The sequence below is a fragment of the Dendrobates tinctorius genome, unplaced genomic scaffold (assembly GCF_039654945.1).
Source record: "Dendrobates tinctorius isolate UK_male_01 unplaced genomic scaffold, ASM3965494v1 ptg000064l, whole genome shotgun sequence".
NCBI lineage: Eukaryota > Metazoa > Chordata > Amphibia > Anura > Dendrobatidae > Dendrobates > Dendrobates tinctorius.
In genome coordinates this window covers 62,755,561-63,332,276 of record NW_027361732.1, presented here as the reverse complement: position 1 = coordinate 63,332,276, position 576,716 = coordinate 62,755,561, and positions in this window count along the sequence as shown.

Sequence of the window (576,716 nt, the reverse complement as noted above, 5' to 3'; positions counted from 1 at the left end):
GACGGGAACAGACAGGTAAGACCAGACAGGTAGAGGGTAGACAAGCAGACAGGCAGACCTGGGGAACTTGACAACTAGCAAGCATGCAAGGCAAAGTAACAACATAGCTCAGGCATCTCCATATTGGAGGAAAAGCCTTAAATAGATTGTGTTGTCCAGCTATAGGTTGGGAATACCTTAGGTTGATGCAGCTGGTCCCTTTAAGAGGGAGGGAGTGCACGTTTCCACCCTCTGAGCATAGTTCCTGGTTCTACAACTGAATCTTGGTGTACACTGACACATAGGGGATGAGACGAGGTGGTGGTGTGTGAGTGGGAGACACTGAATGTCTTGTCTGTTAAGTACGAGGAGATCCAACAAAGGGCCAAGTCTGTAATGTCAACAGATCAGAAAGTCTGTAGTAAGAGGGAATGGTCCACTGTGTCAAAGACAGATGCCAGGTCCAGGAGAAGGACAAACACACGTCACTTTTATTTGGCAGTTAGAAGATCATTGTTGACTATAGTCAGGGGAGTTTCACTGGAATGGTCCAGTGTGAAGTCATATTGTAAGAGGTCAAAGAGGGAGCAAGATAAGAGGTGGGAGGACAGTTCAAAATTAACGTGTTGTTCAAGTAGTTTGGAAGCATAGAGAAGAAATGATATGGGGCAATTGGTAGACACAGAGGATGTGTCAAGAGTGGGCTCTTTGAGGATGGGTGTGAGGAGGTATGTTTCAATCAGGATGGAAGACACCAGTTGGTAGTGACAGGTTGAAGAGGTGGGTTAGGCTTGTGATGAAGACTGTGGTAATGTGACGTGACTCACTATAATAAATATTAGTCCTAGAAGTGGAGAAAAGACTGCAATAACCGATAATAAAAATATATACTACTTACAGATTAAGTAAAGGGAGGTCAAATAATCCAAGATCAGGTACAGGAAATGGTGCAGTACAACAGGGGAGTCAGAGATGAAATCCAATTCATGAGCCTAGGTCAGGAAAGACAGAGAGACAAAAGACTTTACAGGGAGCAGGCACAAGAAAAGTCAGGTCACAAGAAGAGGGTCTGAGTCCAGGAAGAAAATCAAGCCAAGCTGGGCCAGGCACTGAGCACAGAGGGGTCAGTCTTAACACAGGCAACAGCAAGTGTACAATTGACACTGGGTGGAGGAGCTGGCCTGCTTAAGTAGCAGACTAATTAGGGAAAGTGAACACAGATGATTGCAGCACAGACCCAGCACAACCAATACACAAAGTAACAAATCAGACAGGAACAGAGTGGAGATCATGACAGTACCCCCTCTCCAAGGGGGGCCGCAGGGCCCCCAGGTTTTCCAGGAAACCTCCAATGAAAGGCCTTGACCAGCCGATCAGCCATTACAGAATGAGCTGGAACCCTGGATCATTCCTCAGGTCCATACCCCTTCCAATGTACCAGATATTGAAGGGAATTCCAGACTATTCAAGAATCAATGAACCTTTGTACCTCATATTCAAAGCTTCCGTCAATAGACACCGGAGGAGGTGGGGGAAAGGAAGACAGAACAGGGGGAATAAACTCCTTCAAAAACGACTTGTGGAACACATTAGGAATACGGAAAGACCGAGGGAGATTTATTCGGAAGGCAACTGGATTGACCACCGTCAGAATTTCATATGGACCAATGAATCTAGGACCCAACTTCATTAAGGGCATCTTCAATCTAATATTCTTAAAGGATAACCATACCTTATCTCCCACTTTGAAGGTGACCCTTGACGAGTGCCTTCTATCGTCCTTCCTCTTCTGCCAATGTTGAGCCACCCCAATGTTCTTTTTAACCTTCCTCCAGACATCCCCCAGCTCTTGAATGGTGGCATCCACCCCAGGACACCCAGAACTTATCCTGCAGTACTCACCAAAGTGATGGTGAAACTCGTAATTACAGAAAAATGGTGAGGACCCCGTGTACTGATTAACCCAACTGTTAAAGGCAAACTAAGCCAGAGGAAGAAATGATAACCAATTCTCCTGCTGATCGGCAACAAAGCATCTTAACATTTGCTCCAAAGATTGATTTGTCTGTTAGTGTCAGGGTGATAAGCAGATGTAAAGGACAAATCAATCCCCAATTTTCTGCAGAAAGCCCTCTAAAATCTAAAGACAAATTGTACACCCTAATCCAATATAATATTTATAGGAATCCCATGCAATCCTACCACATGAATAATAAATAGTTTGGAGCGGGTTTCAGTATTGGTTAACCCAGATAATGGGACAAAGTGAGCCTGTTTGCTGAAACGATCGACTTCCACTCAAATAGTAGTCATCCCCCCAGAAAGAGGTAAATCTGGTGTGAACTGGAAGCAAAACCAAAGACACTGCTATAACAGTGGATTAGCAATACTGAACATACTGAATTTTCAAAAACCCCAAACGATTCCGGCAACCAAACCTTCAGCTCCGCCCCTTTACGAGTGAGGGCCGTAGGAGGTTGACGATCTAAGAAAATCCTCTAATAAATTTTCTTAAGTAATTTATGAACCCTAAAAAGTGCTCCAGAGTCTTAAGGTTGCTGGGTTGAACCCATTCAATGATGACCTGAACTTTCCCAGGATCAATCTTAAACAAGAGGCTGACACAATGGAACCCGAGAATGATATTTGTTGAACAGACAAGGTACATTTTTCAATTTTAGCGAACAAACAATTATCCCTTAGTCTTTGCAAAACCAAGCGGACATGTTTATAAAGTGAATCCAGGTCAGGTGAGAAAATTAGAATATCTTTCAAATAGCCACAATAAATCTCTTAATATAATCAAAAAATTATCATTCATAAAATTTTGAAAAAACGCAAGTGCATTTGTTAGACCAAAAGGCATAAAGAGATTTTCAAAGAGACGTTCAGATGTTAAAAATGCTGTCTTCCACTCATCATCCTCACAAATCTGTATGCCCCTCTGATATCCAGTTTGGAAAACCGCTTGGCCCTGGAAAGCTGATTATATAGATCGGGGATAAGTGGAAGCGGATTTATTTTTAACTGTTATTTTGTTTAATTTTTGTCAGTGACAGAGACTTCCATCTTTCTTTTTAACAAAAAAGAATCTGGCAGCTACCTGCAATGAGAAAGGGCCAATATGACCTTTTTGTAAACTTTGGTTAATATAAACTTTCAGGGCTAGACAAGTTATACAAGCAAGCCTTAGGTAATATGGCATTAGGAATGAGATTAATAGTACAATCATAGGGGTAGTGAGGAGGTAACATCTCAGTCTCTTTTTCTGAAAAAACATCTCCAAAGTCTTTCAGGTATTCTGGAAGACCCTCCAGACTAACAGAACAATCTTGCACAGGTTTAAGACATTTATCAATACAATAAACACCCCATTTGACAATATCTTTCTGATTCCAGGCAATAATCGGATTATGCATACGCAACCACGGAATACCCAACACAATTCCAGCAGGTAAATTGTCCAAAACATAACAGGAGATTAATTCCATGAGACCCCAAATTGAGTGTGAACTCCACCGTAACTAACTGAACCAAATTTTTGAGCAACGGAGTTCTATCAATGGCCATGATTTGAATTGGGCTTTCTAGCTTAACTGTCCCTAATCGTAACTTCAGAACAAATCCCGCATCAAGGAAATTAGCAGCAGATCTGCAGTCAATAAAGGCAAATGTGGACAGACACTGATCTTGAAAAAGAAGTTCTGTATTCAACAACACTTTATCGGAGGAGTAAAAGGGTACCTGTAAGTCTGAGTGACCTCCTCGACAATCACCCAGACTTAAGTGTTTCCCAATGGCTTGTTTGCTGCAGGTCATGCCAAGCAATCCTTTAACCGCTTTCTGCCATCTGACAATACCATCCATGTGACGTGGCACAATTTGACCATGGACAGTATAGTACATCATAGTGATCGGCCGCGCACACGGGTGGTGTGCGGCCGATCCCGGACAGGTGTCAGCTGATTCTCACAGCTGATACCTGGCACCAAGTGCCAGGAGCGGTCACAGACTGCTCCTGGCATTTTAACCCCCAAATTGCTGCTATCAAACACGATCACAGAATTCTGGGAGCAGACAGAGGGCTGACAGCCCGTCTGCCTTTGCAACGGAGACCCTGGGGCATGACGCAGGGTCCCGATCAGTGCCATGCTGTTGCCTGTGTAAAATAAAAAAATTTGATCTGAAATAAAATTTTTTGTGAAAAAAAGTTAAATGTTCCTTTTTTCTTTAAACATTCCAAAAATTCCTGTGAAACACCTGAAGGTTTAGTAATCTTCTTGAATGTGGTTTTGAGGACCTTCAGGGGGTGCAGTTTTTAGTATGGTGTCACTTTTGGGTATTTTCTATCATATAGACCCCTCAGAGTGACTTCAAATGTGATGTGGTCCCTAAAAAATATGGTGCTGTAAAAATGAGAAATCACTCTTTAAATTTTAACCCTTAGAACTTCCTAAAAAAAAAAAATTTGCTTCCAAAATTGTGCTGATGTAAAGTAAACATGTGCGAAATGTTACTTACTGAGTATTTTATGTGACAGATCCCTTTGATTTAAGGGCATGAAAATTCAAAGTTGTAAAAATTTCAAAACTTTCACAATTTTCTCCAAATTCTCATTTTTTTTCACAAAAAAACTCAAGTAATATCAAAGAAATTTTTATCACTATCATGAAGTACAATATGTCATGAAAAAATAGTATCAGAATCACTGGAATGCATGGAGGCGTTCCAGAGTTATTACATTATAAAGAGACAGTGGTCAGAATTTTAAAAATTGGCCTGGTCATTAACATGCAAACCACCCTTGGGGTAAAGGGGTTAAGAAATGTTCAGCTTGGGCACAATAGAGGCAAAGTTCAAGTTCCCAACAGCGTCCCATCTCCTTAATCCTTGAGCTGGCAGCATCAACCACCATAGGTTCCACATCAGGCGCACGAAATGGGCCAGTTGGACAAAATGGAACCTCTTTTTGCACCTCAGCTCGTGTCTCTCCCACATCCTCCGATCCATGCAGATAGCCTGATTCATGGCCTCCCCCAAGCAGCCAGGTGGGGCATGTAGAGCCAATGCATCCTTTAGGGACTCCGAAAGACCCCTGAAGAATTGGCATGTGAGAGCTGCATCATTCCACAGGACCTCAGATGACCACTGAGGAAACTCAGTACAATAGTCTTCTGCTGTGCGGTTCATGATCCTTGTCTCTGCCACCTTGACTCTGTCAGGTTTATCATAGATCTGTCCTAAAGTGTCAAAAAAGGCATCCACCGAAAGACATTCAGGAGCAAGAAAGGGTAGGGAATATGCCCAGGTCTGAGGACCACCCCTCAAAAGTGATATTATAATACCCACCCACTGTGAATCCTTCACTGATGACCGGGGGCGCAAGGTAAACAATAATTTACAGCTCTCCTTAAAAGTTCTGAACAGATCTTTTTCTCCTGAAAATTTGTCAGGGAGTGCTATGACAGGTTCAGGGGGGCTCAAAGATAAGTCAGATGGTTCAGAAGTCATAATAGTGTTATGAGGAGAAAGATTCTGAGGGGCAGTAAGAATACCAGAAATCGAGCCCTGTAACTGAGTCTGTGAAGATGCCAGTTTGTGTTTTTCCAAGGTCAAATCTTGGACTAACTGAGTTAGATTCGCCACCTGATCACACAAAGTACGCAATGGATCCATAGGTGGGAAAATGAAAAAATTTAAGTCAATCGTAATGTGACGCGAGTCACTATAGTAAATATAATTCTCAAAAGTGAAGAAAAAGACTACAATAATAGATAAAAAATATACTACTTACAGAATAAGCAAAGGGAGGTCAAACAAACCGAGGTCAGATCCAGGAAATGGTGTATTACAACAAAGGGAAGTCAGAGACGAAATCCACTTCACAAGCCAAGGTCAGGAAAGACAGAGAGACAAAACAATTTACAGGGAGCAGGCACCAGAGAAGTCAGGTCACAAGCAAATAGTCTGAGTCCGGAAAGAGAATCAAGTCAAGCTGGGTCAGGCACAGAGCACAGAGGGATCAGTCTTAAGGTACCGTCACACTTAGCGATGCACCAGCGATCCCGACAACGATATGATGCGGTCAGGATCGCTGGTGCATCGCTAAGTGGTCGCTAGTGAGCTGCCAAACAGGCAGATCTCACCAGCGACATAGCAGCGGTCGGTGGTCGCTACTTACCTGTCAGATGAGGCAATGAAGACGTCCTCCCGCCCGCGTCCACGCATCGCTCGTCTCCACAGCAGGAAGCCAAGCAGGAAGCTGATGACGAGAAATGGCCCAGGCCGTTCTCGCGCGATCAGCGATAATCAGCGGGGGAGCCGGTCGGAGGTAAGTATCACACATAGTGATATCGCTAGCGATATCGCTGCTGCGTCACAAAACCAGTGACGTTATAGCGATATTGCTAGCGATATCGCTTAGTGTGACGGGGCCTTTACACAGGCAACAGCAAATGTACGATTGATACTGGGTGGAGGAGCTAGCCTGCTAACGTAGGAGACTAATCAAGGAAAGTGAACACAGATGATTTCAGCACAGACCCAGCACAACCAATACACAAAGTAACATATCAGAAAGGGACAGATTGGAAATTGTTACAGATAAAGTGTGGAATGAGGTGGGACTTTATTGTGTCAAGTTCACAGGTAGTGAGGCAAAGTATTCATCTGAGATGAGATGAGAGGAGAGGGAGGGGGAACTGGTGGACACAGGAAAGAATTGAAAGTTCTGAAAAGCTTTTTAGGGTTGTGAGATAGGTATGATATGAGGGATGAAATGTTGGTTTGTTTTGCTGCAGTCAGAATTTTTGCAGCATTTTTACAACTTCTGTTACTGAACAGGCAACTCCTTTCCCTTCCTTTGCAGCCGAACAATGGTACGCTTTGTAGATGAGGGACAGAAAGAACATGTGCTCCAGTAGATGGCAAGCGCTGCATCAAGTGGTCTCTGCTTCTCTTCCTCCATCTTAACATCACACACAGTACAGTCTTCAGTTGTGGCACCCCAATTACCCTTTTGTTCCCCCCACATTAACACTCTCCAAACGCCCAACTGACTGTTGGGAACCACAGATGGCTAAAGGTACTGTCACACTTAGCGATGTACCAGCAATCCCGACCAGCGATATGACGCGGTCAGGATCGCTGGTACATCGCTAAGTGGTCGCTAGTGAGCTGCCACACAGGCAGATCTCACTAGCGACATCGCTTGGGACGGGGGTCGCTACTTGCCTGTCACACCAGGCGATCCTGCGTCCTCCCGCCCGGCTCCTTGCGTCGCTCGTCGTCACAGCAGGAAGCGCCGCAGGAAGCTGACGACGACAAAAAGTTCAGCCTGTTCTCGCGCGATCAGCGATAAGCAGCGGGGGAGCGGGTCATAGGTAAGTATCAGACACAGCGATATCGCAAGCAATATCGCTATAACGTCACAAGTTATAGCGATATTGCTAGCGATATCACTTAGTGTGACAGGCCCTTAAGCCTGCAGATCTCTTCACAAATTGTATGCCATGGGCATAGGAAGTGTACTCTAAATATTCACAGAACTAAGATGAGGAAATCATCTGCACCGATGGCCAATTTTTTTCTCACTTTCATCCATGGTTGGGCGAAGTTTTGTTTGAGCATAAACCAAACCCTCGTCAACAGACGTTAACCCTGTTGGGTGAAAGTTATAAATTTGTTATGATTCTCAGATATTTGAGGCACCTGCAGTCTGTACTGTGCTGTCAAGGCAGGAAGAGGAGGTGGGTGACTCTCAGGGCGAGGAGTGGGAGAACAGAAAGGATGATGATGAGGTAGTAGATCACACTTGGTGTACACCTAGAGGCATGCAGCTCAGTAGCTCAGCAGAGGAGGCGGAAGATGAGGTGGCTATGTAGACACAGAGTTATGCAACCACAACAACCAAATCTAGCAGTGGACAGCAGCATTCACGGTTCTTCAGTTGGCTACCTAGGGTCTTTTTTCAGACCAGTAAAAATCTAAAAAATCATGTTATTTGTCAACTTTTTTAAAAACAACCTAGTAGAGTAAGAAAAAAATGAAATAATTTCAGTACTAAATGCATGACCTGGCACATGTGTTAATCTGGGAATGTCACTGTGCTAAAATGCAGACTAGCGGGTCTCGCCAACCACCGTTCATCCCATCAACCGCATCTTCTGATTCTTCCTCCTCCCTCACCATGGAAAATCTTTTCACACAGGTCTACCACCGAAGAACCTCCACTTTTTACCCCCTACAGTTGGGGTGACAGAGAGAAGTTCAGCTGATACGGAATTGGATATGCCTGCTGTTTTTGACTGATCTTACATACCAAGCATACCCTTTCTTTCACAATCCACTGTAAACATTTCCACCTGCACCTCTCTCACAGTCCAGTTGCTTGTCATGTTCACCCTACTCCACCCTGTGTCACCACAACAGCATACTCTCATTTGAGCAGTTCTGCGCCTGTAAAAGATTCTTTACTCCTACACATGGCATAGTTACCAGCTTGAATTTCACCATATTCAGTCTACTAATAATAATTATAGTCCATAAAATATCAATTGTTAATATATACAATATATGTATATATTTATTAACAGTTATACAATGGTGGTACAAATATCTTGAGAAAATGGGGGTAGATACAGGCAAGCCTTTTGGGTACAGGTTTGATGGCAAATTATGCTCAGAGAAGTAGAGAATAAGCTATTGTCACAGAGTTACTGGCAGAGTGGTAGAAGGGAGATATGTGTCACTGCGCTTAATGGCATCAGTGATATGAAACCAGAGCAGTTGTTCTCCAGCACACTACATGTTGAGATGTTTAAGTTGCATAAAAGAGCTGGTTTTATGTGAACCATCATAGAGCAGGTGGGAGAGGGTCCACTTTATCGCGCAGGCAGACCTGCCAGGACCTGCGTGAGATCATGATCATGTGATCAATCACATGATGGTAATCACAGGCTTAGCTTTAAATAAACTAGCTCTTCAGACAGTCTGGGTTCAGCTAGCCAGGATAGAGTAGTCCCTGGAGGCTTTGTGGCTTGTTGGGCACAGACTGAACCTGTACTGCTCCAGAGTGGGGTGCTGCCTGCAACATACAGACTGTGTTGCAGCATTGTTGTTTATTTCCCTTTTGCTTGCTTTGTTCATGTTTTAGCCAGAAAGGCTGAGTTTATGCTGCCTGATAATAAACCAACAAGGAAATAAAGAGACGGTGTGCCCATTTTTCCTACCTCTCTGTGCCTCCACGTGAGTGAGCGATCACAAGTGGTGCTTCAAATGTGGGCATCTTTCCAGGAGTGCCAGTAGCAGTCATGGTCAAAACCGAATGTCCTGGGAAAAGGAGGACACCAGCCAGCGGATGGCGCTAGGCAAAATGAAGGACATCCTCAAGCATCTGGTGAGCGCGCAGCAGCAACAACAGCTAACCCATCAGGAGACAAGTAACTTGTAAAGGGGCCTATACACATAGTGATATCGCTAGCGATATCGCTAAAGCATCACCGATTTTGTGATGCAGCAGCGATATCGCTAGCGATATCGCTTTGTGTGATACTTACCTCCAACCAACTCCCCCGCTGTCTGTTGCTGATCGCGCGAGATCGTGCAGCTCCATTTCTTGTCGGGCGCTTCCTACTGGGCTTCCTGCTGGCGCCGACGAGCGACGCGTGGACGCGGATGGGAGGACGTCAGGATCGCCTCATCTGAAAGGTAAGTAACGACCGATGTTGCGTCGCTACATCGCTGTGAGAGCTGCCTGTGTGGCAGCTCACTAGCGACCATTTAGCGAGGCACCAGCGATCCTGACCGGGTCATATCGTTGTCGGGATCGCTGGTGCATCACTAAATGTAAAGGGGCCTTAATTTGTTCATCCAGCAACTGCAGCAGCAGAAGCATGAGGACCAATTCAGACAGCAGCAGATCAAGTTGCTTGCCAAGGCTATTCGGGGAAGGCCGGAAACCCAGTCCCAAGGTCCAGGTGATGACACGCACATCCAGAAGGTGGTAAGACGAGCGATGCAGAAAATGACCCTGGGTGAGGATATGAAGGCATTTCTGACTGTTTTTGAGTGGGTGGCAGAGTGTCAGAGACTGCTGCCAGACCAGTGGGCGAATGTGCTGGCCCCTATCTAACTGGCGAGCCCCAGAAAGCTTATTATGACCTGGCCTTGCAAGATGCCCCGGAATATGAGAAACTAAAAACTGAGATACTCGCACACGCAGGAGTAGCGATGCCTGTCCGAGCCCAAAGGGTTCATCATTGGGCGTATTGTGGTGATAAGCCACCTTGCTCCTGGATGTTCAACTTACTTCACCTGGTGCAGAAATAGTTACAGCTGGAGTCCTCAACACCAGCTCTGATGGTGGAGCAGTTTTTAATGGACAGGTTTACTCATTCCCTTCTTAGGTCGGTACATACATGGTTGACCCATAAGGATCCTCGGAATGCGGATGACCTGGTCAGCTTAGTAGAAAGACACCAGGAGGTCGAGACGTCCCTGAAGGAGCCAGGGGATGGTGCATCTCCATACTGGGTGCAAGACAGCGCTTACTGCATGTGTTGGGAGACACTCGCTTGGCAACGGGATGAAGGCACACAGGCACTTTTTTCTCACAAAAGCAGTCTATTTGGTTAATTTAGACATCACAAACCACTTGAGGCCCTGTTATATATCACAGGCTTAACACATAGTCCATAATACTTCTTAGTACATGACTTTAATATGCAGTCTCTAAACGTGCCGGACCTCACTTCATCCAGTTATGGTGGGTGACCTGCACAGTTCATTATCACCCATGAAATATAAGCACCAACAGTGTGTTCCAATGGCTGTTACTTGTCTGCCCATAACCCCCTTTTCTGGACTTACCTTACAGGAGCTCCTGCTCCACATGCTGAATCCTTGTCAGTCCGCACTCCTGGGGAAGCTGCCTTAAGAGGATGACTGTCCTTGTGACCAGGGCACTCCTGACAGTCCAGACCCTCAGAAGGATGGTAACTCCCCTCACGCAGTGCTGTCACAGACTCTGCTCATGCGCCTCTCCATGTACTCTTCAGGAAGTCATCCACTCCTAGGACCTTCCAACACACAGGACTTCAGGTCCAAGGCCTCTCCATGTGCAATTCAGGAAGTTAGGACCTTACAACACACAGGCCTTCCAGGACCTTACATCACAGACCATTCAGGTCCATACACTCTGAGCATGTGACCCAAACCCTGGCCATATTATGTAGCTGTAACCATCCCCATAGGTGGGCAGTGTGTGTGGTTAGTCAGTCAAGCCCAGCTCTCCAACTAACCATGTAAGAGCACCCCCTAGCTGTAAGAGGGGTCATTGCCTCACATAGGGTACCCAGCAGGAGCCTGAGTTCCAGAAGAGGAGTAATAGAGTCACCATTGGGGAAGGTCCGAGGTCCCAAGGTATTGTGGAAGGGGTGCAAAAGACTGCTGATAAGGACTTGATCTGTTGGTGGTGTCACGGTCCTGGACACATTGCTGCCCATTGTCCTTTGATTTCCCAGAAGATGAACTGCAGTCTAGGCCGGCGCTGCTCATACTTCGCTTACCCTGCTTCCAGTGTGGACCAGCTCGGGGATGGGCCTCAGTCATGTTCTGTGACCATAAACGGGGCACTGGCATCAGGAGTATAAGACTCGGGGACTTTGGTGACCCTGATCAGGTCTACACTTCCTCACCAAGTGATTCCAGGGAAGCGCGTGGGCATTCACTGTATCCACGTCAATGCCAAGGACTACCCCGTTGCCAGTGTCTGTATAAAAACACACTGTGGCACTGAGTCCCATGAGGTTGGGGTTGTGAAAGACTTGCTACACACCATGATAATTGGCCAGGACTTCAGCCTGTTTTAGGACTTGTGGGAGAAGCCTATGATGGTGAATGTCTCAGACAGAGGCCGGCCCAAACCTGCTCAATCCCCGTCACAGCCCAAGGTGGACGAGTTAGCCTTATGTGTCATGGCGTGTGATGAGGATGAGGCAGAGTTCAGTGAGACTAAGGTTCCTGATCTGGAGGTGTTTGGGGAAAACTGGCTCTGCGCAGATGCGGGATGTTACCTTAAAGAATGCATTTGAAAATGTATCTGTAATTGATGGGGTTGCGCAAGAGCCAGGGGCTGACACCAGGTTCCCACATTTAGGCGTGAATGGTGAGCTACTATATCAGGTGAACACACTGAGGGGTGGGGAAATAGTGGTGAAGCTTTTGGTTCCAGGTCCCTATCAGAGGAGGGCGTTAGGCATGGCTCATTCACATATTTTTGAGGGGATATCTAGGTGGTGAAGAAAACACAAGTGTCATGATCCAGTGTTGGATCTGGCGGTATTAAATGCATTAAGTGAACTTTTTTTCCTTTGGTTCCAAAGTGTGTCGTGATTGCCCCCGGTGGCCATTAGAATCATCACGTGGTGTCGTTCATTCTAAGTTGCCCGGTGGTGGGGAATGGTATCACACCTTAGGTTTAGGTTAATGTTCACTTAATTATGGATCAGGTGTGTCACCCTATAAAGGTGTGCTCATATAAAGGTGTGCTCAGGGTGTTCACTCACTGCCTGTGATATTATGAGATTGCTTTCACTTTGAAGTGGAGAGCCTGGAGGAAGGATGGGGCTGGTGAGGAGTCCTGCGCAGCTTAGCCAGGGGGGACGTGTTGCAGCTATGGTGTCTGGACGAAGGGCTGGCATGGCGTGGTGGGGTCGCAGTGATGGAGTCAGCGGGAAGTGTCTGCATGGTCTGGTGGAGTGGCTACTATGGAGAGTGGCACTCACCATGTGGGACTTGGCCGCTGAGCTGGACTCAAGCATGCTTGACTTCGTGGCAGAAGCTGAACACTTCCTTGGGACTCTGGTACTAAGCAGCTGCAACTGGTGTTGGACTCTGCTCCAAGGCTGCACTAAGGTGAAGGATCCTGTTATGGTGATGGATCCAGGTGGAGGAGAAGATGCACTCAGGTGGAGGGCTCTGTTGCTAGGAGCGCACGCAACAGAGCAAAGCTAAGTGGTGTTTCCCCTGTATTGTCTCTTTCCTCATGTGTGTTATTAGTGCAGTGGTGGGATTAGTCTCCGCACCGACCCATTCCCTAGTGAGGGTTTAGGGTCAGGGTGAGCAAGGGCGTTAAGGTACGCGTGCGGCAACAGGTGCGGAGCCTGTTTAGGGAATGTAAGGAGTGCAGGGACACTGGCTCAGGGGAGCTTAGGAGGTCTCCATGTCCCCATTCCCTATCGCAGGGCCCACCATTGTTAAAGTTTCCCAGGTTCCCCCTTTATTATTTGGTTATTGTATGTATAACTTGTAATACCTAAATTCGCCAGGTGGAGGCGGCGTATCCACCTGCATGTTTTATTATTTAAATGCGCCCCACTGGAGGCGGTGTATCCAGTGTCACGTGTGTTATGGGTCCGCCTTGCGGAAACATCTGCGTCCTGACACACGTGATCATGACAACAAGAACGACTAATGCAGAGGTTTTAATGGCCAGGTTGTTACCAGAAGATCTTAAACTATTGCAGATCCTGCCCCACCTGCCTGATAACTGCTCCCTCTACTCATTTTTTAAGTCCACTAGTTCCATTACCGGTGATAGGGGAACCTTTGAGAGGACTGCCATGGATCTAGTGGGACCTCTAGTTAAATCTGCATTAGGGCACCAGTACATCTTAGTGGTCATGGACAATGCGATCCGGTGCCCGGAAGCCATGCTTCTCAAAAACACTTCTACCAAAAGTATAGCCAGGGAACTTGTTCACATTTTTCCACGTACAGGTCTACATAAGGAGATATTGACTGACCAAGGGACGCCGTTCATGAGCAAGGTGATGAGTAGAGTTGAGCGATACCAGCCGATACTTGAAAATATCGGATCGGAATGGATCGGCCGATCTTAAAAAAAAGTATCGGTATCGCCGATTCCGATACCGGGAACCAATGCAAGTCAATGGGGCCAAAATATCGGAATTAAAAAAAACCCTTTCTTTCCTTGTAGGTTAATTCTACATGAAGAAAAACAACTAAGAATAATGTAGAATGTATTGTGGGAGGTGGAGGAGACATTAAAGCCATAGATGTTTAGCCCAATCCAATGGAATAGCAGGAATTAACCTTTTTTTTTAAAGATGTTAGGAGTTACAAAGATATTGACTATGTTAGCCTCATTTATATTTTGCCAAACATGTATGTCTTCTTCTTCTTTCTTCTTTCTTCTTCTTTCTTATTCTTCTTCCTTTTTTTACCTTCTTCTTCTTATTCTTCTTCCTTTTTTTACATTCTTCTTCTTCTTCTTCCTTTTTTTACATTCTTCTACTTCCTTTTTTTACATTCTTCTTCTTCTTCCTTTTTTTACATTCTTCTTCTTATTCCTTTTTTTACATTCTTCTTCTTCTTCCTTTTTTAAATTCTTCCACTTCCTTTTTTTACATTCTTCTTCTTCTTCTTCCTTTTCTTACATTCTTCATATTCTTCTTATTCAACAATTATTATTCTACATATTCAACTTCTTCATCTTCTTCCTATTCTTCTTCATCATATTCTTGTTTGTGTCAGGCATTCCTGTAGTTGTTATCTAGAAAAGTTAGAAGTTTACACCTTCCGTTCTGCCTGTCACAAAAGATTTACAACAGGATTTGTCCACGTTCAGTTTGGCCTGGGGCACCACGAAGAGGAACGGACTCACCCCCATACACTGCTTAGTCTTCTTCTGCTTATAAATAAGATAATATCATTTGCTCAGAGTATTAGTCTTATGCTTAATGTTCTTCTGCTTTGTTTTTTTTATGCTTCTTTGTCTTCTCTCTCTTGTTGTTCTGCATCTTGGTGGTTGTCTTCCTGTTCTTTGTCCTCTTGAACCAGCTGACGGTACTGGCACCCGGAGGGGCAGCAGAAGGAACAAGAGCCAATGGCACTACCGAGGACCAGCTGACGGTGCTGGAACCCGATTACTAAGCAGGAGGTACCTGTGCTACAAAGCACTACCAAGGACCAGCAGACGTTGCCGGAACTCGGATACCGAGATGGAGGCACCTAGGCCAAAGGCTCTGACGAGAACCAGCTGACGGTGCTGGAACCCGGAGGGGTAGCATAAGCTGCAAGAGCAAATGGAAATAGCGAGGACCAGCTGACAGTGCTGGCACCCGGAGGGGCAGCAGAAGGAATAAGAGCCAATGGCACAACCGAGGACCAGCTGACGGTGCTGGAACCCGGTTACTAAGCAGGAGGTACCTGTGCTACAAAGCACTACCAAGGACCAGCAGACGTTGCCGGAACTTGGATACCGAGATGGAGGCACCTAGGCCAAAGGCTCTGACGAGAACCAGCTGACGGTGCTGGAACCCGGAGGGGTATCAGAAGTTACCCCTGAAAAGCAAAGTTGGCATGCCGCAAGCTGGCCGCAGATACCGAATCACACAGTCCTACAGGGGGTGCTTGTCCTACTGGCACTATGGAACAAGCCTTTCTTACCAGAACCCGCAGTCCACATAGGAAGCACCTAAACTGCTGGCACCCTAGCCTCGGCTAACCCAACCGCAACACGACATGGCAACTTGGGGTGGCAAACTGACATTGACACTTCCCGGAAACAGCAGGCAGGGCTGGAACCAAGCTGGGCAGGAGGGAGTACCCGTGCCAAAGTCAGTTATGAGCAGCAACTGGCGATGTTGGAGCCCAGGACAAGCACTTAGCAGGCTGAGGCCTGATGTGCTGTCAATTGGGAGGCAGCAGGACAGATTGCCATCAAAACAGCAGGGGAACAGCTGACATAATGGGAATGTGTACAGAGCAGGCGACATTGCCGGACACACATCAGGGGATTAACTGACCGGACTGAACACCTGTAACACAGGAACAAGTGTGGATTGTGCAGACGCCACTTCGGAGCTGTAACTGGCAGGGTTGGAGGACAGGGGAAATACGAGAGACAGTGGAGCCACAGGCCTAATTGGAGCACGGTTAAAAATCAGTAGTGGTACGACTGTGTAGGCAGCAGGAGACTTTGCCATCTACACAGCAGGGGATCAGCTGACGTTACTGAACCCCACTGAGACACGGGAGCAAGTGTCTCTTTCCGTGTGGACGGCACTTCCGAACTACAACTGGCTGTGTTGAAGCCCAGGAAATAGGAGGGTGTAGGCAGAGGCCTACTGTTTTTTGAATGAGGTGACAGCAGGAGAGACTGCCATCCACAAAGCAGGGGATCAGCTGACGTTACTGAACCCCACTGAGACACGGGAGCAAGTATCTCTTTCCGTGTGGACGGCACTTCCGAACTACAACTGGCTGTGTTGAAGCCCAGGAAATAGGAGGGTGTAGGCAGAGGCCTACTGTATTTTGAATGAGGTGACAGCAGGAGAGACTGCCATCCACACAGCAGGGGATCAGCTGACGTTACTGAACCCCACTGAGACACGGGAGCAAGTGTCTCTTTCCGTGTGGACGGCACTTCCGAACTACAACTGGCTGTGTTGAAGCCCAGGAAATAGGAGGGTGTAGGCAGAGGCCTACTGTATTTTGAATGAGGTGACAGCAGGAGAGACTGCCATCCACACAGCAGGGGATCAGCTGACGTTACTGAACCCCACTGAGACACGGGAGCAAGTATCTCTTTCCGTGTGGACGGCACTTCCGAACTACAACTGGCTGTGTTGAAGCCCAGGAAATAGGAGGGTGTAGGCAGAGGCCTACAGTATTTTGAATGAGGTGACAGCAGGAGAGACTGCCATCCATACAGCAGGGGATCAGCTGACGTTACTGAACCCCACTGAGACACGGGAGCAAGTGTCTCTGTCCATGTGGACGGCACTTCCGAACTACAACTGGCTGTGTTGAAGCCCAGGAAATAGGAGGGTGTAGGCAGAGGCCTACTGTATTTTGAATGAGGTGACAGCAGGAGAGACTGCCATCCACACAGCAGGGGATCAGCTGACGTTACTGAACCCCACTGAGACACGGGAGCAAGTGTCTCTTTCCGTGTGGACGGCACTTCTGAACTACAACTGGCTGTGTTGAAGCCCAGGAAATAGGAGGGTGTAGGCAGAGGCCTACTGTATTTTGAATGAGGTGACAGCAGGAGAGACTGCCATCCACACAGCAGGGGATCAGCTGACGTTACTGAACCCCACTGAGACACGGGAGCAAGTGTCTCTTTCCGTGTGGACGGCACTTCCGAACTACAACTGGCTGTGTTGAAGCCCAGGAAATAGGAGGGTATAGGCAGAGGCCTACTGTATTTTGAATGAGGTGACAGCAGGAGAGACTGCCATCCACACAGCAGGGGATCAGCTGACGTTACTGAACCCCACTGAGACACGGGAGCAAGTGTCTCTTTCCGTGTGGACGGCACTTCCGAACTACAACTGGCTGTGTTGAAGCCCAGGAAATAGGAGGGTGTAGGCAGAGGCCTACTGTATTTTGAATGAGGTGACAGCAGGAGAGACTGCCATCCACACAGCAGGGGATCAGCTGACGTTACTGAACCCCACTGAGACACGGGAGCAAGTGTCTCTTTCCGTGTGGACGGCACTTCCGAACTACAACTGGCTGTGTTGAAGCCCAGGAAATAGGAGGGTGTAGGCAGAGGCCTACTGTATTTTGAATGAGGTGACAGCAGGAGAGACTGCCATCCACACAGCAGGGGATCAGCTGACGTTACTGAACCCCACTGAGACACGGGAGCAAGTGTCTCTTTCCGTGTGGATGGCACTTCCGAACTACAACTGGCTGTGTTGAAGCCCAGGAAATAGGAGGGTGTAGGCAGAGGCCTACTGTATTTTGAATGAGGTGACAGCAGGAGAGACTGCCATCCACACAGCAGGGGATCAGCTGACGTTACTGAACCCCACTGAGACACGGGAGCAAGTGTCTCTTTCCATGTGGACGGCACTTCCGAACTACAACTGGCTGTGTTGAAGCCCAGGAAATAGGAGGGTGTAGGCAGAGGCCTACTGTATTTTGAATGAGGTGACAGCAGGAGAGACTGCCATCCACACAGCAGGGGATCAGTTGACGTTACTGAACCCCACTGAGACACGGGAGCAAGTGTCTCTTTCCGTGTGGACGGCACTTCCGAACTACAACTGGCTGTGTTGAAGCCCAGGAAATAGGAGGGTGTAGGCAGAGGCCTACTGTATTTTGAATGAGGTGACAGCAGGAGAGACTGCCATCCACACAGCAGGGGATCAGCTGACGTTACTGAACCCCACTGAGACACGGGAGCAAGTGTCTCTTTCCGTGTGGACGGCACTTCCGAACTACAACTGGCTGTGTTGAAGCCCAGGAAATAGGAGGGTGTAGGCAGAGGCCTACTGTATTTTGAATGAGGTGACAGCAGGAGAGACTGCCATCCACACAGCAGGGGATCAGCTGACGTTACTGAACCCCACTGAGACACGGGAGCAAGTGTCTCTTTCCGTGTGGACGGCACTTCCGAACTACAACTGGCTGTGTTGAAGCCCAGGAAATAGGAGGGTGTAGGCAGAGGCCTACTGTATTTTGAATGAGGTGACAGCAGGAGAGACTGCCATCCACACAGCAGGGGATCAGCTGACGTTACTGAGCCCCACTGAGACACGGGAGCAAGTATCTCTTTCCGTGTGGACGGCACTTCTGAACTACAACTGGCTGTGTTGAAGCCCAGGAAATAGGAGGGTGTAGGCAGAGGCCTACTGTATTTTGAATGAGGTGACAGCAGGAGAGACTGCCATCCACACAGCAGGGGATCAGCTGACATTACTGAACCCCACTGAGACACGGGAGCAAGTATCTCTTTCCGTGTGGACGGCACTTCCGAGCTACAATTGGCTGAGTTGAAGCACAGGAAATAGGAGGGTGTAGGCAGAGGCCTACTGTCTTTGGAATGCGGAGACAGCAGGAGAGACTGCCATCTCCACAGCAGGGGATCAGCTGGCAATGATGAACCCCACTAACACTTGAACGAATGTGTTTGGCTCTGTGGAGACGACACTTCTGAACACCAACTGACGCTGTTGGAGCCCAGGATTAGGCGAGGAGCAGGCTGGGGCCTACTGGATTTTGGCAGGTGAAGGCAGCAGGAGACTTGCCATCTCCACAGCAGGGGAACAGCTGGCAGTGCTGAACCCCACTAACACTCTAACGAATGTGTTTGGCTCTGTGTAGACGACACTTCTGAACACCAACTGACGCTGTTGGAGCCCAGGATTAGGCGAGGAGCAGGCTGGGGCCTACTGGATTTTGGCAGGTGAAGGCAGCAGGAGACTTGCCATCTCCACAGCAGGGGAACAGCTGGCAGTGCTGAACCCCACTAACACTCTAACGAATGTGTTTGGCTCTGTGGAGACGACACTTCTGAACACCAACTGACGCTGTTGGAGCCCAGGATTACGCATGCCGCATGCAGAGGCCAATGGGCAGCGGTTTTTATGGAGGTTGTGGACTACTACTGATTCTAACCATGCTCCACTTAGGCCTCTGGCTCCACTGTCTCTACTATTTACCCTGGCCTCCAACCCCGCCAGCTACATCTCTGAAGTGGCGTCAGCACAATCTACACTTGTTCCTGTGTTACTGGTGCTCAGTCCCGTCAGTTGATCCCCTGATGTTTGTCCGGCAAGTTCGCCAGCTCTGTCCTCATTCCCACTACTGGTTATGGGAATGTGGACAGAGCAGGAGACCTTGCCGGACACACATCAGGGGATAAACTGATGGGACTGAGCCACAGGAACACAGGAACAAGTGTAGATTGTGCTGACGCCACTTCAGAGATGTAGATGGCGGGGTTGGAGGTCAGGGGAAATAGTAGAGACAGTGGAGCCAGAGACCTAAGTTGGGCACGGTTAAAAATCAGTAGTGGTTTGAATGTTGATGGAGCTGGTGACTTTGCCGTCCACACAGCAGGGGATCAGCTGGCATTACTGAACCCCACTAACACAGGAGCTAGTGTGTTTCTCTGTGCAGACGACACATCTGAGCGACAACTGGCTGTGTTGAAGCAAAGGGATTATAGTTCAGGTGGTAGAAAAATGAACACACCAGCAGACCTGGATACAGTTGCCAACCACTAATTTAGTCTGTAAGAGGAATGGCAAAGTCTTTGGAGATCCAGGCCTTGTTCATTTTCAGAAAAGTCAGCCGGTCAACATTATCGGAAGATAGTCGCGTGCGACGGTCTGTTAGTACACCACCTGCGGCACTAAAGACACGTTCCGATAATACACTGGCAGCAGGGCAAGCCAGCACCTCCAATGCATACTGGCTAAGCTCTGGCCATGTATCCAGCTTAGAGACCCAAAACTTGAAGGGGGAAGAGCCATCTGGGAGTACAGCGACAGGGCAAGACATGTAGTCTGACACCATCTGACGGAAGCGTTGCCTCCTGCTGACTCAAGGCGTCGCTGATGGTGTAGACAATTGTGGTGGACACACAAAACTTTGCTACATTTGGGCCATAGTGGTCTTGCCTTGTGCTGCGGCGCTGCCTCTGCTCCCTCTTTGTGCAGAGTTTCCTCCACTGCCTCGACGCACAGAGCTGCTTTGTAAAGCACTAGCAACAATGCTGTCGGGTGGAATGGAAAACATTATGGACTGCACCAGTGACTCTTCGTACTCCCGCATTTTACGCTCCCGGTTCAACGTTGGTATGAGCCTTTGTACGCTGTCCCGGTAGCGAGGATCTAGGAGGGTGTACACCCAATAATCAGCCGAGACGAGAATGTGGGCGATGCGGCGGTCGTTTCTCAGGCACTGCAGCATGAAATCAACCATGTGCTGCAGACTCCCAACTGCCAAAGAACCGCTGTCCCCTGTTTGAGGCGTGACCTCGGCCTGCTCTGCATCACCCCACCCTCGCTGTACATACTGAGTAGAGGTTTGTGTACCTCCCTCCTCTGGAGAGATGTCTTCCTCCTCCATCGACTCCTCCTCATCCTCCTCACAAAGTGTCCCCTGCCTAGGCCTTTGTGAGGAAACACGTAGCGCAGACTGTCCAGAAGCAGATGGCATTTGGGACTCCTCATCATCCACCTCTTCTGAAACCTCATCCCTTAGTGATTGCAGTGTTTGTTGAAGCAGGCAGATAAGGGGGACAGTCATGCTGACTAGTGCATCATCTGCACTCGCCATCCGCGTGGATTCATCGAAGGCACGCAAAACGAGGCAGATGTCCTTCATAGAGGCCCACTCAATGGTGCTGAAGTGTGAACGGCGCACAGTGCAACTTGTTTGCGCCTGATGCAGCTGGTACTCCATGACTGCTGCCTGCTGCTCACACAACCGCTCCAACATATGTAACGTTGAATTCCACCGGGTGGGTAGGTCACATATGATGCGATGTTCCGGAAGGCCAAATCGTCGCTGCAGAGCAGCGAGGCGCGATCTTGCCGTGCTGGAACGTCGCAAGTGAGCGCACTCTATGCGGACCTTGTGCAACAGTGCAGCAAGATCCGGATAGTCCCTCAGAAAGCTCTGCACGACCAAGTTAAGAACATGTGCCAGACATGGGATGTGTGTGAGGTTGCCTAGGCCAAGAGCTGCCACCAGATTTCGGCCATTGTCACACACTACCAAGCCCGGCTGGAGATTCGCTGGCCCAAACCACACATTGCTCTCCAGCTTGATAGCATTCCAGAGCTCCTGCGCTGTGTGGCTTCGATTCCCCAAAGAAATTAATTTGAGTACAGCCTGTTGACGTTTGGCCACGGCTGTGCTCATATCGGTCGTAACAGGCTCCTGCTCTGCTGTTTCTGAGGAACTTGAGTAGGAGGAGGAGTCTATGTGTACAGACTGGAGTCCTGCAATCCGTGGCGTTGGAAGAACACGTACAGCGCCACTCTCCAGATCCGTACCCGGCTCCACAACATTGACCCAGTGGGCAGTGAGGGAAAGGTATCGTCCCTGTCCATGGTTACTGGTCCACGCATCGGTGGTCAGGTGGACCTTGCTACTAACGGCGTTTAGTAGCGCATGTTTTATTTTGCCCTCAACATGTTTCTGCAGGGCAGGGACGGCTCGCCTGCTGAAATAAAAGCGGCTGGGCACGTTGTATTGGGGGACTGCCAATGCCATTAAGTCCCGGAAGGTGTCAGTGTCCACCAGCCTGAATGACAGCATTTCAACTGCCAGAAGTTTGGCAATGCCAGCATTCAGAGACTGTGCTCGGGGATGGTTTGCCGAGTAAGGGCGCCTTTTATCCCATGCCTGTGCTACCGATGGCTGTGATGGATGGGAACGTGCTGCTATGGGTGTAATCTGACAGGGTCTCCGGACAACAGTGGCAGAGGTTCTTCCTTGGCGATCCTGTGAGGAAGCCGAACCAGCAGTGTGTGAGCTGGAGGAAGAGGGCCCAACACGAACTGAAGAGGTGGTAGGTGGTGCTGTACGTTGGCCTATGTCTTCAGGGTGTCTCTGCAACTCCAACTCGTGCTTGGTGCGCACATGTTTCCACATATTTGTGGTATTGAGGTTGCTGACATTTCTCCCTCTTTTGACTCTCTGATGACACAGCTTGCATTTGACAAAGCAAATGTCATCTGCAACTGTGTCAAAAAAGGACCACGCACTGCAACTCTTGTGAGCGCCCGGTTTGCCTTTGGAAGGAGGAATGCTCCTAACGGGTGCCGAAGTGGAGGGTACAGGCAACCAAGTCTTCCCCCTCCCTCTGCCTCCTGTTTTGGCCGGTAGGGGAATCTCTTCCTCCGAGCTGCTCCCACCACCTTCCTGTTGCTCACGCCATGATGGGTCAAGGACCTCATCATCTTCCCTCCCCTCTTCAAACAGCTGCTTCTCCGGGGTTGTCTCGCCAGCACCGTACGCACCAGAAAGTGGCAACTGAGTCTCGTCATCATCTGATGCGTACTAAGGTGTGCTGACCATAGGCACTGGCCCACTCGCCTCTTCAGATTCAGAGTGACAAAGAAGTTGCGCATCACTGCATACTCCCTCTTCTTCACATTCAGGAATGCTGCTTGGCTGGCCCCCTCTTTCCAAGCCAACAAATTCCGAGAACAGAAGTAGAGACTGTGATGGCTCCTGTCCATGTCTCTCTGACTGCCTGGGCACTTTGGCAGGTGGTGAAGAGACAGATGGTTGCTCTTCGGTGCTCTGACCCTGAGAGGATGCGGAAGTAATTGAAGTCGATGCGTTAGCTGCCATCCATCCGACAACGGCTTCAATTTGTTCCTCCCGCAGCAGTGGGGTACGTTGAGGTCCTACAAAGCTGCGCATAAAGGACTGTTGCCTGCTAAAACTGGGGGATGCTGATCCACTGGTGCCCGCAGCAGGCCCAGAATCCCCACGTCCTCTACCTGTAGAATCCCCACGTCCTCTCCCTGCAGAATCCCCACGTCCTCTCCCTGCTGAAACTCCACGCCCACGCCCACGCGCCTTACTCCCTGCCTTCTTCATCTTGCAAGACTGCTTAAGATAGGCAAAAAAGTACAAAGGGGGGCCTTAGTGTGCTTATTCCTGAACAGCTGGTTACAGGTACAAGAAACACTAATTTTATGAAGTGTGTGTGTGTGGACTAGACTTTAATAGGAGCTGATGTGGCCTACACAAGTTCCAAATGTAGTGTTTGGTGAACTTTTTTTGTGGTTTCTTTGTTGGAAACAAACTCAAAGTATGTGAACAAAGAATTGAAACTGATAGTATCACCAACTTTTTGGAGCTATTACAATGCAGGCAGGTAACCTACAATGCAAACGATGAGGCTCCAAAAAAATTGGGTAATACTAATCTGGCTGCGCCGGCAGGGCACAAGCCAGAAAAAAAGGCTCCTCTATCTACTCCTATATAGTGTTTGCAACCAACCAATGTTGATGGATACGGATGGATGCACACTAATAGGAGAAGAAAAAATGAGCTGCACTCAAAGACAAATATGTGTGAGGCAGTGACGCACGTTGAGCGTCCTACAACCAGACGTAGCTGCAGGACACTCTACTCAGCATGAGCTGCACTCACACACAGTCAGAGGCCTCTCAGACAGCCGTCAATAGTGCAGCTAAGTGGGCACTGGCACTGACAGGCTGCAGAAAGGCTCCGCTGTGTACTCCTATATAGTGTTTGCAACCACCGTAGATGGAGACGGATGGATGCACACTAATAGAAGAAAAAATGAGCTGCACTCAAATAAAAATATGTGTGAGGCACTGACGCACGCTGAGCGTCCTACAGCCAGACGTAGCTGCAGGACACACTACTCAGCGTGAGCTGCACTCACACACAGTCAGAGACCTCTCAGACAGCCGTGAACAGTGCAGCAAAGTGGACACTAGCACTGAAAGGCTGCTGAAAGGCTCCGCTGTCTACTACTAGTGTTTGCAACCAACGTATATGGATACGGATGGAAGCACACTAGATTGAAATTATGTAAAAAATGCAGCTCAAAAAATAAAAGATGTATGAGGCAGCAGTGATCACACTGGGTGGCCTACAGCCTGACGTGGCTGCAGGACCCACTCCACAGCGTGAGCTGCACTCACACAGCCCTTGCAGACAGCTGTGAACACTGCTGCTAGGGCAAAGAAGGCTACAGTGGTGGTTTATGTAGCCTGGGTAAAGCACTAGATGTTTGGTGGAATCGCTATTTCTAACTGTCCCTCACAGTCTTCTACAGCAGCCTGTCCCTAACTGAATTCACAGCAGAGTGACCAGAAATGGCGGCTGCGGTGGCTTTTATAGTGCATCATGACATCATTTCGGCAGCCAATCACAGCCATGCCAATAGTTAACATGCCTACATGCCTAACAGGATGCGCCCACACTTCGGAGGATTCCCATTGGCTTAATCAAAGCAAGCAGGCTCATAGCATGATGGGAACTTCCTATTCCGATTCCGATTCCGGAATCCGATATGAAAAAAGTATCGGAACTAAGTATCGGAATTCCGATACCGCTAATATCGGCCGATACCCGATACTTGCGGTATCGGAATGCTCAACACTAGTGATGAGGGAATTGTGTAAAGTCCTGCAGATTGCCCAGCTGCTAACCTTCGTATACCATCTGCAGACTAACAGCCTGGTACAGCTCTTCAATAAGACCTTGAAGGCAATGCTCAAGAATGCTGTGGAGAAGGATGGCTGAGATTGGGACTATTTACTACCATTCCTGCTATTCCCAAACAGAGACGTGTCACAAACCTCTACTAGCTTCTCACTGTTCGATCTCCAGTATGATCACCATCTGAGAGGGCTCCAGGACATTGCTAAGGAAACCTAGGAAGCTGAGGTCACACCAAACCGAAGCATCATCGAGCATGTATCCCAGTTGCTGGACAGGATGGCGAAGGTGATGCCAATCATGAAGGAGCATCTTCAGCAGGCACAAGAAGCCCAGGCAAGGGTGTACAACCGGTTATCAAGAATGAGGCAGTTCCAGCCCGGTGACCGCGTGCTAATGTTTATACCCACAATAGAGAGCGAGTTCCTATCCAAGTGGCAAGGCCCATACAAGGTTGTGAAGAAGCTGAGTGAAGTAAATTTTAAGGCACACCAGCCAGGCCGAAGGAAGATGCACCAAATATACCACATGAACTTGCTCAAGCCATGGTGAGAACGGGAATCAATGGAAACCCCTTGCCCCCTGTACCAGTCACCAAGCCACAGTGGACGACATCACGGTTGCGGAGACTCTCACACCAGCCCAGAGACAACAGTGTCGGAAACTTCTGCAGTAGAACTGTGACCTGCTCTCCAAGTTGTATGGGAGTAAGCAGGTGACAGAACATGATGTGTTGAGGGAACTTCATGTAAGGGTGTACCTCAGGACATATTCAATTCCCGAAGCATGTTGGGAGGTAATAGCCAATGAGGTGAAGAGAATGTTGGACCTTGGGGTGATCGAAGAGTCAAAAAAAATCTCTGATACCCCGTTTAGATGAACTCATTGAGAGACTGGGGACCATGAGATCTGATGAAGGGTTATTAGCAAATCCCCATAGCCCAGAGTGCTAAGTATAAGATGGCTTTCTCGATGCCTGATGGGTGTTTCCAATACACCAGGATGCCTTTTGGCCAACAAGGGGCCCCAGCAACCTTTCAGAGGGCTATGGATCGAGTGCTGGCTTCGCCTAAAAAGTATGCCACAGCTTACCTGGATGACATTGTGGTCTTCAGCTCGGACTGGGGTAGTCATCTGCCAAAAGTACAGGCTGTTCAGGATTCATTGAGGAATGTGGGGTTCACCATCAATCCAAAGAAATGTGCCATGGGAAAGGAAGAGGCCAAATGCCTAGGCTATGTCATCAGGGTGGGAGAGATAAAACCCCAGATAAACAAGATTGAGGCAATCCAGGATTGGCCACAACCACTATTTAAGAAGCAAGTGAGAATGTTTCTTGAAATTGTTGGTTACTACAGGAGGTTTATCTCAAGGTTCACCATGATTTCCATGCCATAGATGGACCTCCTTCAAGGCACAAGGTCATTAAGTGGTCTGAGGAGATGGAGATGGCGTTCCAGGAGCTAAAGAAGGCTCTGTGTAAGCATCCAGTTCTGGTCACACCAGACTTCATCAAAGAGTTTGTTTTCCAGACAGATACATCAGAAGTCGGCTTGGGAGCCGTGCTGTCTCAGGAGGTGAATGGGGAGGAGCATCCCATCATGTATTTGAGCAGGAAGCTCTCTTCATGTGAAAAAAAACTATGCCTTTGTCGAAAAGGAGTGCTTGGCAATAAAATGGACTATGGATACTCTGAGGTACTAACTGCTAGGTCGTAGGTTTAAGTTGGTGTCTGACCATGCCCCTCTGAGGTGGTTGAGGGAAAAGAAGGGTAAAAATGCTCGAGTGACTAGGTGGTTCTTGGGCCTCCAAGAGTTCACCTTTCATGTAGAACACGGGAGGTGAAAGTTCCACGTGAATGCATATGCCCTGTCCAGACTCCCCTGCCAAGTGAGTGAAGGTGCCATAACCCCTGGATTTAGGCAGAGGTGGGAATATGTGACAGAGTCACTGGCAGAGTGGTAGAAAGGAGATATGTGTCACTGCGCTTAACAACATCAGTGATGTGAAACCAGAGCAGTTTTCTCCAGTACACTACATGTTGAGAGGGTTAAGTTGAATATAAGGGCTAATTTTATGTAGACCCTCATAGAGCAGGTGGGATAGGGTTCACTTGATCTTCCGGGCAGACCTGCCAGGACCTGCATGAGTTCATGATCATGTGATCAATCACATGATGGGAATCACAGGCTTAGCTTTAAATAACCGAAATCTACTGGCAGTGTGGGTTCAGCTAACCAGGAGAGATGAGTCTCCAGAGGCTTTGTGGCTTGTTGGGCACAGACTGAACCTGTGCTGCTCTAGAGCGGGTGCTGCCCGCAACATACGGACTGTGTTGCAGCGTTGTTGTTTTCTATTCCCTTTTGCTTGTTTTGTTCATGTTTTAGCCAGAAATGCTGAGTTTTGTTCGCATGAGTTGGTTAATGCTGCCTGATAATAAACAAACAAGGACTTAAAGAGACAGTGTACCCATTTTTCCTACCTCTCTGCGCCGCCACATGAGTGAACTGCCACACTATATATTTAAAAAGGACTTTGATTAGGGAACGTGATGTGCCACCCAAAACAAATGTGTTTTTAAGGAGCACCTAAAAATGTCTAAGTTGACTAGATGCTCCAAATAATTTCAAATTGAGATGTCCACTACTGTATGACGTTAGTAACAAAATAATATTTTGGGCCTGTCGATGAGGCCTCTATAACATTGAAATTGTTTGGAGCATCTAATCAATGCTGTACAGGCCTCATCAACAGGCCCAAAAAAGTTCTTCTGTTACTAACTTATTACTGTAGGGGATATCTCACTTAGAAATTGTCTGTAGCAGCTAGTCAATGTTATGCAGGCCTCAATGACATTCCCAAAAAATGCTTCTGTTACTAGTGTCATACAGTAGGGACATTTCACTTTGAAATTGTTTGGCACATTTAATCAATGTTAAATAGGCCTAATAGACAGGCACAAAAAGTTCTTCTGTTACTAACAATTTTTTTCAGCCTGTCAATAAGGCCACTATATTGACTAGATCCTCCAACAAAGGCTCCTACTGTATGATGTTAGTAACAGAAGAATATTTTTTGGCCTGTAAAGACTAGATGCTCCAAACAATTTCAAAGTGAGATGTCCCCTACTGTATGATTTTTTTAGCCAGGTTACTCCTAGGCGTGGATGCATTCCTTGTGGCCACTGTGTGGCCTGTACTAATATTGAGCGTAGCAATTATTTCACTGATTCGTCTGCATCATGTTAATATAAAATACGCAAGTTCATTACTTGCACTACTAAAAACGTGATCTATTATGCCACCTGCCCATGCTCCCTGATATAAGTTGGTTTAACAACTAGACATCTTAAGGCTCATGTCAGGGAGCATGTGCTGGGCATACAGGCTGCCGCTGCTCACGATGAAGCATCCACGCTTATGACACTGCCATGCCATTTTAGACTACACCATCAATGTAATGCCAAGGGTTTAAGAGTCAGGGGTATTGACACATTGGAAGTGGATATTCGAGGAGGTAAGAATTCTCAACGTCATGCACAGCTGGAAACCCGGTGGATTTGGACGTTAAAAACTGTCCAACCACGTGGTCTCAACGAGAACCTAAGTTTTGTCCCTTTTCTGTAAACCCCTGATGCTGCCACATTGTGCTGTTATCAGCACGCCAAATGGTTATTTGAATTTAACTGGTTTTATCTTTTATTTTTATTTAGTTTCACTAGTGTTGAGCGATACCATCTGATATTCAGAAATATCGGATCGGATTGGATCGGCCCGAAGTATGTATGTATGTTGTATGAATGTAGTATATATGTAGCATGTATGTAGTATGTAGTATATATATATATATGTTGCATGAATGTAGTATATATGTAGCATGTATGTAGTATGTATGTATGCTATATGAATGTTATATGTAGCATGTATGTAGTATGTATGTATGTTGTATGAATGTAGTATGTATGAAGTATGTATGTATGTTTTGTTTTTTTACTTTCAACACATTAGCCGGATGATGGGACTGCTACTGTCCCATCATTGGCAAATGTGTCAATCACTGTCAGTGTAGCAGGCATCGTCCGATGGGACTTGTAGTCCCATCGGACGATGCCTGGACACATACAAGACCCCGTCAGGCCCGCGCAGACCACTGGCAGCCGGCACAGGCCCCCGGCAGCCGGCACAGACCACCGAGAGGCCCGTACAGACCACCGAGAGGCCCGTACAGACCACCGGCAGCCGGCACAGGCCCCCAACAGGCCTGTACAGACCCCCGAGAGGCGCGTACAGACCACCGGCAGCCGGCACAGGCCCCCGACAGGCCTGTACAGACCCCCAAGAGGCCCATACAGACCCCCGACAGTCGGCACAGAACCCCCGCAGTCGGCACAGACCCCCCCGCAGTCGGCACAGATCGCGCATCATGATGCGCACAGACCGCGCATCATGATGACATCATTTCAGCAGCCAATCACAGCCACAACAGTGGCTCATTGCATTATGGGGACTTCCGATTTCGGTATCCGATACAGCGAATATCGGCCGATACCCGATATTTGCAGTATCGGAATGCTCAACACTAAGTTTCACCTTATTCACGTTCCTTGTGCATAGTACCGTCAAGTTGGAGGATCTTTTGGGAAAGATTGCAGAGTCCTGCAGTTCTGGATATGCCTGCTGAATGCCTAAGATAAATTCATGTTTGCTAATAATATATGCATTTTTTGTTATATACATTTGCCTATTTTATATACATCTTGTAGTTTAGTATATTGTAATGCGTAACATCTCTTTTCTTGCCAACTTTATTGCAATAACTTTGATATGTATATGGTCTCTGCACATGCAGGTATGCGTGTATGTACTGTATATGTATACGTATATGTATATTTTGGTATGTGCCCATACACTTAATTATTACATTTTGCTATCTGACTTTTTCCTTTTTGTATTACAGACATCTCTTTCATTCACCAATGTGAGGAATATTCTCTAGATATATACCTATATGTGTTGGATATATTTCTTATTAATATTAATATTATGGTTATCTCTGTAAATATGAATATATTTTGGTATTTGTATCTATTGGTTCACTATTTGGTACTTATGGTATATGTCCTCGTGTTCTAGGCAGATGTTGCAAATGGCATAGTACAAGGATGTATGTATTATTATTTAAATATATATATATTTCTTTTGTGCCCATTATTGTCCACCATGAGGGACAATCAGAATGTGAGTTCTCTTTGGGATTAGTAAATGTCAGTTTTTATTTGTCCATTATTCTGTGTGTTTACACAGCTATTATAATATATATTGCTCCTGCGCATCTCTTCTGAGGTATATGGTACCTGATCGGCACCTCTGACATATTGTTGTGGCTGCCCCGTTGTCTTTGACGCATGCGTGCTCTGCATCCATGCTGCTGGGTGGCTCTCGGCATCAGTATGCTGGGGGGGTTGTCATGACATTGTCGGGCGGCTCCCTGCTACATGACACCGACGCCGTCTGTCGTCTTGGTTGTCATGGCTATGTATGTGTCATTTTCGGCCAACGGTACACTCACTTCAGGCTCTGCTGAGATTTATGCACAGCATTTCTCTTCACTTATCACACACCCTGATGAAGGAGTAACCCTCTGAAACGTGCATTGGGGTGGGTCGCTGGACTGCTGGAACCTGTGCCTTCCGCCTATTAGGTAAATACTTATGCTCCTCACTCACATCCGTGCTGCTGGGCGGCCCTTGGTAGACATATATGCTCCTTATTTTTTCATCAGTCTTTAGTTAGCCATTAGGATGGTTTGGTATTTTGACTACGTGTATTGCTGCTCCTTCTGGTACGGCTGCTCCTGCTAGTTTCTGACTCGGTTTGTCTGACTATTCTCTCTCGTTACCTGTGGCACCTGTGCTGTTGCTCAGGGTTGCTGCTCTTAGTGTATAACCTCTCTTCCCTCACCAGCTCCCCCTGGTGGAGGTTTCACTACAAATAGAGTATGATTGCTCTGATTGAGTTATAATATAATATAACATAATTGCTCTGGCGGCGCACTTGTTTTGATCATGCACATGTATGTACTATATGCACTTTGTGATAATTTATGCACTTTATTTATACATGTGTGATATATAGGTTCTGACTGTCCAGAAACCCCTTGTTTTACCCATGCAGTTTGCGGATTCCCGCACTCCATTGTCCACTCCCCCCCTTTTTGTATCTGGATTTGTCCTAATAAAAACCTTTGATTTTACCTTGGATTTTGTAGTCATCTCATTTGGAGCTATTGCTCAGTTTTCTCATGTATAGCATTGAGTAGATGCTACAAACAATTTCAAAGTGAGATGACTCCTACTGTATGACGTTAGTAACAGAAGAATTTTTTTGGCCTGTCCATAAGGCCTGTATAACATTGACTAGATGCTTCAAACAGTTTCAAAGTGAGATGCCCCTACTGTATGACGTTAATAACAGAAGAATTTTTTGGTTGTCTTTTGATTAGGCCTGTATAACATTGACTAGATGCTACAAACAATTTCTAAGTGAGATGTCTCCTGCTGTATGACGTTAATAACAGAAGAATTTTTTTGTGCCTGTCAATCAGGCCTGTATAGCATTGACTACATGCTCCAAACAAATTCAAAGTGAGATGTCCCCTACTTTATGACATTAGTAACAGAAGAATTTCTTTTGGACCTGTCGAAGAGGCCTGTGTTACATTGACTAAATGCTCCAAACAGTTTCAAAGTGAGATGACCACTACTATATGAAGTTAGTAACAGAAGAATTTTTTGAGGGCCTGTCGATGAGGCTTGTGTAACATTGACTAGATGCTACATACAATTTCTAAATAAGATGTCCCCTACCATATGACGTTAGTAACAGAAGCATTTTTGGGGGGTCTGTTCATGAGGCCTGTATAACATTTACTAGATGCACAAACAGTTTCTAAGGGAGATGTCCCCTACTGTATGATGTTAGTAACAGAGGCATTTTTTGAGCCTGTCTATGAGGCCTCTATAACAATGACTACATGCTCCAAACAATTTAAGATGTTCCCTACTGTATTAAGTTAGTGACATGAGATTTTTTGGGGACCTCTCGATGAGGCCTGTATACCATTGACTAGATGCTCCAAACTATTTCAAAGTGAGATGTCCCCTACTGCATGATGTTAGTAACAGAAGAATTTTTGGGGGCCTGTCGATGAGGCCTGTATAGCATTGACTAGATGCTCCAAACTATTTCAAAGCGACATGTGCCCTACTGTATCATGTTAGTAACAGAAGAATTTTTTTAGACCTGTCGATGAGGCCTATGTAACATTGACTAGATGCTCCAAACAATTTCTAAGTGAGATGTCCTCTACTGTATGATGTTAGTAGCAGAAGCATAATTTAGTGGTCTGTTCATAAGGTTTGTTTAACATTAACTAGATGCTAGAAACAATTTCTAAGTGAGATGTCCCTACTGTATGATGTTAGTAACAGGATCAATTTTTGGGGCCCGTCTATAAGGCCTGTATAACATTGACTACATGCTCCAAACAATCTCAAAAAGAGATGTCCCCTACTGTATTAAGTAAACAACATAAGAACTTTTTTGAGCCTGTTGATGAGGCCTGTATAACATTGACTGGATGCTACAAAAAATTTCTAAGTGAGATGTCCCCTACTGTATGATGTTAGTAACAAAACCTTTTTTGGGGGCTCTGTTCATGAGGCCTTTATAACATTGACTAGATGCACCAAACAATTTCAAAGTAACATGTCTCCTACTGTATGACGTTAGTAACAGAAGAATTTATGGGGGCCTGCCAATGAGGCCTGTATAATATTGACTAGGTTCTTAAATCAATTTCAAACTGAGATTTCAACTTCTGTATTCTATTAGCAACATAAAATATATTTTATTTAGTGTTGATGAGGCCTGTATAATCTAGAAGATTGTCTGTGTCATTGGAACGCCTTCTTTCCTACAGTTGCTGCTGGTAATGTGCTGGTTTGCAGGAGAAATTTTGCCGACATGTCATTACATGAACTGTTCAGGAAAAGGGGAAAAGGGCCATGATGACAGCGGGAATGGGAGCATACAACCAGATCAATAACAGGGCGGCTATGGGAAGTATGAGATCCAGGATAAAGCCTACAACGATTACTCATTTGCCCAAAACCAATTACCACAGAGCGTTTGATGCTCCCCAGAAGACAGGTGTAACATATGCATGTCTCAAGCTAGGTGTAAAAGATGCCCATGATAAATTTGATGTTAAAGATGCAAATAATCTAGAGGATAGTCTCAAAATAATTTAAAACTCAGATCTCGGCTGCTGTAGCACGTTTGCAAAAAAAAATAAAATTAATTAATTTTAATGTGCAGCAGCTCTGCACACAGAACAATTTCAACGCCACTAAATGAACAGGTTGGATATAGCTGGCTGTATCACGTTTATCAACAGAAATTTTTTTTTTTAATATGCTTGAGGTCTGCAGACAGCTTTATATCACCCCACAAAAAGACAACATGGGATATGGTGGGATGTATCACATTCAGCAACAGAAAATATTATAATTCTTTTTTAATGCGCTTTAGGTCTGCAGACAGGTTCATATCACTGCCGCAAAATGACAACGTGGGATACGGCAGGTTGTTTTACATTTAGCAAAAGAAAAAAATTATAATTTATTTATTTGCTTTAGGTCTGTAGACAGTTTCATATCACCAGAGCACTAAATGACAAGGAGGGATACAGCAGGTTGTTTCAAATTTAGCTAGTGAAAAAATATTAAGTGGAATGCTATACTCTTGCACAAAGCACAATAGAAGTAGTGCAAAACACACTTGTAGGATATGTTCCCTGCGAGCTTTGTCTGTGGACAACAAATAAACACATAAAGTTAGGAAAAAAAATGCCTGTTTGCAAGAACACCATGCCTCTGAGCTCTGCAAACCACCTCCCCTCATCAAACACGTGCCAAATGCTCATGATACACCACCATTATCTTTGCTAAAGTGCTGAAAATACTTTTGTGGCAACGTAAATATTTTCCTGCACTTTTAAAGAATTTTTTCGGATTTTATAAAAATTTGCTCGCTTTTCCACTCACGAATCCAAATGAGTCATATTCGTGCCGAATTTGCGTTTGGTGATCATTTTCTGAACAAATTTGCTTATTGCTATATTGTATAGGTAGATCACAGATCACTTTTTAGAGTCTTTTTAGGTCAACTAAGAAACAAAGAATTATGAGTTCTGCATGACTCTAACTTCCATTTATAGTATTGGAAGGATTATGACAGAATAATATACAGCAGAAAATTGGACATAAAAAGTCAATGAGGTAAGATGCATATTTTTTCAAAATAAACAGCATTTTTGCCACTATACATGTCAAAAGTCTCAAAAGATCATTTGTTTTGAAATCTTCTAGGTATAACACTGCACATTGAAAGGGCTCATTTCTAAGGCAAATGCTGAATATTAGTTTCAATCCTATATTGATGCATGGTTTTATAATGCATTTTTTCAATGCAATGTTTGAACGCACAAAATAAATGAGTCAATTGTGAGTCTTTCTTAAAACCCTTTTTCAAATGGTGGGCAGAAATATATATATACATACAGTACATATAACATATGTTACATAGCCTCTTTAAATGTGAACTGCTTTAGCAAGAATTGTCATTATTTATACCTTGGTCACAAAGTAAAAATGAAAGGAAAAAAATTCTGAGCAGGAAACAGAAGATGACATACATCTTCCCATAAGGGTGTGTGCACACGGTGCTGATTCTGCTGTGGATCTGCAGCAGTTTTGGCCCTGCAGATCCGCAGCAGTATTAGCTGCGTTGTACAGTACCATTTTATTCTATGGAAATCAAAAACGCTGTGCCCACGCTGCAGTTTTTTCCATGCGGATTTGCCGCGGATTACAATCCGCAGCATGTCAATTGTTTGTGCGGAATCCGCAGCGGTTTCACACCTTTAACATTGTTGAGGTGTGAAATGGCAGGCTAATCCGCAGATAAACCACAGGTCTTTTGACCTGCGGATTTACCTGCAGATTTTGCCAAATCAGCACAGAAAAATCCGCAGCCCAATCCGCAACATGTGCACACAGCCTGAAATGCAAATACATTTAGATGCTTTATTTAACTAACACTAATATACAGTATATATTAGCTATATTTGAAGAATGAGCTAAACCTAAATATATCTGTTTATTTTTAAAAAATGTTTATTTTATTTTTTCTGCCTTTTGGCCACATTTTTATTTTGTGTTCAATGTGTAAATAAAGAGACTGCTTGTTAAAATAGTTCATATTTAAAGATAATATGCAAAAAAGGGCTGTACTGAAAGAATATGTAAAATGGTTATACTGAATGTACATCAATATTTCACAGTCCACTTTGCTACTTTATTTCTTTCAAAGGATCATTCTCATCCACCACAGTGGATTCTTATGTTTATTAAATATAATAAAATCAACCATTCTTCAAATCAAAGCTATTGTAAAAATAAATTCATCATAGTTCATAAAGTTGCTGAAAACAAGCAATAATGTATACAAACAAATGGCATAAAGAAAGTATAAAAGAATACACATTACTTCTAGGTGAGTCACGACTGATTTTAAAATCAAAACTATTGTAAACACAAATTCATCATAGTGCATAAAGTTGCTGAAAAGAAACTATAATGTATAGAAACAAATGGCATAAGGAAAGTTTAAAAGGATACACATTACTTCTAGGTGAGTCAGGAATGATTTTATAATAATCACAAATCTTCAACTGCCCTACAATGCACTTATTCTTACTTCATACATATGTTTTAAAAAATCATTTTCTAGCTACAAAACAGAAGGGTTTCTAGTACACGTAATATATTTTAGCCAGATTCCATGGTAACATGCAATATTTACATAATTAATGATCTATAATTTTATCTTCTATCTATACTATTTATGTTTTATTTCCATTTTCAGTCAATGTTATAACTTCAATATGCCAGCATCAACTCCCTTATAATTAATATTCAAGTACTTTCCACTCAAAACATATTTTAACCCCTTAAAGACAGAGGAATTTCAGTTATTGCTTTTTCGTTTTTTGCTCCCCTTTTTCTCATAACTTTTTTATTTTTTGGGACAAATTGGCCATGTGAGGGATTGCTTTTGCAGAACAAGTTGTACTTTTGAACACTATTTGTTTTAACATACTATGTGCTGGAAAACAGGAAAAAAATTCCAAGTGCAGTGAAATTGCAAAAATAGTGCAATTACACAGTTATTATTTTAAATCAAGTTCACTAAATGCTAAAACTGATCGGCCACTATGATCGTCCAGGTCATTACAATTCATAGACAACAAACATGTTTAAGTTCTTTTTTATTTAAGTGGTGAGAAAAATGCAAAATTTGGTTTAAAAAAAGGCGCCATATTTCGATACTTGTAGCGTCTCCATTTTTCGTGATCTTGGACAGAATGAGGGTTTATTTTTTGAGATGACATTTTTATTGATATCATTTTGGTGTAGATTCAATTTTTTGATCACCCGTTATTGCATTTTATTGCAATGTATAGTTGACCAAAAAAAGTAAGTCTGATGCTTTGAATTTTTTTCTTGTTACGTCGTTTAATGATCAGGTTAATTATTTTTTTTATATTGATTGTTCGGGCGATTCTGAACATGGCGATACCAAATATGTGTATGCTTGATTTTTTACTGTTTTATTTTGAATGGAGTGAAAGAGGGATGATTTGACCTTTTATTTTTTTAATAACATTTTATTTTTACTTTTTGTATGCTTCAATAGTTTCCATAGGAGACTAGAAGCTGCAGTACTTTGATCGCTTATGCTACACACAGGCGATGATCAGATCGCCTCTATGTAGCAGAAATGCTCACTTGCTATGAGCGCCAACTACGAGGCGGTGCTCATAACAATCTTGCAATGATAACCATAAAGTCTGCTGCAGACCTCTGGTTTTCATACAGACCCATCGATGACCTTCGATGATTTGATGGAGTCACCTATGGGTGGAATTAGAAATCCACTTCAGGTAAGCGCAAGTGAAATGTCGCTGTCAGAGATTAACAGCGGTATTTAACTAGTTAACAGCAGCAAGTGGAACATGATTCCATTCTCGGCTGTTGAGGGCACATGTGTAATGTTTAGATCAGCTGTCATGTGCCTGGAAAGGTGCGGGCTCCGGCGCTAAGGGGGTCCAACATCAGCGTACTATTACATCCAATGTTGGAAAAGGGTTAAGCAATGTTTGACAAGAGCATTAAGAAAGGCTTGTTGAAACAATAAGTAGCAGTAATGTCTGGAATATAATTTGTTGTATCAATCAACAAACTTTTTTTCAAGTTCATCTGAAATGGGGCAAGAAAAGCAAGCACCATCTTTGAATTTTGAAAATTGTATTTATCCTACAAGGACACTGTATAAAACATAATTAGTAAAAGGACTTCAAAAATCTTTATTTAATCTGTCTTTTCTAGTGATGGGCAAACCCCAGGAGGGAAAATCATCATCTGCAGTCAGAAAGCTGCAGTTTTCACACCACTGTCAGATGACAGCATGAGCCAGCAGCTGTGACAGGCTGTAAAAAGTTTACCTCCTGTCAGAGAGGCATCAACTGAGAGAGTACTACTCACATCAGCTTACCCCTGCTGCCCGTAATAAGAGCGAGAGCAGGCACCACTTATCAGAGTATTTTCTCAGCTGACACCTGCACTATAAATAAATAATAATAAAAAATGGCATGCGTTCTGTTTTTTTTGCAAACCAGCATGGCAAAACTGACAGCTGTGGGCTGCAATCCTCAGATGTCAACTTTTTGTTATGGCTAATTAACAAGCATAGAGGGGTCCCCAAGCCATTTTTTTAAATTATTTAAATAAATAATTAAAAAAGGCAAGGGGTCCCCCCATTTTTGACAATCGGCCAAGCTAAATCAGACAGCTGTGAGAGAGTATCCTCAGGTTGGTAAGGGACCATGGATATTGCTCCCCAGCCTAAAAATAGCAGCCGCAGCTACCCTGAAAAAAAGCATCTATTAGATGCGCCATTTCTGGCTCTTTGCCCTGCACTTCTCACTTGCCCAGTGACAGTGGCACAAATGGGGTTAATATTTCTGGGGTTGTTGTCGCCTTTGCATTGTCAAGTGACATCAAGCCCAAAGGACAGTATTGGAGTCTGTAAGACAACTATCCTTTACTAACCCCATAATCATATTTTAACTAAAAAAACACAGGATAATATCCTTTATTTTAAAAAAAATCCACAAATTGTTTTCCAAACTTAATTATAAATAACAAACACAGTTATACTCATATTATGCCCATTCCACTGAAGGCCTTTTCACCTGTAAAAAAAACAAAAAATAGTAAACAACAAAAAATACTCATCTTACGCCTTAGCGAGCAATCACTGCATCAGATCAAAAAGAAGTAGTGTTTACAGGCCCCTTTCATTTGATAGTGTGGACGACTTTTAAGGCGGGTACAATTTGTACCTATGTACTCTAAACTTTGGCACCTTGGAGCAACTATCACTGTGAAGACCTCCCATTTTTTTTGGCTTTCAATTCATCTGATCCTTTTTACCTGACTCTATGTGAATGAAAAGTTGAAGAAATGTCTCTTTTCCTCAGTAAAGTTAGATTCAGGATATGGATAAAAAACATATTACAGGGACATCTGGTACAAAGTCAGAAGCATAGAGATTTAGATGGATGTGAAGTGCAGAACCACCAAAATCTTATTACAGAACAATACAAATCTCTCCCTTCTTGAGTCTCCATAGTAGGAAATCCTTGATTAAAAGAAAAGTGTGGTTTGTCTCTCAAATGTTCCATAAAATAATGCAAGTTTAATTTGAGTACATACTAGACAAGGTATTGAGGGAAATACATAGAAATTATATTAAAATTGTTAGTGCTGTCTGACCCATCTTGATGTAGGCTGATCTAAAGCAATATTATTTCTGGATGTTGGAGTACTGGTGCTCAAACTGTTAGGGTTGGCAGAATGAACCAAATAAAATATAATAATAAGGTATGTTCGCAACTCGGGGTCCACCGTGCAAAGATGGAACCTGCTGCTAAGCAGTGGAGGAACAAGATGACCGTTGAACATCGAAAACATGCAGGTTAAATGTCAGCCGGTGTGAACAGTGGCAAACTCTGTTGCTTCACAGAGCCGCAGCAACAACCTAATAGAATGCTGTTCCCTGTTAGATGTCCCAAGGCTCAGCTGATATGGTGCAAGTGAGGACTCTAGACTCAGCGGTAGCTCGAGTCTGACTGGACCTACAATGCGCATGGCGTCACACAAGCAATGCCACTACTTGGCGTGGAAACTAGGCAGTGACTCTGCCTCCTACCTGCACTAGGCACTAGCTGACAGGGCTGACAAACACGTGCATACCAAGGGTATGGGATCATAGGGAGTCAGTCACCAATCATACATGCATACAACACACACCACACGGTATATACTAGCGCATGGCCGTGCGGCTGTGAGATCCTTTTATAGATCCCAGTCTGTCAGGACCTTGCTAGTGGACCAATCCAGGCTCACTTGAGGACCTCAGCAGCTGACTGGCGACCACCAATGAGAGGTTGCCACCTCACGAGCATACTCAGTAGAGCGAAACCCGGACTTAGTCTCAGGAATGACTGCTTGCTGATGTTTGCTGTTGATTGCTATAACTGGACCCGGAGAGGCAGCAGCAATCAATCGCACAGCATGGGTCTGAGCAAGACGCTGAGACCGACTTCTCTGCTGAGAAAGATCCGCAGTGGCTGAGACTGAATGGGATACCACAGGAGAAGACATGGTTTGGGATTCCTCCTTTGCAGAGGGAGAATCCCGGCACCTAACATTACCCCCCTACTAGGGTCCCCCTTCTGGCGAGCCTCGTTATGCTTAAATGCCGCAATAAGCTTAGGCGCACAAATATGCTCAAGCAGCTTCCAGTTCCTATCTTCCTGACCATGACCCTTCCAGTCAACCAGATAAAAAGTTTTGCCGCATACCACCTTGGAACCAACTATCGCATTCATCTCAAAATCGTCAGAGGATGCACCTGACATCTCAGCAGATGACTCAGAAAACCGAGACTTATAAACGGGTTTCAGGAGGGAGACATGAAAGGTGTCCATGATGCCAAGGTGCAGTGGAAGAGACAGGCGATAGAACTCAGGATTGACCTGCTCAATGACCTTGAAAGGACCTAAGTAGCGAGGAGCGAACTTACAGGACTTAATACACAGCCTGATATTACAGGCTGAGAGCCACACTAAAGGAGTGAAGACAGGAGCAGGGCAACGATGTGCATCGGTGGAGACTCTCATTCTCTCCTTAGACACCTGAATAGCCTCCTGAGTGCGGTCCCATATGTCACGCACTTCCACAGCCCAGTCCACCACTCTGGAGTCGGTAGACAAAAAGGGCAAGGGCTCAGGAATGCACGGATGCTAACCATAATTAAGGAGAAAAGGTGCCTGCCAAGCAAAGTCAGCAATGGTATTATTAAGTGCAAACTCTGCTCAAGGTAATAAGTAGAGATGAGCGACTTTGCCTTTTTTTGGGTCGAGTCCGGTTTCATGAAACCCGACTTTCGCAAAAGTCGGGTCGAACAAAATTGGCCGACTATAGGGAAAAGTCGGAGGCCGACTGAAACACGAAACCCAATGCAAGTCAAAGGGGAAGCAAAGTCGGCAGGGAGTGGAAGACAGTAAACACACCTACAGTGCCCATTTCAATGCCAAAAACATCAATTCTTATAACTGAAGCTTGTCAACCTTAATTTACTTCCTAATAATAGTTACGCATTGAAAACTGGGGGTTATTGGGCTAAAGTTGTGAGGGGGTTGGGCTGGCTCCAGGTTTTCGTGTGACCTGGGCCAAAGAGTGTCAGTGCGCCCCTTTAACACATACCACAACTCATGATGCTCCGATATGCCACAGAAATATACAGTAGGTATAGCACAATGACACATACTTCACTGCTTACATGACATGACTGATCTATTTTAAATTGTGCAATAGCTCAAAAACAGGACAGTATATTACTCCACACAGTGTTATGGCCACCACATTTTGCGCCATACAGAATAATGAGCCCCATATATTTCTCCATACCAAATAATTAGTCACATATAATGTTCCATACAGTATCTGGTGAGCTCCACATAATGCTCCATATATAATGGGCCCCATTTGTAATGCTCCAGTGTTTAATGTGCCCCTTAGATGCTGCTCCAGTGCAGTGTCTGATCTGCCCCATTTACATTGCTCCAGTACATGATGGGCCTCATGGATTCATGGATGATGCTCCAGTGTATGATGGGCTCCTGTCATGTCAGACACTGTTCGCACCAGGGTGTCCAGCAGACAGCGGTAATACCCCATCTTACCACATGGTTCTCAGTGGCGCTGGTTGGTCTTCTGATCCTGCTTGGATTGGGTTAACCAGGTTGTCATTCTGGCTGAGGGCTTAGCCATGCCCTCTGTCTTTAAATTGCCCTGTGTGACTATGGGCGTCGCCGACTATAGCTCTTGCCTTGTGCTAAGCGATACTGGTCTGGAGTGGTGATCTAAGGAGCATACGGTTGGTGGTGTAGTATATTCCATTGTTGCCATTTTGCCTCCCTGTGTTGTATTATTTGGTTGCCCTTGCACATTACTGTATTCCCCTCTGTGTACGCGGTGTGGTGCATTTCCATTATCCCTGTCCATACTTATTTGTGGGGTCTGGTGTTTGGTCTCCTCACTGGGTGGAGGGTGGTGGGTTCAACTTAGGGCTGGACAGGAGACAAGGACAGGGTGGAGGCCCAGGCAGGCACACCTTCAGTGTAAACCCTGGGTTGAGGGACAGACAGGGTTTCCCCTAGTCTGAGGGACACCGCAGGGGCCCCGGGGTTTAAGCCTAAAGCTACCTAGGCTTCCCATGACATTATAGTCGGCCCAAAAAGAAAAAAAAATATATAGGAATTATTTACCATGGATCCTATAGTCTCCATAACCAAGCAGCTGGAGGCTCTGTCCATACAGGTCACTGAACTGAGGGGGGCGGTCCAGCAACAAGGCCTCTCAGTTCCTGCTGTGCAAACTGAGGCAGCAGTCAGGCAGCTGAACCTAAGTTACCTCTCCCTGAACGATTTTCTGGTGATCGCTGTAAGTTCGTTGTATTTCGTAAATCCTGCAAATTGTATTTTTGCATGCGTCCTCTCTCCTCAGGAAATGAGGCTCAGCGTGTGGGCTTGGTAATTTCCTTGCTGAGTGGTGACCCACAAGCATGGGCGTTTTCACTACCTTCTGATTCACCTGCATTTGGGTCCGTAGACTTTTTTTTTCTGCTCTGGGTTTAATCTATGAAGATCCTGACAGACTGGCGTTAGCAGAGTCTAAAATGCGCTCTCTACTCCAGGGTGAGCGACTGGCGGAGGATTATTGTACGGAATTTCGTCGCTGGGCTGTGGACATGCAATGGAATGACCCTGCACTAAGGAGTCAATTTTTGCATGGGGTTTCTGGAAGGGTTAAACAAGCTCTGCTAATGCATGCTATTTTAGAATTTTGGATAACTAGAGGCGGAAGACCTGTGAAGACTCAGACGTCAAGGTTAGATTTCAGAAAGGCAGATTTTAAGGGATTCAGAAAGAGAATTGGAGGGATCCATTGGCTGGATATCCTTAAAGACAAAAATGTCCAGGAAGGATGGGAAATCTTGAAAAATGAAATTCTCAAAGCACAGTTGTTAACAATTCCGAGAAGAGGGAAGAATAGGAAGCAGTTAAGGAAACCAGGATGGATGAACACAGAACTTAAGCACATGCTAAAAAGGAAGAAAAAAATGTTTATAAAATGGAAAGAGGGAGGCATATCTAAAGAAGAATATAATGCTGTCTGCAGAACCTGCAGGGCACAAATCAGATTATCTAAAGCTGAAAATGAATTGAGGCTTGCAAGAGATGTCAAAAGCAATAATAAAGGATTTTGGGGATATGTCAAAAGTAAAAGAAAAGTCAAAGATGCTATAGGATTTTTACAGGATGAAAATGATGAAATGGTAAGACAGGATGTTGAGAAGGCTGAACTTTTAAATTCCTATTTTGCATCTGTTTTCTCTCAGAAAGGAAATGTAACATCAACTGTTATTCACTGTCCTATTAAGGGAATAGAAGAATCCAGGATATCTATAAACAGAAAGATAGTGAGGAAACACTTAGCTAGCCTAAATGAATTCAAGTCTCCAGGTCCAGATGAATTACACCCCAGAGTACTGAAGGAGATAGCAGAAGAAATTTTTGAACCCCTCTCTATAATCTTTGAAAATTCTTGGAGAACAGGAGAAGTGCCAGAAGACTGGAGAAGAGCAAATGTTGTTCCTATCTTCAAAAAGGGGAAGAAGGTGGACCCAGGTAACTATAGGCTGGTGAGTCTGACTTCTATACCAGGAAAGATCTTTGAACAAATTATTAAACAACATGTATGTCAATACCTGGATAAGAATGAAGTGATTAAACAGAGTCAGCATGGGTTTGTAACTAATAAGTCATGTCAGACTAACTTAATTTCCTTCTATGACGGTATCACTGATTGGTTGGATCAAGGAAATGCTGTAGATATAGTATATCTTGACTTCAGCAAAGCATTTGACAAAGTCTCTCATACAATCCTTATTGAAAAAATGATTAAGTATGGAATGGACAAGGCAACTGTTAGGTGGATTCATAACTGGCTTAGTGATCGGACCCAAAGAGTGGTCGTAAATGGCTGCACATCCAGTTGGAAGAATGTCTCAAGTGGGGTACCACAGGGCTCTGTCCTGGGCCCTGTATTGTTCAACATCTTTATCAACGATTTAGATGAAGGAATTGAGGGTAAACTGATTAAATTTGCTGATGACACAAAGCTAGGAGGGATAGCTAATACTAGAGAAGAGAGAGAGAGGATTCAAAAAGATTTAAATAAACTGGAGAAGTGGGCAGCAACTAACAGAATGGTTTTTAACAGGGAGAAATGCAAAGTACTACATCTGGGCAATAAAAATGGAAAAAGCATATATAGAATGGGAGGAATAGGGCTAAGTGACAGCACATGTGAAAAAGACTTGGGTATACTAATAGATCACAGACTGAATATGAGTCAACAGTGTGATGCAGCAGCAAAAAAGGCAAATGCAATTCTAGGATGTATTAACAGAAGCATACAGTCTAGATCACGTGAAGTCATTATTTCCCTCTACTCCTCTTTGGTCAGACCTCATCTGGAATATTGTGTCCAGTTTTGGGCACCACATTTTAAAAAAGACATCAACAAACTGGAGCAAGTTCAGAAAAGAGCGACCAGAATGGTGACCGGTCTGCAAACCCTGTCTTATGAGGAAAGGTTGCAGGATTTGGGAATGTTTAGTTTGCAAAAGAGAAGACTGAGAGGAGACTTAATAGCTGTCTACAAATATCTAAAGGGCTGTCACATTGTAGAAGGATCAACTTTATTCTCATTTGCACAAGGAAAGACTAGAAGCAATGGGATGAAACTGAATGGGAGGAGACACAGATTAGATATTAGAAAAAACTTTTTGACAGTTAGAGTGATCAATGAGTGGAACAGGCTGCCACGAGAAGTGGTGAGTTCTCCTTCAATGGAAGTCTTCAAACAGAGGCTGGACAGACATCTGACTGGGATGATTTAGCGAATCCTGCTTTGAGCAGGGGGTTGGACCAGATGGCCCAGGAGGTCCCTTCCAACTCTACGATTCTATGATTCTATGATTCTATGAGACTCCCGCCTCTCTGGAGGCTGCTATGGTGCTTGTAGTACGCATTGATCGCCGTTTTTGTCAGAGGTCGCAGGAGACATTGCCTGTGGGGGGAGGGGCAGTCTCTGGTGAGGTCGCCTCAGGTGAATCTGTGGAACCTATGCAGATCGCTGGTATATCACATACACATAATAACAAGCATAAATGTCCCTTGCCCAGAAAGCAATGGGTCTGTTTTTTTTGTGGCAAAAAAGGACATTTTATTAATGCTTGCCCCCTGGTACCTAAGAAAGACATGCCGGCGGAAAACTGCTAGGCTCAGAGGGTTTGGAGGAGTCTAGTCTGAGCCTTTGTATATCCTCCGTGATGGTCTCAAGTGTATGCTCCCTACCAAGGTAGTTATCGGGGGCCAAGAGCTGTCGATTACTGTATTTGTAGATAGTGGTTCAGCCGCTAATCTCATTGATGAAAAGTTTGCGCGTACTGCGGGATTTAAGGTGGAGATGCTGTCTAATCCTATCCGGGTGGTTACCATCAATGCCTCCCCTCTCTCACAAGGGGAGATTAAAGAGTTTGTGGCTGATGTAAAACTCCACATTGGGGTCCTACACTCTCAGCGGGTAACATGTAAGGTGCTCAGTAATTTACCTGCTCAGATAGTTCTGGGGTTTCCATGGTTGTCTATGCACAATCCGGTGATTGATTGGAAATCCCAGGACATAATTCAGTGGAGCAGATACTGCCAGGAGAGTTGTCTGGCCACGTGTATCTCCGCTGTGACTCCCAGCATCCCGGAGCCACTGCTGGACTTTGCTGATGTATTTTCTGAAAGAGGTTGTTCAGAGCTGCCACCGCACCAACCCTATGACTGTGCTATTAGGTTAAAACCGGGGGCCAAGTTACCAAAAGCCAGGATGTTTAATATCTCAGGTCCTGAGAGGCAAGCTCTCAAAGAATACATTGCAGAAAGTCTAAGCAAAGGGCACATCAGGCCTTCATCATCTCCATTGGCGGCGGGGTTCTTCTTTGTCAAGAAGAAAGATGGCAGATTATGCCCGTGTCTGGATTTCAGGGAACTCAACCAGATTACGGTTAGTGACCCCTACCCGATGCCAGTGATACCAGGTGTCTGATGCCAAATGGTTTTCCAAGCTTGACCTCAGGGGGGCGTACAATCTCATATGAGTCCGTCAAGGGGATGAATGGAAGACGGCATTTAATACCCCTGACGGTCATTTTGAGAATTTGGTGATGCCATTTGGGTTGAGGAGCGCGCCAGCAGTATTTCAACATTTCATAAATGATGTCTTTTACCATCTCTTGGGGAAATTTGTTATTATATACCTTGATGACATTCTTATTTACTCACGCGACCGTGATGCACACATAGAGCATGTTAGGCAGGTGTTGCAGTTGCTCAGGGAAAACAAGCTCTATGCCAAGCTTGAGAAATGTGTATTGGTCGTCCAAGAATTACCTTTTTTGGGTTATGTAATTTCCGCCTCAGGGTTTAAAATGGACACCGCTAAGGTGCAAGCGGTGCTGCAGTGGGATCTGCCTGATAATCTCAAGGCGCTTCAGTGATTCCTGGGCTTTTCAAACTATTATAGGAAATGTATTAAGAATTTTTCTATGATTGCTAAGCCGCTCACCGACATGACTAAAAAACGTACCAATTTTTCTGACTGGTCTGAGGCTGCTGTGTGCGCGTTTGAATTCCTCAAAAACAGTTTTGCTTCAGCACCCATCCTGGTTCAGCCTGGTGTCTCCCTACCATTTACTGTGGAGGTGGATGCATCTGAGGTTGGAGTGGGGGCGGTACTGTCTCAGGGTCCATCCTTGGGCAAATTGCATCCGTGTGCCTACTTCTCCAAGAAACTGTCGCCGGCCGAGCGCAATTACAATATTGGTAACAGGGAATTGTTGGCCATCAAGTTGGCATTTGAGGAATGGAGACACTTCTTGGAGGGGGCTGTCCATCAGATTACTGTTATAACAGACCATAAGAATCTGCTTTATTTAGAGTCTGCTAAACGCCTGTCCCCCAGACAGGCTCGCTGGGCGTTATTCTTCACCCGGTTCAATTTTTTTTGTGACATACCGACCATGTTCTAAGAATACTAAGGCTGACGCCTTGTCCAGATGTTTTCTGGGTGGAGAGTCACGTGAGGATCCGGTGCCTATCCTCCAAAAGGGATTTGTGGTCTCGGCTCTCACGACAGAGGTTGAGGCAGAGATTGCTGATGCTCAGGAGGAGGTACCGCCGGATCTGCCTCCTAATAAATCGTTTGTGCCACTACACCTACGCTTAAAAGTGTTAGGGGAACATCACGATACTGTCCTGGTGGGTCACCCAGGAGTTAAGGGCACTCTGGAACTTGTATCACGTCGTTTTTGGTGGCCCAAAATCCGGCAGGACGTGGCCTCATATGTGTCAGCCTGTACCACGTGCGCACGGGCCAAGACACCACGCTCCCGTCCTGCTGGCACATTGCATCCTCTCTTTGTGCCCAGTAAGCCATGGACTGAGATTTCCATAGATTTCATTACGGATTTGCCCTCTTCGGCTGGGAACACGGTCATTCTGGTAATAGTTGATCGGTTCTCTAAAATGTCGCATTTCGTTGCTTTGCCATCTTTGCCCAATGCGAAGACCCTTGCTCAGGTATTTATTCGCGAGGTGGTCAGACTTCATGGTGTCCCGTCTGACATTGTATCTGATAGAGGTACACAATTTGTGGCAAAATTTTGGAGAGCTTTTTGTTCACGCCTAGGGATTAAATTGTCTCATTCATCGGCTTTCCATCATCAGTCGAATGGGCAGATTGAGCGTATCAACCAAAACCTGGAACAATACTTACGCTGTTTTGTGTCTGACAATCAGGAAGAGTGGTCGGCGTTTCTTCCGCTGGCTGAATTTGCGATAAACAATCATTATCAGGAATCGTCTGGGGAATCTCCTTTCTTTTGTGTTTATGGTCAACATCCCCAATTCTGTACCTTGCGCCAAGGGAGCTCTGCGGGCGTCCCTGAGGAGGACCAGTTGGGAGCACAATTGTCATCCGTTTGGAGGAGAGTAAAGCAGTGCTTGCTGAATGTAGGTTCTAGGTATAAACGTGTGGCTGACGGTAGACGTGTGCCTGGTCCGGACCTGTGTGTGGGTGATTGGGTGTGGTTGTCTACAAGGAACATCAAACTCAAAATACCATCGCTTAAGTTGGGGCCCAGGTTCATTGGTCCATTTAGGATCTCCGCAATTATCAACCCTGTGGCATTTCATTTAGAGTTACCTGCCGTATACAAGATATATAATGTGTTTCACAAGGCGTTACTTAAGAAAGTCGTGGGTGCTGTTGATGTTTCTCCCGTGCCACCACCTCCTGTCTTGGTGGATGGAACGTTGGAGTTGGAGGTGTCCAAGGTGGTTGACTCTCGGGTAGTGCGTCGCACTCTACAGTACCTGGTCCACTGGCGTGGCTATGGTCCTGAGGAGAGGACTTGGGTGCCGGCCTCGGACATACATGCGGACCGCCTGATTACAGTGTTTCATCGCCGCCATCCGGACAAGCCGGGTCCTCGACATTGTGAGGTTCCTGGGGTCCCTCGTAGAAGGCGGGGTACTGTCAAGTCGGACACTGTTCGCACCAGGGTGTCCGGCAGACAGCGGTAATACCCCATCTTACCACATGGTTCTCAGCGGCGCTGGTTGGTGTTCTGATCCGACTTGGATTGGGTTAACCAGGTTGTCATTCTGGCTGAGGGCTTAGCCACGCCCTCTGCCTTTAAATTGTCCTGTGTGACTATGGGCGTCGCCGACTATAGCTCTTGCCTTGTGCTAAGCGATACCGGTCTGGAGTGGTGGTCTAAGGAGCATACGGTTGGTGGTGTAGTATATTCCATTGTTGCCATTTTGCCTCCCTGTGTTGTATTATTTGGTTGCCCTTGCACATTACTGTATTCCCCTGTGTGTACGCGGTGTGGTGCATTTCCGTTATCCTTGTCCATACTTATTTGTGGGGTCTGGTGTTTGGTCTCCTCACTGGGTGGAGGGTGGTGGGTTCAGCTTAGGGCTGGACAGGAGACAAGGACAGGGTGGAGGCCCAGGCAGGCACACCTTCAGTGTAAACCCTGGGTTGAGGGACAGACAGGGTTTCCCCTAGTCTGAGGGACACTGCAGGGGCCCCGGGGTTTCAGCCTAAAGTTACCTAGGTTTCCCATGACAGCTCCATTAATGCTCCATATATAATGGGCCTCATTTGTAATGCACCAGTGTATAATGTGCCCCTTAGATGCTTCTCCAGTGTCTGATTGGCCCCATTTACAATGCTCCAGTACATGATGGGCCTCATGGATGATGCCTCAGTGTATCATGGGCAATAATAATGCTCCATTTATAATGGGCCCCATTTGTAATGCTCCAGTGTATAATGGGCCCCTTAGATGCTGCTCCAGTGTCTGATCTGCCCCATTTACATTGCTCCAGTGCATGATGGGCCTCATGGATGATGCTCCAGTGTCTGATGGGCTCCAATAATGCTCCATATATAATGGGCCCCATTTGTAATGCTCCAGTGTATAATGTGCCCCTTAGATGCTGCTCCAGTGTCTGATCTGCCCCATTTACATTGCTCCAGTACATGATGGGCCTCATGGATGATGCTCCAGTGTATGATGGGCTCCAATAAGGCTCTATATATATTGGGCCCCATTTGTAATGCTCCAGTGTATAATGTGCCCCTTAGATGCTGCTCCAGTGTCTGATCTGCCCCATTTACAATGCTCCAGTACATGATGGGCCTCATGGATAATGCTCCAGTTTATCATTGGCCCTAATAATGCTCCATATATAATGGGCCCCATTTGTAATGCTCCAGTGTATAATGGGCCCCTTAGATGCTGCTCCAGTGTCTGATCTGCCCCATTTACATTGCTCCAGTACATGATGGGCCCTATTTTTAATTAACCCAGGCATGGTATGTGAAAAGAGCTCCATGGAGCAATCTGTGGTGTGTACTTCCATTCACTTTTGATGTGGGTGAAGGACACAAGGAAAGGGATTGCTCCTGACCAGAAGCCTACAGTTACGACTCAGTGCTTGCATTTTTTACAGCTTCAGAAGAGGAGGCGATAGAGCTGGAGGGTGTTTCAGCAATGTAAGACACAAAGAGTTCCTGATATTCCAGCTTTAAAAGCAGTCTACCTACTCCCAGAAAAGGGAGCCTTACAGGCCTTCCAGAGCTACACCATGACTCTGGCTCAACACCTCCTGCCTTAGCTGCTATTGTGTTTTTGGCACTACCAGCAGATGCACCACCACCACCATCAGTACCAGGTGGCCCTCCACGCCCACATCCGCGTCCTCTTCCACCATACTTCCCTATGTTTTTGAAAATGGACCCAAAATACCAGCAGATACTGTATATGGTACTGTATCAGAAGCATATAGCTCTATACAGTCTATGGATAACAGTAAATCTCCGTATATATTTCATGACGCACACAGAGACACTCACAGTCTCAGTATGGATAACCCAATAAAATAACAAGTTGAAAAAGGGTACAGTATCACCAGATACAAGGTGTATATATAGCATAGTGTAAACATTCTGAATCTCCGTATACATTTCAGGAGGCAGACAGAAATGCTCTCAGGCCCAGTATGAATTACACAAGAATATGAAAAGCTGTAAATGTGTTATGTAACACAAGCGTACAGCTGTATACAGTGTTGGGGTAATCTTAAAGTTCCAAATATATTGCCAGAGTAACAGACAGACGTTTACAGGCTCATTATGGATTACACCAGAATCTAAATAGCTAAAAATGTTACTGTATCAGAAGCGTTCTGCTGTATACAGTGTTGGCCAAATTGAAAATATCGGTATATATTTCCCTAGTCACCCTCAGACGCTCACTCAGTTTGGTTTTGACCATAATAAAAAATGTTGTAAAAAAAAGTCCTGGATAACAAGATAGCAAGAATATATTTTTAGGGTACAATTGAAACCTATATATAAATAGTCCCGTAGTCACTCTCAGACGCTTACACAGTATGGATTTGACCGTAATGCTAAATGTCAAACAATGGTACTGTATAACAAGATAAGGCTGGTTTCACATTAGCGCTTTTTAAGCGCACGCACGGCCGGGGGTAGCTCCGCCCCAGAGCTGGCTCTCTGCCCGGCGTGCCCGCCCCTTGCTTGTAGCGCCGCCTCCTAGCGCACAGCGGCGCCTGCGATCAGCGCACCCTATCTTTAGCATAGGGTGCGCAGATCGTGCGCAGGCCGTGCGCTAGTTGCGCTTTGACCTGCGCTGCGCACTTTTGACGGTGCGCCGTGCGCGCCAAAATCTGAAAAGTTTGATTTTGGCGCGCACGGCGCACCATCAAAAGTGCGCAGCGCAGGTCAAAGCGCAACTAGCGCACGGCCTGCGCACGATCTGCGCACCCTATGCTAAAGATAGGGTGCGCCGATCGCAGGCGCCGCTGTGCGCTAGGAGGCGGCGCTACAAGCAAGGGGCGGGCACGCCGGGCAGAGAGCCGGCTCGGGGGCGGAGCTACCCCCGGCCGTGCGTGCGCTTAAAAAGCGCTAATGTGAAACCAGCCTTAAAGCTGTATCGAGTATAGTGTAAAAATTTGTTTCTCCGATTCACCATATATATAGAAGGCGTAACCCACACACGCTCACTCACTATGGATGATGTAGGGAAGGTGGACTGACAGACAAATCAGCCTGTACTGAGAAGCAGAGGTATAGCGCAGTGTAGGTATGAAACTGCTAAGATAAAGAGAAAGGGTGCAGTGTTTTAGCTTGCCCATTGGAGGGCAGTGGAGAGTGTAGGAGTGGGACTGAATAACTGCCATTGGTCAGAGAAACTGTTAGGTGATTGTGGGCGGAGTTACCAGAGCTGTAAGTATAAAAAGGCTGAGGGAAGGTTCTGGAAGAGTCAGTCAGCGAAGGGAGCACAGTAAAGAGGAAGTTCTGCTGAGGAAATAGAGACAGTGGAAAGGCTTCAGAGAAGACAGACAGTTGAGGTGGTCACGGGGGGGTGGCCCAGAGAACAGTAGCTGCAAACGAAGACGGCATGGGGCTATCATACGGACGGTGTGCTCAGACTGGTGCAGTGGTGTGGTGGTTGGGCCTAGGCCAGCCACAGTGGAAGAGCCACAGAGGATGCCACGATTATAGTTACAAAGGAAGTGAGGGTACCGGAGCCTGTGTATAGAGAAATGTGAAACGGCTGTGGTTTATTGCTGTTGTGGACAGAAGGATGGGCACTAAAAATGGACCTGTTCAATACAAACTCTGTCTCAGTCTCGTGTTTGTCTGCAGCATGAAGAGGGTCCCCCCCCACAGTTGGTTATCCTACAGATGATACTTTAATACAAATTTTTGAAACAAGGTACTGTATCAGCACATACCAGGTGTGTCCAGTCTAGGGTTAAATTTCCGTCTATACTTCCGGAGTCAGACACAGATACTCAAAGTCTCACTATGTATTACACCAGAATTAAAAAAGTAGAAAAAGGGAAAGGTATTCATAGCGTACACCAGAATATATTGTTGCGGTACATTTAAATCTTCATATATATTTCAATCTCAGTAAGCCAGTCAAGAATCTCCGCTACTGGAAACTACATGGATACAAGTACAGATGCAAAGTCGAGTGTTAGCAGAAATTTTGGATTTACTCATCGTGGGAAAACCTCCCGGTAGATGTTGCAGAGGCGATGCAGACCCTCAATTACTGTGTCTGTGGAGAAAGCGAAAAAGGTTCTTTGTGAAGAAAGGATTGCTTTATCACAGTAGCATGGATCACATCACCGTTACTCGTCTCCATCAAATTGTGATCACAGGGAGAGATGTACCCATGGTCCTCACTGCCTATAATGATGTGTCTGGTCATTTTGGAGTGCAAAAGACAGAAGCCACAGGCCGTAGGCGATTCTATTGGATTGTCATGAGAGGAGACATTGAAAAATGGTGGCAGGAATGTCACACGTCTGTGATTATCACATCTGTGAAAGGTGATCATAAACCACCTCTGCATCCGCTTGTAAGTTGATGTCTATTTCAAATAGTAGCCATTGATCATCTAAAGGTAGAGGCCAGCAGGACAGGCCATAGCTACATCTTAACCATCATTGATCAATACACCAAATTTCTAGTGGCCGTCCCAGTGAAGGATTTAACTGCCAAGACTACACAGCGGTGGAGCAGGGAGAGGTAAGTATTGCAACTTGCAAGTGCTGTGGCCATGACCAAGCAGGGGGGCACAATCGTGTTCGACAGTACTGGCACAGGGCCCCTCATAGTACGCTGGTGTGTCTGACGGCGAGTGGGCACTCACACCGTCTGAGACACTGTATTGTACTATGAGGGGCCCTGTGCCATTGCCGTCGGCCATCAGTGGGCCCATCCACCTATTCAGAGCAACGGCACTTGCCCGGGTGCACCAGGTCTTGACCCCAGCTGTTGGGGGAGGGGTGGGCAGCCCAGTTGGGAGGTTTAAAAATTGGCATATGTAGATGTGTTGGCTGGACATTCAGCTGCTGCAAAAGGCGTAATTGGGCAAGTCCGAGGAAGAGGAGGAAAAAACCGAGGCACTTTTCTGGTAACCTATGTGTCATCAGGGGAAGGTGGGACAAAATCCTCTGAAACCCATTCATGGTTCATTTTAATGAAGGTTAGATCATCAACATTTTGGGTCAACAGACGGGTCCTTTTTTCTGTCATGATTGATCCAGCAGCACTGAAGACTCTTTCAGATAACACACTAGCAGCAGGGCAAGCGAGCTCCTGTAAGGCATATTGTGCCAATTCAGGCCAGGTGTCCAGTTAAGAGGCCCAATAGTCAAAGGGGAATGACCTGTGAGGGAGAACATCGATATGGGAGGAAAAGTAGTTTGTCACCATAGTTGACAACTGCTGCCTCCTGTCACTTTTAATCGATGCAGTATTAGCAGTCATGTGAGCGGTACTTGAGAAATCATTCCACAACATGGTCATTAAACCCCTGTCTCCAACGCCACTTCTGCTGTGGGTATCACGAACACCTCTTCCATTTTGCCCACTACGGCTCATGGGAGAACCAGCACCGCTGCTGTGTGCTGGGAAAGCCTCAAACAAATGGTTTACCAGAGTTGATTGTTTGTTTGCCAATATTATCTCTAGGTTCTCCTGTGGCATGATGTTGTGTAATTTGCCTTTGTAGCGTGGATCGAGGATGCTGGCCAGCCAGTAGTTGTCATCCCTCATCATTTTGGCAATGTGGGGGTCCCTTTTTATGATCCACAAGGCATAATCGCACATGTGGGCCAATGTTCCAGGTGTCATTGATGCGCTTTCCGTGGTGGGTGGAGGAGCAGTTTCTGGCAAATCCACATCCCTACTGTCACTCAAAAACACTCTCCCTGACCTTGGAATGCCAAAAGTTTCTCTTGCCCCCTGAGAAACATCCTCCTGCCCAAAATAATCATCCCCCTCATCCTCATTCTCATCCTCCTCCTCATCCTCTTCTTCCTCCACCTCATCCAGGACAGTTCCCTGACCAGACAATAGCTTACTGTCATCAAGGCTTCCCTCCTCCTCCGCTGCAGACGCCTGATCCTTAATGTGCGTCAAACTTTGCATGAGCAGACGCATAAGTGGGATTCTCATGCTTATGATGGCGTCATCTGCACTTACCAGCCGTGTGCATTTCTCAAAACACTGAAGGACTTTACAGAGGTCTTTCAGCTTTGATCACTGCACACACGACAATTCCATGTCTTCCCTCAAACTGTCTGCCCGTGTATCCTCCCACAAATGCATTACAGCCTGCCTCTGTTCACACAGCCTCTCAACCATGTGCAGGGTGGAGTTCCACCTTGTTGCAACGTCTATGATTAGGCGGTGCTTGGGGAGGTGGAGCAATCGCTGCAGCTTCAGCACACGACTGGAGTGTACGGCTGAGCAACGGATGTGCGAGCACAGTCTTCGCACCTTATGGAGCAGGGATATTAACTCCGGATAATTATTAAGGAAGCACTGCACCACCAGATTCAAAGTGTGAGCCAGGCAAGGTATGTGTGTGAGCTTTGCACGGGCTATAGCTGCCACAAAATTACAACCGTTATCACTGACTACCTTGCCTGCCTCAAGATGTAGACTGCCCAGCCATGCCATGTTTGTCACTGCAAGTAGTCAGCCAGTACCTCCTCGGTGTGTCTGTTGTCACCAAAAGATATCATCTTTAATACAGCCTGCTGATGCTTACCACTAGCTGTTCAACAGTGGGACACCTCGTGTGCAACACTGCCAGCTGCGGATGTAGTGCTCGTGCGACTGCGCTCTGTGGACAAGGTTTCGATGATAGACGAGGAGGAGGAGGAGCGAAAGCCTACAGCCAACTGTTTCCTATACCGTGGGCTAGGCAGCACTGTTTCACCGCCGCTGTCCCCAGTGGAGCCTGCATCCATCACATTAACCCAGTGCACAGTGATGGACACGTAACGGCTCTGGCCATGCCTACTGGTCCATGCATCCATTGTGAGGTACACCTTTCCACTCACTGACTCTTTTAGTGCATGGACAATGCAGTCTTTCACATGCCAGTGGAGGGCTGGGATGGCTTTTCGAGAAAAGAAGTGCCGACTGGGTAGGTCATAGCGTGGGACAGCATAGGCCATGAGGTCATGGAAAGCTTCGCTTTCAACCAACCGGTAGGGCATCATCTCTAATGAGATTAGTTTGGCAATGTAGGTGCTCAAACACAGTGTACGCGGATGAGAGGATGAGTACTTTCTTGTCCTACTCAGAGTGTCTGGTAGGGTGAGCTGGACTGGAGAGCTGCATATGGGGGAAGTAGCGGTGGACCGGATGGAGTGAGAGGGGGTTGGTGATGGTATTGGTGGTGATGGCCTAGATTCAGTGTTGTGTTGCAAAACCATTGTGATTCCCTGAGTGCTTTGGCCTTGCGACGACAAATCCACATTTAGTGCTGGTGGTGTGCTTAATGGTGGCGGTGGTCTTAGAGTGGGGGTAGCGATGGAGCGTTGCTGGCTACCTTCAGTCGAAGCAGGTGCACATGTGCTACCTGAGGTTTTGTAGTCCACCAACGCTTGTAAGTGCATGTTGATTAAATGTCTAAGCATGCAACTGGTATTCAAATTTCTGAGTTGTTTACCTCGGTTAAAGGTTCTTCCGCACTTCTTACAGGTAACCTTTGCCTCATCAGTAGGATTTTGGACAAAGAAGTGCCACACTGCACTCTTCCTACTATGGTAAACATTTTCTGGCCTTGCACGCTGTGCTAAGTTGACCGTCTGGTCAAGCTGTCCTGCAACTCTTTTAGTTTTTGTTCCATGTTTTAGAATAGCTACGGGCCTGCTAGATAACCGCTGCTGCGATGTCAATGCCTGCTGTGGATCCTTCTCCTTATCTGAACTATTGCCAGCGCCACCCTCCTCCCACAATGGATGCCAATCCGGGCCCAGAAATGGGTCATCCCTCACCTCCTATTCAAAGTCATCTGCACCTTCCTCTTTACCTTCCTCTGTGTCACCGTGTAAGGTGGAATAGTATGCGGGAAGGGGCACCTGGGTTTCATCAGGGTCAGATTCTGGCTCAATAGACTGCGAGGGCAATGTAGTACTGTGGGTCAATGTACCAGCAGAATCATCTAGCAGTTGCTGTGCATCAGTGCCCTCCATGTAAGATTCATCTTGGACTGGGGAAATGAGGATTTGCCTGGATAACCCAGGCATGGTATGTGAAAAGAGCTCCATAGAGTAATCTGAAGTGTGGGCTGCCGCATCCTTAACTTTTGGTGGGGGTGAAGGACACAAAGAAAGGTTTTTTTTTACCAGAACCCTGCACTGATGACTCCGTGCTTGCAGGTTTCGACCGTTCAGAAGAGGAGGTAATAAAGCTGGTACGCCAAAACCTGTTCCTGATGCTCCGGCTTTAAAAACGGTTTTCCTACTCCAAGAAAAGGCAACCTTACAGGCCTTCTTGGGCCAGAGGATGATGCAGGCTCAGCACCTCCTGCCTTAGCTGCTATTGTGCTTTTGCCAGAATTAGCCGATGCACCACCTCCATCAGTACCAGCTGCGCCCCCCTGCCCACGTCCGCAGCCTCTTCCACCATACTTCCTCATGTTGGGGGAAATGTACCAAAAATACCAGCAGAGAGATTCTACTGGATGAGGAACATCCAGCTGTGTACGGTGTATTAAACAAATTAAATCAGCACATATATTATGTTAGTCACAGACGCTCTCACAGTATGTAGTGGACCGTAATCCAACAAGCAGATATACGGAACTGTATCAGAAGTGTACAGCTGTATACGATTTTTGTGCAACTAGCAATCTCAGTATATGTATTTCCGGAGTGTCACACACACACGCTGACTAGGTATAAAAGTGACTGTAATGCAAACGGCAGATATACCATACTGTTGGAGTGTCGGACAGCTCTATATGATGTTTGTAAGGATAATTGTCAAGTTCTGTGTATTTGTATACGGACTGACACACGCTGTCTCTGTCTAGTTTTGACAGTGATCAAACAGCAGATATACAAAACTGTTTGAAAAACGGACACGACTCTAAGGTGTAGGTCTGGAAAAACAGAAAAACTCCTCGGCTTTTTTTCCAGAGTCACACACAGGTAGCTTCTTTTTGTCTGTGCTAGAAGTTGGTACACAGTAGTGTGTGAGGAGCGTACACCGCTGCACGGTGTGTGTATGTAAAATTGTCAAGCTCCGTGTATTTGTATACGGACTGACATACGCTGTCTCTGTCTAGTTTTGACCGTGATCAAACAGCAGATATACGAAACTGTTTGAAAAACAGACACGACTCTAAGGTGTAGGTCTGGAAAAACGGAAAATCTCCTCATTTTTTTTTTCCAGAGTCACACACAGGTAGCTTCTATTTGTCCTTGCTAGAAGGTGGTACACGGTAGTGTGTGAGGAGCATACACCGCTGTACGGTGTGTGTATGTAAAACTGTCAAGCTCCGTGTATTTGTTTCCGGACTAATGACAGAAAAAACAGACGGCACATCCTAGTCTGAATAGGTGCATACCAAAAAACAGCTTACATATCAAAATAAGGAAATGGTTGCACTCAATTGCATTAAGGCATATCAAATATGAAATATATGAAATGTGAATAGCATAATGGCTTTTGGAATTTAGAAAAAACATATGAGATACTTAGCACAAAATTTGGCCAAAAGATGTGAGCCCATTCACCAACGTCAAGGTGATCTCATTGAATGGGTCCCTATTCTAAATGCCTCATGGGCTCACATCTTTTGGACAAATTTTGTGCTAAGTATCTCATACGTTTTTTCTAAATTCCAAAAGCCATTATGCTATTCACATTTCATATATTTCATATTTGATATGCCTTAATGCAACTTAGTGCAACCATTTCCTTATTTTGATATGTAAGCTGTTCTTTGGTATGCACCTATTCAGACTAGTTCTAGATGTGCCGTCAGTTTTTTCTGTCATTTGTATGTTAGCTTTCTGACCGAGCACTCCGCCCTTCATCAAGCTGTGATTTTAATTACATCCAATCACTTTTTGGTTCCAATCTTCCTATAAATATAGGCTTTATCTTGTTATCAGCCAGTAGTTCACATGAGGCAGTCAGAATAGGGACCCGTTCAATGAGATCACCTTGACGTTGGTGAATGGGCTCACATCTTTTGGCCAAATTTTGTGCTAAGTATCGCATATGTTTTTTCTAAATTCCAAAAGCCATTATGCTATTCACATTTCATATATTTCATATTTGATATTCCTTAATGCAATTGAGTGCAACCATTGCCTTATTTTGTATACGGACTGACACACGCTGTCTCTGTCTAGTTTTGACTGTAATCAAACAGCAGATATACGAAACTGTTTGAAAAACGGACACAACTCTAAGGTGTAGTTCTGGAAAAATGGACAAACTCCTCGGCTTTTTCTTCCAGAGTCACACCCAGATAGCTTCTATTTGTCCGTGATACCAGCCAGTACACGGTAGTGTGTGAGGAGCGTACACCGCTAGACGGTGTGTGAAATAAAGAACGCTCAGTAACTCACCAGGACAAAATAATAAAATATGAAGTGCTGTGAAAAAAGCAGTTTGAACAGCAGTGTGCACACAGCAATGCAGCTAGCAGGTAGCCTTAAAAGGCAGCCTAATCTTCACCAGCGCTGCTGCACACAACCAAAATCCTCCCCTTTCACTGCACACTAACTGTACAGTGAAAAGCGCTATCAGCAGAAGCAGTTTTTTTTTCTTCTTCCCTGCCTAATACTATCCCTGTTGAGAATCAGCAGCAGCACCTCTCCCTATTGTAAGATCGGCAGAAGAAAGATGGCGGTCGGCGTTCACAGCCTTTTATACCCGCTGTGATGCCACACAAAGCCAGCCTATCACTTCAATGCCCTTCTCTAAGATGATGCTGGCCGCTGCGCATGTCATCGCGTTGCCCACAGTGTGTGTCCTCCATCATTGGGTGAGAAAAGGTGCTGAAAGCATCATTTGAAACGCGACATTGACGCGCTGATCGGCGACCTCATGGCCGACCTTACGCTAGAGTTGGGTTTTGACAAGCGAAACCCGACTTTTGGAGAAAGTTGGCGATTTTTGAATCTGACCAACCTGTTTCTCTCAACTCTAGTAATAAGGATGCCCAGTCATCCTGCCTGGCCAAGACAAAATTCCATAAGTACGTGACCAGAGTCTAATTGGCCCTCTCCACCAATCCGTTCATCTCGAGATGGTATCCGTTTTGATATGTAAACCATAAATTAAAATTTGTCGGGTACCTAAATGGTAACAATTTTAATTTACGGTTTACATATCAAACGAATTTATCTATTATTTCTTTTTTGGACTTAAAATTGCAGGGTGTTGCAGGTAAATCAATTGTTACCTCCACTCATTGCAAACCACTAGCTGGCAATAATTGTTAGGCGTCGGGCTCCTGCGGCAGCTCAGCAGGAATCCAGAGCCTCACATTCTGCGGTCTCCCATTGTCTATCGACCACAGAGGAGTTTACTCAGCAGTCTCGACATCCCAGACGCTCTACCCAGACCTGCTCTGTGGGTCTAGCTGTTGCTGCCACCTTTGGGTCAGCACTAGCAATGCAGGCTGCTCAGCAGCAAATCGCTCCAGAGGCTAAGTCCTTCTGTCACTCCACTGAGCATGCTCATGAGACGATCTCTCATTGGAGATCAGGAGTCACATGTCCAGGTCCTTCTCCAGATCTGATTGGTCCATCTCAGGGATCTGGAAGCTTCTGGAAGGTCCTGGCTATAAAAGGTTCGCATGGCCGCTCAGCCATGTGCTAGTATAGACTCTACTTGCTACATGTGCGAATGATGACGGATGCATGAACCTGCGAATGACTGATTAAGACTCCCCTCCCTCTGATATTACGTGTGTGGATAGGGACTTTGTCATATAGCCAGTGCCAAGTCAGTGGCACGCTACAGGCCACACTGCATATCATCACCTAACTAGCGTCCGACGGTGCCCCCCTCCTGGGCACTGTCATATAGCGGCTGTGTCAGTCATCGCGCTGCAGTCTGCAGTACTTGTGGGCGTCCGTGGTTGCGACGCTGCATGCACGGTAGGTCTAGACGGACTTTGACCCTCTGCCTTGGGCCCAGCTCCTGTGACCATATACCGTGCGTGCATTTCTCTGAGACCTGTGAGTCCAACAGGCTCAGCACTTATGTTTATGTCTTATTCGACTCTGTGAAGCTAACAGAGTACGCCCTGTGCACACCGGGTGACGTTCAACCCGTGTGCGATATACCGCCATATTGTGTGTCTGCCATTATATAGCAGCAGTTTTACACCTCTGCATGGTGGACCCCGGGCGGCGAACGCACTTTCTATTATTTTATATTTAGTGCGTTCCGCCGTCCCTAACAATAATATATTGCACGCTACTAGTAGTCATCCGAGCCACACTATCAAAGCATTTCCAGTGGGTGAATTCACTCGAATTACTACAAATTGTAATGATGGTGAGACGTTAACACAGGAAATTAGTGCATGCTGTACGAGATTAATTAAAAGAGGGTATCCACAATGGTCACTAAAACGAGCAAAAGAAATTGTATATAAAAAAAGCGAGAAGATTTACTTGTAACAAAAACTTAATCTGTATCTGTGAATACCAATAAAAATAAAACACTGGTCTGTTCTGTCAATTATAGTCTTCAATTTGGTGCTATTAAACATCTAATTCGTAGAAATATGAGTATTCTTTATGAAGATGACATATTATCCAAAATTATCTCTGATGGTTGTCAAATTGTAGCAAAGAGGGCAATGACATTGGGGAACATTGTTTCTCCTAGTTTTTTGGTTCTAATAATGGAAAACCCACATATTTGCATCACCCCGGTTTTTACTGCTGTGGTGAAGCTAGGTGTAGAACCTATATGTATTCTGAAAAAATTCATATGTTCAAAGATAGTGAAAATGTGCAACAGTTTAAAATCATGAATTTCATCAATTGCATCACAAAAACTGTTGTTTATTTGATATCATGTACGAATGCGCATTAAGTAATGTATGATGCATTACACGCAAATTTAAAGTGAGATTCTCTGAACATTTGACTGATATTATTTCTATCAGCAGCTCAAATCGAACAGTTTCTTTTGCTTCCAGACATTTTATTTCCCAACACCAAAGGAATGCATCATCATTGCGAGTTATGGGAATTGAAAAGGTTATGATATCAGCAAGAGGGGATGATTTAAAAAGACGCCTGATGACCAGAGAGGCATGTTGGAAACATGTGTCCCTAATGGGCTTAATGCCCGCAACGAGATTATGTTCCAGTTTTAGTGTGCTGTTCACATTGGATGTGTCATATAGTAGTTTTTTGTATTTTTTATGCATGTTTTTAAATATTTGATTTTTTGTAACAATTCATTCATTGTATTTTTTCCTGTGCTTTTGTTTTTTTGTTTCTTGCTTTTTTCTTATTATTATGTCTTGCAAATAAATGTGCCTTAATTGTCATTATGCACCATATGTGTGTTGGCTTGCAATTAGGAGTTGGAGATATATAAGTGCATGATGCTCTCATTGCAAGCAGCTTTGAAAAAGAACAACTTCAGTTCGAAACGCGTTGCCTCAGTATTGGTGCGGCTTGTCCGTTACTTTCTGTTTATATATCCAATACATTTTTCTAAAATTTGGAAGCTGAATTGGAATTTTTTTGTTGAACTTTTGGATGTGAGACTACACGGAATTCGTGCTTCCATGCATCACTAAGCCAAGGCAGGTGAGCTGGTTTATTCATTTTATCTGAATAGATGAGGATATTGTCCAGATATACAACAACTGAGGTGGACAACATATCCCAAAAGATGTCATTAACAAAGTCTTGGAAGATGACAGGGGTGTTACAAAAGCCGAACGGCATCACCAGATATTCATAGTGACCACCCCTTTTATTAAACGTGGTGTTCCACTCATCCCCTTCGTGAATGCGTGTCAGATTATACGTGCCCCGCAGATCCAGCTTAGTAAATATCCTTTCTCCTCGAAGCCTATCGAAGAGCTCCGAGATGAGGGGTAGAGGATATTTATTTTTTACAGTAATGGCATTGAGACCCCGGTAGACCCTGGTAGTCTATACACGGACCTAACGCCCCACTCTTTTTCTGATTGAAGAAGAACCCAGCCCCTGCAGGAGACACTGACTTCCTAATAAACCCCCTCGCTAGATTCTCTTTGATATTCTGGGACATAGCCTCCATCTCCGGGAGTGAAAGGGGGTAGTCATGTCCCCGGGGAGGCTCTTTACCAGGCAAGATGTCTATAGGACTGTCATAGGGGCGATGAGGTGGTAGGGTCTCTGCTGCCTTCATGGAGAATACATCCGCGTATTACCAATACTGTTTGGGTAGCGAGACTAGATCTGCGGGTATTTCAGACGACCCAACCTGCACGTGGGTCTTGGGACACTATCCCTGGCATTCTCTACTCCACCCCAGTATTCTCAGTAGCCCAGTCAATGTGGGGTGAATGGTGACACAACCAGGGCATACCCAGCAGCACCTCATCAATACCCTTGATGATCACCAACAGAGGTATCAACTCCTGATGACTAGGAGGAAACTTGAGGGATAGGGTAATGGTCTGATGGGTGATATGATAGGGCAGCGCAGAGCCATTCACCACTCAAATGGTAACTGGTTTAGAGAGCATGACCAGAGGTATTGCAATCCATAGAGTGAAGGAGAGGAGGACACAAAATTACCTTCAGGCCTGGAATCCACGCAAGCCTCTGCGGCATGAGAGTTCGCCCCATGGGACAACGTTACCGTAAAAGTAATCTTGGGTAACATGACAGACAAATCTGGGATGCCCGCTCTAATTGCCACTAGAAATGGCCGCTACCTCTGATGCCTGACGCGCCAGTTGGCTACCGAGTCAGTCTGTCCATTGTCAGAGGGAGTTGCTACGGCATGGATGGAATGGACCTTAGTCTCCGTATTTCGATCCTCCTGAGATTTAGTCGGTTCTTTGGACCAACTAGGAGACCCCAAAGGATTGGCGAAACTGGTGCCAACCTAATCCTTTGCCTACACTGGGCTCGTTCCAACCTTTGTTCAGCAAACTGAAGGTCGATACGAGTGGATATGGTGATTAACTCCTCCAGTGTAGTGGGAATCTCCCTCGTGGCCAGCACATCCTTAACATGGTCAGCAAGTCCTCTCCAAAAAACGGAATCAGGACCTTGTCTGACCATTCCAGTTTGAAGGCTATGGTCCGAAACCTTATAGCAAACTGGCTGCTGGGTTAAGAGCCTTGCATAAGAGCCAGGAGTTGGAGCGCGGCATCATGGGTGACCTGTGATCCGAGAAAAACCTGTTTCAGAGCACACAAAAAGTGTGTGGTGCTCCAAACCACCAGGTCCTTACGTTCCCACAACGGTGTAGCCCACTGCAACGCCTTGTCCATTAAAAAAGATATCACAAATCTCACTTTGGCCAGCTCGGACAAGAAACTTGAACCCAGTAGCTCTAACTGAATTGAGCAATGGTTCACGAATCACTGGCAAGCCTTGAAAATCCCAAAAAACTTATCGGGGTGTGAGATGTGATAAAAGCGGAACAGGGGTCGCAGAAAGAGCCCTGGTAGTGGCTTCACTGGTCTCCTGTGTTACTACCGTGGATGAATCCACAGCTGAAGCTGCATGCTCTAAAGCGGACAACCTGCTCTCCAGCAGCAGAACACTCAGTGGAAGCTGTGGTTCGTCCACCATTGCTAGCCAGACCCTGGCACTAGTATAATATTAGGGTTGGCGGAACACACCAAATAAAATATAATAATAAGTTGCATTCTCAACCCAGGGTCCACCGTGCAGAGATAGAACCTGCTGCTAAGCAATGGTGGAAAAAGATGATTATTGAACACTGAAAACATGCAGATTAAATGCCACCCGGTGTGAACAGAGGCGACCTTTGTTGCTTCACAGAGCCTCAGCAACAACCTAATAGAACGCTGTTCCCTGTTAGACATCACGGGGCTCAGTTGATATGGCGAGAGTGAGGTCTCTAGAGTCAGCCCCGAGAACATGGGAGCTCAAGTCTGACTCGACCCACAATGTGCACGGCATCGCACAAAGCCATTACTTGGCGCTGAAGCTAGGCAGTGACTCTGCCGCCTACCTGCACTAGGCACTAGCTGGCAGGGCTGAGATACACATGTTTTGTGAGTTCATTTTCCCCTTCACTACTGAGGCCCGAGGAACTCCCTCTTCTGGTAAAGAAAGGTAGTGAGCCTGATTATCAAACACCTGAGTCTGATGATGATGACTGGCTGAGTGGAGTTACTGACTGGATATAAGGCTGCCAACGCCCTTCTGCCCTGCGGGTGATTTCTCTGTGGGATCCTTGGAGACCAGTCTGAATTCCTGCTCCTCTAAAGCTAAGTTTTCTGCTCGGCTTTTTGCATTTGTGCTTTGACTTTGTTTTGCTTTGTTTTTCAGGATTTCTGCCATTCCCTTCTGGGGTGTGCTGAATTCCTTTAGCTCTGTCTTCTGAAAATTCCTGAGTGCTGATTTAGTTTTTGAAGCCTAGCTGCTTCAGGGTCTTTTTCCATATCAGCTTGTTGGCTTATGTCTTTGATAGGGTTTTGGCAGATTGCAGACAGCAACCTTCCTTTCCTGTTCTGTTTAGTTAGCTTGGGCCCCATCGTTTGCTCAGCCTATCTTTCTATCTGTGTGAGTGTTTTTTCATCTTGCTTCACCGTCATTATATGTTGGGGGCTGCCTTTTACTTTGGGGTCTGCTCTGGGGCAGTTTAGATTTCCTTTTCTGTCTTTAGGCTATTTAGCTCTCCGGCTGTGATCGAGGGGTCTAGGGCATCGTAGGAACCCCCCACGGCTACTGCTAGTTGTGTTGATAGGTTCAGGGGTCTGCAATCTGATAGTTGCCAACTTCTCTGGTTTTCTGGACGTAGCTTCTATTTTTGTGTCTGCCTCCTACGGTGACTCAATCATAACACACATGCATACCAAGTGTAGGGGATCAAAGGGAGTCAGTCACCAGAGACAGATAATCATACATGCATGCAACACACACCACATGCTCTATAGTAGCGCATGGCTGTGTGGCTTTGATATCCTTTTATAGATCCCAGTCTGCCAGGACCTTGCTAGTGGACCAATCCGGGCTCATTTTAGGACCTGAGCAGCTGACCGGCGACCACCAATGAGAGGTTGCCACCTCACGAGCATGCTCAGTAGAGCGAAACCCAGACTTAATCTCAGGAATGACTGCTTGCTGCTGCTTGCTGCTGATTGCTATAGCTGAACCCAGAGAGGGAGCAGTAATTAATCGCACAGCATGGGTATGAGCAAGACGCTGAGACTGATGTCTCTACTAAGCAGGATCTGCAGCGGCCAAGACTGAATGAGAGACTGCAGATGAAGATGTGGCTTGGGATTCCTCAAGGAAGGAGAATCCAGGCGCCTAACACAAACTATATAATTATGTGTTGAGTAAGATATTTTTGCATTATGTTATATATTTTTGTACAAAACTACAATGTGTGGAAAACTAAAATAAGAATTTGTAATAAAAGAAGAGGGATATAGACTTCCTGCAATGTAGGCTAGAGAGATGTGATTGATTGTAATGACCATAGGAGAGCACTTACATTTTCCTGGTAATTAAGGTCCTCTCCTGCCATGCAGTCAGATAGGGAGCACAGCCATCAATTATATTTCCTAATCTAGGAACAGACTAAAGATGGTAGATAGGGATTTATTTTTACCAAGTGGCTCTGCAGCAACTAATGACAGTTACCGAGCAATCTTATTCAAGTGGAGTGATCTCTACCAGGAAAGTGCATATAAATCATAAGGCCCCATAGCAGAAATTTTAATTGGGCCCACGCCGCAAAAAAAAATATTTGACAAGGTAACAGAAAAGCATGTATTACAGTTTTGAAGCCCTTACAAAGCTATTTTCCTCCTACTGAAGCCCATAGATTGCGCTTTCTTTGTCCTCATAAAGTATGTTACCAATAATAGTGTCCCCTCCAAACACAGTGTAATACCCCCAGAGTTAATTTGTTTCCCTCTCCCCTGGCAAAGTATGATGCCAACACTGTGATCTCCAAACAGCCCCTCCATACAGTGCATAATGGCCCTCCATACAGTATAATAGCCCCCACAACCCTGAACTCAGTATGATGGCCCAAACATAACCATCAACACTGTATAGTGGCCCCCAATAGCCCTCCAAAAAGTATATGGGCCTCCACCCAGCCTTACAAACAGCATATTGGTCCATTGATAGAGGGATGTAGCTCTCTACACAGCATGATGCATCTCACAAAAAATTTCATAATGTACAATTGTTTGCATATGGTATAATGGCCCCCACACTGCCCTTCAAACAATATAATGGTCACGATATAGTCATACAAACAGTATAATGGCTCCCTACATAGCCCAGCAAACAGTATCATGCCCCCACATAGACCTGCCAACAATATAATTGCTCTTCCATGCAGTCTTGCAAAAAGTATAATGGCCCCCATGTAGACATGCAAACAGTATAATGGCCCCTTCACATAGACCTGCAAACAATTTAATGGACCCCATATAATGCTGAAAACTTTATAAAGGCCTCACATAGCCCTCCAAGCAGTGTAATGGTTCCCATATCTCCCTCCAAATAGTATATTAGCCCTACTTAGCCCTCCAAATGGTATAATGGGTCCCACATAGTCCCCCAAACAGTCCTACTTACAAGGTCACATAGAAACTCCAGTGTCAATGTGGATTTTAGAACTTTCAAGGGTTATGAGTAGTGATGATCGAATAGTGAAATATTCAGATTTGGGAAAAATCGGTCAGAATCATTTCTAATATTCGAGTATTTGTTTTGAATGAGTCCAAAGCAAGTCAATGAGAAAACTGAATAATTTTCTGCTGGACTCAACAACCATGCTCTGGGGCCTGAGAAAAAAGCTAAAATAGAGGGAAAAGTGTTAAATCTTTATGGGAACAGCATAAAGAAGATGCCTGCATGCCTTTCTGACTCACATATGGTATCAGGGAATAATGTTGTCAGACCATTGCGCCGGTGTTACGGATTTTTAAAAAGACATACCAAACCTAATTTTTTTTTAAAGGAAAAATGCTAAGAAACATTTTACTTTAATAAGTACTTGCATTTAATGCAAAATAAAAAGTAAAAAAATGATAAAAAAAAGTATACCTCCCCTTTAACATAAGTTCACGCATAGCGTTTTGGCTTTGGCTTTTCCTTTTTCATTTGGGAGGTCTCTCCTTCATTCAAAATTGTTAGCTGGATAGTGGAAAACATATTCCCCAGCACTTTAAAGTGCCATCTAAAAGATGCCTGCCTGCTGGAAAGTGATAGAAAGGAAATTACTGAAGCTGTTGTGTGTGAAGAATGCTGATGAAAAAAGTATGCCCACACAAAAACATGGCTGAAAGTTTTGGCATCCTTAAAATTGTTCCAGAAAATGAAGTCTTTCTCCCAGAAAATGATTGCAACTACACATGTTTTGCTATGCACATGTATATGCACATGTTTATTTCCTTTGTGTATATTGGAACAGCACACAAAACAGAAAAAAAGGCAAACCTTCAAAAATGGTCCAGACAAAATTGATTGCACCCTCAACTTAATATATGGTTGAAAACCCTTTGGAATAAATAACTGCAATGAATCGCTTCCTATAACCGTCAACAAGCTTCTTACACCTCTCAACTGTTATTTTGGACAACTATTTTTTTTGCAAATCACTTTAGGTCTCTGATATTTAAAGTGTTCCTTCTCCAAATAGCAATTTTTAGATCTCTTCACAGGTGTCCAATGGGATTTAGATTCAAACTCATTGATGGCCACTTCAGAACTCTCCAGCACTTTGCCTCCATTCATTTCTGGGTACTTCTTGAAGTAAGTTTGGGGTCACTATACTGGTGGAAAACCCGTCATCTAGGAAAGAAACCCATCTTTCTGACATTGGACACTAAGTTTCAACCCAAAATCCTTTGGTAATCTCCAGATTTCATGATGTTTTGCACACCATCAAGGTGCCCAGTTTAAGAGGCAGCAAAACAACCTCAAAAGATCTTTGAACCTCCACAATATTTTAATGTAAGTACTGTGTTTTTTCATTGTAGACCTTATTCCATTTTCAGTAAACAGTAGAATAATGTGCTTTACCAAAAAACTATATTTTGTTTCAACTGTCCATAAGATGCGTTCCCAGAAGGATTTTGGCTTACTCATGTGCATTTTGGCAAATTGCAGTCTAGCTTTTCATGTCTCCGTGAGCAGTGAGGTCTACCTGGATGTCCTGCCATATAGCTTCATTTAATTCAAATGTCGGCAGATAATTCCCGCTGACAATGGTGCACCCTGACCCTTCAGGACAGTCTGAATTTCTTTTGAACTTGATTGAGGCTGTTTATCCACCATCAGGACTTTTCTGTGTTGCAACTTTTATTAAATTTTTCTCTGCCATCCATTCCAGGGAGAACAGCTACAGTGCCATGGGTTTGAAACTCCTTGATTATGTTGCACACTGTGGAGAAAGGAGCATCAAGATCTCTGGAGATGGACTTATAACCTTGAAATTGTTGATACTTTTCAACAATTTTGTTTTTCAAAGGCCAAAATTTTGGAAAGGTGCTGCTGACAATTTTGTCCAGCCCAATTTTAGGGTTTTCAGTGAAATTATGTTCAATTTGCCTTTTTTCTCTTTTTTTGTGTTATTCCAATACACGCAAAGTAAATAAACATGTGCAATTGCAATAATTTTCTGGAATAATTTCATGGGTTCCAATACTTTCAGCCGTGACTGAATAAAATAAAAGTAAAAAATATGTTAAAGTACAAAATTGCACTGACAAATGAGAATATATCACACTGAACCTATCAGGGAAAGTAGGATATTGTGAACATTGAATGAAATGATGACAGTACTATAGTTTCTGTATATTAATATATTTTATTAGTGTATCACAGTTTTGTTCCAAAAATATATTTTATAAGACAATATTTTTCATAGAGAGTTCTAATAGAACTATTATAATTATGTGTAAGTTAACATAATTTTGAAACAGATTGTCTAGTCATATGGTCTCCAATTAAAATATATCAGCAGGTTTATATCTCAGTCATTGTTTTTCTTTACAGTCTTCTAATTCCCATAATGCTTATTTAAAATGATAAAGATATCTGAATGCTTTCATTCAGAAATTGATACTTGGAGAACATTCACAAATGATTCATTATAGAACATTTTGGTCAACTATCCTGTGAAAATCTATCTTCATGTAGAAAGGTAAAACTTGAGTTGATTAAATAATTTTACATTTGTACGGAAAAACACATTTTAAGAACTAAGGCTGCACTAAGGATTAACTATGCATCATTTTTATGTATGAATATTTATTAATTTAGCTTTTTTGTGCACATGCCGCTTAGCACTAAAAATCTAATCTTATTTTTATGCAAGCACAAGTAAAGTTGTTGTGGACCTCAGTTAGGTCATAACACATATATACTTTTTTTGAAGTCACCCTCTGTATCCTGGTCTTTATAAGTGAAAACAGGCCACAAAGCCAAATAGCGCTAATAGAGAAATCGTATATAAGCAAAAATAATAGTTTTTCCAGGCATAGACAAAGTTACAATTGGTAATTTTAGTAGATTATCATGTACATACTTACCAGGACCCCTATAATCCACAGAAGTTTTTCACAAATTTGCTGTGATCAGACAATCATAATCAAGTTAAAAGGGATGTCTTTGACTTAAAAAAAATGTGCCTAAGCACTAACACGCATGTAGTTGCTAAGAGAGGTAACTACTGATCTGTTGTTCCCAGCACTGGTCATTGACAGCTTCTGCTAGATATTCAGCTGCTCAATATCAACAGAGAAGCAGTTTTTCTTCCTGTTGATAGGGCATAACTACTGGCATCATGCTGATTGATAGCCGGCTTCTCCCAATTAGAGCTGGCTGTCAATCAGCATGACACCAGTAGACCCGCCCTGTCAACAGGAAAAGAAACTGCTGCTCTGCTGACATGATATTAGCGTAAAGGCCCTGTCACATATAATGATGTCACAGCAATCCCACCAACGATCCGACATGGATGGGTTCGCTGGGACATCATTAGGTTGATCGCTGGTGAGCTGTCACATAGACAGCCCCTCCAGTGATCAGGACCAGCGAGCAAGCTGGTTTCCAATGTAAACAGTGGGTATCTAAGAGCCGCGCAGGTCTTGGATACCCGCTGTTTATCCTAGATACCAGCATGCATGCTGTTATCCAACGTAAACATTGGGTAACTAAGAGCCACAAGGCTCTTGGATACCCGCTGTTTACCCTAGATACCAGCGCGCGCTGGTATCTAGGGTAAACAGTGGGTATCCAAGAGCCATGCGGCTCTTAGTTACCCAATGTTTACATTGGAAACCAGCGTCCAGCGTCGCTGATCGCTGGTCTCTCGCTGCCACATGCAGCAATGCGTGCTGGCCAGTGGGAGATCAATGATCAAAAAATGGCCCAGGACAATCGTGCACGATCAGCGATACCAGGCAGGGAGGGCAGTCGCTGATCCCCGTCACACACAGCGATATCGCTGGAGAGATCACTGATGCGTCACAAAATCAGCGATTTCGCTATTGATCTCGCTGTATGATGGGGCCCTAAGTCTTTGACCACTCTGTGTTGGTGGTGAATGGTGCCAGGCAAAACAGACTGACAGGTAGATAGCAACTACCTGTATGTTAGTGCTTATGCACTTTTTTTTTAAATTCCCAGATATCCATTTTAATTAAATTTGTTTTTCAAAAATATATCTCATTATGTTTTAGGGGTTATACTATTTTGCCCCCTCTTCAAAATAATTTCCTTTCTCCATTTTGTTTCTATATTCTGGTATGAGAAGTATTACCTAATGACAGTTGGAGTTCAAAAAGTTCTTTAGAACATGCAGCAGGATGTCTGTGTTGGTGTTTAGCTCCTCCTTCCATCCCTCTACATAACATTTTAGAAGCACCTACTGTTAGCTCTTATTTCAGTAATGGGAAAATCTGTCTTCGCTAAATACTGATTTTACATATTTTACTCATCAGAAAGATGCAGATGTTTCTTATAAGATATATCACAAAGTTGATTATTTTAATGTATACTACTGACTTATGAGACAACTTGCACATTAACATAAAAAAAGATTATAGGGGATAATAGAAGTTTGAAAAAATGAATTTTTTAACTTTTCCCCTAGGATGCACAAAACTAAGGTAACGAGTCATTTTTAGGGCAATGAAAGGGTTAGGGATAGGAAGAAAATAATTAAATTGAATGAATTGTGAAAAAAATGACATAATGAAAAACATTTTCATATAAAAAGATGTTTTAAAAGTAATTTTCTATCAAATGTCAACTCTATATCATGCAGACCCTACACTTTGCAAGAAATTGTATAACTATTTTTTATATTTAAAATTCATTTTCTAGTTACTCAAACAAAAAAGTGATGCTTTAACATTTAAAAAAAAAATACATTAATTTGGGATTTTTTAAAAGTCTTCTTTAAAAAGGTTTAATTAACAGTTATGCACTTTTTGTTTTAGGCTAGCCATTTTAGCAGACCTCTAAGTAGAAAAGGTGTATTATTCATTTCTAACTAATTGAAAGGTTAAACTTCTGCATTCATTTTGCATTTCACATTAGCTAAAGGCTTTGTACAGATACACTATTATATTATTTTGGCACCACATTAAATTGAAGGGGAAATGTCATCTTTTTCAATGAACAGAAAATTATTTCCTACCTGCAGCAATTAATGTCTTTGTTTTTGTTGTTTTGTAATATAATACAACATTCTTCAAAAGCCCAGATCCGGACTGGGACTAATATTAATTGCTTAGAAACCAAGTCATTCCACATTGTTTAGCTTATTGACACTATAGCAAAGCTATTACCATAGCAAAAAAACAGAAACAATATTAAATAGATGACCTAGACTATTTTTTAATAAGTCTGTGAGTTCAGACGCAAGCATTCTAAGGAATACTAGGCTATCATGCAAAAAGCATAAATTCAATTACCAGTCTGGGCCTGCCAATGCCAGGTTATATTACCTTCACTTATGAAGGAGTAATAAATTGAAAACTGGGTCATGATCTGATAAGTTTATTAGGCTAATAAAGTTGACACTTTGCACTTGCTAGAATATACTCAAGTGTCTATATAGCAAGATGATATCTACATGTTGAAAAACTCAGATTTTTGAGCATTTTGCAAATATATACAGCTTTGCCATCTACTTACAAAAGTCAAAAATTCTAACTACCGTATGATTTACATTCATAAATTGCAATAAAACCTCTTACATACAATGATCCTACATAGTGTGCTTCTTTTAATAATTTCTCATATTATCATCTGACATTTTACAAATAAGTTTTCAACTATAGCAATATTTTTATAAATACAATCAGTCTAATATAGAAAGATTGAACTTCATGTACATGTGTCTTTTTAACATATATATATTCACTTTTTATTTTTATGAAAACCAATCTTATTACTTACAATAGTTTGAAAATCATATTCAGTAGGTTTATAGACAATGAGTAAGGTGTAAAAAAAAAAAATCTGCACGTCTAAAATGACTGAAAATTTGATCAGATAAGTAGGAGATTAACAAGTAAATTTTTAATCACCATTATGGCCTCAAAATCATGAAAAAATAGAGTATACTTAGATAAAAATAATTAAACAGCAAAGGAAGCACATTCTATATAACCACCTAGATTGCAGAAGCACCTACACTCCTAGAAACCCATTGAGGACCCCATCTACAATTGTATGTCACATGTTATGCCTGCAGGTGGTGCACACAGTTCGTTGACACACTGTGCCACAAGGCCAGGCCTGCTTTGGAAGAGGTGTAGCTAAGTGGCTACCTGGTAGTGACTAGAGTTCCTGAAGGTGGAAACAGACTGGGCTGCAGGTAGCTGCCAGGTACCACTTCTAGGCAACACCCAGTACTGCAGCTGATGATCCTAGAGCTCAGGTTCGCTGACACTGATTAAAGGACTAGCACTCCATTTAGACTAGTAAGTCCTGGATCCTCTACAGAACGGTTTCTGATATGGATTTGGGATACATTCAGATTGTGCTGATTCTTAGATTAGTTTTAGCAGACCGGATAGAATTGGACAGGGTGATGAAATCTCAGGCACTGGCCGCACACGCATCAAGTGAGCAGGTTCAGACTGTGACTACACATGGATCAGGGAAGCAATTCTGACACTGGCCACACATGGACAAGGGGAGCAGGTTCAGGCAGTGTCTGCAGACAGATGAGGGGAGCAGGGTCAGGCTCTGGCTGCACACAGATCAGGGGTTCGGGTTCAGGACACTGGCCACCCATGGACCAGGGGTTTGGGTTCAGGACATTAGCCATACTGTGACCAAGGATTTGGGTTCAGTGCATTGGCCACACCAAGACCAGACTAATGAATATTGCAGCTTCAGCAACTCCCTAAGAGGGAGGGAGTCTTATGCACAGGATGACTCCCAGCAATTGACTGGGAGCCATCTTACAGGTGTACTAATCATTGTAAATGTCTTTGAGCTACAGACTGAGGAGATTTCACAATATGAGCGCACTGACCCTATAAGAGTAGTGGGATGCCACTGGAAACTGCAGTGCACACTACAGCAGAGGACTGCCATGCTGGCACCCATGAGAGGGTGGGTGGTGAGTATACCAGTGTACCAGCATGTTGGGGGAATTGTTGTCATGCGGGTACACTGGCAGCCGTCTTACATCACAGTCGTAATATTATTTAGTTCTCATCGATTATGTGAGCTCTTACACTGTACCTTATGGACCAAGAACAGGACTTTGGCAATAATTCCGTCCTGCTCTAAATGCAGACATCAGAGTAACCTCTCATGTTTATTGTTTCATTCATTTGTATGCTTTAATCTAAGCTTCAAAACTGGAAAAAAGCTAATTTTATCACATCACAGTGTTGTCCTCTGTCAAAATCTTAACCAATGCCTTAAACAGTGGGTACGGAAAGTTTTCAGACCCATTTAAACTTTTCACACTTTGTTTCATTGCAGCCATTGGGTAAATTTAAAAAAAGTTCATTTTTTTCTCATTAATATACACTCTGCACCCCATCTTGGCTGAAAAAAAAGAAATACAGAAATTTTTGCAAATTTATTTAAAAAACTGAAATATCACATGGTCATAAGTATTCAGACCCTTTGCTCATTATTGAGTAGAAGCACCCTTTTGAGCTAGTACAGCCATGAGTCTTCTTGGGAATGATGCAACAAGTTTTTCGCACCTGATTTTGGGGATCCTCTGCCATTCTTCCTTGCAGAACCTCTCCAGTTCTGTCAGGTTGAATGGTGGACATTGGTGGACAGCCAATTTCAGGTCTCTCCAGAGATACTCAATTGGGTTTTAGGTCAGGGCTCTGGCTGGGCCAGTCAAGAATGGTCACAGAATTGTTCTGAAGCCACTCCTTTGTTATTTTAGCTGTGTGCTTAGGGTCATTGTCTTATTGGAAGGTGAACCTTTGGCCAAGTCTGAGGTACAGAGCACTCTGGAAGAGTTTTTCATCCAGGATATTTCTGTACTTGGCCGCATTCATGTTTCCTTCAATTGCAATCAGTCGTCCTGTTCCTGCAGCAGAAAAACACCCTCATAGCATGATGCTGCCATCACTATGTTTCACTGTTGGGATTGTATTGGGCAGGTGATGAGCGGTGCCTGGTTTTCTCTACAAATCCTGCATAGAATTATCACCAAAAAGGCTGCAGTGATAGTTGACTTCGTAGAACGTTCTCCCATCTCCCTACTGCATCTGTGGAGCTCAGCCACAGTGATCTTGGGGTTCTTCTTTAAATCTCTCACCAAGGCTCTTCTCCCATGATTGCTCAGTTTGGCTGGACGGCCAGGTCTTGGAAGACTTCTGGTGGTCCCAAACTTCTTCCATTTAAGGATTATGGAGGCCATTGTGCTCTTTGGAACCTTGAGTATTGCAGAAATTCTTTTGCAACCTTGGCAAGATGTGTGTCTTGCCAAAATTATGTCTCTGAGCTCCTTGGCCAGTTCCTTTGATCTAATGATTCTCATTTGGTCTGACATGCACTGTGAGCTGTGAGGTTTTTTATAGACTAAGTCTAAATGGTCATTACTCCATGCTAATTCTCTTGGATCTCTCTGCAGCATTCGACACTGTGGATCACCAGTTCCTCCTCACTATCACTCCATCGGCATCAATGACACCTTTCTCTCCTGTTTTTTTTCCTTTCTCTCTGACTGCTCCTTTACTGTATCTTTTGCTGGCTCCTCCTCCCCAAATCTCCCTCTTACTGTTGGGGTTCCTCAAGGATCAGTTCTAGGCCCCCTCCTCTTCTCTTTGTACACTGCCCCTATTGGTCAAACAATCAGTAGATTTGATTTCCAGTACCATCTCTGTGCTGATGACACCCAATTATACACTTCTTCTCCTGACATCATGCCTACCTTTTCAGAAAACACCTGCGATTGTCTAAACGCTGTGTCTAACATCATGTCCTCACTATATCTGAAACTGAACCTGTCAAAGACTTAACTCTTTGTGTTTCCTCCCTCTACTAATGTACCTATGTCCAACATTGCCATTTCTGTGTGTGGTTCCATTATTACTCCCCAGCAACATGCCCGCTGTCTTGGGGTCATACTTGACTCTGATCTTTCATTCGCCCCCCACATCCGATCACTGGCTCGCTCTTGTTATCTACACCTCAAAAACATTTCTAAAATTTGACCTTTTCATACTTTTGTCTCCGCAAAAACTATTATTGTTTCTCTTATGCATTCTCGTCTGGACTATTGTAACTATCTTCTTATCGGTCTCCCTCTTACCAAACTCTACCCCCTCCAGTCTGCCTTGAATGCTGCAGCCAGGATCATATTCCTCGCCAATCGTTACAGCGATGCCTCCACCTTGTGCCAGTCATTACACTGGCTACCCATCTACTCCAGATTCCAGTTCAAACTTATTACCCTCATCCACAAAGCACTCCACGGCTCAGCACCACCCTACATCTCCTCCCCCATCTCAGTCTGCCTCCCAACCCATGCCCTTCATTCTGCTGATGACCTAAGGTTAGCATCCTCAATTATCAGAACCTCCCACTCCCGTCTCCAAGACTATGCAATTCTTTGGAATGCACTTCCCAGGTCAATACGATTAGTCCCCAACCCCTATAAGTTTAAGCATGCCCTAAAACGCATTTATTCAGACTGGCCTACTGCCTCAACTCATTAACCTAACTATCCCTGTGTGGCACAGTCAAAAGTTTTAATAACTAGGTTCCCTGCATCATGTTCCCACATGCTTTAGGCATCTATTAGCCCTCTATGTCTGTACTGTTACACACTTAACATTATGGCTGGTCCGAACAATGAAGGCAACTGTTACCACCTACCTTGCGTGTCTACTTTTTTTTCCTCATAGATTGTAAGCTTGCGAGCAAGGCCCTTATTCCTCTTGGTATCTATGATCTATGTGATTAGTGTTATGCTGTAATGTCTATCGTCTGTACAAGTTCCCTCAGAAATGTAAAGTGCTGCGGAATATGTCAGCGCTATAGAAATAAAATTATTATAATTATTATTATAGACAGGTGTGTGCCTTTACAAATCAAATCCTATCAGTTTAATTAAACGCAGCTGGACTCCAATGAAAGAGTAAAACTATCTCAAGAAGGATCACAAGGAAATGGACAGCATGTGACTTAAATATGTGTCTGAGCATAGGGTGTGAATACTTATGACCATGTGAAAAATATTCAGAATTGAGAGTCCTGAGTGGTTGATACCTTTTAATGGCTAACTGAAAAGATGGTAACACATTGAAAGCTTTCGACACTACTCAGGTCTCTTCATCAGGCATTGACTAATACAACATCTGAAGAATCACATATATATGCACAACACAGCACAGAAAAAATGCAATAGATAAGACAAGTGACGTGAAGCAGAATTATCATTATGGGATAGGAAGAAACATAAATATTGGACTAGTTCATAGATAAGGAGTTTGGATGTTTTATTGTCCTCTGATTGGGGTCTCCTAATGTGTTCTGATGCCCCCACAAGATCTTAGGAGCAAATTCCTTAATTGGTGTAAAAAGACATAAATCCATGCGACACATTCATTCCACCACTGAAAGTGTCAAAGGTCATCATAAATTTATACTCCTAAACCCTCCTGTCTCTCTGAGATGTGAAGTTACTTTTCAATACCAGTAATTTCATATCCATGGTGTTGTTGTGATCAGGCATACAAAAATGTTTTGCCACAGGTAGATCCATTCTTTTTTCTCTTATTGTGTGACGATGAGTATTCATCCTTGTTCTAAGCTTTTGCCCTGTCTCCCCCACATACAGACCCCCAGTTGGACATTTAGTACAAATAATCAAGTACACCACATTAGATGTGATGCAGCTGAAAGTATCTGGGATCTTGTAGTCCTGATGTGAGTTGGGGATCTTTATCTTGTCCGTGGTCATTATAAATGGACAGTTTTTACATTTTTTCTTGTTGCAAGGAAAGGTTCCTGCAGCTGTTGGAGAGGACAGGGAGCTTCTGACAATTATGCTTCTTAGATTTGGGGGCTGCCTAAAGCACAGTAGAGGGGGGTCTGGAAAAATGGATTGTAATCGGGCATCTTTTTGTAGTAAAGGTTGTAATGTTGTAATTTCCGTGCAGCTCCCCTTAGCACTTCCAGATTTGGGTTGTAGGTGACTACTAGAGGCACCCGGTTATTTTCTTCTTTAGCTTTGTAATGTAGCAGGTGATTCCTTGACATTCTGGTGGCTCTTGCAATTTGGTTTTCAATTGTTCTTGGATGGTAGCCCTGATTCAAAAAGGTCTTTTTGAGGACCATGTGATATTTCAGTTTTTCTTTTTTACTAAACTTGCAAAAATGTTTACATTTCTGTTTTTTTTCAGTCAAGATAGGGTGAATAGTGTACATTATTAATGAGAAAAAAATGGAATGACTTAGTTATGCTCTCTGAGATTAAAAGGTAAAAATAAAAATGAGAAACATGTTTAATTCATTTTATTATATAACAATTATGAAAAACACCCAACTTATCTAAAACACATTTGCTATCATGATATTGAAAAAAATAAATAAAAAAGTCTAACATTCATTAAATTATTTAAAGGGAACCTGACAGCTGATACACGCTGCCATAGGCAGCATTTATCAGACACTGGCTGCCCAGTGCCAACTAGAATGCATTAAGACCTTAATATCAACCAATACCTCACATATATTGTTATGTTTTTTGTGCACTTTTTATATTTCTTTCAGGGTGCAGTTGGGCCCAAATGGTTCTGCAAACTTGTGGCCTCTGTTCACACAGGATGCATTCTAGTTGGCACTGGGCAGCCCCCCTATATGGTGTTGCTAAGAGGTTGTGAACCAGGAGCCCTGCATTCCCTGTGTGAACACTGCCACATGCGGATTGTTTCTTCTGCACTGGTGTACCACACGGCCAATCCCTGATTGTAGGCTGGCTGTTACATTTGGTATTTATACCTGTGCAGCTGCCATTTTACTTGGGTCTGCTGCTCCCTGTATTAGAGCAGATGTATTTAGGCCTGTCTGGTTTGTATTCTTAATTAGTCAAATAAGCATGTTGAAGTGGACATTCTAGATTAAGTCCAGGCACTCTAACACATTTTTTCCTAACCTTCCATCTAATTATTAAACAGCTATTTACTAACTAGTCTTGATCTTACCATTATCCACCCTTTTCCATTTTACTAGACCCATCCAGAGCATGCTCAATGGGCTCTAAGCTCTTCTTCATATTTACAATGCTCCTGCGTGCTGCAATCTGCATATTTAAGTCCATGAGTGGGGTTTCCAAATATTCAATAAGCTGTAGTGCAGATATATTCACCTTCAAAAGACTGTTCATGGAATGCATATATCTTTTAAATTACACACTTTGTAGCCGAGTGCATGGAACATATATTTAACTGGGAATGAACAGCACAGAGAATATCTGAAAAAGAATGCACAAACAAATAGAGACAAGCACCTAACCTTTGTTTTCTATGTTTTTGTGTTAAACTATGATACTATGCTTAAAGCCGGTGTCACACTTGCGAGTGCAATGCTGGAAGCTTGCACGAGTCTCTCTTATCAATACTCGGCACTGCCACCGGTGGTTCGGACCGGAGCATTCAGCTGCATAGAAAGACATGCAGACTCACACTCCAGTCCGAGTGCCAGCGGCAGTGCCGAGTATTGATGCGAGAAACTCGTGCGAGTTTCTCGCATTGCACTCTGAAGTGTGACCCCTGCCTAAGTATGCACTTAAATGCAGTCCTCACTTCAATCAGACATGACTAGGCTTTCATGTCTGGAATGTTTTTATATTGCCAGACTTGCAGTTGGTCCTCAAAAGGATTGTTAAAGTCAACTAGAGTGTTGTGCACTTGAAAAAATTCTGGCATTTTATTTTCAATATGAGATATTCTCTCTTCAAGAGCCATAAATTATTTTTGCAGGATTGCAAACTAAATATGATGTATTGGGATGGTCTTAGTTCAAACATAGCTCTTAGGGAGATTTTTGTGACTGGATTATTAGCGCTAGAAATCAAGATAGAAGATGGAATAGATTGCTTCCAAGGGTGATATGTGGGAACAGCAGCAGACCAGCAGAAGAAATAGACACTTGCAGAAAAGCCAGGAGAGGAGTCTAGGTATTAGATATTAAGTGTGCTGGGTACTAGAGTAAAGTTACTGTTAGGTAATTTTGGTGCTTTTTGAGTGTTTTATAAGCACAATTGTGATAGCATGCAGTATGCAAAATTCAACCTAATAAGGGTTTTTTTTCTTTTTGATGTGTCTGTGCCAAGGACATAGATTTATTCTACAATTATAACTTTTTTCTTTATTTTATCTGGTGTGTGCAACTCAGCAGCCTAGAAGCAATGGAGCTTCACAGATTAGCATCCTACTCCATTTGTTTCTGGTCCTCCTAATGTGTAAATATTACTACAATAGACAAGGTCCAAACAGGTAGCTCCTAAAATTAAAAATGCTATAAGCATCAGAATGACAACAGGCAAATAAATATTTTGGTGCTGGCTTCATATTCAAGATAATAAGTAACTTCTAGAGATGATCTAATTAAACCTCTGGGAATTGACTTTGTTTTTTGATTTGTGCAGATCACTATAAAAAATACCTGGCGCTATTTCACGTATTGCTTAAGATAGCATCAGCCACTACATATACATATACTAGTAGAAAGTAGAGATGAGTCATTTGCTTGAAAATTAAATTTGACAGCTTTATGGAGCTTTAGCAAAAATTTGCTTTGTCACAAATAAATCTCAATATTGAAAAGCCACTAATTGGTCTTAAAATTTGTATATAACACTTGGAAGTCCCATAGGATTACTTTTAACACTGTTTGAACTCTGACATGCAAACACAGCCTTATGAATGTCTATATGACCTCAAAATATTTGCCTAGGAGTAACCAACCACCTATTTAAACTTTTAGGCTATGTAAAAATTGTCCATTAAATACCACTTTCTAGGGAATGATGCCTGCCTTACTGGTGTTTATACACAAGCAGTGCAAACTGTAGCAACTGTGATTTTTTTTCACATCAGGAAAACAATATTGTTTGGGGGAGTATCAAGAATTTTCCTCTTTCTAAACAGAGAAGAGATGTCACAATGCATTCAAAAATGATCCCATTGTTCATGGAGAAAATTAGATATACTGTTACATATGTAAAGAAGTAATGATATCGCAAGTAAAAATAAAAAAAAAATATTCTTTTAGGATCCTTAACCCCTTTCTGACCGCTGACGGGATAGTATGTCAGCGGTCAGACTCCCCTGCTTTAAGATGGGCTCTGAAAAATGAGGATGAATGAAATCATGGAGATCAACATTCAACACTGCGGAGACACCATCACATGTTTCTCAACGCAGTGATTCTAGAGCAATGCCCCCATCCCTTATGGGAAATATGTAAAAAGCACAAGCAAACATGCAAAACACAAGCCGCAAAGACACCATCACATGTTTCTCAACGCAAGCAAAGAATAGCCAGGTCTTTCCCCGGGAAGGAACAACCACGGAAAGGGAAGTCTCCAATGAAGGAAACCACCTATGCCAAAACATGGTATCCATCCACAGACAGCTGTTTTGGGGTATTGCCCCTCATCAGTGTGGAGTAGGAAACTGGCTATTAGGAGCAATGCCTAGCAGAAGACTGTGAAAAATGAGGATGAATGAACTCATGGAGATCAACATCCAACACTGCGGAGACACCATCACATGTTTCTCAACGCAGTGATTCTAGAGCAATGCCCCCATCCCTTATGGGAAATATCCACACTGATGAGGGGCAATACCCCGAAACAGCTGTCTGTGGATGGATACCATGTTTTGGCATAGGTTGTTTCCTTCATTGGAGACTGCCATTCCCGTGGTTGTTCCTTCCCGGGGAAAGACCTGGCTAGTCATTGCTTGCATTGAGAAACATGCGATGGTGTCTTCGCGGCTTGTGTTTTGCATGTTTTTACATACAGTGGGGCAAAAAAGTATTTAGTCAGTCAGCAATAGTGCAAGTTCCACCACTTAAAAAGATGAGAGGCGTCTGTAATTTACATCATAGGTAGACCTCAACTATGGGAGACAAACTGAGAAAAAAAAATCCAGAAAATCACATTGTCTGTTTTTTTTTCATTTTATTTGCATATTATGGAGGAAAATAAGTATTTGGTCAGAAACAAAATTCCATCTCAATACTTTGTGATATATCCTTTGTTGGCAATGACAGAGGTCAAACGTTTTCTGTAAGTCTTCACAAGGTTGCCACACACTGTTGTTGGTATGTTGGCCCATTCCTCCATGCAGATCTCCTCTAGAGCAGTGATGTTTTTGGCTTTTCGCTTGGCAACACGGACTTTCAACTCCCTCCAAAGGTTTTCTATAGGGTTGAGATCTGGAGACTGGCTAGGCCACTCCAGGACCTTGAAATGCTTCTTACGAAGCCACTCCTTCGTTGCCCTGGCGGTGTGCTTTGGATCATTGTCATGTTGAAAGACCCAGCCACGTTTCATCTTCAATGCCCTTGCTGATGGAAGGATGTTTGCACTCAAAATCTCACGATACATGGCCCCATTCATTCTTTCATGTACCCGGATCAGTCGTCCTGGCCCCTTTGCAGAGAAACAGCCCCAAAGCATGATGTTTCCACCACCATGCTTTACAGTAGGTATGGTGTTTGATGGATGCAACTCAGTATTCTTTTTCCTCCAAACACGACAAGTTGTGTTTCTACCAAACAGTTCCAGTTTGGTTTCATCAGACCATAGGACATTCTCCCAAAACTCCTCTGGATCATCCAAATGCTCTCTAGAAAACTTCAGACGGGCCCGGACATGTACAGGCTTAAGCAGTGGGACACGTCTGGCACTGCAGGATCTGAGTCCATGGTGGCGTAGTGTGTTACTTATGGTAGGCCTTGTTACATTGGTCCCAGCTCTCTGCAGTTCATTCACTAGGTCCCCCCGCGTGGTTCTGGGATTTTTGCTCACCATTCTTGTGATCATTCTTACCCCACGGGGTGGGATTTTGCGTGGAGCACCAGATCGAGGGAGATTATCAGTGGTCTTGTATGTCTTCCATTTTCTAATTATTGCTCCCACAGTTGATTTCTTCACTCCAAGCTGGTTGGCTATTGCAGATTCAGTCTTCCCAGCCTGGTGCAGGGCTACAATTTTGTTTCTGGTGTTCTTTGACAGCTCTTTGGTCTTCACCTTAGTGGAGTTTGGAGTCAGACTGTTTGAGGGTGTGCACAGGTGTCTTTTTATACTGATAACAAGTTTAAACAGGTGCCATTACTACAGGTAATGAGTGGAGGAAAGAGGAGACTCTTAAAGAAGAAGTTACAGGTCTGTGAGAGCCAGAAATCTTGATTGCTTGTTCCTGACCAAATACTTATTTTCCACCATAATATGCAAATAAAATGAAAAAAAAACAGACAATGTGATTTTCTGGATTTTTTTTTCTCAGTTTGTCTCCCATAGTTGAGGTCTACCTATGATGTAAATTACAGACGCCTCTCATCTTTTTAAGTGGTGGAACTTGCACTATTGCTGACTGACTAAATACTTTTTTTCCCCACTGTATTTCCCATAAGGGATGGGGGTATTGCTTTAGAATCACTGCGTTGAGAAACATGTGATGGTGTCTCCGCAGTGTTGGATGTTGATCTCCATGAGTTCATTCATCCTCATTTTTCACAGTCTTCTACTAGGCATTGCTCCTACTGGCCAGTTTCCTACTCCGCACTGATGAGGGGCAATAACCCAAAACAGCTGTCTGTGGATGGATACTGTGTTTTGGCATAGGAGGTTTTCTTCTTCTTCTTTTCAGACTGCCCTTCCCGTGGTTGTTCCTTCCCGGGGAAAGACCTGGCTAGTCATTGCTTGCGTTGAGTAACATGTGATGGTGTCTCCGTGGCTTGTGTTTTGCATGTTTTTAAGATGGGCTCTGGCGGTGAGCCCACCTCAAAGCTGTGACATGTCAACTGTTATAAACAGCTGACATGTGCCCGTAATAGGCCCAAGCAGAATCACTGTCCACCTGCGCCTATTAACTAGTTAAATTCTGCTGTCAAGCGCTGACAGCGGGCATTTAACTAGCGCTTCCGACCCTCGGACCGGAAGTAAGCTCATCGCCAACCCTCATCACGTGATCGGGGGTCGGCGACGCGTTGCCTGGATAACCAGAGGTCTCATAGAGACCTATGGTTTTTCCAGGCAGATCGCTTTGAGCGCTGCCCGGTGGCCGGCACTCAAAGCACAGCAGTAAATCTGCTACATAAGGGCGATCTGCTCATCACCCATTAAACAACATGTATGTCAATACCTGGATAAGAATGAAGTGATTAAACAGAGTCAGCATGGGTTTCTAACTAATAAGTCATGTCAGACTAACTTAATTTCCTTCTATGACGGTATCACTGATTGGGTGGATCAAGGAAATGCTGTAGATATAGTATATCTTGACTTCAGCAAAGCATTTGACAAAGTCTCTCATACAATCCTTATTGAAAAAATGACTAAGTATGGAATGGACAAGGCAACTGTTAGGTGGATTCATAACTGGCTTAGTGATCGGACCCAAAGAGTGGTCGTAAATGGCTGCACATCCAGTTGGAAGAATGTCTCAAGTGGGGTACCACAGGGCTCTGTCCTGGGCCCTGTATTGTTCAACATCTTTATCAACGATTTAGATGAAGGAATTGAGGGTAAACTGATTAAATTTGCTGATGACACAAAGCTAGGAGGGATAGCTAATACTAGAGAAGAGAGAGAGAGGATTCAAAAAGATTTAAATAAACTGGAGAAGTGGGCAGCAACTAACAGAATGGTTTTTAACAGGGAGAAATGCAAAGTACTACATCTGGGCAATAAAAATGAAAAAAGCATATATAGAATGGGAGGAATAGGGCTAAGTGACAGCACATGTGAAAAAGACTTGGGTATACTAATAGATCACAGACTGAATATGAGTCAACAGTGTGATGCAGCAGCAAAAAAGGCAAATGCAATTCTAGGATGTATTAACAGAAGCATACAGTCTAGATCACGTGAAGTCATTATTTCCCTCTACTCCTCTTTGGTCAGACCTCATCTGGAATATTGTGTCCAGTTTTGGGCACCACATTTTAAAAAAGACATCAACAAACTGGAGCAAGTTCAGAAAAGAGCGACCAGAATGGTGACCGGTCTGCAAACCCTGTCTTATGAGGAAAGGTTGCAGGATTTGGGAATGTTTAGTTTGCAAAAGAGAAGACTGAGAGGAGACTTAATAGCTGTCTACAAATATCTAAAGGGCTGTCACATTGTAGAAGGATCAACTTTATTCTCATTTGCACAAGGAAAGACTAGAAGCAATGGGATGAAACTGAATGGGAAGAGACACAGATTAGATATTAGAAAAAACTTTTTGACAGTTAGAGTGATCAATGAGTGGAACAGGCTGCCACGAGAAGTGGTGAGTTCTCCTTCAATGGAAGTCTTCAAACAGAGGCTGGACAGACATCTGACTGGGATGATTTAGCGAATCCTGCTTTGAGCAGGGGGTTGGACCAGATGGCCCAGGAGGTCCCTTCCAACTCTACGATTCTATGATTCTATGATAGCAGAGCTGATCAGGTTGTGCATGTTTCTAGCCTCCTATGGAGGCTATTGAAGCATGCCATAAGTAAAAAAAAAGTTTAAAAATAAAAAACTAAAAGTTCAAATCACGCCCCTTCGCCCCAATCAAAATAAAACAATAAAAAAACACACATACACATATTAGGTATCGCCACATTCAGAATCACCCAATCTATGAATAAAAAAAGCATTAACCTGATCGCTAAGGCCTCTTTCACACTTCAGTTTTTTGCCATCAGTCAAAATCCGCCAAAATTTGAAATTGGCGGATCCGCAAAAATGAAAACAAAACGGATGCAAACTGATGGAACGGATCCGTTTTGTTGAGGATCCGCCATACCGATTTTACGGCGGATCCTCAACAAAACGGATCCGTTCCATCAGTTTGCATCCGTTTTTGTCATCCGTTGGATCCGTTTTCTTGCGGATCCGTTTTTCCACACCTCCAAAATGGGATGCTCCCAAATATGATTGGCTCTTGGAAAATGCTCTCAAATGTGATTGGATGCTGGAAACTAGGGAGAAATATATCTAGGGTGTTGTGATACAATTTCTTTGAAAGGTTTTAGAGCTAGTGGCAGCGATGGAAGGAGTTAGTGCGAGTCTGGAAGGAGTTATTGCGAGTATTGACAGCTTCTGTGTGGAATTGGATCTTCACTTGAATCGGTTGGCAATTATTGCTATCGAGAGGGAGAAAAGAAGACTGCGAATCCTGCGTATGAGGAGACGGCGCCAGTGGATTCATCCCATTAATGCGCAGAGGTTCACCCGTGGCGTTTTTTCCACACTGTACCTGGAATTGAGGGAGAATCCGGACAAGTTCTTCAACTACGTGCGCATGCGGATGGAATTCTTTGAGATAGTGGTGGATCGTGTTGGAGAACAAATCCGGAGAAGGGACACACAAATGCGGTTTTCTATATCACCGGCGGAGCGTTTGATGGTGACCCTTCGGTAAGTTATCTACCTTTTAAAATGTTTCAGATTCTGCAGGCTTTTATTATGTTATGGCTTGTAGTTTGTATTAATTTTACTTTTTTTCCCTTTTTTTAAGATTCCTGGCAACTGGAGAATCCTTCACCTCCCTCCATTTCCAGTTCCGGATTGGGATTTCCACTATTGCTGGAATTGTACAACAGACCTGTCGGGCATTATGGGATTCTCTACAGGAGGAATACATCCCAGAGCCATCACAGGAGAGTTGGCTGGAGATTGCAGAGAAGTTTCAAGAAATCTGCCAGTTTCCAAACTGCATCGGTGCCGTGGATGGCAAGCATATCAGGATTGTGAAACCCATGGGATCTGGTTCACAGTTTTACAACTATAAAAAATACTTTTCTATTGTGCTTATGGCCATTTCGGATGCAAACTGCAAATTCATTGCCGTGGACATTGGTGCATACGGTCGTTCTAATGACTGTCAGGTGTTCAAGATTTCCACCATGGGCCGTCGCTTGTATGGAGACAATTTTAACTTCCCACCTCCAAGACCACTCCCTGGAACAACAGGCCCACCAATGCCTTTTGTGTGCGTTGGCGACGATGCTTTTCAACTTTCAAAACACCTACTGAAGCCATATGGTAGTCGTGGATTAACACACCAGAAAAGAATCTATAACTATCTGTTAACCAGAGCGCGCAGAGTGGTGGAGTGCGCGTTTGGAATTTTAACTGCCAAATGGAGAGTACTGTTAACGGCCATGAAAATGAAAACAGAGACTGTGGATGAGGTGGTAAAGGCCTGTGTAATCCTGCACAATTTTGTCCTTTCAAAGGAACCAGTTTCCATCGATGAAAATGTGTATGAAACCACCTTGTGGGATTATGAGCAGCAAACTTTTCGGAGTACTGGTTCAGTGGCAAGAATTAGGGATACCTTTGCAGATTATTTTGTTACACCAGAGGGACAAGTGGACTGGCAAGATGACATGATATAATTTTCTTCATACCAATTGTGAGTAATTTTTTTTTTTATCTGAAATTTTACCAAGTGTTTGCTTTGCACAAGCATTGTGTTTTACCATGTGATTTGGTTAGTTTTACACTTTGCAGTGTTACCAATTGTTGGGTACCAAGCGTAAAGTTACCAAGTGTTGTGTACCAAGCGTTTTACACTTTGAAATGTTCACAAGTGTTGGTTATCAAATGTTGTGCTACCAAGTGTTTTTTTGTACCTTGTACACCACCGGTGTACTGTGAAATATTACCCAGTGTTGTGTTAACAAGTGTTGTGTTACCAAGTGTTGTGTTTACCTTTTACACCACTGGTGTAATTTGAATAAAGAAGCAAAAAATAAACATCACAATAAAGTTTTTTTAAAAAAAACAGTTTATTTCTGACAATTTGTATTAACTGTATTTTTTTTTTTTATTAACTTTTTTGTAACTTTTTTTGGTATATTACCTTTTTGGTAACTTTTTTTTTGGTATATTACCTTTTTTTTAATTTTTTTGGTATATTACCTTTTTTTAATTTTTTTTTTGGTAAATTACAAACTATGATAATGTTGGGTGGAGATAGTATTGGAGGGGTTAACAGGGTTGACCACATCGAGGGGGGGGTAGGGGACTGGGGAGGGAGTTGGTGAGGACCAGAAGTGGAAGGGGGGTTTAACACATGTGGTTGGGACGGGAGTGGATGGACAGATGAAGTTTGTGGGTACATTGAAGGTGTATGTGGGGGTGGGTATGGCGAGGGCATTGGGGTATAATGCAATGGGGAAGGTAGGTACTGGGAAGAATGGAATGGGGAACTAGAGAAAGGAGAGGGAGTGGTAGGAGGAGGGACGGCTGTGTGATGGATGGTGGTGGAAGGATGGACGGGGGAAGGATGGACTGTGGAAGGATGGACTGTGGAAGGATAGACAGGGGGAGGATGGACAGGGGGAGGATGAGATGCTTCAGCAAGCACTTCCACTAGAGCATTCTGACAGGCTTGCATCACACGCATCTGCTGGTGAGTACTTAAACCTTCCATTTGCCGGACAACAGATTGAAAAAAGGTATGTCTCGGTGTCTGGTTTGATTCTAAACTCATCTGTTCCATGTATCTTCTGAGTTCCATGATACTTTGATTGATCATGGTCAACCCAGAAGATAACCGTTGTCCATAAGTGTGGAAACCGTGTTGAACAGTTGAGTTTAGACTCAAACAGTCAGACAAGGTCAGCCTTTCCTGACTCCTCAGACGCTGCCGGCCAGAACCAAAAGTTGGTCGAGATGTTGCGGCAGTGTCTGAGGGGTGGGGAACAGGGAACAAGTCGTCACCAGCAGCTTCATGTGATGAAGTCTGCCCTGCTGCTCCAGTGCTGGTGGAGGGGATAGAGGGATCAGACAAGAGGGTAGGTACAGAGGGGTCGGATACCTCGATGTGGTCACCGGGGGCGGTCTCACTAGGGATCACTCCAGAGGGACGCAACTCTGATGCAGACTCCCGAGTGCTGCAGATGGTGCTAAAAAAAAAAGAAAAAAAAATGTATATTAAAAATATTGATATTTAATTTAAGTCTGCTGAAAAAAAAATTGGTTAAACATTTCTACTACAGGAATTGTTTGGGGAATATTTACCTTCTGCACGCCATTGTAGATCGCAGGAACGCCAGGGCTTTGTAGTTTTTGTACTGGGGTCCCCGGCGTCCTCCCAACGACCCACTCGGGGTCTGAATCTCTTTGTTGTAGTCCCTCTTGAAGCGATCCCGGAGCGACCGCCACCGTGTGATAACCCTGTCACCTGTGAAGCAAAAAAAAAAAAAAAAATGGTTTAGTATTCAACACACTTCACATGCTGGAAATATAAGTTACTGAAGTTGTAATACTTACGCACAAAATCCCTGGCCCTCGCATTGAGTTCCTCCCAGTTGTCAATAACTGAAGAACAGACTTCATCCCAGAGCCGTCGGGTGGTTGGTTGGTCGGCATGAAGACGGTTTGCCATGTTCCACAGCGGCTCCCGGATTTCCACCTCATGGATGAGGTCATCACTATCAATAATGACACCCTCCTCCTGATGTCTGCGGGGAGCACGCTGTGAAACCTGTGAAGATAAAAAACAAAACAAAAAGCAAAAAATTACATTATATTCAAACACATGATGTTCATTTAAACAATTATCAAAATAGGGTTACTTACCGTTTGCCGACCACCAGAGGCATCACCTTGACGACCCTGGGATGTCCTGGGAGTCACTCTAGTGCGGGCACCGGATTCTGAAGACTGTGGGGAAAAAAAAAAATGTTTGGATGGATGCGTAGTTATGGTGTGTGCACTGTGATGAATGTTTGTGTTGGGTGTAGCATTATGTATCTGTGTATGTGCTAAACTTACAATCTGCGCACCCCCTCCGTGTGTCTCTCCACCCTGCACGTCTCCTCCTGGAAGCTCCTCTGAATCAGCTTCCTGTTAAAACATAATAGGATAGTGTTTTTAACCACAAAAAAATTATGTTAAATAAAAAAAAAAAAAAAAATTTCTTACCTCAGCTCGCTGATGATGTGAGGGGGAGCTTTCAGGAGAAGACATTACGGCTTGGGGCAGCTGCGTTGCTTCCTGAACTGATCTGCAAGTATAAACACACTTGTTAAACTACTATACAAAGTATCATAATAAGCTTTCAGGCTTTTATACTTACAGGGAAAACAGTGTTTGGCTGTCAGTCTCTGCTTCGGCCTGGCTGGCCCTCTCTGCTGCGGCCTGGCTGGCCCTCTCTGCTGCTGCTCTCTCTGCTGCGACCCTATCTGCTGCGGCATTGCTGGTAGTGCTTGAAGTGATCTGCAAGTATAAAGACACTTGTTAAGCTAGTATACAAAGGATCTCAATAAGCTTTCAGGTCTTTATACTTACAGGGAAACTAATGGTTGCCTGTACGCTGCGGTGTGGCTGTTCCTCTCTGCTGCGGTCAGGGTTGTTTCTGCTGCGGTCTGACCGGTCATGTCTGCTGCGTTGTTGATCCCTGCTGCGGTCTGAATCTCTGCTGCGGTTGGGCTGGCCGTGTCTACTTGTATGGTGGCGCTTCATTGTGTGAACTGAAAGAAAATGATATGAAAGTTTAAAAAAAAAAAAAAAAAAAAAAAAAATTTTGTATGTGTAATTCCCTGAAACTAATTGTACGCAATTTTAAGTGTTTGCATGTCTACAATCCCTTATCTCAGAGTGTAACCAGTGATTGAAGGTGTGTAATATTTTGTGTAAACCCACTTTCTTTGTGTTTTGTAACTGAGTGTAACCAGTAATTGAAGGTGTGTAATTGCTGTGTATACCAGTTTGCATTCCCTGAAACTCTCACCGAGAGTGTAACCAGTGATTAAAGGTCTCACCGAGTGTAACCAGTGATTGAAGGCGTGTAGTGTGTAATTGAGGTATATACCAGTGTTTGCATTCCCTGAAACTCTCAACAGAGGTGTTTAATTTCTGTGTATACCCACTGTGTTTGCATGGTTTTGAATTCCCTGAAACTCAGCTGTGTATACCCATTTTTTCATGGTGTGTTGCAATCTCACCTTTAACCACACTTGTATACCAAAAAATTTTAATTACCTTTATGGTAACTTAATTTTACCTTTTTTAAAATGATACAAAGGAGATTTTTTCAAAACAATTTATTTATTTTTTTTTTATTATTTTTTTTTCCAAAAAATAGGAGCTACTCTGCTCTTTATTTTAAATACCACAATACATGAAAAATAAAAAACGCAAATTTACAACAGATACATTACAAAATTAAAATATTTAAAAAAAAAACCACAAACACGCATAACACACAGCCAGGCTACACACTCCAGGTGTCTTGCAGGTGGAAGATTTGCAGCGGAGTTTGAAATTCTATCAGTCAGGCTGGTGTTTGATGTCTGGTTCGGTGTCTTCAGTGTGGCTGTTGCCAGATGTCTGGGCCCAAACCACATACAATACCATTTAGGCCGGTTTCACATTTGCACTTTATAGCGCAGCGATGGCCTGCACACATCCGCCACTAATCCCCGCCTACTACCGCACATGAACGCTTGCGATCTGCCCACCCTATCTTTATCATGGGGTGCGCAGATGGTGCGCTGGCAGGATTTTACAGTGTGCTGCGCACTTTTGAAGGTGTGCCGTGCGCGCCAAAATGCAACATGCTGCGTTTGGCGCACAAGGGCACACCTTCAAAAGTGCGCAGCACACGGTAAAATCCTGCCAGCGCACCATCTGCGCACCCTATGATAAAGATAGGGTGGGCAGATCGCAAGCCTTCATGTGCGGTAGTAGGCGGGGATTAGTGGCGGATGTGTGCAGGCCATCGCTGCGCTATAAAGTGCAAATGTGAAATCGGCCTAAATGGTATTGAATGTGGTGTTATTGGGCCCAGACATCTACATCAAACACCAGCCTGACTGATACAGTCAGGCTGGTGTTTGATGTAGATGTCTGGGCCCAATAACACCACATACAATACCATTTAGGCCGGTTTCACATTTGCACTTTATAGTGCAGCTATTTCCTGCACACGTCCGCCACTAATCCCCACCTACTAGCGCACATGAACGCTTGCAATCTGCGCACCCCATACTAAAGATAGGGTGTGCAGATCGCAAGCGTCCATGTGTGCTAGTAGGCGGTGATGACCAGATGGGACGGGGATTAGTGGCGGACGTGTGCAGGTTATCACTGCGCTTTAAAGTGCAAATATGAAACCGGCCTTACACCACACAATCACAGCAAGAAATACATTAAAGTTGTATGAAAATAACATGCAGTACACATGCAACAGAAAAAAAAAAAATAAAAATGCACACACAGGCCACACACATACACACACACGCTCCAGGGGTCTTGCAGGTGGTAGACTTGCAGCTGGGCAGACAGGTTTTATAGCTCTAGTTGAATCTTCTGTCAGGCAGGCTGGAGTCGGATATCTTGCTTGGAGTCTTCAGTGTTGCTGGTGCCGGATTGTCTGGGCCCAATTACACCACATACCATACACCACTCAATCGCAGCAATCACAGCATAAAAAATACAATATAATTACAGTTGTATGAAAATAAAAAGCAGTACACAAGCAACAGAAAAAAAAAAAATATAAAAAAAAACAGACATGCAACACTCGCAGACCACACACACACACACACGCTACACACTAGCAGGCCATACACAGAAATGTCATAGGTATACTCACACTTGGTAAAGCTGGTACTGGCAGGCCTCTTGATAGCTGTGTGGCTGCAGGCTTGGTGGGTGTCTGGCAGGCTGGGTGGTCTGGCAGGCTGGGTGGGTTGTCTGGCAGGCTGGATGGCTTGCTTGCTGTCTGGCTGCTACTGCATGTCTGGGCCCAATTAGCCCATCTTATATAGTTTTGGGACTGTCTGGAAAAGTATCTTTTTTTCTGGGCATGCGCAGTGCGATTTTGCGGATCCTGCCGGCGGATTCCGCAAAATCGCGGATCCCGGCGGATCCGCCATCCATAGGAGCCCATGCTACCGCATGGCGGATGACGGTGGATCCGCCGTCATCCGCCATTTTGACGGCGAAAAAAAACGTTACATGCTCCGTCCCCCTCAGACAGAATCCGCAAAGAATTTTGCGGATCCCCCGAATAGCGGACGCAACGGACGACCATCCGTCAAGATCCGCCACTAATGTATCCCAATGGGGAAAATGGCGGATCCGCAACAAGAAAAAGCGGATCCGCCAATTTCAAATTTTGGCGGATTTTGACTGATGGCAAAAAACTGAAGTGTGAAAGAGGCCTAAACGGTGTAGCGAGAAGAAAATTCAAAACGCCAGAAATACTTTTCTTGGTCACCGCGACATTGCAATAAAAGGCAATAACGTGAGTTCAAAAGAACGTATCTGCACAAAAGTGGTATGATTAAAAAGTCACCTCGGCCCGCAAAAAATAACCCCTCACCTGACCCCAGATCATGAAAAGTGTAGACGCTATGGGTCTCGGAAAATTGTGCATTTTTTTTTTTAAAGCACACTTTGGAATTTGTTTTCACCACTTAGATAAAAGAGAACAAACACATGTTTGGTGTCTATGAACTCGTAATTACCTGGAAAATTATAATGGCAGGTTAGTTTTTGTGTTTATTGAACCTAGCAGAAAAGCCATGCAAAAAACTAGTGTGGGATTGCACTTTTTTTGCAATTTCACTGCACTTGGAATTTTTTTCCTGTTTTCGAGTACACAACATGCCAAAACCAATTATGTCGCTCAAAAGTACAACTCGTCCCGCAAAAAAAAAAAGCCATACTATGGCCATATTGATGGAAATAAAAAAGTTATGGCTCTGGGAAGGAGGGGAGTAAAAAACGAAAATGAAAAATCGAAGAAAGCTCCGGTCATGAAGGGGTTAATAGTTCTGATATTCACAAAATGCATACATAGTGGCAAAGGCTTTTTTGTTAAGCTGTCCAAGATTACACCTATTTGCTATGCAAATGGAACATGTGTCTGTAAGGTGGTAGTGGCAACCCAGAATCTGCACGGTAGATAATTATGATGAACCAGACAATAAGATGTTTGGACACATAGGGCCAGCAACTCTAGCCATGACAGTAGCAGTAATAAAATATTTATGACATGATGGACAGTAAGTAGATAACCGACTGAGTGTGATCTTTCGGCATTGGACACAGACAATGGACAGGCAGGCAGATAAAAAGGCAGATTTAAATCATTGACATCAGCCATAGATTAATTAAAATTTGGCACTGATCCATGTCTGGCTTAATTTATCAAATGTAATGTTTTCCATGTTTGCAGTGGATAATCTGGTCTACTTGGGTGTGAGAAAGCCAAAGGCTGCAATAAATACCATCTCTAACATTACATTGATGGTTGGACATTACAGTCTGCTAATAATAAACTTATCCAGTCTCTGCCACTGGTTAAATCTGCTTAGTAGAAGTCAATGAGATTTGGGCTTAGGGTATTTGCCTGAGAAAAAACACAGTCTAGGTATACCTAAACCAAGCTCTTCAGCAACTGTGTCTCTTTTTGCTGAAATGCATAAGGTTACTGTAATGGTAGATAAAATATCCAGTCAAATATTAACTCAACATGACTTTCCTAGTTTATGTGTATTTTGGACAAGCGGCGTTAGATCAGCATATGATTTTTTTGGATGTCCAGTCCATGTCCTTTTTTCAGCATTATAGATGAGATAGCCAAGCTGATTGTCTTTAAATTGATGGTAGTCTCACATTTGAAGCAGTACTGAATGGTGAGATATGGTGCTTGAAAGTAAAAAGTTCAAAATAGTGTTGTATAATGTGGACCTTGAGTGTCCCAAACAGTGTTGGACTGGGGTGCCAAGGGCCCATCAGTAACATTGACTTTGGGGGGGCCCACTGTTCACCTGCATACAAATATACAAATATTAAGCTCCCGTCACACTCAGCGATGCTACAGCGATCCCGACAACAACATGACCTGGTAGGGATCATTGCTGCATTGCCATGTGTTCGCTGGTGAGATATGCCAAACAGTCAGATCTTCCCAAGGACGCAGCAATGATACGGCGACCCGTAGCGACCTTTGTAACGATGTCAGCGGTCATTGGGACCCTGTCACATAGCAGCTACTCTGACGATTCAGACCTCGATGAGGGATGTACTGTGTGACGCTGTAGTCACACAGGCGTGGATTTGCAGTTCCTTTTCCGCACCCCCTCAGCTCCTATTGGTGGTCGCTACTGCATCCTGATTGGTGGCCTTGCCTTAAAAGAAGGCAACATAGTAAAAATGGAAACGCATTTGAGACCCCAAATGATACCTACCGTGCACAGAGTATATGTGTCAGAAAAACCGTTGAAGAATAATTAAATCGATGTGGAGTCGCAGTCGGAGAATACTACTATGATCTGCAAACCAGAACGCAGTCAGGAACAAAAAATGGAAGCGCTACTATGTTTCCTTCTTTTAAGGCAAGGCCGCCAATCAGGATGCAGTAGCGACCACCAATCGGAGCTAAGGGGGTGCAGGAAAGGCAATGCAAATCCACACCTACGTGTCTCGCTTCTGAGTCGCTAATGAAGTCGTTGGTAAGGTGTCAAACATACTGAAGCATGCTACCCAGCGGGACCTCAACGATCAAAAAGCTGTCCCGGTCATTCTGACACGACCAGTGATCTCACAGCAGGGGCCTGGTCGCTGCTACCTGTCAAACATAGCGAGATCGCTGCTGAGGTTGCTGTTGCGTCACAAAACTTGTGACTTAGCAGCGATCTCCCTAGCGATCTCGCTTAGTGTGATGGGGGCTTTACACTCCCCTCATTCACAAATTTACCTATGCCTCGATATAATAATAAACTGGGTAGTTTGGTTAATGAATGATGAGATGCTGCTTTTTTCTGTATAGAGTAAAACATGTGAATTATGCCAAGTACTGCCATTACAGTGGGGTTGGGGGCCCATGTCTGCACATGGGTCCACTGGGGGATTACCCTGTTCTCCTATTAGCCAGTCCAAGCCTGGTCCCAACAGACAAGTGCAAGTTGCTATTTTACCTGCAACACTTTGCATTCTGATGCGTGTTTTGCCAGGAAAAATTTGAGGCAGGTGAACCTGATGACCATAAGCGCTTGCACTCTAGAGAAGAGAGAGAGGACAAGGACTCTGCTGACCATAAGAACTTCTGCTCTACATAACAAAGAGAATGACCTATTGTCTCTTGAGATGAAAAACTACTTCCCTGGGAACTGCTGAATTGTGATGACACAGGTACTCATCATTACTGTACAAGTTATGATAATCCATAACATGTCAGAGCTGCAGCACATTATGGTGATGTCCACGTGGAAAAATAAAATCACATTTGCTTACTCTCTGATGCATAAGCAAAGTAGGAAATGGTGCCGAGCAATTTTAAATTTTTTTCTTTGAACCGTGAATTGAATCTCAAAATGTTCAAATTCGTATGAAAGTGCGAATTTCAGGAAAATCAACTCACACTCAATCCTCCGAAAATCCACCAAACATCTCTAGTTTAAACATAAAGATTTCCATGAAAAACAACATGCAAACTTGACAGGACACAGAAACACAGTGTTGTTGTCACAAAAATAAATGACAGTCATCAAGTTCACAACCCTGCATGTATCATTTATAAAAAAAAAAGATCAATCATGTTTAGCATAGACTACAGGCTTAGCAATGTAAATGCTGAGGTGACCCTTGTGCAGGAAATTTCAGTCATTCTCGTGGGCTTACCAGCAATGACAGAACGGTATACCTACTGTAATCAAACAAGACTAAAAGGGACTTTTAAACTACATTTTCTCAATTTTAAAAAGCATGAAAAGTGTGTCTGTGTTAGTAAAGAAGACCTGTGACTTGCAGAAAAAATGAAGGTAAATACTATATAAAAAAATCCTTGCGCTTTACTGCTTCTGCATTTATTTTTCATTTTGTGCTGCTTAATTTGGCTTTCCTCTACTTGGACTACTCCTTCTAAATCCATGTGTTTGCACCTCAGTAAAACAACAACATACATGCCCCTGGTATCAATGCCATTCCAACTATGTCAGCACTATCCTCTCAGGGCTCGCGTAACATTGTTATGTCATGTGAGCGCTGCTGACAGTTCACTCTACTTGCTTTCAGACAAATCACATCAGGAGGCAGAGAGGGCTGGTTACCCAGAGAAATATATTGTATAGTCAGTTGGTCATCCTGGGTTTGCGTTAAGATGCTCAAAAAGGCTTATACACAGTTCTAGAAGACTTCATGGTGACAACTATGTCTTTTCCAGGCAATTTGATAATTGGAAAACTGTGATTCATGGCAAATAAATCTTCTGGTATTCACTTTTTAAAAAAAAAATATGATGAACCTGGCAAATCTAAATTTGAATTTAAAAAAAATTCCATCAACTCTTTTTAGTTATGCATGAAATGTAATGTGGCACATAAATATATGTGGCACAAATGGACATAGAGTAAAGAGACCTTGACCTATTGAGATACCACATTCCAGAAGTCAAGTTCCATCTATTATTGCTACATACTATTAATAGCTAATTTTAGCAATATTGATGTGGTTTGTGACTGTTTTCAGAGGGACAGCAGAAAGTGAAGACATTTGTTGTCTTAATTGAACAATTTGATTAGTTGTCACTTTTTCATTGTGCAAAGAGACAGGCAAGATACTGTCATTATTTTTAATAAGTTATTTCAATCAGCTTCTAAATCAATACTGTAGATACAGTGACACCTTAAAATCCCACAGTAATACACTGCTCCAAGAAATAATTAAAATAATATAACGTATATACTCAAGTATAAGCCGACTCGAGTATAATCATAGGCACCTAATTTTGCCACGGAAAACTGGGTAAGCGTATTGACTCGAGTATAAGCCGGGTATGCATTGTCCCCCCTTCCCTGTCCTGGTATGCATGGCTTCTCCATTCCTGTATGCATGGCTCCCCAGTCCCTGTACACATGTGTAGAAATCGCAGGAACGTGGGATGCAGTAACGAATCGTAGGCAGAGCAAGGGTTAGCAGGTGGATTAATTCTGCAATGGATACTCCACAAAGGGAGAAATCGAGAGGAAGTTTCCTTAGTATGACAAGTTGTGGATCTGAACACAGAAACAAAACTGGTGACTAAAACAATACCTTCAGGAGTAATAGACTTATCAATCTGGCAAAATCAGCAGTAAATCTCTTGGGGATAAATGGTGGCTCCAAGGCTGTGGCGTGAAGGGGATCTGACGTAGTCCTGGAGAAAATGGCATCCTGGGTCTGGGCTTTCGATCTGTTTCCTCATGGTCCAGAATCCCGTTGTGGGTCTGGAAGGCATAAAAGTGGAGAAGACATTATTTCTGTCCCATACAAGGGTTTTCTCTATGCAGCGGTTGTATTCAGACTGATCAGGGCAAAGTTCAAATTGAATGACCCACCTCTCCGGTTGGTTATTACGTCCTGTACACAGACCCTGTGGCGGTCAGCAGTGACAGCAGAGTCAGCGGTGTCGGCGGTGTCAGTAAAAGACTCTGACAACAGTCTCTGGCAATGGTACTATGGCCTTCAAGACTTGGGCCTGCTCTCTCACGATACCCCGCTGTGGGAGCGCTGACACAGAGCTTCAGCGTTCTGCACTTTCCCGCCAAAACTGATTTCCCACACGCTGCATCTTTTAAGCCTAGCCATGCCCCCCCTTTCCCAGAATGCAAGGAATTCTCCTGGGCCTTAAGCTTTCCCCCATGCAACAAAGGTGGCAGTCCAAACAGTTCTGGACCCACCACGGAGGAGGTAAGTCTAGATTGGACCTTCCCCTTACACATGACTCTTCTGTACCTGTATATATGGCTCTCCCCATCCTGTCCTGGTATGCATGGCTCCCCATCGCTGTACTGGTATGCATGACTCCCCCATCGCTGTCCTGGTATGCATGGCTCCCCCATCGCTATCCTGGTATGCATTGCTCCCCCATCACTGTCCTGGTATGTATGGCTTCCCCATCCCTGTCCTGGTATGCATGGCTCCCCATCGCTGTCCTGGTATGCATGGCTCCCCCATCACTATCCTGGTATGCATGGCTCCTTATCCCCTATCCTTGTATGAATGGTTCCTATTAAAAGAAATCCTCACCTTCCATGCACCCACGCAGCATCTTATTGGTCCCGGCACCCTTGTAGCATTTCATTGGTTCTGGCGCCGGCAGCTCTTCCTGTGCCAAGCAATCACATAGCCCCGCTCATTAATGTAAAGAATATTCCCTCCACCCCTATGGAAGTGGAGATGCATTCATATTCCTTACCTTAATGAGCAGGACCACGTGATCGATCGGCACAGGAAGAGCTGCCGGCACCCGGAACCAAAGTGATGCCGTGAGCAGTGCAAGCAAAGCGCACCAGGACCAACAAGATGCAGCAGGGCAAGCAGGAGGGTAAGTAGGATGTCTTATGGAAGCTGGTGGCTGCAGGTGTCACTGTGCGTGCTATAAGAGAAATGAATGTTAATTTTTCTTTAGCAGCAGCAAAGGCTTTAGCCACAGCCGCCGCCTCCTGCCTCTGTCACCCTTCGCTCCCTCTCCCCCAGCGGATTTCTGGGAAAATTGACTCATGTATAAACTGAGGGGGGCTTTTTGCAGCACAAAAAAGTGCTGAAAAACTCAGCTTATACTCGAGTACATGCAGTACATGTTCAAATCACATTTAGGAGGTCCAAAAATCTGGGTGATCAACTTGTAAAGAGTCACTATTCTAATGATCCTATATCTTTTTTAACTGTTTCCTGTTTTTTTTATCTGGTTCTATTTTGCTTTTATAATATATTATAATGGTCATACATTATGTTTTGCTTTTTGATTAAGTTTCATACTTATTCCACCACACATCCGGTTCTCCTTTATTCTCACTTGTATTATTACCACTTATGTGTTTTGATATTACCACCCCTTCACATTTACATACTTCCATAATCATCTTTTTGTAAGCGTATTTATTGCCCATACTGTGTGTCTTTTTCTTTGCATATGCGCCCCCTGTGTCCCATCTTCTTGGCATCGACAAGTCATGTCCTTGTCAATGCTTGGTACTCTGACTCCATGCGTCTGGTCATGTGGTGGTGGCTCTTTGAGTCTCGAATCCTCCTGGCGGCGCATGCGCCAGGCATAGCTCTGGACATCCGTATTGGTGTCACACATCCACCGCAAATATAAACCCCTTGATTTTGAAAAGACAACACCCCCTGATGAAGGAAGCAATATCAAAACACGCGTCAGGGTGTGCATAATCCTGGGACCCTGACGGACCGTAAAGGTAAATTCTCCTTGTATTGATACCATACTTTACATCACTGCACTTTTGCAATTTATGTAGCTCATTGCTCTTATTTATTCCTCTGCACTATGTCACTTTGAACTGTTTATTCATTGGTGAGGTTTTTCTGTTTTGTGCACTATTATGTATATTAATTATCTAATTTTTCGCTTTTCTATATGATGTATTGAATCAACAAATTCTTATCTTCTAGAGCTCCATACTTGGACTATATAGCATTGTTGTTTTTGTATTGCTGATTCAATTCTCCTTTTGGTCCCTCTATCTATAAGAGAATAATAAATTAATTCCATTAATTACTTTCTATTTAATCTGTTTATCCCAGCACGGGCACATGCTTTTAATGTTTAGTACTACTTATTTGCCATTTTTTAACAATAAAGGCATTTTTAATTGAGTAATTTTTGTCTTGTACTTTCTTCAGTCCGTTGTTTAGGGTTCTTCTTTCTGGGTACATATTTGAGTGGTTCCCACTTTTCTCTTTCAGTGCACCAAATCAATCAATATATTAGAACATTTACCGTATATACTCCTGTATAAGCCAAGTTTTTCAGCACTTTTTTTGTGCTAAAAACGCCCCCCTCGGTTTGTATATGAGTCAATTGTCCCAGAAAGCCGGCAAGGGGGGGGGGGACAGAGGCGGGAGCCTCTTCTCAATCAGCTTCTAAAAAAAAGTCTGCCACAAAATAATCAAAATATGGCAATATGCCTGAAAGTAATAGGAAGCGTAATTACTACATTTTGTGTCCGTATGACAATGGGATAGGGTATAACATTTCTGTATACCCAGGGAGTGTCTGACCCAATCCTGGGAAGCAAGAGAGAGAGTTCCGAGTTCCCTTAATAGTCTTTCTTGGCACATCAGTGCCCTGGTCACAGACTATGCAGACAACTGCAGTACAATCCCCCTCTCATGGGAAAAATTAGAAGCAATCGTAGCATAGTCTCTTCTGCATTCAATAGGTCAGACAACAAATAAGTATATTCCATTGCTTTATAGGATGGGAAAATCTTTGTTGTGAATGTTAAGTTTATTACCTTTTTTATGTATTAGTTGCAACACATTTTTTATGCAAAATGGAAATTATTAATGAATGTGATAAAAAAGTGTAAAGTGTAGAAAAATTATTGATGATGATAACTATCCATTATCATGAATCATTACCATTTTTGCAAACAGAAAATTGGTAATTGAGGTCAATAGCTATTCTATTCACATAGTTAGTCTTAATGCCAACATTGTTTTATGGTTTGCTAGCTTTTTATAGCCCTGTTATTGTTTTCTAAAGAGCCGCTGCACCTGTTCTGAATACTAAATTCTTGATTACCTGATGCAAATTCTGACAGCTGTAAAATCGAAACTTTTTTGCAGCTAAAGTGTATTGCATGACAATTCTTCTAGCCAAAAAGTAGTAATTTATTTCTGTATGTAATGGCTCTTAGGAATCTCTATTATTCAGGGAAACAAAAAAAGTATTATTTTTTTAACTTTTCTGATAGCTGTTTCAACCTCTGATGTGTTGAATTTGGATTTTAATGTAAAACAGGCTGCAAGTAGGTGGAAAAAGAAATAGGAGAAAAAGATCTAAAAGTCTGACGTGATTGCATTTTTTTTGCTAATAACCTTTGACTTTTGATGCTTGAGGCGAAAAAACTGAGCTTGAAACACTGATATACAGTATGTGAACACAGCCTTAAAAATTCTTATAATTGTACAAGAAAGCTTTTTATGTGCAGTAGATGTAGCACAAACTAGTTAGTGTGTTCAATTTTAACATTTTTAGTATTTTTCTCATGTTTTTTATAAATGTATAGCTCTTTATGCTTTCAAATTGCAAAGGTTTTTCTTGTGTGGCATCTACTTTGGTGTCATTTCTTTTTGCCTACATTTGCCTTATTATTGTGCCTGGCACTGTGAGCTAGCTCAGGTGTCTCCCTGATTCTGCTCTCCCTTTTTCTCTCACAGCATGCAATCTCACAGTAGAAAAAAGAAAGTGAAAGAGACAGGGAAGATGGAGCTGATAACTCCTACTTTCTTATTCTTCCCTAATATTTATTGTATAATAAAGATAGATTTTTTTGAAGCTTGGGTTGGTTTCATCACCTATTCTTGAATATTTTAAGAGAATACAATTCTAGCAAAGTTTTTACAAATAGAATAATAAATAAATGTAAAAAAAATGGTAATTGAGCAGTATTAGATCAATATTTCTCCTTTCTAGCCTCTACTGTTTTATTTGCCTGGACTAAAACTCTATCTGCAATATTTTTTCTGAGCTTTCAGTTTGGATTGATTACTTAGGCCGGGGTCACACTAACCGACGCAAATTACGGTCTGTAGTTTACATGCGTAATACGGATGAATGACCCCTAAATAGTGCTCCGTATGTCATCCGTAAGCAAGGTGTGGTCGCATATTTTGTGCATGTCAGCATCCGTATGTAATCCGTATGTAATCCATATGGAATCCGTATTGCGAGATTTTCTTGCAGGCTTGCAAAATGGACATTTAACGGTTTTGAGGCCTGCTAACTATTTAAATCATTAGCCTGCACCCTATTTATTGCCTCAGGAACAGGTGGCAGCCTCAATTCTGTCCATTTGTGACCTTGCCTTCACTAGGTGTGTTGGTGTTGTATGTGCAACATGGCAGACAGTCTGTCTGAGTTTCAACACAACTGAGCAGGTTCTCTTCAACTGGCTTTTGTCACGCCGTTTTGGTCAACCATACCCAGTGATAGTGGATCCGCGGAGGAGGAGACGCATGTGGGTACATCCACTTTTGAGGCAACGACTCACAAGAGGTCATTTTCACCGCCTCTATTCTTCTCTGCGGGAGCATCCTGCAAAATTCTACCAATACTGTCGCATGAGCCTTGCAACATTTGATCGACTCTTGGAGACAGTGTACCCTGGGATAACCTTTCAGGACACAGGGATGCGCAAAGCTATATCTGCAGAGGAGCGACTTCTACTCACAATACGGTATGTACTACACAACCACATTCTCTGTTCATGATGTGTTGCCCAAAGTATGTATTTATTGCTTCATGGACTAATTTTAATGCCCTCATCTTATTCCAGATATGTTGAAACTTACAGACCAGAATGTTATGTGTAATATGTACTGAATATCACTTAGTCATTGTGCGACCAAATATGTGTGTGTTAGTAGATCTGAAATCCTAACAAATTTGATATGTATGTTCCTGTTTTTGGGTTAATTTGTGCATTCTAAAATGTTCCTTTTCTGTTGTTCTTCAGCTTCCTGTCCACTGGCCTGTCTTATGCCGCCCTCCACCATGAGTTTCTGATTGGAAGATCTACCATTTCTGGCATAGTCAGGTCAACATGTAGTGAAATATGGACAAGACTACATCAACTCGTCATGCCCGAGCCCAGGATGGAAGATTGGTTGAGGATATCAAGGGACTTTGAGGAGGAATGCCAGTTTCCTAATTGTATTGGGGCCCTTGATGGCAAACATATCCGGGTGCGTATGTCGCCGAACTCTGGCTCCCAATTCTTCAATTATAAACAATACTTTTCTGTTGTATTGTTGTTTCTGGTCGACCCTCAATACAAGTTTATAATTGTTGACATTGGGGCCTATGGATGGACGGGAGACTCTTGAGTCTTCAATACTTCCATTATGGCTCGGCGGCTACGCACCAACCAGTTGGATCTACCACCACCACACCAGCTACCAGGCTCCACTCAAGAATCTGTCCCTTATGTCCTTGTGGCAGATGAGGCGTTTCAGTTAACGTGCAATGTCATGAGGCCATATCCCCGGCGCAACCTTGACCACCGGTGCAGAATTTTTAACTTGCGCCTATCACGTGCTCGGCGATTGGTGGAGTGATCCTTTGGCATTCTTTGTGCAAAATGGCGGGTACTCCAGTCTGCCATTCAGCTGAGTGAACAAAATGTTAATGAAGTAGTTAAAACCTGTGTGGTTCTTCATAACTTCACCTGGATACATGATTGTTCCTCCTCTGATGGTGTTGTGCGTGGGTTGGACAATGTGCGCAGGGTGAGACCACCTATCAACCCTCAACGTAGACTGCTCTCTGGCCTCAAAGTGCATGATATTTTCACAAATTACTTTATGTCACCTGAGGGGGAAACTTCTTGGCAAGAGCATGCTGTGTCTATATTATAATATTTTGGTTTCTGAGTGTCTAAATATATATATTTAAACCCCTTATGATTCTATGACTGTTGAATTGCATTGGTAAGCGTATGTTAGTATGCTGACACAGTTTTTTTGAATTGAGACAGAGACGTAAAATGTAGTAGACAAATGTTTACTTTTGCCTTTTTTTGTTTTTTTTTTAAAGCAAAACATATTCTTACCATATCAGAAATGTGGCAATGGGCCAAATTGGCCTTTCTGCAGATGTGAACATTGTGTGACAATAAAATTTTCATACATAGAAAACAACAAAAATAACATTAGGCAATAACAAAATGGAAATATTATAAATTTTGGTATGTTGGGGGAGGAGAAGGCGGAAAACCAGCCTGTGTTTGCTGCTGGCTACTTTGCCCAACTTGCCGATCGCCCTGTGTGGAGGCATACTGTTGCCCATGATGTGGGTAGTGTACTGCCTCCTGGGATTGGGCTTGGTACTGGCCAGAGTTATAATGACCAGGGGCATCTTGTTGGGTCGGGTAGGCCCGTGTCTCATTCCCACCAATACAGCCATGTCGTCCCCAACCAGGTTGGGACCAGCCTCTAACACTGGGTGGGAAAAAGTGGCCATATTGGTGAGGTTGGCTAGAGCCAGACATATGTGGCTGCTGTTGTAAAGGTTGGGTAGGGGGAGGAAGGGGGTGAGGTGTAGGCCCACGTATTTGAGGATCCTCAGAGCCTGCTTGAGCAAGCATGTGTGTGGGTGGTCTAAGGCGTATTAGATTTCTGGGTGAAAGCTGCTACCTGTCCAGAAATTCAAATAACTCATATGGGGTATTGGGGTGTGTGCTTGCATCAAGCAGGATCTGAAAACATCCTCGAATACGGAGCCTCACCTCACGGGAAAGGGCACGAAGATAAAGGGCCAGGCTGCGTGAGTATGCCTCCTCGCCATCATTATTATTGACTCTAGACAGATATTTGAGGACCCCTGTGTCCACATTGGTACGGGTATCTTGGGCAGGGATATGGCGCCTTCTTCTTCCTCGCCGGGATGGTCCAGCAGGCTGTGGGGAGCCCCGGATCTGGACAGTTGGGCTGCTGCTCATGTTGCCCTGCTCTTCCTGTATGGCTGATGGTGCAGCAGCAGACGGTCCTGGTTGTGGATGTGGTCCTGGTGGTGGGGTTTGAGGTGCAGGCACTGGGTTTTCCTGAGAGGATTCTTCACCCATGCTTCTTGTAGGGGGAGAAGATGGGCCAGCCACCTCATCCCCTACAGGATCAATGATGGGCTCTGTATCTGAGCCAATTCCTCTCTCTGTAAGGTTGGACTGAGTTCTGTTATGAAATAGAACAGAGCCAAAAATAAATCAATATTTTTGGCCCTGTAAAATATCTGTGTAATGTGGTGTGAGGTATGTACTTACGGTCTCAGATCCAGAATAGGGGCGAGGAAGGAGAAGCGGTCATACTAAATATATATTTTCTCTTTGTGTGGCCCGCATCACCACTCCTGGAACGCTGCTGACGTTCCCGCCTGTATTGGTCGCGGATGCTGTGCCAGCGTCTCATCACATCTTCCACTGCAATGTGACAGAAAATATTCTCAATTTCACATATTTCATAGGTCAAATTTGCTACCAGTAGCCTAGGCATGTGGCCTTCTGGGGTGTGCATTCTACCCAGGGAGGCATATCTAATTGGGCCATCCAGGCCAGATACACAGGGTGACAATAGTTCATGTATCAAGTAACTACACTTAATAACTTGGTTGGCTAGGAGGATGAGGAGCTTGTGGCCTGTGCCAAATGATGGCAGTGTAAAACCATGGGTCACATCAAAATCTACCCGCCTCATGAGGAAAAAAGTACAAGCACAGGAAGGGGGGGCTGATTCTATATGCATTTTTTGATGTGAGGTATTTTTAAACAGTTTTTGGGTTGTACTTACTCAGTTGCTGCTGCTTCTCACGTGGCAGATCACCAAAATCATGGAACATCTGGCGACATATGCGCCTCCATGATGCCTCCTTTCTTGCCTTTCTTGTTGGCATAATGGGCATCACGTTGGTCCCAGAGTTCTGGCGTCTCCTGCACTAACACAATCAACATCTCCACATTCAGAAAATATGGCGCCATGACGCTGATGTACTCCGTGGAGGCGTACTTCCTGGATTTCTGGAGCGCTTTTTGAGCTCATTTGCATGACTAAGTATCCTGATGATCGATTGGCCCATTTTCTGTCACCAGCCAAAAGACCTGCGTATTTCACGCAAGTCACACGTGTGGTCCTTGTGTAATCCATATTTTTTGCGCACCCATAGACTTGCATTGCGTACTACTGGTGTAGTACGCTGACAATCGCAGCATGCTGTGATTGGCACGGTCCGTAGATTACGGACGAGAATTATACGGCTGTTGGGAGCTGCCCCATAGAGAATCATTTGTCCGTGTGTAATGCGTGCTTTTAACGCCTCACACTCGTCCGTATTCCTCTCTAGTGTGACCCCTGCCTTAAAGGGGAATGTCATTAACTCAAAAGTGCTTGTTTTTTAGTTTCATAAAATTTGTACCTTTGTACTGTTCATTATGATTTTTTTTTATTTTTGAAATCCGACTTATGGCTGCTGAGATATTTGGCTTTTTATTTTGGTTGAATAAAATGCACTGCAAAAGAAATAAAAGGAAATTTAAAAATCCTATTGCAAGCTTCATCTATGTGCATTCTAATACACCCAATGGATTGGAAGGCTGAAAACGATTGTATCCCTTACATCCTTTAGTAAGGGGAAAAAAACAAAGGTATGAACTGGGATATAAATTGGTGTGCAAGCACACACATATTGGGACAGTCCTAACTCTAAGGGCCCGTCACACATAGCGATCTCGCTAGCAAGATCACTGCTGAGTCACAAGTTTTGTGACACAGCAGCGATCTCACCAGCGAGATCGCTGTGTGTGACAGCGATCAGCGACCGGCCCCCCTGTCGGTATCGCTGATCGCTGCAAGAAACCTCTGGACATTTTTTTCATCTCTGATCTCCCGCTGGCCAGCACACATCGCTGCGTGTGACAGGCGGGAGACCAGCGATCAGCTGGTAACTAACGTACACATCGGGTATCCAAGGGACACGCGTCCCTTGGATACCCGATGTGTACGTTAGTTACCAGCGAGTTACAGGTGCTGCCGCCGCCTCACGCTGGGGACCAGGAGCCCACGCAGTTTGTACCTGCCACTGCTGCCGCTGCACGCTGGGGACCAGGAGGCAGCAGGACGCCGCCAGGAGAGGCCGGGGATGCAGGTGCGCCCTCTGCTGGTGGAGGACTGGAACAGCAGGTACACTTATCCACTGCTCCCGGGCTCGCTCCTCACCTCGGCGTCCTGATCGCTGGTGAAGCTGTCTGTGTGACAGCTCACCAGCGATCACATAGCGACTTACCAGCGATCCTGACACGTTGATATTGTTGTCGGGATCGCTGGTAAGTCGCTATGTGTGACTCCAGCTTAAGGCTACGGCCACACTATCAGTATGTAGTCGGTATTTCACATCAGTATTTGTAAGCCAAAACTCGGAGTGGGTCAAATATGCAGAATTGGTGCACTTGTTTCTATTATACCTTGTCCTCTGATTGTTCCTCACCTGGTTTTTGCTTACAAAATGCTGAGAAAAAATAATGAACAATTAATGATAGTGTGGCCATAGCCTAATATTAAAAACCTTAACGTTTGACAGGTGACATGCATGTAGATAAGGGCTGAGAAAGGCTAAACCCAACTAGTGCACACACATCCGAGGGACACAACATCATTAATGCCCAGCTCAAAAGAAAGGAAAGTCACACCTTAAGGGCTCATACTCATATGCGAGAAACTCGAACGAGTCTCGCACGTCAATACCCGGCACTGCCACCAACACTCAGATAAGAGCATTCAGCTGCATGTATTTCTATGCATCTGAGCGCTCCGGTCCCGAGTGCCGGCTGCAGTGCAGGGTATTGACGTGTGAGACTCATCCAAGGTTCGATTTACTGAACATCCAAGCCAAATGTATACACAACACCTGAAGGGGTGACAAAAAGCTTTCCAAACAGCTAACACTAGAGGCAGACTCCATGAAAAATTGCATCAATTGACTCACAGTAGAAATTTGCTAATGGCACAGCAGCAGTCAGCCATGGGCCATGCATGAGGTAACAGCATCTGGGTCAGATTTACCGCATTGAACTGAACTTTCAATGAGGACCTGGTGGTTAAGGGAGCAGTGTAATCTTTTTCTGGCAACCCTGATATGCTTGTACAACACCTGCAATTTTTTTTTATTCCACCCACACTCAGATGGCAAAAACCTCAGTTTCATAGAGTACTGTTATGAATGAGTCACCGAGGAGGAAAAACAAAAACAAGCTAAGCCACAGAAAACCAAAGAAGTTGGTAACTAAGCGGATTGCAGACCCCTGATCCTATCCACACAACTAGCAGTAGCCTTGGGCGTACCTAAGATGATCCTAGATGCCTCGTCACAGACAGAGAACTAAATAAGCGTAATGCAAGAAAAGGGGAAATCTAAACTGCCCCAGAGCAGACCCCAAAGCAATAGACAGCCCCCAAACATGTATTGTCGGTGAGACAAGATGAAAACACAAACACAGATAGAAAAATAGGCTGAGCAAACGATGGGGCCCACACTAACTAGAAAGGACAGGAAAGGAAAGATGTTGTCTGCAATCACGCACAAAAGCCTGCCAAAAAATGTCCAACACTTTCTGATAACAAAAACCCTGAAGTTGCTAGACTTCAGTTCCCTATATCAGCACTTTGGTATATTCTGAAGACAGAGCAAAAAGAGACCAATCTGATCAGGGATAAAAAGCAAACTGGCATAAACAGAGACATAAGAATGGAAATTCAGCACATCCCCAGCAGGGGCTGGCTGACCACAAAAACTGAGTAAACCAGACTAAATCTCATGTGAAAAAATAGCAGAGCACACTTAGCTTGAGAAGGCAGGAACAGAGCTGGAAACCAGAACCTCAGGGCAGGAAAAAATCACCAGCACAAAATTAGGGAGTCGGCTGTCTTAAATCCAGTCAGAGACTCCTCATGTCCACTCACAGTCCTCCTCCTCAGGTGGCAGGTCTCTGCCATTTAGATCAGCCTCATTACCTACTGTCACCACTAGAGGGAGCCCAGATGGAGAACTCACGACTCCTCTGTCAACACAGCCAGCTCCACCACCCTCACCAGAGGCCAGAGGTAAACCAGAAAATGAGTTCACAACAGAGTACTATTGGTAGAAGAGTGTAAGGATCGTAACACAGGTAGATGAGTGAAAGAAAGTACAAATCTGCCTGTCTGGGAGCCCTACTTCTCCAGGCAATACACATGAATGAGACCCAAAGTGGAGACTCCAGATTTCAAAAAAATATTGTCAGACACCACTAAAGTGGCATCAATTTCCAGAGTAGAAATAGTATAACAGACCTCTCACACACCTTCTACTACAGGCAACCAACCAGATGGAGACCCAACTTTGTGTCTCCACATTTCAAAAAAATGTTTGTAACATCAGCTGCAGTAGCAACTGCAGGCACAGAATCCACGACAAAGTTGTCACAGACTGCAATGATGCGAGATCAATGTATGACACAAAAAGTACATCATCGCCTATTCTGTCCAGTCTGCTTCTGGGGTGCAAATGTCATTGGAGATCCATGACTTGTTTATATTGATGAAAGTTAGGCAGTCTACACTTTCAGGGGACAACCATATGCGCTTCTCTGTCAGGCTCCACCAACAGCGCTGAAAACAAGTTCTGAGAGAACGCTAGCCATAGAGCATGACAAAACATCCTAGGTGTGACAGATGAGCTCAGGTCACTCTTCCATTTTTGAAGACTAAAATGGTCCTAATTCCAACTGATGGCATTGATATTGAGCCTCAGATACTCCTGCACCATCCTCTCTATTCAATCACAACATGTCAGACTTGTACTCTGCCCTGCTGGTTAATGGGTTGGTCTAAAAATGTTTGAAATGACTTACAGAAATACAGAAATTACTTATGCCACTTACACAGCTGCTGCTTATGTTTATGCGATGATGGCTTGAAGTTTCCGGGGTTTGAAGTCTAGAACTGCAATGCACACTGTGTGTCTCACTGCTGTCTTGGTGAAAACAACTCTTAAGATTGTCTACAAGTGTTTCAATACTCCAGCATACTTGCATCCCTATCCAGGAGGAAGCATCTGGCAAAATTTACTCTTTTACCATAGATCTAACAGTGGCAACCCATGGAGGGCATTATGAGAGAGGACCTGCAGAAATATATTGTTGATAATATAATAACTGACAACCAGCATGGATTCATGAAGAATAAGTCATCTCTAACTAACATATTGGGTTTTTATGAGGAGGTGTGTGCAAATCTGGAAGTTGATAATGATAATAACATAACAGTCTTATACTGAAGCTACAGAAGCAAGGGGAAACTATATGCAGATGGGTAAGGAATTGGCTAAATGACAGTCATCATAAACTGTACATTTTCTAAATGGTATATAGTCAGCAGTGGGGTACCGCAGGGATCTGTGCTAGGACCGATTCTTTTTAACCTCTTTATTAATAACCTTGTGGATGGGGTTGAGAGTAAAGTGTCAGTCTTTGCTGACGACACCAAACAATGTAGGATATTAAAATCTGACGTTGACATTACAATATTGCAAAACGATCTGGATAAGATGACCGAATGGGCAAACACATGACAAATGAGATTTAATGTAGATAAATGTAGATTAATGCACCTAGGACTGAGTAATCCTATTTCTGCATATATATGAAACGGGAGTATACTCGGAACTACAGAACAGGAGAAGGACTTCAGTATTCTGATTACAAGTAAGCTGATCAGTAGTACTCAATGTCAAGCATCAGCAGCAGGAAAAGCAAATTAGTTTTTAGGATGTGCTATATAAAAACAGAGATAAAGTCCCGCTATCGCAGCATAGTATTACTCCTTTATAAATCTTTGGTGAGGCCACATCTAGAATATGGGATCAAGTTTTGGTGTCCAAATTTTAGCCCCTTAACGACCAGAGAGATTTTAATTTTTGCTTTTTGCTCCCCTTCTTTCCAGAGCCATAACTTTTTTTTTTACTTTTCCATCATTATGGCCATGCAAGGGTTTGCTTTTTTGTGGGACAAGTTGTACTTTTGAACGACTCCATTGGTTTTAACATATTGTGTGCTCGGAATTTCTTTCCTGTTTTGAAATGCAGTGAAATTTAAAAAAAGGGCAATTCCACAGTTGTTTTTTTATTACCATGCTTACTAAATGCTTAAACTGAACTCCACTTCTGATTCTGCAGAAGGTCATTATGAGTTCATAGTCACCAAACATGTCTAGGTTCTTTTTAAGTTATGTGGTGAAAATAAATCCAAAGTTTGGTTAAAACAAAAAGCGCCATTTTCCGAGACCTGTAGCGTCTCCATTTTTCATGATCTGGGGCTATGTGAGGGCTTATATTTTGTGTGTCAAGCTGCTGTTTTTATTAATACCATTTTGGTGTAGATACAGGTTCATCTCAGAAAATTAGAATGTCATCAAAAAGTTCATTTATTTCAGTTCTTCCATACAAAAAGTGAAACTTATATATTAGATAGAATCATTACAAGCTGCGTGATGTGCTTCAAGTGACTAGTTCTGTTAATGTTGGTGACTATGGCTTACAGCCAATGAAAACCCAAAATTCATTATCTCAGTAAATTAGAATACTTTATAACACCAGCTTGACAAATGAATTTAAAATCCGAAAAGTTGGCCTACTGAAATGTATGTTCAGTAAATGCTCCCAATACTTGGTCGGGGCTTTTTTTTGCATCAATTACTGCACAATGTGGCGTGGCATGGAGGCGATCAGTCTGTGGCACTGCTGAGGTGTTATGGAAGCCCAGGTTGCTTTGATAACAGCCTTCTGATAGTCTGTATTGTTGGGTCTGGTGTCTCTCATCTTCCTCTTGACAATACCCCATAGATTCTCTATGTGGTTAAGGTCAGGAGAGTTTGCTGGCCATTCAAGCACAGTGATACCGTTGTTTAAAACCAGGAATTGGTACTTTTGGCAGTGTGGACAGGTGCCAAGTCCTGCTGGAGAATTAAATTTCCATCTCCAAAAAGCTTGTCAGCAGAGGGAAGCATAAAGTGCTCTAAAATTTCCTAGTGGAAGACTGCGCTGACTTTGATCTTGATAAAACACAGTGGACGTACACCAGCAGATGACATGGCTTCCGAAACCATCATTGATTGTGGGTATTTCAATGACCCAGGTGCACATGTATATGTGCACAAGTCACCAGGAACTGCTTTATCTATCTGTAGATCAGTTGCAAACTCAGCTTCAACTATCACACATGAGTAATCAATCCAAATCTGCTACATCAGAATGTGCACTAATTAACAATGGAGTATTGCTACATACTGTATATGTGTAACAGTCACCAATCCAGCACTGCTTTAACTATTGTGGCTTGGTTATAAACTCTTCTTCAATTATCTGTGCATGTATAATAAACTCAAATGTGCTACAGCTGAATATACAATAATTAACAACCAACACTGCAACTTAAATATGTGCAAAGAAGGAAGGTTGTTTCAATCTCCATGTAAAACCACTGCATTCCTTTAAAAAAAAAATCTTGTTAAAAATTAACATCCATGACAGAAAACGGGTGAGGCAGTAGACAGGCAATGCAACACATTTCGAGCGCAACTCTGGCGTTCTTATCTACATGCATGGCACTTGACAAACGTTAAGATTTTTAATATTAGGGCAGAGACACACTGCCATATTTCTCGTGAGAGAATCGCATAGTAAACCTCGTCCTGGCAGTCGGCTCTCCTGACCTGAGCTTGACATCTGCATAGTAATCCATCACGCTGTCTTGCTCTGGTCAGGAGAGGTGCCGGACAGTCCATGCAGTGCGATGCGATTCTCATACGAGTTATACGGCCGTCTGACTCAGCCCTTAGCGTAAGGACTGTCCTAATTTTGATTGCTGTGACGAGGTGGGATGTCTTTCGCTTTTTTTTATCAAAAAACGTCTTATCTAATACCGTATATTATTTTCATGCACTATGCTATTTATTTACTGCAGAGAATTTAATCATTATGTTTCTGTCTCTTTTTTTCTGCTTAGTGGCTAGTGTGAATGTGTGCTTACATGCTGCATGCACACCAATTAATATCTCAGTTCATACATTTTGGGTTGTTTTCTGTCTGTTTAGGAAGGGGCTTGCTGAATCTTTGTGCTTTTTCCTTTGTGACCTTGGCTGGTAAATACTATTTCCTTTTCGCTATATTTATATTTTTATTTTGGTTGCGCCAAAAGCAAAGATTGCCGTCTCTACTAGCAAGCCAGATCCCACAACTTTCTTGCAAGGAGTGTCTTTAAAGTGCTGGAAACATTAAGGCTAAGTTCATAGTAGGCAGATTTGCTGCTTTTTTAATGCTAAATTTTAGCTGCTTTTTACAGTACCAGCAAAGCCTATGAGATTTTAAAAATCTATTGCGCACACTTTTTTTGTCATGAATATTTTGTTCTCTGAATGTTTTTTTTTGGACATAGAGTATGCCACTTCCTTCAATGTTTTTTTATTATTGATTTGAATGGGTGGTGAAAAAGTGCTCCAAAAACTCAGGTGTCATGCTTTGCTGTGCTTTTTATGACAACCTGATTCTATGGAATAGGACTTTATTTTTTCTTTTAACGCTAAACTTTATCAGCAAGCACAAGAGACAAAACTAGCAAGCCAAAAAATGCAAGAACAACCAAGGAAAACATTTCATTTTCTGCAGGTTCTTTCCTGCCATGAGATCAGGTTTTGCTGCAGAAAAAAATGTATATGTGCATCATCAAACAGGCCCAGTCTGTGGAGACCAAATAGAGAATAGACAGTTTATAACTGTAAGGCCGGGGTCACACTAACCGACGCAAAATACGGTCCGTAGTTTACTGGCGTAATACGGATGAATGACCCCTAAATAGTGCTCCGTATGTCATCCGTAAGCAAGGTGTGGTCGTGTATTTTGTGCATGTCAGCATCCGTATGTAATCTGTATGGCATCCGTATGGACTCCGTATGGCGAGATTTTCTCGCAGCCTTGCAAAATGGACATTTAACGGTTTTGAGGCCTGACAACTATTTAAATCATTAGCCTGCACCCTATTTATTGGCTCAGGAACAGGTGGCTGCCTCCATTCTGTCCATTTGTGACCTTGCCTTCACTAGGTGTGTTGGGGTTGTATGTGCAACATGGCAAACAGTCTGACTTTCAACACAACTGAGCAGGTTCTCTTCAACTGGCTTTTGTCACGCCGCTTTGGCCAACCATACCCAGTGATAGTGGATCCACGGAGGAGGAGACGCATGTGGGTACATCCACTTTTGAGGCAACGACTCACAAGAGGTCATTTTCACCGCCTCTATTCTTCTCTGGGGGAGCATCTGGCTAAATTCTACCAATACTGTCGCATGAGCCTTGCAACATTTGATAGACTCTTGGAGACAGTGCGCCCTGGGATAACCTTTCAGGACACAAGGATGCACAAAGCTATATCTGCAGGGGAGTGACTTCTACTCACAATACAGTATGTACTACACAACCAGATTCTCTATGTTCATGATGTGTTGGCCAAAGTATGTTTTTTTTGCTTCTTGGAGTAACTTTTATGCCCTCATCTTAGTCCACATATGTGTCAACTTACAGACCAGAATGTTATGTGTAATATGTACTGAATATCACTAACTCATTGTGCAAAGAAAGATGTGTGTGTTATTTGCTCTGAAATCCTGCCAAGTTTGTTATGTTTGGACCTGTATGCTTTGTAAATGTGTGCATTCTAAAATATTCCTTTTCTGTTGTTCTTCAGCTTCCTGGCCACTGGCCTGTCTTATGCTGCCCTACACCATGAGTTTCTGATTGGAAGATCTACCATTTCTGGCATAGTCAGGTCAAAATGTAGTGAAATCTGGACAAGACTACATCAAGTCGTCATGCCCGAGCCCAAGATAGAAGACTGGTTGAGGATATCAAGGGACTTTGAGGAGGAATGCCATTTTCCAAATTGTATTGGGGCCCTTGATGGCAAACATATCCGGGTGCGTAAGCCGCCAGAGTCTGGCTCCCAATTCTTCAATTATAAACAATACTTTTCTGTTGTATTGCTGGCTCTGGCCGACCCTCAATACAAGTTTATAATTGTTGACATTGGGGCCCAGTTGGATCTACCACCACCACGCCAGCTACCAGGCTCCACTCAAGAATCTGTCCCTTATGTCCTTGTGGCAGATGAGGCGTTTCAGTTAACACGCAATGTCATGAGGCCATATCCCCGGCGCAACCTTGACCACAGGCGCAGAATTTTTAACTTGTGCCTATCACGTGCTCAGCGACTGGTGGAGTGTTCCTTTGGCATTCTTTGTGCCAAATGGCATGTACTTCAGTCTGTCATTCAGCTGAGTGAACAAAATGTTAATGAAGTAGTGAAAGCCTGTGTGGTTCTTCATAACTTCACCAGGATACATGATTGTTCCTCCTCTGCTGGTGTTGTGCGTAGGCCGGACAATGTTCGTAGGGTGAGACCACCTATCAACCTTCAATGTAGACCGCTCTCTGGCCTCAAAGTGAGTGATATTTTCACTAATTACTTTCTAGCACCTGAGGGGGAAACTTCTTGGCAAGAGCATGCTGTCGCTATGTTGTAAATTTTTGTTTGGTGTGTGTCCAAAAATATATATTTCTACCCCTTCTGAATCTATTACTGTTTAATTGCTTTGGTAAGCGTATGTTGATACGGTTTTTGTGAATTGAGACAGAGACGTAAAGTGTAGTAGACAAATTTTTACTTTTGCCTTTTTTTTAGGGTTTTTTTTCTTAAAGGCAAATATATTCTCGCCCTATGTAAAACTTGGGCAATGGGACAAATTGGCCATTTTGCAGATTTGAACATTGTTGCAAAATAACCTTTAAAAACATATCCAACAAAAGATATAATGCAATAACAACATTGCAACATTAGACAATTGGATTTCAAAGTCAAAAAGAGGAGGTCTCCATTATCAAAATTATATAAAAATATAATACAAACATTTATTCTGAATGTTTTCAAATCATATTAAAAAGCCACCGTGACAGGCAAGGCTACCTTACGCGTTTCTGAGACATATTACATGTCTGCAAAAAAGACAATATTTTAGCACACTGTACAGGGAAACTCAAAGGATCACATTGCAATATCACTTGATAATACATAGAGAGAGCGTGATGTTCTTGAGGCTGTTTGCCTTGATTTTGAAAGAAAGTTAGCTGCCCATAAATTTACGAATTTTATATGGACAGCATGGCTTTTCTATGTATTATCAAGTGAGTAGTCTATTTTGATCCTTTGACTTTACCAGTATAGCGCGGTGAAATATTGTATTTCTTACAGACATGTAATATGTCTCAGAAACGCATAAGGTAGCCTTGCCTGTCATGGTGGTTTATTAATATGCTTTGAAAACCTACATAATAAATGTTTGTTTTATAGTTTTTACATCATTTTGATGATGTAGAGCACCTCTTTTTTACTTAGGATTGTGATTTTTAGCACCAGTTGTAACACACTGGACATCTCCTGCCATCAGTCCGCTTATGGACACTGATGTACAGTATGCATCAACAATTTGCATGTTTGTAGCCACTTATAAATTGTGGAATGTTGGGGAAGGAGAAGGCGGAAGAGCAGCCTGGGGTTGCTGCTGACTATTTTGAGCAACATTGCCCTGTGTGGGGGCATACTGTTGCCCATGATGTTGGTACTGACCTTCCTCCTGTGATTGTTGAGGGTAGTGGCCAGAGTAATACTGCTGAGGGGCTTCTTGTTGGGGTGGGTAGGCCCGTGTCTCATACCCACCAATATAGCCATGTCGTCCCCAGCCAGGTTGGGACCAGCCTCCAAAACTGGGTGGGAAAAAGTGGCCATAATGGTGGGGTTGGCTAGAGGCAGACATATGTTGCTGCTGTAGGGAGGGTTGGGTAGGGGGAGGAAGGGGCTGAGGTGTAGGGCCACGTATTTAAGGATGTTCAGACCCTGCTTGAGCAAGCATCTGTGTGGGTGGTCTCATGCACATAAGATTTCTGGGGGAAAGCTGCCACCTCTCCAGATATTCAAAAAGCTCATATGGGGTATTGGGGGGTGTGCTTGCATCAAGCAGGATCTGAAAACATCCTCGAATATGGAGCCTCACCTCACAGGAAAGAGCACGGAGATAAAGGGCAAGGCTACGTGAGTAGGCCTCCTCCCCATCATCTGCATTGACTCTAGATAGGTAATTTAGGACCCCAGTGTCCATATTGGTCCTGGTATCTGCCGCCTTCTTCGTCCTCGCCGGGATGTTACAGCAGCCTGTGGGGAGCCCCGGATCTGGGCAGTTGGGCTGCTGCTCATGTTGCCCTGCTCCTCCAGTATGGGTGATGGCCCAGCAGCAGACGGTCCTGGTGGTGGTGTTTGTTGGGCAGGCAATGGGTTCTCTTGTGATGACTCTTCACCCATGACTTCTTGTTAGGGGAGAAGATGGGCCAGCCACCTCATCCCCTACAGGATCAATTATGGCCTCTGTCTCTGAGCCCGTTCCTCGATCCGTAAGGTTGGACTGAGTTCTGTTATGAAATAGAACAGAGCCAAAAATACATCAATATTTTTGGCCCTGTAAAGTATGGGTGCAATGTGGTGTGAGGTATCTACTTACGGTCTCAGATCCCGAATTGGGGCGAGGAAGGAGAGGCGGTCATAATATACGTATTTTCTTTTTACGTAGCCTGCATCCCCACTCCTGGACCGCTGCTGACGTTCACGCCGGTACTGATCCCGGATGCTGCACCAGCGTTTCATAACATCTTCCACTGCAATGTGACAGGAAATATTATCAATTTCACATATTTGATCGGTCACATTTGCTACCAGTAGTCTAGGCATGTGGCCTTCTGGGGTGTGCTTTCTAGCCAGGGTGGCATATCTAATTGGCCCATCCAAGCCAGATACACAGGGTCTGAATAGTTCATGTATCAAGTAACTACACTTAAGAACTTGGTTGGCTAAGAGGATGAGGAGCTTGTGGCCTGGGCAAAATTATGGCAGTGTGAAACTATGTGTCACATCAAAATCTAACTGCCTCATGAGGAAAAAAGTAGAAGTACAGGAAGGGAAGGGGGCAGAATCTGTATGCATTTTTGGTTGTGAGGTAATTTTAATCATTTTTTGGCCTTGTACTTAGTTTCTGCTGCTCCTCACGTGGCCGATCACCAAAGTCATGGAACATCTGGCGACATATGCGCCTCCATGACGCCTCCTTTCTTGCCAGGTTTGCATAATTGGCATGCCGTTGGTCCCAGAGTTCTGTCCGCTCCTGTACCAGTACAATGAGCATCTCCACATTTAGGAAATATGGCGCCATGGCGCTGCTGTACGCCGTGGAGGCTGACTTCCTGGATGTCTGGAGTGCTATTTGTGGTGATTTGTATGTCTAGGCTTCCTGATGATGGATTGGGCCATTTCCTGTCACCAGCCAAAAGACCTGCGTATTTCTCGCAAGTCACACGTGTGGTCCGTGTGTAATCAGTATTTTTTGCGCACCCATAGACTTGCATTGGCGTATTACGGGTGTAGTACACTGACAATCGCAGCATGCTGCGATTGGCACGGACGGTAGAATGCGCCAGAGAAATATACGGCTGTTGGGAGCAAACCCATAGAGAATAATTTGTCCGTGTGTAATGCGTGCTTTTAAGGCCTCTCACTCGTCCGTATTCCTCGCCAGTGTGACCCCGGCCTTATAGATATCTGCAATTAAGTTTGAAACAACTTGTAAATCATACTGCATTTAATTTTTTGGTAATGTGTTTTACAATTAATTTTGTTGGCATTTTGTTATATTTGTAATGTATTTTTTCTTTTTATAGTAATTTGGAGATACTGATGGGGCAAAAAAAAACAAAAAAAGTCATACCCAAATCATCATGCCTTTAAAAAAATTGATAGAATTGTTTTTGGCTAAGAAAATGCCATGAAAAGATTAAAAAAAGTTGAGTTTTTACTTGACCATCTTTTGTGAATTCCGATTAGGAAAGAGTCAAACACCATATAATTCAGACGAGGATTACTACCCAATGCTCAAACTTGCTACCCGACTCTCATGATCCAATTGTGACAGCATGTATTTTTTTGAAGTTATAATGCTCAAATTGGGAGAGCCGACAGCCAGTCTGAGCATTGCGTTGTAATCTTAATAAAAGTTATACGACCATCTGGCTCTTCCACTAGGTCATCAATAAGATAGGTTTACAGCCCTTGTTAAGATAATAAGTCAGTTAACTTACCTAGAATGTAATAATTAAGCAATTTGAAATACAGAGGAAATGATCATATAAATACATTAATGATGGCAATAGCCAAAGATTTAGGCTAAAATTAATCATTTGCTTTTTTTAAGTACCGTATATACTCGAGTATAAGCTAACCAGAGTATAAGCCGAGACCCCTAATTTTGCAAGAAAAAACTGGGAAAACTTATTGACTCGAGTATAAGCCGAAGGTGGTGCTGCACAAGGGTTAATGGTGGTCCAAAAAGATGCTCAATAGATAAATACCCCCCATAAAATGCTGCACAAGGGTTTATGGTAGCCCAAGAAGGTGCTTCATAGATAAATACCCCCCATAAAATGCTGCACAAGGGTTAATGATTGCCCAAGAAGATGCTCCATAGATAAGTACTCCCCATATATTGCTGCTGCTGCTGCAATTAAAAAAAAAAGACATACTCACCTCTCTGTCACTGGGGGCCAGGTGCCGGTGTCCTGAGCAGGCAGGGACACCGGCGCGCTATGGGTGCCAGGTGCCGGTGTGGCCGCTGGCTCAGGCCCCAGCACTGGTGATATTTACCGGTCCCCATTCCATCGCCACGTGTCACTCTGTCTTCTTAGTCCTCTGCAGTGATGTTCAGCAGAGGGCGTGCACTGACTACGTCATCGCACCCTATGACCTGAACAACACAGTCAGAGGACACAGAGGACAGAGCGTCGCGCGGTGGTGGAATGTGTACAGGTGAATATTGTTCTGCTCCCTGTCCTCCCCGTCATACTCACCCCCTCCTGGCGCATGGTCTCTGCAGCCCCTGGTCCTTCCATTGTCTCGCCACCACAACAGGTCCAGGTTTCAGCGGTCACATGGTACCGCTCATTAAAGTCATGCATATGCGCATATTCATGACTTTAATGAGCGGTACTACGGGACCGCTGAATGCAGGAAGATCTGGAGCATCAAGACCATGGGAGAAGCAGGGGGGCTGCAGAAATGAGCAAGTAGGGGGTGAGTATGATCTCTGACACCCGTGCTCCCCCTCCCCCGCCAAACCCCATATATGACTCGAATATAAGCCGAGAGGGTTTCAGCCCAAAAAATGGGCTGAAAATCTCGGCTTATACTCTAGTATATATGGTACCTTTACTTTTTTGTCAAAACGGCACACATGATTCATGAATTTAGTGCAAAGAAAAATATGGGCATTCTTCCTGTCTTGAACTTGATGATGTTACCATAACAAGCAGAGCAAGAAACAAGGATGCAGAAAGGAATGGACAGATGTAGATGAGTAGCAGAGCTTCCACAGTGGTCAGCAGTGAGGCAAGTATAATTTTTTTTTACTTTATTTTCTTAACCAATGGCTGGATGACTATGGTTCCAAAAATTTTAACATTTTTTAGAATACAGTTTTGTAAAAAAAATAGCTGTCTGAATTTCCTGGCACCCAATGCCTCTTGCTTTCTCCCTGCAGCCAGTAATTCACTGTGTTCAGAGATGAAAGCAGGATCATTGCTTCTTAATCTGTATACACAACACCAGCTCAGCACTGTGTTTACAGAAATCAGGAGGGTAATCATGGTATTGAACTTCCTGGGACGTCTCCCTGAGTGTGACAGTAGCGTCCCTCCCAAGCAGTTTAACAATCTTGTGAAAGCTGATTAAACTACATTGATGTTTTAGAACGCCAGAGCAGGAATGAAAGCCCAGATGTTTAAAGTCCCCATTGTGGCTCTCTGCTCTAAACTCCCTATCAGCCTGCTTTGGAGTGTGGGAAGAAACCAGAGTACTTTTATAAAACTCACGGGGAGAACATACAAACTCCTTGCAGATGGAGTCTTGGTGTGATTTTATCCCTGAATCTCTGCACTATGAAGTAACTTTGCTAACCACTGAGCCACCCACTGCTGCCCTAGAGTATCACAAAAGCTTTATCTTCTAATACCCTATTAAAACAAGGAAGGGCTAAGAGAATATAAAACTGAATTATTTCTATTTTCTTATTCTGCATTGTGCGCTTGCAAAAAAAAGATTCTAACTTATCCATGGAACACACTTCACCTTTTCTTTTTTTCTTAAAGAGTAATCTCAAATCAAAAGAAAAATCTGATTACTGCATGGCATTCTTTCTATGGATTTCACTTGTAACAAGAATAAACAATTTTTGTGCAAAGTAGAAAGGCAGCACTAACCATTTCCTTTGTGGTTAAATAGTCCTTTACTTGAACTTGTATGGACATCCGATTGGACCCATAAAAGATCCAACTGAGTGCGAAATGGCCATCGTCCACCTGTCTCCCTTCATTTCTCCTCTTACACGCTGCTACACAGCTTTATTGATGTCCATATGAGTTGAAATAATGGACTTTTTAACCACAAAGGAAATGGTAAGTGCTGCCTTTCTATTTTTCATATGACTGTGGGATGCCCTCAAAATCAGGGCTGTGGGGTACTCGGTACCGGGCCCGATGGTCCTCAATGGGAGATGTCATGGTAGCTGGAACCCGGCCCGTGGCCCTGGGCACCCATTGTAAATGTTCAGTGTCAATGTGTAAGTTGTGACGCCACCTGTGGTGTTCGGCAAGGTAGATGTTAAGCCGACGCTGCAGACAGTTCCTCTGGGACAGATGGTGTGGTGCAGCAGTGATGGTATAGCTCTCCACAGTCAGGGTTGTAGTCCCAGGGCAGAGTGGATGTAGCGACACTTAGATGGTGTAGTGTCGGGCACAAGGGATGTAGCAGTGCTGGGCAGGTTGACGCAGGAATAAGTGGAGGACACCAGGGCATGTAGTTCCAAAGCTTTACTCACAGTCTGTGGTGGCTCAAGAGCCCGCATCGGTGTCGTGTCCTCCGGGTCAGGAGCTCAGTCAACCTCCAGGCAAGATGAAGTACTCCTTTCCAACACTCTTCCAACATATGTGCCTTTTCTGAACGTCTCCCTCTTAGCACCTTTAAGTGAAGTACTCCTAGTACTGAGTTACACTGGAGTTCCTCCTGTCCGATATTCCTATGAACTCTACTTGTACGGCAGACAGCTGTAGCCTGCTTCGGGGGCTCTCTGCTACCATGTCATGGCTCTCTATCTCGTTGCTGTTGTGCCCCCAAGTCTTGTGTGGGAATAAAGTGATGACAAACTTCTATTCCTCCGGTGTCTGTTGCGGGACCATAAGTATCCAAACAACCTCGGGGACCGGACCCCGGCCTTGCGCCTAGAACTTGGGAAGGGTTCTCCTCTAACCCTGCTCTCCTGGTTCTCTTCCTCTCCTCACGTTCCGTACTAATCCTTTCCTTCTTATGGAGAGTCAGGCTTTCTTTCAGTGTTCCTTTCCTGTGCCAGCAGACCCAGATCACTGAGGTCAGCTGCAGGACTTTCCCTCCTTCATCCCTCTCAGGGGATCTCCTTACACAGGTCCGACTTCGTCAGACTCCTGTGACTAACTCTCTATATCCTATCCTCTTCCCGCTCTTTAGTGCAGACTAAACTCCACCCGCCTCCCAGCACGCTTCGTGTTCCAAGCAGGGAGCCACCAAAGGGTGCTTTGCTACACTACTGTGTTGTGTGGGAAGCAGGTGTTGGAGCGTGGTCAGTGGTCTCCACCTTACCTGAAAGGTGGGGTACCACACCTCACGAGGAGGCGCAGTACCTCTGTGGCGACTGAACCCTCAGGGGTGCCACAACTGCACATTTATCATTGTTGTTATTGCACCACCAGCAGAAAAGTTTCCTTATCAGCTGTTTCTGGCAACCAATAGGAGTTACCACACTGGTGCCTACCTATTCTCTACTTTTATATTCATAAACAGTTCTTGATTAATTTCAAGTCACTGTTTATCCTTAGTTGTATGGGTTCCATAGACATGATATGTCTAATAAGTGCCCATTTAAACGGAATGATTACCGTAAGTGAGCATTCCAAATAACTCTCGTACTTGAGAATTATGTAAGCTGTCGATCACCTAAACAATAATTGAAGTGTTCATTTGTTGGCTAAAATTATCTTTTACTTTGCAGAGAGGATCATAGTCCTCAGGTGCTCATCATTAGAGATGAATGAACGTATTCCAAAAATGTTCGTCAATCTCAAAATTGGCACGAACGTAGCACATTCTAATTCGTGTTCACTTTCACAAGCATTTTTACTCAAAGTCGACATAAATTTGTCACAGTTTATTAATTCATTGCGTTTCCACTAATGCATTCATATGATTTTGGCTACTATAGAGATGCTGTACGATTGAGCAGGGGTAACCTGGGGACATGTTTGATGAGGGGAGGAGCTGTGGAGGGGTTAAAGGAGTGACAAAAGAGATAACACTAGTGGCACGCACTTTTTTTTCTCTTCACTTTGTGTGTTGATTCTGGCAACCAATCAAGGCGCAGTAGCCATCCACAACATCATGACACAAGGTCTTCTTGGATTGGAAGCTGAACTCACATGTCCTTGGCCATATAAACTGACATCTTGTTTGGCTGGTGCCATTTGCTCTGTGTCACAGTGCAGAGAGAGCTGCTACTGCTGAAAGTAAACTTGTCAGTGAAATAGATGGTATCCTGTCCTGTGTGAAATCGATCTTCCAGCACGAAAGTAGACTGTGCAAATAATGTGTAGCAGACTCCTGAAGCTCCATTTGCTACTTCAAATCATTTTTGCTAAAACTGTGTTTCATTGGCAAGTCAGAAGGCCAGATTTCCACGTAAAATCATTTGGCCTAATATAGTGTTGCAACAACGAGGCCTCATTAGCCACTTCAAATCGCTTCTGCTAAAATTGTTTCTGTGGCAAATCAGAAGGCTATCTTTCCACTTAAAAATTGTTAGGCACAGCAGTGTTGTTCAGACACAATATCTAAGAAAATAAATAGTGATTGTTCATTTAGTGACAGGTCACTGACAGCTGTAGACCTAATGTTGTGAAACAGCAGGGTATAAGATGGGAAGGCTATTACAACAATAGTGGGGGAAAAAACGAGGTTATGGTCAAAGGGGGAATAGAAGGACGTAGACCTAGGGATTTATTCTGAAAGAATTTTATAGGCTGAACTGGATGGACTAATGCTTTGTACTCAAGTGGATGGCAAGTGGCTTTTCCACCTCTTCCTCCACCTTAACATCACACACAATACAATCCTCAGAGGTGGCACTTTAATCACCTTTGTTTCCACTGTGTCAAAAATATCCAAACGCACAACTGACTCTGGGGAACCTCAGGTATGCCATTCTGAAGAGCTGTTCACACATTGTATTCCATGGGCATCAGATGTCTGCTCCAAAGAATCAAATAATCCAGAGGAGAAAATCATATACATCAATGTACCAAATTTTTTCTTGTTGGATCCGGGGCCGGACGAAGGAGGGTCCGAGCAGAATCCAGACCCTCTTCACCAGACATTATCCACCAAGAGTGAAGGTGATCCTGATGAGACTCAGATACCAGAGGTGAATGTGGACTGTACTGTAGTGTCAGGGCAGGAAGAGGAGTAGGGTGACTCTCAGAGTAAGGAGTGTGAGATCAGAGGATGACTATGAGGTTGTAGATCTCACTTGGTGTGAACCCAGAGGTACGTAGCTGAGTAGCTTAGCAGAATAGGTGGAGAAAGATGAAGAGGTTATGATGTGGTTTCCCACACAGACACAAAGGGACGCAGCCATGACAAGCACTGCATCCTCAGACCCAACTTTGGCTGTGACCAGCACCACTTGCAAGTGTGCAGTTCACAGGGTCAGCAAGGCCTAGCTTGGGTGTTTTTTGAGAACACAAAAGATAGCCCAACACATTATCTGTTAAATTCACAAAAAACTCAGTAGATGCAAAAATTGCCATAATTTGCCGATTACATACATGAACCAGTACAAATGTGATCAATATGCCTTAGTGTGGGAATCTCAATGTACTCAATGCACTCGCAAGCCACCAGTAAGTAGTCCCATCAACTCCATCTGCTGCTTCTTCTTCCATCACCATTCCAAGTGTTCACACACAGGTCTCCAACCTCAGAAACTACAATTGTTTACTTACTACAGTCGGGGTGAATAAGAATTGGTCAGCTGTTAAGGAAGAAGACATGACTGCTGTTTTTTGTCACCTAGCACAGCACATCTTTCTCAATGCACCATAACATCTCTACCTGCACCTCACTCACAGTCCAGCAGCTGTTCCTGTTCTCCGTACTTCACCCTCTCTTAGCACAGCAGCCAACTCTCGGTGCCGCAGTTGTGATCATGTAAAAGAATGTTTCCTCCTACACATGGCAAAGCTAAATGATTGAAATCTGCCATCTACAATCTGTTGGCCACAGAAATGCTGTCTTCTGCTTTTTGATGCAGACATTTCTAAAAGGTGATGGCCGTCACAGTCCCCCAATACCAGTTTCCCAGTCTCCATTACTTCTCAAAGAAAGCTATTCCTACACTTCACCAGCAAATCGACAACAGCACCCATTCCCACGAAAAATTTGTCTGACAGAGTGCATTTCACCACTGACACCAGGACGAGCAAACAAGGGTAGCTGCACTGGGTGACTCTGGTGGCTGTAGGTCAGGCAGTAATGGGGCTGAGTCTTTGATTACCCAAAGCTTGTGAGACAAACCTCTGTATCTAACAGTTCCTTCACTGCTTCTGCCTCCTCTAGGGCTTCCCTTCACCTGTGCCCTCAACCGCTCCCTTAAGCAGGCATGAGTTCCAAAAGTGAAGATAGAATCTCCCCCAACTCCGAACTATGCAGCAATGGCTTACTGCAATACGGAATAGTTTAAATTAATATGCCTTGGAGATCACAGTCACATAGCGCAAGAGTTATGGACAAGTATCCAGGCCGAGTTACAGCATAATCTGTCTCCACTAAATCTGGAGCCAGGGAAGGCCGTGCGCGTTAATGGTGTGAACCTACTGTAGTTTTAGCCCTACGCCGTTGCATCCTCACACACATGCCTTGCATAACTCATGACCTCAACCTGCTGGTACAGCAATTTCTCTGCCACTAATCTGGTCTAGATGTGTTGCTGCAGAAAGCACGGTCGCTGTGTGCTCACTTTTGACAATCACACCCCACAGGTTATCAACTTGCATCGCTAAAGAGGCCTTTCTGCTTACCTTTTAACCATTTGATTTGTGATGCTCCGATACTGTGAAATTCCACTCTGCACATGTTGCATTGGCTGTGGCAGCAGCGACGAGCCCTGGTGCAGGATGTCCTGATGATAGCCTGGGACAAGGCAGTCTGGATGTGGCTCAAATCACGCTTGCAGAGTGGGCACAGGTGAAAGACCTCTGCATCCTTCTGCAGAGTTTTGAAATCTCTACTAAGATGGTTAGTGCTGACAATGCTATCATCAGCATCACTATTTTGATCATCTACATGCTAGAGCATGCTTTGAATAGTCTATGTGAGTAGGAGATGAAAAGTTTGAATCAGAGGAGGATACGGAAGGGATAACAACATCTCAAATTCTCTGACTGTCATTGCACAGGCGGATGTCATGGGAGGGTGGCTTGCAGCGATCAAGGGGGTTCATGGTACCAAACAAACTGTTAATGATGATTCTGGAGCCATGGAGCAAATTGAGGAGGATGAGGTGATGGACGCTCAACAGTCAGGAAATGTAGAAGATAATGTTGCGGCTCTCTATTGTCTGTGGTTGGCAGAAGGGGACAGAGGAATCAACCTCAAGCCTTAACCCACCACCATCACAGCATGGACTTGGACCTCATGGAAGTATGCGAGACATGAGCACCTTCTTGCTGCACTATCTTCAACACAATGCCCAAATTCTTAGAGTTAGAAATACTGCTTACTGCTGGGTTGCCACTCTGTTAGATCAGCAGTACAAGAAAAAGAGTAAAATTAGCCAGATGCCCCCCCCCCGGAAAGAGATATGCACATGTTGGAGTATAAAAATTCACTTGTAGACAATTTTTAAGAGTAGTTTACACCAAGACAGCAGTGAGGCACACAGTGTGCATTCCAGATGCAGACGTCTAACCCAGGGAACGTCAAGGAATCACGGACAAAGCATGAGCAGGAGCAGAAGTGTAAGTGGCTTAAGCAATTTCTGTGACTCGTTTAGCACACCTTTAGACCAGCCCATGCACCATTACAACAGAGTACAAGTCTGTCATATTGTGAATTATTGGTGAGGATCGTGAATGAGTATCTGGAGCTTAATATCCATGTCATCGGAGGGCTTTGAACCCTTTTACATCTTGATTTTTAAAAATGAAAGAGTGGTCTGAGCTCGCCTGTCATGCTTTGGAGGGTTTGTGATACCCTGTAGCCAGTGTCCTCTCAAAATGTGTCTTCAGCTCTGCTGGTAGTGTCCTGATGGATAAGCGCATCCGGCTGTCCCCTCAAACTGTTGATAGCCTAACTTTTCATTAAAATGAATAAGTTATGAATCTCTGATTACTTTTGCTCCCCAGTCTACTCCCTTTTCTCTCTACGGACCTCGATGTCGTTAGCTGCTGCATGTCTGTGGTCAGACTGGGTGAGGTTCCTAGTCACGCCCCTCCAGGTCTTCTTTGGTCTTTGGCACAGTGGTTCCACCACCCAGCCTGTTACAAGGTGTTGTCTATGCATTTGGTTTTGCTTCTCATGGATTCTAATGGGGTTGGGATACGTTTGGCGAATGGAGGTCAGTTTGGTGAATCTGAACTGAACCTTGAAAGGTTTGCTCATCTCTACCCATCATACTATATAAAGATATATTGTGCTGCAGAAAACAATGATTGTGTATATGCACTCAGTGACCTATTACAGATAGTTTAGTGCTTATCTAAAGCAGTTCCATCTCTGTGAACCGGCTGTTTATTACTTGACTGCTGTGATAAAACACTCCGGGATCACCTTTGCTGGGGTCAAAGGTCACGTGCGTTCAGCATGAAACTCAGGCGCACAGCCGGGGTCCGGGTATAACTGACACTGGCGGGCTTCTCCCGTCCAGCCAAACCACAGTTGCAGTGGGCACTGCTTCCACTCACGTGTGTCTCTCACACAGACAGGCTCTCTGTGTTCCCAGGCTGAGACACTCACACAATGACCTGGCATCCTTTTATATCCACCTCCCATTATTCATTAGTAACCAGGTGATATACTGACCAGACTAGGCCACATAGGAAAGGTATCAGGGCGAGATATACCTGCCCTCATCCACTATTCCCACATGATTCTCACATATCCCCCCTCTGCTCATACCACTCCGGTCGAGCAATGACACCCGCCAAACAGTGCACTCGGGACAGGGCATCTGCATTCCCCATCTGTACCCCTGGGCGGTGCTCCACCGTAAAAGTGTAGGCCTGCAGGGCAAGGAACCACCGGGTCACCCGGCTATTCCGTTCCTTGTTCAAGTGCATCCACTTGAGAGGGGCATGGTCAGTGATCAGCCTGAACTTTCGGCCCACCAGGTAATATTTGAGGGTCTCTAGAGCCCACTTAATGGCTAGGCACTCTTTTTCTATGACTGCATACTTTTGCTCATGTATGTTCAGCTTCCTGCTGAGATAGAGGACTGGGTGTTCCACTCCGTCCCTCACTTGTGACAGTACGGCCCCGATACTGGTATCATAGGCATCCGTTTGTACCACAAACTCGCTGCAGAAGTCCGGAGTCACCAGTACTGGTTGAGAGCAAAGTGCCTGTTTTAGGCTATGGAAGGCTTCTTCAGCCGCTAAACTCCATTTAATCATGACGGAGTCTTTCCCTTTGTTAAGATCCGTCAGGGGGGTAGCAATTGCTGCAAAATTGTGTATGAACCAGGGATAATAGCCGGCGATCCCCAGAAAGGCTTGCACCTGCTTCTTGTTGACAGGTTGCGGCCAGTCCTGAACCGCCTAAATCTTATCGAGCTGGGGTTTAACAATACTCCTCCCAATTACATACCCCAAATACCAGGCTTCTTCTAGCCCGATGTGACATTTCTTGGGGTTCGCGGTTAGACCTGCCTCCCACAGGTCGTCAATCACAGCTTGTACTTTCTGGAGATGAGTCTCCCAGTCCAAACTGTAAATGACAATGTCATCCAAATAGGCCGAAGCGTACTGCCTATGTGGCCTCAGGACTCGATCCATCAGTCTCTGGAAGGTCGCTGGTGCCCCGTGCAGTCCAAACGGCATATACACATACTGAAATAAACCTTCCGGCGTAGCAAATGCCGTCTTTTCTCTGGCAGCCTCCGCCAGAGGGATCTGCCAATACCCCTTTGTTAGGTCTAGGGTCGTAATATACCGGGCTTTTCCTAACCGATCTATCAACTCGTCGACCCGGGGCATAGGGTAGGCATCAAATTTTGAGACTGCATTCAGTTTCCTGAAGTCATTGCAGAACCGGATGGTGCCGTGCGGTTTAGGAATTAGCACAATCGGGCTGGACCAAGCACTGTGCGATTCCTCAATGACTCCTAACTCTAACATAGCCTTCACTTCTCGGGAAACGGCTTCACGGCGCGCTTCCAGGATTCAGTAGGGTTTTCCATGAACTGTGACACCAGGTTCCGCTACGATGTCATGTTTCATTAGCGTAGTCTGCCTGGGTTTTTCTGAGAAAAACTTTTGGTTGTGAAGTAGAAACTGCCTGACCTCAGTCTTTTGCCGCTCCGAGAGAGTCTCTGCAACCCGTACCTCCGGTACGGTATGCGAGCAGACGGGACGGGCCAGCTCCGCTGACAAGGCAGACCGATCTTTCCAGGGTTTTATCAGATTTACATGATAAATCTGTTCAGGTTTCCGTTTACCTGCCTGGTATACTTTGTAGTTTACTTCACCAACTCTTTCCTTGATCTCAAAGGGGCCCTGCCACTTTGCCAGGAACTTACTGTCCACCGTGGGGACCAGGATCAACACCCTATCTCCGGGTGCAAACATACGGATCTTGGCGCCACTATCATAGATTCTTTTTTGGGCTCCTTGAGCCTGCATCATGTGTTCTTTGACGATAGGCATAACAGCCGCAATACGGTCCTGCATTTGTGTGACGTGATCTATCACCGTTTTAAACAGAGTGACCTGACCCTCCCAGGTTTCTTTTGCAACGTCTAACGGTCCACGAGGACGTCGGGTGTACAATAACTCGAAAGGCGAGAATCCCGTCGAAGACTGGGGAACTTCCCTGATGGCAAAAAGCAAATACGGAAGTAAATAGACCCAGTTCTTCCCATCCTTGTCTATCACCTTTCTCAGCATCTGCTTCAGAGTTTTATTGAACCGTTCGACCAACCCGTCTGTTTGAGGGTGATACACGGATGTGCGTAACGGTTCGATTTGTAACAATCGGCAGAGCTCCTTCATTACCCTGGACATAAAGGGGGTCCCCTGGTCGGTGAGTATCTGTTTTGGTATACCGACCCGACTAAACAGATGCACCAGTTCCTTGGCAATCGTCTTGGTGGCCGTGTTACGCAAAGGGATGGCCTCCCGGTAACTCGTGGCATAATCGAAGATGACCAGGATATGTTGGTGTCCACGTGCAGACCGTGGAAGGGGCCCAACTAAATCCATCCCAATCGTCTCAAACGGGACTTCAATAATAGGTAGGGGTGCCAAAGGGCTACAGAACCGGGGCTTAGGTGCAGAGGCTTGGCAGTCAGGACAAGACTCACAATATACACGAATATTGTGATGCATGCCTGGCCAAACAAAACAGTGTAATATCCTTTCGGGTGGTTTTCTGGACTCCCAGGTGACCTCCCATCACATGTCCATGGGCCAGGTCCAGCACCTGCCGCCGGTAGGGTTTTGGCACGACTAATAGTTGCACCATGTCTTCCCCCTTTTTCTCTATCTAATAGAGTAAATCATTCTCCAGAACCATGTAAGGATATGCCAGCCTAGAGCCAGGTTCTACGGGTACCCCATTTATCACTTTTACATTTGTCCTAGCCTGAGAAAGGGTAGGATTCTTTATTTGCTCTCTTTGGAAGTCATCTTTCTGAACTTCTAAATCCGGCAAACGGGGAGGTGGACGGCTGTCGGCCTCCTCCTCTTCCCCGGTCTCCTCCGTATCACCCGCCATGACTGAAAACGGGAACTGCAGGTCATTTCCATCAGACTCTTCCCCCGAGTCTTCCGGGGAGACCTCTTCCAGGGGTTCGGGACCCACACGCGTACGAGAAGAATCATGTACACTATTACCCTGGGGTATCAACTGATTCTCCCACAATTGCCAGAAGTGGGGAAAATCCCGGCCCAGGATAACATCATGCAATAACGCCCACTTTATGTTGCACAGACCCATAGTAAGTAGTAATGCATATGACCGTGGTGAGGTACGAACAGGTGTCTCCATGCACACACGTTGCAGAAAATTTGTCTGATGGTCTAGTCGGGGCTGACACCAGACTCGCCTTCACCAGAGTCACCACACTTCCCGAGTCTAACAATGCCACCACATTTTTTCCATCAACAGTTAAATCACACAAGTGTTTTTCCACCTCCTTTTGACCAGCATTCACACTCACTACCCGTGCAACCATAGACATGCGGTTTTTAGAGTCTGTGACGTCGCACTGCATGGGTTCAGTAGTGAGCGGACAGTTCGCAACAATGTGTCCCATCTCTTGGCAGCGGAAACACCTAACGGGCCCCTTGCTTAGACCATAGTTCCTTACTCTCGGCCTCGCAGTGCGGGCAGTCCCGTTTTCCTCCCCCACTGTCTTAGGGATTTTTCCTTCTCCCCTACTCCCTGGAACAGTCTTACCGGTTCCACGTGGAGATGATGAAGAACGAGGAGGGGTAGCGTCGTCTCGGAGTCCTTCCGCCACGGAGTAATGTTCAACCAGATCCACCAGTTGATCTGCCGTTGTAGGATTTCCATGGCTTACAAACTTCCTCAGGGCAGGCGGTAGAGCTCTCAGGTACTTGTCCATGACGACTCTCTGGATTATCTCTGGCGCTGTCAACACCTCGGGTTGTAGCCACTTCTTCGTCACGTGTATCAGGTCGAACATCTGTGACCGCGGTGGTTTATCCGGCTGATATGTCCATTGATGCACTCTCTGTGCACGGACAGCGGTCGTCACTCCCAGCCGGGCTAAGATCTCAGCTTTCAGTTTGTCAAAGTCCTGCGCAGCTTCAGGCTCTAAGTCATAATAAGCCTTTTGGACCTCACCGGAAAGAAACGGGGCAATCAGGCCGGCCCATCATGCCTTCGGCCATTTTTCTCGCACCGCCGTCCGTTCAAACCTGGTCAGGTAGGCCTCGACGTCATCTTCGGTCGTCATCTTCTGCCAGTACCGACTCACGTGAATCACTCTCGACTCGGCTTCCAGGTTAACCTCATGTAGGCTTGCCAAGCGCTGCGCCACCTGCTGGAGAAGTGAACGATCGGTAACTGTCATGTCTACCAACTCCTTCAGCTGGGCCATCATCACCCGATTAGCTTCTTGCTTGACGGCGGTGAACTGTACCAGCGCTTTCACCACGTCCTCCATGCTCATGCTTCCAACGTGATGCCCGCGTTCTCCACCACAATGTGATAAAACACTCCGGGATCGCCTTTGCTGGGGTCAAAGGTCATGTGCGTTCAGCATGAAACTCAGGCGCACAGCCGGGGTCCGGGTATAACTGACACTGGGTCAGGTTTATTAAAGGTGAAAGCAATGCATAAAGAAAAAAAACATAAAACAAATCCTTGCCTGTCCGGCACTAACTAAACAAGGCTTCTCCCGTCCAGCCAAACCACAGTTGCAGTGGGCACTGCTTCCACTCACTTGTGTCTCTCACACAGACAGGCTCTCTGTGTTCCCAGGCTGAGACACTCACACAACGACCTGGCATCCTTTTATATCCACCTCCCATTATTCATTAGTAACCAGGTGATATACTGACCAGACTAGGCCACATAGGAAAGGTATCTGGGCGAGATATACCTGCCCTCATCCACTATTCCCACATGATTCTCACACTGCCAAGTGGAAAGTATACTGCCTGGCAATTGTTTCACACTTCACATTGTGCATCATAAAGGAATCCTTTGTTGTACTGAAACATCAAATACTTTTGATGAAGAGCCAATGAGGTATTTGTAGCATTTCTTTTGTGTCATTTTTGGCCATATATGTTCATGGCTGAAATTGTTAACACCCTTGAAATTGTTCCAAAAAATTAAGTATTTCTCACAGAAAATTTTTGCAATTACACGTTTTCTTATACACATGTTTATTTCCTTGGTGTGAATTGAAACAAAACAAAAAAAACAGAGGAAAAAATGCAAATTGAGCATCATTTGAAACACAGCCCCAAAAGCGGTCCAAACAAAATTGTTGGCACCCTCTACTTTATATTTGGTTGTACACACTTTGGAATAAATAACTGCAATCAATCGCTTTCTATAGCCATCAACAAGCTTCTTACACCTCTCAACTGCAACTTTATAGCATAGTGCCTGCAGATTAAATTGCATTTTCATGGTGACAGGTTCCCTTTATTTTGATAATAGAGATAATCATTAGCATTGAGTTGGAAGCATGTTTTTTTCCTGCATACAAATAAGTATGCACTTTTTTAAGAATCAACATGGCAAAAATGTTTTACTCATACATAGAGTTGAGCGAAACAGGTCGGTCAATTTCAAAAATCGCCGACTTTCGCCAAAGTCGGGTTTCATGAAACGAAACCCGACCATAGCGTGAGGTCGGCCATGATGTCGGCCACCCGAGCACCAAAGTCGCATTTCAAATGATGCATCCAGCGCCTTTTTTCAGCCAATGATGGAGGATGCACACTGTGGGCAACGCGATGACATAGGCAACGGCCAGCACCATCTTAGAGATGGGCATTGAAGTGATTGGCTGGCTTTGTGTGGCGTCACAGGGGGTATAAAGGGCTGTGAACGCCGACCGCCATCTTACTTCTGCCGATCTTACAATAGGGAGAGGTGCTGCTGCTGATTCTGAACAGGGAGAGCGTTAGGCAGGGAAGAAGAAAAAAAAACTGCTTCTGCTGATAGCGCTTTTCACTGTACAGTTAGTGTGCAGTGAAAGGGGAGGACTTTTGTTGTGTGCAGCAGTGCTGGTGATGATTAGGCTGCCTTTTAAGACTACCTGCTAGCTGCATTGCTGTGTGCACACTGCTGTTCAAACTGCTCTTTTCAAAGCTCTCTAAATTTTATTTTGTCCTGGTGAGTTACTGAGCGTTCATTTTTTCACACATTGTCTAGCGGTGTACGCTCCTTCACACTACCGTGTATTCCGGCTGGTATCATGGACAATAGAAGCTATCTGGGTGTGACTCTGGAAGAAAAAGCCGAGGCATTTGTCCGTTTTTCCAGACCTACACCTTAGAGTTGTGTCCGTTTTTCAAACAGTTTCGCATATCTGCTGTTTGATTACAGTCAAAACTAGACAGAGAAAGCGTGTGTCTGTCCGTATACAAATACACAGAGCTTGACAATTTTCCATACAGAAACCGTCTAGGGTGTACGCTCCTCACACTACCATGTATTCCGCTGGTATCACGGACAAATAGAAGCTATCTGGGTGTGACTCTGGAAGAAAAAGCCGAGGAGTTTGTCCATTTTTCCAGACCTACACCTTAGAGTTGAGTCAGTTTTTCAAACAGTTTCGTATATCTGCTGTTTGATTACAGTCAAAACTAGACAGAGACAGCGTGTGTCAGTCCGTATACAAATACACAGAGCTTGACAATTTTCCATACAGACACCGTCTAGCGGTGTACGCTCCTCACACACTACCGTGTATTCCGGCTGGTAACATGGACAAATAGAAGCTATCTGGATGTGACTCTGGAAGAAAAAGCCGAGGAGTTTGTCCATTTTTCCAGACCTACACCTAAGAGTTGTGTCCATTTTTCAAACAGTTTCGTATATCTGCTGTTTGATTACGGTCAAAAATAGACAGAGACAGTGTGTGTCAGTCCATATACAAATACACAGAGCTCGACAATTTTACATACACACACCGTACAGCGGTGTACGCTCCTCACACACTACCATGTAACGCCTTCTAGCACGGACAAATAGAAGCTACCTGTGTGTGACTCTGTAAAAAAAAACGAGGAGTTTGTCCATTTTTCAACACCTACACCTTAGAGTCGTGTCTGTTTTTCAAACAGTTCCATATATCTGATGGTTGGAGTACGGTCCATTACATACTGTGAGAGCGTCTGTGACTAACATAATATATACGTTGATTTAATTTGTTTAATACACCTTACACAGCTGGATGCTCCTCATACAGTACCATCTCTCTGCTGGTATTTTGGTTACATTTTCCCAAACAATGAGGGAGTATGGTGGAACAGGCCACAGATGTGGGCAGGGGGGCGCAGCTGGTGCTGATGGTGGTGGTGCATTGGCAGGTTCTGGCAAAAGCACAATAGCAGCTAAGGCAGGAGGTGTTGAGCCTGCATCATCGTCTGGCCCAAGAAGGCCTGTAAGGTTGCCTTTTCTTGGAGTAGGAAAAACGCTTTTAAAGCCGGAGCATCAGGAACAGGTTTTGGCGTACATTGCCAAAACTGCCATCAGCTCTATTGCCTCCTCTTCTGAACGGTCGAAACCTGCAAGCACAGAATCATCAGTGCAGGGTTCTGGTAAAAAAAAAGCCCTTTCCTTGTGTCCTTCACTCTCACCAAAAGTTAAGGATGTGGCAGCCCACATTGCAGATTACTCTATGGAGCTCTTTTCACATACCATGCCTGGGTTATCCAGTCAAATCCTGAATTCCCCAGTCCAAGATGAAACTTACATGGACTGCACTGATGCACAGCCACTGCTAGATGATTCTGCTGGTACTTTGACCAACAGCACTACATTGCCCTCGCAGTCTATTGAGCCAGAATCTTACCCTGATGAAACCCAGGTGCCCCTTCCCGCATACCATACCACCTTACACGGTGACACAGAGGAAGGTAAAGAGGAAGGTGCAGATGACTTTGAAGAGTAAGTGATGGATGACCCATTTCTGGACCCGGATTGGCATCCATTGGTGGAGTAGGGTGGCACTGGCAATAGTTCAGATAAGGAGAAGGATCCACAGAAGGCATTGACATCGCAGCAGCGGTTATCTAGCAGGCCCATAGCTGTCCTAAAACGTGGAACAAAAACTAAAAGAGTTGCAGGACAGCTTTACCAGACGGTCAACTTAGCACAGCGTGCAAGGCCAGAAAATGTTTACCATAGTAGGAAGAGTGCAGTGTGGCACTTCTTTGTCCAAAATCCTACTGATGAGGCAAAGGTTACCTGTAAGAATTGCGGAATGACCTTTAGCCGAGGTAAACAACTGATAAATTTGAATACCAGTTGCATGCTTAGACATTTAATCAGCATGCACTTGCAAGCGTGGACAGACTACAAAACCTCAGGTAGCACATGTGCACCTGCTCCAACTGAAGGTAGCCAAGAACGCTCCATCGCTACCCCCACTGTAAGACCACCGCCACCATTAAGCACACCTCCTCTTCCTCTTCCTCCTCTTCCTCCTCTTCCTCATACTTGCCAAATTACGCCCTTTGCAGCAGCTGAATGTCCAGCCAACACATCTACATATGCCAATTTTTAAACCTCCCTAACTGGGCTGCCCATCCCTCCCCCAATGGCTGTGGTCAAGACCTGGCGCACCCCAGCAAGTGCCATTGCTCTGAACAGGTGGATGGGCCCACTGATGGCCGCCGGCAATGGCACAGGGCCCCTCATAGTACAATACAGTGTCTCAGACGTTGGGAGGGCCCATTCGCCGTCAGACACACCAGCGTACTATGAGGGGCCCTGTGCCAGTACCGTCGATCACGATTGTGCCCCCCTGCTTGGTCATGGCCACAGCACTTGCAAGTTGCAATACTTACCTCTCCCTGCTCCACCGCTGTGTAGTCTGGGCAGTTAAATCCTTCACAGGGAAATTTGGTGTATTGATCAATGATGGTTAAAATGTAGCTATGGCCTGTCCTGCTGGTCTCTACCATCAGATGATCAATGGCTTCCATTTGAAAAGGATGTCAACTTACAAGCGGATGCAGTTGTGGTTTATGATCACCTTTCACAGTTGTGATAGTCACAGACATGTGACATTCCTGCCACCATTTTTCAATGTCTCCTCTCATGCCAATCCAATAGAATCGCCTACGGCCTGTGGCTTCTGTCTTTTGCACTCCAAAATGACCAGACACATCATGATAGGCAGTGAGGACCATGGGTACATCTCTCCCTGTGATCACAATTTGATGGAGACGAGTAACGGTGATGTGATCCACGCTACTGCGATAAAGCAATCCTTTCTTCACAAAGAACCTTTTTCGCTTTTTCCACAGACACCGTAATTGAGGGTCTGCATCGCCTCTGCAACATATACCGGGAGGTTTCCCCGCAATGAGTAATTCCAAAATTTCTGCTAACACTCGACTGTTATGAATGGGTCACTGAGGAGAAAAAACAAAACAAGCTAAGCCACAGAAAACCAGAGAAGTTGGTAACTATGCAGATTGCAGATCCCTGATCTTACCACACAACTAGCAGTAGACGTGGAGCGTGCCTACGATGTTCCTAGACACCTCGTCACGGCCGGAGGACTACATAAGCCTAAAGCAAGAAAAGGGAAAACTAACTGCCCCAGAGCAGACCCCAAAGGAATAGATAGCCCCCACACATGTATTGACGGTGAAACAAGATGAAGGCACAAACACAGGCAGGAAAATAGGCTGAGCAAATGATGGGGCCCAAACTAACTAGACAGGAAAGGAAAGGCAAGTCACTGTCTGCAACCTGCAAAAAACCCTACAAAAATAATGTCCAACACTTCTGATAGTAAAATTAACCCTGAAGTCACTAGACCTCCCACTATATCAGCACTCTGGAATATTCTGAGACAGAGCAAAAAGAGACCGAACTAGTAAGGGACAAAAAGCCAATTGGCAAAATACTGATAAATAAGAGTGGAAATTCAGCTCAGCCCCCAGCCGGGGCTGACAGACCACACAAAAAACTGAATAGACCAACAAAATCAAGTGTGAACATTAGCAGAAAAACTTAGCTTTAGATGACTGGAACAGAGCTGAAAACCAAGAGCTGACAAGCCAGAAGGAATCACCAGCAACTGAATAGGGCGTCGGCTGCCTTAAATCCAATCTGAGAATCCTGAGATCCAATCATAATCCTCATTCTCAGGTGGCAGATCTCCACCGATCAAACCAGCCGCACCACCTCCCGTCACCTCCAGAGGGAGTCCAGAAGGGGACTCACAACTGGTGAGAATGAACTCACAACACTCGACTTTGCATCTATACTTGTATCCACATAGTTTCCAGTAGCGGAGATTCTTGACTGGCTTACTGAGATTGAATTTTATACGAAGATTTAAAAGTACCACAACACTGTATACTGATGTACGCTATGAATACCTTTCCACTTTTCTACTTTTTTAATTCTGGTGTAATACATAGTGAGCCTGTGAGTGTCTGTGTCTGACTCCAGAAGTATAGACGGAAATTTAACCCTAGACTGGACACACCTGGTATGTGCTGATACAGTACCTTGTTTCAAAAATTTGTCTGTAGGATAACCAACTGTGTCGGGGACCCTCTTCTTGCCGCAGACAAACATGAGACTGAGACAGAGTTTGTATTGTACAGGTCCATTTTAGTGCCCATCCTTCTGTCAACAACAGCAATTCACCACAGCCGTTTCACATTTCTCTGTACACAGGCTCCGGTACCTTCACTTCCTTTGTAACTATAATCGTGGCGTCCTCTGTGGCTCTTCCACTGTGGCTGGCCTAGGCCCAACCACCACAGTGCTGCACTAGTCTGAGCACACCGTCCGTATGATAGCCCCAGGCCTTCTTTGTCTGGGGCTACCGTCCTCTGGCCCACCCCCCCGTGACCACCTCAACTGTCAGTCCTCTCTGGAGCCTTTCCATTGTCTCTATTTCCTCAGCAGAACTTCCTCTTTACTCCCTTCGCTGACTGACTCTTCCAGAACCTTCCCTGAGCCTTTTATACTTCCAGTTCTGGTAACTCCACCCACCATCACCTAACAGTTTCACTTACCAATGGCAGTTATTCAGTCCCACTCCCACACTCTCCACTGCCCTCCAATGGGCAAGCTAAAACACCGCACCCTTTCTCTTTATCTTAGCGGTTTCACACCTACACTGCGCTGCACCTCTGCTTCTCACTACAGGCTGGTTTGTCTGTCAGTCCACCTTCCCTACATCATCCATAGGGAGTGAGCGTGTGTGGGTTACGCCTTCTATATATACGGTGAATCGGAGAAACAAATTTTTACACTATACTCGATACAGCTTGTATCTTGTTATACAGTATCTTTGTTCGACATTTAGCATTACGGTCCAATCCATTCTGTGCAAGCATCTGAGAGTGACTATGGGACTATTTATACAGAGATTTCGATTGTCCCCTAAAAAATATATACTTGCTATGTTGTTATCCAGGAACTTTTTTACAACATTTTTTATTATGGTCATAACCAAACTGAGTGAGCGTCGGAGGATGACTACGGAGATATATACCGATATTTTTAATTTGGCCAACACTATATACAGCAGAACACTTCTGATACAGTAACCTTTTTAACTATTTAGATTCTGGTGTAATCCATAATGAGCCTGTAAACATCTGTCTGTTACTCCGGCAATATATTTGGAACTTTAAGATTACCCCAACACTGTATACAGCTGTACGCTTGTGTTACATAACCCATTTACAGCTTTTCATATTCTTGTGTAATCCATACTGGGCCTGAGAGCGTTTGTGTCTGCCTCCTGAAATGTATACAAAGAATCAGAATGTTTACACTATACTATACATACCTTTTATCTGGTGATACTGTACCCTTCTTTGCTATTTTATTGGGCAATCCATACTGAGCCTGTGAGCGTCTGTGTATGTCTCATGAAATATATATGGAGATTTACTGTTATCCATAGACTCTATAGAGCTGTACGCTAATGATACAGCACCATATATCTGCTGGGATTTTGGGTCCATTTTCAAAAACATGAGGAAGTATGGTGGAAGAGGACGTGGATGTGGGCGTGGAGGGCCACCTGGTACTCATGGTGGTGGTGGTGCATCTGCTGGTAGTGCCAAAAACACAATAGCAGCTAAGGCAAGAGGTGTTGAGCCAGCGTCATGGTGTAGCTCTGGAAGGTCTGTAAGGCTCTCTTTTCTGGGAGTAGGTAGACTGCTTTTAAAGCCGGAGTATCAGGAACTGTTTGTGGCTTACATTGCTGAAACAGCCTCCAGCTCTATCGCATCCTATTCTGAAGTTGTAAAAAATGCAAGCACTGAGTCGTAACTGCAGGCTTCTGGTCAGGAGCAACCCCCTTCCTTGTGTCCTTCACCCACACCAAAAGTGAAGGATGTGGAAGCACACACCTCAGATTACTCCTTGGAGCTCTTTTCACATACCATGCCTGGGTTAATTAAAAATAGGGCCCATCATGTACTGACTGGAGCAATGTAAATGGGGCAGGTCACACACTGGAGCAGCATCTAAGGGGCACATTATACACTGGAGCATAACAAATGTGGCCCATTTTATATGGAGCATTATTAGAGCCCATCATACACTGGAGCATCATCCATGAGGCCCATCATGTACTGGAGCAATGTAAATGGGGCAGATCAGACACTGGAGCAGCATCCAAGGGGCACATTATACACTGGAGAATTAAAAATGGGGCCCATTATATATGGAGCATTATTGGAGCCCATCAGACACTGGAGCATCATCCATGAATCCATGAGGCCCATCATGTACTGGAGCAATGTAAATGGGGCAGATCAGACACTGGAGCAGCATCTAAGGGGCACATTATACACTGGAGCATTGCAAATGGGGCCCATTATATATGGAGCATTATTAGAGCCCATGATACACTGAAGCATGATCCATGAGGCCCATGATGTACTGGAGCAATGTAAATGGGGCAGATCAGACACTGGAGCAACATCTAAGGGGCACATTCTACACTGGAGCATTACAAATGGGGCCCATTATATATGGAGCATTATTAGGGCCCATGATACACGGGAGCATCATCCATGAGGCCCATGATGTACTGGAGCAATGTAAATGGGGCAGATCAGACACTGGAGCAGCATCTAAGGGGCACATTATACACTGGAGCATTACAAGTGGGGCCCATTATATATGGAGCATTATTAGGGCCCATGATACACTGGAGCATCATCCATGAGGCCCATCATACACTGGAGCATCATCCATGAGGCCCATGATGTACTGGAGCAATGTAAATGGGGCAGATCAGACACTGGAGCAGCATCCAAGGGGCACATTATACACTGGAGCATTACAAATGGGGACCATTATATATGGAGCATTATTGGAGCCCATCATACACTGGAGCATCATGCCTGAATCCATGAGGCCCATCATGTACTGGAGCAATGTAAATGGGGCAGATCCGACACTGGAGCAGCATCTAAGGGGCACATTATACACTGGAGCATTACAAATGGGGCCCATTATATATGGAGCATTATTAGGGCCCATGATACACGGAGCATCATCCGTGAGGCCCATCATGTACTGGAGCATTGTAAATGGGGCAGATCAGACACTGGAGCAGCATCTAAGGGGCACATTATACACTGGAACATTACAAATGGGACAAATGGGGCCTATTATATATGGAGCATTATTAGTGCCCATGATACACTGGAGCATCATCCACGAGGCCCATCATGTACTGAAGCATTGTAAATGGGGCAGATCAGACACTGGAGCAGCATCTAAGGGGCACAGTATTCGCTGGAGCATTACAAATGGGGCCCATTATATATAGAGCATTATGTGGAGCTCATCAGATACTGTATGGAGCATTATATGTGACTAATTATTTGGTATGGAGAAATATATGGGGCTCATTATTCTGTATGGCGCACGTGGAGGCCATAACACTGTATGGAGTAATATACTGTCCTGTTTTTGAGCTATTGCTCAATTTAAAATAGATCAGTCATGTCATGTAAGCAGTGAAGTATGTGTCATTGTACTATACCTATATTTCTGTGCCGTATTGGAGCATCAATCTTTATCAACGATTTAGATGAAGGAATTGAGGGTAAACTGATTAAATTTGCTGATGACACAAAGCTAGGAGGGATAGCTAATACTAGAGAAGAGACAGAGAGGATTCAAAAAGATTTAAATAAACTGGAGAAGTGGGCAGCAACTAACAGAATGGTTTTTAACAGGAAGAAATGCAAAGTACTACATCTGGGCAATAAAAATGGAAAAAGCATATATAGAATGGGAGGAATAGGGCTAAGTGACAGCACATGTGAAAAAGACTTGGGTATACTAATAGATCACAGACTGAATATGAGTCAACAGTGTGATGCAGCAGCAAAAAAGGCAAATGCAATTCTAGGATGTATTAACAGAAGCATACAGTCTAGATCACGTGAAGTCATTATTTCCCTCTACTCCTCTTTGGTCAGACCTCATCTGGAATATTGTGTCCAGTTTTGGGCACCACATTTTAAAAAAGACATCAACAAACTGGAGCAAGTTCAGAAAAGAGCGACCAGAATGGTGACCGGTCTGCAAACCCTGTCTTATGAGGAAAGGTTGCAGGATTTGGGAATGTTTAGTTTGCAAAAGAGAAGACTGAGAGGAGACTTAATAGCTGTCTACAAATATCTAAAGGGCTGTCACATTGTAGAAGGATCAACTTTATTCTCATTTGCACAAGGAAAGACTAGAAGCAATGGGATGAAACTGAATGGGAGGAGACACAGATTAGATATTAGAAAAAACTTTTTGACAGTTAGAGTGATCAATGAGTGGAACAGGCTGCCACGAGAAGTGGTGAGTTCTCCTTCAATGGAAGTCTTCAAACAGAGGCTGGACAGACATCTGACTGGGATGATTTAGCGAATCCTGCTTTGAGCAGGGGGTTGGACCAGATGGCCCAGGAGGTCCCTTCCAACTCTACGATTCTATGATTCTATGATTCTATGATCATGAGTTGTGGTATGTGTTAAAGGGGCGCACTGACACTCTTTGGCCCAGGGCACGCTAAAACCTGGAGCCAGCCCAACCCCCCCACAACTTTAGCCAAATAATCCCCAGTTTTCAATGCGTAACTATTATTATGAAGTAAATTAAGGTTGACAAGCTTCAGTTATAAGAATTGATGTTTTTGGCATTGAAATGGGCACTGTAGGTGTGTTTACTGTTCTCCACTCCCTGCCGACTTTGCTTCCCCATTGACTTGCATTGGGTTTCGTGTTTCAGTCGGCCTCCGACTTTTCCCTATCGTCGGCCGATTTCGTTCGACCCGACTTTTGCGAAAGTTGGGTTTCATGAAACCCGACTCGACCCGAAAAAAGGCAAAGTCGCTCATCTCTACTCATATAGATATGCCCTAGAAATTGTAAATGGAGCCTGAAGAGCCCTTTGTTTCTTAGTATATTATCTAGATGATAAAACACATCATTAATGCTAAGCCATTGAATGTTCCCTATTTTTTTCAATCATGATATACAAGCATGCCATACCCAATTGCTATGAATGGCCCCCTTTCTACAATCATCTTTTTACTATTCATTTTATACAAATGCTCTAATATTTCAAAGTAATTCCAAACAAAGAAGTTCCACAATCTGCCATTATTCTTTTATATTCTCTAATTCCATTACTGATATATACAGTATCTTGGATTTGTGCCTAATTACATCAACAGGGATTACTTTCACATTAACATGTTTTTGAAAATACTTTCTACATATCACTCAATTATTTGCATGCAATATCTTTTTGTCTATGATAACTTTTCATGTATTTTACCTTTGATGTAGGCAATGTAGCAATACAAATCCTTTCAAATTCCAAGGTTCTCCTCATCTTTATTTGTATAATAGAAGAGTTTGAACCATGAAAAAACATACATATTTAAATAAATGATCATATTTAGCAGTTAATTCAAGTATTTTCAATTTTTTTATTAAGTTTGTAATCTTTACTTTATCACTACCTATTTTCCTTTTTTGGTTTCTTTTTATAAATGTGATTACTTTTTTCCGTTTCAGTTAGCCCTTTCAGAATCATTAAAATTTGTGCACGTTCTAAGATGCATGTAGCTGTATGAAAACATCATTTTTAATTGGTTTATTGCTTTTGTTGCTATCACTTTAGGGTAAATTTAAATTTTTAATAAATTATTGGGAGGAATTGAATAAAAACAGCAATTCTGCCACTGTGTTTTTCACTGTTAAGTTGTACTTTGTCCACAAAGGTATAACATTATCTTTAATCTATGGGTGAGCACTAGAGATGAGCTAGCACTAATTACAATTCCTAATGCTCGAATGATCGTTTATAATAGGAGATAATTGGAAATCCAACCATTTTTTCTGGCAGACAAAGCAAAAAGATCAAGGGAAAAGTGGAAATGGATGGAAAAAGTTCTGAAACGAAGTAGAACAGGATGGGGTATCACTGCTGACAACAATGGTGTTACATTTTTACTCCACTTTAAAGACTTGCAAAAAAAAAAACATTCAAAATCGAAAAGAAATTGGAATTTACATGAAAAAAAGTGTTAAACGTTATTTCCTGCATAACGAATTCTATATAAGGCAAAATTTTAATCTATCTAAAAATAAATAAAAATTTAAGTATATCAAATTTGAAATTTCTAGTAAAAAATTGAAATGTGTGTGTAATTTATAATTGAAGCAAGAACTGCCAAAAATGCAAAAATGTGATGTAAGAGAGTTTAAGATACACCCTGTATTAGACATAAGGAAGGACCTCATACAAATTCTGTTTTAAATTGTCGTGTAGTGATACTACTAGACTCATAAAAGCTATGCAGGAATTGCATAGCCTTCCAAAAATTACAAGCACAGTGTTAGGGTTTGCAGACCGAACTAAATCTAAATTATGAGAAGGTGCGATCGTAACCCAGGGGGCCACCGTGCGGTGATGGAGGAACCATAGCTAGTAAATAATGGTGGTGCGATGCTGCGTGCAAGCACCATAAACACACAAAATTAAAGGTCACTCTGTGTGGAACGAGTGCAAAGTACCTGCTCAGTTGCTCCACAGAACGGTACAATAACAGAGCACTCGGAGCTATGCCCTGCTAGATGTCTAAGGGGTACAGCAAGTAATGATGCTAGTTGGGGCCCCTATAGCTACCCCCAGGGAAGTCTAGGCTGGTGGTTGTGCTCACTCTGACACTCAGTTGTGCTAATGGCACATGCGACTTAGGACACCCAGAGTCAGATGCTAAGACAAGCGTGAGTTCCCAACCTACACTGCCTGCTTAGACACACAATCGCCATGCTAGAAGCAGCACACATGCACACTGAGTGGCAACATATCCACTGACATGCATAAAGGATCTTAGGGTGCCAACATGCACCCCAAAGACACTTTTATGTGCTCCGCTTAAGTCCAGTCATACAGGACCTTGCTCGTGGACCAATCAAGAGTTGCCACATGACCTGAGCAGCTGATAACTGACCACCAATGAGAGGTCACCACCTCACGAGCATGCTTAGAAGAGTGATTTCTGGAGTTTGCCTCTGAAGCATCTGTTAGCCACTGCTTATTGCTGGTTGCCATATTTTTGGCTGGAAGGCCAGCAGTAACCAAGCAAACCACATAGGTCTGAGTAAGACACTAATACTTAACAGCCTCCACTGCGGCTGGAGCAGAATGGGAGACCACAGAGGCAGACAAGGCTTGTGATCTACCCTGTGCAGCGGGAGAATCCTGGGGCCTAACATACAGTCATTCATACACCCTTGAAGGCAACAACTCTTGTACCTCATTCAAATAGTGTGAGCAAAGTATAGTTGTGGTACTCCTACATTCATTACAGTTCTGCACATTACAAATCCTTCAAAAAATTGCAACTAGTGTCATCCATAAACCTTTGAAGGTAACAACTGGACGGCCTCATTAAAATATTAAGAAAGTGTACACCTGTAACAGGCCTTTTTTTATTTCAAACCATTAAAATTTCACACAAAACAGGTTCTACAGTATACAGTTGTTCTCAAAATTTTACATATCCTGGCAGCATGAAAGATGCAACAGTCTTTCTGGATCCCAGAAACTCACTCAGCTTTTATGCACACACACTGATTATAAGCAAACAGGTCACAGGTGAAGATGTTACCTTTAATAGCCATTCAAGCCCATTTGTGTCAACTTCTGTGCATGTTATCAGACCAAACTCACAAGGGTATGTAAACTATTGATCAGGGTCATTTGGGTGTTTTGGGTTGTCATTATGATATAAAAAGAGAAAACACAGCAGTTTGAGAATAAATGGCTTCACCCAACCACTAACCATAAGTGGATAACAACTTCTGGTGTTATCATTCATATTCTCTGAAAAAAAGGCCAAAAAGCAAAAATTCTGCCAGGGTATGTACATTTTTCAGCACAACTGTATATGAAAATATTTTGTGAACTATAGCAGGCCAAGTGTTTTTTAAACATTTTAAACCACTGTAGTTTTACAAAAAGCACTTCAAACTGTATGCATGAGTCATTGAATCCATTTAAATTTTTAGAAGCTTTTTTTGAAGTTTAACCCCTTTCTGACATTGGATGTAATTATCCGTCCATGTACCCTGGACCTATGTGACCATGGACGGATCATACGTCATCGCAATCACCGCCGGGTGTCAGCTCATTCTGAGCTCTGGAGGCAGAGCTTCACAGAGGAGGAGCGACAGGGGGCGGAGCTTCAAGGAGGAAGTCCACATCGCTCCACAGCCTTATAGATGTCAGGATAAAGTGATGCAGAAATAATTATTTTTTTTTATAAAACATTTATTTTATAAATGCTGTCACTGTTGTAAGCGGTAGCAGGAATAGGCTCATGGGAGTAATAGTCCCATAATCCACCGCCTGCTGTCTTTTATCACTTAAATGTAACTCATCATTATCCCCAGCAGAGCAGGGGATAATGATGAGAGCCGTGTTCAACACCTGACACCGGTTAACAGCGCTTACTGTAACGCTTATTCCATGGTACTGATGTGTGTCACACAGATGACATCCATGTGTGTTATGCATGTGCACATATGCGGGATGTTTTGCAGCCTGTGCTGACATTAAAAACGGACATAGTACATAGTATACACCACCCCTTCATTAGCAACCACCAATCCAAAACATACAAAACTACTTGTGTAAAAAAACAAATATCATATTTAAAAATACCCCATCTGGTTATGTGTCAAAAGAGTACCTTAAAGGGGTTGTCAGGGCTTTTCACAAAATCTCAGTGCATATCTGGGCTGCAGAATGATGACAATAAGTAATTTACCTTCTGTGGCCAATTTGCAGCGTTTGCTAGATATCAGCTCTTGCTTGTAATAAAAACATCCGGAGGGGGTGTTCTGGCATTGAAATGAGAACTGGTCGTTTCCTCCTGAATAGTTTAACTTTCCATAGATCACTTTTCAGCGTGTGTCTGGGGGAGGAGCAGCTGCTTTCTGCACTGAGGCTGCTAGAGGGGGAGGACTTGTTACTGTGTGAGGAGGGATAGGCTTGTTCATGTGGTCGGGGAGGGCCTGTTGCTATGGAGGGTGGGATTGTTGCTATAGAGGGCAAATTTTTAGTAGAGTAGGAGGAAATGACCAGTTCTCATTTAAATGCCAGAACACACCCCCCAGGACATTTTTATTACAAGCAAGAGCTGATATCTAGCAAACGCTGCAAACTGGCCACAGAAGGTAAATTTCTTTTTGCCAGCATTCTGCAGCCCAGATATGCACTGAGATTATGTGAAAAGCCCGGACAACCTCTTTAATGTCATCAAAACTGCTCCCTCTGATTGTTCTTTCACATATTGTACATGAACATTAACCCCTTAATGATCGGAGCTTTTTTCTGTTTTTGTTTTTCGCTCCCCTTCTTTCCAGAGCCATAACTTTTTAATTTTTCCATCAATATGGCCATATGAGTGCTTATTTTTTGTGGATGAGATGTACTTTTCAAAGATACCATTAGTTTTACCATGTCATGTAACACAAAGCAGGAATAAATTCCAAATGTGGTGAAATTGCAAAAAAAGGGCAATTCTACACTGTTTTTTTGTTTGGCTTTTTTGCTAGGTTCACTAAATTCTAAAACTGACCTGTCATTTTGATTTTCCAGGTCATTACAAGTTCATAGACACATGTCTAGGTTATTTTTTATCTAAGTGGTAAAAAAAAATTCCAAAGTTTGCTAAAAAAAAAATATGCCATTTTCCGATACCCGTAGTATCTCCATTTTTCGTGATCTCAGGTTGGGTGAGGGCTTATTATTTGCGCGCTGAGATGACGTCTTTAATGATACCACATTTGTGAAGATACGTTCTTTTGATCACCATTTATTGCATTTTAATGCAATGTTGCAGCAACCAAAAAACGTAATTCTGGCGTTTTGATTTATTTCTCGCTACGCCATTTAGCGATCAGGTTAATCCTTTTTTTATTGATCGGGCAATTCTGAATGCAGCGATACCAAATAAGTGTAGGTTTAATTTTTTTATTGTTCTATTTTGATTGGGGCGAAAGGTTGGTGCTTTGAACTTCCATTTTTTTATTTTTTTATTTTTAAAAACTTTTTTTTACTTTTGACATGCTTCAATAGCCTCCATGGGAGGCTAGAAGCATCCACTACTTTATCGGCTCTGCTACATAGAGAAGACCTCTGGTTGTGATGGCAACACATCGTTGACCCCCGATCACATGATGGGGGTCAGCGGTGTACATATATTAGGACCAGAGTCCGGAAGTGCCATTTAAATGCCACTTTCAGCATTTGACAGTGGCATTTAAATAGTTAATATGCACGGGCGGATCGCGCGCCTATTGCAGACACATGTCAGCTGTTGAAAACAGCTGACATGTCGTGGCTTTGAGACGGGCTCACCGCTGGAGCCCACCTCAAAGCGTGGGATACTGCTATCTGACGTACTATCCCGTCTGCTGGTAGAAAGGGGTTAGATTCCGAGAAATCCACAGTATGCTAGAATGGAAGCAAAGTTACTATAACAATGTGATTGCTTTATTGTGATTGGCCGGAACTTTGTTTTCCTACTAGCATACTGTGGACATCTCGGACCTTAATGTTCATGTACAATATGTGAATGAACAATCGGAGGGGCGTTTTTGATCACATTTAGGTACTCTTTTTACACATAAACAAATGGGGTGTTTTTAAATATGTTATTTGTGGTTTTATTACACAATTACTTTTGTATGTTTTGGATTGGTGGTTGCTAATGATGGGGTGGTGTATACAATATTTAATGGGAGTTACTGCAATATGTACTGTGCTTCATAAAGATCCTTGTGGATCAAAAAGTTGTACCAGAAGACAGAATAAATATGATGTAAATTCATCAACTTGTGAGGCACTGTCCTTATTCTTTATGTGGTGTTTGGATGTTTACCAAGAAGGACTCCTTGGACATGATGTGTGTTGCCACTGTGGGTAAAGTTAACCCTATATTTCATTGAGTTGCTGCGAATTACTAATTATTTGAGTAATTAAAAACGGACAAGTTAGCATGTTTTGTCCTCGGACACTTGGTCAGTGGAAACACACGGACATGTGCACAAAACCATTCACTTGAATAGGCAAATAGCGCTCCCTTCCCCCTCAGTCTCATTGTATGGCCAGGGTCAGACTAGCATGTGGCATCTGATGCGAGAGCATCATATGCGATATGCTAATGACCCTTGACTCCTGCTCTGCTGAGAGCAAGAACCGAGTGTCATTCGTCTGTGCTCCAAGCCTCTAGCACGGAGAGAATCAGAGCACAGCTGCAGAGGAGGCAAAGAAAAGAATTTCTACATCTCCTCCATTGTTGGAGTCAAGCGCATATCGCACATCTCTCAGATGATATACCAGTGATGGGCGTTGTCTCACTAGCACCCATAGGCTTATATGGGTGAGAGTGAATCGAGACTCGGCTGAGTGTCGGTGACAATCGCAACATGCTGCGATTTCACTTGCACGTTTAAAACGGCCGAGAAAAAAACACTGATCGGGCTGCCCCATAGATGAATACTGGTCCAAGTGCTATGCTATGTTTTATAGCTTAGCATTTGTCCATATTTATCGCTAGTGTGACCTCGGCCTATTGCTAAGTAGTACTGTACAGCCACATATGGGGTTTTGCTACGTTCAGTAGAAATTGTGGGACAAATTTTGTTGCCATTTTTACCCACTTCTTGTGAGAAAATGTAAAATCTTTGGCTAAAACTACATTTTTGTGGTAAAAATTTAGCTATTTTGTCTTCACTGCCCAGTGGTATAAAATTCTGTAACACACCCATGGTGTCAATATGATCACTGCACCCCTAGATGAATTCATTGAGAGGTGTAGTTCATAAAATGGGGTCCTTTATGGGAGTTTCTGCTGTTCTGGCACCTCATGGGCTCTCCCAGTGGGTTATGGCACCTGCAAACCATAACAGTAAAATCTGGTGGTACTCCTTGCCTTCTGAGTTTCGCACTGTGCATGAAAAATATTTCCCGATTACATGTAAGGTATTGGCGCACTCTTGAAAAAATCGACCTAAGTTTGTTGTTAAAAAAAATTCCTATTAGCCAGTAGAAAAATTAAAAACTTGGGGCTAAAACAACATTTTAGTAGTAAATTGGTAAAATGTAATATTTTTCTTTCTTCATTGCTCAGTGGTATAAAATTTTGTGAGGCACATGTAGTGTCAATACAATCACTGCACCCCTAGATGAATTCATTGGGGAGTGTAAATCATAAAATGAATTCACATGTAGGGGGTCTGTTGTTCTGGCACCTCAGGGACCTTGCCAATGTGACATGGCACCCTCAAACCATTTCAGCAAAATCTGAACTCCAATATGGCGCCTCTTCCCTTCTGAGCTTTGCACTGTGCCTCAATAGTAGTATTCTCCTACATATTGGGTATTGGTCCACTCAAGAGAAATTGCACAACAACTTTTGGGGTCCAATTTCTCCTGTTACCCTTGGGGAAAATAAAAAATGGGGACGAAAAGATAATTTTTGTGGAAAAATGATTTTTTTATTTTCATGGCTCTACGTCATAATCTTCTGTGAAGCACTTGGGGGTTAAAAGTGCTCACCCTACATCTAGAGAAGTTCCTTGGGAGATCTAGTTTCCAAAATGGTGTCACTTGTTGGGGGGTTTCCACATTTTAGGCACATCAGGAGCTCTCCAAATGTGACATGGTGTCTGATCTCAATTCCAGGCAATTTTATATTGAGAATGTCAAAAGGCGTTCCTTCCCTTCTGTGCTCTGCCATGCACCCAAACATTGGTTTGCCCCCACATATAGGGTATTAGCGTGCTCAAGACAAATTGCACAGCAACTTTTGGGGTCCAATTTCTCCTGTTACCCTTGGGAAATTAAAATCAAAATGGATTAATTTTTGTGAAAAAAAGTTAAATATTCATTATTTTGAACATTCCAAAAATTCCTGTGAAGCACCTTAAGGGTTAATAAACCTCTTGAATGTGGTGTGGTTTTGAGCACCTTGAGGGGTGCAGTGTTTAGAATGATGTCACTTTTGGGTATTTTCTATCATATAGAACCCTTAAAGTGACTTCAAATGTGATGCGGTCTCTTAAAAAAAATGGTGTAAAAATGAGAAATCGCTGTTCAAATTTTAATCCATATAACTTACTAAGAAAAAAAAAGTTTGCTTCCAAAATTGTGCTGATGTATAGTAGACATATGGGAAATGAAATGTTACTTATTAAGTATATTTTGTGACATAGCTCTGTGATTTAAGGGCATAAAAATTCAATGTTGGAAAATTTTCCTAATTTTTTCAAAAATTCTGTTTTTTTCACAAATAAAAGCAAGTCATATCAAATAAATTTTATCACTGTCATGAAGTACATTGTGTCATGAGAAAACAGTCTCAGAATCACTGAGATCCATTGAAGGGTTACAGAGTTATTACCTCATAAATGGACAGTGGTAAGAATTGTAAAAATTTGCCCAGTCAGTAACGTGCAAGCCACCCTTAAGGGTAAAGGGGTTAATATACCTGCTAAATGTAATAATAATTGCATTGATGAATCAATGAATCCCTAAAAAGTTTTGGAAGGGTTTTTATGTATTTAATATACCAGCGACATGTAACAATAGACAAGTTTTAGTGTATGGATGAATCATTGAATCCATAAACATTGTTTCAATTTTTTTTAATTATTTTTATATACCACTAAAATGTAACAGCACATAATACTGTATGGATCAGCGATTGAAACCAGACCAATTTCTCACTGCTTTTTTTGTAGTATTATATACCTATACCATCTAAATGTACCCAAACACATGTAATACTGTATAGATAAAAAATATAATACCAATACATTTTTAAACTTTTTGGGGGAAATTTGGATTCAAAATGTACCCAAGAAGATGTAATATTATATAGATGACCTATATAATACCAATAAATTTATGAACAATTTTTTGAGGGTTTTAAACCACCAAAATGTACCCAAGAAAATGTAAAACTATGGATGAGCAACATAATACCCATATATTTTTGGACTATTTTTAGAGGCTTATATACCACCGAAATGGACCCAAGAAGATGTAATACTCTATGGATGAGCAACATATTGACAATAATTTTAGTTGGGAGGGTTATATACCAGCAACATGTACCTCAGAACATTTTGTACTCTATGGATGAGTAATTAAATCCAGAACAATCTTTGAAAGTTTTTTTTGGGAGGGTTAGATATCACATAAATTAATCTAATACACCGCAATCAATTCTGATTTTTTTAAGCAATGTACACCATTTTGTGTAATTGACAGGTTGATTTTTTTATCTTGCCATTCACAGATGTGATGAAGGACAAAGTGAAGTTTTTAGTGATACTATTATAGTTTGCACAAAACTTTTTGAACCCTTCTTATTCCAAATTTACCTCTATATTTCCATATTACTGGTATTTTCATGGCAAAATATTAGACTTAAAGATATATCAAATTCATATATTTTGTTATGTTTTCCACCTATAAGAAAAAATCTTTAAAAACATTAATCTGTAAGCATTGCTTTGCTACATAATCTGATGGCAGTATGATATAAGGGCTGAAACACTGATTTCATTGATATTTCACTTATTGGGCTGTGTACTGCTCCTTCCATACAGTGAATGATTTATCACTAGAATATTGTCCTTCCCTAGACTAGCCCTTTTCAGCCAAGTTGCCCAACTCCCCCCTCCTCTGTTAAGCAGCTCACTGTCAATAGACAAAGTACACAGACAACTGTGCTATGGTGGCAGCTTTCTGAGCTCTTCTACATCCAAAACCTCTGTATCATAATGGTTGCACTCAGTAAGTGATACATCTTTGGAATTGGGGTTTCTTTTTCTATATTATGCTGCTTTAATATGAGGCAGCAAAAACATTATGACTAGTGTTGAGCATTCCGATACCGCAAGTATCGGGTATCGGCCGATACTTGCTGTATCGGAATTCCGATACCGACTTCCGATATTTTTTAATATCGGAAGTCGGCATCGGAATCGGAAGTTCAAAGTTGATTGACAGCCTGACGTCATCATGATGCGCGGTGTGTGCGCATCATGATGCGCCGTCATTTCGGGCCTTCCGGGGGTCTCTACCGGCCTGCCGGGGGGCTGTGTGGACTGCCCGGGGTCTGTACCGGCCTGCCGGGGGGCTGTGCCGGCCTGCTGGTGGTCTGTGCACCCTGTGGGGGTCTGTACCGGCCTGCCGGGGGGCTGTGCCGGCCTGCCGGTGGTCTGTGCACCCTGTGGGGGTCTGCACCGGCCTGCCGGGGGGCTGTGCTGATGTCCGGGGGTCTGTGCAAGCATCGTCCGATGGGACTACAAGTCCCATCTGGCGATGCCTGCTACCATGACAGTGATTGACACATTAGCCAATGATGGGACAGTAGTAGTCCCATCATCCGGCTAATGTGTTAAATGTTAAAAAAAAAATACTACATACATACTACATGCATGCTACATACATACTACATGCTACATACATACTACATACATACCACATACATACCACATACATACCACATACATACTACATACATAACACATATATACTACATGCATGCTACATACATACTACATGCTACATACATACTACATACATACCACATACATACCACATACATACCACATACATACTACATACATAACACATATATACTACATGCATGCTACATACATACTACATGCTACATATATACTACATACATACTACATACATACATACTACATATATACTACATGCATGCTACATACATACTACATGCTACATACATACTACATATATACTACATACATACTACATACATACTACATGCATGCTACATACATACTACATGCTACATACATACCACATACATACTACATACATACTACATACATACTACATGCATGCTACATACATACTACATGCTACATATATACTACATATATACTACATGCATGCTACATACATACTACATGCTACATACATACTACATATATACTACATGCATGCTACATACATACTACATGCTACATACATACTACATATATACTACATGCATGCTACATACATACTACATGCTACATACATACTACATATATACCACATACATACTACATACATACTACATGCTACATATATACTACATATATACTACATGCTACATACATACTACATATATGCTACATACATACTACATACATACTACATGCTACATACATACTACATATATACTACATACATACTACATACATACTACATGCATGCTACATACATACTACATGCTACATACATACCACATACATACTACATACATACTACATGCTACATATATACTACATATATACTACATGCATGCTACATACATACTGCATGCTACATGCATGCTACATACATACTACATACATACTACATGCTACATACATACCACATATATACTACATACATACTACATACAATACATTCATACAATACATACATAGACATACAGTACATATAACATAGAGTAACATACTTACCAATACTTGTCACATTGTTCCCCGAAGCCATTGTCTTTTACAGAATAAATATTAACATAACAAACCACAAAAATACTCACCCACGATCCGAAGCAGTCCACGAGTGTGTCCCACGACGATCTTGGGTAGGGAACTGCAGCATCAGCTGTTGCTGCCGTTCTCTACGGGCTGCAGGAATCCAATGACGGAAGGTAGGTATCCTTCCGCACTGTATTCCTCCGCCACTTAAAAAAAAAAAGTCCCTAGTCTCACTTTATGCCATTGCTGTGTGGGAAATTCCCACGCAGCAATGGCATAAAGTGAGACTAGGGACTTTTTTTTTTTTTTAAGTGGCGGAGGAATACAGTGCGGAAGGATACCTACCTTCCGTCATTGGATTCCTGCAGCCCGTAGAGAACGGCAGCAACAGCTGATGCTGCAGTTCTCTACCCAAGATCGTCGTGGGACACACTCGTGGACTGCTTCGGATCGTGGGTGAGTATTTTTGTGGTTTGTTATGTTAATATTTATTCCGTAAAAGACAATGGCTTCGGGGAACAATGTGACAAGTATTGGTAAGTATGTTACTCTATGTTATATGTACTGTATGTCTATGTATGTATTGTATGAATGTATTGTATGTAGTATGTATGTAGTATATATGTGGTATGTATGTAGCATGTAGTATGTATGTAGTATGTATGTAGCATGCATGTAGCATGCAGTATGTATGTAGCATGCATGTAGTATATATGTAGTATATATGTAGCATGTAGTATGTATGTAGTATGTATGTGGTATGTATGTAGCATGTAGTATGTATGTAGTATGTATGTAGCATGCATGTAGCATGCAGTATGTATGTAGCATGCATGTAGTATATATGTAGTATATATGTAGCATGTAGTATGTATGTAGTATGTATGTAGTATGTAGTATGTATGTAGCATGCATGTAGTATGTATGTAGTATGTATGTAGTATATATGTAGTATGTATGTAGCATGTAGTATGTATGTAGTATGTATGTAGCATATATGTAGTATGTATGTAGCATGTAGTATATATGTAGTATATACAGTCATGGCCAAAAGTATTGACACCCCTGCAATTCTGTCAGATAATATTCAGTTTCTTCCTGAAAATGATTGCAAACACAAATTCTTTGGTATTATTATCTTCATTTAATTTGTCTTAAATGAAAAAACACAAAAGAGAATGAAGCAAAAAGCAAAACATTGATCATTTTACACAAAACTCCAAAAATGGGCCGGAGAAAAGTATTGGCACCCTCAGCCTAATACTTGGTTGCACAACCTTTAGCCAAAATAACTGCGACCAACCGCTTCCGGTAACCATCAATGAGTTTCTTACAATGCTCTGCTGGAATTTTAGACCATTCTTCTTTGGCCAACTACTCCAGGTCCCTGATATTTGAAGGGTGCCTTCTCCAAACTGCCATTTTTAGATTTCTCCACAGGTGTTCTATGGGATTCAGGTCTGGACTCATTGCTGGCCACCTTAGAAGTCTCCAGTGCTTTCTCTCAAACCATTTTCTAGTGCTTTTTGAAGTGTGTTTTGGGTCATTGTCCTGCTGGAAGACCCATGACCTCTGAGGGAGACCCAGCTTTCTCACACTGGGCCCTAAATTATGCTGCAAAATTTGTTGGTAGTCTTCTGACTTCATAATGCCATGCACACGGTCAAGCAGTCCAGTGCCAGAGGCAGCAAAGCAACCCCAAAACATCAGGGAACCTCCGCCATGTTTGACTGTAGGGACCGTGTACTTTTCTTTGAATGCCTCTTTTTTCTCCTGTAAACTCTATGTTGATGCTTTTGCCCTAAAAGCTCTACTTTTGTCTCATCTGACCAGAGAACATTCTTCCAAAATGTTTTAGGCTTTTACAGGTAAGTTTTGGCAAACTCCAGCCTGGCTTTTTTATGTCTCGGGGTAAGAAGTGGAGTCTTCCTGGGTCTCCTACCATACAGTCCCTTTTCATTCAGATGCCGACGGATAGTACGGGTTGACACCGTTGTACCCTCGGACTGCAGGGCAGCTTGAACTTGTTTGGATGTTAGTGGAGGTTCTTTATCCAACATCCGCACAATCTTGCATTGAAATCTCTTGTCAATTTTTCTTTTCCGGCCACATCTAGGGAGGTTAGCCACAGTGCCATGGGCTTTAAACTTCTTGATGACACTGCACACGGTAGACACAGGAACATTCAGGTCTTTGGAGATGGACTTGTAGCCTTGAGATTGCTCATGCTTCCTCACAATTTGGTTTCTCAAGTCCTCAGACAGTTCTTTGCTCTTCTTTCTTTTCTCCATGCTCAATGTGGTACACACAAGGACACAGGACAGAGGTTGAGTCAACTTTAATCCATGTCAACTGGCTGCAAGTGTGATTTAGTTATTGCCAACACCTGTTAGGTGCCACAGATAAGTTATAGGTGCTGTTAATTACACAAATTAGAGAGGCATCACATGATTTTTCGAACAGTGCCAATACTTTTGTCCACCCTCTTTGTTATGTTTGGTGTGGAATTATATCCAATTTGGCTTTAGGACAATTCTTTTTGTGTTTTTTCATTTAAGACAAATTAATTGAAGATAATAATACCAAAGAATTTGTGTTTGCAATCATTTTCAGGAAGAAACTGAGTATTATCTGACAGAATTGCAGGGGTGTCAATACTTTTGGCCATGACTGTATGTAGCATGTAGTATGTATGTAGTATGTATGTGGTATGTATGTAGCATGTAGTATGTATGTAGCATGCAGTATGTATGTAGTATATATGTAGTATGTATGTAGCATGTAGTATATATGTAGTATGCATGTTGCATGCATGTAGTATATATGTAGTATGTATGTTGCATGTAGTATATATGTAGTATGCATGTTGCATGCATGTAGTATATATGTAGCATGCAGTATGTATGTAGTATATATGTAGTATGTATGTTGCATGTAGTATATATGTAGTATGCATGTTGCATGCATGTAGTATATATGTAGTATGTATGTTGCATGTAGTATATATGTAGTATGAATGTAGCATGTATGTAGTATGTAGTATGAATGTAGCATGTATGTAGTATGTAGTATGCATGTTGTATGTATGTAGCATGTAATTTTTTTTTTTTTTTTACATTCAACACATTAGCCGGATGATGGGACTACTACTGTCCCATCATTGGCTAATGTGTCAATCACTGTCATGGTAGCAGGCATCGCCCGATGGGACTTGTAGTCCCATCGAACGATGCCTGCACAGACCCCCGAAGTCTGCACAGCCCCCCGGCAGGCCGGCACAGCCCCCCGGCAGGCCGGCACAGCCCCCCGGAGCCTGCACAGCCCCCCGGCAGGCCGGCACAGCCCACCGGAGCCTGCACATCCCCCCGGCAGGCCGGCACAGACCACCGGAGCCTGCACAGACCCCCTGGCAGGCCGGCACAGCCCCCCGAAAGGCCCGTACAGACCCCAGAGAGGCTGTACAAGGGAAAAACAGGATTTTTCTTATTCCGATACCGGAAGTCCCATAGACTTGAATGGGACTTCCGGTATCGGAATCGGCAATACCGATACTTTTTTTTAAGATCGGCCGATCCATTCCGATCCGATACTTTGAAGTATCGGACGGTATCGCTCAACTCTAATTATGACAGATTCCATCTAATTTTTTCTTTTGCTTACCAATTCCTGCAAGCTTTAATAATAATATAATAATATAATAATAATAATACATTTTATGTTTATAGCGCCGACATATTCTGCAGCACTTTACATTTCGGAGGGGATTTGTACAGACAATAGACATTACAGCATAGCAATAATCACATAGATTATAACAAATACCAAGAGGAATGAGGGCCCTGCTCGCAAGCTTACAGTCTATGAGGAAAGAAGTAGACACGAAGGGCGGGTGGTAACAGTTGCCCTGATTGTATGGACCAACCATAATGTTAAGTATGTAACAGTACAGACACAAAGGGCTAATGGATGCATAAAGCATGTGGGAACATGATGCGGGGAACCTGGTTATGGTAAAACTTTTGGCTGTGCCACACAGGGATAGATTAGGTTAATGTGTTGAGGCGATAGGCCAGTCTGAATAAATGCGTTTTCAGGGCACGCTTAAAATTGTGGGGACTGGGGACTAATCGTATTTACCTGAGAAGTGCATTCCAAAGAATTGGTGCAGCACATGTAAAGTCTTGGAGACGGGAGTGGGAGGTTCTGATTATTGAGGATGCTAACCTCAGGTCATCAGCAGAATGGAGGGCGCAGGTAGGGTGGTATACTGAAACAAGGGAGGAGATGTAGGGTGGTGCTGAGCCATGGAGGGCTTTGTGGGTGAGGGTAATAAGTTTATACTAAATTCTGGAGTGGATGGGTAGCCAGTGTAATGACTGGCACAAGGTAGAGGCATCGATGTAACGATTGGAGAGGAATATAATCCTTCCTGCAGCATTCAATACAGAATGGATAGGGGAGAGTTTGGTAAGATGGAGACCGATTAGAAGAGAGTTACAATAGTCGAGACGAGAATGAATAAGAGAAACAGTAAGAGTTTTTGCAGACTCAAATGTAAGAAAAGATCGAATTCTAGAAATGTTTTTGAGGTGCAGATGACAAGAGCCATTGATCGAATGTGGGGGGCAAAGGAAAGCTCGGAATCAAGTATAACCCCAAGACAGCGGGCATGTGGCTGGGGAGTAATAGTGGAGCCACACACAGAAATGGCAATGTCGGGTATAGGTACATTAGTAGAGGGAGGAAACACATGGAGTTCAGTCTTTGACAGGTTCGGTTTCAGATATAGTGAGGATATGATGTTAGACACAGCGTTTAGACAATCGCCGGTGTTTTCTAGAAAGGCTGGTGTGATGTCAGGAGAAGAAGCGTATAATTGGGTGTCATCAGCATAGAGATGGTACTGGAAGCCAAATCTACTGATTGTTTGACCAATAGAGGCAGTGTACAAGGAGAAGAGGAGGGGGCCTAGAACCGATCCTTGAGGAACCCAAACAGTAAGGGGAAGGTGAGAGGAGGAGGAAGCGGCAAAAGATACAGTAAAGGAGAGGTCAGAGAGATAGGAGGAGAACCAGGAGAGAATGGTGTCCTTGAGGCCAATGGAATGGAGCATAGTGAGGACGAGCTGATGATCCACAGTGTCGAATGCTGCAGAGATCCAAGAGAATTAGCATGGAGTAATGACCATTTGATTTAGCTGTTAGTAGATCATTAGAGACTTTAGTGAGGACAGTTTCAGTAGAGTGTAAGGAGCGGAAACCGGATTGGAGAGGGTCGAGAAGAGAGTTATCAGAGAGTTAGCGGATAAGACGGGAGTGGACCAGGCGTTCCAGGAGTTTAGAGATGAAGGGAAGATTAGAGACAGGTCTATAGTTAGTGGCACAGTTTTGGTCGAGGGATGGTTTTTTAAGTAGTGGATGTATGATGGCATGCTTAAATGAGGAGGGAAAGATACCAGAAGAGAGAGAGGTTAAATATTTTAGTTAGGTGAGGGGTGACAGCAGGGGAAAGGGACTGGAGGAGATGTGACGGAAATGGGTCACTAATGCAAGTGGTTGGGCGAGAAGATGCAAGGAGCCTGCTTACTTCTTCTTCTGTGGCTTGTTCAAAATCAGAGAGTGAGCTAGATGCAGTGGGGGAGGGAGGACAGTGCATAGTATGAGGTGATTGGGAGATAATTTCCTGTCAGATCTGGTCAATATTTTCTTTGAAGTAATTGGCCAGATCGTCAGCTCGGAGCTCCGTGGTTGGGGCCTGTACTCTTGGGTTGAGTAGAGAATGAAAAGTGCCAAAGAGACGTTTCAGGTTATTGGACAGTGAGGTGATGAGGGTGTTGAAATAGGTTTGTTTGGAGAGGTGAAGGGCAGTGTTGTATGTTCTAAGCATAAACTTATAATCGATGAAATCTTCGTGTAGATTGGATTTTCTCCAGAGACGTTCGGCGCACCTGGAGCACCGCTGCAGGAAACGTGTTTGCAGCGTGTGCCAGGGTTGTTGCCATCTGTATTGTGGTGTTCTATTTATAGCGGGTGCAAATTCATCCAGGGCACTTTGAAGTGTTTCATTGTAATGATTCAGTGCAGAATCAGGACATGAGAGGGAGGAGATAGGGGCCAATGAAGACTGCAAACTCTTCATAAGTTTCTGGGTGTTAATGGCCTGTGTGTTTCTATAAGTATGGACAGAGGGGGTGACCTGAGCAGCCTGGCAGTTCTTGATAGAGAATGAAAGAAGATTGTGGTCAGAGAACGGGAGAGGGGAGTTTGCAAAATCATCCACTGCACAAAGCTGAGAGAAGACAAAGTCAAGGGAGTTTCCGTCTTCAAGTGTTGGAGAATTAATAAGCTGCAAAAGGCCAAACGAGGAGGTTAGAGATAAAAGGTGAGTAGCAGATGGGGAGAGGGGAAGAGCAATGGGAATATTGAAATCTCCTATGATGAGGGTAGGGATGTCACAGGAGAGAAAATGTGGAATGATCCAGGAACTGACGGGAGTGGCCGGGAGGATGATACACCACCGCCACTCGCATGGAGAAGGGGGTGTAGAGTCTGACGGCATGGACCTCAAAAGAAGGGCTATTTACATTTATGTTTATATGTTTACAAAGCTATGTGTAGCATTGTTTTTTGCTTGCATTATTTGTTGTTTTAAGTTAAAGCACTTGTGTTGTAAAGTTTTTTGTTTTATTCACCTACATTTTTTTAACCCTTTCCCGACCTGTGACACAGCGTATGCGTCATGAAAGTCGATGCCAATCCGACCCATGACGCATACCCTGTGTCATAACTTCAAAGCCCCCTTGCGGGTCGGGTGACCTGGGTCAATGAAAGGTCACCTGACCTGTAGATACATGGGGCTTTGTAATTCACCACAGGGGGTGTGTTTTCGCCCCACGTGGCTACAATCGCTCTGATTGGCTGTTAAAAGTGAAACAGCCAATCAGAGCGATAGTAATATTTCATCAATGAAAATTGATGAAATATTACAATCCAGCCATGGCCGATGCTGCAGTAGCATTGGACAAGGCTGGTGACACCGATCCGACCCCCCACTGGCGATCGCCCCCCGCCACTGAATGACAGCGACGATCAACCGCTACTGTCATCATCTGCCCCCCCTCCCCTTCCCTCTGCTCCCCGCCAGCTTCCGATCCCCCCCTCACCCCCCGGTACCTTCTGAGTCCCCCTGTCGCTCTCAGTGTCCCGCGGGTCCGGATCATGGGCACCGCCATCTTGGAAAATGGCGGGCACTTGCGCAGTGCGCCCGCCCGAATCTGCTGGCTTCAGATTCCATTCTTTCATTTTGATCACTCTCACAGTGATCAAAATGAAATGAAAAGTAAATAAACCCCCCGATTTTCACCCCCATAGGTAGGCACAACTGACAAAATAAAGAAAATATTTTATTTTTTTTTTCATTAGGGTTAGGGTTGAAATTAGGGTTAGGGTTAGGGTTGGAATTAGGGTTAGGGTTGCAATTAGGGTTAGGGTGGAATTAGGGTTAGGGTTGCAATTAGGGTTAGGGTGGAATTAGGTTTAGGGTTGCAATTAGTGTTAGGGTTAGAGTGGAATTATGGTTAGGGTTGTAATTAGGGTTAGGGTGGAATTAGGGTAAGGGTTGCAATTAGAGTTAGGGTGGAATTAGGGTTAGGGTTAGAATTAGGGTTAGGGTTGGAATTAGGGTTAAGATTAGGGTTAAGGGTGTGTTAGGGTTAGGGTTGGGATTAGGGTTAGGTTTGTGGTTAGGGTTGGAATTAGGGTTAGGGTGTGTTGGGGTTAGGGTTGGGATTAGGGTTAGAGATGTGTTGGGGTTAGGGTTGTGGTCAGGGGTGTGTTGGGGTTAGGTTTGGAGATAGAATTGTGGGGTGGGTTTCCACTGTTTAGGCACTTCAGGGGTTCTCCAAACGCGACATGGTGCCACCATTGATTCCAGCCAATTTTGCGTTCAAAAAGTCAAGTGGTGCTCCCTCCCTTCCAAGCCCTGACATGTGCCCAAACAGTGGTTTACCCCAACATATCAGCGTACTCAGAAAAAATTGCACAACAACTTTTGGGGACTAATTTCTCCTGTTACCTTTGGGAAAATAAAAAATTGGGGGCTAAAAAATTATTTTTGTGGAAAAAAAAGATTTTTTCATTTTCACGTCTCTGCATTATAAACTTCTGTGAAGCACTTGGGGGTTCAAAGTGCTCACAACACTTCTAGATAAGTTCCTTGGAAGGTCTAATTTCCAAAATGGGGTCACTTGTGGGGGGTTTCCACTGTTTAGGCACATCAGGGGCTCTGCAAACGCAACGACGACCGCAGACTATTCCATCAAAGTCTGCATTTCAAAATGTCACTACTTCCATTCTGAGCCCTGACGTGTGCCCAAACAATGGCTCCACCCTCATATGGGGTATCAGCGTACTCAGGACAAACTGGACAATAACTTTTGGGGTCCAATTTCTCCTGTTACCCTTGTGAAAATAAAAAATTGCGAGCTAAAAAATAATTTTTTGAGGAAAAAAATGATTTTTTTATTTTCAGGGTTCTGCATTATAATCTTCTGTGAAGCACTCGGGGGTTCAAGGTGCTCACCATACATCTAGGCAAGTTCCTTATGGGGTCTAGTTTCCAAAATGGGGTCACTCCTGTGGGGGTTTCCACAGTTTAGGTACATCAAGGGCTCTGCAAACGTAACATGATGCCCGCAGGCCATTCCATCAAAGTCAGCATTTCAAAATGTCACTACTTCCCTTCTGAGCCCTGACGTGTGCCCATACAGTGGTCATCCCCCACATATGGGGTATCAGCCTACTCAGAACAAACTGGACAACTTTTGGGGTCCAATTTATCCTGTTACCCTTGTGAAAAAAAAATTGCGGGCTAAAAATAATTTTTTTTGAGGAAAAAAAATGATTTTTTTATTTTCACGCCTCTGCATTATAAACTTTTGTGAAGCACTTGGGGGTTCAAGGTGCTCACCACACATCTAGATAAGTTCCTTGGGTGGTCTAGTTTCCAAAATGAGGTCACATGTGGGAGGTTTCTACTGTTTAGGCACACAGGGGCTCTGCAGATGTAACATGACGCCCGCAGACCATGCCATCAAAGTCAGCATTTCAAAATGTCACTACTTCCCTTCTTAGCCCCGACGTGTGCCCAAACAGTGGTTCCCCCCACATATGGGGTACCAGCGTACTGTGGACAAACTGTACACCAACTTTTGGGGTCCGATTTCTCCTGTTACCCTTGTGAAAATAAAAAATTGCTGACTAAAAAATATTTTTTATTTTCACGGCTCTGCGTTGTAAACTTCTGTGAAGCACCTGGGGGATCAAAGTGCTCGCTATGCATCTAGATAAGTTCCTTAGGGGGTATAGTTTCCAAAATGGGGTTATTTGTGGGGGAACTCCAAAGTTTAGGCACACAGGGGCTCTCCAAACACGACATGGTGTCCACTAACGATTGGAGCCAATTTTTATTTCAAAAAGTCAAATGGTGCTCCTTCCCTTCTGAGCCATGCTGTGTGCCCAAACAGTGGTTCCCCCCACATATGGGGTACCAGCATAATCAGGACAAACTGCACAACAACTTTTGTGGTCCAATTTCTCCTGTTAGCCATGTGAAAATGAAAAATAGCGTGCTAAAATATCATTTTTGAGGGAAAAAAATGATTTTTTATTTTCACTGCTCTACGTTATACCTTTTTGTGAAGCACTTGGGGGTTCAAAGTGCTCACTACACATCTAGATAAGTTCCTTAAGGGGTCTAGTTTCCAAAATGGTGTCACTTGTAGGGGTTTTTCACTGTTTAGGCACACAGGGGCTCTCCAAATGCGACATGGTGTCCGATAACGATTGGAGCTAATTTTTCATTCAAAAAGTTAAATGGTGCTCCTTCCCTTCCGTGCCATGCACCCAAACAGTGGTTTATGACCACATATGAGGTATCGGTGTACTCAGGAGAAATTGCCCAACAAATTTTAGGATCCATTTTATCCTGTTGCCCATGTGAAAATGAAAAATCTGAGGCTAAAAGATAATTTTTGTGAAAAAAAAGTCCTTTTATTACGGATCAATTTGTGAAGCATCTGGGGGTTCAAAGTGATCACTATGCATCTAGATAAGTTCCTTGAGGGGTCTAGTTTCCAAAATTGGGTCACTTGTGGGGAAGCTCCAGTGGTTAGGCACACAGCGACTCTCCAAATGCGACATGGCAAGCGCTAAATATTCAAGCATATTTTCCATTCAAAAAGTCAAATGGTGCTCCTTCCCTTCTGAGCCCTGCCGTGCGCCCAAACATTGGTTTATGACCACATATGAGGTATCAGTGTACTCAAGAGAAATTGCCCAACAAATTTTAGGATCCATTTTATCCTGTTGCCCATGTGAAAATGAAAAAAATGATGCTAAAAGAAAATTTGAGTTGGAAAAATTAAACTGTCCATTTTTTTCCTTCCACGTTGCTTTAGTTCTTGTGAAGCACCTGAAGGGTTAATAATCTTCTAGAATGTAGTTTTGAGTAGCTTGAGGGGTGCAGTTTTTAGAATGGTGTCACTTTTTGGTATTTTCTGCCATCTAGACCCCTCAAAGTGACTTCAAATGTGAGGTGGTCCCTAAAAAAAATGGTTTTGTAAATTTTGTTGTAAAAATGAGAAATCGCTGGTCAACTTTTATCCCTTATAACTTCCTAACAAAAAAATTGTTTCCAAAATTGTGCTGATGTAAAGTAGACATGTGGGAAATGTTATTTAGTAGCAACTTTGTGTCACATAACTCTCTGGTTTAACAGAATAAAAATTCAAAATTTGAAAATTGCAAAATTTTCAAAATTTTCGCCAAATTTCTGATTTTTTCACAAATAAACGCAAAAATTATCAACCTAAATTTACCACTACCATGAAGCCCAATATATCACGAAAAAACAATCTCAGAATCACTAGGATGCGTTGAAGCATTCCAGAGTTATTACCTCATAAAGGGACTCAAAAATGGCCAGGTCATTAAGGTGAAAATAGGCTGGGTCATGATTAAAATATACTTAAATATTTTATTCCCATTTGGTATTTTAATATGTAATCCTTTGAATGCTTAAATAATATATTACACTATTTATGTCATGCATTGTATACTTATCTGTGTTTATATTGACATGTAGCCAATTTGAGTCTACCTTTGAGTTTCAATTTATGGCAGATGTGAAGTTAAGGACTCGTTCAGATATCTTTGTTGCATACATGTGTTCTATCCATATTTTTTAATCATTAATGACTATGGGGCTATTTGCATGTCTGTGTTTTGTTCCCAGACCATGAGTCAGTACAAAACTAAAGGATGGAATCTCCAGCGCTGGACTTCAGTTAAAAATACATCATTTATTGTAAATTCTTAAAATCGAAGAGAAAAAAGTGTGGATAAGGACACTTTTTTCTGTTCGATTTTAAGAATTTACAATAAATGATGTATTTTTAACTGAAGTCCAGCGCTGGAGATTCCATCCTTTATTTTGCTTCAGTCAACACCCCTGATCAAGGTGACTCCGTGCGCAGGAGGATTATGGATCGCAACCGAGACTGGTGAGCTGACCTCCCTTCATTTTCCCTATCCTTCTATAATTATAGTACAAAACTAAAGGAGCCATGTTTTTTTTTCTAACAGCATGCATGAAATGTGCCAGTTAAAACCAGTGGGTTTTGGAAAAACACTTTCCACACATATATGGCATCTTTGTGCCATTTGGGTGCTGTCTATATTTTACATTGCAAATGATAGAAGAAGCTTTGTAATTTATTTATTTGTACATGAAAAATTCTAGCTAAACACTGATGTCGCATGGATCTAATGAGAGTGGTACGAGAGTGGTACGAATTTTGTGTACGTGAAAAATCTTGACGTCTGGTTGAGGTCTTATTGTTAGAACTTTGGATGCCACAGGAATTTGCAAGGGTGTGGTTTTAGAAAGTGAAAGATGGATCCCTCTTCAATTGTCAAACTCCCTACAAGCGATGGTCACTACTGATGTCAATAGGGTGTCACGTCCCCCTGGAAGACATGGAGTTAGACCATCACGTAGGGTAATGAATAGCAGGTTTTCTTTAGAGATGGTGTGATTTGTGTACCATATTAAATGGATTTAGTTTCTTCTGGTGCTAAAGAGGTTAATGACAGTTTCTATGCTGGTCAGAAACAAGCAGCTCCATTTCAGCTGCTTCTGATCTGGTCATTACCTCTTCCTATACAAACTGGTCAGATCTTCTTGTCCCTGCCCGTCAAAGACTAATCTCCCTGTGCTGGGTGCTAAAGCTACTGTATGTGGTTGAAATAGAGTCATTGTAGAGGTGTTCTGTGGTTTGCTGTATACGTGTGTGTTTCTCCTATTCCCAGTTCCCATTTAGTATATTCCTTCCTGTCCCTACCCTCCACCCTATTGTTGGTTAGTTCTTTAGTTCTCACTATACTAAACTGTTATTTACCAATTGTGCAGTAAGCAATATGAAATGAATAGGTAGGTCAATGAATGAGCTGTATATGAAAAATGTATTTAGGAACACAATATGACTTTAGGAACTAAAATTTCATTTAAAAAAGACATTATCCTGTCTATTTTCTTACAGTGGAATTGTATTATGTAACCAGAATCATTAAATTCACAGTAGTTCTACATCTAAAATATATTTTGGAAAGGATTACGGTAAGTGCACATTAATTAGAAAAACTATTATGCCCTAATTTATGAGTGAAGAGATTATTTAGGTCATTATAATGATTTTCCTCAATTAATTTTAGTAAAAATGTGCATAGTTCCTATTAAATCAAGTCAGTGAAACTTTTCACATTAATAAATGTGCCTTATGTTTTATGTATAGCCTGAATTACATAATTGATGCTTAGCTAAGGTTGAACTTGGGAGGTTACTTTTCAACCACACCTACGTGACTGCACTGTTTTATTAAAGTTAAAGTACAAGCATTGTCATAAAAATACTTGCCACCAACAGTATGCAAAAGTACAGACATCAAAAAATAACTTGGGGAACAATATATCCAGTTTTAAATATAGATGTAGTAAGAAAACAAATTCCTCCATGGCAGAAGAAAGTTGGCAGCATACAAATTATTATTCTCACTACTGAAAAAATGTATAACGTATTCTTTTTCTTTTTTTATTCATTGTTATCGTAAGTAAACTCTTACTTTTTATAATTAGTCTAACATATGGCAAAATGACTAATGCAAACAGATGTGGTGCATGACAAGCTAATACATCAAGCCAGCACAATTTAAAGAAGAAATAGATTTTGGCTGAACATCTGTAGTGTTTGGGCATATAACATCACATATTGTCTCTGCTATAACTTTTATTTTCTACATGAACTGAATTTTTGGTGTGATAATTGTTAGGGTTATGCAAAATTTAAATTTGAAAAAATAATTGTTCTGTGACAACAGCAATAATCGCTTAGTTATGTTTTTACGTCTATTTTTTTACTTGTAGGCTGAAGAACTATGACACATTACACATCCCAAAGACAGCTTGGTTCACACAATATAAAATGTGGTGCTTTTAAAATACAAGCAAGCATTGCAAACTTTTCAGTATGGATGTTGGTTCATATTGTTGCCATGCTCTTTTGTAGACTTATTTTTAGATTTGTTTGAAGTTTTGTTTGATTTCGACATTGACTTGTACTTGTCAGCCCTAAATAAGTTTTACCTCGGTGGAATCAAATGTAGAAGAACTTGTTTCCTTTTTAGAGTATTTCATATAAACATAACTCGCTTGTATTTAGTTTGTATGATTTACCATTTTTCCATATTTGGTTTCAGTTTCCTGAGGCAATTGTTAACATATTTCTTGAAATACTAAAATCTTTGATATGATGACATTTCATTTGTGGAAAGGGGTAAGCATATTTTTGCAAATTTGTAATGATGCTTCACTGAAAAAAAATTATTAAATGGTTTCCAAAAAAACAACTCATTACGTAATTCACTGATTCAAAATAAAGGGTCTATTAAAACATAACCTTTGCTGGGTATTCATGAAAAAATACCGAGCACAATAACAAACATTATGTAAATTAATTAGAATAATATAAATAGTAAGCAGTTTCCTCACTGAGCAGACCACCTAAATTGGTTAATGTATCAAACCCAAGAGAAATCATGAAGTATATGACTCTGTGAGTAAATTATGTTATTGCACACATCATTCCCTTATTTTTTGAGGATGAGATAAGGACACACACGCCATGATTTCTATTTCTATTCCAATATTCGGATCACGCACACCCATAAAAGTTTATTGTGTGAAACATCGGACGGCACTCCGATGTCCGCACATAGTCAATGGAAAATTAAGTTATCATGCTAGAGAATTGGATCACACTAAGGTGACACTTGGCTCAAACTTTGACAAAGTTTGATCAGAGTGACATTAGCATTATTGGCCTTATTTTCTCACATGAGAATCTACACCAGTGTGAGCATACTTTTAATTCAGCCTGAGCACAAGCAGCTTTCAGCACCCAGCATAAGCAACTCTGTGCACAGTTAACACAGAACAGACTGCAGCTTCAATATTATTCTATGCAGCTCCAACACATGGACTGCTCAGCTTTCAAAACCAACCCATACAGTCTCCATTTAGAGAGAGATCCTGGCATTTTTGTCACCCAGCTATAGTTCAAATTTTGGCAGGTTATTCACCAGCAGTACACTTGCCTTTGCTTCATCTAGCAGACTGACATACATAGCAAACGCAAGTCATGGTTCTTTGTCAAATCAAGTCATGTGCTTCTAATCAAGACCTGCAGTGCCAGCATTTAACCCTAGCCTACCTGGTTTGCTTTTTTTAATGTTTAAAGCACCACCCCAGCTTCGTGCTTGCCCCTATTCTTACTGTATACTCATTCTCCGGTGCCTTCAGCATTATTTTGCGCAGCTTCGGTCCCACCACAACATTTTCTGAATGCAACATCTGTGTAAACAAAAGTTAGAAGTTATGTCACAAGCTCTCAATTCAAATGTCAAAGCATAAATAAGGACAGTGCCTCACATTTATTCTGCCTCCAGTTGCAACTCAACAGTGCTTTTTAAAGATCTCTTTTGATCGAAACGTCGCAACTGGAGGCAGAATAAATGTGAAGCAAATTCACCATCCTGTGAGGTGCTGTCCTTATTTATGCTTTGGTTATTTGGACATGTTCCGAGTTGGACTCATTGGATATGATGTGTGCTTTACCTCTGTGTAATGTTGACCCTATTGCTCCATGAGGTGCTGTGAGTTGTATGATTAAGCTCTCAATGCAAGTCTATGAAGGCCAGAACGAGGCTTTCAAAGACTTGCATTGTCTGTTATCTAAGGCTGAGGCCTGGTGTATCTGTGGTGTAAAAATCTTTGCTTCGCAGGCATACGTTGCATAGTTCTATCTGCTAGCCTTGTTCTACTTATTATTTTGTGTTTTCAAAAAATAACACTAAAACAAAAAAAAAATAATGCAGTCTGTTATCTCAGGCTGAGGCCTTGTTTATCTGTGGTGGAAAAATCTTTGCTTTGCAGGCATACTTATCACATGTAAATTTTCTCTAAATAAATCCATTTGTATTGAGCTTTTAAAATATTTCAGTAGTCCATTTATAATGGTCAAGGCAAGGGACAGGGAAGTGGACGTGATGCTGATGGTGCACGCAGAGGAAGAGGCTGTAGCCAAGCTGAAAGTGGGCACCAGCAAAGACCCACATGCTCACGCTCGACTTTCCTGTCCCAGTTTCTAGGGGACCGCACCACACCACTATTGAAGCCAGAGAAGTGTGAAATGGTTGTTGGTTGGATAGCCGATAATGCTTCCAGTCACTTAACCACCACCACCACCACCATGTCTTCCACACGGTCAAGTCCATGTAGCTGTGAATCTATTTGTCACCCTGATTCTCCTTCCTCCCACCATGCCGAGTGCCCTGAGACAACTGATCCCACACTCTGACACTCTGAAGAGCTGTTCAGTTTTCCATTTGTAGATTCGTGCCTCTCGCCCGGTCCACTTGAAGCGGCGCAAGATGAGATTCCATGTAGCGATGCAAAAATATTTGAGCAACCACGGTCACAAGAGGTGGACGATGATGAGACACAATTGCCGGAAAGTTAGGAGGACTACAAGGGTGCGTAAGTGGAAGTTGAGGTGGTGGATGATATAGTAACTGACCCAACCTTGCAGGAAGACATGCAGAGTAAGGACAGCAGCACACAGGGGAGGGAGGTGTAGCACCTCTTCAGGCAGGAAGAAGTAGTCTGGTCACTGCAGACAGAAGGCGTGCAACCATTCCCCGTAACACCAGCCTGACAGAAGTTGCCAGTCCAACTGTTAGGTCTTCCCAAGTCTGGTTATTTTTTAAAGACTCTGCCAATAACCCCAAACAGGCCATTTGCAACACCTGTCATACCGGCATCAGCAGGGGTAACAAAACTACCAGCCTTACTACCACCAGCATGATCAGGCACATGGCACCAAAGCACCCGACTTTTTGGGCCCAACCCCAGGCTCCAGGAGCAGTGTCTATGGGTGACACCCCTGTCCATGGTGCATGCGAAGATGCCTCCTGCCCTGCACCTGCCATTCCATGTCCCAGCGCAGCCTTCATTTGTCCATACCCCAGTCATTTGGAACGTAAGCAGAAATACTCAGTCAATGCCCCACAGGCCACAGTGCTCGATTCTCACATTTCTCGCCTGCTTGCGCTCAAAATGTTGCATTTCAGGTTCGTGGATACGGAAGCTTTCTGCAACCTGATGGCGGTGGCCGTCCCAAGGTACTCGATCTCCAGCCACCACTATTTCTCCTGCTGTGCTGTCCCGGCATTACACAAGCACTTGTCCCACAACAATACCCGTGCCCTCAACAATGCAGTTACTGGGAAAGCACACCTAACCACGGACACGTGGACAAGTGCTTGTGGCCAGGGAAGATACATCTCGCTGATGGCACACTGGGTTAACATAGTGGAAGCCAGGACCCAGTCAGACTTGGGATGGAACACGTCCTCCCGACACCAAGGATTGCGGGCCCTACGTCAATCAGGGTTGCCCCCACTGTGTACAGCTACTGCACCTTATCCTCCTCTTCAGCCTCCATCTCCGAAATGAGCACATCAGTCACAAACTGGAAGCACTACAGCACTGCCAAAGCCAAGCGGCAACAGGCTGTGTTGAAGCTAATTTGCTTAGGTGACAAACTGCACAATGCTAAAGAGTTGTTGACAGCTCTGATAGAGCAGGCAGATGTGTGGCTGACACTGCTTAATCTCCAGCCAGGCATGGTTGTGTGTGACAATGGCAGGAACCTGGTGGTGGCTCTGAGGCAAGGCGTACTGACACATGTACCATGCCTGGCCCATGTGCTTAACCTCGTTGTTCAACGTTTTCTAAAAAGTTACCCAGAGCTGCCAGATCTGCTGGTGAAAGTACGCCGCCTGTGTGCATATTTTAGAAAGTCAGCTACAGCTTCAGCCGCCCTTGTCGTGCTTCAGCAGAGATTGCAGATTTCTGCTCACCGACTGGTGTATGATGTCCCCATGTGTTGGAACTCTACACTGCATATGTTTGAAACATATGTTTACAGTCCCGCACAGCCCAGCACAGTCCCCGCACAGTCCAGCACAGTCCCCGCACAGTCCCGCACAGCCCAGCACAGTCCCCACACAGTACCTGCACAGCCCGGCACAGTACCGCACTGCCCGGCACAGCCCAGCACAGTCCCACACAGCCCAGCACAGTCCCCGCACAGCCCAGCACAGTCCCCGCACAGTACTGGCACAGCCCGGCACAATCCCCGCACAGTTCCTGCACAGCCCAGCACAGTCCTGCACAGACCAGCACAGTCCCGCACAGACCAGCACAGTCCCTGCACAGCCCAGCACGGTCCCACACAGTCCCCGCACAGTACCTGCACAGCCCCGCACAGCCCAGAACAGTCACACACAGCCCATTACTCGCATTTCCCATAGACTTACATTGGACTCACTACTCGTTACGAGCTCCCAAGTATTAGGAGCTACTTGTTACGAGTACAGCGAGTCCGAGTATTTCACTACTTGCTCATCCCTATTTGGAAGGATTTGTGAGCAGAAGAGGGCAGTTGTTGAATACCAGCATCAACAAGGCCATCGTTATTCAGGCTTGACTCCACACATAAGACCTCAGGAGTGGACATGGATATCAGATATATGTTACATCCTCCAAAACTTTGAGGAGTCCTCTAAGATGGTGAGCAGCTATGACACCATAATTAACGTCACCATCCCGCTCATCTGCATTCTGAAAAGCTCTCTGCTCACAATGAAAGAGGATGCATTGCAGGCAGAGCATGAGGACATGGATCAAGGAACCTTACAGGGTGATTACACAAAGCCCAGCCTCATGTCATCCCAACGTGGATTGGTTGACAATGAGGAAGAGGAGGAGGAAGAACAGGAGCTACTTTCATGTGCTATAAGCAGTACTACAAGCACAACTGTCATATCATCTGTTCATCATGGATGGTCTGAGGACAGGGAGGAAGAAGAGGAGGAGAAGAAGGAAAACTTGGTCTGTCGTCCTGTTGGTGAGGACACAGAAGGCTTGCCTGTTACCAGTCTGACATGCATGGCTGACTTTATGTTGCACTGCCTTTCCCATGACCCTCATATTGTAAAAATATTGGGTAGCAGGCATTACTGGGTAGTGACACTTTTAGACCCACCCTACAAAGAGAACTTTCAATCTTTTGTTCCAGAGGCAGACAGGTGTACTAAAATGGTGCAGAGGGCCATTGTTTCAGAATTATTAAAAAAAATTCCCATCTCAAAATGCTGGCGGCAAACATAACAGTTCGTTGGACAACCATGGAGGACAGGCTAAAGAGACACAACTCCAATCCAGCAGAGGCAGGGGAACACTGGCAAAGTTCTGGGACAGATTTCTCAGACCCTCCCATTGCCCTGGCCCTGAGGCTTGGGTTCATGTCACAAGGAATGCCATGTTTTATAATATCCTGAAGGAGTACTTTGCTGACCATACCAACATCATCCGTGATTCCTCTGTGTCTTTTAATTATTGGGTATCCAAGCTGGACACATGGCAGAAACTGGCCTGCCCTGTCACTAGCGTTTTCTCAGAGCGGGTTTTAAGTGCCGCTGGTGAAATTATCATAGATAAGCGCACTCAGAAAATGCGGACAGGCTGACTCTTATAAAAATGAACAAGGAATGGATTGGGCCAAACTTCTCGACATCACTAAATGATGACAGCGAAAAATAACCTCCAATGTAGTGTCTTTTTGGGAGGTGTATTCCCATGCACCTCTTGACACTCACACATGGGTATACGCTTCCTGAGTTTGGCTATTTGGTGTCCTCCTCCTTCTCATCCTCACCATCCACCACCACTTGAACACCAGGGTGAACATATTCCGTCATGCTCCAACCACTCTATTTTTTGGCAAGGATATTATGATGCCCATCACCAAATTAAAAAAAATATGTGCCCCCAAGGGGAAATGTTTTTCAGCCCATACACTTAGTGTATGAGCATTACAAGTCAAGGAGACCCGCTCCTTTACATTGGGCCTATTTTTTAATGAAGCCTTGCTCCACGTGTCATCATCCACTGCCACTAGATCACCAGGGTTAACGTGTTCTGTGCTGCTCCAGCCAGTGTCGATTTCTTAACAAGGGTGGGTGGTTATGCTGGGCATAAAATACTTGTTCTGAAAAAGATTGATTTGTACGCCACAGGGAAAATGTTTGCCAGCCAATACACTTAGTGTATGGACATTACAAGTCTAGGAGACCCGCTCCTTTGTAAGGTGACATTTTTTTTTATGAGTCCCTCCTCCATGTTTCTTCCAATGGGGGGATTGGGGTTATTGGGATGCATATGACTTGGTAGCAGGGAGGGCCTTGCAGTCAATGCATAAGAAAACAGAATGGGAGTACAAAATGAATAATGTGAAGTGGATTTTCCTGTGCCCATCCAGTACCTGGGTTCAAAGGCTTATTAAGGTGCATATGACTATGCAGCAGGGCAGGCCTTTCTGTCAATGCATAAGAAAAGAGTATGGGAGTAAAAAATCAATATTGTGAAGTGGTTATTATCCCACTTGCCACCGCTACAGGGCAAGTGGGAAGAACCAAACAAAGCTCCAGAATAGGCACATCTAATAGATACGCCATTTCTGTGCAGCTGCGGGCTGCTGTTTCTAGGCTTGGGGGGCCAAGATCAATGGCCCTTCACCAGCCCCAGCTGTGTGTTTTGCCAGGTTGGTTCACAAACTGAGGGGGACCCCACATCAGGTTTTCATTCATTCTTTCTCTCCTGCTTGCTGTTGCCGGCAGAGCAAGAGAGAAGAATGACAGCCGTGTTCAGCACCAGACGCTGAGGAACAGCGCTTACTGTCACTCTTCTTCTCCGGCGGCCATCCGTGTGGTCCTGATGTGGTACATGTGTGGCACATGGTTGCCACACGTGTGCCACATGGATGTACTGTACCACACATCCACATGGATACACAAACACGGATAGCTCCGGTACCGTTTTTTCTAGTACCGGAATTAGCTGGACTTGTGACTGCCTCTCAAGCACATTGCGCCCGAACACGTAATAATAAACACTGAAATATCATCTGCCAGCCGTGCTTTTCACTCTGCCATGGTGTTTTTTGCTGAACTTTTAACATCTAAATTGGAGTGAATATGATTCTACAAGCATCTAAGTGCCTTGCAAATAAGATTTTTTCCCCTAATTTTAATGTTTAGTTATGTTAATGTTAATAGATATGTCCTGAAAACTGGAGGCTACTTGGCAGTAGTTGTGAAAATTGGTTACATTTTTATGGTTATTAAATGTCTTTTTTGCATCTGATTTTGTATATTCTCTTTTAGTACATCCCTATCAAGGTCACTGATTTTTAAATTTTTGGGCACTAAAAGTAATTAGATATTATAGTCGGTTTTCAAAACTGTGCCTGTCAGGCACAATGCGCCTGAACTCGGTAGTGCCAGTGATAAGCCTGACCTCAAGCTAAAGTCTATTCCGCGCTAAAATTATCAGATCATTCTGTAATTTGGGATGTTCAGGTTGCCTCTGTCCCAGTAGTGCAGCGCAGGGGCCCATCACCAATTTCTATGGTGCTGATTAAGGAGATGACAGGAGATTTAAGAAAACAGGGAGGACAAGTTGTCTCTTTCCCCATGCTTTAACCTATGAATGAGACAAGTTCCTTTTCTTGTATTTTCATACTTGGCCATCAGACTACATGCAAAGAAGAAGAAGATGCTACTTTGTGAAAGTGATTTAAACATAGATCTCTATGTCCACCCTTAACCTCTTAATGTCCAATGACGGACAAAGTCGGTCATTGGACATCTCTCCCGCCTTGATAAGGACTCCTACATTGAGCCCGCATCAAAGTCGGAACATGTCAGCTGTTTTGAAAAGTTGACATGTGCCCACAATAGGTGCAGGTGGAATCGCGATCCACCTGCACGTAGTAACTAGTTAAACGCCGCTGTCAAATTCTGACAGCAGCATTTAACCAGCGCTTCCAGCCACGTGGCTGGAAATGCGTGCATCAGTGACCCTGTTATGTGATCAGGGAGCAGCAATGTGTTGACATAACAAACAGATGTCTCCTGGAGACCTCTATGGTTGTTGATGTCTGATTGCTATGAGCATCACCCGGTGGTCGGCGCTCATAGCAATGCTGTATTTCTACTACATATAGGAGATCTGAGCACCGCCTATATGTAGCAGAGCCGATCAAGCTATGGCAGCTTCTAGCCTCCCATGGAGGCTATTGAAGCATGCCAAAAGTAAAAAAAAGTTTTAAAAATCTGAAAAAAATAAAAAAGATATAAAAGTTCAAATCACCCCCCCTTTCGCCCCATTCAAAATAAACAATAAAAAAATCAAACATACCCAAAATTGGTATCACCACATTTAGAATTGCCCGATCTAACAATAAAAAAAGGATTAACCCGATCGCTAAACAGCGTAGCGAGAAAAAATATCAAAACACCAGAATTACGTTTTTTTTGGTCGCTGTGACATTATATTAAAATGCAATAACAGGCGATCAAAAGAACACATCTGCACAAAGGTGGTATCATTAAAAATGACTGCTCGGTACGCAAAAAATAAGCCCTCACCCAACCTGAGATCATGAAAAATGGAGATGCTACGGGTCTCGGAAGATGGAGCAATTTTTTTTAGCAAACTTTGGAATTTTTTTCACCACTTAGATAAAAAAGAACCTAGACATGTTTAGTGTCTATGAACTTGTATTGACCAGGAGAATCATAATGGTAGGTCACTTTTAGCATTTTGTGAGCCTAGCAAAAAAGCCAAGCAAAAAACAAGTGTGGGATTGCACTTTTTTTTGCTTTTCACCCACTTGGAATTTTTTTCCCGTTTTGTAGCACACAACATGGTAAAACCGATGATGTCGTTCAAAAGTACAACTCGTTCCAAAAAAAACAAGCCCCCTCTTGGCCATATTGACAGAAAAATAAAAAAGTTATGGCTCTGGGAAGAAGGGGAGGGAAAAATGAAAATGCAAAACCAAAAATACCCCTGGTCGCTAAGGGGTTTCTTTTGTCTCTTACTTCTGTTTATGACCTACCATCCTGGCTTCTGACCTTGGACTCCTTGACCACTCTGACTCACAGATTGTCGTGAGAAGGGACTAGCATCCCAAGTAATGGCTATGAGTAGATATATCCTAAGGTCCATGTGATTTGACCTGCTGTTATCGTAGCCAGAGCATAACAAGGGAGATCAGGTGTTATAACAACATTCCAGAAGACTGAAAATGAGACACAAATATAAGTGTGTTAAAAAGTGAAAGAGAGGAATGGAGAGGGAATAATGGAAAAAAGTCATAGTCAAAAAAGGGTAACTTGACACTCAATGGTTAAATTAGCACTCTTCTATTTGAAATAACCTTTTCTGACAATTTATCAAGATGTTGTATTTGTCAAGTTAAACCTAGCTCCATTGGCATGTAAAAGCTTAAGCAACCCTGGTCAAAATAACTGTTATTGCCAATAGTTGAAGATGAAGATGAAATGATCTCTAAGATGAAATGACCTCTCCGAAGGTAGGCTATTGTGTATTTTAATATGTTTTAAGATCATTATCCATTTGTGGAGGCCATCCTCGTTTCAATTTCAGCTTTTTTTACAGATGGTGTTTTGTTTGCATTAAAAATTTGTTGACATTTCTTTAACTCCATTCTTCCCTCTACCCAGGAAATGTTTCCCATGCCACTGTCTGCAACACAACCTCAAAGTATGATTGATCCAGCTGCATGCTTATTGGTTGTCGAGATGTTGTTTTCCTTAAATTCTGTGCCTTTTTTCTCCACATATACAGTACCTTAAATCATTGTGGCCAAAGAGTTCTATTTTAACTAGTGATGATCAAAGAGTGAAATATTCAGATTCAGGAAAATCAGCATGAATAATTTCTAATATCCGTATATTTGTACCTAATAACTAGTGTTGAGCGATACCTTCCAATATCGTGAAATATCGGATTGGATTGGACAGATACCCAAAAAGTATCGGATATCGCCGATTCGGATACAGGAAACCAATGCAAGTCAATGGGACAGAAATATTGGAATTAAAATAAAACCTTTCTTTTCTTGTAGGTTAATTCTACATGAAGAAAAGCAACTAAGAATAATGTAGAATGCATTGGGGGAGGTGGAGGAGACATTAAAGGCATAAAGGTTTAGCCCAGTCAAATGGAATAGCAGGAATAATTTTTTTTTAAGACGTTCGGAGTTACAAAGATAATGACTATGTTAACCTATTTTATATTTTGTCAGATATGTATGTTTCACTACTTCCATGCTCTTCACCTTCTTTTTTACTTCTCATACACTTTCTCCTTCATGATCCTCAGCAGCAGCAGCAGCATCTTTTTCATCAACTTCTTCTTCACCTTATTTATCTTCTTCTTCTTCACCTTCTTCCTATTATTCTTTTTTTTTACATTCTTCATATTCTTCTTATTCAACTATTATTCTTCTTCATATTCTACTTCTTCATCTTCCTCCTACTCTTCTTGTCACGGTCAACGTGTGTCTGGATGCAGCGGTTACCGCAAGGCGGACCCATAACACACGTGACCCTGGATACAGCGCCTCCAGTGGCGAATTTAAATAATAAGGGGTACCTGGATAACATTAACAATGGTGGGCCCTGCGATAGGGAATGGGGACGTGGAGACCTCCTAAGCTCCCCTGAGCCAGTGTCCCTGCACTCCTTACGTTCCCTATACAGGCTCCGCACCTGTCGCCGCACGCGAACCTTAAACCCTTGCTCGCCCTGACCCTAAACCCTCACTAGGGAATTGGTCGGTGTGGAGACTAATCCCACCACTGCACTAACAACACACATGAGGAAAGAAGACAATACAGGGGAAACACCACTTAGCTTTAGGCTCTGTGCTTATGCTCCTGCATGCTTGAGTCCAGCTCTCGGCCACCAAGTCGAGCATGCCGAGTGCAACTCTCTCCATAGTCGCCACTCCACAAAGCCATGCACGCACTTCCCGCCGACACCATAAACTGCGACTCCTCCACGCCATGCCAGCAATTCCTGCAGACACCATTAGCTGCCACTCATCTCCTCTGGCTGACTGCGCAGGACTCCTCTTCAGCTCCATGTTCACCCAGGCTTCACAAACTCAGAATGAATCAATCAATCAGGGAATATCACCAGCAGTGATTGCACACCCTGAGACTCACTTATAGAGCCCTACACCTGATTCATAATTACGTGCACATTAAACCTAAAGTGCGATACCAACTAACCACCACCGGGGACAGTCAAGTCACTTGGCACTTGCCAAAGTAAAAAAAGTTCACCCTTTGCAATTTAAAACTGTAAGATCAAATTCAGATCATGACAGTACCCCCTCCTTAATGAGGGGCCTCTGGACCCTCAAGACCACCCCTAATTAGGGAAACACCTACAGCGGGGACGCCCAGATCCTGAGTTCACTCCACCACTACCTGAATTCAGGTTTATGACAAACACACCGCTGGTATTGGCAATAAAGTTCATTTTGGAGGCACCACTCATCTCCACAGCGCCGACCTGGGGAACGAGTTTATATATGTGTATGTTTGTTATGAGCTGATCAGGCTCCACAACACACTTCTACAAGATGTTTTTTGGTGGCACCCATACACGCTCGTTCACACACAGGTCCGGACCTGAACGTTCATTGCACACATTTGTTTGTCATAATTGGTGAACTCATTCTGAACTAGACAGCAGAGGCGTCCCCCTGTGTCACCACACTCACACCCCCGCTATTCACAACGGGACACCACCCTCCAACCCTCTTTACCATGAGGTCTACGCCTCCCAGGGTTGGTTAATGGCAAGGGTTGAGATTTGTCCCTACTCCCCCCCAGCACACCTGCTGCTCACACCAGGAGGAGAGGGGACCGGATATGGAGGAACATCAACTCGCTGGTCACCTCCACATGACCAGGAGGGGGCGGCATTAAAGATTTGGCATGAGCCCTGCGGACTCTACACCAGTCTGCTCATCACTGGAACATACCCCTTCACCTCGGGGAATACCAAGCAGCTCTGTGGGGCACCATTCCTCCCACCTGCCTGGGTACGCCCACGTGCATGAGCAAGTCCCACTGCCCAGCAGCGACTCTAGGGGCTTTTAGCCAGATCACAGCCGCCATTTTTTTTTTTTTCTCAGCAGAGGCCCCAGACCCAGGTAACTGCTGCTGCAGCGGCTTAAACACACCAGCGGCTTAAACTCTCTCCATAGTCGCCACTCCACAAAGCCATGCACGCACTTCCTGCCGACACCATAAACTGCGACTCCTCCACGCCATGCCAGCAATTCCTGCAGAAACCATTAGCTGCCACTCATCTCCTCTGGCTGACTGCGCAGGACTCCTCTTCAGCTCCATGTTCACCCAGGCTTCACAAACTCAGAATGAATCAATGTCACGTTTCCGCCAGACTTAGGGCCTGCTGTTCCGGTCGCGGCCACTAGGAGGCGCCGGACCGCCACTTTATCGTCAGACTCAGGGACGGCTGTTCCTGCCTCGGCCACTGGAAGGGGCCGTGGTTCTGTCACGTCAGGCTCAGAGCCTACTGTCCCGGCTTTAGCCTCTAGGAGGCGCCGGTCTGTCACGTCGCCGTTAAATTCTGGGTCTGCTGCTCCTGTCGCGGTCACTAGGAGGCGCCATGGCTTGCCCGGGAGTTATGGTGCTGACAGAGTAAGGGCACCTGCGCAGGCATCTGGTGGATGCAGGCTCCACCCCTCTGTCAGCTATCAAGAGGTTACTGCATCTCCATCTGGCCTGGTCCTGGGGGCGGTACTGATGACATCATCAGTCCAGGAACCTATGAGGGGTGACCTGATCCCTGAAATACCTTGGGACTGGTCTTGCAAGCCGCCGGATATATTCTTGGTTCCCCTGTGTGAATTACTTTCTGACTGACTGACTTTGGCCTGGACTTCTGACTCTGCTTCTGCCTAACGATTCTGTACCTCTGCTACTCTCCTGGTTTATGACTTTCGGCCTGAATCTGACTCTCCTTCTGCCTAACGATTCTGTACCTCTGCTACTCTCCTGGTTTATGACTTTTGGCCTGAATCTGACTCTGCTTCTGCCTAACGATTCTGTACCTCTGCTACTCTCCTGGTTTATGACTCTTGGCCTGAATCTGACTCTGCTTCTGTCTACCGTTTTTGTACCATTGCTGCCCGACTGGTTTAGACTCGCATATCTCCACGTTTGTGTCCCGTATTGGAACACCTTTCTGGCGACCATCCTGCTCTGGTCACTGCTCCTATTCAGACAACGCCTCCTGGGCTCTGCTATAAATCCAGATCCCTGTATAGGGGTAAAGGGTATCAGTGTTTCTTGGGGTGTTGTCTGGCTGCAGCCCAGACCCACAGGCGGACGTCACATTATATCTGGCCACATAAAAAAAAAACTGCTTCTTGTGTATATATCCAGCATATACAAAAGCAGTCTCCCTGAACTTTTTTTTTTCTCTCCCTTCTTCTGACTGAGCTGATTTCTGGCCTAAACACCTGGTTCAGTGCACAGCCTGAAGGAGCACTTTCATCTTCCTGCACCAATATGCTGCAGTCTGGAGCCTTCAGAGAGAGAGAGGAGCGTCAGAGATCCATACTACTGAGACATCGGCCTCTGGGCTATGGTTGCCCAGGGGCACAGGTATTGCCCGCAGATGCGGCTAAAGTTTTATTGCCTATTGCCCTTTCTTTTGGTCAGAAATCTCAGTGTGTGAACGCATATGTGGATTGTGATCTGAAGGGAATTTTATGGATTCTTTGGTTGCTAAAAGTCTCGGTGTACCCCTATTAAGACTTAATGCCCCTATAAAAACTACGGCTATTAATGGCACCTCTATTGTCCAGGAGGGGGTTAAATTTGTTACTGACAAAATCACTATGTCGGTGGGAGCATTGCATACCGAGGTTATGTCATTTTTTGTGATGGATAATTTGTCTGCTGCAGTCATTTTGGGAATGCCATGGCTACGCCAGCATAATCCAGTCATCGACTGGCACCTAGGCGATGTTATACGCTGGAGTTCACACTGTCAGGAAAACTGCATATCGCTAACAGTAAACCAAGTTAAAGTTAAACCCCTCCACATACCGTTTGCCTTCAGAGATTTTGAGGATGTCTTTTCTATTGCAAAATCTGAAAAGCTACCCCCTCACAGAAAGTATGATTGCCCTATAGATCTGATTCCAGATGCCCGTCTCCCAAAAGGGAGAATATTTAATCTCTCAGGTCCAGAGCGTCAGGCTATGAACGAGTACATAGCAGATAGCTTAAAAAAGGGGTTTATTAGACCGTCCATTTCACCAGTTGGAGCTGGCTTCTTCTTTGTAGAAAAGAAAGATGGTGGTCTCAGACCCTGCATTGATTACCGGGAATTGAATGCAATCACTATAAAGAACCAGTATCCGCTTCCACTCATCCCTGATCTTTTTAATCAGCTAATGGGAGCCCGTTGGTTTACTAAACTGGACCTCCGGGGGGCATACAATCTAGTCCGCATAAGAGACGGGGATGAGTGGAAAACAGCCTTTAATACCCCTCTTGGCCACTTTGAGTACCTGGTAATGCCCTTCGGACTCAGTAACGCACCTGCCGTGTTCCAGCACTTTGTAAATTACATTTTCAGGAACATTTGTGGGGTGTATGTCGTCGTGTATTTAGATGACATTTTGATTTACTCTGCTGACCCTGTGACACATGCTCAGCACGTTCGCTCTGTACTGCAGAGACTGCGAGAACACTCCCTGTTTGTTAAACTGGAGAAATGTGTTTTTTTGCAGAGGAGGTACAATTTTTAGGATATGTGGTTTCAAGCACAGGCTTCCGTATGGATCCTGCCAAGATCCAACCTATTAAAACTTGGGTGCAACCCAAGTCGCTAAAAGCGCTGCAGCGATTTTTAGGGTTTGAAAATTATTACCGAAAATTCATCAGGGGTTTCTCCGAAATTGCTAAACCACTCACGGATTTGACCCGAAAAGGGGCAGACGTGACCAATTGGAACCCTGAGGCAATTCAGGCTTTTGCTACATTAAAAGAGTGCTTTGTAGCCAACCCAGTTTTGGTTCAGCCTGATCTGGACCGCCCGTTTATTGTAGAGGTGGACGCCTCTGAGGTCGGAGTGGGAGCAGTGCTGTCGCAAGGCACTGCATCACTCACTCAGCTTCGCCCATGTGCCTTTTTCTCCCGCAAATTCTCTGCCACTGAGAAGAATTACGATATAGGTAATCGGGAGTTATTGGCGATCAAATGGGCCTTCGAGGAATGGCGCCACTTCCTCGAAGGCGACAAACATAAGATCACTGTGATTTCAGATCACAAGAATCTGACTTACCTGGAGTCAGCTAAAAGATTAAATCCTAGACAAGCGAGGTGGGCCTTGTTCTTCTCTAGGTTTGATTTCTTAATAACCTTTCGTCCTGGTACCAAAAATGTGAGGGCTGATGCTCTCTCACGAAGTTTCTGCCCCTCACAGGCTGAGGACTCGGAGCCAGTTCCAATACTGGCCAATGGTATTGTTGTGTCGGCTGTGTCTCTGGACCTCCTGGAGGAGATCCGTAGGTCCCCAGAACCAGCCCCTGACTCGACGCCCCCCCAGAAATTGTTTGTTCCAGCGCCATTTCGCCTACAAGTTCTGAAGGAGTCGCACGACTCCATCCTGGCAGGCCATCCTGGGGTCAATAATACCGCCAGATTTGTGACTAGGAGTTTTTGGTGGCCAACGGTAGTTAAGGACTGCAAGGATTATGTACTAGCTTGTGAAATCTGTGCTCGCGCCAAGTCCCCTCACAATCGGCCTGCCGGCTGGCTCCAGTCCTTGCCCGCTCCAGAGAGTCCATGGACCCACATCTCCATGGACTTCATTACTGACCTACCACCCTCAGAGGGGAAGACATGTATCTGGGTGGTGGTGGACAGGTTCAGTAAGCAATGTCATTTCGTTCCCCTCTCTGGATTACCTAATTCAGAAACTCTGAGTAAGTTGTTTATTGTTCATGTAATAAGGCTGCATGGCGCTCCAGAGAATATCGTGTCCGACCGAGGTACCCAGTTTGTTTCCAAATTCTGGAGAGCATTCTGCAAACGTATTGGTATTGAATTATCCTTCTCCTCCGCTTACCACCCTGACACCAATGGTCAAACGGAGCGTACCAACCAGGCTCTAGAGCAATATCTTCGCTGCTATGTCTCGGAACATCAGTCTGATTGGGCGGAACATCTCCCATTAGCTGAGTTCGCTCTAAATAACCAGTACCAGGAATCTATCAAAACCACCCCGTTCTTCTGCAATCATGGTTTGCACCCACGTTTTGGTTCATTTTCGGCCAAGATGTCGGAGCTTCCGGGAGTAGAGAATTCCATACGTCACTTAAGGACAATCTGGTCGGAGGTGAACACAAACTTGAAAGGGCCCCAGGTCAGGCAGGCTTTGGCCGCAAATAAACAGAGGTCCACGGGGCCGCACCTAGGAGTTGGGGACAAAGTTTGGCTGTCTACCAGAAACATTAAGCTTAAGGTGCCATCTGCCAAACTGGGGCCCAGGTTTATTGGTCCCTATGAGATATTAGAAGTAATTAACCCGGTAGCCTTTCGTTTAAGGCTCCCTCAGTCTTTTAAAATTCCTAATGTTTTCCACAAATCCCTTCTCAAGGTGTACCACTCCCCAATTCATCCCATCCAGTCCCCTCCTCCTCCAGTTTTGGTCAAGGGTGCCTTGGAGTACGAAGTCCAGGGCATCCTTGATTCCCGTTTAGTGAGAAAGTCTGTGCAATATTTAGTTCATTGGAAAGGCTATGGCCCAGAGGAGAGGTCCTGGGTCCCCGCTAGTGACATTCATGCCAAGGGGTTGATTAGAAGGTTTCACCTCCTTCACCCTGATAAACCGGGTTTTGAGGGTCCAGAGGCCCCTCTTGGAGGGGGGTACTGTCATGTTTCCGCCAGACTTAGGGCCTGCTGTTCCGGTCGTGGCCACTAGGAGGCGCCGGACCGCCACTTTATCGTCAGACTCAGGGACGGCTGTTCCTGCCTCGGCCACTGGAAGGGGCCGTGGTTCTGTCACGTCAGGCTCAGAGCCTACTGTCCCGGCTTTAGCCTCTAGGAGGCGCCGGTCTGTCACGTCGCCGTTAAATTCTGGGTCTGCTGCTCCTGTCGCGGTCACTCGGAGGTGCCATGGCTCACCCGGGAGTTATGGTGCTGACAGAGTAAGGGCACCTGCGCAGGCATCTGGTGGACGCAGGCTCCACCCCTCTGTCAGTCATCAAGAGGTTACTGCATCTCCATCTGGCCTGGTCCCGGGGGTGGTACTGATGACATCATCAGTCCAGGAACCTATGAGGGGTGACCTGATCCCTGAAATACCTTGGGACTGGTCTTGCAAGCCGCCGGATATATTCTTGGTTCCCCTGTGTGTTACTGTGTGAATTACTTTCTGACTGACTGACTTTGGCCTGGACTTCTGACTCTGCTTCTGCCTAACGATTCTGTACCTCTGCTACTCTCCTGGTTTATGACTTTTGGCCTGAATCTGACTCTGCTTCTGCCTAACGATTCTGTACCTCTGCTACTCTCCTGGTTTATGACTCTTGGCCTGAATCTGACTCTGCTTCTGTCTACCGTTTTTGTACCATTGCTGCCCGACTGGTTTAGACTCGCATATCTCCACGTTTGTGTCCCGTATTGGAACGCCTTTCTGGCGACCGTCCTGCTCTGGTCACTGCTCCTATTCAGACAACGCCTCCTGGGCTCTGCTATAAATCCAGATCCCTGTATAGGGGTAAAGGGTATCAGTGTTTCTCGGGGTGTTGTCTGGCTGCAGCCCAGACCCGCAGGCGGACGTCACAATCAATCAATCAGTGAATATCACCAGCAGTGATTGCACACCCTGAGACTCACTTATAGAGCCCTACACCTGATTCATAATTACGTGCACATTAAACCTAAAGTGCGATACCAACTAACCACCACCGGGGACAGTCAAGTCACTTGGCACTTGCCAAAGTAAAAAAAGTTCACCCTTTGCAATTTAAAACTGTCAGGTCAAATTCAGATCATGACACTTATTTGTGACAGGCATTCCTGTAGTTGTTATCTATAAAAGTTTGAAGATTACACCTTCCGTTCTGCCTGTCACAAAAGATTTATAACAGGATTTGCCCGCATTCAGTTTGGCCTGCAGTAGCAGGCATTTTCCAGGGGCACCACAAGGAGGAACGGACTCACCCCCATACACTGCTTAGTCTTCTTCTGCTTATAATTTAGATAAAATATTTTGCTCTGATTTTTAGTCTTATGCTTATTGTTCTTCTGCTTTTTGTTCTTCTGCTACTTGGTCTTCTGTCTCTTGTTGGTCTGCATCTTGGTGGTTGTCTTCATGTTCTTTGTCCTCTTGGTCATTTTCTTCAGGGTAATCTTTTTGGTCTTCTTTGGGGTGGTTTTCAGGGTCGTCGTCTTCAGGGTCATCTTTGGGGTCGTCGTCTTCTTCGGGGTGGTCTTCAGGGTCGTCGTCTTCAGGGTCGTCGTCAGGGAGATCCAGAGTGATTACCGAAAACCATTTCAAAAAGCTTGAACTTGGAAATGTAGCAGAAGGTACAAGAAGGCTGAGGAATTGCCGAGAACCAGCTTATGGTACTGGAACCCAGATGGGTAGCAGAAGGAACAAGAGCAAAAGGCACTACCGAGGACCAGCTGATGGTACTGGAACCCGGTTACTAAGCAGGAGGTACCTGTGCTAGAAAGCACTACCAAGGACCAGCAGACATTGCTGGAACTCGGATACCGAGATGGAGGCACCTAAGCAAAAGGCACTTCCGAGAACCAGCTGATGGTGCTGGAACCCGGAGGGGCAACAGAAGGAACAAGAGTCAATGGCACTACCGAGGACCAGCTGACCGTAATAGAACCCGGTTACTAAGCAGGAGGTACCTGTGCTGGAAAGCACTACCAAGGACCAGCAGACATTGCAGGAACTCGGATACTGAGATGGAGGCACCTAAGTCAAAGGCACTGCCGAGAACCAGCTGATTTTGCTGGAAACTGGAGGGGTAGAAGAAGCTACAAGAGCCAATGGCACTACCGAGGACCAGCTGATGGTACTGGAACACGGTTACTAAGCAGGAGGTACCTGTACCAAAAAGCACTACCAAGGACCAGCAGACATTGCTGGAACTCGGATACCGAGAAGGAGGCACCTAAGCCAAAGGCACTGCCGAGAGCCAGCTGACGGTACTGGAAACCGGATGGGTAGCAGAAGCTACAAGAGCTAATGGAACTACCAAGGACCAGCTGACGGTGCTGGAAACCGGAGGGGCAGCAGAAGGAACAAGAGCCAATGGCACTAACCGAGGACCAGCTGATGGTACTGGAACCTGGTTACTAAGCAGGAGGTACCAGTGCCAGAAAGCACTACCAAGGACCAGCAGACGTTGCTGGCACTCGGATACCGAGAAGGAGGCACCTAAGCCAAAGGCACTGCCGAGAACCAGCTGACGTTACTGGAACCAGGATGTGTAGCAGAAGGTACCCATGAAAAGCAAAGTTGCAAGGCCGCGAGCCGGCCGCAGTTACTGAAACCCACAGTCCTACAGGGGGTGCTTGTCCTATTGGCACTACGGAACCAGCCTTTATTACCAGATCCCGCAGCCCACATAGGAAGCACCTAAACTGCAGGCAACATAGAGTCGGCTAACCCGACCCCAACATGACAGGACAACGTATTGGTGGCAAAGTGACGTTGACACTACCCGGAAACAGCTGTCGTGCTGGAACCAGGCTGGCCAGGAGGGAGTACCCGTGCCAAAGACACTGATGAGAACCAGCTGATGGTGATGGAACCCGGATGGGCAGCAGAAGCTACAAGAGCCAATGGAACTACCGAGGACCAACTGACGGTGCTGGAACCCGGAGGGGAAGCAGAAGGAACAAGAGCCAATGGCACTACCGAGGACCAGCTGACGGTGCTGGAACACGGTTACTAAACAGGAGGTACCTGTGCCAGAAAGCACTACCAAGGACCAGCAGACGTTGCTGGAACTCGGATACCGAGAAGGAGGCACCTAAGCCAAAGGCACTGCCAAGAATCAGCTGATGGTGCTGGAACCCGGATGGGTAGCAGAAGCTGCAAGAGCTAATGGAGCTACCGAGGACCAGCTGACGATGCTGGAACCCGGAGGGGCAGCCGAAGGAACAAGAGCCAATGGCACTACCAAGGACCAGCTGATGGTACTGGAACCCGGTTACTAAGCAGGAGGTGCCTGTGCCAGAAAGCACTACCAAGGACCAGCAGACGTTGCTGGAACTCGGATACCGAGATGGAGGCACCTAAGCCAAAGGCACTGCCGAGAACCAGCTGATGGTACTGGAACCTGGAGGGGTAGCAGAAAGTACCCCTGAAAATCAACGTTGCAAGGCCGCGAGCCGGCCGCAGTTACCGAAACCCACAGTCCTACAGGTGGTGCTTGTCCTATTGGCACTACGGAACCAGCCTTTATTGCCAGATCCCGTAGCCCACATAGGAAACACCTAAACTGCAGGCATCATAGAGTCGGCTAACCGGACCGCAACACGACAGGACAATGTATTGGTGGCAAAGTGACGTTGACACTACCCGGAAACAGCTGGCGTGATGGAACCAGGCTGGGCAGGAGGGAGTACCTGTGCCAAAGACACTTCTGAGCAGAAACTGGCAGTGTTGGAGCCCAGGGTTTACAGTAGAAACAGAGTGTAGCCAGAGGCCTAATTGTAGCAAGTTTAAAATCTGGAGTAGTGTGAATGGACAGAGCAGGAGAAATTGCCGGACACACAGCATGGGATCAGCTGACGTTACTGAACCCCACTAACACTGGAGCATGTGTTGACTATGCAGACGGCACTTATGAGCAGCAACTGGGGGGGTTGGAGCCCAGGGTCATTCATGGAGTAGGCTAAGGCCTAATTGGAGCAAGTTTAATATCTGATGTTGGGATGAATTTGGAGGGAGGAGGAGATATTGCCAGACACACAGCAGGGGAGCAGCTGACGTTACTGAACCCTACTAACACAGGAGCTAGTGTTATCTCTGTGCAGATGGCACTTCTGAGCAACAACTGGCGGTGTTGGAGCCCAGGGTCAATCATGGAGTAGGCTGAGGCCTAATTGGAGCAAGTTTAATATCTGATCTTGGGATGAATGTGGTTGGAGCAGGAGATATTGCCGGACACACAGCAGGTGAGCAGGTGGCGCTACTGAAACCCACTAACACAGGAGCTAGGGTTTTTCTCTGTGCAGATGGCACTTCTGAGCAACAACTGGTGGTGTTGGAGCCCAGGGTCAATCATGGAGTAGGCTGAGGCCTAATTGGAGCAAGTTTAATATCTGATCTTGGGATGAATGTGGTTGGAGCAGGAGATATTGCCGGACACACAGCAGGTGAGCAGGTGGCGCTACTGAAACCCACTAACACAGGAGCTAGGGTTTTTCTCTGTGCAGATGGCACTTCTGAGCAACAACTGGTGGTGTTGGAGCCCAGGGTCAATCATGGAGTAGGCTGAGGCCTAATTGGAGCAAGTTTAATATCTGATGTTGGGATGAATGTGGAGGGAGCAGGAGATATTGCCTGACACACAGCAGGGGAGCAGCTGGCATTACTGAACCCCACTAACACAGGAGCTAGTGTTTTTCTCTGTGCAGACGGCACTTCTGAGCAACAACTAGTGGTGTTGGAGCCCAGGGTCAATCATGGAGTAGGCTGAGGCCTAATTGGGGCAAGTTTAAAATCAGTTGTAGTGTGAATGTGGAGGGAGCAGGAGATATTGCCGGAAACAGCAGGGGAGCAGCTGACATTGCTGAACCCCACTAATGCAGGAGCTAGTGTTTTTCTCTGTGCAGACGGCACTTCTGAGCAGCAACTGGCGGTGTTGGAGCCCAGGGTCATTCATGGAGTAGGCTAAGGCCTAATTGGAGCAAGTTTAATATCTGATGTTGGGATGAATTTGGAGGGAGCAGGAGATATTGCCGGACACACAGCAGGGGAGCAGCTGACGTTACCAAACCCCTCTAACACAGGAGCTAGTGTTTTTCTCTGTGCAGACGGTGCTTCTGAGCAGCAACTGGCGGTGTTGGAGCCCAGGGATTAAAGTTCAGGTTGTAGAAACATGAAGACAACAGGAGATCTGGATACTGTTGCCAACCAATTATTTATTCTGGAAGAGGACTGGCAAATTCCGGCGAGATCCAGGCCTTGTTCATTTTCAGAAAAGTAAGCCGGTCAACGTTATCGGAGGATAGTCGCGTGCGACGGTCTGTTAGTACACCACCTGCGGCACTAAAGATGCATTCCGATAATACACTAGCAGCAGTGCAAGCCAGCACCTCCAATGCATACTGGCTATGCTCTGGCCATGTATCAAGCTTAGAGACCCAAAACTTGAAGGGGGAAGAGCCGTCTGGGAGTACACTGAGAGGGCAAGACAATGTAGTCTGTCACCATCTGACGGAAACGTTGCCTCCTGCTGACTGGAGTCGTCTGTGATGGTGTAGACATTTGTAGCGGGCACACAAAACTTTGCCACATTTGGGCCATACTGGTCTTGCCTCTTTGTGCAGAGCTTTCTCCACTGCCTCGACGCACAGAGCTGCTTTGTAAAGCACTAGCAGCACTGCTCTCGGGTGGAATGGAGAACATGATGGAATGCACCAGTGTGTCTTGGTACTCCCGTATTTTACGCTTCCGGTTCAACGGTGTTATGAGGCTTTGTAAGTTGTCCCGGTAGCGAGGATCTAGGAGGGTGTACACCCAATAATCAGCCGTGTTGAGAATGTGGGCAATACGGCGGTCTTTTCTCAGGCACTGCATCATGAAATCAACCATGTGCTGCAGACTCCCAACTGGCCAAGAAATGCTGTCCCCTGCTTGAGGCGTCATCTCTGCCTGATCTGCATCACCCCACCCTCGCTGTACATACTGACTACTAGAGCATTGTGTACCTCCCTCCTCTGGAGAGATGTCTTCCTCCTCCATTGACTCCTCCTCATCCTCCTCACAAAGTGTCCCCTGCCTAGGCCTTTGTGAGGAACCACGTTGCACAGACTGTCCAGAAGCAGATGGCATTTGTGACTTCTCATCCTCCACCTCTTCCAAAACATCCTCCCTTAGTGCTTGCAGTGTTTTTTGAAGCAGGCAGATAAGGGGGACAGTCATGCTGACTAGTGCATCATCTGCACTTGCCATCCGCGTGGAATCATCGAAGGCACGCAAAACGTGGCAGATGTCCTTCATAGAGGCCCACTCAGTGGTGGTGAAGTGTGAACGGCGAGCAGTGCGACTTGTCTGCATCTGATGCAGCTGGTACTCCATTACTGCTGCCTGCTGCTCACACAACCGCTCCAACATATGTAATGTTGAATTCCACCTGGTGGGTAGGTCACATATGATGCGATGTTCCGGACGGCGGAATCGGCGCTGCAGAGCTGCAATGCGGTATCTTGCCGTGCTGGAACGCCGCAAGTGAGCTCACTCTATGCGGACCTTGTGCAGCAGTGCATCAAGATCTGGATAGTCCCTCAAAAAACTCTGCACGACCAAGTTGAGCAGCACATGTGCCAGACATGGGATGTGAGTGAGTTTGCCTAGGCCCAGAGCTGCCACCAGATTTCGGCCGTTGTCACACACTACCAAGCCTGGCTGGAGATTCGCTGGCACAAACCACACGTCGCTCTCCTGCTTGATGGCATTCCGGAGCTCCTGCGCTGTGTGGCTTCGATTCCCCAAAGAAATTAATTTCAGTACGGCCTGTTGACGTTTGGCCACGGCTGTGCTCATATCGGTCGTAACAGGTAAGCATTCACGGGTCCATGTGGAGGTAGACTGTGACAGCTCCTGCAGCGCTGATTCTGAGGAACTGGAGTATGAGGAGGAGTCAATGTGTACAGACTGGATTGCTGCAATCCTTGGAGTTGGCAGAACACATAAAACGCCACTCTCAAGATCTGTACCTGGCTCCACAACATTTACCCAATGGGCAGTGAGGGATAGGCATCGTCCCTGTCCATGGTTACTGGTCCATACATCGGTGGTCAGGTGGACCTTGCTACTGACGGTGTTTAGTAGCGCATGTTTACTTTTTCCCTCCACATGCTTTTGCAGGGCAGGCACGGCTTGCCTGCTGAAATAAAAGCGGCTGGGCACGTTGTATTGTGGGACTGCCAATGCTATGAAGTTACGGAAGGTGTCAGTCTCAACGAGCCTGAATGAGAGCATTTCAAGGGCCAATAGTTTTGCAATGCCAGCATTCCGAGCCTGTACTCAGGGATGGTTTGCCGAGTATGGCCGCCTTTTCTCCCATGCCTGTGCTACCGATGGCTGTAGAGTGGCCTGGGAGTGTGAGGATGACAGGGAACGTGGTGCTGTGGGTGTAATTACATAGGGTCTCTGTACAACAGTGCCAGAGGTTCTTACATGGTGATCCTGTGAGGAAGCCGAACCAGCTGTGTGTTAGCTGGAGGAAGAGGCTACAACACGAGCTGAAGAGGTGGTAGGTGGTGCTGTAGGTTGGCCTACGTCTTCATTGTGTCTTTGTAACTCCACCACGTGCTTGGTCCGCACATGTTTCCACATATTTGTGGTATTCAGGTTGCTGACACTTTTCCCTCTTTTGACTTTCTGATTACACAGCTTGCATTTGACAAAGCAAATGTCATCTGCAACTGTGTCAAAAAAGGACCACATGCTGCAAGTTCTGGGAGCGCCCGTTTTGGGTTTTGGAAGAGGAATGCTCCTAATGGGTGCCGAAGTGGAGGCAACAGGCAGCCAAGTCTACCCCCTCCCTCTTCCTCCTGTCTTGACCAATCGGGGAACCTCTTCCTCAGAGCTGCTTCCACCACCTTCCTGTTCCTCATGCCATGATGGGTCAAGGACCTCATCATCTACACTACCCTCTTCAAACACCTGCTTCTCCTGGGTAGTCTCGCCAGCACAGTGCACACCAGAAAGTGGCACCTGAGTCTCATCATCAGATGCATACTGAGGTGTGCTGACCATAGGCACTGGCCCACCCGCCTCTTCAGATTCAGAGAGACAAAGCTGTTGCGCATCACTGCATAATCTCTTTTCTTCACATTCTAGAATGCTGCTTGGCTGGCCCCCTCTTTCCAAGCCAAGAGATTCAGAGAACAGAAGTAGAGAATGAGATGGCTCTTGTCCAGGGCTCTCTGACTGCCTGGGCAATTTGGCAGGTGGTGATGAGACAGATGGTTGCTCTTCAGTGCTCTGGATCTGAGAGGATGTGGAAGTAATTGAAGTCGATGCATTAGCTGCCATCCATCCGACAACGGCTTCAATTTGTTCGTCCCGCAGCAGTGGGGTATGGCGAGGTCCTACAAAGCTGCGCATAAAGGACTGTTCCCTGTTAAAACTGGGAGATGCTGAGTCACTGGTGCCCGCAGCAGGCACAGAATCCCCACGTCCTCTCCCTGCTGAAACTCCACGACCACGTGCCTTACTCCCTGCCTTCTTCATCTTGGTAGACTGATAAAGATAGTACTTTTCTGCCTAAGAGCTTAGTGTGCTTATTCCTGAACAGCTGCTAACAGGTATAAGAAACACTAATTTTATAAAGTGTGTGGACTACACTTTAATATGAGCTAATGTGGCCTACACAACTGTAAAGTGGAGTGTTTGGTGAACTTTATTTACTTGTTTTTTTTCAAAAAAGCAAAAAAGATGTGACCAAAGATGTAAAAGCGATAATATCACAAACTTTTTGGAGCTAGTACAATGCAGGAAGGTAACCTACAATGCAATAGATGAGGCTCCAAAAAATAGACTAATACTAATCTGGCTGGGGCTGCAAGGCACAAGCCAGCAAAACGACTCTTCTATCTACTCCTATATAGTGTTTGCAACCAATCTAGCTGGATACGGATGGAAGCACACTAATAGGAGAAATTCAGGAGAAATATGCAGCACTACAGCCAAAAAGGACAATGTATGAGGCAGTGACGCACGCTGAGCGGACTGCAACCAGAGGTGGCTGCAGAACACACTACAGCGTGAGCTGCACTCACACACAGAGACCTCACAGACAGCCGTGAACAGTGCAGAGAACTGTGCACTAGCACTGAAAGGCTGCAGAAAGGCTCCACTATCTACTCCTATATAGTGTTTGCAACCAATGTAGATGGATACGGCTGGATGCACACTAATAGGAGAAATCAGTAAAAATGAGCAGCAATAAAAAAAAAAAATATGTATGAGGCAGTGACGCACGCTGAGCGGCCTACAGCCAAAGGTGGCTGCAGAACACACACACAGACCTTGCAGGCAGCTGTGAACAGCGCTGCAAGGCAAAAGAAAGCTTCACACATGGGTTGCTAAAGTAGCCTGGGTAAAGCACAATATAGCAAATCGCTATCTCAAACTGTCCCTCAGAGTCAGAAAAGCAGCGTCCTGTCCCTAACTGAATTCACAGCAGAGTGAACCCAAAATGGCGGCGGCGGCTTTTATAGTGCATCATGACATCATTTCAGCAGCCAATCAGAGCCATGCCATTAGTTAACATGCCTACATGCCTAACAGGATGTGCCCATACATCTTAGGATTCCTCATTGGCTGAATCAAATCAAACTGGCTCATAGCATTATAGGAACTTCCGTTTCCGGTATTCGATATGCTAAAAGTATCGGAACTCAGTATCGGAATTCCGATACCGCAAATAACGGCCGATACCCGATATTTGCAGTATCGGAATGCTCAACACTACTAATAACTAGTGTTGAGCATTCCGATACCGCAAGTATCGGGTATCGGCCGATACTTGCTGTATCGGAATTCCGATACCGACTTCCGATATTTTTTCAATATCGGAATTCGGCATCGGAATCGGAAGTTCAGTTGATTGACGGCCTGACGTCATCATGATGCGCGGTGTGTGCGCATCATGATGCGCCGTCATTTCGGGCCTTCCGGGGGTCTCTGCCGGCCTGCCGGGGGGCTGTGCCGGCCTGCCGGGGGGCTGTGTGGACTGCCCGGGGTCTGTACCGGCCTGCCGGGGGGCTGTGCCGGCCTGCCGGTGGTCTGTGCACCCTGTGGGGGTCTGTACCGGCCTGCCGGGGGGCTGTGCCGGCCTGCCGGGGGGCTGTGCTGATGTCCGGGGGTCTGTGCAAGCATCGTCCGATGGGACTACAAGTCCCATCGGGCGATGCCTGCTACCATGACAGTGATTGACACATTAGCCAATGATGGGACAGTAGTAGTCCCATCATCCGGCTAATGTGTTAAATGTTAAAAAAAAAAAAAAAAAAAAATACTACATACATACTACATGCATGCTACATACATACTACATGCTACATACATACTACATGCATGCTACATACATACTACATACTACATACATGCTACATGCATGCTACATACATACTACATGCTACATACATACTACATACATGCTACATACATACTGCATGCTACATACATACTACATACATACTACATACATACTACATACATACTACATGCATGCTACATACATACTACATATATACTACATGCATGCTACATACATACTACATGCTACATACATACTACATATATACTACATACATGCTACATACATACTACATACATACTACATACATACTACATGCATGCTACATACATACTACATGCATGCTACATACTACATGCATGCTACATACATACTACATGCTACATACATACCACATACATACTACATACATACTACATACTACATATATACTACATGCATGCTACATACATACTACATGCTACATACATACCACATACATACTACATACATACTACATGCTACATACATACTACATATATACTACATGCATGCTACATACATACTACATGCTACATACATACCACATACATACTACATACATACTACATACATACTACATGCTACATACATACTACATATATACTACATGCATGCTACATACATACTACATGCTACATACATACCACATACATACTACATACATACTACATGCTACATACATACTACATATATACTACATGCATGCTACATACATACTACATGCTACATGCATGCTACATACATACTACATACATACTACATGCTACATACATACCACATATATACTACATACATACAATACATTCATACAATACATACATAGACATACAGTACATATAACATAGAGTAACATACTTACCAATACTTGTCACATTGTTCCCCGAAGCCATTGTCTTTTCCGGGATAAATATTAACATAACAAACCACAAAAATACTCACCCACGATCCGAAGCAGTCCACGAGTGTGTCCCACGACGATCTTGGGTAGAGAACTGCAGCATCAGATGATGCTGCCGTTCTCTACGGGCTGCAGGAATCCAATGACGGAAGGTAGGTATCCTTCCGCACTGTATTCCTCCGCCACTTAAAAAAAAAAAGTCCCTAGTCTCACTTTATGCCATTGCTGCGTGGGAATTTCCCACACAGCAATGGCATAAAGTGAGACTAGGGACTTTTTTTTTTTTTAAGTGGCGGAGGAATACAGTGCGGAAGGATACCTACCTTCCGTCATTGGATTCCTGCAGCCCGTAGAGAACGGCAGCAACAGCTGATGCTGCAGTTCTCTACCCAAGATCGTCGTGGGACACACTCGTGGACTGCTTCGGATCGTGGGTGAGTATTTTTGTGGTTTGTTATGTTAATATTTATCCCGGAAAAGACAATGGCTTCGGGGAACAATGTGACAAGTATTGGTAAGTATGTTACTCTATGTTATATGTACTGTATGTCTATGTATGTATTGTATGAATGTATTGTATGTATGTAGTATATATGTGGTATGTATGTAGCATGTAGTATGTATGTAGTATGTATGTAGCATGCATGTAGCATGCAGTATGTATGTAGCATGCATGTAGTATATATGTAGTATGTATGTAGCATGTAGTATGTAGCATGCATGTAGTATATATGTAGTATGTAGCATGTAGTATGTATGTAGCATGCATGTAGTATATATGTGTTATGTATGTAGCATGTAGCATGCATGTAGCATGCATGTAGTATATATGTAGTATATATGTGGTATGTATGTAGCATGCAGTATGTATGTAGCATGCATGTAGTATATATGTAGTATGTATGTTGCATGTAGTATTTATGTAGTATGAATGTAGCATGTATGTAGTATGTAGTATGAATGTAGCATGTATGTAGTATGCATGTTGTATGTATGTAGCATGTAATTTTTTTTTTTTTTTTTTACATTTAACACATTAGCCGGATGATGGGACTACTACTGTCCCATCATTGGCTAATGTGTCAATCACTGTCATGGTAGCAGGCATCGCCCGATGGGACTTGTAGTCCCATCGGACGATGCCTGCACAGACCCCCGGAGCCTGCACAGACCACCGGCAGGCCGGCACAGCCCCCCGGCAGGCCGGCACAGCCCCCCGGAGCCTGCACAGACCACCGGCAGGCCGGCACAGACCACCGGAGCCTGCACAGACCCCCTGGCAGGCCGGCACAGCCCCCCGAAAGGCCCGTACAGACCCCAGAGAGGCTGTACAAGGGCAGGAAAGGGTTTTTCTTATTCCGATACCGGAAGTCCCATAGACTTGAATGGGACTTCCGGTATCGGAATCGGCGATACCGATACTTTTTTTAAAGATCGGCCGATACCATCCGATACGATACTTTGAAGTATCGGACGGTATCGCTCAACTCTACTAATAACTTATCCAATGCAAGTCAATGGGAAGGCCAAATATTTTTCTGCTGGACCCAACAAACAGGTCTGGGGACATGAGAAAAAAGCTGAAATGGATGGGAAAGAGCTAAAACTAAATGGGAACAGCATGGAGAAGATGCCTGCCAGTCTTTCTGACTCACATATGATATCTGAGAATAATGTTGTCAGACTATTGCGCCGGTTTAACAAATTTTTAAAAAGAACAACCAAACCAATTTTTTTTAAAGAGAAGAATGCTAAGAAACATTATTTCCTTCATAATTACATGTATATAATGCAAAAAAAATATTCCTCCCCTTTAGCATATGTTCACATGGAGCGTTTTGGCTTTATTTTTTACTTTAACATTTGTGAGGGCTCTCACTCCTACATTTGTAAGGATTCTCCCTCATGCCAAATAGTTAGCAAGATAGTGGAATACATTATAGTCATCCCTTTACAATGCCATTTCAACATGCCCATTTAAATTTTGGGCATCACCCACCACCACCACCATGTCATTATGTGGCCCTCGCTGAAAATTAGGACCAGAAGATGCCATGAAACCTGAGTTTGGTGTAGGCCCTCAGGTGGCCCTATATCATACATTTGGAAGAGCTCTCACTCCTACAGTAGGGACATCCCTCCCTCAGGCCAAATAGCCAGATGGTGGAATACATATTCCCCATCACTTTACAATGTCAGCTGAAACATGCCCATTTGAATTTTGGGCTTTGACCGCCAGTACCACCATATCATTATGCATCCTTTGCTGACAATTAACAGAGGGCCAGCAGGTGCTGTGAAACCTGCATTTTGTAAGCTCCACAGTTCATTTTTGTTACTGGATCCCAATGGAACATCTGTCATAGTGGGTGAAGCCACTGTAAGGTGAATGTAATACAGGAATTGGGTGTTAGGCGTCGGGTTCCTGCCTCTGCACAGGAGGAATCCCGACTATTGCCTTCTGTCATCTCCCATTCCTCTGCAGCCGCAGAGGTACCTGCTCAGCAAAGACATCATTCCCAATGTCTTGCTCAGTCTAGCACCGTAGGTTTGGTTGCTGCTGCCACCCCTGGTCCAGCTATAGCAACGTATGCTGGTCAGCAGCGAGCTACTCCAGGGACTAATTCCTCCTTTCAGTCAACTGAGCATGCCCGTTGGATGAACTCTCATTGGAGATCGGAGGTCACATGCTCAGGTCCTTCTCCAGCTCTGATTGGACCATCAGGAAGCCCCGGAAGGACGCTGCTATAAAAGGCTCGCATGGCCCCTCGGCCATGCACTAGTTTACACTTTATTTGGTAGAGAAGTCTGAGATGATGGATGCTTGTGAACCGCTGAATGACTCATTATGAAACCCCTTCCCTTTGATACACATGTTATTAGGGTTAGAGTTCAGAGTCAGCGCCGAGTTGTGTGGCACTGTCTAGCATCGCAGTGCTCCCACCTCCTCACACATGCTAGGGCCTGTATGTGCCAATCTACCTAAGACACCACTCTACCGCAGGTACTGCAGCATCTGTTAGTGCAGCGCCATGTGCGTCCTATGCACTTTCGAGGCCTGAGTTTGGGCTGGTTAGTGGCATCCACCAGAGCTGTGCTGGGCGGTAAGTAATGTTCAGCTGCACCCTGTGACTTCTAACAGGGCACAGCATCCTATAGGTGTCTGTTCAGGCATCGCGGTTGTGGTGTTGAGCACTAGTGTGACTAGAGGGACTCTAAACCAGTGTTTCAGGGGTATAGTTCTGTGTCTATACACCAGTGCTCACATTGCCGAGCTCTGTGAGCATAAACAGGCTGTGGCATTTGTGTTTGGTGGTCGGGCAGCTCTGTGAGGTAACAGAGCCCGCCTCTGTACACACTAGGTGGAGTTAACCCATGTGTTCCTCTATTGTACCGCCATATAACATCCACCATTACCAAGCATCAGTTAACATCTCTGCACGGTGGACACTGGGCTGCGAACACACCTTTTCCCTTCTTTATTATTTGGTTCATTCTGCCAGCCTGTAATATTGGGAGAGCTGTATGATCAATGTCACAGTGAATTAGATTCTACCAGACACCAAAAGTATTAGAATTAAATTCTGAATACAGTGTATGTAAGTCAGGGCCTGTATTGTGGTTAGTCTGTCAGGCCTGAAACTCATGTCAGGAACATGTTCAAGCCTCCTTTCACTTGGAAGCAGCATCCTCAAGGGAAAGAGACAGGAGTGCCATTGACCAATCTGTACAAGCCTAAGCATTTTCTATTGGTTTAATAAATAGCATATCTTTATCTAGCAGCTGTGCTACTGGCGCAAAGCCTGCAGATATACCAAAAGTGACAATCTCTAATTTTCATGAGTCTGCTGTTGCCGTGTGTAATAAAGCTGATATCTTAAAAAAATTGCTACACATTGCTTGGTATGTTGAACTTGTACATAATACCTGTCAGAGACACCGCACTACACTTTCTCATAGAGCCAGTGCGCGTGTCCTGAGTACAGAAGCAGTGCTAAACGATGTACAAGAGGATAAACAGACGGGAGGTCAGACAAAGCCAAAGGTCATACTCAGGATCACAGTACAGTACCAGGGAGGAGACAGAGCGGATAATCAGGGCCAAGCAGAGATAAAAACCAAACAGACATAGGAGGTACCAGGCAGAATCCAAAGCGATATCCAGGAAACAGACTGAGTCATACACAGAGAATCAAGTAACCAGAACACAGCACTAACACACTCAGGGGTCATCACACAATGCTAAGGGCGAAAGTATAACTGACAGGGATGGGAGCATCCTGAGGCTATAAGAAGCCTCCCCCAGAACCAGGGAGAGGCCACAATCATAGCCCCAGGTGTGCAGGTAAGCCTGCACCGGGATCACAACCTTTAACCCCAGAAATGCCAGTCATCAGTACTGGTTCCATACATTAACCCCACGTGTGCGAGTCAAACCCGCACTGAGATCATGACAACACCTATGTGAGGGTACATGTCAAAAATAAAGCCAGGATTATTTTTTCATAAGCATAAAGTATTCAGTATAAGAAAGAGGGGCATGGATGTGGTGGTGCCCGCCAAGGCCATGTTACAGATCAGGAGGTGACTGCATCTCGTTTTAACTTCCTGTCAAAATGTGGTCCTCGCGGTACACCACTGATGAACCCAGACAATTGCCAGGATGTTGTGGCTTGGAAGGCAGCACCATGAAGTCTTCAACATGGTCCAGTCTTAGTAGTTAAGAGGCTGGGCATCTGAATCCTCAAACTGGTCCTCTTTCCTCCCACCATCAAGAGTCCTAGGAGACATATGACCACAATGCTGGCCACTCTGAGGAATGGTTTGCATTCCCTTGTAATTTGTCAGGTCTCTCAACATGCACCATTTAAGAGGGTCATGAGGAGGTGGAGTGCAGTGATACCCAAACATTTGAGTACCCACAGCCAGGAGAAAGTCATGTTGGGGAAGGTCAATTCATGTCTGAAGAGGTGGAGGATAATCATGACGAACAGTTGCCATCAGGTCAGCCTAAAATCGCAACTCAGAAGGAGGATAGGATTGAGGAATTGGAAAATGACATGGTTAATGATAAGGCCACTAAACCAACCTGGCACGGTGGCACACCTGGCGAGCACATCATTGCAGACAGGGATTCGTCTGTAGCACAGAAACAAGCAAGAAGAGGTAGTGGATTAATGACAGGGAGAACTCGGTCAACTGTTCCACAGAGCCCCCCCCACTCGGCTAGATAACAGGCCAAGGGTGCATTGTTCCCCTGTATGGCAGTGTTTTTCAAAAATTCTTTCAGACAGAGCAACTGTAATTTGCATCATCTGTCAAACCAACCTAAGAAGAGGCAATAACACTGCCAACCTGAGCACCACCAGCATGCAAAAGCACATAGCAGCAAAGCACCCCAGTAGGTGGGTGGAATGCATGGGTGCAAAATCTTTGTCTAACGGTGAAACCACTGCCCTTTCCTCTGTGTTGCAGCCTTTCCAGTCTGCTGCCCATGAATTAGATGCTGATACCTCCTGCCCACAGTCTGCACTTGCAGAGACACAACAGACAGCAACCTTGTCCAGTTAGTTGTCCCTGCGCAGCATTCACTTGTCCCTACCTCAGACGTGTAAAAAAAGAAATATTGACCTACCCAGAAGCCAAAATGCTAAACACCTACATAGCCAGATTGGTAGCCCTGGAAATGTTGCCAATTCTATTTTTATGGGAACTGAGTCTTTACGCAACCTTTTGGCAGTGGCAGCCCCATGGTACTCGATTACAATCCAAAACATTTTTTCCTGGTCTGCCATCAGTGCGCTATATAAGCACATGTTACACAATATCAGCTGTGCTCTGGCCAAATCAGTCATAGGGAAGGTCTACTTTACCACAGACACGTGGGCAAGTTATTGTGGACAGGGACGCTCCATTTCCCTTATGGCACATTGACCGAACTTGGTAGAGTCTGGAACAGAATGAGAGGCTGGGACATCACTTCCACACCAAGAATAGCGGTCCTAACTTCCATCAGGGTTTCAGTCTCCTCCTATTACAATTCCTGTCTCTCCTCCTCCTCGTCGAAGGTAGCCTCCCCATTACTACACAGCTGGGAGGTCTGCAACACTGCCTTGGCAGCACGTTCTGCTGAAGCTCATCTGTTTTGGTGATAAAGCTCAAAATGCAGCTGAGCTGTTGAACGTGATATGAGAACAGACCAATCAGTGTCTCTCCCTGCTGAACCTCCAACCAGGTCTAGTTGTGTGCAATAATGAGTGTAACTTGGTGGCGGCTTTAAAAACTCGGTAAGCTGGTAAATGCAATCCATGCACAGCCCACATGCTGAACTTGGTTGTACAGTGTTTTTTAAAAACATACCCTGATTTGCCAGACCTACTTACCAAGGTACGCTGTGTCATAGCACATTTCTGAAAGTCTTCTCAGGCTTTCACCAGACTAGCTTTGCTGCAGCAGCGCTTTAATTTGCCTTGTCACTGAATGATTTGTGACCTGCTCATATGCTATAATTCCAACTTAATAATATTAATAATAAATAATAATTTTATTTCTATAGCACCAGCAAATTCTGAAGCACTTTACATTTTAGAGGGGACTGGTACAGACAATAAAGACATTACAGAATAACAATAATGACAATACCAACAGATACTAAGAGGAACGAATGCCCTGCTCCCAAGCTTACAATCTATGAGGAAATAGGGAAGACACGAAAGATGGATGGTAACCATGGCTTTCATTATTCTGTTCAGCCATAATGTAAGAAATTGGGTGTTCATGTAATGCTGCATGAACTAGTTGCCAACCCATATATGTAAAAAGTACAGACACAGAGAGCTTTTAAATGCTCAACACATGTGAGAACAAGGTGCACTACACATGCAGCTGCAGCGCCGGTCAGCAGTTCAGCCGCCACAATCCAGGAAGTCGGGTTCCCTCTCCAGCTTATTCCGCAAGCTCAATAGCTTGCCAAATAAGCGGGGAACCGAAGATATTCGTTCAACTAAATTTAAAATGTTTGCTGCAGAATCTCAAAGAGGAAGTTTGAATGCCAAGCAGGTGGCTATAGAGCAAGATTTTACAGTGGCTGATACCACACATCCCAGCCTCACACAATATTCTCAGGCCACATTGGGTGATGATGAGGGAAAGGAGAAGGACGAGGCAGAACATGAGTTTTTGGTCTGTGCTTCAAAGGGAACTCCCAATCCCATCATTATGCCTTTCCAGCATGGATGGCCTGATAAGGAGAAGGAGGAGGAGGCTATGGGCCATGAGGAGGATAGGATGGTTAGCGTTCTTCCTGGTGGGGACACTGAACATTTGACCCTTTGTAGTGTGCCACACATGGTAGAGTTCATGTCAAGACGCCTTTCCCAAGACTCTTGAGTGAAACACATTTTGTCCAACATGAAATACTGGCTGCGCACCTTTCTTGACCCACAATACAAGGAGAAATTTGCTTCTCTCACGGAGGAGGCAGGCGTGCCATTTTCAGTGCATATATGCCAGAGGGCTATTGTGGAAAATTCTTTGAAAAGATTACCCTCAGACAACACTGCTGGCAGAGGTACCAGCTTTTTTCACCTACAAAGATCACAGGGGAGGGCCACTTAACAATGTATGGACAAAGTGAAAAAAGTCTCACTGTGATTAACACTTAATCATTATTGCACCTTGACTTACATATTTTCTTTTGGATGCTTAGGCATTCTTTTGAGCCTTCTCTTATACTCAGCCCTTTTACCATTTGGGACTTGTATTAATTCTATTGTGCATGGGCTGTTTTTTTTCTGTTGTCCGGGATTTGATTGTTGCTAAATGTACATTTTTCACAGTGAGACTTTTTTCACTTTTTGTCCATACATTATTATGGGCTTTTCTTGATGGTTTTCCACTTACCTTAACGGTGTGGTTTTTTCCACATTCTTGTCCCTATTTCATACATGGTTTTTACTGTTATCATTTTAATATGTACTGTATCTCATTAAAATTCTGTAATCTTTACTATTCACCTCATAGCTTCTTTTGTTGTTTGAAATTGTGTTTGATTAATGAAGCTGCCTCTAGGCATTTATCTATTTGGGATTGCTTCTACAGCAAGTATCTAGTGGTCATGTATGTATAACCAACGCGGTTAATATTTTGTACTTTGTGAAAAATTGGTGCATTGTGCAATGGTGAAACTTGTACTCTCTATTGATTCCCTTGCTGATACACTCCAACAGCAGAGAAAAGAAGATTATTGCCCTGCTAAATTGTTACATAAGATTATCTGTACCAAGATTATGCCAGTCGTACAACTACTAGATAAAGATGCGCTATTTTTTCACCCCTTCATGATGGAGCTCTTTTTTGTTTTTGCATTTTCGTTTTTCACTTCTTCCCAGAGTCATAACTTTTTTATTTTTAAATCAATATGGCCATGTGAGTGCTTTTTTTTTGCAGGACGAGCTTTACTTTTGAACAACACCATGGGTTTTGCCATATTGTGTACTCCATAAATGGGAAAAAAGTTGCAAGTGAAATTTCAAAAAAGGTGCAATACCACAGTTGTTTTCTGTTTGGCTATTTTATTATGTTCACTAAATGCTAAAACTGACCTGCCATTATGATTTTCCAAGTCATTGCGAGTTCATAGGCACCAAACATATTTAGCTTTTTTTTATTTAGGTGGTGAAAATAATCCAAAGTTTGTTAAAAAAAATTGTGCAATTTTCCTATACCCACAGCGTCTCGCTTTTTCGTGATCTTGGGTTGGATGAGGGCTAGTGATGAACTAGTATACTCATTGCTCAGGTTTTCCCGAGCATGCTTGGGTGATCAACGAGTATTTTGTCGTGCTTGGAGATTTAGTGATTGTCAACACAGCTGCATGATTTGCGGCTCCTTGACAGGCTGAATACATGTGGGGATTGCCTGTTTGTTAGGAATTCCACACATGTATTCAGGCTGTCGATCAGGTGTAAATCATGCAGCTGTGTCAACAAACACTAAATCTCTGAGCCCACCAAAATACTCGGAGATCACTGTAGCATGCTAGGGAAATCCAGAGCAACGAGTATACTCGCTCATCACTAGTGAGTGATTATTTTTTGTGTGACGAGCTGACATTTTTAATGATATTTTGGTGCAGATACGATCTTTTGATCGCTCGTTATTGCATTTTAATTCAATGTCGCAGCGACCAAAAAAAGTAATTCTGGCATTTTGACTTTTCTCTCGCTGCGCCGTTTAGTGATCAGGTTAATCCTTTTTTTATTGATAGATCAGGAGATTCTGAATGCACTGATACCAAATATGTGTATGTTTGATTTTTTTATTTTATTTTGAATGAGGAAAAAGGTGGGTGATTTGAGCTTTTATATTTTTTATTCTTTTATTTTTTATAAAACTTTTTTTTTACTTTTGGCACTCCTCTATAGTCTCCATGGGAGACTAGAAGCTGCCATAACCTGATCGGCTCTGCTACATATAGGTGATGATCAGATCGCCTATATGTAGCTGAATTAATCACTTGCTATGAGTGCAGACCAATGGATGGTGCTCACAGCAAGCCGGCAGTGACAAACATAGAGGTCTCCAGGAGACATCTGGATGTCATGCCAACCCACCCGTGACCGCAATCATGTGACGGGGGTCACCAGTGGGCCGATTTCTGGCCCGATGGCCGGAAGCGCGCATTAAATGCTGCTGTCAGAGTTTGACAGTGGCATAGAACGGTTAATAGCTGTGAGTGGATCGTGAATCTACCTGCGGCTATTGCGGGCACATGTCAGCTGTTCAAAACAGCTGACATGTGCCGTGAAAGATGTGGGCTCACAGCCAGCGCTCACATCAAAGGTGGAGGCACAACATGCAGAGTACTAGGGAATAAACCAATAGAAAATTATGATTTTTGTTAATTGTCTTGCTAACACACTCCAAATGCGGAGTAATGAAGATTTTTTCCCATGCTAAATCATCACGTACGATTATCTCTACCCAGATTACATCAGTCGCACAACTGTTAGACAAATATTATATATTTTAAGTGGAAAATAGCAGAGAGCTGCAGCATGTACTTGCAATGATAACACCCAGGTGCTTGACTTTCACCCAGCCTTCCTCCCTCCCTCCTATTATATCTCTACCTTCTAATTCCCCACCTAACAAACCTAACAAATGTAATAAATATTGACTATCTTTCTATTCTCAAAAGAGCTTTTTGGAATAAATAACGCTCACTATAACCTTCTATCCCTACACTGTTTCCGGCTGCAATGTGTGCAAGATGGTGCCAGCAGGCTTTAAATAGTCCCTAGGATGCTGGCAGGCCAGCTAATCACAGTAATGCAACACCAAAGATGGCGCCGACATTACCTCGATTGTCAAGCCAGCCTTCATGTTCATTGGCTGCAAATAAAGCACCAAACATGCTGGACGGGTCACTCAAATTTAGTGAGGCGAAAAACTAGCTACTTGCCAACTATCGAATAGCCCGAAAACCATACTATTTGTGCAAGAAACGAATAGTGCCGAATATATTCGCTCATCATCACTAATTTTATCCTCATCGGTTCATAGTACTTGTTTCCAAAATCTATCTGGCTTGTTTACATTTGTTTTGCATTCATCTGATGATGAATTTTATGGTGTGTATGCCAGAGAGGTTATCTTCTGATGACTATTCCTTGAAGGCCATATTTGTGCAGTTGTCCTTGAAGAGTATAAAAAGGTATCACAACTCCAGAGTCTGCTAAATCTTTCTGAAGGTCTTTTTCAGTCAAGCAGTGGTACTGACTTGCTTCTCTAGAAATCCTGTGAGCAGCACTCACTGAAAGTTTGCTTGGTTTTCCAGGCCTTATCTTGACTTCCACTATTTCAGTTAACTGTCTTCTCTTAATTACATTTCGAACTGAGGAAAGGGAAACTTGAAAACCCTTCACCGGTTTTGTGAGTCTCCATAATTTTCATTTTCAAAATGTTAGGCAGCTGCTTAGAAGAAACCTAGGCTGTTGGTTTTTTTGGCACAAAGAGGCTGGATTTTTTAAAATTGGAGATTTGCATCACCTGGCCTATACTAATTTTATAATAATAGTGAATAAATCATAAACCTAACAGGATAATTACAGTAACTTTGATCAAGATGTTAGACCTTATCTGAGTTCACAAATCTCCAAAGGTGATCAAGCTGTTGCATCTTCCCATTTTCATTTTTGTAATTTTTGTACTGAATAAAATGACTATATATATAGTGGCACCCCTGAGGCTCAGTCGCCACAGAGGTACTGCACCTCCTCCTGAGGTGTGGTATCCCACCATCCAGGTAAGGTGGAGACTCCTGACCACACTCCAACACCTGCACCCCACACCACAAAGTAGTATAGCAAAGCACCTTCGGCGGCTCCCTGCTTGGAGTATAGCAAAGCACCCATTGGTGGCTCCCTGCTTGGAACACGAAACGTGATGTGAGGTGGGTGGAGTGAGATTACATTACAAGGAGCGGGAAGAGTTTAGGACAACAGTCAGTCAGTTGTTTGGAGAACTAGAGAGAAGAAAATCCCCGGAGAGAGGGATAGATGGATGGAAGTGCTGCAGCAGATCCCAGTGACCTGGGTCTGCTGGCACGGGAAAGAGAGAGAGAGAGCAACAAAGACTGAAAGCCTGATTCTCCATAGAAAGAAAGGATTAGTACAGAACGTGAGGAGTAAAAGAGAACAGAGAACGTGGGTTAGAAGAGGACCCTTCCTAGAAGTTCTAAGCGCAAGGCTGGGGCCCGGTCCCCGCGGTTGTACGGATACTAATAGTCCTGCAGCAGACACCAGAGGAATAGAAGTAGTGATCACTTTATTCCCACACAAGACTTGGGGGCACAACAGCAACTGGATAGTGAGCCGGGACTTAGTAGCAAGAGGTCCCTGAAGCAGGCTACAGCTGTCTGCCGTACAAGTAGGGTTCATAAGAACATCTGACAGGAGGAACTCCAGTGTAACTCAGTACTAGGAGTACATCACTCAAAGGCACTATAAGAGGAGACGCTCAGAAAGGCACATGTTGGCGGAGTGTTGTAAAGGAGTATTCCATCTGGCCTGGGGGTTGACTGAGTCTGTGTCCCGGAGGACACGGCACGGAGTCAGGCACCTGTTTGTACAACAGACTGTCAGTAAAGATTTGGAACTACATGCCCTAGTGTCCGCCACTTATTCCTGTGCCAACCTGCCCAGCACTGCTACATCGCTGCGCCTGACCCTACACCATCTACATGTCACCTCACCTACTCTGCCCTGGGACTACAGCCCTGCCTGTGGAGGGCTATAACATCATTGCTGCACCACACCATCAGTCCCAGAGGATCTGCATGCAGCATCGACTTAACACCTCCCTTGCCAAACACCACAGGTGGCGTCACAAACTATTAATTTCCACTACAAAACACGATTCAATCTCCCTTTTACTTGGGCGGCCAGGGCCACGGACCGGGTCACCGCTGCTGTGACAATCCCCTCTGAGAGACCGGCAGGGTACCGAGTACCCCACAGCCCTGGGAGGGCGACCCATATATATAATATTTAAAGCTCAATGTGGATGTGTGTGTGTATGTATGTATGTATGTATGTGTGTGTGTATGTCCGGGATTGGCATCCGCACCGTCGCAGCTACAGCCACAAAATTTGGCACAGTCACACGTCTGGATCCCGAGAGCGTCATAGGCTATGTTGTGAGGCAAAATTTTAACCTCGCGTGTTCCAATTCACCAAACAATTTTGCCCGTATCTACATAATGGGGGAAAAAGTGTATGTATTGGCATCTGCACCGTCGTAGCTACAGCCACAAAATTTTTCAAAGTCACACATCTGGACCCTGAGAGCATCATACACTATGTTGTGAGGCAAAATTTTAACCCCACGCGTTCCAATTCACCAAACAATTTTGCAACTATATACATAATGGTGAAAAAATGTATGTATGTATTGGCATCTGCACGGTCGTAGCTACAGCCACAAAATTTTGCAGAGTCACACATCTGGACCCCAAGAGCGTCATAAGCTATGTTGTGAGGTGACATTTTAACCCCGCTCATTCCAATTCACCAAACAATTTTGCCCCTATCTACATAATGGGGAAAAAGTGAAAGGAAAAGTGTTAGAGGCAAATTGACAGCTGCCAGATTTGAACAATGGGGACTTAAAGAATGAGAGCGATGGCACCAAACAGTATATACCATACAGTTGCTAAGGTGGGGCCCTGACATGGGATACTCACTACACACGGGATATGAACACACACACAAAATGCGCCACACACTACCACGTGCTTCAACACATATACCACCCTCAGCACACATTTCACCACACATACACCAACCTCGCCACATAAAAGTCAAAACACAAAAGTCGCCACTCAAAACTCGCCACGCTGTCCCAGAGCTGTTTAAAAGATGAAAAATGAGCTGTGATTGGTTGCTATCAGCAACAGATTTCTTTGTAGACAGTTGTAGTACCTGAGGCCTATTATTCTTATCATTTCTATGGTGTTATCGTCCTTTTGTAAAGCTGGAAATAGCACAATTTACTACTGTGCCAACACAGACCACCCTCTGACACAGACTGCAGGGGGAGCCCAGTATAACACAGGATAGGATTAGATACACGGCTCAACAGTCAGTATTACACAGTATAGGATTAGATACACAGCTCAACAGTCAGTATCACACAGGAGAGGATTAGACACATTGCTCAGCAGGCAGTATCACACAGGACAGGATTAGATAAACAGCTCAGCATTCAGTATCACACAGGATAGGATTAGATACGCAGCTCAGCACACAGTATCACACAGAATAGTATTAGATACACGGCTCAGCAGACAGTATCACACAGAATAGGATTAGATGCACAGTTTTTATGTGCAATATAATCATTATAATTTGTATTAACGAACCACTGTTGGTTACTATGCCCAGGCAACGCCAGGCTCTTCAGCTAATATATATATATATATATATATATATATATATATATAGAATTTTTGGAGGGCCTTTTAGAGGTCATTTCATCTTCAATTTGCTTAACTGTTCACAATTACAGTAATTTTGACCAAGGGTGCAAAAATATTTACATGCCACTGTACATTTAGATGGATAGATAAATATCTAATATAAGGGATGCAGGAGCACCCCTCAAAATAAGCAATGTCCAGACCTCAGATGCAAGACAAAAAAATCTTGCTTTTACTGGAGCAGTTGATGATGATGATGATGGTTCTTTACGATTATTCAGTAGTATCAGTACACTGAGCCAACAGCTCCTCATGGTGTGATGAACCCAGCTCTTTTCAGTCAATGTGTAGTAGCTCTCCTCATTCCTGCTGCATATAGCACAAATTGTGCTAACTGTTATGAATGAGTCACCGAGGAGGAAAAAACGAAAAGCAAGCTAAGCCCAGAAAGCCGGAGAGGTTGGTAACTAGCGGATTGCAGAGCCCTGATCCTATCCACACAACTAGCAGTAGCCGTGGAGCGCGCCTACGGTGGTCATAGACACCTCGTCACGGCCGGAGAACTAAATAAGCCTAAAGAAAGAAAGGGAAAATCTAAACTGCCCCAGAGCAGACCACAAAGCAATAGACAGCCCCCAACATGTATTGTCGGTGAAACAAGATGAAAAAAAAAAACACAGATAGAAAGATAGGCTGAGCAAACAATGGGGCCCTCACTAACTAGAAAGGACAGGAAAGAAAAGCTGCTGTCTGCAATCACGCAAAAAAAAACCCTGCCAAAAAATGTCCAACACGTCTGATAGAAAAAGGCCCTGAAGTCCCTAGACTTCAATTCCCTATATCAGCACTCAGGTATATTCAAAAGACAGAGCAAAAGAGATCAACTGATCAGAGACAAAATGGGGATTCAGCCCAGTCCCAGCCAGGGCTGGCTGAACACAAAAACTAAGTAAATCAGACAAAAACTCATATGAACAATAGCAGAGAAAACTTAGCTTTAAGAAGGCAGGAACCAAACTGGAAACCAGAAGCCACAGTCAGGAGAAATCACCAGCAAGAAACTAGGGAGTCGGCTGCCTTAAATCCAATCAGAAATTCCTGATGTCCAATCACAGTCCTCTTCCTCAGGTGGCCGGTCTATGCCATTTAGATCAGCTTCATTACCTCCCTTCACCAACAGAGGGAGTCCTTATAGAGAACTCACTACTCCTCTGTCAGAACAGCCAGCTCCATAACCCTCACAAGAAGCCAGAGGCAAACCCGAAAATGAGCTCACAACAGCTAACCCTTGATCTCCAACACCACTCAGTCCCAGGGGTGCAGGGTTTCTTCTCCTGGACTTGGTAGCTCTCCTATAGGGGCCTGCTACCCAGGGCCGGCTCCAGATTTTTGTGGGCCCCCGGTGAAAGACTCTCAGTGTGCCCCTTTAACATATACCACAATTTATGATGCACAGATGAGGCAGAGAAATATAGGTATAGTAAATACCAAAGATTCCACTTATTTCTTGCATTATGTGAGTGATATCTAGTGTAAATTCTACAATAGTTAAAAAATCGGACACTATAATCCTCCATTCAATATTATTGGCACCACATAGTCTTCCATGCAGTATTACTGGCACTACATAGTGCTCCATACAGTATTATTGGCACCACATGGCTGCTCTATATAGAATAATGAGCCCCATATATTGCTCCATACAGTATTATGGGCATCACATACAGAATAATGAATCCCATATAATGCTCCATATAGTATAATGAGCCACATACATTGTTCCATACAGTATAATGAAACCCATATATAGCTCCATACAGTATGAGCGCCATACATTCTTACATACAGTATAATGAGCACCATATATTTCTCCATAGAAAATGAGCCCCATATATTGCTCCATACAGTATTGTGGGCACTACGTATTGCTCCATACAGAATAATGAGCCCCATATTTCTCCAACCAGAATAATGAACCCATATAATGCTCCAAATGGTATAATCAGCCACATATATTGATCTATACAAAATATAAGCCACATATATTGTTCCATACAGTATATAATATGTCTCATGTATTGCTCCATACATAATGAGCCATATATAATGCTCCATACACAGAGCCATATATATTGCTCTATACAGTATAATTATCCCCATATATTGCTCCATAGATAATGAGCTCTATATATTGCTCCATACAGTATTATGGGCACCACATAGTGCTCCATGCAGAATAACAAGCCCATAATTTGCTCCATACAGAATAATGGACCCCATATACAGTATTGTTCCTTACAGAAATATGGACCCCATATATTGCTTCATTCAGTATAATGGAAACCATATAATGCTCCATACAGTATGAGCTATGTATATTGCTCTATACAGTATAAAGAGCCTCATAAAATACTTCATAAAGTTTATGATGGGCCCCATATATTGATCCTCACAGAATGGGCCTCATATAATTCTCCACACAAAATAGGCCCCCATACAGTATATGATGCGCCTCATATAAGTCTCCATACAAAATAAGCCCCCATATAATATTCCATACAGTATAAGATGGGCCCCTTATAATGTTCCATACAGTATATGATGGGCAGCATATAATGCTCCAGTATATGATGGGCCCTATATAATGCTCTAGTATAAGATGGGCCCCATTACATGCTCCATATATAATGGGTTTCATAATATGTTCCATGTATGATGGGCCCCATATGATGCTCCCCATATATTGCTGCAAACAAAAAAAAACTGCTCTGCTCCGTAATGGTCTGAATCGGCGTCTTCCAACTCTCTGCACTGTGACTGTTCAGGCAGGGGATGCACAAACCTGACATCATCGTGCCTTCTGACCTGAAACGTCACAGTCAGGAGAGGCGGAAGATGCCACAGCTCAGAAATGTGGAGAGGTAAGTATAGCAAGTACCAGGGCCCTGATCAAGCGGTGAGTGGGCCCACTCACGAGCGTCAACACTGGCACGGGCATCGGGCCACCATATTGCACCAGTGTTATGGACGTTGAGTGTGCTGTTCAGGGTCCCGCCACTTGGCCAGGTGCTCCATGTGCTGATGACTGCCCTGCTGCTACACGACAGACTTCATAACAGCCTTTATACAATGTGTGTGTAAAAATGACTGAAGTGCTGGCTTCTCACACCATCCGAGTTTAGATGTTTGTGGCGCCTGACTTTGCAAGGTGCCACAGAAAGACAGATTATGAGCATCATTGTCTAGTTTAAAAGCAAAACTGAATTTTTCAGAAACAGATGTAAATCAATTCAAACTTTGTCAGTGCTGAATTCGTCTTTCATTTAACTGATTCTAACAGAAAATAATGTATTAATGCAGTTTCAGTATCTAGAGCAGAAATCATTTAAGTTACAGTCAGCCACTTTTCTTTCAATTTTCTCTAAACTACTGAAAAATTGCAATTTCTATTGTTGTGAGGGTACTGCAAATGATATGATATTGCCTTAAACAGTCTTGGCTAGACTTTAGAAATCTCAGACCTCTATCTTTTTTATAGAATTAGCAAATATTTTACAATCATACACAATTTTATTGCAAAAACAGTTAGTTAGTTATGAAAATCTTCTGCACTTTTTCAATCATCTTTCTACGGTCTTTAAAAACATTTAATGCATCTCAGACTCATAAAGACTAGAGATGGGCGAACCAGAACAGTAAAGTTGCAAATACTTACTGTTTGGGCATGGACACCGAACATGGACTTCACCAGAAAGTCTGTGTTACTGTTTGGGTTCGGCCCCCTGAACACCGTATGCTTGTCATGCTGTCATATGCCTGACAACGCGGTAAACACTGCTTCTGATCGGTGGTAAAATCTCTAGTGTCAGTCAGACAGTCGTGGTTTCTATCCTGTCAAATGACAGCGTGAGCCCGCAGCTGTGATTGGAGGTATAAAGTTTATCTCTGGTCAGTGGCGTTGGCTGATGGGAGTACTACTACCATCAACCTATGCCTGCTAACAGTGAAAGCCAGGCTCTTAAACTGCGGAGACCTTCTTCCGGTGATCTCACCGCTAGCACAGTGAGAAAAAGTCTCACGTTGCAGAAGTGAGCTCACCAGGAGAATTTCACTGTGATGAAATTGAACTGCAGTGAACTCACCAGTGCACCGTGAGACTTTTGTCACTGATCGCATCAATGTCACCGCAGTTCATTGACCTGGCTGACAACGCAGCCTCAGTGACCCGCCGTAGCATCGAAGAGGTCACCTCTGCTCACTGATGCTACACTCACAGCAGCTCATTCACCAGTGGTTCTCAGCCTGGGCGGTTGCATCTTGGCACTATGAAGGTTGAAAATGATTTATCCCCAGACATGGATTACGGCATTTGACAGAACAATGAAAAGATGAGGGATATTGTTGTTTTTTACTTTTGTTTTATTACAGGAGATGAGAGATTCAATAGAATGGGTGCTAGGTGAGTATAACTGTGTTTGTTATTAAATGAAAAAAAGGAAAATTGTATTTAGTTTTATTTCTAATAAAGGACTTTATTCTTGCTGTGTCTTTAGTTACAATATTACTATAGGATTAGTAATGAATAGGAGTCTTATGAATGCCTCTCCATTACTAATCCATGGGCTTCCTATCACCTGACAATACAAAAGTGACATCAACCCCACAAATATGAACCCCACTTGCCACCGCTGCAGGGCAAGTGGGAAGAGCAGAGCAAAGCTCCAGAATTGCTGCATCTAATAGATATGGCTGTGTGCTGCTATTTTTAAGCTGAGGGGGGCAATATCCATGGGGTGGAAACTCTTCTATTCTTGATAACCAACCTTGCTTAAGCTGTCAACTGAGGGTTGAAGACCCCAGCTGTCAGTTTTGCCTGGCTGGCTATGAAAAACACAGGGGAACCCATGCTGTACAGCCTATGCCTGTGACCAGAGGTAAATTTTATATCTCCGATCACATCTGTGGACTCACACTGTCATTTGATAGCATGGTAAACACTGGATGTTCTGGCGCACCATTCAAGTGAATGGGGTTAGCTTTCAGGTCTGGGTACTGTTCTGGTAACCAAACCAAAACTTTTCTCTTAACTGTTTGACTGAACTCACTGGATCTGAACATCCAGGGGTCCGCCCATCTCTAATCAAGACAGTCCTTAATGACTCCACACAAAAATTTAAATTGGTTTTATCAAGCAGCAGATTATTCTAAAGCATGTCAAAATGTTTGTGAGCAGACAAAGTCTTTGGGCAAAACCATTTGTGACAAACTTGTTGCATAAATGTTTGCAATGAAAAATGGGGGAAAATGGGGGTGTATATTACAATGCAGGTATACCTTACTGGCCGTGGTGAACCAGGGCCCTGTGGTTGCTGCTGGAGGAGGCAAGAGTGGTGCATTGCTGCAGGCCACAGGCTGGGATGAGGGGGCGTTCCGATGTGCACTGCTGCGGGTGAAAATGGCTGCGGTGCTCTGTGGTGAAGGGGGGCTCAGCCAGCATTTTGTGAAAACCAACAGCCCCCCACATATTCATTGCTGTGATGCGGTGGTCTCCACGAAAATGGCCACTGGGGGCGGCGCATGCTCAGATTAAGGTCTCGGCAATGAGATCTTGTCAAGAGATCTCAGGAGATGAGATCTTGGCACTCGAGATCTCGTTGTCGAGATCTCAAACTGAGCATGCGCCACCCCTGATGGCCATTTTCTCTGAGGCCACTGCATCACAGTAATGGATATGCGAGGTGCTTCATGCTTTCACAAAATGCTGGCAGAGTCCCCTGCACCAGAGAGCACCGCAGCCATTTTCCCTCACAGCAGAACACCCCTCATCCCAGCCTGCGGCCTCCAGCAATGCGCCACTCTGTCCTTCTCCAGTAGTTAACTTGGGACCCCACTTTACCGCAGCAACCAACCCCGGTAAGCAATAAGATGCATGGATTATAAGAGGCACCACCATTTTCTTAAAAAAAAGTTTTTTTTCCTTTTTTTCTCCTCAAAACTTGGGGTGCGTCTTATAATCCAGTGTGTCTTATAATCCGCAAAATACAGTATTTTGTACATAAATGCAGAACATTGGCATCACTCATGTCGAGCTGCTGCACACCTGCAATACAGCAGTAACACATCAGCTTCTGAAATTCAAATTCAAACTAAAACTTTGCTTGGTTTCTGTAGTAAGATTTTTTTCATATCTTCAGTATGCAAATCCTGTACGGTATGGCACACTATACAAAAACAAGTCATGTAATACTAAAGTTCCATTACTTAAGACTTTTCTCTATGTTTACTTCTATTTCTACTTTTACTGCAATCTGTATCTGATGAAGTTCTGATTTTAAGACCACATTACCATATAATCTTTAATCCCTTTACCCCCAAGGGTGGTTTGCACATTAATGACCGGGCCAAATTTTACAGTTCTGACCACTGTCCTTCATGAGGTAATAACTCTGGAATGCTTCCATGGATCTCGGTGATTCTGACACTGTTTTTTCATGACATATTGTACTTCGTGTTAGTAGTAAAATTTCATTCAAATAACTTGCGTTTATTTGTGAAAAAATGGAAATTTGGCGAAAATGTTGAAAATTTCACAATTTTGCAACTTTGAATTTTTATGCCCTTAAATCACAGATATGCCACTCAAAAAAATTAATAAGTAACATTTCCCACATGTTTACTTTACATCAGCACAATTTTGGAACAAAAATTTTTTTTTAGGCAGTTATACGGGTTAAAAGTTGACCAGCGTTTTCTCATGTTTTCAACACCATTTTTTTTAGGGACCATATCACATTAAAAATCACTTTGAGGGGTCTATATGATAGAAAATACCCAAAAGTGACACCATTCTAAAAACTGCACCCCTCAAGGTGCTCGAAATCACATTCAAGAAGTTTATTAACCCTTCAGGTGCTTCACAGGAATTTTTTGAATGTTTTAAAAAATGAACATTTAACTTTTTTCACAAATAAATTACTTCAGGTCATTTTTTTTTATTTTACCAAGGGTAACAGGAGCAATTGGACTGCAAAAGGTATTGAGTAATTTGTCCTGAGTACGCTGATACCTGACATGTGGGGGACAACCACTGTTTCGGCGCAAGGTAGAGCTCAGAAGGGAAGGAGCGTTGTTTAACTTTTTCAATGCAAAATTGGCTGGAATTCAGATCGGACGCCATGTCACGTTTGGAGAGCACCTGATGTGCCTAAACAGTTGAAATCCCCCACAATTGACCCCATTTTGGAAACTAGACCCCCCAAGGAACTTATCTAGATATGTGGTGAGAATTTTGAACCCCCCCAATGGCTTCACAGAAGTTTATAATGTACAGCCGTACAATTAAAAAAATCATATCTTTTTCCATAAAAATGATCTTTTCACCCCCAATTTTTAATTTACTAAGGGTAACAGGACCCCAAAAGTTATTGTGCAATTTGTCCTGAGTACGCTGATACCCGATTTGTGAGGGTAAATGACTATTTAGACACATGGCAGAGCTCAGAAGGGAAGCAGCGCCATTTGACTTTTTTGTCTGGAATTGAGATCGGACGCCATGCCGCATTTGAAAAGCCCCTGATGTGCCTAAACAAAGGAAACCCCCCATAAATGACACCATTTTGGAAACTAGACCCCCAAGAAACTTATCTAGATGTGTGGTGAGAACTTTGAACCCCCCCAAGAGCTTCACCGAAGTTTATAATGTACAGTCATAAAATGAAAAAATCATATTTTTCCACAAACATGATCTTTTAGTCCCCAATTTTTTTATTTTCCCAAGACTAATAGGAGAAATTGGACCCCAAATGTTGTTGTCCAATTTGTCCTGAGTACGCTGATATCCCAAATGTGGGAGAAAACTACTGTATGGGCACACGTCGGGGCTCGGCAGGGAAGTAGTGACATTTTGGAATGCAGACTTTGATGGAATGATCTGCAGGTGTCATGTTGCCTTTGGAGAGCCCCTGATGTGCCTAAACTGTGGAAACCCCCCCACAAGTGACCCCATTTTGGAAACAAGACCCCCAAGGAACTTATCTACATGGGTGGTGAGCACTTTGAACCCCCAAGTGCTTCACAGAAGTTTATAACGCCTTGGTGTGAAAATAAAAAAATCATATTTTCTCCACAAACATGATCTTTTAGTCCCCTTTTTTATTTTCCCAAGGGTAACAGGAGAAATTGGACCCCAACAGTTGTTGTCCAATTTGTCTTGAGTATGCTGATATCCCATATGTGGTAGAAAACTACTGTATGGGCACACGTCGGGGCTCGGAAGGAAAGTAATGTCGTTTTGGAATGCAGACTTTGATGGAATGGTCTGCGGGTGTCATGTCGCGTTTGGTGAGCCCCTGATGTACCTAAACTGTTGAAACCCCACACAAGTGACCACATTTGGGAAAATAGACTCCCAAGGAACTTATCTAGATGTGTGGTGAGCACTTTGAACCGCCAAGTGCAATAAAAATAAAAAAATCATATTTTTTTTTCACAAAAATTATATTTTCCCAAGATTAACAGGAGAAATTGGACACCAAAAGTTGTTGTGCAATTTGTCCTGAGTAGGCTGATACCCCATATGTTGGGGTAAATGGCAGGGAAGGAGCACCGTTTGACTTTTTCAACACAGAATTGGCTGCAATTGAGATCAGACACCATGCTGCGCTTGGAAAGCCCCTGATATGCCTAAACAGTGGAAACCCCCCAATTCTAACTCCAACCCTAACCCCAACACACCCCTAACCCTAATCTCAGCCCTAACCCTAGCCTTAACCCTAGCCCTAACCCTAACACTAGCCCTAACCCTAGCCCTAACCATAACCCTAATGGGAAAAAGGAAATACATACATTTTTAATTTTATTATTTTTCCCTAACTAAAAAGGTGATAAAGGGGGGTTTGATTTACTATTTATGGCCGGTTTTTATGTTTGGCAGCTGTCACACGCTAAAAGACGCTTTTTTAAAAAAAAAAAATAAAAAAATCATTTTTTTCTACAAAAATGATATTTTTGCTCCCAATTTTTCAATTTCAGAAGGGTAACAGGAGAAATTGGACCCCAAAAGTTGTTTTGCAATTTGTCCTGAGTAGGCTGATACCCCATATGTGGGGATAAAGCACTGTTTGGGCGTATGGCAGAGCTTGGAAGGGAAGGAGCACCATTTGACCTTTTCAATGTAGAATGGGCTGGAATCGAGATCAGACGCCATGTTGCGTTTGGAGAGCACCTGATGTGTCCAAACAGTGGAAACCCCCCCAATTCTAACTCCAACCCTAACCCCAAAACACCCTAACCCTAATCTCAGCCCTAACCCTAGCCCTAATGGGAAAATGGAAATAAATAAAATTAAAAAAATGTATTATTTTTCCCTAACTAAGGGGGTGGTAAAGGGGGGGTTTGATTTACTATTTATGGCGGTTTTTATATTTGGCAGCTGTCACACGCTAAAAGACGCTTTTTATTGTAAAAATAGTTTTTGCATCACCACATTTTGAGAGCTACAATTTTTCCATATTTTGACCCACAGAGTCATGTGAGGTCTTATTTTTTGGGGGATGAGTTGACGTTTTTATTGGTATCATTTTCGGGCACGTGACTTTTTTGATCGCTTTTTATTCCGATTTTTGTGAAGCAGAATGTACAAAAACCAGCATTTCATGAATTTTTTTGGGGGTTGCATTTACACTGTTCTGCGTGTGGTAAAATTGATAAAGTGGTTTTATTCTTCGGGTCAGTATGATTACAGCGATACCTCATTTATATTTTTTTTAATGTTTTGGCACTTTTATACCATAAAACAATTTTATATAAAAAAATAATCATTTTTCCATGGCTTTATTCTGCGAGATATAACTTTTTTTTATTTTTTTGCTGATGATGTTGTATGGCAGCTTGTTTTTTGCAGGACAAGATAACGTTTACAGCGGCACCATGGTTATTTATATCTGTCTTTTTGATCGCACTATTTGTTCTGCAGTATGATGATAAAGCATTGTTTCTTGCTTTGTTTTTTATTTTTTAAGGGGTTTACTAAAGGGGTTAACTAGTTGGACAGTTTTATAGGGCTTGTCGTTACAGACGCACCGATACTAAATATGTGTACTTTTATTGTTTTTTTATTTACAAAAAAAAGTTTTTAGGGAATATATATTTTTTTTAATTTATTTGGGAATTTTTATAAATGTTTACACTTTTTTTACTTTATTTTATTGTCCCAGGGGGTGACATCACTCTCTAGTGTCAGATCGCTGATTTGACAGGCGCTGCAGAGGCTTTCTCAGTGCCTGCTCTCAGCAGGCACTGAGGAATCCGCCTCTCTGTAGGACCCCGAAGGCCCCCGTGGCCATCTTGGATCCGGGGGCCTGCAGGTAGGATACCCTCAGAGCAGCACCAGCACATCACACTGCTCCAAGGGTCTCAGGGAAGCACGCATGGAGCCCCCTCCCTGCACAATTCTTCCCTGTGCCCCCGGTACACTGCGATCATGACACATAGTGCCGGGTGTCAGCTGTGATAATCAGCTGACACCCGGCCGCGATCAGCGGTGCTCCTCCCGTGAGCCCTGCTGATCGCGCTGACGTACTATTCCGTCCCCGGTTATACATTTCCGGGTACCGTGGATGGGATAGTATGTTGGATGTCAGAAATGGATTAAAGTGAATATTTTTTTTCAAATAATCAAAAAAAGATGCATTTGCATCTTCCTTGGAGTGGCAAGCTACCGTACTTATACACACAAAATATTAAATTATTTAAGCTGATCATAGTAACATAGTTAGCAAGGCTGAAAAAAGTCATTTGTCCATTCAGCTCAGCCTATATTCCGTCAAAATAAATCCCCGGATCTATTTCATTCTAAAGAACCTAATAACTGATCAGTAAACATTGAAATGAGAAAAAAACTCAATTTTTTTATCACAATAATGGAAAAAATGCAATAAGATGCAATCACATTATAGTATGTATCACAAATTTGTATAAATAAAAATATCAACTATTCAAAAACAAGCCCATAAAGTTCTACCTTGAAGGTAGCATAAAAAAGATAGAGACATTTTTTTTTAAATGCTGAATTTTTTTAAACAATCAAAATGATAAAGCAAATATGCATTTTTGGTATCTACAGAATTGTACTGATATGAAGAATAATATTTCTAAATAATTTTTACTTTAGAATAAAAGCTGTAAAAATAAACGTTCACAAACCATGGCATAATTGAGGGATTTTTCATCATCTCTTCATACTTGAAATGTTGTTGCCATTTTTCCTCATGGGGTAAAATTACTGATCAAGTTTGACAAAGGCTCAAGGAGCCAAAATATTTCCACGATGCAAAAAGGCGAATAAATTGCTGTGTATTTATATTTAATCTAATTGAGTGCTGCCTAAGTTTCTTGATTTATCAGAGACAGAAATGTACTCAACATAAATGAACAAACCCAAAAGATGTGCCAGAAATCTTTGAGTTTCCTTTCAGAATCAACATTTGTTTTACTGGATACCATATTATCATGTTATAAAATACTCCCATTAATGTGGGCCATTGATTGTAAACAAGATGCGTTATGTTGCAAATTGAAAAAGAATAATTTTCCTAACAAACACATTAAAAATCATGTTGTAAAAATGAATATACCCAAATGAATGTCATAGTAACAAACCTAAAGATTAGACTGCAAAATTTCTAATTAAAATAACTATATACAGGTAAATATAATTATTATTTATACAGGTATCCAGCAGGCAGTTGGCTATAAAAAGATGTTACTTAGCAAAGAAAACCCCTTCATGCTCTCGGAAATGGTATCACATGGAAGAGAAATATCACAAGACTTGAGAAAAAAAATAACTTCCATACACAAGAAAGGTGAAGGCCACAAGAAAACCAGCAAAGCTGTATTAATCAGTTAGCATACTGTATCAAAAAATATAGAACTGCAATAAAGATAGAACTGCAACCATGTAAAAGAGACATCCGGGCCAACTCTGGAAGTTAACACCGAAACAAGAGCATCTTCTGATTACAAAAACTGAAGAAAATCAAGATACATGTTCACTGCAGTTAGCTAAATAAGTAAATGCCAAATTGGGATGAATGTTTCCTGTAAAACAATGCGGCTTACACTGCAGAAGGATAGCATGCACAAGTGTTGTCAATGAGAAAAGACACTCCTAAAGCTGTAAAAACCTGACTACATTTTGCCAGGACACATGCTGAAAAATGTAAAGACTACTGGGACTCTCTACTCGGGAGTGATGAAAGAAAGTTAAATGTTTCTGGAATGATGGTTTTTAAAACTGTATTGGGTCGCAAAGGTAAGGAGTTCAAATAAAATGCATGGTGCCAACAGGGAATAATGGTTGGGACAGCGTCCGTATGTAGAGCTGCATAAGTGCTACTGGTGTTGAGTTCTACATTACATTCAATGTGTCATGAATCATTTGTACCCTTGGTAGACGTGCGCTTTTCCAACATGTCAATGATCCAAAACACACATCTAAGGACACAGTTGAAATTCTATAGAAGAACAAGGTTAAAGTGATTCAGTGGTCAAGTATGTCTCCTGATCTGAACCCAATTGAATACCTATGCAGAAGTCTGAAGAGACAAGTTGAGTTTTAAGGTACTGTCACACTATGCGATATCGCTAGCAGTATCGCTATTACTTGTGACGTTATAGCGATATTGCTAGCGATATCGCTGTCTGATAATTACCTACGACCTGCTCCCCTGCTGGTTATCGCTGATCGCGCGAGAATGTCCTGGACCGTTTCTCGTCGGCGGCTTCCTGCGGCGCTTCCTGTGGAGAGACGAGCAACGCGTGTGGAGCCGGGCGGGAGGACGCAGGATCTCCTAGTGTGACAGGTAAGTAGCGACCCCCGTCCCCAGCGATATCGCTGGTGAGATCTGCCTGTGTGGCAGCTCACTAGCGACCACTTAGCGATGTACCAGCGATCCTGTCATATCGCTGATCGGGATCGCTGGTGCATCGCTAAGTGTGACAGTACCTTTACTCTCTATCCAAAATTCAGGCTCTATAAGAGGTCATTAATGAAGAATTGAAAAAAAGATAGATGTGCAGTATGTTGACAACTTGTTCACTGTGTCTAGAAGATTTGGCACTTAAAATCATGGATATTACGCAAAATGTTTGATCCAGGTGTTTTTGATATGAGTTTCTGAGAATGAGTGTAATATGGCAATCTGATATAGATCTGTGTAAGCCCTTCTAATTATTAATGCTATTATGAGTGCATTTGAGTATATATAGATAAGATATATTCACAGATCTGTGGTCAATTACCCAAGATGTTGGCAACAACATCTCTGTTTAGTTCTTTCAAATATGATATGTATTGGTACTTAGAAGAATTGATGCTGTTTTGAAAGGCAAAGGATTGTGATTTTACCCATACCAATTTGATTTAGATTTGTATAATAATTAAAATAAAGTATAAGCATTTTTTTAAATAATTTTTACTTTACAGCACTTTTTTCCATACCTGCCTTAAAACTTTTCCACAGTACTTGACTTGTTATTTACATCTACACCCTGACTTGGACTGAACCACAGGAAAACAGGAGAATCCTCTGGTAGGCCCCTGTGAAGAAGTGCTAATAAGTAGCGCTATCAAACTTGATTCACAATTTGCATAAAAAGGTGTAAACTATTAATTCTTTAATCGAGCTGGCCAAATAAATATTATATAGAAGCAAAAGTAAATTTGTCTAAGGTCAGGTTATTTTTGCATGTAGCTGAACCATGGTCCTCGAGAATCAACATTACTAGTGGGCCTTTGCCAACACAGTCCGAAACACTGTACACCTGTATATCTTTTCATTTATATATCTGTGTGTATATTTTACTTTTGTCTTGTCATATACATCTAGCATTGAAATTGAAATAGTGAGTAGCAAATCAGTATCATGTACGCATTCAGCAAGGCTGAACATTTTCTTTGACAACCATTAAAAAAACTCAAATATCGTGCTAAGCTGTATAATTGTGTGTATTTCTGCATGTGGTGTTCATGTTCAATACTTATAAATTGAGGCACCTTCTTGTATTGTATATACTTGAATAAAACACATTTCATCATGGTACAGTAATTGCAATACTAATTAACTGCTAATTAATTGCTGCTGCATCCCTTGCTATACAAGCGATTAGCCTGCAAAAAATGAAAGTCCCACAGTGGGACAAAGTAAAAAACTTAGAAGAAAGTTAGATAAAAGTGAAATGTAAAAATATTTTAAAAAATAAAAATATATAGTACTCATGAATGAATATTTTTTTATGAAAAAAAACAAAATAAATAAAAATACACATCATTGGTATCATCACATCCAGAACAACCCAACCTATGAAACTGTCCCATTTAGTGAACACCTTAAAAAAATAAAAACAAGGCAAAAAACAATGCTTTATCATCATACTGCCAAACAAAAGTTGAATAAAACGGGATCAAAAAGACAAATATAAATAAACATGGTACTGCTGAAGACATCATTTTGTCCCGCAAAAAGTTAGCCATCATAGAGCTCCATCAGTGGAAAAATAGTTATAGCTCTCAGAATAAAGCCATGCAAATATGATTATTTTTTCCACAAACTAGGTTTTATTGTGTAAAAGCAGCAAAACATAAAAAAACTGTGGAATTGCTGTAATCATATTGACCCAAAGAATAAAACTGCCTTATCAATTGTACCACAAGCAGAACGACATAAACCCCCCACCAAAAAATCATAAATTGTTGGTTGTTGTTAATCCTGCCTCCCAAAAATCAAAAGAGAAAGCGATTGAATAAAGTCATGTGTCTAAAAATGCTACCAATAAAAATGTCAACTTGTCCCACAAAAAACAAGCCCTCATAGGACTCTGTGGGCAGAAATATGGAAACATTATAGTTCTAAATATATGGGGATGCAAAAACTAGTTTTTTGCAATAAAAAGCATCCCTGTGTGTAACAGTAGCCAAGCATAAAATCCCAATATACAGTAAATCTGGTATGACTGTAATTACACCAACCCAGATAATAAAGTAATCTAATCAATTATACTACATGAGGAACAGTGTAAACAAATTAAAAAAATCCAATTCTTCACTTGTTTTATTTATTCGATTTCTCAAAGACCACAGTAAAGGCCCCTTTACATTTAGCGATGCAGCAGCGATCCCGACCACGATACGACCCGGTCAGGATTGCTGGTGCATCGCTAAATGGTCGCTAGTGAGCTGCCAAACAGGCAGATCTCACTAGCGATGTAGCGATGCAGCAGCGGTCGTTACTTACCTTTCAGATGCGGCTATGATGATGCTGTGTTTCTCTGTGACCGGCAGGCCATGTTTAGGTATATACCCCTCTCATTTTCCTCCTCTGTTAAATTGCTCCCTAATTTGTATGCACATTGGCACTTTTCATGGTTACACTATTGTTGTTTTTTTGCATATTGCACTTGTCACTTTTTTCTCTGTTAAAGAGTTATATATATTGCCATCACATTGATATATTATTGCAATATTGCACCTTGCACTTTATTCATTATTATTATTTTTGTTAAAATATGTATTATTCACATTGAATATTTTTGCACCTTGCACTTTTCTTTATTAAGGTCACATTTGATGATTTTATGATTATGCATACTTTGTGATTAGGTTATATTGTGCTTTTTTACAGTGTTATTATTAATTCAATCTTTTTTATTATCACTATTATTATTATTCATTAATTGTTCACACATTTTTTAAGAGAGGAGTTTTTATAGGTTATATACCTAATTTATTTACTTATATATATATATATGTGATTCAGACAGAACCCCCAGTGGAAGATTCCCTATAAAAAAGCAGATGGAGGCACTGTGGACTGTGATATGGCGGTATCAGTCTTCTTAGGATTGCACAAAAGTGCAGTCGGCCATAGTTTTGTGCACTTCTGAAAAGGAACAGAGGCCAGAGTCCAGAATAACTTTGCTGCCTCATTATAGTGAATGGATCCCTTGGGATTTCATCTGAATCACGTCTCATAGAGACTTAAGGTACTGTCACACTTAGCGATGTACCAGCGATCCCGACCAGCGATATGACGCAGTCAGGATCGCTGGTACATCGCTAAGTGGTCGCTAGTGAGCTGCCACTCAGACAGATCTCACTAGCGACATCGCTGGGGTCGGGGGTCGCTACTTACCTGTCACACCAGGCGATCTTGCGTCCTCCCGCCCGGCTCCACGTGTCGCTCGTCCTCACAGCAGGAAGCGCCGCAGGAAGCCGACGACGAGAAACAGTCCTGAACGTTCTCGCGCGATCAGCGATAACCAGCGGGGGAGCGGGTCGGAGGTAAGTATCAGACACAGAGATATCGCTAGCAATATCGCTATAACGTCACTAGTTATAGTGATATTGCTAGCGATATCTCTTAGTGTGACATGCCCTTTAGATGTAAACACCAAAATAAGTGCTCAGTGTCAAGTGTCAGATAAATGTGATCTCAAACATTATGTGAAACGTTCCCAATAAAAGATTCAAATCAATTCACAAAAAAAGAAGGCTCAACTCAGGTCTGTCATCTGTTATTGGAAATATAGGGGGCTTCCATGTTACTAGTAGTAACTTAAGCTAAATGGCTCCTCATCCCTCAAAAGAAATATGTGCTCCCATATCAAAATGCCCCCCCTTCTGAGCCCACAGTGTACCTAAAAGACATATAATATTCACATGTTTGGCATCTCTGAAGCAATAAGAGCATGCCTAACTTACAGGTGCATGTCTCCAAAAGCATGAGCTGGGCATAATGTACTGGTCTTTAGAACATACTGGTTACTACAATGTACTGGCCACTACAATGGTAGTTTGCAATATTCACTCAGCAACATTTAATGCTGCTTGTTTCTAGAAAACACTCATGGAGCAAAAATCATCACTACATCTGTAGATAAATTACAAAGGGGTATAATTTCCAAAATAGGGCCACTTGAGGGGGGATTCTGCTCTTCTAGCAATTAGGGGCTCTGTATATGAAGTCCACAAACTATTCTAGGAAAATCTGTGTTCCCTACCAAATCTCTCCATAAGGCTAAGGGGTACTGTACATCCAAATATGGGGAATTGCCATGTTTAATAGAAATTATGGTAAAAATTATGGTGCTTTTTTGCCCACTTCTTATGTGAAAATGTAAAATCTGGGGCTAAAGCTAAATTTTGGTGGTCAAAATTTAGTTATTTTTAATTCACTGTCTATTGGTTTAAAATTATATGACTCACTTGTGGTGTCAATATGATCAGTGCACCCCTAGATGAATTCGTTGAGAGGTGTAATTTGTAAAATTGGGTCGCTTATGGGGAGGTCTGCTGTTCTGGCATGTCCGGGGCTCTTCCAGTGGGTCATGGCACCAACAAACTATAACAGTAAAATTGGCACTTTAGTATGGCACTCCTTCCCTTCTGAGCTTTGCATTGTGCCTGAAAAATATTTCCCAATTAATTGTACAGGTGCTTCTCGCAAAATTAGAATATCATCAAAAAGTTAATTTATTTCAGTTCTTAAGTACAAATAGTGAAACTCAGATATAATATGAGTCATTACAAACAGAGTGATCTATTTCAAGTGTTTATTTCTGTTAAATTTGATGATTTTGGCTTACAGCCAAAGAAAACCCCAAAATAAGTTTCTCAGTAAATTAGAATACTTTATTATAACATCAGCTTGAAAAATGATTTTAAAATCCGAAATGTTGACCTACTTAATTGCATGTTCAGTAAATGCACTCAATACTTGGTCGTGGCTCCTTTTGCATCATTTACTGCATCAACATGCTGTGGCATGGAGGCGATCAGCCTGTGGCACTGCTGAGGTGTTATGGAAGCCCAGGTTGCTTTGATAGCATCCTTCAGCTCAGGACTTGGCACCTGTCCACACTGCCAAGAATATCAATACTTGGTTTAAAAACAACAGTATCACTGTGCTTGATTGGTCAGCAAACTCGCATGACCTTAACCCCATAGAGAATCTGTGGGGTATTTTTAAGAGGAAGATGAGAGACTCCAGACCAAACAATGCAAATGAGCTGAAGGTTGTTGAAAATAAAAACCCTTGTCAGGTTTTAAAAAATCTGACTTGGTCAAATAGGTTGACCATGTCCACACTCACTTTTATTTTGCATTTGCAACCACAGCTGTGGCTGCAATTACAATGTTCTACAGCAAGTTCAGTATGTATCTATGCACATTCTGAAGGACACATTATGACCCTTAAATTTGATTCCCCTCATTTCCTCACACAACACACTAACAGCTCAGAATGTCCATACACTAACTGGAAGACTGAGCTGTCAATCAACACGCTGGCATCACCACACCCAATTGGAAGACTGAGCTGTTGCTCACTACACCCATGAAACACTGAAAGGATGAATTGTGACAGACAGGTTTTTCTTCCAAAGAAGGTTTCCTCACAGACTGAAAAACTTGTCCATCTAGAATACGGCTGCTGTTGGAGGAGCATGTGATAAATAAACTCAATTAGAAAAGCAGCTTTCCCATGTGAGGTGTTTTTCAATTGAATGTGGCTGATGAACTTACCTGATCACAAGCTCCTCCACCAGCAGCCATTTTATGAACAGGAGAAGATCCTACAGTATATAATAGTAAATGTACACACAATCATGACTCCAATACAATTATGACAAAGACAAGGTGTTCAACCCCATTATGTTTGACTTTCTATATTTAAACTTAATTTATAGAAACCTAAATTTGATGGAAGACAAAGTTTCTAAAAATTAAGTCAGATATGAGATTTTAGCTTTACAGAGTTTTATTAGCTGTATTGTATAATTTTTGAAACCATATTTTTTCATTTGAACTTTAGAAATAAGTGCTGCTTGTGTAATTTGCTACTTACCTGCTGGCTTATTTCAACACTAGATATGAAATAACTGTAGTATTATATATTTCAGAATTCTTTCTTTTGATATGTTTTTGTACCATACTGCCAATACAGAAATTGTACATTGTACAAATGTTAAAACACCCTCAAAGTGGTGCTCTTTCAAATAATCTTTCTTAAGGGTATTTACCCTGGGGAATTTTGGAAACTTTCCCATTTACATATTTTGTAGGAATTGAATAGTCTTTAGAAAGGAAAATGAGAATGTCATTATTTTCCCTATTTTTTTTATTCAGACATCTATTTTTCCCACTCAGCCTGTGATATTAGAAAATGGACCACACATTCATATACTTCTGACTTGCAGAGATAATTTATATATGCTTTATACAGTATATTTTGCTTGTGCTTCTTGCAACACCTAGAAAGACTGGAGCATATTACAAATTTTACTTTTTGTGGTTTTCTGGTACTATGCTACCACAGATTATTGAGGCTGGTTTCACATTAGAGCTTTTTAAGCGCACACACGGTCGGGGGTAGCTCCGCCCCCGAGCCGGCTCTCTGCCCGGCGTGCCCGCCCCTTGCTTGTAGCGCTGCCTCCTAGCGCACAGCGGCGCCTGCGATCGGCGCACCCTATCTTTAGCATAGGGTGCGCAGATCGTGCGCAGGCCGTGCGCTAGTTGCGCTTTGACCTGCGCTGCGCACTTTTGACGGTGCGCCGTGCGCGCCAAAATCAAACTTTTCGGATTTTGGCGCGCACGGCGCACCGTCAAATGTGCGCAGGGCAGGTCAAAGCGCAACTAGCGCACGGCCTGCGCATGATCTGCGCACCCTATGCTAAAGATAGGGTGCGCCGATCGCAGGCGCCGCTGTGCGCTAGGAGGCGGCGCTACAAGCAAGGGGCGGGCACGCCGGGCAGAGAGCCGGCTCGGGGGGGAGCTACCCCCGGCCGTGCGTGCGCTTAAAAAGCGCTAATGTGAAACCAGCCTAACAGTGCTAAAATATTTAAAACTCCATAAAAGTAGTAGCATCATATGCAGGTCTGTCTCTATATTTGTATTTTTATTATGTTCTGTAGGGATTCATTCTTTCTCAGGTAGGCATTAATTAGGGTTCATAGAGGCAATGCAGTTTGGTCCAAACAAGTGCAGTTTTTTATTGGATTCATAAAACTCTCCAAGGGATTCAAAACAAAAGAACAGCCTTTTCAGTGCATAAAGGTATCACAGCAAGTAAACAGTTAATTTAACAGGTCGCATAAGTTAGGCCAGTTTCACACTTACATCTTTTTGCGCAGCATTTCGAGCGCACATAAAGCGCATTCAAAAAACGCTTACAAACGCTTGTGAGCGCAGCGTTTTTTTGTTGCATCATCGTGCACATTACGACAAAAAATGCTGCGTTTGTATGCATTTTTATGCGTTTGCATTTTTTATGCGCATGGTGTCACAATCACAGGAGGAAAATCCTTGAAAAATTCTTGCAACGGACTCCACCAATGGGACAGCAGTGGGCTTTTGTTATGGAAATTCTTTATATAGACCCAGCTTACAGCTGGATTCTTCACATTTGCTTGGATTTTCTGTTGACAACATGGATCTGCGCTGGAAGAGTTTTTACTTCAACTTGGATCTGGACATCAGAATGGCTCAGGCTTATGCAGTTGCTTGCCATCAATAAAGGGAGAGAGAGAGACAGTGAAGATGGCAGCATCGGCGTTTGTGGATACATCCGATTATTGAACTCCGGGAGAGCCGTGGAGTGTACCACACCCTCTACAGCAAGCTCCAGGCAAACCCGGAGAAATTTACTGATTACACACGGATGTCCCAACAAACCTTCAGGTATTTGCTTGGTCGTGTCCAAGATGCCATCTGGAGACAGGACACAGCTCTGTCATGCAATTCCTCCTGAGGAACGGCTCCTGGTCACATTGCAGTACGTAGTATTGCAAAAACAATGCCTGCATAATTTTCTTTGTTCTCACATGGACTATTCCAAAGCTGGCAGAATTATGGTTCTGCCATGTAGTTAACCAAAGGCTGCAGTATTTTTTTTATGCCATGTAGTGAAGAAAAGGCTGCATATATATTTGTATGCCTTTGTTTTTTTCTTGTGTTAAATTGTATTTTTTGTTGTTGTAACAATCCATATACTCAAGTATTAATTTTTGTTGTTTCTCGGTTTCACAGATTCCTGGCTACTGGCGAGAACCTCTCTTCACTGCACTTCCAGTACCGTATTGGAATATCAACCTTGTCTAGAATAGTTGCGGACACCTGCCGGGCTTTGTGGGACATTCTCTGTCCCGAATTTATGCCCCTGCCCACCGTGGAAAAGTGGTTTGAAATTGCTGAAAGATTCTGGACAGTCTGCAATTTCCCTAACTGTTTGAGTGACGTTGATGGGAAACACATCCGTATTATAAGACCAAAAAGAACAGGCTCTGAGTACTATAACTATAAAAAGTACTTTTCTACAGTACTCATAGCATTTCGGATGCAGACTGTATGTTTGTTGCAGTGGACTTTGGGGCATTTGGGCGTGGAAATGACTCCCAGGCTTTTAAGAACTCTGACATGGGCCGGAGGTTGTATGGCAACCAGGTCAATTTCCCCAGGCCACAGCCTCTTCCCAACATCGAAGGTCCGCCACAGCCATTTGTAATGGTTGGGGATGAGACATTCCAGATGTGCCAAAACTTGCTCAAGCCCTACTCCAGCCGGGACTTGGACCACACGTGGTAAGACAGGATGTTGAGAAGGCCAAACTTTTAAATTCCTATTTTGCATCTGTTTTCTCTCAGAAAGGAAATGTAACATCAACTGTTCTTCACTGTCCTATTAAGGGAATAGAAAAATCCAGGATATCTATAAACAGAAAGATAGTGAGGAAACACTTAGCTAATCTAAATGAATTCAAGTCTCCAGGTCCAGATGAATTACACCCCAGAGTACTGAAGGAGATAGCAGAAGAAATTTTTGAACCCCACTCCATAATCTTTGAAAATTCTTGGAGAACAGGAGAAGTCCCAGAAGACTGGAGAAGAGCAAATGTTGTTCCTATCTTCAAAAAGGGGAAGAAGGTGAACCCAGGCAACTATAGGCCGGTGAGTCTGACTTCTATACCAGGAAAGATCTTTGAACAAATTATTAAACAACATGTATGTCAGTACCTGAATAAGAATGAAGTGATTAAACAGACTCAGCATGGGTTTGTAACTAATAAGTTATGTCAGACTAACTTAATTTCCTTCTATGATGGAATCATGGATTGGGTGGATCAGGGAAATGCTGTAGATATAGTATACCTTGACTTCAGCAAAGCATTTGACAAAGTATCTCACACAATCCTTATTGAAAAAATGACTAGGTATGGAATGGATAAGGCAACTGTTAAGTGGATTCATAACTGGCTTAGTGATCGGACCCAAAGAGTGGTCGTAAATGGCTGCACATCCAGTTGGAAGAATGTCTCAAGTGGGGTACCACAGGGCTCTGTCCTGGGCCCTGTATTGTTCAACATCTTTATCAACAATTTAGATGAAGGAATTGAGGGTAAACTGATTAAATTTGCTGATGACACAAAGTTAGGAGGGATAGCTAATACTAGAAAAGAGAGAGATGATTCAAAAAGATATAAATAAACTGGAGCAGTGGGCAGCAACTAACAGAATGGTTTATAACAGAGAAAAATGCAAAGTACTACATCTGGGCAATAAAAATTAAAAAAGCATATACAGAATGGGAGGAATAGGGCTAAGCAACAGCACATGTGAAAAAGACTTGGGTATACTAATAGATCACAGACTGAATATGAGTCAACAGTGTGATGCAGCAGCAAAAAAGACAAATGCAATTCTAGGATGTATTAACAGAAGCATACAGTCTAGATCACGTGAAGTCATTATTGCCCTCTACTCCTCTTTGGTCAGACCTCATCTGGAATACTGTGTCCAGCTTTGGGCGCCACATTTTAAAAAAGAAATCAACAAACTGGAGCAAGTTCAAAATAGAGTGACCAGAATGGTGACCGGTCTGCAAACCCTGTCTTATGAGGAAAGGTTGCATGATTTGAGAATGTTTAGCTTGCAAAAGAGAAGACTGAGAGGAGACTTAATAGCTGTCTACAAATATCTCAAGGGCTGTCACATTGTAGAAGGATCATCTTTATTCTCATTTGCACAAGGAAAGACTAGAAGCAATGGGATGAAACTGAATGGGAGGAGACACAGATTAGATATTAGAAAAAACTTTTTGACAGTTAGAGTGATCAATGAGTGGAACAGGCTGCCATGAGAAGTGGTGAGTTCTCCTTCAATGGAAGTCTTCAAACAGAGGCAGGACAGACATCTGTCTGGGATGATTTAGCGAATCCTGCTTTGAGCAGGGGGTTGGACCAGATGGCCAAGGAGGTCCCTTCCAACTCTACAATTCTATGATTCTATGATTCACACAAAAATAATTTTTAATTACAGGCTGACCAGGGCCAGAAGAACTGTTGAGTGTGCCTTTGGTATACTTGTCTCCAGATGGCGCCTTCTCAGCACAGCCATTAATCTGAAACTAGAAGCAATGGATAAGGTGGTGAAGGCCTGTGTGGTTCTACATAATTTTGTCATGGTTATTGAGCACCCGAACATTGAACCCCATGATGCAGCTCCTAACTAGAGTTGAGCAAAACGGGTCAAAAAATTTCAAAAGTCGCCGACTTTTGGCAAAGTCGGGTTTCATGAAACGAAACCCGACCCTAGGATGAGGTCGGCCACGAGGTCGGCGACTTACGCGCCAAAGTCGCGTTTCAAAAGTTTGTTTTGCGCTCTTTTTCAGCCAATCAGGATCCACGGACACTGTGGGCAACGTGATGACATTGGCAGGGGTCACCACCATCTTTCAGAAGGGCATGCAGGTGATTGGCTTGCTTTGGTGGGCGTCACAGGGGGTATAAAAGGGCGTGCACGCCGACCGCCATCTTACTTCTGCCGATCTCAGTATAGGGAGAGGTTGCTGCTGATTCTGTAGGGAGAGCGTTAGGCAGGGAAGAAGACAAAACAACTGCTTCTGCTGCTAGCGATTTGGCCTGCACAACACACCAGTCACTGTGTGTGCAGTGCAAGGGGAGGCTATATAGTGGTGTATCAGTGGTGTTGGTTGTTGGGCTGCCTTCTAAGGCTTCCTGACATTCCTGCATTGCTGTTTACCCACTGCTCCGCAAACTGCTTTTTTAAAAGCAATCCCAATTTTTTTTTTTGTCCTGCTGAGAAGAAAAAAAAACTGCTTCTGCTGCTAGCAATTTGGCCTGCACAACACACCAGTCACTGTGTGTGCAGTGCAAGGGGAGGCTATATTGTGGTGTATCAGTGGTGTTGGTTGTTGGGCTGCCTTTTAAGGCTTCCTGACAGGCTGGCATTGCTGTTTACCCACTGCTCCGCAAACTGCTTTTTTAAAAGCAATCCAATCTCCCTTATCCTCTAGTCACTTTTGTCACAGCTGTGCCATCGAGCCTGTCACATAGCGCTCAGATATTCATTGGGCCTCACACAATCCAAAAGTGTCCAGTGTCCAAAAGTGAGTGCAGAGATTCAAAATCTCCCTTATCCTCTAGTCACTTTGGTCACAGCTGTGCCATCGAGCCTGTCACATAGCGCTCAGATATTCATTGGGCCTCACACAATCCAAAAGTGTCCAGTGTCTAAAAGTGTGTGCAGAGATTCAAAATCTCCCTTATCCTCTAGTCACTTTGGTCACAGCTATGCCATCGAGCCTGTCACATAGCGCTCAGATATCAGTGGGCCTCACACAATCCAAAAGTGTCCAGTGTCCAAAAGTGTGTGCAGAGATTCAAAATCTCCCTTATCCTCTAGTCACTTTGGTCACAGCTGTGCCATCGAGCCTGTCACATAGCGCTCAGATATTCATTGGGCCTCACACAATCCAAAAGTGTCCAGTGTCCAAAAGTGTGTGCAGAGATTCAAAATCTCCCTTATCCTCTAGTCACTTTGGTCACAGCTGTGCCATCGAGCCTGTCACATAGCGCTCAGATATTCATTGGACCTCACACAATCCAAAAGTGTCCAGTGTCTAAAAGTGTGTGCAGAGATTCAAAATCTCCCTTATCCTCTAGTCACTTTGGTCACAGCTGTGCCATCGAGCCTGTCACATAGCGCTCAGATATTCATTGGGCCTCACACAATCCAAAAGTGTCCAGTGTCTAAAAGTGTGTGCAGAGATTCAAAATCTCCCTTATCCTCTAGTCACTTTGGTCACAGCTGTGCCATCGAGCCTGTGACATAGCGCTCAGATATCAGTGGGCCTCACACAATCCAAAAGTGTCAAGTGTCCAAAAGTGTGTGCAGAGATTCAAAATCTCCCTTATCCTCTAGTCACTTAGGTCACAGCTGTGCCATCGAGCCTGTCACATAGTGCTCAGATATTCATTGGGCCTCACACAATCCAAAAGTGTCCAGTGTCTAAAAGTGTGTGCAGAGATTCAAAATCTCCCTTATCTTCTAGTCACTTTGGTCACAGCTGTGCCATCGAGCCTGTGACATAGCGCTCAGATATCAGTGGGCCTCACACAATCCAAAAGTGTCCAAAAGTATGTGCAGAGATTCAAAATCTCCCTTATCCTCTAGTCACTTTGGTCACAGCTGTGCCATCGAGCCTGTGACATAGCGCTCAGATATCAGTGGGCCTCACACAATCCAAAAGTGTCCAGTGTCCAAAAGTGTGTGCAGAGATTCAAAATCTCCCTTATCCTCTAGTCACTTTGGTCACAGCTGTGCCATCGAGCCTGTGACATAGCTCTCAGATATCAGTGGGCCTCACACAATCCAAAAGTGTCCAGTGTCCAAAAGTGTGTGCAGAGATTCAAAATCTCCCTTATCCTCTAGTCACTTTGGTCACAGCTGTGCCATCGAGCCTGTCACATAGCGCTCAGATATTCATGGGGCCTCACACAATCCAAAGGTGTCCAGTGTCCAAAAGTGTGTGCAGAGATTCAAAATCTCCCTTATTCTCTAGTCAGTTTGGTCACAGCAGCTGTGCCATCGAGCCTGTCACATAGCGCTCAGATATTCATTGGGCCTCACACAATCCAAAAGTGTCCAGTGTCCAAAAGTGTGTGCAGAGATTCAAAATCTCCCTTATCCTCTAGTCACTTTGGTCACAGCTGTGCCATCGAGCCTGTCACATAGCGCTCAGATATCAGTGGGCCTCACACAATCCAAAAGTGTCCAGTGTCCACAAGTGTCTGCAGAAATTCAAAATCTCCCCTGTCCTATAGACACCTTGTACCTTGTTTTACATTACTATATAGTTTGTTGGATTTTGTCTACATTTCTACCAAAAATGAGGAAGGCTGATGGAAGAGGCCGTGGAATTGGGCGGGGGTTGGCAGCTGGTAATGATGGTGTTGGTGGTGGATCTGATGGTAGTGGCAAGAGCAAAATAGGACCGAATGCAGGAGGTGTTGAGCCTGCGTCATCGTCTGGCTACATAAGGCCTCGAACGCTTAGTTTTCTAGGAGTTGGCAAACCGCTTTTAAAGCCAGAGCATCAGGAAAAAGTTTTGTCTTACATTGCTGACTCAGCCTCCAGCTCTATCGCCTCCTCTTCTTCAGTTGTAAAAAGTAAAAGCACTGAGTCGTCATTGGAGGCTCATGTTCATGAACCACACCTTTCCTTGTGTCCTTCACCCCAACCAAGATTGAAGGATGACGCAGGCCATACTACTGATTACTCCATGGAGCTGTTTTCACATACCATGCCTGGATTATCAAGTGAAATGGTGAATTACCCAGGCCAAGATGAATCTGACATGGAGTGCACTGATGCACAGCCACTGATGGATGATTCTGCTGGTACATTCACTCAGAGCACTACATTGTCCTCGCAGTGTACAGAGCCAGATTCTGACCCTGATGAGACTCAGGTGCCCCTTCCCGCAACAGTTGTTATCTGGCAGGCCCAGAGCACTCCAAAGACAGGTTCCAAACATCAAAAGAGTTGCTGGACAGCTTGTCCAGAGGGTCAAAAGATCACAGTGTGCTAGGCCGCAAAATGTCTGCCAAAGTAGGAAGAGTGCAGTGTGGCACTTTTTTGAACAAAATCCTCATGATCAGGCCAAGGTTATCTGTAAGAAGTGCGCAAAGACCTTTAGCCGAGGGAAAAATCTGAAAAATTTGAATACCAGTTGCATGCTTAGACATTTAACCAGCATGCACTTGCAAGCGTGGACACAACACCAAACCTCAAGTGCCACATGTGCAACTGATCACAACGAAGGTAGTCAGCAACGCTACATTGCTTCCCCCACTGTAAGCCCACCGGTTAGCACAGCAGCAAATGTTGAGGTGTCGTTGCAAGACCACAGCAGTCAGGGAATCCCACTGTTATATCAACGAAAGACTGATTCTAGGCCATCAGAAAGAACACCAACTCCATCACCATCATCAACCCTCTCTCAGTCCGCCCTGTCCACCGCTACTTCCACCATATGCAGCTCTCAAGTCCAGCTCACCCTCCCAGACACTATGAGTAGGTCAAGAAAGTACTCAGTCTCTCATCCGCGTACACTGGGTTTGAACGCCCACACTGCCAAACTAATCTCGTTTGAGATGATGCCCTTTCGGTTGGTGGAAAGCACAGCTTTCCGCGAACTCATGGCCTATGCAGTACCACGCTATGACCTACCCAGTCGCCACTTCTTCTCTCGCAAAGCCATCCCAGCCCTCCACCATCATGTGAAAGACCGCATTGTCCATGCACTCAAGCAGTCAGTGAGCGGAAAGGTGCACCTCACAACTGATGCATGGTCCAGTCGGCAGGGCCAGGGCCGTTACGTGTCCATCACTGCGCACTGGGTTAATGTGGTGGATGCAGGGTCCACAGGGGACAGCGGTGGTGGGACAGTGCTGCCTAGCCCACGGTATAGGAAACAGTTGGCTGTAGGCGTTCGACCCTCCTCCTCCTCCTCCAGAAGCGAAAGCTCGTCCACAGAGCGCAGTCGTACGAGCACTCCATCTGCAGCTGCCACTGTTGCACACGAGGTGTCCCCCTATCGAGCAGCTAGTGGAAAGCGTCAGCAGGCTGTGTTGCAGATGATGTGTTTGGGCGACAGACACACCGCCGAGGTGCTGGCCGAGTACTTGAAGCGACAAACTGAGTCATGGCTGGGCAGTGTACATCTTGAGGCAGGCAAGGTAGTTAGTGATAACGGCCGTAATTTTGTGGCAGCCATAGCCCTTTCAAAACTCAGCCACATACCTTGCTTGGCTCACACCTTGAACCTGGTGGTGCAGTGCTTCCTCAAAAATTATCCGGAGTTAACAGCCCTGCTCCAGAAGGTGCGAAGACTGTGCGCGCACATCCGCCGGTCGCCTGTACACTCCGTTCGTATGCAGAAGCTGCAGCGATTGCTCCACCTTCCCAACCACCGCCTCATTATCGACATTGCAACAAGGTGGAACTCCACCCTGCACATGGTGGAGCGGCTGTGCGAGCAGAGGCAGGCCATAATGCATTTGTGGGAGGATACACGGCCAGGCACTTTGAGAGCAGACATGGAGTTGACAGGTGTGCAGTGGTCGAAGCTGAAAGACCTCTGTAAAGTCCTTCAGTGTTTTGAGGAATGCACACGGCTGGTAAGCGCAGACGACGCCATCCTAAGCATGAGCATCCCACGTATGCGTCTGCTCATGCAAACTTTGACGCACCTTAAGGAGCAGGCGTCTGCAGCCAATGTTGATGAGGAGGAAGAGGAGGAGGGAATCCTTGATGACATTCAGCCATTGTCTGCTCAGGGACCTCTCCTGGACGAGGTGGAGGAAGAAGAGGAGGAGGAGGATGATGATGGGGATGATTACTTAGGGGAGGAGGATGCATCTCGTGGGGCAAGTGAAAATGTTGGCGTGGCAAGGTCTGGTACAGGGTTTGTGCGTGACTGGAGGGATGTGGATTTGCCAGAAAGTGCTCCTCCACCCAGCACTCGCAGTGCATCATTGATACCGGGAACATTGGCCCACATGTCAGATTATGCCTTGCAGATCCTAAAAAGGGACCCCCGCATTGCCAAAATGATGAACAATGACGACTACTGGTTGGCCAGCATCCTGGATCCACGCTATAAAGGCAAATTACAAAACATCATGCCACAGGAGAACCTTGACCTAATATTGGCTAATAAACAAGCAACTCTGGTAAATCGGTTGTTTGAGGCATTCCCAGCACACAGCAGCGGTGATGGTTCTCACACGAGCCGTACGGGCCGGGGGCAGCTTGGCAGAGGTGTTCGTGGTGCACACAGCAGAAGTGGCGTTGGAGACAGGGGTTTCATGACAATGTTGTGGACTGATTTTTCAAATACCGCTCACACAACTGGTAATACTGCATCGATGGAAAGTGACAGGAGACAGCAGTTGTCAACTATGGTTACAAACTACTTTTCCTCCCATATCGATGTTCTCCCACACAGGTCATTCCCCTTTGACTATTGGGCCGCTAAACTGGACACCTGGCCTGAATTGGCCCAATATGCCTTACAGGAGCTCGCTTGCCCAGCTGCAAGTGTGCTATCGGAAAGAGTCTTCAGTGCAGCTGGATCAATCCTGACAGAAAAAAGGACCCGTCTGTCAACCCAAAATGTGGATGATCTAACCTTCATTAAAATGAACCATGCATGGGTTTCCAAGGATTTTGTCCCACCTTCCCCTGATGACACATAGGGTGACAGAAAAATGGCTTGCTTTGGTCCACCTCTTCCTGGGACTTCACCTATTTCGCCTTTTGCATCAGCTGAATGTCCAACATCAACATATGCCACTTTCTAAAACTCCCTAACTGTGCTGCCTCCCCCCCCATGGCCGGGGTCACCACCTAGCGCACGACACCGTGCGAGTGCCGTTGCCCTGGACAGGTGGGTAGGCCAACTCTTGGGCGTGGGCACTGGCACAGGGTCCCTCATAGTGCAATCAAGTGTCTCTGATGGTGGTGGTGCACACCCGCCGTCAGACACACCGCTGTACTATGAGGGGCCCAGTGCCAGTACCGACGCCCACGAGTGGGCCCCCTTGCTTGGGCAGGGCCCCAGCATTTGCAATCTTTACCTCTCCCTGCTCCTCCGCTGTGTAATGTGGGCCGTCAAATCCATACTGTGCCTGACACCGTATGAGCCTGCCTCCTGATGTATAGACATATATTTTGAATGTGTACGCTATCCATACATGTTATCCGGGGAAACGGTACCCTTTCTAACCTTTGTGCAATCACGTGCAATCCATACTGGGCCTAACACCGTCTGAGCCTGCCTCCTGATGTATAGACATATATTTTGAATGCGTACGCTATCCATACATGTTATCCGGGGATACGGTACCCTTTCTAACCTTTGTGCAATCACGTGCAATCCATACTGGGCCTAACACCGTCTGAGCCTGCCTCCTGAGACATATATTTTGAATGTGTACGCTATCCATACATGTTATCCAGGGAAACGGTACCCTTTCTAACCTTTGTGCAATCACGTGCAATCCATACCGGGCCTAACACCATCTGAGCCTGCCTCCTGAGACATATATTTTGAATGTGTACACTATCCATACATGTTATCTGGGGATACGGTACCCTTTCTAACCTTTGTGCAATCACGTGCAATCCATACTGGGCCTAACACCGTCTGAGCCTGCCTCCTGAGACATTTATTTTGAATGTGTACGCTATCCATACATGTTATCCGGGGAAACGGTACCCTTTCTAACCTTTGTGCAATCATGTGCAATCCATACTGGGCCTAACACCATCTGAGCCTGCCTCCTGAGACATATATTTTGAATGTGTACGCTATCCATACATGTTATCCGGGGATACGGTACCCTTTCTAACCTTTGTGCAATCACGTGCAATCCATACTGGGCCTAACACCGTCTGAGCCTGCCTCCTGAGACATATATTTTGAATGTGTACGCTATCCATACATGTTATCTGGGGATACGGTACCCTTTCTAACCTTTGTGCAATCACGTGCAATCCATACTGGGCCTAACACCGTCTGAGCCTGCCTCCTGATGTATAGACATATATTTTGAATGTGTACGCTATCCATACATGTTATCCGGGGAAACGGTACCCTTTCTAACCTTTGTGCAATCACGTGCAATCCATACTGGGCCTAACACCATCTGAGCCTGCCTCCTGAGACATATATTTTGAATGTGTACGCTATCCATACATGTTATCCGGGGAAACGGTACCCTTTCTAACCTTTGTGCAATCACGTGCAATCCATACTGGGCCTAACACCGTCTGAGCCTGCCTCCTGATGTATAGACTTATATTTTGAATGTGTACGCTATCCATACATGTTATCTGGGGATACGGTACCCTTTCTCACCTTTGTGCAATCACGTTTAATCCATACTGGGCGTGAGAACGGCTGGCGAGCTGTTAAGCAAGCTACAGCACCTGTGGTTTGCACTCGTAAGTTTTTCATTTTTTCAGGAATGACGGTTAGGCCTAATTCCGGAACTGCGGATGACCTGCACTTACTGGGAAATCATTGTTCGCGGGTAATAATTGTAATCAGTGATCCCCATCACTAACGTTGTTCAGCGGGTTATCTGCACCTGTAAGCGACAAACGCTGGCCTTTTCAGTGTAGCGCACATGCAGCCACGGACATGTAAGGGCATGACACACCAGTTATTGGCCAATCTCATGTGCCAGAGCCTCACGTGTCCCTCTAGTAAGCCGGACTCGGACCGCGGGGCATGACGGATTCTCGTTCGTTAACGGAATTAAGCTTGCAATGTGTGCATCTGTTCTGTAGCTGGCATGGTTGAGGTTTCCCAGGTGGAGTCGAATTTAACCGTAGGCTCCACTCCTTTACCCAGAACCCTCTCAGGTCATCCGCTGAAGTTGGCCAAATGAGGGACCAATTTGCAGCCTTCTTCAACTCAGATGTGGGATGGGTGGAATGGCAAGATCAAATCGTGTAACAAAGTTTTCTTTTGTGTGTATGTTAATAAAAAACCTGTGTTGATACCTGTACCGACTGCACTCTGTCTTCTTACACTTCAATACAATAATCATCTGGCCAGGTGTACCAGTGAATTAATGATGCTGTATTTTGTGTATCATGAATTTACTAGTACTCCTGACCAGGTGACTATACATACACACAAGTTGTATGATCTTTATCATCTTTACACTTTGAGTTCAATTTGCTGCGACGGTGGAGATAATACAAATAATTTTTGTGTCACCTGGCATGATGTTAACAATAGTGATTTGGGACTGCAGTTGCATCCCTCACTATTTATGACACCTAACGCTGTGACTATAAAAATTATTTGCTGTATCATCACTGTGGCTTTAGTTTGAACGCAGACAGTAGACATAATAAAGTTTATACAACTAATACAATACCCAGGGCTGAAGTGAGGATGCTAAAAGTAACGCATCCAGACTTCAGAAGGTTATCATACATGGGCAGGGATAATACACATAAGAGTTGAACTGCAGCATCACTACAGTCTGATAGAAATATATGCAGACTGAAGAGACGCTGCAGGTTAAAACTCATGTGTATTCACCTGGCCAGGTGTGATAGTTATGATACAAGGGTAGGGTATTGTACATATGGTGTGTATTTTCCCCGTCATCTCCTCAGTTTATCAACACACACTGAGTAGAGGATGTGGTTAATTACAAGGTATATCTAGAATCACCTTGCCTTGTATCACAAAAAGTTAAATGATGATGGTAAAAACACACCATAATCAATTAACTTTTGATGATACATGGCAAGGCAACAATAGATACATCTTGCACTCAACAACATCCTCTATTCAGTATGTGTAATATTAGGTGACTCAAGAGACTGGTGGGGAAATACAAGTCATATAGATTTGTTTTTTCTACTACACATATCTCCAAGAATGACACAAGAAACATGTGGCAGTAATGGAGCTATGTGATGACAAAAACGCTAAGTGTTTGGCGCAGTGTGTGTATGGCGCAGTGTGTGTAGGCGGCGAAAGACACATTAATGAAACAGTATTTTTTGTAAGCAGAATTGCACATTTATTTTTTCCAAAAAAAAACAAACTTTATTTTGAAGGACGTTTGGGGGAAGAGTGGGATACTTTGGGGGTGTGGAGAGATGAGGAACGGCTGGAAGTTGAGGAAGGGGTTCTAGGTGAAGGGGCTACTAAAGTAGTGGGGGAAGGGAGATCAGGGATGGAAACGGAGGCAGGTTGAGAAACATTAGAAGGAGAGGGGGGACTGACAAACAAAGTCTTTTGTTTTTTGTTTTTCTTTGGGGCAGGAGTCACCTGCCTGGACCAACTACCACCGTGTGACCGCCTTACATTGCTTGCCTGTCTGGAGATGGTGGATCGTGTCTGTGATGAGAAAAAGAGGGAATGTAGGTCATCCCTCTGCTGCTCGGTGGTGGTGGTGGCGGTGCTCCATGAAGGAGAATATGTGGTGTCGGTGCTCCTAGAAGAAGTGTTCTCAGTGCTTCTTGTTGGAGAGGTGGTGGTGGTGCTCCTACGAGGAGAAGTGGTGGTGGTGCTCCTAGTAGGAGAAGTTGTGGCAGTGCTCCTAGTAGGCGAAATGGTGGCGGTGCTCCTATGATGAGGAGTGGTGGCGGTGCTTCTATGAGGTGAAGTGGTGGCGGTTCTCCGATGATGAGGAGTGGTGGCGGTGCTCCTAGAAGGCAAAGTGGTGGCGGTGCTCCGATGATGAGGAGTGGTAGAGGTGCTCCTATGAGGCGACGTGGTGTCGGTGCTCCTATGATGAGGAGTGGTGGCGGTGCTCCTGGAATGATGAGGAGTGGTGGCGGTGCTCCCATGCTGATGCTGAGTGGTGACTGTGCTCCTAGACAGAGATGTTGTGTCGGTGCTTCGACCTGGAGAATAGGTGGTGGTGGCCCAAGCTGGTTGTGCGGTTGCAGTGCGCCAAGATGGTGGAATGGTAGCGGTAGTGGTGCTCCAGACAGGAGCAGCACTTGCCATGCTGGTGGCGGGGGTGGAGTGTTCTGCAGCACTCGGTGTTGGTGTGGTGTATTGTTGTGTGGCTTGACTAGGAATGTAGGTGGCTATGCAGTGGTATGCAGCAGAAGTCGGTATTGTGGTGAAGCGAGTCAGTGGTGGCACAGGTGGGAATGACACCACTGAGTGCTGCACGTACTGATTCTGCTGCATAACCTGTAAGAAAGCAGTGTTGCAGGCCTGTAACACATTCAGCTGTTGCTCAGGACTAAGGTGTTCCACCATGCCCTGTTCAATATTACTAAATAAATGGTGCGCTGGTCTGTTGAGGTCGGCCTCCAGCCGGTCAAGGCGCTGGTCGACATAGTGGAAGCGGTGTTTCATGTGGGTAAAACCGCGTTCCAATATGTGAAAAACCACTTTTCACTCTGTCGGACAGCGACTTGAGGCTGGCATGAAAGGTCTCGCTCAAGTGCATGAACTCGGGCAAGACAGGTCTGTCCAAGGCCCTCTGCTGCTGGCGGAAAGTGCCCGCATAACCAGTGGCAGAGACCTGGGACAGGGGAACACCTGATGGACCAGCTCACCAGCTGTCCATGTTGCTGACCTGCAAGTTGCTTCCTGGCTGTCAGATGGCTGGGATGGGTCCGCGGTCAATCGATGAAGGATCGCTCCAGGGACAGGTTGCAGGGTGCTGCTCCAGGTGCTGTGGAAAGAAAAGCAAAACATTACTATAATGCATTTGCTAGAAGCATCAACTGTGGAACAGAAAAGCACAGGTTATAAAAAAAAATAAAAAAAATACTTTGTTCTTTGTTCTTTGTTCTGGTCCTTGCCACTGAACGACTGCGAACCTGTCCCTCAGCACGAACATCAGTGTTGAAGAGGTCCTTCATTGAGCGCCAACATGTGCGGACTTTGTTCACTGTAGAAAAAACAAAGAAAAAACGTTATACAATGCACTGATGGCAACATCTGTATCATCTCACACACCTGAGAGAACGTGGCAAACATTCCATGCGGCATCACAAAAGAATTCAATACACAATGCATTCACAGTTGATCCTGATGACACTGGTGTGTTTCTTGCAAGATCTATTCTTTCACTCACCAGCATCAAGAGTGAAAGCATGATCAATACAGCATTAAAATATACAATGCAGTCACTGATGTTCCTGAGGACACTGCTATGTTCCCTGATAGAATATATCAGGAAACACAACAGTATCCTCAGGAACAAGTCATTGCAGCATCAAACAGCAGGGAAATACTTACTAAAGGACTTTTTTGAAGCTGCAGAGGCGCTGTCCCAGCCCTCCATTAACGCTGCGGCCACCTCATTCCAGAGCTTCCAGGTCACCACAATGTCTTTGTACTGCTGGTCACGGTTGTCCCACAATGGGACACGTTCCTGGACAAGGCGTATCAGGTGCTCGTTGTCTAGATAGATGTCTTCATCCCGTTGTGAAACCAAGAAAAAAAATTATAATCTTGGAAATTGATGAGAATCACATTGAAAAAGGGAAACAGAAAAGAAGAAAGATATAGAAGATGAAAAACAGGTCAGAAAAAAAGGAATAGAAAAAAAATTTTGTAAAAAAAGGGACCTTAAAAGACTTTATAATCCCATTGCATGGGATGAAACTGAATGGGAGGAGACACAGATTAGACATTAGAAAAAACTTTTTAACAAAGTGATCAATGAGTGGAACAGGCTGCCATGAGAGGTGGTGAGTTCTCCTTCAATAGAAGTCTTCAGACAGAGGCTGGACAGACATCTGTCTGCCATGATTTAGGGAAACCTGCTTTGAGCAGGGGGTTAGATCAGATGGCCCAGGAGGTCCCTTCCAACTCTACGATTCAATGATTCTATGATTCCTCGCCGTGACTTGGCTAGACTGCTCCCGCTGTTTCGCCTCACTTGCCGGTTCCGATGCTGAGGTCTGTAAAAGAACACAAATTATTACCCATTTGTAGAGGCAGCTATACTTACACAAAAGCAGCAATATCCTCACCTCTCACTCTGCTTGGGCCAGTTCTTCTTGGGATGGCGAATATTCGGATCAATAAGACATGCTGGAATAAAAAAAAAACATTAGTACATAATATATTTTTAAGGACAGGCACACATATATAGATTTTATAATACTCACATTTTAGCTGCTGAAGCTGTAATCCAAACTTGAGTCTTGTCTCTTGCTGGGTGGGTGTATTGTCTCTTGCAGGGCTTCTTATCTCTTGCAGACTGTCTGTAGAGTGTGGTCTGGCACTACAGACTCCTTCTTTTATGTACACTCCTCCAAAACAATGTTGCTTGTTTAGGGGGTGGATTAAATAAGTGTCTAGACATTGCTTACTCTGAAATCGCACGCACTCACAAAGCGCTGACGTGCGCACTTCACAGCGCACGTCAGCGACCCAATAGACTTTAATGCTATGTTTTTGCGCATTGCGTGTGCACTCGCATGCATGCGTGCATGGTCGCACACCAGGAAAATGCGCAACGCACGAAAACGCTGAGGCACTCGTGCAATCGCTAAACACTGCACCCCCCATTTTAAAGAGAGGGGACAATTGCGCGTGCGACCAATAGCGCATGATGCGCTGTGTGATAAATAGCTACTGTGAAACCAGCCTTAGTGCATGCTCACCCGAACAGATGACAGTCCTGTCCACTGGAGCAAACTTAACACACAGAAGAGGAATGATCTCACCAATCGCATAGTTCACACTCAACAGGTTGCAGCATCTACACATTACTCTGCAGCTCCAACATACAGACTGCTCAGCTCTTCTAGCTGATCCATGCAGTCAACATTCAGAAAGAGATCCTGACGTGTCTCGCCCAGCTATAAGTCACATTTTAGCTGGTCACTCACCAGTAGCATGCTTGACTCTGCTCAACATCCAGCAGACTGACACACCTAATTAATAGAGATGGACAAACCCCCTGATGTTCAGGTCTGGCGGGTTCAGCCGAATAGTTAAAATAAAAGTTTGGTTCAGGTATCAGAAAGTACCCAATTCCAAACATGGACCTCAGTCACTTAATTGTGGGGCCTGAGCATGCACTTTTTGCCACACTGTCATATGTATGAAAGCATGGCAAACACTGCCTCTGATCAGCAGCAGAATCATTACCGTTGGTCAGACAGCCACAGTTCCCACACTGTTAAATGACAGTGAGCCCGCAACTGTGATCAGAGGTGTAAAGTTTACCACCGATTACTGGTGTAGGCTCATGGGATTATTACTCCCATCAGCCTACACCTGCTGCCACTAATAACTGCCAAAGAAGGCGAAGACTGAAGGGAGTATTCAACAGCCGGTGCCTGCGCTATAAATAAATAATTTTAAAAAATGCTTGCGTTCCCCTGTATTCTTGATAACCAGGCAGGCAAAACTGACAGCTGTTGGCTATAACATTCAGCTGTCATCATTAGCAAGGCTGATTAACAAGAACAGAGGGTTTCCCACACTGTTTTTTTAAATTATTGAAATAAATAATTTTAAAAAAATGGTGTGCGGTCCCCCCATAATTGAAAACCAGTCAAACTAAAACAGACAGCTGGGTGCTGAGATTTTTTCAGGTTGGTAAGAGGCCATGAATATTGGCCCCCCATCCTAAAATTAGCAGCCGCCCAAGAAAAGGCGCATCAATTCTAGTGCTTTGCTTGACTCTACTTACTTGTCCTGTGGCGGTGGCAAGTTGGTTTCATATTTGTGTCGTTAATGTCACCTTTGTATTTTCCAGTGACTTCAAGCCTGCGACTTAGGAATGCAATCGTCTATAAGACTCCTATCCAATTCTAATCTTATAGTTATATTACAAATAACACAGCCAGTATAAAGTTCTTTATTTGAAAAAAAACACACTTTTATTTTTTTATTTAAAAATTTCAAACACAGATATACTCACCTAACACCTAATTTCACTGAAGCCAAAGTCTCCTCTAAAAAAAAATATATCTCTTACCTGTCTATTGTTCTGTCTCATGCTGTAATCCATGTTTGGAGACAAACAGTTTTCCACCTGGATGGTGCTAAGATGCAACCATCAAGGCTGAGAAGCAATGGATAATGAGCTGCTGCAAGCTTAGCTTTCTTGACTAGTGGTGAAGTCATCGAGGTTACTGCAGGTCAATAAGGCTACATTCCCAGTCTAGCCCTATAAATACGGTGACCTCAGTGAGATTATCACTAGCACAGTGAGAAAAGGTCTAATGGTGCAGCGTTGAATTTATTGGGAGAATGTCATGATCCCGACTGGGTTTTGAGTGCTGTTTTACCTTTTTTCCCGGTCTGGTCATGTCAAGAGTTAACCTTTCTAAGCCTCTATCTGGGTTCAGGTTGGCTATTTATCGCTGCTGCTTCCTGCAGGTGATGTCAGTTATAGTTTTTGCCTAGTGCTACTGTAGCTGACTCTGATTGCTCTGATTGGTCCTGCTGTGTTTGCTGTCTGAACCTGTGTCGCTGTTTTCCCCTATTCCCATCTTGAGTCAGTGTTTCCCTTTAGTGTGCTGACTGTCTGGTTTTGACTTGGCTAGTATCCTGACCTGTCTCTGTCCTTTGTCTTTTGGCTTTTCCGCTCCTCACCTTTATTGACCCCCTGGCTTGTCTCTGACTGTGAGTTTGCTTATTCTTTTGGTATTATGCTACAGTATAGGATTTGACCCGACTTGTTTGACTATTCTGCTGCCACCTGTGGTAGCCTCAATGCTGCACTGCAGGCCAGCTTTGTTTAGGTGCTGACTTGTTTCCACTATACTGCCATCTAGTGAAGCCTGCACCTACCTGCATGGCAGTGGTGTGACAGAGAAATTTCTGATTTCTCCCAGTGAACTCTCTGAGCTCAGCACTGCATCATGGGATTTTTTCTTACTATGTCAGCAGTGATTTTGCCGAAGTCACCATTCTTCAGGAGCATGCCTGGGAATGCAGCCTCAGTGACTTGTGGTAGTCTTGATTATATCACCACTAGTCAGTGAGGGTGAGCTTGCAGCAGCTTATTCTCCCAGTGGTTCTCAGCCTGGATGGTCACATGAGCTCCACCCAGTGTTTGGGGGGGCCGAACTCTAACAGTAACGTGGATTTTCTAGTGGTCTGTATTCGGGGTCTGTGCCCGAACAATAGGTGTTCGATATGGACCCCGAACTTTACTGTTTGGGTTCGCCCATCTCTACTAGTGAACACAGACCCTGGTTCATAGTCAAAGCTAATCAGGTGCATTTAATCAAGTAGTGTAGTGCTAGAATTAAATTCAGTCCTATCTTGCTTTTCCTACAGTACATATCTGTGTGTGTGTGTTTGTGTATATATATTTCTATATATAAAAGTATATTTTCAGCAAATGAAAATAATTGAACGCTTCACCAATTTTCTAAGTAAATATATTTTGTTAAGGAGTCGTTGACATGAAATTCACACCAGATGTCAACAACAACTCATACAATCCATGCAGGCTAAGAAATCAAACCATAGATGTCCATAAATTAAGTTATGGGTAATAATGTAAAATTACACAGTGAAAAAGTATTGAACACACTTACTCAAATTTATATAATAGATTGCACAAAAACTTTGTTGGTAATGAAAGCTTGAAGAAGCCTCCTGTATGCAGAAACTAGTAGAATGCATTGTTCAGGTATGATTTGGGCTCAATCTTTCACACAAACACTCTTCAAATCCTGAAAGCTCAGTGGGCTTCTTCTATTAACTCTGAGCTATAGTTCTTTTCATAACTTTCCTTTCAGAGTTAGGTCAGGTGATTGGAGGGGCCATTCTACCAGCTTTATTTTCTTTTCTGAAACCAATTAGGAGTTTCCTTCCCTGGATATTTGGGATCATTGTCTTGCTGAAATGTCCACCCTCGTTTCATCTTCATCATCTTGGTAGATGACAGTAGATTTTTATCAAGACTGTCTCGGTAAATTTGTCCATTTGTCTTTCTTGGAATCCCACGAAGTTTGCCAGTGCTGTATGCTGAAAACCAGCCCACACCAGGATGTTCCCACCTCTAAGCCTCACTGTTGATATGGTGTTTTTGCGGTGATATGCAGTGCCTTTAGGCCTCCAGACATGGTGTATAATATGGCATCCAAAGAGTTAAATTTTGATATCATCTGATAAGACTATATTCTAACAGTATTTTTCATGCTCGTCTAAATGTTGTTGACCAAACTTTAAATGCATTTGAGCATGCTTTTTGTACAGAAAGGCACTTTTGCATGGTGAGGATGCCACGTAGGTTGAGTCCATTACAGTTGTACCTGATGATTCCAGGTCTTTTTGTTGCTCTTAACTAGTGTTGAGCGATACCTTCCGATATCGGGAAATATCGGATAATAATAATAATAATAAATTTTATTTTTATAGCGCTGACATATTCTGCAGCACTTTACATTTCAGAGGGGATTTGTACAGACAATAGACATTACAGCATAACAATAATCACATACAGTAGATTATAACAAATACCAAGAGGAAAGAGGGCCCTGCTCGCAAGCTTACAGTCTATGAGGAAAGAGGTAGACACGAAAGGTGGGTGGTAACAGTTGCCCTGATTGTATGGACCAGCCATAATGTTAAGTGTGTAACACTACAGACACAGAGGGCTAATGGATGCATAAAGCATGTGGGAACATGATGCGGGAAATCTGGCTATGGTAAAACTTTTGGTTGTGCCACACAGGGATAGATTAGGTTAATGTGTTGAGGCGATAGGCCAGTCTGAATAAATGCGTTTTCAGGGCACGCTTAAAATTTTGGGGATTGGGGACTAATCGTATTGACCTGGGAAGTACATTCCAAAGAATTGGCGAGGCATGTGTAAAGTCTTGGAGACGGGAGTGGGAGGTTCTGACAATTGAGGATGCTAACCTCAGGTCATCAGCAGAACGGAGGGCGCGGGTAGGGTGGTATACTGAAACAAGGGAGGAGATGTAGGGTGGTGCTGAGCCATGGAGGGCTTTGTGGGTGAGGCTTATAAGTTTATACTGAATTCTGGAGTGGATGGGTAGCCAGTGTAATGACTGGCACAATGTAGAGGCATCGGTGTAACGATTGGTGAGGAATATGATCCTGGCTGCAGCATTCAAGACAGATTGGAGAGGGGAGAGTTTGGTAAGAGGGAGACCGATTAGAAGAGAGTTACAATAGTCCAAACAAGAATGAATAAGAGAAACAGTAAGAGTTTTTGCAGAGTCAAAAGTAAGAAAAGGTCGAATTCTAGAAATGTTTTTGAGGTGCAGATGACAAGAGCGAGCCACTGATCGAATGTGGGGGGCAAAGGAAAGCTCTGAATCAAGTATGACCCCAAGACAGAGGGCCTGTTGCTGGGGAGTAATAGTGGAAACACACACAGAAATAGCAATGTCGGGTATAGGTACATTAGTAGAGGGAGGAAACACCAGGAGTTCAGTCTTTGACAGGTTCAATTTCAGATATAGTGAGGACATGATGTTAGACACAGCGTTTAGACAATCGTCGATGTTTTCTAGAAAGGCTGGCGTGATGTCAGGAGAAGAAGCGTATAATTGGGTGTCATCAGCATAGAGATGGTACTGGAAACCAAATCTACTGATTGCTTGACCAATAGGGGCAGTTTACAAGGAGAAGAGGAGGGGGCCTAGAAACGATCCTTGGGGGACCCCAACAGTAAGGGGAAGGTGAGAGGAGGAGGAACGGGCAAAGGATACAGTAAAGGAGCGGTCAGAGAGATAGGAGGAGAACCAGGAGAGAACGGTGTCCTTGAGGCCAATGGAACGGAGCATAGTGAGGAGGAGCTGATGATCCACAGTGTCGAATGCTGCAGAGAGATCCAAGAGAATTAGCATGGAGTAATGACCATTTGATTTAGCTGTTAGCAGATCATTAGAGACTTTAGCGAGGGCAGTTTCAGTGGAGTGTAAAGAGCGGTAACCGGATTGGAGAGGGCGAGAACAGAGTTTTCTGAGAGATAGCAGATAAGACGGGAGTGGACCAGACGTTCCAGGAGTTTAGAGATGAAGGGAAGATTAGAGACAGGTCTATAGTTAGTGGCACAGTTTTGGTCAAGGGATGGTTTTTTAAGTAGTGGATGTATGATGGCATGCTTAAATGAGGAGGGAAAAATACCAGAAGAGAGAGAGGTTAAATATTTTAGTTAGGTGAGGGGTGACAGCAGGGGACAGGGACTGGAGGAGATGTGACAGAAATGGGTCACTGGTGCAAGTAGTTGGGCGAGAAGATGCAAGGAGCCTGCTTACTTCTTCTTCTGTGACTGGTTCAAAATCAGAGAGTGAGCTAGATGCAGTGGGGGAGGGAGGACAGTGCATGGTATGAGGTGATTGGGAGATAATTTCCTGTTGAATCTGGTCAATTTTTTCTTTGAAGTAATTGGCCAGATCGTCAGCTCGGAGCTCCATGGTTGGGGCCTGTACTCTTGGATTGAGTAGAGAATGAAAAGTGTCAAAGAGACGTTTCGGGTTATTGGACAGTGAGGTGGTGAGGGTGTTGAAATAGTTTTGTTTGGAGAGGTGACGGGCAGTGTTGTATGTTCTAAGCATAAACTTAAAATGGATGAAATCTTCGTGTAGATTGGATTTTCTCCACAGACTTTCGGCGCACCTGGAGCACCGCTGCAGGAAACGTGTTTGCACCGTGTGCCAGGGCTGTCGCCGTCTGCGTTGTGGTGTTCTATTTATAGGGGGTGCATATTCATCCAGGGCACTTTGAAGTGTTTCATTGTAATGCTTCAATGCAGAATCAGGACATGAGAGGGAGGAGATAGGGGCCAATGAAGACTGCAAGTTCTTCATAAGTTTCTGGGTGTTAATGGCCTGTATGTTTCTATAAGTCTGGACAGTGGGGGTGACCTGAGCGGCCTGGCAGTTCTTGATAGAGAATGAAAGAAGATTGTGGTCAGAGAGCGGGAGAGGGGAGTTTGCAAAATCATCCACTGCACAAAGCCGAGAGATCAGATCGGATTGGATCGGACCAATACCCCAAAAATATCAGGTATCGCCGATTCCGATACCGGAAACCCATGCAAGTCAATGGGGCACAAATATCGGAATGAAAATAAACCTTTCTTTCCTTGCACATCCAGTTCGGGAGGGGGGAAGAGTGTGGGCGGTGCATGAGCAGAGACTGTGCATGTGTGTGTGTGCGGGCGGGGTCTGTACGGGCTTCTTGGAGGTCTGTGCGGGCCTGCAGGGGGTCTGTGCGGGCTGCCGGGGGTCTGTGAGGGCCTGCCGGGGGTCTGTGTGGGCTGCAGGGGTCTGTGCGGGCCTGCCGGGGGTCTGTGCGGGCTGCCAGGGGTCTGTGCGGGCCTGCCGGGGGTCTGTACGGGCCTGCTGGGGGTCTGTTGCGGGCTGCCGGGGGTCTGTGCGGGCCTGCCGGGGGTCTGTGCAGGCTGCCAAGGGTCTGGGCAGGCCTGCCGGGGGTCTGTGTGGGCTGCCGGGGGTCTGTGCGGGCCTGCCGGGGGTTGTGTGTGTGTGCAGGCATCGTCCAATGGGACTACAAGTCCCATCGTGCAATGCCTGCTACAATGACAGAGATTGACACATTAGCCAATGATGGAACAGTAGTAGTCCCATCATTCCGGCTAATGTGTTGAATGTAAAAAAAAAAAAACATACATACTACATACATACTTCATATATACTATATTCAGACAGCATACATACATACTACATACATACTACATATATACATTCATACAACATACATACATACTACATATATACTACATTCATACAACTTATATACATACTACATGCTACATACATACTTCATATATACTACATTCATACAACATACATACATACTACATATATACTACATTCATACAACATACATACATACTACATACATACTACTTATATACTACATTCATACAACATACATACATACATACTACATACATACTACATATATACTACATTCATACAGCATACATACATACTACATACATACTACATATATACTACATTCATACAACATACATACATACTACATAATACATACATACTACAGTACATATATACTACATTCATACAACATACATACATACATACTACATACTGCATACATACTACATTCATACAACATACATACATACTACATACATACTTCATATATACTACATTCATACAGCATACATACTACATAATACATACATACTACATATATACAACATACATACATACTACATATATACTACATTCATACAACATACATACTACATACATACTACATATACACTACATTCATACAACATACATACATACTACATACATACTACATTCATACAACATACATACATGCATACTACATACTACATACATAATACATACTACATACAGAAAACATGCTACAGACATACAACATACATACTACATACTACATACAATACATTCATACATTCATACAATACATACATATAGACATAGAGTACATACTCACCATCACTTGTCACTTTGATCCCCGAAGCCAGTGTCATCTGTAAAAAATATTAAAATAGCAAACAACCAATATACTCCCTGATCCGCAGAAATTCGCGAGTGTTCCACAATGATCTCCCGTGGAGGACAGCAGCATCAGCTGATGTGACTGGTCTCTAGGGGCTCTAGGAATACAATAACGGGAGGTAGGTATCCTTCCACACTGTATTCCTCCGCCACTGTAAAAAAATAGTCCCTAGTCTCACTTTTGGCATTGCTGTGTGAGAAAGTTCCCACGCAGCTTTTGCCATAAAGTGAGACCAGTGAACTATAGTAACCTCTCAGTGATGCACTGCAGGAGATCGTCGTGGGACACTCGTGGATTTCTGCGGATCAGGGGATATATTCGTTGTTTGTTATTTTAATATTTTTTACAGTGAGATGACACTGGCTTCGGGGGAACAAAGTGACAAGTGATGGTGAGTATGTACTCTATATGATATGTACTGTATGTCTATATGTGTGTATTGTATGAATGTATGAATGTATTGTATGTAGTATGTATGTTGTATGTATGTTGCATGTATGTAGCATGTTGTATGTATGTTGTATGTATGTAGTAAGTATGTAGTATGTATGTATGTTGTATGAATGTAGTATATATAGTATGTATGCAGTATGTAGTATGTATGTATGTTGTATGAATGTAGTATATATGTAGTATGTATTATGTAGTATGTATGTATGGTGTATGAATGTAGTATATATGTAGTATGTATGTAGTATGTATGTATGTATGTATTTATGTTGTATGAATGTAGTATATATGTAGTAATAGTATTTATTATGTGTGTTGTATGAATGTAGTATATATGTAGTATGTATTATGTAGTATGTATGGTGTATGAATGTAGTATATATGTAGTATGTATGTAGTATGTATGTATGTTGTATGAATGTAGTATATATGAAGTATGTATGTAGTATGTAGTATGTATGTATGTTGTATGAATGCTGTATATATGTAGCATGTATGTAGTATGTATGTTTTTTTTACATTCAACACATTAGCCGGATGATGGGACTACTACTGTCCCATCATTGGCTAATGTGTCAATCACTGTCATTGTAGCAGGCATAGCCCGATGGGACTTGTAGTCCCATCGGACGATGCCTGCACACACACACAACCCCCGGCAGGCCCGCATAGATCCCCGGCAGCCCGCACAGACCCCCGGCATTCCCGCACAGACCCCCGGCAGGCCCGCACAGACCTACAGCAGGCCCGCACAGACCCCCAGCAGGCCCGCACAGACCCCCGGCAGGCCTCTACAGACCCCCGGCAGGCCTGCACAGACCCCCGGCAGGCCCGCACAGACCCCCGGCAGGCCCGTACAGACCCCCGGCAGCACGCACCAACCCCTGGCAGCACACACAGACCCCCGGCAGGTCCACACAGACCCCCGGCAGCCCGCACAGACCCCCGGCAGGCCCGTACAGACCCCCGGCAGCCCGCACAGACCCCCGGCAGGCCCGCACAGACCCCGGCAGCCGGCACAGATCCCCGGCAGGCCTGTACAGGCCCCCGGCAGGTCCGCACAGACCCCTGGCAGGCCCGCACAGACCGCGCATCATGATGACATCATTTCAGCAGCCAATCACAGCCATGCCAAAGGTTAACATGGCTAATACAACTGGCTCATTGCATTATGGGAACTTCCGATTCCAGTATTCGATATTGTAAAAATATCGGAACTCGGTATCAGAACTCTGATACAGAGGATATCGGCCGATACCCGATATTTGCAGTATCGGAATGCTCAACACTACTCTTAACAGGTGGTCCTTGGCTTTTAGACAACTGAGTTGCTAAGGTTTTGAGACAGCTCATTTTTTTATCCAACATGAGATTTTTTTGTGTGGCACCTTGGTAATGAGACACATTTTGAACCAGCAGATATTAATTTTCACTAAGTGGCAAGCTTGCATTCTAATTACTGATAGACTTCAGCTGGTGTTATGCCTTTCCATGCCATTTAAACCTCTTTCTTCATGTGTTCAATAATTTTTCCCTTTGTCATTTCTCACTATTAATTGGAAACAAATATATATATGTGGTCAATTTAAGGAGCGCTATGACTATAGAGCACACTGCAATGGATTAGTGGTAAACAAACCTTTTATTAGACCCCTACGAATTTCAGCAGTGGACCGTTACCTTCCTCAGGTGGATTTCTCACTATTAGACGTAACTTTTTTACAACAATAGTTTTTTTTTTTTTGCCTGTGTGGATTGGATGGGTTGTTACTTACATCTGGGAAAAATTTCATGTCAATAGCACCTTCAGAAATATATTTACTTAGAAAATTGGTTGAGTACTTAGTGTACATGCTGTATAATATTTTTTTTTTAAATTTTTTATATATTAGATTTATTATGCTCTACGGTCCAGAGATGCTTCAGAGCATAGTAAATAGCATTACATTTACGAAGAATAATTTCTTTGTGATGAATTTTCTCCAGAAACGTGCAGGAAGTAAGTGAATTTAAATTTTATCTCATCCATCTCTATCTTTAACATATTAATCCTATATCCTGTAATTTTCATAATTCCATGATTTTTCTTCTTGGTGTTGCAGTTTTCATGTTGTACATATGAGATATTCCACAATGAATTATGATCCATTGTATGATTATAGATAACATTAATCATCACATTACTGAAGGTTGGACAGATTTTATTAAAAAATTCAATAAATTGCAAATTGGAAACATTGCTTCTTACATTGGTAACTCAAATTTAACAGATATCATGATATGTGTTATGTAGCTTTTCAACTAATTGACCTCTTCACTGCCTTTGATGTGGCCTTCGGCACTGATCCCATATCTTTATCCACACTTAATGGTTCATTGAATTAGATACCAAGTGGCTGTAACTTGTATCCACCTGTGGCTTTTAACCAGTTATATGCTGCTGTCAATCACTGATAGTGACATTTAACATGCCCCAGCCAGAAGCTTGCCACAAGTCATGCCAATCGGTGCCCCTATCACCTGATCGCAGTGCGCCCATAGGTTGACATGACAGCCAGGGATCTGCAGAAGACCAAAGTTCCTCGATGTCAACTCGATGCTCTTATGAATGTCAGGCAGTGGCTAGTGTTGATAGGACATAGTGATTATTGCTATACATAGCAGTGCTGAAGTGGAAGATCACAGTTTCAAGTCGTTTAAGGGGACTATTTAACACAATAAAAAGGACATGACAAGTTTTCAAAAATATTTAAAAAGAACAAAACACAGTTCAAATCACCCCTTTTGCCCTATTAATAATAAAACAATTAAAAAATTCACATATTTGGTGTTGCTGCTTTCAGAAATGTCCGATCTATCAAAATATAAAGTAAATTAATGTGATAGGTAAATCGCGTACTAAGAAAAAAAAGGAATTGCATTTTTTGGGGCTCCTCAATATTGCGATAAAATCAAAACATCAATGTCAATCAAAACATTGTATTTACCCCAAAATGGTATTAATAAAAGCTTCATAAAATAAGCCATCACCCAGCCCCAGATCACAAAAAATTGAATTGCTCTGGTTCTTGTAAAATGGCAACAAATGCAAAAACTTTTTTTCATACAAATTTCAGATTTTTTTCACCACTTAAATAAAAATTAACATCATGCATCTGTGTACTTGTGTGGACCTGGGAAATCAATGAAAATGGTTAGTAAAAAAAAGCCAAACAATTTTGGAATTGCAATTTTTTCATATTTTTAGTGCACTTGGAATTTTTTCCCATTTTCCAGTACACTATTTGTATGATCTATGGAGTCTTTTAGTAGTACAACTTGTCCTGTAAAAAACAAACTCTCATATGGCTATGTTGACAGAAAAATAAAACCTTTATGGTTCTTGGAAAAAGAGGAGGAAAAATTAAAACTTAGAATCACTTAGGAATGAAGGGGTTAAAGTGAAATGCTCTCTATAATTATAAAGTTAAAGCAGGAAAAGTTTATATGTATTAAGAACTCCCATATTTGTAGAGGAACCCTGTTCTTAATCTATTTTGCTATGAGCCTTAATATATGCCTAGTGGTCCCATTCAAGGCTCCTGTATCTGTTCATACAATGCACTGTTATTTCTTTTCTCAAATTTCCTATTATTTTACAGAACTTTCACCTGTTCTTTTTAGAGGATGAAGGCATAGCTTCTCATATTTTTGCATGTAATATTCTAGTTTGAAAAGATAAAATTATATTCAGCATTATTATATATATTTTGTTAATCTCTTAATAATATAAGATAACTACAGTACTTAAAGACATTTATTGTAAAGACGCAATCATTTTGTCCACCTCAAAAATCTTATGACTGTAGTATAGCTATTAAGATGCGTGACTTCCTAAGAAGAATGACATCAAGGATTATTAGCTTAGAAAATGCTGTTATCCATGTTTAAAATCAAAGATTATCTCATACACAAGTATAAGGAGATAACAGATCATATAATGCATAACTATTAGTCAACATTGTTTAATTGTACCTGCCAAAAAATGATTACTGAGTTAACTGATGCTGACATTACGGCAGGGGTCAATCCCAGATGGTCATTTGGTGCTTGAACAGGTTGACATTATTTTAATCCCTTTCCTACATTGGACGTAATATTCCATCCATGTGACCTGGGCCCTAAGTCCCATGGACGGAACATTACGTCATAGCAATCAGCGGCGCCCACGTGGTGAGCGCCACTGATCGCGGCCGGGTGTCAGCTGATTATCACAGCTGACACCCGGCACAATGTGTCAGGGGCGGTCATGGACCGCCCCCCGACACGTTAACCCCTTGCACACCACGATCAAACACGATCGCGGTGTACCGGGGGTTAAAGGGAAGCATCGGCAGGGAGGGGGCTCCCTCCGTGCTTCCCTGAGCTACCCACGGCAGCGCAATGTGCAGCGCTGCTGCGGGGGTCTCTTTCCCTACAGATCCCCAGATCCAAGATGGCAATGGGGACCTTCGGGGGCCTGCAGGGAGCTGACTTCCTCAGTGCCTGCAAAGCGCAGGCATGAGGAAGTCTGCGTCTATGCCAGTGACAGATTGCTGATCTGTCACAGTGATCTGTGATGTGACAGATCAGCGATCTGTCACAGGACAGTGATGTCCCCCCTGGGACAATCTAATAAAGTTAAAAAAGTGTAAAAATAATTTAAAAAAATCGCTAAATAAATTAGAAAAAAAAATATTCCCAAATAAATTCATTTTTTGGAAATAAAAGAAAAAAAAACAATAAAAGTACACATATTTGGTATCGCCGCGTCCGTAACGACCTGCCCTATAAAACTGTCCCATTAGTTAACCTCTTTAGCAAACGCCTTAAAAATTAAAAATAAAAAACGAAGCAAAAAATAATGATTTATTATCATACCGCCGAACAAAAAGTGCAATAACGCGTGATCAAAAAGACGCATATAAATATCCAAGGTACCACTGAAAACGACATCTTGTCCCGCAAAAAAAGAGCCGCCATACAGCATCATCAGCAAAAAAGTTATAGCTTGCAGAATAAAGCGATGCAAAAATAATTATTTTTTATATAAAATAGTTTTCATTGCATAAAACCGCCAAAACATAAATAAAGACCTAAATGAGGTATCGCTGTAATCGTACTGACCCGAATAATAAAGCCGTCTTATCAATTTCACTGCATGCGGAACGGTGTAAACGCACCCCCCAAAAGAAATTCATGAAACGCTGGTTTTTGTTCATTCTGCATCCCAAAAATCGGAATAAAAAGCGATCAAAAAATGTCACGTGCCCGAAAATGATACCAACAAAAACGTCAACTCGTCCCGCAAAAAATAAGACCTCACATGACTCAGTGGGTCAAAATACGGAAAAATTATAGCTCTCAATATGTGGTGATGCAAAAACTATTTTTACAATAAAAAACGTCTTTTAGCGTGTGACAGCTGCCAAACATAAAAACCAGCTATAAATAGTAAATCAAACCCCCCGTTATCACCCCCTTAGTTAGGGAAAAATAATAAAATTAAAAGAAAATGTATTTATTTCCATTTTCCCATTAGGGTTAGAGCTAAGACTAGGGTTAGGGCTAGGGTTAGGGCTGAGATTAGGGGTGTGTTGGGGTAAGGGATGGAGTTAGAATTGGGGGGGTTCCACTGTTTGGGCACATCAGGGGCTCTCCAAATGCAACATGGCGTCGGATCTCAATTCCGGCCAATTCTGCGTTGAAAAAGTCAAATCGTGCTCCTTCCCTTCCAAACTCTGCCATGCGCCCAAACAATGTTTTACCCCCACATATAGGGTATCAGCCTACTCAGGACAAATTGAAAAACAACTCTTGGGGTTCAATTTCTCCTGTTACCCTTAGGAAAATAAAAAATTGGGGCAAAAATATCATTTTTGTGGAAAAAAATGATTTTTTTATTTTCACGCCTGGGCGTTATAAACTTCTGTGAATCACTTGGGGGTTCAAAGTGCTCACCACACAGCTAGATAAGTTCCGTGGGGGGTCTAGTTTCCAAAATGGGGTCACTTGTGGGGAGTTTCAATAGTTTAGGTACATCAGGGGCTCTCCAAACGCACATGACACCCGCAGACCATTCCATCAAAGTCTGCATTCCAAAACGTCACTACTTCCATTCTGATCCCCGACGTGTGCCCATACAGTAGTTTTCTCCCACATTTGAGGTATCAGCGTACTCAGGACAAATAGGACAACAACTTTTGTGGTCCAATTTCTCCTGGTACCCTTGGGAAAATAAAAAAAATGGGGACTAATTGATCATGTTTGTGGAAAAAATATGATTTTTTTATTTTCATGCCCGGGTATTATAAACTTCTGTGAAGCCCTTGGGGGTTCAAAGTGCTCACCACACATCTAGATAAGTTCCTTAGGGGGTCTAGTTTCCAAAATGGGGTCATTTGTGGGGGGTTTCCACTGTTTATGTACATCAGGGGCTCTCCAAAAGCAACATGACACCCACAGACCATTCCATCAAAGTCTGCATTCCAAAACGTCACTATTTCCCTTCTGAGCCCCGACGTGTGTCCATACAGTAGTTTTCTCCCACATATGAGGTATCAGCCTACTCAGGACAATTTGGACAACAACCTTTGGGGTCCAATTTCTCCTGCTACCATTGGGAAAATAAAAAAATTAGTGACTGAAAGATAATTTTTGTGGAAAAAATACAATTTTTTTATTTTCATGCCCAGGCATTATAAACTTCTGTGAAGCACTGGGGGGTTCAAAGTTCTCACCACACATCCAGAAAAGTTCCTTGGGGTGTCTAGTTTCCAAAATGGTGTCATTTGTGGGGGGTTTCCACTGTTTTGGTACATCAGGGGCTTTCCAATCGCGACATGCCAATTCCAGCCAAAAACATCAAATGGCGCTGCTTCCCTTACGAGCTCTGCCATGCGCCCAAATAGTGGTTTACCCCCACATGTGGGGTATCAGCGTACTCAGGACAAATTGCACAATAACTTTTAGGGTCCTGTTACCCTTGGGAAAATAAAAATTGGGGGTGAAAAGATCATTTTTGTGGAAAAAATATGATTTTTTAATTGTACCGCTGTACGTTATAAACTTCTGTGAAACCCTTGTTGGTTCAAAGTTCTCACCACATATCTAGATAAGTTCCTTGGGGAGTCTAGTTTCCAAAGTGGGGTCACTTGTGGGGGGTTCCACTGTTTAGGTACATCAGGGGCTCTCCAAACGCGACATGGCGTCCGATCTGAATTCCAGCCAATTTTGCATTGAAAAAGTCAATCGGCGCTCCTTCCCTTCTGAGCTCTGCCATGCGCCGAAACAGTGGTCCCCCCCATATCAGGTATCAGCGTACTCAGCACAAATTTCACAATAACTTTTGCAGTCCAATTTCTCCTGTTACCCTTGGTAAAATAAAAAAAATTGAACCTGAATCATTTTTTTTGTGAAAAAAAGTTAAATGTTCATTTTTGTTAAATATTCAAAAAATTCATGTGACGTACCTAAAGGGTTAATAAACTTCTTGAATGTGGTTTTGAGCTCCTTAAGGGGTGCAGTTTTTAGAATGGTGTCACTTTTGGGTATTTTCTATCATATAGACCCCGCAAAGTGGCTTCAAATGTGATGTGGTCCGTAAAAATAAAATGGTGTTGCAAAAATGACAAATCGCTGGTCAATTTTTAACCCTTATAACTTCCTAACAAAAAAATTTTGGTTCCAAAAGTGTGCTGATGTAAAGTAAACATGTGGGAAATGTTACTTATCAAGTTTTTTGTGTGCCGTATCTCCGTGATTTAAGGGCATAAAAATTCAAAGTTGGAAAATTGCAAAATTTTAAAAATTTTCACTAAATTTCTATTTTTTTCACAAATAAAAGCAAGTTATTTGAATGAAATTTTACCACTAACATGAAGTACAATATGTCACGAGAAAACAATGTCAGAATCACCGATATCCATGGAAGTATTTTAGAGTTATTACCTCATAAAGGGACAGTGGTCAGAATTGCAAAAGTTGGCCCGGGAGTTAACGTGCAAACCACCCTTGGTAGTGAAGGGGTTAAAAAACATGAATTCTTCCTGTATTATGTAAATTATTTGCAATATATCACACATCAATGATCCATCATTGTTATCTTGTATTGTAGAAACTGCTTATAACAGGTACACACAATCACAATCAGGATCACAATGCAGTTTAGAAATGAATTTTGAGATTTTGTTATTATTGTTAGCAGTGCATTTTTTTTGTTATATACTTTGTTATAATCTTCAATAGGATAGGGATCGCTGGGGTATGACCACAAAAAACATCCACAATCCCCATATTGCTGCTTTGAAATACAGGCAGAAAATTTAAAATCATATAATACCATCAAGGAGGCATTGAATTGGCACTACATTTTAATCTACAGCTGGTCAATAACTCCAAATGTATAGCAAATAAATATCTCCACCATAACAAAGAACATGAAGCTTTGCCAATGATAACGCAGCCCCCACAAATCCCTGAGCTCAACATCACTGAGTCTGTCTGGGATAACATGAAGAGATAGAAAGTTTTATCCATGACTACATTCACAGGAGGTCCTATGGTTAGATCTCCAAGATGTTTGTAAAAACCTAACTGAAAAATTCCTTCAAGAACTGTGTACAAGTGTATTTAGAAGAATTGATGCTTTGATGTTCTTATGAAGGCAAAATGTTTTCACACCAAATTTTGAATTGATTTACATTTTCCTGTAATCATTCACTTTTGGTTAAAAGTGAATTCACCTTTGGCTAATTGATAAATAAACTGTGAAGACTTTTATTTTTTTAAAGCCTATTCATTTTTCTCCATTTTTTCATACCTGCCTAAAACCTTTGCACTTTACCGAATATCTCTAAAACATGTACTAGGTTTAATAACTTGAATGTTTAATATGAATGGTTACTTTGATATAATGTTTAGAAGAACACTGTTACTGTAATGAAATACATATGAAAGTTATGCGTGAGGACAGTAAAAGGTGAAGAGAAAAATAATTTGGGAAAAAGCTCTGAAGTGAAGCCATTAACTTTATTACGTTGTTGAGAGCTTAGTTTGAAGCTATTTGTATTTATAGCAGCTTTGGTCCTTTTATATGTTCCATGTATTGCGCAAAAATCTTTTTTTTTTGTCTACTGTTTTTATTATATCTCAAACTGAACTACAAAGCAATGACTCAAATACAGAGCCAAAGAGTTTCAACATAGTACAGTAAACTAGTGATCAAACATTGGCACCACACAGAGGACAAATAGCTGTCATACTGGAAAGGTGGGTAGCAGGGCAATAATATTGTGAAGTCTGGATAAAGCACTACAGTTTTGATCACAGTCATAGGCACAATAATCAGCTAAACCCAATGACTTACTGTTGACATCTTGTCAGATTGCAAGTGCTACCTTCTTATTCATGTTCATGCAGGTTTCAAACCGGAAAGTTTGTTTCATTAATATTGATTCCTGTCTACTGCCACAAAACCTCCCCTATCCAACCCACTCCACATACACTCAAGTAGGATATACCTATGATAGTTTTCATATACAGCAGCTAGTAAAATGATGACTGTAATTCTCCGCAGTAGTACACTTAAAATAATTGCATCCACTTTTACCTCATAACACCACATACTACATTTTTAGTATGTGTGCAAATTTTTGTTGATATTGTAATTGTTTTTCGCCAGTATTCAATATTATCCAAAGCAGAAAGGGAGAATAGTTCTAGCTTCATAAAATCTGCTTTATTTTAACATGGTAAAATTAATTAGGTAACAAAGTCACATCATGATCCATAAAGTAGCAAGCTTGATAAAGGATGCTTGCTGGCATTTGAAACTAACGCATTACTACTCTATGGATCGTGATTTGAGTTTGTAATCTGATTCATTTTACCATGTGTCATGGGGTTACCGCAAGACAAAAGAGCCAGAAGACAGCAACGTCTGATGGCTCTTACTCCTGCGCTGAAAATTATCACTTCAACTTCTTTGTAAACAGTATAATTTTTGGGGGGCAGTGCATGGGTTAATCGGCCATGTTGGGAGCTCTGAGAGTCTGGCTCTCCACTGAACACTGTTAGCCATTCCTATTCCCTATATAATCTGGGTCCTGAGAGACGCACATCGTCAGAGATGATTTTTACTGCATGACTGGGAGGATATGAGTTAGTTATTTATATGAGTAGGCACCTGGTGGGTTTATCTGTGACTGTTGCTTGGGTTAGTAAGTGTAATAATTCCCTTTACTTCTCTTACTTTGGTTTTTCCCCATCCCCCACTCCCCGATGCATTCCTCCTTTTATATATCAGTGAATATTTGTATGCCTGGTATTTTCAGTTGCCCCTGTTCATGTTGTCTTGCTCGTCTGGTTGGTGTGCTGTGGTGCATGACTTCCCTGGGTGAGGGAAGGACACAGACAGAGGGCAGATGCAAACAAGAGATAAGGCAAGGTACGTAGCCCCAGTATCTTCACTGTCAGAAGTAACCCGTGGAATAGAGCAAGCTAAGGCACCCCCTAGCGTTAGGAATAGGGAAGGAGCCTCTGGTCCTGGGTCACCTGACAACTGAGTTGTGACACCGTTAAAATTAAATGAATTTTATTCTCCCTTTCTGCTTTGGATTCCTCACACGTGTGGCCATATGAGTTCTGCACTTCAACACACTGAATGATGCTATAGGTGAGCTGGTTTTCCTCTACCTTATTCAATATTGTTATCATTGCATACAAATGTGATTGGGAAAGATCTTTGAATTAGATCATAAAAAACGGTATCAACTCATAATATGCTTCTTTTTAGACTTAGTAGTATCTTCATATATTTTTTATACATATAAGGCTGGTTTCACATTTGCGCTTTTGTGCGCAGCGCATCGTGCGCACCCGTGCGCATGCGCACTGCGCACCTATGTTTAACATGACGTGCGCATGTTTTTGCGCACACTTGCGTTTTCGTGCGCATGCGTTTTTTTGTCTTTTGCGCCAGGTGCGCCAGACGCAACATGTTGGATTTTTTGGTGCGCCCTGTCTCGGCAAAAAAACGCATGCGCACGCTTGCGCACGAAATGCGCAAAAACAACACATTGAAGTCTATGGTAACGCATGCGTGCGCATGGTCTTGCGCACGGTTGCGTTTTTTTACGCATGCGTTTTTGAGTGAAACAAGTCTAGAATGTTCTCTAGACAATGGAAAAAACGTCACACTTAAAAACGCATGCGCATAAAAAACGCCAACGCATGCAAAAAACGCATGTAAAACGCAAACAACGCTGCGTTTTTTTTACACATCAGCGTGCGCATGACGTTAAAAAAACGCGCGTTTGTTTTGCGTTTTTCTTTGCGTTTTTTATGCGCCCGATGCGCTGCGCAAAAAAACGCTAATGTGAAACTAGCCTAATATACATATTTGCCCTGCTCCAGTTAGTCTACTGCTGGTTGTGACCTGCTGAACTGTTCCAGTGTTTGCTAGGCGAGCTGGAACTGACAACTTAGTGTAATTTTACGAAAGCCAAAATGAGGATCTCATAGACTTGCACTGAGAGCTTGTGACCATTACCTCTGACTTCCTGTCAGTAATAAATTGCGGTCACAGGACTGAAGCTATGTTGGGAACAGCTGGAGATGACCAATGGTAAGTGTATTGCAAGTAGCAGCGAACTTACCCCTCCATTGCCAATTTTTTTTTTTAAATGTTATATTAGTGCTTTAAGAAATGCTTTATCTCAAATCTGACAACAAATATCTTAATCACAACTGATTTTTTTTTTTTATGCGTAATTATGTAATTACTAGATGGTGGCCCAATTCTATTGCATCGGGTATTCTAGAGTCTCTGTTAAAATAAAAAATAGTTATTTACTCACCTTCCGACGGCCCCCGGACTCTTTCTCTCCTCTCCACGCTCCCGGCATCTTCCGATTCCAGTAATGCTTTGCGTGAAACACCGCTTATGACATCGCGCTCTCGCAAGAGTGACGTCATCTTCAGCCCTTCTCGCTAAGCATTACTGGAACCGGAAGATGCCGGGCACGTGGTGAAAGGAGGGACAGAGTCTGGGGGCCGTCGGAAGGTGAGTATATAACTATTTTTTATTTTAACAGAGACTCTAAAATACCCGATGCGATAGAATTGGGCCACCATCTAGTGTATTATACTCCTGTTACACCCGGAGCTGCTGTCACTGTTCTGCTGTTACCTAATGTATTGTACTCCAGTTACAGTCAGAGCTGCAGTCACTGTTCTGCTGTTACTTAATGTATTGTACTCCAGTTACAGCCAGAGCTGCAGTCACTGTTCTGCTGTTACCTAATATATTGTACTCCAGTTACACCCAGATCTGCAGTCACCATTCTGCTCTTACCTAGTGTATTATACTCCTGTTACAGTCAGAGCTGCAATCACTGCTCAGATCTTACCAAATGTATTGTACTCAAGTTACACCCAGAGCTGCAGTCACTGTTCAGCTGTTACCTAATATATTGTACTCCAGTTACACCCAGATCTGCAGTCACTGCTCTCCTGTTACCTAATGTACTCCTGTTACACCCAGAGCTGCAGTCACTGTTCTGCTGTTACCTAATGTATTGTTCTCCAGTTATACCCAGATCTGCAGTCACTGTTCTGCTGTTACCTAATGTATTGTACTCCAGTTACTCCCAGAGCTGCAGTCACTGTTCTGCTTTTACCTAATGTACTGTAGTCCAGTTACACCCAGAGCTGCAGTCACTGTTCTGCTGTTACCTAATGTATTGTACTCCAGTTACTCCCAGAGCTGCAGTCACTGTTCTGCTTTTACCTAATGTACTGTAGTCAAGTTACACCCAGAGCTGCAGTCACTGTTCAGCTGTTACCTAATATATTGTACTCCAGTTACACCCAGATCTGCAGTCACTGCTCTCCTGTTACCTAATGTACTCCTGTTACACCCAGAGCTGCAGTCACTGTTCTGCTGTTACCTAATGTAGTGTACTCCAGTTACTCCCAGAGCTGCAGTCACTGTTCTGCTTTTACCTAATGTACTGTAGTCCAGTTACACCCAGAGCTGCAGTCACCACTCTGCTCTTACCTAATGTATTATACTCCTGTTACAGCCAGAGCTGCAGTCACTGTTCAGATCTTACCTAATGTATTGTATTCCAGTTACACCCAGAGCTGCAGTCACTTTTCTGCTCTTACCTAATGTATTGTACGCAAGTTACACCCAGAGCTGCAGTCACTGTTCTACTGTTACCTAATGTATTGTACTCCAGTTACACCCAGATCTGCAGTCACTGTTCTGCTGTTACCTAATTTACTCCTGTTACACTCAGAGCTGCAGTCACTGTTCTGCTCTTACCTAATGTATTGTATATGTACAGGACTGTGCCTGTGTAATGAGCAAGGCAGCAGTGATTCCTGTTGTGAGTTCATTTTTCCCTTCACCATTGAGGTCTGATGAACTCCCTCCTCTGGTGAAGGAAGGTAGTGAGGCTGATTATCAGACACCTGGGCAGCTAGATGATGACTGGGTGGCTGGAATTGAGGACTGGATATAAGGCTGCCGACGCCCTTCTTCCTGGCTGGTGATTTTCCTGCTGGATTCTTGGAGACCAGTCTGATTCCTGCATCTCAAAGCTAAGTTTTTCTGCTCTGCTTTGTACTCTTCAGTTTTGTTTTTGTTTTGCCTTGTTTTTTGGGAGTTCTGCCATCCCCGGCCGGGGGGTGAGCTGAATTCCATTTTTGTCTCTGATCTGTTGATCTTTTGCTCTGTCTTCAGAATATACCTGAGTGCTGATATAGTCTTTTGAAGCCTAGCGACTTCAGGGCCTGTTTTTCCTATCAGTCGGTTGGCTCATTTTGATAGGGTTTTTGCGGATGGCAGACAGCAGCTTTCCTATCCTGTCCTTTGTAGTTAGCTTGGGCCCCATCATTTGCTCAACCTATCTTTCTATCTGTGTCAGTGTTTTCATCTTGCTTCACCGTCATTATATGTTGGGGGCTGCCTATTGCTTTGGGGTCTGCTCTGGGGCAGTTTAGTTTTTCCCCTTTCTGTCTTTAGGCTATGTAGTTCTCCGGCTGTGATCGAGGGGTCTAGGGCACCGTAGGAACCCCCAACGGCTACTGCTAGTTGTTGTGGATAGGTCCAGGGGACTGCAATCCGATAGCTGCCAACCTCTCTGGTTTTTCTGGACTTAGCTGGTATTTTGTTTTTTCCTCCTTCGGTGACTCATCATAACAGATGCCTTTAACGGCTGTAATGTGCTTGTACAATAAGCGATGCGGCCGTGTGGCTGCGACCAATCAGCGATGCAGGATTTCGGTTACAGACAGACATGATAAGACAATTACATATATAGATTATTATAGGTCTCACATTTGACATGACCACATATGTAGACCCCTTTTAATTGTTCCCAATTTTTCTCATGCCATCAATTAGCCATGAATCGTAATTTTGCTTATCAAGGATCCGTAATGTCCTTCACAGTCCCCATCCTTTTATAGACCAATAACAATTCATCTGTAATAATAAGCATCCATGATCACAACACTTCTCTGCCTATCAGTTTTTTATTGCAATGCTCAAATTATTGCTCAGACCTTTTACATTCATATTTCACAGGTATTAAGATATTTCTACATTGTTTTTTTTTCCAGTAACTTTAAATCATGTAAAGCCTTGTAATAAAAAGCTGTGTCACAAGGTCTCTTACTTTCCACAATGAAAGAAAAACAGATTTCTTTTATTTAGAGTGCTGTGTATACTTCCATTAATTGTATATAGCAAATTGGCTTGGATATTTATTGCAGAGGATAATAAAACTTAACTTTTAATCACAAGTTTAAAACCTGTATAGTGAAAAATATGGTGCCATACATAAAATAATAGTGCCAGTGCAAAAGTGCCAATAAAAACAAGTTGTATGAGACGCCTTATTTTATCCAAATATAGAAGGAATATTTCTCTTTTTTTTGTGTCTATATGTGACCAGGTATTATTATTCCAGATGCATTAACCATATAACATCTCAACATATAAACCGACACTTTTTAGTTCTTACAGTATCCAATTTAGGAAACTATAACATTTCTTGTTTCCATTTCAAACCTTATAGAACAGTTATAGAGACAAGGCGAATCAATAAGGAGAAAATTAACTCTCCACCTCCAATATATCTATATTATAGCCGCATATTTTAGATCAAAATGAATCATAAAATACACTCATGGAGTACAGTATATTATATTGCCCTTTATTCCACAATATTACTACCTAATAAACCCTCTCATGGTGCAATATTATGACATTATACTCATCTCATGTGTATTAGTCCTATACACCGATGCCTGTATATGCGCTCTTGTATGGGAGGCCCCCACTCTTAGCATATCCTATTGTCTGCATTCATCTGGGTGGCCTTTTTCATACACCGTTCTCCCAATGCGTTTCATCTATTCAGGACTCATCAGGGGAGTTTATGGAGTTCAATCAGACACATAGCGCGCAGGTATCACCTCTCTTTACTTTATAATAACTGAGCACCACATGGTAACCTAACAGTTTCCGGACGCCGAGTACCGTACTTCCGGTCCCTCCATATGCAATGGGCCATCGCCGTCTGCATGCCCCACTTCCTGGGCTCGGCTTAGGGCCATACGCGTCACATCCGGTCTCGGAGATACAGCGTCATCCCAGCATCGCTCACATGACCCATAGTGTCCATGACAACCTGACGCTGCACCTCCTCACCCGGTCGCATTTCTGCCATATGTCTTACGTATAGTATTAGTGTAGCTTATCTCCACAATACTAAAAACGGCTGCATCCAGGTTTAAAACAATTTATCTTATTCAGACTTGTTTGTTGCTGAATACCCTAATAATGGACACATTGCTTGGATTCCATAACCAACTTTTTCGTTCAGATTTACAATAGGAAAAGGACAAAAGGAACGTGTCTACAGAAAAAACACCCAGAAAAAATATTATATGAGAATCCTACAGTTGGGGTCGTATAATCATCTGGTATGATGTACAGTATAGGTATTATAATCATCTAATATGTTGTTGCATGCTGATTAGGGACACCACGGATCTTCTTGCTTATGGAAAAATAGAAAAATAGAAAGGGTGCTCACTAGGTCTCTCCCTAATGATCCCTCACTAACTACTCCCTACCTCACGCGGAGGTTGGCACCCTAAAATCCTGTGCAAGTGGCGCCCCCACTCAACGGCGGCTCTCCCTATTAAAAAACACCCTGTTATTCCCTCCCTACAAGAAGGAAGAAAAGGAGAGTGTATCGTTTAGTCCATTAGGGTACACTGTTTGTAGGGTAAAAATCCAATATGTTTCTCTTTGGAGGATATATTTATCCCAATCACCTCCTCTCTGATTTCTGGATACCTTTTCGATACCTATAAAGCTGACCATCTTTAGATCTCCCTTATGACTTTGGTTAATATGATTAGCTACTGGAGTATCACGTTTATTGATGGTATCCCTATGATGCTCTCCTACCCTTACTCTGAGTTCTCTCTTTGTCTTGCCGACATATTCTAAACCGCAACTGCACGTCATCTTATAAATTACCCCTACAGATCTGCAGTTAATGAATTGCTGCAGAATATCTGTAGCAATATCACAAGAAAAATATACCCCATCCAGCAATTCATTAACTGCAGATCTGTAGGGGTAATTTATAAGATGACGTGCAGATGCGGTTTAGAATATGTCGGCAAGACAAAGAGAGAACTCAGAGTAAGGGTAGGAGAGCATCATAGGGATACCATCAATAAACGTGATACTCCAGTAGCCAATCATATTAACCAAAGTCATAAGGGAGATCTAAAGATGGTCAGCTTTATAGGTATCGAAAAGGTATCCAGAAATCAGAGAGGAGGTGATTGGGATAAATATATCCTCCAAAGAGAAACATATTGGATTTTTACCCTACAAACAGTGTAACCTAATGGACTAAACGATACACTCTCCTTTTCTTCCTTCTTGTAGGGAGGGAATAACAGGGTGTTTTTTAATAGGGAGAGCCGCCGTTGAGTGGGGGCGCCACTTGCGCAGGATTTTAGGGTGCCAACCTCCGCGTGAGGTAGGGAGTAGTTAGTGAGGGATCATTAGGGAGAGACCTAGTGAGCACCCTTTCTATTTTTCTATTTTTCCATAAGCAAGAAGATCCGTGGTGTCCCTAATCAGCATTCAACAACATATTAGATGATTATAATACCTATACTGTACATCATACCAGATGATTATACGACCCCAACTGTAGGATTCTCATATAATATTTTTTCTGGGTGTTTTTTCTGTAGACACGTTCCTTTTGTCCTTTTCCTATTGTAAATGTGAACGAAAAAGTTGGTTATGGAATCCAAGCAATGTGTCCATTATTAGGGTATTCAGCAACAAACAAGTCTGAATAAGATAAATTGTTTTAAACCTGGATGCAGCCGTTTTTAGTATTGTGGAGATAAGCTACACTAATACTATACGTAAGACATATGGCAGAAATGCGACCGGGTGAGGAGGTGCAGCGTCAGGTTGTCATGGACACTATGGGTCATGTGAGCGATGCTGGGATGACGCTGTATCTCCGAGACTGGATGTGACGCGTATGGCCCTAAGCCGAGCCCAGGAAGTGGGGCATGCAGACGGCGATGGCCCATTGCATATGGAGGGACCGGAAGTACGGTACTCGGCGTCCGGAAACTGTTAGGTTACCATGTGGTGCTCAGTTATTATAAAGTAAAGAGAGGTGATACCTGCGCGCTATGTGTCTGATTGAACTCCATAAACCCCCCTGATGAGTCCTGAATAGATGAAACGCGTTGGGAGAACGGTGTATGAAAAAGGCCGCTCAGATGAATGCAGACAATAGGATATGCTAAGAGTGGGGGCCTCCCATACAAGAGCGCATATACAGGCATCGGTGTATAGGACTAATACACATGAGATGAGTATAATGTCATAATATTGCACCATGAGAGGGTTTATTAGGTAGTAATATTGTGGAATAAAGGGCAATATAATATACTGTACTCCATGAGTGTATTTTATGATTCATTTTGATCTAAAATATGCGGCTATAATATAGATATATTGGAGGTGGAGAGTTAATTTTCTCCTTATTGATTCGCCTTGTCTCTATAACTGTTCTATAAGGTTTGAAATGGAAACAAGAAATGTTATAGTTTCTTAAATTGGATACTGTAAGAACTAAAAAGTGTCGGTTTATATGTTGAGATGTTATATGGTTAATGCATCTGGAATAATAATACCTGGTCACATATAGACACAAAAAAAAGAGAAATATTCCTTCTATATTTGGATAAAATAAGGCGTCTCATACAACTTGTTTTTATTGGCACTTTTGCACTGGCACTATTATTTTATGTATGGCACCATATTTTTCACTATACAGGTTTTAAACTTGTGATTAAAAGTTAAGTTTTATTATCTTCTGCAATAAATATCCAAGCCAATTTGCTATATACTTTTGACCGGTATTGGTAAAATAGACCCCCGCTATCAAAAAAAAAAAAAAAATTCCATTCATTGTAACATCTGCCAATTTATCAACCGCACACTGATCCCACATACTTTCTTTTACAATTTTCCTCAATTAAGCCCTTTCTTTTCTTTTTTCCAGTTATGTATTTTATAATTTGTTTTTATAACAAATTCATTTAAATCTAGAAATAGTTCAAATTGACTCATATCCGATGAAGGACAAAATATATCAGTTCCTCTAGGACACTTCTAGTATTTGGAACTAATAAAGACATCATCGTTCCTCAGGATGTTCACATCTGGAGCTCTAAACTACTAATCCTACATTTTTCTTTCTTTTATGTAGATGGCTTTCCTCTCCTTCAAGGTTTAATGTTTTCTCATACTGATCTTCATAAATTAGGTGTTAAAAATTCGTTAGGCTCATGTTGCCTTTTATAGTATGAGAGTTACCGTTTAATTTTTTAAAATGATACCCTTGAGCAATTCCCTTTCCAAACTTGTCACTTCCTTTGCTTTGAAAGGTAAGAGTTTTTGGGACTTTGTCAGCTTCTGGAGTCTTTGTTCAGAACAAGTGACAAAAAATACTGGTCTAAAAAAAGGACTCATTAATCACAAACTGAGCCCAGAGTGGATGTTTGCCTACAGCACAGATATTACCCTCTTCTATGTTAACTGGAGTTCCTCTCTGGGAAACATACCTCAGGTGACCCTTCATAACTTGGAGGTATAGATACTACTAGGTTAAAAACAGGTTATTCAGACCTGCATCATAAGCTTACTGAATTTGGTGGACAGTTTCCCCTCTATGATCAACTCCAATTAAAAAAATAGATATATAAGTGCAAGCAACTTTAGTGTAACTTTCTGATGAAGGTAGAGACCCAAAATACATAGAGTATTTTACGTTATTTTATGTGTTTGTCATATTGTGGTGCAAAATTTCAGAAAGTGATTAGTTTCATTACATCGGAGAAGATCAGTGGCCACATTATTTTAAAAGAGTAATTATTATTTTTAATTTCTTCATAAATCAATAGTTCATGTGAACATAGGAGTTTTCTAAAATATTTTGTCGCACAAATCTGATTTTTCTCTTCCAGAACTGATCATTCATTTTCAAAATTCTCTAAGCACTGGCAGATTTTTCCATTACTGAGACTGAAGAGACAGTTGGTGCAGAATATCTGTGACAGTGGAATATTTGAGTCTTTCTCTAGATCCTCACACCTCCCTCCTCCTTCTACATAGAAACTTGTAAGTACCGTTATCTCCTATCTCAGTTATGAGAAAAGCCATATTCACTTGAACACAAGTGATGAGCGAGCACTGAAATGCTTGGTTGCTCGTTGCTCGGGTTGAGCAAATTGGAATGCTCGGGTGTTCGACCCGAGCAATGAGCCCAATGTAAGTCTAAGGGAAAAACAAGCATTTTTGCCGCGACTCCCCCATGGTCCTTTTAGGGCCTAAAAACGTCTGAAATCGATGGGAACAGTACTGAAATTGCATGGCAATATCATGGGGAATACACCTGGGAGCACTTATGACTCCCAGATCAGAGCTGTGCATAATGTTGTCAGCGTCTTATGACACTTTAACAGGTCCAAACTAAAACATGCAAAAACAGCGAAACCAAAGTGGATTTTCCTGGGAAATATGTTAAGAAACATGATTTGTATGTAAGGCAAAATAAATAACCCAAAACCAAAATGTTCCTCCACCACTTGGGCTATGTTCACACGTAGCATTTTTGATGTGTTTTTCAACTTTAGCATTGCTTTCAACTAAGACAAATGCACTCGCTGGGAAATGCCATTTTAACATTTTACAACCTTATTTTTCCATGTAGTGTGTGACACATCATCAGACAAATCCTGTTTCACTTATGAAGGACGGACTCCGAAAGTCACAAAGTCTATTTTTGTGAGGCCCGCAGTTGAACCTCACTTTTCTTTTAGAGCCATCACTTTGTTGTTCCCCTTATTAAACAGTGAGTCCCTTATACTGTTATTGTGTATGCAGTGAGTGGCAGGGCTGAACAAAATTTTGATGCACCCCAACAACCTATTAAACAGAGATCATGGATGACCACATGCAACCAAAGTTCCCAGTATTCATTTGGTACTCCCATACTGTTTGCTTATGCATTGAATGCAAGGCCTGCCTGCACCAAAGCTACATGCACCCCAATAAGCCTTGGAATACACGTACTGGATGGCCACAGGAAAACCAAGTTCACATTATTCATTTGGTATTTCCATACTCTTTGCTTATGCAATGAATGCAAGGCCTGCCTTGCCTCAAAGTTGCATGCACCCCAATAAGCCACTGAACCCACGTAGTGGATGGCCACATGAAACCAAAGTTCCCATTATGATTTTTTTGTCACATAAAGATTGCCCATAAAGTGAATACAAGGCCTGCCCAAATTTGCATGCACTCCAATCTTCCAGGAAGGAAAAAATGTGGAGGATTGCCTTTGAAAAATGTTTTCCCAGTTTAAAGGAACGGGTATCCTATACTTGTAATACCCATATGTATGGGCTGACAAACATTTCCGCCTGGAGGGGTACATATCAACATACTGTGTTAAAAAAAGTTACGTGCATCGTAGACACCCTTTAAAAGAGTAACATGGTTTCCTACACAGTTGCTATTGGGAAGGTGAAAGTTTGTAGCAGAAATATGGCATATGTGTCGTTATATGAAGTGATCAGGAAAAGGGGCATGATGATGGAGGGAATGAGAACCTACAGGAATAATAACTGGGGGTCTATGGGAGGTATGAGATCCAGGATCCAGCCTACAATTATTCCTCGTTTACCCATCAACAATTACCAGAATGCGTTTGATGCCCATTAGAAAATAGCTGTAACAGATGCGCGTCTCAAGCTAGGCCTAAAAGATGCCTATGAAAAATTTGGTGCCAAAGGCACATGTTTCCGTATAAAGGGTAAAGGGCAAGATGCTCATGAGATGCTGAATTCTAGAAAGCAGCAGATCATTGCTGGAGGACAACCAATCAAACCGATGGATGCTCATGAAAAACTAAGTTTAAAGAGGAGTGCACCTGCCGTAACTATCAACTGTTTGCCTAAGCACTGAATGCAAGGTCTGCCCTGCACCAAAGTTACTCACACACTAATAAGCATTTGAACTGATGTACTGGATGGCCACATGAAAACAAATGTCCCATTATTAATTTTGGCATTCTCATACTGTTTGCCTATGCATTGAATGCAAGGCTCGACCTGCACCAATGTTATACTCACCCCAATAAGCATTTGAACCAGTGTCATGAATGGCCACATGAAAACAAAGTTCCCATTATTAGTCATTTGGTATGCCCATAAATTTGCCCATGAAGTGAATGCAAAGTCTGCCCCAAATTTGTACGCACCCCATTCCCCCTTGGAATATATGTGGACGATGGCCTATGAAAAATATTTTCCCAGTTTAAAGGAGCGGGTCTCTTATACTTGTAATGCCCATGCTGGAAGTGTATGGGCTGACGAAGATTTCCCCCAGGGGGGTACATGTCAACATACTGTGTAAACATTTTTTTACGGGCATCATAAATACCCTTGAAAACAATAGAGTGGTTTCCTACACAGTTGCTGCTGGGAAGGTGCAGTTTTGTAACAGAAATATGTTGGATGTGTTGTTTGATGAAGTGATCTGGAAAAGGGACATGGTGACTGCGGGAATGGGAATGTACAGGATTAATAACAGGGGGCTTTGGGAGGTCTGAGATTCATGATCCAGCCTACAATGATTAGTCATTTACCCACCACCAATTACCATAATGTGTTGGTTGCCCGTCAGAAGATAGATGTAACAGATGCACTTCTGAAGCTAGGCATAAAAGATGCCCATGAGAAATTATTTGCCAAAGATGCACGTTTCTGTATAAAGGGTAAAGTGCAAGATGCTAGTGAGATGTTGAATTCTAGAAAGCAACATATCAGTGGTGGAGGAAAACCAACGAAACTGATGGATGCTGATGAAAAACTAAGTTTAAAGAGGAGTGCACCTGCCGTAACCATCAACTCACTCATGGCACAAGGTTCTTCATCATCACCCATAAATATTACCAAGACTATCAAAATTTGACAGCCGAAAACTATTTCTTCAGGTGTAATAAACAATGTTAAAGGAATGCTAATGAATGTTAACAACATACCAGGGAAACCACAGATTTTCTTTTTACAAAATATGGGTGATGATGACATTGATAACGACTCAAAACTTTCCCTCATCCCCACCAAGAAGATGAAAATCACAGCTGCCAACACTGTGCAAAAAGGTCGGGAATGTCAGGAAATTCATTTTTTCTTGGGCAAACTTTACCTCTTACAAAAGTGCTACAGAATGATGCATACAGAGCTCCCATGCCTACTCTGCACAAGACTTTGCCACCTTTATTACACCCAAAGGCTCTAACCAACGTGTCATGGTCACAAATTAGGACAGTTCTTCAGTAGGGCTGACACTAAGGGGTTAAAGCAACAATTGCTCTTTAAGTTTATCACTATTAGATACTAGCTGAAGAGCCTGGCATTGCCCGGGCATAGTAACTAACTGTGGTTAGTTATAACAAATTGTAAGGATTATCTTCCATACCATAGTCCAGTGCCCATATACCCATAACACATATCCGCCATCCCATAGTCCAGTGCCCATAAACCCATCAAACATATCTTCCATCCCATAGCCAAGTGCTCATATAGCCATCACACATCCTCCATTCCATAGTCCTGTGCCCATATATGCATCACACATCATCCATCCCATATTTCCCTGCTCATATACCCATTATGACATCATCTCCGCCATGGCAACCATTCTAACATTATCATTACCACGGCAACCTATTATGACCTAATCATCACCATGGCAACCATTATGACATAACCGTCACCATTGCAACCTATTATGACATCATCGTTGCTATTGCAACCATTATGACATCGTCTTTGCCATGGCAACCTTTATGACGTCATCATCACCATGGTAACCATTATAACATCATCGATACACACATACAAACATACACACATACACTCTTTTTATATATATATACTAGCTGCCCGGGCATAGTAACTAACTATGGTTAGTTATAGCAAATTATAATTATCCTCCATCCCATAGTCCCGTGCCCATATACCCATCACACATATCCACGATCCCATAGGCCCGTGCCCATATACCCATCATACATATCCTCCATCCCATAGTCGAGTGCCCATATACCCATCACACATCCTCCATCCCATAGTCCCATGCCCATATACCCATCACACATCCTCCATCCCATAGTCCCATGCCCATATACCCATCATACATATTCGCCATCCCTTAGTCGAGTGCCCATATACCCATCATACATATCCTCTATTCCACAGTCTAGTGCCCATATACCCATCACACATCCTCCATGCCATAGTCAACCATTATGACATCATAATCAGTGGCGGGGCTTGATGATATCAGTGTCACCATGGCAACCATTGTGACATCATAATGAGGAGCGGGGCTTTATACGCACACACTGTTTCCCCATTATGCAGATAGGGGCATTATGACATCATGAGGGGCGGGGCTTGACGCACACACACTTTCTGCCCATTATGTAGACAGGGGCAAAATTGTTAGGTGAATTGGAACGTGCAGTGTTAAAATTTCGCCTCACAACATAGCTTAGGACGCTCTCGGGGTCCAGACGTGTGACTGTGCCAATTTTTTTTGGCTGTAGCTGCAACGGTGCGGATGCCTATCCCGGACATACACACACACAAACACACACACATATACATACATACATACATACATACACACTTTGAGCTTTATATATTAGATATATATATATATATATATATATATCCATCAAGGGATCTAGGAAAGCAGTTCAGGAGATAATGGTACAGTGGAATAGTTCCCTCCACAAGTCATGGTGGTGTGATTTGAGACAAGGTTACATACCACATTTTTTATTACAAATTAATTGTTTGTTTGTGTTTTTTTAGCAATGATTGGTACCCATGATGATATCACCGGGACACCGATCTGAAGGCAGAGGGTGCTCCCATCCCTCTACCTCCCTACTGAATGCTGCGATCATGCTCAATTACAGCAATTAGGGGGTTAACAGCCAGGGATGGCGTAGACATCTCTGCTCTCTGATAGTGCAGATGCTCAGCCACTGGCAGAGCTGAGCTGCTGCACTGATCGGGTAGGAAGTGCTGATATTTCAGCATCTCTTACGCAATTATGCTGTGATTGGTCAGTCAGATTTACTGACCGATCACATCGATCTGGGTTAGGGGATCGATGATATGGGTCATAGACAGCTTTCGGCACTGAACTGTCACTGTGGGTTTATACTCAGTGACAGTTTAAATGCATGATGAACACAGTCCATCCTGGTGCGGGAACTGACATCCTGCAATGATGGACCATGTCCACACTGGACGTTAAGGAGTTCATGTCCCCTTATGAGATCCAAAATGCCCATTTGACTGTCACAATTTCCTTTTGACTTCCACATAGCCTAATGGTATTCAAAATTCCCCTAGGACAGTCACAATGCCATTCATGGCATCTATTATGTCCTTCCCAAACAGAATTCTCCTTTCTCTTATCTGCGGTAGACTTGACTTCTTATAGACCAAACCCAAGATAAAAACTTAATAAGCAAATACTCTTCAATAAATAAATAGTAATAGTGCATGAAAATAAAATTTGGTTCTTAGGCTGGTTTCACATTTGCGTTTTTTTGCGCTGGAAAAAAACGCATACCTGCGCATGCGTTTTTTCCCCTATATTTAACATGGGTGCGCATACCTGCGCGCTGATAAGCGCACGTATGCGATTTTCATGCGCTGCGTTTTTTTGGGGTGTGCGTTTGTATTTTCCAGACGCAGCATGTTGCATTTTTTGGCCCTGCAAAAAAGCGCATGCGCACGTATGCGCACGTTTTGCGCTAAAATTGGCCATTATAGCCTATGGATGCGCATATGTGCGCACTGGCATGCTCATGTATGCGTTTTTTTGCACATGCGTTTTTTTTTTTACCATTAGTTTAGACAATGGAATTTAGGGGTTTGGGTAAAGTTAGGGTTAGTTAAGGGGGTTTAGGGTTAGGGTTAGGGTCAGGGTTAGGGTTAGGGTTAGGGTCAGGGTTAGGGTCAGGGTTAGGGTTAAGTATGGTTTGGTTAAGGGTTAGGGTCAGGGTTAGGGTCAGGGTTAAGTATGGTTTGGTTAAGGGTTAGGGTCAGGGTTAGGGTCAGGGTTAGGGTCAGGGTTAGGGTTAGGGTTAGGGTCAGGGTTAGGGTTAAGTATGGTTTGGTTAAGGGTTAGGGTTAGGGTCAGGGTTAGGGTTAGGGTTAGGGTTAGGGTCAGGGTTAGGGTCAGGGTTAGGGTTAAGTATGGTTTGGTTAAGGGTTAGGGTCAGGGTTAGGGTCAGGGTTAGGGTTAAGTATGGTTTGGTTAAGGGTTAGGGTCAGGGTTAGGGTTAGGGTTAGGGTCAGGGTTAGGGTTAGGGTTAGGGTCAGGGTTAAGGTCAGGGTTAGGGTTAGTTAGGGTTTAGGGTTTGGGTTAGGGTTAAGTATGGTTTGGTTAAGGGTTAGGGTCAGGGTTAGGGTTAGGGTTAGGGTCAGGGTTAGGGTCAGGGTTAGGGTTAAGTATGGTTTGGTTAAGGGTTAGGGTCAGGGTTAGGGTCAGGGTTAGGGTTAAGTATGGTTTGGTTAAGGGTTAGGGTTAGGGTTAGGGTCAGGGTTAGGGTTAGGGTTAGGGTCAGGGTTAGGGTCAGGGTTAGGGTCAGGGTTAAGTATGGTTTGGTTAAGGGTTAGGGTCAGGGTTAGGGTCAGGGTTAGGGTTAGGGTCAGGGTTAGGGTTAGGGTCAGGGTTAGGGTTAAGTATGGTTTGGTTAAGGGTTAGGGTTAGGGTTAGGGTCAGGGTTAGGGTTAAGGGTTAGGGTCAGGGTTAGTTAGTAAAGTCATGGTTTGGGTTAGTGTGAGGGGCCACCTAATGTTGGGAAAAAACGCAAACGCGGTAAAAACGCACTAAAAACGCATACAAACGCTTAAAAACGCTGCGTTTTTTTCATGCATGCTCATAAAAATGCTTGAAAAAAACGCAGCAGTTGTATGCTTTTGTATGCGTTTTTTCAATGCGTTTTTTTGCGGGAAAAACGCGCTGCAAAAAAAAGCAAGTGTGAAACTAGCCTTAGTTAATGAATTAACTGCAGGGTATTTGCTTATCATGTTTTTATCTTGGGTTTTGACAGTTTAGTGGCAAGTGTGAACATGCGCTTACATACTGCATGCACACCAACTTATGTTCCAGTTCGTCTTTGTAGGCTTTTTGCTTCAGTTCTTTTGTACTATGTGCAAAGAAAGGTGTGACCTCCTTTTTGTTTGCTTTCATGTAGTTCCCAATGCCTGGGTGTCCATAAGCTGAGTTTTAGTCCTTCTCTGCCCTCATCCACATGTACGTCACTTGACCTAGAGGTTACGACCTCCTCGAGTAGAGTCACCGTGACATGGTGGGATAGCTTATACATTTTTTGATCAAAATAATGTTCACTAAGCACCCTGTATTACTTTCATTCACTATTGCTGTTTATTTTTTAACTGCAGGGTATTTTCTTATGTTTCTATCTTGGGTTGCTGCATGCACACCAACTTATCCAGTTAATCTCTTTAGGTTTCTTGATATCTCTTCATGCTTAATTTGAAGCATTCACATTTCCACTTAAGAGAGTAACTGGAAATTAGCAAATCAATTTGATGCAAATTGAATTTTTTTGTTGAATATTTAGGACTTTACTGAACTCAGAAAGTTTGAACAATTTGAGATTTGCTTCATAAAAATTACCTAGAATTACAGTTGCTTTTTGCAATGCAGAAGTTATCATGAGCCATGAAAATATATCTTAACCACAGGCGAGCGTCCCCATTATGCCTTCCTCATGATGCCTGATGAAGCCATCATGTGTGGAATAACGCATGGTTCATAATACCTTCTCTTGCCTTTATTTTGTTTTTGTATCTTTGCTGAGCTATGTCCTGTGGTCATGTCAGTTTCTTGATCTAACTCATCTTTCATGTATATTCTTTTTTTTCCTTTGACCCCTTGTTCATGCTTCATATTTGTAGGACAGTTTTACCATTTGACATTAATGTTATATTTACTTACATGTTGTGATCGCTGGCAGAGATACATATATTTGTACATTTACCATCTATACTCGAATATAAGCCGACCCGAGTATAAGCTGAGGCCCCTAATTTTGCCACAAAAAACTGGGAAAACTTATTGACTCGAGTATGAACCTAGGGTGGGAAATGCAGCAGCTACTGGTAAATTTCAAAAATAAAATATATACCAATAAAAGTAAAATTAATTGAGACATCAGTAGGTTAAAAGCTTTTGAATATCCATATTGAATCAGGAGCCCCATAAAATGCTCCATAAAGTTCATGATGGGCCCATAAGATGCTCCATACAAAAATATGCCCCATATAATGCTACACAAAGGTTAATAATGGCCCCATAAGATGCTTTGTATTAGAATATGCCCCATATAATGCTGCATAGAAGGTTAATGATGGCCCCATAGGATTCTCCATAGAATAATATGCCCTATATAATGCTTCATAAAGGTTGATGGCCTCATAAGATGCTCTATAGAATAATATGCCCCATATAATGCTCCATAAAGGTTGATGGCCCCATAAGATGATCCTTAGAATAATATGCCCCTTATAATGCTCCATAAAAGTTGATGGCCCCATAAGATGCTGCATAGAAAAATATGCCCCAAGTAATGCTCCATAAAGGTTGATGGCCTCATAAGATGCTCCATATAATAATATGCCCCATATGCTGCTGCAATTAAAAAAAAATTACATACTTGCCAATCCTCGCTGGGGGCCAGGTGCTGGTGTCGCTGCTGTCTCAGGCCCCCGGCACTAACGATATTCACCTGTCCCTGTTGCACTGCTGCATGCCGCTGTGTCTTCCGGGTCCTCTGGCTGTGACTGTTGAGGCAGAGGGCGCACACTAAACACGTCATCACGCCCTCTGACCTTAACATCACAGCCAGAGGATACTGAAGACATAGCACGGTGGTGGAACGAGGACAGGTGAATATCACATGACTCACCCTCCCCCATAATATTCACCCTCCTGACACGGTCTCTGCACTTCCTTGCTTCTCTGTTGTAATAAATATGCACTCCATGCCTATGGGAGTGGAGTTACTTGCATATTCATTACTTTAATGAGCGGTACAACGTGACCGCTCAACACTGGAAGGAGCTGCAGGCCCCAGGACAGCGATACATGGATGGAGACCAGGAGGAGGGTGAGTCTGATGTCTTTGATGGCTGCAGCTGCTCCCCCTCTCCCCATCCCTTCCCCCACTGGCTTTCTGGCGTATGACTCATGTATAAGCCCAGGGGACATTTTCAGCACAAAAAAAGTGCTGAAAATCTCGGCTTATACACGAGTATATATGGTACTTTCTATTGTATATAGATATTTAGTAATTATAGTAAATTTAGTAATTTAGTATTCTTATAATTCTTATATGTGTTATATATTGCTGGATTATGCAGGAGATTGTTTTGTCCATTTTGTTATTTTGTCCAGTTTTTCCCCCACTTTTCCACGTTTTTTAGTTTTTATGCACTTTTTTGTAATAAAGAAAACGTTTCACACCATTTGCCTCTCATAAATGCCTTTATATGACAATTAGTACTCTTTTTGCGCTTATTGGTGCCAGGTTTAAGCTTTTTCTTGTTCTTATTTGCAGCTATCATACAACATTGTTTATCATAGCCAATTAATAGGGACTATCATACATGTATAAAAGCATAAGCAGGGACTACAGCAGCCATTTTATGATTCTGAATAGATAGCGGACATCACAGATTAAAGTTTAGTCAATTTTAGCAAAGGAGATAAAGAAATGAAGGCATAAAACACTTAAAGTTGTTTTCTAGTTATGGAAAATACCTGTACACTAGTTGCAGTTTGTTTAGTTTAAAAACAAAATAAAACTGCTTTTCTCACCCTCACCAAGTCCAGCAAAGTGTCTCTGCTGATGATTCTGGTCTCTGTTATTGCCTGCATATTGACATCACTTCCGCTAATAACTGAGTTAAGTGACTCTGTCCAAGTAGATGAGACAAGCCTATCCAAGCTGTTGAACTCATTAATTGACTGCAGTGCTGTTAATGTGATGTCCATAGTGCAGGCAATATCGGACAAGGGCATCAGCCACACATAGTAAGCATTGCTGTTTTTTTAAAAAAAAAAAAAAAACTAAGTTGTCGAACAGGGGCTTTACTAATCTGGAAAACACCTTTTAAGAAACCCACATTTTTCAAAATATTCCGGCACAGCTCAGTCTTCTGTTCTAATGCAATCGTAAATATCAAAACCGCTTCAACCAATATACCACAGAATGCTGCTGCTTCCTTTTTCTCTAGTTTCTTCCTTGGTCCTTCACTCGAAAACCTCTCCGTGATAACTCAAATGCGTGTTTTTTTCAGTCTATTTACTATATAGACATTTTCTGTCTGTGTACTACATTCACCCATTATAGCTAATGTGCCAGTGCTCATAGCCAATTTTTCACACGGACAAATCTTCAGTGTGGAAAAAAATTGATGCTTGCACTACTTTGGTCTGATTTATGGACTAAATTAGTGCATGTAAAGAGCAGGCAGCTCCTGTACAAAAGTACCTAATAAGCCTCGTCAATGGCCTCTTCTCTATCTAATCCATAATATTCAGAGTCACCATTGTCTGGCCTCCATTTTTTTTATGGAATCAGGACTTCGGATGCCAAGAAATTTGGATTCAGAAATATATTCTTTTCTTTCCTTTAATTTAAAAAATTGAATTTATGTGTTAAACCCTAATTTGTCATATCTTAATTTGTGCATTTGAAATACTTCTTCTATAGTTATCATATTCATTATTGTTAATTAGTGATGAGCGAGCATGCTTGCCACTACTAGGTACTTGCCCGAGCATCTCACTGCTTGAGATGCTCGGAGCTCACTGAGAATTTCTGGGGTTGCTCGGCGGTTGTGGCATTACAGTGATTGACTTGTTTGAACAACATCATTAGATCTATATCAGACCTGGTGCCGCCATGCTGGTCAAAGTCTACTGCGGAATCAGGCAGTGTAGAGAGCTCTGCTGCTGAGCTAGGGGGATTTGCTTGGTCTTTACTTAGTGTGGGTATACCATATAATATACACATATCCATCTCAACTAACAGTCCTTCTGAGGACTAATAAAGCTGCACAAATCTCATTCCTAGGAATGCAGGCAGACAATGTACTGTATGTGGCAAACTGCAGTGCATATAGCATTCCATTTCTGTCTGCTGCTGCTATTACAGATATTTGTAGATATAGCCCCAGGTATCAGGGGCCAGGAATATTTTTTTACAGGCCAGCTATTGAAAACTTTGGTTTGTCCATCACACAGGTCAGAGATAAAAAGTTTGCACAATATTCTGCCATTTCAACCCTCCCTCTAAATTTTATTGCAGTGTTAGTTAAGTTATTGACACCAGTTTGCTGGTAAAAATAGTTACCTACAGGTCAGCTATTGAAAATTGTGGTTTGTCAGTCACACATCACATATAAGTTTGCTTCAAATTCAGCCATTTGTAGTGGACGTGGAAAATATTGTCTTCCATTTAAAATGGGCAAGGCGCATGGATAGGGACAGGGAACTGGACGGGATAGTGATGGTGCATGTAGAGGCCGAGGTCAAAGCTATGGGCAAGCTGAAATTGTGCCACAACAAACACCCACATCTCCTCACCCAACCTTCCTGTCTGAATTACTAGGGTACCGCAGCACAACACTATTGAACCCAGGGCAGTGTCAAAAGGTTGTTGGTTGGATAGCGGATAATGCTTCCAGTCACTTTGCCACCTCCACCACCCTGTTTTTTACATGGTAAAGTCTCAGTAACCGTGACTCGGGACCGCATTTTTGTCACCCTGATCCGTTCACCATGCTGAGTGCTCGGAGACAACTGATCCCACACTTTGACAATCCGAAGAGCTGTTCACTTTTCCATTTATAGATTCAGGCCTCTCACCAGCGTTTCGACTGCACTAAGCAGTCTTACGTCAAAACGCATTGACTGGGTCATATCAACCATGTATATTTTTCTTGCACTATAGTTTCTACTGAAAAAGAAAATCCAGTCTAGTTGAGTTGGACTCCAATTTTTTCTATTATCCTTGTTGCCTTTTAGGCTCATGGAGACGGAAGCTTTCCGCCACCTGATGGTGTCAGCTGTCCCTCGGTCCCCAGCCACCACTATTTCTCCTGGTGTGCCTTCCCCGCATTACACAAGCACGTGACCCACAACATTAGCCGTGCCATCAACAATGCAGTTATGGGGAAAGTCCACCTAACTATGGACACGTGGACAAGTGCTTTTGGGCAGGGATGGTACATCTCGCTAACGGCATACTGGGTTAGCAGAGTGCAAGTCGGGACCCAGTCAGACCTTGGGATAGAACATGTCCTCCTGATGCCGAGGATTGCGGGCCCTTGGTGAATCAGGGTTGTCCCCACAGTCTACAGATCCTGCACCTCATCCTCCTCCTCCTCTTCAGCCTCCATCTCCGAAATGGGCACATTAGTCACAAGCTGGAAGCACTGCAGCACTGCCTCAGCCAAGCGGCAACAGGCTATGCTGAAGCTAATATGCTTAGGAGACAAATTGCACAATGCTTAAGAGTTGTGTACAGCTCTGAAAGAGCAGGCATATCTGTGGCTGACACAGCTGAACCTACAGACAGGCATGGTCATGTGTGACAATGTCCATAACCTGGTGGCGGCTCTGAGATGCCTGGCCAAAGTGCTTAACCTCGTAGTTCAGCAGTTCCACAAAACATACCCGGAGCTGCCGGATCTGTTTGTCAAAGTACGCCTTCTGTGCGCCCATTTTAGAAAGTCAGCTACAGCTTCCACTTCCTTTGCCGTGCTTCAGCAGTGTTTTCAGCTTCTGAATCACCGACATGTGTGTCATGTCCCCATGCATTGGAACTCTATACTGCATATGTTGGAAAGGACGAAGGCTGACGAAGGTAGTTGTTGACTACTAGCATCAACAAGGCCATCAGTTTTCAGCTCAGACTCCACACATAAGACCTCAGGAGTAGACGTGGTGTCAGGCATATGTACCATCTTCCAAAACTTTGAGGACTCCACCAAGATGGTGAGCGGCGATGACGCCATAATTAGAATCACCATCCCACTTCTCTGTGCTCTGAAACATTCTCTGCTCACAATCAAAGAGGATGCATTGCAGGCAGAGCACGATGAGATGGAGCTAGCAACCATACAGGGTGATTACACACAGCCCAGCCTCATCTCATCCCAAGATCGATTGGGTGACAATGAGGAAGAGGAGGAGTAAGAGGAGGAAGAAAAGGAGCTAGTTTCATGCGCTATAAATGGTACTACCTGCACAACTGTCATACTGTCTGTTCAGCATGGATGGCCTGAAGACAGGGAGGAGGAGGAGTAGAGCATGATCAGTCATGCTCTTGGTGAGGACAAAGAAGTCTTGCAGGTTAGGAATCTGGCACACATGGCTGAGTTTGTTACGCTGAATTTCCAGTGACCCACACTTTCTCAAAATTTTGGGTGACAGTCATTACTGGTTGACACTTCTAGACCCATGCTACAAGGAGAACTTTATATCTCTTATTCCTGACGTGGACAGGTCTACTAAAATGGGGCAGTACCAGAGGGTTGTGTTGTGAGTTCATTTTCCCCTTCACCATTGAGATCTGATGAACTCCCTCTTCTGGTGAAAGAAGGTAGTGAAGCTGATTACAAAGCACCTGAGCAGAATGATGAGGACTGGGTGACTGGTATTGCTGACTGGATATAAGGCAGCCGATGCCCTTCTGCCTTGCGGGTGATTTCTCTGAGGGATTCTTGGAGACCAGTCTGATTCCTGCTCCTCAAAAGTTAAGTTTTTCTGCTCTGCTTTTTGCATTTGTGTTTTGGTTTTGTTTTGCCTTGTTTTTCTGATTTCTGCCTTTCCCTGCTGGGGTGTGCTGAATTCCTTTTTGCTCTGTCTTCAGAAAATACCTGAGTACTGATAAAGTCTTTTTGAAGCCTAGCGTCTTCAGGGCTTTTTTCCCTATCAGTCTGTTGGCTCTTGTTTTTGAGAGGGTTTTGGCGGATTGCAGACAGCAGCTTTTCTATCCTGTCCTATATAGTTAGCTTGGGCTCCATCATTTGCTCAGCCTATCTTTCTATCTGTGTGAGTGTTTTTTCATCTTGCTTCACCATCATTATATGTTGGGGGCTGCCTATTGCTTTGGGGTCTGCTCTGGGGCAGTTTAGATTTCCCTTTCTGTCTTTAGGCTATGTAGTTCTCCGGCTGTGATCGAGGGGTCTAGGGCACCGTAGCAACCCCCCACGGGTACTGCTAGTTGTTGTTGTTAGGTTCAGGGGTCTGCAATCCGATAGCTGCCAATTTCTCTGGTTTTCTGGACTTAGCTAGTATTTCTGTTTTTGCCTCCTACGGTGACTCATTCATAACAGGGTTGTCCTGTTGTCCTTCTCCTTCACCTCACCCTCCACCATATCACCAGGATGACTGTGGTCCGTGATGCAACACCCTCATAATTTTTTAAAGGGTGTTATGGTGCCAGTAAAAACAATTTGTTAGACAGTGTGTTCATGCATACCCCCATGGGTAAATGTTTGTCAGCCCATACCCTTAATGCATCAGCATTATACATTTTTTCATGAGGCCCTCCTGTACATCTCATCAAAGCTGTATTGGGGTACATCCAAATTTTTGGCAGTGCTGCCACTCACTGCCTACGCAATAACAGTATAGGAGACCCATTGTTTAATAATGGGAACAATAAAACATAGCTAGCTGATGGCTTTCTATGAATAGTCAGGATCGACTGCTGGCCCTTTAAGAATAGTAAAGGTCACCTGATGGCCCTATAAAAATATGCTTTGTGACTTTCAGAGTGCCTCCTTCATTAATTTTGCAGTGAATGCATTTGTCTTGGCTCAAAGCAATGCCAAAGTTAAAAAATTAATCAAAAAGCTATGTGTGGACATAGTCCAAGGTGTGGAGGAGTATTTTTGTTTTTGGTTATTTATTTTGCCTTAAATTCAAGCCAATACCCTGGAAATGATGTTCCTTAGCATATTTCCCAGGAAAATTCATTTTGGTTGTGTTTTTGTATGTTTTATTGTGAGTCTGTAAAAGTGGCGTAAGACTCTGTCAATATTGTTCACAGCAGTGACCTGTGAGTTAGAAATGCTTACAAGGGTCTTCCCCATGCTGTTCCCATGTCATTTGAGCACTGTTCCCACTGATTTTGCCAATTTATAGTCCCTCTGCAGACCGCTAGGGGGGCCACAAGAAAAATGCTCGAGTTTCCCTTAGACTTACATTGGACTCGATGCTCGGGTCGAGCACCTGAGCATTCCAATTTGGTCGACCCAAGCAAAGAGCACCAGAGCATTTTAGTGCTCGCCCATCACTATAGTTAAAGGGAATCTGTCACCCTATTTTTCACCTATCAGCTGCCGGCACCAACATCAGGGCTTATCTACAGCATTCTGTAATGCTGTAGATAAGCCCCCAATGTAGCCTGAAATATAAGAAAAATGAGTAAGATTATACTCACCCAGAGTCCTTCCGGGTCCGGTCTTGGTCCGATGGGTGTCGCTGTCCAGTCTGGCTCCTGCCATCTTGTAGTGGTGGCGTCCTCTTCTTTCCTTCCCGCCATGGATCCTGCGCAGGCACACTGCTCTGCCCTGTTGAGGGCATAACAGAGTCCTGCAGTGCGCAGGCTCAAGGAGAGGTCCGGCGCCTGCGCACTGCAATGTTCTGCTCTGCCCTCAACAGGGCTGAGCAGTGCACCTGCGCAGGAGCCACGACAGGCAGCAAAGAAGAAGACGTTACCGTTAGAGGATGGGAGGCGCCAGACCGGACCGTGAATCCCTTTAACCACTTACCGAAGTTTGATGCCACGTAGCCATCATGAAAAGTCATGCCAATATGACCCATGATGCCTATATGGCGTCATGATTTGATTGGAGGATAAGTATGATGCGTATATTGGCACTGGACTATGAGATGAAGGAGGTGTGATGGGTATATGGTCACTCGACTATGGGATGGCAAATATGTATCATGGGTATATGGGCATGGGACTATGGGATGGAGAATATGTATGATGGGTATATGGGCATGGGACAATGGGATGGAGGATGTGTGATGGGTATATGGGCACTCGACTATGGGATGGAGGGTATGTATGATGGGGATATGGGCATGGGCCTATGGGATCTTGGATATGTATGATGGGTATATGGGCACGGGACTATTGGGATGGAGGATATGTATGATGGGTATATGGGCACTCGACTATGGGATGGAGGATATGTATGATGGGTATATGGGCACGGGACTATGGGATGGAGGATGTGTGATGGGTATATGGGCACTGGACTATGGGATGGAGGATATTTATGACGGGTATATGGGCACGGGACTATGGGATGGCGGATATGTATAATGGGTATATGGGCACGGGACTATGGGATGGACGATATGTATGATGGGTATATAGGCATGGGACTATGAGATGAAGGATGTGTGATGGGTATATGGGCACTCGACTATGGGATGGCGAATATGTATGATGGGTATATGGGCATGGGACTATGGGATGGAGAATATGTATGATGGGTATATGGGCATGGGACTATGGGATGGAGGATATGTATGATGGGTATATGGGCACGGGCCTATGGGATGGTGGATATGTATGATGGGTATATGGGGAAGGGACTATGGGATGGGGGATATGTATGATGGGTATATGGGCACGGGCCTATGGGATGGTGGATATGTATGATGGGTATATGGGCACGGGACTATGGGATGGAGGATAATTATAATTTGCTATAACTAACCACAGTTAGTTACTATGCCCGGGCAGCGCCAGGCTCTTCAGTTAGTATTCTCTAAATTTGTATGCTGGTAGCTTTTAACATATATTCTATTTTATTTCTCTTGCTTAAAAGGTTGTATTTTGGTCTTTCAAAATACTGAGTATCAAGAACCACAATAGAAACCAAATATTCGACTTACCAGGTTTAATTAAAATTCATATCTCTATGAGATGTTGGTTTATACATCAACACAGAGATTAAGGATCCCAAGAGCTTCTTGCAAACTCTGTTGTATTTCTATTATATTGCTTACACCCCTCAATCTATAAACACAACCTACAGCGGTCACAAAGACATATTGGACAGCTCTCCTGGTGAATTCTCTTTCACCTGTTGCTTACAATAAATTAATGAGTATTTTGAAAAATAAGAAAAACACGTTAGGTTATACTCAACGGGGGGCTGGTGCGGTGGGTGTCATGGTCTGGTCCTGAGCCTCACATCTTCATATGATGATGTCCTCCTCCTTGCTTCTCCCTCGGCTCTTGCACACGCATAGATTATCTGCCCTGTTGAGGGCAGAATAAAGTACTGCAGTGTGCAGGCGCCTGGAAAGGTCAGAGAGGTCCGGTGCCTGTGCACTGCAGTACTCTGCTCTTCCCTCAGTAGGGCTGATAAAGTACACGTGCGCAGGAGCCGAGGGAGAAGCAAGGAGGAGGATGTCATCGTATGGGGTGAGTATAATCTAACTCTTTTTTCTTATCTTTCAGGTTTCATCGGGGGGCTTATCTACAGCATTACAGAATGCTGTAGATAAGCCACTGATGGTGGTGGCTGCAGCTGATAGGCTAAAAATCGGGTGACAGATCCCCTTTAAATTCCGCACCAATATCGCTGATTCCGTGTGGCAGGAGATGACTCGCGGCAACCATCGAGAGATCAATGGCTAGCGCCACAGATCTCCCGATGGTAGCGGTGGTGTGCGTCGTTCGAATTCCCTGCCAATTCGCGGCCAGACTGCGCCTGGCGCTGATTGGTCGTGGCCGGGCGTGACCCATCAGCGACACGGGATTTCCATTACAAACTGACAGACAGACAGTTTTAGATGATTATATAGTAGATTATGTATTATAATTTCAAGAGGTAAATTATTATTAATATCTAATAGTATTAAAGTGTCAAAAAGCTCAAAATTCTTGAAAGTCAATAAAAATGACTTATATAGCTGCAAAATCAATAAATTTTCATCATATTAGATTCAGAGCTTTTTTTGCCTCCTATACATAAAATCCAATATTATGTTTTTGTTTTTCTACATAAGTTAATTTATTTCTGTGGGTTTTCTTCTACAGGATGGGCCATTTATAAAGATACACCTAAATAAAATGGGAATGGTTGGTGATATCAACTTTCTGTTTGGGGCACATTAGTATGTGGGAGGGGGGAAACTTTTCAAGATGGGTGGTGACCATGGTACCCATATTGAATTCGGCAATTTTGGATCCAACTTTATTTTTCCAATGGAAAGAAGGTCATGTGACACATCAAACTTATTGAGAATTTCACAAGAAAAACAATGGTATGCTTGGTTTTAACGCAACTTTACTATTTCATGAGTTATTTACAAGTTTATGACCACTTATAAAATGTGTTCAAAGTGCTGCCCATTGTGTTGGATTGTCAATGCAACCATCTTCTCTCACTCATGACACACTGATAGCAACACTGCAGAAGGAATGCTGGTCTAATGGGGTCAGATTCCTTGTAGGAATGCTCAGACCTGACACTCATAATGTGGTGGTGCACCATTTTGCTGGAAAAACTCAGGGAAAGTGCCATCTTCAGTGCGTAAAGAGGGCAACACATCATCATGTAGCAATTTCAGATATCCAGTGGCATTAAGGTTTCCATTGATGAAGAATGATCCAACTATCTTTGTACCCCATATACCACACCATACCATCAATTATAAGTGTCAGGTCCCAGCATTCCTACATGAAAAGTTTCCTGGAAAGTGGATTGATCGTCATGGGCCAGTTGAATGGCCACCAAGGTCTCCCGATCTGACCTCCTTAGACTTTTATCTTTGGAGTCATCTAAAGGCAATTGTCTATGCTGTGAAGATGCGAGATGTGCAGCATCTGAAACAATGGATACTGGCAGCCTGTGCTAGCATTTCTTCTGTAGTGTTGCTATCAGTGTGTCAAGAGGGGGAGAAGAGGGTTGTATTGACAATTCAACACAATGGACAGCACATTGAACATATTTCATAAGTGGTCATAAACTTGTAAATAACTCATGAAAGATTAAAGTTGTTAGGACTAGCAGAATGCACCAAATATTAATGGAAGAGGCTACTCGGCAAAATAATAGAGGAACACATGCCAGTTAGTGTCACCTGGTGAGTACAGGAGCCAGTTATGTTGCTTCACAGAACTGCCTTGCCGCTGAGTATAATTACCGAAGCCTGTTAACCTCACAGGACTTGGACAGATGAGTAAAGCAGTCACAGGATTCTGCCCCAGAGGCAAAGGGTTAGAGTCCCTCTAGATCTAGAACACTAGCGCTCGGCGCCGCAGCTGCGGTACCAGCAAGAAAGTAACAGTAATATAGAAGTGCACCAAGTGCGCACTGCGCCACTCTGGTGGATGCCACTAACCATCCAGACCGGGGGAGGAAAGCGCTTGACTTGCGCACGGCACCGCACTGATGGATGCAGTCACTTAATGCGGTAATGAGGTGCCTTGAACAGAACGGCACTGTATGGCACCAAGTGAGGTGCTGTGAACAGGTAGCTCAGAGGCGCAATACAATGCCACTTGTAAGGGCTGACTCTAAACACTACGAGTAAGCACAACCTGAGGGAGGGAGTCATGATGAGTCAGTCACCAGTCTCAAGCATCCATCATCACACACACACACGTAGCAAAAAGAATCTATACCAGCGCATGGCTGAGCGGTCTGCAAACCTTTTATAGCAGTGTCCTTCTGGGACCTTCCTCATGGACCAATCGGGGAAGCAATAGAAACTGAGCATGTGACCCCTGACCTCCAATGAGAGGTCCACCCATGGGCATGCTCAGTAGCCCGAAAGAAGGACTTAGTCCCAGGAGCTTCTCGCTGCGGGCTAGTGCAGGTTGCTATAGCTGACCCCGGGATGGCAGCAGCAACCAAACCGACAGCACTAGCTGGGCAAGACGCCAGGATCGACGTTTTTGCTGAGCAGCCTCCTCTGCGGTCAGGAGTGAATGGGAGACTGCAGAAGGTAAGGCTCGGGATACCTCCTGTGCAGAGACAGGAACCCGATGCCTAACAAAAGTCACGTTAAAACCAAGCACACCATTGTTCTTCTTGTGAAATTCTCAATAAGTTTGATGTGTCACATGATTCTCTTCCCATTGATAAAAATAAAGTTGGATCCAAAATGGCTGACTTCAAAATGGCCGCCATGGTCACTACCCATCTTTAAATGTTTCCCCCTCCCATATACTAATGTGCCACAAGCAGGAAGTTGATATCACCGACCATTCCCATTTTATTTAGGTGTATTCATATAAACGGCCGACCCTGTATAATAACCCATTCCCAGGATTTGCAGTTTATAAATTTCATGGTCGGGCAGTACTTCCCTACTGTTGCAGTATATATATATATATATATATATATACATGTCATGGTGATCTCCCATGTACAGGAGGCGGTGTTTGGGCAAACGTTGCAGAGTGTCTGCTGTTTAAGACCAAATAAATGCTGCAATATATTAATATCAACATGCATTTACTAGGCATGCAAAGGTAGCCTACTTTGCTCTCTTTTTGTAGCAAACATGATCATGGTGGCATGATCATTGCCATTGTGACCAGATGCAGTCATGATGACATTCGGATCATCAGAGCTTGTAATCTTGCTACACCATTCTCAGACCATGGTGTAGCAAGTTTGTATGTCAGTGCAGCACTGACAGTTTATAAAGCAGTGCAATGCTTCTGCATTGCTATGCTTTATAAGCGATCAGACTGCAAAGCGTAAAAGTCACATAGTGAGACAAAGTAAAAAGTGAAAACAATATAAAAAAATGTAAAGTAAATCACAAAATATTAATAAAAACAAAATTAGGTTGTAAATAAATATTTTTATGAAAAAAGCACATATTTGGTATCGCCGAGTCAGGAATGACCAGAACTTTAAAACTGTAGAAAAAATATGTAAATCCGTAAAAAAATTACTGGTGATTTGAACAAAAAGTGCAATAAAATGTGATCAGAAAAACAAACCTAAATAAATAGGATTAATTGCCACAATTAATATAGAGTAAAAATGTCAAACTCTGAATATAAATATGCACATCCTCAGATCATGACTGAGGAAAAAGACGATACATTGCAAAAAAAAATCTAAGAAACAATCTTTATTGTGAATATACAAAAATAAATTAAAATTAAAATTTCAAGCAATAGAACACAACAAGGAGCATACAAAAATCTGAGACAAAATTGTGCCAAAGATAATAATAAGAATATGCACACAAAGGATTTTTGACAACAGTTGTGTGCACATAAAAATATGTGAAAAAAACAACTATAATTATTCATGTGTTATATAATAGTTATGAAAAAAACACCAAAATATTTTTTGCAAAGTGCAATATACGGTGAATCATAACCTATCGTACCAAGAAAATGTTATATGGCCATCACTAAAAAAAGAACATATATGAAATGTCTAAATGTTGCATTGTTGCACCTTACTAAATAAGGCTAGTTTAACATTTGCGGACGGAGGATCTGCGGCCGTCTGCGGATTTCCTCCGTGAAGCTCCACCCATGGCCGCACCTCCTCCGGTCAGCTCCTCTTCCGTCGGCATGCGACTGCCTGCATCCTGCATGCTCTATCTTTAGCATTGGGTACGCAGGCCGTGCTGCTGTATGCTGTTGCCGCCACATGTGTCGTTTTGACGGTGCGGCTACCGCACCAAAATGAACGTCGCGTTCGGCGCATTTTTATTGCTGAAGATATCATCTTGTTCTGCGAAAAACAAGCTGCCATACAGGTCCATCACCACAAAAATAAAAAAAGTTATACTGTACCTCAGAATAAAGCGGTGCAAAAATATATATTTTTTCTATAAAATAGTTTTTACTGTGTAAAAGCACCAAAACATAAAAAACTGTATTATTGTGGTATTGCTGTAATTGTGCTGACCCAAAGGATAAATCTGCCTTATTAATTTTACCACATGCAGAACGACAAAAAAAGAAAAAAATTCTGAACTGCTGGTTTTTATTCATTCAACCTCTCAAAAATTGGAACAGAAAGCAATCAAAATATGTCATGTGGTGGAAAATGATACTAATGAAAATGTCAACTCTTCCTGCAAAAAACAAGCCCATATATGACACTGTTGGTCGGAATATGGAAAAATTAGAGCTCTCAAAATATGGCAATGCAAAAGCTAATTTTTGCAAAAAAAGTGCCTTTTATTGTGCGACATCAGTCAAAGATAAAAATCCAGACGAAGTTCAGAGTAAGGCTGGAGTCACACTAGAGAGAAATACGGACGAGTGAGCGGCGCAAAAACAACGCATTGCACTCGAACCAATGTTAATCTATGGGGCAGCTCCCATCAGCCGATTTTTTTCTCGGCCGTATCTTTTTTGTCAGCCATATTATACGTGCTAAGAATATTAGCATGCAGCAATTGTCAGCGTATTCCTCCAAAAATATGCCATATGCAAGTCTATGGGGGCGAGAAAAATACGGATTACACACGGACCAGACGTGTGACTTGCGAGAAATACGCACAGCTGTCCTTTAACAAAAGTCAGCAATTCATTTTGTGTTACAGTAAAATCACACTGACATGTTTAATAAAGAATAGAAAGAATATACACATAGAATAAATATTTATTTATATATATACCATTGAGACACACGTGTGTATATATATATATATATATATATATATTTCATAGAGTTCTACATAGCTGAATAGCTGCTAAATCAATTGCTGACTTCTTTAAAATCAATACAAAACCCGACATGAAATGCCACATGGTTTACATATAGTAAACCATTTCATTTCATTTAGTTTTATCTGTGTCTTTGACTAATAATTAGATTAGGGTATGTGTGTAAGATTTTGGACATGTAGGTGTTAATTTAAGGGGTTAATTCATTGAAAAAATTGCCTGGGCTCTCGCGGTAAGTTCTCCTCCAGAGAGGGAAAGCCAGTGAGTGAGGGCAGATATCAATAGCCTAGAGAGGGACCATTGTTTTTGGCCACTCCTGGCTGAAAAATCTGCACCCAGACACCCCAGAAAAGGTGCAGCTATAAGATGCGCCTTTTCTGGCACTTAGCCTCTCTATTCCCATTGCCTTTAGCGGTGGCTAATGGGTTACTAATATTGGGTTAATGGGGGCGTGGCCTGGGCTCTGAGCATGTAGGAGGCAAGAGCTCTAAGCTCCCACAGTCACACACTAAAGCAACAAAAAAGCGTGCAAAGGGTTAACAAAAACAACCCATACTGGACCCTATTCTATTCCTGAAACTCTGGTGCACATTCTGAGCCTAAAACTAGGACCCTGGTCCAAAGGAGACCGAAGATATGAACTTTTAAAAGCTTGGGACAGTAGTGGTGTAGGAGAAACAGAGGGACATCACCCTCCCACCATTTGCCTTCCTGGAAGTGACTGGAGTGCTACTGTGGGCTGTATATAAGCCAGGACTGATCTGGAGGCTCATCGCCAGTAATAAGGACAATAAGGACTTTATTTGGAATCCTCCTGGTAAGGCACAACTTGATGCTAACTGACTGCAATGTTTTTGCCTGTGGGGTGTAGAGGATAATGGCACTGCTGCGGTGGAGGGATATGGAACTATGTACAATCTCCCCTCTGGATTTCTGACTGAGTGCCGCCGAAATCAGGAAGTTTCACGGCCAGGGTGAGGAGAGTGGGGGCAGAGGAGCTGATCTGGACCCTTTCTGGACTGACACACTGAGGATATAAGCAGAGGACACCAGCGGGGATTACTTTCTTGTCACAGAGCAGAGAGGCGGAGGGATACCACTGGACCCATTGAACAGACATCAGAACGGCTAAGAACAGCGTTCCACAGCCACATTGAGGACCGGACAGGGGGCGACAAGCACAGGGGGAGCCTCTGAAGACAGCAGAGGTGAGGCACATCCGAGTTTGGGCCACTAGATTCGGCTGCTGATTAGTGTTCACAGCCACAATAGACTTCAATGGGAAGTAGATCCGACCGCTCCCAGCTTCCAGCCTGTCAGCACTGAGCAGACCTGATGTCACAGGCTCTGCAGCGTTCAGTCAGCGGTCTCCCCTGTGACAGGCACAGATACTCCCACGAACTGTACAACACAGCAGAGACTTAACCACAGGGGCACTGGGGAAAGGACACAGGCATCTGGGAGGCACTCTTTATCCCCATATAGCGTCGCTAGGGATTGTTCTCTGGCTGCTTTCAGCATATCAGCTTTGCAGGCATACAATATAACAGAGTCTGCAGTTCATGGCTGGTGGTCCCGGTGCCTGGTATCCATCTGACCAGTGAATTATAACAGAAGATTACCTTTATTTCAACAGAGGATCAGAGATACAGTGGGCTGCTGATATTGATACTGCAGAATTGTGTGACTTTACTCGCGCTCACTAATGGTCTCTCAGTTAACTCCTTTGGGAAACTTGCTTTTTGACCATTTTTCTTAACTTGCTTGATTTAATAATTTAAAGGGGTCATAGATCTGATGTCTGGGAAGGGTTTGTGGCAAACCAAGATGCAGTCAGGTAGGGGCAGAGCTTCCAATAGCCCACACAGGGTCACGAGGCACAATTTTGGGGCACACTCTAAATCATACAACGATATCTCTAATTTGATAAGCCCAATAAAATCTAGGTCACCCCTGAAAGGAGACGAGCCAAAAATGCCTTATCTAAAAAAATCTCAGAACCCTGCATCTGTCAAAGTTGCAAAAGGGGGATCAGGTACTAATAGTTCATTGACCAAAACCCTATCTAAAACACAACCTGAAACGCCTCAAAAAAATAAAAATTTAGGGGGCAACATTAAACCCCCCCCTCCAATTGAGACTCTTACGGAGGAAATGGACACTTCCAAATCAAACAAAGGAAGGGACCAAGCGATCAGGGAAAGACTGGGAGTCTCTCATCTGAGGACTCCGACAGTGTCTCAGCTGACTATACTCCAAACACAAGCCCTGAAAGGCAGAAGCCTAGGAGGGATAATGGAGGCCCATTCCCTTCGTTTGAGGTTCCTCCTCCATCCATTAACCTGGGGGAATACAAGGGGCCCAACAAACAAGCCACTGAAGGATTCATGGCGGATCTCTTCCAGTCCTTCAGTGATGCCCTAAAAATAGGGTTTGAGACTCAGGCCAAGGCCCTACAGGAAACTTGCAGAAATCTTAGCCAAAAGGTTGAGAAATATGAGGTAAAGATGGTGCAGGCGGAGAAGGACATAGTCTACCTCTCAAAGGAGAATTCACTCCTCAAAAAGGAGGTTATTTCCCTTAAAAACAAATTGATGGATCTGGAAGACCGAAGCAGGAGAAATAACTTAAAGATACGAGGTGTCCCTGAGTCGGTCTCCCAGGCAGATCTCTCTGATTACACCAAAAATCTGTTTAAAAAATTATCGCCAAAACTGACAGAATTAGAAGTCAATATCGATCGTATACACCGCCTCCCACGTCCCAAAGGGGTCCCACAGGAAAAGCCCAGGAACACTATCCTCAGGGTCCATTTCTTTGAAACCAAGGAGAAGGTTTTAAAATCCTTGCGAGAGAGAGGTTCTCCCCCTGAGCCTTATAAGGATCTTAAGATTTTCCAAGACTTTTCCAAAGAGACTATGGACGCAAGAAGCTCCTTCAGAGATCTGACCTCTAAACTTAGGGAACTTAGAGTGTCATATAGATGGGGTTTCCCTACCAAGCTTTTAGTCTGGTATAAAGATAAACACTACCCCATCTATACTCCTCACGAGGGTCAGAGGTTTCTTAAATTCCTGATGGATGAGCCATCCTTTAGAGATAGGGATTAGGATTGACCTTTGTCTTAGATTTGAATTTATTAGGGGGTCACTATTATTTCCTTTTCCTGAACATGAATATTAGTACCCGTAATTACAGTTTATCGCTGTCACTGTGGGAACTTGCCACTTAATTTTTTTCTCGTTTTTCCCCTGATCTAAGGTGAGACACCAACCAGTTTGGAGTCCTCCAGGAGAACTCTCAAGTTCTTAATTTTTTTTTTTCTCTGTATTTCATTGTTCTATTTGTTTCCCTTTCCTGTTTTGATATTGCATTCTAACGATGAAAATTTTATCGTACAATGTTAGGGGGCTCAACAGTCCGAATAAGAGGTATGCGGTATGGAAGGAGATCAACCAAACCTGGGCAGAATTGGTATGCCTTCAGGAGGTTAAACTGGCTTCCGATCGACACCCGGTCTTCCAGCACAAGAACTTCCCACACATGTACAAGTCACTTTCCACAAAGAAAAAGGCTGGGGTCATCACATTGGTAGGTGGCACCGTTCCTTTTCAGCTCATCAAAGAGATACCAGACTCCTTGGGCAGGTTTCATATACTCATATGTTTACTCCATGAAAGGCCATGCACAATAGTGAATGTATACGCACCCAACAAGGGACACATTCATTTCTTGAACAAGCTTATCAAAAAAATTGACAAAGTTAAAACAGGCGAACTCATCTTATTGGGCGACTTTAATATTGTCCCAGATAGCAGCATTGATTCATCCTCTTTAGTTCGCCACAAGGTCCCAGCTTTAAAAGACTGGTTAATTCAAAATGAGCTTTATGATGCTTTCCGCTGCTTGAATACATCGTCACGAGTACTCCCACTTTTCAGATGTACATAAGACAGCATCCAGGATAGATCTTCTACTTACTAACATATTCACTCTGTCCAAAATTAAGGACATTCGCTTCATGCAGAAGTCCATCTCGGATCATACCCCGGTTCTCATTGACTTCCTTGTGGGTCCTCCCCCTGACAAACCATTCCGCTGGAAGCTTAACTCAGCTTAGCTATATATACCAGAGTACAAACAAGAGATAGAAAATGCTCTCTTAAACTACTTCAAGGAAAACGTATCTGGTGAAGTAGATCAGTTCACGGTCTGGAACGCCCATAAAGCGGTCCTGAGGGGGTGTTTTATGCAAATTCTTTCTAAACATAAGAAGAGAAATAGGGAAAATATTTCAAACCTACAGGCCCAAATTAATGATCTAGAGAAAAAACAAACAAACTTAAAAGTTCCTTCCCAGACCATCCAGGCTGAGATTTTGAGACTTAGACAGAGTTTGAGATCTGAAATCTACCAGGAATATGATGCAGTCATCAAAGCATCTAGGTACAAATCATATGCGTCTCTTAACAAGCCTACCAGGTTTATGATGAGGAAATTAAAAAGAGAAAGAATTAAAAGGAGAATAAATAAGATAGTATCTCCCTCGGGTGACCCCAAAACTCACCCTAGGGACATTGTCAACTCGTTTGCAGAATTCTTTAAAAATTTCTATAACCTGAAAGATGACCCCCAAACACCGGTGGTTAACTCGAATTTTGTAGATTCTTTTCTAAGGAGTATTGATCTACCAAGAGTCGATGAGCTGGACTTGAGTTATGTCAATAGCCCCTTTACAGAGAGAGAAATTGATGACGTTATCAAGAAACTGCAGTCCCAAAAATCACCAGGGCAGGATGGCTTCTCTGGAGACTACTATAAATCCTTTTAAAAAATTCTGGCTCCACAGCTGGCTTCCGTCTTTGATCTGGCATCCTCTCGGGGTTCCTTCCCAAAGGAGATGTTAGAGGCAACAATTATCATGATTCCAAAGGAGGGGGAGACCCCGAGAGGATACAGAGCTATAGGCCAATATCGCTCATAAATAGCGATATTAAAATCTACTCAAAGATCATTGCAAACCGATTAAAAAACATCCTTCCACGTCTGTTGGTGGATGATCAAATAGGCTTTACAGAGGGCCGCCAGGCCTCAGACGGAACTAGAAGGGTGTTGAATCTGATAAATTTAGCGACCAACCTGGGAACCCAAACTGCTTTTCTGGCACTGGATGCCGAGAAGGCGTTTGATAGGCTAAACTGGCTTTACTTAAAAGCAACTCTCGCTAGATTTGGCTTTGATGAGAAGTTTCTATCAACAGTCTTCGCCTTGTACTCGGGTCCGAGTGCAAGGATTTATGCAAACAATTTCCTCTCCGACCCGTTCGACATTACCAATGGCACGAGACAGGGGTGCCCCCTGTCCCCCCTTCTATTTGTGCTTGCCATAGAGCCCCTAGCCGAAAAAATAAGAATAAACAATGATATTAAAGGCTTTGAACTGCCATCACGAAATTTTAAAATTGGATTATTCGCAGATGATCTATTCCTCACGCTACTGGATCCTGCAAACTCCATTAAAGCCCTTTCAGTTGAACTAGAAAAATTCTCTAGAGCATCTTATTTTAAGATAAACCCAAACAAATCAAAATTTATAACTCTAAACATGAAACAATATGAAATTAGCGAAATAAAGGCCCAAACCCAGTTCATTTGGGAGGAGAAAGAGATTGTCTATCTAGGGATTAGAATAGCAGGATCAATCCAAGCCACAGTTAGGGCCAATTTAGACAGCATTATAAAGACTATTACAGGCGATCTATCCTTTTTGGCTCAGCTAGAGACTTCCATCTTTGGGAAGATTCTGGCAGTCAAAACTTTTATCCTTCCCAAAATTTTATACATATTTAGGACTTTACCAGTTAGCTTTCCACGCCAAGCCTTTGATAAAGCTCAAGAGCTCATCCGACTATTTATTTGGAAAGGTAAAAAAGCAAGAATATCTGCAGACTTGATGTACAAAAATAAAAAACATGGGGGCGCAGGACTGCCCAACATATACGCTTATTATCAGGCCTCGCTCATCAAACAGAGCTGGCACTGGTTTACTGAAAACATGACACATCCAGCTTGGTATGGCTTGGAGAGAGATGCTAGTGATAGAGGTTCCATTCAAAAACTTTTCTTTCACTTCCTTCTGCAAAAGCCCAGTGCGAACTCATCTCATCCTATGTTCCGGCCGATAATCTCAGCCTGGAGGGATCTCATTAAGCCGACTAAAAATATCAAAAAAGCAGAGCAAATCTTAAAGTTGCCTCTATCTTCATTGGCACTGATGGATGATCTCCCGATACCGGAGGTTTGGGGGAAATCTGGAATTAAAAGGGTGGGGGATGTTTTTAGTGGAGTGGAGTTCCTGAAATTCAGTGAGATCAGGGTTAAATATAATTTACCGTCATCTGAACTAGTCTTTTACACCATGTTGAAAGACAGAATTTGGAAATTCATAAAAGGGAAGACTTTGAATTATGAAATGCTATCTTCACTACTATGCAACCTTAAAAATAAAAACCTCTGGAGTCTGCGTAATTTGTATAGATCTGTTGTCAAAGACCTAACAAGCCAAAAAGACATATACATGAAGAGATGGGAGTCCGATTTTGGTGCTGATATCCGTCTCGAGAACTGGAACAATGCCATCAAAAACACTTACAATTCCAACATATCAATGGGTCTTCATGAGAGTTATTTCAAATTGTTAAATAGATGGTACTATACCCCGACGAGGTTATCGCATTTTAACACAGAGCTATCTTCCTTGTGCTGGAGAGATTGTGGACACCAAGGGAACCTCTACCATATTTTCTGGGTTTGTTCAAAAATCAAAAACCTCTGGCTTCAAGTCACACAGCACATTAACCTCATTGCTAAGGACTTCATAATTACACCCGAAAGAGCACTTCTTTCTTTAGACATGGAACAATTTGATGATTCGGTAAGACACATTATCATACACATCCTCTTAGTGACCAAGACCATGTTAGCACAATGGTGGAAGAAAGCAGAGGTTCCCAAGTTTTCAGACATACTTGACAAGATAGGCCAACACAGCGATTTAGAACGCAGATTTGCGATTAACAATAATCACATTCACAAATACTCAAAAAAATGGAAGACCTGGAACAACAAATTTCATATCAACTAGACTTAACAAGAGGCACTATATTTTGAAGTTTAAACCTGGGCGCTTTAGTACTGGGATGCTGTATCTCCTTCCAAGAATGTTACCCCATAATAAGGATTGTCAATTTTTTTTTTTTTTCTTTTATGTTGTTATTTGATATATGTTATTCTATGCCTGTTTCTGGGTTCTCTAGTTTTTAAATTTTTTTCCATACCTGTACAAGGTTGTTTATTCCCCACTCCCTTCCTACCTTCCTTTCCCTACCCTGTTTATTTAAAAAAAACAATAAAATTATTTGAGAAATTAATATTGGGTTAATGTCACCTTGCTATTGAAAGGTGACATTAAGCCGAGTTAATAATGGAACACAAAAAATAAAAGAAATAAAAGAACACAGTAGTTACAGTCAAATATGGTAGAGTTTCAAAGATATGTTGAGGTTGTTTTGCTGCCTCTAGCACTGGGTGTCTTGACTATGTGGAAGGCACCATGAAATGTGAAGACTCCCAAATGATTTAGGGACACAATGTAGTGTCTAGTGTCAGAAAGCTGGGTTTGCATCTTAGGTCATGGTGTAGTGTCTAGTGTCAGAAATTTGGGTTTGCATCTTAGGTCATGGGTCTTCTAGCAGGACTATGAGCCTAAATAGATTTCAAGAGCACCCAGAAATGGATGAAAGCAAAGCACTGGAGAGATATGAATTGGTAATTCTAGCTCCAGTAGTGTAAAGTTTCTCAACACTACCTCTTACATGCAGCTACTACAATGAAACTGTGAAAAGACACATCAAGTCAGTTAATTTTGCCTAATTTGTTGACTTTCTGAATGCACATCACTGTAAAAAACACATCAGTCAAAGAGTGTATGGAAAAAAGCAATCAAGTTATGGATTGTGGAACAAATGTGTGTGATCAGGATGAACGCTTATTTCCAGCACATCATACATATTACTGTTTGAACATACAGCTGTTTTGAACAGTTGACATGTGCCTCTTACAGTTGTGGGTGGCATCGTGATCCACCCACTGCTGCTAATTAGTTAAATGCCGCTGTCAAACTCTGACAGAGGCATTTTACACATGCTTCCGGCATGCACAATGGAAATCCTACTCATCGGTGACCCCTGTCAAGTAATCACAGGTCACCAATAGGTTGGCATGACAACCAGGGGTCTCTAACAGACCTGTATGTTTGTCATAGCCAGATTGCTATGAGTGCCGCCTGGTGGATTGCGCTCATAGCAAGTCAGCAATTCTGCTACATATAGGAGATCTGATCATCGCCTGTATGCAGCAGAGGTGAACGGTTATGGCAGCTTATAGTCTCCCATGGAGACTATTGAAGCATGCCAAAAGTCTTGGCCATGGGAAGGAGAGATGGAAAAAAAATGGCAATATTTCCTGAACAGTTTGGAAATGTAGCCATTTAGAATTGTGGCCTGTTGGTGTGTGGCTGTGTATTTACACTTGCATACCAATGACTGGGGTAGGGACAACTGAATGCTGCGCTGGGACAAGGACGTGGTTGCAATTGTGAAAAGACAGGTGCAAGGAGGGAGGCATGTTTCCCTGCCCAATGGACAGGGGATTGGCATGCATGTAGAACAGGGAAAGAGGCAGTGGTGTCACCCACAGACATTGTTTCTAGACCCTGGCAACTAGTTGTTGGGGCTTTGCTGTCTTGTGCCTGTGCATGCTGGTGGTGGTCAGGCTGATAATTGAGTTGCCCCTCCTGATGCTTGCATGTCAGATGTTGCAAATGGCGTTTGTTGGGTTAATTGGACTGTCTATAAAAAAGCGTCAGGCTCAGGAACACCTCTCCCTTGGCCTAGCAATTTCACTTCTGTGAGTGCTCTGAAGAACAGTTGCCCGCCTTGTGTCTCTGGTGACCCCACTGCCTCTTCCTGTCTGCTGGAGTGAGGCAGATTCCTTCCCCTGTTCACTGCAATCCTCACTCTGCATGTTACTTTGCTAGGTTGAGTCAGTGACTTCATTGTCCACCATCTCTTCTTCCACTTCCGCACCCTGGTTCTCCTCCAGACTTGCTGACTTATCAACATCAGAAGTTGGCAACTATGTCTAATCATCATCCACCTCTTGCAACAGTCATTGCATTTTCCCACTGTCACCTATTTGTGTGCATAGCTGCTCAAATATTTGTGCATTGCTACATTGCTCCACATCACTGCCAATGATGCAGTGCATGGGACCAGAATCTATAAATGGAAATGTGAACAGCTCTTCAGAGTGTCCAAGTGTGGGATCACTTGTCTCTGGGCACTCAGCATGGTGGGAGGAAGGATGTTTAGGATGAGGATTATGTGGTCCAGAATCACTGCTGCTTAGACTGGGCAATATGGAAAACCGTTTGGTGCTGGCAAAGTGACTGCAATCATTATCTGCTATCCATCCATTAACCTTTGCACACTGGTCTGGATTCAAGAGTGGTTTTCCGGGCTCCCCTAAAAAGTAGGACAGGAAGCTGGGTCATCATGTTGTGTGTTTGTTGTGCTCCTGCAGCGAGCACAGTTTCACCTGGCCAGCGGCCTCGGCCTCTGAGATCACCATCAGCATCAGGTCCACTTCTCAGTCCCATGCCCATTTTAAAGTACATATGATATATCCCTGTTGAGAAAACTTTGCAAGATTAGTATTGTAGGAAAATTTGCCCACTTCAGATGGACTTGTTTTAGTGCAGAAGCAATATAGTGATATTATTACATGCAAACCAAGTCTGGCTGTATGTGTTTGATGCACACCTTGGGCACTGTTAATGGAGTATATTTCCTTGCGCAAAAATTTTTTTTGCAAGATTAGTATCACACGAAAATTTGTCCATGTCAAATGGACTTGTTACAGTGCAGGAACAATATAGCAATGCTTTTTCTAATGCACCAATTATGGCTGTATGTTTTTGACCACAAGTGGTGCAGTATAAATGGCATATATTATTTACTTGCTTAAAAAAATTGCAGGATTTCTATCGCAGGAATATTTTCCCACCTCAGTTGGACTTGTTACAAGGCAGGAGCATTACAGAGATACTATTGATAACCAACCAAGTCTGAGATTTAGCTTTTGACACAACTGGCGCAGTGTAAATGGCGTATAATATTTCCCTGCTCTGAACAATTTGCAAAATTAAGAGCAAAAATAATATTAGCCCTGAGAACTTGAAGGCTTTTGGTAAGAGGTGCAGCAGAAAGTGCTGCTAAAAGCAGTATGAATATTTATTATAATTAGCCATAATAAGGGCTGTTGCAGTTGAAAGAAATATTACAGGTGTATAATCCCTGCCTATACACATCTAAAACTTTGTCCCTAGCTCAGCAGCACAGCACCTCTCCCTGCTCTACCATCAGTTGGTACACTGTGCCGAACATGGCGTCACAGTCTTATATAGACCCAATGATGCAGTGCAACCAGCCAGTCACAGTAATGTCACAACCAATATGGCTATGGTCTTACGGTGACTGGAAGGCAAGTCCCACATGTTTATTGGCTGTCTAACTAATGCTAAACATGCAGGGCAGGGACTTGAGCTGTGTACACGCATTCAAAAATACTCAGTGAGTAGCTATCTTCTTGAGCACACTAATGCATAAGTGAGTAATGAGAAATCACTAGCATGCCCGCTCATCACTAATGGAAACTCCAATGTTGGTGCTCAGCATAGAGCGCAGGATAAATGTGATCTTATACATTATGTAAAATGTTCTCAATAAAAGCTTCAACTCAATCCACAAAAAAGCAGGTCCCCATTCAGGTCCGTCATCTGTTACTGGTAGTACAAAGGCTCTGAAAAAGCAAAATGGCTCCTTGGCCCCAAAACAAGTTCAGCAAATTCTGTGCTCTCAAATCCAAATGCACACCTCCCTTCTGAGCACCACATTGTGACTAAACCGCAGTTAGCATCCGCATATTTGTCCTTTCTGTAGCTATGACATCCAGCCTAATTTACAGATGCATGAGCTGTGCAAAATATAGAGGCTCTACAATGTACTGGTTGCTACAAAAGCAGTTTGCAATTTTTACTCAGCAACATTTATTACATTTATTTTACTCACTTATATAGCACCAATAATTCAACAGCGCTTTACATATATTATCAATATGCACCCCTTCTGTCACTAACAGCAGAAAAAGCAGATGCCGCTGATGGGAGAACTTATCAGCTGGCGGTAGATATACTGTATATATATAAATATATATACATATATATATATATTGACGTGAGGCCTGTTAAAATTTTTGATAACTAGCATGACAAAACTGACAGCTGTGGGCTGCAATCCTCAGCTGTCAGCTCTATCATGGCTGAATCTCCAGAATAAAGGGGTCACTACGCTGTGTTTTAAATTGTTTAAATATATGTTTTTAAAAAATGTTGTGGGGCTGCCTCAATTTTTAACAACCAGCCAAGCTAGCACAGACAAATTGGTATTGGTATTTTCAGGCTGGGAAGGGTCACTACGCTGTGTTTTAAATTGTTTAAATATATGTTTTTAACCCTCCGTCAGGCGCAATATAGATTCTCCTCAGTTCATGCGCAATGTGCCTGACAAGCACAGGTCAGAAAACCACCTATAGTAGCTACATATTTCAATTTCAGGACTATAGAAGTAGTCAGTGACCTTCATAGGAATGTATTAAAAGACATTACACCAAATCAGATGCAAAAAAAACATTTATTAACCATAAACTTATTAAAACTAAAAGTACCACTTTTCGGTAGTACCGCCAAATAGGCTCCAGTTATCTTTACTTAACTATTGCTTAAATATAAAATTATGGAAAAAAACTTAAAGGATATTGCACTTAGATGTTACTTAATTATTTTCTACTCATCTTCAGTGGTTTCAATTGCAGCAGAAGATCATCGAAACGGAGGTAACGGATCAGGACTTTGAATTGTTTCAGATTCATCACAAGGCTGAATTTTTCGATGCCATCACCGTCTGTCCCCCACAGCTCCTCCAAACTTTGCCTATTTGCTCTGAAAGCACCAGCTAGGTATAACAAGTCAATAAATGCCTTGAGTTCAATCACATCAGTGTTTTTGATGTCCCTCTCTCTGGAGAATTGCTCTTTGATTGTGTCAATATACTGGTTAGTGAACCGAACAATAGTTTCCAACATGCTATCTGTAATTAGATTACTCCAACATTCCACTGCAGTTTTAGCTTTTCTAGCACTTCCAATAACTCCAGGAAGGTGTGTAATAATATTGTGGGATTCTCTGCGCTGTTTGTTCTTGGGTGCCTTTTTGTTCCACTTTGTATTTTTATCTTTGCCCAAATAATAAGCTAGATCTGTGTCTGTTTCCTCTGTATCAGTGTCATCACCATCCTGCTCTGTTCCAGAATCAGTGTTACATTCTGCTACCTCATCTTCAGATGAAATGTCACTAGATTCCTCTAAATCCTCAGTTACTGCTGGTTCTTCCTCATCATCTTCTAACAAAAAAAATCTTCATTTCTTCTAAATGAAGGGGTTTAGATGAATCATACTGTTTTCTGGCCATTGCAGCAGAAAATCTGAAGCAAGAGAGAAAGAGTATGTGTTAGGGTGCAATGTGCCTTAGAAGCCACCCTCCTTTTGTCTAAGAAAACAGTACTTATGTACACTAACTTAGCATTAATCCTTCATAAAACAAGCTAAATACACAATCGTGATGAATAAAAAAAGAAAATACTAACCTTTCAATTTGTGTTGAAATCAGGCGCAATGTGCCTGAGAAGCCAAAGTGTTGATATCTGCTCACTAGAAGGTCTGCTGAGTCACTGTGATATCAGGTTTCACAGAGCCTGTAGAGTCAGGAGATAACTAGGAGGGGTGGGGTTTTCTAATAAGTGGGCAAGGAGAGAGAAGTGAAACTAATTACTGTGTGCCTGTCAGATCTATTGCGCCTGACGGAGGGGTGCGGCTGCCCCAATTTTTAACAACCAGCCAAGCTAACACAGACAAATTGGTATGGGTATTTTAAGGCAGGGAAGGGGCCATGAATATTGCCCCCATGAGCCTAAAAATAGCAGCCTGCAGCTGCCCCAGATAAGGCACCAATTGTGAATTGCACCACTTCTGGCACTTTTCCCAGCACTTCCCACTTTCATTGAGGCGGGGGGCAAGGAGGTTTAATATTGAATATGTGTGGGGTTGATGTCACCTTTGTATTGTCAGGTGACATCAAGCCCACAGGTTAATATTTTAGAAGCATCTATAAGATGAGTATCCATTACTAACCTCATAGTCATATTATGAATAAAAAACACCCAGAATAAAGTCCTTTAATTAAAACAAAAATCCACACTCTGCGTTATAAATTTATTGAAAAATAAACAAAGTTATATTAACTTTATGCCCATTCTATTAAAGTCCTTGTCCTCTGTAAAAAATACAGAAAATAATAAACAAAAATACTCACCTTAACCCTAATTCATCAATGCCCATGTGTACTGTAAAAAAGAATGGGCATAAGGTTAATATAACTTTGTTTATTTTTCAATAAATTTATAACACAGGGTGTGGATTTTTGCTTTAAATAAAGGACTTTATTCTGGGTGTTTTTAGTCATAATATGACTTTGAGGTTAGTAATGGATACTGATATTATAGATGCTTCTAAATTATTAACCTGTGGGCTTGATGTCACCTGACAATACAAAGGTGACATCAACCCCACACATATTAAATATTAAACCTCCTTGCCCCCCGCTACAATGAAAGTGGGAAGAGCTGGGAAAAGTGCCAGAATTGGTGCAATTCACAGATGTGCCTTATCTGGGGCAGCTGCGGGCTGCTATTTTTAGGCTGATGGGGCAATATCCATGGCCCCTTCCTGCCTTAAAATACCCATACCAATTTGTCTGTGTTAGCTTGGCTGGTTGTTAAAAATTGGGGCAGCCACACCACATTTTTTAAAAACATATACTTAAACAATTTAAAACACAGCGTAGTGACCCCTTTATTCTTGAGAGTCAGCCATGATAAAGCTGACAGCTGAGGATTGCAGCCCACAGCTGTCAGTTTTGTCATGCTAGTTATCAAAAATTTTAACAGGCTTCACGTCAATATATATACAGTATATATATATATATATATATATATAAATATATATATATATACAGTATATATATATATATATATATATACACTCACTGGCCACTTTATTAGGTACACCTGTCCAACTGTGTGTTAAGACTTAATTTCTAATCAGCCAATCACATGGCGGCAACTCAGTGCATTTAGGCATGTAGACATGGTCAAGACAATCTCCTGCAGTTCAAACCGAGCATCAGTATGGGGAAGAAAGGTGATTTGAGTGCCTTTGAACGTGGCATGATTGTTGGTGCCAGAAGGGCTGGTCTGAGAATTTCAGAAACTGCTGATCTACTGGGATTTTCACGCACAACCATCTCTAGGGTTTACAGAGAATGGTCCGAAAAAGAAAAAAAATCCAGTGAGCGGCAGTTCTGTGGCCGGAAATGCCATGTTGATGCCAGAGGTCAGAGGAGAATGGGCAGACTGGTTCGAGCTGATAGAAAGGCAACAGTGACTCAAATTGCCACCCGTTACAACCAAGGTAGGCAGAAGAGCATCTCTGAACGCACAGTGCGTCGAACTTTGAGGCAGATGGGCTACAGCAGCAGAAGACCACACTGGGTACCACTCCTCTCAGCTAAGAACAGGAAACTGAGGCTACAATTTGCACAAGCTCATCGAAATTGGACAGTAGAAGATTGGAAAAACGTTGCCTGGTCTGATGAGTCTCGATTTCTGCTGCGACATTCGGATGGTAGGGTCAGAATTTGGCGTAAACAACATGAAAGCATGGATCCATCCTGCCTTGTATCAACGGTTCAGGCTGGTGGTGGTGGTGTCATGGTGTGGGGAATTTTTTCTGGGCACTCTTTGGGCCCCTTGGTACCAATTGAGCATCGTTGCAACGCCACAGCCTACCTGAGTATTGTTGCTGACCATGTCCATCCCTTTATGACCACAATGTACCCAACATCTGATGGCTACTTTCAGCAGGATAATGCGCCATGTCATAAAGCTCGAATCATCTCAGATTGGTTTCTTGAACATGACAATGAGTTTACTGTACTCAAATGGCCTCCTCAGTCACCAGATCTCAATCCAATAGAGCATCTTTGGGATGTGGTGGAACGGGAGATTCGCATCAGGGATGTGCAGCCGACAAATCTGCGCCAACTGTGTGATGCCATCATGTCAATATGGTCCAAAATCTCTGAGGAATGCTTCCAGCACCTTGTTGAATCTCTGCCACGAAGAATTGAGGCAGTTCTGAAGGCAAAAGGGGGTCCAACCCCTTACTAGCATGGTGTACCTAATAAAGTGGCCAGTGAGTGTATATATATAGCTGGCTAATAAGTTCTCCCATCAGCGGCATCTGCTTTTTCTGCTGTTAGTGACAGTAGGAGTGAGCTGATGGGAGTATTACTCCCATTAGTCAAAGCCTCTGTGACTGGAAATAAACTTTTTAATGCCGGTCAAGGCTGTTGGCTCACACTGTCATCTGGCAAAGTGGTAACTGCAGTTGTCTGACCACCAGTGTTAATCTTACTGCTGATCAGAGACAGTGGTTGCTGCACTGTCATGCAGATGACAGTGTGAAACACCATGAATGTGTAAGTTCTTATGGTCAGCATTGTCCTCTCTCATAAACAGAACCTGTCCTCCCCATTAGTAGAGCATCATGAATGAGAAAATTGTCTTAATAATGTGATGTACTGCTGTATCTCACAGATCAGTCAATTCAAAGTCACCAAAATATTGCAGGTCCTGCACCCACATATCACTTGAATCTGTGACACGTCAACATCTAAGTTTATATGTATTGCATTATAAATAGTAGTTCACGTTTAATGCACACTCTTACTTAAACCTTTGTATCCATATATGTAATGCTGAGTTTTGTGCCCTGTACTCCTCTCCCTCAACTAATTGGCTGTGCTAGACCATGTGATGCGATAGCTGCTAACCATTATCTGGAAGTCCTTGATGTCTCACTTGACATCATGGAAACCCTGTCTCCGACTGATGCAATCTTGAGAAACATGTAAAATGGTCCAGGAAATTTTCATAACGTATCGTATGTTGTGATGCGCAAATAGTGAAATATTTGGATTCGGGAAAATCGGCTAGAATAATTCTTAATATCTGTGTATTCGTATCGAATAAAAAATCCAAAGAAAATCAATGGGAAAGCCGAATATTTTTCTGCTGGACTCAACAAACAATCTGGGGGCATGAGCTGAAATGGATGGGAAAGAGCTAAACCTAAATGGGAACAGCATGGAGAAGATGCCTGCATGCCTTTCTGACTCATATATGGTGTCTGATAATAATGTTGCCAGACAATTGTGCTGGCTTTTTGAATTTATAAGGAAATCTTCCAAATGAAACATAATTTTTTTAAAGGGAAAAGTGCTAAGAAATATGTATAAAATCAAAACTAAAAATGAAAAAAATAAGTAAAAAATGATATCTCTCCTTTAGCATATGTTCACACGAAGCATTTTGGCTTTAGTTTTTCCTTTAACATTTGTGAGGGCTCTCACTCCTACATTTGGGAGGTTCCTAACTCATTCAAAATTGTTAGCTAGATAGTGGAATACATATTCCCCATTACTTTAAAATTACAGCTAAAACATGACCATTTGAATTTTAGGCTTAACCTGCCACCACCACCATGTCCGCTGCCATGTCAATATGCGGCCCTTGATTGACATTTTCAGAGGGCCAGCAGGTGCAGTGAAACCTGAGTTTGGGAAGGGCCTTCAGGTGACACTGTGTCATACATTTGGGTGAGCTCTCACTCAAAGAAAAGATTCTTCTTTCTTTCTTTTCTTCACTGATTAATTTTTCTTTTCTTTATGATTATGCATATGTTCTGACACTGGGGTTGATTTATTTTTCAAGGGTATTTATTACAATCAACACAAAGAAACTTCCCTTTTGATTCTATGCGGTCCAGGAACGCTTATGCTGCAGTTTTTATGTGGACGCTTCTGTGAGTGATCCATTCGAATGCCTACGTATGCGCCTTCACCATAAGACGTGCCTGAGCTTGCATTCCACAGGACCATATGCGGAAACTGCCATGTTATACAAGTCAGACCTATGTAGCGCATGCGTCGTCTACTGGTTCCTTCTGGCTCTCCTGCTTTTCATTAGCTGTGCATTTGCAATTGCAATTGTTTACACGTGTGTTTTCACAATTTTATTGGTCACTTTGTATTAAAAAACACCTATCCCTCCTCCCCAACACGTGCCTCCTGAAGAATTGACTACCACGAAATGCACTTTGGGGCAGCGGGAGCACCTTCATTAGACGCAGCTCACATTTGTAAGTCTACTTTTCACCATTCATTGCTTGATATTTTTGTGACATAAACTATGAGCACTTTATGGTTGATACATCTCTAGATTATATACTGTTCATTTATAGCCTCTGAGTTAATCTACTTACATGCTGCTCAGCAGTAATCTTTGCACATTTGCACAGTAGAAGTGGGTTGCACTTTTATGCACTTTTGAGGCTATGGCCTAATAGAACACTCTATATTAGAAGATATATTTTATCTGTATGTGCGTTGGTAGTAGAAAACACAGATAATGCACTTTATAAGAGATAATCATGAATCGATATTTTATATACATATAAAGACATAGACTTTTATTTTTTGAACACTGTTTCATTGTATATTATTTATAATTAATTTGCACTTCTAGACTGCATAGCACTATACACTATTTTTTAAATGCTATTGTATGTATTTTATGTGAGCTAACGATGTACTAAGGTTTCTCAAGACTGTTATTATTTTGCAGCCTCTGATTTGGGTTAAGAGCATTCAATTTTTATATCATGTCTTTTAATGTCAATATGTTCAAATAAAGATTTATTTAGATTTTTATTAGGTATTTAAGCTCATTTTGTTCTTTGTAGTTTGTTGGTATTTTCAGAGCTAATTACCCTCACACTATTTGGATATTTGTATAATGGTAAATTGTGATGTTTGCGTATCTCTGCAAGATTTGCGTCAGTCACACAACTGCTTGATAAAAATACGCTATTTATTTAATCAATAGAATTTTTTAATGTTTTTAGATTGCCTTTATGAGACACACCAACAGCAGACTAATGGAAATTACTGGTAAATAGTGACGTTTCCATAGCTCAGCAGGTTTTGCACAAGTCGTACAACTGCTAAATATTAGGTATTTAAGCAATATGCAAGGAATATTATTTAGCAATTAGTTTTTAAAGAGGATGTTACTATATGCTGATACTGAGGAATATAAGGCTACGTGCGCATATTGCAGATTTGCTTTTGTAAAATTCTGTGTGGTTTCTGCCTCTCTTGGCAGAAAACACATTTGAAAATCCATGCGGTTTTTATGTGGATTTGATGCATTTTTGATGCGGATTTTCATGCGGATTTGCATACGTTTTTGTAAGCTGAAGAAAGATATATTATTAAAAAAAGATTATATTGAAGACCATGATATCATTGCATACCATGTTCAAATATAATGTTTACACACAAAGCAAATATAAGTGAATATATTATAATACCAAGCCCGAGGTTTAATGAACAGGTGTCAGCCAGGTCAGATACCCTCATTAATAAAAGGGTACATAAGGAGTTAAATAAAGACACACAAAATCTGAGTGAGATGCAATATATGTTTATTTTTCATAAAAATTTTAAAAAAAATTGTGTGGTCTCCTGCGTAATTTTCATAACCAACAGACAGAAAGCCGATGGCTGAGGGCTGAGGTTAATATTCTGGGAAGGAGCCAATAGCCATAAAGGTTCCTAGGCTATTTATATCAGCTCACAGCTGTTTGCTTAGCCTTTACTGGCTAGTTTACAGGAGAACCCCAGAAAAAAATTGACATGGGGTCCCCCTATAAAATCAATCCAGCAAAGGCTAGGCAGACAGCTGCGGGCTAATATTAATAGCCTAGGAAGGGGCATTAGCTCAATTCTGGCACTTATTATTGTTCTACCCACTTGCCCTGTGGCGGTGGCAAGTGAGTTTCATATTTGTGGGGTTGATGTCACCTTTGTATTGTACGGTGACATCAAAACCACGGCTTAGTAATGGAGAGGCATCAATAAGACTCCAATCCATTACTAATACTATAGTTGTATTGTAAATAAAGACACAGCCAGAATAACATCCTTTATTTGAAATAATCACAAAGACTCCTTTATTGAATCTTAATTTACCATACTTACTGAATGCCTAATCCCCGACTCCCTTGTCTCCTGCAACAAAAATAAAATAAAAAACAACATATAATTCACCCTGTCCAAAGTTTTCCATTTCCCAAGTGTTCCACGACGATTTCACGTGTAGAACAGTCACATCGGGAGATGTAACTGCTCTACCCAGCCTCAGATGATACACTGACAGGAGATAATCCCTCCCACAGTGTATCACTGCACTGCCATGAGCGTTCACTGGAGCTCACCAGCTCTGGTTCCCCTAACATATGGCACTACCGCTATGTGAGAACTTTCCCACGCAGCGATGCCACAAGTGATAGCACCGGAGCTGATCAGCTGATACACAGCAAGAGCGATTAGCTCCTGTAAGTGTTTTGCTGGTGGCCAGGTAGAGTGGTAACATCTCTCGAAGTGACTGTACTACACCTAAGATCATCATGGGACAATCTGGATTACCTGGACTACGGCGGACAGGAAGTATATATTGCTTTATTATTTTACATTATTTCTAGGAGACAAGGGCATCAGGGATTTGGTGTGAGGTGATTATAATGTTTTTTTATTTTTATATGAATATGTATGTAATTTTCCTTTTTTTTTTTACTGTGAGCACAGGTGCCCACAGATGATACTACTCCCCCATCAGCGGCACCTGCTGTCACTGTTATCAGTGACATCAGACAAAGCCCAATGTGAGCAGTAGTTTCATTGGCCCACACCTCCTTTTTTTAACCATAGGTCACCGCTGCAGGTCACAGTCAGCTGTGGGATCATGCTGACATCTGGCAGCATGATCCAGCTGCACTGTGACCAACCGTATCGGCAGTTGCATTACCGTAGACACACAGCCATACACACCCACACACAGCCGCACTCACCTGCACACATGCAGACACCCGCCCACAGCCACAGACAACTGCAAGCAGACACACACATAGTCTCCACCCACACACATTCTTCTCCCATGCACACATTATCTGCCTACACACTTCCTCCTTCTGACATCATTTCCTTTCTGCAACGTTTTTGGCATGCAACTCAGCAGCAAATATGCAAACCTTTTTACACCTGCGGTTGTGCTGAGGATTTGACTGACTCAATAGAAGTCAATGGGTGCAAAAATGCTGCAGATCTGAAAAAAAGAATTGACATGCTGCAGAAAATAAAACACTGCAAATAAGGATGGAAATTTCCACAACAATCCAGGAATTCCATTGGTTAACATTGCTTTAATAATAGATTGCGGATTTATAGCATTTCCACATGGAAAAAAATACTGCGGAAAAGCAACAAATCCACAAAGTGTGCACATATCATTATTTAGCTGTGAAAAAAAAAGGTTTTTTATATGCTGGTATGCAGGAATATTTTGTAGATCCCAAAAAAATGTTGTTACTAACTAATATTACTTGGCTCTAAAGAGAGTTACTTTGTATATTATGGTAGTGGATGAAACCCTGTCTATCTCTCCCTAATCCCACAGTCTGTTCCTACAGTCTGTTCCTAATCCTAAACTATTCAACACAATGCAAACTAGCAGAGATCTACAGCATGTACTTGCAATCAAGGTGTGGTAACACCCAGGTGCCTGCCTTTCACTCTCCCTCTTAACCATTAATGACCACGGATATGCCTTTTAGTGGCGGCAACTAAGGTACTTATGTCTCAGCGCCGCTGTTTAACGCTGCTGAGATAAAGGTATAACACCCCCATGGTTGGAATTTCTCCGGAATATCAGCAACCCCCCCGAGAACATGATTCTGGTTGGATTTTACGGACCCCAGTGTTTCGACCGCCCTTAACGGCGACCACAAAAAAGTCAGATTTCCCATTTAATTTCTCTCTCCTCATATGCTATTGCAAATCAGAGGAGAGAGAAATGGGGTCCCCTGATTCCCACCCCGATACCTCTGGTGTCCTTGTACCCTCCTGCATTACCCAATCCTGTCCCCAGGCGTCTTTTTCCAGGAAGAGATTGGCAGGCACATGTGCATTGCACCTGCCGTGATCTGCCAGCCGGCACCCAGCAACAATAGGAAATTTTTCCGATTAGTTCATTTTGATCACTGTGACAGACCCAAAATAAAAAAAAACAAACTTTCTTTATCACCCCATTAGTTGGGTAAAACTAGTAAATTTAAAAAAATGTATTTATTTCCATTTTTCCACTAGGGTTAGTGTTGGACTAAAGTTAGGGCTGGGCTAAAGTTAGATTTAGAGTTGGGCAAGGGTTAGGGTTGGGGCTAGGGTTAGAGTTGTGGTTATGGTTGGGATTATGGTTAGGGTTCGGATTAGGGTGAGAAATTTGTTAGGATTTGTGTGGGGTTTAGAATTGGGGGTTCCACTGTTTAGGTACATCAGGGCGTCCCCAATTGTGACATGGCACCACCATGATTCCAGCTAATTTTGCATTCAAAAAATCAAACGGTGCTCCCTCCATTCTGAGCCCTGCCATGTATCCAAACAGTGGATTTTCCCAACATAAGGCGTATTGGCATACTAAGGAGAAATTGCACAAATTCTGTGGTCCATTTTCTCCTGATACCCTAGTGAAAATAAAAAAAATTGATTCCAAAGTAAACTTTTTGTGAAAAAAGTAAAATATTCATTTTTTCCTTCCACATTGCTTTGGTTCTCGTGAAGCACCTGAAGAGTTAATAAACTTCTTGAATGTGGTTTTGCTCACCGTGAGGGGTACAGTTTTTAGAATGGTGTCACTTTTGAGCATGCTCTGTTATATCTATCCCCCAAACTCACTTTAAATGTGAGATGGTCCCTAAAAAATGGTTTTGTAAATTTTGTTGGAAAATGAGAAATTACTGGCCAACTTTTAACCCTGATAACGTCCTAAGGAAAAAATTATGCTTTCAGAATTGTGCTTACATGTGTTGACATGTGGGAAATGTTATTTAACTATTTTGTGTGACACCACTGTCTGATTTAAGGGTACAAATATTAAAAGTTTGAAAATTGCCAAATTTTGCCAAATTTTGCCAAATTTACATTTTTTGCTTAAATAAATGCAAGTTATATCGAATAAATGTTACCACTACAATTAAGTACAATATGTCACACAAAGCAATTTCAATATCAGTGGGATATGTTGAAGTGTACCAGAGCTATAACCTCATAAAGTGACAATGGTCAAAATTGTAAATTTTTTCCGTACCTGTACAAGGTTGTTTACTTCCCATTCCCTTTCCTCCCTTCCTACCTTCCTTTCCTTACCCTGCTTAATTACTGAAAACCAATAAAATTATTTGAAAAGAAAATTGTAAAAATTCGTTTGGTCATTAAGCATCAAATTGGCTCTGTCCATAAGGGGTTAAATCTCTCCCCACCTAACAAAGAACTAATCTTCTCCTTCCTGAGCTCTTAAAAGAGCTTTCTGTAATCACAAACTCTCCCTATACTCTCCTTTCACTGTCCCTATGCTCTCCCTACACTATTTCCGGCTGCAATGTGAGCAAGAGGGCAGATTAAATGTCCCCTATGACACTGTAAAGCCAGCCAATCACAGTAATGCCAGACCAAAGATGGCGCCGGCATTACTGTGATTGACAAGCAAGCCCAGCATGTTCATTGGCTGCAAATAAAGTGCCAAACAAGCTGGTCCGGTCACTGTAATACCGATGTGAATATCAAATTACTCGCCGAGTAACAAAAAGTCCGATTAGCGTACTCTTCGTGTGAGTAATGAATATTGCCATATGTATTCGCTCATCACTAATCATATGGCAAATGAAATTCAACTTCAAGTCGAATTGCAGCAGGGTGATTTGGTCATCTTTACTTGATACTTTTTATAGCTAAATGTTGCTTTAATCTAAATGTTACTTTATTCATATTAAATGAAGTACATCACCTTTTATAGGGAAAATATATAGTTGACAAGGGTTTTCCAGGGTTATATCATCACATTTTACCACTTATCTTTTTTTAATGTGATGTATAATATGTCTTTAAGGATAAGTAATGATTAACTTAAAATAAAAAGCATAATCCTGCAGCAAGTAATCTTTGTATTCACTTTTCTGGTAATTAGACTTGTAAGCTGATTACGAATGCATATTTTCATTTCAGCATATTTGCCACAAGGGACTTAGTTTTGTTAACTTCAAGGCAAACTAAACATATTGCAGTAGATCATTTAAGTAGCTGATCTACCCCTGTTCTGGGTGCATTGAATTAAATATGACATTTCCTTAAGAAAACTTTCTGTTAATCATAGTGATTACATTATCTGTAGAAATCTTATTATAATTCTGTGTAGTATTAAGCTATTAACTGGTTTTGAGAGAAGTGCTTTTTATTAAACAATTATTTTGATCCAAATAGGTGTTTGCTGACAACTTACAACTTATTTTATGCTCTGTTGTTCCTCCTGAGTGCACAAACAAGAAAGTTGTTGATTTGTAATAGAAGTACTACTTTTAAATCCACAATTATCAGTTTTCTATCCTGATTTTCACAATCACATTTTGTCTGAGGTTTTCATTGAAATTTTGCCTTAACATATTATTCTGTGTGATTGTTTCTTGATTTCAATCCCAGCATTATATTTTTACTCTCTTGATTTTCATTCAGTTTCTTGAACATTTTTTTCTTATTTCTGAATTTTCTTTTTTATTCTATTTTAAATCTTGGCTTAGTTTGACCTATGTTGACATTGGTAAAATTTCATCAAAGCCAATCTGACTTTATATTCGTTTGTTAACTTAACTTTTTTACTGCTCTTTCCAGCTTAATTTTCCCTACATTTCAGAATTGACTTGGCTGAAACCCTAAGAGTATGTGCACATGTTGTGGATTTGCCTGTGAAATTTTCTGTGCAGATTCTTCCTTCCTTGGAAGTTAAAAATCCATGCACTTTTTTATGCATTTTTTTAATGCGTTTTTGATGCAGATTTTCATGCATTTTTTTTCATGCAGCTTTGAATGCGTTTTTGCAAGCTAAATAAAGATATATTATTTAACAAAAAAAATTGTGATGTAATTTCCTTGTCCAACCTCTTCTTTAACATTTTCCATTTTGAAAAGAAGAGCACAGACATGAGCTCACAGCAGAGTGCACGGCAGAGCACACAACAGTTACGGCTCTGCAGGTCCTTTCGAAACATGATTTTGGGATTGTTACTACATATTCTGAATAGTCACAGAGAGCAGGTAAGGTAAAGTATATGTAAATAATATTTTACATATCTTTCTCTTTTCACTGTGTTGTTGTGCAGTAACCAATTGTTTTATCTTAATATGAGCAGTCCAGAAGGAGAGGCAGAAAGCTTTCGGTGTACCCTATAGTTGCGGAGCGAAGTGAGAATGGGCACTTTAATGTGTTATACCGTGATTTAATGAGGTAAGTTAACCGTACGTAAAGATAGTTTCCTATGTAAAATGTGTCCCAAAAAAATCACCATATATTAACTAACCTTTTTTTTATGTCAATTTTTTTTACAGATATCCCGACAAAATCATTGATTTTTGCTGCATACCAATCCAGGGATTTGACAGGCTTTTCAACTATTATCTAATGATATAAACTTTTCCAATTCAGTCATGAGAAAGGCTATCACTGCTAAGGAAAGGCTGCTCTTCACCTTGCGGTAAGTAAATTTTTTTGCTTGTTTCTATATCATTAAAGGGAACCTGTCAGCAGGTTTGGCCACTATAAAATGTGGCCACTGCCTTTCAGGGCTTATCTACAACATTCTATAATGCTGTAGATAAGCCCCCGGTTTGACCTGCAAGATAAGAAAAATTACTTTTATTATATCCACCCAGGGGGACGGTCCGATGCTGTCCGGTCCGTTGGGTGTACAGTTCCTGGTCTGGCCCCTTCCATCTTCTTGCAACGCCGCCCTCCTGCTTGCTTCATCAATTTACTGCACAGCAGTACTTATTTGCCCTGTTGAGGGCAGAGAAAAGTACTGCAGTGCGCAGGCGCTGGGCCCCTCAGACCTTTCCCGGTGCCTGTGCACTGCAGGAATTTGCTCTGCCCTCAACAGGTCAGATAAGTACACTTGCGCAGGAGCATGATTCTGGGGAGCCTGTGAAGCAAGCAGGCAGGTGGCATCGCAAAAAGATGTGAGGCGCCGGGCCCAGACCTGTGACACCCATCGGACCGGACCACACCGAACCGCCCGCGGTTGAGCATAATAAAAGTTATATTTGTTATCTTTCAGGTCAGACCGGGGGCTTATCTATGGCATTATAGAATGCTGTAGATAAGCCCTGAAAGGCAGTGGCTGCATCTTATAGCAGCCAAAACTGCTGAAATGTTCCCTTTAATTTTTGTTGACATTTCTAATCATCTTTTCCTTTACAGATTTTTGGCCACAGGAGAGAGCTGTAAATTACTGCACTTCCAATTTACAGTTGGTAAATCTACCATTTCTCAAATTCTGAGGTGCACATGTAACATGATCTAGCAGAAGTTGCAGCCCAACCGAGGAGACTTTGCTGCAGGTCGCAGGAGGCTTTCAGTCTGTGGCCAATTTCCAAAACTGCATAGATGCCGTTGATGGAAAACATGTAAGGGTTCTGCAACCACCAAGATCAGGATCACGCTTCTTTAATTATAACAAGTATTTTTCCGTGCTCCTGATGGTGGTGTCTGATGCACATTGCAAATTTGTTGCCATTAATATTGGTGCCTATGGCAGTACTGGGAACTCTCGGGTGTGGCGAACATCACGCTGATATGTGTAATACATCTTCAGAATCATAAGTAGTCAGTGGAGGATCTTTCACACACCCATCTAGTTGGATACAGACACAGTTGACGCTGTGATTAAGGCATGCTGTGTACTCCATAACTATGCTTGTGAGTACAACACTGAGGTAAATGTGGAGTCACAGCAGCCAGTATTTACTCCAATGGTCAACTTGCATCTGGGAAGGCCATTCAACTCTGGTGCCTGTGTGCAAGAAACCTTTACTGACTATTTTCTGAATCCAGAAGGTGCCGTGCACTAGCAATACTCTTGTTTTGGTGATGTGCAGCCTGACCAGCAGAGAAGGTCAGAAGAAAGTTGACCAAAAAAAAGATAACAAAGAATACTTTTTTTGCTTTTGCCAAAAATGTTAATTATCTATTTTATTGTTAAAAAATAAACCATAAATTAATGTTTTTTTGTGTTTTATTTATGTCAATTGTTTTTAATTAAGAATGATGAGAGAGGGAGCATCACATGAATCTCTCTCCTCCATCACTGCTTTCTAACTGTATCAGCTTCTATGATGCTGATAAGCTGAATGTACTATTTGGGGTGAAGGGGCAGAGCCAGGACCCTCTTACTCAGGGGCCCCATAGCAGAAGCCTGGGTACCCCTGTATGAAGTGTGGCCCTAGGCAGCTGTCTGGTCTGCCTGCCCATAACGCCGGCCATGATCTTAGGCTGGGGTCACACTTGCGAGTGTGATGCAAGAAACTTTCGCGAGTCTCTCGCATCAATTCCCGCCACTGCCACCGGCTCTCAAGACCGTAGTGTGCAGCTGCATAGAAATACATGCAGCTGCACACTCCAGTTCTGAGTGCCGGCAGCAGCGCCAGGAATTGATGCAAAGGACTCGTGCGAGTTTCTCAAGCCACACTCGCAAATGTCACAGCGGTCTTAATGTAAGTCCATGACAGCCATAACAAAGCTGGAACATGGCTATTATTTATTTCAGATTGCATTGTGTCTCATTATGCTCTGTCACAAGTATCAGTTAAAAGATGGTGGTATAGGGTGGGAAGGTCACCAGGAATAAATTTATATGGCGACTGTTCAGCAGGTCAGGGTAAATACATTTGCATCACCACTCTAGCACTGTAATAAAATGAGTTGGAGTAGTGGAAAAAGTATTTGTTATTCAGCACAAGAGCCTTTGTATATACCCCTTACGTGAATGCTGATAAAAAAAGCTAATAAAATTTCAAAGATAACTCTATTTTATAAACACTAAAAACATTATGATGAACATTGTCATTTTTTTCAATATGAAAACTTTTTTTACTTTAGGCTAAATAAGTAAATTTTTTGACCACAGAACAGGAATGTTGCCTTGATTAGAAGAAGGTTTTTGGTCTCTTGGTCGTGAAGCAGGTCTTGTGGTGGCAATGCAAAACTCTGTGTGGCAGACTTTGGATCATGGAACCGCTTGATGGCTGGTCTGTGACACTTGGCAGGAGACAATGCAACTTGCAAAATGTGAATGGAGTGGGCACGAGCACGGTGGTATGCACCCATATCATGGTAGTAGAGTGTCACGGCACAAGCTGTGGTCAGGTCTCTGTATCCCCAGGTGCCAGAGATGGGTTCTTAATTTAAAACTGATAGTTAGGGCAATACCCATATCTAGGACCTGTATCCAAACTACAGCTTTCATTGGATGAGGGTCGGGCCTATGTGAGCTACTTGACTCAGAAAACTAAGATAACGTGCTGGATTGTCTTGGGTATCGTTGTTCTGGTTCACGTGCTGGTGGTTTGGGTTTTGACCGTACTAGATACTAACACCCACCAAAAGGTCATTCAAAGTAATGATTGGTGCAAGGTCCTCAAATGCTGCAAGCATTGAAAGCACAGTAGCTATGAATAGTATCTGCCTATCCGGTAGCAGTAAGAGAGCATTGCTGGCTATATTTGATCCAAACAAATCAAAATGATCTTGCATTGTTGATTTTTTGATCAACTCTAGTGTCTCACTGGCCATCCTTGTTGTCTCAGTGTCTTTCTTGCTATATTTATATTTTTTTGTTGGGGCTCAATGTCCTGTTAACAAAAACATTATCTCTTCATATAATGGAAACTTCGCTTTGATGAACAACTCTTGTTATATTTGCAGTTGAATTTTTGGGAATCAATCCCTTACAGACTGCCACCTTTGTTTAGTATCATGAGTTAAAATAAAAAAATTACAACCCACCATGATCATTCTCAGTCCATTTTTAAAAAAATATTTTTAATTTTTAAATAACGTTAGCAAATAATTATCAATTTGCAACTGAAGGGAGCTTGCGAACGACTTCCCAGTCCGGAGAGAGGTCCCTGAAGATTTTAGTCCAGCAAACAACCCGATGATATTTGTCCTTTAGCTACAATGTATACCATAATGTCATTACATACCATATTCCAATTTATAATGTTAACAGACACAAATAAAATTTAAAATAAATAAAAAAACTATATAGTATATATATGTTTATACATACAGTTGTGGCCAAAAGTATTGACACCTATGCAATTCTGTCAGATAATACTCAGTTTAATTTTGTGTGAAATGATCAATGTTTTGCTTTTTGCTTCATTCTCTTTTGTGTTTTTTCATTTAAGACAAATTACATGAAGATAATAATACCAAAGAATTTGTGTTTGCAATCATTTTCAGGAAGAAACTGAGTATTATCTGACAGAATTGCAGGGGTGTCAATACTTTTGGCCACAACTGTATATATATATATATATTTATATACTGTGTATATAGAGAGAGATAGATATGATATATACAGTATATATACTGCTCAAAAATAAAGGGAACACTTAAACAACAAAATGTAACTTCAAGTCAGTCACACGTCCGTGAAATCAACACTGATTGTGATTCAATTTCTCCTGCTGTTGTGCAAATGGAATAAACAACAGGTAGAAATGATGGGAAGGTCCCTAATATCCATATGTCTGCTCAGTAAGAGTGCCTAGGGTTCCCTTTATTTTGTTGAGTAGTGTATATACATTGCTCAAAAGAATAAAGGGAACACATAAACAACAGAATATAACTCCAAGTGAATTAAACTTCTGTGAAATCAAACTGTCCACTTAGGAAGCAACACTGATTGACCTTCAATTTCACATGCTGTTGTGCAAATGGAATTGACAACAGATGGAGATTATTGACAATTATCAAGACACTCTCAATAAAGGAGTGGTTCTGCAGGTGGGGACCTCAGACCACATGTCAGTACCAATGCTTTCTGGCTAATGTTTTGGTCACTTTTGAATGTTGGTTGTGCATTCACACTAATGGTAGCATGAGACTTACTCTACAACCCACACAAGTGGCTCAGGTAGTACAGCTCATCCAGGACGGCACATCAGTGTGAGCTGTGGCAAGAAGGTTTGCTGTGTCTGTCAGCGTAATGTCCAGAGGCTGGAGGCGCAACCAGGAGACAGGCCAGTACACCAGGAGATGTGTAGGGGGCAATAGGAGGGCAACAACCCAGCAGCAGGACCGCTACCTCTGCCTTTGTGCAAGGAGGAACAGGAGGAGCACTGCCAGAGCCCTGCAAAATGACCTTCAGTAGGCCACAAATGTGCATGTGTCTGCACAAATGGTAAGAAACCGACTCCATGAGGATGGTCTGAGTGCCCGATGTCCACAGATGGGGGTTGTGCTCACAGCCCAACACCATGCAGGACGCTTGGCATTTGCCACAGAATACCAGGATTGTCAAATTCACCACTGGCACCCTGTGCTCTTCACCGATGAAAGCAGGTTCACACTGAGCACATGTAACAGACGTGAAAGAGTCTGGAGATGCCGTGGAGAGCGATCTGCTGCCTGCAACATCTTTCAGCAACACCGGTTTGGCTGTGGGTCCGTAATGGTGTGGGGTGGCTTTTTTTTTGGAGGGCGACACGATGTTGGGCTGGGTTGCTGCAATTAACAATCTTTCCACATCCATCTCTATAAGGTATAAAATACTCTTGTATGTATAAGATGCTTTTTGATTTATTTATACATTTTTCTTGGGGTTCTTTTTTCTTTATGATTCATGACCTCTGTTGTCGCTCCCCTTTTTTATGGTGACTGTTGTCACACTTATGTGTACTTTCTGCCACCTACTTTTACATCTTTGTACTGTTGTGAGCCTGGAATCAATCACACATGCACTGGTCAGCGAGTAATGTATGCTTGAGATTTGTCACTTTAATATATCCGAGCTTGTCATCCGCGATTTTCTACTGCCGGGCGCTAGGCACAAATTGTGCCTGCCATCTTCTCTTATGTACTTGCATTGCTGTGTGTTTAGTACAAACTGCATATGCACTGAATAGTATGCCTGTGATTCATAAACTCGGACCTGCGCTTTGAAATTTCCCCTTCTGGGTTGTATAGCGCATGTGCCAATTTCCTGTCAGGAACATCGCACTGAGCTTGCTCACTGAGACAGTGAGCATGTCCTGAGTAAAGCGAACTGTGTTCAAAGATACCTGTGGAGCGGGCAGCTGCCGAATAGGTGCGTACTTCTGAACAGCAGGACCTAAAGCACATGACTGCTGGGGGCATGGCCTAAACTCCAGAGAGCTAGGAGCTGCAAGAGAACTCCTAGCAGGGTAACTGCGAGACAAAGTTACCAAGGGGCATAAACAGGGAGGACAGTCAGGACGTAGCCAATGAGTCATACACAGAGATAGCTGCAAGGTACAAGAGGGGCGAGCAGAGAGTAGTCAGATAACAGGCAACGAGTCATACACAGAGAGGGTAGCGCAGTACAGAATCAACAGACAAACTCACAACAGGGAACAGAACCGGGTCAGAACCATATAACCAAGCTATAACAAGGAACAGGCACAGGCACACAGAAGTTACCACACTTTGGCCAAAGGCAAAAGTATAACTGACAGGGATTGGAGCTTCCCAGGGGTTTAAGAAGCTCTCCCAGAACCAAAAGGAGGCCACAATCATTAACCCGAGGTGTGCAGGTCCAAATCTGCACTGAGCTCCAGACATTAACACCTGACGTGCAGCTCAAAAGTCTGCACTGGGATCATTACAGTACCCCCCTCTCAATGGGGGGCCTCTGGACCCCCAGGCTTCCCAAGGTACTTGAAAGCCTGAACCAGACGATCTGCATGTACAGAGCGAGCAGGGACACATGAGCGCTCCTCTGGTGCATATCCCTTCCAGTGGATCAGATACTGCAAAGAGCGGCGCACTCGCCAAGAGTCCACAATATGTCCGACCTCATACTCCAATTGACCCTCCACCAGCACTGGAGAAACAACAGGCTCGGAGTCCTCTTTGACAGAACCTACGGATTTCAACAGAAATTTATGGAACACATTGGATATTTTTAAGGAGGCGGGGAGACGCAACCTATATGCCACTGGGTTGACTATCTCCATAATCTCGTACGGACCAATGAACTTTGGTCCCAACTTAGTTGATGGTACCTTTAAGTTGATGTTACGTGTGGAAAGCCAAACTTTCTCTCCCACCTGAAGCATGTCTCCCGAAGCTCTCTTTTTGTCAGCAAAATATTTGTACCTCCCCTGGGCCCGAGAGATATTACGCTGGACTTCATCCCAGAGATCTTTTAACCATTGAACGGACCCCTCTATCCGTGGACAACCGGAATCCACCCATGAAAACTCCCCAAAATGCCGATTAAACCCATAGTTAATCAGGAATGGGGACATGTTGGTGGACTGACTCACCCGCTTGTTAAAAGCGAATTCCGCCAATGGTAACGCATCACACCAATCCTCCTGTCTGGCGGAGGTCAGACACCTGAGAATTTGTTCCAGGGATTGATTGGTGCATTCTGTCTGACCATTACTCTCCGGGTGATATGCTGACGAGAAGGAGAGTGAGATGCCCAATTTCATACAGAACGCCCTCCAAAATTTGGCCACAAACTGCACACCTCTGTCAGACACCACATTCAGGGGTACCCCATGCAATCGGACCACATGCTGCACAAACAACCTTGACAATGCTTCTGCTGAGGGTAATGCTGCCAAGGGAATGAAATGGGCCTGTTCAGAAAACCTATCCACCACCACCCAGATCACGGTATTGCCCCTGGAAGGTGGAAGGCCGGTAATAAAATCCATGGAAAGATGAGTCCATGGCCTATCAGGAACCGGTAAAAGTATGAGTTCCCCAGCCGGCCGGTTCTGCGAGCTTTTGGAACGGGCAGACACACCACAAGCAGAAACAAATTTCTTGACATCGGACCTTAGTGAAGGACACCAATAACCCCTGCCTACTGCCTCTCTAGTGGCCGTGATACCTGGATGAGCACTCAGCCTAGACTCAAGAAACTCCTGCAGAAGTCTAGGCCGCAATAAATCTGGAACAAACACGTTATCCCCTGGCCTGTTTGCCGGAGCTAGGACCTGAGCCCTTAGAATTTCTTCTTCCAACTCAGATGAGACCCCCGCCACTACCACCCCTGGATGAAAAATGGAGGATGGCTGCTCGGGGGGAGACACCGGGTCAAAACTTCTGGACAGGGCATCTGCTTTAACATTTTTGGACCCCGGTCGAAAAGTAATGGAGAACTGAAATCGTGAAAACAAAACGTGACCAACGGGCTTGTCTAGGAGTAAGTCTCTTAGCAGATTCAAGGTATGCCACATTTTTTGTGATCCGTGACAACCGTGATAGGGTGAGCAGCCCCTTCCAAAAAGTGCCTCCATTCCTCAAACACCAGCTTGACCGCAAGAAGTTCTCTATTGCCTACATCATAGTTTCTCTCGGCTGAAGAGAACTTCTTGGAGAAGAAGGCACAGGGTCTGAGATTGGTAAGGGTGGCCGGACCCTGGGACAGCACTGCCCCCACCCCTACTTCAGAAGCATCCACCTCCACAATGAATGGTTTTGACGGGTCTGGTTGGACCAACACCTGGGCGGACATGAAACATTTCTTAATAGCTGAGAAGGAATCCTTAGCGAGTACAGAACAATTTTTACATCAGCGCCCTTCCGGGTAAGATCCATGAGTGGTTTAACCACTTGTGAGAAACCTTTAATGAATCTCCGATAATAGTTCGCAAATTGTAAGAAGCTCTGGAGCCCCTTGAGATCTCGAGGCTGAACCCAGTCAGCGATCACCAGCACCTTCTTAGGATCCATACAAATCCCCTCACAGGACACAATCAACCCCAAAAAAGACAGTTCCTGTACAAAAAATGAACATTTTTCCAAATTAGTGAGCAATTGGTTCTCCCTGAGTCTCTGGAGAACTGTCTGTAGATGTTGCAAGTGAGATTGGCTGTCCGGGGAATACACCAAAATGTCATCCAAATAAATAATAACAAAACGGCCTATCAGGTCAAAAAACACCACATTGATGAAATTCTGGAAAATAGCAGGCGCATTAGTTAACCCAAACAGCATTACCAGGTATTCAAATAGTCCTTCTGATGTGAGGAACACAGTTTTCCACTCATTCCCTTCCCGAACCCTTATCAAGTTGTAGGCCCCCGGAGATCTAACTTGGAGAACCATTGGGCCCCAGCTAACTGGTTACATAAGTCTTAGATGAAGGGAAGTGGGTAAGTATTCCTAACCGTTATCTTGTTCAGTTCCCGAAAGTAGACGCACGGCTGCAAACCACCATCTTTCTTCTTCACAAAGAAGAATCCTGCTGCCACAGGTGACACAGAAGGCCTGATATGCCCTTTGCGGAGACTCTCAGCTATGTACTCCTTCATGGCTTGGTGCTCAGGCCCAGACAAATTGAACAATCGAGCCTTAGGTAACTTGGCTCCGGGTACTAAATCAATGGCACAATCGTAGGGTCTAGTGTATGTGGTGGCAGCGCCTCAGCCTAACTTTCGGAAAAAACGTCTTTGAAATCCTTCAGGTACTCCGGAATACCTTCCAGACCGACAGATGACACAGATACGGATTTAACAGCATTAACAAGGTGTCCCAGGTTACCACATTTATCCTTGCATCCCCACTGAGTGATCTCCCCTGTAACCCAATCAATGGTAGGATTATGGCGTTGAAGCCAAGGCATCCCCACTACCAGTCCTGCAGGCAAGTTATCTAGCACAAGACAACTTAGTTTTTCCACATGAGTGGAACCCATTTTTAGAGAAAAAAGTTCAGACCTGCAACAGATACCATCCTGGGTAAGAGGGGACGAGTCAATTGCCACAAGTTTAACAGGATCCTGAAGCCTGACTGTCCCTATCTTACTAAGAGTCATAATTCGGGTATCAATCAGGTTCACAGCAGAACCACAGTCAACAAAAGCAGTAGTCTGAACTGGACCATTACCAAGTTCCAGTTCCACCTGCAGTACCATTTTTGCACGTGAGGAAAATTGTACCTGAAGGTCTGGGTGGCCTCCTCGACTACTACCCAGACCTAGTCGTTTCCCGCCATCTTGGAGGATGACGGACAGGAGGGGCAGTCCTTTTTCCAATGTCCAGATTCCCCACAATAGAAACACAACTGCTTTTCCCGCCGGCGTCTTCTTTCCTTTTCCTCACATGTGACAACGCTCACCTCCATAGCTACAGGAAGAGTCCGGGTCTCATCTCCACTGAAGAATTATGGTGTTTCCCGTTGCATAACGCCTGTAGCCCGTAGTCTGCAATCCATGTGAACCGCTTGGATCATGGCATCCTCCAGGGAGTCAGGTGGAGGATGGAGTGCCAAGGTATCCTTCAGACGTTCACACAGGCCTCTACGGAACAGCCCCCGAAGGGCAGCATCACTCCAAGAAATCTCGGCTGCCCAACGTCTGAATTCCATACAGAACTATTCGGCCGAGTGCTCCCCCTGACTGACACTCATCACCATGTACTCAGCCAAATGCACTCTATCAGGCTCATCATAAATAAGCCCTAAGGCTTCAAAAAACACATCCACAGACATTCTCTCCGGGGCAGAAGAGGAAAGCAAAAATGCCCAGGCTTGTGGGGACCCCCTATGCAGGGACAAAACCACCCCCACCCTCTGTCTCTCATCCCCAGAGGAGCGGGGTCTCAAAGAGAAAAAGAGCTTACAGCACTCCTTAAATGCTCTGAATTCATCTATGTTACCAGCAAACGTATCTGGCAATTTAACCGGGGATTCGGGTGGGACTAAAATGACATCTCTATTCCCCACCTGCTGAAAGCCTGCGGAAAGCACCTCCTGAACTGAGTCCTCAACCCGCCGTTGGGACTGAGCCAGAGCTTGGTGTTCCAAACTAAGCTTCTGCAGCGACTGAGTCAAGCATTTCACCTGCTCAGATAAAGCAAACATTGGGTCCATGCTGCAGAAGTGAGGAGAGAAAAAAAATATTCAAGGTCAGTTATAATGTCAGGAACACCGCACTGAGCTTGCTCACTGAGCCAGTGCGTGTGTCCTGAGTAAAGCGAACTGTGTTCAAAGATACCTGTGGAGCAGGCAGCCGCCGAATAGGTGCGTACTTCAGAACAGCAGGACCTGAAGCATATGACTGCTGGGGGCGTAGCCTAAACTCCAGAGAGCTAGGAACTGCAAGAGAACTCCTAGCAGGGTAACTGCGAGACAAAGTTACCAAGGGGCATAGACAGGGAGGATAGTCAGGACATAGCCAATGAGTCATACACAGAGATAGCTGCAAGGTACAAGAGGGGCGAGCAGAGAGTAGTCAGATAATAGGCAACGAGTCATACACAGAGAGGGTAGTGCAGTACAGAATCAACAGGCAAACTCACAGCAGGGAACAGAACCGGGTCAGAACCATATAACCAAGCTATAACAAGGAACAGGCACAGGCACACAGAGGTCACCACACTCGGCCAAAGGCAAAAGTATAACTGACAGCGATTGGAGCTTCCCAGGGGTTTAAGAAGCTCTCCCAGAACCAAAAAGAGGCCACAATCATTAACCCTAGGTGTGCAGGTCAAAACCTGCACCAAGCTCCAGACATTAACCCCTGACGTGCAGCTCAAAAACATGCACTGGGATCATGACTAGTGTTGAGCATTCCGATACCGCAAGTATCGGGTATCGGCCGATACTTGCTGTATCGGAATTCCGATACCGACTTCCGATATTTTTTCAATATCGGAATTCGGCATCGGAATCGGAAGTTCAGTTGATTGACAGCCTAACGTCATCATGATGCGCGGTGTGTGCGCATCATGATGCGCCGTCATTTCGGGCCTTCCGGGGGTCTCTGCCGGCCTGCCGGGGGGCTGTGCCGGCCTGCCGGGGGGCTGTGTGGACTGCCCGGGGTCTGTACCGGCCTGCCGGGGGGCTGTGCCGGCCTGCCGGTGGTCTGTGCACCCTGTGGGGGTCTGTACCGGCCTGCCGGGGGGCTGTGCCGGCCTGCCGGGGGGCTGTGCTGATGTCCGGGGGTCTGTGCAAGCATCGTCCGATGGGACTACAAGTCCCATCTGGCGATGCCTGCTACCATGACAGTGATTGACACATTAGCCAATGATGGGACAGTAGTAGTCCCATCATCCGGCTAATGTGTTAAATGTTAAAAAAAAAAAAAAAAAAAAAAAATACTACATACATACTACATGCATGCTACATACATACTACATGCTACATACATACTACATATATACTACATACATACTACATACATGCTACATACATGCTGCATGCTACATACATACTACATACATACTACATACATACTACATGCATGCTACATGCATGCTACATGCATGCTACATACATACTACATGCATGCTACATACATACTACATACTACATATATACTACATGCATGCTACATACATACTACATGCTACATACATACCACATACATACTACATACATGCTACATGCTACATACATACTACATATATACTACATACATACTACATACATACTACATGCATGCTACATACATACTACATACATACTACATGCATGCTACATACATACTACATGCATGCTACATACATACTACATGCTACATACATACCACATACATACTACATACATACTACATGCTACATACATACTACATACATACTACATACATACTACATACTACATATATACTACATGCATGCTACATACATACTACATGCTACATACATACCACATACATACTACATACATGCTACATGCTACATACATACTACATATATACTACATACATACTACATACATACTACATGCATGCTACATACATACTACATACATACTACATGCATGCTACATACATACTACATGCTACATACATACCACATACATACTACATACATACTACATGCTACATACATACTACATATATACTACATGCATGCTACATACATACTACATGCTACATACATACCACATACATACTACATACATGCTACATACATACTACATATATACTACATGCATGCTACATACATACTACATATATACTACATGCATGCTACATACATACTGCATGCTACATGCATGCTACATACATACTACATACATACTACATGCTACATACATACCACATATATACTACATACATACAATACATTCATACAATACATACATAGACATACAGTACATATAACATAGAGTAACATACTTACCAATACTTGTCACATTGTTCCCCGAAGCCATTGTCTTTTCCGGAATAAATATTAACATAACAAACCACAAAAATACTCACCCACGATCCGAAGCAGTCCACGAGTGTGTCCCACGACGATCTTGGGTAGAGAACTGCAGCATCAGATGATGCTGCCGTTCTCTACGGGCTGCAGGAATCCAATGACGGAAGGTAGGTATCCTTCCGCACTGTATTCCTCCGCCACTTAAAAAAAAAAAAGTCCCTAGTCTCACTTTATGCCATTGCTGTGTGGGAATTCCCACACAGCAATGGCATAAAGTGAGACTAGGGACTTTTTTTTTTTTTAAGTGGCGGAGGAATACAGTGCGGAAGGATACCTACCTTCCGTCATTGGATTCCTGCAGCCCGTAGAGAACGGCAGCATCAGCTGATGCTGCAGTTCTCTACCCAAGATCGTCGTGGGACACACTCGTGGACTGCTTCGGATCGTGGGTGAGTATTTTTGTGGTTTGTTATGTTAATATTTATTCCGGAAAAGACAATGGCTTCGGGGAACAATGTGACAAGTATTGGTAAGTATGTTACTCTATGTTATATGTACTGTATGTCTATGTATGTATTGTATGAATGTATTGTATGTATGTAGTATATATGTGGTATGTATGTAGCATGTAGTATGTATGTAGTATGTATGTAGCATGCATGTAGCATGCAGTATGTATGTAGCATGCATGTAGTATATATGTAGTATGTATGTAGCATGCATGTAGTATATATGTATGAATGTATGTAGCATGTAGTATGTATGTAGTATGTATGTGGTATGTATGTAGTATGTATGTAGTATGTATGTAGTATATATGTAGTATGTATGTAGTATGTATGTAGCATGCATGTAGTATATATGTAGTATATATGTAGCATGTAGCATGTATGTAGTATGTATGTGGTATGTATGTAGCATGTAGTATGTATGTAGTATATATGTAGTATGTATGTAGTATGTATGTAGCATGCATGTAGTATATATGTAGTATGTATGTAGCATGTAGTATGTATGTAGCATGCATGTAGTATATATGTAGTATGTATGTAGCATGTAGTATGTATGTAGCATGCATGTAGTATATATGTAGTATGTAGCATGTAGTATGTATGTAGTATGTAGCATGTAGTATGTATGTAGCATGCATGTAGTATGTATGTGGTATGTATGTAGCATGTACTATGTATGTAGCATGCATGTAGTATGTATGTGGTATGTATGTAGCATGTACTATGTATGTAGCATGCATGTAGTATATATGTGTTATGTATGTAGCATGTAGCATGCATGTAGTATGTATGTAGTATATATGTGGTATGTATGTAGCATGTAGTATGTATGTAGCATGCAGTATGTATGTAGCATGCATGTAGTATATATGTAGTATGTATGTAGCATGCATGTAGTATATATGTAGTATGTATGTAGTATATATGTAGTATGTATGTTGCATGTAGTATTTATGTAGTATGAATGTAGCATGTATGTAGTATGTAGTATGAATGTAGCATGTATGTAGTATGTAGTATGAATGTAGCATGTATGTAGTATGCATGTTGTATGTATGTAGCATGTAATTTTTTTTTTTTTTTACATTCAACACATTAGCCGGATGATGGGACTACTACTGTCCCATCATTGGCTAATGTGTCAATCACTGTCATGGTAGCAGGCATCGCCCGATGGGACTTGTAGTCCCATCGGACGATGCCTGCACAGACCCCCGAAGCCTGCACAGCCCCCCGGCAGGCCGGCACAGCCCCCCGGCAGGCCGGCACAGCCCCCCGGAGCCTGCACAGCCCCCCGGCAGGCCGGCACAGCCCCCCGGCAGGCCGGCACAGACCACCGGAGCCTGCACAGACCCCCTGGCAGGCCGGCACAGCCCCCCGAAAGGCCCGTACAGACCCCAGAGAGGCTGTACAAGGGCAGGAAAGGGTTTTTCTTATTCCGATACCGGAAGTCCCATAGACTTGAATGGGACTTCCGGTATCGGAATCGGCGATACCGATACTTTTTTTAAAGATCGGCCGATACCATCCGATACGATACTTTGAAGTATCGGACGGTATCGCTCAACTCTAATCATGACATTACCTTTCTGTGACTTCCGTTTGCTACATGGTGCATGAAGTGCACTAATAATCTGACTTCTTTTATGCCCAACTTCCGGGTCCTTTTTGGGCTGTAATATGATACCAGGACATGTGGTCCCTATTTCTGCCACCAGCCACCACCTGGTAAGAATCATATTTAAATTATGTACCCATATATGAGCCATACCTTCTGGACTAGATACACTCACCTTGAAAAAGACACCTTTGATTGTCATAACGTGTGGGTCCTCTCTCTCCACTTGGTGATACCGCTGCTCTTTGGGCTATTATTGACTGTTCAGGGTGACGTATCAGCTTGCCTTTATTTATACAGTGCCTTGCGAAAGTATTCAGTCCCCTGAAACTTTTCAACCTTTTCATGCTTCAAACATAAAGATACCAAATGTAAATTTTTGGTGAAGAATCAGCAACAAGTGGGATACAATTTTGAAGTTGAACAAAATTTATTGGTTATTTTAAATTTTTGTGGAAATTCAAAAACTGAAAAGTGGGGCGTGCAATATTATTCGGCCACGTTAACTTAATACTTTGTTGTGCCACCTTTTGCTGCGATTACAGCTGCAAATCGCTTGGGGTATATCTCTATCAGTTTTGTACATCGAGAGACTAAATACCTTGCCCATTCATTCCTTGGCAAACAGCTCGAGCTCAGTGAGGTTTGATTGAGATCGTTTGTGAACAGCAGTTTTCAGCTTTTTCCACAGATTCTCGATTGGATTCAGGTCTGGACTTTGACTTGGCCATTCTAACACCTGGATACATTTATTTGTGAACCACTCCATTGTAGATTTTGTTTTATGTTTGGGATCATTGTCTTCTTGGAAGACAAATCTCCTTCCCAGTCTCATATCTTTTGCAACAGGTTTTCTTCAAGAATGGTCCTGTATTTGGCTCCATCCATCTTCCCATCAATTTTAACCATCTTCTCTGTCCCTGCTGAAGAAAAGCAGGCCCAAACCATGATGCTGCCACCACCATGTTTGACAGTGGGGATGGTGTGTTCAGGGTGATGAGCTGTGTTGCCTTTACACCAAACATATCATTTGGCATTGTTGCCAAAATGTTCAATTTTGGTTTCATCTGACCAGAGCACCTTCTTCCATATGATTGGTGTGTCTCCAACGTGGCTTGTTGCAAACTTTAAACAACACTTTTATGGATATCTTTGAGAAATGGCTTTCTACTTGCCACTCTTCCATAAAGGCCAGATTTGTGCAGTGAATGACTGATTGTTGTCCTATGGACAGACTGTCCCACCTCAGCTGTAGATCTCTGCAGTTCATCCAGACTGATCATGGGCCTCTTGGCTGCATCTCTGATCAGTCTTCTCCTTGTTTGAGATGAAAGTTTAGGGGTACGGCCAGGTCTTGGTAGATTTGCAGTGGTATAATACTCCTTCCATTTCAATATGATTGCTTGCACAGTGCTCCTTGGGATGTTTAAAGTTTAGGAAATCATTTTGTATCCAAATTTGGCTTTAACCCCTTCACCCCCAAGGGTGGTTTGCACGTTCATGACTGGGCCAATTTTTACAATTCTGACCACTGTACATTTATGAGGTCATAACTCTGGAACGCTTCCATGGATCCCGGTGATTTTGACTTTCTTTTCTCGTGACATATTGTACTTCATGATAGTGGTAAAATTTCATTCAAATAACTTGCGTTTATTTGTGAGAAAAATGGAAATTTGGCGAAAATGTTGAAAATTTCGCGATTTTCCAAATTTGAATTTTTATGCCCTTAAATCACAGAGATACGGCACACAAAAAACTTGATAACTAACATTTCCCACATGTTTACTTTACATCAGCACAATTTTGGAACCAAAATTTTTTTTTGTTAGGAAGTTATAAGGGTTAAAATTTGACCAGCGATTTCTCATTTTTACAACACCATTTTATTTTTAGGACCACATCACATTTGAAGCCACTTTGAGGGGTCTATATGATAGAAAATACCCAAAAGTGACACCATTCTAAAAACTGCACCCCTTAAGGTGCTCAAAACCACATTCAAGAAGTTTATTAACCCTTTAGGTGCATCACAGGAATTTTTTTGAAGATTTAAAAAAATGAACATCTAACTTTTTTTCATAAAAAAAATACTTCAGGTTCAATTTTTTTATTTTACCAAGGGTAACAGGAGAAATTGAACTGCAAAAGTTATTGTGCAATTTGTACTGAGTACGCAGATACCTGATATGTGGGGGGGAACGACTGTTTCGGCGCATGGCAGAGCTCAGAATGGAAGGAGCGCCGTTTGACTTTTTCAATGCAAAATTGGCTGGAATTCAGATTGGACGCCATGTCACGTTTGGAGAGTCCCTGATGTACCTAAACAGTGGAAACCCCCTACAAGTGACACCATTTTGGAAACTAGACCCCCTAAGGAACTTATCTAGATGTGTGGTGAGAACTTTGAACCCCCATGGGCTTCACAGAAGTTTATAACATAAAGCCATACAATTAAAAAATCATATTTTTTCCACAAAAATGATCTTTTCACCCTCAATTCTTATTTTTCCAAGGGTAACAGGACCCTAAAAGTTATTGTGCAATTTGTCCTGAGTACGCTGATACCCCACATGTGGGGGTAAACCACTATTTGGGCGCATGGCAGAGCTCGGAAGCGAAGCAGCGCCATTTGACGTTTTTGGCTGGAATTGAGATCGGACACGATGTCGCGTTTGGAAAACCCCTGATGTACCAAAACAGTGGAAACCCCCCACAAATGACACCATTTTGGAAACTAGACCCCCTAAGGAACTTATCTAGATGTGTGGTGAGAACTTTGAACCCCCATGGGCTTCACAGAAGTTTATAACATAAAGCTATACAATTAAAAAATCATATTTTTTCCACAAAAATGATCTTTTCACCCTCAATTCTTATTTTTCCAAGGGTAACAGGACCCTAAAAGTTATTGTGCAATTTGTCCTGAGTATGCTGATACCCCACATGTGGGGGTAAACCACTATTTGGGCGCATGGCAGAGCTCGGAAGGGAAGCAGAGCCATTTGACGTTTTGGGCTGGAATTGAGATCGGACACCATGTCGCGTTTGGAAAACTCCTGATGTACCAAAACAGTGGAACCCCCCCACAAATGACACCATTTTGGAAACTAGACCCCCTAAGGAACTTATCTAGATGTGTGGTGAGCACTTTGACCCCCCCAGTGCTTCACAGAAGTTTATAACACCCGGGCGTGAAAATAAAAAATTCATATTATTTCCACAAACATGATCTTTTAATCACCATTTTTTTATTTTCCCAAGGGTACCAGGAGAAATTGGACCCCAAAAGTTGTTGTCCAATTTGTCCTGAGTATGCTGATGCCCCATATGTGGGAGAAAACTACTGTATGGGCACACGTCGGGGCTCGGAAGGGAAGTAGTGACGTTTTGGAATGCAGACTTTGATGGAATGGTCTGCGGGTGTCATGTTGCCTTTGGAGAGCCCCTAATGTACCTAAACAGTGGAAACCCCCCACAAATGACAACATTTTGTATACTAGACCCCCCAAGGAACTTATCTAGATGTGTGGTGAGCACTTTGAACCCCCCAGTGCTTCACAGAAGTTTACAACGCCCGGGCGTGAAAATAAAAAAATTCGTATTTTTTCCACAAACATGATCTTTTAGTCACCATTTTTATATTTTCCCAAGGGTACCAGGAGAAATTGGACCCCAAAAGTTGTTGTCCAATTTGTCCTGAGTATGCTGATACCCCATATGTGGGAGAAAACTACTGTATGGGCACACGTCGGGGCTCGGAAGAGAAGTAGTGACGTTTTGGAATACAGACTTTGTTGGAATGGTCTGCGGGTGTCATGTTGCCTTTGGAGAGCCCCTAATGTACCTAAACAGTGGAAACCCCCCAAAAATGACCCCATTTTGAAAACTAGACCCACTAAGGAACGTATCTAGATGTGAGGTGAGCACTTTGAACCCCCAAGGGCTTCACAGAAGTTTATAATGCCAGGGCATGAAAATAAAAAAATCGTATTTTTTCCACAAACATGATCAATTAGTCCCCAATTTTTTCATTTTCCCAAGGGTAACAGGAGAAATTGGACCCCAAAAGTTGTTGTCCAATTTGTCCTGAGTACGCTGACACCCCATATGTGGGAGAAAACTACTGTATGGACACACGTCGGGGCTCGGAAGGGAAGCAGTGACGTTTTGGAATGCAGACTTTGATGGAATGGTCTGCGGGTGTCATATGCGTTTGGAGAGCCCCTGATGTACCTAAACTATTGAAACTCCCCACAAGTGACCCCATTTTGGACACTAGACCCCCCACGGAACTTTTCTAGATGTGTGGTGAGCACTTTGAACCCCCAAGTGCTTCACAGAAGTTTATAACACTCGGACGTGAAAATAAAAAAATCATTTTTTTCCACAAAAATGATATTTTTGCCCCCAATTTTTTATTTTCCTAAGGGTAACAGGAGAAATTGGACCCCAAAAATTGTTTTGCAATTTGTCCTGAGTAGGCTGATACCCTATATGTGGGGGTAAAACACTGTTTGGGCGCATAGCAGAGCTTGGAAGGGAAGGAGCACCATTTGACTTTTTCAACTCAGAATTGGCTGGAATTGAGATCAGACGCCATGTTGCATTTGGAGAGCCCCTGATGTGCCCAAACAGTGGAAACCCCCAATTCTAACTCCAACCCGAACCCCAACACGCCCCTAACCCTAACCCTAGCCCTAACCCTAGCCCTAACCCTAACCCTAGCCCTAACCCTAACCCTAGCCCTAGCCCTAACCCTAACCCTACCCTAACCCTAACCCTAACCCTACCCCAACACACCCCTAGCCCTAACCCTAGCCCTAACCCTAATGGAAAAATGGAAATAAATACTTTTTTTAATTTTATTATTTTTCCCTAACTAAGGGGGTGATAACGGGGGGTTTGATTTACTATTTATGGCGGTTTTTATGTTTGGCGGCTGTCGCACGCTAAAAGACGCTTTTTATTGTAAAACTAGTTTTTGCATCACCACATATTGAGAACTATAATTTTTCCTTATTTTGACCCACCGAGTCATGTGAGGTCTTATTTTTTGCGGGACAAGTTGACGTTTTTATTGGTACCATTTTCGGGCACGTGAAATTTTTTGATCGCTTTTTATTCCGATTTTTGGGACGCAGAATGAACAAAAACCAGCGTTTCATGAATTTCTTTTGGTGGGGGTGCGTTTACACCGTTCAGCGTGCGGTAAAATTGATAAAGCGGTTTTATTCTTTGGGTCAGTACGGTTACAGCGATACCTCAATTAGGTCGTTTTTTATGTTTTTGTCGGTTTTATGCAATGATTATTTTTGCATCGCTTTATTCAGCGAGCTATAACTTTTATATTTTTTCGCTGATTATGCTGTTTGGCAGCTCGTTTTTTGCGGGACAAGATGACGTTTTCAGCGGTACCATGGCTATTTATATGCGTCTTTTTGATCGCGCGTTATTACACTTTTTGTTTGGCGGTATGATAATAAATCATTATTTTTTGCTTCGTTTTTTATTTTTATTTTTTAAGGGGTTCGCTAAAGGGGTTAACTAAAGGGACAGTTTTATAGGGCGGGTCGTTATGGACGCGGCGATACCTAATATGTGTACTTTTATTGTTTTTTTTTTATTATTTCCAAAAAATGGATTTATTGGGGGAATATTTTTTTTTTTTTTTTCTAATTTATTTGGCGATTTTTTTTAAATTATTTTTACACTTTTTTTTATTTAGTTTTTTACTTTATTAAATAGTCCCAGGTGGGACATCACTGTCCTGTGACAGATTGCTGATCTGTCACTTCACAGATCACTGTGACAGATCAGCGATCTGACACAGGCACTGCAGAAGGCTTCCTCATGCCTGCGCTTTGCAGGCACTGAGGAAGCCAGCTTCCGCAGGCCCCCGAAGGCCCCCCGTCGCCATCTTGGATTCGGGGGCCTGGAGGAAGGGAGTCCCCGCAGCAGCGCTGCACATTGCGCTGCCGTGGGGGGCTCAGGGAAGCACGGAGGGAGCCCCCTCCCTGCCGATGCTTCCCTTTAACCCCCGGTACACCGCGATCGTGTTTGATCGCGGTGTGCAAGGGGTTAACGTGTCGGGGGCGGTCCGTGACCGCCCCTGACACATTGTGCCGGGTGTCAGCTGTGATAATCAGCTGACACCCGGCCGCGATCAGCGGCGCTCACCACGTGGGCGCCGCTGATCGCGCCGACGTACTATCCCGTCCCCGGTCATACGGGACCGGGTACCGTGGACGGGATAGTACGTCGGATGGCAGGAAGGGGTTAAACTTCTCCACAACAATATCAAGGACCTGCCTGTTGTGTTCCTTGGTCTTCATGATATGCTCTGTGCATCAAACAGAGCCCTGAGACTATCAGAGAGCAGGTGCATTTATACGGAGACTTGATTATGTGGCGCCCCCAGGAGTATGGTCGCCACAGTGGCATTACCTTCCTCCTAGGGAGTGTGATATCATGCTTGGAAGCAATGAAAGGGTCTCTATCAGATAAATCCAGCACACACCACAGTTCCCACTCCAGGCCAGCAGAGGGAGCTCTGAACCAAATGGGGAGGAGCTGCTCTCTGGGGTCAGGAAAGGGAATTTAGTTCAGTTCATGTGAAGAGGGAAAGGAGTGTAGACGTGGAGAGAGGAGCTGGAGGATTGAGCAGAATTCAGGCTCACTTTTAGCTGTAGCGCATGGTCCGGAGTCCGATATCCGAAGTTGTGTGGATGCTGATGGTCCTGCTGCAGAAACCGAAGGAACAAGAGGCTGTAAATGCTCTGCTCCCAGCTAACACTCGGAGGCACAGCAGCAACTTGTGTGGGCCAGAAAAAAGAGGCTACGGCTGTCTGCCATATGAGGGGAGTTTGTTGTAAATTCATTTTCCCCTCCGTCACTGAGGCCTGGTGAACTCCCTATTCTAGTGAAGGAAGGTAGTGAGCCTGATTATCAGGCACCTGGGACTAATGAAGACGATTGGCTGAGTTGAGTCACTGACTGGATTTAAGGCAGCCTACGCCCTTTCTGCCCTGCGGGTGATTTCTCTGTGGACTCTTGGACACCAGTCTGATTCCTGCTCTCCTAAAGCTAAGTTTTCTGTTTTGCCTTTTTGCATCTAAGATTTGATTTTGCTTTTCTTGCTTTTTGGATTCTGCCACTCCCTGCTGGAGTGTGCAGTGTTCCGTGAGCTCTGTCTTCTGAATGTACCTGAGTGCTGATTTAGTTTTTGAAGCTTAGTTGCTTCAGGGCCTTTTTATATCAGCTTGTTGGCTTTTGTCTCTGATAGGGTTTTGGCAGATTGCAGACAGCAGCCTTCCTATCCGTTCCTATCTAGGTAGTTTTTGGGCCCCGTCTTTGCTCAGCCTGTCTTTCTGTCTGTGTAAGTGTTTTCATCTTGCTTCACCGTCATTATATGTGGGGGCTGCCTATTGCTTTGGGGTCTGCTCTGGGGCAGTTAGATTTCCCCTTTCCTTCTTTAGGCCTATGTATCTCTCCGGCTGTGATCGAGGGGTCTAGGTCATCGTAGCAACCCCCCACGGCTACTGCTAGTTGTGTTGATAGGTTCAGGGATCTGCAATCTGATAGTTGCCAACTTCTCTGGTTTTCAGGACTTAGCTAGCATTTCTGTTTTTGCCTCCTACGGTGACTCAATCATAACAGAATCACCCGCCAAACCGCAGATCCTGGGGTACTCTATAGCAGGAAAGAATTGTGTTTAAAAAAAAAAAAAAGGGTGTGTGTATATTCTTTCCTCTATATCTCTGAGGCCGTAGGGGGAATTTTTTTTTCTCTCAATGGAGATAAAGCAAGTGTCTAATCGTGTGGAGCAGCTCGCTGCTGAAGTGCGAGGAATTTCCGCCTATCTTGCTCGTTCACATGCTGTTGAACCAAAGATCCCCACATCTGATGTATTTTTTTTGCTTTGAAGCCTAACTCATCAGGGAGCCCCGCGCAGCAGGTTAAAATTGTCATCTCTTTGCTGCGTGGCGATCCCCAGGATTGGGCGTTTTCTTTGAAACCAGATGACCCTATTCTGACTAATGTGAACGCATTTTTTCAAGCCTTGGAGTTGCTGTATGACGAACCTAATGCTATTGATCAGGCTGAAAAGACCCTGTTAGCATTGAACCAGGGTCGAGAATCTGCAGCGTTGTACTGTCAAAAGTTCCGAAAGTGGGCGGTCCTTACTACCTGGAATGATAGTGCCTTGGCTGCTCTCTTTCGGAAGGGTTTGTCAGAAGCCATAAAAGATACTATGGTGGGATTTCCTGTTCCCTCTGGTCTGGACGATTCTATGTCTTTAGCCATTCAGGTTGATCGGCGTTTACGTGAACGCAGGATTACACGAGAGGTGTTGCCACCGGTTGAACAGACATCTGAACCTATGCAATGTGATAGAGTTTTGTCTAAGGCGCAATGTCAGGAATTCAGAAGGCGTAATAAGCTGTGTTTTTTCTGTGGAGATGCCTCACATGTTATTTCTGTATGTCCTAAACGTGAGAAACGCTTTGCACACACGTTTTCTGTTGGTGGGGTTCAGCCTAAGTTTCTTTTGGCGATTACTCTGATCTGTTCCCTGTCCACATTTTCCGCCAAGGCTTTTGTGGATTCGGGAGCAGCGCTAAACCTAATGGACTTGGATTTTGCTAAACGTTGTGGATTTCCGTTGACACCCCTGCAGACGCCTATCCCTTTGAGGGGGATTGATGCTACCCCTCTGGCTAAAAATAAACCTCAGTTTTGGACCCAGTTGGTCATGCGGGTCGCCCCAGACCACCAAGAAAATTGCAGATTTTTGGTGTTGCATGGTCTGCATGATGCCATTGTTCTGGGGTTTCCCTGGTTGCAGATTCATAATCCAGTTTTGGATTGGAAGTCTGTGTCTGTGGTGAGTTGGGGTTGCCGGTGTACCTTTAGTGAGGCTCCGGTTTTTTCCACCTCTCCTCAGTCGCATGAGGTTCCTGACTATTTGGCGGACTACTATGATGTATTTAGTGAGAATGAGTCTGCGTCCTTGCCTCCTCATAGGAGTTATGACTGTGCAATTGAACTAAACCCGGGTTGTAAATTTCCTAAGGGTCGGCTCTTCAATTTATCTGTACCCGAGCACGAGGCTATGCGGTCCTATATTAAGGAGGCGTTGGAGAAGGGTCATATTAGACCATCCTCTTCACCCTTAGGTGCCGGTTTTTTTTTTGTGGCCAAGAAGGATGGTTCTTTAAGGCCTTGTATTGATTATCGTGCCCTCAATAAAATTACTATTAAATATCAGTAACCGTTACCCCTGATTTCGGATCTATTCTCTAGAGTCAGAGGTGCTTGCTGGTTTACCAAGCTTGACCTCGGGGGGGCGTATAATCTTATCCGCATTAAGCAGGGGGATGAATGGACGACGGCGTTTAATACTCCGGAGGGACATTTTGAGTACCTGGTGATGCCTTTTGGGCTCACTAATGCCCCTTCTGTCTTCCAGTGCTTCATGAACGATATTTTCCGAGACTTTGTCGATAAATTTTTGATTATCTATCTGGATGATATTTTGATCTTCTCCAAGGATTGGGATTCTCTTGTGGAACATATTCGGACTGTGTTCCGGATCTTGAGAGAGAATTCTCTGTATGTCAAAGGATCAAAATGCCTTTTTGGAGTACAGAGAATTTCTTTTTTGGGATTTATTTTGTCTCCGTCAACTATTGAAATGGACCCGGCCAAGGTGCAGGCCATTTATGATTGGGTTCAGCCCACTTCTTTGAAGGCCCTCCAGAAGTTTTTGGGTTTTGCTAATTTTTATCGGAAATTTATAGCAAAATTTTCTAGTATTGCCAAACCATTGACTGACCTGACCAGGAAAGGTGCGGATGTGTTGAATTGGTCTCCGGAGGCGGTTGCTTCCTTTCAGGAGCTGAAGCGTAGATTTACCTCCGCCCCGGTTCTGCGGCAACCTGATGTCTCACTCCCGTTCCAGGTAGAGGTGGATGCTTCTGAGATTGGTGCAGGAGCGGTGTTGTCCCAAAAGGATCCGGTAACATCTAAAATGAATCCCTGTGCTTTCTTTTCCCGTAAGTTCTCTTCATCTGAACGTAACTATGATGTGGGGAATCGGGAACTGTTGGCCATGAAATGGGCATTTGAGGAGTGGAGACATTGGTTGGAGGGAGCCAAACATCAAGTTGTGGTCCTCACTGACCACAAAAATTTGATTTACCTAGAGTCGGCTAAACGCTTGAACCCTAGACAGGCTAGGTGGGCCTTGTTTTTTACACGTTTTGAGTTTGTGGTCTCTTTCCTTCCTGGAACTAAGAATGTCAAGGCAGACGCCCTCTCTAGGAGTTTCTTTGCTGATTCTCCTTTGGTGACCAAGCCTGCCACCATCTTAGGCGAAGGGGTAGTTCTTTCTGCCATCTTGCCCGATTTGAGACTTGCTCTGCAAGAGTTCCAGGAGGACAAACCTGAGCATTGCCCCAGTGGAAAGTTGTATGTTCCTGACCAGTGGAAGAAGAGAGTGATGTCTGAAGTTCATTGCTCTGCATTGGCTGGTCATCCAGGTATTTTTGGTACTAGAGATCTGGTGAGTCGCTCTTTTTGGTGGCCCACCTTGTCTCATGATGTCAGGAATTTTGTGCAGTCCTGTGGGACTTGCTCCCGGTCTAAATCTTGTTCTCGCTCTAGTGGGTTGTTGATGCCTTTGCCGGTCCCCAGGAGGCCATGGACCCATATTTCAATGGATTTCATCTCTGATATGCCGGTCTCTCAAAGAATGACTGTTATTTGGGTGATTTGTGATAGGTTATCTAAGATGGTTCATCTTGTACCACTCCCTAAGTTGCCATCTTCCTCTGAGTTGGTGCCTCTGTTTTTGCAACAGGTGGTTCGCTTGCACGGGATTCCTGAGAACATTGTATCTGACAGAGGAGTTCAATTTGTGTCTAAATTTTGGAGGACGTTCTGTTCCAAGTTGGGAATTCAGTTGTCCTTCTCCTCTGCTTTTCACCCTCAGACCAATGGGCAGACAGAGAGAACAAACCAGAACTTGGAGTCGTATTTGAGATGTTTGATTTCCGCTGATCAGGATGATTGGGTTTCATTTTTGCCCTTGGCCGAATTTGCTTTAAATAATAGAGCTAGTTCTGCCACTTTGATGTCACCTTTTTTTTGTAACTTTGGTTTTCACCCTCGATTTTCTTCAGGGCAGGTGGAGCCTTCTGCCTGCCCAGGTGTTGACACTGTGGTGGAGAGAATGCACCAGATCTGGGACCAAGTGGTGGATAAGTTATCTCTCTCCCAGGAAAAGGCCCAGCGGTTTTCCAATCGACATAGGACCATTGGTCCCCAGTTTAAGATTGGTGATATGGTGTGGTTATCATCAAAAAATATTGCTATGAAGGTGGCTTCTCCTAAGTTTAAGCCTAGATTTATTGGACCTTACAAGATTTTGGAGATTATTAATCCGGTCTCTTTTCGTTTGGCTCTTCCTGTCACATTTAAGATCCATAATGTGTTCCATAAGTCCTTATTGAAGAGGTTTGTTGAGCCAGTTGTGCCTGAGGTGGCACCCCCGGACCCTGTATTGGTTGAAGGTAACTTGGAATATGAGGTAGAGAAAATTCTGGATTCCCGTCTGGCTAGACGGAGACTCCAGTATTTGGTTAAGTGGAAGGGTTATGGTCAGGAGGATAATTCCTGGGTCTCTGCCTCTGATATTCATGCCAAAAGATTGGTGCGTGCCTTTCATCGGGCTCACCCTGATCGCCCTGGTAGCGTTGTTGAGGGTTCGGTGACCCCTCCTCAAGGGGGGGTACTGTTGTGAGTTCATTTTCCCCTCCGTCACTGAGGCCTGGTGAACTCCCTATTCTAGTGAAGGAAGGTAGTGAGCCTGATTATCAGGCACCTGGGACTAATGAAGACGATTGGCTGAGTGGAGTCACTGACTGGATTTAAGGCAGCCTACGCCCTTTCTGCCCTGCGGGTGATTTCTCTGTGGACTCTTGGACACCAGTCTGATTCCTGCTCTCCTAAAGCTAAGTTTTCTGTTTTGCTTTTTTGCATCTAAGATTTGTTTTTGTTTTTCTTGCTTTTTGGATTCTGCCACTCCCTGCTGGAGTGTGCAGTGTTCCGTGAGCTCTGTCTTCTGAATGTACCTGAGTGCTGATTTAGTTTTTGAAGCTTAGTTGCCTCAGGGCCATTTTTATATCAGCTTGTTGGCTTTTGTCTCTGATAGGGTTTTGGCAGATTGCAGACAGCAGCCTTCCTATCCGTTCCTATCTAGGTAGTTTTTGGGCCCTGTCTTTGCTCAGCCTGTCTTTCTGTCTGTGTAAGTGTTTTCATCTTGCTTCACCGTCATTATATGTGGGGGCTGCCTATTGCTTTGGGGTCTGCTCTGGGGCAGTTAGATTTCCCCTTTCCTTCTTTAGGCCTATGTATCTCTCCGGCTGTGATCGAGGGGTCTAGGTCATCGTAGGAACCCCCCACGGCTACTGCTAGTTGTGTTGATAGGTTCAGGGGTCTGCAATCTGATAGTTGCCAACTTCTCTGGTTTTCAGGACTTAGCTAGCATTTCTGTTTTTGCCTCCTACGGTGACTCAATCATAACAGGAGTTCTAAAGAGAGCAAGCAAGGGGGACATCAGTGTAACTCAGTCCTGCAAGTGCCTCAGATAAGCGCTAGAAAGGAGACTACACAACCCATCTGAATAGAGAGATTCCTAAGATGCTCCCAGGATGATCAACTCCTGTTCGATCTGTAATCTGGATCCTGGACAGCACTTACAAAGCACCGAAAAGGTAAATGAAACTGCACCCTGTTGTGTCATTGCCTTCTTCCTGCAACCCCTTCAGCAGTGCTACATCTCTGTGCCTAACACTGAACCCTCTTCCTCAACACCTATTACTACTGCCCTGGGACTACAGCTCTAACTGAGGGGCACTCTTACATCTTGCTGTCTTATACCATCTGTCCGAGAGGATCTGCCTGCAGCGTCGGCTTAACCCCTTCATTGCCGAGCACCACAGGTGGCATCACATATCATCCACCTTTAAACTTTATTCAGCTACATTTCACCCCTTTTGCATGGACACCCAAGGCCACGGACTGGGTCATCACCACTGTGACACATCCCTCTGAGGCACCGGCCCAGCACCGAGCACCCCACTGCCCTGGTGGACGATCCAATTACACACAGGTGGATTATATTTATCATCATTAGTCATTTAGGAAAAGATTGGATCATTCAGAGATCCACAATAAACTTCTTGAGTGAGTTTGCTGCACTAAAAGTAAAGGGACTGAATAATATTGCACGTCCCACTTTTCAGTTTCTGAATTTCCTCAAAAATTTAAAATAACCAATAAATTTTGTTCAACTTAAAAATGGTGTCCCACTTGTTGTTGATTCTTCACCAAAAATTTACATTTGGTATCTTTATGTTTGAAGCATGATACGTGGGAAAAGGTTGCAAAGTTTCAGGGGGCCACATACATTCCAAGGCAATGTATCTCTGTCTATTCTCACTTAGCCCATTTTTTGGGTGAGTCTTTAGGCTCAGTGTTATTGTGCAGGAGTCAGAGGCAGTATCAGTCATGCCCTAGTAATTAACTATACCTTTGCCTGAATTAGTCTTTATTTCTTTTTGTTTATATTTGAAAAACACTATGCTTGGCAATATGTTAGCAGCTTTCCAATGGGATATTATGCAATAATTTGTTACAATGAGAGATTTTGCGGCCAGAGGAGACTTTTTTTGAATATTATATTCTGGATCTTGGATCTAACATGTATGTCCCTTTGGACTTTTTTAAGTGTTTTTAAACAATATGTGTTTTTTCCGCTTTGGAAATAAAAACTCTTGTATTTCTTCATGCATTGTGGTGATCCCGAGTTTATGCATGTACTTTTTCTCCTTTGTGGCTAGACACAAACAGACAGAAACACAGACAGACACACAGACAAACACAGTCAGACACACACACAATTTACCAGTTCAATTAGACGCCAAACATCAATCCCCATGTGACGATAGGACTTGATTTTGGATAAGCTTCTTCCAAGATGGTGACTTCTCCACCCACAAACACAGACACACTCCACCCACACACTTCTTCCTTCTGACATCATTTACCTCTGCAGCATTTGTGACTCCCAAATTTGCACCAACTGCGCAGCAAATCTACAAACCTTTTTACACCTGCAGTTTTGCTGTGGATTTGACTGACTCAGTGAAAGTCAATGGGTACCGAAACACTACAGATCCGCAAAAAGAATTGACATGCTGCGGAAAATAAAATGCTGCGAATCAGCGAGGATTTTTCCGCAGCATGTGTACACCAATTCTGGATTTCCCATTGATTAACATTGGTTGTACACTACACTGCGGATTTTCTGCAATTCCGCGTGTCCAAAAACACTGCGGAAACAAAATCCGCATCGTGTGCACATAGTCTAAAAGTGAAAGCTGGTCAAGGGCATCTATTTGCACGGTCAAGAGTATAGTGATCATTAAAACTATAAAGTTTTGAATAGGTATTTTCCTACCTATTAACTTTACTTCCATATTCTATATTGTGACAATGTTACAATCATCTGCTTTAGAAAATGTTCCTTTTTGATCAGTGGACACCGCATAAAGTGATGTAGTATCCTTGTTGAACTTGTTAATTTTAGTGTGTAAGGCTGAGTTCACACGTCGCGTTTTTTTCACGTTTTCGCGGCGGTTTTAAACACGCGACTTTGCTGCGAGAACGTGAAAAATAAGTATCCAATGCAATCCCATGGGATTCTGCAATGCTGTGCTAATGCTGTGGTTTTTTTCACGGCGGAATCGCTTTGCGGTAAAAAGCGCAGCATGCTCATTAATTCAGCGGATTCGCGGCTATTCCGCACCCATAGGATTGCATTGTTCCGCTTACTTCCCGCATGTGGCTGTGCCCACCTTGCGAAAAGTAAGCAGAACATTTGCGGATGGTACCCACGGTCTGGAGGAGAGGAGACTGTCCTCCGGGCTGTGGGTACCATATCCCTGTAAAAAATAGAATTAAAATAAAAAATATTGCTATTCTCACCTTCCGGCATCCCACATAGCCTTCCTGCCTCTCTCCACGCTCCCACTCCCAGTAATCCTTTGCGAGAATGACCGCAATAATGTCGAGATCTCGTGGGAGAGCGACTTCTTGCAGTCATTCACACAAAGGATAACTGGGACCGGGAGCGTGGAGAGAGGCTGGAAGGCTGCGCAGGACACCGGAAGGTGAGAATAACAATATTTTTTACATTTTATCTTTTACTACTGAGGCTGCATAGGCAGCCTCAGTAGTAAAAAGTTGGTCACACTAGTCAAACACTATGTTTGATGAGTGTGACCAACCTGTCAATCAGTTCTCCAAGCGATGCTCTAGATGGCTTGGAAAACGCTAGCACTCTGCAAACGAATTAAGCTTGCAAATCGCTAGTTTTTCTGTGGGAAAATTGCGGGAATTTAAAATACGATTTTCCCGCTGAATGGAATTCCGGAATTCTCGCGGTAACTTCCGCGAGAGTTCCACTACGTGTGCACATAGCTAAATACTTGAATAAATCATACTGAATTGACAGCACATGATAATGTTGGTGTACTCACACTGTACCAAAGAAATGATGAGTGGTTGCAGCAGCAGTATTGTTGACATAAAAAGACATGAAACAAAAATACACAAAACTCTGAAATTGATTTTAAATTGATTGTAATTATATTGAGTCCACTTTTATAAAAAGGAACACCAATTTAAACGATTCAGAAACCCATTTTTCATATAAATTTATATTATAAAATAAAATGTCAAGGTTTTTTTGCTAGAAAGCCTTAAACTTACCTTGTGTGCCTATTGCACATTTATAGGATTGCAAAGATTATACATGATGTTCTCCCTGTCCACAGTAATCAATTGATCAATTAACTTTCAAACATGTGCACGTACACTGATTTGGCTGTCCCCCCCACTTTACATCTGCATGTATTCTAAATGTATTCAGTATTCAATATACAAACAGATTCTGGGGTGGGTGGAGTTAGGTTTATCAGCTCTGCTTCATTGCTAAATCTTAAAACTGAGTCAGAACTGCTGAACCAAGTAAATTAAGTGATACCATGCTGGATTCAGATTCTGTTTATCTACATCATGCATCTCTCAGATAGGATTGCACTAACCTGCTGACTCTTTAAGAATGGGTGACTATAGTCCATTTTTGGAACAAAAAATTTGATCACCTGTAGCAGGCCCAGCATTTTTTTTTACATTTAAAACTACTGTAATTTCACACAAAGCTTGTTAAATGGAATGGATGACAATTGTCAATTTTTGGAACAAAAAGTTTGGTCGCATGTAGCAGGCCAAGTGTTTTCTTTTTTTTTCAAATCACCATAATTTCACACAAAACATGTTAAACTATATTGATTACAATAGTCAATTTTTGAAAAAAAAATGTGCTCACCTGTAGCAGACCAAACATTTTATATAAAAGAGTTCAAATTACTGTAATTTTTTACAAAGCACTTTAAACTGTATGGCTGACAATACAGTAATTTTTTTCACAAAAGAAAATCTGATCACCTGTAGCAGCTTTATATAAGCAACTGCATATTGCTCAGACATGTGCTGTGCAATTGATTGCTGCTGCCTCTGTGACACCCCAGAGTCCAGTTGTCACAGTGGCATTGCCTTCCTCTAAGGGGTAAAGTCATGCCTGGAGGCAGGAGGGGGGCCCCTATGCCAGGTAACATAAATTACATGACAATTCCTGCTGCAGATCAGAAAGGGGAGCTGCCTTATAAATTCTGGCCAGCAGATGGGGTAAGTGAGTCAGCAAGCAGTCAGCTTAGAGAGTAAACAGGGGAGTTGTCATGGAGTTGAGAGCAGCTGTGCTGATGACAAGACAGTTAAGCCTGAGGTAAAGGATCTTTCTGGAAGATCCACTAAGTTGGTGAGGGAGAGCTGATCTGTGAAGAGGGAAAGGACAGGAGTGGATACAAGAGGCTCTGGGGAAGCAAAAATTGCATGTAGCTGACCCCAGAGCGAAGCGCTGAGATATAAAAAGAGGATGCCAGAGTCCTAGGTTGAACAGAGCTGTATGCCCTGATCGCCAAACTGGAAGTACAGGGGACTGCAAGTTCCTCGGCGACATTGAACACCTGAAGGTGCGGCAGTAGATCAAGAGCCCGGGGCTGACAGCGAAAAGGACAGTACCCGTGATATAGGCTCACACTGTCAGCCATACAGGTTAGAAACCATCACACAAGAGAGGGTCGCAACTTATTTACAAACAGCAGGGACCCGAAAACAAAGTGCAGAAGGAAGGTTCCAAACCCCACCTGACAGGGTGGATCCCCTGAATGCCTCCAGGTGAGCCAGACTCAATTCATCACCTGTATGTGGTACTCCAGATTGCAACCACTTGCAAGTAAAAGGTAAAGAAAACTGCACCTCTCTGTGTCCTTTTCTTATTTCTCTGCACCCCAACGTTCACCGCCATCTGAACAATTAATCAAATATATCTTTGCCCTGGGACCCCCGCTCTACCCGTGGGGAACTGAACGATCTTTGCTGCATCACCATCAGCCCCAGAGGACCAAAACCGCAGGATCAGCCACTCATTGCCGAACACCACTGGTGGCATCACACTTAAACATCACACAACTTTCCTCTATTTTATTACTGGATGCCCAGGGCCACGGACCGGGTCACCATCACCATGACATCCCCCACTGAAGTTAACGGGCCCGGTACCAAGTAACCTAAGGCCCTGTGGGGCGCTCCACCTCTCCAAGTTCAGATATAGCAATCAACAGCAAACAGCAGTGAGCAGTCGCTCCTGAGACTTAGTCAGGGTTTCGCCCTACTGAGCATGCTCATGAGGTGGCAAGCTCTCATTTGTGGTCGGTGATCAGCTGCTCAGGTCCTTAAGCAAGCCCGGATTGGATCCACTAGCAAGGTCCTGTCAGACTGGGATCTATGAAAGGATCTCACAGCTGCACGGCCATGCGCTAGTATAGACCATGTGGTGTGTGTTGTATGCATGTATGATTGTCTCTGGTGATTGACTCATTATGATACCCCTATTCTCGGTATCCATGAGTTGCTCCGCCCTGCCAGCTAGTGCCTAGGCTGATAGTGCAGGTAGGAGGCAGAATCAGTGCCTAGCATCAGCGCCAGGTAGTGGTGTCGCTTGTGCGACGCCATGCACATTGTGGGTCCGGTCAGACTCGAGTCCCTGCATTCCTGGGGTTGAGCATAGAGACCTCACTCGTGCTAGCTGAGCCCTGTGATGTTTAACAGGGAACAGTGTTCTATTACATAGATGCTGCGGCTCTGTGAAGTAACAGAGTTTGCCGCTGTTCACATCGGGTGACATCTAACCCGCATGTTTTTGATGTTGTTCCACCATTGCTAGCAGCAGGTTCTATCTCTGCATGGTGGATCTCGGGTTGCGAGAGCACCTTATTATTATAGTTCATTTGGTGCATTCCACCAACCCTAACAGCAACGGTCTAAAAAAGACATAAATCCCACTCTCAGTCACTTCCCCTGCTCCACCAGCTGCCCTAGGCTAAATGCAGAATGTATCACATAGAAATCGAAAAGCACAAGCTTAGCCCTAAGAAAGGCTTTTAGTATGATGGTTCGGCAAAGTATTACCACTAGAGGACTCTGATTTCTAAAGCTGTGCACACAGGAATGGACAAGCACTCTCTCTCTCAAATCAAAACTGTCCCCTAGCTGTGCAATGGCATCAATGTGCCAAGTGTGGCGGTGCCGGTCTTTTTATAATCTCTGATGAGGTAATGCGGACCGCCAATTACAGTAATACTACTTCCAAGATGGCTGTGGCATTTCAGTGGCTGGCAGGCAATCCCCGCTAAAATGTAAACTGGCACATTTATGCAGATTGCGCTGCGGGAATAAAAAGCCTTCTGATTGGGGTTTTGTAAAGAATTTCTGCACAGGACTGACAACTTTCTCAAATAATAACAACCAAGTGTGCAGGGTACACCAACTGGAAGTTTCAAATAGGATATAATGACTCCAAGAAGCATTGGAAACTCCCTCCCCCAAACCTTTAGTGTCATTTATTATGCTTCTTTGAGCTATTTTATCCAATTTAGACTTTGATTTACATGTATGTCAAAAGTCATGTATCTGCCTTTGATGCGGTCTGGCACGCAAACACTGCATCTTTCCCAGCATATGATGGCTGATTTAATCAGCAGTCAGTCATGTACCTTTAACAGTTACAGGTGGATTGGAACTCCACTCAAGGCTGCTAAGGTGTTAAATGACAATGTCCAACTCTAAAAGTGAAATGTGACACACTTTGGCAGGGAGTGCGTCACTCCGCATATCCATTGGTGAACACGTGAAGTGTTCACAGGTCACCAATGGGTTGCCTTGCATATTATTATGATTCTCCTGTGAAAGCCTGCATTTAAATGGCGTTCATACGTTCATAGGAGATTGTGACTTTAGTTATACATAGCATAAGCGATTAAATGATTGCAGCTTCAAAGGAAACTATTAAAGGCAGTGAAAAGTTAAAAAAAAAGTAAGAACCAATACATAAAAGTTAAAATCAACCCATTTTACTCCATTAAAAACAAAACAATTAAAAAATGTTTAAATATTCATACATGGTACTGCTGCATTCATGAAAGTCCAATCTATCAAAATATAAAATAAATTAATTCGATTAGTTAACGGCATAAAGAAAAAGAACATCAAAATGCCAGAATTACAATTTTTTTGCCATATTGCACTAAAATGTGGTAAGAGGCAATCAAAGCAGTGTATTTATATCAATATAGTAAAAATGTCAGCACAAAACACCAAAAGTAAGCCTCATATAGATCCATATATTGAAAATTAAAAGCATTACTAGTCTAGGAAAATGTGACCAAAGAAAAAAAATTTTTTTTTTTTACAAATTACTGAGCTGTTTGGAGAATCAAATTGCCTGGTCGCTTTTACCGTATAGCAAACTTGGTAAATAAATTAAAAAAAAAAAACATTTGTGGAATGGCACTATTTTTGCAATTTCAATGTACTTGGAATTTTTTTCCCCACTACTCAGTGCATACATGATGAAATAAATAAGGCCAATCAAAAGCATAGCTCATTCAAAAAAAACAAGCCCTTATATGGCTATGTGGACAGAAAAATAGAAAAGTTATGAGTTTTTCAATAAGGCAAGGAAAAAATAAGAATGGGAAAATGAAAAATCGCCTGGTGGTGAAGGGGTTAAAGCCTCCAAGTTGCTGCACCCTGCATTTTTGTTTTATACTTTGAGAAAGAAAGTGATAATGTAAACTCCCCATTAAGTATTACCTGCCTAACCCAGGAAGAAGTGCAGAACCACCTTAGTAAGATTAAAATTGACAAATCACCAGGCCCTAATGGCATTCACCCTCGGGTATTAAGGGATTTAAGTAATGTGATAGACAGGCCTCTATTCCTTATATTTAAAGACTCTATAGAAACAGGGTCTGCTCCTTTTGATTGGCGGCAAGCAAATGTGGTACCAATATTCAAAAAGGGGTGTAAAAGGGAACCTGGAAACTACAGGCCGGTAAGCTAAGCATCTGTTGTGGGTAAGATTTTTGAAGGGTTTCTAAGGGATACCATTATGGAATATCTCAATGTTAATAAATGATTAACTCCATATCAACATGGATTTATGAAGGATCGCTCCTGTCAAAGTAACCTGATCAGCTTCTATGAGGATGTAAGCTCTCAAATGGACCAAGGAGAATCATTGGATGTCATTTATCTCGACTTCTCTAAAGCATTTGACACTGTCCCACATAAAAGATTGGTAAGTAAGATGAGAAAGATTGGGCTAGGGGAAAATGTGTGTAGATGGGTAGGTAGCTGGCTTAGTGATAGAAAACAAAGAGTGGTTATTAATGGTGCATACTCAGATTGGGCCAGGGTTACTAGTGGGGTACCACAGGATTCTGTATTGGGCCCCCTACTATTTATTATATTTATTAATGATCTAGTGGATGGCTTACACAGTAAAGTATCAGTATTTGCAGATGATACAAAACTATGTAAGGTAGTTAACACAAAGGAGGACAGCTTGCAACTACAGACAGATTTGAGTAAATTGGAGAATTGGGCTGAAAAATGGCAAATGAGGTTTAACACAGATAAGTGTAAGGTTATGCCCATGGGAAGGAGAAACAGATGCTACAATTACTTACTAAATGGGAAACTGCTGGGGAAATCAGACATGGAAAAAGACTTAGGCATCTTAGTCATTAAGAAGCTAAATTGGAGTGCCCAGTGTCAGGCAGCTGCCACCAAAGCAAATAGGGTCATGGGATGCATTAGAAGAGGTCTGGGGACACAAGATGAAAACATAATTCTCCCCCTGTACAAATCACTTGTCAGACCACACTTGTAGTATTGTGTGCAATTTTGGACGCCGGTGCTCAACAAAGACATTACTGAACTTGAAAGGGTTCAAAGGCGGGCTACTAAAATGATAAATGGAGTTGGTTCACTACAATACCCAGAAAGGTTATCAAAATTAGGTCTATTTACTCTAGAAAAGAGAAGACTTAGGGGAGACCAAATATATATGTACAAGTATATCAGAGCGCAATACAGAGATCTCTCCAATGAACTGTTTGTACCAAGGACTGTGACAAGAACAAGGGGGCATTCTCTTCGTTTGGAGGAAAGACAATTTCTGCACCAGCATGGAAGAGGGTTCTTCAAGGTAAGAGCAGTGAGGCTCTGGAATTCTCTTCCTGAGGAAGTGGTGATGGCCAACTCACTGAATGAATTTAAGAAAGGAATGGATGCTTTTCTTGTGAGTAACAGTATAAAAGGTTAAGAATAACAGAATATTATAGGTAGATGGTTGACCCAGCTTAGGGGAAGGAATTTTTTTCCCTATGGAGACAATTGGCTTCTACTCTGTGGGTTTTTTGCCTTCCCCAGGATCAACAATGCAGAACAGCTGCACGAAAAATAGGCTGAACTAGATGGACATAAGGTCTTCCTTCAGCCTTCAAAACTATGTTATGTTAAAACTTTTAGGTGCAGAAACATGATGGGATTAATAAAAAGTGATTTGAAATCTACAAGCCTCATCATTCTCGCAGCTCAGCCTGTGTAAACTTGCCAGTTTCCATTTTTGCCATTATACAGTGCTGTGCAAATTAATTGGGACAAAGCATTTTTAAGTAAAATTGTAAGTTGGTTACCAGTCAGTGATTCAGACCAGTTTTAACTGCTTTGAACAGGTGTGAGTGCCTGTTCAAAGCAGTTAAAACTGGTTTGAATCACTGACTGGTAGCCAACTTACGATTTTACTTAAAAAAATGCTTTGTCCCAATTAATTTGCACAGCACTGTACATCTGGAAGAACCATTTCCTCCAACCATGGGGCAGCAGGAGCTGCTTTCCCTGCTTTTACCAGTGTTGTAACTGAACGTAATACCTTCAGGTAAGTGCAACCATCCCTTATACTTACAGCATCCTATCCCAGATGGCTGCACTATTTAGCGTGTGTTTCTGTCCCTCTCCATAGCTTCTCAAGCTGTTAGAAGACATTTTTGGGTGATTTTAGGTTTGTCTGATGATTTTCGAGCTCAGCAATAGAGGTACAAAGACAGGAAAAGAGTTCCTAAAGCATTTGTATAGTACTTCAGTCAGTAATATGTATAACAAGCGTAAAAAGATAAGAGAAGCTTTCTGCAATGCAAAGAGAGAGGGTAGATGACAGACGTAGTGCCGGTTTAATGAATTAATTATATGGTGTATCTTTTTTTTACTTTGCTCTATTTGAATTCAAAGTATACACTTTTTTCATTCTTCCTGCAGTAAAAAGTAACATGGAATGTAAAACTTTCTTCCCTGCCTTTCACCCTCCCAACCCCTCTACTTTCACTGCCTTAACCACTAATTCTACCTCTACCTTTCCATCCTACACCTTCTCCCTCTCTTGATAAATACATATAATATACTGTACCGTCTGCAGAATGGTTTACATACTTTTTCAAGGTAATTGGATTACTTGAAATTTTCAAAGGATATTTTTGTTGTGAATTGAATGTTTGTGAAAAATTTGCCAAATAAGATGGAATCACATTTCAAAAGGTTTGATCATCTCTAGTTTATTTACCTATAGCAGATACCAATGAGCAAATCATCCATAACTTCTGCCCACCTGACTGTTTTTTACAAAGTCCTTCTGCCACCAGTGCCAATGGCTCAAAAAAATCATGGCATCGACTCAATGTCAATCATGAAATCTATGCTAAAATGTATGCTAAAGCAAAACTAAAGAAATGAATCAGAACACATGTTGATATAAGTACAATGCGTAGGTGTATATTCACACTCTGGCAAATTAACAGCCACAACCTGAGATAAAAAAAAAACAAATAAGCCAATACTGTGCAATAAATAAGTAAATAAATGTAATAGTACATATAAATAACACAGGGTACATGGCTGACACTATTTTGATCAAATAGCATAAAAATCTCCCACCACGACAAGGTACCCTATCAGGATTGACACTAACTCATGTAGTTCACCTCGCTATTTGTCAGCAGACCTAAAAATAGATGAGGATAGAGAAGGACCAAGACTTGACTGCTTTACACCTAGCAGGACCGAGACTTGACTGCTATACACCTGCCCGTGGAATGCTATATTGATAAGATGCACAGCAAAAAAAAAGAGCCACACCCCTGTATGTACAAAGTACAAAAAATGAAAGCAAAACTAAAGAATCAAGCCAAAACACATGTTGTTATAAGGACAATGTGTAGGCGAATATTCCCACTGTGGACATCTAACAGACAAAACCTAGGATAAAAAAAATTTGAAAATCTATGTAGTATGCCTGTATGTCCATTGTCTGTCTTTTACACGGTCCTGTTGTCACCAGTGCCAATGCCCAAAAACCATCAGGAACCTACTCCATGTCCATTATGAAATCTATAGTGTAGGAATGCTGTTGATGGCCTTATATTGCCAGACATCTTTTTATCTGTCCATCCTAAAGCTCTATCATAAGGCTTCTGCAACTGCCACTGCACAGCCATGCCGACCACAAATCTCCTGGCTGCCTGTCATTTATATTTTATAGTATTAGATTTTACCACAGGTGTAGATGCTGCAGTTACTGGTCTTTGGATGCCTAGCATATTTTTGCCCACCGTGTCATAATGATCTACCAGGAGGAATCTGCTGCTACCACTGACACTGCATAATGATCCCACCCAAAAATATCCTTACTGCACTAGTGATTAAATTTACTGCTACTGCATCTTCTCCCAAAAATACATTTATTTTGTACCTAATACGGGTAATACTCCAGTGTATTGTTAAAACACATGTTCTGTACCTCTGGCTACCATCCATTTTAACCTAGCCAGATTGAGGCTTCTTGGACATTAGTAAGGTTAAGGTGTGTGCATTACAGAACTCAAATATGGCTTATTACAGTCATAAGAGAGTGTTAAGCATCTATTTTTAGGACAATGAGTTTTTTCAATATCGAAATTCACCTGAAATTGAATTTTTAAGGAAAATTTGGCAAAGTTGGCAAAATTGAATTTCAAAAGATTCAATCATGCCTAATATTATTGATAAGCAGTTGAAGAAAAAATGTAACCAACATTTTTAAAACATTTCTAATCATTCAGTACCAATTATGAATGCTATGCACAGAAATACATATGCTACTTGGCAGTTTATGAATTAGATTATTAATGATTGTCTTAGGCTACTTTCACACATCAGGTTTTCGGCGTCAGGCGCGATCCGGCGTCGTGCCGGAATGCCGGATCCGGCAAATGTTTTGTAAAACCTGATGTGCCGGATCCGGTTTTCTGCCGGATCCGTCTTGTTCTTGACAGACAAAACCGGATCCGTCTCATCCAGTTCATCCGTTTTTCTATCCTTTTTTCGACGGATTACGCCGGATCCGGTTTTTAAAATTGACACTTGTGGCCTTCCGAACGGGATTGGCTACTGGAAAACTATATATAGCATGTTCCTACAGCCCTTCTTTGACAGGTTGTAGAGAAGAAAGTGCAGGTTGGAGAGAAGAGCAAGTTACTGGCGAAGATGGATGTTGTCATTGGAAATATTACCACTAGAAGTTCTGTGACGGTTTCAGGGACAATTTTCCACTATACTTTATGTCACCTCAAGGCAGAGTACACTGGGATGACAGAGTGTGAAAGATTTGTGCCCTAACCAAACTTGTGTACCTTCTGGACCAACAGTATATACCTTTGCCAACCAAAGTTGGCTATCTTGTCATGGTCTTACTATTTTTACCTTTAGGCCACAGGTGTGTACCTGGTTGTGTTTTATGCAAAGTATTTCACCTTTTAACAAAAGTTGTGTACATTGGTAGGAAATCACCAACAATAAACACAACTTTTTAGGTGAAATACTTTGCTTCAAACACAACCAGGAACACAACTGTGGCAAAAAGCTAAAATTTACCCACAGTTATATACCTGGTTTTGAATACCTTTTTACCTTTGAAATACCCTGTATTTAACCTTTTTTTTAAACATAGTTCGCCGCAGAAAGAAATGACAGACAACCATTGTGAAACGATAATTTAACTTTTATTTAAAAATTTTTTTTTTTGTAAAATGTTTTTAAAGTGCAAAAAACTTTTTTAATAAAGGTTTTAAACCCAATGGGCATTTTTATTACAAAAAACACACATTACAAATCTGTGTACTGTGGGGTGGAAATACTGCTGGAGGGGCTGCGGGACACTTCGACACTGGGTGTGTGGAGAGAGGACTGGGATCGTGGTGGGGAAGGAACAGTTAGAGGTGAAGGTGTGGAAAAAGCTACAGAATGGGTGGACATGTGGGAGGCAGAAGAGGTGGTGGGCGGTGGAGTGGAGGGTTGGGCAGGGACTGTAGGAGCAGATGATGTTGATGGAAAGTTGTATGGGGAAGGAGTTTGGTACGGGGAAGGAGTTTGGTACGGGGCAGGTTGCTGGAAGTGGGGAGATGTCTGGTACTGAGGAGGTTGCTGGTACTGGTGAGGTTGCTGGTATGTAATAGGAGGGGGAGGATGGGAAGTGGCTGGAGGGGGTGCAGATGTAATAGGAGGGGGAGGATGGAAAGTGGCTGGAGGGGGTGCAGATGTAATAGGAGGGGGAGGATGGAAAGTGGCTGGAGGGGGTGCAGGTGGAGGAACTACAGTGGTGGGAGGTGGAGGTTGGGAGGTAACCTGCTGTAGAGCACCGTGGCACGAATGCATTACATGCATCTGCTGGGTAGGAGATAGTGTTGCCATGCGCTCCACAACAGACCTGAAAAAGGTGTGGTTTGGTGAAGATCTTGCTTCTGAATGCATGGTTTGCAGAAGTGTCTTCACCTCCAGAATGCTGGAGTTGATCTGCTGAAAGCCTGCGGAGATTTGCTCTGACAAGACTTTTAGACAGTTCTGAAAAGATGCATTCAGATGCAAGAACTCTTGCGCATAACTCTTTTCCTGACCCCTCTGCCGCTGCCGCCCAGTACCCGCAGGTGTACTAGAGGTGGCAGGGGCAGAAGGGTGGGGTAAAGGGAAAGCGATCTCCTCACCAGCAGCTTCATGTAATGTAGGCGGCCACGATGCTCCTGTGCTGGTGGATGGGACAGATGGGTCGAATGTGTGGGAAGGCTGGGAAGGTGCAGATGTACCGGGGCGGTCGAAGTGTCCCTCGGTGCCGGTCTCCTCAGGGATCGCCTCAGAAGGGTCCAATCGTGCAGGCTCCCGAGTGCTGCTCACCGTGCTGTGGAATAAAGAGAAAAAAACAATTAAAATACTGACATGGTATGGCCCTGGCTGAAAAAAAAAAGTTACATCTAACATTTTTTTCACATGTGGTGTGTAATATTTACCTTCTGGTGAGCATTGTTTCCCGGAGGAACGACAGGGCTTGTGCGTACTTGTACTTGCTCCTGCGTCCTCCAGATCCACTCGGGGCCCGCATCTCTTTATTGAACTCCTTCTTGAAACGATCCCTCACAGACCGCCACCGATTCAAAATTCTGTTCCCTGAAACGAGAAAGGAGTGGTTAGTATACAACATCAGTGTTTCACAAACTCCAGTCCTCATGGTCCCCAGGGGTCATGTTTTCAGGATTTCCATAGTAAATAGAAATCCTGAACACATGATCCGTGGGGACCACGAGGACTGGAGTTCGGGAAACACTGGTTTACATCAAGCAACCGGTACTGTATATACTTACGCTCTTTAATCTGGGCCCGAACATCGAGGTCCTCCCAGCGGCCCACAAGGAGCGAACAGATTTCCTCCCAGAGTCGTCGGGTAACGATCAGGTCAGTGTGGCGGCGGTCAGCCATATTCCAGAGCGGCTCCCTTTCTCTGACGAGATCGATGAGGCGGTCCACATCAATCCCTCCATCCTCACCGTCAGAGTCGGGAGCACGCTGTGAAGGCTGTTAAAGAAAAAGACAAAAATAACATAATTAGCCTCCACAAAAGAAATGAAATAAAAAGTGCAAAAAAACAAAGCAAAAATATTTATACTTACATGCTGGTGACCGCCGCGTTGCTGTCGCCGATGACCCTGGGAGGCACTGCGAGGACCTCTTGGCCGAGCACCAGATTGGGAAGACTAGAGAAGAAAACAAAAAATGTTATGTCTTTGGATGTAGGCATTTGTTTGCTGTGTGTGGTCTGCAGAACATTGTTTTCTATGTGTTGTGTGTAGTGTGATGTTGTGTTTCTGCGTTTGATGCAAAAAACTTACCAATTGTGAGCCCACTCCAGGTGTCTGTCCACCCCTTCCTTCTTCTTCTGGGAGCTCCTCTTCATCTTGTGATTCCTGTTTTGAAATAAAAGGCAATGAATAGACATATATTACAGAGATGATGGATTTTGGAAATAAAAACTTACTGTCAAACGCTGACGATGCGAGGGAGGGCTCCCAGAAGAAGATGTGCTGTCCTGTTGATGGCCAGACTCCATGGCTGTGGGTATTGCTGCTGCGGTTGCTGCTGCCAGTGATGCCATTTCTGCTGCTGCTGCTGCATCTCTTTGGCGGCTGTTGAATAAAGAGAAACAAAGGGCCAATGAATATCTTGATATTCCATGGCCCTAGTTTGGAGGAATGGGGGATTTGATAATTACCGTCTCTCATCTGCTGCTGGACTCCCCTCCTCAGCATGTTTCATTTGCTGCTCCATTTGGGGTGGTGCTGATGGTGCTGCTGCTGCAGATGTCTGCTGCCTTCTCCTGCTCCTGGTTCTTGGCTTGGGTGGCATGTTGGGTGTGGCTGAGGGTCCCATTGTCTTGCTTTTATATATCTCCTGTGGGCAGAGCTACTGAGCATGCTCAGACCAAAAAACCGGATCCGGCGCATTGCGGCGCTCATAGGATTTCATTGTGTGAAAAAGCCTGACGCGCCGGATCCGGCGTGTCCGGCTTTTTCGCCGGAGACAAAAAACGTTACAGTAGCCGTTTTTTCCAGACGCCGGATCGCGACACATTGCCGGATCCGGCGAAAACCGGATGAAACGCATGGCCATCCAGCGCGATCCGGCGCAAATGCAAGTCAATGGGGGGGAAACCGGATCCGGCATTGCATTTCGCCGGATCCGGTTTCTGTCAAAAGCGCCGGATCGCGCCTGACGGCGAAAACCTGATGTGTGAAAGAGGCCTTAGGAGTCTTCTGCCATGCTAAATGCACTTGGACACACAAATCATCAATATCCTCCATTAGCAGCTCCCTCTGCAATTGCCGTTCAGTAAAGTTTCAGATGGGCATAATGGGAGACCAATAAGGTGATGATGCAGGCAATAGTAAGACATTTAGGACAGGCAGGCTGCTCAGTGTAGTGTGAGGAACATGAGGCCTGGTGTTGTGGTATTGACAACCACTTTCTGGGATACTTTGAAAGAAATGCTTGTACTAGTAGTTCCATGAACTAATTATTTAGCTGTTATTGTACCTGGAATAAAGACTGTAAGGGTCCAGGTGTCGCGCATTATGCCAGCTCTAACCATTGTCCCCAGAGTACAACCAGTGTGATGTTCCCTCATGAAGGCCTCTTTATAGCATTTCCTACTTGGTCTCTTAGGATTTGAAGAGTGATGTGAAGTGATCCATTCTGTATTGTAATCCATTCTAAGTAAAATTAGACATCTTCTACCTAAAGTCTAAAATGTCGAAAAGTTTCTACACAAACCACCAGAAGGAATTCCACCTGCATGTGTTTCATTAACCTCATGCCACAGATCTCAAGGCTATCATGTTGTAGAGCATAATGGCAATGGAGGCTCCAGAGGTGGTCTATCCTTAACAGTAAAGAATACGTCTTTTTTCTTGAGCTCAATGATAGCTACAGATTGCTCTGGAAAGCATATGAAAAGAAAACAACAATGTTAAAAGTCCTCATAAGGTATATATTAACTCCCATCATACCCTTGGCAGCACGGTGGCTCAGTGGATAGCACTGCAGCCTTGCAGCGCTGGCATCCTGGGTTCGAATCCCACCAAGGACAAAATCTGCAAGGAGTTTGTATGTTCTCCCTGTGTTTGCGTGGGTTTCCTCCGGGTATTCTGGTTTCCTCCCACATTCCAAAGACATACTGATAGGGAATTTAGATTGACAGTGATGATAATGTGTGAAAGCGCTGCGGAATATGTTAGCGCTATATAAAATAAAGATTATTATATCCTATACAAATTTTCAGAATTAAAAACCTAAAAAAATAATCTCACAGTAATGGTATAATGTGGGCAATTATTAACAAGCAAGGAGGTGAAGCTAGGATATTGCTGTGTTGATTCTTCATAGAGATCTATCAAAGCCATGGCCTCAGGTACTGATATTTAGTTTTGTTTAAAAGTTTACATATCCCAATAAAATTTTTGCTTTATTGGCCTTTTTTCAGAGAATATAAGTGAAACACCAAAACTTTTTCTCCACTCATGTTTAGTGGTTGGGTGAATCCATTTATTGTCAAAATACTGTGTTTTCTCTTTTTAAATCATAATGACAACCAAAAACATCAAAATGACCCTGATCAATAGTTCACATACCCTGGTGATTTTGGCCTGATATCATGCACAGAAGTTGACACAAATGGGTTTGAATGGCTACTAAAGATAACATCCTCACCTGTGACCTGTTTGCTTGTAATCAGTGTGTGTGCATAAAAGCTGAGTGAGTTTCTGGTATCCAGACAGGCTCTTGCATCTTTCATCCAGCCACTGACATTTATGGATTGTGAGTCATGGGGAAAGCAAAAGAATTGTCAGCCGATCTACAGGAAAAGGTAGCTGAACTGTAAAGAAACAGGAAAGGGATACAAAAAGATATTAAAGTGTTCAAACTGTGATTAACAAATGCAAAATCAGGGGCTCTGCAAAAACAAAATCACGCCCAGGTAGACACAGGAAAATTTTGTCCACAACTGCCAGGAAAATTATCTGTAATGCAAAGAAAAATCCACAACTAATATCACGTACACCAATTTACAGGCCTAGATCAAAGGCACTTCCAATGTAACGTATATCTTACAAGAAAGATCAGGAAGCATATGCCAAGTAAAATAAATATACTTTATTAATCGAAAAATGATAAAAACTTAATATAAAATCATTTTTCAAAGGAGATACATGTTACAAAATAAACTGTTTACAAGGAAAACATGCCAGTGTCTAAGGATTCTGTATATTTATATAGGCAAATATTCAGGACCTATTGAACAATATGTACTGTAATTAATCAATCAGTAAGTCTACACAGAAAGTCAATGCAGTCACATAATAGGGCACAATGGCCAAAAACCTACAGTAGGCTATCTCATGCAAGAAAACAGATTAGATGTGCATGCATATGAAAGAGTTCAACAGCTTAACCTCCAAAGGACTATTAAATGAATTAATAACAAGACATAGTGGTCAAACCTTCAATAGTCTATCAGATAAACTATTAGGATACATATAAAGTGCAAAATGTGCATACAAGTAATAAAGTCCAGCGGTTTAAAATCCAAAAGGTTATTTAGATTTAGCAAGGCACAGTGATCAAAAATGGAACATCAAATGTCGGGATTCATGTAAAGCGCAAAAAATGTGCATACATATAGTAAAGCTCAATGGCTTAAAGGGAATCTGTCACCTCATTTTTGTCTTATGAGTTGTGGCCACTGCCATCAGGCGCTTATCTACAGCATTCTAAGTTAGATTATACTCACCCCGGCATCCGGTCCGGTCCGATGAGTGTCGCAGTCTGGTCCGGCACCTCCCATCTTCTAGCGATTGCGTCCTTCTTCTTACTTCTGCCACAGCTCCTGCGCAGGCATACTTTATCTGCCCTATTGAGGGCAGAGTATAGTACTGCAGTGTGCAGGCACCGGACCTCTCTGACCTTTCCTGCTCACTGCAGTACTTTAGGGCAGATAATGTACGCCTGAGCAGGAGCCATGGCAGAAGTAAGAAGGAGAATGCCATCGCTAGAAGATGGGAGGTGCTGGACCGGACCGCGACATCCATCGGACCGGACCCCGCCCCCCGGTGAGTATAATCTAACTTGTTTTGTTATCTTTCAGGTTTCATCGGGGGCTTATCTACAGCATTCTGTAATGAGCTGTGAGCTGATGGCGGTGGCTCCAGCTCATAGAGCAAAAATTAGGTGACAGATTCCCTTTAAATTACAATAGGCTATTAGAAAGTTTAATATTATGCAAAGTGCAAAAAAGTGCATGCATATTGTCATATGAACTCTTTCATATGCATGCACATCTAATATGTTTTTTTGCATAAACCATCAGATAGCCTACTGTAGGTTTATGGCCATTGTGCCCTATTATGTGACTGCATTGATTTTTTGTGTAGACTTACTGATGGATTAATTACATATTGTTCAATAGGTCCTGAATATTTGCCTATATAAATATACAGAATCCTTAGGCACTAGCATATTTTCCTTGTAAACCGTTTATTTTATAACATGTTACATTTGGAGAGAGGTCAACAAGGCCTATGATGAAAGGAACTCCATTTCTACTGTAAAGTACAGAGGTGGTTCACTGAAGTTTTGAGGATTTGTGAGCTACAAAGGCACAGGAAACTTGGTCAAAGTTGAAAGAAAGATGAATGCAGCACGTTATCAGCAAATACTGGAGGAAAATTTGCACTCATCAGTCTGGAAGCTGAGCATGGGACATACTTGGATGATCCAACAAGACAACAATCCAAAACATAAGGCCAAGTCAACCTGACATAGGCTACAGTAAAACAAAGTGAATGTCCTAGAGTGGCCATCTCAGTCTCCTGACCTCAATATCATTGAGCCACTCTGGGGAGATCTCAGGAGTGCAGTTCATGCTAGACTGCCAAGGAATTTACAGGAACTGGAGGATTTCTGCCAATAAGAGTGGGCAGCTTTATCACGTGAGAAAATAAAGAACCTCATCCACAACTACCACAAAAGACTTCAATCTGTCATTGATGCTAGAGGGAGCAATACACAATATTAAGAAATGGGGTATGTGAACTTTTGATCAGGGTCATTTGGATGTTTTGGGTTGTCATTATGATTTAAAAAGAGAAAGCAGTAGCTTGACAATAAATGGCTTCACCCAATCACTAATCATAAGCAGAGAAAAAGGTTTGGTGTTGTCATTCATATTCTCTGAAAAAAGTTTAAGAAAGCAAAAATTCTGCTGGGGTATGTAAACTTTTGAGCACAATTATAACTTATATTGCTCTGTACTATCTGAATTTTAGTCCTCCACTCAGCACAAGATGGTTTACTTTATGATTATGATTACCCTTTGATCTCTGAAGGACACGTCATTTTTTGTACACCTAATTTTTAATAAGTAAATATTATATAGTTTGCAGGTACAAGTCATCTATATAAGGAGTTATGTCACATACTGTGGCCATTAATTTCTACTAATATAGTTTATCTGAGTGATGTAATGAATCTAGCTACTTTTAACCTACTGCCCAGAAACTAGTATATACAATCTGTTTTTCGTTCCATCTAAGTTCCCCCTCTACTCCTCCTTGATCAGACCTCATCTGGAATACTGTGTCCAGTTTTGGGTACCAGATTATAAAAAAGACATCAACAAACTGGAGCAAGTTCAGAGAAGAGCGACCAGAATGGTGACTGGTCTGCAAACCATGTCCTATGAGGAACGGTTACAGGATGTGGGAATGTTTAGCTTTCAAAACAGAAGACTGAGAGGAGACTTGATAGCTATCTACAAATATCTCAAGGGCTGTCACAACACAGTATTTTATTGTTATTCTCAATGTATTTTAGCCAATCTCTCTGTTATGAACATTCACATTTTTGTCCAATAAAGCTAACATGTTTGATATCACTCTATAAATGGCATGAAAAGGTCTTCATAAGAAAACATGAAAGTATGCCTACAGCCTTTTCAATACTCCTCCAAGCTTCATGGTGCTTATGATACTGTTAGCAGCCTGTGTGGCCTAAACATGCTAGCAAGTCGAGAAGCATCTCCAAGCTTGGCTACCATCTAGCACATCTAGGAAGTCATTGGTCAGCAATGTTAAAAGGAAATGCCAACATCAGATCTTGATGATTTGCATCCCTAAAGTAATTCAATATGACAGAGTATTCCTTAGTCAACCATTACCCCCTTCAAGACCGGAGGTATTTTCTTTTTGCGATTTTTGTTTTTTGCTCCCCTTCATCTTAGAGCTATAACTTTTTTATTTTGCATCAATATGGCAATATAAGGGCTTTTTTGTGGGATGAGTTGTACTTTTGAACAGCACCATTGGTTTTACCATGTCGTATACTAGAAAACGGGGAAAAAAATTCCAAGTGCGGTGAAATTGCAAAAAAAGTGCAATCATGCATATGATTTTTGTTTGGCTTTTTTACTATATTCACTAAATGCTAAAATTGACCTGCTATTATGATTCTCCAGGTCATTAAGAGTTCATAGACACCAAACATGTCTATGTTCTTTTTTTATCTAAGTAGTTAAAAAAAATTCCAAACTTTGTTTTAAAAAAATGCGAAATTTTCTGATACCTGTAGTTTCTCCATGTTTTGTGATTTCGGGTTGTGTGAGGGATTATTTTTTGTGTGCCAAGCTGACATTTTTAATGATACCATTTTGGTGCAGATTTGATCTTTTGATCACCCATTATTGCATTTTGATGCAATGTCGTGGCGATCAAAAAACATAACTCTGGAGTTTTGACTTTATTTCTCGCTACACCGTTTACCGATCAGGTTAATCCTTTATTTTTATTGATAGATTGGGAGATTCTGAATGCAGCAATACCAAATATGTGTATGTTTGATGTTTTCATTGTTTTATTTTGAATGGGGCGAAACGGACATGATTTGAAATTTTATATATTTTTATTTTTTTACATTTTTAAAACTTTTTTTTTACTTTTGGCATGATTCATTAGTCTCAATGGGAGACTAGCAGCTGCCACAACCCGATCGGCTCTGCTACATACAGGCGATGATCAGATCGCCTGTATGTAGTAGAATTAGGATGGGTTCACATCTAGTTAGGTGCCATCCGTTTAACACATCCCTTACAAAGCAGCACTAACCGATGTGTTAACACACCTATTGGCATCTATTATTGTAACGCATCCTAACACATGTCCAAATTGTCATGTGCTAGCGATGATGCGTTACTTTGTGATGCACCTTCAAACGCAGTCTTGCGCATTTTCGGGTGTGTTAGGTCTAACGCACAGCGAACGGACTCGTTCGCTGTGCATAGACCTCTATTGCTAACGCATGCTAACGCAATGTTACCATGCATTAGCGCAATCGGTCAAAAAAAGAGAAAAAGGACATCAGCATTAGCACATCCGTTTAACGCATACGTTAAACAGATGGTACTAACGCGATGTGAACCTAACCTTACTCACTTGCTATGAGTGCCAACCACCGGGTGGTGCTCACAACAAGCCAGCAGTGACAACCATAGAGGTCTCCAGGAGACCTCTGGTTGTCATGCCTATGAATTGGTGACCAGCGATCACTTGACGGGTATCAGCGCTGGGCGGATTTCCAGCCCAATGGCCGGAAGCGCAAGTTAAATGCTACTGTCAGCGTTTGACAGTAGCATTTAACAGGTTAATATCTACGCGTGGATCACAATTCCACCTGCTGCTTTTCCGGGCACATGTCAGCTGTTCAAAACAGGTGATATGTCCCAGGAAAGATGTGGGCTCACCTCCCGAGCTGACATCAAAGCGAGAGAGTACGACATTCACGTACCATTAAGTCTGATGTCGAAAGAAGTTAAAGAACTGCTCACATCTAGATTTTCATCCTCTTATTATATTGCAATCATCATATTATACAGCACTGTGTACTTACAATTGCTCATTTTGCACTTCTACCCAGCTAATTCTTTTTCTTTCCCATTAGATCAATGACATGACATGATTAAAAGCAGACTAGCTGAATCCTTCTGAGATCTATATAGAAACAGGAAGTGTATTTTCCATGAATGAGTTATGAGTCACTGCAAAGTCCCTGACATGGGAGAAGAGGGAGCAGCTGGGTCAAGAGTTGAAAAGGGGAATGATTTTTTGCAGGGAAAAGAGACTTCCTGTTTCTCCATCGATCAGAGAAAAGAGGAGATTTTACTGGGTAGAATGGCAAAATAAGTAATTGTAAGTACACAGTATAATATAGTATAATGACTGCAATATATTAATAGGATAAAAACGTTGATGAGAGTGCTTCTTTAATAACCTCATTGATAGCGAAGTAATTTCTGTGCTTAGCATTAATACTTGGTACTGAATAAATGAAGAGTCTTTGAAACTTTTGTTTCATTTTTTCAATATGTGAATATCATTAACATGTCTGTCCATCCTATAATTTTCATAACTCTATGACTTTGAGGAGTATGTAAAGATAGAAAAATGGTAGGTCTTCGTTGAAAATAAAGTATGCGGAATGTTGTCATGTCAAACACATTTAATCTTCTAAGCTCATATCTTATTACAATTCAGTAAAGTAATTGAATTTTGAACAAACTTTGCAGGACTTATTCTCCATATAGCATAAACAATTATAAAGAAAGAAGTCTGGAGAACCCAAGCAATTTCAAGATAAAGCATATGGTATATTTCTTTGGCTAAAGACTGTACTGTAGCAGATGGCTAATGGCTGTTTTGTGAGGCATTTCTCTCCCTAAAGTCATTTTTTAAAAAACAATCTATACATCATTTTCATTGGAAAGGAAGTAGCACTCATTTTTCTTATCGGAAAACTTGATATTTGGTGTGAATAAATGCAATTTTAGTCATAAATGTCAAGTAATTACTTAAGCATTAGAGAAGTAATACTGTATTACTAAAAGAGATGCATCTACAGAGAATCAATCATTGTCTAAAACAAAACGTAGATTCAATTTTGTAAATAAATTTTCACCATTTGAACTTAGTATAGATATAGTAGAAAAAATGTTACTATTTATATAAGAAAACAAAAATCAATTAACTGTACAACGGTGCATCATAAAAAATGTATGCATAATATAAAATGTATAAATTATTCAGTAAAATCTTTAATTTATTTTTTTTTAATGTGGTGCATAAAGTGTTTTATGCAAGCTATTTACATACATGTAATTTAAACGCCATTAAATGGCTTGGGGGTTCCTTAAAATCACAACTACACAACCAATGGAAACATTTTAAAGAACCCCATAACTCAAATTGGTCTTTTGTGTAAGTGATTTTAATAGATTCATTTTTTTTCCCCCTTTATGACATGGGTATCAAATGATAGGTAACAATCATTAAAGCAAGCCAGTGGCTTTCTGCTCTACTACAGCTGTAAATAGTGTCAGCGTCCTGAGGAGGAAAATGTTGTTAAAAGATTTGTAGGCCAATTAGTATACAGGGAGCAGAAAAATGCCATCCCTTGAGAGTCACCTAAGACCACCTTAGGTAAGGTGACCAACCTGCATTATGACAAAAAGCTAGGAAGCAGAGAAAAATGCAATAGGGTCTTATCCAGTTTAAATTTTTAAAGGGAACCTGTCACCCCCCCAGGGCGTTTTTAACTAAAAGAGCCACGTTCAGCAGCACTATGGCTGCATTCTGTGAAGGTGGCTCTTCTGTTTCTGACCCCCATTAACAGCGAAATATTGACTTTTATAACTAGGTCCTCATACCTGGATTCAGTCACAAAGGTATGGTGTGTCCCTCCATTTAAGCTGCCTCCCAGCTGTCCATATTCGCTGTGTTGTGTCCCTGCCCTGCCGCCTCCTGTATTGTTGTTTATTTACATGCCAGAGGGCGCCTGCGTTGTTTCAAAAGTTCTCGGGCATGCACAGTGCACGCTGCGGGGGAACTAACATCAGGCTATCAAGCCTGCATGTTTTGGAGTCCCTCGATTCCCAGCCCTGCAGTATGAATACTTCATAACACACAGTGGGGCGGGATCAGGGGACTCGAAAACATGCACGCTTGATAGGCCTTGCGTGAGGGTTTATTTTTGCACAGAGAGCTGACATTTTTAATAATACCATTTTGGTGCAGATATGGTCTTTTGATTGCCAGTTATTGCATTTAAATGCAATGTTGAGACGACCAAAAAAACGTAATTCTGACATTTTTACTTTTTTCTCAGTATGCCATTTAGCGATTAGGTTAATCATTTTTTATTGAATCAGGTGATTCTGAACTCGGTGATCCCAAATATGTGTATGTTTGATTTTTTCTATTGCTTTATTTTGAATGGGGTGAAAGGGGAATGATTTGAACTTTTATTTTTTTAATTCCCTTAATATTTAAAAAAAATTTTTTTTTAACTTTTGGCATGCTTCAATAGTCTCCATGAGAGACTAGAAGCTGCCATGATACAATCGGTTTTGCTACATGCAGGCGATGATCAGATCACCAGTATGTAGTAGAATTACTCATTTGCTGTGAACACCGACCACCGGGCGGCACTCACAGCAAGCCAGCAGTGACAATGATAGAGGTCTCCAGGAGACCTCTGGTTGTCATGCCAACCCATCGGTATCTGGCTGTCACATGACGTCAATCACGATGGACTGATTTGCTGTGTGAAAGCTGGAATCGCATGTTAAATGCCAGTATCAATGCTTGACAGCGGCATTTAGTGGGTTAAACGGGTTAATTGAATAGCTGATATGTGTCCGTAACAGCCGCGGATGGAATCACGATCCACCCGTGGCTGTTCTGGGCACATGTCAGCTGTTCAAAACAGCTGAAAAGTGCTGGGAAAGATGTGGGCTCACCGCCAGAGCCCACATCAAAGGGAGGGAGTGCGATGAGGGCGTACTATTATGCCCAATGTCAGAAAGGGGTTAAAAAGTTGCCAAAATATTTCCTTTGAGGGGCAGATACCTGCCTTGTTAGCACATACAGGCAGTGCAAATAGAGTTGGTAATAGCTTTTTCATATGGAGTATTGCAAAAATTTTACCTGTTTCGAGAGTATCAAAAGTTTTTCATTTTTTTTAATAAAAAGACTATAGATTTTCCACAAAATGATCAAAAATATTGTTTTATTTATGGAGCAGATGCAAGTGTAGTGCTTTACATTTGAAGAAGCAATGGTTTCTCAACGTTACAAAAATTATCCTTGTTTTGGAGCTGCAGCAGATTTTTATTTCTCATACTGACTAAACATGTACACTGGCTTTTCATTAACACATCCAAAAGTTATCTTTTTATAAAGATCAAATGAACAAATGAGCTAAATTCAAAGTGAAGAAGCAATTGCTTATCCACAACTATTGTAAAAAGTAGCCCAATTTTAGGAGCCGTTTCATGATTTTGTACCATTAAGGGAGTATAATTCTAAAAAAAGTAATAGCGTAAAGCTATAAAACACAGTAGGTAACTAGAAGTTGTGTAGCTGTCATTGCTGGGCAGTGGCAGTTGCATGGCAGAAATAAATAGTAGGTCATTAAAGGAGATGTGTGGTAGTGTAGGTCCAAAATAGGCACAGGAACAACAGCCCCAAACACATCAGTACTTCAGATTAGGATGACATGATAGAAACTGAGTAGATGCCTGTTTGAACATGGACAATCAGTAGCAGGACAATGTAGAAGAAAAGAAACTGACAGGCAAGCAGACAGATAGATGATACAGCTGATGTAGAAAAGATATATATCTTTGTACCGTGTTAGCCAGTAGATAGGAAAATAGTTAGAATTTAGAGTCCTCAGTGGTTAATAATTTTTAATGGCTAACTGAAAAGATGGTAACAAATTGCAAGCTTTCGAGACTACTCAGGTCTCTTCATCAGGCATAGAATAATGCCAAATCTGAAGTTTTCCATAAATCCTTTCAGTGTGTACTCTGCACCTGTGTCTGTGGGAGCAGTGTGCCTACAACCAATATTTGCTACTCTGCACACATGTACAGTATGTGGGAGGAGTGTACCTAAACATTTTTTTCTACCCTGCACATGTTTCTGTGGGAGTAGTGTATTTAACCATTTTTTTTACTCTACACACAAGTCAATGAGAGTAGTGCGCTTAAAAACAAATTGCTCTACTCTGCACCCGTTTCTCTGAGAGTAGTGTGCCTACAATCAATTTTTTCTACTCTTCACTTGTATCTGTGGGTGTAGGCTGCAAAAAATCAAATTATTGTACTCTGCCCTCCTTTATGCCGGAGTAATGTGCCTTGCCAATTTTCTATACTCTGCATGAGTGTCCGTGGGAGTTGTGTGCATAAAAACTAATTTTTCTACTCTGCACAATCATCTGTGGGAGTAGGGTGTGTAAAACCTCTTAAAAAAGTGAGGAAAGCATCAAATAAGGGATGTGGATGTGGCAATAGGTGTGCTGGTGTAACTGCTTGTGGAGGTGTATCTGCTGCAGGAAGAGGAAGTGGTTGTTCTGTGCCTTATCTTCCACCTTGTCCCCTGCAGAAAACACAGAATTGGCACCTGATGACCACCGTCATTCAGCGTCCATCTCACCCTCTTGCAAATCAGCCAAGCAGTCTGAACCCTAAGTCAAGCAGTAGTCTCTTCTGCTTTTTGATGAGTCTGCTGGCTTGAGTTCTGTGGCACATCCACCTGGCCTTGCCCCAGAAGTGGAAAAGATTGAGTGCACTGATGCACAACCACTTGTTAGGTTGGAGGATGATTTCTTGGGAGGGTTAGTGCACAGGGTCAGTGGACCACCGCAGCACATGTCAAAGGATGATGAAATACAGTTGCCAATTGCAGCATCTTTTTGCAGTATACAGACCAGCAAAGAGGTCAGGGGTGAGGAGTGGGTGGAAGATGATGCAGAGAATGATGAGGTCCTAGATGCCGTAAGGTGCAAATGCTATCCTAGTGATGTTAGCAGTTTGGAGGAAGAGGAGGTGTTCAAGCTGCTCAAGCAGCACAGCAAAAGAGGGAGCAGAGTGCAAAAGCACAGCGGATGGCCCCTAGCCAGTACGTTGGCTGCTACTGTCCACTGCACAAAAAGAAATGAGCACAGCAAAGTCAGTGCAAAGGAGTTCCCTGGCATGGCATTTCTTCAGGCAAAGTACTGATGACAAGCAACAGGTGGTTTGCACGCTCTGCCATCAGAGCCTGAAGTGAGGCATAAATGTCCTGACCCAGAGCACCACCTCCCTGCTGAAGCATCTGCATTCTATGCATGAGGTGCAATGGAGCACACACTTTAAAAAGCATGACAGATATGAGTCTCCTCCTGTCGTCTCTTCTGCTGCGGTCTTGACCTCTTCTTCCCTCTCAAGATCAACAGGGCCACCTGCCTCTATGCAGAGAGGATATGACAGTACCACCACCACCACTATTGCCACTGAGCACGTCCACACTGTCCCATTGAAATGTTCAGCTTTACATCCCCCAACCCTCAAGAGAGGAATCACCTACCAATGATCCATTGTCCTGAAAGACAGCATTTTAAAAATCTTAGCCTTTGAAATGCTGCCATTTTGACTGGTCAAGACAATGTTAAAAAACTGATGGCGGTGGCTGTTCTGCAGTACGTTATTCCTAGCCACCACTACTTTACCCTTTTTCCCTGCCTTGCACACACATGTTGTTGACCAAATCAGGTGTGTACTTCACAAAGCTTTCAGTGGCAAGGTCAACAAAACCACCGATATGTGGTCCAGTAAGCTCGGTTATTGATGTTACATTTTCCTAACTGCCCATTGGGGAAATGCAGTGGCAGCTGCGACAGAGGCAGAAGCTGTTAGAGTGCATGTACTACCACCACTGAGGATTGCTAGAGGTTTCTCAGTCCAGGTTGCTTCCTCTCCTAATCTGCTTCCTCCACTTCCTCCTTATCTAGTCACAGTGACCTGCATCAACTTCAGCTCAGCCAGGGAGAAATTACAGCGGGCAATTCTGAAACACAGTAGTTTGGGGGACAAATCCCACAATATGCTGGAGATATGGATAGAGATCAAACAGCAGACAGATGACTGTTTGGTACCAGTGAATCTCAAGCTTGGGCTAGTGGTATGCAATAACTGGCAAAATCTCATCGCAGCTCTAGGCCTGGCCAGTTTAATGCACAATCCCTTGCCTGGCGCACATGCTGAATTTAGTGGTGCAGAGCTTCCTTAAAAATTATCCACATATGTCACTGCTGCTGCTGAAAGTGTGGGCAGCATGTGCATGAATTTAGCATTCTCACCTTGCTGCTGCTCTCCTGAACTCCTTCTTGCATATGCTGAAGAGGCTATGAGAGTAGCAGCATAAAATTGTGGAGTTTCAGCTGCAGCATGGCCACATGAGAAGCTCTGCAGTACAACATAACTTCACTGTCAATGAGAAGGCCTCAATGCGGGATGTGTGTGCCATGTTGCACTGCTTCGAATATTCTACCAACATTACCAGCACTGATGATCCCATCATAAGCATTACTATACCACTTCTATGTCTGCTGAAAAAACACTTCTGGTGATTCGGTGATTGCTGATCTCTCGTTGCCACATGCGATGCGCGCTGGCCAGTGGGAGACCAAGGATAAAAAAACGGCCCAGGACGTACCAGCGCGATCAGCGATATCTGGCAGGGGGCTGGTCGTTGATCCATGTCACACAACATAGCGATGTCACTGGTGAGATCGCTGTGGCGTCACAAAATCAGCGATCTCACTGGCGATCTTGCTGTGTGTGACGGGACCTTAAGGGATTCATAGCTGATGGCCTTGATAAGAAGAAGCGTCAAGAACTGGATGGATGGCGGTGAAAAGCGGGGGTTCTGGAGAAGTGATTTGTAAGGTGAATATAAGTATATTTTTTTATTTTTTACATCTTACGTTATTATGCTCTGGGGACTTGCGAGAATCAAAGGCTTTGTAAGGGACATTAAGTTCACAAGATAGAATCTGTACAAATCAAATTTCCTGGGAAAATTTGTACAAACATTTGAATTTGAATTCTTACCGACCCACTCATCTCTATTGCATACTTTTATTTATAATTAAAAAGTCACCTACTCTTCTAATTGTATTTAGCTGCAACCCTTTTAACATACAGGTTGTAAGGAAATCAATGCCACTGAGGTTCACTCACTTTTTCTTCTTGCTTTGTGGCTCTTTACTAAATTTGCTCTACCACAGACGTGAATGATATGGTTGCTTACGTGTTTTCAGTTTTATTAGGTTATGCATATTTTTAATTGTGATGTACATAATAAGCAAATCACATTTTATTAGTAATCAAAGCAAAAATTCAGGTGATTTGAAATGATTTGCTTCCATTCCTGATATGAACAACATACTTTTTTGTCATCTTTCTTTCATGTTCTTTTTATTGAGAAATTTGCAAATAACAAACAGTGATCGAGAACTCAATCAAATCAGTACTAAAAACAGTAGTACAAATATTAAAAAAATAGAGCAGAAGTTCTTTTGTGTGTCAGATTCTCAAACACTGCAAACAAAGGAATAATAGACAGTTTCAGATTTCAATTTTTGTTGACGAGAAGACAAGAGACTAGGAAACGGAAGACAAGTGGTGGGATCAACAGGGCAGCTGTGCGTGTGGTGAAGAAGGAAGATGGGAATGGGGGTAGCACCTTGGGATATGTGTCTAATGAAAAAAAAATTACAGAGTAATTACTGAGTGAAAGGATGATTGTGTCCTAAATTGGGACCAATATCTCCAGATATTATTAAATTTAGTAAAACTATGATTAACACTTGCTGCCAATTCTTCTACATTAAAAATTTGATCAATTTTTGAGTAAAGTTGCTGTGTAGTGGGTGTGACTGCAGTATTCCAATTGATAGTGATCAAAGATTTCCCGGCTGCCAGGATAAATTGAGCTAGTTTGTTCGCTACTTAATTTTTCTGCCAGAGTGGAAAATTTAATAAAACATTTTCTGGATTCAAAATGGCGCATTCGCCCAGTAATTTGCATATGGTTGTGGATACTTCTTTCCAAAAGGGTGGAAGCGCCAAACAAGACCACCATAAGTGTATATAGCTGCCATCGTTCTCTCCACATCTCCAACAATTTTTCTCTGCAGTATGTTGCCATCTTCAAATTTGATTGGGTGTAATATACCATTTAGTTATCATTTTAAATAAGTTTCCTGAATTCGTACACACTGTGAAGGGCCATGGGAGTTCCTATAAATATGATTAATTTGTGAGTTAGAAAAGGAGGTACCCAAGTCCCTCTGCCAGTGTGCTATGTATGCCCGTTTTAGAGGTACATCCATCTTAAGTAGAGATTGATAAATCATAGAGAGAACTCTGACTGGTGTTCTTGTTGTGGCACATAAGATTTCGTAAGGAGTTAAAGGTCTGTCAAGATCGATCGAGTAGTTTCATAGGCAAAGTAGGTGGGAAAGTTTTCCATTCTGTAAAAAAGTGAGGCCTGATAACCCTGGTAATTTATGTATCTCTTGTAGAGGGAGAAGGGTCCCATCCTCTAACAGCTGCTCAATCAGAAGGTGCACTGCCTGATGAGGCAGGGTTCCCACTAGATCAGTGATTTTGGTCAATGGTGAGAGAGGGGGGGCTAGAGCACCACAAGCCTTATTCCATATTTTAATTGTGGCCAGGGTGTGGATATTTTTACATTCAACTGGGGTTGGGTCATTGGAGTGTCCCAGTAAGATGGATCGTAGGGGGAGCGATGACATTGATTCTTTTATCTTAAGCCATTGTTTGTCCTTTGAGCCCCTAATCCAGTCCACTGTTCTGGTCAGGTGTGCAGCCTGATAGTATTTAGCAACGTCCGGTGCTCCCATTCCACCCATATCTTTTGGCAGTGTAAGTGATTTAGTATTTATATGGGGTTTACATTTTTGCCAGATATATTTGAAGAATAAAGAATGCACTTTAGCTAGATATGACATGGATATTTGAATAGGAAGCAAATTAAAAATGTAAATAAATTTTGAAAGAATTAGACTTTTTAAGATGTTGTTTCTTCCCATCCATGATAAAAATGTATCTTTCCATGAACCTAGGCATGTGATCATCAAGTCCAATAAAGGCTTAAAATTGAGTTTGAAGAGATCTTTGTCTGACACACTTAATTTGATGCCAAAGTACATTAGACTCTTAGATTGCCAGGCAAAAGTAAAGCTAGATTTGAGTTTGCATACAACGCGATTGGGCAGCCCCAGGTTTAGCACTTCAGACTTAGTTTCATTTATTTAAAAGTTAGTTAGCTTGCTATATTTATCCAGGATCTCCACCACAGCAGTAATTCCATGCAAGGGTTTAGATAATATTAGTGCAGGTCAGCGAAAGCTGCTGTTTTATAGTGGACATCCTGGACATGCAAGCCTTCCACCTCTGTGCACTGCTGGATAGCCTGTAGGAGAGACTTTAATGACCTCATAAAGAGCAGTGGGGATAATGGACATCCCTGCCACGACCCATTGTAGATTTGAAATGAGTTTGTGAGGGAACCATTAAGTCTGATTCTTGCCATGGGCACTGTGTACATTCCCATAATTGCCATTATTACTGAGGGAGGGAAGCCAAATTTTATTAATGTTTCTTGCAAGAACAACCAGTCCACCCTGTCAAATGCTTTTTCAGCATCTATACTCATTAATGCTAGCGGGGTGTTTCGTAATTTTGCATATTGGATAAGGTGCAGGATCTTATAAGTATTATCCTTTCCCTCTCTCCCTTTCACAAACCTGGATTGATTTAAAGAGATTATTAGAGGCAGCAAGGCCGCAACTCTGTTTGCCATCATTCTCGCATACAATTTTAGGTCCGTATTTAGCAGTGAAATTGGCCTATAGCTGCCACACTGCTCCGGATCTTTCCCTTCTTTATAGATCAGCGAGATTCTGGCTTCCTGGTATTGGCTCTGAGCCTCTTCACCCTTTTGAAGAGCATTGCATGTGTTAAGGAGGTGGGGAAGTAATGCTTTAGGGAAGGATTTGTAATAATATGCTGTAAGGCTGTCTGGCCCAGGTGCTTTCCCCTTTGGACAATTAGACAGGGCGGACTGGAGTAAATGGTCTGGCGAGTTTTTGTTGCTGTGCTTCAGTTAATTTTGGAAGGTTTAAATTTTGGAAGAAGGTTTTAATTTCCTGACTCCTTTGGGTTTTTTCTTGCTCCGTTTCTTTTGGGCGCAAATGATAGAGGGATTTGTAATAGTAAAGAAATTATGCTTCTATTTGGGAGTAGTTTTGAGTTCTGAAGCCAGCTTTAGTGTTAATGACATGTATAAAAGTGTGTGCCTGTCTCTTCTTAATTAGTGACATAGTTTAGTGGCTTTATCCCCATGGACAAATAAACGATTCCTCCAAGACGCAAAAAACTTAACAGATTTTTCACTAAGGAGGTCCTTCAGTTTTTGCCTTTTGGCTGTAAGTTCTAGGAGTGTTTGTGACAGTAAAGATTTTTTATGTTGGGATTCTAATTTTGTTATGTCTCGAAGTAAGTCATCTATTTCCTGATTTTTAGTTCTATTTAAGTAAGACGCTGCAGATATCAACTCCCCCCTCATCACAGCCTTGTGGGCTTCCCATAGCACTGAACATGAGGTCCCGTCGATATTGTTGAGTTCAAAATATGTTTGAATGGCTTTGCCGATGTGAGATTTAACTGAAGGGTTATCCAGTAAAGACTCATTTAGTTGCCATGATATGCAGGGCGAGAATTGTTTAGAAAGAAGCAAGTCAACTGTCACATAGGAATGGTCGGAGAAGAGGGAAGGGACGATATCTGTTTGTTGAATGTTGGACAATAGTGATCAGGGAACAAATAAATAGTAGATTCCATGGTATGAGCCACACGGGTGTGAGAAGTATGTGTAATCATGTACATTAGGATGCATGTAGCGCCACTGGTCTACCAGGTTCAGGGAGTGGAGAGCAACTTTTATTCTCCCTAGGTCTCTCAAAGATATCGTGCTTTTCTTTTTTGTTGTGTCCAAGGTAGGTTCCAGGGCTAGATTGAAATCTCCACCTATAATCAGTGTACCTTCTCTGAAGTCTCTAACTCTTTTAAACACAGCAAGTATCCATTTCAGATGTTTCTTGTTTGGTGCATATATATTACAGTTGGTAACCACGACTCCCGCCAACAATCCCTTTATCAAAAGGAAGTGACCGTCTGGATCTGCCAGCTGGTCATGAAGAAGAAACGGGATATCCTTGTCTATGGCGATTGAGACCCCTCTACTTTTTTGTCATCTAATACTACTTAACTGCATTTTAATAAAAATGTATGTTTGCCTACATGATATTACATTGCATAGTGTTAAAACCACATTTCTGAGAGTAAAACTCATGAGAGCAAGGTTTGTGAGCTGGGAATACTTATCATCTTAGACTCCAGAATTGTTTTCAAAAGTTTCAAATTGTGTATGAAAATATTTTATTAAGTGTATGATTACATTGATTCAAGAAAAGTGAAAAAGCAAAGGGTTTACAAATGCACATAAAATTTTAGATCTATTGCTTAACATGAACTGTAAAGTTAAAACTGCGGGTTAACGTACTGACCTTCATGCAATAATTGTTGAAAATGGGGAGACATACAGTATATACTTTTGCTGAATGTAAATTAAACATTTAAAATATTCATTTTTCTCTTTAGTTTTAATAATTTATCATTTTTATATTCTTGGTGTATGTAAATGTTGCAAACAACCTCCTACATAATTACATGTGTGTATTGATAACGACTCAGCCTAGAATATTACCTGCTTAATTGAAATGTAAAACTCAATTTTAATTACTTCCATTAAATTGTTTTGCATTTATTTGCTGCTGCCCATCTACCCAGCGGCAAATATGAATTCATTAAGATATAGTTGTGCTCTACAGATCTGCAAAAGCTGCTTCTCTAGGGAATGAAATTTCACCCCTAGAGCATTTGAATTCGATTTGATTGATAGCACAATATGTTATATTCCAAAATGACCTACTTAAACAAGCATGCATAATGACTGTGGAATATGTGATCTTAATGAGCATTGACCCAGCTTTTTACTTTTAGAACGCAAAAATTCAAAAAGAAACATTATTGATGAAAGCATGTGAAATAACACAAATAGAAACTTGAGTTTTAATTTTTTTTTAAGAAAGACGCTATAAATTAGAGTGCATGTCTTTAGTAGTGTTTGCAATCTTTCACCTTTCACTTTCTTTGAAAAACCTTTTGCTTTGCCAGCAATTAGGTTAGAACTATCTAGTTCCAAGTGCATATACATGTCACAGTTTCTAACAGTGGCTGTGTAGTTACAGATCCTAAAGTCATTTTTTACCTGTGCCCTCTCTTTTTGCTTAACTGCAAGCAGAATTTGCAGGTAGATTAAAAAGAAAACACAGAATGGTCTTGGCCATCGTTGTGTAGCTCAGTTTGAAGGTGTTTGCAATCTTCTTATATCCTAAGCCTTTATTATGTAAAGCTACAATGTTTTTTTCAGATTTTCAGAGAGTTCTGTGCCATAAGGAGCCATGTTGAACTTCCAGTGACCAGTATGAGAGAGATTGAGAGAGATAACACCAAATTTAAGACACCTGCTCCCCAATCACACCTGAGACCTTGTAACACTACTGAGTCACTTGACGGTGGGAAAGGAAAATGGCTAATTGGGTACAATTTGGTCATTTTCACTTAGGGGTGTGCTCACTTTTGTTGCCAGTGGTTTAGAAATTAATGGCAGTGGGTTGAGTTATTTAGCGGTCACACCAAATCTACAATGTTAAACAAGCTGCACACTGCCTACTTTACTTCAGAGTGTCATATCTTCAGTGTTGGCCAATGAAAAAAATATAATTAAATATTTGCAAAAATGTGAGGTGTGATATTTTGTGATGTACTGTATAAGCCCTTCAGTACAAATTTGCATAAGCTGCAGAGATGATTGAATCATTTCAAATTTCAATATCCCAAGATGGTTGAAATTTTTTTTAGAATCGCAGGTACTCATATTGCCCTGAAAAATGTGTATAACACTCTGAGGTCTCTTAGGACTGTGTCTATTTACTGCATGCACAACCTCGGTAATGTCAAAGTGACCTCATCAAGAAACATGTGGTAACTCAGCAGTACTAAGCAAACAATTTAATAACACAGTGAACTGACTCTTTTCCCCAAAATATCCATCATAGTAATTTGTAATTAGACTATTCTTTGAAGAATGTTGACGCAAGATAATGGTGTTTCTATGAAAGGTAACAATAACCCACTGTGACTGAGACTAGTGATGCTCCCTATATTTCATAACACCCTCAGATTTCTCAACACCAATTTTTATATTTACCATGCAGCCTGTACAACACTCAAGTAAACTTTTTACAAACAATCACAATTAGGCTAAGTTCACACGTACCGGAACTCTCACGGAAATTACCGCGAGAATTCCGGAATTCCATTCCGCGGGAAAATCGCATTTTAAATTCCCGCGATTTTCCCGTGGAAAAACTAGCATTTTGCAAGCGCATTTAGCTTGCAAAATGCTAGCGTCTTCCAAGCGATCTGTAGCATTGCTTGGAGAACTGATTGACAGGTTGGTCACACTCGTCAAACATAGTGTTTGACAAATGTGACCAACTTTTTACTACTGAGGCCGCCTATGCAGCTTCAGTAGTAAAAGATAAAATGCAAAAAAAATTAAAAATGGTGTTACTCTTACCTGCCGACGTCCCGCGCAGCCGTTCCCAGTAATCCTTTGCGAAAATGCCCGCGATGACGTCCGTTCTCGCGGGATCACGATGTCTCGCGGTTATTCGCGATGACGTCGTGCGAATGACCGTGAGACTTCGCGATCCCGCGAGAATGGACGCCATCGTGGACATTTTCGCAAAGGATTACTGGGAACGAGAGCGTGGAGAGAAGCGGGAAGGCTGCGTGGGATGCCGGAAGGTAAGAATAACAATATTTTTTATTTTAAATTCTATTTTTTACAGGGATATGGTACCCAAAGCCCGGAGGACAGTCTCCTCTCCTCCGGACCGTGGGTACTAGGCGCAAATGTTCTGCTTACTTTCCGCATGGTGTGCACAGCCACATGCGGGAAGTAAGCGGAACAATGCATTCCTATGGGTGCGGAATCGCCGCGATTCCTCAAAATTAATGAGCATGCTGCGGTTTTTACCCTGAAGCGATTCGCCGCGGTAAAAACCGCAGCATTAGCACAGCATTGCGGAATCCCATAGGAATGCATGGGATGCTTATTTTTCGCGGCAAAATCGCGCGGTTAAAACCGCAGCGGAAACGCGAAAAAAACGCCACGTGTGAACTCAGCCTTATTCAGTACTTGGCCTTAGGACATGATAAGAAATTTTTGGTAAGTAAATACATGTACAGAAAGCAAAATGAGGCAGCAGGTCGCGATATGGATCTTGTATGTTTGGTTAGTAAACTGAACTAGTGAAACAGGTGTGTAAAAACAGACATGCACAGTAAAATTTCTAGATTTTTTTTACTTCTTAACAAACTTAAACCCCTTCCAAGAAATAGCAGAATGAGAAATGCTAGGTAGATATGCGCTAAAAAATATAAGCACTTGCAAGAGACCCTAAAAAAATTTGATTAGAAGATCTGATATGCAGAAAAAAAATGTTAACTGTATGCACAATTTGCTGTCAAATGTCTAGATTTTGATGAATTTTCTTTAGTAATTTTAAAAATATCCCCTTCACAAAAACAATTGCAAAAGGAATGCAAGACACAATTCTGTGACTAACAATGATTTCAGTAACTTTTTTCTGCAAAAATAATTTTGCTGTTTTGCTTCTACTTTTTTTGAGCATTATGAATGAAGAAAAAATGTGTAATTGTAATTCTAATGCAGAAGGACAGATGCCATTTGTACCATATCACTGATCAACACCAAATTTGGCAATTCCTGAACTAGTACCAGTCCTTCATCTTCAATTCAATATCTGTTTTATTCACATAGTACTACTTTCATCTTCTTCATGGTTCTAATTACCTAATATATTACTGCCTGGGGTATTTATCCAATATTTTAGGCCTTTTTCTTCTTGATTCTATGGAGCTAAAATACCCAACAAACTATCGATATCTTAAAATAACCCTAAAAAGGCTGCTGAATTCTGTGTTTGGCTTTTATACAGGCTATGTTAGTCCCTCTCAATTGCCTGTGCTATACCATGTGATGTGATAACTGCAAAGCATTATGTGAAAGCTTGCACTGTCCCGCTTGAGGTCATGCCAGCCTACTGTAACTAAAGAAATCTTCTGAAATGTGTGAAAAGGCAGTTATCAATTTTTTAGCAATTCGAGCAAATCAAATAGAAAATTGATTTCACTTGAGTCCTGCAAATTTTATACAGTTAAAGTCAATTTCAATTTGCATTGAACAGGTTTGATCATCTTTCATAAGCTGTTTTTAATGAAAACCCTTAACGACAGCCTTTCAACAAATTTTTCAAGTACAATTAGACATGGTTAATTGTAGGTGCAAAGTATTTTTTTCATTTTATTATTTCCATTTTCTGTTAACATTTGTTAAGTCCAAGTAGGTATTATCAGATTTCTCTGGGAGTCTGTCCTTATTCCCCTTGTGCAAAAATAGGCAATTATAAGCAGGCACTACTGAGTGATTACAAGTTGCTGTGAGCACATCAGAAATACAAAGGGGAAAATTAGGATTTGATACACTGCCGATTTGGCAAGTTTTCCCATCTACAAAACGACGAAGGCTCGCCGAAACGCGCATCGGGGTGACGCGGCTTTGTGAGTGTCTCCATTCCCTCCGGTCATCATCTCCCCAGCGACCTGGTGATCGTCATTAAGTATGTACTGTGAGCCATTGGGCTCTATTGTGGGTTATACTATATGCCACAATGATTGCTGTATTGGTGACCTAACCAGTGCAAGCCTGCTAATATTTTTGAGGGAATTTAGATATATAATATAGTAATATAAGTGGGAGTGTCCTTGTCATCTCCTATATATAACAATGCTTGATACTTTTAGTATTTTTGAGACCACACACCCGCATCCCGTTTGGTGTTTTTTGTACTGCACATAGCACTTGTCACGTCGCCGTCAGACTCGGGGCCCGCTGTTCCGCCCTCAGCCACTAGGAGGCGACGGACTGTCACGCCGCCCTCGGGCTCGGGGCCTGCTGTCCAGGCCTCGGCCACCAGGAGACGCCGGACTGACATGTCGTCGTCGATCTCGGGGCCTGCTGTTCGGCCCTCAACCACTTGGAGGCGCTGTGGCTCGCGCCCTGAGTGAGAGCGGCAACAATGAAAGGGCTTCTGCGCAGGTGTCTACTGGACGCAGACTCCGCTCCTCTTTCAGTCATGAAGGGGCTGGTGCATCATCATCAGGTCTGGTCCTGGGGGCGGTCCTGATGACATCACCAGCCCGGGAGCCTGTGAGGGACGACCTGATCCCTCAAATACCTTGGGACTGGGCTTGCAAGCCGCCGGATATATTCTTGGTTCCCCTACGTGTTACTTGTGATTGCCTATAGTTATCTCCGACCTCAGCCTGAACTTCTGACTACTCTGTTGCCTGCCTTTTTTGTACCTTGCATTTCTCCTGATTACTGACGCTGACCTTGGCCTGGATTCCTGACCCCCTCTACTGCCTGACGATTTTGTACCTCCGCTACTCTCCCGGTTTTTGACCTCTGCCTGGACTCTCGACTCTGCCTCTGCCTGCCGTTTCTGTACCTCCACTGCTCGCCTGGTTTCCGACTCCATTTTTGGCTCCCTTCCTGCTTTTCTATTGCGACGGTTCTGCTCTGGCACTCTGCCCCTGTTCAGACAGCGCTTCCTGGGCTCTGCAGTAAATCCAGATCCCTGTATAGGGGTAAAGGGTGTCGGTGCTACTCGGGGCGCTGTCTGTCTGCAGCCCAGACTTACAGATGGACGCGACAGCACTTTGGTGTATACTACCTTATACTTGCTACTATTCTTATGAATTAACTCAATAAAATGTTATATATTTTTTATCATTCTTGGACTTTATGATCATTTATTTTGTGTGCTTGTGGTTTATATGCTATATTGCGATCAGTCCACATATTTGTCCATTATTTGGGGTATCAATAAATGACTGTATTTACATACTTTGCTCTTTATTTAAATAATGATACCCATCTCTTTGCTGAGATTGTTTTTCCATCTACAAAAAATGTAGACATCTGTATTTTTTTATCACCTTAGCTGTGAGAGATAGAATCTTAAAAAAATCCAGACAATCTGATTGTATGATTTTTACCTTATTAGTTTGTATTTTATTGCATGAAATAAGTATTTGATACAATAGAAAAGCATAACTTAATATTTGTTACAGAAACCTTTATTTGCAATTACAGAAGTCAGACATTTCCTGTAGTTCTTAACCAAGTTTGCACACACTGCAGCAGGGATTTTAGCCCAATCCTCCATGCAGTTCCTCTCCATATCTTTCAGATTTCGGGGCTGTTGCTGGGCAACATTGAGTTTCAGCTTCTGCCAAAGATTTTCCATTGAGTTCAGATCTGGAGACTGGCAAGTGCTCCAGGACCTTGAAATGTTTCTTACAGTGCCAATTTTTAGTTGCACTGGCTTTGTGTTTCGAGTCATTGTCATGCTGGAAGTTCCAACCATGACACATCTTCAATACTTTTAATGAGGGTAAGAGGTTATTGGCAAAAGTATCGAGATAGTTGACCCCATCCATCTTCTAATATGGTGCAGCTGTCCTGTCTCCATCACAGAAAATCACCCTCAAAATATAATTTTTCCCTCACCATACTTCATGATTGGGATGGTGCACTTGGGGTTGTACTCATCCTTCTTCTTCCAACCATGACGAGTAGAATTAACACCAAAAAGTTCTATTTTTGTCTCATCTGACGATATGACCATCTCCCACGTCTTCTCTGGATCATCCAGATGGCCATTGGCAAACTTCAATTGGGCCTGGATATGTGTTGGCATGAGCAGGGGCACCTTGAATGCCCTGCATGATTTTAATCCATGAAGGCATAGTGTGTTACTACCTGTAATGCATCAGACTGTGGTTCCAGCTCTCTTCAGGTCAATACCAGGTCAAAATCCGTTCCTCCCATGTAGCTCTAAACTGAGTCCTGACCTTTCTCAATTTTCTAAAAATTGTGCCAACAGTTTTTGCCTTCTCACCAAGCTGCTTGACTATAGTCCTGTATTTAATCCCAGCCTTGTGCAGGTCTACAGTTTTGTCCCTTGCATCCATATAAAGCTGTTTGGCCTTGGCCATGGTAGAGAGTTTTGGGTGTGATTGATTGAGTGTGTGGATCTGTGTCTTTTGCACAGGTAATGAGTTCAAACATTTGAAATTGATACACGTAATGAGTGCAGAGTAGGAGGGTTCCTCAAAGAAAAACTAACAGGTCTGTGAGAGCCAGTATTCTTGCTAGTTGGTAGGTGATCAAACTTATTTCATTCAATAAAATGCAATTTAATTATTTATCATAAAATCATACGATCATAAAATCATACAATCATGTGATTTTCTGTTTTTTTTATTTCTAGATTCTGTCGCTCACAGTTGAAGTGTACCTAAGAAAAAAATTACAGTGCTCATCCTCTTTAAATGCTCAAGAAAATGTAGAATTTCTCTCTAGAAACTCTATTGGAGGCCAACGTGAGCAGAAAATCCCTATGTAATTACTACTTGAATTTCCTTTTCAAGTGATAGTGCCTTCTACTAAACAGATTGAAATTAAATTGAAAACATACATGTATATATATATATATATATATATATATATATGAACAACGACAAAGCAAAGTCCAGCAATAACGTGAGCAATCCAGGATGCTGTTAAAAAATTTTTTCTTTTTATTCATAAATCCATTAAAATGCAATGGTCCAAGCAGTTCAAAACAGCAATAACGCAGGAAAGTCGTGCAGATAGGACTACGCGTTTCAGCGGTAGAACCCGCCTTCTTCACGGTCCAGAATCTATATATATTTATGTGGGTGCATACAGTGTATATATATGTACAGTATGTTCAGCTCAGTAAAAAATTAAGAGACCACTTCCAAATGTTCAGTTTGGCTGATTTTTCTCTTTATAGGTATATTTTTGAGTAAAATGTAAATTGCTCTTTTTTTCTAGAAACTACTGAGAACATGTCTTCAAATTTCCAAGCAATAAATTTTGTAATTATTTTCAGAAAATGAGAAATGGTCAAAATAACAAAAAAATGCAGTGCTTGCAGACCTCACATAATGCTAAGAAAACAAGTTCATTTAGAAACAACAATACTAATATTTTAACGCACGAAGAGTTAAGAACTCAATATTTTGTGGAATAAGCATGATTTTTAATCACAGCTTTCATGCCTCTTGGCATGCTTTTCACCATTCTTTCACACTGCTTTTGGTGACCTTATGCCACTCCTGGTACAAAAATGTAAGCAGTTCTTTGTTTGATGGCTTGTGATAATCCATCTTCCACTTGATTACATTCCAGAGGTTTTCCATGGGGTTCAGGTCTGGAGATTGGTCTGGCCATGACAGGGATTTGATGTGGTAGTCCTTCATTCACACATTGATTGACTTAGCTGTGTGTCAGGGCACATTGTCCTGCTGGAAAAAACAGTTCTCAGAGTTGGGGAACATGGCTTGAGCAGAAAAAATCAACTGTTTTTCCAGGATAACCTTGGATGCAGCTTGATTCATATGTCCTTCGCAAAGATTAACCTGCACAGTTACAGCCTTGCTGAAGCATCCCCTGATCATCACCGATCCTGCACCAAATTTCACAGTGGGCACAGTGGGTGCAAGACAGTGTGGCTTTGGCTTGTACGTCTCTCCAAGTCTCAGTTTAACCATTAGATGACTAGGTGTTGGGCAAAGTTTTAAATTAGACTCATCAGAGAGGATTACCTTTCTCCAGTCCTCTGTTGTCCAATCCTTATGGTCTTTGGCAAGCTTCAGCCTGGCTCTCCTTTGCTTCTCATTGATGAAAGGCTTTCTCCTACCTTTACATGCTTGAGCCCTGCCTCGAGGAGCCTGTTATGAACAGTTCTTGCCATGCACTTCACCCCAGCTGCCATTTGCCATTCCTTTTGTAGGTCACTTGATGTCATCCTGCGGTTGCTGAGTGACATTTGAATAAGATGATGGTCATCCCGGTCAGTGGAGAGTTGTTTTTACCCTCTGCCGGTCTGTAGCTTTGATGTCCCCAATGTCAGCTGCTTGACCTTGCTGTAATGGACTGCATCTTAAAAATTTTAAGGATGGAGGCAACATTACACTCACTGTATCCCTCTGCTAGTTAAGCCAGGATTGAGCCCTTCTTTTCCTCACTCAAGAATTTTCTTTTCAACTCCTTTGGCATGTTTAAAAGTAATCTTTTTCGATTCCTATTACTTTTGGGATATTGCTAGCACTTGTTTTGCCATCCAGCTTGTCCTATTGCAAGAGGATTGTGAACATCACAGCAGGGTTTTTTTACTTTCCTTTGTTAAATAAGATTTGGTTTAGGTGATCACCTAGTCAGAAAGACATTAAGTAGAATCAGGTGTACTCTAGTTGGAATTCAACTGACACTGGAATGGAATGGCTGTCAGACATGTAAAGAAGCTGATTTTTATAAAACTGTGCAGTGGTATCTTAATTTCTGCCAGAGTTGTATATATATAATTTGTGTATTTATATGTGAGTATACATATATTTTCAATTTAATTTATATATACATGTACAGAAAAATATGTGGTATGCAGCCACAATGTATCCTTTGATAATAAGACAATTAAAAAGGAATAGATCAGCATAATACTATACTGTACTTTGCAGTTTATAAGATGCACCGGATTATAAGACGTACCTCAAATTTTGAGGAGAAAAACAGGACGAAAACTTTTTCAATAAAATGGTGCTGTTTCTTACAATCCAGGCATCTTTCTGCTTACCGAGGGTGGTGGCTGTGGTGATGTGGGGTCCCAGGGTCTCTGATGGTGGAAGCAGAAGTGGGGTGATGCTACGGACATAAGACTGGGAAAAAGGGTGTTCAGTGGTGCAGGCCACAGTGGAGCAGGGTCCCAGGGTCGCAGCTGAAGGAGGCAAGAGTGGCGCTGCTTTTGTTCAGTGGTGCTGGGGCTCTGCCAACATTTTGTGAAAGCCCAGAGCCCCCTCACTATTTACTATGCGGTGAACTCTTGGAAAATGGCTGCCGGGATAGCGCATGCGCAGATGGAGATCTCATCTCCCAAGATCTTGGTGCCAATATCTCCATCTGCGCCTGCGCTGCATACACGATCATTTTCCTGCTGACAACGCGTAGAGGCAGGCGTGGATGTAGATCTCTGCTTTCTTCCATCTGCGCCTCCGCCGAGTGTGAAGCCGGAAGCCAGATGCTGGACCCTGGAAAAAGAATTGCAGCCGCCATATGCTGCAGCCGCATGGCTAAGGCTCGCTGCCCTACCACCACTGCTCACCGCTTGCCACCGTACCACCACCTCACACCGCAGGACCACTGCACCACCACCAAAACACCCCCAGCTTCAGGCCCCTCGGTAAGAACAGTGTTCTGCTTAAAAGACGCACCTACATTATCCCCCTAATTTTGGGGATCACAAACGTGCATCTTATAATCTGAAAAATACAGTAAGTTGTGTAATTTGTTACTTACAGTTTTCAAATATGGAATTTTTCACTGTGCAGGAAAAGCTTTGTTGCAGCTTGATTTAAATTACTAGAAAACGGACATAAAGTCTTAGTTTATTTAAAAAAAAATAATAACATTTCAAATAATTTGGAAACGTAACATTTTTCAAAAATTGTCAAATATTTAATTTTTTTCCCTCTAAACCTTTAAAATTTTTCTAAATTTTCAATAATATTTCATGAAACAATATTTTAGGGACTGATTAAATTTACAAATGGCTTTGAAGGGCCTACAGTATATTAGAAATTCTTTTTTTTAAAAGTAGTATTTAGGAAGTTACCGTATCTTTCAGATTATAAGACGCACTTTTGTTCCCCCAAAATTTGGGGGGAAAGTGGGGGGTGCATCTTATAATCCGAATGTGTGCTGTAGAGGAGGGAGGGGGCGGCTCTGGAGTAATGTCAGGGGGCTGGGGTTGTCTGGCTGTGGGCTGCAGAGACAGCGGGTGGTCAGTGCTCTCGCTCATTAGGCTCACGTAATATTCACTGCACTCGCTGTCCATCACCTCGGTGCTGAAGCCACGCCGAGTTGGTAGACAGGGGAGCAGAGCATATTGCATGTGCCTGCTTTCTCCCCACCTCTGCCCCGTCAATGTGGTCACCTTTCAATGATGGCACCATGCTCCCAGCTCCCTGTGGCTCTTCCTGTGTCTGGGGCACTGTGCTGACATCCAGGAGCTGCTCATACAAGAACTTCATTGTTGCTTCAGCACCTTCCGTCACATGACCAATAGGACCTGTGGTCACATGACTCCCAGTGTGCAGCACTGCGGTCATGTGATGGAAGGTCCTGAGGTCCTGAAGCTACAATGAAGTGCCTGTATGAGCAGCTCCTGGATGTCAGCACAGACTCAGGAAGAACCACAGGGGAGCTGGGAGCACAGAGCCATCATCGGAAGGTGAGTTAAGTGTTTGTTATTTTATCATGTGCTTGCCAGCAGGGGGAAATATAGGGACGGGGGTGTGGATGCCAACAGGGGGAATATAGGGACAGAGGGGGCATGTGCATGCCAGAAGAGGGCAATATAGGGACAGGGGGCCGTGTGCATGCCAGCAGGGGGAATATAGAGATGGGGCCCATGTCCATGCCAGCAGGAGGGGGAATATAGGGACGGGGGCCATGTTGTGAGTGTCAGCATCAGCAGGGGGCATATAATGACCGGGGGGACATATCCAGGAAGGGATGGGGGGTTATGTGCCAGCACAAAGGGACCAAGTAACAGGATGGGGGTTATATAGATACCAGGATGAGGGACATATACTGTATATGATTTGAAAGAAGGACACTGACATTCTAAGAAACACCTCCATTTAACATTAAAAAAAAAATTCTCTTTTTCTTCCCCAAATTTGGGGGTGCGTCTTATAAAGCGAAAAATACAGTACTTAACTTTGTAGGTTTTTCAATAATTAAATCAATGTGGATAATAAATAGCTAGAGATAATTTCAAGTAATTTTATTTCTGTGAACTTAAAACACAGCTACATATTTACTACACTGCTTCTACAGTTTTTTAGAAATATCCCATTGGTCACCATAGTTTACTATTTGACTCAAATTTAGCTTTACTTGGTGGAGCACAAAACTGATTCATTAATTAGCCAAAATGTATGGCTGGTTCTATACCTACAAAAAAAAACTACAAGATGCCTACACACAAAAATAGGTACCACAACAAAATTGGAAATAAACATGTAACAAATATATTAAAAGTTTATTCAAAAGTCAGTTTCTACAGTGGGTACGGAAAGTATTGAGACCCCTTTAAATGTTTCACTCTTTGCTTCATTGCAGCCAGTTGGTAAACTCAAAAAAAGTTCATTTTTTTCTCAATAATGTACTCTCTGCACCCCATCTTTACTGAAAAAAACAGAAATGTAGAAATGTTTGCAAATTTATTAAAAAAGAAAAATTGAAATATCACATGGTCATAAGTATTCAGACCTTTTGCTCAGTATTGAGTAGAAGCACCCTTTTGAGCTAGTGCAGCCATGAGTCTTCTTGGGAATGATGCAACAAGTTTTTCACACCTGGATTTGGGGATCCTCTGCCATTCTTCCTTGCAGATCCACTCCAGTTACATCAGGTTGGATGGTGAACTTTGGTGTACAGCAATTTTCAGGTCTCTCCAGAGATGTTCAATTGGGTTTAGGTCAGGGCTCTGGCTGGGCCAGTCAAGAATGATCACAGAGTTGTTCTGAAGCCACTCCTTAGTTATTTTAGCTGTGTGCTTAGGGTCATTCTCTTGTTGGAAGGTGAACCTTTGGTCAAGTCTGAGGTCCAGAGCACTCTGTAAGAGGTTTTCATCCAGGATATCTCTGTACTCACGTTTCCTTCAATTACAACCATTCGCCTGTTCCTGAAGCTGAAAAACACCCCCATAGCATGATGCTGCCACCACCATATTTCACTGTTGGGATTGTATTGGGTAGGTGATGAGTAGTGCCTTGTTTTCTCCACACATACTGCTTGGAAATATTACCAAAATGTACTATCTTCGTCCTTTGTCTCATCAGTCCAGAGAATCTTATTTCTTAACGTCTGGGAGTCCTTCATGTGATTTTTTTTCCAAACGCTATGCGGGTTTATCAAGGTTTCATATGTCTTGCACTGAGGAGAGACTTCCATTGGGCTACTCTGCCATAAAGACCTGAATGGTGGAGGGCTGCAGTGAGTTAACTTTGTGAAACTTTCTCACATCTCCCTATGGCATTTGTGGAGTTCAGGAACAGTGATCATGGGGTTCTTCTTTACCTGTCTCAACAGGGCTCTTCTCCGATGATTTCTCAATTTGGCTGGATAGCCAGGGCTAGGATGACTTCTGGTGGTCCCAAACTTCTTCAATTTAACGATAATGGAGGCCACTGTGCTTTAAGGAACCTTGAGTACAGCAGAAATTCTTTTGTAACCTTGGTCAGATGTGTGCCTTGCCACAATTCTGTCTCTGAGCACCTTGGCCAGTTCCTTTGACCTCATGATTCTCATTTGGTCTGACATGCACTGTGAGCTATGAGGTCTTACATAGCCAGGTGTGTGCCTTTACAAATCAAATCCTGCTGGCTCAAATGAAGGAGTAGAATCATCTCAAGGAGGATCACAAGGAAATGGACAGCATTTATCTGAATACTTATGACGATGTGATATTTCAGTTTTTCTATTCTAATAAATTTGAAAAAATTTCAACATTTCCCACTGTATATATAGGGTGGGCCATTTATATGGATACAACTAAGTAAAATGGGAATGATGGGTGATATCAAATTCCTGTTTGTGGCACATTAGTATATGGGAGGGGGGAAACTTTTCCAGATGTGTGGTTACCATAGTGGACATTTTAAAATCAGCCATTTTGGATCCAACTTTATTTTTTTCAATGGGAAGAGGGTCATGTGACACATCAAACAAATTGATAATTTAACAAGAGAAACAATGGTGTGCTTGGTTTTAACGTGACTTTATACTTTCATGAGATATTTACAAGTTTATGACCACTTATAAAATGTGTCCAAAGTACTGCCCAATGTGTTGGATTGTCAATACAACCTTCTTCTCCCACTCTTTACACACTGATAGCAACACTACAGAAGACATGTTAGTGTAAGGGGGTCAGATTCCTTGTAGGAATGCTCAGACCAGACACTCAAAATGTGGTGGTGCACCATCCTGCTGAAAAAAGTCAAGGAATCATTAACATGGAAAAATTATCATTGCAGGTAACTTACCTTGTATTGTTGGCTTTTCTTCACCTAAAAGGCTCTGTAAAGGATCAATTGTCTCAAGCTCTTCAATGGTGGAGAATATAGTAGAATTCCCATGTTTGCCAAAAATTGTTAAACTCAAGTTGTGTGCAAAATAGTGTAAACCTATAGTGTTGTCAAATAATTTATGATGGAGATAATTTTTTGAAAGTTTAATTACTTCAGAGATGACTGTGCATTTGTTACTTCATGATTTTTCCTTTTCTTTTTCTCTGGACCTTTATAAGTATTGTTTTTGCTCTTGCCAAATCAAATGGGGTACTTTTTGTAGAGTTGGAAGATGTATTAGTATCAGTATCTGTAGAAACAAGTAATGATGTTGATGTTGTCCTCTCCTTGTGTTCCCGATTGGTTGGTTGATTTCAATGTATAAACACAATCATAATCAAAGTCTTGAATGTTATGTTGAAATTTGTTTTCTTTAGTCTCAATTATCTATTTTTCATAAGTAATGAAGACTTCATCTTTATCATGTTTAAATATATCCATATTCTACTATGATACCAGTGAAGTTTATTGACACTTCAATTTTTTGATTTCATGGTCCATTTCAATCAAAGTTTTGACATATTTTTTCTCAATTAATTGAAGAAGCATTCTAGAACAATCATTACAAATCTTTTCTCATTGCATGATTAAAGGGATACTCAGGCCTTGACCATGACTTGATAACCTATAAAGATAGCATCTTTAGCACTGTTTCCCATTCTCACACTACTTGCAATCCAGAGTTATGGTGGATCTGCTCCATGGTGCTACCCCTCCTTTCTGGCATGTCATGTCACAAATCAGGGGGGAAGGCCTGCTCCTGGTTTCTAGTAGCTGCCAGTAGAGATGAGCGACTTTACCTTTATTAGGGTCAAGTCGGGTTTCATGAAACCCTATTTTCTCAAAAGTCGAGTAGAACGAAATCGGCAGACTATAGTGAAAAATCAGGGGGTCCGAGTGAAACACGAAACCCAATGCAAGTCAATGGGGAAGCAAAGTCGTCAGGGAGTGGAGGACAGTAAACACACCTACAGTGACCATTTCAATGCCAACATCAATTCTTATTACTTAAGCTTATTTGGCTAAAGTTGTGGGGGGAAGGGCTGGCTCCAGGTTTCCGTGTGCCCCGGGCCAAAAAGTGTCAGTGCGCCCCTTTAACACATACCACAATTCATGATGCTCCGATACGGCACAGAAATATAGGTATCGTACAATGAAAAATACTTCACTTCTTACATGACATGACTCATATATCTATCTTAAAACTACAATAGCTCAAAAAAAGACAGTATATTACTCCATACAGTATTATGGCCACCACATGGTGCGCCATACAGAATAAAGAGCCCCATATATTTCTCCCTACAGAATAATTGGTCCCATATAATGTTCCATACAGTATATAATGAGCTCCACATAATGCTACAGTATATGATGGTCTTCATGGATAATGCTCTAATGTGTTATGGGCACAAATAATGCTCCATATATAATGGGCCCCATTTCTAATGCTCCAGTGTATAATGGGCCCCATAGATGATGCTCCAGTGTTTGATGTCGCCCATTTGGAATGTTCCAGTATATGATGGGCCTCATGGATGATGCTCCAGTGTTTGATGGGCGCAAATAATGCTCCATATATAATCTGCCCCATTTAGAATGCTCCAGTATATGATGGGCCCCATGGATGATGTTCCAGTGTCTTATGGGCCCAAATAATGTTCCATATATAATGAGCCCCATTTCTAATGGTCCAGTGTATAATGGGCCCCATAAATGCTGCTCCAGCTTCTGATGTCCCCCATTTGGAATGCTCCAGTATATGATGGGCCTCATGGATGATGCTCCAGTGTATGATGTGCCCAAATAATGCTCCATATATAATCTGCCCCATTTAGAATGAACCCAGGTATGGTATGTGAAAAGAGCTCCATGGAGTAATCTGAAGTGTGGGCTGCCGCATCCTTCACTTTTGGTGTGGGTGAAGGACCCAAGGAAAGCGGTTGCTCCTGACCATAAACCTGCACTGAAGACTCAGTGCTTGGATTTTTTGAAACTTCAGAAGAGGAGGTGATAGAGCTGGAGGCTAATTCAGCAATGTAAGGCAAAACCAGTTCCTGATGCTCCGGCTTTAAAAGCAGTTTACCTACTCCCAGAAAAGGGAGCCTTACAGGCCTTCTGGAGCCAGACCATGATGCAGGCTCAACACCTCCTGCCTTAGCTGCTATTATGCTTTTGGCACTACCAGCAGATGCACCACCACCACCATCAGTAACAGGTGGCCCCCCACACCCACATCCGCGGCCTCTTCCACCATACTTACTAATTTTTTTGAAAATGTACCCAAAATACCAGCAGATATATGGTACTGTATCAGAAGCGTACAGCGCTATACAGTCTAGGGATAATTGTAAATCTCTGTATATATTTCATGAGTCGTACACAGATGCTCACAGGTTCAGTATGGATCACACAATAAAATAAAAAGTTGAAAAAAGGGTACAGTATCACCAGATACAAGGTATATATAGTATAGTTGAAACATTCTGAATCTCCGTATATATTTCAGGAGGTAGACACAAATGCTCTCAGGCCCAGTATGGATTAGACAAGAATATAAAAAGCAAATGAGAAACTGGGTCTGAGCAGAAAAAGTAAATTAATGTGCATGCAAAATGTAATTGCATATGAACACATGACCTTTACACAGAGGAAACCAAAAGCAAAACACAAAACAAATATCCTGGAATAAAAAAGTAAAAAAATATATTGCAAAAATTGCATGAAGGTAGTAATAATAGTAATAATAAGGGTATTTAGTTAACATAATTTTGATCAAAATAATGTAGAAGCCATCCCGCCACGTCACGGCAACCCTTGTGGGACAGTCCTAACTCTTGTATTTAAAACCTTTCCACTTGTCAAGTGACGTAAATGTGAACAAGGACAGAGGGACTGAACCACCAGTAATAGTATAGGCCAGACAGGATGGATTTTCCAACTCAGAAACAGGGCGGTCACACCCTTATATGCACAGAATGCACAATGAAACAAATGAGAAACTGGGTCTGAGCAGAAAAAGTAAATTAATGTGCATGCAAAATGTAATTGCATATGAACACATGACCTTTACACAGAGAAAACCAAAAGCAAAACACAAAACAAATATCCTGGAATAAAAAAGTAAAAAAATATATTGCAAAAATTGCATGAAGGTAGTAATAATAGTAATAATAAGGGTATTTAGTTAACATAATTTTGATCAAAATAATGTAGAAGCCATCCCGCCACGTCACGGCAACCCTTGTGGGACAGTCCTAACTCTTGTATTTAAAACCTTTCCACTTGTCAAGTGACGTAAATGTGAACAAGGACAGAGGGACTGAACCACCAGTAATAGTATAGGCCAGACAGGATGGATTTTCCAACTCAGAAACAGGGCGGTCACACCCTTATATGCACAGAATGCACAATGAAACAAATGAGAAACTGGGTCTGAGCAGAAAAAGTAAATTAATGTGCATGCAAAATGTAATTGCATATGAACACATGACCTTTACACAGAGAAAACCAAAAGCAAAACACAAAACAAATATCCTGGAATAAAAAAGTAAAAAAATATATTGCAAAAATTGCATGAAGGTAGTAATAATAGTAATAATAAGGGTATTTAGTTAACATAATTTTGATCAAAATAATGTAGAAGCCATCCCGCCACGTCACGGCAACCCTTGTGGGACAGTCCTAACTCTTGTATTTAAAACCTTTCCACTTGTCAAGTGACGTAAAATGTGAACAAGGACAGAGGGACTGAACCACCAGTAATAGTATAGGTCAGACAGGATGGATTTTCCAACTCAGAAACAGGGCGGTCACACCCTTATATGCACAGAATGCACAATGAAACAAATGAGAAACTGGGTCTGAGCAGAAAAAGTAAATTAATGTGCATGCAAAATGTAATTGCATATGAACACATGACCTTTACACAGAGAAAACCAAAAGCAAAACACAAAACAAATATCCTGGAATAAAAAAGTAAAAAAATATATTGCAAAAATTGCATGAAGGTAGTAATAATAGTAATAATAAGGGTATTTAGTTAACATAATTTTGATCAAAATAATGTAGAAGCCATCCCGCCACGTCACGGCAACCCTTGTGGGACAGTCCTAACTCTTGTATTTAAAACCTTTCCACTTGTCAAGTGACGTAAATGTGAACAAGGACAGAGGGACTGAACCACCAGTAATAGTATAGGCCAGACAGGATGGATTTTCCAACTCAGAAACAGGGCGGTCACACCCTTATATGCACAGAATGCACAATGAAACAAATGAGAAACTGGGTCTGAGCAGAAAAAGTAAATTAATGTGCATGCAAAATGTAATTGCATATGAACACATGACCTTTACACAGAGAAAACCAAAAGCAAAACACAAAACAAATATCCTGGAATAAAAAAGTAAAAAAATATATTGCAAAAATTGCATGAAGGTAGTAATAATAGTAATAATAAGGGTATTTAGTTAACATAATTTTGATCAAAATAATGTAGAAGCCATCCCGCCACGTCACGGCAACCCTTGTGGGACAGTCCTAACTCTTGTATTTAAAACCTTTCCACTTGTCAAGTGACGTAAATGTGAACAAGGACAGAGGGTCTGAACCACCAGTAATAGAATAGGCCAGACAGGATGGATTTTCCAACTCAGAAACAGGGCGGTCACACCCTTATATGCACAGAATGCACAATGAAACAAATGAGAAACTGGGTCTGAGCAGAAAAAGTAAATTAATGTGCATGCAAAATGTAATTGCATATGAAAACATGACCTTTACACAGAGAAAACCAAAAGCAAAACACAAAACAAATATCCTGGAATAAAAAAGTAAAAAAATATATTGCAAAAATTGCATGAAGGTAGTAATAATAGTAATAATAAGGGTATTTAGTTAACATAATTTTGATCAAAATAATGTAGAAGCCATCCCGCCACGTCACGGCAACCCTTGTGGGACAGTCCTAACTCTTGTATTTAAAACCTTTCCACTTGTCAAGTGACGTAAAATGTGAACAAGGACAGAGGGCCTGAACCACCAGTAATAGTATAGGCCAGACAGGATGGATTTTCCAACTCAGAAACAGGGCGGTCACACCCTTATATGCACAGAATGCACAATGAAACAAATGAGAAACTGGGTCTGAGCAGAAAAAGTAAATTCTGTGCATATAAGGGTGTGACCGCCCTTATTATTACTATTATTACTACCTTCATGCAATTTTTGCAATATATTTTTTTACTTTTTTATTCCAGGATATTTGTTTTGTGTTTTGCTTTTGGTTTTCTCTGTGTAAAGGTCATGTGTTCATATGCAATTACATTTTGCATGCACATTAATTTACTTTTTCTGCTCAGACCCAGTTTCTCATTTGTTTCATTGTGCATTCTGTGCATATAAGGGTGTGACCGCCCTGTTTCTGAGTTGGAAAATCCATCCTGTCTGGCCTATACTATTACTGGTGGTTCAGTCCCTCTGTCCTTGTTCACATTTACGTCACTTGACAAGTGGAAAGGTTTTAAATACAAGAGTTAGGACTGTCCCACAAGGGTTGCCGTGACGTGGCGGGATGGCTTCTACATTATTTTGATCAAAATTATGTTAACTAAATACCCTTATTATTACTATTATTACTACCTTCATGCAATTTTTGCAATATATTTTTTTACTTTTTTATTCCAGGATATTTGTTTTGTGTTTTGCTTTTGGTTTTCTCTGTGTAAAGGTCATGTGTTCATATGCAATTACATTTTGCATGCACATTAATTTACTTTTTCTGCTCAGACCCAGTTTCTCATTTGCTTTTTATATTCTTGTCTAATCCATACTGGGCCTGAGAGCATTTGTGTCTACCTCCTGAAATATATACGGAGATTCAGAATGTTTCAACTATACTATATATAACTTGTATCTGGTGATACTGTACCCTTTTTTCAACTTTTTATTTTATTGTGTGATCCATAATGAACCTGTGAGCATCTGTGTACGACTCATGAAATATATACAGAGATTTACAATTATCCCTAGACTGTATAGCGCTGTACGCTTCTGATACAGTACCATATATCTGCTGCAGGGGGGGCTCACTCATGGGTGACGATACTGGCACAGGGCCCCTCATAGTATGCCGGTGTCTCTGACAGTGAGTGGGCCTCTTCACTGTCAGTGCAAGGGCACGTGCCCGGGTGTGCCAGGTGGTGACCTCAGCCCTTGGGGGGCAGCTTAGTTAGGGAGGTTTAAAAAATGGCATATGTTGATGTGTAGACTGTACATTCAGCAGTTGCAAATGGAGGAATTTGACAAGTCCGAGGAAGAGGAGAACAAAAGCTAGCCAAATTTCTGGCAACCTATGTGTCATCAGTTGAAGGAGGAACAAAATCCTTTGAAACCCATGCATGGTTAATTTTAAAGAACGTTAAATCATCAACATTTTGGGTCGACAGACGGGTCCTTTTTTCTGTCAGGATTGATCCAGCAGCACTGAAGACTCTTTCAGATAGCACACTACCAACAGGGCAGGCGAGCTCCTGTTTGGCATATTGTGCCAATTCAGGCCAGGTGTCCAGTTTACAGGCCCTATAGTCAAAGGGGAATGACCTGTGAGGGAGAACGTCGATATGGGAGAAGTGGTTTGTAACCATTGTTGACAACTGCTGTCTCCTGTCACTTGCAATCGATGCAGTATTACCAGTCGTGTGAGCGGTACTTGAGAAATCTGTCCACAACATGGTCATGAAACCCCTGTATCCAACTCGATGTCTGCCCTCAAACTGCCAGCCCGTGTATCCTCCCACAAATGCTTTACAGCCTGCCTCTGTTCGCACAGTCTCTCAACCATGTGCAGGGTGGAGTTCCACCTTGTTGCAACGTCTATGAATAGGCGGTGCTTGGGGAGGTGGAGCAATCGCTGCAGCTTCTGCATACGACTGGAGTGAACGGGCGAGCGACGGATGTGCAAGGTATGTATGTGAGTTTTGCAAGGGATATGGCTGCCACAAAATTGCGGCCGTTATCACTGACTACCTTGCCTGGCTCAAGATGTAGACTGCCCAGCCATGACTCAGTTTGTCGCTGCAAGTAGTCGGCCAGTACCTCCGCAGTGTGTCTGTTGTCGCCCAAAGACATCATTTTTAAAACAGCCTGCTGCCGCTTACCACTAGCTGTTCAATAGTGGGACACCTTGTGTGCAACACTGGCAGCTGCGGATGGAGTGCTCATGCGACTGCGCTCTGTGGACAAGCTTTCGCTTCTGGAGGAGGAGGAGGAGGGTCGAATGCCTACAGCCAACTGTTACCTATACCGTGGGCTAGGCAGCACTGTTCCACCGCCACTGTCCCCTGTGGAGCCTTCATCCACCACATTTACCCCGTGCGCAGTGATGGACACGTAACGGCCCTGGCCATGCCTACTGGACCATGTATCTGTTGTGAAGTGCACCATTCCACTCCCTGATTGTTTGAGTGCATGGACAATGCGGTCTCTCACATGCAGGTGGAGGGCAGGGATGGCTTTTCGAGAAAAGAAGTGCTGACTGGGTAGGTCATAGCGTGGGACAGCATAGGCCATGAGCTCTCGGAAAGCTTCACTTTCAACCAAACGGAACGGCATCATCTCTAATGAGATCAGTTTGGCAATGTAGGCATTCAAAGCCAGTGTATGCGGATGAGAGGATGAGTACGTTCTTGTCCTACTCAGAGTGTCTGCTAGGGTGAGCTGGACTTGAGAGCTGCATATGGGGGAACTAGCGGTGGACAGGATGGACTGAGAGGGGGTTGGTGATGGTGTTGGTGGTGATGGCCTAGATTCAGTGCTTCGTTGCAAAATCATTCTGATTCCCTGACTGCTTTGGCCTTGCGAGAACACCTCAACATTTATTGCTGGTGGTGTGCTTACCAGTGGCGGTGGTCTTACAGTGTGGGGAAGCGATGGAGCTTTGCTGGCTACCTTCAGTCGGAGCAGGTGTACATGTGGTACCTGAGGTTTTGTAGTCCATCCACGCTTGCAAGTGCATGGTGGTTAAATGTCTAAGCATGCAACTGGTATTCAAATTTCGGAGAATTTTCCCTCGGCTAAAGGTCCTTCTGCAGCTCTTACAGATAACCTTTGCCTCATCAGTAGGATTTTGGACAAAGAAGGGCCACACTGCACTCTTCCTACTATGGTATAAATTTTCAAGGCTTGCACGCTGTGCTAATTTGACCGTGTGGCCAAGCTGTCCTGCACCTCTTTTGGTTTTTGCTCCATGTTTTTGGACGGCTACTGGCCTGCCAGATAACCACTGCTGAGATGTCGATGCCTGCTGTGGATCCTTCTCCTCATCTGAGCTATTGCCAGTGGCACCCTCTTCCCCCAATGGATGCCAATCCGGGTCAACAACTGGGTCATCCATCACCTCCTCTTCAATTTCATCTGCGTGTGTAAGGTGATGTAAGGTGTAAGGTGGTGTAATATGCGGGAAGGGGCACCTGAGTTTCATCAGGGTCAGATTCTGGCTCAGTAGACTGAGAGGGCAATGTAGTGCTGTGGGTGAGTGTACCAGCAGAATAATCTAGCAGTGGCTGTGCATCAGTGCACTCCATGTCAGATTCATCTTGGACTGGGAAATTCAGGATTTGACAGGATAACCCAGGCATGTTATGTGAAAAGAGCTACATGGAGTCATATGAAGTGTGTGCTGCCGCATCCTTAACTTTTGGTGGGGGTGAAGGACACAAGGAAAGGTGTTTTTCCTGACCAGAACCCTGCACTGATGACTCAGTGTTTGCAGGTTTTGAAAGTTCAGAAGAGGAGGCAATAGAGCTGGTGGCTGTTTCGGCAATGTAGGCTAAAACCTGTTCCTGATGCTCCGGCTTTAAAAACGGTTTTCCTTCTCCCAGAAAAGGGAACCTTACAGGCCTTCTTGTGCCAGACGATGACGCAGGCTCAACACCTCCTGCCTTAGCTGCTATTGTGCTTTTGGCATAACCAGCAGATGCACCACCACCACCATCAATACCAGCTGCCCACCCACATTCACAGCCTCTTCCACCATACTTCCTCATGTTTGTGCAAATGTAACAGAAATACCAGCAGATATATGTTACTGTATGAGGAGCGTACAGCTGTATAAGGTGTAGGTAAAAATTAAAATCTCTGTATATATTTCCTTAGTCACAGACGCTCTCCCAGTATGTTTTTGACCGTAATCCAACCAGCAGCTATACGGTACTGTATCAGAAGCAGACAGCTCTATGCATTGTATGTATGGAAAAATGAAAATCTCCGTCTATTTTTTAACGGCGTCACACCCAGATAGCATGTATTTGTCCGTGATACCAACCTGTACACGGTAGTGTGTGAGGAGTGTACAGCTCTATACGATGTATGTATGGAAAATTTTAAATCTCCGTCTATTTTTTTACGGAGTCACACACACACGCTGTCTCTGTATAGATTTGACCGTAAGGCAAACGCCAGATATACGATACTGTTTGAGAAGCGGACAGCTCTATACAATGTATGTATGGAAAATTTTAAATCTCTGTCTATTTTTTGATGGAGTCAACAGCAGATATACGATACTGTTAGAGAAGCAGACAGCTGTATACTGTGTATGGAAAAATGGAAATGTCTGTCTATGTATTTACGCACTCACACACACACACGCACTGTCTCTGTATAGTTTGGACCATAATCCAAACAGCAGATATACGATACTGTTTGACGAGCAGACAGCTGTATATGGTGTGTGTATGGAAAATTTTAAATCTCCGTCTGTTTTTTTACTGAGTCAAACACAGATAGCATATATTTTTCCATGATACCAGCCGGTACACGGTAGTGTGTGAGGAGCGTACAGCTCTATACGGTGTTTGTATGGAAATTTATAAATCTCCGTCTATTTTTTTGTGGAGTCACACACACGCTGTCTCTGTATAGATTTGACCGTGATCAAACATCAGATATATGATACTGTTTGACAAGCGGACAGCTCTATACGGTGTATGTATGGAAATTTTTAAATCTCCGTCTATTTTTAATTTAGTCACACACACACGCTGTCTCTGTACAGATTTGACTGTAATCAAACAGCAGATATACGATACAGTTTGACAAGCGGACAGCTCTATGCAGTGTATGTATGGAAAATTTTAAATCTCCGTCTATATTTTTACAGAGTCACACACAGATAGCATGTATATGTCCGTGATACCATCCGGTACACGGTAGTGTGTGAGGAGCGTACAGCTCTATACGGTGTATGTATGGATATTTTTAAATCTCCATCTATTTTTTACGGAGTCATACACACGCTGTTTCCCTATAAATTTGACCGTAATCAAACAGCAGATATATGATACTGTTTGAGAAGTGGACAGCTCTATACAGTGTATGGAAAAATTGAAATGTCTGTATATGTATTTACAGAGTCTCACACGCACGCTGTCTCTGTTTAGATTTGACTGTGAATACAAACAGCAGATATACGATACTGTTTGAGAAGCGGACAGCTCTAGCCGGTGTATGTATGGAAAATTTAAAATCTCCGTCTATTTTTTTACAGAGTCACACACAGATAGCATGTATATGTCTGTGATACCAGCCGGTACACGGTAGTGTGTGAGGAGCGTACACCTCTATACGGTGTATGTATGGATATTTTTAAATCTCCATCTATTTTTTACGGAGTCACACACACGCTGTATCCCTATAAATTTGATCGTAATCAAACAGCAGATATATGATACTGTTTGAGAAGTGGACAGCTCTATACAGTGTATGGAAAAATTGAAATGTCTGTATATGTATTTACGGAGTCTCACACGCACGCTGTCTCTGTTTATATTTGACCGTGAATACAAACAGCAGATATACGATACTGTTTGAGAAGTGGACAGCTCTATCCGGTGTATGTATGGAAAATTTAAAATCTCCGTCTATTTTTTTACAGAGTCACACACAGATAGCATGTATATGTCTGTGATACCAGCCGGTACACGGTAGTGTGTGAGGAGTGTACACCTCTATACGGTGTGTGAAAAAATGAGCGCTCTGTAACTGTGCAGAAAATCAGAATAAAAGTTTTTTTGCTTTCTAAAAAGCAGTCTGCACAGGAGTGTGCACACAGCAATACAAATATCAGGTAGCCTTATAAGGCAGCCTAATAACCACCAGCGCTGCTGCACACACAAAAATCCTCCCCTATCGCTGCACACTAACTGTACAGTTGAAATCGCTATCAGAAGAATCACAGTTTTTTTATTCATTGTTGCCTAATGCTCTCCCTGTTGAGAATCAGCAGCAGCAACCTCTCCCTATGCTAAGATCGGCAGAAGTAAAATGGCGGTCGGCAGTCAGGGCTTTTATAGCTACTTTGACGCCACACAAAGCAAGCCAATCACACAAATGCCCTTCTCTAAGATAGTGGTGGCCGCTGCCGATGTCATCGCTTTGCCCACAGTGTGCGTCCTTGATGATTGGCTGAGAAAAGGCGCTGGAAGCATCATGGGAATCGCGACTTTGGCGTGCGGGTCGGTGACCTCATGGCCGACCTCACGCTATGGTCGGGTTTCGATCGGTGAAACCAGACTTTAGCAAAAGTCGGCAACTTATCAATTTGACTGACCCGTTTCTCTCAACCCTAGCTGCCAGCCCTTGATAACATTTGCTTCTATGCGCTCTGAGATAAGGGGGCAGTCGAGGCATAGTCTATTCCCTGCTAGCATCTGCCAGATCCCTGATATATGCTTCTATTCAGTCTGAGACCAGAGGCATGACCAGACCCTGCCAAGCAGCAATAAATCAATTTAGGTTCTGCTTGCTCTCTATTCAGAATCTATGCATGTGCACCTTCTTTATGACTGTCATCGCTACTGGATATCATTTAATATATTTCTATCGCTTCACTTGAGTATCCCAAAAAAACATTAAAAAACATAAATGGGGATTTGAAATGATGTGGAAAAATCAATGGGGATAGCACATGAGCCAAGGTTGATACATAGCCATTTCAAATCTTTTCATAACAATTAAAAGATGATTGAAAAATGGGAACAAGGGTGTATATAGTAATTACTAGAGAAACATGTACCACAGCATTATTAATGTGTCCATTGCTTGAAAAAATGCAATACAGACAATAAGGATAAATCAATAAATATATACAAAAATATAGAATTCTTAGCTTTTAGCCACACATTACTAATCAGTAACATAACGGTGCATAACGGTGGTATGTAAAACTCAAGAAAAGCATTAACAAATCTTGCTGAGTTAAATTTCTCAGTCATACATTATTCTGTGGTCTGGGTAAATTTCTATGATATCTAGCCCTCTGAAAAAGTGTTCAAAACTTATTTGGAATTAGTCATCCATAGAGTATAAGGTGTTCTGTGGTGCACTTCAATGGAATATAACCCTCAAAAAATAGTATTATGTGTTCTTGAATAGATTTTGGTGGTATTTAACACTCACAAAAAGCATTGTAACATTATTATGTTACAAAAAAACTTTGAAAAATTTGCCTGGATGCAATTACTGATCCATACTGTACTCTGTGCACTTTAGTACATTTTTCTGGTGTAAAACATCACAAAAAAGCAGTGAGAATTTTCTGGATTCAATTACTCATCCATACAGGTTTTACGTGCTTTCTGTTACATTTTATTGTTATGCAAAAAATCAAAAAATCCTTGATTCATACACTCCAATGCAGTTCCTGTTACATTTTGCTGGTATAATAAAATCTAAAAAAAAATTCTAAAACTTTCTATGGATTCAATAATTCATCCATACACTGTAATGCAGTACTAGTTACATTTTACTGGTATATTAAACTTAAAAAAAGCTTCCAAAACTTTCTCTGGATTAAATGATTCATCCAAATAGTTACACTTGCTTTATGTAAAATTGTGGTATGTTAAAATTTTTCAAAACCGCTTGACCTGGTACAGATGACAAAATATTTTTGGGCAAAAAATTACTATTGTCATGTATACTGTAGCACCTGCTTTGTGTGAAATTTTGTTGGTTTGAAATAAAAAACAAAATTGTCCAGCTTTACAGGTGTGCATTTTTTATTATTTTAGCGAGGTCATCCATTTGTTGCCTTCAAGTGTGTATAGATGACACTGCTTGTAATTTTTGGCAGTCTTTGAACTGTGCAGAACTTTTATGAGTGGAGGAGTACCACCACTATACTTTGTTCACAATATTTGTATTAAGTACTACAGTTGGTGCCTTCAAGGGTGTATGGATGACCCTGCTACTAATTTTAAGTAGGATTTGCACATAGTAAATAGCCTTTATGAGTCTAGGAGTGCCAATACATGACAATTTGAACACAATGTGTATGAAACTCTCCTTTATGTCTAATACAGTGTTTATCCGAGTCCCTCTTCAATCAAACTTTGTCAGTTCTTGCTTGCTTCATAAATTACTCTGAAATGTCCATTTTTTTAATAAAAATTTCAATTTTGGTTTACTTATTTTTTTAAATTATTTTTTTAAATTTTGGCTTATATTCAAGTCATTATAAATTAAAGTATGTTTCTTAGCTTGTTTGCAGAAAAAAAGTTCTCTTTGATTTTGAATGTTTTATTGTCAGTCCTTAAAGTGGAGTTAAAGTGTGATACCATTGCTCTCAGGAGTGATATGGGAGTCAGATATTCTTCCAGTGTTCATCTTTCATTCAGCACTATTTCCATCCATTTCAATATTTTCACTACCCCACAGACCTCTTTGTAGGGTCTGCCAGAAAAATGCTCAGATTTCCCATTGACTCCCATTATTCTCATTACTCGAAGTGAGCATTCGGGCATTATGAATTGCTTGGTCAAAGTAACGAGCATCCGTGTATTTTAGTACTCACTCATCTCTAGAAACCAAACATCATTAGTGAGTCACATAATCATTTTAGAGCACCATGCCATTATTTATATACAATTTTATATGGTGTGTATGGATAATATGCTATACCTTAATATTTAAGTATATTATGACAAAGATGTTAAAGTGAAGCAGCGTCCTGTGTGAAGTGATAAAAAAGTATTGGTATATGCTTTATACTTACTGCTGGATAAAGAAGTATTTGTAGAATCCCAATCCTGAGTGTCATCCACCCAACGCACATTTCAGCCTTCACTTTCTCTAAAATTTATTTGGGCTACAAACTCCCACGTGTTGCCAAATGCATACATTTTAAAATTAAGTATACAGGGGAAATCGCAGTTCCTAATATTGTAAATTATTATCACTCAACTTAGTTAAAATAAAGCAGACCCAGGCTTACAGGTGACAGCTAAGTAAGCAAGTCCAAAATGGAGCAAATTTTTAATAACCGTCTTCCTTAATCTTTAATTTTCATTTCTCTGATCCTTTCCTACCAACCAGGTCATTCCAGTTTACTGCTTTGAATTATACATAGAAACAATTTGCTGTCTCCACAAGTTCCCTCTTATGAGAAATTGTTTTCTTCACTCTATTGTTGGTATTGGAATTTCTTTTTCCAATTCTGAGAATGTTATTCAGGCTAGAGGAAGGGGTTTTGAACATAAATGACCTGTTTAGAGATGTGAAAATTATAGCTTTTCAGCAATGAAGACAAGTACATAATATCTCAAATCTACATTTCTATAAGTATCTCCAAGACCTTGCTATTTATCTTCTCACAACAATTATTCTCTCACAGTCCATAAAGCACTTGCAGGAATATTAAACAATCTATCTTTGTTGAGTGATTGGTCTACTAGAAAATTTCAAACTTTAATTTCAAAATCACATACTCACAACACAACTGGTCCTTACTCAAGTATTTCTTGGGCATTCAAATTATCTCAATGTGTTTCACTAAACAAATCACATTTAAAATACTGCCTATTTGATATTTTATGCCATCTAAGCATCATATAGTTTTCTCTCCAATTCTTACTTTTGCTGAAGACACTGTGGAAGCCCTTCAACTCTTCTTTACATTTATTTGACAGTGATTTCCAACCTAATATGAAAAATATATCTACATCATTTAATCTTTCTCCTGGGATGGCCTCCTCCTTCTTCGAATTCATAAGTTTCTCCACACACATACTGTATATTATTCAAAGAGATGAGAAAATCTATTACAATTTGAATTCAGCTGCCTTGCAGAATTAAGAAACAAAAAAATTGTGGTGAATAAATAATGTGAATAGGAAAATTAAAATTCTTCTAATTGCCTAGAAAATATCTGGAAATCATTGTGAGCTCGCCTTGAAGTTAATTGAACACGTTTAGATCTCTGTAATGCAAACACAAACTTTTTAATGTCCAAATGACTTCCACCTATCTGGCTAGGGAAAACCAGATGCTAACCAGTGGTAACCAACAGCATATTTCGCAACACACTGCTACTTCTTAACAGTCAAAAAATATACCTTTTGGAGGGGCAGATGCATGAATTGCTGTTCACTATATGGTGCAAACAGAAGAAGTTGAACATTTTTCTACCTCCCTCCAATGATCATCACCTGTGCAATGTTTTGCTTTAGCATACATTTTAAATAAAAGTGTGGTCTTTAATTTGTTTGTTAACTCAATTAACCAAATTGGCCTATTTTTTGTATAAAATTCTCTCATCCATGACAAAAAATGTTTATCCCTAAATAAAGAGATCACTAAAGAGCACACCAATACAGTTAAACTCTCTGGTAGAGCAGGGAGACATGCTCTCTCTTCTGTGCATCATAGGTCACAGAATGATGTGTTCACATAATTGCGCTAGGATTCTGACGTATTGTACGTCTGCTGATGCAATGACATCACCGTGTTAGTCAGCCTTGGATCTGCCATTGCCTCTCACTGGACTTGCTGTCATTAGTTTTTTATATGTTTATTTTTACTTTAGTATTATGTGATGGGCATGATACAGAGTGCAGGCTACTAAGGGTCCATAATACAGCATGGGGGCTATTAAGGAAGGCCCTCATGCATAGTGGGGGATAATAAGGGTACCCTCATGCAGAATGGAGGCTACTAATTGGGCCCCCTTATATTGAGGCCACTAAGGTAATTCTCATAATTAAAGGGGCATACTAAGGGGACCCATAAACATAGTGGGAGCTACTAAGGGGACCCTTAAACATAGTGGTGGCAACTACAGGACCCTCATGCATAGTAGAGGCTACTAAGGGGGTCAAGATATAGTGTTGGGAATGCTAAAGGAGCTTTCGTACAGAAACGGGGCTGCTACGAGCCCTCATACACAGTGGGGGCAACTAAGGAGGTCCTCATGCATAGTAGAGGCAAGAATGGAGGCCATCATGCAGTGTAGGGGCTACTATGGAACCATCATACACTGTGGAGCCCATTTTACAGTGTGGTGACATCAGTGTGGATGCTACCAAGGGGGAGATATACGGTGTGGGTGCTACTAAAAGGACCCATGATACAATGTGAGGTCCATCATACAGTGTGAAAACTACTGTGGGGCCATCAAACAGTGTGGTGGCTATAATGCACTGTGATGATCATCAAAAACTGTGGGGGCTACTACACACATGGTCAAAATTGTTGGTACCCGCTGTTTAATGACATAAAAATCCACAATGGTGACAGAAAAAAATTGAATCTGGATAAAGGAATAATAAATCAAAAATCTATGAAAATGACCAAATGAAAGTCAGGCATTGCTTTTCAACCATGATTCCACAGAATTTTTTAAAAAATAAACCTCATAAAATAGGCCTGGACAGAAATGATGTTACCTCTAAAAATAATGTGACAAGGGCCATTTATTACTTTCCAGTGAGTAAAATGTGGACACTGTTTTCCAGGGCACTTGCAAAGAGATTAATATATTCAGAATCAGTTTTACCATTTACATGGCTCAAAGAAGGTTTTATACTTCATAAGGAACACAGTGGCAGGCATTATAATGTGGGTCACTAGGATAAGCAGTGCTTTTGTGCCACACATACAGCAGTAGTGGCTTAGCATTTGGGTATCAGCAGGATGAGATGGGGACACTGCTGGAAATATGAGAAGTCAAATGTGTCTGTGTTGTAAATTATGCAGAAGAGTCAAGGCTGGAATAAGTTGTTATGTTGGACTGGATAAGATGGAAAGGATGGGAAAAGTGACGAATCTGAAAGAACATCAGCTGGAAGTCATTATCTATGATTGCACTCTAATTGCTTTTATGATTGTGAATATAACATTCTTCCTGGCTTACAATTAGCCAACAGTATAGATTTTTGAGATTTTTTTTATATATATAAAAAGTCAGACTGATGCAAAGTTGCCTGTACACTTTAAATATGTGAGTGGCATTTGGACATTGATAAACAATGCTGTGAAAAAGTTTTTGTCAAGTGTGGGAAAAAAATGCTGAACAGTAAAAATGATTACAAAAATAGAAGTACCAATAGTTTATTTTTTATGAATTAACAGGGTGCAAAGTGAATGAACAAAAGAAAATTCTAAATCAAATTAACATTGAATACCATAATTTGCATTCAAAACAGCATCAAAACATAAATTCTAGGCACACTTGCAGAAAGGTAGTGAGGTTGAATCTAACATTTTTGAAAACTAACCATTGCTGTGTGAATGTAAGCATATGAAAATTCTTCTGTCACTTCATGTAGTGTGACAAATATTTAATGATTTTGAGATCAGGGCTCTCTTGGGGCTATATCATCACTTTCAGAAGTCCTTCTTTATTTTGTGGATAGGTCTCAATTATATTAGCTGCATAATTGTCATTTTTGTCCTGGTGCAAAGTACATTTGGAGCCAATCAGATGCCACCCTGATGGTTTTGCATGTTGGATAAGTGGCTGAATGTACTTCTCAGCCTTTATAACACCAAGAAATATGCAATATAGAGGACATAGTTACAATGGTAGCCCAAGTAAGCATAGTGCAACAGATAAAAGACAAATCATGATTACTTCCCTTCAAAATTAGAAAAACTCCAGCAATGCTATCAGCTCAAAACCAAGTTGAAGAAAAATTAAAAAATAACAATAAGCAGATTTTAATGGACTCAGAAAGAAAGTAGGAAAGGTCCAATGGCTGAATGTCCTAAAGGACAGAAATGTATAAGAAGGGTGGGAGATTTTGCTAAATGAAATTCTCACTGCATATTTGGGAACAATTCCAAAAAGAAGTAAGAATTGCAGGGAATGAAGGGCAACTGTTAGAAGGGCTAAATCGAGTAATGAAGAAAGGCTTGCATGGGAGACTAAAAGCTGTAAAAAAGACACTTGGGGTTTGTCAAAAACAACATAGAAGTCAAAAATGCTATAGGATTTTTACAGTATGAAAAGGATGAAGTGGTCAAAAATGATATTGAGGAGGCCAAACATTTAAATTCCTGTTTTGCAGCTGTGTTCTCTAAGAAAGCAATTTTAACATCAACTGATCTTCACGGCGCCATTGAAGGAGGAAAATAATCTACTCTATCTATAAACAGAGAGATGGTGAGGGAATACTTAGCTCATTCAAATGAATGTAAATCTCCTGGTCCAGATGAATTACATCCTAGGGTACTGAAAGAGTTAGCAGAGGAAATTGCAGAACCACTTGACAGAATCTTTGAAAAATCCTGGAGAACAGAAGTTCCAGAAGATTTGAGAAGGGCAAATGTTGTCCCTATATTCTAAAAAGGTAAGAAGATGGAGCTAGGAAATTACTGTCCAGGGAGCCTTACTTCTATACCAGGAAAGATATTTGAACAAATTATTGAACAGCAAGTATGTAAGTACTTGGATAAGAATACAATGCTTAACCAGAGCCAGCATGGGCTTGTAGCAAGCAAGTCATGCCAGACTAATCTAACTTCCTTCTTTGAAGGAATCACTGACTGGGTGGATCAGCGAAATGCGGTAGATATACATCGTGGACCATGTGTGTGGATACACCTAAAAAAATGGGAATTGTTGGTAATCTCAACTTCCTGTTTGTGACACATTAGTATCCGGGAAGGGGAAAACTTTTCAAGATGGAAGTTGGCCATGGCGGCCATTTTCAAGTTGGCCATTTTAGATCCAACCTTACTTGTTCTAATGGGAAGAGGGTCATGTGACACATCTAACTTATTGAGAATTTCACAAGAAAAACAATAGTGTGCTTGGTTTTAACGTAACTTTATTCTTTCATGAGTTTCTCTTTGTTTACAACAATTGGCATGTCGCAGAGGTTAACACATGAGCAGCGGATAGAAATTGTGTTGATGTCTGGTGAATGCAGTACCCGGGTCATTGCAGCAAATTTCAATGCAAGACACGCTATGCAAGAAAACTGTCACCATTCCCATTTTATTTAGGTGTATCCATATAAATGGCCCACCCAAAAAAGTTTGCCTCATCACTGAACATAATGCTCTGTGTAAACTGAGGGTCCTGTTCCAATTTTTATTTTGCCCATTCTGCAAATTCAGAGCGCCAATCTGGGTCATCCTCGTTGAGATGCTGCAGCAGCTAGATTTTGTAAGGGTGCCATTTGTGAGTAGCTAATATCCGCCGAAGGAATGTTCGACTGATGCCAAATCGGCACTCTGAATTTGCATAACTGGCTTAGTGATCATACTCAAACAGTGGTAATAAATGGTTGCACATTCAATTGTAAGAGTGTTTCAAGTAGGGTACCATAAGGCTGTGGCCTGGCCACAGTGTTGTTCAACATTTTTTTTATAAATGATCTAGATAAGGGAACTGAAGGTAAAGTAATCAAATTTGCAGGCAATGCAATTCTAAGAGGGTTAGCTTTCTCTAGAGAAAATAGAGAATAGATTTGTCATGATACCAGTGCTGGGTGACCGGCACTGCTGAGGTTAATGTTCTGACCTCAGTGCAGACTCTCACCTGCACACCTGGGACCTATTATGGTGGCCTCTCATTGGTTCTAGGGAGGCTTCTTATAGTCTCAGGAAGCTCCCATCCCCCGTCAGTTATACTTTCGCCCTTGGCATTGTGTGGTGACCCTTGAGTGTGTTAGTGCTGTGTTCTGGTTGCTTGATTCTCTGTGTACAACTCAGTCTGTTCTCTGGATTTTGCTTTGGATTCTGCCTGGTACCTTCTACGTCTGTTTGGTTTTGATCTCTGCTTGGCCCTGACTATCCGCTCTGTCTCATCCCTGATACTTTACTGATATCTTGTGTATGACCTTTTGGCTTTGTCTGACCTCCCGTCTGTTTATCCCTCCTGTACCTTGCTTGCCTGTACTGTGCATGACCCCCGCTTTGCCCGACTTTGAGTTTTCTACTTTCTTTGAAAGCAGGACGCTAAGCCCCGCCCCCTTGCAGTCTCATGACCGTTCACATGACCGTAGGTCCTTTGCCGGCTTGCTAAACGTCTACATTCAGGTCCTGTGGTGCATCTTTATTTTCCGGCTGTTCTTGTCCCCAGGGGTCCCTACGGTGCGGGTGAGTCACTGCTTAGCGGAGGCTGTACGCCGGTGCTGTCAGGACCCTGACATTATAACTGACCATTAAGTTTTTTGGGGGTTTTTTATGCAGAGAGTTATGGATCCCATACAGTCTCTGGCTGACCAGATGAAAAGTCTGAGTCAGATGTTTCAGGGTTTATCTCTGGAGCAGCAAGCTCTGGCTCGTTCTCAGCAGCAGGTTTCTGAGACAGTGCAGGGAGCTCTAGCTGCTGGGTCTCTGGGGGCTGGGGCGAGTGATGTTGTTTTGGTGTCCCCAGAACCACCTGTTAAACTGCCTGACTTTTTTTCTGGAAACAAAAAGGAGTTCAGGGTCTTCATGGAAGGGTACAAACTTTTTTTTAGTTTGAGACCACGTTCCTCTGGGGACGAAAGTCAGAAGGTTGAGGTCATTATGTCTCTGTTAAGAGGGTCCCCACAAGCTTGGGCTTTCTCCCATCCTCCCACTGCCCCTGAGAGTGTGTCTGTGAATGCATTCTTTGAGGCCCTCGGGCACATTTATGATGAGCCTGACCGAGTGCGATTGGCAGAGGACATGGTGATGAGCGTCTGTCAGGGGAAACACTCAGGTGAGTGGTTTTGTACTGAATTCCGCCACTGGGCCACAGAGGTCTCTTGGAATGATGCCGCACTCCGAGGACTCTTTCACAGAGGCTTGTCCGAGCGGCTGCAGGATGCCTTGGTGTTACATCCCCACCTAACTCTCTCAAGGACGCCATGACCCAGGCCGACCGGATGGACCGCAGGCTGCGGGCCAGAGGGGTGATGCAGGTGGAAACTCCATTGTTCTCCAGTGGAAAAGAGATTGCTCATGAGCTCTTGGATGTAGGCACCCTCTCCCTGAAGGATACGGAGAGGAAACGCCAGAAGGACAAGCAGTTATGCTTTTACTGCGGTAAAACGGGACATTGGAAAAGGGAGTGTCCTGATTGCCCGTCTTCAACCCGGTCGGCGGGAAATGACTAGGTCTGGGTAGTCAACGGGGAGACTACTCAGACCCTCAGGTACCCTTTTCCTCATTTTCTAAAGTGTTACTGCATGTGGAACTGTTTTGTGGACGGTAGTTCTTTTTCCTCTACAGCCTTCGTGGACTGCAGATCATTGATTAACCTCATTGACTCCCAATTGGTCACACACTGTAAGACAGGGACAGTTAGGCTCAAGGTTCCGATCAAAGTGATGGCCATTGACTCCTCTCCCCTCAGTAAGGAGGGAATTCTCTTTATGTCTGAATTGTTTTCGCTCAGAGTGGGCGCTACTCATGTGGAAAACCTAAGTTGTTTTGTTCTGGACAATCTACCTGCAGGGTTGGTGTTGGGCATGCCCTGGTTACAACATCATAACCCAGTTATTAACTGGAAAACGGGGGAGATTGTCCAATGGGGGCTTAATGATTTTAAGTTATGTGATAAATCCGCACTGCTGGTTGAACCTGTTAAATCTGTGTCTGTATCATCTGTCAAGCTGGAAGGTATTCCGGAATGCCTGAAGGACTTCGAAGATGTATTCTCCGAAAGCGAGGCTGAGACGTTACCGCCACATAGACCCTTTGACTGCGCTATTGAGCTGGTCCCGGGGGCTAAATTACCTAAAGCCCATCAGTTTAATTTGTCCGGTCCTGAGCGCTTGGCTATGAAGGAGTACATTGCTGAAAGTCTGTGCAAAGGACACATACGTCCTTCAGTCTCACCTGTGGCGGCAGGTTTCTTTTTTGTAAAGAAAAAAGATGGTGGGTTATGTCCCTGTCTCAATTTTCGGGAGCTTAATCAGATTACGGTACGGAATACGTATCCCCTTCTGTTGATTCCTGATTTGTGTAACCAACTATCAGGGGCAAAGTGGTTTTCTAAACTGGATCTTCGGGGGGCATATAATTTGTTTAGGGTCCGAGAGGGGGATGAATGGAAAACCGCGTTCCTCATGACCGAGGGACTGTTTGAAAATTTAGTCATGCCGTTTGGTCTTACCAACGCCCCCGCCATATTTCAGAATTTCTTCAACGTGGTATTCTCGGATCTCATTGGTCGCTTTGTCGTTATCTACTTAGATGATATTTTGATAGACTCCTCCGACAAGCATTCTCATTTGGAACATGTACGAACTGTTCTCCAAAGACTGAGAGAAAATCATCTGTATGCCAAATTGGAGAAATGTGTATTCTGTGTGCAAGAATTGTCTTTTTTGGGATTAATTGTATCCTGTGAGGGTTTTCACATGGACCCCAAGAAGGTGCAGGCCATTGCGGATTTGGTGCAACCCCGAGATCTTAAGGGTCTTCAGTGCTTCTTGGGGTTCGCCAATTATTACCGCAAATTTATCTAGGGGTTTTCGCAAGTGGTCAAACCTCTCACGGATCTAACATGCATAGGTGCGGATGTGAGAAATTGGTCCTCACTCGCAAAAGAGGCCTTTGCGACGCTGAAAAAATGTTTTATGTCTGCTCCTGTCTTGGTACAGCCAGATCCTTCCAAACCATTTGTGGTGGAGGTGGATGCCTCCGAGGTGGGGGTGGGGGCAGTGTTATCCCAAGGGTCTGCCACTCTAACCAACCTCCGGCCATGTGCTTTCTTTTCCAGGAAGTTCTCTGCTGCTGAAAGAAATTATGATGTAGGCAATAGAGAGCTTCTTGCGGTCAAGTTGGCGTTTGAGGAATGGAGGCACTTTTTGGAGGGGGACAGTCACCCGGTTACTGTGATCACTGATCACAAAAATTTGTCATACATTGAGTCTGCTAAAAGATTAACGCCCAGACAGGCCCATTGGTCACTTTTTTTTTCTCGTTTCCAGTTTATTATTACTTTCTGTCGAGGGTCAAAGAATGTCAAGGCTGATGCCTTATCTCGTAGTTTTCACCCTGTGTCTGCCCCTGAGCCACCGTCCTCCATCTAGCACCCTGGGGTTGTGTTAGCAGGGATATAATCTGAATTGGAACGGGAAATTGAGGGGGCCCAGTCGCTGGCTCCTGCGGCCAAGCCAGGGGGCAAGTTGTTTGTCCCAGAGCAACTTAAACTCTTGCAAGAGTTCCACGAATCCAAGTTGCATGCTCACCCTGGTATATCAGCCACGCGACTGGCGGTGTCTAGGATCTTCTGGTGGCCTACTCTTGGTTCTGATATAAAGAAGTTCATTTCTGGTTGTGGGGTCTGCGCTCATTCTAAAAGCTCCCATAGCAGGCCGGCGGGGGAGCTGATGCCCTTGGACGTTCCCAAAAGACCATAGACCCATCTGTCCATGGATTTTATTACCAATCTTCCCTCTTCCAGGGGTAATACGGTGGTATGGTAGTGGTGGACAGATTTTCAAAGCAGGCTCATTTTGTACCCCTGTCCGCATTACCTTCTGCTGAGACCTTATCCAGATTGTTTGTGCAGCATGTGGTCTGCTTGCATGGGGTACCCCTGAATGTGGTGTCTGATCATGGTGTGCAGTTTGTGGCTAAGTTTTGGCGCGCTTTCTGCAAAAAATTAGGGATATCTCTGTCCTTTTCGTCTGCATACCATCCTGAGAGTAATGGTCAGACGGAACGCACTAATCAGTCTCTGGAACAGATCCTCAGATGTCTGACTTCTGCTAGACAGAATGACTGGTGTGATATACTGCCGTTAGCTGAATTTGCCTTCAATAGTCGGGTGAGTCAATCCACTGGTATGTCCACTTTCTTGATCAACTATGGGTTCAGTCCTCATTTTGGTGAGTTTTCTCATCTGGATACGGGGTGCCCTGGGGCTGAGGACTCTGTTCAGCAGTTATAAGATACATGGGCAGAAGTCCAGCGGCGTATATCTAGGTCTCAAGGCAGGTATACGTTTTTCATGGACAGGAAACAAACACCTGGTCCCATGTTTCAGGTTGGAGAGAAAGTTTGGCTCTCCACGCGAAACATTAAGTTAAAGATTCCATCAGCCAAGTTGGGCCCCAAATTCATTGGCCCGTACAAGATTGTGGAAAAAAATCAACCCAGTAGCGTACAGGCTGTGCCTTCCACCCACTTTCAAGATCCCTAACGTCTTCCATAGATCTCTACTGAAACCATTTGAAGCAGTCCGGGGAGAATCCGAGTCTGCTGCTCCTCCAGTTTTGGTTGAGGGGCATGTGGAATATGAGATTGGTCTCATCGTAGATTCTAGGTTGGTACGGCGGTCAGTACAGTACCTAGTTCATTGGAAGGGGTATGGGCCGGAGGACAGGACCTGGGTGCCGGCCCGGTTGATGCATACAGATCGTCTGGTTCGGGCTTTCCATGCTAGATTCCCAGGCAAGCCTGGGGGTCCAGAGGCCCCCCGTTGAGAGGGGGGTACTGTCATGATACCAGTGCTGGGCGACCTGCACTGCTGGGGTTAATGTTCTGACCTTAGTGTAGACTCTCACCTGCACACCTGGGACCTATTATGGTGGCCTCTCATTGGTTCTGGGGATGCTTCTTATAGCCTCAGGAAGCTCCCATCCCCCGTCAGTTATACTTTCGCCCTTGGCATTGTGTGGTGACCCCTGAGTGTGTTAGTGCTGTGTTCTGGTTGCTTGATTCTCTGTGTACGACTCGGTCTGTTCTCTGGATTTTGCTTTGGATTCTGCCTGGTAGCTTCTACGTTTGTTTGGTTTTGATCTCTGCTTGGCCCTGACTATCCGTTCTGTCTCATCCCTGGTACTTTACTGATATCTTGTGTATGACCTTTTGGCTTTGTCTGACCTCCCGTCTGTTTATCCCTTCTGTACCTCGCTTGCCTGTACTGTGAATGACCCCCGCTTTGCCCGACTTTGAGTTTTCTACCTTCTTTGAAAGCAGGCATCTAAGCCCCGCCCCCTTGCTGTCACATGATCGTTCACATGACCGTAGGTCCTGTGCCGGCTTGCTAGACTTCTACATTCAGGTCCTGTGCATCTTTATTTTCCAGCTGTTCTTGTCCCCAGGGGTCCCTACGGTGCGGGTGAGTCCCTGCTTTGCGGAGGCTGTACGCTGGTGCTGTCAGGACCCTGACAAGATTCAGAGGGATCTAGATAAGCTTGAACAATGGGCAGTGAATAACAGAATGGTGTTTAACATGGAGAAATTCAAGATTCTATATTTGGGCAAGAGAAACTCAAATTTTATGTACAGAATGGGAGGACTAGAACTAAGCAACAGTATGTGTGAAAAATACTTAGGTATACTAATAGATCACAGACTGCACATGAGTCAACAGTGTAATGCAGCAGCAAAAAATGCAAACACAGTTTGAGGATATATTCAGAGAAGTCTAGAAGTGTAATTCATGTGAAGCAATTATTCCCCTCCACATCTCATTTGTCAGGCCTCATTTTGAATGCTGTGTCTAGTCCTGGGCACCATATATTAAAAAGACATTGAAAAACTGGAGCAAGTTCAGAGAATAGCTACCAGGATGGTGAGCGGACTGCAAAGTATCTCCTACGGGGAATAGCTAAAGGAACTTGGAATGTTTAGCTTCCAAATAAGAAGGCTAAGTGAAGACTTAGTTGTTGACAAATTTCTGAAAGAATGTCACAGTGTAGAGGGATCATCCTTATCCTCATTTGTACATGGAAACACGAGAAGCAATAGAATGAAACTGAAACACAGAAGATACAGTTTAGATATTAGAAAATACTTTTTGACAGTGAGGAAGATCAATGAGCGGAATAGGATGCCACAAGAGGTGGTGCGTTCTCCTTCAATGGAAGTCTTCAAACAGAGGATGGAAAGACATCTATTTGAGATGGTTTTGTAAAGCGTGCATTGAACAGGGGGTTGGACACAATGAACTTTGAGGTCCCTTCAAACTCTAACATTCTATGATTCTATGATAAGTGCAATAGGGTTTTATCCAAGTAACAGCGGGGAGACCAGAAGCAATGGAACTCACCTGGTAACCTTGTGTGACCACAACAACTAACAAGATTAAGGCTGCTGCAGCCTTAAAATGATATAAACTAAAATAGAATGAAATGGTTAATTCTGTGCTTCCAGTAGATCAAGGATTGAAGATAAATTTGTGGGGGCTTCATTGCAAAAGGGGTGAATACATATGCACATGCTAATTTGTAGTTATTTGATCCAATAAAATTAATTTATGCCTATATTTTTCCCACTTCACTTCACCATCTTAGACTATTAGGTGCTTATGCATCACACAGATTTGGATTACAAAAATATTTAATTACAGGTTATAATATAACAAAACAGGTAAAAAAACAAGGGGTAAATACTTTTGCAAGTCTCTGTATAATAGGAAATCAGATGATTACTGAATTAAGGAACTAATTTAAAATAAAGCTTTTTTTTAAGATTATAATAAAAACAATTTCATCCATTGTCTTTGATCTATTCAAAATAGAGACATAAAAATATAAAATAAACATATTTTCATCACTCCTGACATATCTGATTTATAAAAAATATAAAATTAATTTACCAGTATGTTAATTTCTATAAAGAGTTAAAAAACAAAATTATAGAATTATATTTTTTGTCTCCATACCCTCCTAAAAATACAATAAAAATGTTCATATCAACCCTTAACCCCCTAACATCCAATGACGGATAGAGTCCGTCATTGGACACCTCCCCTGTTAAGTACCAGCTCTGTCGATGAGCCTGCACTTTTTCTGACACATCACAGCTGATCTGATAAGCTGATATGTGCACGGACTAGCCGCAAGTGGAATCGCAATTCACCCACGGCTGCTAACATGTTAAATGCCACTGTCAAACGCTGACTTGCGGCATTAAACATGCACGCACAGGAAGCGCTTTATTACCTCCTCTCATTGGCACCCGTGTCACATGACCGCAGGTCGCCGATAGGTTGGCATGACAATCCGGGGTCAGCAGGGGACCCCTGTGGTTGTCATTGCTGGATCGCTATGAGTGCTGCCTGGTGGTCTGTGCTCATAGCAAGTGAACATATCTGCTACATAGAGCAGGGCTGCAGCCCTGCTCTATGTAGCAGAGGCGATCGGACAACTGCAGCCTCTAGTCTCCCATGGAGACTATTGAAGCAAGCAAAAAGTAAAAAAAAGTTTTAAAAAATATTAAAAAAATATAAAAGTTCAAATCACCCCCTTTCGCCTCATTCAAAATAAAACAATAAAAAAATCAAATATACACATATTTGGTATTGTCTCGCTCAGAATTGCCCAATCAATGCATAAAAATAATTAATCCAATCGGTAAACGGCTTAGCGGGAAAAAAAATCGAAACGCCGGAATTACGTTTTTTTGGTCACTGTAACATTGCAAAAAAAAGCAATAACAGGTGATCAAAAGAACATATCTGCACCAAAATGGTATAAAAAAATGCTAGATTGGCACACAAAAAATAAGTCCTCACCCATCCCCAGATTTCAAGAAATGGAGACGCTACAGGTCTCGGAAAATGGCAACTTTTTTTTTTACCAACCATGGAATTTTTTTTCAACACTTAGATAAAAAAGAACCAATGCATGTTTGGTGTATATGAACTTGTAATGACATGGAGAATCATAATGGCAGTTCAATGTTAGTATTTAGTGAAAATAGTAAAAAAAAAAAAAGGCAAACAAAAAACAAGTGTGAGATTGCACTTTTTATTATAATTTCACCACACTTGGAATTTTTTTCCCATTTCTATTAAACAACATGGTAAAACCAATGGTGTCATTCAAAATTGCAACTTGTATAGCAAAAAACAAGCCCTCAGGCTACTTTCACACTTGCGTTTTTTTGCTGCGCATTTTTTGTGCACACAAACGCATGAAAAAAACGCATCATGCGTTTGTGTGCGTTTTTTTGCGGGTTTTGGTGTGTTTTTAAAAAAAATGCATGCTTTTTTTGCACATACGTGCGCATTACAATGGGCACGTATGCGCACCCATAGACTATAATGGGTGTTTGCTGTAAAAAAACGCATTGCGTGCGCATGCGTTTTTTGGGTGTAAGTCGGACGCACAAAAAATGCAACAGGATGCATTTTGTGCGCCCAAGCGCACACTACAAAAAAACGCATGTGCATACAAACGCGTACAAACGCATGTGTATGCGCACCTATGCGCACCCATGTTAAATTATTGGGAAAAAACGCATGTTTTTTTGCGCTAAAAAACAGCGCAAAAAACCGCAAGTTTGAAACCAGCCTCACATGGCCATTTTGGCCAAAAAAAAGTTATGACTCTGGGAAGAAAAAATGAAAATGTGAAACCAAAAACACCACTGTTCATTAAGGGGTTGACATAAATAAAACTAAAGATCACCGTTTTGGAAAAAAAGCTCTCAAAGAGTGGTATTATGTGATAATCATACTCACCTGCTGAATCATGTTTTCAGGTAATTTTTACCACACAATAAATGTTGTAAAAATAAAACTCAAAACTTTTGTGGAATTTCATGCACAATTTGCATACAGCATGGAACATAATATTAATCTTTATTTTTTTACTAGCTGAAGAGCCCGGCGCTGCCCGGGCATAGCAACTAACTGTGGTTAGTTATAGCAAATTATAATTATCCTCCATCCTATAGTCCCGTGCCCATATACCCATCATACATATCCACGATCCCATAGGCCCGTGCCCATATACCAATCACACATCCTCCATCCCGTAGTCCCATGCCCATATCCCCATCACACATCCTCCATCCCATAGTCCCATGCCCATATACCCATCATACATATTCGCCATCCCATAGTCCCATGCCCATATACCCATCATACATATTCGCCATCCCATAGTCGTGTGCCCATATACCCATCACACATCCTTCATCTCTCAGTCACATGCCCATATACCCATCATACATATCCACAATCCCATAGGCCCATGCCCATATACCCATCACACATCCTCCATCCCATAGTCCCATGCCCATATACCCATGATACATATCCTCCATCCCACAGTTGAGTGCCCATATACCCATCACAAATCCTCCATTCCATAGTCCCATGCCCATATACCCATCATACATATTCACCATCCCATAGTCCCATGCCCATATACCCATCACACATCGTCCATCCCATAGTCTTGTGCCCATATACCCATCACACATCCTTCATCTCACAGTCCCATGCCCATATACCTGTCATACATATCCTCCATCCCATAGTCCCATGCCCATATACCCGTCATACATATCCTCCATCCTATAGTCCAGTGCCCATATACTCATCACACATCCTCCATCCCATAGTCCCGTGCCCATATACCCATTATGACATCATCATCACCATGGCAACCGTTATGGCACAACAATTGTGATATCATAATGAAGGGCGGGGCTTGATGCACACACACTTTTTCCCCATTATGTAGATAGGGGCAAAATTATTTGGTGAATTGGAACGCGCAAGGTTAAAATGTTGCCTCACAACATAGCCTAGGACACTCTCGGGGTCCAGACGTGTGACTGTGCCAAATTTTGTGGCTGTAGCTGTGACGGTGTGGATGCCAATCCCGGACATACATACACACACACACTTGATCTTCATACATTAGATATAGCGCTAACATATTCTGCAGCGCTTTACACACATTATCATCACTGTCCCCGATGGGGCTCACAATCTAAATTCCCTATCAGTATGTCTTTGGAATGTGGGAGGAAACCCACACAAACACGGGAGAACATACAAACTCCTTGGTTGGATTCAAACTCAGGACTTCAGCGCTGCAAGGCTGCAGTGTTATCCACTGAACCACCGTGCTGTTGAATAAAATTCTTTTTTGGAGATATACAAGGGCACCTATGAAAATGTAAAAGGGATGCAGAAACCCCTTTTACATGCTTTAAAACAGTATTTCTCAACTCAAGTCCTCACGACCCACCTACAGTTCATGTTTTCAGGAATTTCTTAGTATTGCATAGGTGATGGAATTAATGCTTGACCCGGTGATGCAATTGTCACCTGTGTAATACTAAGGATATCCTGAAAACTTGATCTACTGGTGAGTCTTGAGGTCTGGAGTTGAAAAACACTGTTTAAAGCATGAAAATGGGGTTTCTGCATCCCTTTTATACCCTCAAAGGTACCCTTGAGAAACACTGCTTTAACCCTTTCCCGACCTTTGCCTTACTAGTACTGCTCTATGGGAACTGCATTTCTGCCTGCAGCAGTACAAGTACTGCAGCACGATCACCGCGGCCTCACGCTGAGCGCCATGGTGATCGGGTGTGGGTGTCAGCTGTAAGTGACAGCTGACACCCTGCAGCAGCACCCACAATCAGTGCTAGCATTTAACCCCTTTGTTGCCACTGTCAGTACTGGCAGCAGCATAGAGAACAATCGCGCAGGGAGGGGCTCCCTGCTCGCTCCCACCGGAACAATGTGATGCGATCATGCTGTTCCAGTCGTCTCCATGGAGACCTCCGGCTCCAAGGTGGCAGCGGGGTCCATCCAGGTTAGGGTTGGGGCTAAAGTTAGGGTTAGGGTTGGGGCTAAAGATAGGGTTAGGGTTGCAGCTAAAGTTAGGGTTAGGGTTGACATTAGGGTTAGGGGTGTGTTAGGGTTATGGTTAGGGTTGGGATTAGGGTTAGGGGTGTGTTGGGGTTAGGGATGGAGTTAGAATTGGGGGGTCTCCACTGTTTAGGCACATCAGGGGCTCTCCAAATGCGACATGGCATCTGATCTCAATTCCAGACAATTTTGCATTGAAAAGTCAAACGGTGCTCCTTCCCTTCCGAGCTTTGTCATCTGCCCAAAAAGTGGTATACCCCCACATATTGGGCATCAGCATATTCAGGTCAAATTGCACAACAACATTTGTCATCCAATTTCTCCTGTTACCCTTGGCAAAATAAAATAAATTGGATCTGAATAAATTTTTTGTGAAAAAAGTTAAATGTTCATTATTTTAAACATTCCAAAAATTCTTGTGAAGCATGTGAAGGGTTAATAAACTTCTTAAATGTGGTTTTGGGTACCTTGAGCGGTGCAGTTTTTAGAATGGTGTCACTTTTGGGTATTTTCTCTCATATAGACCCCTCAAAGTCAGTTCAAATGTGATGTGGTCGCTAAAAAAATGGTTTTGTAAAATTTGTTGAAAAAATGAGATATCGCTGGTCAAATTTTAACGCTTATAACTTCCTAACAAAATAACCATTTTGGTTCCAGAATTATGCTGATGTAAAGTAGACATGTGGGAAATGATTTAAGGACATAAAAATTAAAATTTGGAAAATTGTGAAATTTCCTAAATTTTCTACAAATTTCTGTTTTTTTTTCCCCAAAAAATGCAAGTAAAATCAAAGAAATTTTAGTTCTATCATAAAGTACAATATGTCACAAGAAAACTTTCTCAGAATTAGTGGGATCCGTTGAAGCATTCCAGAGTTATTACCTCATAACTAGACAGTGGTCAGAATTTTATAAATTGGCCGGGTCAGAAAGGTGAAAACAGGCTGGGTCGTGAAGGGGTTAAAATGTGATAGACATGATTTATATAGTATAAAACAGGCAAAAGGTTCCTGCTAAACTTCAATTTCAATTTCTCAACCTATGCCTCCAGTTTGTATAAATCCCTCTGTAATATTGAATTATCCCCTCAATATTAATAACTTTTCAGAGCTTAGTATCATCTGCAAATATTGTCATTTTAGTCTGCATGCCCTCCACAAGGTCATCAGTAAATATGTTGAACAGACAAGGATCCAGAAGAGACCCCTGGGGTACCCCACTGCTTACTATGATCCAATCAGTGTGTATTATATTAATAACCAGTTGTATTAACAGAACTTGTTATAAACCCAATTACTTAAATATTCTCCTAATCTATTTCATTTTATCTTAGGCACTATGTTTTACTTGAATTACTGTACCTTGTAGGATGCTGATATAGCATTCAAACACATCACACTTTTATCACCTCAAAGTATTGTCCAGCTGTGAACCAAACAATAAACTGAAATTCCTAAGCAAGGACTATGCTGACCTTTTCTCTCTGGTTTATTTTTCATAATAATTATAATTTTCTACAGCTCTCTATGTTTACTCAACTCATTACATTTGTTAAAAGTTTCATGAGCGTTCTCTTTGTAAAATTAATTAAAAATAATAAATTAAATGCAGAATACTGGAATCAAATGTGATCAAGTGATAAAAGGTGATTAAGTAAAAATTAGCTAAAACAAGGGTTAACTAAGTATAGATAGAAACTTAGTTCCAAAAGGGTAAGGGTCCCGTTTCACATAGCGATGCACCAGCGATCCCGACAACGATGCGACCTGGTAGGAATCGCTGGTGCGTCGCTTCATTGTCGCTAGTAAGCTGCCAAATAGGCAGATCTCTTCAATGACGCACCAGCGATCCCGACAACGATACGACCTGGTAAGGTCGCAGCTATTCTGCACGATTCCAGCCTGCGTCCCTGAGTTCTGCGTTGCCAAAGAGGTCGCTCATCGGCAGACATTCTAATATCAAATAGAAAGGCTTAATTCCAACTGTTCTGTTATTGTTCTAAAATGTAAAAACCATATTTAGCATACTGCATACTGCACATATCATAGACAATATAAATAGCACAGTAAATGCTATAAACTGAGAGACAAGCTGAATAGAATAATTCACCTATTACTTAGAGATTCAGTTTGAAATTCTAATTATGTCAAAATCACTCAAAATGAAACTTTTCAAAGACTCTTCCAGGCAAAACAAACTTTTTTAATTTTGGTAATAGCTTTTCTGGCCTTCTTTCAAAGATAACATATGCATCTTTATTGTGTTCTTTTACTTTGCTTCACTGTACAATGGTATTCAGAGCATATATTCCATTTGAACTCTAAAAACTTTACATTATACATGAATTCATTTTATTATCTCAGAGAACAATGCCTGATGCTCAATAACATAATGAAGTAATCCAACTGTATCCCGTTTTGGTTTCCAATGTCTATTTTCTGAATTCATAAAGCACATATTCTGATTAATTGGAACGTTCAATGGCCAAATTAGAATCATACAGGAAACAGTGATGTTAATAATTGCCAAAATGTTTTCCTGTTACTTTATGTTCCTGTGTAACTTGGCAATGCAAGTAATGTAAGTCTGAATATTCTGCTCCTACATAACACATGCTGAAGAATAAGGCATTGCTTGCACTTCACTCATTCTTAGAACATTGAACAAGCTGCTTGTAAGCTAATAGAATGGCTTCAAAATAATTGAATGAAGCTGAAGATTATTGAAAAGAGTGTGTAGTTTCAAATTGTATCAAATGATTGGTTATAATAGATGCTTTGGTTATACTGCTAATTACCTATTTATCTTACATGACTTGAGTTGGCCTACTAAAGATGTGAATTAGAAAGTACATGTCAAGGGCATCCTGTCATACCTGGTTAAGAGGATTATGCCAAGTAAAAAAATGATTTAAAAGAAAAAAAAACATTCAAGTGTCAAATTAATATTGTATTGCTTCCTGACATTTGAAGGAAAGTGGAGTTTGACATGGGAGGAAGCACAGTTGAACAAATGAACAGCATTTGGCTCATAAGTCTTCACTTAAATAATAGATGATAGAACACACCTAACAACCTTTGCAATATAAAATGTGTGATCTTATGCAGAGGTTGGTCACTTATGTCAAAAATATCTGACAGTTTTGCTATTTGAAAGGATTGTTGTGTATGACCTCAGTTACATTATGAATCTATAAAGGATAAAAAATAAATACATACCTGTCTTATATGAATCTTTCCCTCCTGCTTGTTTTTAAGCTACATATACTTTAAGTCTTAAATTATAATTTTTTTTATTATTATTTAGCGATATGAAATTCCTTGCTTTGTTTCACAAAGCCATATGTAAAGCTGCCCTAAGAGGTGAAATAATTGAAAATAGATTTTTATGATTTAATTTTAAGTACATTTTCCATTGGCTGAAAACATTCAGATTTGTTTGCATATTTTTTCATATACAATTGTTATAAAACAATAATTAGAGCCATTTATTGAAAGGTTTTTATGTAATTTGAAAACCGCATTTGTTGTTTGTCTTCAATATTTCTTATCAGGAAATATTTTGAAAAATAAAGAAAATATTTGGGCTTGTGTGTGTTTTTGTGTTGTTTTATCATTTAGAGTATGTTTCTTTATTCTACCAATAGAGAAAGTGAAATTTCAATAAGAATAAGGATTGCAATGCTACAGTTCTAGGCAGTTGTTGAAAAAATGCTGAAAAGTAATAATACGTTCAAAAATAGATGTTAAAAGTTCATTTGCATCAATAACTGCTAAGTGAATGAGAGACAAAGCTTAATTAAATATACTTGGTGTAAACACTTTGGTATTCAGACCAGCATCACTACTTTTAGGCTCACTTCTAGGTAGCAAAGTCAAGAATTTTATAGAATTATAGTCAGGTATCTGAGTAACCATTAATATCAAACAAGTGATGCTTCAAAAGCTAAGTTGTCAAACACAGATTCAAAAGAGACAGAGATAAGCGGTCATAAAGGAACGCTTAGCAAGCAACCCAGGGGCAGACAAGGATGTCAGTTCTCCAACGCAGCTCCAGCTGAAAACCTCCAATGGAGGATAGTGGCAATGAGAATATGGAAAACAGTCTTAGGAGCGCAGGAAAGAGACTCAGACAAGAGATGAGTTTAAACCACAACGCGTTTTGACGGAGGATCCGTCTTCATCAGGTGGAAGTTTCCACCTGATGAAGACGGATCCTCCGTCGAAACGCATTGTGGTTTAAACCCATCTCTTGTCTGAGTCTCTTTCCTGAGCTCCTAAGACCGTTAAACACAGATTTATGTCACAGATCATCACGAAAAGAAGACTGAGCACAGCAACGCAACACAAGGTAGATATTCTGCATCAGCAAGGTCTCTTACAGACAAAGATTTCAAACAAGACTGGGGTTTCAACATGTGCTATTTAAGTGCTTTTTAAAGAACAACAAGAAATAGGCAATGTTGACGGCAGTGGATAAAGTGGTCAGCAAAAAAATTTTGTGAAGTGTTTGACAGACACGCTATGCTTACTTCCTTTCAAAATAGGAAGATATACAACATGTACCATTTCACACATTGCTGAAGAAACATGATATCAAGTGTGGTGATGTACCCTCTCCTGTCTCCTTCCCCTCCTTTTCTTTCCCTTTTTTTGCACTATTACTCGAATATTTTGAACACACACACATATTTACTCATGCTCACTTTTGCTTACATGCAAATATATTTTTTCTCCCTTTTCTCACACAGTTTTACTATTTTTATCATTGGTGCACATTAGTTATGAGTGAGCAGGCTCGGTAATATGGGTTACTCACCCGAGTATCACTGTACCCGTGGTACTCGGCGAGCGCCGATCATTTCCGGGATTATTCAGCGGGAGCTCGGGTCTCCGCGCTGTAAGTCTGGCACTCTTTAGAGCACCAATCAACATGCAGGAATTTTCTGCCACACACTGTAATTCCGCAGCCATCATTGTTGTGGTATAACAGTAATTGACTGGCCGCACAGGGTCATCAGATCTATAAGAGACCTGCCACCAGGCAGCTCATCACAGTCACGTTCTGGAATCAGACAGTGTAGGGAGAGCTGCTGTTGAGACAGGGTCAGATTTGGGGGTTTATAAGTTAGTGTTGGTATACCATGATAGAATACACAAATCCAGCTAAACCAACAGTCCTTCTAAGGCTAGGTTCACATTTGCGTCTATAAGTGCAGCGTATCATCCGCAACCACAAACACATGCAAAAATGCATGCAGACGCATGCTAACACAGCATTTTTTATCTGCATCAGCTTATGCTTAATTGCAAAAAAACACAGTGTTTGCATGTGCTTTTGCATGCGTTGTGCTTTTATGCGCATGTGTTCGATAGGAAAATGCTTTTCCTGGAGAATCTCCTTGACCAAAGCCATGTCCAATGGTCGTGTCTCATGAATATTCTGTATATAGACACTTGTACAGATGAAATCCTCATCTTTTCCTGCTGTATCCAGCGTCAAGATGGATCTTTGCTTGGAGAGTTTCTATCGTAATCTGGATTTGGATGTAAACTTGTTTCTTGCCTTTGCATTTGCTTGTGAACAAGAAAGGAAAAGAGAAAGATGGGTAAGACGTCATCATCGCTTTTGGCAACACCCCATTGTTGAAGTCCAAGAGAGCCGTGGAGCCTACCACTCCTTACAGTGAGCTCCATGAAAACCAGGATAAATATTTTGAGTACACGAGGATGTCTCAACAGAGCTTCAGTGATTTGCTGCTATGTGTCCAAGGAGCCATCAGCAGGCAGGACACACAGCTTTATAGAGCAATTCCTGCTGAGGAACATCTGCTGGTGACCCTAAGGTACGTAATTTTTAAAATGAAATGCCTGTCATAAATATTAGTGTTCTTCAATGTCCTTTTTTTCCTTTTTCTGTTTGGCAAAACAACTGTCATAAATATTATTGTTCCCAAAGCCATGTACTTAGTGTTTTTTTTCCTTTCTCTTTTTGGCAGATTCCTGGATACCTGAGAAAGCTTATCATCGCTCCATTTCCAATTCCGTATTGGCATTTCCACCCTTTCTGGGATTGTTGCAGACACCTGCTGGGCTTTGTGGAACATTCTACATGAGGAATTTATCCCCCTACCCACCCCTGAAATCTGGCAGGAAAATGCAGAAAAATTCTGGGAAATTTGTAATTTCCCAAACTGTTTGGGAGCTGTGGACAGAAAACATATTCGAATTACCAAACTGGTTGGAAAAAACCAGGGGAAGAGTCTTGAGGAGATCATTTGCATATTTCCAGTGCCTTCTGGGATAAGTGAAGAGTCTCCGCGAGCTCAACGATCACTGGGTTTTGGCCGTTGCAGCTGAAAAGAGGAAATCGGAAAACCAGGGGAAGAGTCTTGAGGAGATCATTTGCATATTTCCAGTGCCTTCTGGGATAAGTGAAGAGTCTCCGCGAGCTCAACGATCACTGGGTTTTGGCCGTTGCAGCTGAAAAGAGGAAATCGGAAAACCAGGGGAAGAGTCTTGAGGAGATCATTTGCATATTTCCAGTGCCTTCTGGGATAAGTGAAGAGTCTCCGCGAGCTCAACGATCACTGGGTTTTGGCCGTTGCAGCTGAAAAGAGGAAATCGGAAAACCAGGGGAAGAGTCTTGAGGAGATCATTTGCATATTTCCAGTGCCTTCTGGGATAAGTGAAGAGTCTCCGCGAGCTCAACGATCACTGGGTTTTGGCCGTTGCAGCTGAAAAGAGGAAATCGGAAAACCAGGGGAAGAGTCTTGAGGAGATCATTTGCATATTTCCAGTGCCTTCTGGGATAAGTGAAGAGTCTCCGCGAGCTCAACGATCACTGGGTTTTGGCCGTTGCAGCTGAAAAGAGGAAATCGGAAAACCAGGGGAAGAGTCTTGAGGAGATCATTTGCATATTTCCAGTGCCTTCTGGGATAAGTGAAGAGTCTCCGCGAGCTCAACGATCACTGGGTTTTGGCCGTTGCAGCTGAAAAGAGGAAATCGGAAAAACCAGGGGAAGAGTCTTGAGGAGATTGGCGCTCGAATTTTGGCTCATCTTTCATCGTTTTTAAGAAATCTCAAGATGGAAGAGGCCAGGAGCCATTTGGTGAGCTGCATTTCTTGCTACATGTTCACAGATTTACCAGTGGAAAAGCCAAACTTCACATGCCACAAATGCAAGCTTGTGTCCCTGTTGGAGGAAAAGTTGCAAAATCTCGAAGAGAGGTTAGCTACATTGAAGATCATTAAGGAAGGTGAAGAGTTCTTGGACAGAGCAGAATTATCTCTTCATGTTACAGAAAGAGAAGAAATTCGAAGTGCACCTGAAGAAACAGAGGAATGGAGACATGTGACCCAGAGAAGCAGGAGGATCAGGAGGCAGTCAGCACCCATACTGCTCAGAAACCAGTACCACGCTCTCACGCAGGAAAACAATGAAGAAATACATCAGGATAAGACTTTGCCAACAAACAGCAACCTTGTACGCCTTCAGAGTCCTCCTGGATGGAGAAAGAAAAATGTTGTGAAGAAGAAACGGAGAGTGGTGGTCATGGGGGATTCACTGTTGAGAGGAACAGAGGCCGCTATCTGCAGACCGGATATAACTTCAAGAGAAATGTGCTGTCTTCCAGGTGCAAAAATTAAAGATGTGTCTGACAGGATATCAGGAATCTTCAGACCTACAGATGACTTCCCATTCCTGCTACTACATGTGGGGACAAATGACACCGCAAGAAACGACCTGGAAACCATCTGCAGAGACTTTGAAGACTTAGGCAAGAAAGTGAAAGAACTGGGAGTGCAGGTGGTCTTCTCTTCCATCCTCCCAGTGGATGGCCATGGAACAAGGAGGTGGAATAAGATTCTGCAAGTGAACAACTGGCTACGTCGATGGTGCCGTCAGCAATGATTTGGATTTCTGGATCACGGAGTGAACTACTTATACGATGGACTACTTGCTAGAGATGGGGTGCACCTTACGAAGACTGGAAAGCATGTATTTGGAAGTCGCCTTGCTACACTTGTAAGGAGAGCTTTAAACTAGAACAACATGGGAAGGGAAGCAAAAGACCAGAAAAAGCCATACACCTGACAAATGCTATTGAGAACTCTGCTATTAGAAGTGGAAAGGAAGAACAAAGACGAAAGAATCTAATTAATAAAAATATTGGAGAAAGAGAAACCAATCACAAACTAAAATGTTTCTATACTAATGCACAAAGCATGGGCAACAAACAAGGAGAATTGGAACTACTAACACAGGAAAAGAAATATGATGTCATTGGAATCACTGAAACTTGGTGGGACAATACACATGATTGGAATACAAGACTAGAAGGATACAACTTATTTGCAAGAAACAGACTTGATAAACGAGGAGGGGGTGTTGCATTGTATGTTAGAAACGCGTATATCTGCACAGAGAATGAAGCTTCAGAGACTGGGAGTTCTGTGGAAACTGTTTGGGTAAGAATACAAGGACAGAACAATGGAAAGGACACCATTGTAGGCATTTACTACAGGCCGCCTGTGCAAGCTGAAGATATGGATGAACTCTTTATGCATCAAATGGCCAAGTTCTCTAAAAAATATGACATAGTTGTCATGGGAGATTTCAACTATCCAGACATTTGTTGGGAATCTCTCTCAGGCAAAACTAACAGGTCAAGGAAATTCTTATCCTCTCTTGCTGACAACTTTATCTTCCAAAAGGTAGGGGAGAAAACAAGGGGAACTGCTACCTTGGATCTAATCCTTATAAACAGGGAGGAAATGGTTGAGGAGGTAAAAGTGGCTGGAACCCTAGGAGGTAGCGACCATGCTATTTTAGAATTTTGGATAACTAGAGGAGGAAGACCTGTGAAGACTCAGACGTCAAGGTTAGATTTCAGAAAGGCAGATTTTAAGGGATTCAGAAAGATAATTGGAGGGATCCAATGGCTGGATATCCTTAAAGACAAAAATGTCCAGGAAGGATGGGAAATCTTGAAAAATGAAATTCTCAAAGCACAGTTGTTAACAATTCCGAAAAGAGGGAAAAATAGGAAGCATTTAAGGAAACCAGGATGGATGAACACAGAACTTAAGCACATGCTAAAAAGGAAGAAAAAAATGTTTATAAAATGGAAAGAGGGAGGCATATCTAAAGAAGAATATAATGCTGTCTGCAGAACCTGCAGGGCACAAATCAGATTATTTAAAGCTGACAATGAATTGAGGCTTGCAAGAGATGTCAAAAGCAATAATAAAGGATTTTGGGGATATGTCAAAAGTAAAAGAAAAGTCAAAGATGCTATAGGATTTTTACAGGATGAAAATGATGAAATGGTAAGACAGGATGTTGAGAAGGCTGAACTTTTAAATTCCTATTTTGCATCTGTTTTCTCTCAGAAAGGAAACGTAACACCAACTGTTATTCACTGTCCTATTAAGGGAATAGAAGAATCCAGGATATCTATAAACAGAAAGATAGTGAGGAAACACTTAGCTAACCTAAATGAATTCAAGTCTCCAGGTCCAGATGAATTACACCCCAGAGTACTGAAGGAGATAGCAGAAGAAATTTTTGAACCCCTCTCCATAATCTTTGAAAATTCTTGGAGAACAGGAGAAGTGCCAGAAGACTGGAGAAGAGCAAATGTTGTTCCTATCTTCAAAAAGGGGAAGAAGGTGAACCCAGGCAACTATAGGCCGGTGAGTCTGACTTCTATACCAGGAAAGATCTTTGAACAAATTATTAAACAACATGTATGTCAATACCTGGATAAGAATGAAGTGATTAAACAGAGTCAGCATGGGTTTGTAACTAATAAGTCATGTCAGACTAACTTAATTTCCTTCTATGATGGTATCACTGATTGGGTGGATCAAGGAAATGCTGTAGATATAGTATATCTTGACTTCAGCAAAGCATTTGACAAAGTCTCTCATACAATCCTTATTGAAAAAATGACTAAGTATGGAATGGACAAGGCAACTGTTAGGTGGATTCATAACTGGCTTAGTGATCGGACCCAAAGAGTGGTCGTAAATGGCTGCACATCCAGTTGGAAGAATGTCTCAAGTGGGGTACCACAGGGCTCTGTCCTGGGCCCTGCATTGTTCAACATCTTTATCAACGATTTAGATGAAGGAATTGAGGGTAAACTGATTAAATTTGCTGATGACACAAAGCTAGGAGGGATAGCTAATACTAGAGAAGAGAGAGAGAGGATTCAAAAAGATTTAAATAAACTGGAGAAGTGGGCAGCAACTAACAGAATGGTTTTTAACAGGGAGAAATGCAAAGTACTACATCTGGGCAATAAAAATGAAAAAAGCATATATAGAATGGGAGGAATAGGGCTAAGTGACAGCACATGTGAAAAAGACTTGGGTATACTAATAGATCACAGACTGAATATGAGTCAACAGTGTGATGCAGCAGCAAAAAAGGCAAATGCAATTCTAGGATGTATTAACAGAAGCATACAGTCTAGATCACGTGAAGTCATTATTTCCCTCTACTCCTCTTTGGTCAGACCTCATCTGGAATATTGTGTCCAGTTTTGGTCACCACATTTTAAAAAAGACATCAACAAACTGGAGCAAGTTCAGAAAAGAGCGACCAGAATGGTGACCGGTCTGCAAACCCTGTCTTATGAGGAAAGGTTGCAGGATTTGGGAATGTTTAGTTTGCAAAAGAGAAGACTGAGAGGAGACTTAATAGCTGTCTACAAATATCTAAAGGGCTGTCACATTGTAGAAGGATCAACTTTATTCTCATTTGCACAAGGAAAGACTAGAAGCAATGGGATGAAACTGAATGGGAGGAGACACAGATTAGATATTAGAAAAAACTTTTTGACAGTTAGAGTGATCAATGAGTGGAACAGGCTGCCATGAGAAGTTGTGAGTTCTCCTTCAATGGAAGTCTTCAAACAGAGGCTGGACAGACATCTGACTGGGATGATTTAGAGAATCCTGCTTTGAGCAGGGGGTTGGACCAGATGGCCCAGGAGGTCCCTTCCAACTCTACGATTCTATGATTCTAACTGGATCCAATTATTTTAATTATAAAAAATACTTTTCTATTGTGCTCATGGCGATTGCAGCTGCGGACTGTAGATTTGTTGCTGTGGACATTGGACCTTTTGGAAGAGGTAATGACCCCCAGACATTCAAAAACTCGGACATAGGCCAACGATTGTATGGGAACAATTTCAATTTCCCATTGCCACGACCTCTTCCCAACACTCAAGGACCTCCAATCCCGTTTGTTGTGGTTGGGGATGAGGCCTTTCAGATGTGTGGAACCTCCTTAAACCATACTCCAGTCGGGACTTGAATCACACAAAAAGGATTTTTAACTACTGACTGACAAGGGCACGAAGAACTGTGGAGTGTGACTTTGGTTTGCTGGTATCTAAATGTTGGATTTTGGGAACAGCCATTAATCTAAAAATTGAGACTATCAATGAAGTTGTCAAAGCATGTGTGGTTCTGCGAAACTACATCATCGCTAAAGAGCGACCCAACGTAGAACTTGATGAACCTGTTTCTACCGCATTGCCAGAGTACCAACATCACCCTATGAGAACAACAAGGGAAGTTGCCCAAATTAGGGATACATTTGCTGCCCACTTTGTGTCGGATATTGAACGTGTGGCATGGCAAGATGAAATGGTATAAGCCAGTAATATGTTCCTGTAATGTTATGTATCTGTAATGTTATGTACCTGGAATGTTAAAATGTACCCGTTATGTTTGCTGACTAAAATAATAAAACACCTCTAGTTAAACATCTGTTCCAAGTTCCCTCAACATTACAATACTTAGTTTTATTAGGTGTTCACAGTGTGTGTTGATGGCGACGGCGCAGAAAGAGACAAAGAGCAAGCAGTGATTGGGGAAAAAGCACAATTTTATTTAGCAGCAAAAAATTAACTTTTGTGAAAGTACGAGGGCGAAATGTTATGGACCTGTGGGATGTGGAGCTGGGATGATTGGCTACGTGTGAATGATGAAGAGGTTCCAGGGGAAAGGAGCTACTAAATGTGTGTGGTCTGGGAGGTCAGGGAAGGGAGTAGACACATTATGAGGGGAAGCATGGGATGGGAGAGACCAGTGGCGGATTATAATGAGGTCAATTTGGGCAGTTGCCCCGGGCCCAGTGGGGTTAAGGGGCCCACAGCCCAGGCCAGTAAATTGCCCCATTATAATCCGCCACCGCACAGGGCCGGATTATAGGCAGGGCAGGCGGGGCTTCAGCCCCGGGGCCCCCACCACAAGAGCTTCTAAGGGGGCCCCCACCACATTCCTGCTGGCTGCTGCAATGGCACTCCATCTTCTCCCCACCTAAAAGTGAGTGACCGTGGGGGCGGCATTATGTGCTCTGCTACCAGCAGCATCTACAAGTAGCGTGAACGCTGATGCTGCTGGTAGCGTGAAAAGGCTTGTGATGAGATCACAGGAGGTAAGGTGTCAGGGCCCCCGATCATGTGACCCCTGTCTCCTCCCCTCCTGTGACCTCATCACAGGTCCTGTGCGCACAGCACAGAGCACTGAGAGCAGCCATGTATGTGGAGTGCGGCTCTGCGGGTGGAGGTCGGTGCTGGAGGCCCCATTATTCTCTATGTGGAGTGCGGCTCTACGGGTGGAAGTCGGTGCTGGAGGCTCCATTATTCTCTATGTGGAGTGTGGCTCTGCGGGTGGAGGTCGGTGCCGGAGGCTCCATTATTCTCTATATGGAGTGTGGCTCTGCGGGTGGAGGTCGGTGCCGGAGGCTCCATTATTCTCTATATGGAGTGCGGCTCTGCGGGTGGAGGTCGGTGCTGGAGGCTCCATTATTCTCTATGTGGAGTGCGGCTCTACGGGTGGAGGTCGGTGCTGGAGGCTCCATTATTCTCTATGTGGAGTGTGGCTCTGCGGGTGGAGGTCGGTGCTGGAGGCTCCATTATTCTCTATGTGGAGTGCGGCTCTGCGGGTGGAGGTCAGTGCTGGAGGCCCCATTATTCTCTATGTGGAGTGCGGGTGGAGGTCGGTGCTGGAGGCTCCATTATTCTCTATGTGGAGTGCGGCTCTGCGGGTGGAGGTCGGTGCTGGAGGCTCCATTATTCTCTATGTGGAGTGTGGCTCTGCGGGTGGAGGTCGGTGCTGGAGGCTCCATTATTCTCTATGTGGAGTGCGGCTCTGCGGGTGGAGGTCGGTGCTGGAGGCCCCATTATTCTCTATGTGGAGTGCGGCTCTGCGGGTGGAGGTCGGTACCGGAGGCTCCATTATTCTCTATTTGGAGTGCGGCTCTGCGGGTGGAGGTCAGTGCTGGAGGCTCCATTATTCTCTATGTGGAGTGTGGCTCTGCGGGTGGAGGTCGGTACCGGAGGCTCCATTATTCTCTATGTGGAGTGCGGCTCTGCGGGTGGAGGTCGGTGCTGGAGGCCCCATTATTCTCTATGTGGAGTGCGGCTCTGCGGGTGGAGGTCGGTACCGGAGGCTCCATTATTCTCTATGTGGAGTGCGGCTCTGCGGGTGGAGGTCGGTGCTGGAGGCCCCATTATTCTCTATGTGGAGTGAGGTTCTGCGGGTGGAGGTCGGTGCTGGAGGCCCCATTATTCTCTATGTGGAGTGCGGCTCTGCGGGTGGAGGTCGGTGCTGGAGGCCCCATTATTCTCTATGTGGAGTGCGGCTCTGCGGGTGGAGGTCGGTGCTGGAGGCCCCATTATTCTCTATGTGGAGTGCGGGTGGAGGTCGGTGCCGGAGGCTCCATTATTCTCTATGTGGAGTGCGGCTCTGCGGGTTGTTGTCAGTGCTGGAGGCTCCATTATTCTCTATGTGGAGTGCGGCTCTGCGGGTGGAGGTCGGTGCTGGAGGCTCCATTATTCTCTATGTGGAGTGCGGCTCTGTGGGTGGAGGTCGGTGCTGGAGGCTCCATTATTCTCTATGTGGAGTGCGGCTCTGCGGGTGGAGGTCGGTGCTGGAGGCTCCATTATTCTCTATGTGGAGTGCGGCACTGCGGGTGGAGGTCGGTGCCGGAGGCTCCATTATTCTCTATGTGGAGTGCGGCTCTGCGGGTGGAGGTCAGTGCTGGAGGCTCCATTATTCTCTATGTGGAGTGCGGCTCTGCGGGTGGAGGTCAGTGCTGGAGGCTCCATTATTCTCTATGTGGAGTGCGGCTCTGCGGGGGGAGGTCGGTGCTGGAGGCTCCATTATTCTCTATGTGGAGTGCGGCTCTGCGGGTGGAGGTCGGTGCTGGAGGCCCCATTATTCTCTATGTAGAGTGTGGCTCTGCGGGTGGAGGTCGGTGCTGGAGGCCCCATTATTCTCTATGTAGAGTGTGGCTCTACGATTCGTGACCCCCATCACGTGACGAGGGGGGCCCACAGAGTCTGAACTGCCCCGGGCCCTGGCTACCCTTAATCCACCCCTGGGAGAGACACATTGGGAGGTGAGGGTGGAGGTGGTAGGACAGTTTTGAGGCCACGCTTTTTCTTTTTTGATTTCTTTCTAGATCTCTGTCCAGAGCTGGTACTAGGCAGCTTGCTTCTTCTGTGTCTCTTTGGGAGGGTGGGAGTAGTGGGGTGAGGATGGCATGCAGCACCAGGACTCATCATCATGGAGGTAGACGGGTGTGCCGGAGCAGGACTCAGCAACGTGGATGTGGACGAGCGTGCAGGAGCAGGAACCAACATGGTGGTGGTGGTGCACTGGCATTCAGCAGCAGGACACGGCATGGTGGTGGCAGTGGACTGGCCTTCAGCAGCAGGACCCGGCATGTGGTGGCGGTATAGTGGTGTGCAGCAGGACTGGGCATGGTGGTAGTACATTTGTATGCAGCAAAACTCGGTAAAGGTGTGAAGTGGGTTAGTGGTGGCACAGGCGAAAATACCATGTGTGGCTGTTGTAAGTACAGAGTCTGCTGCATAACCTGAATGTAAGCAGCAATGAAGGCCTGCATCACATTCAGCTGTAGATCAGGAGTAAGGTGTTCTGACATGCCCTGCTCTATAGCAGTAAAAAAATGTAGTGCCGGTCTCTGAAGGTCAGCTTCCAGGTGGTCAAGGTGTTGGTTGACATCCTGGAAAAGTGTGTTCATATGTGTCATATGAGTAAAACCACTCTCCAGTTTATCTCCAAGTGCCTTCAGGCCATTCTGGAAGACTGAGCACAAGTGAACAAACCTGAGCATGAGTGACCTGTCCAAGGCCTTCTGCCGCTGGTGGGAAGACCCAAAAAAGCAGTGGCAGAGGACTGGGACAGGAGAACACCTGAAAGACCAGCTGCCTGTTCTCCAGCCTGTGAAGCCTGCCCACTTGCTGCTTTGCTGGTGGATGACTATTCGGTGACTGTTCGGTGAGGGGCCGCTCCAACCCAGGACAATCTCGTTTCGATGGTGCTGCTCCAGGTTCTGTGTGGAAAAGAAATGAAAAAACCTTACTATAAAAACTAACAATTGTAAAAGTGCCAACATATCCTGTGGAATAGAAAAATTCAGATTATGGAATACAACACAAAAATACTTACGTTCGCTGAGCAAGAACAGGCCTCAGGAAAGACAGCATCCTATGGTACTTGTATTTCATGTTCTTTTGAGCAGCACCACTTTTAATTTGGATCTCCAGTCTCAGGTCCTTATTGAAGCGATCCCTCATTTAATGCCAATGGGTTCTGACTTTGTTCACTGTGAAGTGGGAAAAAATTGTTAAACAATGCACTTTAGACCGGGATCACACAACCATGTGTGATGCGAGAATCTGGCAGGAGTTTCTGCATCACACACTTTTGTGTGATCCCGGCCTAACAGGTTCACTGCCGCATTGACCACATTGCAATACTTACGGAAATCCTTTCGGACTTGTGGTGTGACATTGTCCAAGTCATCCATCAGCGATTGGGTCAGTTCATTCCACAGCCGCCAAAACGCCACTGTGTCCCAGTACTGCTGATCCCAGGTGTCCCACAACGGAACTCGCTCCTCCATCAATGTGATGAGGAGGTCATTGTCAATTACTTCTTCCTCATGTTGTGGAACCTTGAAATGAAAGAAATACATTAATGTTGTAAAGACTTAAAACAAACACTTAAGCCAACTTAAACCAAACTTAAACACTTAAACCAAAAACAGTCAAGAATAACCAAAAACAGTCAAGAATACTTACATGCCATCATGCCACCGGAACTTGGACCTGAGTCTGCTGCTCCTGATCATCACCACTATAACGGTTCTGTAAAGAAAATACATGATTTTACCACATGTGTTATATTGACAGTCAATACTTACCAATCAGTAGCAAATGTACTCACTTCAGTCTCCTGCCCACTTTGTGAGGTCTGCTCTGCACTGGAGGACAAGATGAGGAATACTGCAAGAGAGACAGAAGTGATTACAGACTGCAGGGACAAAAACAGACAGACAGTCATTAGCTTATATACTCACATTTTGATAATTCAGAGACTTCAAAGAAGATGCAATGGCTTCTAATCACTTACAGAGTCTGGAAAGTATTGGACTTCAAGTGCCCACACCCTCTTTGTATACAGCTTTGTGTGGGGGGTGGCTTAAACCAGTTCCTGGACATGTTTACTAAGAAAAATGCATGCGTACACAAACGCAAGTGTACGCATGTCCTTGCGTACCTATGCGTTCCCATAGACTGTAATGCGCTGTTTTGACACACTCCATTTGCAAGCATCCGCATGCGTATGGCCGCTGATATGTGACGCCTCAAAAAATGCAACATGTTGCGTTAGCCCCGCCCTGCCGCACAACGCAAAATTACAAATGTGTAAGCATCTGCAGGCGAACGCTGCAAATGCAGGTCCCTGCGTACACCATGTTAAAGATATTTACGCTGGATGCATGTGGATGTATGCGGATGAAACGCTGCATACACAGATGCAAATGTGAAACCAGCCTAAGAACTAATTACAGGGTATATAGATTGCACTGCTAGGTAGGCAGGGGAGTGTATGCGGCTATATACATATCAGTGCAAGGCATGCAGGCATTGTATGTGGGTATATAGATATCATTGCATATATCAAGAGGGTCCATTCCATTACTGTCTGCTGCTGCCTATTACATATACAGTGCCTTGCGAAAGTATTCGGCGGCCTGGAACTTTTCAACCTTTTCCCACATATCATGTTTCAAACATAAAGATACCAAATGTAAATTTTTGGTGAAGAATCAACAAGTGGAACACAATTGTGAAGTTGAACGAAATTTATTGGTTATTTTATATTTTTTGGAAATGCAAAAACTGAAAAGTGAAAAATGACTTGAGCCTTCCTCAAGTCATTTGAGCCGAAACGTTGCCCTGATATGTGGTTCTAATAAATTCACTATCACCTGAAAACTAACTATGGAGTGCTGCCTTTACTTGGAATGAAAATTGGACATTGTGGCTGATACTGCACTATTTGCCTGGGGGCCATGCACCCGAAGCTAAGTACTGTGATGTTTCTTCTTTTTTGTCTAATTATATATATATATATATATATATATATATACAGTCATGGCCAAAAGTATTGACACCCCTGCAATTCTGTCAGATAATGCTCAGTTTCTTCCTGAAAATGATTGCAAACACAAATTCTTTGGTATTATTATCTTCATTTAATGTGTTTTAAATGAAAAAACACAAAAAGAATTGTCCTAAAGCCAAATTTGATATAATTCCACACCAAACATAAAAAAGAGGGTGGAGAAAAGTATTGGCACTGTTCGAAAAATCATATGATGCTTCTCTAATTTGTGTAATTAACAGCACCTGTAACTTACCTGTGGCACCTAACAGGTGTTGGCAATAACTAAATCACACTTGCAGCAAGTTGACATGGATTAAAGTTGACTCAACCTCTGTCCTGTGTCCTTGTGTGTACCACATTGAGCATGGAGAAAAGAAAGAAGACCAAAGAACTGTCTGAGGACTTGAGAAACCAAATTGTGAGGAAGCCTGAGCAATCTCAAGGCTACAAGTCCATCTCCAAAGACCTGAATGTTCCTGTGTCTACCGTGCGCTGTGTCATCAAGAAGTTTAAAGCCCATGGCACTGTGGCTAACCTCCCTAGATGTGGACGGAAAAGAAAAATTGACAAGAGATTTCAACGCAAGATTGTGCGGATGTTGGATAAAGAACCTCGACTAACATCCAAACAAGTTCAAGCTGCCCTGCAGTCCTAGGGTACAACAGTGTCAACCCGTACTATCCGTCGGCGTCTGAATGAAAAGGGACTGTATGGTAGGAGACCCAGGAAGACCCCACTTCTTACCCCGAGACATAAAAAAGCCAGGCTGGAGTTTGCCAAAACTTACCTGAAAAAGCCTAAAACGTTTTGGAAGAATGTTCTCTGGTCAGATGAGACAAAAGTAGAGCTTTTTGGGCAAAGGCATTAACATAGAGTTTACAGGAGAAAAAAAGAGGCATTCAAAGAAAAGAACACGGTCCCTACAGTCAAACATGGCAGAGGTTCCCTGATATTTTGGGGTTGCTTTGCTGCCTCTGGCACTGGACTGCTTGACCTTGTGCATAGCATTATGAAGTCTGAAGACTACCAAAAAATTTTGCAGCATAATGTAGGGCCCAGTGTGAGAAAGTTGGGTCTCCCTCAGAGGTCATGGGTCTTCCAGCAGGACAATGACCCCAAACACACTTCAAAAAGCACTAGAAAATGGTTTGAGAGAAAGCACTGGGGACTTCTAAGGTGGCCAGCAATGAGTCCAGACCTGAATCCCATAGAACACCTGTGGATAGATCTAAAAATGGCAGTTTGGAGAAGGCACCCTTCAAATATCAGGGACCTGGAGCAGTTTGCCAAAGAAGAATGGTCTAAAATTCCAGCAGAGCATTGTAAGAAACTCATTGATGGTTACCGGAAGCCGTTGGTCGCAGTTATTTTGGCTAAAGGTTGTGCAACCAAGTATTAGGCTGAGGGTGCCAATATTTTTGTCTGGCCCAGTTTTAGAGTTTTGTGTGAAATGATCAATGTTTTGCTTTTTGCTTCATTCTCTTTTGTGTTTTTTCATTTAAGACAAATTAAATGAAGATAATAATACCAAAGAATTTGTGTTTGCAATCATTTTCAGGAAGAAACTGAGTATTATCTGACAGAATTGCAGGGATGTCAATACTTTTGGCCACAACTGTATACATACCTAGCCCAATGTATCTTTGACTTGGAATAATTTTTTTGCATCTTAATTCTGATTATTTTATTCCAAAGCAATCCAGGACACTTTTTTTCTCCATTTGCACTGCAAACTATAGCCAGATCCTTTTCTTAGTAAGCGTGATAATCCGGCGATTTTAAATGGGTATCATATCTGAGCATGCAGAAAAATTTGCCATTTTTTGTGGTACTGTAGAATTTTTTTGGAGTGTCTTATACAATTTTTTAACACCATTTTGCTGCCAAAAAAATATTTAGCTGCAAGGTAGATATCGTACACTGGGTTTTGTCCACCACATGGATTGAATATCACTGTGCTCAAAATTATGCCATGTTAGGTATCCATAGAATTTTTTTGTGTCATAGCCTACTTATTGACACAATTTTGCTGGCCAAAAAAAAAATACAGGGTAGATATTTGAAAGTGAGCTATCTCCGTCAGACGCCTCATTTATCTTTGGGCTACAAATTGTGGCTTTTCAGGCCTACATTCACCTTTTCTTGATGTTTCTTACCCTAGTTCTATAGACTATTTTGTGGTGAAAAATAAAAAATACAGGCCACATATTGAACAGTGTGGTATCTCCATCAAATGCCTCATCTATCTGTGGGCGGGCTACAAATTGTTGCATTTCAGGCCTCCATTCCACTGTATGTGTTGTGTCTCATCCTATTTATTAACATCAGTTTGTTAACAAAAATAAACTTTTACCTACAGTCCACATATTTTAAAGTGTGGTTTTCCCACATATGGATTACAAAGATGTTCGCTCTCAAATCAGCCAGGCAAGGCGTGTGGCAAGGGACGGGGAAGTGAACGTGATGGTGATGGTGCATGAACAGGCTGAGGCCGAGACAGTGGGCAAGCTGAAATTGTGCCACAACAAATGCTGACATCTTCTCGTATGAACTTCCTGTCCAATTTCATAGGGGACCGCATAATAGCAATATTAAAACCAGAGCAGTGTCAAAAGGCTGTTGATTGGATAGCAGATAATGACTCCCCTCACTTTTCCACCACCACCAGCACCCTGTCTTCCGCATGGTCAAGTCTGAGTAGCCGTGAGTCTGGACCGCATATTCCTCACCCTGATCCTCCTTGCTCTCGCCATACTGAGTGGCCGGAGACAACTGATCCCACACTTGGACACTCCGAAGAGCTGTTCACTTTTCCATTTATAGATTTGGCCACTCGCCAGGTCCACTTGAAGCGGGGCAAGATGAGATTGCATGTAACGGTGCCTAAATATTTTAGCAGCCATGTTCACATGAAAGCGATGGTGGTGGGAACGTGTCACAACAGGTGGACGTTGTTGAGAGACAGTTGCCAGAAGGTCAGATGGAGGACCAGGGTGCGAAAGTGGAAGCCAGGTTGGTGGATGATAAAGTAACTGACCCAACCTGGCAAGAGGACATACAGAGCGAGGACAGCAGCACATGGGAGGAGAGAGGCGTAGCACCCCAACAGGCCGGAAGCTCTGTGGTGTCCACATACAGAAAACGGGCAACTGTTCCTCGTAACAAAACAAAATGGAATTTGGCAGTACAACTGTAAGGTCTTCCCGAGTCTGGTTGTTTTCTAAAGGCTGCTGATAACCCAAAACAGGCCATTTGCACCACCTGCCAAGCCAGAATCAGCTGGGGTAGCAAAACTACAAGCCTGACCACCACCAGCATGATCAGGCACATGGTAGCAAAGCATGGGCTTTGTGGGCTGAACACCAGGTTCCAGGTACAGTGTTTGTGCGTGAAAACACTGCTTATTCAACTGTTCTGCATACAAGCCAATCTCCTGTCCATGTTGCATGCGAAGATGCCTCCTGCCCTGCACATGTCATTGCCTACACTCAACTACCACCATCATCAAGGACATCCATGTCATTGTCCCAGTGCAGCATTCAGTTGTCCATACCCCAGTCATTAGAATGCAAGCGTAAATATGCAGCCAATGCCCCACAGGCAACAGTACTAAATTTACACATTTCTCATCTGTTTGTGCTCGAAATGTTGACTTTTAGGCTAGTGGATATGGAAGCTTTCCGAAACCTGATGGTGGCGGCCGTCCAAAGGAACTTAGTCCCCAGCCATCACTATTTCTCACAGTTTGCCATCCCGGCATTACACAAACACATGTCTCACAACATTACCTATGCCTGGAACAATGCTGTTACTAGGAAAGTCCACCTTACCATGGACATGTGGACAAGTGCGTGTAGGTAGGGATGCTACATCTCGCTGACAGCACAATGGTTAACATAGTGGAAGCTGGGACCCAGCGGGACCTTGGGATGGAACACATCCTCCCAACGCCGAGGATTGTGGGTTCTACATCAATCAGGGTTGCCCCCACAGTCTACAGCTCCTGCACCTCATCCCTCTCCTCCTCCTCTTCAGTCTCCATTTCCAAAATGACCACATCAGTTGCAAGCTGGAAGCACTGCAGCACTGCGTCAGCCAAGCATCAACAGGCTGTACTGAAGCTAATATGCTTAGGTGACAAACCGCGCAATGCTGAAGAGTGTTGGACAGCTCTGAAAGAGCAGGCAGATTTGTGGCTTACACCGCTGAACCTACAGCCAGGCATGGTCGTTTGTGACAATGGCTGGAGCATAGTCACAGCTTTAAGGAGAGGCGAGCTCACATACCTACCATGCCTGGCCCATGTGCTTAAACTGTTTGTTCAACGGTTTCTCAAAAGCTACCCCGAGCTGTCGGATCTACTTGTCACAGTATGCTGCCTGTTTGCTTCTGCCGCCCTTGCATGTTTCAGCAGCGTTTTCAGATTCTGGCTCACCGACTGGTGTGTTATGTCCCCACGCATTGGAAGTCAACACTGCACATGTTGGAAGTGAATTTTGAGCAGAAGAGGGCAGTTGTTGACTACCAGCATCAACAAGGCCATCGGTATTCAGTTCAGACTCCACACATAAGATCTCAGGAGTGGACATGGATGTCAGACATATGTACCATCCTAATAAACTGAGTAGTCCACCAAGATGGTGAGCAGCGATGATGCCATAACTAACGTCACCATCCCGCTTCTCTGTTTTCTGAAATGCTCTCTGCTCACAATCATAGAGGTGGCATTGCAGGCTGAGCATGATGAGATGGATGAAGGAATACAGGTTGATTACACACAGCCCAGCATCATGTCATCCCAATGTGGATTGGTTGACAATGAGAAAAAGGAGGAGGAAGAACAGGAGCTACTTTCTTTCACTATAGACGGTACTACAAGCACAACTGTCATACCATCTGTTCAGCGTGGATGGTCTGAGGTCAGGAAGGAGGAAGAGAGCATGGTCAGTCGTCCTCTTATGAGGACATGGAAGTCTTGCCTGTTAGCAGTCTGCCACGCATGGCTGACTATATTGTGCTGCCTTTCTCATGACCCTCGTATTGTCAAAATTTTGGCTGACAGTCATTACTTCTAGACCTGCCCTACAAGGAGATCTTTCAATCTCTTCATCCAGAGGCAGACAGGTGTATTGAAATGTTGCAGTACCAGAAGGCCCTTGTTACGGAATTATTAAAAAAATTCCCATCTGAAAATGCTGGCGGCAGAGGTCACAGTTCGTGGGACAACCAAGGAGTCCAGGTGAGAGAGACACAACTCCAATCCAGCAGAGGAAGGAGAATACTGGCAATGTTCTGGGATAGTTTTCTGAGACCCTCCCATCGCAGTGACCTGAGGAGCGGTGTACTCTCAGAAGGAATGCAAACTTTTGGAAGATGGTGAAGGAGTATCTTGCTGACAGTACCAACATCCTCCAAGACTTCTCTGTGCCTTTTAATTATTGGGTCTCAAAGCTGGATACATGGCATGAACTGGCTCTCTTCACCTTGGAGGTCCTGGTCTGTCCTGCCACTAGCGTATTGTCAGAGCGTGTCTTTAGTGCTGCTGGTGGAATTATAACTGATAATCGCATCCACCTGTCAACTGAAAATGCTGACAGGCTGGCTCTTATAAAAATGAATAAGGGCTGGAATTGGGCAAGACTTCTGTACCCCACCACATGATAACAGTGAAACCTAACCTCAAATCAAGTGTCTTTTTTTGGGAGGTACATACCCCTGTACCTCTCCAAATCCACACATGGGTATACGTTTCCTGATTTTGGCTATTTGCTGTTATTCTCCTCCTTTTCCTCATCCTCATCCTTTTCCTCATCCTCATCATCCACCACCACTAGATCACCATGGTGACCGTGGTCCGTGATGCAACAGCCACTAGAAATTTTTGCAAAGGTGTTAATGATGCCCGCTCCAAAAAATGTTTACAATCAATGTTGAGGTGTCTCCCCCCAAGGGAAAACATTTTTCAGCCTATACACTTAGTTTATGGGCATTACAAGAATAGGAGACCTGCTCCTGTAAACTGGGAAAACAGATTTAGTAGGCCATCCTGCACGTATCTTCTGACACTACCACTAGATCACCAGGGTAATCGTGGTCCGTGATGCAGCAGTCACTACAGTTTTTTGCAAGGGTGTTTGAGATGACCGTAAAAAAAATATTTACACAGTAGGTTGATGTGTACCCAAGGGGGAAATGTTTGTAAGCCCATACACTTAGTGTAAGGGCATTACAAGTATTGGAGACCTGTTCCCTTAAACCGGGAAAACATTTTTCAGAGATCATCTTCCACATTTCTTCCTTAGGGGATTGGAGTGTGTGCAAATTTTGATCAGACCTTGTATTCACTTCATGAGCAATCTTTAGGTGACTTAAAAAAATCAGAATAATGGGAACTTTGGTTCATGTGGCCATCCGGTACGTGTGTTCAAAGGCTTATTGGGATGCATGTACTGTAACCTTGGTGCAGGGCAGGCCTTGCATTCAATGCATAAGCAAACAGTATGGGAGTACCAAATGAATAATGTGAACTTGGTTTTCCTGTGGCCATCCAGTACGTGTGTTCAAAGGCTTATTGGGGTGCGTGTAACTTTGGTGCAGGGCAAGTCTTCCATTCAATGCATAAGCAAACAGTATGGGAGTACCAAATGAATACTGGGAACTTTGGTTGCATGTGGCTATCCAGTACCTTGGTTCAAAGGCCTATTGGGGTGCATGTAACTTTGGTGCAGGGCAGGCCTTGCATTCAATGCATAAGCAAACAGTATGGGAGTACCAAATGAATAATGTGAACTTGGTTTTCCTGTGGCCATCCAGTACGTGTGTTCAAAGGTTTATTGGGCATTTTAGTTTCATTTTTGTATCTTTAATTGTGCGCCTGTAAAAATGGAGTAAGACTCGGAAACATTGTTCACAGCTGTGACCTGGGAGTCAGAAATGTTTCCAAGAGTCTTCCCCATAATGTTCCCATGTTATTTGAACACTGTTTCCATCATTTTCAGATGTTTTTAGACTCTAAAAGGATCCACAGGAGGGTCGTGGTAAAAATACTCGGTTTTCCCATAGACTTTACATTGGGCTCATTGCTCGAATCGTGCACCCGAGCTTTCCAATTTGTTTGATCCGAGCAACGAGCACCTGAGCATTTTAGTTCTCGCTCATCACTAATAAAGATTACTAAAGTTGTCTGTGTCATTTTATTTTTCAAATAAAGGACTATTCTGGCTGTGTCTTTATTTACAGTACAAATATAGGATTAGCAATAGATGGGTTTCTTATAGATGCTTCTCCATTGCTAACCTCGGGGCGTGATGTCGTCTGACAATACAAAGGAGACATCAACTCCACAAATATGAACCCCACTTGCCACCACTACATGGCAAGTGGGAAGAGCCGTGCAAAGCACCATAATTGGTGCATCTAATAATTGTGCCTTTTCTGGGCAGCTGCAGGCTGCTATTTTTAGGCTGGGGGGGTCAATATCCATAGCACCTTATCAGCCTGAGAATACCAGCCCCTAGCTGTGAGCTTTATCAAGGCTGGTTATCAAAAATGGGGGGACCACACGCCGTTTTTATAATTATATATGTAAATAATGAAAAAAAATAGTGTGGAGACCCTCTATTGTTGCTAACTAGCCTTGCTGAAGCTGACAGCTGAGGGTTGCAGACCCCAGCTGTGAGTTTTGTCTGGCTTGTTATCAAAAATAGGGGGAAATCCATGCTGTGTTTTTTAATTACTGTATTTATTTACAGCTCAGGAGCAGCATATGAATACTTCCATCCGCAGCTCCTTTTATTAGCAGCATCAGGGGTAGGCTTATGGGAGTAACAGTCCCATCAGCCGCTGCCTGCTGTCTTTTTTATTAATTAAATGCAACTCTCATTAATCTAACCTGCTCACGCCGATTGCCGGCAGAGCAGGTGAGAATGATTAGAGCCGTTTTCAGAACCCGGCGTCAGGGAACAGTGCTGCAATGCTTCTTCCCTGGTGCCCATCCTTGTGGTACTGATGAGGAACACGCATGCCACACTTGATGCCTTATACAGGGCTTTTATGTTTGGCTGCTGCCAAACTCTAAATTTTTATTGCAAAAATTAGTTTTTGCATCACCACATTCCGGGACAAGTTGATGATTTTATTGGTACCATTTTCGGGCACATGACATTTTTTGATAGCTTTCTATTCCGATTTTTGGGAGACAGAATGAGCAAAAACTAGCAATTCATGAATTTCATTTTGGGGTTTTGTTTTAAACTGTTCTACTTGTGGTAAAATTGATAAGGCAGTTTTATTCTTTGGGTCAATATGAATACAGATATACCTCACTTTTTTATGTTTTGAATCTTTTATATAATAAAAACTATTTTATAGAAAAAATAATTGTTTTTGCATCACTTTATTCTGAGAGCTATAGCTTTTTTATTGTCCACTGATGGAGCTGCATGGTGGTAATTTTTTGTGGGACAAGATGATGTCTTCAGCGGTACCATGTTTAATTGTATACATCTTTTTGATCGCGTGTTATTCCACTTTTTGTTTGGCAGTATGATAATAAAGCATTGTTTTTTGCCTTGTTTTTTTAAGGGTGTTCACTAGTGGGACAGTTTATAGGTCGGGCATTGCGGACATGATGTAACCAAATATGTGTACTTTTATTGTTTAGATTTTTTTTGCATTCAAATATTTATTTAGTGATAGAATATATATATATTGCGTTTTTTATTATTTTTGCTTTTTTAAATTATTTTTACAATTATTTACCTTTTTTTACTTTTTCCTAACTTTTTTTACTTTGTCCCTGTTAGGCGTCGGGTTTCTGTCGCTGCGCAGCGGGAATCCCAAGCTTTGCTTCCGGTGGTCCCCCATTCCTCTCCAGCCGCTGAGGAGGCTGCTCAGCAGACTCGTCAGTCCCGGCGCTCTGCCCAGACTAGCTTCGTGGGCTTGGTGGCTGCTGCCACCTCTGGTCCAGCTATAGCAACACATGCTGGTCAGCAGCGAGCTACTCCAGGGACTAAGTCCTCCTCTCAGTCCACTGAGCATGCCTGTGGGACGATCTCTCATTGGAGATCCGAGGCCACATGCTCAGGTCCTTCTCCAGCTCTGATTGGACCATCAGGAAGGTCCTGGAAGGACGCGGCTATAAAAGGTTTGCATGGCCGCTAGGCCATGTGCTAGTATATGCTGCATTACCAGACTATGAGGAGTGAGTGTTGTATGCAAGTATGAATGTCTCTGGTGACTGACTCATTTGAAACCCCTACCCTTGGTACACATGTGTTGTGCAGCCTAGCCTGTTAAGCGCCCAGGCTTAGGTGTAGGTAGAGGCAGAGTCTGAGACTGACATCACTGTCCACCAGTGGCTCTGCACGTCACAGTGCATGTGCTCGACACTCCACCATAGTCAGCATCTATAGTGGCGTCCGCAGGTGCGATGCCACACACTCAGTAGGTCTAGAGAGACCAAGACCTTGTGTCCTTGGGGCTGAGTTCTGTGACCACATACTGTGTGCTGTGATTTTAACAGGCTCCGGCATTTATGTTCAGCGGTGGCGCGGCTCTGTGTCATAACAGAGTTCGCTTCTGTTCACACTGGGTGACTTTAACCCATATGTGACCTTTTGTATACCGCTTTATACTTCCGCCATTACTAAGCAGCAGTTTACCACCCCTGCACGGTGGACCCCGGGCTGCAAATGCACCTTACCATTATTTTATTATTTGGTGTGTTAACACCTAACAGTCCCACTATGAGACAATCATCTTTTTGCAGGCTGATCGCTTCTATAGCATGCAGATGAATCATCAGACTTGCTCTCCCTGATGGATCAGGGAGACTTGCTGTTCATGCCCTGTGCATGATCGACAAGTTTCCTAGCTCTGTTGACCCAGATATCATCATGATGACATCCACTCACCATGGCAATGATTGGGACCCAGCGTCATGCCACAGGGTCTCTGATCCAAAGGCAGAGGAGCTGTCAACCCTGTGCCTGCTACTGAAATGCTGCAATCTTGTTTGATCACCATATTTTTGTGGTTAAAGTACACTACTAGCATGGTAGTTGCAGTGCCCAGTGTTCAGGCATAGCCATAGTGTCTCCAAAAATTAGCCCAAGGGGCTGTATCATAGTTGATGAAGGATGCAAAGCAGGTCTGAAGGGCCAAACAATTATGAAGCTAGGACTACTAGCACAGTAGTTGCAGTGCCCAGTGTCCAGGCATAGCCATAGTGTCTCCAAAAGTTAGCCCAAGGGGCATAATACCATGGCTGATGAAGGAAGAAGGCTCTCATTACAAGTGCCTCCGATGGGAAATATTTATTAACGGAACATTGTTTTTAGCTTTTTGACCATGAGGTACTTGTGGTAGAAGCAGGAGTTGGAAACATGTGTAAGAAGAAGAAAAGGGCTTTATATGGGAAGGGATGGATGTGATCACCAGTTGCATCAAGTAACGTTTTGGGTGATTTTAGTTTGGGATACTGTCATCTGGAGGGCTTAAATACTGTTGTGAAATCCAGGTCTTCTTAAATTTTTATCAGAGTCAGCCCCTGACTGCATTCTCTGTAGTCAACCATGTGCGTGTATCTGTGATGATTGCCCCAGCGGCACTGAAATCACTCTCTGACATCACACTAGCAGCAGGGAAGGCCAGCACCTCCAAGGCACATAAGGAGAGGTCTGGCAAACTATGCAGCTTGGACACCCAGTAATTAAATGGAACAGAAATGTCAAGAAGGATGCAGGTATGGTCACTTAGATAGTCATTAACCATCTTGTTCAACTTCTCCCTCCTTGACATTGCTACTGGTCCAGCTAGTCCTTGCTGATGAGCTGGTTTATTGAAGCTGGCCCAGTTTGTGGACATTTTACCACCACCTCTTTTGGACCTGCTTAGTGTGTCTCTCCCCATTAATGCATGTTGTTGCACAGAGCTGGTACCTCTGCTAGCAGCAGTGTCTGAGGGTGCTGTTGCCATCAAATGATCGACAACAGCCCACTTGAAAATTTGTCTTTGCACTGTGGGTCTAGAAAGGTGGTCAACAAGTATAGGTTGCTATTGAAAATTTGGATTAGGCGAGAGTCTTGGCACAGTCTGATATGAAGTGTGCCATGTGTGCCAAGCTGCAAAGGGGAAAATCTTCTGTGACCCCAGAAGGAGAAACAATACTCATCCTCTCCTCACATTGACTCTCCTCCTACACCTCCTCCTCTCCAGTCCACCCATGCTGGACAGACATGAAGCTGGGGTTGGGAGCCCACTCTGTAGCATGAGGCGCCCCCTCGGTACCACTGAAAAAGAAGTCCTCTCCCTCCTTGTCTTTGTCATCATCTTCATCCCCCAATCTTGCCTGATGATATTGGCTGGGCTGGGAAGGATCACCTATTGTGAAATCTTGCTGCATACCCAGCTTCTGGGCACGCAAAGATTCCATTTTTAGATTATGCAGCAATTTTTTCAGCAGACAGAACATAGGGATGGTTATGCTGATAATAGTCTGATCACCGCTCACAAGCTTGGTGCAGTACTCAATGTTATCAAGCACCTCACAAATATCAGCGATCCACACCCACTCGACAGTTGTTATGTGTCTTGGCTGAGTCTCAGTGTGACGGATTTGTTTAAGCTGGTATTCAGAAAGTGCCCTCTGTTGCTCACTTATTCTTGCCAACATATGATATCTTGAGTTCCACCGTGTTGGCAGGTCGCAAATGAGTCAGTGGTTTGTTTTTGAAGCGCTGCAAGACCGGCAGCAGCGGTTGAGGAATGGCGGAAATGGTCGCAAATACGGCGCTTCTTCTCAAGTAGGTACGGCAAGTCAGGGTATGTTTTTATAAATTTCTGCACCACTAGGTTCAGCACGTGAGCCATGCATGGCACGTGTACCAGTTTCCCGAGCTTTAAAGCCGCCACCGGGATACGTCCATTGTCGCAGACAACCAGACAGTGTTGGAGTTGCAGTGGTGAGAGCCACTGATCAGTCTGGTGTTTTATTCCTTGCCACAGCTCTCATGCAGTGTGTGGTGTTTCATCTAAGCAGATGAGCTTCAGCAGAGCGTGTTGCCTCTTTGCCGATGCACTGCTGCACAGCTCCCAACTTGGGAGTGATGTGGAGGGTAATTCAGCATAGAATGATGAAGCGGAGGAGGAAGAGGGGAGACAGGATGTATATGATGAGGCAGATACCCTGATTGAGGTTGGGCCCGCAATTCGTGGCGTGGGTAGGATATGTTATGGTCCAGTTTGAGATTTTGTCCCACCCTCCACCAGGTTAAGCCAGTGTGCCGTGACAGAGATGTATCGTCCCTGGCCACAAGTACTTGTCCACGTGTCTGTTGTAAGATAGACCTTCCCCTTAGGATGTTGGTGAGAACACTCTTTAGATTGCTTAAGACGTGCTGATGTAACGCGGGGACGGCACACCGGAAAAATAGTGCTGGCTGGGAACCGAGTATCATGGGGCCACCACAGACAACAGATCACGGAAAGACTGTGTCCCTACAAGCTTAAACGGCAATATCTCTATGGCTAGCAACTTGGCAATGTGCGCGTTCAGTATTTGTGCTTGTGGGTGCATGGCTTGGTATTTACGCCTCCTTTCATACATCTGGGTCACAGACAATTGGATGCTTGGCTGGACAAACAAGTGGATGAGCTTGTTGTGTTCTGTGTCTGTGCAACCGGAGCTTGTGAGCAAGAGGTATGATGATCACCTGCTTCCTGCCCAGTAGATTGGGAAGGACGGGTCACAGGCGACATGGCATGGTTTGACCCACAGACACCAATTTGGTACCCTGTTGTTCTGCCTACTGACTAGGGTGTTTGGCTGCCATGTACTTTGCATACTGGTGGTGCTTTGGTTGCCTTTGCCTGGCCTCTGCTCAGCTTTGTATGGCAGATGCTACAGATGACAACATTTGATTCAGAAGGACTATCTGAAAAAAATTTCAAGACAGCGGCTGAACGCACCCTTGCCTTGACTTGGGGCACAGTTGACACACTTCGCACTCTGCTCAAACCAGTAGCCCTTGGTGCCTTTGTTGGTGCTACATATCCACCTTCTTCCTCTGGCTATGTGTGCCAATGGTCCAGGTCGGATCGGTGGTCTCATCATTGACCACCTCGTCATCCATGTCATCCTCCTTCCGTGTTGATATTGTCGACTGGCTAGATGGCAACTGTGTGTCATCAACATCAGCCTCCACCTCTTCACCCGGTATATCACGTAAATAAAAGTGGCTTTCTTCTGGCATTGGGGTTTCAAATATTTGGCCATCATCAACAGATGATACCTCCTCGCGTTCCTCTTCAATGTCGCGCGGTGAGAGGTCAGAGGCAACGAAAGGAAATGGACCAAACAGATCCTCGGAGTGGCCATTGTTGGTTTCAAATGTTTTCCTGTGACTCCTGATGGAGTGATGAACTAGGAACAGGTTGAGAATAGGATGACCCAGCATTCTCTGTATGGACAGGAGACTGTTTTGGCATGGAGGATTGGGTGCTGCTAGAAAATTTTGTTGAGGCCTTATCAGCCATCCAAGACAGTATCTGCTCTTGGTCTTCTGGCTTCCAGACCCGTTTACGTTCCAACCCGGGAAATTTCACCTGTAACCTAGATGCATCAACCTTCTTTGGTCTCTCAGACTCTGTAATCATATTGATGCTGCCCACAACCAAGAAGGCTGCAGCATTACAGTGATTGGCAAATCCTGGGCGGAAGATCCGAATATTGCGAGTCGAGTAGTGAAATGCTCACTATGTTCTGAGTACCGCGAGTACTTCATTACTCGCCGAGTACCAAATACTCGCGATTATACTCGCTTATCCCTAGTACAAGGGTGTCCTTGGACATTCAACCCACCACATTCTTCACACATGGGAGGTGTATGGGAGAGAATGATAGGTGTCACAAGGAGGATCCTCCATTCAATCTTCTTACAAGAAGGATCTGCAAGACTGACGCATGAAAGTTTGACAATTTTCATGGCCGAAGTGTCAGCCATCATAAACGCCAGACCGTTAATTCCAATTTTCAGTGATCCTGATGACCCAACTGTTCTCATCCCAGCCCTGCTGCTTACACAGAAGATGGACCCTAATTGCTCTCCACCTGGAGAATTTAATGTTAAAGATCTTTACAGGAGTCGAGAGAGACAAGTACAGAGTCTCTGCATTGCCTTTTGGGACAAGTTGAAAAAACAGTACCTGCCTACTCTGCAACAGAGGAGAAAGTGGCAAACAAACAAGCCTAACCTCTAGCCTGGTGATATAGTGCTAATGAAAGACTGTCAGTCTCTGAGAAATGAATGGCCATTAGGTCTCATTACCCAGACAATCCCGAGTAAAGATGGAATCAAACGTAAGGTAGAAGTAAAAATAGGGAAACAAGGCAAGACTAAATTGTTCCTCAGTAGAGGAACTCTTTCTGCTGTTCTCACCCAATAAATACAATAGTGACGTTGGCTAATGTCAAGTGGGGAGTGTTCTGTCTTGCCATGCAATTGCTGCCTAGAAAGTTTAGTCATATTTGTTATGTCTACGTAATTGCAGACATTGTATTTTTTGTAAATACAATAATATTCCGGACTTACATGTAAACCCTTGCCAAAATAAAAATAAAGAGATCCAGAATAAGTAATCTTAAAAACGCATGTTTATTAAATACACATAAAAAAATAAAAAACTGAAAACTGCCCAGTAGAAGGCGTAATGTACCCTAACTACATTAATAGTGATGCAGGCAATAGTAGAAAAAATTCAAGATCACAGTATACATCATAAATCACATATGGTAGAAAAAAATCACATCTATCTAGATATAATGGCAACATGACTCACAAGTCAAAGTCCCCATATCAATCCCCTACTAACAGTAATTACAATGCAACTAATATCAATGATGGACAAAATCCTAGACCACAAATCAGATCAGAGATCTCATATAGTTGAAAAAATAATACCTATTTGGATGTAGCGGCAACATGACAAAACCAGTCTAAGTCCCCTAATCAATCCTCATAAGTAAACAACTTCAGCATGAGTCACAAATGTTGATAGGTAGAAACATAAATAAACAAAGTAACAATACCTGAACTCAATGGGCACAAATAACGACAGGCACCGCAGCCTCCTCCACCCCAAAGCGCGTTTCGCAACAAGCTTCTTCCACGCCACATAGTGCGCCATACAGAATAATGAGCCCCATATATTGCTCCATACAGAATAATTGGTCCCATATAATGTTCCATACAGTATATGATGAGCTTCACATAATGCTACAGTATATGACGGTCCCCATATAATGTGCCATACAGTATAGGACGGTCCCCATAGAGTAGAATGAGCCCCACATATTGCTCCATACAGTATAATGAGTCGCATATAAAGCTCCATACAATATATGATGGGCCCCATATATTGCTCCATACAGAATTTGCTCCATATAATGCTCCATACAGAATAGGCCCCATATGTGCTCCATATAATGCTCCATACCCTATATGATGACCCATAAATAATGAACCCCACACGATGCTCCAGTATATGATGGGCCCCATGGATGATGCTCCATTGTATGATGGGCTTATATAATGCTCCATATATAATAGGCCCCATATGATGCTCTAGTATGTGATGGGCCCCATAGGATGTTCCTGTATATGATGTGCCCCATGGATGATGCTCCATTGTATGATGGGCCTATATTATTCTCCATATATAATGGGCCCCATATGATTCTCTAGTATATGATGGGCCCCATAGGATGCTCCAGTATATGATGGGCCCCATGGATGATGCTCCAGTGTATGATGGGCCTATACACTTGTGCAGAATTATAAGGCAAATGAGTATTTTGATGACATCATCCTTTTCATACATGATGTATAGGCTTGAAAGCCAACTGCCAATGATGTAAATCAGGTGATTTGCATCTCTGTAATGAGGAGGGGTGTGTTCTAATGACATCAACACCCTATATAAGGTGTGCTTAATTATTAGGTAACTTCCTTTCCTTTGTCAAAATGGTCAGAAGAGAGATTTGACGGACTCTGAAAAGTCAAAAATTGTGAGATGTCTTGCAGCAGTCTTGAAATTGCCAAACTTTTGAAGCGTGATCAATGAGCAATCTAGCGTTTCATGGCAAATAGCCAACAGGGTCTCAAGAAATGTGTTGATAAAAAAGGCTCAAAATAACTGCCCATGAATTGAGGAAAATCAAGCGTGAAGCTGCCAAAATGCCATTTGACCCCAGTTTTGCCATATTTCAGAGCTGCAACGTTACTGGAGTATCAAAAAGCACCAGGTGTGCCATACTCAGGGACATGGCCAAGGTAAGGAAGGCTGGAAAACGACCACCTTTGAACAAGAAACATAAGATAAAACATCAAGCCTGGGCCAAGAAATATGTTAAGACAGATTTTTGTAAGGTTTTATAGACTGATGAAATGAGAGTGACTCTTGATGGGTCAGATGGATGAGCCCGAGGCTGGATCAGTAAAGGCCATAGAGCTCCTCTCTGACTCAGACGCCAGCAAGGTGGAGGTGGGGTACTGGTATGGGCTGGTATCATCAAAGATGAACTTGTGGGACTTTTTCGGGTTGAGGATGGAGTGAAGCTCAGCTCCCAGACCTACTGCCATTTTCTGGAAGACACCTTCTTCAACCAGTGGTACAGGAAGAAGTCAGTATCGTTCAAGAAAAACATGATTTTCATGCAGAACAATGCTCCATCACATGCATCCAAATACTTCACAGCGTGGCTGCCCAGTAAAGGTCTAAAAGAAGAAAAAATCATGACATGGCCCCCTTGTTCACCTGATCTGAACCCCATATAGATCGTGTGGTCCTTCATAAAATGTGAGATCTACATGGAGTCAAAACATTACACCTCTGGGGACAGTGTCAGGGAGGCTGTGGTGGCTGCTGCACGGAATGTTGATTGTAAACAGATCAAGCAACTGACAGGATGTATGGATGGAAGGCTTTTGAGTGTCATCGTAAAGAAAGGTGGCTATGTTGGTCCCTTTTTTGGGGGGGTTTGAATGTCAGAAATGTTTATTTCTACATTTTGTGTTGTTATATTGGTTTACCTGGTGAAAATAAACAAGAGAGATGGGTATATATTTGGTTTTTATTATGTTGCCTAATAGTTCTGCACAGTAATAGTTACCTACACAAACAGATATCCTCCTAAGATAGTCAAATCTAGAAAAAAAAACCCACTCCAACTTCCAAAAATATTAAGCTTTGATATTTTGAGTCTTTTCGGTTGTTTGATAACATAGTTGTTGTTCAATAATAAAAAGAATCCACTCAAATACAACTTGCCTAGTAATAATTATGCAAACAAGTATCAACCTAGGGCCTTGTCAGATCACTCCCCTGTTATGGCGACATTTATTTGGGAAAATGGCGGGAGAGGGGAACGGGCACCATGGTCATTTAACGAATTCTGGTTATCTATTATTCAAGCAGATGCTAGGATCCCTGACTTGCAAAAATAATTTTTTGCTATTAATGAGGGTACAGCCCCCAGGGAAAGAATATGGGATGCGTCTAAAGCTTATCTGAGAGGACTGTTGATCTCGGAAGTGAATAGAGTTAGAACTAAGTCTAGAGAATATGAGGAACTTTTACAGAAGGAAGCTATCTCTGCAGAATTGCAATATTTGAAAACTCCGTCGGATATACATTTTAAGGCATTAAAAGATGCGGAAAAAAGATCAGCCCAACATAAGCTTTCAAAAGCTGCAGATAAACAATACTTCCGGCGGCAGGTCTATTTCGGGGAGGGGGAGGGAACTGGACATCTACTAGCTACCCTGATCTAGACTCAATCTGGCCCTGCAATGGTAGCGGAGATAAAAAACAAAAATGGGGAACTTGAAAGATCTTCTGGGACAATTCTAGCAACTTTTAGCAAGTTTTTTTGAGACATTATATAATTCGCAGGGCGGGTTCTCTGACGAGTTGATCAGTAGCTTTTTGGGGACTGCTCGTCTGTCTACTCTGTCGGAATCGTAAGCTGTTGGGCTGGAGGCACCAATTAGTCTGCAGGAATTAGAGGAGGCTCTAGATTCTATGGCAGGGAGTAAGGGTACCATTTAGTGATGCACCAGCGATCCCAACCACGATACGACCCAGTCAGGATTGCTGGTGCATCGCTAAATGGTCGCAAGTGAGCTGCCAAACAGGCAGATCTCACCAGCGACGTAGCAGCGGTCGGCGGTCGTTACTTACCTGTCTGACGCGGCAATGAAGACATCCTCCTGTCCGCGTCAACGCATCACTCGTCGGTACCAGCAGGAAGCCCAGCAGGAAGTGGCTGACGAGAAACAGCCCAGGACATTCTCGCACGATCAGCGATAGCCAGCGGGGGAGCCGGTCGGAGGTAAGTATCACACATAGCGATATCGCTAGCAATATCACTGCTGCGTCACAAAATTGGTGAAGCTAAAGCGATATCGCTAGCGATCTCGCTTAGTGTGACGGGGCCTTAAGACACCGGGGTCTGATGGGCTGCCTGTGGAGGTATAAAAACAGTACTCAAATATAATGCTTCCACAGCTTTTGAAGGTGTTTGAGGTGGCTAGGGAAGATGGGCACTTGCACAGGTCCTTGAATGAAGCAATCATAGTGGTGATCCCCAAGGCTGATAAGGATCCTTGACTTTCAGAGTCATACAGGCCTATCTCCCTTTTCAACGTTGATGTCAAGATTTTTTCAAAGATTCTGGCGATGCGGCTGTCTAGAGTAATATCTAGCATTATTCCTCCAGATCAAACTGGTTTTATGCCAGAGAAATCAACTGCAGTTAATATCCGGCTGTTGTATCTGAATTTACAGATTCCATCAAAGGGAAAGGAACCTAGGGCTGTTGCATCTTTGGGTGCTGCTAAAGCATTTGACAGCGTTGAATGGCCATATCTGTGGGCTATATTAGCCAAGATGAGTTCCCATAAAAAATTTATTGCCTGGATACAGCTGCTTTATTCGAGTCCAGAGGCAAAAAGTTGAATTAATGGGGAGATCTCAAATACAATTAACTTACACATAGGGACCAGACAGGGGTGTCCCCTGTCTCCCCTACTGTTTGCTCTGGCAATTGAGCCCTTGGCAGTAGTAATTTGGGCAACACCTGAAATTAAGGGGTTTGGGTATGAGTCTTTGCAAGAATAAATAGCATTGTATGCTGAAGACATGCTCTTGCTTTTGGGAGAGTGGCCGTCTTCTCTGAGGTTGGCAATGGAAGTCTTTGGATCCTTCGCAGTGATCTCTGGTTTATGTTTTAACTGGGAGAAATCTTCAATCATGCGGGTGGGAGATGCTCCCGAGAACTCCTTGGAATTGGCCGGATGATTAAATGTAGTCAAAGAGTTTAAATACTTGGGAATTCATATTGGGTATAATATACAAGATTTTGAGCGTTTTAATATTACCCCACTACTTGCTAAATTTCATCCAAAAATAAAGGACTGGTGCAAGTTACCACTGAGTATGGTGGGAAGGGCAAACCTGGTAAAAATATGCCACAAGCTTTGTATGCCCTCCACAATGCGCCCATTTGGATTCCTGGTCGAATCTTTTATCAGATAAACCGAATATATAGAGAGCTTATCTGGAAGAGAAGTGTTCCTAGAATTCGGTTGGAGATTTTGCATACATCTAAAGAACTGGAGGGATTAGTGGTTCCTGACCCATTTCTATATTATCTTGCAGCGCAGTTGCAGCAGAGGATGGGGGGAGGAGGATTCCTTCATGCGAAGTTCCTCAGGATGTATGCTTACATGCGTAGTGGGAAAGGACTTACTGGTGCAGGCTCTAGACTCAGGGCAGTTCCGTCAGGGTCAAGCTATCAATAGTCCGATAATGAAGTGCATGGATAAGGTATGGAACACGACCAAAGAAATATTGGGTATACGGGGAGTCACGGAGCATTCCCTGATCTGGAGAAACTTGACATGTACCGAGCTAAATAAATTAGAGGGTTTTGAGCTATGGGAGAGAAGAGGGCTTAAACTAGTATCACAGCTTTATTCTAAAGGGGAGTTTCAATCTTTTGAGGATCTCAAACAGACATTTTCCATCCCTAATAAAAAAATTTTTCAATATCTCCAGCTGAGACATGCTTGTGAAGCACAACAGCGACTCGCTCCACTAGGTAATCCAGCTAAAACTCCGCTGTTGGATAGAGTAGTGATGGGAGGAGGATCAAGAGGTATTATATCCATGATATATGCAACCATGTTGGAAAAGAGAATGTCAAGTTTGGAGACGCTGAAGAATAAGTGGCAAGTTGATGTAGGTGATTTAACAGATGATGAATGGGAGGATGCATTGCAAGAAGTCACGAAAGTCTCAGTTAGCGAGGCGCAGAGTGTCGCATCTTTATTTGCTTCATCGAGTTTATCAAACCCCTGTACGGCTGTTGAAAATGGGCTATGCTAGAGAGGCAGATTGTTGGAAATGTGGAACGCCCAATGCGGATCTGATACACTTGACCTGGAACTGTCCTTGGCTACGTAGGTTTTGGGGTGGTGTGAATGATTTACTTAATACTGTCTATCAATGTCAAATGGTACTAGACCCCAAAATGACTCTTCTGGGGCAGGTGGAGACTTTGCTGCTTTCGGAGGAGCACCAGCTGGCAGTCTCACAAATATTTTATCAAGCTCGTAAAAGGGTGGCAGCTCACTGGAAGGGATCTTCTGTACCCACAATCACGGAAGTTACCGATGCAGTTAATAATAATATAGATATTGAAAAATATGTGTATCAAAAGAGAAGAACAACTAAGAAATGGGAAGATATGAGGACACCTTGGTTGGACACCTCCGGGTTGGCGCCTCCTAGATTAACATGGATGAGAGCATTGAGGAGGATATAACCCAAAAATTGTAGCTGTGAGAGACCAAATGCATCGGGAGAGACGAGAGGTGTTTTTTCGGGTGAGGGTGGGGGTGAGTTGGGAAGGATTTTTGTGGGGTTCTATTGTGTTTATGTAATACACTATTTGGGAAATATCCTGTATATGACTACCTGTTTTTTCAATTTTTGAAAATGTTTATTAAAAATTACCTGACATAAAAAAATGAAATATGCAAACAGTGTATAATGCTCCATATATAATGGGCCCCATTTATAATGCGCAGGTGTATGATGGGCCCCATGGATGATGCTCCAGTGTATGATGGGCCCCATTTATTATGCTCCAGTGTATGATGGGCCCATATAATCCACATATAATGGGCTCCATATGATTCTCCAGTGTATAATGGGCCCTATCTATGATGCTCAAGTGTATGATGGGCCCCATATATATATGTATAATTCTCCAGTGTATAATGCTCCCCATATATTGCTCCAAACATTAAAAAATGAAACACCTCTCCTCGCTGGGTACTGCTCTACTCTAGACTAATCAGCGTCACCATATTCATGCTCTCTGCACTTGGACTGTTAAGGTAGATGGCGTACAGACGTGACATAATCACGCTCTCTGATCTGAATGTCACTGTCAGAAAATGTGGAAGAGAAGAGGTCACAGCGGTGGAGCAGGGAGAGGTAAGTATTGCAAGTGCTGGTGCAGCAAGCAGGGGTGGCCCACTCGTGGGCGACGGCAGTGGCACAGGGCCCCTCATAGTACGACGGTGTCTGTGACGGCGAGTGGGCCCCCCCACACTCAGAGACTTTTGCATTCTGTGAGGGGCCCTGTGCCAGTGCTGTCACCCACAAGTGGGCCCCCCACCTGCTCAGGGCCCCGGCACTTGCCTGGGTCCGCCAGGTGCTGATGCCGGCCCTGGGGGGTATAGGCCAGTTAAGGAGGTGGAAAAACTGGCATATGTTGAGGTGTAGGCTGATGGCAATTAATACCACATGCACCTCAAAAACCTAAGCCAAAATAGCATATAACATACGTCAGTGTAGTCAGAAGCTAACACAAATGCCCATATTCATTCTAAATATAGCCATAATAGTTTTAGAAAAGATTCCTTAAGGGCTGGCTAGCCAATGTACAATCAGGCTGTATATGCCAGTGGCGGTAAGCTAAATCCGTGGCTTAAGGTTTTTGGGGTGCATGTGGTATTAATTGCCATCTCCCTTTTGCCTGTCTTTCCTGATATTGGTGTCAACTTGCTATTTGCAATTTTGCTATTTATATATACTGTCTGTGCTTGCATTTAATAAAGATTGTGATAATTTTTTATATACTATTTGGACTCGATTGCTCCTTTTTTGTCCTCTTTCCCATGTGTTCATGGAGTGCAGCCTAATACTATGGAGGTTTACTTGCAGGGATCACCACCTTTTGTTCTGTTCAAAGTATTAGGCTGTTTTTTATTTCTAATAATTTTGACAATGCGGGGGCCCCTTTTTAGGATCCGCAAGAGATAATCACACATGTGGGCCAATATTCCAGGTGTCAATGATGCACTGACAGTGGTGGGTGGAGGAGCGCTTTCTGCCAAATTCACATTCCTCCAGTCATGCACAAACCCTGTACCTGACCTTGGCAAGCCAACATTTTCTCTTGCCCCCCGAGAAGCATCCTCCTCCCCAAAATAATCATCCCCCTCATCCTCCTCCTCCTCCTCTTCCGCTTCTTCCTCCACCTTGTCCAGGACAGTTCCCTGAGCAGACAATGGATGACTGTCATCAAGGCTTCCCTCCTCCTCCTCCTCTTCCTCCTCCACTGCAGATGCCTGATCCTTAATGTGTGTCAAAGTTTGCATGAGCAGACGCATAAGTGGTATGCTCATACTTATGATGGCGTCGTCTGCGCTTACCAGCCGTGTGCATTCTTCAAAACACTGAAGGACATTACAAAGGTCTTTCAGATTTGACCACTGCACACCCGACAACTCCATGTCTGCCCTCAAACTGCCTGCCTGTGTATCCTCCCACAAATGTATTACAGCCTGCCTCTGTTCACACAGCCTCTCAACCATGTGCATGTTGGAGTTCCAACTTGTAGCAACGTCTATGATTACGTGGTGCTTGGGGAGGTGGAGCAATCGCTGCAGCCTCTGCATATGACTGGATTCTACGGGCGAGCGACAGATGTGCGAGCACAGTCTTCACACCTTATGGAGCAGGGCTGTTAACTCCGGATAATTATTTAGAAAGCACTGCACCACCAGGTTCAAGGTGTGAGCCAGGCAAGGTATAGGTCTGAGTTTCGCAAGGGCTATGGCCGCCACAAAATTACGGCCGTTATCACTGACTACCTTGCCTGGCTCAAGATCTAGACTGCCCAGCCATGACTCAGTTTCTCGCTGAAAGTAGTCGGCCAGTACCTCCACGGTGTGTCTGTTGTCATCCAAAGACGTCATCATTAAAACAGCCTGCTGATGCTTACCACTAGATGTTCGATAGTAGGACACCTAGTGTGCAACACTGGCAGCTGCGGATGGAGTGCTCGTGCAAGTGCGCTCTGTCGACGAGCTTTCGCTTCCGCAGGAGGAGGAGGGTCGAACGCCTACAGCCAACTGTTTACTATACCGTGAGCTAGGCAGCACTGTCCCACCGTCGCTGTCCCCTGTGGACCCTGCATCCACCACATTAACCCAGTGAGCAGTGATGGGCTCGTAACAGCCCTGGCCATGCCTACTGGCCCATGCATCTGTTGTGAGGTGCACCTTTCCACTCACTGATTGTTTGAGTGCATGGACAATGCGGTCTTTCACATGCAGGTGGAGGGCAGGGATGGCTTTTCTAGAAAAGAAGTGTCGACTGGGTAGGTCATAGCATGGGACAGCATAGGCCATGAGCTCTCAGAATGCTTCGCTTTCAGCCAAACGGAAGGGCATCATCTCCAATAAGATCAGTTTGGCAATGTAGGCGTTCAAAGCCAGTGTACGCGGATGAGAGGATGAGTACTTTCTTGTCCTACTCAGAGTGTCTGGTAGGGTGAGCTGGACTTGAGAACTGCATATGGGGGAACTAGCGGTGGAACTGACAGATTGACAGGGGGTTGGTGATGGTGATGTGGTGGTGGTGATGGCCTAGATTCAGTCTTTCGTTGCAAAAAACATTGTGCTTCCCTGACTGCTTTGGCCTTGCGACGACATCTTAACATTTCTTGCTGCTGGTGTGCTTACCGGTGGGCTTACGGGTGGGCTTACAGTGGGGGAAGCGATGGAGCAGTGCTACCTTCAGTCAGAGCAGGTGCACATGTGCTACCTGAGGTTTTGTAGTCCTTTCACGCTTGCAAGGGCATGGTGTTAACATGTCTAAGCATGCAACTGTTATTCAAATTTCGGAGATTTTTCCCTCGGCTAAAGGTCATTCCGCACTACTTACAGATAACCTTTGCCTCATCAATAGGATTTTGGTCAAAAAAGTGCCACACTGCACTCTTCCTACTATGGTATAAATTTTCAGGGCTTGCACGCTGTGCTAATTTGACCGTCTGGCCAAGCTGTCCTGCAACTCTTTTTGTTTTTTACCACATTTTTGGACACCTACGGACCTGCCAGATAACCGCTGCTGCGATGACGATGCCTGCTGCGGATCCTTCTCCTCTTCTGACCTATTGCCAGCGGCACCTTCTTCACCCAATGGATGCCAATCCGGGTCAAGAACTGGGTCATCCATCACCTCCTCTTCAATTTCATCTGCACCTTCCTCTGTGTCACCGTTTAAGGTAGTATAGTATGTGGGAAGGGGCACCTGAGTTTCATCAGGGTCAGATTCTGGCTCAGTAGACTTCGAGGGAAATGTAGTGCTCTGGGTCAATGTACCAGCAGAATCATCTAGCAGTGGCTGTGCATCAGTGCACTCCATGTCAGATTCATCTTGGTCTGGGGAATTCAGGATTTGACTTGATAATCCAGGCATAGTATGTGAAAAGAGTTCCATGGAGTAATCTGCAGTGTTGCCTGCTGTATCCTTCACTTTTGGTGAGGGTGAAGCACACAAGGAAAGGAGTTGTTCATGACCAGAAGCCTGCACTGATGACTCAGTGCTTGCAGTTTTTGAAACTTCAGAAGAGGAGGTGATAGAGCTGGAGGCTGTTTCGGCAATGTAAGCCAAAACCTGTTCCTGATGCTCCGGCTTTAAAAGTGGTTTACCTACTCACAGAAAAAGGAAACTTACAGGCCCTCTTGAGCAGGATGATGATGCTGGCTCAACATCTCCTTCCTTAGCTGCTATTGTGCTTTTGGCATAACCAGCAGATGTACCACCAGCTGTGTAAGGTGCAGTGAAAAATTTAAATCTACGTATATATTTCCTTAGTCACAGACACTCTCCCAGTATGTATTTGACCATAATCCAACCAGCAGATATATGGTAATATATGAGGAGCGTACAACTGTATAAGGTGTAGTGAAAAATGTAAATCTACGTATTTTTCGCTTTATAAGACGCCCCTGATTATAAGACGCACCCCCAAATTTGGTGAAGAAAAAGAGAAAAAAATGGTTTTCTTTTATGTTAAATAGAGGTGTGTCTTATAATGCCAGTGTCCGTCTTACAAATCATATATATGCCCCTCATCCTGGTAACCTTATAACCCCTATCCTGGCACATGGCCCCCCTTGTGCTGGCACATAGCCCCCATCCTATCCTGGATATGCCCCCCCCAGTCACTATATGCCCCCCTGCTGGCACTCACATGGCCCCCCTCTCTCTATATGCCTCCCTGCTGGTACGCACACGGCCCCCCTTCCCTATATTCCCCCTGCTGGCACACATTGTCCCCCCGGTCCTATAATCCCCCCTGCTGGCACACATTGTCCCCCCCTCCATATATTCCCCCCTGCTGGCACACATTGTCCCCCCTCCATATATTCCCCCTGCTGGCTCACATTGTCCCCCCCCTACATATATTCCCCCCTGCTGACACACATTGTCCCCCCTCCATATATTCCCCCCTGCTGGCACACATTGTGCCCCCTCCATATATTCCCCCCTGCTGGCACACATTGTCCCCCCCTCCATATATTCCCCCCTGCTGGCACATATTGCCCCCTCCCATCCCTATATTCCCCCCTGCTGGCACACATGGCCCCTCGTTCATATATTTCCCCCTGCTGGCACACATTGTCCCCCCCATCCCTGTCCCTATATTTCCCCCCTGCTGGCAAGCACATGCTAAAATAATAAACAGTTAACTCACCTACTGATGATCGCTCCTGCTCCCAGCTCCCCTGTGGCTTACCTGTGTCTGTGCTCAGTCTGCTGTCATCCTCCTCCTGAAGGGCACACGCAGCTGCTGCTCATTCAAGCAGCTCATTGTAGCTACAGGACCTTCCATGATGTGACCAATAGGAGCTGCTCAGCTGCAGTCATGTGACTCGCAGTGCACACTGGGAGTCATGTGACCGCAGGTCCTATGGTCACATCATTCAAAGTCCTGAAGTGATGAGCTGCCTGAATGAGCTGCTGCTGCCGCTCACCCTGCAGGAGGAGGATGACAGCAGACTGGACACGGGAAAGCCATGGGGGAGCTGAGAGCAGGAGTGATCATCAGTAGGTAAGTGTCTATAGTGACTGGGAGTGAGTGCAGGCAAATGTAATATGCACCGCTCCCCTGTCTACCAACTCGGCGCTGTTTCAGCACCGAGGTGATGGACAGCGGGTGCAGTGAATATTACATGAGAATAATGAGCGGGAGCACAGGACCTCCCACTGTCTCTGCAGCCCCCATCCAGCCCACCCCAGCCCCCTGACTCCATGCCAGAGCCGCCCTCCCCCACTCTATAACACAGCAGCACACAGATTCGCTTTATAAGACGCACCCCCCACTTTCCCCCAAAATTTGGGGGAACAAAAGTGCGTCTTATAAAGCGAAAAATATGGTATTTCCATAGTCACAGACGCTCTCCCAGTATGTATTTGACTGTAATCCAACCACCAGATATATGGTACTATATGAGGAGCGTACACTTGTATAAGGTGTAGTGAAAAATTTAAATCTACATCTATATTTCCTTAGACACAGACACTCTCCCAGTATGTATTTGACCGTAATCCAAACAGCAGATATACGGTACTGTATCAGAAGCAGACAGCTCTATACGGCGTATGGAAAAATGTAAATCCATGTATATTTATTTCCAGAGTCACACACAGACACTGTCTCAGGATGTATTTGACCGTAATCCAAACAGCAGATATACGGTACTGTATCAGAAGCGGACAGCTCTATACGGTGTATGGAAAAATGTAAATCTATGTATATTTATTTCCGGAGTCACACACCATAGCTGCCACTCCATCAAGCTTTGCAAGCATTCTTCACTGGCACAATAGCTGCCACTTCACTATGCTTTCCAAGATCTCCTTGTTGAAACCATAGCTGCCGCTCCAGGACTCTCCTCCAGCTCCTTCCTTCACCCAGGCTGCTTGGAAAACACTAATAATATCACCAAACATGAGTGAGCACTACTGACACACCTTTATTGAGGAAACACACCTGTTAGTAATTCCCGTGCAGTTACACTCACCACCACCAGCGGCAAACTAGAACCAAAAATTCAGTGCAATGACCATAATGGCCACCGGGGGCAAAAACTATCAAAAACACCAGTGCAATGACCATACTGGCCACCGGGGGCAAAAACTATCTCCAAGCACAGAGAAAAAACAGGTTATCAGTGCTTTTAACTGACATGATCCAGCAACGATCATGACACTATGTATATTTATTTCCGGAGTCACACACAGACACTGTCTCAGTATGTATTTGACTGTAATCCAAACAGCAGATATATGGTACTATATCAGAAGCGGACAGCTCTATACGGTGTATGGAAAAATGTAAATCTATGTATATTTATTTCCGGAGTCACACACAGACGCTGTCTCAGTATGTATTTGACCGTAATCCAAACAGCAGATTTACGGTACTGTATCAGAAGCTGACAGCTCTATATGGTGTATGTATGGAAAAATGTAAATCTATGTATATTTATTTCCGGAGTCACACACAGATGCTGTCTCAGTATGTATTTGACCGTAATCCAAACAGCAGATATACGGTACTGTATCAGAAGCGGACAGCTGTATACGGTGTATGTATGGAAAAATGAAAATGTCCATCTATTTTTTTCCAGAATCACACACAGACGCTGTCTCAGTATGGATTTGACGTAATCCAAACAGCAGATATACGGTACTGTATCAGAAGCGGAGAGCTCTATACGGTGTATGTATTGAAAAATGTAAATCTTCGTCTATTTTTTTCAGGAGTCACACTCAGCATGTATTTGTCCGTGACAGCCGGTACACGGTAGTGTGAGAGTAGCGTACAACCCCAATACGGTGTGGGAAAAAATGAACGCTCTGTAACTGTTCAGAAAAAAAAAATAAAAGTAGGAGTGCTGTGTAAAAAGCAGTCTGCACAGCAGTGTGCACACAGCAATGCAGCTATCAGGTAGCCTAATAAGGCAGCCTAATAACCTGCGCTGCTGCACACAAAAAAATCCTCCCCTGTCACTGCACACTAAATGTACAGCACAATTGCTATCAGCAGAAGCACAGATTCTTTTTTCTTCCCTGCCTATCTGTTTTTTTTCCTGCCTAACACTCTCCCTACTGAGAAGCAGCGGCAGCCAGCAACCTCTCCCTACGCTAAGATCGGCAGAAGTAAGATGGCGGTTGGCGGTCAGGGCTTTTATATCCACTGTGACTCCACACAAATCAAGCCAATCACTGAAATGCCCTTCTCTAAGATGGTGGTAGCCGCTGCCCATGTTATCGCGCTGCCCACAGTGTGTGTCCTTGCTCATTGGCAGAGAAAAGGCACCTGAAAGCATTATGGGAATTGCTACTTTGGCGCTCGGGTCGGCGACCGCATGGCCGACCTCGCGCTATTGTCGAGTTTCGCTCGACAAAACCCGACTTTGGCGAAAGTCGGCAACTTTTGAATTTGACCGACCCGTTTCGCTCAACTCTACTGCTGGATGCTTCATAGAGAAGATCGGCAGACCTTCTATAAGACAAAAGGTATAAAGAGTAGCTTTGAAGAGAAAAGGAAAAGGCACAAGAATTAATTACTAATAAAGTTGCAGAATGAATGTTCAATAATTTTTTATGTATAATATTGTGTACATTTGTGTCTACAATATTGATTTTTCATGTTCATCTCAATTGCACATAATTTTTACCCTGTTTCTGTACAAAATCCATACGTGATGAAAAAATCTATGGATATGTGATGATTTACAAATAGTGGCGTTTTTATAAATCAGCATAAGAAAATATAAGAAACAGTCACTGGATTTGAAAAAAATAAAATCTAGTTTACAAATCTAAGGCCTGTTTCACACTTGCTTTTTTTTGCAGCGCGTTTTTCCCGCAAAAAAATGCATTGAAAAACGCATACAAAAGCATACAACTGCTGCGTTTTTTTCAAGCATTTTTATGAGCATGCATGAAAAAAATGCAGCGTTTTTATGCGTTTGTATGCGTTTTTAGTGCGTTTTTACCGCGTTTGCGTTTTTTTCCAGCATTAGGTGGCCCCTCACACTAACCCAAACCATGACTTTACTAACCCTAACCCTGACCCTAACCCTAACCCTAACCCTGACCCTAACCCTAACCCTAACCCTTAACCAAACCATACTTAACCCTAACCCTGACCCTAACCCTTAACCAAACCATACTTAACCCTAACCCAAACCCTAACTAACCTTAACCCTAACCCTAACCCTGACCCTAACCCTAACCCTAACCCTGACCCTAACCCTTAACCAAACCATACTTAACCCTAACCCTGACCCTAACCCTGACCCTAACCCTAACCCTAACCCTAACCCTGACCCTAACCCTTAACCAAACCATACTTAACCCTAACCCTAACCCTGACCCTAACCCTAACCCTAACCCTGACCCTAACCCTTAACCAAACCATACTTAACCCTAACCCTGACCCTAACCCTTAACCAAACCATACTTAACCCTAACCCAAACCCTAACTAACCTTAACCCTAACCCTAACCCTGACCCTAACCCTAACCCTGACCCTAAACCTAACCCTAACCCTGACCCTAACCCTTAACCAAACCATACTTAACCCTAACCCTGACCCTAACCCTTAACCAAACCATAGTTAACCCTAACCCAAACCCTAACTAACCTTAACCCTAACCCTAACCCTGACCCTAACCCTAACCCTAACCCTGACCCTAACCCTAACCCTAACCCTTAACCAAACCATACTTAACCCTAACCCTGACCCTAACCCTTAACCAAACCATACTTAACCCTAACCCAAACCCTAACTAACCTTAACCCTAACCCTAACCCTGACCCTAACCCTAACCCTAACCCTAACCCTGACCCTAACCCTTAACCAAACCATACTTAACCCTAACCCTGACCCTAACCCTGACCCTAACCCTAACCCTAACCCTGACCCTAACCCTTAACCAAACCATACTTAACCCTAACCCTGACCCTAACCCTAACCCTAACCCTGACCCTAACCCTTAACCAAACCATACTTAACCCTAACCCTGACCCTAACCCTTAACCAAACCATACTTAACCCTAACCCAAACCCTAACTAACCTTAACCCTAACCCTAACCCTGACCCTAACCCTAACCCTAACCCTGACCCTAACCCTAACCCTAACCCTGACCCTAACCCTTAACCAAACCATACTTAACCCTAACCCTGACCCTAACCCTAACCCTAACCCTAACCCTGACCCTAACCCTAACCCTAAACCCCCTTAACTAACCCTAACTCTAACCCAAACCCCTAAATTCCATGGTTAACAAAAAAAAAACGCATGTGCAAAAAAACGCATACATAAGCATGCCAATGCGCACATATGCGCACCCATAGACTTATATTGGGTGTCTTGCTGTAAAAAAACGCATTGCGCGCGCATGCGTTTTTTTGAGGCAAATTGGACGCACAAAAAATGCAACAAGTTGCATTTTGTGCGCCCGAGCGCATACCGCAAAAAAACGCATGCACGGTAAAACGCGTACAAACGCATGTGTATGCGCACATAAGCGCATCCCATGCAAAGTATAGGGAAAAAAAACGCATGCGCTATTTAGCGCTAAATTACCGCGAAAAAAAACACAAATGTGAAACCAGCCTAAAATGTTCAATTAAATAAGCCTGTGAAACAAAATACAACATTATGCTGCAACATTTTTTATGTATGCCAAAATAGGTTGGCAGAAACCATCTTCTGTAAAGAATTGTAGGGAAAAAGGAAATATGAGATATTGTCCAGTAATATGTGCCAATAATAATATCAACATACGGAAAAAATATCAAAGACATTTTAATAGGAAACATTTAATGAGGAAGTACCTAATATTTTATTTAGCAATTACTGTAAATAAAATATTGGTTGAAATAAAATTTTGAGTCATCCACAAGTACTTGATTCCAGAAAAAGAAACAAAATTAGAGTTAGAGAAGTAATCTGAATTTCAGATTGAATATCATCATGAAGAGAGGAAACACCTACATTTTAAACTTTGTCTAACATTAACATCAGCAGCAATGAACCATGACCAGATGGCAGACTGTAAAGGAAGCGGGACCAATAAATATTGAGGTGCTTTTTTGTTATTTGTTATAACATTTTGCCTGGCTGTCATTTTGCTACATTCATAAGTAGAGTTGAGCGATACCGTCCGATACTTCAAAGTATCGTATCGGATGGTATCGGCCGATCTTTAAAAAAAGTATCGGTATCGCCGATTCCGATACCGGAAGTCCCATTCAAGTCTATGGGACTTCCGGTATCGGAATAAGAAAAACCCTTTCCTGCCCTTGTACAGCCTCTCTGGGGTCTGTACGGGCCTTTCGGGGGGCTGTGCCGGCCTGCCAGGGGGTCTGTGCAGGCTCCGGTGGTCTGTGCCGGCCTGCCGGGGGGCTGTGCCGGCCTGCCAGGGGGTCTGTGCAGGCTCCGGTGGTCTGTGCCGGCCTGCCGGGGGGCTGTGCCGGCCTGCCGGTGGTCTGTGCAGGCTCCGGTGGGCTGTGCCGGCCTGCCGGGGGGCTGTGCCGGCCTGCCGGGGGGCTGTGCAGGCTCCGGGGGGCTGTGCCGGCCTGCCGGTGGTCTGTGCAGGCTCCGGGGGGGCTGTGCCGGCCTGCCGGGGGGCTGTGCAGGCTGCGGGGGTCTGTGCAGGCATCGTCCGATGGGACTACAAGTCCCATCGGGCGATGCCTGCTACCATGACAGTGATTGACACATTAGCCAATGATGGGACAGTAATAGTCCTATCATCCGGCTAATGTGTTGAATGTAAAAAAAAAAAAAAAAAAAAAATGACATGCTACATACATACAACATGCATACTACATACATGCTACATTCATACTACATACTACATACATGCTACATACATGCTACATTCATACTACATAAATACTACATGCAACATACATACTACATATATACTACATACATACTACATATATACTACATGCATGCTACATACATACTGCATGCTACATACATACTACATGCTACATACATACTACATGCTACATACATACCACATATATACTACATACATACTACATACATACTACATGCATGCTACATGCATGCTACATACATAACACATATATACTACATGCATGCTACATACATAGTACATGCTACATGCATGCTACATACATACTACATGCTACATACTACATATATACTACATGCATGCTACATACATACTACATGCTACATACATACTACATATATACTACATGCATGCTACATACATACTACATGCTACATACATACTACGTATATACTACATGCATGCTACATACATACTACATGCTACATACATACCACATACATACTACATACATGCTACATGCTACATATATACTACACATATACTACATGCATGCTACATACATACTACATGCTACATACATACTACATATATACTACATACATACTACATACATACTACATGCTACATACATACTACATATATACTACATGCTACATACATACCACATACATACTACATACATGCTACATGCTACATATATACTACATATATACTACATGCATGCTACATACATACTACATGCTACATACATACTACATATATACTACATACATACTACATTACTTACTACATGCATGCTACATACATACTACATACATACTACATGCTACATACATACCACATACATACTACATACATACTACATGCTACATACATTCATACATATATACTACATGCATGCTACATACATACTACATATATACTACATGCATGCTACATACATACTGCATGCTACATGCATGCTACATACATACTACATACATACTACATGCTACATACATACCACATATATACTACATACATACAATACATTCATACAATACATACATAGACATACAGTACATATAACATAGAGTAACATACTTACCAATACTTGTCACATTGTTCCCCGAAGCCATTGTCTTTTCCGGAATAAATATTAACATAACAAACCACAAAAATACTCACCCACGATCCGAAGCAGTCCACGAGTGTGTCCCACGACGATCTTGGGTAGAGAACTGCAGCATCAGCTGATGCTGCCGTTCTCTACGGGCTGCAGGAATCCAATGACGGAAGGTAGGTATCCTTCCGCACTGTATTCCTCCGCCACTTAAAAAAAAAAAAGTCCCTAGTCTCACTTTATGCCATTGCTGTGTGGGAAATTCCCACACAGCAATGGCATAAAGTGAGACTAGGGACTTTTTTTTTTAAGTGGCGGAGGAATACAGTGCGGAAGGATACCTACCTTCCGTCATTGGATTCCTGCAGCCCGTAGAGAACGGCAGCATCATCTGATGCTGCAGTTCTCTACCCAAGATCGTCGTGGGACACACTCGTGGACTGCTTCGGATCGTGGGTGAGTATTTTTGTGGTTTGTTATGTTAATATTTATTCCGGAAAAGACAATGGCTTCGGGGAACAATGTGACAAGTATTGGTAAGTATGTTACTTTATGTTATATGTACTGTATGTCTATGTATGTATTGTATGAATGTATTGTATGTATGTAGTATATATGTGGTATGTATGTAGCATGTAGTATGTATGTAGTATGTATGTACCATGCATGTAGCATGCAGTATGTATGTAGCATGCATGTAGTATATATGTAGTATGTATGTAGCATGCATGTAGTATATATGTAGTATGTATGTAGCATGTATGTAGTATGTATGTGGTATGTATGTAGCATGTAGTATGTATGTAGCATGCATGTAGTATATATGTAGTATGTATGTAGCATGTAGTATGTATGTAGTATGTATGTAGTATGTATGTGGTATATATGTAGCATGTAGTATGTATGTAGCATGCATGTAGTATGTATGTAGTATGCATGTAGTATGCATGTAGTATGTATGTAGTATGTATGTAGTATGTATGTAGTATATATGTAGTATGTATGTAGCATGTATGTGGTATGTATGTAGCATGTAGTATGTATGTAGCATGCATGTAGTATAGATGTAGTATGTAGTATGTATGTAGTATGTATGTGGTATGTATGTAGCATGTAGTATGTATGTAGCATGCATGTAGTATGTATGTAGCATGCATGTAGTATGTATGTAGCATGCATGTATGCATGTAGCATGCATGTAGTATGTATGTAGTATGTATGTAGCATGCAGCATGTATGTAGCATGTATGTAGTATGTATGTAGTATATATGTAGTATGTATGTAGCATGTAGTATGTATGTAGCATGCATGTAGTATGTATGTAGTATTTTTTTTTTTTTAACATTTAACACATTAGCCGGATGATGGGACTACTACTGTCCCATCATTGGCTAATGTGTCAATCACTGTCATGGTAGCAGGCATCGCCAGATGGGACTTGTAGTCCCATCGGACGATGCTTGCACAGACCCCCGGACATCAGCACAGCCCCCAGGCAGGCAGGCACAGCCCCCCGGCAGGCCGGTACAGACCCCCACAGGGTGCACAGACCACCGGCAGGCCGGCACAGCCCCCCGGCAGGCCGGTACAGACCCCCACAGGGTGCACAGACCACCGGCAGGCCGGCACAGCCCCCCGGCAGGCCGGTACAGACCCCGGGCAGTCCACACAGCCCCCCGGCAGGCCGGCACAGCCCCCCCGGCAGGCCGGCAGAGACCCCCGGAAGGTCCGAAATGACGGCGCATCATGATGCGCACACACCGCGCATCATGATGACGTCAGGCTGTCAATCAACTGAACTTCCGATTCCGATGCCGAATTCCGATATTGAAAAAATATCGGAAGTCGGTATCGGAATTCCGATACAGCAAGTATCGGCCGATACCCGATACTTGCGGTATCGGAATGCTCAACACTATTCATAAGTAAATTTAAAAAAATCTGTATTCTAAAGAATACAATTTTTTATAAAATTGAGAGTAAAATTCCACTGATATAAATTTGCTCACATGCGATATAACACCTTGACGACATCCGTTGTATATTTACAGTTCAAAGTGGGTGAATGGAGCAGGCTCATGTAATGAGCCTGTCCCATGACCTGCAGGCAATTGCTGTGTATTACAGCTACATTCATGGCAGGAAGTGTTGGCACCCTTGAAATTGTCCAAGAATATGAAGTTTCTCCCAGAAAATTATTGCAATTACAAATATATTTTGTTATGTACATTTTGATTTCCTTTATGTGTATTGGAGCAACACAAAAACTCAAGTAAAAAAATGCAAACTGAAAATAATTTTTTACAAATCTCCAAGAATGGGTGGGGCAAAATTGTTTGCATCTTCAACTTAATATTTGGTTGTGCATCCTTTATCTTTATCTTTATCCTTTATCCAGGCTGTCCACTTAGAGCTTGTGCTCAGTGATGCAAGGACTAATTCAAATAAATGAGATAACTCTGCAATACAAGGACTGCTCTACTAAGTGGATGACATACAGACATGGCGATCTGCTGAAAAAGCAAGGAACAGAAGACATGTGTATGGCAAACTGCAAAGACGAGGCATTCCTGAAAGAAGTCAAATTGAAAGTCTGAAGTTCTGGAGCATATGAAGAAGAAACTCACGAAAATGACTCAGATGACATGTCACCACATAATGATGGTGTATTTCTCTTCCATTGAGAGCTCCTTTGACCTCATGTTGTGGGTTCACAGCAACAACTTTCAAGTGGAAATGCCACATCTGGAATCAGCTTCAGACTTTTCCGTTTAAGATCCCAACGTTATAAAATTCTGTGAATTACCTCTGGGATCAAGATCTTCACTACACCCCCAGATGAATCCCGAACAGGAAGTAGTGTCCAAAATGGGGCCTTACATCGCGACAACTTTGGGTACGGATATTGGAACATGTCAAAGATATTAAATCAGCTAGACTTATTGGTTCGGATGAATCACGTAAAGAAGATGTGGCCAAGTTGAAGACTTTACCTGCTCATTATCGGGAATTTCACCTCTCTGGAACCATAGACCTTCAAGTTAGAGTATTGCAATTTCCTTTTATGGCCTTATGATGATATGAAGGGAGGAATCTATACTTGAAAAAGAAATATCTCTTCATCCTCAGTGTGACTCTATGTCCATATGAAGATTTTTATGGTTTGGATTTGGATGGAAGGAAAGTCTAAGAAGAGGAATATGTTGCAACATCTTCACAAGAAGCACTATATATATATATATGTTCTTTTCTATATACTTAATTTTACACTTATACATTTTTATTTTTTTATTATTTTTTATTTTTCCACACATTTTTTTCACACATGACTGCAATCAATCACTTCCAATAACCATCAACAAGCTTTCTACACCTCTCAATTGGAATTATGGACCACCATTCTTTTGAAAACTCCAGATCTCTCTTTATTTGAAAAGTGCCTTGTCTCAACAGCAATTTTTAGATCTGTCCACTGGTATTCAATGAGATTTAGATTCGGACTCATTGAGGGCCACTTCAGAACTCTCCAGCTTTTTATCTTCATCCATTTTCTGAGTGCTTCTCGAAGTTTGAGTTTAAGTTGAAGCACCCATTGCCAGAGGCAGCAAAACAACCACAAAACATCTTTGAACCTCTACCATATTTCACTGTATGTATTGTGTTCTTTCTTTGTAGGTCTCATTCCGTATTGTTAAACAGTAGAAAAATGTGTTTTATTAAAAGCTCTATCTTGGTCACATCTGTCCAGAACACGCTTTCCCAGAAGGATTTTGACATACGTTAACTTTGGCAAACTGCAGTCTCGATTTTTAATTGTCTCTGTGGCAGATGTGGAGCCCCCCCGGGTCTCCTGTCACAGCTGCTCATTTCATTCAAATGTCATCAGAAAGTTTGCAATGACACTGATGAACTCTGAACCTGCAGGATAATTTGAATTTCTTTGGAACTTTGTTGGGGCTGCTTATCCACCATGTGGACTATCTTGTGTTGCATCCTCTCATCAATTTTTCTCTGCCATCCACATCCAGGGAAAGTAGCTACAGTGTCATCAGTTATAAACTTCTTGAATATGGCACAAGGGAACAATAAGATATCTGGAGATATACTTGTAACCTTGAGATTGATGATATTTTTCAACAATTTTGGGCTTTCAAGTGCTCTGACAGTTCTCTTCTCCTTTTTCTGTTCTTCATGCTTGGTATGGCACAAGCACAAGTACAATACAAAAATTGAGCAAATTTCTCCACTTTTCATCTGGTTTCAGGTGTGATTTTCGAATTGCCCACACCTGTTACTTTCCACAGGTGAGTTTGAATGAACATCACATGATTGAAATAAAGTTATTTACCCACAACTTTGGAAAGGTGCAAACAATTTTGTCTAGCCTGTTTTTTCATGTGGTTCCTGTATATACACAGGAAATAAACATTTGTATTAAAAAACATGTATAACTGCACTAATTTTATGGGAGAAATACTTCAATTTCTGGAACAATTTCAAGGGTGCTCAAACTTTCAGCCATGAATGTAGGACCTGCCATTAGAAATCCACTCTGACTTCCATTATTAACATGTTAAATGCTACTATCAATCTCTGTTTGTGGCATTTAACTTGCACTGGCATGCATGCACGTCATTTTCTTCGATTTTTTGTGAGCCCATGACATAAAGTTGGGTACAGATGAGCGACCTCTGTTTCTGTCATTACAGAGCAACTTTAAAATTCTGCCTTTGGCCAGGATTCAAAGGAGACCATGATTTTCTCTATATGCAGAGGTGCTATGGCGCTACTGTACATAGCACAAACGATTGGATGATCACATCTTCATGTCCAATAATAAAAGTGAAAAGTAAAACAATAATGTTTTAACAAATCACACCCTTTTCCCCCATTGAAAGCAAAGATATTAATAAAAATAAAAAATGCACAAATGAGGCATCTTCGCATTCAGAAAAGTCTGATCTATTAAGATGTAAGAACAAATAACCCAATCGGTAAGCACAGTAAATCAAAAAAGTTCAAGTATTCCAAACTTATGTGGTTTTTTGGTTGCTGCAAATCCACATAAAAGGCTGTAGCAAGCTATGAAAAGTCACTTCCATCCTAAAATGGTATTAATAAATATGTTATCTTGCACTGCCAAAAATTTGCCATTACACAACTCCATTGGCCAAAAAATAAAATTGTTAGAGATCTCTGAATATTTTTTGCAAACTCCGGATTCTTTTACCACTAAAATAATAAAAACACTAAACATGTTGGGTATGAATGTAATCATATTATAGAGGAAAATCTTATTTCAAGGTCATTTTTACCACTATTTTCCATTTTCCAGTACATTATGCAGTAAAGTTAATTTTTCTTTACAAAAGTAAAGCTCATTAAGTAAAAAAATAAGCCCTCATATGTCTATTTGGACAGAAAAAAAGTTATGGCTCTGGCATGGAGGGGAGTCAAAAATGCAAATTGACACCGTCATGAAGGGATTAAACAACTGATTGTCTTTCTTAATGGGATTTATTAAAGGATGGGGTATGTTAACCCCTTAACAACCACCAATTCGCCTTTTAACTGTGGTAGTTAAGGAGATGTATTCCTTAGCATGGCTTTTTAACGGCGCTGAGAAATAAGCATACAGTGCCCCAGAGCTTCAGAAAATCTTCATAATTTCCATTTCCGAGGGTAGCTAAGACCCCTGGGAACATGATTTGTATTGGTTTTTACTATCCCCAGTTTTGTGATCACTGCTATTCCCCAAATAACGACGATCGCAAAAAAAAGTCCGGTTTCCAATTCATTTTTCACTCCTCTGATATGATCTAGAATACCAGAGGAAAGAGAAATGGGGTCTCCCGAGCCCCCCCCAGAATATCTGTTATTCCCGCACCCTCCGACTCCATCCACCAGCCCTCAGCATCATCTTCCTGGAAGAAAATGGCTTGCACCCGACAAGATCTGCTGGCTGGCACCCAGCAACAGTGGGAGATTTTTCCTATTGGTTCATTTTGATCACTTTGATAGACCCTATCACAGTGATGAACATAAATAAATTGTAAATCAAACCCCCTTTGTCATCCCCTTAGTTAGGGTTGGGGTTAGGGCTAGGGTTTGGGTCGTGGATAGGGTTAGAGTTAGGTTCGGGGCTAGGGTTAGGGTTGTGTTGGAGTTACGTTGTGTTGGGGTTATGGTTATCTTGGGGTCATGTTGTGATGCTGGGGATGGGATTGTGTTAGGGTTAGAGTGGTTCTGAAGTTAGAGTGGTGTCAGAGTTAGGGTGGTGTTGTGGTTAGTTGTGGTTAGGGTTGTGTTATGGTTGTAGTTAGGGTTGTGTTGGGGCTATGGTTGTGGTTAGGGTTGAGAATAGGGTTAGGGGTGTGTTAGGGCTATGTTAGAATTGGGGGGTTTCCACTGTTTAGGCACTTCAGGGGGTCTCCAAATGTGAAATAGCCCCCACTACTATCCCAGCCAATTTCATATTCAAAAAGTCAAAAGGTGCTCCCTCCATTCTGAGCCCTGACATGCACCCAAACAGTGACTTTCCCCCACATATGGGGTATCTGCGTACTCAGGAGAAATTGCACAACAAATTTTCTTGTTCATTTTCTCTTGATACCCTTGTGAAAATAAAAAATTTAGTGTAAAAGCAGAAAAGACCACACAAATAGATTGGTGTGCACACCTGATTCAATATCCTGAACAATGACAAAACAAAACATGTAGCTTTATTAGAACACTCAGACATGCAAAACCACAAATACATAAAAACAATTAAAACGTGTACACCATGGTAGTCAACCAACACCCCTGAGTATTGAACGGGAAGAGACAAGCCTGTCAGGCTTTGCAGATGTACATTAAACCAGCAAATATCAATTAGAAATGAATAATAAAAAATATATAGCAAAATTAAAGAATGGTGTGTAAATCTATCATAAGGCTAGAAAAAAATGTGGTGAGTTCCTACAAAAAGCAGTCCATACCATCTACAATCAGCTGCATGGTTCAATCCAATATAAACCATAACCTGTAGATATGAGTGGTGTGACCCAAATAAACCCCTATAACAATATAATAAATATATGCAGATTGTTTATAGAATTGCATTATATGGAAGTCACAATCCAAAAATCTCTACAAAAAATAATAATCAAAATATATCAAAACCTGTTAGGTAATAACAAAGATGGAGGCCAAAGACCTTGATGGAAATGAGCCAGTGGGCTGGAATGAAATATCCACAGGCATATCTAACTGATGGCACATGGAAGACTCCAGTATGCTACCATAGTGTACAGTCAAATCAAAAGAAAGGGTAACGGGGAAGATCCCATGTGTATAGCTGCTCAAGACAGCTTCATCAGGGTAAGTGTGTCATTGGATCCAAAACACAGCACGTATAAACCAGAAATTAAATTAGAATAAATCATTTACTGATGTGGAGAAGAAATCCAATTGGTCAGCAGCAGGGAGTAATAGCAGGAGACCATGACAACCTCATAATGATCAGGAAAAATCTCATTTGTACCCTGCCGGAAGCGCCATAATCTTGCGCACACACAGTTAAAAGGAACAGTAACAGCCGGCAAGGCCAGAAATATGTCATGACCGCAGTTTGGGAAGAAGATGCTTTAATCTTGCTTATGCGCAGTCGAGAGGAAAAGTGCCAGCTAGCGGAACCGGAATCATGTCATTACTGCAATTGGGGGCAGAAGCCCAGACGTAAGTGCAGGAGAAAAGGGCATGCATGTGCAGAAATGAAGAAATGAGAAAGTAGGAGCAGCTTAATGAACCTACAGAAAGGGATTCTAATGTATGTAACATCAACGATCAATTGGACATAAAGAAGTACATAGAATCTGACAAGAGACATAAAGGATAATGTTAATAATAGTAAAAAAATAAGAAGAATACACTCCTCATAGTTCTCCATATAGAATAATGCACCGCCATAGTCATCCATGTACTACATGGATGACTATGGCGGTGCATTATTCTATATGGAGAACTATGAGGAGTGTATTATACTATATGGAGGACTGAGCAGTGTATTTTAATATATAGAGGGCTATGAGGAGTGTATTATACTATATGGAGGACTATGGGGAGTGTATTATACTATATGGAGGACTATGGGGCAGATTATATTATTTGGAGGACTATGGGGTGTACTGTAGATGTGCTGCTGATAACATGATACTGTAAGGTGATCTGTAAGTGATCCATTAGTGATCGTTCTGTCCCCATCATTCTTTCTCAGATGGTGGAAAGAGGCCGGGAAACAAGTGTTGAACGACTTCAATATTGTCAATCACACTCATTTAGCGGCCTGAACTCAGCGCATGTAAATTCAACCGAAATGCCTCTGTGTGATGTGCAGTATGTTAGCATTTGGGGCCCCATTTTAATCTTTGCCTAGGGCCCCACTTTGCCTAAAACTGGCCCTGCAGTCATGGTACACATCGGTATCAATGACAAACTTAGCGGGAGGTGAAAGGTCCTTAAAAAGATTACAGGGAACTAGGAAAGAAGCTGAATGTCAGGACCTCCAAAGTGGTGTTTTCAGAAATACTGCCAGTACCACGAGGATCAGTAGAAAGACAGCAGGAGCTAAGGGAGATAAATAAGTGGCTTAGAAATTGTGCAGGCAGGAAGGGTATGGGATCATGGAGAACTGGGCTGAATTCCTAGTTGGCTCTGCGATATGGATGGGATGCACTTCAATGGGAAATGTAAAAACCAAATATTTAGCTTGGTTTAAGTTGATATACATTCAGCACATAAACGCATGTTCACATTGGCCATAAAGCATACAAAACCTACAAAAGACAAAATGAGCAAAAACCCTGCTGTAACTAAATAAGTAAAAAGCTGGATGAAATGCTGCAACCAATTGAAAGGGCAGCAAGTTATAATAGGATCGTTTTTATTTTAACTATCAAGACATTCAAAGGGACATCTTCAGGTTGTGCAAAATGCTGCAAGTTCTTATCCGTAAATCAGAACAATTACCTCTCTCAGCTGGTAGATGAACAAACCAGGGGAAATAATCTGCTTTATTTGGTTCTGTCAAATAGATCAGATACAATTTCAGATCTACATGTCCGGGAGCATTTGGGATACAGTGACAATAATATGGTTAGTTTCAATGTAATTTTAAATCAAACATTCAAAAGGGAAAATGCAAAAACGTGGAACTTTAGGAAAGCTGTTTAAAAAAATGAAGGGCAGAGCTTAATTGTGTAGGCTGGGACCATATCATGTTAACTGGAGATACTGAACATAAATGATGCATGTTTCAGTATATACTACTAGAATCCTGTAGACTACTAGAATCCTTCTGGTAATAAAAGCCAATGCAAAGCTTAATAAAACTAAAACAAAAGGCAGTCAGAATATTGAAAACCGAAAATATAGAAATAGCAATTCAGGAGTATAACGATCTCAATGAGAAATGTAAAAAAATACATAACTATAGCAAAGTTATCTACAGAGAAACAAATCACCAGCGACATTAAAATAATTACTCATAAATCGTATAAATACATAAATGCAAAAAGACAAAAAGGATGGCATTGGCCCTATAAAAGATGTTATTAACAAGATAATTATAGAGGGTAAAGAAGAAAAGGCTGAGATACTAAAGAGTCACTCTTCATCCGCTTTCACCAATGAACTGTCTGCTCAAGGGATCTTTCAATAAGGCAAAAATCAAAGTTCACCACTTGATATACCTTGTTTAACACAATTAGAAGTATACCTGTGTCTGAGCAAATTAAACATAGACAAATCTCCAGGGCACCATGGCATTCATCCACTAATAGTGATGGAGTTAAGCTCAGTAATTGACAGATCTACTGTATGTATCTCATATTCTCAGACTCTCTTCTTACAGGGATGGTGCCACAGGATTGGAGGATGGCTCACAGGGTACCGATATTTAAGTAAGGTAAGAAGATGGATCCAGGCACCTACTATCTGATAAGTCTGACATCAGTAGTGTGCAAAGTTTTTGAGGGCATTATAAGGGATGACATAAATATATTGAAGTGAATAATATAATAACTGGAACCCAGCATGAATACATGAAAGATAGGTCGCGTCTAACCAACATATTGGGTTTCTATGAGGAGCTAAGTACAAATCTGGATGTTAGTGATTTATCTGGACTTTGCAAAGGTATTTGATACTGTACCACATAACAGGCTTATACTGAAACTACAGAAGCAGGAATTAGGGGAAACTATATGCAGATTGATAAAGAATTGGACAGGAAATAAAGAGTCATCATAAATAGTACATTCTCTAAATGGGATGTAGTTTGCAGTGGTGTACCAATGGAATATGTGCTAGAACTGATTCTTTTAAACCTACTAATTAACCCCTGCACTTCTTTGGACTTATCCATACGTTCCTGTGATCTGGGCCTTATTGACCTGGGACCGATGAATACATCCAGGTCATCGTGCGCGCACATAGGCTGTGTGCTTGTAATCGCTGCAGGATGTCAGCTGATTCTGACAGCCTTCACTCATCTCTAAGTACCAGGAGTGGTAGCTCACAGCTCATGGAACTTTAAATCCCTAAATGCTTTGATCAAACTCAATCGCAGCATGCCAGGAGCAGGCAGAGGGAAGACAGCTCCTCTACCTTTGGATCAGAGACCGCGCAGTGTCATCCTAATGACATCGGGGTCACCAGAGCTAGTAAAGTTGCAAGATCATGCTCAGAGCATTAGCAGCAACATTATATGTCAGTGCAGAGCTAAAAGTTTGCATAGCAATGGGATGCTGTCGCATTCCCAAGCTATACAAGCGATCAGCCTGCAAAAAATGATAGTCCCATAGTGGGACAAAGTTAAAAAGAAAAAAAAGTAAAAACTTTTTTTAAATAAATGTAAAAGAAAAAAACTATATATATATATATATATATATATATATATATTACAAAAATCAAAGATATGTTTGTATGAAGAAAAAATAAAAACAATAAAAGTAAACATATTTGGTATTGACGCATCCGGAACGACCCAATCTATAAAACTGTCCCACTAGTTAACCCCTTTGCTGAACACTATTAAAAAAAGAAAACAAGACAAAAAACAATGCTTTCTGGTCATACTGCCAAACAAAAAGTGGAATAAAACACGATTAAAAAAGCAGATAAAAATTAACATGGTACCGCTGGAAATGTCACCTTGACCCGCAAAAAAAAGTTACTATGCAGCTCCATCAGTAGAAAAATAAAAATAAAAAATGTATATGTCTCAGAATAAAACAATGCAAAAATAATTATTTTTTCTATAAAATAGTTTTTATTGTGTAAAAGTGCCAAAACATAATAAATATAAATGTGATATCACTGTAATCCTACTGACCTGAAGAATAAAACTGCCTTATCAATTTTACCACAGGCGGAACGGCACAAACCCCCAAAAAGAAAAAAAAAATCCTTACTTGCTGTTTTTTGTTCATTCTGACTGCGAAAAATCAGAATAGAAAGTGATCAAAAAATATCATGTGTCTGAAAATGGTGCCAATAAAAACATCATCTTGTTCCACAAAAAACAAACTCTCACATGACTGTCGGCCAAAATATGGAAAAATTATAGCTCTCAAAATGTGGTGATGCAAAACCTAGCTTTTGCAATAAAAAGTGTCTTTTAGTGTGTGACAGCAGCCAAATAAAAAAACTCAATATAAATCTGGTATCGCTGTAATTGCACCGACCCAAAGAATAAAGTCACCCAATCACATATATCACACAAGGAATGGCGTAAAAAATAAATAAAACCAATTCTTCACATGGTGTTGATTTTTTCATTCTGCCTTCCAAAGATCTCAGTAAGGCTGGGTATACATTGATCCTGTGCTCTGTGCTGAACGCTTACACAGGGGTTTCCATGTAAATCTCTGAAATGCATATTTCAGATGGAACCTCTGGTGAAAGATTTCCTAGAATGAGACAGATGGAGGCACTGTGCATGCCATCTGGCCTGAGATCTGGCGGTGTCCGTCTTCTTAGGTATGCATAATGATACAGGCGGCCACAGTTTTATGCACTTCTGAAAAGAAGTACACCACTGAACAGAGGCCAGACAGAGTCCAGAGTAACTCTGCTGCCTCATTATAGCGAATGGATCCTTCGGGGTTTCATCTGAATCACGTCACTGAGAGATTTAGATGGAAGCCCCAATGTAAGTGCTCAGCCCAGAGCGCTGGATAGATGTGACCCAAACTTTATGTAAAATGTTACCAATGAAAACTTCAACTCAATCCACAAAAAAAGGAAGTCCCCACTCAGGTATGTCATCTGTTAATGGAAATATGGGGGTTTACACGTTAATGGTAGTACAAAGGACCGGAAAAGCAAAAATGCTCCTCACCCTCCAAAAGATACTCAGCAAATTCTGTGCTAACAAATCCAAATGATCCCCTCCCTTCTGAGCCTCACAGTGTATCTAAACCACACATAGCATTCACATATTTGGCATTTCGGAAGCGATGAGAACCCACCTAACTTACAGGTGCATGTCTGTAGAAGCACGATCTGGGCATAATGTACTGGTGACTGCAACATACTGGTTAATACAGCATACTGATTACTAAAATGGAAGTTTACAATTTTCACTTTGCAACATTCATTGCTGATTGTTTCTGGAAAATACCCATTTAGTCAAAATAGTCCCTATACATATAGATAAATTCCCAAAGGAGTATAATTTCCAAGGGAGTGATTCTGCTCTTCTAGCAATTGGGGGCTCTGTATAGTCCACAAACTGTTCTAGGAAAATCTGCTCTCCAAGAGACAAATAGTGCTCTTTTCTTCCCGAGTATTTCCGTATGGCTAAGTAGTACTGAACAGCCACTTATGGGGTGCTGCCACATTTAGTAGAAATTGTGGGACAAATTATGGTGCCATATTTTCCCACTTCTTGTGTGAAAATGTAAAATCTGGGGCTAAAGCAAAATTTTGGTGGTAAAAATGTAGTTATTTTATCTTCACTGCCCAATGGTATAAAATTCTGTGACACGCTCGTGGTGTCAATATGATCACTGCACCCCTAGATGAATTCATTGAGAGGTGTAGTTTGCAAAATGGGGTCACTTATAGGGGTTCTGCTGTTCTATCACCTCATGGGCTCTCCCAGTGGGTCATGGCACCAACAAACCATAGTAGTAAAATCTGCAATTTACTGTAGTATGGCGCTCCTTACCTTCTGAGTTTTGCACTGTGCCTGAAACATATTTCCTGATTACATGTAGGGTATTGTCACATGCAGGAAAATATGGACTTCAGTTTGTTGTAAAAAAAAAATGTCCTATTAGCCCTTATAAAAATAAAAAAAAAAAAAGCTAAAACAACATTTTAGTGGTAAAAATGTAATTTATTTTTTCTTCACCGCTCATTGGTATAAAATTATGTGAGCCACATTTGACATCAATAAGATCACTGCACCCCTAGATGATTTCACTGGGAAGTTTAGTTTGTAAAATGAGTTCACATATGGGGGTTTCCGTTGTTCTGGCACTTCAGGGGCTCTGTCAATGTGACATGGTACTCTTAAACCATTCCAGCAAAATAGGAATTTCAATATGGTGCCTCTTCCTTTCTGAGCTCTGCACTGTGCCTCAAAAGTAGTATTTTCCCACATGTGTGGTATCAGCATACTCAGGAAAAATTGCCAAACAAATTCTATGGTGCAACCTTTACTGTTACCCTTATGAAAATGCAAAATTTGGGGCTAAAATAAAATTTTGGTAGAGAAAATGTGTTTATTCTTTTCTTGGCTCAATGTTATAAACTTTTCTGAAGCACCTGGGGGTTCAAGGTACACAACAGACATCTAAATACATTCCTTAAGGGGTCTAGTTTCCAAAATTTGGTCACTTATGGGGGCTATCTACTGTTTAGGCACATCAGGGGCTCTACAAACGGGACATGACGTTCACTAATGGTTCCAGGAAATTTTACATTCGAAAAGTCAAATGACGCTTCCCTTCCTTGCCCTGTCGTGCACCCAAACAGTAGTTTTCTCCAGCATTTTGGGTATAGGCATACTCAGGAGACCTTGACCAGCAAATTGTATGGTGCAAGTGTTCCTGTTATTCTTATGAAAATGCAAAAATTGGGGCTAAAACACATTTGTGGGGAAAATGTGATTTTTTTATTTTCACAGCTCAACATTATAAACTTCTAGGAAGGACATGAGGGTTCAAGGTACACAACAGACATCTAAATACATTCCTTAAGGGGGGTCTACTTTCCAAAATATGGTCACTTGTTGGAGTTTCCACTGTTTTGGCACATCAGGGGCTCTCAAAACGGAACATGACGTTCGCTAATGGTTCTAGGAAATTTTTTCATTCAAAAAGTCAAATGCCATTTCTTCCCTTCCGAGTTCTGATGTGTGCCCAAGCAGTAGTTTTCTCCCTCCTGTGGGGTATCGGCATACTCATGAGAAACTGCACTACATATTGTATGGTGCAATTTCTCCTGTTACCCTTATGGAATGCAAAATTTGGGGATAAAATAACATTTTTGTGGGGAAAATGTGATTTTATTATTTTTACAACTCAACGTTATGAATTTCTTTGAAGCACCTGGAGGTTCAAGGTGCTCACCACACATCTAAATACATTCCTTGAGGGGTCTAATGTCCAAAATGGGGTCACTTGTGGGGGGTTTCCATTGTTTAGGCACATCAGGAGCTCTCCAAACTGAACATGACATCCACTAATGATTCCAGGAAATTTTACATTCTAAAAGTCAAATGATACTCCTTTCATTCCAAGCCCTGTCGTGCACCCAAACAGTAGTTTTCTCCAGCATATTGGGTATCGGCGTACTCAGGAGACCTTGACAAACAAATTGTATTGTGCAAGTGTTCCTGTTATTCTTATGAAAATGCAAAAATTGGGACTAAAACATATTTGTGGGGAAAATGTGATTTTTTTATTTTCACAGCTCAACATTATAAACTTCTGTGAAGCACCTGAGGGTACAATGTGCTCACCACACACCTTGATCAGTTCCCTGAGGGGTCCAATTTCCAAAATAATGTCACATGTGAGGTATTTTTACTGCTTAGAAACATTACAGGCTCTCCAGAAGCAACATGGTGTCCGCCAATTATTCCAGCTAATTTTGCATTCAAACAGTCAATTGGTACGCCTTCCTTTCTGAGCTATGCTGTTCTCTGAAACAGTGGTTTTCTCACTCATTTGGGTTATCTGCATGCTCAGGAGAATTTGCACAACAAATTTTGGGTCCATTTTTTACTTTTACCATTGTCATAATACAAAAATTAGGATCTGAAGTAATTTTTCGGTGAAAATAAAGTTAAATGTTAATTTTTTTCAGCATTCTAAAAATTCTTGTGAAGCACTTGAAGCGTTAATAAGCTTCTTGAATGTGTTTTTGAGCACCTTGAGTGATGCAGTTTTTAGAATGGTGTAACATTTGGATATTTTCTATCATATATACCCCTCAAAGTCACTTCAAATGGTCCCTAAAATAAATGGTTTTGTAAATTTTGTTGGAAAAAGGAGAAATCGCTGGTCAACTTTTAACCCTTATAACTTCCTATTAAAAAAGTGTTTAAAAATTGTGTTGATGTAAAGTAGACATGTGAGAAATGGTATTTATTAGTTATTTTATGTGACACATTTCTGATTTAAGTGCATGAAAATTCAAAGTTTGAAAATTGCTACATTTTTCAAATTTTCGACAAATTTCCATTTTTCTCTAATAAACGCAAGTTATATTAAATAAATGTTACCACTATCATGAAGTACAATATGTCACTAAACAATGATCTCAAAATCAGTCGGATCTGTTGAAGCATTCCAGGGCAAACTACCTTGGGGGGTAAAGGGGTTAAAGAACTTCTGGATGGGATTGAGCGTATAGTGTCAGTCTTTGATGATGACACCAAACTGTGTATGATATTAAAATCTGACCTTAACATAACAATATTGCAAAATGATCTGGATAAGATGACTGAATGGGCAAACACTTAGAAAATTAGATTTAATGTTAATAAAGGTAGAGTAATGCTTCTAGGATGGAGCAATCCTATTGCTGCACATATATATAAATAGGGGTACACTTAAAACTACAGAACAGGAGAAGGATTTGGGTACTCTGATTGAAAGTAAGCTGAGCAGCAGTACTCAATGTCAAGCAGCAGCTGCAAAAGCAAGCAAGATTGTGAGTATTCAGTTTGGGATATAGATTTGGGCTCCAGATTTTGAAAAGGATATTCAGAAGTTAGGGTCATTTCAAAGGTGCTAAACTAGATTATTACAAGGGACGGATGCCCTCTCATATGATGAAAGCTTGGCAATGTTGGGTTTGTTTAGTCTAGAAAAAATTCTCCTCAACGGAGATCTCATTTACATGTATAAATATATGTTTGATCAGTCCAAGGGACTGTCACATGACTTACTCCTTCCAGAGACAATATTAAGGACCAAGGGGCACTCGTTACGGATGGGAGAAAGATGATTCTGGCAACTAAATAGGAAAGGGTTCCTTACAGTTAGAGCGGGCAGAATGTGAAATGCCCTACTACAAGAGGTAGTAATTGCAGACACAATAAAAACTTTTAAAAAAGGGCTGCATGTCATTACAAATAAAATAGTGGACTATAGTCCATTTACTGAATGCAATTACAATTGGTGGAAAAAGGTTGAACTTGATGGACCTAGGTTCTTTTCCAACCTATGTAGCGCATTTTTCGGACTGTAAGATGCATCGGATCATAAGGCGCACCTAGATTTTAAAGGAAGAAAATAGAAAAAAAGGTTGAAGCAAAAAATGTGGTCATGGTGCTCTGTTATGGATGTATTAGGGGAATCTGCTGATGACACCATTATAGGGGTAACGTCCCCCAAATCTGAACTAAAACCTCCATCCTGGTATACATGGCCCCCATCCTGGTATGCATGTCCCCATCCCTATTCTGGTATACAAGGCCCAAATCCCCATCCTGGTAAACATGTCCCCATCCCCATGCTGGAATTCATGGCCCCCCATCGTGGTATTCATGGCCCTCATCCCTATCCTGGAATACATGGGCCCATCCTAATCCTGGTATACATGCCCCCCAATCCGAGTATAAATGGCACTCATCCCCATCCTGGTGTACATGGCCCCATCCTCATCCTGGTATACATGGCCACATCCCCTTCCTGGTTTATATGGCCTCATCCACATTCTGGTATACATAGCACCCATCCTCATCCTGGTATTTATGGTCCCTATCAAGCCTCACACATAGAAAATAAACAATTCTACTCATCTTCTCTCTGTTCCATCACAGCATGGCATCCTGTTCTGATGCCAGCAGCTGATTTCAGCATGTAAGCATCTTGTGACCTCACTGTCATACACCCCTACTTGCTGAAGTCAGCTGCTGGAATATTCACTGCTCCCCACCCCCGGGATTAAGTGCACTCCTGTTTTCAGAAATGAAGAATATTTATTGAGTAAAGTAATCCCAATAAAGCAACATTTCAGTCATTAACATTGACCTTAATCAGACAGATTGCTAGAGTAAATGGATGTCAGGAAGTAACAGTGCCATAATAGTTGGGTAATAGTATAATCCTTGTGGCTTCAGTGCATAGAGGTGGGAGGGACTGTGGGTATGGGTAGCAGTGAATATTGATTTTATTTAACAGCGGCCACATGTGTTAGCTGCAGCTGCCGGCTCCTGTCTCCTGTTACCCACTCCTCCACCACTGTTGCTCCTCCTCCTACAGTCACAGCCAGAAAAATATAAAAGATAATTTACATCTGAAATCACTTTTTTTCTAGCCTACCAGAGCATCCTGAGAAGTATTAAAGTAACCCCTATAAAACAAAAAATTCCATCTCACAGTTCAGGGAGTTAAATAGGAGAGAAATCTACTATATTTATCATTTGGACTATTTTTCACTGAAATGGTAGAATACATCATTAGAGAATTTATTTATATTAGATAATTTTAACTTATTTGCTCCATATAAACTTTTATGGTATTTGTTTACAATTTATATTTTGAGGTTTTTTATGCGGCGCTAACTAGTAGCAGTACTTCTTCTTCCAGAGGAGACATATGAAGGAAGTAGAGTTAGCATAATTGCTAGAGTATAATGGTGGATATATAATTAGTGAGAAGTGTGTAATTGAAGTAGCTTGATGACGGAAAAGTCAAAATGTGTAAAATCCCTATTTCTTCACCTTTCCATCATTTTCATTTTAAATAAATAAATCTTGTTCTAGCAAAAACAGCAGTCTATCAATTTTTTGTCAATCTCCTCTACTGAGGTTCAAGAGGTTGGGGAGAAGAGATGGACCAGGATAGGATGAACTAAGGAGCACTTCCTCCCAAAATAAGTAAGTGCTTTACTCATTGTGTGCCCTACCCTGCACCCACTTTCCTTCCAGTTGGCTATTGCACCCTGTTTTGTTTAACTAGTTCACAATATTACATGGCAAGTTGAAAAGTTTAGAAACTTTTTAAGACAAACTGTGCAGGCACTCTTGACATTGATCCAGTAATTGTGATTTTCATAAAGATGTGAGGTGGTCAGTGAAAATATACAGCTTACTTAAAACAAACACATACTCATATAACAAGTACACCACTTTATTTTAGAGCGACCTTCTCGTGCTTCTTGTAGATGTTGATGAAGTATAAAATCTATACTATGGGTTCTGATGCTGTTAGGGCTAGCGGAACGCACCAAATTATAAAATATTAGTAGGTGCATTCGCAGCCCGGGGTCCACCGTGCAGAGGTGGGACACTGCTGCTAGACAATGGCGGAAGAAATAGAGCGTCATGAAAACATTCACATGTGGGTTACATCACCCAGTGTGAGCAGGAGCGGACTCTGTTAATTCACAGAGCCGCACAACCACTGAACGTGGATGCTGGAGCCTGTTTAGTTCACAGAGCCCGGCCAAAGAGTGCAAAGCAAATGGCCACAGAACTCTACCCCAAGGACATGGGGTTAGAGTCCCTCTAGGCCCACTGAGCGTGCGGCGTCGCTACCACGAGCGCCGCTATAGACGCCCGCTATAGACGCTGTCTATGGAGTGTGGAGCACTTGCACTGAGGTGTGCCGAGTCACTGATGAAGACTAAAGCCTTACTCAAACTCTGGCCTACCTACGCCTAAGCCTGGGTGCTAGCAGGCTAGGCTGCACAACACATGCATACCAAAGGTAGGGGTTTCATAATGAGTCAGTCACTAGAGACATTCATACGTGCATACATCACTCACTCCATATAGTGTGAAAATACAGTCTATCCTAGTGCATGGCCAAGCGGCCATGCAAACCTTTTATAGCCGCGAGCGTCCGGGACCTTCCTGGCTTCTCGGATGGGACAATCCGAACAGGAGCAGGACCTGAGCATGTGATCTTTGATCTCCAATGGGAGATCACTCCACGGGCATGCTCAGTGGCCCGACATGGGAACTTAGTCCCTGGAGAATCTCGCTGCTGAGCAGCATGTACAGCCATAGCTGTGCCAGAGGTGACAGCAGCAATCAAACCCACGGAGCTGGTCTGGGCAGAGCGCTGGGACCGACGAGTTTGCTGAGCAACCTCCTTTGCGGTCGGAGAGGAATGGGAGACCGCCAGAAGCAAGGCTCGGGATTCCCGCTGTGCAGCAACAGGAACCTGAAGCCTAACAGATGCAAAGTTGTTGACACTAGTATTAAAGTAGGCATCAGTTTATTTCTATTACAAAAAATATGCGTTGGTAGAAAAAGTCCCTTCAATATTTATAAAACATTCCGTTAAACAGCACATAAAAATAAAGAGTATGTTGCAGATGTAATAAAAATGCAGTACTAGTAATAGCCATTTTAATAAATTGCATTTTTAAGTGCTTTTCACTGAATATTTAACAACACAATTTATTAGTTGTAAAACATGGAAGATGAATACACTCAGCATATGTTACATGCACATATCTTTTCCAGAGCAATCCAATTTAGATACATAAAGTGTAATGATTGTTCATACATAATCATTTGCTTCCAGTCCTGTTCTTTTCACAACTATGTTGATAGGAAAATACAAAAAGGAAGGATAAGCTAAAGATAATGCATGGGATTAAAAAGACAAGAATTTATTTTGAACAAAGAGAAGAAAAAAAAAACATAAAAAGAAAATGTTGTTTGAGGATAACATTAAACAACACAGCAGTATGCATTGTGAATGATCTCAATCCCCAAGGGCATCATCTTCTATTAGGTATACAAAGAAGCAAAGTGTGCAAACTGGTACCCTGCAGATGGAGCTCATTGTAACAAGAGCCTATAATTATAACTTGCTGCTGAGATGGACAAATGCACAGACATCTAATTCATAAGTATAGAAATTAAGTTCGGAGATTTTCAGTTGGTTTAATAAAAGAAGCTATTGGCAGAATTCTAAATATTTTTTTTCTTCCAGTGACTTTTCCATAAATTGCATTTTAAAAGTTTAAAATTAAGGTTTGAAGGAAAAGAATTGTTCTGGTTTGTTTATTAAAAGAAACATTCAGTAGTATTGGATTATTATGCAGTATAACACAAAAACTAAATTACATCATGTATAATTAAATAGCTTATTTTCCAGACTCAACAGGATATATGTTCATTAGAGCTGCCTAAATGTTAACAGATTTCCTCCATATCAAAAAGATTTCCAAAAGGTTTTATTTGATAAATTACTGCTACAATTATAAATGGCAGATAAACTCATTTAAATGCAGTAGAAACATATATACAGTCATATGTAAAAGTTTGGGCACCCCTATTAATGTTAACCTTTTTTCTTTATAACAATTTTGGTTTTTGCAACAGGTATTTCAGTTTCATATATCTAATAACTGATGGACTCAGTTATATTTCTGGATTCAATTGAGGTTTATTGTACTAACAGAAAATGTGCAATCTGCATTTAAACAAAATTTGACCGGTGCAAAAGATGGGCACCCTTATTATTTTCTTGATTTGGACACTCCTAACTACTTTTTACTGACTTCCTGAAGCACTAAATTGGTTTTGTAACCTCATTGAGCTTTGAACTTCATAGCCAGGTGTATCAAATCATGAGAAAAGGTATTTAAAGTGGCCACTTGCAAGTAGTTCTCCTATTTGATTCTCCTATGAAGAGTGGCATCATGGGCTCCTCAAAACAACTCTCAAATGATCTGAAAACCAAGATTATTCAACATAGCTTTTCAGGGGGAAGGATACAAAAGGTTGTCTCAGAGATTTAACCTGTCAGTTTCCACTGTGAGGAATATAGTAAGGAAATGGAAGAACACAGGTACAGTTCTTGTTAAGCCCAGAAGTGGCAGGCCAAGAAAAATATCAGAAAGGCAGAGAAGAAGAATGGTGAGAACAGTCAAGGACAATCCACAGACCACCTCCAAAGACCTGCAGCATCATCTTGCTGCAGATGGTGTCACTGTGCATCGATCAACAATACAGCGCACTTTGCACAAGGAGAAGCAGTATGGGAGAGTGATGCGAAAGAAGCCGTTTCTGCAAGCACGCCACAAACAGAGTCGCCTGAGGTATGCAAAAGCACATTTGGACAAGCCAGTTACATTTTGGAAGAAGGTCCTGTGGACTGATGAAACAAAGATTGAGTTGTTTGGTCATACAAAAAGGCGTTATGCATGCACTGTATTGTTGACCGATGCACAGTGACACCATCTGCAGCAAGATGATGCTGCAGGTCTTTGGAGGTGGTCTGTGGATTGTCCTTGACTGTTCTCACCATTCTTCTTCTCTGCCTTTCTGATATTTTTCTTGGCCTGCCACTTCTGGGCTTAACAAGAACTGTACCTGTGTTCTTCCATTTCCTTACTATGTTCCTCACAGTGGAAACTGACTGGTTAAATCTCTGAGACAACTTTTTGTATCCTTCCCCTGAAAAGCTATGTTGAATAATCTTTGTTTTCAGATCATTTGAGAGTTGTTTTGAGGAGCCCATGATGCCACTCTTCATAGGAGAATCAAATAGGAGAACTACTTGCAAGTGGCCACTTTAAATACCTTTTCTCATGATTTGATACACCTGGCTATGAAGTTCAAAGCTCAATGAGGTTACAAAACCAATTTAGTGCTTCAGGAAGTCAGTAAAAAGTAGTTAGGAGTGTTCAAATCAAGAAAATGATAAGGGTGCCCATACTTTTGCACCGGTCAAATTTTGTTTAAATGCAGATTGCACATTTTCTGTTAGTACAATAAACCTCATTTGAATCCAGAAATATAACTGAGTCCATCAGTTATTAGATATATAAAACTGAAATAGCTGTTGCAAAAACCAAAATTGTTATAAAGAAAAAAGGTTAACGTTAATAGGGGTGCCCAAACTTTTACATATGACTGTATTTTGAAAATATGCTTATTAAATTGTCTAGTATGGTACCTCTCAAACTTTAAGTGGGCACCCTTTTCTTAAAGGAGCAAAACCATGGAGTTTTATTTAAATAAATCTCTGTATATATCTATGTAGTGGAGTGTATGTTTAAAATATATTAAACTACTACTGTCTTGTCTGGGATCCAGCACCATTCTTCTCCTCTTCTCAATGATGTTGAAACTCTTCAGACTAGCTCTCTCACTCTATGCTTCAGAAGTTTCCTTTAAGCCTAGCTTCTTCAAGCGTTTAATCAATTGCTCTGATTCTCATACAGAAAAGTTAGCTGAGTGTTAGGCATATATTATTCTGTATGTCACTCGAGTGCTATGTGCAAATTTTTCCTTGCCTAGTACTAGTATGATATCCTCAGAACGATGCTCCATAGGCTTTTTACGACCGATTTGTGGAATTTTGTGGGAATACATTGGTGGACTACGTTGGACACCCTGTACAATGTCATGTCGGACTCCCTGGACTACGTCAGATCTGTTTTTTTGTTGTTGTTTTATCAATTGGTGAACCAATAAAAGTGTTGGGTAGTGTTGTTATTTTTAAATAAAGCATTTGTGTGTGGAGGCTGGAGTCACATTAGCATATCACATCAGATGCAATATGCTAATGACACTCAGCTCCTGCTCTGCTGCAAGTAGGTGCTGAGTGTCAGTGCTCTGTGCTCCCATTCTCTCTCACATCAGAGAATCAGAGCACAACTGCCTAGGAGATGTAGAAATTAATTTATCGATCTCCTCCACTGCCAATGTCCACTTATATGGGTGCGTCCCAATTCACTATGCTTTCACAGCATGCTAGGTTTTTCTCAGTCCAATCATGATCCGATCAGAGCAGGAAAAATAAAACGTCATTGAGAAATCAAGCATAGGATTAAACTGGTATGGATGCAATCCGATTTTTAATTTGATTGCATCCATCTGATTTAATTGCAAGTGGAAGCGAGACCTTATTAATCATTACATTAAATAGTATAAAGGGTGCATTTTTAAAAAAAAAAAATGCATAATTTGTTGTGAACTTTTAAGGCATAGGTGTAACTTATGTGCCGGTTACTGACCCCTCTGCTTCAGCTGCTAGGTGCCATGCCTTTGATGCGGGTGACACTGAACAGAATCAGTGGTGTTATTCCTAGGACTTTGGGCAGAGCTAGATTGGGGGACTATTGGTTTAACTGTCTGGTTTCTCCTTTTCTCCTTTTTGAGATTCCCAGGTGGTCTCTCAGAAATTCTGACCCCCATATTGTGATGCCCTTTCATTCTGGCCCCCTTATTGTAATTTCATCAGTTTTTTCCCTGAAAGTTATGCCCCTCTCTCAGGCCCCAAATTATCATAAGGTACCCCAATTCAGGTCCCCATAGGGCTAGACCCAATGAAACCACCTCACCCACCGTCCCAGTCACGGTCAACCACCCTGTTACACCTTTGATATATCCTCTGAATGTAGAAATACATTTTTACATTTTATATATATATATATATATATATATATATATATATATATATATATATATATACACACACACACACACTGCTCAAAAAATAAAGGGTACTGTCATGGTTTGAACAGGGCTCTTGCCCTGCACTCACAGGGTTAAGTGTTCGTGGCCTCTTTCTGGATCTGGGAGGGGTATTTATACTCACTCTTTACCAGGGTTGTCTGTCAGCTATACTGTTGTTCTGGTGTGTCTGACCCCTGGTGTGCGTGTGTTCTGCGTTGCTTGTTTGCTTCCCGTGTATGACCCGGCCTGTTCCCTCACTCTGTACTCCGTCTCTCGCTTTGGTACTACTGTCTTCTCCGGTTCTGACCTCCTGGCTTGGCTATCGTTACTCCGTTACAGTTTGTCCCTATTGTACCGTCTATTGCCCGTTCTGGTTTTCTGACCTATTGCTACGTCCTGACTATCCTTTCTGTCTTAACCCCGTGGTACTGTATTGCTATCTGGTGCTTTGACCCTGGCTTCGTCTGGTTTCTGTCTCTGTCTATGCCCCTTGGTAACATTGTCCCGTAGTTACCTTTCTAGGAGTTTCCCTGCAGCTCCTAGATCTGTGGAGCTTAGGCCACGCCCCCAGCAGTCATGTGCTTCAGGTCCTGATACTCTGAAGCACGCATCGTCACCGCTGCTGCCCTGCTCCACAGGTATCTTTGAGTACTGTCTTTGCACTCAGGACACCCGCACTGGCTCAGTGAGCAAGTGCAGTGCGGTGTTCCTGACAGGAACACTCAAATAACACATCCTAGATCTGAATGAAATATTCTCATTGGAAACTCTGCTCTGTACAAAGCTGAATGTGCTGACAACAAAATTACACAAAAATAATCAATGGAAATCAAATTTATTAACCAATGGAGACCTGGATTTGGAGTCACACACAAAATTAAAATGGAATGTAATGTCCTTAAAACAAGTCAAAATGATGCTACCTATTGTGTGTGGCCTCCACTTGCCTGTGTGGCCTCCAGGTGCTTGTATGACCTCCCTACAACGCCTGGGCATGCACGTGATGAGGCAGCGTATGGTCTCCTGAGGGATCTCCTCCCAGACCTGAACTAAAGCATCCGCTTGTGGTGCAACGTGCCGTTGGTGGATGGTGCAAGACATTTTGTCTGAGATGTGTTCAATCGGATTCAGGTCTGGGGAACGGGCGGGCCAGTCCATAGCTTCAATGCCTTCATCTTGCAGGAACTGCTGACATGCTCCAGCCACATGAGGTCTGTCATTTAACTGCATTAGGAGGAACCCAGGGCCAACAGCACCAGCATATGGTCTCACACTCCCAAGGGGTCTGAGGATTTCATCTTGGTACCTAATGGCAGTCAGACTACCTCAGGCGAGCACATGGAGGGCTGTGCTGCCCTCCAAAGAAATGCCACCCCACACCATTACTGACCCACTGCCAAACTGGTCATGCTGAAGGATGTTGCATGCAGCAGATTGCTCTCCACAGCATCTCCAGACGCGTCACGTCTGTCACTTGTGCTCAGTGTGAACCTGCTTTCATCTGTGAGGAGCACAGGGCGCCATTGGCGAATTTGCCAATCCTGGTGTTCTGTGGCAAATGCCAAGTGTCCTGCACGGTGTTGGGCTGTGAGCACAAGCCTCATTTGTGGATATCAGGCACTCAGACTATCCTCATGTAGTCGTTTACTAACCAGTTCTGCAGACACATGCACATTTTTGGCCTGCTGGAGGTCATATTGCAGGGCTCTGGCAGTGCTCCTCCTTTTCCTCCTTGCACAAATGCTGAAGTAGCGGTCCTGCTGCTTGCTGGGCTGTTGCCCTCCTACGGCCCTCTCCACATCTCCTGGTGTACTGGCCTGTCTACTGGTACTACTCCAGCCTCTGGACACTACACTGACAGACACAGCAAACCTTCTTGCCACAGTTCGCATTGAAATGCTATCTTGGATGAGCTATACTACCTGAGCCACTTTTGTGGGTTGTAGAGTCTGACTCATGCTACCACGAGTGTGAAAGCATAACCAACATTCAAAAGTGACCAAAACATCAGCCAGAAAGCATTGGTACTGAGATGTGGTCTGTGGTCCCCACCTGCATAACCACTCCTTTATTGAGGGTGCCCATAATTTCCATCTGTTTTCTATTCCATTTGCACAACAGCATATGAAATTGATTGTCAATCAGTGTTGTTTCCTAAGTGGACAGTTTGATTTCACAGAAGTTTTATTTGCTTGGAGTTATATTCTGTTGTTTAAGTGTTCCCTTTATTTTTTTGAGCAGTGCATATATATATATTTAGACTGTCCATTAAAATTAATGTACTGGAAAATGACAAAAAAATTTGATTACTGCTTGTAATATGTCTAGTTTTGTAAAATGAATTAAGTATCTATCTATTAATCTGCATTCATATGTAATATTTAATGAGACACAGTAATACTTTCATGCAGAATTGACCTACATAAGATATGTAAGAAACAATCAGATTATTGTTTTGGACAACATGCCATTCTTGCACCTTTTTGTCCGGAGCCAAGCAAGAAATATGCTGGCATACCGTGATCCTAGTAAGAGTACATTAAAAATGCAGGAGACCTAATAATTAATTTATATTGCCAACAGGAAACATATAAAAAATATCAAGCAGAATAAAAAGCTTTTAAAGTGCTACATTCATAATATGTCGACATTAGCTAAAGTGCTATCTAGCTTAGAAAGTGAAATTGGGCAAATAAATCTTACATTTTTCATTTCCTGCACAATCACATCAAAATTTTTCTGAAATGTGTCATAAAAAGGGTTTCAAACGGTAGAGCATTTTTTTATAAGCAGAGCTAAAGTGAATTGTCCAAATCAGTAGACACATGTTTTGTTAAATTTAAGCATAACGTTTAGAGTTTAGCAACTTTGAAATAAGGAATTTGGCATTTTGAATTATTGTGACAGATAAACAAAAAATCATTAATTTGTTTATTCTATTCTTCATTCACTCAATGTTAGAAATTGTTTTTATCTATCTATATCAATCGTCCATATTTGTTTACATATAATGCATACGTAAATTCAAATGCAATTTTCAATGTAATTTGTGTACATGATTAATTTAAAGTAATATTGTGTTGTATTCTCAGGTGGTCTGTAAAGGTCAACCCCTTTCTGACATCAGACGTACTATCCCGTCCATGGGACCCGGGCCCCTATGCCCATGGATGGGATAGTACGTCTAGCGTGATCAGCGTCGCCCACGTGGTGATCGCCGATGATCGCGGCCGGGTGTCAGCTGACACCCGGCATTATGTGTCAGGGGTGGTCACGGACCACCCCCGACACGTTAACCCCTTGCACACCATGATCAAACATGATCGCAGTGTACTGGGGGTTAAAGGGAAGCATCGGCAGGGAGGGGGCTCCCTCCGTGCTTCCCTGAGCCCCCTACAGCAGCGCAATGAGCAGCGCTGCTGCGGGGGGCTCTTTCCCTGCAGGTCCCCGGATCCAAGATGGCGACGGGAACCTTCGGGGGGCCTGCAGGGAGCTGGCTTCCTCAGTGCCTGCAAAGCGCAGGCAAGGAGAAAACCTGCACACTGCCTGTGACAGATTGCTAATCTGTCACAATGATCTGTGATGTGACAGATCAGCGATCTGTCACAGGAGAGTGATGTCCCCCCTGGGACAACCTAATAAAGTTAAAAAAAATGTAAAAATAATTTTAAAAAAATCGCTAAATAAATTTAAAAAAAAATATTCCCTAATAAATTCATTTTTTGGAAATAAAAAAAACAATAAAAGTACACATATTTGGTATCGCCGCGTCTGTAACGACCTGCCCTATAAAACTGTCATACTAGTTAACCCCTTTAGTGAACCCCTTAAAAAATAAAAATAAAAAGTGAAGCAAAAAATAATGATTTATTATCATACCACCGAACAAAAAGTGCAATAATGCGCGATCAAAAAGACGCATATAAATATCCATGGTACCACTGAAAATGTCATCTTGCCCCGCAAAAAACGAGCCACCACACAGCATCATCAGAGAAAAAATAAAAAAGTTATAGCTCGCAGAATAAAGCGATGCAAAAATAATTATTTTTTATATAAAATTGTTTTTATTGCATAAAAGCGCCAAAACATAAAAAAAATCAATGAGATATCGCTGTAACCGTACTGACCCGAAGAATAAAGCCACTTTATCAATTTTACGGGACGCGGAACAGTGTAAACGCACCCCCCAAATAAAATTCATGAAACGCTGGTTTTTGTTCATTCTGCATCCCAAAAATCGGAATAAAAAGCGATCAAAAAATATCACGTGCCCGAACATGATGCCAATAAAACGTCAACTCGTCCTGCAAAAAATAAGACCTCACATGACTGAGTGGGTCAAAATATGGAAAAATTATAGCTCTCAATATGTGGTGATGAAAAAACTATTTTTACAATAAAAAGCGTCTTTTAGCGTGTGACAGCTGCCAAACATAAAAACCGCCATAAATAGTAAATCAACCCCACTTTATCACCCCCTTAGTTAGGGAAAAATAATAAAATTAAAAAAGTATTTATTTCCATTTTCCCATTAGGGTTAGGGCTAGGCCTAGGGTTAGTGCTAGGGCTAGGGTTAGGGCTGAGATTAGGGTTAGGTGTGTGTTGGGGTTAGGGTTGGAGTTAGAATTGGGGGGTTTCCGCTCTTTGGGCACATCAGGTGCTCTCCAAACGCAACATGGTGTCTGATCTCAATTCCAGCCAATTCTGCGTTGAAAAAGTCAAATGGTGCTCCTTCCCTTCCAAGCTCTCCATGCGCCCTTACAGTGTTTTATCCCCACATATGGGGTATGAGCCTACTCAGGACAAATTGCAAAACAACTTTTGGGGTCCAATTTCTCCTGTTGCCCTTAGGAAAATAAAAAATTGGGGGCAAAAATATCATTTTTGTGGGAAAAAATATGATTTTTTTATTTTCACGCCCGGGCGTTATAAACTTCTGTGAAGCCCTTGGGGGTTCAAAGTGCTCACCACACATCTAGATAAGTTCCTTAGGGGGTCTAGTTTCCAAAATGGTGTCATTTGTGGGGGGTTTCCACTGTTTAGGTACATCAGGGGCTCTCCAAAGGCAACATGGCACCCGCAGACCATTCCATCAAAGTCTGCATTCCAAAACGTCACTACTTCCCTTCCGATCCCCGACGTGTGAAAATACAGTAGTTTTCTCCCACATATGGGGTATCCGCGTACTCAGGACAAATTGGACAACAAGTTTTGGGGTCCTTTTTCTCCTGGTACCCTTGGAAAAATAAAAAAATGGGGACTAAATGATCATGTTTGTGGAAAAAATACAATTTTTTTATTTTCACGCCCGGGCGTTATAAACTTCTGTGAAGCACTGGGGAAGTTCAAAGTGCTCACCACACACCTAGATAAGTTCCTAATGGGGTCTAATTTCCAAAATGGTGTCACTTGTGGGAGGTTTCCACTGTTTAGGTACATTAGGGGCTCTCCAAAAGCAACATGACACCCGCAGACCATTCCATCAAAGTCTGCATTCCAAAACGTCACTACTTCCCTTCCGAGCCCCGACGTAGGCCCATACAGTAGTTTTATCCCACATATGGGGTATCAGGGTACTCAGGACAAATTGGACAACAACTTTTGGGGTCCAGTTTCTCCTGGTACCCTTGGAAAAATAAAAAAATTGGGGACTAAATGATCATGTTTGTGGAAAAATACGATTTTTTTATTTTCACGGCCGGGCGTTATAAACTTCTGTGAAGCACTGGGGGAGTTCAAAGTGCTCACCACACATCTAGATAAGTTCCTTAGGGGGTCTAGTTTCCAAAATGGGGTCACTTGTGGGGGATTCCACTGTTTAGGTACATCAGGGGCTTTCCAAACGCGACATGGTGTCCGATCTCAATTCCAGCCAAAAAAGTCAAATGGCGCTGTTTCCCTTTCGAGCTCTGCCATGCGCCCAAATAGTGGTTTACACCCACATATGGGGTATCAACGCACTCAGGACAAATTGCACAATAACTTTTAGGGTCCTGTTACCCTTAGGAAAGTAAGAATTGAGGGTGAAAAGATCATTTTTGTGGAAAAAATATGATTTTATAATTGTACGACTGTACGTTATAAACTTCTGTGAAGCCCTTGGGGGTTCAAAGTTCTCACCAAACATCTAGATAAGTTTCTTGGGGGGGTCTAGTTTACAAAATGGTGTCATATGTGGGGGGTTTCCACTGTTTTGGTACATCAGGGGCTTTCCAAACGCGGCATGGTGTCCGATCTCAATTCCAGCCTAAAAAGTCAAATGGTGCTGCTTCCCTTCCAAGCTCTGCCATGCGCCCAAATAGTTGTTTACACCCACATATGGGCTATCAGCGTACTCAGGACAAATTGCACAATAACTTTTAGGGTCTTGTTACCCTTGGGAAAATAAAAATTGGGGGTGAAAACATAATTTTTGTAGAAAAAATTTGATTTTTTAATTGTGCCGCTGTACGTTATAGACTTCTGTGAAGCCCCTGTGGGTTCAAAGTTCGCACCACATATCTAAGTAAGTTCCTTGGGGGGTCTAGTTTCCAAAATGGGGTCACTTGCAGGGGGTTTCCACTGTTTAGGTACATCTGGGGCTCTCCAAACGTGACATGGCGTCCGATCAGAATTCCAGTCAATTTTGCATTGAAAAAGTCAAACGGCGCTCCTTCCCTTCTGAGCGCTGCCATGCGCCGAAACAATGGTTCCCCCCCACATATCAGGTATCAGCGTACTCAGGACAAATTGCACAATAACTTTTCCAGTCCAATTTCTCCTTTTACCCTTGGTAAAATAAAAAAAATTGAACCTGAATTATTTTTTTGTGAAAAAAAGTTAAATGTTCATTTTTTTTTTAAATATTCAAAAAATTCCTGTATAGCACCTGAAGGGTTAATAAACTTCTTGAATGTGGTTTTGAGCACCTTGAGGGGTGCAGTTTTTAGAATGATGTCACTTTTGGGTATTTTCTATCATATAGACCCCTCAAAGTGACTTCAAATGTGATGTGGTCCCTAAAAATAAAATGGTGTTGTAAAAATGAGAAATCGCTGGTCAACTTTTAACCCTTATAACTTCCTAACAAAAAAAATTTTTGGTTCCAAAATTGTGCTGATGTAAAGTAAACATGTGGGAAATGTTGTTTATTAAATTTTTTGTGTGCCGTATCTCTGTGATTTAAGGGCATAAAAATTCAAAGTTGGAAAATTGCTAAATTTTCGCCAAATTTCCGATTTTTTCACAAATAAGCGTAAGATATATATGGATGAAATTTTACCACTAACATGAAGGACAATATGTCACGAGAAAACAATGTCAGAATCACCAGGATCCTTGGAAGCGTTTCAGAGTTATTACCTCATAAAGGGACAGTGGTCAGAATAGTAAAAATTGGCCCGGTCATGAACGTGCAAACCACCCTTGGGGGTGAAGGGGTTAATAAGTAAAGAAACAAGTAAAAAACTCTTATAGGACACAGTCAGACAGCCAAATTGCTCAAGTGAGGATCGCATTGCAATTCTCGGTCTAGCCGTCAGCCCTCCTAACTTTTGTTAGTACTTTGGCTAGGATAGTGATGCTGTATGATGAGCGGGGGTGAGGTGTTTGATGAGGAGAGGGGGTGGGGAGAGGTCAGAGTAGTGAGAAACTGCATTTTTTGTATTATCTTAATGTGTGGAGATTATGGCAGCCAATCAGGGCACAGAAACCATTCATAACGTCCAGACACAAGGGCTTGTGTCAGTGGCTGCCGAAGTCACATGTCCCTCTCCATATAAAAAGCAGACTTGTTGTTTTTGCGCCTGATGCTGCTGCAAATAGTCAGATAGTTAGCAAGGCAGTTTATTGCTAGCTAGTTCAGATAGATAGGATCCTGTGTCAATTCGACCTTCCAGCATCTAAACCATTTGTGCAAGTAGTGTGTTGCAGCCAGGAGTCCATATTTGAGAATCTAATTTCTGCTAATAATGTAGTCCATGTGAAAAATGAGGATGAATGAACTCATGGAGATCAACATCCAACACTGCGGAGACACCATCACATGGTTCTCAACACAGTGATTCTAGAGCAATGCCCCCATCCCTTATGGAAAATATGTAAAAATATACAAAACACAAGCCGCGGAGACACCATCACATATTTCTCAACGCAAGCAAAAACTAGCCAGGTCTTTCCCCGGGAAGGAACAACCACGGGAAGGGCAGTCTCCAATGAAGGAAACCACCTATGCCAAAACATGGTATCCATCCACATACAGCTGTTTTGGGGTATTGCCCCTCATCAGTGTGGAGTAGGAAACTGGCCAGTAGGAGCAATGCCTAGTAGAAGACTGTGAAAAATGAGGATGAATGAACTCATGGAGATCAACATCCAACACTGCGGAAACACCATCACATGTTTCTCAACGCAGTGATTCTAGAGCAATGCCCCCATCCCTTATGGGAAATATGTAAAAATATACAAAACACAAGCCGTGGAGACAACATCACATGTTTCTCAACGCAATAATGTAGTCCAGACACCAGGCCACATTTCAGCCCAACTGACTGTGAAGAGCCAAAAATGGGCCATTCTGAAGAGCTGTTCACACCTTCTATTCCATGGGCATCAGAGGTCTGTTCCGAAGATTCACAGTATCCATAGCAGGAAAGCATCTGCACCGATGCCCAAAATTTTTTAATGTTGGATCAGGGGCCGGACAAAGCAGGGTCCAGAGCAGAGTCCAGACTCTTGTCACCAGATATTAACCTCCTGGGGTGGAAGTGATCCTAATGGGGCTCAGATACCAGAGGCATACACGGACTGTACTGTGGTGTCAGGGCAGGAAGAAGAGGAGGGTTACTCTCAGGGTGAGGAGTATGTGAACAGAGAAGATGACAATGAGGTTGAAGATCCCACTTAGTTTGAACTTAAAGGAATGCAGCCGAATATCTCAACAGAGGATGTGACAGAGGAGAAAGATGAGGAGGTTACGTTGCGGCTTCCAACTCAGACATGAAGTGATGCAACCATGACAAGCAGTCAGTGTGCACTTCGCAGGGGAAGCATGGGTGTCCTATCCTGGTCCTCTCTCTGGAGCACTTTGGAATGCCCACTCCATCTGCAATAAGCTTCATGTGACTCATGATCTCTTTCTCTCTCGCAATCTTGCCTTTCTCGGCCTCACAGAAACCTGGCTGACACCCTCTGACACCGCCTCTCCTGCTGCGCTGTGTTACGGCGGCCTCCACTTCACCCACACTCCTTGCCCTGGCAACAGACACGGTGGAGGAGTGGGTCTTCTCCTTTCTTCCAACTGCACCTTTAACCCAATCCCACCTCTTCCCTCCCAAATCCTCCCCTCTTTTGAAGTCCACTCTGTCCGCATCTACTCTCCCTCCAATCTCCAAGTGGCCGTCAAGGCCCAACCATTGCCTTCATTGACCAATTCTCTACCTGGATGCTTCTAAACTTTCTTTCAACTGACTTCCCCACTATCATCATGGGTGACTTCAACATCCCCACTGATACCCTTCAGTCAGCAGCCTCCAAACTCCTATCCCTTACTTCATCCTTTGGACTTACTCAGTGGTCCTCCTCGGCCATCCACACAGATGCACACACATTAGACATGGTCTTCACCCGCCTCTGCTCTCTTTCTAACTTCACCACCTCCCCTCTCCCTCTCTCTGACCACCATCTACTCACTTTCTCATCCCTGTCCTCCTCTCCTGGCACCCATGTCCAGCAACATGCGCACCCCCGCAGAAACCTTGCACACCTAGACACCCACATGCTCTCTGACTCTATTCTACCACTGGCATCCATATCCGCACTCCAAGACACAGACAGTGCCACTGCTATCTACAATGCCACTCTCACATCAGCTATTGACACGGTCGCCCCTCTCGTTCATGGCAGAATGCGACGTATCAACAGACAACCCTGGCACAATAACACCACTAAAAAGCTCCACCAAGTGTCCAGGCTGCAGAGCAGCATTGGAAGAAAACAAATTTGCAAGATGTCTTCACTGCATTCAAACAGACAACACTCACTTTCAAATCTTCCCTCACCTCTGCTAAACAGGCCTACTTCACAACCCTGGTATCTTCCCTATCCTACAATCCCAAACAGTTGTTCAAAACTTTCAACTCCCTCCTCCGCCCACCACTGCCCCCTCCAACCTCCCTCATCTCTGCTGAGAACTTTGCCACACACTTCAAAAATAAGATCGACCAAACAAGGCAAGTCTTCATTGTTCAACCACCACAACCTGTTGTGAACTCATTTTCTGCTCCACCAGTTGAGAGTTCTCCTTCCATTCTCCCTCTGGTAGTGACAGGAGGTAGTGAGGTTGGTTTAATTGGTAGTGATCTGCCACCTAATGAGGAAGATAACGATTGGATCTCTGGAGTATCAGACTGGATATAAGACAGCCGACGCCCTATCCTGGTGCTGGTGATTCAGTCTGCTTCTCAGGTCTTGGACTTCAGCTCTGTTCCAGTCTTCTCAAGCTAAGTTTGTTTTTGCTATTGTTCACACTTGCTCTTGTTGGTCAATTCAGTTTTTTGTGGTCAGCCAGCCCCTGCTGGGGTTGTGCTGAGTTTCCACTCCTATTTATCTGTATTTGCCTTTTGGTCCCTTATTAGATTGGCCTCTTTTTGCTCTGTCTCAGAATATTTCAGAGTGCTGATATAGTGGGAGAAGTCTAGTGACTTCAGGGTTAATTTTGCTATCAGAAGTGTTAGACATTATTTTGGTAGGGTTTTTGGCAGATTGCAGACAGTGTCTTTCCTGTCCTTTCTAGTTAGTTGGGCCCCATCGTTTGCTCAGCCTACTTTTCTGCCTTTGTTTGTGTTTTCATCTTGTTTCACCGTCAATACATGTGGGGGGCTGTCTTTCCTTTGGGGTCTGCTCTGGGGCAGTTAGTTTTCCTCTTTTCCTGCTTTAGGCTTATGTAGATCTCCGGTTATGGCGAGGCGTCTAAGATCATCGTAGGTACGCTCCACGACTGCTGCTAGTTGTGTGATAAGATCAGGGATCTGCAATCTGCATAGTTACCAACCTCTCTGGTTTTCTGAGACTTGGCTTGTGATGTATTTTCCTCCTCGGTGACCCATTCATAACAACAACCCCTTTGCATACCAGGCCAATGCCCAAACCCCATAACCTCCCTCTCCAACATCAGTGAAGAGGAGCTTAATCGCCTCTTCTCCAAATCGCACCTCACAGCCGTGCACTTGACCCCATCCCATCCCACCTCCTCCCCAACATCACCACCACACTTATGCAATCCCTAACCCACCTCTTCAACCTATCGTGTCCAGTACCTTCCCTTCTGCTTTTAAACATGCCAGAATCACACCTATCCTTAAAAAGCCAACCCTCGACCCAACGGCTATGTCCAGCTTTCGCCCAATATCACTGCTCCCATTCGCTTCCAAACTCCTGGAGCTGCACGTCCACACTGAACTTTCCTCCCACCTCTCATCTCTCACTTGCTCTTTGACAATCTACAATCTAGTTTCCGCCCCATCACTCCACTGAGACAGCCCTGACTAAAATTACTAACGACCTACGTACAGCCAAAGCAAAATGGACAATACTCTATAATCTTCCATCTAGACCTGTCCTCTGCATTCGACACAGTTCACTACTGCCTCCTACTACAGATCCTCTCCTCCTTTGGCATCAAAGACCTCGCCCTATCCTGGATCTCCTCATACCTTTCAAACCTCACATTCAGCATCTCCCACTCCCACACTACCTCCTCATCCCACCCTCTCTCTGTTGGAGACCCCCAAGGCTCTGTTCTAGGACCCCTACTCTTAATTTATACCCTTGGCCTGGGTCAACTCATTAATTCCCATGGATTCCAGTACCACCTTTATGCTGATGACACTCAGATCTACCTCTCTGGCCCAGACATCAACTCTCTGCTGTCCAGAATCCCGGAGTGTCTATCAGCCATATCCTCCTTCTTCTCCTCTCACTTCCTCAAGCTCAATGTGGACAAATCTGAACTCATCATCTTTCCTCCATCTCACAGATCTTCCATACCTGACCTATCACAATTAATGACATCACGCTTTCCCCAGTATCGGAAGTCCACTGCCTCGGAGTAACCCTTGATTCTGCCCTGTCCTTCAAACCGCACATCCAAGCTCTTTCTACCTCCTGCCACCTCCAGCTCAAAAATATTTCCAGAATCCGCCCTTTCCTCAACCCTCAATCTGCTAAAATGCTTGTGCCCGCCCTCATCATCTCCAGCCTCGACTACTGCAGCATGCTTTTCTGTGGTCTCCCTGCTAACACCCTTGCACCTCTCCAATCCATCCTTAACTCTGCTGCCCGACTAATTCAACTTTCTCCTCTCTTTTCCTCCACTTCTCCCCTCTGCAAATCTCTTCACTGGCTTGCATTCCCTCAGTGTATCCAGTTCAAATTAGTAATACTGAACTACAAGGCCATCTATAACCTGTCTCCTTCATATGTCTCTGAACTAATCTCCCGATACCTTCCCTCACGTAATCTATTGTCATCCCAAGACCTACTTCTCTCCTCCACACTTATTCGCTCCTCACCCAATTGCCTCCAAGACTTCTCCAGAATAGCCCCCATCCTCTGCAATTCTTTTCCCCAACATGTCTGACTATCAACCACATTTGGATCCTTCAGACGGAACCTGAAAACCCACCTCTTCAAGAAAGCCTACAGCCTGCAGTGACCCCACTACCTCCTCACCACTACTGGAGAATCATCTCAACCAACACCGGAACTGCTGCAACCCACCAACCTACTGTCTCCTTCCCCACCATCCTGTAGCATGTAAGCCCAAAAGGGCAGGTTCCTCTCCCCTCTGTATCAGTCTGTCATTGTAAGTTTGTTTACTGTAAGTGATATCTGTAATTTGTATGTAACCCCTTCTTATACAGAGCACCATGGAATTAATGGTGCTATATAAATAAATAATAATAATAATCCTTTTTTAAGACTGCAAAGGATGATCCAACTCATGTTATCTGTAGTGGTGATCGAACAGTGAAATATTCAGATCCTTGAAATTCGGTTTGAATAATCTCTAATATTCGGGTATTCATACCAAATAATGAATACAATGCAAGTCAATGGGAAAGCCGAATATTTTTCTACTGGGCCCAACAAACAGGTCTGGGGGCCTGAGAAAAAAGCTAAAGTGGATGGGAAAGTGCTAAAACTAAATTGGAACAGCATGGAGAAGATGTCTGCATACATTTCTGACTCATATAATTTCTAGGAATAATGTCATCAGACTATTGCACCAGCTTTACGGATATATAAGAAGACCTACCAAACCAAACCTAAATTGTTTTTTACAGTGAAAAAAGTTAAGAAACATTTTTTCCTTCAAAATTACTTGTATATAATTCAAAATTAAAAAAAATAATGAAAATAAAGAATGGATTCCCTATTGAGCTATACAGGAAATACCGGGAGATATTGGCATGGCTTTTGTTGTCGGAGTTCCGGGGGATCTGGAGGGGGGGTCATGCCAGAGTCCTTTTATGAAGCTAATATAATAGTGCTTAAGAAAGAAGGGAAGTCTCTTTAGAATGTGGGTCTTATCGCCCCATATCTTTAGTAAATATGGATTATAAAATATTTATGAAAATCTTGGCTACCTGGCTGAACTCAATTATTTTGGACCTCATACACCCTGACCAGACTGGCTTTATGCCCGGAAAAAGCACCTCCATTAATATTAGATGAGTTCAATCGGTGGTCCAATACAACTCCCTGTTGCCGGACAATAAGTGGGCACTGGCATCGTTAGATGCAGCTAAGGCCTTCGATTCCCTTGAGTGGCCCTTCCTCCACGCATGCTTACAGAAATATGGTTTTGGGGATAGGTTTTTAAAATGGACTAACACATTATATATGAAACCTAAGGTCCGTGTCATTGTAAATGGTTCCATATCTGAATCCTTTTTTGTCTTCACAGGGGGACTCGTTAGGGGTGTCCCCTTTCCCCGGCCCTCTTTGCTCTTGCAATAGAGGCTCTGGCAATTCGCATGAGAACTTCCCCTAACATTATGGGTATAGAGATAGCAGATTGGGTGGATACCATAGGCCTATATGCTGATGACATGGTAATAATTATGGATAAGGCGGAGGAGACGCTGGCGGGAGTGATTGCCACTATAAATAAATTTAGTACATTTTCTGGCCTGTATATAAATTGGGAGGTCTGCTCTGAAGCCTCTCTCTCACACCCCAATGCCGCGACTTGAGACTCTCTCCTTGCTGCCTATTGTACCACATTTTAAGTACCTGGGTGTTCATATTTCTCAATCCAGCACATCTGCAACTCAATATATACCCATTACTAGAGATAGTTAAAGTCAAAATTGCGATCTGGAGCAAACTCCCGCTGTCTGTAGCTGGACGCATTAATTTAATTAAAATGATACTACTCCCTAAGATTAGCTACTTTCTTCAACACAGTGCTGTGGTGGTGCATAAGTCTTTCTTTACCAATTTGAATTCCCAGATTACGTCTTTTATATGGGGGAAAACCAGGCCAAAGCTCAAGCTGTCCACCCTTCAAAGGCCGAAAAAAGGGGGGCAGCACTGCCGGATTTTTTTCTGTACTATCTGTTGGGACAGGCCAGAGCAATAAATAAGTGGATGCCCAGTGGTCATCTTCCTAACTCTGAAAGCCGTCTGCTTCATGCCGCACGTGCTGATTGTCCACTGGGGTTTTTGGAGTTGGAGAAGGTTAGTGTCCCATGTCTGCTACCCATGCTTCGTCTGGCAAGATTAGTGTGGAGACAGATTAAGAGGGTGCTTGGATTTAGTGATGTTGTGACAGAGATGCCCTTATGGAATAATAGTTATTTTCCGGCACTGCTTGTCCACCCGTCTGCCGAATTCTGGCCTCGGCACAATGTTTCTACGATAGGGGATATATATGACTGCGGTACATTATTATCTTTTGAACATTTACAAACTAAGTGCAATGTGCAATATTTGCAACTGAGATCGGCCATTCAATCGCACATGAGATGTGTCGGTATGAATAATGCTATTTCGTCTCTGCCTTTGATAGGCATTCTTAAATCACAGGGTCCCCAGGGTCTCATCTCCTCTCTGTATACGCACATGCTATCGGTGGGGATGGAATCTGCCATATGCTTGGTTAGGGGGAAATGGGAAAGGCTCATCCCTGATACACAGGGAGAGGAATGGGAGGAAATCCTGGAGTCACCAACTAAGGTGTCTTCGTCAATTAACAATAGAATGATGCAACTATACATTATAAACCAATCATATTTGACTCCGGCCCGACTTTTTAAGATGGGTCGTTTCCAATCTTCGGAGTGTTTGAGATGTCATACATCGGATGCAGATTTTATTCACATGATTTGGCAGTGTCCAATTATAGCACATTATTGGAAAGAGGTGACATCATTATTAACCTCCCTGGCACAAACTCCTATTCCCCTTGAGCCATTGGTTTGTCTGTTTGGGGTGTGGGGTGTGGGATGATGAGACATGGGGACATAATATGGGGATTTTCTTGCGGGAGACGTTGTTTATGGCACGGAAGGTACTGGCACTCCGGTGGATGGGGGGTTCAGATTCCTCCCTTAGGGCCTGGATTTAAATGGTAAACTCGATTATACCATATGAGCGGACACTGTACCAAAACAGAGGGTGCCCGGGTAAATTTGAGAAGATATGGGAGAGGTGGAATTCCTCTCATCTCACGTTGTAGGATGGAGATATCGGATGACGGGGAGTCAATTATGAGGACACAGGCTGCAAATAGTTGTTATTTTGTAGTAATAGTAATGGTTTGGAGGTTTGACAGGCTTTATTATTTGAATAATACCATGCAGACTAATGTAAGGTAACTGACATTATATTTTATTCTGTAAACAACTGGTATACATACACTGTTTGACATTAATGCTTTGTGTAGCATATACGTTTTATATGGTATTTTCATCATTGTCAGTTCGAATATTGTATACCCTGTCTATGGTTTAATAAACGAATAAAAAAATAAAATAAAGAATGATACCTCCCCTTTAGCATATGTTCACATGCAGCCTTTTGGCTTCAGTTTTTCCTTTTCCATTTGTGAGGGCCCTCACTTGTACATTTATTAGGTCCCTCTTTCATTCCTAAATGTTAGCTTCATAGTGGAATTCATATTCGCCTGCACTTTACAATGCCAGCTAAAACATACCCATTTGAATTTTGAGCTTTCCCTGCCACCACCACCATGCCCACCGCCATGTCATTATGCTGCCCTCGCTTCACATTGTCAGGGGCCAGCAGGTGCTGCGAAACTTGAGTTTGGGATGGGCGCTCAGGTTGCCCTGTATCATATATTTGGGAGGCCTCACACTTCTACATTTGGGAGGACACTCCTTCACTCAAAATTGTTAGCTAGATAGTGGAATGCATATTTCCCAGCACTTTAGAATGCCAGCTAAAACATGCCCATTTGAATTTTGGGCTTTGCCCGCCACCACCACCACACCCACCAACATGTCATTATGTGGCCCTCGCTTCACATTTTCAGAGGGACAGCAGGTGCCGTGAAACCTGAGTTTTGTGAGCTTCACAGTTCATTTTGACAGTGATAGCCCCTGTAACAATCGCTCAAGGCAAGGGGATGCCGAGCGAACACATCTCTCTCTATTGGTAATTATTATTTTTTTATTCTTTAGCACTATTTATTCCAGCGCGGCTAGGTATTGCCTTGAGCGATTGTTACAGGGGCTATCACTGCTAGTATGTGTGCTGATACATAATTATCTGATTGCATCACCACAATATGTCATATGTAGTGTGATGTTTTGGGCCACCTTATTGAATTGCCTATGGGGGTATATTAGAGTTATTATTGACAGCATTTACTTTTCATTCCATGTATATATGATTATTTCATCACATCACTACAATAACTTGTATGTCATGTGATGTTTTGACCTGTATAATTATAACAGCACCTTATATTTATTTTAAATGCTGATCACAATACTGATATACTAGGTTTTCTCTTTATACCCAGTATTGTCAGTCCTGTTGTAACCTGTCCATGTCTCTTTGTACAAAAATTATTATCTTGATTGATTCTTGTGCCTTGGTGTCCCCTAGACAGTATTTTGCTTTTTACTATTTCAGTAATTTTATTATGAGTATTTAATAAAATATTGGTTTTTATATCTGGGATCTCTTTGTATTTTCCCATGAGATTATATATATGGGATTTTGTGTGTCCAGTCTGGAAACCCATGTCAGGAACATGTGCAAGCCTAATTTTACTTTGAAGCAGCCTCCTCAAGGGAAAGAGACAGGAGTGCCATTGACAAATCTGCTCTGCACAAGCAGAATGTTTCCTTTGCATGGTTTTGAGCAACAACAAAGTAATTACATGATGGGGCTTGGCCTAGCACTTCATGTGAGCAGTCTGCTTTCAGGACTCCTCTGCTGTAAAACAGATATTATATGGTTAAAAGTGCCTCCAGAGTACTGGTACTGCCCTATACCGGTGGCAGAAGATTGCAGGGACCAGCCCTGATGAGCAGTGTACCTGAGGACTATGGCTGTGACATCGGCGGCTATGCCCGCCGATGCCCCTCCAGCAGCAGCAGTGCACGCCGCAGCGTTCCCTTACCTGCGCGCCCCTGTCTAGACGCACGCCCGTCCTGCATTCCTCCTCACAGCTGCTCCTGGCACCCGCTCCCTGTCGCGTGCGCACCCCCTCCAGCGCTCTCCCTCCAGCGGCAGGCGGCGCTGAGGGGCAGGACAGGGGGACGCACTTCCGGGTGTTAAGATACTTCAGGCGTCCTCGCTGTGAGGAGGACGCCTGATGATCGTGTAGTCTCCTGCACCCTCTGGCAGCTACAGTCCTCTGTAGTTCCTCTTGTCCACGCTCTGTCTCACTGCCTCGCTGCCGTGCCCTGTGTTACAGTCCTTGCAGTTCCTATTGTCCATGCCCTGCCTCCCTGCCTTGCCCTGTGTTACATGCCTCTGTAGTTCCTCTTGTCCATGCTCTGCCTCCCTACCGTGCCCTGTGTTACATGCCTCTGTAGTTCCTCTTGTCCATGCTCTGCCTCCCTGCCGTGCCCTGTGTTACATGCCTCTGTAGTTCCTCTTGTCCACGCTCTGTCCCACTGCCTTGCCCTGTGTCTCATTCCTCTGTCCGTCAGTCCCGGGTCCATATCTAAGCCATCCTTCTCCCTAGTCCTTATTTGTCCGTGGAGCCGTCCCTCTTGGTTCCGGCTGTTGCGCTTCCGTCTCCTGTAGTCCTGCCCCAAATGATCCCTGTATAGGGGTCGGTCTTCACCTGGAGTGCTCGGCCCAGGGGCTCCGGATCCGCGATCCAGAGGGTCCACTCTCCGACATAGCTTTTACCTAAAACGTCACAGTATCATCAGGCCATGGACCCCGCCGGTGCCGCGGCTGCCACTCAAAAGGAACTGCTGTTCTTAAGGGAAAATCAGACCCGGATTATGTCCTTCTTGAAATCCATGGACACCCGGCATCCGCCCTGCAAACCGCTGACCCTGGGCACGCCCCCCTCTTAGCCAGTCTCCAGCAGGAGCTCGCGCAGCAGCGCGACGCTCAATCTCACATTCTGGGGTACATGGCATCCGTGGATGATCGACTGCTTGCTCTACAGTCCTCCGCGGCCGCCTCTACCCAACCGTGGGGCGCTGTCCCAGCTCCTCCTCCCCGCCTTGGAAAACCGCCCAGGTATAGTGGGGACCCGAAGTTGTGTAGGGGATTTTTAAACCAGTGCAGACTGCACTTTGAGCTCCTGCCCCAACAATATCCCACGGACCGCGCTAAGGTGGCCTTTATAGTGTCCCATCTTGAGGGAGAGGCGCTGGCTTGGGTGAATCCCTTATGGGAGAGGGATGACCCTGTGGTCACCAGTATCCAGAGTTTTTTGGAAACATTTCGCAAGGTATTTGATGAACCCGGGCGCCTTGCTTCCACTACGGAGGCCCTCTTTAACCTTCGCCAGGGATCCCTGACGGTAGGGCAATACGCCATCCACTTCCGGACCCTGTTCTCAGAGCTGGGGTGGAATAATGAAGCTCTCGTAGGTGCCTTTTGGAGAGGTCTTTCTAGTAAAATCAAGGATGAGCTGGCCGGGCGTGACTCCCCAACCACCCTGGAAGATCTCATCTCTCTAGCTACTCGTATTGATCTGCGTTTTCAGGAACGCGCCAGAGAGTCAGCCAGGGAGAGGAGGCCCTTTAGGTTATACCAAGCCCCCATTCCGCGCGCTGTTGCTCCCTCTAGTAACTCTGCTCCTGAGCCTATGCAGGTGGATCGCATCAAGCTGTTCGAAAACGGCGCAAGGAGAGGATGACTAATGGACTCTGTTTATATTGTGGAGGGGCCAATCACTTCGTACGCACTTGTCCTGAGAGACCGGGAAACGCATCCACCTAGGCCAGGTAGGAGAGGGCCCCCTAGGTGATCAGACCCCCTCTCTTCCACTTACTCTTTCAGCTCTGCTTATTACAGGTCGGGGGCGTGGCTCCGTGGAGGCGTATGTGGACTCGGGTGCAGCGGGCAACTTCATCCGCCAGGAAGAGGTGGACAAACTCCAGATTCCCGTGGTCGTCCTAAGAAATCCGCGAGCAATCACCTCCGTTGATGGCAAACCTCTGCCTGGACTCATCACCACGGTTACCACCGAAGTTGAGCTACAAATTGGTGCACTTCACTTCGAGAAGATTGCCTTTTATGTCCTGCCTCAACTATCCCACGCCATTCTCTTAGGGTTACCTTGGCTCAGGCGGCATGAGCCAGTTGTCGACTGGTGCTCCGGGGAGATCTTGCGCTGGGGGCACGCCTGCCATGCACGCTGTTTGCAGACCCTTGTTCGTCCCCATTCTCTGCCTAGGCCAACCGATCTCCCGGGCCTTCCTGTTCCATACCACGCCTACGCTGATGTTTTCTGCAAGAAGGAAGCGAATTCCCTGCCTCCACATCAGTCCTATGACTGCCCTATCGACCTGATTCCCGGAGCTCTCCCTCCCAGAGGAAGAACGTACCCTCTTTCTCCATCCGAGACTTCTGCCATGACGGAATACATTCAGGAAAACCTGACCAAGGGGTTTATCCGGAAGTCCTCTTCTCCTGCGGGCGCAGGTTTTTTCTTCGTCCGGAAGGACGGATCACTGCGGCCTTGTATAGATTACCGGGGCCTAAACAATATCACCGTTAAAAACCGATATCCCCTTCCATTGATTCCTGAGCTCTTTGACCGGCTGAGAGGCGCTCGGATCTTCACGAAGTTAGATCTGCGGGGAGCTTACAATTTGATCCGGATCCGCGCAGGGGATGAGTGGAAAACGGCCTTCAATACCCGTGACGGGCATTATGAATACTTAGTCATGCCATTTGGTCTTTGCAATGCACCAGCTGTGTTTCAAGAATATATCAACGAGGTGTTCCGGGATCTGCTCTATTCCTGTGTGGTGGTGTATTTAGACGACATTCTCGTTTTCTCGCCCGATCTGTCCTCCCATCGCAAGAGCGTACGCTTGGTCTTGCATCGGCTTCGAGAGAATCGACTCTACGCTAAGATTGAGAAATGCCTTTTTGAGCAGGCATCATTGCCCTTCTTGGGATATATCGTCACCGATTCCGGTCTGAAGATGGATCCCGAAAAACTCAGTGCGGTACTCAAGTGGCCCCGTCCAGTGGGGATAAAGGCCATCCAGCGGTTCCTTGGGTTCGCAAACTATTACCGTCAATTCGTGCCTCATTTTTCTACGGTTACTAAACCCATCACGGCCTTGACCCGTAAGGGAACGAAACCCAACAGCTGGTTCCCCGAAGCTGAAAACGCCTTCCTGGCTCTGAAACGTTCTTTTGCATCTGCACCCATCTTGCATCGGCCAGTGACCAGCAGGCCCTTCGTCCTAGAGGTGGACGCCTCCTCCACTGGAGCGGGGGCGGTCCTGTCCCAGCAGGCTTCATCCGGGCGCCTGGTCCCTTGCGGTTTCTTTTCTAAAACCTTTTTGCCTGCGGAGTGCAACTACTCCATTGGAGACCGGGAATTACTTGCCATTAAGATGGCCTTGGCTGAATGGCGATATTTACTCGAGGGGGCTGTACATCCCTTCACTATCCTTACGGACCACAAGAATCTGGCTTACCTGCAGTTTGCCCAAAGACTCAATGCCCGGCAAGCCAGGTGGGCCCTGTATTTCTCCCGTTTTGACTTTCAACATCACTTTCGACCTGGTAATAGGAACATCAAGGCCGATGCCCTTTCCAGGTCGTTACAGTCACCGGAGAGGGATGAAGACCCATCCTATATTATCGAGCCTACTAAGATGATCACCGTGGCTCCAGTGAATTTTTCCACTGCTCCGCCAGGTAAAACTTTCGTCCCTCAAGGCAGACGTTCAGAGGTGCTGCGCTGGGGGCATTCCTCCAAAGTTGCTGGGCACGTTGGGACTAAGAAGACTCTCTTGCTGCTTTCCCGGTATTACTGGTGGCCCACGCTTCGCCAGGATGTGATGGACTATGTAGCCTCGTGCACAACCTGTGCCCAGAAAAAGGTGGCTAGGGCTTTGCCCTCCGGTCTTCTTCACCCATTACCAGTTCCAGAGGCTCCCTGGCTGCAAATCGCTATGGATTTTGTGACTGATTTACCCCGCTCAGCTGGATGTACCACCATCTTAGTCGTAGCAGATCATTTTTCCAAGATGGCCCACTTTGTTCCCTTACCGGGACTGCCATCCGCCCCGAAGTTGACCGAGATCTTCATCCACCAGATCTTCAGGCTGCATGGTCTTCCTCAGCGGATTGTGTTGGATCGGGGGGTCCAGTTCACCTCTCGCTTCTGAAGGGCTCTCTGCCGGCTTATGGGTACATCTCTCGACTTCTCCTCTGCATACCATCCGCAGACCAACGGGCAAGTGGAGCGAATTAATCAGGTGTTAACTACCTTCTTACGTCACTTCTCCAACGCCCATCAGGACAATTGGGTCACGCTCCTACCTTGGGCTGAATTCTCACACAATAACCATCCCAGCGAATCTACCGCCAAGTCACCATTCTTTGTGGTAACCGGTCAAAATCCAGGTATTCCGCTACCCTTTTCCACGTCTACGGGAGTGCCCGCAGCAGATTCACTTGCAATGGAATTCTCGCAGATTTGGAGGGAGACCAGGGAAGCGCTCAAGAGTGCCAATAACCGAATCAAGAAACATGCGGACAAAAGACGAAAGGACGTGCCTCCGTACCATCCGGGTGACAAAGTCTGGCTTTCAACTCGACATATCCGTCTGAGAGTTCCCTCTTACAAGTTGAGCCCTCGGTACTTTGGGCCGTTTGAAGTGATCGGACGCATTAATGAAGTGGCTTATAAGCTGAGGTTGCCTGCTTCGCTCCGGGTTCCCAACGCCTTCCATGTCTCGCTCTTGAAACCCGTAGTCCTGAATCGGTTCCAACCAGTTTCCATCGCCCCTCCTTCACCAGTTGCCTCGGACAACGTCTTTGAGGTCAAAGACATCTTGGCTATGAAAAGAGTCAAGGGAAAGACCCTTTTTCTTATCGATTGGAGGGGTTTTGGCCCGAGGAAAGGTCCTGGGAGCCTCGAGAGAATATCAATGCCCCCCGGATTCTGAAAAAGTTTTTGGCCAATCTCAGTAGGGGAGGACGTAAGGAGGGGGGTACTGTGACATCGGCGGCTATGCCCGCCGATGCCCCTCCAGCAGCAGCGCACGCCGCAGCATCCCCTTACCTGCGCGCCCCCGTTAAGGAGCGCGCCCGTCCTGCGTTCCTCCTTACAGCTGCTCCTGGCACCCGCTCCCTGTCGCGCGCATGCCCCCTCCCGCTCTCTCCCTCCAGCGGTGGGCGGCGCTGAGGGGCAGGACAGGGGGACGCACTTCCGGGTGTTAGGATACTTCATGCGTCCTCGCTGTGAGGAGGACGCCTGATGATCGTGTAGTCTCCTGCACCCCCTGGCCGCTACAGTCCTCTGTAGTTCCTCTTGTCCACGCTCTGTCTCACTGCCTCCCTGCCGTGCCCTGTGTTACAGTCCTTGCAGTTCCTATTGTCCATGCCCTGCCTCCCTGCCTTGCCCTGTGTTACATGCCTCTGTAGTTCCTCTTGTCCATGCTCTGCCTCCCTGCCGTGCCCTGTGTTACATGCCTCTGTAGTTCCTCTTGTCCACGCTCTGTCCCACTGCCTTGCCCTGTGTCTCATTCCTCTGTCCGTCAGTCCCGGGTCCGTATCTAAGCCATCCTTCTCCCTAGTCCTTATTTGTCCATGGAGCCGTCCCTCTTGGTTCCGGCTGTTGCGCTTCCGTCCCCTGTGGTCCTGCCCCAAACGATCCCTGTATAGGGGTCGGTCTTCACCTGGAGTGCTCGGCCCAGGGGCTCCGGATCCGCGATCCAGAGGGTCCACTCTCCGACGTAGCTTTTACCTAAAACGTCACAATGGCTATGGTGAAAAGAAGGCAGAAGGATGTGGGTGCAGGAGCAGGGAGCCAAGATCTTGATGGTGCCAACAGTGTAGAGGCAGTGGAGAAATAAGAAGCAGCTAATGCAGCATACAAAAAGTTGCTGGAAATTGTTGCTAAACTTGAAAGATTTATGTGGGTGGATGGAGCAGCACAGGAAATAGCTGAAAAAGGTGAGGAGGTGGCCAGGGAGAAGCTGGTTGGAGAAGATATGGAGGATTGTGCAGCACTGAAGGGGCTAGAGGGAGAGGGGGAAGGCAGGAGCAGGAAAGCATGATGCAAGATACTTCTGAGGAGCCTGTAGTAGTTGAGCCCACAATGAGAGACATATATGATCTGGGTAAATTTTGCAAAACTGCACTAAATACCCTTACAAAGAGTGGACTGTATAAAGGAGGACATTTCAATATGAAGGCAGCCATTAACAAGGATGAAACCAGAGTGGGGGTGGTGGAAGAAAGAGTGAGCACACTGGAGGACCAACTTTTTAAGCTGCAGAAGTATCACACTCAATGCCTGCAGCGGTGTGCCATTATGGCTGATAAAAATGATTTAGAAAACCACTCCAGGCGGAATAATGTGTGGTTGGTGGGCATCCCTGAAAAGGTGGTAGGGACTGATCCTACAGCATTTGTTGAGGACTGGCTCTGCAATAATATTGGCGCTAACAATCTGACCAAGCTGTTTGCAGTGGAGAGAGCACATTGAGTCCCCATGAGGCTCCTCCCTTTGGGTTCCTCCCCCCCGTACCATCCTGGCCAGGATCTTTAATTATAAAGATAGAGACATGATTCTACGGAAGGAACACAGGGGAAGGGCTTGTGATTTCACCCTCAGACACAGATTTTTGTACACAGGCATTCCTACCACCTACTGGGGTGCTGCGTATGTCAGTAGTTTATGGTGTATGCTAACAGAGGTATTATGTCAAATTTCCCTTTATAAAGGGATGTGTGGGTGAGATTTTTGAACTAGCAGCATATATATAAAGAGCATCTTTTATTACTCATATTATTATTATTAACAAAATGTTGAAGTCAATTTTTGAGGCATTTTTGACAAAATGTCAAATGCAAAAATAATTTTTATATATGCCTCTACTGAATGCTGGACCCATCACTAGGTTCAATAAGATTAATATAATCCGATAAACACATATGAACCCAAAAACATGAAGTAGAAAAATGTAAATCTTTATTGAATATCACAATATATAGAAAAACACACACATAAGGTTAAAATAGTGGGAAACCCTAATATAGGGCACCACAACCCACATTTTGATTTCATCAGAGGCTGCACACACAAATAAATTACATTTTTCTACTACATGTTTTTGGATTCATATGTGTGTATTATATTATTATTATGTGTAAGACTGAGACCTGAAGAAGTGTGTTTACCATATTAATGTATTGATTGACCCTGCCGTTCTGTTTTCATTTACACTTGTACTGTTTCGGGTCAATATGACCCAACCTATTAAAATGTTGATTTTAGCTACTGTGTTTTATTTCATTAATAAACTGTATGTGAACATGGTCAATGATAAACAATTGAAAAATGAAGTTAAAACCCATTATGTTCTGGAAATCACGCCCTACTCCTCCTGCTTCTGCATCGAGTACTTAATGGTAATATATGTATACACCCCATGGGTAATGTTTTTAAATTTATAAACCTTTCTTAATTGTGCAGTGGTGAAACTTGTAATCCTTATCTCTAGCAATTATAGCTACAAAATTTATTGTGAGGGCCCCATCACGGCCTCTTTCAGTGTGTATGATACAGACAAGTTGGGTAATTTTTGGAAAACTTTGTACATTGTGCAATGGTCAAATTTCTACTCTTAATCTCAATATATTCTAATATTCTAACAAAATTTTTTATTGTGTTGCCCATTTCATGGTCTCTTTCAGCATGTATTTGGGAGACTGATGGTGATTTTTGCGTCACTTGGACTTTGTGGAACAGCACAATTGGCATGCTGTGGCCTATCAGCCCTTTAATAGAGAGAATATCAGAATATCTACATGGATATCTGCATCATCAGAGCTTGGCGCAGTACTCAAAGTTTTGAGTTTTGAAGAACCTCACATATGTCAGTGTTCCACATCCACTCGGCATTTGTTATGTGTGGAGGTTGAGTGCAACTCTGATGGGCATTATTAGCTGGAATTCAGCCACTGCCCTCTGGTGCTTACCAAGCCTGGCCAACATATGAAAGGTCAAATTCTATCATGTGGAAAGGTCACAAATCAGTCAATCACAAGGCAAATTAAAGCGCTATTGCAGCGCAGCCAAACCAACGAAAGCCTGAGATGACTTTTGGAAATGTGCGCTGACACGGCGTACCTTGTCAAGTAGGTCCGGCAAGTTAGGGTATGCTTTTAAAAACCACTGTACCACTGTACAACCAAGTTCAGCAAGTGGGATATGCATGGAATATGTACCAACTTGCTGAGCTTTAAAGCAATCGCCAAGTTATGCCCATTATCGCACACAATCAGTCCTGGTTAGAGTTTCAGCTGGGAAAGTCACTAATTGGTCTGGTCTTTTATCCCTTTCAACAGCTCTGCTGTGTTGTGAGCTTTATCACCTAAACAGATGAGCTTCAGCAGACTGTGCTGCTGCTTTGCCAAGGCAGTGATGGGGAGGCTAGTTCAGCTGAGGGTGAGGAGGAGGAGAGACATGAACTAGCATATGAGGAGATTGAAACCCTGATGGAATTTGGGCCTGCTATTCTCAGCATGGGTAATACATCTCTGGCAAAAATTAAGAGACCACCACATCAAAACCCTGTCATGGGCAGCCCATTCTCCAGACCTGAACCCCATTGAAAACCTCTGGAATGTAATCAAGAGAATGATGGCTAGTCACAAGCCATCAAACAAAGAAGAACTGCTTAAATTTTTGCACCAGAAGCAGTGTGAAAGACTGGTAGCAAGCATGCCGAGACGCTTGCCATGCTTGCCGAAACGCGAGAAGCATGCCAAGACGTTTGCTATTTTTAAAAATCAAGGTTATTCCACAAAATATTGATTTCAGAACTCTTCCTGAGTTAACACATTAGTATTGTTGTTTCTAAATGATTATGAACTTTGCATTATTTGAGGTCTGAAAGCACTGTTTTTTTTATTTCGACCATTTCTCCTTTTCAGAAAAAAAAACAAAATTTACTGCTTGGAAGTTCGGAGACATGTTGTCAGAAGTTTGTAGTCTAAAAGAACAATTTTCCAAAAATATACCTATAAAGAGAAAAATCAGACAAACTGAACATTTGGAAGTGGTCTCTTAATTTTTGCCAGAACTGAATGTATGATGTCCTAGCCAATGACCCAGTCCCAGATTCCACCAGGTTCACCCAGTGTGCTATCAGTGAAATGTAACATCCCTGTCCACAATATTTGTTCATGTGTCTGTGGTTAGGAGGACCTTCCCTTTGACTGCGTTGGCCAGATCATAGCTGATATTGTGTAACATGTGCTTCTGTAACATGGGAATGGCACACCGGGAAAAACAGTGGAGGCTGAGAAGCGAGTACAGTGGGGCTGCCACCGCCAAGAGATCGAAAGATTCAGTTCCCACAAGCCAACAGTAACATTTCCAGGGCTAGAAATCTGGCAATGAGGACGTTTTGCATTTGGACCTGTGGGTGTGTGGATATTTCTGCTTCCTGTTAAACAACTGAATGCTGTGCTGGAATAACGAACTGGACAAGGTTGCTGAATCTTGTGTCTGTGCAACTGCAGGTTGTGGGCAGAAGGTATCAGTGCCTATTTCCTGAACAGCAGATTGGGAAGGCCATAACATAGGGAAACTGTCAGTGGTTACAACCTCAGATGCAGATTTTGCACCCAGACAAAAACCCTGCTGTAATTAAATGTCTGCCATTATTCACACAGAAGTCAACTTTGACACATGATAAGGTTTTTAATACTAGACAGTGTAGGACCGCCCGGACCACAGAGTCACCTTGTCGATGGTGGGACGGCTTTTATGCTGTGTTTAATCAAATACAGTATTACTAAGAACTCTGTATGATTTAAATGCAATTTTGCTTTTTACTTATTTAATTACAGCAGGGTTTTTTTCATTTTGTCTTTTGTAGGTTTTGTATGCTTTTTGGCCATGTGAACATGCAATCATATGCTGCATGTGTACCAACTCAAACCAAGCTAAATTTTTGTGTTTTTTCTTTGTATTTTTGCATTCTGTGCAAGCTGGGGTGTGGCCTCCCTCTCCTGAGCTGGAAATTGTATTTAAAGGCTTCCCCTGACTGGTGTCCAGTGGTTGGGACCCGGTCCTTGTCTGCCCTTATTCACACAGACGTCAACTTTGACACATGATAAGGTATTTAATATTAGACAGTGTAGGACCACCCCGAACACAGAGTCACCTTGTCGATGGTGGGACGGCTTTTATGCTATGTTTGATCAAATACAGTATTACTAAGAACTCTGTATGATTTAAATGCACTTTTGCTTTTTACTTATTTAATTACAGCAGGGTTTTTTCATTTTGTCTTTTGTAGATTTTGCATGCTCTCTTACCAAGTAGAGTCTTGCTTTAACCCCTTTACTCCCAAGGGTGGTTTGCATGTTAATGCCCAGGCCAATTTTTACAATTCTGATCACTGTCCCTTTATGAGGTAATAACTCTGGAACGCTTCCATGGATCCTGGTGATTCTGACATTGTTTTCTCGTGACATATTGTACTTCATGATAAAGGTAAAATTTCAATCATATAACTTGCATTTATTTGTGAAAAAAGCAGAAATTTGATGAAAATTTTGAAAATTTTGCAATTTTCCAACTTTGAATATTTATGTCCTTAAATCACAGAGATATGGTACACAAAATACTTAATAAGTAACATTTCCCTCATGTTTACTTTACATCAGCACAATTTTGGAACCAAATTTTTTTGTTAGGAAGTTATAAGGGTTAAAAGATGACCAGCGATTTCTCATTTTTACAACACCATTTTATTTTTAGGGACCACATCACATTTGAAGTCACTTTCAGGGGTCTATATGATAGAAAATACCCAAAAGTGACACTATTCTAAAAACTGCACCCCTCAAGGTGCTCAAAACCACATTAAGAAGTTTATTAACCCTTCAGGTGCTTCACCGGAATTTTTTGAATGTTTAAAAAAATGAACATTTAACTTTTTTTCACAAAAAAAATACTTCAGGTCCATTTTTTTATTTTATCATGGCTAACAGGAGATATTGGACTGCAAAAGTTATTGTGCAATTTGTACTGAGTACTCTGATACCTGATATATGGGGGGATCACGGTTTCAGTGCATGGCAGAGCTCAGAAGGGAACGAGTGCCGTGTGACTTTTTCAATGCAAAATTGTCTGGAATTGAGATCGTACGCCAAGTCACATTTGGAGAGCCCCTGAAGTGCCTAAACAGTGGAAACTCCCAACAAGTGACCCCATTTTGGAAACTAGACCCCCCAAGGAACTTATCTAGATGTGTGGTGAGAACGTTGAACCACAAATATCTGTCACCTTTCCGTCATTCTGTCCCATGCCGTAATCCATGTCTGGGGATAAATAATTTTCAACCTGGATGGTACCAAGATGTGACCATCCAGGCTGATTACCACTGGTGAATGAGCAGTGACATCATCATGGTTACCGCCATCCAATGTGGCTGCGTTGCCAGCTAGGCTGAACTGCAGTGACTTCAGCACCGTGGGACAAAGTCAATGATGAGGTCATCACAGTTCAATCTCAGTGTCTTCACAGCAGATAACCATAATTTCTTTTTTCTGGAACCGGAAATATCCGGCTGTGTGACACCGTCCTCAAACTGTAGGTTAGTAGCGTTTTTTAGATAACATGTTCCCTTTAATGCCATAAGAGATTTTGAACAGTGCAGGTATTGAGTCAACAGAGCGTTGGTGACTTTTATGCACTATGGGACTCTGGACTCGACTAACTCGTTCTGAGAAGTATTTAACACTTTGACAAAACTTTTCACCACTAATAATGAGGACCTGGAACCATTTTGGTTGATCTGGTAAGGCACAAGAAGATTGAAAAGCCTTGATTTAAACAATTATGAATGCCTGCAGTCACCACTAGAAGAACAGCAAGACATTTTTTTTTTAAATTATTAGGTTACAGTTTAACACCTTGCATCTATTAATATAACTTTATGTCTTATGCTGGGGTGACCATAAGAAGAGAGTGCTAGAGTGCAAACCTCCCTCCACATGATGCAGATGCTCGATATATTACCCTGCAACCAGGGGTGGATTAAGGGTAGACAGGGCCCGGGGCAGTTCAGACTCTGTGGGCCCCCCTCGTCACGTGATGGGGGTCACGAATCGTAGAGCCACACTCTACATAGAGAATAATGGTGCCTCCAGCACCGACCTCCACCCGCAGAGCCACACTCTACATAGAGAATAATGGGGCCTCCAGCACCGACCTCCACCCGCAGAGCCGCACTCCACATAGAGAATAATGGAGCCTCCAGCACCGACCTCCCCCCGCAGAGCCGCACTCCACATAGAGAATAATGGAGCCTCCAGCACTGACCTCCACCCGCAGAGCCGCACTCCACATAGAGAATAATGGAGCCTCCAGCACCGACCTCCACCCGCAGAGCCGCACTCCACATAGAGAATAATGGAGCCTCCGGCACCGACCTCCACCCGCAGAGCCGCACTCCACATAGAGAATAATGGAGCCTCCAGCACCGACCTCCACCCGCAGAGCCGCACTCCACATAGAGAATAATGGAGCCTCCAGCACCGACCTCCACCCGCAGAGCCGCACTCCACATAGAGAATAATGGAGCCTCCAGCACCGACCTCCACCCGCAGAGCCGCACTCCACATAGAGAATAATGGAGCCTCCAGCACTGACCTCCACCCGCAGAGCCGCACTCCACATAGAGAATAATGGAGCCTCCGGCACCGACCTCCACCCGCACTCCACATAGAGAATAATGGGGCCTCCAGCACCGACCTCCACCCGCAGAGCCGCACTCCACATAGAGAATAATGGGGCCTCCAGCACCGACCTCCACCCGCAGAGCCGCACTCCACATAGAGAATAATGGGGCCTCCAGCACCGACCTCCACCCGCAGAACCTCACTCCACATAGAGAATAATGGGGCCTCCAGCACCGACCTCCACCCGCAGAGCCGCACTCCACATAGAGAATAATGGGGCCTCCAGCACCGACCTCCACCCGCAGAGCCGCACTCCACATAGAGAATAATGGAGCCTCCAGCACTGACCTCCACCCGCAGAGCCACACTCCACATAGAGAATAATGGAGCCTCCAGCACCGACCTCCACCCGCAGAGCCGCACTCCACATAGAGAATAATGGAGCCTCCGGTACCGACCTCCACCCGCAGAGCCGCACTCCACATAGAGAATAATGGGGCCTCCAGCACCGACCTCCACCCGCAGAGCCGCACTCCACATAGAGAATAATGGAGCCTCCGGTACCGACCTCCACCCGCAGAGCCGCACTCCACATAGAGAATAATGGAGCCTCCAGCACTGACCTCCACCCGCAGAGCCGCACTCCACAAAGAGAATAATGGAGCCTCCGGTACCGACCTCCACCCGCAGAGCCGCACTCCACATAGAGAATAATGGGGCCTCCAGCACCGACCTCCACCCGCAGAGCCGCACTCCACATAGAGAATAATGGAGCCTCCAGCACCGACCTCCACCCGCAGAGCCACACTCCACATAGAGAATAATGGAGCCTCCAGCACCGACCTCCACCCGCAGAGCCGCACTCCACATAGAGAATAATGGAGCCTCCAGCACCGACCTCCACCCGCACTCCACATAGAGAATAATGGGGCCTCCAGCACTGACCTCCACCCGCAGAGCCGCACTCCACATAGAGAATAATGGAGCCTCCAGCACCGACCTCCACCCGCAGAGCCACACTCCACATAGAGAATAATGGAGCCTCCAGCACCGACCTCCACCCGTAGAGCCGCACTCCACATAGAGAATAATGGAGCCTCCAGCACCGACCTCCACCCGCAGAGCCGCACTCCATATAGAGAATAATGGAGCCTCCGGCACCGACCTCCACCCGCAGAGCCACACTCCACATAGAGAATAATGGAGCCTCCAGCACCAACCTCCACCCGTAGAGCCGCACTCCACATAGAGAATAATGGAGCCTCCAGCACCGACCTCCACCCGCAGAGCCACACTCCACATAGAGAATAATGGAGCCTCCGGCACCGACCTCCACCCGCAGAGCCGCACTCCACATAGAGAATAATGGGGCCTCCAGCACCGACCTCCACCCGCAGAGCCGCACTCCACATACATGGCTGCTCTCAGTGCTCTGTGCTGTGCGCACAGGACCTGTGATGAGGTCACAGGAGGGGAGGAGACAGGGGTCACATGATCGGGGGCCCTGACACCTTACCTCCTGTGATCTCATCACAAGCCTTTTCACGCTACCAGCAGCATCAGCGTTCACGCTACTTGTAGATGCTGCTGGTAGCAGAGCACATAATGCCGCCCCCACGGTCACTCACTTTTAGGTGGGGAGAAGATGGAGTGCCATTGCAGCAGCCAGCAGGAATGTGGTGGGGGCCCCCTTAGAAGCTCTTGTGGTGGGGGCCCCGGGGCTGAAGCCCCGCCTGCCCTGCCTATAATCCGGCCCTGTGCGGTGGCGGATTATAATGGGGCAATTTACTGGCCTGGGCTGTGGGCCCCTTAACCCCACTGGGCCCGGGGCAACTGCCCAAATTGACCTCATTATAATCCGCCACTGCCTGCAACTGTCTCTAACAGCCCTATAGATTAGCTCCTTCTGCAGTTGTTAATCAATTATTTACTGCCATCAATCGCTAACTAATGGCACTTAAAGTTGGCACTACTGATGAGCGAATACATTTGGCACTATTAGTACGCTACTCAGGCTATTCATTACTCAGCTAGTAATTTGGTCTTCATCTTGGTTTATTCGAGTTACCTGCCCAGCATGCTTGGCTCTTTATTTGCAGCCAGTGAACATGCTGGGACGGCTTGACAATCACAGCAATGTTGGTGCCATCTTTGGTGTGGCATTATTGTGATTGGCTAGCCTTACAGCGTGATAAGAAATATATAAAGGCTGCTGATGCCATATCGTGCACATTTCAGCCAGAAACAGCATGGGGAGAGCATAGTGTGAGCATAGGAAGAATGATAGGTGCTTATAGGGAGCATTATTCATTTCAAAAAGCTCTTTTAAGAGCAGAAGATTGTAAAGATTAGTTCTTTGCTAGGTGGAGCAAACGAAGGGAGAGATTTTATAGGAGGGCAGAGGAAAAGGCAAACACCTCAATGTTTTATCATCATTGCAAGTACGTGCTGTAGATCTCTGCTATTTTCCACTGAATTATTTAATTAGTATTTGCAACAGACTGAGATTAGGATGAAAAAAGAAAGGGCTCATCCACTACCAAAACATAAAAATCTGCTATTTTTAGAGGCAAATAAAATTAGGCAGTACCAGCATATGCAAAACTTTTTTTTTAAGCTACATAATATTCCTTTGTAGCAGAACATATTTTTCTTTTTTTCCCACAAAATAATATTCCTCAGTGTCAGCGTATAGTAACATCCATTTTAAAAGCTAATTGCTAAATAACATTCCTCGTATATTGCTAAAAAAAATTTCCTAATATATCTCTAGCAGTTGTGCAACTCGCTCAAACCCTGTTGAGCTACGGAAAATTCACTATTTATTAGAAATTAGCGACTTTGCCTTTTTTAGGGTCGAGTTGGGTTTCATGAAACCCGACTTTCGCAAAAGTCGGGTCGAACGAAATCGGCCGACTATAAGGAAAAGTCGGAGGCCGACTGAAACATGAAACCCAATGCAAGTCAATGGGGAAGCAAAGTCGTCAGGGAGTGGAGGACAGTAAACACACCTACAGTGCCCATTTCAATGCCAAAAACATCAATTCTTATTACTGAAGTTTGTCAACCTTAATTTACTTCATAATAATAGTTACACATTGAAAACTGGGGGTTATTTGGCTAAAGTTGTGGGGGGGTAGGGCTGGCTCCAGGTTTTCATGTGCCCTGGGCCAAAGCCTGTCAGTATGCCCCGTTAACACATGATGCTCCGATACGGCACAGAAATATAGGTATAGTACAGTGACAAATACTTCACTGCTTACATGACATGACTGATCTATTTTAAATTGTACAATAGCTTAAAAAAAGGACAGTATATTACTCCATACAGTATTATGGCCACCACATTGTGCGCCATACAGAATAATGAGTCCCATATATTTCTCCATACAGAATAATTGGTCACATATAATGTTCCATACAGTAAATGATGAGCTCCACATAATGCTACAGTATATGATGGTCCCTATGGACGATGCTCCAGTGTGTTATGGGTCCAAATAATGCTCCATATATAATGGGCCCCATTTCTAATGCTCCACTGTAAAATGTGCCCCATAGATGCTGCTCCAGTGTCTGATCTGCCCCATTTAGAATGCTCCAGTGTATAATGGGCCCCATTTTAAATGAACCCAGGCATGGTATGTGAAAAGAGCTCCATGGAGTAATCTGAAGTGTGTGCTGCCGCATCCTTCACTTTTGGTGTGGGTGAAGAACACAAGGAAAGGGGTTGCTCCTGACCAGAAGCCTGCACTGATGACTCAGTGCTTGCATTTTTTGAAACTGCAGAAGAGGAGGCGATAGAGCTGGAGACTGTTTCAGCAATGTAAGCCAAAAACAGTTCCTGATGCTCCGGCTTTAAAAACAGTCTACCTACTCCCAGAAAAGGGAGCCTTACAGGCCTTCCAGAGCTACACTATGACGCAGGCTCAACACCTCCTGCCTTAGCTGCTATTGTGTTTTTGGCACTACCAGCAGATGCACCACCACCACCATCAGTAACAGGTGGCCCCCCACATCCGCGTCCTCTTCCACCATACTTCCTCATGTTTTGGAAAATGGACCCAAAATACCAGCAGAGAGATGGTACTGTATCAGAAGCGTACAGCTCTATACAGTTTAGGGATAACAGTAAATCTCTGTATATATTTCATGAGTCATACACAGACGCTCACAGGCTCAGTATGGATAATACAATAAAATAAAAAGTTGAAAAAGGGTACAGTATCACCAGATACAAGGTACAGTGGGGAAAAAAAGTATTTAGTCAGTCAGCAATAGTGCAAGTTCCACCACTTAAAAAGATGAGAGGCGTCTGTAATTTACATCATAGGTAGACCTCAACTATGGGAGACAAACTGAGAAAAAAAAATCCAGAAAATCACATTGTCTGGTTTTTTTTCATTTTATTTGCATATTATGGTGGAAAATAAGTATTTGGTCAGAAACAAGCAATCAAGATTTCTGGCTCTCACAGACCTGTAACTTCTTCTTTAAGAGTCTCCTCTTTCCTCCACTCATTACCTGTAGTAATGGCACCTGTTTAAACTTGTTATCAGTATAAAAAGACACCTGTGCACACCCTCAAACAGTCTGACTCCAAACTCCACTATGGTGAAGACCAAAGAGCTGTCAAAGGACACCAGAAACAAAATTGTAGCCCTGCACCAGGCTGGGAAGACTGAATCTGCAATAGCCAACCAGCTTGGAGTGAAGAAATCAACTGTGGGAGCAATAATTAGAAAATGGAAGACATACAAGACCACTGATAATCTCCCTCGATCTGGTGCTCCACGCAAAATCCCACCCCGTGGGGTCAGAATGATCACAAGAACGGTGAGCAAAAATCCCAGAACCACGCGGGGGGACCTAGTGAATGAACTGCAGAGAGCTGGGACCAATGTAACAAGGCCTACCATAAGTAACACACTACGCCACCATGGACTCAGATCCCCTGCAGTGCCAGACGTGTCCCACTGCTTAAGCCTGTACATGTCTGGGCCCGTCTGAAGTTTGCTAGAGAGCATTTGGATGATCCAGAGGAGTTTTGGGAGAATGTCCTATGGTCTGATGAAACCAAACTGCAACTGTTTGGTAGAAACACAATTTGTCGTGTTTGGAGGAAAAAGAATACTGAGTTGCATCCATCAAACACCATACCTACTGTAAAGCATGGTGGTGGAAACATCATGCTTTGGGGCTGTTTCTCTGCAAAGGGGCCAGGACGACTGATCCGGGTACATGAAAGAATGAATGGGGCCATGTATCGTGAGATTTTGAGTGCAAACCTCCTTCCATCAGCAAGGGCATTGAAGATGAAACGTGGCTGGGTCTTTCAACATGACAATGATCCAAAGCACACCGCCAGGGCAACGAAGGAGTGGCTTCGTAAGAAGCATTTCAAGGTCCTGGAGTGGCCTAGCCAGTCTCCAGATCTCAACCCTATAGAAAACCTTTGGAGGGAGTTGAAAGTCCGTGTTGCCAAGCGAAAAGCCAAAAACATCACTGCTCTAGAGGATATCTGCATGGAGGAATGGGCCAACATACCAACAACAGTGTGTGGCAACCTTGTGAAGACTTACAGAAAACGTTTGACCTCTGTCATTGCCAACAAAGGATATATCACAAAGTATTGAGATGAAATTTTGTTTCTGACCAAATACTTATTTTCCACCATAATATGCAAATAAAATGAAAAAAAAAAACAGACAATGTGATTTTCTGGATTTTTTTTTCTCAGTTTGTCTCCCATAGTTGAGGTCTACCTATGATGTAAATTACAGACGCCTCTCATCTTTTTAAGTGGTGGAACTTGCACTATTGCTTACTGACTAAATACTTTTTTTCCCCACTGTATATATAGTATAGTATAAACATTCTGAATTTCTGTATATATTTCAGGAGGCAGATACAAATGCACTCAGGCCCAGGATGGATTACACAAGAATATGAAAAGCTGTAAATGGGTAATGTAACACAAGCGTACAGCTGTATACAGTGTTGGGGTAATCTTAAATCTCCAAATATATTTCCAGAGTAACAGACAGACGTTCACAGGCTCATTATGGATTACACCAGAATCTAAATAGCAAAAAAGGTTACTGTATCAGAAGCGTACAGCTGTATACAGTGTTGGCCAAATTTGAAATCTTGATATATATTTCCGGAGTCACCCTCAGACGCTCACTCAGTCTGGGTTTGACCATAATAAAAAATGTTGTAAAAAAAGGTACTTGATAACAAGATAGCAAGTATATATATTATAGGGTACAATTGAAATCTCCATATACATAGTCCCGTAGTCACTCTCAGATGCTTACTCAGTATGGATTTGACCGTAATACTAAATGTTGAACAAAAGTACTGTATAACAAGATACAAGCTGTATCGAGTATAGGGTAAAAATTGGTATCTCCAATTCACCGTATATATAGAAGGCGTAAACCACACACGCTCACTCACTATGGATGATACCATAATTAAAATTTTTGAACAAAGGTACTGTATCAGCACATACCAGATGTATCCAATCTAGGGGTAATTGTAAATTTCCGTCTATACTTCCAGAGTCAGACACAGACACTCACAGGCTCAGTATGTATTACACCAGAATTTAAAAAGTAGAAAAAGGGAAAGGTATTCGAAGCGCACACCAGTATACAGTGTTGTGGTACTTTTAAATCTTCGCGTATATTTCAACCTCAGTAAGCCAGTCCAGACTCTCCGCTACTGGAAACTACATGGATACAAGTACAGACGGAAAGTCGAGTGTTTTGTGGGAAAACCTCCTGGTAGATGTTGCAGAGGCGATGCAGACCTTCAATTACTATGTCTGTGGAGACAGAAAAAATGGTTCTTTGTGAAGAAAGGATTGTTTTATCGCAGTAGCGTGGACCACAACACCGTTACTCGTCTCCATCAAATTGTGATCACAGGGAGAGACGTAGACATGGTCCTTACTGCCTATCATGATGTGTCTTGTCATTTTGGAGTGCAAAAGACATAAGCCACAGGCCGTAGGCGATTCTATTGGATTGGCATGAGAGGGGACATTGAAAAATGGTGGCAGGAATGTTACATGTCTGTGACTATCACAACTGTGAAAGGTGATCATAAAGCACCACTGCATCCACTTGTAAGTTGACGTCCATTACAAATGGTATCCATTGATCATTTGAAGGTAGAGGCCAGCAGGACAGGCCATAGCTAAATCTTAACCATCATCGATCAATACACCAAATTTCTAGTGGTCGTCCCTGTGAAGGCTTTAACTGCCAAAACTACACAGCGGTGGAGCAGGGAGCGGTAAGTATTGCAACTTGCAAGTGCTGTGGCCATGACCAAGCAGGAGGGGCACACTCATGGGCAATGGTACTGGCACAGTGCCCCTCATAGTATGCTGGTGTGTGACAGCGAGTGGGCCCCCCACCATCAGAGACACTGTATTGTACTATGAGGGGCCCTGGGCCATTTCCGTCGGCCATCAGTAGGCCCATCCACCTGTTCAGAGTAACGGCACTTGCCCAGGCGCGCCAGGTGTTGACCCCAGTCCTTGGGGGGTGGACAGCCCAGTTAGAGAGGTTTAAAAAATGGCATATGTTGATGTGTAGGCTGGACATTCAGCAGCTGCAAATGGCGGAATTGGGCAATTCCAAGGAAGAGGAGGACAAAAGTGAGGTAGTTTTCTGGCAACCTATGTGTCATCAGGGGAAGGTGGGACAAAATCCTTTGAAACCCATACATGGTTCATTTTAATGAAGGTTAGATCATCAACATTTTGGGTCGACAGACGGGTCCTTTTTTCTGTCAGGACTGATCCAGCAACACTGAAGACTCTTTCAGATAACACACTAGCAGCAGGGCAAGCGAGCTCCTGTAAGGCATATTGTGCCAATTCAGGCCAGGTGTCCAGTTTATAGGCCCAGTAGTCAAAGGGGAATGACCTGTGAGGGAGAACATCGATATAGGAGGAGAAGTAGTTTGTAACCATAGCTGTCTCCTGTCACTTTTAATCGATGCAGTATTAGCAGTCGTGTGAGCGGTACTTAAGAGATCAGTCCACAGCATGGTCATGAAACCCCTGTCTTCAATGCCACTTCGGTTGTGTGCACCACGAACACCTCTTCCATTGTGCCCACTACGGCTTGTGGGAGAACCAGCACCACTGCTGTGTGCTGGGAAAGCCTCAAACAAATGGTTTATCAGAGTTGCTTGTCTGTTAACCAATATTGTCTCTAGGTTCTCCTGTGGCATGATGTTGTGTAATTTGCCTTTGTAGCGTGGATCAAGGATGCTGGCCAGCCAGTAGTTGTCATCCTTCATCATTTTGGCAATGCGAGGGTCCCTTTTTAGGATCCGCAAGGCATAATCGCACATGTGGGCCAATGTTCCAGGTGTCAATAATGCACTGCCACTGCTGGGTGGAGGAGCACTTTCTGGCAAATCCACATCCCTACAGTCACACACAAACCCTGTACCTGACCTTGGAACATCAACATTTTCTCTTGTCCCCTGAGAAGCATTCTCCTGCCCAAAATAATCATTCCCCTCATCCTCCTCCTCTTCCTCTTCTTTATCCACCTCGTCCAGGACAGTTCCCTGACCAGACAATAGCTGACTGTCAGCAAGGCTTCCCTCCTCCTCCTCTGCTGCAGATGCCAGATCCTTATTGTGCGTCAAACTTTGCATGAGCAGATGCATAAGTGGGATTCTCATGCTTATGATGGCGTCGGCTGCGCTTACCAGCCGTGTGCATTCCTGAAAATACTGAAGGACTTTACAGAGGTCTTTCAGCTTTGACCACTGCATACCCAACAATTCCATGTCTTCCCTCAAACTGCCTGCCCGTGTAGCCTCCCACAATTGCATTACAGCCTGCCTCTGTTTGCACAGCCTCTCAACCATGTGCAGGGTGGAGTTCCACCTTGTAGCAACGTCTATGATTAGGCGGTGCTTGGGGAGGTGGCGCAATCACTGCAGGTACTGCATACGACTGAAGTGTACGGCCAAGTGACGGATGTGCGAGCACAGTTTTCGCACCTTATGGAGCAGGGATGTTAACTCCGGATAATTATTAAGGAAGCACTGCACCACCAGGTTCAAAGTGTGAGCCAGGCAAGGTATGTGTGTGAGTTTTGCAAGGGCTATGGCTGCCAAAAAATTCCAGCCGTTATCACTGACTATCTTGCCTGGCTCAAGATGTAGACTGCCCAGCCATGACTCAGTTTGTCGCTGCAAGTAGTTGGCCAGTACCTCCACGGTGTGTCTGTTGTCGCCCAAAGACATCATCTTTAACACAGCCTGCTGATGCTTACCACTAGCTGTTTGATAGTGGAACACCTCGTGAGCAACACTGCCAGCTGCGAATGGAGTGCTCGTGCGACTGCGCTCTGTGGACGAGCTTTCGCTTATGGAGGAGGGTCAAAAGCCTACAGCCAACTGTTTCCTATACCGTGGGCTAGGCAGCACTGTTCCACCACCACTATCCCCTGTGGAGCCTGTATCCACCACATTAACCCAGTGCACAGTGATGGACACGTAATGGCCCTGGCCATGCCTACTGGACCATGCATCTGTTGTGAGGTGCACCTTTCCACTCACTGATTGCTTGAGTGCATGGACAATGCGGTCTTTCACATGCAGGTGGAGGGCTAGGATGGCTTTTTGAGAAAAGAAGTGCCGACTGGGTAGGTCATAGCGTGGGACTGCGTAGGACATGAGCTCGCGGAAAGTTTTGCTTTCAACTAAACAGTACGGCATCATCTCTAATGAGATTAGTGGGGATGAGCGATATTGCCTGATATCGTATTGGAATTCCGATTTCCGATATTGAAAAAATATCGGATATCGGAATTTCCGATTTCTGATAGCAATGCAAGTCAATGGGAGAAAAAAATTGGAATTACAAAATGACCACTACAGTGCTATATAATGGATAAAATGGAGAGGAAACACCTCAGGATAATGGGGAAGGAGTTTGCAGAGGCAGAGGAGCAAAAAAATCGCTAGAAAAATGCACAGAGCGAAAGCTGTAGCAGGAAAACTGGTCACCATCTTCTTAACAGCGGTGTTTTTTCTTTGGGTTAGGATTAGTTGGGGTAGGGTTAGGGTTTAGGGTTTAGGGTTAGTAGGGTTCGGGTTAGGGTTAGGGTTAGTTAGGGTTATGGTTAGGGTTAGTAGGGTTAGGGTAAGGGTTAGGGTTAGTTAGGGTTATGGTTAGGGTTAGTAGGGTTAAGGTAAGGGTTAGGAGTTAGGGTTAGTTAGAATTAGGGTTATGCTTATGGATAGTAGGGTTAAGGGATAGGGTTTAGGGTTAGGGCTAGTTAGGATTAGGGTTATGCTTATGGTTAGTAGGGTTAGGGTTAGTAGGATTAGGGTTAGGGGTTAGGGTTTAGGGTTAGGGTTAGAGTTAGGGTTAGGGGTTAGGGTTAGCTAGGGTTAGGGGTAAGGGTTTAGGGTTAGGGTTATGGTTAGGGTTAGTAGGGTTAGGGTTAGGGTAAGGGTTAGGGGTTAAGGTTAACTAGGGTTAGGGTTATGCTTATGGTTAGTAGGGTTAGTGTTAGTAGGGTTAGGGTTAGGGGTTAGTTAGGGTTATGGTTAGGGTTAGTAGGGTAAGGGTTAGGGGTTAGGGTTAGGGTTATGCTTATGGATAGTAGGGTTAGGTGTTAGGGTTAGTTAGGGTTATGGTTAGGGTTAGTAGGGTTAGGGTTAGGGGTTAGGGTTAGTTAGGGTTAGTAGAGTCAGGGTTTACGGTTAGAGTTATGCTTACAGTTAGTAGGGTTAGGGTTAGTAGGGTTAGGGTTTAGTGTTATGCTCATGATTAGTAGGGTTAGGGTTAGGGGTTAGTGTTAGTAGGGTTAGGGTTACGGTTATGCTTATGGTTAGCAGGGTTAGGGGCTAGGGTTAGGGTTTAGGGTTGGGGAAGGGTTAGGGGTTAGGGTTAGTGGTTAGGGTTAGTTAGGTTTAGGGTTAGTGATAAGGGTTAAGGGTTAGGGGTTAGGGATAGTTAGGGTTAGGGTAAGTGATTTTACATTATTAAATTAAAACTGCCAGTGGTGGTGTCAATATGCCCTTTGAATGACATGTGTCTGCGTTCAACTCACCTTGCTTTGCAGGGAGTTTCCAGGAGCACCACGTGGAGGAACGGATACACTCCCTTTAAACCATGCTTAGTCTTCTTCTGCTTTCCGATTTCCGATGTGAAAAAAATATCGGAATCGGAAATCAGAATTCCGATATCGCAAATATCGGGCCAATTTCTGATATTTCAATATCGGAAAGCTCTTCCCTAGAGATTAGTTTGGCAATGTAGGCGTTCAAACACAGTGTACGTGGATGAGAGCATGAGTACTTTCTTGTCCTACTCAGAGTGTCTGGTAGGGTGAGCTGGACTGGAGAGCTGCATATGGGGGAAGTAGCAGTGGACCGGACGGAGTGAGAGGGGATTGGTGATGGTATTGGCGGTCATGGCCTTGATTCAGTGTTGTGTTGCAAAACCATTGTGATTCCCTGAGTGCTTTTGCCTTGCGACGTCACCTCCACATTTAGTGCTGGTGGTGTGCTTAATGGTGGCGGTGGTCTTACAGTGGGGGAAGTGATGGAGTGTTGCTGGGTACTTTCAGTCGGAGCAGGTGCACATGTGCTACCTGAAGTTTTGTAGTCCATCCACGCTTGCAAGTGCATGTTGGTTAAATGTCTAAGCATGCAACTGATATTCAAATTTCTGAGTTGTTTACCTCGGCTAAAGGTCCTTCCGCACTTCTTACAGGTAACCTTTGCCTCATCAGTAGGATTTTCGACAAAGAAGTGCCACACTGCACTCTTCCTACTACGGTATACATTTTCTGGCCTTGCACGCTGTGCTAAGTTAACAGTCTGGCCAAGCTCTCCTGCAACTCTTTTAGTTTTTGGTCCACGTTTTTGGACAGCTACGGGCCTGCCAGATAACCACTGCTGCGATGTCAATGCCTGCTGTGGATCCTTCTCCTTATCTGAACTATTGCCAGTGCCACCCTCCTCCCCCAATGGATGCCAAACCCGGGTCAAGAACTGGGTCATCCTTCACCTCATCTTCAAAGTCATCTGCATCTTCCTCTTTACCTTCCTCTGTGTCACCGTGTAAGGTGGTATAGTATGTGGGAAGGGGCACCTGAGTTTCATCAGGGTCAGATTCTGGCTCAGTAGACTGCGAGGGCAATGTAGTGCTCTGGGTCAATGTACCAGCAGAATCATGTAGCAGTGGCTGTGCATCAGTGCACTCCATGTCAGATTCATCTTGGACTGGGGAATTGAGGATTTGACTGGATAACCCAGGCATGGTATGTGAAAAGAGCTCCATAGAGTAATCTGAAGTGTGGGCTGCCGCATCCTTAACTTTTGGTGGGGGTGAAGGACACAAGGAAAGGTGTTTTTCCTGACCAGAACCCTGCACTGACGACACCGTGCTTGCAAGTTTTGAACGTTCAGAAGAGGAGGCAATAGAGCTGGTTGCTGTTTTGCCAATGTATGCCAAAACCTGTTCCTGATGCTCCGACTTTAAAAGCGGTTTTCCTACTCCAAGAAAACGGAACCTTACAGGCCTTCTTGGGCCAGACGATGATGATGATGCAGGCTCAACACCTCCTGCCTTAGCTGCTATTGTACTTTTGCCAGAACCTGCCGATGCACCACCACCATCAGTACCAGACGCACCCCCCTGCCCACATCCGCGGCCTCTTCCACCATACTTCCTCATGTTTGGGAAAATGTACCAAAAATACCAGCAGAGAGATGGTACTGTATGAGGAGCGTCCAGCTGTGTAAGGTGTATTAAAAAAATTAAATCTACTTATATATTTTGTTAGTCACAGACGCTCTCCCAGTATGTATTTTACCGTAATCCAACAAGCAGATATATGATACTGTATCAGAAGTGTACAGCTGTATATGTTTTTTGTGTAACTAACAATCTTCGTATATGTATTTACGGAGTGTCACACACACACGCTGACTCTGTACAGATGTGACTGTAATGAGAACAGCAGATATACAATACTGTTTGAGAATCGGACAGCTCAATACGGTGTATGGAGAAATGGAAATGTCCGTATATGTATTTGCGGAGTGTCACACACACATGCTGACCCTGTATAGATGTGACCGTAATGCGAACGGCAGATATACAAAACTGTTTGAGAATCGTACAGCTCTATACGGTGTCTGTATGGAAAATTGTAAATCTCCGTCTATTTTTATACGGAGTGACACACACTGTCTCTGTATAGTTTTGACTGTAATCAAACAGCAGATATACGAAACTGTTTGAAAAGCGGACACCTCTATACGGTGTAGGTCTGGAAAAATAGAAAATCTCCTCTTTTTGCTTTTCCAGAGTCACACACAGATAGCTTGTATTTGTCCGTGATACCAGCTAGTACACGGTAGTGTGTGAGGAGCGTACATTGCTATATGGTGTATGTATGGAAAATTTTAAATCTCTGTCTATTTTTATACAGAGTGACACACGCTGTCTCTGTCTAGTTTTGACCGTAATCAAACAGCAGATATACGAAACTGTTTGAAAAGCGGACAGCTCTCTACGGTTTAGGTCTGAAAAAATGGAAAATCTCCTCTGTTTGTTTTTCCGGAGTCACACACAGATAGCTTGTATTTGTCTATGATACCAGCCAGTACACAGTAGTGTGTGAAGAGCATACACCGCTAGACGGTGTGTGAAAAAATGAACGCTCGGTAACTGACCAGAATAAAATAATAAAAGTTGGAGTGCTTTGAAAAAAAAGCAGTTTGAACAGCAGTGTGCACAAAGCAATGCAGCTATCTGGTAGCCTTAAAAGGCAGCCTAGTCACCACCAGTGCTGCTGCACACAACAAAAATCCTTCCCTTTCACTGCACACTAACTGTACAGTGAAAAGTGCAATCAGCAGAAGCGATTTTTTTTTCTTCTTCCTTGCCTAATGCTCTCCCTATTCAGAATCATCATCAGCAGCTCTCCCTATTCTAAGATCAGCAGAAGTAAGATGGCGGTCACGGCCTTTTTAAGCCACTGTGACGCCACACAAAGCCAGCCAAACACTTCAATGCCCTTCTAATAAGATGGTGATGGCCGCTGCCCATGTCATCGCGTTGCCCACAGTGTGAATCCTCCATCATTGGCTGAGAAATGGCGCTGGAAGCTTTATTTGAAACGCGACTTTGGCGCTCAGGTCGGCGACCTCATGCCCGACCTCACACTATGGTCGGGTTTCGATTGGCGAAACCCGACTTTAGCTAACGTCGGCGACTTTTGAATTTGACCAACCTGTTTCGCTCAACTCTACTATTTATCATTAATTTCCCTGAGTTTGCTGTTGGCATAAAGGTGGTGTAAAAAAATTCCAAAAATGTTTATTGGTTAAAAAAATAGCATATTTTTATCTAGCAGTTTTTGTGACTGGTGCAATTCAGGTAGAGATAATCAAACGTGACAACTAAGCAGTGGGAATAATTTTCATTACTTTGATATTGCAATGTGTCACTAAGGAAAGTTTTTAAAAATCCTAATTTCCAGTGGTTTGATAAATAGCGCATTTTTATCTATCAGTCGTGCGTTTTGCACAATCTGAGTAGAGATAATCAAACTTGACAATTTAGCAGTAGCACTAATATTCATTACTCTGCTGTTGTAGTGTGTCAGCAAGGCAATTTTTCAAAAAATAATAATTTTCTATTGGTTTAATAAATAGCATATTTTTATGTAGCAATTGTGTGACTAGCGCAATCTGAGTAGAGATAATCAAACTTGACAATTTAGCAGTGGCAATAATTTTCAATACTCCGCTGTTGCAGTGTGTCAGCAAGGCAATCTTAAAAAAAATCATAATATTCTAATGGTTTAATAAATAGCGTATCTTTATCGAGCAGTTGTGCAAAAGGTGCAAAGCCTGCAGAGATATGCAAACGTGACTATTTACCTGTAATTTATATCAGTCTGCTGTTGCCGTGTATAGTCAAGCTGTGATCTCCAAAAACACAGCCACACATTGCTAGATAAAGTGAATTTGCAACTATGACCTTTGTAAGGGTACTTGTGAAAAATAAAGCCAGTATTTTTTGTTTCATAAGCTTATCGCATTCAAGATGAGAAAGGGTGACGTTAAGGTTTGAGGATGTGGTGGTGTCCGCCAAGGCCTTCTGACAGATACAAAGGTGACTGTATCTCGTTCTAGGCTCCTGTAAAAATTTGTTCAGTACTCTACTCCACTAACAAACCCAGACAAGTGCCAGGATGTTGTGGGTTGAGTGGCAGACAAAGGCTTCAGTGTGATGACAAGCAGCACCATGAAGTCTTCCACATGGTCCAGTCTCAGTAGCAAAGAGGCTGGGCCTCTGAATCCTCAACCTGGTCCTCCTTCCTCTCACCATCAAGAGTCCTGGGAGACATATGACCCCAATGCTTGCCACTCTGAGGAACTGTTTTTGTTCCATTGTAATTATTCAGGTCTCTCAACGTGCACCATTAAATAATGTCATGAGGAGATGGTGTGCTGTGATGCCCAACCATTTGAGCACCAACGGCCAGGAGAAAGCCACTTTGGGGATGGTCAATTCATGTCTGAAGAGGTGGAGGATAATCATGACGCAGAGTTGCCATAAGGTCAGCCTCAATTCGTAACTCAGAAGGAGGATCTGATTAAGGAATTGGAAGATGACAAGATCGATGGATAAGGCCACTGTTCCAACCGGGCACGAGGGCACGCCTATCGAGCACAGCAGTGCAGAGAGGGATGAATCTGTAGCACAAAAACAGGTAAGAAGAGGTAGTGGTTTAACAAGAGGAAGAACTCAATAAACTGTTCCACAGAGCTCCCCCACTTGGGTAGATAACAGGCCATGGGTGCGTTGTTCCCCTTTATGACATTTTTTTCAGAAGCAGATGAAGCATCTGCCAAACCAAGCTAAGAGGCAAGAACGCTGCCAACCTGAGCACCACCAGCATGCATATCCACATGGCAGCCCAGCACCCCAGTAGGTGGGTGGAACGCATGGGTACAAAATCTGTGTCTGAGGATGAAACCACTGCCCCTTCCCCTGTGTTATGGCCTTCACAATCTACTGACCATGAAGCATGCACTGATGCCTCCTGCCCACAACCTGCGGTTGCACACACACACGAGTCAAAAACCATGTCCAGTTCAATGTCCCAGCAACCATGTCCAGTTTGTTCACCCAATTTTCACTGCCCCAGACATTTAACAAAAATCAGAAATATCCACCCACCTACCCACAGGCTCAAGCGCTAAACATCCACATTGTCAGATTGCTAGCCCTGGAAAAGTTGCCATTTTGACTTGTGGGAACAGAGTCTTTCTGTAATCTTTTGGCAGTGGCAGCCACACGGTACTTGATTCCCAGCTACCACTATTTTTCCCGGTGTTCCATCACCGCATTACATAAGCATATGTTATACAATATCAGCCTTTTTCTGGCCAATGGAGTCACAGGAAAGGTCCACCTAACCACAGACATGTGGACAAGTTCTTGTGGACAGCGATGATACTGTAGATTTCCCTGAAGGCACACTGGGGTATCTTGGTGGAGTCTGCGACAGACAGAGGCTGAGACATCACACATCGTACCCACACCAATAATAGCGAGCCCAACATCCATCAGGGCTTCAGTCTCATCAAATTACAGTTCATGTTTCTCTCCCTCCTCATCCACAGCAGAACTAGCTTTCCCATCAATACCTAGTTGGGAAGTCTGCGCCACTGCCTTGGCAACATGCTCTGCTGAAGCTCATCTGTTTAGGTGATAAAGCTCACAATGCAGCAGAGCTGTTGAAAGGAAAATGAGAACAGACCAATCAGTGGCTCTCCCTGTTGAACCACCAACCAGGTCTGGTTGTGTGTGATAATGGTTGCAACTTGTTGGCGGCTTTAAAGCTCGTAAAGCTCGAACACTTTCCATGCATGGTCCACGTGCTGAACTTGGTTTTACAGCGGTTTCTAAAAACATACCTTGAATTTATGGACCTACTTGCCAAGATATGCCTTGTCAGTGCACATTTCCAAAAGTCATCTCAGGCTTTCACCGGTCTAGCATCGCTGCAGCAGTGGTTTAATTTGCCTCATCACTGACTGATTTGTGACCTGCCATATGCTGGGATTTGACCTTCCATATATTGACAAGACTTATTGAGCAGCAGAGTGCATTATCAGAATTCCAGCTTCTCAATGCCAGTCAGAGGAACACTCAGCCCTACACAAAACAATGGCAGAGTGGGTGTGGATTGCTGACATATGTGAGGTTCTTCAAAACTTTACATACTGCAACAAGATGGTGAGCGCTGATGATGCTATTATCAGTGTAAAAATCCCACTGATCTGTTTATCAAAACACCCGCTACAATATCTGTAAGAGGAAGCTTTGAATGCCGAGCAGGTGGCTATGGAGCAACATTTTACAGTGGTTGATACCGTACAGCCTAGCCTCACACAATATTCTCAGGCCATATTGTGTAATGACGAAGAACAGAAAGAGGAGGAAGAGGAGGAACAGGAGTTTTTGCTCTGTGCTACAGAAGGAACTCCCATTCCCAGCTTCATGACTGTCCAGTATGGATGGCCTGAAGAGGAGGAGGCTATGCGTTGTGAGAAGGAAAGAATGGTTATTGTTCTTCCTGGTGAGGACACTGAACCTTTGACTCTTTGTAGACTGCCACACATGGCAGAGTTCATTTCCAGAAGACTTTCCCAACACCCGTGAGGGAAACACATTTGTCTAACATGAAATACTGGCTGTGCACCTTTCTTGACCCACTGTACAAAGAGAAATTTAATTCTCTCATGTCAGAGACAGACATGCCATTTTCAGTGCATGCATGTCAGAGGGCCGTTGTGGAAGACTTGCTCAAAAGATTACTGTCAGACAACGCTGCTGGCAGAAGTACCAGCTCTTACAGGGGAGAGCAACCAGGTGTAACTCAGGGGGTGGGAAAATGTCCACCAACTGGGCCATTTTCAGGAGACTATCACATCAGCAATGGCTATCTGTGAGTGTAACTATGACGAGGAGGGAAAAGTTGACCAAGATGATGGACTACTTAAGTGACCATACCAGCATCCTTCCTGATTCTTCAGTGCCCTTTAACTTTTGGTTGTCCAAGCTGCACTCTTTGCCCGACCTCTCCTTGTACGCCTTGGGGGTGCTGCAATGCCCCATTACAAGTGTTTTGTCTGAGTGGGTTTCTAGTTCAGCTGGTGCAATAATGGATAGATGCACACTGCTGTCAACGGAAAATGCAGACATGCTGGCTCTTCTAAAATTGAACAAGGGCTGTATTTTCTCGGACACTGAAAGCCCTACAGATGACAGCAACTAATGTAAATGCAGTCCAAATTTTTTTTGGGAAGTTGTCTTAACATCCATCTCTTACCATCCAATCCCATTTTGTTCAAGAAATCACCTCCTTCTCCTCCTTCTGCAACAAGTACTTAGCACTCATCTATGTATACCCCATGTGGGTAATGTTTTGTACTTTTTGAAAACTTTGCACATTGTGCAATGATCAAACTTGTACTCCCTATCTCTACCTCTTTTAATAATAAATGCAAAGTGTATTGTGATGTTTCAATCATGGAGTCTTTCAGCTGGTCTGATAGAGACTAATGATGAAAGTGAATGCTCGGTAATGCTTGGTAATCGCCCGAGCACCACAGTGCTCACGATCCTCTGAGCATTTCTGGGTTTGCTCTTGGGATCCTCGGGTCCCCACCCTGCATGTTTGGCGCTCTTTAGAGTGCCAATCAACATGCAGGGATGGTCTGCCACACACTGTAATGTCGCAGCCATGTTGGTTGTGGCATTACAGTGATTGGCTGGACGCGCAGTGTCATCAGGTCTATATCAGACCTGGCGCCACCTTGCCCATCCCAGTCATCTCTGGAATCATCAGTGTAGGGAGAGTTGCTGTGGTGATAGGAACAGAACAGGTGGGGTATCAGTGTGGACATACCATTGTTGAATCCACAAATCCAGATAAACCAACATTCCTTCTAAGGACTAATTAAGGCGTGGTATATACAGCTCTGGCAAAAATTAAGAGACCACCACATCAAAACCATGTCATGGGCAGCCCATTCTCCAGACTTGAACCCCATGAAAAACCTCTGGAATGTAATTAAGAGGATGATGGATAGTCACAAGCTATCAAACAAAGAACTGCTTAAATTTTTGCACCAGAAACAGTGTGAAAGACTGGTGACATGCTTGCCAAGATGCATGAAAACTGTTTTTAAAAATCATGGTTACGCCACAAAATATTGATTTCTGAACTCTTCCTTAGTTAAAACATTAGTATTGTTGTTTCTAAATGATTATGAACTTGTTTTCTTTGCATTATTTGAGGTCTGTTATTTTTTTTTATTTTAACCATTTCTCCTTTTCAGAAAAAAAAAATATTGCTTGGAAATTCAGAGACCTGTTGTCAGAAGTTTGTAGACTAAAAGAACAATTTACATTTTACTCATGAATATACATAAAAGGCTGGAGTCACACACAACCATTAAAAAATCGGTCCGATTTTTACAGTACGAATCGCACAAAGATTTCTTGTCCAGGGATCCGTCTGTCATCCGAATTTCCGGCGATGAACCGATTTTATTCGCATCTAAGCATCCGTTTGACATCCAATACCAATGCCTGATGCTCTTTCCTGTTGACTTGGAGAAGTCTTGCGATTTTATCGCAAGTCACTCTTGTGGTCCATTTGTAATCCGATTTTTAATTGCACACATAGACTTGCATTGGCGAGTCCGATCCGAAAATCGGTGACAATCGAAGCATGCTGCGATTGTCTCGGTCTGAGGAAACATTCCGAAAAAAATCGGATGATGGGAGCAGCACCATAGAATAACATTGGGACGAATGCAATGCGATTTTTTATCGCATTGCATTTGTCCGATTTTTTCGCTAGTGTGACTCCAGCCTAAGGCCTCTTTCACACTTCAGTTTTTTACAATCAGTCACAATCCGCCAGGTTTTAAAAAAAACGGATCCTCAATTTTCTTTTGAGGATCCGTTTTTTTCCCCATTGACTTCCATTACTGGCGGATTGTCGTCCGTTGCATCCGTTTTTTTTGCGGATCCGCCAAAAGTTGCTGTCCGTCACCATCCTCAAAGATTTGAAAACGGAGCTTGCAATGTTTTTTTTTTCTGGCGGATCCTCCAGACACTCATTTAACCCGAAATTCTTTCTGGGTGCCGGACAACAAAAAAAATCTCTCTCTCTCTCTCTCTCTCTCATTTGAAAGTGGTCTCTTAATTTTTGCCAGAGCTGTATATATCAATGTTAGGTAGGCAGGCAGTGTAACTGTGTTCCAAATTATTATGCAAAAAATATTTCCTCATATTTTCTCTAAATTATCAATATGAACTGCAGTCATTGTTATTTTCCAGTCATCTAATATTCTAGTATAATTGCAATGTTTTTGAACAAACTGCCTATGAAAACAGTATATTTTTAAAAATAAGAAACACTCAAAATGCATGTTCCAAATTATTATGCACAGCAGAGTTTTCAACCTTTTTATTTTTATTTTGAACAAAAAAATGGTCAATTGTGAAATTATAAGCATTATCAGCTTATTACAAAATGAAATCAAACAGTTTTCAAGTCAAAACTTTATTCTAGGTGATGTTACATTTGCACATAGGACCCCTTGTTCGAAAGAAGCTTCTGAACTCTCTCGTCTATTGAATTTGTCAGTTTTTGAATGGTTTTTGCTTCAATTGTTTTGCATGTGGACAGAATACCCTCCCAGAGCTGTTGCTTAGATGTGAACTGCCTCCCGCCATCATAGACACTCCTTTTGATGATGCTCCAGAGGTTCTCAATGGGGTTGAGGTCAGGGGAAGATGGTGGCCACACCATAAGTTTGTCCTCTTTTCTGTCCTCCCATAGCAGCCAGAGATGCAGATGTGTTATTTGCAGCATGAGACGGTGCATTATCATGCATGAAAATGATCTTGCTGCGGAAAGCACGGTTCTTCCTCTTGAACCATGGCAGGAAGTGCTGTTTTAGAAACTCCACATCGATTATGGAGTTCATCTTTACCCCTTCAGGGATCCTAAAGGGGCCGACAATCTCTCTCCCCATGATTCCAGCCCAAAACATTACTCCACCTCCTCCTTGTTGGCGCCTTAGCCGTGTTTTCATGGGATGTCCATCAACCAGCCATCCTCCACTCCATCCATCTGGACCATTGAGCGTTGCACGGCACTCATCGGTGAACAAAACAGTTTGGAAGTCAGTCTTCAAGTATCGTTTGGCCCACTGGAGCCGTTTCTTCTTGTGTGCAGTGGATAGAGGTGGTCAACAGGATGGCTTACGCACAGCTGCAAACCTCTGAAGGCCCCTGCAGCTTGTTGTTCGGGGGACGTTGGAGGCACCAGCAGCTTCAAAAACTTGTCTGCTGCTATGACAAGGCATTTTTGCAGCTGCTCTTTTAACCTGATGCAATTGCCTGTTGAAAAAACTCCTCAATTTTTCCTTATCAGCACGCACACGTGTGTGCTGGGAATCAGCTACATACTTATTGATTGTGCGATGATCACGATGAAGTGTCTTGGCAATGTTGATTGTAGTCATGCCTTGACCTAAATACTCCACAATTTGTTGCTTCTCAGCAGCCGACACATCCTTTTTCTTTCCCATTTTGGCAAAAAATGAAGGCTGCTTAATAATGTAGTCTTGCCTTTATTTGGACACACCTGCCAAACTAATTTGCACAGTTATCTGCAATTGCTTTCAGTGATATAAAGAGCCCTGACACACATCACCATCAATGAGTTTAAATGACAAACAAAAAAATTCTAACCTTATCACTCCTAAACTCTTTTTGCATAATAATTTGGAACACAGTTTATATATATATATATATATATATATATATATATATATATATATATATAAATATATACCGTATTTTCCGCTTTGTAAGATGCATTTTTATTTCCCCCAAATTGGGGGGGAAATAGGGGTGCGTCTTTACAATCGGAATAGTGTAAAAAACTGATGTAATCTCTCTTACTTTAATGGCGGCAGCTGTGGAGCGGGCGGGCGGTCTGGGCTGGCTGTCTGTAGGAAAGCAGGGTCACCGGTGGGGCAGTGCAGGAGCTGGGGGTGGCGACGCGGCTTCTCCGGTGTTCGGGCGGCATAGTGCAGGCCGGCGCCATTGTACTTCCGGTATCCAGAGTTTCCAGTTTCCGGAATGAGTGCTTGTGCCTGTACTTTACAGGACTTAAAGAAAATGGCCGCCGAGCCAGCGCATGCGCAGATGGAGCTCTCGGTCACTGAGCGCTCGATCTGCGCATGCGCTGCACTATTTCAAGGCAATAGGAGCTGGCAGCAGGCAGGATTCTTGGCTCCGCTGCACATGGAGCCCTAAAGCAGAAGAGGGAGAGAAGCATGATTCTCCGCCTCCTCTGCAGGGATAGATATTGATTGGTGGAGGGAACTGTTGCTGAGCTGCCTCCACCAATCATATATCTGTCCCTGCACAATGTACAGTATATTGTTGCACTTACATTTACACAAGTGCCAGATCCTTGGGAGAGATGAGCACACTTTGAAGGGAAGCATAACCCCCATCATCCTTCAGAATATACTGTACCAATGGGTGTATTCTGATGGATGATGGGGGTTGTAGCCATATTTGGTGTAACCCCCATAACTCCGTCATCCAGATATCCCCCAAAACAGTGCGTCACCACAGATCCCCATAATTCTGTCATCCACAGATCCCCCATAACAGTGCGTCACCACAGATCCCCATAACAGTGCGTCACTAGAGATTCCCATAACAGTGCGTCACCACAGATCCCCTTAACAGTGCGTCACCACAGATCCCCATAACAGTGCATCACCACAGATTCCCCATAACAGTGCATCACCACAGATCCTCATAACAGTGCATCACCACAGATCCTCATAACAGTGCATCACCACAGATTCCCCATAATAGTGCATCACCACAGATCCTCATAACAGTGCGTCATCACAGATTCCCATAACAGTGCGTCACCACAGATCCCCATAACAGTGCGTCACCACAGATCCCCATAACAGTGCATCACCACAGATTCCCATAACAGTGCGTCACCACAGATCCTCATAACAGTGCGTCACCACAGATCCCCATAACAGTGCATCACCACAGATTCCCATAACAGTGCATCACCACAGATCCTCATAACAGTGCGTCACCACAGATCCTCATAACAGTGCTTCACCACAGATCCTCATAACAGTGCGTCACCACAGATCCTCATAACAGTGCATCACCACAGATTCCCCATAATAGTGCGTCACCACAGATTCCCATAATAATGTGTCACCACAGATTCTTATAACAGTGCGTCACCACAGATTCCCCATAACAGTGCGTCACCACAGATTCCCCATAGCAGTGCGTCACCACAGATCCTCATAACAGTGCGTCACCACAGATTCCCCATAACAGTGCGTCACCACAGATTCCCCATAACAGTGCGTCACCACAGATTCCCCATAGCAGTGCGTCACCACAGATCCTCATAACAGTGCGTCACCACAGATTCCCCATAACAGTGCGTCACCACAGATCCTCATAACAGTGCGTCACCACAGATTCCCCATAACAGTGCGTCACCACAGATTCCCCATAGCAGTGCATCACCACAGATCCTCATAATAGTGAGTCACCACAGATTCCCCATAACAGTGCGTCACCACAGATCCTCATAACAGTGCGTCACCACAGATTCCCCAAAACAGTGCATCACCACAGATCCTCATAACAGTGCATCACCACAGATCCTCATAACAGTGCGTCACCACAGATCCTCATGACAGTGCATCATCACAGATTCCCCATAACAGTGCGTCACCACAGATTCCCCATAACAGTGCATCACCACAGATTCCCCATAACAGTGCATCACCACACATCCTCATAACAGTGTGTCACCACAGATTCCCCATAACAGTGCGTCACCACAGATCCTCATAACAGTGCGTCACCACAGATTCCCCATTACAGTGCATCATCACAGATCCTCATAACAGTGCGTCACCACAGATCCTCATAACAGTGCGTCACCACAGATCGTCATAACAGTGCGTCACCACAGATTCCCCATAACAGTGCGTCACCACAGATCCTCATAACAGTGCGTCACCACAGATTCCCCATAACAGTGCGTCACCACAGATCCCCATAACAATGTATTTCTTCAACATAGGTGTAGAGAAAGACATGGGCCACACATCTAAAATAATAAGGTCATCTAATGCCACTTAGGCAAAATGAAACTGAACATGAGAATTCTTAGTTTAACATTCTATGGTAGACTGTATGAAGCCGCTAGCACATGACGGCGAACCTCTTAGTGAGCAAAACTAGGCGGAACCCCTCTTGCAGTCTCCAGCCTTGCAGCATGGGTACTGTGGGGCACCAGGTACCCACCTTGCTGGTTCATTGTAGCTGTGGTGGTGGTCGGCACATTGCTCCACACCTTTAAGGCTACAGTATTTAAAGTTATGGACACACTGAGATTCGCCATGACTTGGCAGTAAGCTTCATAAGTCTGACCATAATGTTACGCTAAACTAAAAACTTCTTGTTCAGTTCAGTTGAATATGGTATATTTTTGCCTAACACCACTAGATCAACTTGCGATTTTTGGATGTGCGGCCCATGTCTTTTCTACAGCAATAGTACCGTATTCATTCATGCTCTCAGTTGCAATGCCCCCATAACTGTGAAGGACAGAGCTGAAAATTGTTTCAATACTGTATTTTGTTGCAGAAAACACCATACAGTTGGCTGCTCCATATTGTGCATTTTTAAAGAATGTCAAAGCAGAAAAGGCTTGCATATAAAATCCCCTTTAAACTGGAAGTTATCAAATACGTTAAAGAGCATGGGAACAGAGCAGCGGAGAGACATTTCGGGCCGCCTCCAACTAAAAAAATGATAAGAGAGTGGAGGAAACAGGAGGATGAGCTGCAAAAAGCAAGAAAAAGCAGATCTGGTCTTCGTAGGCGTGGTGCAAAGTGGCCAGAGTTAGGGCAGTTTCACACGTCAGTGTCTCCGGTACGTGTAGTGACAGTTTTCTGACGTACCGGAGACACTGACACACGTAGACACATTCTAATGAATGTGTCTATGCAGATGTCAGCGTGTTTTCACGGACCAGGTGTCCGTGTGCAAAACACGCTGACATGTCCGTTTTTGTGCAACAGCACGGATCACACGGACCCATACAAGTCAATGGGTCCGTGTATACACCTACCGCACACGGATGCTGTCCGTGTGCTGTCCGTGTGCGATCTGTGTGTGTTTTTAAAAGTCAAAGGGTTAACATTGAAACTAAGTTTTCAAATACACGGACATGGACACACGGAGAGCACATGGACAGCACACGGATGGTAAACACGGACATACGGATAGCACACGGATGGCCTCCGTATGCACACGGACACACGGACACGGATAGCTCCGGTACCGGTTTTTCCGGTACCGGAATTATCTGGTCGTGTGAAACTGCCCTTAGATCTGGATGTAAAAGAATGGATCACACGCCACATGGATGAAGTCCCTCTAACCTTTGACGTGCCATCCAACAGGACTGTTGATGCAAAGGGTGCCAAAACTGTAACAGTAAAAACTGCAGGACACGAAACAAACCACTACACAGTTGTGTTGTCCTGCTGTGCCGATGGCACAAAACTTCCACCAATATTAATTTTTAAAAGAAAGAACATGCCCAAAGAACCTATCCCACGAGGAGTTGTTTTGCGCGTTCACGAGAAAGGATGGACGGACGAGAACAGAATGAGATTGTGGGTTGATAAAGTGTGGTCCAAACGTCCTGGAGGGCTTCTGAAAAAAACATCCCTGTTAGTGCTAGACCAGTTCAGGGCATATATTAGTGAAAACACAAAAAAAGTGTTTAAAGAAGTGAAGACCCTTCTCGCGGTAATTCCAGGGGGGCTTACCAGCCAGCTGCAATCTCTCGATGTTTCTATAAACAAGCCATTTAAAGTCTACATGCGAGAAGAGTGGAATAAATGGATGGCTGCTGGCAATCATGACCTGACACCAACTGGATGGATGAACAGGCCCACTATCCCTCAAGTTTGTGAGTGGGTGAAAACATCATGAGAATCAGTAAAGGATGAAACGGTTAAACGGTCATTCAAAAAGTGTGGAATTAGCAATGCCTTAGATAGCACAGAAAATGGTGCACTATATGAGGACAGTGAAGAAAGTGACACCAACGATTGTGAGGACCTGAGCTTCCTAGACTCTGACAGCAGTGATGAGGAGTTCCTGGCATTCTCTGACTAGAAGATTGCTGTGTCTGACGATTAACATTTCTCCTCACTTGTTAGCCAGAGCATGGCTTTTGCTGTTACTTACGGTACATTGGACTGTTCTTACATGTTACCCACAATGCTGTTGTTGAGTCTACTATGTTAAAATAATATTTTGTTATTTACCGGTAATTAAAAGTTTTTGCACACTATTTGGCAGTGATGACGCATTCCGGGGATTCCCTGATTAGAAGATTGCGGTGCCTGAAATATAAAGTTTCTCCTCACTTGTTAGCCAGAACATGGTTCTTGCTGTTACTTACGGTACATGGGACTGTTCTTACGTTACCCACAATGCTGCTGTTGAGTCTACTATATTAAAATAATATTTTGTTATTTAATTAAAGTCTTTTGCTCACTATTTGGTTCAAAATATCTTTTTTCTTATATTCCTCCTCTAAAATCTAGGAGCGTCTTATAGTCAGGTGCGTCTTATAAAGCGAAAAATACGGTATATACTGTATCTATCTATCTATCTATCTATATATAGCAGTGTATGTGGGTCTATAGATATCAGTGCTAGGAAGCAGGCAGTGTATGTGGGTATATAGATATCAGTGCTAGGCAGGCAGGCAGTGTGTGTGATATACTTCATTGCATACAGCAAAACGGTCCATTGCATTACTATCTGCTGCTGCTATATTACAGATATTTACCGTATATACATAGCCCCAGGTATCAGTGGCCAGGAATATTTTTTTTGCATCTTAATCCTGATTATTTTATTCAAAAGCATTCCAGAGCACACTTTTTGTCTCCATTTGCTTGTTGGCACTGCAGAATACACTGAAATAGCACAGAAAGAGGACTTGAAAATCCTCCAATAATAAACAGCAAAAAAGCAGAAAGGTTTACCCATCCAGGCCTCCAGACAAATGCAACACAGGTGCAAGAATACCGATGAAACTACTACTCACAGCCTACCAATATATGTAGGAGGCGGTTGCCTGGTATGTTAATGCACAATAAAAAACTTGTATGCGGCGCTGTTCACACTATGGCCATGCACAACATCCAGACCAGCTTAGTAGTGACACCCTTCTATTAGCTCAGGTGGGCTGCCCAGCACTATCAAAATGCATGCCATGTGAACAGACACCGCAGTTTACAAGACTAAATGGGCCCAACTGCACCCTGAATATAAAGTGCAAAAAACAGATAAAAAATGTGGAGTATTAGCTGATATTTTGGCCAAATACGTGAGCCCATAACCTGCGCCCAAGGTCTCCATGTTTACCGGTACCTAACACTAAATCCTAACACTGAAATAGCACAGAAAGAGGACTTAACCCTAGAACGCATACCTGGGGCCTCGCAGGCCTGCCAGGTTACTTGTTTTCTATTTTCTGTAAAAGCACTTTAGTTAGAATTTTGAAAATCTAGGTAATCCTCAGGTATATAGTTGTTAGTAATTTCCAGTTATTCATATATTTTTATGTTACAGACATTTCGGTATAACAACCTTTTTTTGGGACTACCCCATATTCACGCACCTGGGGCCTTTTAGGCCTGTACTAGGTTTACATGTGATACTCAGTCTTTTTGCCTGTATTGTTGCTGGGGCAGAACTTTTATGACTCTGCTATTGCTGGGAAGAGTGTGGGTTCTGCATGACAACATGGTCATGTGATCTTGGAAGGGAGGCTCCTTCACAGAGTCATGTGTCTCTGACCTCATCGCAGGTCTTTTTGTCCTAATTGCTGGAGAGACTTTGGAGGAAGAAGTCAGCTTTCTTTTGTCTGGAAATAGAAACTTTCTGAGCTCCAAAACCAGAGGCTTCTACTGCACTACAAGAAAGTGATCTGTCGAAGGTAAGAGGAGGGGGGCTGCACTTTACCTGCTTTATATCGCTTGGTGTGCTGGGACCCTAACAAAGAGTCTTATCACATACTGTTTACAGTGCACAAGCCTGATTGTAATCTTTTTTTTTTTCTTTTTAGTTTACTGACATCTAAAATTACAATGGCACAGTCTCCTTCCAGGGGATTGACAGACCATGAAATAGAGCTGATTGTTTTCAATAGTGATGAAGAAAGTGAAATTTCTTTGTCTGATGAAGAGGACATGCCACCAGCTAATGTATCAACTTCATTATCCAGCGATTCTTCAGATGATGAAGAAGTAGTGGATCCAGCAGAACGTTCAAAAAGAACATCTAAAACGAATATTTTTTGGAACAGTACTGCTGCGGCTCCAGCACGCACCCCATGACATAACATTATTAGAGTTGCTCAAGGAGCTGTCGGAATTCCCCAATTCATGTCCAAAAGAGATGTTTTCTGTAAATTTGTTTCGGATGATATTGCAGATGAGGTAGTTTTGTGTACTAACGTAGAAGGAAAACGTATCACGTCAGGAAGAAAAAAAACATGGAAAAATATAACTAAAGAGGAACTATATGCTTATATTGGCCTTACTCTTCTGGCAGGGTCGACAAAATCATATGATGTTTCAATCAGAGAGTTATCTCAGAACCCATTTGCAGATCCACACTACAAAGCTACTATGTCCATCAATAGATTTGAGGGTATTCGGAGATGCCTTCGTTTTGATGAAAAGAGAACTCGCCCTGTGAGGTTGGCAACCGATAAATTAGCCCCTATTAGCTATATCTGGAATCTTTTTATCAAGAACTGTACAAAGCTTTACCATTCCAGTGATAATGTGACAGTGGACGAGCAACTTCTTGCCTTTAGGGGACGTTGCAAATTCATTCAGTATATGCCCAGTAAGCCAGCTAAGTATGGCATAAAAATTTTCTGGATGTGCAATTCAGCAAGCTATTATGGGATGAATGGTCTGATTTACTGTGGCAAAGAAGCTGATGCTCCTGTCCAGAAAGTAGAGTTGAGCGAAACGGGTCGAAAAAATTCAAAAGTCGCCGACTTTTGGCAAAGTCGGGTTTCATGAAACGAAACCCGACCCTAGGATGAGGTCGGCCACGAGGTCGGCGACTTACGCGCCAAAGTCGCGTTTCAAAAGTTTGTTTTGCGCTCTTTTTCAGCCAATCAGGATCCACGGACACTGTGGGCAACGTGATGACCTAGGCACGGGTCACCACCATCTTTCAGAAGGGCATGCAAGTGATTGGCTTGCTTTGGTGGGCGTCACAGGGGGTATAAAAGGGCGTGCATGCCGACCGCCATCTTACTTCTGCCGATCTTAGTATAGGGAGAGGTTGCTGCTGATTCTGTAGGGAGAGCGTTAGGCAGGGAAGAAGACAAAAGAACTGCTTCTGCTGCTAGCGATTTGGCCTGCACAACACACAAGTCACTGTGTGTGCAGTGCAAGGGGAGGCTATATTGTGGTGTATCAGTGGTGTTGGTTGTTGGGTTGCCTTCTAAGGCTTCCTGACACGCTGGCATTGCTGTTTACCCACTGCTCCGCAAACTGCTTTTTTAAAAGCAATCCAATCTCCCTTATCCTCTAGTCACTTTGGTCACAGCTGTGCCATCGAGCGTGTCACATAGCGCTCAGATATCAGTGGGCCTCACACAATCCACAAGTGTCCAGTGTCCAAAAGTGTACGCAGAGATTCAAAATCTCCATTATCCTCTCGTCACTTTGGTCACAGGCAGCTGTGCCATCGAGCGTGTCACATAGCGCTCAGATATCAGTGGGCCTCACACAATCCACAAGTGTCCAAAAGTGTACGCAGAGATTCAAAATCTCCATTATCCTCTCGTCACTTTGGTCACAGGCAGCTGTGCCATTGAGCGTGTCACATAGCGCTCAGATATCAGTGGGCCTCACACAATCCACAAGTGTCCAGTGTCCAAAAGTGTACGCAGAGATTCAAAATCTCCATTATCCTCTCGACACTTTGGTCACAGGCAGCTGTACCATCGAGCGTGTCACATAGCGCTCAGATATCAGTGGGCCTCACACAATCCACAAGTGTCCAGTGTCCAAAAGTGTACGCAGAGATTCAAAATCTCCATTATCCTCTCGTCACTTTGGTCACAGGCAGCTGTGCCATCGAGCGTGTCACATAGTGCTCAGATATCAGTGGGCCTCACACAATCTACAAGTGTCCAGTGTCCAAAAGTGTACGCAGAGATTCAAAATCTCCATTATCCTCTCGTCACTTTGGTCACAGGCAGCTGTGCCATCGAGCGTGTCACATAGCACTCAGATATCAGTGGGCCTCACATAATCTACAAGTGTCCAGTGTCCAAAAGTGTACGCAGAGATTCAAAATCTCCATTATCCTCTCGTCACTTTGGTCACAGGCAGCTGTGCCATCGAGCGTGTCACATAGCGCTCAGATATCAGTGGGCCTCACACAATCTACAAGTGTCCAGTGTCCAAAAGTGTACGCAGAGATTCAAAATCTCCATTATCCTCTCGTCACTTTGGTCACAGGCAGCTGTGCCATCGAGCAAGTCACATAGCGCTCAGATATCAGTGGGCCTCACACAATCCACAAGTGTCCAGTGTCCAAAAGTGTACGCAGAGATTCAAAATCTCCATTATCCTCTCGTCACTTTGGTCACAGGCAGCTGTGCCATCGAGCGTGTCACATAGCGCTCAGATATCAGTGGGCCTCACACAATCCACAAGTGTCCAGTGTCCAAAAGTGTACGCAGAGATTCAAAATCTCCATTATCCTCTCGTCACTTTGGTCACAGGCAGCTGTGCCATCGAGCGTGTCACATAGCGCTCAGATATCAGTGGGCCTCACACAATCCACAAGTGTCCAGTGTCCAAAAGTGTACGCAGAGATTCAAAATCTCCATTATCCTCTCGTCACTTTGGTCACAGGCAGCTGTGCCATCGAGCGTGTCACATAGCGCTCAGATATCAGTGGGCCTCACACAATCCACAAGTGTCCAGTGTCCAAAAGTGTACGCAGAGATTCAAAATCTCCATTATCCTCTCGTCACTTTGGTCACAGGCAGCTGTGCCATCGAGCGTGTCACATAGCGCTCAGATATCAGTGGGCCTCACACAATCCACAAGTGTCCAGTGTCCAAAAGTGTACGCAGAGATTCAAAATCTCCATTATCCTCTCGTCACTTTGGTCACAGGCAGCTGTGCCATCGAGCGTGTCACATAGCGCTCAGATATCAGTGGGCCTCACACAATCCACAAGTGTCCAGTGTCCAAAAGTGTACGCAGAGATTCAAAATCTCCATTATCCTCTCGTCACTTTGGTCACAGGCAGCTGTGCCATCGAGCGTGTCACATAGCGCTCAGATATCAGTGGGCCTCACACAATCCACAAGTGTCCAAAAGTGTACGCAGAGATTCAAAATCTCCATTATCCTCTCGTCACTTTGGTCACAGGCAGCTGTGCCATCGAGCGTGTCACATAGCGCTCAGATATCAGTGGGCCTCACACAATCTACAAGTGTCCAGTGTCCAAAAGTGTACGCAGAGATTCAAAATCTCCATTATCCTCTCGTCACTTTGGTCACAGGCAGCTGTGCCATCGAGCGTGTCACATAGCGCTCAGATATCAGTGGGCCTCACACAATCCACAAGTGTCCAGTGTCCAAAAGTGTACGCAGAGATTCAAAATCTCCATTATCCTCTCATCACTTTGGTCACAGGCAGCTGTGCCATCGAGCGTGTCACATAGCGCTCAGATATCAGTGGGCCTCACACAATCCACAAGTGTCCAGTGTCCAAAAGTGTACGCAGAGATTCAAAATCTCCATTATCCTCTCGTCACTTTGGTCACAGGCAGCTGTGCCATCGAGCGTGTCACATAGCGCTCAGATATCAGTGGGCCTCACACAATCCACAAGTGTCCAGTGTCCAAAAGTGTACGCAGAGATTCAAAATCTCCATTATCCTCTCGTCACTTTGGTCACAGGCAGCTGTGCCATCGAGCGTGTCACATAGCGCTCAGATATCAGTGGGCCTCACACAATCCACAAGTATCCAGTGTCCAAAAGTGTACGCAGAGATTCAAAATCTCCATTATCCTCTCGTCACTTTGGTCACAGGCAGCTGTGCCATCGAGCGTGTCACATAGCGCTCAGATATCAGTGGGCCTCACACAATCCACAAGTGTCCAGTGTCCAAAAGTGTACGCAGAGATTCAAAATCTCCATTATCCTCTCGTCACTTTGGTCACAGGCAGCTGTGCCATCGAGCGTGTCACATAGCGCTAAGATATCAGTGGGCCTCACACAATCCACAAGTGTCCAGTGTCCAAAAGTGTACGCAGAGATTCAAAATCTCCATTATCCTCTCGTCACTTTGGTCACAGGCAGCTGTGCCATCGAGCCTGTCACACAGCGCTCAGATATCAGTGGGCCTCACACAATCCAAAAGTGTCCACTGTCCACAAGTGTGTGCAGAAATTCTAAATCTCCCCTGTCCTATAGACACCTTTTACCTTGTTTTACATTACTATATAGTTTGTTGGATTTTGTCTACATTTCTACCAAAAATGAGGAAGGCTGGTGGAAGAGGCCGTGGAATTGGGCGAGGGTTGGCAGCTGGTAATGATGGTGTTGGTGGTGGATCTGATGGTAGTGGCAAGAGCAAAATAAGACCGAATGCAGGAGGTGCTGACCCTGCGTCATCGTCTGGCTACATAAGGCCTCGAACGCTTAGTTTTCTAGGAGTTGGCAAACCGCTTTTAAAGGCAGAGCATCAGGAAAAAGTTTTGTCTTACATTGCTGACTCAGCCTCCAGCTCTATCGCCTACTCTTCTTCAGTTGTAAAAAGTAAAAGCACTGAGTCGTCATTGGAGGCTCATGTTCATGAACCACACCTTTCCTTGTGTCCTTCACCCCAACCAAGATTGAAGGATGATGCAGGCCATACTACTGATTACTCCATGGAGCTGTTTTCACATACCATGCCTGGATTATCAAGTCAAATGGTGAATTACCCAGGCCAAGATGAATCTGACATGGAGTGCACTGATGCACAGCCGCTGATGGATGATTCTGCTGGTACATTCACTCAGAGCACTACATTGTCCTCGCAGTGTACAGAGCCAGATTTTGACCCTGATGAGACTCAGGTGCCCCTTCCCGCACACTATACCACCATACACGGTGACACAGAGAAAGGTGCACATGACATAGAAGAGGAGGTGATGGATGACCCAGTTGTTGACCCAGATTGGCATCCATTGGGGGAAGAGGGTGCTGCTTCCAATAGCTCAGATGAGGAGCATCCACAGCAGACATCGACATCGCAACAGCTGTTATCTGGCTGGCCCGGAGCACTCCAAAGACAAGTTCCAAACATCAAAAGAGTTGCTGGACAGCTTGTCCAGAGGGTCAAAAGATCACAGCGTGCTAGGCCGCAAAATGTCTGCCAAAGTAGGAAGAGTGCAATGTGGCACTTTTTTGAACAAAATCCTCATGATCAGGCCAAGGTTATCTGTAAGAAGTGCGCAAAGACCTTTAGCCGAGGGAAAAATCTGAAAAATTTGAATACCAGTTGCATGCTTAGACATTTAACCAGCATGCACTTGCAAGCGTGGACACAACACCAAACCTCAAGTGCCACATGTGCAACTGATCACAACGAAGGTAGTCAGCAACGCTACATTGTTTCCCCCACTGTAAGCCCACCGGTTAGCACAGCAGCAAATGTTGAGGTGTCGTTGCAAGGCCACAGCAGTCAGGGAATCCCACTGTTATATCAACGAAAGACTGATTCTAGGCCATCAGAAAGAACACCAACTCCATCACCATCATCAACCCTCTCTCAGTCCGCCCTGTCCACCGCTACTTCCACCATATGCAGCTCTCAAGTCCAGCTCACCCTCCCAGACACTATGAGTAGGTCAAGAAAGTACTCAGTCTCTCATCCGCGCACACTGGGTTTGAACGCCCACATTGCCAAACTAATCTCGTTTGAGATGATGCCCTTTCGGTTGGTGGAAAGCACAGCTTTCCGCGAACTCATGGCCTATGCAGTACCACGCTATGACCTACCCAGTCGCCACTTCTTCTCTCGCAAAGCCATCCCAGTCCTCCACCATCATGTGAAAGACCGCATTGTCCATGCACTCAAGCAGTCAGTGAGCGGAAAGGTGCACCTCACAACTGATGCATGGTCCAGTCGGCATGGCCAGGGCCATTACGTTTCCATCACTGCGCACTGGGTTAATGTGGTGGATGCAGGGTCCACAGGGGACAGTGGTGGTGGGACAGTGCTGCCTAGCCCACGGTATAGGAAACAGTTGGCTGTAGGCGTTCGACCCTCCTCCTCCTCCTCCTCCTCCTCCAGAAGCGAAAGCTCGTCCACAGAGCGCAGTCGTACGAGCACTCCATCTGCAGCTGCCACTGTTGCACATGATGTGTCCCCCTATCGAGCAGCTAGTGGAAAGCGTCAGCAGGCTGTGTTGCAGATGATGTGTTTGGGCGACAGACACACCGCCGAGGTGCTGGCCGAGTACTTGAAGCGACAAACTGAGTCATGGCTGGGCAGTGTACATCTTGAGGCAGGCAAGGTAGTTAGTGATAACGGCCGTAATTTTGTGGCAGCCATAGCCCTTTCAAAACTCAGCCACATACCTTGCTTGGCTCACACATTGAACCTGGTGGTGCAGTGCTTCCTCAAAAATTATCCGGAGTTAACAGCCCTGCTCCAGAAGGTGCGAAGACTGTGCGCGCACATCCGCCGGTCGCCTGTACACTCCGTTCGTATGCAGAAGCTGCAGCGATTGCTCCACCTTCCCAACCACCGCCTCATTATCGACATTGCAACAAGGTGGAACTCCACCCTGCACATGGTGGAGCGGCTGTGCGAGCAGAGGCAGGCCATAATGCATTTGTAGGAGGATACACGGCCAGGCACTTTGAGAGCAGACATGGAGTTGACAGGCGTGCAGTGGTCGAAGCTGAAAGACCTTTGTAAAGTCCTTCAGTGTTTTGAGGAATGCACACGGCTGGTAAGCGCAGACGACGCCATCCTAAGCATGAGCATCCCACTTATGCGTCTGCTCATGCAAACTTTGACGCACCTTAAGGAGCAGGCGTCTGCAGCCAATGTTGATGAGGAGGAAGAGGAGGAGGGAATCCTTGATGACATTCAGCCATTGTCTGCTCAGGGACCTCTCCTGGACGAAGTGGAGGAAGAAGAGGAGGAGGAGGATGATGGGGATGATTACTTAGGGGAGGAGGATGCATCTCGTGGGGCAAGTGAAAATGTTGGCGTGGCAAGGTCTGGTACAGGGTTTGTGCGTGACTGGAGGGATGTGGATTTGCCAGAAAGTGCTCCTCCACCCAGCACTCGCAGTGCATCATTGACACCGGGAACATTGGCCCACATGTCAGATTATGCCTTGCGGATCCTAAAAAGGGACCCCCACATTGCCAAAATGATGAACGATGATGACTACTGGTTGGCCAACATCCTGGATCCACGCTATAAAGGCAAATTACAAAACATCATGCCACAGGAGAACCTTGACCTAATATTGGCTAACAAACAAGCAACTCTGGTAAATCGGTTGCTTGAGGCATTCCCAGCACACAGCAGCGGTGATGGTTCTCACACGAGCCGTACGGGCCGGGGTCAGCTTGGCAGAGGTGTTTGTGGTGCACACAGCAGAAGTGGCGTTGGAGAAAGGGGTTTCATGACAATGTTGTGGACTGATTTTTCAAATACCGCTCACACAACTGGTAATACTGCATCGATGGAAAGTGACAGGAGACAGCAGTTGTCAACTATGGTTACAAACTACTTTTCCTCCCATATCGATGTTCTCCCACACAGGTCATTCCCCTTTGACTATTGGGCCGCTAAACTGGACACCTGGCCTGAATTGGCCCAATATGCCTTACAGGAGCTCGCTTGCCCAGCTGCAAGTGTGCTATCGGAAAGAGTCTTCAGTGCAGCTGGATCAATCCTTACAGAAAAAAGGACCCGTCTGTCAACCCAAAATGTGGATGATCTAACCTTCATTAAAATGAACCACGCATGGGTTTCCAAGGATTTTGTCCCACCTTCCCCTGATGACACATAGGGTGACAGAAAAATGGCTTGCTTTGGTCCACCTCTTCCTGGTACTTCACCTATTTCACCTTTTGCATCAGCTGAATGTCCAACATCAACATATGCCACTTTCTAAAACTCCCTAACTGTGCTGCCTCCCCCCCCATGGCCGGGGTCACCACCTACCGCACGACACCGTGCGAGTGCCGTTGACCTGGACAGGTGGGTAGGCCGACTCTTGGGCGCGGGCACTGGCACAGGGTCCCTCATAGTGCAATCAAGTGTCTCTGACGGCGGTGGTGCACACCCACCGTCAGACACACCGCTGTACTATGAGGGGCCCAGTGCCAGTACCGACGCCCACGAGTGGGCCCCCCTTGCTTGGGCAGGGCCCCAGCATTTGCAATCTTTACCTCTCCCTGCTCCTCCTCTGTGTAATCTGGGCCGTCAAATCCATACTGTGCCTGACACCGTCTGAGCCTGCCTCCTGAGACATATATTTTGAATGTGTACGCTATCCATACATGTTATCCGGGGATACGGTACCCTTTCTAACCTTAGTGCAATGACGTGCAATCCATACTGGGCCTAACACCGTCTGAGCCTGCCTCATGCTGTATAGACATATATTTTGAATGTGTACGCTATCCATACATGTTATCCGGGGATACGGTACCCTTTCTAACCTTTGTGCAATGACGTGCAATCCATACTGGGCCTAACACCGCCTGAGCCTGCCTCATGCTGTATAGACATATATTTTGAATGTGTACGCTATCCATACATGTTATCCGGGGATACGGTACCCTTTCTAACCTTTGTGCAATGACGTGCAATCCATACTGGGCCTAACACCGTCTGAGCCTGCCTCATGCTGTATAGACATATATTTTGAATGTGTACGCTATCCATACATGTTATCCGGGGATACGGTACCCTTTCTAACCTTTGTGCAATGACGTGCAATCCATACTGGGCCTAACACCGTCTGAGCCTGCCTCATGCTGTATAGACATATATTTTGAATGTGTACGCTATCCATACATGTTATCCGGGGATACGGTACCCTTTCTAACCTTTGTGCAATGACGTGCAATCCATACTGGGCCTAACACCGTCTGAGCCTGCCTCATGCTGTATAGACATATATTTTGAATGTGTACGCTATCCATACATGTTATCCGGGGATACGGTACCCTTTCTAACCTTTGTGCAATGACGTGCAGTCCATACTGGGCCTAACACCGTCTGAGCCTGCCTCATGCTGTATAGACATATATTTTGAATGTGTACGCTATCCATACATGTTATCCAGGGATACGGTACCCTTTCTAACCTTTGTGCAATCACGTGCAATCCATACTGGGCGTGAGAACGGCTGGCGAGCTGTTAAGCAAGCTACAGCACCTGTCCAGACAAGTACAGGGATTCCCTAGCGAGGAGACTTATTTGATTGTTTTCAATGTTGGGACAGCAATTTTTGGGGAGCACTATACTCTGGAGAATGATAGATGGGGCCCACCATACACTGGAACATTCCAAAGGTGGACATCAGACACTGGAGCAGCATTTACAGGGCCCATTATACACTAGAGCATTAGAAATGGGGCCCATTATGTTTGGAGCATTATTTGGGCCCATAAGACAGTGGAGCTTCATCCATGGGGACCAACATATACTGTAGCATTATGTGGAGCTCATCATATACTGTTTCAAACATTATATGGGAACAATGATTCTGTATGGAGAAATAGATGGGCCTCGTCATGAGATGTAAAAAGTGAGGTATTTTTCATTGTACTATACCGCTATTTCTCTGCCGTATCGGAGCATGATGAGTTGTGGTATGTGTTAAAGGGGCGCTCTTTCGCCCAGGGCACATGAAAACCTGGAGCCAGCCCTCCCCCCCCACAGTTTGTAGCCAAATAACCCCCATTTTTCAGTGCGTAACTTGTAATATGAAGTTAATTAAGGTTGACAAGCTTAAGAAAGAAGAATTGATGCTTTTGGCATTCAAATGGGCACTGTAGGTGTGTTTCCTGTCCTCCTCTCACTGCCGACTTTTATTCCCCATTGACTTACATTGGGTTTCGTGTTTCGGGACGACCCCGACTTTTCCCTATAATCGGACGATGTTGCTCGACCCGACTTTTGGAAAAGTCGGGTTTCACGAAATGAAACGCGACCCTAAAAAACCAAAAGTCGCTCAACTCTACCAGAAAGACCTATGTTCCGGCACAGTAAAAACACTTGCTCTACGGATTACGGATCCATTACTGATCACCTCCTAGCGGACCCCAGCGCTAGTGGGAATGCATCCTTACTTTGCAATTGTAAAATAAATTTTGAAAAGTATTTTTATTTGAGTTATTCCGTGTTATTTGCACACAGGCCTAAAAGGCCCCAGGTGCGTGAATATGGGGTAGTCCCAAAAAAAGGTTGTTATACCGAAATGCCTATAACATAAAAATATATGAACAACTGGAAATTACTAACAACTGTATACCTGAGGAATACCTAGAGTTTCAAAATTCTAACTAAAGTAATTTTACAGAAAATAGAAAACAAGTAACCTGGCAGGCCTGCGAGGCCCCAGGTATGCGCCCGCCAGCCTTAGCTGGGGTCACCAGGAGGTCAGATCCATTACAGAATCCCATCCTGGCGGACCCCAGCGCTAGTGGGAATGCATCCTTACTTTGCAATAAACTTTGAAAAGTATTTTTATTTGAGTTATTCCATGATAATTGTAAACAGGCCTAAAAGGCCCCAGGTGCGTGAATGTGTAGATTTCTATGGGTATGCGTTCAGGGTTAAAAATCCTCCAATAATAGAAAACAGCAAAAAAGCAGAGAGGATGCAGTGGACCCATGTAATTAAGATTACACCATTCTATTAGCTCAGGCGGGCTGCCCAGCGCTATCAGTCAACAGCCTCCAAACTCCTGTCCCTTACTTCATCTTTTGAACTTGCTCAGTGGTCCAACTCAGCCACCCACACGCATTACACCTGGTCTTCATCCATCTCTGCTCTCTATATAACGTCTCCATCTCCCCTCACCCTCTATCTGACCATCATCTACTCACTTTCTCATCCCTGTCCTCCTCACCTGTCACCCCTGTCCAGCAACATGTGCACCCCTTCAGAAACCTCGCAAACCTAGACACACACACACTCTCTGACTCTATTCTACCACTGGCATCCATTTTCTCACTCCACAACACCTACAGTGCCACTGCTTTATACAATGCCACTCTTACATCAGCTATTAAAGCAGTCGCTCCTCTCTTTCATGGCAGAGTGCAACGTATCAACAGATAATCCTGGCACAATAATACGACTAAAAAGCTCCAGAAAGTGTCCAGGGCTGCAGATCAACGTTGGAAGAAAACATATTCGCAAGATGACTTCACTGCATTCAGACAGGCAACACTCGCTTTCAAATTTGCCCTCACCTCTGCTAAACAGGCTTACTTCACAACTTTCGTATCATCCCTAACCTACAACCCCAAACAGTTATTCAAAACTTTTAACTCCCTTCTCCACCCTCCACTGCCCCCTCCAACCTCCCTCATATCTGCTGAGGAGTTTGCCACACACTTAAAAAATAAGATCGACTAAACAAGGCAAGTCTTCATTGTTCAACCACCATAACCCCTTTGTATACCAGACCAATGCCCAAATCCTATAACCTCATTCTCCAATATCATTGAAGGGAAGCGTAATTGTCTCCTCTCCAAATCGCACCTCACCACCTGTGCACTTTACCCCATCCCATCCCACCTCCTTCCCAACCTCACCACCACTCTTATCCCATCCCTAAAACACCTCTTCGACATATCACTAACTTCTGGTACCTTCCCTTTTGCTTTCAAACATGCCACAATCACACCTATCCTTAAAAAGCCAACTCTTGCCCCAATTGCTATGTCCAGCTATCGCCCAATATCGCTGCTCCCATTCGCTTCCAAACTCCTGGAGCAGCACATCCTCACTGAACTTTCTTCCCACCTCTCATATAACTAGCTTTTTGACAATCTACAATCTGGTTTCCTCCCCCATCACTCCACTGAGATAGCCCTGACCAAAATTACTAACAACCTACTTACAAAGCTTATGGACAATACTTTACAATCCTCCTTCTAGACCTGTCCTCTGCTTTCGACAGAGTTGACCACTGCCTCCTACTACAGATCCTCTCCTCCTTTAGCATCAAAGACCTTGCGCTATCCTGGATCTCCTGATACCTTTCCAACTGCACATTCAGTGTCTCCCACTCCCACACTACCTCCTCATCCCACCATTACTCTGTTGTCCCCCAAGGCTCTGTTCAATGACACCTACTCTTCTCAATCTATACACTTGGCCTGGGACAGTTCATAAAGTCCCATGGATTCAAGTACACCTGTATGCTGACAACACTCAGATCGACCTCTCTGGCCCAGACGTCACCTCTCTGTTGTCCAGAATCCCAAAGTGTCTATTAGTCTCTCTACCATTATTCCTTGCGGATCCTCTTCAGTTTCATAAGGATGGATGGTGAATGTTGGAGGGCAGCCATTTTCAGGTATCTCCAGAGATGTTCGATTGGGTTTAGGTCATGGCTTTGGCTAGGACAGTCAAGAATGGTCACAGAGTTGTTCTGAAGCCACTCCTTTGTTATTG